The sequence below is a fragment of the Colius striatus genome, chromosome 4 (genome assembly GCF_028858725.1).
Source record: "Colius striatus isolate bColStr4 chromosome 4, bColStr4.1.hap1, whole genome shotgun sequence".
NCBI lineage: Eukaryota > Metazoa > Chordata > Aves > Coliiformes > Coliidae > Colius > Colius striatus.
In genome coordinates, this window is record NC_084762.1 from 17,297,198 (window position 1) to 17,873,913 (window position 576,716).

Consider the following 576,716-nt stretch of genomic DNA (forward strand, 5'->3'; position numbering starts at 1 on the left):
ACATTGTTTTGTACTGCAAGCCAGATGCTATGTGGCATTACTACCACACTACCACTTTCTGTTTGAAACATCAACAGATCACAAGTTCAAAATCAGAGGAAGCCTCAACCCCCATGGAGTGAGTAGTTTTGCAAGGAGTCAGCAACTTTATCTCCTCTCCACCTCAGTGCTGAGACTTCAGTAGGAACCAGAAGTCACTGCCTCTCCTGGGAACAAGACAGCCCCAACTGTGAGAGACAGGGCCACCTGATGCGCTTAGAGTAACTGATGCAACATGTCCTCATATTTTTTTGTCATGGATTTGTACAAAGGTGAGGATTTTGTAATCAAAACATTTACCAATTTTTCCCAATCTAACTGGCTTTCAAATCCATTGTACATTTCCTAGCTAGTGTGGAAGAGTGACAGGAATCTCACAACATCCAAGAAAACTGGCAGCTAGATGGAGAAGAGTCTCATTTGCTCCCACCTCTGACACCACAAGAGAAAAGCATTTGCTGTTTAACTATTATACATTTTTTTCTGGTTGCAAATAGCTGCACTAATATCAAATAATCACAGTAAATGCTGCTTATTTCTGATATGGCTCTCGGGGAATACGAACAAGTGTTTGAGGTGATAGGCAGAAGAACAAAGACAGTCCTGTGGGAGGTAAGGCTTCACTGGGACACTCATGGGACAATTTGGTATATTCTTAATTTTGAGCATCACCAGTGCTCTGTTTTTCTGTTCTCCTTTGTAGCTGAGCCTCATGGAAAAGAAAAGTTATTCCAAAATGGGAAAAGAAACCTTGGTCCATCTGGTGTGTGTTTGAGCACTATCAGGCAGGTGAGATAATCAAGAGCTCTATGAATGTAACTTTCAGGGAAAACAGAACAACTTAGACATTATCATTCCAAGGGGAAAAAAAAAATTCCCCCCAAATTTCTCTTATTTTCTTCCCTCTTTCCCACTCTTTTCAGTCATCTGCTCTGAAAGGACTGGCTCTTTTTCAGTGGCTGGAATTGGGCTAAGCAGTTCAAAGAGAGAAGGAGATACTAGGGATTTGGGGATAAGTCTTTTGCAAGTAACTTTTAAGGAAAATATTACATCTTTAACAGCTAACAAGGGGCAGACATTCACTGTATCTAGGAGAGTACTCTGGGGTGTTGCCAGGAGCAAGTTGCTGATAATGGCTGCAAATTTATCTGCTGATGAAATGTTAAGTTCCTTGACAAAGCTTTTTGGCTTTCAAAGGGACACTTTTCCATTAAAATTTACATCATAAGAATTTGAGATGGGGCAAAATTGGAAACATGTGTTGATGGAATCTGGCAACTGGTTAAAAAAGAGCACAGGATTGAAAGGTCCATGCTTACAAATTACAGCATTAAAATCTAACTATCATTTAATCCAGCTTCAACAGAAGAAAGTGTCTGGCCATGACAGTCTTGTTAGAGACTCAGCATCAAAGTTAGTTGAACAAAAGCTACAGGCCCTCACCCCTGTATCTCTCAGGAACAAAACCATAGCACAGAGTATTCTGAATTAACTAAAATTCCTGGCAATATCCAGTTGACACCAAGAGGAATAGAAAGTAGACCAAATAAAATCTTTGCTTTTCTTCCCAAATCACAGGAATTTCTCCTCAGTCCCACAGTCTCTTTCATCCATTGTGCCTATTATCTTCCCTGCCAAGTTATCTGCATGGGGAAGTATCTATTAAAAAAAAATAATAGTCGAGTGAATGCCCAGTGAAACCCAAAGAAGTGATGCACATTCCTTGAGGAGGGATTCTGGTCATGTGAAGCCTATTGGCAAAGCTCCTGTTGATTTCAGTGGGTGTGGACTTTGCCCTCTTCTCTAGATACTTTCTGTATAGCCTAGCAGGTCTACATGCAGACTTAGGGTCTTGGAAGTGTTAAGGTACATGAGCTGCTTGTGAAAATAGCAACTCTGAGAGTTTTCTGACCACAGCTTTACTCATTCCCACCAAATAGGTGCTTTGGTCCCAAACCTGTGAGAAGCTACATATGAGGTTAACTTTAGGTGTGTGTGTAGTCCCATGTCAGTGAAGTTACAGTGAATACTTCTTTGTTTGAGAGTAAAGCTGTCTAGATATAGGAACATTTGGGACCTTGGACAGTTGCAGTATTACAAATGGACTTCATTGCAAGTATCTGTCTAGGAGAAGACACCTTCCTTTAGACTCCCTAGTTTATACTTTAGAGACAAGATTTTAAAATGTGGGAAAGGAAGATAGCAATTTCATACTTCAGAGAACTAAGAGAGGCTGCTTTACTAAACTCTGCTTTACTTGGGTTTATATACTATAGCCTGTCAAATATTTACACGTTAAACATGACTTCATCTTTAGCATCTAAACATTATAAACTTTAAGAACAGTAACTTTTAGATCTGACTTCAGAAAGTAGCATACTACCTAATATCCTGAACTAAACTTACCTCTTTATCATACCAGGGTTATGTATAAAACTCAAATTCAAGAAAAAGAAAGCCTCCATACTCAAATTTATCTGACAGTTAGTATAACTTAAACACACACATAAAATAAAGTGAGTGTTTAAATCCTTTCCTGAATCAGGACCCAAATTAGTTGTTTTTGCTGAGTAAGCATAGAAGGACCATAGGTGACCAAACAAATTCATTTTAAGTCTTACCAGGAAATATTTTCAATTTACCTTGTGTATCATTGCCAACTATGATAGATCAAAGCCAGATTCTTGCAGTGAGGAAAAATGAACCCACAACAGTACTGAAAAGTGATCTCTGCTCTGTTGCCTCCTTGACTGTAGAAATAAAAACAACCAAGCAAGTATTTTGGCATTTTTATGTACAATGACATGAACAGCTCAAAGATTATATTTTAAAGTTGCATACAAATTAACAATCTGAAAGTTACACCTTGGCTGTCATTATACCGTGTGACTGGATCATCAATCATAATAATAATAAACCAGGAGATTTTTAAGCTAACACACTTCTGAGAATTCAACCAAAATGGAGAAAAATGGGGAAAACACATAATATATCTTAGGAGTAGTAATGTCCTGTTATTGTTAAAGAACTGCTGGGACCTCATTAGTGACTATGAAAACATCATCTGTGAATACTGTGAGGCAATAAATCTACAGTGTCCAAGGAAGAGTGTGGAGGGGGGCGGGTGGAGAGAGCAAGCACAACGTGTGTATTTGCCATTTTTTCTTCCGCAGCTGTGAGTTAGTAATTTCCATATCTGCTTGCCAAACAGCTTCCAGAAACTATTACTGATTATGTGAATTCAATAGTCTGCTAATGAACGATAAGATAATGGGTCTATGTTCGAGAGTGCAGGAGACAAATAGTTGTTTACATGTCAAAAATTCCTTTTCCATTTGGGTCATTGCACACACATACACGTGCTTTTGAGGCCACACTCTATAGCAGTGTAGCTCCAAGACAGATCTGATGATGCTGCAAGTGTGATCCTTTCATCTCTGAACCAAATGCCGCTTTTTGTAGTATTCCATTGATGACTAATTTTCCATAGCTCTTAGTAAAGCCAGGAATGCTTTAAAAATCATGCACTAACAGATTTGTAGGGGGAAGAATGGAATGAATGAAGGACAAAAGTCAAATAACTTATTGATGAACTCTTAAATACATTTGTGTAAATACCTGGCATTTTGTGAGACTTAGTATGAGACCCTTAAATGGATTTGGGATAGAACTTACCTACCATAGCTGTGTCAGCAATACTTTATAATGCTTTTCACCCCAGACAGTTTTATCTTCTGTCTACCTCATACAGCCATCGTGTGAGCAGGCACAAATCCATTGCTGTCATAAATACATGCTCTTGCATTACCATGGAATTTGGCTCTCTGTTTGCAGGGCTTACGTCACCTGTCATTGAAATGTGGCTACTTCTACAGAGGAAAAGCAGCACTGCCAGCAAGATTGTTTTTAGCAGGGGAAGCATAGGGTAATATAGCCAACTAAAATGACTTGAGAGTTTATGTAGGATGAACGCAAGGTAGTCACTTGTGTTGGAGTTCCTTTAGGGCACTGGGTCTATGAATTCATATATGTCCGAGAAACAATACCTGGTCCCTAAAGGCCACAAGCTGGACAAGTGGAAACTATTTGCTCTGACGAAAATTATAGATTGGTTGTTTGCACAGAACTCCAAACTATTTTAAATATGAACTTTCACTTTAGATCCAGTTCTTCCATTTGGTTTCACAGCACTGGATCCTTGGTAGGTGATGGTCTGCAACTGGGTAACTCATTCAGACATTGTACCTTCAGAGGCATTGAGAAAGCAAATAGAAAGTGATTCCCCTCCCACAATACTGGATACTTTGTCTCTGTATGTGAAAATAAATTAATGAGGTAAATGTTATTAAAAAGATCTAATATTCCAAATACCAGCTTTAGGAATCATCAAAGTTGGCATCTGTCAAGCACAGTGCCCTATCAAAGCAGTAAAATAGCTGTTTCCAGTGATTTATTTATCCTAGAGCTTTGTACAGTGAGGCTTACAGATGTGGGAGAGGCAGGGTTTAGATGGTGCTGGGTTACCTTAGTCTCCCCAAGGTGATAGGAGGAGAGGCAATCCCAGTCCTCCGCAATTGTCTCCCGAGGCTCACCTTCCCAGCCCTGCTTTTCCCCTTTTCCCATGGAAGGGGAGCAGTCTATCCCCAGATGAGTCCTGAGTTCCTTGCTCTTGGATAGCTGAATTTTGCTTAGCTTAAGAAAAGCCTCAAGGTGAGTCTGTGCAATCCCAGGATGCAAAGTCAGAGATGGCTTGAAATACATAAAAGTTTTGTTATTTGACTCAGAAGGCCTTTGCTTATTTGGCCTATGATGTAAAATAACCTGGAATTGGCTCATTATCAAACACAACCTCCACAGCCTGTGAGCTTGTCAGAAGAACTGTAAGTAACTTTCTGAAACGAGTTTCACTAGATTATGTTTAGATATAAATTTAATACAATTGGATAAACCCAACAGACCCCCCAAGCCAGAACAAAACCAATGTTGCACTCAGTGTAACTATGCATGAGTCAAACTTCAGTGATAAACATGGACCTTTCACTCACATGCATTCATTTCTTTTAGCCTGTATGTTATTAAAAATTTCTCTCATGTTCTTATTATCACAGTCCTTATTAGAGCTTAGAGTTCATACAGACTCAATCTATTTTCCACTCTGCCACTACTTGTGACTTTCGTGAATACAAAATCATCCTTAGAGGTTTTAACGTGTAGTAAATATGAAGATTTGTCTACACAGTCTTACGGGACTTCTTGGACTCTCGGGATTAGCTAAGATCTCTGCCTCTGACTCCAGAATGTGTGGTTTTAAGGAGATATTTTGGACTTGCCTCATACTGTAGGAATCAAAATATGGCCTTGTAGAAGAGATCCAGAGATTTTTGAGTGCTAAGTGATGTCAGTAGATGTGATGCACGGAGCTTCTGGAAGCTGGAAATCAAATACATTGATAATCCAGTGTTTACACTATTGAGTCTTGTGTATCAACTTTATTTCCTCTTCTCTGAGGGCTGCTTGTTGCATTTTCACCATTTGAGATCATACCCTTTTACACTGTCTCACCTCTTTGCAACAGGAACAGCAGCTTTTGAGCATCATGGAAACATCAGAGAGAAAACCATTTTCTGCAGAAGCCAGCAGTAGTGTTGGTTCTTGTTGCAAAGAGAGCCAAGAGCACAAAAAGTCAACATAAAGATCTGACTGTGTCCAATCAAAGGTCATCTCCTGTATCACATCTCATTAGTCAAAGGGCAAAATGGGACAGTCATGATTTACAGTAATCTGAAATTAAGCACTAGTGCTTGGCTTGGAAGAAATTCCAGATTTTGTAATGGATCTAGCAGAACTGTGTGTTAATGTGGCCTATATTAATTTATGTTTTGTAAATGTAGAAAAGCTAATGGGAGAGCAATCGTTCCCAGATGAGCTGTATCTCTTGGAAGAAAAATCACTTGCGACAGGATTAGACCTTATAAAATCTCAAAGGCAGTAGAGACAAAAGGGCATTTAAATTCATTTGCAAGAGCTGGTATCTTCTTTCTCCTGAGTAGTGGGTGCACAATGACAAACAGTCAATTCGGGGATATACATGCATGTAAGTGCAGTGATTGGCAAGATATGTACTATATGCATAGTGCACAAAGGACTGGAACAGACACATGTAGAAATGGCTATTAAACTCTACAAAAGTTAGAATCTCTAGGTCATATGTCCACATGGACAGTCCTACTCTTGACACAAAAATATCTTGCCTCTTACTCTGCCCAGGAACTTGCTGTACTTCATAATGAGATTAGAAGTGATGTTTTCAGTAACACCTTGGTCTACCCAACAGGAGAGAAATGGCAAATAGAAATTAAAATATGCCATCTCAGTGTTTACGTATATACATCAACATTTAACTTCTGATTGCCTAAACTTATACTAAGTCTATACTGGCCTTTATGTTATTTAAGGTGAAAGAAGAATTTTTATTTCTATGAAATTGAGAAGGACGTGTCCCCCCCCAAAAAATTTTACTGTTTCTGCCACTTGTCTTTCTTACTGACTATGTCTATGTAGCATTACACCACCACATGAGCTGCTTGGGCTGTCAGGGTAGCAGGGTACTTTGAGCAGGATTTTCAGTTCCACTGGGGAAAAAATTCAAACATTAAACTCCAAACAAAACTCACAGGAATGTGCATGCACATCATTTAAGAAGCTTAAAAAAAAAAATCGCAGTTTTCTTGTGTGACGTTCTTCAGCATAAGCATTAGATGAATGTATGCCAGTACTGGATTTGGAGTCAGATTTTCCCCTCTCTTGGCCTCACTTAGTTTACCAGATTGAAATTTCCTAGTTTTGCTCTTATTTTTATTTTTTCTCTTCTCTTTCACTCTCATGAGGATTTATTCTCTTCTCAATACCGTGTTACTTCTCTGCTGTAACTCTTGCCTTCTGTTGTTTTGATTCCATCTCTTCGCTGTTGAGGAAAGATGAGTGAATGCTTCATACTCACATCTCTCAAGTTGTGAACTGCACTTTCATTGAAGTCACCAACAATTTAGTAACTAATAGAAAGAATTATCTCTGTTTCAGAGGAAATATGTCTTAAACATTGAAAGATTTTACCATAAATCTGTTAAGAAAACCCTGAACCCTCAGAGTGGAGCTAGAAAAAAATTGTCCAATGACAGAACATATTCGTTAGATTCCTGTGCCAGTTGGTAACTCATCAGTCACTTAAGGCTCTTGGAGCCTGGGAGCCCTCCTGATGGCTGCCAGGGCTTTCAGTCCACTCCCTGGTTACACATGAGTGCATACATCCTGCCAGACCTCCAACTCTGCCATTTTGGCCCCAGGTTCAAAGGCTTTCAGATGCTTCTGGCAAATTATTCCTGTTTTAGACCATTGACAATGCTAATGGTAAGAACAGATTTTGATCTCACGTTCTGCGAATCATATTGGCTTTTGCTGAAGTCCGTGCAAAAGGAGCAGAGGGAAGATCAGAGTTCAGGTTGATGGCCACTGAGGGAAGCCTGGAGTTCCATTTGTTGCCAAAGGCGACAAGAATGATTCACAGAAAGTGTTAATTTCTGTGAAGATTACCACTATGGAAACCAAAGAGGTGACTCATGAGAAATACACAATTTCTCTACAGTCAGGTGATAATTGCTTCCAAGTCCCATGAAAGAGCAAGCTGAGCTAATATGGATACTTCACAGTCCTAGCTGAATGCCCTGAATTAAAGGAAATGTATCTGCCATAACCTTATTGAATACATCTGCTGTGTTTCTCTGGAGGCAAGGTGGTGTTTATCGATGTCTGAGCTTTCATGTTATAATCTGCTCTGCACAGGCAGCTCCTGAGCTTGTGTGGAGTGCCATGCAGGCTTCTCCTCTCCTCCATCCAGGAGTAAGGAGAAAGGAAGGGAGAGGGATTAGCTGCTGGCTGCCAAAGAAAAAGAGCACTTGCATTCCCTCAGGTTTTGGCCATGTTTTATTCAAGACACTAACACAGACACACAGGAACTCAGAGCTCCACTGTTTTATCCGTTATTAACCCCAAAGTCTTTCGTTTTGGAGAGATTATTCACACTAGACCGTGGAACATCAAACAGCAATGCCAGAGAAAAGGCAAATGCTGCAAATAATATGCATCGGCAGTCACATCAATAAAACTCAGGAGAATAAGATAAATAGTACTCTTGTTCTATTTGCTTTCCAATTCATGTTTGCAAATATGTTTTTCTGTAGCAAATCAATAGAAGGAGGAAGTTCACACAAGTTTTCTGAGCCATAGTACATATACATCACATGCTTTTGGATGGCCGTTTTGAAAGCTCTGCGTTTCTTTGTTTTAGGAGTTGCTTAACTGAGGGTCAAAGCATTTCTATGAAAATGAAGTAACAGAGAAAGCTGTAGAAACAACTATTTCCAAGAAGCATTCATCACAAGTAAGCAAGAATTTGTTTTAAATTATAGTAATAATGTATCAAATGAAATCTTAAAAAATATGGTGATGTCTAATTTTATCTATTATCCCTTACTTTTCTCCCAAGTTTTACTGATCTCTATGTTACTAATATTTTCAGTTTACAATCCTCAGTAAATTACAATTACATTATTTCATTCTTTCTTTTCATCTCCCCCATTGCAGAATTGCAGAAGGTACCTGATTATGGGCTTACCATGTTCTGATAAACTAAAGTATAATGTTAAATGCTTTTGCTTTCAACGGGACCTAATCTTACTTGAATCTAACTGATCTGTTGACTTCAGAGCATTGGATTTTTGTAACATTTGGTATAAACTGTACAGAACCTTTCCACTTTCAGTTATAATTCACTTTACCCACCAAAGATGAGTCACTGGAAGCACAAGGATGCGTCATTGGTCTAAGACAGCTCTAACAGTATCACGTACTGTATGTGGCATCTTTGCTATTTTCTTCCTGTTTTCGTTAAAAAATACACCAGGAGAAAAAACACAGTGATTTTCTCCCACTCATTTCCTGCATTCTATATTTCTGACTCAAAAATACAGCCAAGCATCTATATGTTGAAGCATTAAGTTCCTCTAAACATTTCCATTCTAAAGGCCCAGTTTCAGTTATTTATTATTTTCATAAACTTCAGCCTTTTTGGCTGAACTTTTTCCAGAGTTGTTCTCTTTCCAACAGTGACTATTTTGGGAAAGTTTGAGCATGAATGAAGCAAAACCAAAACTCAACAAAAAATACACTTTCCCCACCAGTTCCCCCAAATCTTGCAGCTTTCTTTGGAATAAGTATAATGGCCAAATCTTTTTAGAGAAAAATCATATGTTTGGCAGAATTTGTAAATCAGAAAGACACCTTCCAACCTCCTTCTGGAAACAGATTTTGATCTACCCAAGTCATATGTACTCAAATTTCAACTTGCATGCCGTTGTTTTATAATAAGAACTTAGCTGATATTGCTACATTACCTACTGTTGACTCATTTTCTGTGTTTCTATTTCCCTCTGTAAATTGGAGAAGACCACTTTCACCTGCAGGGCTGGATTATGTGCATGCAACAGCAGATGTTACAACCATCTCACCTTCCAAATGTTCAGAGCCAGAAGCCAGCATTAGGGATTCATCCCCAGAGAGTCCTCCTGCCATTAAACCACAGGCCGTGTGGGAGTAAGGCTGCCACAGAAATATTCATCATTTTGAGATTTTAAGTCTGATTCACTTGTAAATAAGCAAGAACTAAGGGTATCGTACAGTGAGAAAAAAAGAATCAAATAGATGTTTGTCAAGTAAGTTTGTTGATCCTTACTATTACTACCAAGTTATTCTATACCTGAATGTCTTCTCCTTCAAGAAGGAAAAGATAGCTTGCAGTGACGCAATTAAAGGCCCTATCATAATCTGTACATGAGACAAAGGATGTGAGTGTAGTCTGCACAACAATTTCCTTGGTTTTGTGGTCTTCAGAACCCAATAACATCCTTTTAGTCAATGGGGTGTTTTTGTGTAAGTTTGGTAAGCTGTGGTAGTGGTAAATAGTAGCGTTACGGCAGGGATGTGAGCGTGAAGTATATCAGCGACTAGATGATCTCTAGAGGTCTCTTCCAACCCCTGCCATTCTGTCATTCTGTGAGGAATGACCAGGAATCTTGGGTTTCAGTCAAGACTTTTTGGAAGAGAGGCTCCTTTAGAAGGCATAGCCCATTTCTGCACTTCATCTTTGATTTCCCCTAACCACCTTTTCTCAGACTCAGCTGCTTCTGCTCTGATCTTTCCAGGCTTTTCCTTTCCAGAACTTGATTTGACAAAGGTAGGGTGCTATTTGAATCCATTTAAACTTTGAGGTTTCCGAAGACTAGGCTTGCTAGCTGACTGCTTTGACCTTTGATGAATCCCCTGTGTCAACCCAAGCCATGGTCTGCTTGGTGAAGACGTTTCACAGACTCCTTCCAGGACTCCAAAGCTCTCAGCAACAGCTCCACTGCCATGGTTCAAATCATCAATTGTTTGGTACCAGTAGACACCAGAAGCTGCACCCCCTAGGAAGGTTTGCCCTGATATGTGCCTAAAACATGGTGTGTCCTTTTCCAGTTCAAGGTCATCTTGCTCCTTGGCCTTTCTTCTACACTATAGTCTCCTTGCTAAGGTTACTCAAAGTACTTTGGTCTTTCACTAAAAAGAAGAGGGAAGGATCATTTGTTGAATAGATACAGTGTTTTGCTATTTAGCATTGACCACAGTTGGTGTTCTGTTGTTCTTTTCTAGAAAAAGAAAACACAAAGTCTGTGTATGAGGCAAAAAGCTTTCCAGGTCCAGCCCACGGCTGACATACCACAAAGGTCAGATCGCTCACCCGATGATGATCTACTTACTACCATTGCCTCACAGGAGAAGCCAGGTGTGTGGAAAGGGATGGGGTTACAATTAGCTTATTATCACTTATAAACCCTATCAGACCATATATCTAAGCCTGGTCTGGATACATAGCTACTGTGTTCATTCTTCCTATTCAGTGTCACTTTTTCTAGTTCAAGCTCTCTCCAGGCTTGGCTGTGTAAGCACTTACCCAACAAATATATTCCCTCAGCACGGGGTTTAGACACAGAAAAGAGAGAACTGACACTTTCCATGCCACACCTGTTCAGCAGAGAGCACTTTGATCTCTGTGGCTACCCATCTAACAGCCCCATATAGCAATAAATTCATAAACTCTTTTTTTTTTTTCTCTTTAAAATGTATTTGCCAAGAAAGCAGAAAAAAAAAGGTGCAAGGAAAAAAGCAGCAATTCCAGGAAGAAGCTGAAGTCTATAAAGTGATCTTTTATTCTCTTTTGCAAAGCTACTGCTAGTCGGTACTACCAGAGATCTATCAGAATATTTTCAGTAACAAGCTTTTGAAAAGCTGAATTTGAAACAAGAAGTGGGAAGTGGGGAGGGAGGCAAGGGGAGTATCTTCAAACCAAATGCCACAACTGCTCACAAGGCACTCTATAATTCAAAACTAGGTATCCTCAGGCATGCAAAACATACATTTATATTTTCAAGAAAGCAGTCCCACAATGCAAACACTGTGCGTGGTTTTGCCTAAAGGATCCTGTAGGATTTATGCACACCAGGTCTCTTGTCACTTGTAAATAGAGGTCAGGAACCTGCCTGGGTGGAGAAGGCAGAGTCAGTGCTTTCCTGAAATCCCTCCTTGTGCCAGGAAATAATCACCACACCCACAATTACTACATTTGAGCCAAGGTGTTCCAGGGACACAGTCTGTCATATAGGACACGCCTGTGGAGAAAAAAAAAAGTGCTATAAACCAAATCCTGTTTCTTTAATCTTCCATTCCCTGTTACTGAAAGAAAAGAGAAAGAAAAAAACCACCAAACCAACCCAAAAAGCACCCCCAAGATACTTGCTTCTGAGAGAAAGGAGTTTCTGTTCGATATCCTAAAGTAAAAGATCAAAAAGCAAACTTTGATTTTTCACATATTCCAGATTGCTTGAGACAGGGTTTATTTCCACTGGGTTAAATAGTAGGTAATGAAATTCTGACCATAGTGGTATAAATCAACTGTTTTGATGGAGTGAAGGGGTAAGGAGGAGAACAAAGAACAGGCAGAGAGGCTACAATTTCAAGTGTTACTTGTAAAAATACAGGACTGGTATTTGTTTCTGGTAGATATCTTAATCTATGATTTATTGTGAATTCAAGAACTCCACAAATTTTTTATTAGAGCTGAATGGATTTGGAACAACCATTGGTACATAAAATGGCTAATTGTGTTTCACTGCTTCATTTCAGGTACAATTCTGTCTTGGTGTCAAAGATCAGGCTGAGAAAAAATGATGTACTTTATTTAAAATTATTGCCATGAAATAACATGTAGGTTTCTTTTGCCTGTGATCAAATTACTGAATGTTTTATTCTGAATGAAAATCCAAAATAGTTGTTTCTTGTCAATAGTATCTGTCTTCTATCTTCTTGGCTCAGAAAATGTCCAGATTTGTTTGATTTTGTAGCCTATAAATTCTTCTAAGTTCTCGGACATCTTATTTGCATTTTGAAACTCTAAGTCTGATGATTTTTCATACATAAACATCTGATCTCTCATTTCATGTGGAGGCCAGTGACGTCTGAGAATGAGAAGAGAAGGCAGATGCACAGAGATGCCATCAGAGCCAGCGTGAAGCGGTGGGTGCAGATCATGCCAGCATTTCCCTAACTGCAGATGGCAGGGAAATCAACATGCTGCAATCAAAATCATTCTCTAAAAAACCCACAGGCATTTGATGACCTAAATATTATATAGAGTTGTGAATAGACCTTAGCTTTAAAAAACACATGTATTTGCCATTTGATGACATCAACACATGTTCCTGGGGGGGAAGCAACTGGGCATCCTCCCTACTACGTAGCCATTGAGGGAGAACACCATTAATCACAGGAGCCAGTAGGCAGCATCTGGCCGTGGCTAAGAAATTCACTTAGTAGGTCCTAGATTCAGAGGTCTAAAAGTCCCAGAGAAGCTGTGAAAAGAAACAATTTGCTGTAGTCAATGGGCTTATTATCAGCTGTGTTCTTGATGCTGGATTTGGGCTTGTGGGAATGTTAGTAAACAGGATGGGCAAAGAGCAGGCACTTTGTATACATATTCATGAGCGTGTGTGCATGTTGGTTTGACAGGCCCCAGGCAGCTGAGGGATGAGGAACAAGTGGTTTGCCAATGGCAGAGTTGAGAAGACTTGGTGGATGCTGTGGGGACATGCAACAGAACCCACAACTACCTGAGTATCAGGGTAGGGGTGCTCAACTTTCATAGATATAGGCCCATGGGTTACAGGTCTGACATCCCAACTGTTCTTTGGGGGCCCAAGACTTGCAGCTTGAAATCTTACCTTGAATTAAAAATTTCTCCTTGCAGTTGTTCGTGATACCGCTCTCCAGTGCCTCATCTATGGAATATGACAGTTACAAGACATTTCCTAAGCCTGTGTACTAAAGGCTTTTGTCCCAGACCTGTCAGTCTCACTGACTTTTCTGATTATTTTAATTTTAAGGTGCTATGCACAAACAGCTGTTTCTAACTATAGTAGATATATAATAAGAAACATTGCCTTCTGGCCTCACTCTATAAGGCTCCAAGCATTAACAAATCTGGCTGAAAGCGATAGGCAATGCCACAGAAGAAAAAGCACTCAGACAGTAATATCATTACAGACCCTGTTCCTGGCTCTGCTTGTCAAACGTGGCAAGTCTCTCAACAGAGTAAGAAGCACATTTTCACTCCATTGGGTAGAGCTAATAAGAGGACATTTCAAGGTCATTCTTATTTGTAAAACATTTCAAGATCCCTGGATGACAAGATATTGCATAAATCACGATATTTTCTTTCCAAATGTACTAGTTGAAATAGCAGGTTTTCTAGGTAATTTATATCTTACTCTGTTGCCTGGAAAAATCAAACTATGCTAAATAACAGTAGTTTTTTAAAACGGTGCCATAGCCAGAATTCATATATTTCTAATGCTATTCTTATAAAAGTATGTAACTATAACTAAACAATGTCATTCTTTTAAACAGATGGAAGCAATTGTCTTCTGGATAGATGTTGCCTTGACTGTACATTCACTCCTAAAACTAGGTAGCACCATTTCTAAGTTTTGTGAGTAATACACAGTGTTGGTAGCGCTTGAATGTGTAGCTGCAAGGTTAGGTGTGAAGCAGACAGACTGATCCAAAATCCGCTGAACTTAATCTGAGTCCTTTCATTTACTTCACTGCCTATTGAACAAGACCTATAAAATTCAGTTTATTGTATACACTACGTTTTGAACATTTTGTGAGTTATCCTTGATGGCAGTAATGGCAAGCAGCTGAGGTAACTTCTGTTCTGGGGGAACTGCTTTCGAGCTACTCCTCGAAAATAACGATCACTATTTTTCATTGGACTTTGTAAGTATATGAACAAAAGTGTTAGGGATACTTTATATTGCCAGAATCTAGTGAACTAATTTTTCAGGCACTTGTACAGAAACATCATATGGTTTTATTTTAGTCTGTAATAAAATTATGTGGGTGAGTTAGTGTTTATGTCTTTGGCTTGCAAGTTACCGTCCATTTGACATGCCATATGAAGGAAAATAATTTGATGCTGTTCCACTCTCAGATGATCAGTCAGATGGGGGGGGGTTATGGTTTTTTTAAAAAAACCACACTCTTAATTAGCTACCAACTCACTGATAAAAATCCTGTATCCTAAAATAAGGATTTGAAAATAGAGCAGTCCATGGCACACTGAAAACCCAACTTCTGCTCTGGTTCAGACACTTCCCTACGCTGTCAGATTTTCCACAAGATTTATAATGAGCACTTTGTAAGACTCTGGCACCTGAGCTGAATACTAAGCATTTACAAATTTATCCCTGAGGGGTTTTTTTTGGTCAGCCTTAAGGCCCAGGAGTACATGAGGTCCTAACTACAGTTACTGTGCTGCACCAAGCTCTGTGCATGGTGACTGAACTTGAGTAGAACTGCAGCCACTCAGCATCTTGCGAAATGGGGCCACAAAAGGAAAACATGGGATAAAATAAGGCCTTAGATTTGAAAGTCTGGCTTAAGGCTGTTTTTTCACTCTTCTCTGACTTACACCTGTTCAGCCACGTTGCCTCAGTAGAGTTACATGGTTACAATCCAGATCAGAATTTGGCTTTGGCCGACTTACTCTATGACTTGAGCTAAACCCTCACATCAGTTCTGCAGGGTGGGTCCAGAGCTAAGTGGCAGAAACAAAGGCTTATCTTGGCCACAGTGCAAAAATGCTTGATGTTTCCATATTTCAAACAGTGTTTTGTATCAGCTGCACACTAGGTCTGTGCTGTGGCAAACTGATGTTCAGGAGGGCAGTGTCTCTGGCCATGACAAGTGTGTTTCCAGCCAATTCCCCACTACAGTGCTGGAGATTCTACTAACACTGCCTGAAATCAAAGCCAGATTGAGAGGCAAAATTTATTCCACCCTTTAGGTGAGAAAAAAAAAAAGGGTGTTTAAACCTTTCAAGCTTCAGAGGCACTTCTAGGAAGGCTGAAAGTTTACTATCTATGGCGTATACACACATGCCTCAGTTCAGACAGAGTTAAGTTCTAAATGAAAACAACTGTGCTCTAGTTCACAGCATGGAGTTAGGATGATCTGACAAATTAAAAATATTTGGCAGTCATTGCATTTTTCCAGCAAATTTCCTAAAATGTAAAAGAATTATGCTTTGGCATTGTTTTGAAGCCAGCCGCCTTTGAGGTGATCGAAAGCTTCGAGGAATAAAATCAGAAATACAGAAAGATGAGTAATGGTCAGGCTCCCTTGTCCTGCTTTCAGACATCATTTGAAAGAGAACACATCTGTGCAATAAACTGGTCTCCAGCAGTTTGAAAATGGTATGTGTTCTACTTCATTTGCCTGAGACACAGAAGGCACCTGTCACTGAAGTTCTCTATGCCATCGATACTGCCTGGTCGTGGATCAGCAGTGGCTTTCCACAACCAGCAAATGTGCGTGTAACATGCAGATTGGCTGGATATATGATGGTTTCCTTTGCCACAAAACTGACCTCCAGAGTCTAAATCATTATCCCAGGATCCAGGCAAAGTAGCTGGTTTGCATTTTTTTGTAGGAGGTTGCCCGGGAGCAGAATCAACACAACCTTTACTTGCCATAGGTCTGAATTAGAATGCTTAGATTAAAAGCACATTTAATTTCTCCATAACCAGCGAGGCACTCAGACATCTATTAATTTCAGTGGGTGGTGGGCACATGCATAAATAATTTTAGTCTCCTAATTTTGGCACATCTTCTCTGGCTCCCTCAGTAGTCAAGAGAGAGAGAAGAAAAAGAAGAGGAAACCTTTCACACACACTCAAGCACATCTCTTCATAGCGTGATCCAGGGCAGCAGTCTCTCTGAATCTTATGTAGCTGTCAGTGTCAGAGCTGCAAGATATTTTTTTGTGTACTTTGAGTGCAAATAAAAAATTAGTGTCTATATAAAGGGCAAAATTTACCATATTATCTGTTCTGTTTCTCTTTCCATATTCAGAGAAGGGAAAAATCCCACTTACAAGAGACAAAAAAGCAGTAAGGGTAGGGAAGCATCAGCCTGATGGAGATATAAGAGCTAAACCTCTATTTGTGCTTTTAAAAATTGCCCGAAAAAGCACTGGCCTGTAGTGAGTATCCATTTTCAGTAGAGGCTGTTTTGCATCCTCTTAGATAAGATAATGCTTTGCGTAACTAAGGGAGAATTGTGTGAAATAACACAGCCATGAAGACACGGGGTCCTAGAATGCAGTTTTTGATAGGAGTCTGGAACTCCTAATCTAATGACTCATAATGATCTTCCCAAAGACATGATATGTAACAAGGAGCAATGATTGTGGCAAATGCACAGATTAGCTTGGGGTATTCCTCTGTGACTAGACATCTCATTTTATGCATGGTCTTGCCCAGAACCTTGCGTTTCATGCTGTGCATGTGAAATGCTTCAGTTGTGGTACCTCAGAGAGGCAGGATGTCTCCTACTGTTCCCCTGAGTATAGCCCTTGGAAAAGAGCCAAGCAACTCAGCTGGACAGTGTGCCTGGAAGGAAGCTAGACTATAGTCCTCCTTCCTCTTGGTTATACAGTTCAAGGGGTGTAGCCCATGCATTCTTATGAACATCAGAAATGCAGTTCTGCCCTATCCTGACATCAGTTGTGCTAAAGGTTGTCTTCCTATACCTCACTTCTACTGTCTGGTAGCTGGGTAGATTTTAGCCTCGTATGACAAGGCTCAGTGTTTCACCCCAGACATTTCTACTTTAAAATTTCTACTTAAAATAGCACACATTTGTTAGGGCTTTGGCATTCTGCATACTAGCCTTTGCTAATTTTCTTCAGATGGAGAGCAGTTCAGGCCTCCCTTGCTCTAATCTGGATTAGGTCTAGACATGAACAGCAAAGATTAAATTTAGCTGTTCTTATGACCATCATTAGTTGTCTTTCATAATAGGAGTCTTTTGTTAAGTACTCATGCACTTTCACTTTTGCTGCTGTCCAGTACCCTTATTCAAACTTCTGAGCAGCAGCAAGTCAAGCAGAAGAAGTAACTCTTTCAGATGGTTTTTTTTTTGCTCTTTTGGCAAAGCAGAAGTGAAACATTTAGAATGAGGTTTGGGCAACTCTATCCGAGGTTTAAGTCTGTATAAGTATTAGGTATTCTTTAAGTGGGATGTTTTTCACAAACTTAGCTACATAAAATGGTACTTTCTTACCCAGTGATCTACTCGAGGCAGATTTTCAGTCACAGAATAGCAGAATCTTAAGGGTTGGAAGGGACCTCGAAAGACCATCTAGTTCAACTCCCCCAGTGCCACCTGGTCAATTTAGTAACACTAAGAAGAAAAGCTTTTTGTCTGTTTGATTGGGGTTTTTTTGAGCTTTGTTGGTACAATGGCTTGTCTTGTAGATTTCTTTGAGTATTACATCAAATCACTCTCTCTCTGTATGTATATGTGAATATTTCTCAACAAAAAACCCCAAATGTTTTTGTAAGATTATTATGAAGATTTTTACTACCTGTAACATTATTCCATGTCTCTGGAGTCCTATACGGGCACAGGATGGTGTCTTGACTGGACCAAAGGTATTTCAAGCTCTATACTGGTCAGGAAAATTCAGGAATAAAGTAGAACTAGGAGTGATAATGATAGATTCATGCAAGGTATAGAGATTAATTACCTCAAAAAGGAGTCACTCACTTCTTGATATACACTGAAAAGCAACAGCTACTTAAAATGAAGTTTACTTTTAGTCAGAGGTTCAAAAAATATCTGGAACTTATTTCCAAAGTAAAGGTAAAAGTAGGAGGGGAACTTGTAGGAAGGAACTGATTAAAAGTCCACCTTAAAAATCACATGGGTAATAACAGAGAGTCTAAAAAAAATGAGGAGAAAGACTAATCAGCTGAGAAAGCAGCATCTTAAGAGGTCAAAGTGTAGAAATAAAGTACAAATTGCCAAAAAGTCAAGCTGTGTTAGACCTTACAGAGGAAATAAAATAAATACCGAAAAAAATGTTCAGGCATGTAACTAGGAATCAAGCACAAAAGAAACAAGGGAACAGCCATGCATTAGGCCAGGGTGGAGATTAATAATGATCTTTCCTCAAACTGACACACCATGTCTTTTGTTTCCCTTTACATGTAACAATATTGACACAGAGAGAGATACAGTATGGCCAGAGAGAATTAGTCTTATGGTGTAACAGAGCTCAAAGTGCCACATCAAACTTGGTTTGGAGGGGAGAGGTTAATCTTCACTGCAGAAATTTTGGGGAAGCAGAAGATGAAATCACCAACTCATTATAAATTCTCCCTCCGCAACACTTGAGACAGAGGAGATGACTAGAAAACTGAAAACAACCACACTCATTTTTCAAAACGGGATAATAAGAGGAGAGGGTGGTCTAGTGGTCACTTAGTTTGCAACAACATGCAATTCTGTAGAAAAGATTTTGCAGGAAAGAGTAAAGATAAGCAGGGAGATGGAAAATGCCATTTTTAGTCTGATTTGGTCATAGCCTGCTCATGCCAGACGAACATAATAGCTTTCTTTAAGATTACTGTTTTCTCTAGACAAAGGAAATAACAGTGCTCTGGATTTCAGTAAAACAGTTGTTTTGGTGCCAGGTGAGAAAGTGTCTGCTTAGGTAAGGAAACAAGGGATTACTAGAGAAACTGTAAGATGGCTAGAAAACTGATTAGAGCAGAGATGACAGCAGACTGTGTCAAGAGAGGAAGTATTGGGATGAGATAGGCTATTAATGGAGTTCCTCAAGGACTGGCTTTGGCTCAAAAATCAGGAGTAAGCTCATGAAATGTGTTGATGACACGAAGTTGGAAGGCACTGTCAATTCAGAGGAGAACTAGAATACCATTCAGAGAGAACTGGATGACCTTGAGGACAGAAGTAATGGAAATGGAATGAAAGTGAATAGCACAAAGTGCAAAATCCAGCCCTTCAGGATGAATAACAATAAGTTCTGCTTGAAAAACACATCTGGAAACAATGGAGGAGAGGGAGGCATAACTGGATATGCCAGTTAAATGTAGAATGACTATGATCCACAAGTTGGATGTAATCCTGACCTCAGGATGCAGCAGGTGGAATATTTCTATGTCAGGCATAAGACAATTTAGGGGCTTCATCTGAAATGCAGTATACAATTCTGATTACTTCTCTTCAAGAAAAAAGATGTTCAAGCTGGAACAGCAAAGGTTGACAAGAAGATCAAGAACTTACTTGAAAAAGAGGATTATATACACAAAGCCAAATTGTGGCATAAATGCTCAGTGACCTAGTTTGAGAACTGGAAGCTGCATTGACACATCAACAGCATGCTCAGGCTGCTGGACTCAATTGCCAGAACCAAATGCAGCTTTAATTCTCCTGGGGCTCCAGCTAGTGGTGGCACAGTATGGCTCTGCTGCCTAGAGGTCACATAGCCTAAAGGTATTTGCTTTATCCAATCCAGTAACTCAAGTACTAGAAGCAGTTATGTTACTTCTTTGTGTGCACCAGTTAGTAGAAAACTAATTAGGGAAAAGAGATTTGCCACAGAAAATTGTGGAGATAACATGAATATAAGATCCATCAATTTGGACTGGAAATGAGATTTATAATAATCAAGACAATCAGACATTACAGTAACAAGTAAAAAGAAAAACAACCGACTACTTTACACATTTAGGATGCTTGGTAAGTTGATGGGACTGCAAAAGAGAAAGTATGATATGGTGGTGGAAGACTGAACTCTGTTATCTATGTGATTTTCTCAGTCCTGACCCCAACCCAAAATAGCTCAGGTCAGAACATCATTTGGCACAACTCTTTTGAAGCCAGTGGATCCATAAAATATAGACTTTGTTTCTTTATTTCCATTATTTAGCAGGGTTCCTTACCTGGACCTTTACACCTTATTTCCAAAAGGACTGAATATCCCATTAAGTGGATAAATAGTGGCACTAGCAGATGAATGAACTCAGCTGTCAAATAAAGCCTTTTAAAAATTACAGCCCTTACTCAGACAAATATACTAGGCAAAGCAACAAGCAATAAACCCAGCTGACGTAGCGTAATTTATCAGAAACTCTTCTCCTGGAAGTTGCCTCTAAGATGGCCAAGGAATGGACCACACTGCAGAGGAACCAGTTAGTCCAGCCTCAGGACCAGCTTCTTTCCCAAGGCATCTGTGGGGCCTTTTTCACCACACAACCAAAATGCAGCCCAGTGCCCCATAATGTGAAGAAATAGGATTTTAGGAGAAATCTCTATAGCCTCCTGCTGCAGATGTCCCTCTCCTAGGTGCTTCTTCTGCCAGGTGATGGTGCTGTCTTTATTCCTCTTGGCAATCAATTTCTCTAGGGAACACTGAACTGGTTGGCTTCATCTGCCCAGCTCCTGAGCCCTGAGGAGATGTGTGAAGCATGATGAAAAGAAAATAACTTCTGCTGCTGGTTCAGCTCCCATCACCGTGGGGCTGGTGAAGAGGAGGACAGCTAGCAGCTCTCACAACAGCACTGAGTTCATGTTGATGTGCTTACTGTCGGCTTTTTGTTGGCAGGGACATTGGTCACTCCTCATTAGGGCCATCCTCTACCCAAGAACTATAATGAGGTCAGAATCACAATAAATCAGTCAAATACTAATCAACACCTTCTGATCTGCCTTTGTTTGTTCATGATCTATACTTCTGCAGTCAGAAAGAGCTGAAAGTACAATTTTCATGTGATCTTGTGTATCTGTCTAACAGTCTTATAGGAGCACTAGCTGGTAGTCGTGCTGGACAGCAAAATTGGATAACCCTGAAGGACAGTGTAGCTTGTGATTCAGAAAACAGCATTAGAGGTCCTCAAAGTCTTGAACTTTGAAGATGTCAAATGAAAATTAATTACTGAAAATTAATGAAATGCCAAAAATAATTAAAACTCTGTGTCCACCTCATTTATGCAGAGTGTCTGAAGAGTAGGGAGTTGAACCCATGTTCTGTGCTGACAGCTCCCAGAGCACTGTCCTTCACCCACCAAGGAAAGGTTTTTTGATGGTGTTTATGTAAGAATTTCATTGTCCTGTGTGGCAAGATGCTTTCTACATCTGAAGTGAAACTGCTAGAGTTACTAATTGAATATAGACTTTTTCATGCCCAGCTATTTTCTCATGCTGTGACTTCATAGTTGAGTTTCCAAAGGCCAACACATGCTAAGGAGAATTGTTACAAACAGCCAGACTTCAGACAACAGCTGGATGGTAGAGTTTACAGTTAATTGTATAGATTTTGTTCCCTATCTATCTATTAATGAAATGGTTACTAACAAATCATGTTTGACATCATATTACTGACCAGCAATTTCCTCGCTTCTTCAATTGTAAGCATCTGCAATAACTAAACCAATGCAAAGGAGGGAAAGTCTGCAGCTCCAGTCTTTGCTCAGAACATGGTTCTTGCTAAAGACTTCAGCATCTATGTAGAGGTGTAATTACTATTCACCAGGACTTGTTCTAACAATATTTATCCATGAGTGAGATGTTGAAGATTGTCCTGCTGTTCTATTCAAAGAGAAATTACAATCATGGAAGCTCAGTTCTACAAAGAAACTGGCAATCACTTGATCAGTAACGAGTGAGTGACACTCATGCCCTTCCTCAGATCTTATGCTTCTGTCTGATATAGATCTAGGTCTCACTGCATCTGTTTGGAAAATAACATTTCAGTCAGCCTAATAGTAGCACAACTGTGGTTCTATATGTCAAGAAATGGGAGAAAAAGATTAAGAATGAACCAGAGTCTGCAAGCCTCTAGCTGACACCTTGTTCCCATTATACAGTATTTATGTGTAAGCATTTATGATGGGAGACAGCATTTTGGCTTTGGGAGAAAGTCAGAATTTGTGCCACAAAATAAGTTCTTGGAGCTGATTTTCAGCTCGCCGTTTAACGTGGTGCAGATTTTATATATTATGTGGAGCTGTGCAGTGAGTAATGGTATCACGGTATCATATCAATTGTAAATCATCATGAGGTACATCCAAACAGCAAATGATGTCCATTCAAAGCATTCAGACCTTGACCAGCCAGAAATTATCAGTCCAAGAAAATACCATACCACACTACATCTTCAGCTTCAGTTTTGTTCAGGCTGAGAAGGCATGTTCTGCTGCTTGTATAGCGCACCGACGGATCTTTTTTCACCTGTATGGCTTTTCACATAGCCTTGAGACATAGCAAGAAAAGCCATGCACTCAACCTCTTTTCTGCCCAGAATACATTTCTCAGGCAGTTGTCCCTTTCCTTTCAGGAGAACCTGGAGTCTAACAAGAGAAGGAGAAAATAAATAGGCAGGAAAAACTTAGTATTTAGTTTAGGTAATTCACTGTGGATTGGTTACATCTGTAGTAAACTCAGGTTTAGCTTTAAAATATTTGCATACGGATGAAGTCTCACTTTGAAGGAGTTTGAACAACCTCACTGGAGTGTTCCACTTCACTGCATCCTTGACAGGGGCAGAAGTCCCTGGCAGTGAGGCAGGGTGGGCAGCTGGACATTGCAAAGTCTTCAATTGCCTCAAGTGCATTAACAAGAGCTCTTGTCTGACCCACGGGGCAGAATTGACGAACAAGGAAACATCTTCAACTTAAAGAAAGAAATGTGAGCTACACATTCTTAATTTGTACAAATCTATATGTAGCATACATACAGGTAACTGACGGGGAGGCAAGTGATTGCAAACCACTTTTGTTTCAATGACAAAACATACCTTAAGCTCACTGTGTATCTTCATCTAATTTAGAGGGGACTTAGAGCAGCCTTAGGGCTGTTTAAGCTTCTCATCTGCACCCTGTTTAGAGACACAGAAGTTGAAAATCTACAAGAAGCAGTACCTTCATCCCTGCTCCTGCATAAGCATATCAACTCCTTAAAATTGTCTCACTTCCAAATATCCTGTTGATATAGTTCAAGGAATCATCATGTTGACTCTATCACCTCTACCAGCTCTGCAGAATTTCCAGATCTCAACAATCCTCATTGTGCTGTTTGAATAGCTAACAGAGGAGAGAAGATGAGTTTGAGGATAGGGATGGTTGTGCTGTGTCAGCCAGTGTGTATAACTGATGTGAGTAGAATACAAATTAGCAAATTTTGCTGTGGGTCTGGATTCTGGACATCTAATTTCCAGAAGGACATCTGAATACAGATCATAAATATAACCATTTTTGGAACAGAGAAAATACACTGAGGTGAATCAAAATTGTTGAATTGGATGGTAACCACTGAATGAAGGATGCCTGCATCAGGGTGGGCTTGAATAGAGGTTCAGATCAAAACAGGACTAGCAAGGACTCATCAGTGCTCCCTGGTATGCTACTCACTGCAGATGAGAAGGTCAGTTTGGATCTGGAGTCTGAATTTTGACTGATAAAGTAATTTAATTGGTTCACAAAGTCTAAGTTGAATTATTCTTCACACATCTAGCTCCAAGGTACATTTTTCATGGCATCCCTATGGCTTTTTTCTTCTCTTCATTGTTTCACACACCATAGAAAGCCTTTTTTTTTTAACTGATAAGAAGCCTCTTAAAATTTTCATGGTTTTTTTGCAACCTATCATTGTTTGGTTTACTGAGTATATATTGTGGTACTACAATATATTACACTGTGGCTCTCCTGTGAGGCCAGGGAAATTTGTCTCTGAAGACTGTTGGTAATATATTATGAATAAATAAACATATAAATAGGTAGTTCTGCAGTTCCTCACCCTCAAAGTTGACTGTTTTAGCCTTCTTTTTCTTAAATGACTCCTCTTAGCTGTTACATGGGTGGGTGGACAGATGTTTGCAATTATGTCCATATATGTGGTCCACAGGTATGCCAGAGCTGAGGAATCTGGCGCTTTGTTAAATATTTTCAAGTAACCAGCTGCCACATTTCTCTGTGCAGCCAAACCACACCAAATGGAAATGTACTAAAAGAGATGGGTAAAGTGAAGTACTTTTTTTAAAAACAGAAAAATGACTCATGCCCATAAAATATAATTACTGTAGTAATTCTTTAAATATAGTGACCAATGATTGGGGGAAACTTCAATTGACCGTTCATTAGAGTAATTTTTTTTTCCCCCTGCAAATTTCTACACTTATAATTGCTTCAACTTACCAGCAGGCTGCAACTAGAAAAAAAAGATGAAAAAGACCTATACATCCATGAATGAGGGGAGCATAGCCCGTAGCAGAGAGCTTCAGGTACACTCTACATTGCCATGTCATGCACCAAGATTACAATCACCTTTGAGCAGGAGTAGGCTGGGATTGAACTTTTCACTAAGTACACTTCAGCAAGTTGTGGTGTTTTAATGTTTGGTCATGAGTCAAGCTCAGAAAGACAAATATGAAACAAGGAAAGTGGAAATTCCCAAATTTTATAAATATCTACTAACTATACACTGATCACCAGCTTTCAGTTTTGCTGGCATCACAAGCAGCTGCGGAATTTTTATCTTGTAATAGTTCAGAATTCCCCGAGTTATTTTGGGGAAACTACCTTAGAAGACATGGGACATAAGTCCTAAACACTGAAATGTAACTTGTTGCTTTTTACTAGTCTCGGCATCATTCACCACTGCACTGTGCACTTTGTCTACCCCATTTACTCAAGCTTAGAAGAGGTACAAAGCAAGTGCGGAAAATGAAACTAGAGAGAAATGCAAAGGTATATAATGAAGCGAGTGAGAGAAATCACTAGAAGTTGAGATATTTTCATGTCCTACATGTATGCATACATATATGAGTGCACACAGGCTGCCTGCGTTATGCCAGGCTTTTGAAAGAGTCCAGGGTCCAATGGTTGTTATTGAGCCTCCAGAGAGCAATACGTATGCGTTTGTGGTTGTATTTGAGAAGAAGAAGTGCAGACAGAGTAGAGTGTGTATGTGTTTTATTTCTTGCTATGAAAAATTATATTTTTAGAGCATTGTCTACTCAATAAATACTTCCAGAACCAAACTTCAGTTTGGCAGGCACTGGGTGGCAGATCTGTTTTCTTACTTTTAAAAAGAAGTATGGAGAAAGCTGTTAGGAAGCTGTCTTATTTCTGTCCTTTTTAAGTAATGTAAAGAATTTAAAACCAAGAGAAGGCGACTGATAGATCCAGAAGAGAAAGACCAGTGTTCTGTATTTGGCTCTCTGCACCTAAACACATAGGGGCCAAAACTATAAGTATCCAGAAGACACAGTCTGCAGATTTGTACGATCTGTACACCTAGCTGAAGAAAGACTCATTGGTTTCTTTTTTTTTCTGTGATTGCCTTATCGGATGCCCAGTTCCAGTCCCAAGAGAAACCTCCCTAGTTGAGCTTGATTTATTCAACTTTCATTCCTAAGCCATGACATTTTGTGTAGGAGGTTTTTGACTATTTCTGTAAATGGTGTCATTCTCAATAGCACGAGTGAGCTCTTTCAGGTGATTCTGAAGAGGGTTTGGGAATCTAAATTCATATCACCAACACCAGTAGGAATTTTTAAAAGTGACTTTAACAGCAGGGAGATCCATCCCATTCTGGCAATGGGATTTTATTATTAGGTATAGGACTTTGTAATTAGAGGGGTCATACAATGATTTTCGTATTTAAATCTGGTTAGAGAAAAAAATAATCCAAATTTACAAATCTTCTGCACTGTCAACATTTCCTGTAGAGGGAAATGACTGGCTAATTTGTGTGTCTTCCAACCAACCCAGCCTTCAGGGTATGGACACAGAGTGGTCTCTCAAAACAGAGCCTTTTTACATCGTCGGGCCAGTTACCTGAAAACTGTTACTCTTTAAAAGTTGAGCCAAATGCACTTTAACTAAAAGACATCTGAAAATGTTTGGGTTATAACAATGCAAAATGAACAGACTGACTTACTTTCAGTTAAATCTTGGTAAAGATACAAACTCTTCTACTGGATAGTCCAGAATGTGCAGAAACCACAGATGGTGCAAACAGGACTTGAGGGAAAAGACTCTGCAATGAAACAATGACAAAACGGCAAACAACACACCCACGCCATGGAACTATAATAAAGTGATTTGACAGTGTGTGCTGACGGAGTCGACATTTTGTGGCAAAGAACAGCTTCATTCCACCCTTTTTGGCAACCTTTTTTTTTTTCCTGTTGGTTTTTGCAAGTGTAACTGTGTGGGAAGAAGGTCCCTTTCATTCCAATTTTCAAAACCGTGTAACTTTCATAAACATAGCAGAACCAAGTAAATACCAGAGTTTTTAAAAAGTTGCCTCAGGAGACTGGCATTGAGGTGTTCCAAATGCCTAGTAGACACAGCATGTTGCAGGAATTGCCATGTCTTCTGAGTATTTACAAAATTGCATACACTTCAATGCCTCTGGTAAGGTCAGCCTTGCAGCTCGACATAAAACTCTCAGCAGTTTTGGTCCATTTTGTTCATTTCTGTTCCATTTTTGTTCCATTTCAACTGAAACACAAGATGTAAAACCAAACGACAAATACTTGCTTTTCATTTTTATAATTTCATCCACCTTGTTACTTTGACAAGCTGTGAAAGACACTCTGCTTAAAACAAGCAAACAAAAGCTGAGTAATGGAAACCATATCAAGGGGTTATCCTCTGAAACATTTCCATTTGGCAGTCCTTCTGAAAGCAAAATCATTCTTACTGGTTGTAGTTTGGGCCTGGTTCTTCCACACATACCATAAATGGTGTTTGAGGTTCCCTTACTACACTCACATTACAGCAGTGGGGAAGGTCTGATCCACATGCAACTTCACTAGGACCAAGGTCTGTGTTCATGCTGTGGGATTACAGGCCCGGCAGCAATGGGACACAAATGCACCTGGCTTTACTCAGCACCTTGGCATAAAGTCTGTAAAACAGAAATCTCGACGTGATGAAGATGGTGTGAGGACAAAAACCCACTGGTGTTCCTCAGATGCAGTAATGACAGATGACACATAAGCAACTATGGCTGAACACCAACATTAGAGTCTCTGAGTGTTTCAGCAGTTCCCATTTCAGCTGACACTGTGACTGAATTTTCTTTAGCAGGTGAAATCTCTCTTTGTACACTGTCAAAGGCACATGTGAATTTTGCATGGACAAGTTAATGACATCCCTCCACAGAGTCACTCAAGTGGAAGATCCTGCTTCAGTTTTATGGATCTTGGTCATCTCACAAAGGATCTTCTCTAAGTGGCTGAACTAGGTGTGGGGTTTCAAATGGCATTGCCTGTATGTCATGTTTTCACTTGCTTGTTTTCTCAGATGCTTGAGAAACGTCTGTAGAGCTGCCATCTTAGAAGAAGCTGTTCTGCATTGCCATGGTAGAGTGGAAAATTCAGCTGCTGCATTAATAAAGACACTAAGAAGAATGGAAGAGAATTTTAAATAGGGGGGAGGAAATGAGGAGCCCAGAAAACAGAGGTGAGCAAAAGCCCAACTATTTCAAATTGGACTAGTGAGCTCTGCACTCTAGGCACTGCCTTTGAGAACTGCATATCCTCTTGGCAAATATCTCGCTGGCCTGGGTCAAGTGGGTGAGGAAAAAGCACATGTTAAGATGGCTGAGACCCTTTGCAAAAAGAAACTGGGGGGAAAAAAATAACCCAAAGAAACAAAAAACCTGACCAACCTCCTTTTTGGACAGGTTTTTGGAAAGCCATAAAATCAAATGCAGTTCATAACACATGCTGTGTGATCAGGCAGAGCTTCCCCTGGCCTGCCAGAACTCTGCCCAGGGACCAGGAGGTCTTTTAAAAACTGCCTGTGGTATTCCAATGTTTGCTTTCCTCTGCATTGGAATAGATTATTCTGAGGAAACGAACGCCAAACATGTATATGTTTTAACGTATCATATTCCTGATGACCGGTATTTACACTAGATTGCTGTGAAGATTCTTCCCTCTCTTTTATTTATCGGATACTTTATTTAAAATCCTGTATTATTTCAATGACCCATTTCCTCAACAAAACCTTGAAAGTCTCAGATGATTGCAGCATCCCGGCCTCCTCAAACAAAGCTGCCTGCCAACACAGCAATTAATTAACCTTGTTGACCAGCCATGTCCTTTTCAATGCTTCTTCCATTCAAAAAATATCTTACATTTAAAATAAATAGCTGACCATATATTGTGGAAATGGAAATTTGCATTATTGCCTGTTTTAGTCAGCAACTTTTAAGCCTTGCTGCTTTACCAGTATGGCAAAGCAATAAACCAAGTGTAAGCTCATACATAAATAAACAAATCAACCTTGTGTCTGCAAGTTAGTTAGCAGCAATGAGGGTCAGTTGGACAACTAATTGACGCCTTTTCCACAAGGAGCACTTCCTCTTGTAGAACATCCTGTCCAGACAGCAAATACAATGGGAAAACAAGACCACTGTAAAAGATGGAGAGGCTCAGAAAAACTAAAAATCTAATATGTCCATGAACAAACACAGCTGACCTGTACTGCCCTGACAAGAAAGTATTGTGATATATATAGCTTGCTCTGCTCCAGGGTCCACCAGCGATTATCATTCAGTCTGATCTATGATTGTTTACAATACAAGTGAACCTGCTTATTTAGGTGACTGACCTTGGAAGGCATCCCACCACAACAGCCAGAGAAGGAGATTTAGGAGGTCATTAAAACCTTTTACACCTTTGCCAATTTGACGAATGAGCCCTTGCAGGCGCCCACACGCATAAAACTTGACATATCCTGTCTAGAAATAATACCTACCATGTTTGTTTACAGAAAACTGATGGACATCCCTGTCAGATTCAAGACTAAACAATTTCATATGTGTCAGTTCCAGTAATTAACTTCACTATCTCTAGTTGCTTTTATTTAATGTAACATTTCTGAAAGAATACAGGAAAAGTTGCCAGTTTTTGGACCAGGCAGATTTAAAATAATAATATCTGCAAATGTGTTTTTTTCCCACTCTGCCTTACTTTAGCATTTCAGTGGCAACTGACTTCCCACCTCAAGATGGCCCCAGTAGTTATTTCTAAATTCCATAAGTAAAAATGTAGTGATTTAGATTCACTGAAACCAAGAGGGATTTGAAAAACAAAAAATAAAGCATGTTTTAAAAAATCACTATATTTCATCTAGAACTGCAAGTATGGTAGTGCATCAATTATTCCAAAAAGCTAATGAAAGACTAAGTCAAAGTTGCTTGTGACCCATATCTGTGCATGCTTGTACTGTAAAGTCTGGATTTCCTTGATCCAGGAAAATTTTTCCTGTGTTTTGGCAGTTAAACGCAAGAAACCTTGTGGTTTCACAGAGAAAGGTTTATGGTGGAATATGTGCATCTCCATAAATATTTCTTTTTTGAAGTACCAAGCTAAAAGCTTGTTGTATAGCAGAAGTGTAGACAGGCTAACTGTACAGCTATAGCCCATACTTAGGACTTTTAATGTGTTTCTTTGAAAAACATCAGGGTTTCTCTTTCAATTGCATGAGAAATACTGGAGCTTTGCACTAGTTGATGAAGCTGAGTCTCAAATTGGCATCAGGGCTAAGTTTGAAGGACATTTCTGGGTAGGAAATGTGTATTTCCAAGGGACTGTCTGGTACAGAATAAAAAGTGCTAGGAAATTAATTTGGATTGACAGCATGACTGATTTCTCTTCATTCTCTTGCACAATAAGTTTAAGTTTGGAATCAATCTTCCCATGATAAATTTTATATGTATAAACATTGCTAACCAATACTTCATTATACAGCTAGAGGACTATTCAATGAGGCAAAATATTTTGCCTTGAAGATACCTTTCATCCTGGAGCACTTTGCAAATCATATGCTGTTTCTACAACCTCCTAGCTCTTGGGTGTGTTCAGCAGACGAACCCACAACACCCAGTAGGGATGCAGAGTTACATACAGTTCATACATACTGGCAGACTTACTGACACCAACAGAGGTAAGGAAAGTCTTACTTGCTGCAAAAGCTGAACATCTTACTGATATTTTTAATGTTCACCCAGGTCAGAGATTTTTGGTGGAACCATTGGACCACTTGTATTGAGCCAAAGACTGATGCCCAAACAATTACTTAAAGGAAGCAAGGATATAAAGGAACACATCACTTGCATCAGAAAAAAACCAACACTTCAGCAAGAAGTCACCGTACTATCACAGCACAGACAACAGTGGGTGATAACTCTTGTCATGTAAAATTGGGAATGAGAGGGTAAATCCATGGGAGCCTCTGATATGGAATCTACATAAGCATTATCACCAAAGCTACTTGCATTTTGACAGATATAGGAGCCTGTGCATCCCTGAGCACTCCATGCAGCATGTGTGTGTCTTCACTTCCTACAGCTTGCAATAGAAAGCAAGGATGGATGGATGTCACATCCTGTTTGTAGTATTTTTTCAGGACATTAAAAAGCCAAACCAGGACTTCGGAGGAGATGAAAGCAGCCTGTCTGTCCCATCCAGCGAGTCAGTGCAGTTCCATGGGAAATAGCAGGTTAAAAAATGTGCATCACAAATTTCAAAGCAAATCAGAAAATCTCAGAGCTTTTCATGGGTCTTCACAGTTTTAGCAGAGCCAAAGCTAGCATTTAGGGCAGTTACAAGGTAAAGGAGATGGAGAAGTATGCAGAAGCCCTGTCATCCCCTGGCACTGGGTGGAAACCATACTTGTGATATGGAGGCCTCCTTTTTACTCCCTTCCCGGTGAAAACTCCAGTCAGGCTATGAAAAGCTCTTCGCTTCTCAAACCTCCTGAATGAATATCCCAGAGGAGTGAAACTGGGAGGTACTTCCGAATATCCCAGTCAATGGTCTTTTGTGCATTTAGATGCTTAAATAACTTTGGAAATCTGTCTCTTAGGTGATTAAGCCACCTTCCACAGGCAGTTAAGTATTCTAAATGAAACTGTTTATTAGGCATCAACCCTCTGCTCTGAGTTCATGTTCATTAACCAAAACGTGGCTGGTTTCACCAACTGGCTCTTAAGGCCCATGGAAATGTGCTTTTTGGCTGGGAGGGGAGCAGCACAGTCCAAAGGTTAGGCCATAAGTCTGAGACTGAGCTGTGGGTTTGGTCACTGGTTTGGCTCTTGTTGCAGTGCAAATCTGGGCAAGTCATTTCATCCTCATGTGCTTCCTGCTTGGAGCCCATAGGCAAGAATGTAACTCAATAAGAGAGATACATTTATAGTAGTTACTATTAAATTATAAGCAAGTGATCAGGAGGTTTTTTTAAACAGTGTTGCTGTTTCTTCTCTAACATTTCTAAAAATAATCTGTAATCTTATAAGAGTGACAAAAAATGAGGACGTAAAAGAGTGAAAATATTCAGAACATTTTGAGGTAAAATACTGTTTCCCTCATGTAAAGAGTGTCTCAGTATTTTTCCTGGCTTTCAGACCAAAAAGTGAAGAAAATCAAAACACAGAAGAATTGCTGTATGCAAAAAATAAGAACAGTACGTAGGAAGGTGTGTGGGAGGTATCCTGCGTGTGTAAGGATTACTTGGCAAAATGGATTTCTGCTGAGCTGAGCATCTTAGTAAGAATCACTCATTGTCTTGCAGCTGGGACAGCTAGGACCATTATGAATGTGCAAGTATGCTTAACAGATGGTTTGGAGGTAACTGGAGCAAATAATTTCGGTGGGGCTTTATAGTCTTTATATTTACATGAGATGTGTCTACTTGCAAAAGTACCCAAAAGTCACTGGGGTTGATTAAGTCATCGGTTAAGTAAGTAAGACTGCTTGGAGTCATCCTTCTGCCACCCTTCCTCAAGTAGGGTGTGTTACTCAGAGTTGCAAATGGTCCCTAGGAACAAATAAAAGCCACTGTGGAAACATGGAGGATCCTTACTGTCACTGAATAACAACAATAAATAAATTCCTCAGATGATATTGTTTATCTTACTTACAGATAAAGTAGGAATTTCAGTGCAATTGAGTGATTTTGAAAAAATGAGCCAAGGGGTGACTTGACTTATTTTGAAGACATTGTGAGTTCTGCGTGTTAATATGTGTTCTATCAGAATGTTGTGACTGGATGAAAGTTGATCCACTCACAACAGCAAAGCTGTTTTTTCACAAAAAGTTATTTCACAAGAACCAGAAAAGCACAAATATGTCATTCTAAGAATGTGCATTTTCAAATACTATGCCTTTGCTGGAACAGTTATTTCTACCTGGTGTGAATCTGTAGAACCTTTAATGGAAAATTGGAGCTTCAATCTGAAAAGGGAAAGAAAAAAAGGAAAAGGACAACATAAAGAAAAGGAGAAAAATGGAAACAGAGAAAGGAAAAGAGGTAGAAAAAGAAACACAAAAAAAACCCCCACCATAAAAAGAGGAAAATATAAACGAGAAAAATGAAAGAGAATAAGAGGGAAAAAGATAAAACTTTCTCAGATGAGACCAGTAGGTGGGAGTATTGACTTTATCCCAGTGCACTCACAAACCTTAAAATGAACGGGTTTTTTTTTTGTGGAAGGGTAATTCCCAAGAAAGGAGCAATTTAATCATATCTGTATTTCGTCACTTTTTAAGATACCATCCTTTGTGTCACATACCAAACTGAGCCTTCTTTCAGAAGCACTGCATTGTCCATATATTTCTTTCTGCATTATGTCTTGTTTGGGAGATAAAAGGAAATTCTCTGATTTGTCAGGGTTTTGTTACACCAACTTAGTTTCTTAGCATTCCCATAGGTAACAGAGAAACCACTGTTCACCCTGAAAAGTGCCCTTTCTTTACAAGAAATCAAAATATTAGCAGAAAGGTGGAAAATGTGAAAACATCTGTTTTTACACCAAGGAAGCTGGATGGGAGGGGTGTGAAATGGGAGGTTTAGAAGTAAATATTTTCATATTGTTTTTGAGATTGTGGTATATTTTGGAAGCTCAGGTCCATTTCACGTGGGGCAATTGAAAGTGGGGAAGAAACATGGGAAAGAGAGCTGTTTCTACATCAGAATGAGAGTGGAGCTGAGTAATCTGTCATGTCAATGTCTCTAATTTTCCCTTCTTTTGGTTGAGAAGACGCCTAGCACCATGATTTGTCACTGTGGTCATCTGTTTGGTATACCCCTGTATTTGAGGTGACCATGTTTAGGTAGTAATGAGTTGCTGGTAGCATTGTGTGAAAATGGAATCCTGCCCATACTGTGGCTCAGAAAGCTGGAATTTAACCATTACCCCACTGTTACAAAGTATGGTTTCACTAAGTGTATTTGTGCTCTGTACACTTGCCAGGGCACCAACAAGCCTGATCAGCCCCACCTAGGATGTCCATGCACACCCAAGGCACAAGAGACCCATTTCTGCTCAGACCTGAGCAACCAGACCCTGAATGAGCAGCATGATGAGTGTGTCAGGCTCCAGTCCTGCCTCTGAATGTCTCCTGTCTGGACCTTCAACCTTTGCTGTAGGCAGCTTGTCTTTTAGATGGATCTCTCAGACTCATGTTGTAACTTGTCTCTAGCTCTGTCTCTGGCCCTGTCTCCTAAAGCTTTTGACTGGACCTCCAGGATGGACCCAGGCTGTGATACACCACTGCCCACTGAGGTAGTGTGCACATACACAGCTACTATTATGACTTTAGGTGCAGTATATGCTGCCCCAGGGGTGAGCATCACATGGCTGGCCAGTGACAAATTGAGGGTATGGTCCCTGCTTTAACCTCTGAACTCCCACTTGTCTATAAATTTCAGTACTGGCCAAGCCCCTGTCCACCCAAAGTTCAAACACGTTACAAGACAGAAGTGCTTTGTAGGAAGGAGATGGGAAGGAATATATCTATCTCTCCATGAAGCACTGCAAGGAGGGACTATGGCAATGTATTCACATTCAAACTTGCATTCTGATGGCACAAGATGAAAGAATATAGGTGGTGAAAGCAAATAATTACAGCAGCATACAAACCATAGAAAGTGAATATAAACTAAAACTTAAAATATCACCTCAAATAACTCCACATTTGTAGAGGTCTGAATGGCTGTTTTCAGAGTTTTTTTAGTTTGGGGTTTCTTTTGAGTTTACTCTACAGGGTTGACCTACTCATGTTACCAATGCCACAACTACGGAGAACTAAAACAAAATACAAAATGGTAATTTAGACTACTGAGAGAGAACATAACCCTACCACAATCCTCTCTTTCATACTAGCCAAACTCCCATTATATTCAGCCCTACAAAGAGAGGTCTGCACAAATCTATCACACGTTGTGGCATCCCTCAAAGTTAAACAACAAAAGGATGTTTCCCTCTGGAAAAACAAAAGAATTTCTTTTAATACTTGCAGACCACATCTCCTACTAAGCCTGCATCTTCAGCCAAAAGAGATACAGATGTCACACCAAACTATGAAGACTGAGTATCTTTTTCCTGCTACAAAAGAAGTTTGGGTATTACCTCTGCTTATGAGAGTAAAGAATCTACAATTTGGTATGACAGCAGTAGTGAAGCCAGTAATGAACCATATTATGTATCCCATTTGCTAAGTGGGACAAGCTCTTCCTTGGAAATTACACTTTGATGTTGTGTCTTCCTGTGGGATGGCCAGTGGGTATAGCATCTGCAGTGAGAGATCAGAACTCCTGAAGAGCAGAGAGAGGTATGTCCTGGCTACTTTGCAATTTCAGTCTCATCTTTAATATTGCTCCACTGAAAATCTTGAAATAACAAGATTTAAAGCATAACATCGCCATTTGCACTAACAACATAAAATAAATAAATACCAAGATTTGCAGGGCAGGAAGAGGAGGAGAGTAGAGAACTAAAGTGAGAAGTTCTGTGAGCAATGAACCATGGTGGCTATTTAATACAACAAACAACAGGAGTCTTCAAAGGACTACCTTTTTTCTTCTGGAAGTCTCCCACTAGTAAGGATAATCCAGCTTCTTTTTGAAATCTAACCCTTCTACTCCTTCAAAGAAGCGGACTTCAGTATTTTCACCAGCATTCACTAGTGCCAAGACTTCTGAAGAGCCTGTGCTTTGCATCTCCATCACCTACTGCAATTCCAAGGAAGCTGGGGACTGGTAACACCTCTGCACACCATTAAAGATCTAAGCTTTACTCCTTAAAGCCTTGGGAAGAGAGGTACAGGAGCAGAAATCAGCTCATATCCTCCATATAAAATGTTTCAAACCTTTGCTATAAATCACTTGAGAAAAACCATTATATATCCTACAGTCGGCCTTTTAGATATAAAGTAAAAATATTTCAATATGTAGGAAAGACTGTTGCTCTTCTGAAAAGGAAATGGAGCTGGTACTTCTTGTCTATCTTTTTTAAGCATTTGTTCAGGCCCAAGTCTATTTAGATTTTAAATAAATATGCAGTGCTTTTTAAAAGTAGATAAGTGATTTCCATTTCTAAAAGTCATTTAGGATTCTAAGACCACTAGTCTTCAGCAGCTGTCCTCCCAAGGAGCTACTTTACTGTTGAACATTGAACATATGCTCCTAATTCATTCATGTCATTCAGAAGATTCTTATACAAAACCTCTCTGTCTAGGATAAGGTGTTATGCCACATGGGTCACCATAGCATCTTGGTACTTTTCAGCTAACTTGCTTCACAGAAAAAGGATTGCTGAAGTCTTCAGGCAAACATAACCTATTCAATATAGCTCAACCAGTGCAGTTTACTTTGACACTTAAAAAATTTATCTCCATCTTTCATGCATGCAACTGTAGTATTGCTATTTCATTTTGATACACTATTCATGTTAACGTTTTCCAAACTTTAAACGGGAAACTGGAAAATCAAAAGGGCTGATATTGCTGGAAAACGGTTCTTAATGGAGAATTCATGTTGTGAAAAAACTTCTACTTACAAAGGTTTTCAGTTTGACACATTGCTTTGTAATGAAATTCTGTTTTTAAAAGAATATATTGTCTCTAATATTCACAAGTGTGAATAGAAAGGGCTAAGTGTAACAACATGTGTTTTTTAAATTAAGGATAAAATATGTTCTGCACATATATCAAGAGTTATTTTGTAACACACATAGACACTGCTACATATTTCTTCCAAATGTTATGGGTACTAGTCTATTAAAGTCGAACTACATTGTGAAGTGGGTTTTTTTAGTCTCAGTTGTAATCTTGAAAATTATATCTCTAGCTTATTGTCTAAGCACTCTTAAAATTCTTCACATTATTTACCTATATAGCAAATTACAGGTATGTCATTTCTTGTAGATCAGTAACCCTCAAACCTCAGTGATGCTCTGAGGCTCCACAACAGCTTGACCAAGTAGCTATCAAAGTTAAACTAGTATTCATGTAAATATTTCATGTATTATCAGTTTGCTTTAAAGACTGTGTATTCTTGGCAGTTTCTTGACATTTAAGACAAATCTTGCTTTCGGAATGAAAGTGCAATTGTAATTGTATCAAATGTCTGTCAAAATTACCTGTAAAGATCAGCAGCCTAGCAGAGAATATTCACTAGGAGAAAATTCCACTTGGAGTGTAGATTTCAGTGACTGGCTGTCCAAACTAGAAAGATGTACTGAGTGGGCTGGGACAGGGATCAGCCTTGGAACTAGAACTATTTAAGATGTTCCTAAGCAAGACTAAAAAGTATGTGTTCAAGTGAAAGCAGGATGAGGGGGTGGAGGGCAAGCAGATGATGTATGTTACTGGAGAGACTCATAACTCAAAAATATTCCACAAAATTACAGAAATTGTCTGGAAAAAAAAAGGATGATATTCAGTAGGGTAAATGCAAGATGGAATGTTCTATCGGATTCACCAGACACATACATGCAGGATAAAGAGCAACAGAGAAATGCTATTTCTTTAGAAAAGGGATGGAGTGCATCTGTGAGTGAGAAACCAAATGAGAATCAACATTTCCTGATGTTGCAAAGCAGGAAATCATGGCGCTAGGTTGCAGAAATACAGGTACAACTTGTAATATATGTAGAATAATCCCTTGCTCTGCTCACGACTAAGAAAGCCTAGTGTCAGTTCAGTTTTGGGTGTTACTACAATGTGATTGTTCCCTGAATTATCTCCAGTGAAAATCTTCAAGACTCTAGAAAACATGACCTGTAAGCAAAGCATGAAAGAACTGAGCCTAAAGGAGAGAAAACTGTCAGGAAACATAATAAGAGTCTAAGGACATGATACACTGCAATGAAGAAGGGAACAATCTCTTCCCTCCATCCATGGTGATTAGAATGGGAAACATTAAGCTTAGACAGCAGCAAGGAGCATTCATGTTGTGCATTAGGAAAAACTTCTGACAGCAATAATGTAGCACTGGAGAGCACAGCACAGAATGGGATGCAAAACCTTTATCTGTAAACAGGTGAGGTAGTTGGGAGGCAGGAAATTGTTTCTTTTCTGAACAAGGAAGATGGATTTAATGAACAATAAAAGCAGTACCATCAAGACATATTTTCTCATGAAGAATAGTGGTTTGGTTTGTACTTATTTAAATGGCAAACTGAAAATCCAGGTATCCCAACTCAGTAGTGAGCAGGCTGCAAAAAAAAGATTGGTGCCTTATTCTATGACATGAGAGGATGATTGGAGGCACGGGGATGTGCCCATTGCATGCAAAGAAAGAAAAATCAGTGCAAGAAGGAAGACAGTCTGGAGAATAAAATCAAGGAATATATTTCCTACTTGCTGCTATCCCACATTAGCAGTGGAGACAACGAACATTGGAAGTTTTAGCAAACTCTTAATGCTAAAAATGGCAGCTGCCTTATCTCATTGGCAGGTCTTGTATGTTTTCCAACTGCTCTTTGTTTCCACTTGGAAAAAAAGGAAAGAGAAAATGTGAGATATTCTGTTTTAATCATAGGGCTCTGTCCTGAAGGGAGTCTTGATCATTTCAGGGGAGATTTTTAAAATATGACCTGATGCTGATTTTAGAATTAAGTCCACACTACAGAAAGGATTAGGTGTTGTTTATGGCAGCCTCAATATGCTATGGTAGTAGTTTTAATGCAGTAGTTTTCAAAGAAGGGTATTCTGTAGAGAACGTATGTTGGCATGAGCAGTAGACAAGCCTTCAAGCATTTTCTTCACTTGCTTATTGCTAAGTGGGTGAAACTGTCATGAATAAATCTCTATATGAATAAAGCATCCCATTGATCTTTTGAGGTCCCTTCCAACCCTCAAGATTCTGTGATTCTGTGATTAACTTCCGAGTAGGTTTTGTATTGGGCAGATTCTGTCTTACATCCAAGCAAGATGCTTAATGATTGTCATATATTAAGTCCTTCTTAGTGTTTGAGTAAATTAATTGGAAATAAGATTTCAAGAGCTGACTATAGTCAGGGAAGAAGCTGAATTCTGATGGCCAAGTTCATTATTGTCAGGGTTTCTGCTGTGTCAGTTTGACCTTGAAGCTACATTTGGAACTAATACAGTGTATAATTCAATATGTGCTTTGATCTACTTTCATGTCACTCTCTGTGGGAATCTTCTCTGAAATGTCTTTCAGGTCTCACTCCTGAGTCAGCATATAAGAAATTAAGCCATTACAGAGCTGTCTGGCAAAAGTTACTTGGAAATAATTATAACTTTCTTGACTGGAGCTATTGAGTCAGATTAATATTCCGAAGAATTTCTGGATGCATTTTGCATGTTCCTTATGTACCGTGCACTTTGCTTATGCAAACTTTGCTTTGCAAATGGCTTTTCAGACCCTGCCCACAAAACCTGGAGTCCTGCAAGCTGAATCCCAGTTTTTATTTGTTTCAGCAAAAGGAAGGATAGGAAGTGGAACCTGATCCTGTGCCAATTTATGTTTGGACTGGATATCCAGCCACCTCAAAAATGAAGCCAAATACAATGCAGAAGGATAGTCTTTTACCCAACAAAAATACAGCCAGTAATCCATCCATCCATCCATCCATCCATCCATCCATCCATCCACACCTACATGCATCTGAAGCAAGACAGGCCCCTCCAGTCTCATCAATGTTCTAATTAAACAAAAACAAGCTGGGCTTAAATTCCATTTAGGTTTATAGAATTGGAGGCCAAAAGGGACTGGATCACATGGTGTAACCTGTAAGTCACAGGCCATTAAATTTTACTTAGTTGCCCTGTTGAGCTCAATAACTTTTATTTGGCTAAAGCACAGTTTGTGTTTTGGCTTCCAGTAAGGAAAGTAATCTTTATTTGAATGATAAAGTGGCAGAAAACTATTATTTTTGTTTATGTGACTGAATGCATATGTTGATATGCATATGTTCTTTTTAACATCTGAGAACTAGGTTTTAGTTTAGAGGATATGATCCTGCAAGCAAGTGAGAATGTAACTTGTCACTCAGCTGACAAGACTCATGACATGGTCCATATCTGGCTAAGGAGAAGAATAGAGGAAAGACGAGGGAGAGGAATGTACACAAAGACACACCGGTCCTGGTTCAGCTCTGTCTCACACACATGCTCCTTTCAAGGTTTCTATTTTTTTCTTTAATAAATACAGTCTTGTTATTAATCCCTAATTTGCAAAAATACCTCAGATGTGTAATGTTTTCCAAACCACGGTTTAAAGACTCACATAATTAACACAGCAATAGAAACCACTCCTATTCTAGCTAAAAAAAAAGAGAGATGTGGCTGGTGCTAAAACAAGATTGAAAACCAACAGACTGAAAGAGGGAATCACATTGTCTAAGTTTATTTTAATGCTTTGTCTTTTATTAACACAATAATTCGATTATGCTATTTAATAAATTAACTAAAAATAAATTAGATGTGTTGATATCGAGGTTCAAAAGTACAAACAATATCTTTTTGGTAGGCCAGTTGATTACTCTTAAAAAAGATTAAAAACAAAGACTCTCCTTTCAACAGAATGGGATACCTTATGCTTCATACTTGATACTTGAAATCTCTTTAGAACTCCAGCTATCATTTGCTATTTTATCCATAACTCAGGATTCATCTTAGGTTATTTTTGGAAAACCCTACAAACCCTGCAAAACTTCCAGGCAGTCATGAGCCAGTACAGCTGAACAGCCACTGGAGAGCAGTCTTCAAACTACAGTTAAGCATACTGATCATACTTCATCTGTATACCAAAAAGATTTTAACTGAGCTGTATTCCAGTTGTCCATATTTATGTATCTTCTGCTGGTCTGACCAGCTATTGCTTTCTAGTTTCCTTCCCTACAGCTTGGACAGACTGTAATAACCTGCAGAACTTCTAGGGGAAATACTTCAGAGCTCTATCTAGTAAAAGCTTGATATAAAACCATTTAGCTTAATGAATGTGTTTCCATTGACCGGAATGGTTTGCATCCAAACTCATGGTTCACAGGCTCACAGTTGAAATGACTGCACTGAATTTTGGGTTGATAAAATGAGGTGACTATGTTATTTATTCCTTTTTATTTGGCCTGTCAAGAAGTATTTTGGTTACTGTAGTTTTTGTTGATCACTTCTCTGATGAACTTGTGAGAGAATGAGATTCAAAGCTCGTGGAGCTCAAGAAGTGATAAATGTGAACCGCTGTATTTGCTACTCTAGGTGTGATATGGAGTCCAGATCTGCAATTCTTCCCCATGTGTATACAGCCACCAGAACCCAAAGAGCAAGTGTCAGCTGTGTTGAGGACTGAGTCGTTTGGAGAATGAATGTGAAGGAAGATACCTTGCTCTCTTATAATGGAAAAGATGATGCACATAGCCTCATGTCAAGGTTTAAGCCCAGCTGGCAACAAAGCACCACGTAGCCACTCAGCCCCTCCCCACATCCCCACCCATGACACCTCATTATTTATAGCAAACAATTTAATTTCCAGTTCTTAAATGAAGTTTCTGTTTCCCTAAGTGGAGTTTGCACCTGCCAGAAACTTGCCAAAAGAAAAACATGGTAAAAATGTGGGAGTAAAATCCTGTTTGGAAAAATGCAGATCCCCTCAAAAAAACCTATATATCCTTTTCTGCAGAGATCCTGTCCTTTACACTGTGTATTGCTGGCCATCTCATCCCAGCCAATGGAAAGTTTGGTTGGATATCAGATTAAGGCCCTTATTAGAAGAATCATACAAGTTAACAGTAAAAGTCCAACAGCTTAGAAATGTAATAACAATTTGGTTTAAAGTTCCAGGAGTCTCCTATGGGCTTTGTCAGACTTCTGTGGTTTCTGTTTAAAATTACAGCAGACTTTTTTTTTCCAGTGGAACGTAGCAGCTGAATGTCCTAGCCCCGTTTGCAGAGTGGGAGGTTTCTCACATTTCCACCTTGCAGTCAAAAAGTTTTCTGGCGGCAAGAAGTGCTAATTTAACAAATTTCTTTCCAATGCTGCTTTGCCAGCAGCCAACGAGAAACATCCCCAGGTATTCAAAGTAGAGGTGATGTCGGAAATGGAAAAAAAGCAGGATTTACTCCAAGTAGCTTAAGGCAACTCCAGAGACTGTCCTGAGAGCCCCTGCCCAATTCTGTATAAAGTCAGTATCTGACCTTTTAGAAGTTTGCATTTAAATGAAGGCTGGTTCATTTGTCATCAGGGAGAATAAAGCATGTGTGCCACTTTCGATGCAGTCTCTGCATGTGTGACACAGAAAACCTGCTTTGGTTAATCAGTTTTCTCCTGTATATTAGCTTCCTTTTCCTTGTTTCTGTCCCTCAATTCTTGTTCTCTTGATGGCCAAAATAGTGCTCATCCCAAAGTGGTGACAGAAACTTTCTGTAAGTCTGATGAAATATCTTTCCATGTTTGACTCAGTGAGTTTAATACCCTGGTGTGAAAGGCAGAGTGTGATTACAAAAGTATATCCTTCTACCCAAGCCACCGGGATTTCTGTACAACTGCTGTTTGCCTGGCCAGAAGAGGCAGCCCTTCAGAAACATCCGTGAAGGAAAGGAAAAAGGGCTCGATGATGAGTAGGGTGGGATTCAAAGAGATTAACCACCAGAATTAAGCAAATGTTTCTGCTAACCATCTGGCACAGCCGCACCAATGGCTAATTTGATCCAGAAAGCAGAGACACTACCTCATAGTCTATAACCCATGAGTCAGTGAAAGCAACTGACAAAGATGATCAAGTAATTACGGTCTCCAAAATTCAGACTTGTTGGTAGGGTCACTAGTGGGACAGGCTTAGCTGATGTTGTCACTTCCTTGCACACATGGGCCAGTTGTGTCACCAAGGCTATAGTCAACATGATGGCTCAAGTGCTGCCAAACAAATCTTTCCTCTTACTTAACCAATAATTTTTTTTTTGTTTCAATATCCATGCAGAGATTGTAAAACAAGAATAAAAGTGCTAAACATTTGGGGCCAGATTATCTAGTGGTCTTTTTTTGCTGGAGAGTCTAATGGAGTCAGGACCTGAACAAGGAAAAGTGGTAACAACCTCAGTTACCCTTAGGGAGACTATGGATGTAGCATTTGAGTCTAAAATACAGAACATGTATCAGAGAGTTATGTTAGTATATCTGGCCTCTGGAGCCTACGGAAGCCAGAAATGAGGGTATCAGAAATGTCACTGCTAATGTGCCCTTTGAAACAAATACGCAAAACTTCCAACATACCCTCATTTCTTATGGCAATAGCCTTGAGAGTATAAGGTGGTTAAAATCGAACACTGAGGTTTGAAAATGTGCATCTGAGATTTTTTTTCTTGAGGCTGTGGCTTATCAGTGGCTTTTCCTACATTAGTACATGGATGTCTTTTCAAATGCAATATAGATCTGTCACTGAGGGAGAGTACTGGGGAATTTGCTCTTTTGGTGCTGAAGCAAATGAGCAACAGATGTTTTTATCTGGGTGGTAAAGGTGTGGCCCTTGCCACTAGTTCTTGAGACCACTTCAGATCTGGTGCTGTTGTAGGACCTCAGATTACTGCTGGGGAAAGAGATCACAGAATCACAGAATCTTAAAGGTTGGAAGATCATCTAGTTCAACCCCCCTGCCAGTGCAGGACCTCCTAGAGTAGGGAGATGGGTGAGAAAAAGCTGTGGGAAGTGGGAGCCTGACTGCCTTCACTTAGGAGCTCTGTTCAAGCTAAGGCACTCATCCTTGGTCCCTGTGCCTGGCTGCATGCCTCATTGATCTGGATACTTGCTCTGACTTGCAGACTTGACATCCTGGCTTGACTTCGGCTCTGCCTCACTGCTACAAACTTGTCTGGTGAACTGGGCTTGGCTAACTCTGGTTACTGTCACAGGACCCGCTCTGCTCTTCATTTTTGTGTGCTGTAATACCGTATACCTTGTCACTGAGGCTGCTGCCTGGCCAGCCTGGCTGTCACCCTCAGCTCCCAGCCTCACCCTTGCTGCTCCTTCAAATTGGCATTGTCAGGAGTGTTTGTTCAGATGTCAGTTTTATTGCTGAAAAACTGTGTGGTGTCACAAAACAGGGAAGTGGCAAAACAGGTGAGGCAAGAGTAATCTATGGGACTCTGTCTCCTGCTCTTTGATTGCAGTTCTGTAACCTACATGTAGCCCCATCCTCTCAAATTAAAGAGTCCTCGAAGAGCAGAATAAATCTTTGGATGCAGTAGGATTAACCAGTGCCATTTATAAGAGCTTGCCTGGTGCTTGAAGTGTTGTGGGAAGTCTTATTTGTGGGACACTTTGGTACTGAGTCTGGGGAGGCCATGATCCCATTCCTATCAAAATATTGTAAGGGTAGAGGCATCCTTGAAGAATCAAGTAGAATGCCACTCATCCAGGGCAGGGTCAACTGTAGCAGGTAATTCCTGATGAATATCCATCTACTTTGTCATCAGAGAACTAAATTATTGAGCTGTCACAATCTGCCTATGCAAACCTATTCCAGTGCTGTAAATCTGTAAGATTAGAATTCTTTTCCCCATGTTTAATTCTACTGTATCTTTCCATATCCATAAGGAGCACAGAGAACAGATTTCTCCCTGACTCTTTGTAGCTGCATTTTATGAATTTGAAGACTGTCCTCATCCTTTCTTCTTGGATAATATCATCCTCTCTTATGCTGAAAGACTCCTTTCTTCCTATTTTTGCTTCCATGTAATGTTTTCCAGAATATCAATAATGTTCATGACTCTCTTTCAGCCTCCCAACATCCAGCACCAAACACAGGGCCCCAGCTGAGACCCTATCACTAAATAACACCTCAGGATTACTTTATATATTTACAGACTATACACCCATACCTGTACTGTGCTTGCCCATTTCATCAACAATACACTATTACTGATTCCATGATAAGCTCTACACTTCTTCCTATATCTGAGTTCCTTATTCTGTATTTTTGAAACAGATGAGTCCCTCACAAATACAGGATTTTGCATTTGCCCCTGTTGAATTAATCTGATTTTTCTCACAGACTATTTATTTTAGCAAGACTGTCTTTGGAGATAATTTTGATTTCTAAACTAACTGATTTGCATTCCCCCTCGGCCTCACAGAAATCTCTCTATTCCATATTCTAGACTGTTAAAGGGAATACCACCTTGCATAAACCCATTCCTTTGCTATTAATCTTGCCAGCCTTTTTTTAGCAAAAGGCATTAAATATGTTGTCTTTCAATGCCACTTGTTAACAGACTTACTCTTCCATTGACTAGTTCACTAATCCTATTTTTCCTGTTATTAGTACAATGATAGAATGACTTCACAAACAATGGTTGATAGGACTAACATCTCATTGGCCTTTCTGATGTTGCTCCTGTGTGTTGATAAAAATTCATCTTTAGTATTCTAATTTAGTTTCTACTTTCTGCATCATTTCCTCCTGTGTTTGGGATCAAAGGGAACTAAGCAAGTTGGTTGCTTACCCTACTTCCCAACCATCTTCTGCACCTGGAAAGTTTGCAATTGCACCTTTAGTACCATTTCTTTCACATCACATAATTTCTTTTAAAATTCCCCTTTTCCCTTGGATTAGCCTTCCAGGAATTGTTACCCGACAGCTCTCTCGATAACTGAAATCTGTCCTCCTGTAATCTCATTCACTGTAGTGTTGCCTCTCTCCAGTCCCAAGGAAGCATGAATTCTGTCATTTCCCTGACACTGAAACCCAAGTTCCTCTCTCACCAGCTGTACTATGTTCCTCTGTTTGTTGGTTTAAAGCCAGCACTCACTCTTTGTGACAAACCAAAAGAAAGGCTACAGGGGTCTGAGTCTGTCAGCACCTAGCAAACAGTTAATGCATTGTAATAAGTGTAATAAAGAAGTAATTTTATGTATCATTCTTCTGGGTTTGGTGACAACTAATCACAGAACCATTTATTCCAGAACACAAAACTGTGAGATGGTTTTTACCCACTTGAAATATGCACATTAAAAAGAACAGCATTAATTCTTACCTTACCACTCAGCCACAAATAAAATGCAAAGGAATATATAAAGAGTGTGAATAGCTTAAATCTAGTCAAATACATGTGTTGTTACCAAAAACATAGTTCCAGCAATGTTAAGAGTCCCCTCTGGTCCATATCTTGGGTTTTTCTGATGTTCTGCTATTGATTCATTCTATGGCTGGAGATACAACTTGGAGAAGGTAACAACTGATATTTTGACCCCCCTTCTAAGAGAATAATCCAGACTAGGGGACAGTGAAGTGTTTTTTTAAATCTCACAGCTAAAAATTTTTATAGCTTGCTTCTCTCTCTGCTCTCTGCCGTACCTCTGGGTTCAGTGACAAGGAACAGACGCTCACTTACTACCCCGTTTCAGTTAATACTTTGAATAGCTAATCCTTGCTTAATGTGAACTCTCTTAACAGACACCATACCACTCTGAGACTGCATTGTTCTTTTCCCAAGGTGGCCTTTTTTATAGTGTGAGAAACACAGAGTTATTGTTTTCTGATTAGAAGTCTTTTGGACAAGATTTACATATGGATTTGGGTGTATAGTAGACTATTTTTGTGTAAGGCCAGAAGAAAGAAGAGAACCACTGTACTATATCCTGATGGCTTTTTGGAGAAGCAGTCTTTGATGTCTTCATTTGTGTTAGTGAGCAGACTACATAGTTTCAACAGAGGTACAAACTCTGCTTTGTTCAAACTTACTCCCCATAAAGAAAATGTCAGTAATAAAAAAGATGAATCTTAGCACACGCGTCAGGGCCACAAATGGAGACACACAATTGATTGTGTATGTGTAAAGCAAGTAGTTGCATCTGTGAAAAACTTGGTTTTCCAGTAGTTATTCTTTTTTCTTTCTTTATGTAGATGTTGAAGGCTTAACAAATAACTTTTAGTTCATTCTCTGATACCTTATTCAGGAAAAAAAAAATCAAGCCAAACAAACAAAACTTTAATCAGACACATTTTTATATTGAGGTTTATCATTTTAGCCAGGCCAAGTGATTTCTTCTTTTCCTCAAACCTTTTAACTAATTTTGACAGTATCCATTCTGTAAGGCATATTTTTGTACCACTGCTATCCTGGAAGCACTAGATGTGGAGTCCCTCATGGGGAGTGGGATATTTGGGATTCAACTTCCCTCTTTGGGATCTTCTCTAAAACACACGAAGCAGCTTGTCAGCTCTAGCAAAATTATGCCTTTATACTTTTCTAAGCTTCAATCTCTAGATGTCTTCTCAGAGAGCTGCCAACATCTCCCTTAAAAGTCTTGTGACTCCTTGTACATACTGAAATAATCAGGTTGGGTAAAAATGTTTCTAATCAGTCATTCACAGAGAATTCTCCTTCCAGTTAGGAACCTGTTTCTTCTCTCAGGTGTTTTAACTCCATTGGCTCCAGTCCAGTTAGCACTGGCTTACAAAGCCTTAATGGACAATTGCATATGCTAACACTTTGCCAGGCTTGATACTTTTTGTACTTGTGGCTCTTTACCTCCTTCTGGGAATGAAAAGAGACTTTTATATGGTGTTTCTTACAGAAACAATGCCCATAATTACGTACCTCCAGCACTGGCTGAGATACAAAGGAACAATTGTTAGCTATTTCCATGTGCCAGAGGAACATGTTGCACCGGGGGTTGGCTTGCTTGCAGACCACAAGCAGAGAGGTACAGGACTGTCACTGCCATGCTCTTTTTCAACAAAACAATACTTCTTCTTTAGTCAGGGCTTGGCTGGGATCCCTGTCTGCTCTGCCTGAGCCCCAAGGGCACCCACAGCCTGACTGTCCCTGCCTACTGCCTGGCTCCCCCTCTCCTGCTCATGGTCCAGGACCTCATGTCAGCCCCTCTGGCCATTGGCCCCTACACCATGTATCTGAGACTATCAAACACAGCCCAGTACTGCTGCAAGGCTCCTCTTGACCACACAGAAAATATAATCAAGGTTGAAAGGAGGCAGCCTTCCCCAGCTTTCCCTCGTGAAATGGTGAACATGAGCAGGCTTCTTCTTTATGCTGGGCTGGAGAGTGGTCTTTTCAGTGGTTGAGAAGTACAGAGACAGCATAAAGCTCTGCCAACATCTCCACTTCTGCATGACAATGCTGTTCTTGCATCAAGCACAGGACAGGCTGAGATTTGTGCACTTGGTCATGGTGCTATTCCAGTTTTCATTTAAAATCTTCCAGGCACAAACCTTTTAGACAGGAACAAACCATGGCACAAAGCTCAGTCTGGATCCTGCTCTTCAATTGGTTTTACTGAAGCATAGCGTCATTTCACTATGGTGTTGGAGATACATGTGAGAGAGGAATGTGGCACTGGCATTGCCTTTGCCTTTGAAATACCATGCTGCGCAGAGTGCTGTAGAAATCACATCGTGACAGCACCAACAGGAACTGGTTCTTTGCTTTTCAAAGGATGCATCTTTGCCAAGTTAGCAAATCTGGCCAATCTTACCCACCCCTTCAAAAGTAAGCAGGCAGGCGTTTGAGAAGAGGAAAAGGACGCTGCAAGTACTTTGTGGGCTGGGCACAGGCCATGAATGCTGAACACAAAGAGCACCAGCTGGGAGCCAGTACTGCCAGAAATTCTCCCCACACACACGCTTTTGCTGAGTTGAAGCACTGATGTCTCAACTTCTCATGACTGAGAAGGTCTTATTGGAAAGAAATATGACAGCCTGTAGGGAGAGGTCTGAAATGCAAAATTTTTTAGATGGTCAGGAAAGATCTGCGAGGCAAGTGATGCCAAAATGCTGCTTATCTCCAGATCCTGGCCTCAAGGCTCACTGTGCAGAACCATAATCTGAATCCTGTTCCTGCTTCACCTGCCAGTTGCCATGTCAGGACACTGAGGTTGTGGGTCACTCCATGTGCCTTCAAATATTAAAGCCAAAAGTTAAAAAAAAAGAATTATAAGACCTGCCTTCCATTTGTTCTCTTGTCTCTGCCCATTCTTCACTTCTCTTTATTTCCTCACGAGACCTGGTGCTCTGCCTTCTGTAACTGCTTACTCTCACTCCAACACCTGTACCTTTCTTCACATTGTGATGACTCTCCCCTGGATTCCCCCTTCCCTGCTATTCCATATCCCTTTCCACAGCTCTCTAGCTCTGTGAAGTCCATGAAAACCACCATTTTCTGACATTAGTTTAAAGAAGCAGAGTAGAAAAAGAAAAATAATCTCTTTGCATAGCATCTTCTTCTGGGCCTACCACAGTCTCCCCACTTCCCTGCCTGTATAAACTAAAATCTCCTCAGGAAGAAAAATGCATTTGGATGCACTATCCATCCTCCATCGACTCCCTTTCTGCATCTTCCAGTGTTTCCTTTCTCCTTTTCCCAGCCCTGGTGGGGATTCTGAACAGTCCCTAGATGCCACCATGGACTTCACAGCAGGGGACAGGATCCAAAGTTTTTGGTAGCTAAGAGGTAGGCAAAGTGCAATGAATTCTGGCCAGGGTTCTCTTTTGATCACTGGACACTGCTTTGATGGAGTTCACAGCAGCGTGATGCAGAAGTTGCCTAAACTATTGGATGTGGATCATTCAGAAGAGCCTCAGAAAAAGACAAATAACCAGTTTTCCCCTTTGTAACACTGAATGATTGTCCTGGTTTCATCTGGGATAGAGTTAATTTTGTTCCTAGTAACCAGTACAATGCTGTGTTTTAGATTTGTGCTGAGAACAGTGTTGATAACACACGGATCTTTTGGTGGTTTCTGAGCAGGGCTTGCACAGCATCAAGGGCTCTTCTCTCTCTCTCCTCCTGCCCTGCCAGTGAATGTGCTGGGGGAGCACAAGAAGATGGGACAGAGCATGGCCAGGACAGCTGACACAAACTATCCAAAGGGATATTCCATACCATAGAACATGATGACCAGTATACAAAGTGGATGGAGTTGACAGGGAGGGGCAGATCACTGCTTGGGCATTGGCCAGTGTGTGGTGAGCAACTGCATAGAGTATCGCTTGTTTGGATGGGTGGGGTGTGGTGGTTTTTTGTTTTGTTTAAAATTTCTCTTTTTTGTTACATCCCTTTTCATTACAATTATTACTATGATATATTTTTATATAGATTTTCTAATCTACTACACTTCAGTCTTTTCCTCCTATTATTCCTTTCTTCCTTACTCTCAGCAACGTTTATTTTCTCTTTAATTTTCCCTCTCTGCTTCCTTGTTGCTATTTTTCCCTTATTTCCTAGTTTAACCAGTTTGACTTCCATCAGCTGTGCTCTCCTTCTTTCTCTGTGATACATAATTTTATTCATTACCTATAAGCAAATTTCTCCACATCAGTGCTGTCTCTTTCTCTTGGGTTCTTGGGGTGGCAGCTTTGAAGTTAACACTATACATGCTATTCTTTTTGTCTCCTCAGAGCTTGTAAGTCTGTTTATTCACTAGGCATAAAACTTGAACTGGACAGTAATGCTCACAAAAGTGTCTCCTCTTACAGGGATTTGAGGGGGCAGGAGATATAGATGTGTGTCAGTCTGCTGTCTCCTCTTCACAAGAGTGTATTTCCAGTTTCAGAGACCAGAGTCAGGTCCACACAAACACGTGAAAAAGTGGTTACAGTGAAGGCAGACACAGCTTTAAGTTAGGTGGTACGTGCAATGGTACAGGTGCTGGAGGCAGCAAGAAGACATCAATGCAGGCTAGTGCAAGCCGGTGCTCAGAGTGAATAGAAATCCTGCAGTCCCTGGGGGCTGCTGCTCTAGTTTTCAACTGCAGTCTGTCATAAATTGCTGTTGACACCAGAGGAACTTAAGTTATATTCAGTATCTGTACCATAATTGAGCCTTCAGTCTCATCTGTAAATGCACCTTAGAAGACTTTGGTGACAGAATGGTCTTTATGCATTAAACTTGGAATGTGCTCCAGTGCATGCCAGGGGCAGACCTAGCAGGATTATGGTAGCTGGCTTACAATGTCTACAACTACCACTGCCAGACTTATAAATGGAACAGAAAATTAAACAAGTTAAATGCCACCACCTCCCTCCCTTTTTTTTTTTTTTTGGAGAAGGGGATATTTTGCTTTAGTCAGCTGGAACCTGAACTGGGCTACATCCTGTCTGGCTCCATCTACCAGTTTCTAGTATTAGTATTGACCAAAAATAAAAGTATGAACCCTGCTAAAGTGTTGTCAGCACAGCCCGACTGAGGCGTTCACCTTGCAAAAGCAACAGAAGGTTTGAGAGTCTTTTGTTGGGAGTTGCTCAGGAGGGGCACATGCTGAGTAGGAAGGAAAGCTACTGCTCTGAACATGAGAAGAGACTGAGGTGCCTCTCATCAGATAGCAGGATCATAGAACAAGGAGGTCATTCAACTGATGCACTTGATTAATCAAGTTATGAAAGGCGAGTTATGAAAGGTGTGAACCAGCTTCCCCCCTCAGATGGAGTGCTCTTGCGAATAAGTCAGGGAAAATGCTACATTTGAAAAATAGTTCTTGGGGGATATTGGACAACTCTGGTAGGAGAAATTCCTTTTGGAGAAAGTGACCAGAAAAAGCTTCTTAGCTGCACTTGGACACCCTGGTGATGGGGGCTTTTGTTCTAGCCCAGCAGGACTTGCATTGTGAGCCCTAATCACTGCTTTCTTGAGCAGATAACAGAGACAGTGAGCTTCACGTTGGACTACATTTAACAGACTGCCAGCAAAAACTAGAAATTATGAGCTTACCTGGTCTCAGAAAGGGCAATTTTTAATGTTGCAGCTCATGCACTGCTTTACACAGCTCTGATCTAGCAGAAGAGAGAATGATCTATACAAATAAGCAAGGAAAGAAAACTTGCTCGTAACTCCCTCTAATCTCAAATCCTAAGTTTTTTAATAGAATTCAGTTTTGTGCCTTATTTCTGGTGTACGGAATGCTGAAACTCTTTGAATTTTGTACCTTTCTGTGTCTCCAGCGTCATTTTAAAACTGAGAGGCTGGCATCCATATCAGAAGTGTCTCCCCTCTTTTGAATCTGATCGTATATCCATAAAAGCAATCATTAGCGGAATGAAACCTGTTTGCATAAATAGTAGCCAATGTTGCCAGCTCTACCAAATTACACAGAAAAAGGCTTCAGAAGCAAGATGCAGAACCCCACCGTGGAGAATGACATCTTGCAACTGAGTAACTGTTACGTAACGGAGTTTCTCCAGTCCATCACAGACTAGCAGGCTGCAGAAAGGGGATGTAAACTGAGAGCATGGGGAGCAAAAAAGGAGTGCGCAAAAAAGGCTTTGGGATTTCAGCATATGGTTCCATTTTGTGTGCTCCCAGACTCCACACATTAACTCTTTACAAGTAGATACTATGGGCTTTCAGTAACACGGCACTATTTGTGATCACATATTGCAACAAGCCATAATAATAGTAGAATTAGAAATACAGTGGCGTGTGCAGACGTTCCACCATCTATACAATGCTGTAACAACCCTCAGGGTTTAACCACAAAACACAGACAGGCTCCTTCTTCCTTGTAGGTACACACTGCCTCAATAAAAAGAAGATGCTGATCCAATGTTCCATCAGGAGAAGAATTATTTCTCACAAATCCCTCTTCCAGAAGCCTTTGGGTCATTTATAAAATGGTGTTTCCACAAGTGCCCGGGAGGACCAGCTCCTGGCGGCTTTGTCTCCCCGAAGGGTCCAGTGCCTCACAGGGGGTCAGCTTTGACCTGGTGCTGCCTGCTACCCGCAACTGGACCGCCTAAGCCAGCCGGTAGCCCGCAGGGGCTACCTGGCGTAGCCCACTGTCCCCAGCCGGCCGCCTCCGCGGAGTGACTCGGTGCCCGCCCTACTCCTCCCCGCCGCGGGGGGCGCTGTGCGCTCCGTGCCGCCGGCGCACGGGGAGAGCGGAGCGGGGCGGGGCAGGGCGGCGCGGCGGTGGCTCCGCCCTCACGTAGCGCCGCTGCCTCCTTCCCGACACGCCGTCAGGAAGTCGGCGGCTCCGCTTCTCCGCGGCGGCAGCCGCACAGGCCGCGCCCCGCCGCCCCGCTCAACCAATCGCCATGCTCGCCTTCGTCCGCGGCGCGCAGCCTCTCCTGTCTCTGGAAGGAAGTGCCGGGGCTCCTGATTGGCTGCCAGGCCGAGGCAGGGGCAGGGCGAGACGAGGGGAGGTTGTGGCTAAAGTGGCGCGCGCGGCCGGGGCCGCTTTGGCGGGCGCGCGCCTCCGCGGGGCTGGGCCGGGCAGGGCTGTGCCGGTGCCGGGTAGGGGCGGCTGCACCTGCGGCCGCCGCGGGGTGGGGCGGGATCGCGGCAATGCGGCGGCGGCCGGAGCGGCAGAGGTAGTTGCGGCGGCAGCTCGTGTGCAGAGCCGCGCTTGGGGCTGCGGGCGTCCTCTCCCTCTGTGCCCGACCCCAGCGCTTTGAGCCAGCCCCCCTTCCTCCGAGGGACGCGCCTCCAGCCGGGGCTGTCTGCGCACCTGGGCCGCACCCGCCGCCGGGAGGATGGCACAGCCGGCGGCGGAGATGTGTGTCTGCGCCGCGGCACCGGGAGATGAGGGCGAGGAGATGAACGGCAGGAAGGTGGCTCTCATTACCGGCATCACTGGGCAGGTAACGGGGGGTGTGTGCGTGCGTGTGTGTGCGCGAGGGTCCCCGTCGTTCCCGGGCTTTCCCCATGTGAGGGGAAAGGTCTCCCGGGGCTCCCGGCCGCGGAGGGTGGAGAGAAGAGACCGGCCGTGAGCAGCCCCTGGGCAGCCGCGGCTGAGGCCGCGCGTGGAAGCGGTAGCGCTGGAGGGTCTGGCGTGGGGCAGCCGGGCACGTTCAGGGGCAGCCGCCATCCTGTCTCCTGGCCCCTGGGACCACATCCCCGCGGGTGCCTCCCCAGGCCCTAGCGCACCTTATAACAGGCTGGCTGTCTCCAGATGCGGAGCCTCTTTCAGCGTGGTTCGTGCCGCAGTCTGCCCGGCATGCAGAAGCCACGGGCTGCTTTATATGTGGATAGGCAGCTCCGAGGTAAAAGGCTTCTCTGGCCTCGACCACGTGTGGCTAGGGCTTGCTTGCGGGGAGGTGTGGTTTTCAGTAGGTATGTGTGAGGAAGGGTGCATCGCTTTCATGTGTCACCTTTGGACTGTCTTGTAGTAATCTTTAGCAGGAATTCCTAAGAAATCAGCCTGTGCTCAGGTGAGGTGTGAAGTGAGCAGCCATGAGAGGGGAAACGCACCAGTAAGCCAGTAGAAGGAGCCGCTGTTGAGACTCTTCATCCTGATGGTCTGGAGCAATGAAGGTACCAGGGCAGGTGTGAAACAGCTTGTAGTGGGGTTTCATCTGAGCAGGCTCATCCCCTCGAGGTGGAGGACACGAGTTTTCCTGGCATTCTGGGCAGTTATGTGTTTACTATCAGTACCTACTTTATACTCAGACCTGAATGGATGACAAAAGCATCTCCTCAGGCAGCTTGTTTCATATGCGTTCATTGCAGTCTCACATTTTTTTTAGCTGTATTACTCATAGGGATAATGATGCTCTCAGACTCCTGGTGCTTTGAGCAGAAGGTGTGGTAGAAAGGTGGCATGGAGCAACTTCTGCACTGTGAAAAAAAAGATGTGTTGGTAGTGAGTCTTAACCCTGTGAGACCTGGTGGAGTGTTGATGTAGGCAGTTAGTAGCTTTTGCTGCTGTACTCCCAACAGGCAGGGTTTTGGGTGGATTGTTTGGCTACACAGAGATCTGCATTCTTGTGTCTTTGCTAGCAAGTGGGTACTAAATGAAAGCTGTCCTGGACATGCTAATTGGAGGAATATCTTGTTTGCAATGTAGATGTTTTCCATTGCCTGGATAAAATTGCTCCTCTCACACATTGCATATCTGTTGGAATGTGCTGAATGACTTATGCTCAGAAGACATATCTTCTGTGATTAGTGTAGCTTCTTAGGTAGGTAGTGTTGTATAGAAGCCATTAATGCTTGTCTTAGAACAGCTTAGAGCAGTGAACAGCTTAGAACAGCAGAACAGCTTTATGGTTTGTATTTAGTCAGTGGCAGCTGTATACACGGAAGAACTTATTTCCCCTCAACTGTGACTTGTCCTGTATGCTTGCAGATACACACTTGTGAGATGTGGATTGTTCAGGTGATCATGAGCATTGTGGAAAAGTACATGTCAAAACAAACACGTTGCTCTTTCACTCTGAGAAAATGATAGTAAATGTTTTCTTTTTATAGAAGATGACCTACCTGACATTTTGTGAAGGAGTTAAATCCAGAGACAATAGTGGCTTGCATCTGTTGTCCAAGAGAACCTATGCTATAGTTTGAATGTTCATCTGCTGTTTGTGTTTTACCTCATTATGTCTGTTCTCATATGTTCTTAGGACACTTTTTGATGCATGTTCTTTCCACGGGTTAGCAGCTGTCTGCCAGTAACGGGCTGAGGAAACTCCTGCAAGTGGCTCTCTGACAAGGCAATATAAGAAGAGGAAAAACTAGTAATCTGTGTATACTAACATATTTGACTGATGTTTATTTTTATCAAAAGCACAGTTAGAGCTTTCCCAAGGGCTGCTTTGGTGCGTGTGAACAGTCTTCCATTTTGCTGACAGAAGGTACATTTCTCTTCATCCAAGATAGTAAGTTAGAGGCCTGTAGCTACAATGCTCTTTCAGTACCATATTCTGTGTTAGTTTTTTCTGTTCTCAAAGCAGCTCTTCCATCTTAATTTAACCTGTTTTGGGTATACTGTCTAGTGTTGCAATGTGTGGACAAGTGGAGATAGTAAAGGCCTGGGATACTTGAAAGCTAGCTTGTGAGGTTGGGGGCCTAAGTGACAAGATTGTACTAACTCTTGGCTTAGGATGGAAATTTTGTTAAGTATGGCCCCTTTGGGGACCTGTAGTCCTCCATCATTTTCAGATCTGCTGCTAGGAGTTTTTAGACTAACTTCAAAGAAAGTCATTGTACTTGTTCATTGCCTCTTTCACTCCTTTTCATTCCTTTTATGTAATAGCTTTCATTTTATTTGGAGAGGCCTCACCCAGATATGGGAGACATGGATTCTGTTCCTTATCTGAGAACAGGCAGACTTTCATGTTCCACCTCCCGGAAGAAAGTCCTAGTCCATTTATTTTTCAACTTAATTGTCATATGTAAAATGTACAAATGTGCTGAAGTTGAAGTTAGAGTTCAGGCTTTGTCTCTTTCAGGCAGTTACTTTAATTACTGGCCTAAAAAGAGTTGATCTGTTTCACATTCTTCCTTGGAACTGATGCTCTTGCCAAGCAGGAGATAAAGGCTTGGAGCCCTTTGGACTGAGGAAGGTATAAAACAGAATCAAGTGGTAAATGCCTCTTACTTAAACAGAGTTCTTTCTACTACACCAGATTACTTCTAAAGGTGAGTTAGTGCAGTTGCATTGTGTAAGGACCCTGCTTTTGTGTGTGGCCAGAGTGCTGTCAGTATTTGCTCAAGTGAGGCCCCATAGCACCTGGTTTTTGGAACAAATTTAGGTGGGAGATATGTAATGAGCTAACTGGGCTGTGACAATCTGAGGCAAATGTAGAGCTGTGCTTTTGTCTTTATAGTACTCTTGGGCTGAGCAAGGTGCTGCTTGAAGAGTAGCAGCCTTTCCTGAGTTGAAGTGATGCCACAGAAAGTGTGCTTAATCATAGTGTTGAAATCAGATCACTCATTTTATTTTTCAGAACTTCTGTATAGCTGTGAACATCTGGATTGTCCATCTTTTCCTCTGACAAAAGATGGGATTTTCTTTCTGCTATGATGGAGAGAGAGTTGAGCTCAGGTAGGGCTGTATTTTGACAATGAGGCAACTGACTGATGCAGCTTTTAACTGGAGTATACCATGGAGATGTGGCACAGCTGAAACTTCTTACTTTTGGGCTTCTGATGGGATTGATAAGACTTCACTGGATGCCAGAAGAGGATGAGCTGTCTGCACAAGTTCTTCTGTATAGTGAGTGACTGGAGGTTTGAACCGTGTGCCAACTTACCGCACCAGTTAACAAAATCGGTTCATGTGGATTGCTCCTCTTCTAGACAGAAGATGAAAGGACATGTCTCTGCGAGAGCAAATGTGTTACTGATAAGAAGGTGATTGTGTGACCTTTGGCCAAATAACAAGAGCTTACAATATACATGGTGAAACCATAAAGGAAAACAAATTCCGTAATTTTACGGTGAGAACTCAAATGGCGTTTTAACTGCAAGGACTGAATTGTAGTCTCTATGAAATCAAAGCAGATAAATGAACCTCTACAAATTCTGCATTAACCCCTGGATTTTTAGTGAAATCAGTGTCATTCTACCCTTTGCATTACTGATAAGGGACTCTGCATGTGTAGCCAGTAGTGATGTGTACTTCTTCAGTGTTGGAATTTCCTTTTTCACAGTACAGCAGTGAGATGAACTACAAGTCACTGTTTTGCTAGAATGATTTTCAGAACAAGACAACTGCTGTGGTTGGGTGGATAAAACGTTTCTAAAGTGTTATGTAGGTAGGGTACTGGAGTTATGCATAGCACTTTTCCTCATTTAAGGAGAAATGTTTCAAATGAAATAGACCTGTTGTGTGTATTAAAATTTATTGTTTTTAACAAAACTAGAATGTGACTCATGGAGTGTTTTCAGAATGCAGAGGAGATGTATTGGACTTTTCAAACTGGTACTTTGGAGAATTACTCTGTAAAAATTGGAGTTTTGTATAACAAATCTAATTCTAAATATGAAGGAAGATATGTCTTGTCTCTTTCTGGGGGAAGCTACTAAAGCAGTACTTTCTTACAGCATTGTTTTCTAGGCACTGTGACTAAAATGTCTGTTAAAGTTGCATTTAAATATCTAAGTGATTATGCTGCAATCAGTCTGATTGTCTTTCTGTATGCTGATAAGTGTAGTTAGATATTTGACTTGGGGAAATAACACAACATATTCTTTGAGTTGAGCTACGATGTTGTATGTTGATGTCTCTACTTTTCTCCCTCAGTCACTGGATTATGAGCAGTGAATAATGTCTGTCTTGTGTCTGGTGATGGTGAAGTATGAGTTTGTTGACCAAGGTCATTCAACAGGCACTTAAAAAGCTCAGTTTTGAATGAAACAATGCAGTGCAGCTTGAGTGTCATTACATGGCCAGAGGCTATTGCAAATGGTAGATGAAGAAAGCAGTTGTGTTTCTGCCTTGAGAGCTGTTACAGCAGCAGTATTAGCACCAGCTTCTGCTCCCTTGCCTTCACTGCTGTAAAATTCAGCTGCCATTTGGCAAAATTTATGATAGCGTCCTCAGAAGTTTCAACCAAATTGTGTAAATATGTCGGACAATTGTCTGTGCACGCAGAAATGCAAGACCATTCTCTTTAACTGGTTGACATAGACAGACTGTGGAATCTGCCTGTGGTATCAGAAGTTCAGTGAGTTCCTATGGCCTTTGCTATTCTTGTAACACCCCAAACCTGTATACGTGTACTGCAAGTTTTATGCAGGTGTTAGAGCTCATAGTTTAGACAGGCTAACTGTATTGAGGTGGGGGAGGGTGGGTGGAAGATACTGAGAAAGCAAAGTTTGCTGTACTGCATTGAGGTTGAGTTGATTATTTTCAGATTTGTCAGTTGAGAATGAAACCAAGACACACACTGTGGGGCATTCTACCAGTAATAGGAGTAAGAAAAGAACATGACTCATTACTTTTTTTTTCTTGTAACTGATAGCCACTACAGAGTGTGACTATATACCTGGAAGGCAGATGTAGAGAAACATTATAGCCTGTTGTACCAGAGAAAATGTTGGTTTTCTGGGTGAAGGATGAAATCCAAAGGATTGCTTTTCTGTGTAGAAATAGGATGATAGTTTTTGTTGAAACTGTTTAAAGCTAAATATTTACATTGCTGTCTTTTCATTAAAACAAATATTGTCTTGTTTTCTGGATAAATGTTAGTATTAGTGTCTCTTTAAATAAACATTTATTGTCTTGGTTTCTAGCTACAGCTAAATATTAGCATTGCTGCCTTTATATTTAACAATTCTTGTCTTGTTTAAAGCCAGGTACTCTTATTTCACTTGCTGTCTCAGAGTAGCCAAGAGGTGTCTTGAGCGAGAACTTCAGATTTGTTGAACATCCTTATCTTTAGTTTGAGGATGAAGAGATTTTGGAACATTCATTTGTATATGACCTGAGATACAAGAAACTTCACTTAAACTTGAGAGGGTATATGTTTGCGTTTTTTGGGGGGGATTGTTTTGTTTTAAATGATGAGAGTGGTCAAGCACTAGAACAGATTGCCATAGAAGTTGTGGAGTGTCAGTCCCTGGAGGTATTCAAAACCAAACTGGACATAGCCCTGAGTAACCTGTTTTCATTGACTGACTTGAGCAGACATCTTGTGCTGGGTTATCTACAGAGGTCCCTTCCTTCCCCTTGAACACCTGCAGTTTGTGACGAGATGGCATAAGTGGCTTAATGAAAACTCTGCAGCAAGTGAGTAGCAGCATGAAATGCAAGCTTGCCTAAAGTGTGATTCTAGGTCATTCCCTTTACAGGACCTAAATAAGAAGTGTTGCTATGGAGTTTCATTCAACATGCTTGAAAAAGGTGTTTTATTGAAAAGTAGTATAGCATACTGAAATTGGAGACCAGAATACTATCTGAATGCAGAGGTCCTAGTTTTAGAAAGATGCCTGAATTTTGATTGTCTTGGCATTTGCTTTGACAGGAGGAAGGTAACTAGATAGTCTAATTCAGCTAACGCATTGTCCTCTTAACAAAGGAATCTATAATTACTTCTTCATCTGGATTTCATACTCTACAATTATGTGCAGGTTGGTGGGGCTTTTGTCTTCTCCAAGTACTGTGAGTCCAGGACTTTGGCTGTTCTCTGTGCCTGCCTGGAAAAGCCCAGCTGTACTCCATTGCCTTTTGGAATAGTGTAGCTACTGGTGGTGTTTGAACATAAGTGAACTAGAAGATATTAATGATAAAAAAATATGGCTCATACAGGAGTAGTTCATGTGTGTATTAGTATATTAACTTTATTTTTCTTTTCTCCCTTTCACAACTTTTCTCAGTATATGTGACTGTCAGTGAAGTTCTAGTCTGTAGTTGCTTACCAGAGAGCATAACTCAGCTATCAGGCATTAAAGACCAGTGCAGACAATCCAGTTCCTTGGATTTGAACAGGATATGTGTAGGAATGGGGATTGAAAAGCATCAACAGCAAATGAATTATAAAGTACTATATGCTGTGATTTGCACCTGCTCTCAAAGTAGATAAAAATACTGAAAGTGTTCTGGGAAAAGCAAAATTACAAAGTTTATATTAACAGTGCTAAGATAGGAAAAAGATAGAAGTGTAGCACACAACTTGGATTTGGGAAGCTGGCTTCCTCCAAGCAACGTTTCTTATGAAAGTTCCTGATGCTGTGGATAATCATGAGGGCTATTGGCACTGCTGTCCAGGCTGACAAGGAGGCAGAATATCCCATTGCAAGCGTCACGCCACTTGCTAAGTCTTTGGGTTTTTTTTTAGTTTGTAGGTTTTTTTTAATTTGGTGGGGATTGGTGAATATCAATGTAGACAGAACCTGCATTTTTCTATTTCCTGAATTTTTTAGAGTTGAAGCATCTTCTTCTCCATATGTACAGCCAATCCAGATTTAATTGAGAACTGTGACAACCTTTTTCTCATGACTTTGTCCTTTCCCACTAAGTTTTGGTCTTTTTTTCTTTTTTCTCCTCTGTCTCTTTCAGATCCTTTTGGCTGTTGAGCTTTCTGCACAAGGGAGTCAGTTTCTTAGGAAATAGCTAGCTGTACATAAGGACAAGGAAAATGGAGTACTTAAACCTGCTGATGACCTGTGTGAAGAATACATCAAACGTTACCACTCTGATCCCTGTAATTCAAGGAAGTTGAAAAGGTTTTTCAGTGCAGTTGTGATGCTGGTGTTCATCGTAGTGATGCTTCCTGTTGTCCACACCTTGCTTCTCTGAGTCTCTTACTGAGACTGAGTTTCTTTGCGCTTAGTCTGAGAGTGAGGAAGTACTCTTGACAATTTCTAGCAACTCTAGTGTCTGGAGTAGAGTCCTGATTAAATATCCATTACTAACTTGTCAGCTCCGCTTCTCCTACATGGTTGCAACACTAATCAGGCTTATTTTGGAAAGCATGGGTGAACAAGAGCAAGTCAGTGGCATGATAGGTTTCTAATTTCCTCTTTCACAAGTGTGTGCATTCTCACTCCCAGTCTCTTTTACTCTGGTTGCCTTTTAGCCATATGAGCAAAATAAAATATTTTTCTTGATATTTTTGTCACCTCCTATTTGTTTCATATGAATTTGCTGATTGTTGTTTTCAGGACCTCAGCCAAGGAATTGCTTTCGGTCATAGGCAGATGAACTGGGGAATATGATTATGTCCAAAATTTTCAATTAAGCAAAGCTATAGGAGATGAAGTGAAAGAGTTGAATTTTGTATAGGCTCATCTAACTATTACTGGAAAGTCCCTAGAGCTTGTTCCATTTCTAGGGTGTACACAGACTTTACAATCTAAATCCATGATACATCTTTTGTAAAGCTTGCCAAACATGTAAATGTAAACTGACTTAGCTGTTGATACCTGTGCTTTTTACACGTGTTGTTTGGCAATCAACTTCCTCATGCAGTGTCAATGTTGCAACATTTTTCTTTTCATTTATTCACAAATACACACCAAGTGATATACTTAAGTCAGGCTTCCTTCTTCAGGAGTATTTCTTGAAGTCTGTTTTGCTTTAACACTTAAACATAAGGAAAAAAAAACCCATCAAATGTTATCTGACTGGGCAAATTAAGTCTAAGGACATGCCCATTGACTGTATGATCTGGTTGGAGTTCAGTGGTGTATGTATCATTGATGATATACCCTGAGGCAACTCTACTGCATTGAATAATGGTACAGCTTGCATGGTGCAGACTGATCAGTTAGAAGTTGACAATACTGCACCACCTTTCTAGACATGCTCAGCTGAATACAGTAATCCTACCGGTATGTCAGCCACAAAAATGTATTTGACTTGAGTGTGGGATGCCACACATCTTGGCATTTGCAAAGCATTAGATAAACTAACTTGTGTTGCATTTGCTGTGCTCAAACAACTTTGAAATAACAGGAGGAAAGTATGCTTGCTCTGGAAAAAATCTGGCTATTAAATATAGTAAGATACAGTCAAATTATCTGAGAAGTTTCTTCAGGGCTTTGCTTTAGCAATCATTTGACTCTATTTGTTGCTGCCTGGAAATTATTTTCAGAGAGGGTAATTCTTACAGGTTGTGGTGAAATCTAATGTAGAAGGAAAAAACTAACCATGTTAAATGTGTAGTTTGCTTTTGCTGTAAGGAGATATATTATCTCTGCATATCTAACACCTGCATAGATATGAAATACATGCCTCCTGGATTATTTTTATGGATGGAAATTAGCCTTTCCTAAGGCATGTAAAATGTATATATGTCTAGGAGGAAATAAACATAAAGTCAGGCAGGGAATACTCTTGGCTGCTCTTATACTCTGTTTATGCTCCTGGTTTGCTATGCTGCAGTCTGTTCTGCCCACTGCTGTTATCCCTACCTGTACACTTGTCAGTGCTATTCTGGACTTGGGAAACAGCATCTGACTGTTTAGGCTACTACTTGCCAGATTGCAGGTATGCTGTCATGAGGCATGGTTATTTTGTGCCTTGTTCCTAACCTTTGTTTCATGCAACCTTTAGTTGCATTAGCAGTTGTCTGGCTTCATAAGTGATACTCATGGTGACCTGTAGCTTCCTCTTGATTGGAATTTCTCTTTTAGAAAGCTAAGGAACAGATACTTTGGTTGCTGATTGGTGTCACCTTTAGCACTGATATCACTTTCTAAAAGCAAACATTACTGTGGACCAGGTTTGTTTTTGAAATGCTGAAATGTCTGGCTATGCTTTCTGGATTTCATACAACTACATAATTGTGGGTTTGTTGTCAGTGTGACTTTTCCCACGGTTACACATTAGTAGTCTTGTCAACATATTCCTGCCAAAATTTAGCATGCTGTTTGCCTCTGAACTTAAAATACTATTGAAATCCTATGAGACATATAGTGGGATACAGAGCTCCTCAGACCTGCATGCATCTTCTAGATGGCTTTGTGAGGTATCTGTGTTCCATGGGAATACTTAAGAAGAGATAGCCCAGAAGCTACTTTGGTGCTGATTTAGTCATTACTGTTCTGCTGAAGCCCTAGGCTGGTCTATATGAGCAGAACTTCACAACCTTTTTGTCTACAAGTTGGGTTTTTTTTCTTTCAATGTTTGTAGTGATGCTGAATGCTATTTCAGAATGTGACTGGTGTCTGAACAGTAGTGGGGACTCTGCTACTGCACCTGGAGACCTACAACCACTTACATTATTTTTGAAAGTGAAATAAAATTGGAGATTTATTCTTCAACATGTGAGGGCAAGCATGACAAACTGAGTTGTGCCCCCAGCCTATTTTAGAGAAATAATGATGCTTGCAGGTGATTCGAGACTGAAAACTTCTGTGTGGCTTTGCTTCATGTATATGACTTCTTAATTCTGAAGGTCACCTGATATGCATTAAGTGTTCCTATGTTCTTATTCAAGCCCTTTAGTGTTGAATATATAGTGCAATGGTTTCAGTCCTTTTTTTTTTTAGTATTTTGCTAGTTTGAGATGTTTTTAATTCAAGAATGAAGCAGGAGTCTTAATAGTGACTGTGTCTCCAAAATGATGCTGCATTTTTGTTTAATATCTTTGTACTTTCATATTCTTGCATTTCTGTTTTATCACGATTTAATCATGTTATAAAAAATCACCTTTGTGGAAATGCATTGTTATGCTGCTATTTTTGATGTGTGAAGTCTAGTGATTTCAAATTGTACCTATGTTTTCTATTGCTGCTTGTTTAAACAGGATGAGAGATCAGACTTTCTTAAAATTTGAAACTAACTCAGATGGGGAAATACTTATTACTAATTCCTCTACAGTGCAGTTCAACTGAAACACACTAACTCTGTTAGTTTTAATCATTTCCCAGGATCTTGCATCTCTATGTTGTCTTGATCAATTAAAGAAGATTGTAACACAAACTTGACAAATTGAAAACAACCAGAACCTTAAGACTACTAAAATTCCCTGAGGAATAATGCTGTGGTTTTGATTCTGATAAGTGAACTGTAAAATGATGGTTTAAATTATTTTTAGTTAACATGAAGGCATGCAAAGCAGGAAATGAGTGTGCACATGCATTTGAAGTGTGCAACTTCCCTATCAGTTTGTTATAAGTACTATTTGTGGTGGTGGACATACAGCATATTCTTGATATTGGTTAAGTAGGTGGAGTTTCTCTTGGATTTACTTGGTGTAACTTGAAAACATGATGGCAAACTTTCACTAATTGAAATCATTTCATTTCCTTTGTATGAGCCTATGTTACTGGTGATGGATTCTGTCATCTCAGGTAGGAACTTTTTTGCTTAACTGTTTCTAAACTGAAGCAAATTGTCTAGCCAATTGTTCTGGTGAGTGAGAGCCCCTTCAGCTGACTGAGCCCCAGGAGCTTTTGAGCAAATAGGATAAGACTGGTCCTACGAATTGTATTAACTATAGGCATATCTGCTCTGCTGACTGAAAGGTACTTAGGGTGGCTGCCTGATGGGGCTTATGCTTCTGTTGTTCTGACTAGCATTTCATCTTGCACTGAGGAAGCATTTAGTTATCTGCAGCTAGTTATCCTGCTCTACAGGATAAGCAAAGGTAACAAAATTTGATCACTTGTGGTTTTTTTTTTCTTCTAGTAAGAAAAGCATGTTGCACAGTAAATGTGTATATATGCAACTAAAGAAATGGGAACTAGGTGCTTTTACAGACATTGCTTCTGTGAGGCTGCTGCATTGGGTCTGAAGAGGAATGGTGTTCTCAAATCACTGCCCACCTCCTGAAGACCCTCTGCATGCCACTGCAGCTATGTCATCACTGCCCTCTCAATCACCCAGCCTCTAGTCTTTGTTTGAAGGACTGACTGGTTATGTTTGATTTTTCACCTTGTTTGGCCTCAGTGATCTGTCTTAGATTGCTCTACATCACTTGTGTACTGTGCCTTTGATGTTAAAACATGCTTCCAGCCAAAAATGTAATGGTTTTGCTTTCAGAACTCCCTGGAGAGTTCAGGTGTTTTTGTCTATTGGTTCACTGAGGCTGTAGAATATACAGCCTCTATAGTTACTTACAAGTGTTGGCACTTACTGCATGGTCTGTGTGTGCTGAAGGACGTGATGGGGCCTGTTTATAGCCTTGGATGGTAGGAAAAGGGAAAGATTGGCCAAAAATCCATTAGGTTCTTTTGAAGGAAGTACAAGGCTGCATTCCTAACAGAGTTCTGAAATCCTGAGTGATTCAATATGCCGAGTAAAATAATGTCACCAGTTTGACAATTCTGACCAGTTCTTGCCTTTCAGTGAAGGTAGTTTTGACTAAAATTGCTTTCACTAAGGAAGAATTTGAGCTTACGGGAATGGCATTAGCTAGTTTTGTAACTTAAAATATGTTTTATTTTTAAAACTGTACAACCTCTCAAGGCTTAAAAGATTACTGTTATCAGTTCAGATAAGGGGTTTTCCTTTAGTTTTAACATTTTTTGTGTGTTCAGCTTTTCCCCTTGCATGTTTGGGACTGAGGGGAAGGTGGAGGAGGGAAGGGTTTCTAAATCTACAGGATTTGTCAGGTGTGTTGCCTTTAAATCTTTCTAATTCCATCCTTGGATAATCTTAATGAGGAAGGTTCATTTTTAACATGAAGTAAGGGGAAAAAGTGTAGGAAAGGCCAGGAGAAGAAACTACTCTTGTTTCTGTTGTTCCAATAGGACTACTGCATTATGTATGTGGAAGAAGCAGCTCTTTGAATATAAATGTGGGGAGAATCAGATTATTAAAATTCAGTGTGTTAAATTATATTGCTAAATGCTACAACTAAGAAACATTAACAGCTTTTCCACACTGAGGCAATGGAGAGTGCTAGTCTTCTAAGCTAGTCTGTAATGTTTTTCATAATTAAATTTAAGCAGTAAAGATAATAAAATCCAGAAACCCTGCAGTCTGCCTGATGCATCGAAACACATGGGGAAGAAGTTCATTGTGGGAAACCAAGATGCAGGATGCAGTACAGTGTGAGAAAGAAGTGGACTGGCGTGTGAACACAGCGTGCACATGTAGCTGATTGGAGGAGCCTCCGCCTGAACAGGAGATGCAAATAGCAAACAAGTTATCAGCACAGCTGCTATGAAGGCCACTGAATAAAACCAGTTCTGATTAGAAGGAATTAAGGGGGGAGGTATAAGTAAATGAGATGCTTGTACAATAAACAGTTCTGTTCCTGCACCTTGACAGAGTCTGTGCCCTGTTTCCACAGTTCACTTTAGATTCTAGTAATATTCTGTTTGACTGCATTTGATTTCAAAGAAGATGTGTCTTTTAATTGCAGAACCTGTTCAATATGATACCCCTAACATGTTTGATTGAAATGTATACAGTTTACCCTCGGCAAGTTTGCTGATGACACCAAACTGGGAGCACTGGCTGATTCCCCAGAAGGCTGTGCTGTAGGATCTCGACCGGCTTGAGAATTGGGCAGAGAGGAACCTCATGAGGTTCAACAAGGGCAAGTGCAGTGTCCTGCATCTGGGAAGGAACAACCCCATGCACCAGTACAGGCTGGGAATTGACCTGCTGGAGAGCAGCTCTGCAGAGTCCTGGTTGACAATAAACTAACCATGAGTCAGCAATGTGCCCTCGTGGCCAAGAAGGCCAATGGCATCCTGGAATGCATAAAGAGTGTGGCCATCAGGTCGAGGGAGTTTCTCCTCCCTCTCTACTCTGCCCTGGTGAGGCCTCATCTGGAGTTCTGTGTCCAGTTCTGGGCTCCTCAGCTCAAGAGGGACAGGGAACTGCTGGAGAGAGTCCAGCGCAGGTCCACCAAGATGATCAGGGGTATGAAACATCTTTCATACGAGGAAAGACTGCAGGAACTGGGGCTGTTTAGTCTGGAGAAGAAGAAACTGAAGGAGGAATCTCATTAATATTTGTAAGTATATAAATGGTGGCTGTCAGGAGGTTGGGATATCCCTTTTGTCTATTGTATCTAGTGACAAGACGAGGGGTAATGGGATGAAGCTGGAACACAGAAAGTACCATTTAAATATAAAAAAACCCCTTTTACTCTGAGAGTGAGAGAGCCTTGGCACAGGCTGCTCAGGGACAGTGTGGAGTCTCTTTCCTTGGAGGTCTTCAAGACCCACCTCAGTGCATTCTTCTGTGACCTGATCTAGGTGACCCTGCTTCTGCAGGGGGGTTGGACTAGATAATCTCTAGAGGTCCCTTCCAACCCTTACCGTTCTATGATTCTATGAAATGCTGCATTTCTCATACCTATTTGGGGCAGATGTGAGTCTTGTGTCAGCATAAGCGGGGCTTTTAAGTTTGTGCATGTACAGAACTAATGATCTATAGCTTATTTGGTTACAGATGTCCTTGCTTGAAGAATCTCAAGTGGTGCCTTTTCCAACATAAATCTGTTAATGCTGTTCTTTGTTTAAGCAAATGGTGGCCAAGTTATGAAGACATATATCTGTGAACTGTGTATTAGCACACAGTTTCTTTGGTGTACCTCTAATTCTTGAGGAACGTGTGCCAAAATAGGAAATCTCACACACACTTATTTCTCAGTTTCTCACACTCTACCAAGTTTCTGTCTTGCAGTATTTACCAAACTGTCTTTTAAGCAGTCCTATTTGGCAATGATTATATCCCAAAATGACTTGCACATTCTGGATCTTGCTATTCAGAGAGGTTTTTTTGTATTAAAATATAGTTGAATCTTGCCTGTTTCCCAGTGGAAACTGACACTGTTTTCCCCATAGATACAAGTGCAACGTGCTTCTACTGAACACCATTTTTACAGCTGAGTGTTAAAGTCATGAAAATCAAACTGCTGACACAGGCTTAATCATGGTGCCACAAGTAGCACTTCTGTGTCTTTGTATGATAGTTTCATTGGTACTATTTATAGCTGGCCTCCTACAGGTGTGCATGTATAATAACTCTTATAGGACAAGTGATTCATTTGAAAACTTGAAGTTTTCAAATGAATCACATTAATTCCAGGATTAACTTTTGTAGAGAGGATTTTTGACTTTTTTTTTTCCTTTTGAGGTTTTTGGTTGTAAAAATCCATATGTTGGAAATGTTCCTTACTTTTAATTCAAGTATGGCTTTGTGTTGGGGGGGAAAATCAGAAAGAAACTGGCTTGTCTATGATAATGGGCACCCTCACTTCACCTGATGTTCCTGTTGTCACTCTCCTCAGAACTGGTATCTGTTTAACTGATCTGCCATTACTGCTTGGCTGGCAGGACAGCATAGGAGGTGGAGCTGCAGCATTATCCTCTTTGAGGGAACAGCAGATGTAGTAAGACTGAAGAAAAACCTGTGTGTTTCTGTTTCCTGTACCAGCAAGGAAAACTGAATACAGCAGTAAAGGCTTTCCTCAGCTGTTGCTAGGTGTGTATAGGAGTGTCTCCTGCCTTTAGCAGACCAGATGACAGAAGGCAGAGGCTTCCCTTGCAGGTCTTAATGTTTCTCTCCCTTGGGTATAGTATACCTGGTGGGGTTAGGAGGACAAAGTACAGAATCTGAATCTGGAACAGCTTAGGTGTCTACAGTCACTCTTCAGACAACTTGGAGAAACACCCTGTATGGAGTGAACTGTAAAACCTGTTCTTCTCTTGTATTGTTATCATTGTGCACCTATTTAAAGCAGCTGAGGACTGTCACATTGCCTCTACCAGGTAGTGCCATTTAATGTAATAGTACACAATAATGCAATTATCTCAGCCTCTGGAGAAACTAAACTGAGAGTAACTTGTTTCAGAAGTGAGCAATTTTCTGTGGCATCTATAAAGCAAACAAGTCTTTGTTCAACTCCAGTTATAACCTCTCTGGGACTGCAGTTGAAACATGGCTAGCAGACATGCTATGGTACCAATACACTTCTCTTTCTCCCCGTTCTATACCTGAGCTTGTTGACATCTGAAAAATGCTTGTGAGGTTTATTTGAAGTTACAATGCTTTAATATGGATTTCAAAGATGTATCATATACTATAGCATGTTTGTCTACAAAACTGCATGTTTAAACAGTTTAATGAAGTGTTTGATCTGATTTAACTGAAAGTTGTTACTAGGACTTTTAAGAGATTTTATAGGAGGAATGGCTTAAGTAGGATGAAGATTAGCCTTGCACAACAGGCACTCCTAACACATTGCTATCTTTGTTAATACATTTAGCCACACTTAGTTCCTTAATTACATGGAAAAAGGTTGCTTAATCCAGTGGAGATGTTGGGAAGTTAGAGGGCACTAGAGAGTGAGAAGTCATAAAGGTAAAATCTTTGGTTCTGCTACCTTCAGGTTCAGATTGTTCCAGTGCCTTTATCACTATTGCTGCTGTCAAGCCCAGCCAAATCAAAGTCCTCAGCTGGTGAGTGTCTAGGGCAGGGAGTGGAAGATTATTTAATGCTGGAGGTTACTATTAAACTAAGAGCTAGGAAAATATAAAGATTGCAAAAATCTGCTCCAGCTGAAAACCTTTCAGGCTTTTTTGGTTGATCTTCAGCTGTGGTTGACTTTTGTTAGCCACATGGGTACTAATACTGATACCATAGAATCATAGAATGGTAGGGGTTGGAAGGGATCTTTAGAGATCATCTAGTCCAACCCCCTTGCAGAAGCAGGGTCACCTGGATCAGGTCGCATAGGAACATGTCCAGGTGGGTCTTGAAGACCTCCAAGGAAGGAGACTCCACAACCCCTCTGGGCAGCCTGTGCCAGGGCTCCATCACCTGAACAGTGAAATAGTTTTTTCTTATGTTTAAGTGGAACCTTTTGTGTTCCAGTTTCATCCCATTACCCCTTGTCCTGTTGCTAGCTACAATAGAAAAGAGGGATGTCCCAACCTCCTGACACCCACCATTTAGATATTTATAAATGTTAATAAGATCACCCCTCAATCTCCTCCAGACTAAACAGCCCCAGTTCCTGCAGTCTTTCCTCGTATGAAAGATGTTTCATACCCCTGATCATCTTAGTGGCCCTGCGCTGGACTCTCAGGACTCCCAGGTCTCTCTCTGCAGAGCTGCTCTTCAGCAGTTCGACCCCCAGCCTGTACTGGTGCAGGGGCAGATTGGGAAAATGGCAGGAATATACAGCTGGCAGTGGGAATGGAGGATAAAGGTGTGATGGCCTCTTTCAGTGGGAGCATTCAAAAGTAGAAAGGAAGTCTTTTCAGAGAAAGCTTGCTTATGGGTTTAAATAAATTAATTGCTTTGTTTAGGCATTGTAGTATGTTGTAAAGAATATTGATACCCCTGAAGTAATGGTTAAATGTGAAAGATGACAAACTGCTTGATGGTTAATATGGCTTTTATGTATCATCAGTTCTGTATAAGTGGTTATTAAATTAAATTCTGACTTGATTCCATGATTGCTTTGTTACCATGATTTGATCATCATAGTTGGTACCTCACCTGTTCCTGACTTCTCTTAGGCTTCCACTTTTAAAGTATTTCCTCCGAATTCCTTGTGACAAAATATGAACACTGGTCATTGAACTTTGTAATGAGTAATATTTACTCTTTTAGTAAGTAATGAGACTATATAGAGAGAAGGTGATTTGAGTCTCTTCCTTAAATGCTTTCAAGGACTGCTATTGTTCTGAACACCTTTGATCTCTTGGGAGTGGAGTTGGAAGAGGACTGTCAGCTCCATATTTGGTCCTCCATTTTTTTTAAACTGATTTCAAATGCAGTGAACCTTGAGATGGGCATGGAAAAGTTTCTGTCCCGTCTCTTTTGTGTGGTGATATAAGTAAGAGTAGAAATTGTTGCTGAGAGGAAGAGGGCAGAATGATGTGGGGAGAAGAAAGTCCAAGTCCAAAATCTGAAAACAGAGCACTGCTTGGAGCAAGACTGGGGCACTCTCTCTTTTCTACCTGCCAGGGACAGGAGATTCATGATCCTGAAATCCCATAGTGGTTGTTCTCCTTTTGTAGATCTCTTTCATGTTGGTTTGAAGATTAGTAGAGATTTCCATTTCTTGGTCTTTATTTTTCTGTGCAGCATGGACCAGCGCAGATACCCAATGGAGATTATACTCTTGTTCTGTGACAGACGGATGTGGTGGCAGTGCACTCTCCCAGCTGCATGCTGGGCTGTGCACTGGTGCCACAGTAAAGCTCTCCACCTAGAGGGAGGAGACAGAAGGGCTGGATGAACTGCCTTGGCTTGGAAGATCAGCACTTTGCAATATGGAGATACTGATGGTGAAGATGTTTTTTTAATAAGGGGAGGAATAAAGTAACCGATAAAATACTAACCCAGAAAGTTATTTCCAGTAAAATCCTCAAACTCTCCCAGTCAGTGAGGATACAAAATATAGAAATTTAATCAAAAAGGTCCTAATTTTTTTTTTCCAGGCCTCTATATGCTTTGAAAGAAATCACTTGCTTTGGGCTACCGTCTTTGCTTTGCCTGTTCCTTGATTTGAAAGCAGGCTTTTAAAGGGCAGCTGCACACCTTACTCTGGCTGGAGACCATCCTTGGAGAAGCGCATTTCCTGACATGCTCTGAATGCATGACTGTGCTTGCAGAACAGACTGGCTCATGCCTAAACCTGAACTTTTTATTACAGCTGAAAAGATGTATTTGTAAGCAACAAGAAATTGTATCTCCCTCAACTATATTACAATTCTCCAGCTTTCCCTGACATCTCTTCTCCTATTGAGTCTTTTCTGGTTTGGGCTTCGTTTTTCTTAATATGAAGATTAGCTACCCGCCTGTGCTGTTGGGTTTTGGTTGTTAGGAAAACTGCCAGAATTGCTATCATCAAGCAGCTGTAGCTGCCCCAATTTCTCCTCTCCCTTTCTGAGCATTCAGAGAAACTGATGGCTAACTTTAGAGCTGATGTCAGCCCCTCAGCTTCTCAATTTGAGTGGGAAGGGGAAAAAACTCAATGAGCAGTCTTCTCTCCAGATACAGTTGTGAGGTATGTGTCTTTCTAAACAGTTTCACTGTCACAGCTGGTGTGATTATGTGGTGATGTAGTGCTAGGTAACAAGCAATGTAATTCATGATACTTCTATATGTTCTACTCTGGGACTTGAAAATTTGCCAGTTTATTCCCAGACTTGAGTTTTTCATATGCTTGAAAAAAGCCATAAAGTTAGCCAACAACGATTTTGTTCCCTTCTATTAATTTAGTGTTGTCCAGATGTGCAGAGATTTACATACTACTTCCATGCACGAGGAGCTGTGCAACTGTTGCATCCAAAGGTAGTTTCAGGTGATAAGGTTTCTGTTCAAGCAGAAGATTGTTCTTATCTTCTTGAAAGAATATTTTGAGTAGTTTGCTGAATGTTACCTTTAGAAAATTTTATCTTCCTCTGGATACAAAATAGGTTGCAGAAGGTTTGTGTTGATTTGGCATGGTGGCAGCTTTTAAAAACAATCTTGGACTCTGGCGAGGAATAGAAGTATTTGTTTGTTTCTTGGCAAAAAGTGTATTATCTTTGGTTCTTGTGCAAAATGCATATTACAAAGATTCTAGCAATGTTGTCTTTGACAAAGAGAAAGCTTAGTAGCAGTCCTTTTTTTTTAAAGAAGGAAATTAATGTGAGTAGGATCAAATCCTTGGGTTCTTACATATGCCTGGATTATTTTGTATTCCATTTCTTCAAGTTTTGCAGCACTGGCATAGACTTTCAGATTCTTCCTATCAGCTGAGCTATTTTTCTGTTCCAGCCACAGTGAGTTTGCTTACAAATAAGTGGTGTGACAATCAAGGAGAGGGGAAACAAAGTGTAGTACCTTTTAATACAGCAGACCTAGAGGGAACAGATATTTGTTAGCAAGAGTTACTGCTTAAAGTTAGCTATTACTATCATGTATGGTATTTGTTTCCTACAGTTTTTAGCTAAAGAAGCTTGAATTGCTAATGTCTGAATTAATTCTTTGGGGAAGAAAGCTGCAAGAGAGTTAACAGGGGTTGTATTTAACGATACAATATAGTGCTGATGCAGAGCATCAAGGGTCTTCTGTAGGGTTCTGCTACTGTGCTGGTGGGTGAGTTTGGTAGCACTATTTCCTAGAAATAGTGCAGAAAATTTCCTATTTTAAGACTGTACTATTCTGCCTTCACGTCTCTTGCCAGGCTTTTACAGTTGATCCAAAAATTTCCTACGCTGTCTGTTCCACAACATTTCAACCCAAAGGAGCTAACTGTAAGAGAAAACAGTGTTGCATAACCTTTGTACCACTTTGGGGTGGGCTGAGTGATTTGGAGCAGGCTCTCAAGACCTCGTTTGGGACAAGGGATTTTGTTTCTGGGCTGTATTCATAGACTCTTGAAAAGCTTTTTTTTTTTGCAGTCAGATATGGACTTTGTGGTGTTACCTGTCTACCTTCACAGAAGATGTTCTCCGTGACCATGTTCCAGTCTTATAGCTTTTTCTACTGCCAGACTCAGCATCCCTGTGCACCTGTGAGGTACATTCCAGACTACCCTAGCTGAGGCTTGACAGGACTTCTCTTCCTCAGTGAGCTAGGATGAAACTAGTAAACAGGAGTGAAATCTGAGAGCATCTCTTGTAGTTTTGGTGTTCTAGATACTTTAGCAGAACATCTGTGCTGTAATTTAAATGAGGGCTGTTAGAAGTAGATTGGCATCCTGGAGTTGAGAAATGGGGACTGGAAGTTTTGAAATAAAACTAAAGCAAAGGTCGTCTGCTGAAGTGGATGAGTAAAACCCCACCGAGGATATGAATGAATGAAAGGCTGGTCAGAAAGGTTGGTGATAGCTGTTGGCTAAGTGAAGGTCAGAGTATGGCTGTGGTGAGGGGCAGTACAGCTGAGTAGTGAAACTGGAAAAATAAAATCAGGATCCTTTTTGTGGTGCTAGTGAGATTATTAAAGCATGTGGGAGAGCAAAATGCAGCCCTTGCCCAGACATTTGGTTTCTGCTGCAGTGCTGGCATGAGAAAAGAGACTTCTGCTGAGAGAGGTAGGATCAACAAACAGACCTCGGGCAGAGGTTTTCACTGAATTGTTTAACTGGACTTGCCTTGTAGCCATATGCCTTTTTGTGTGGGATAGAGAGGGAGAGTGGAGGGCACCCCTTCTCTGTTATCTTAGTTTCAACTGTTAAAGTTAACTTTCTCCCTAGTAGCTGGTACAGTGCTGTATTTGGTTTCATTATGAGAACAATATTGATAACACACTGTTTTTACTTGTTGCTAAGTAGTGCTTATGAGCTAAGGATTTCTCAGTTTCCCGTGCTGTGCCAGTGAGGAGGTGCACAGGAAGCTGAGAGGGAGCATGACCAGGACAACTGACCTGGAGTAGTCAAAGGGCTATTCCATGCCATAGAATGTCATGCCCAGTATATAAACTGGGGGGAGTTGATGGAGAGAGGCCAATTGCTACTAGGCATTGGTCAGCAAGTGGTGAGCAGTTGCATTGTGCATCACTTGTCTGTGTTAGTAATGAAAGCAAAAAAGATACAAATTAATCCTATTACAATAATATTTTTATTCAATTGTTAATCTATTCTTATTGCAACCCACAAGTTTTGGGTTTTTTTCCTCTTTCTAATTCTCTTGTTCATCCCAGTGAGAGATGGGAAGGTGTATGTGAGTGACTGCATGGTACATAGTTGCTGGCATTAAACAATGATGTCTGTGGTTGAAAACATGGGTCCACACTGAGATCTTTGAACCTCGCTCAACAACAATTAGTAACTTCTTTATGGTCCTTGTGGGCTTGTCAAAGATGTTTGGTACCCAAGGAGCAAGGCTGTGGTAGTATAGGCCTGGGTAGGTGCCAACCAAGTTGTAATATCACTCCCTCTCCTAAACTGGACAGGGGAGAGAGAAAATATAGTGAGTGGTTTGTGTGTCAAGGATAGAAAGATCACAGAATCTTAAGGGTTGGAAAAGACTCAGCAATTAACATTACAGGCAAAACAGACTCGATTTGGGGAGGAAAAAGGTTTGATTTACTAATAAACTATAACAACAGGGAGATGAGAAATAAAACTGAATCTTAAAACACCTCCTCCTACCCCTCCCTCCTCCAAGATTCCCCTTCCTTCCCACCCCCAGCAGTACAGGGGATAGGAGTTTCAGTTAGTTCATTACAGATGGACTTTGCCACTGCTTCTTCTCAGGGGGAGGCCTCCTCATACCACAAAGGTGCCTTTTAACTGTTTGGCCTGTTCAGACCATCTCCCAGTTGATGGCCTTGATGGCATCGTTAAAGACTACCTCATTAATGCTTAATTATTGAGATATATGTCATTAGAATATTAATGATATTGTTATTAATTATGAATTATTATATTACATTATGTGACTTGTACAGTAGTTTGGTGGCAGGTATGAAGACTATTTGCTGGAGAAAGGTATCTTTCTGCATTTCATACCCAAGTCTTTTGTAGCTACCACTTTCTTTCAGAGCTTATCCTTTTCTGTAAGGAAAAACAGTTAAGCAACTTGTCCTTAAGCATAAGCTTTCTTTCTAAAAAACTTGTATAGAGGTAATTAGAGAGTCATAGAATGATTTGAGTTGAAAGAGACCTTAAAGATGACCTAATTCTAACCCCTCTGCCATGGTCAGGGACACCTTCCCCTAGACCAGGTTGCTCCAAGTCCCATCTAACGTGACCGTGATCACCAGGGATAGGGCATCCACAACTCTGGGTAACCTGTTTCAGTGCCTCACCACTGTCAAAGCAAAGAATTTTTTCTGATCTAAATCTACTGTTTTCCAATTTAAAACCATTATCACTTGTCCTATCACTACATTCCTTGATAGTCCTTCTCCATCTTTCCTCTAGTCCCCCTTTAAATGCTGGAAGGCTGCTCAAAGGTCTCCCTTGAGCCTTCTCTTTCCTAAGCTAAACAACCACAACTCTCTTAGCCTGGCTTCATAGGGGGAGGTGCTCCTCTGGACCTGCTTGAACTTGTCTGTAGATTTTTATTCATCTTTTTTTGAGTTATTTTACAATATGCCATACACATTTGTTGTACCATGTGGAATGGTGCTGGAGATGATCCTTTTATTCAGTGTAAAAGTCTGTTTCACTGCTGCTTGTGACTTAATGACACCCTGATGCTGTGGTATCTCATGGCTGTGGCTGTTGGTGAAGCAAACGAGGCAGCACCTTGTGCTTAGGAATTGGGGTAAATGCTTAACTTGAATAGTAACTTTAAATATTGGGTTATATGGAATACAGAAGGATTCCAGGCATGTTTTCCCACGCTGCTCTGCCAAGATTTCGTAGTTTTTACTTGCAGAGTGTCCTATCATGCAGATTCCTCCCAGGCAAATACATGTAATTCTAAAAAGCTCTTGCTACCAATGTGCAGCAATGCACAAGATGTGACAGAGTGGTTACCAGTCTTTCATAACTTCAGCTTCGTTGCAGGCAACTTTCTTCATGGAATTAGAGGGGAAACTCTTGACTGTTCTGGAAGCTGATGGAGGTACAAATATAATTATTTTGCTTCCTTTTTATATATGTGAAGATGATGACATTTTGCTCTTTTAGAGGAGATTAGCCTGCAAAATGCTAATTCTGATACTGAAAGAGTGGAGCTTTATATTTGAAGTAAGTTAGTGTTTTGTTGCCATTTGAATTTGACAGTGTAAGGACACCTTGCAAATTATTAATTTCAGAAACAAAGCCCTCATTTTCTGTGACTTATCACTGGAGACATATGTCTGTAGTGGTTAGCCTGTATGTTTAAATTCCTCTTTAAAAAACTTTTTGGTATGTCACAACTGGCTGAAGCTATCTAATATTTTGTTCTGTCTGAAGTTAAAAATGGAGTAGCAGTCTTTCCATCAGAAAGCTGCCTGGGATAGGCTGTTCAAATGACTTGTTGATTTCTGAATAACTTTTGTGTCAACTTTTTTATTGCTGAATAACAATGACTTTCTGCTATTTCTGAACTATTTAAATGAAACAGATGTTGTTTGTCACAGTTCAAATATAGAGGGTCTGTAAGTACCACGTGTGCTACAGTGATAACCTTTCTTCTGTGTTGGTGTATTATGTCAAACAGTCTTTGTGCTGTAGTACAATGCCTATCATCTTGTGCATTGGAGTTTTTAGTAGTGACCTTTTCAGTCTTGAACAAAAAGTGTGGGAAATAGTGGATTTCTCCCAAGTGTAGCAAATGTTGGCTACTGTTCTGGAATATCTTTTGATATCTCTGAACTTTGAGAGTGCAAAATCACTCCTTCTTACAAGTAATAACACTTTTGCTATGCTCCCTGTTTAAGTTTTGATGTAAATAAATCTGGAAGTGATTGCTGCAATTTATTGAACATCTTAAGTGCCTGTTCAATAAATATTTTAAAGCTACTTGTACATAATTATCCAAAGATAAATACTTAATGCAGAGTAAGATATCTACAAACTATGTTATGCTTAATAGGCTGTTGCTTCTGTGAGTAGAGGGTACTGAGGCCATTGTAGGCAGTCCTGGTTTGGGGGTGTGATCTGCAGTGTTTTTCATGTGTGTCATTACCTTGGCATCTGTTTACCATGAAATTGTAGCCCATGGTGTTATTTGGACTGTGAATACAATGTTCTGCTCCAGAACACTGTGATAGGATGAATGCCTTCTGCAAACGTTTGTCTGGAACTTTACCTGCCAGAAGCTGTTACTGTATTTTGGTTACTGGGCCAATGCAAAGTGGGAGAGCGGAGAGAGACCACAGGAATCAGCCTCAACTAAGCATGATGTCTGATCTTGGGCATATTTGTGAGTGATGCCAACTTCCAGTTGAAGCATTGAGCTCTCAGTAATAAAATTTTACTTTCCTAGGTTACCTTTGGCATGTGTGCTGGCTTTTGGCAATTTCATAGTAACTGTGTGCAGATAGGGAGGCTGGGTTTTGAACCCCTTCTGGCAGCTGCTGCAAGCTGACAAATGTGAACTAGAGAACTTGTATGCTAATCAAAAAGAGGTCAGTCAGAAACTCTCTTCTTGTGAGTGCAGATTTTAGCCACTCATCAGAGGGCATTTCTACCCTAACTGAAATTAGGTGTGTATACAGATGTCTAATCAGTTTTGATATTGCTTAGAAACTTCTTGTAGATTTATAGTGTTGAATCAAGTGGAGTATGTTGAATGTGAATAAGACTTTGTTTAACTACAGAGTTTAACTCGGTAGTTTAACTTTCACTTTAACTCTTGATTGTCAGTTTGAGGTTGAAAGCTCCCCACTAAACTAATAAACTTTAACAGCTTTTTCATAGGAAGTGATCTCAGTGCTTTAGTTGCAATTAAGATGACATCTTTAATACTGAAACTTATGTACATTTAAAAATTGCTTATTATTTTCACTTTCAGTAGGAATCAAAATTTGAGATTTAGTTTATACAATCTTTTTTTCATAGGAAGTCTTGTGTAGAGGCTTTATTAATTCAAGTCCTAATTCAAGTCCTAATTCAAGTCATGTGCAATGTACAAACAATGTGCTATGTATTAGTGCTCCCTCAACAAGGGGTTTTTTTCCCCCCCTGTGAATGTTACAAGATTCGTCAAAGGACAATAAATTGATGAATCTGCTTTATACATCATGTGAAAACACAGTTAAGAGTTAAATAGCAGTAAGAATTTTAGATAATGTAAAGAAAACTGTCTCTTTTATAGTGGTAATGTCTTTCAGCTAACTGAAAACTGCCTGTTTTCAGTTTTTCTAATTTGAAAAGTTAGTAATTTTCAAAAGTGGTTAAATATGTTGGTGCTAGTGTTCTAACTTGCACTACATACCTGGTGCTTTAAGTACAAGGACTCTTGCAGAAGAGGTGTGTCTTCAATAAGTTAATACTGAGGAGTTCTTTTTTTAAAAAAAAAAAACAACCCTTGGGCTTTATTAAAATCAAGAACCCCTTTTTGTCTTCTCCAATGGGCTTTTCTGACAACTGTTATTAAAATTGATGTGCTTAATTTTGCTTATGTTGTATCTCAAGTGGAATTTGATTCCTGGTGTGCAATAAGCCAATCTACACACAGTCTAGATATTGCTTTATTTCATATTTGCACAAAGGTGGGTGCCAGGTGATAATTCCACAAAGCCAGCACACCGCACAAATGAACTTTCATGTATTTATCCTGTTACTTGATTAGGAAAATCACACCTTAATTTACTCTTGTTGGTGATTAACATTCCTTCTGCTATTGGTTAGTTATATTTAAATTAGCCTTGTTTGCTGTGTAAATTAGTACACATGGTCCTTACAGATATGAAGGGGCAGGTTTTCTTGGCCTTAAATTGAGTTAGTGGTTGGGATCTTCTGCTGCTACTTTCACTTTTCTTCCCAGTTACTACAAGTTTTTGCTGACTTGGCACACAGATTTGGCAACCATCCAGCCTTTAGGCTTTCTGAGGTAGGAGGTTGCTTCCTTATCAGTCTCCACTCTGTCTTCAAGGATATAGAGCAGTCAGATTCACACAAGCTGTTGATTCCTTGTCATCCTAACCTAAAGTGCTATTATAGCCTTGGCATTAACCCCTTCTCCTAACCTCCAGAGCCTGCTGCCCAAGATATTCAGCTCCTTGTCTTTGCTTAAAGGAAAGTTCCACTCTATAAAGTACATCCCCATGATCTGGCATGTCAGAGAAGCAATTGTAGCTTGACCCTCTCCAAGGATGTTGAGATCAAGAAAGAAGCAGGCGGGAGATGGTGCCCAAGGGCCAGAATTGACTTGGAAAAGTGCTAAGCAGTCATAAGGGACTGGTGTGAAAGCCATTGGGTGAACCCCAAGTTGAAGGGGACAGCTGATGGGTGTGCCTAAAGAAGTCCTCTTCTTTCTTGTCCTCTGTGCCCTGGCCCTTCTTCTGGGTGAGCAGGGGTCAGCTGGGCTGTGTTGGTGGCCCTGCCAGACTCTGAGCAGGTCCCTGACAGCTCTGCCTGGGATCACTTTGCGGAGCGTCAACCTGCTTGAGGATAGGAATAGGCTGAGGCCAATTATATGAGTTTCAACATGGCCGAATGCCAAATCCTGCACTCGAGCTACAACAACCCCATGCAACGCTACATTCTAGGGGAAGAGTGGCTAGAAGGCTGTCGGGTGGAAAAGGACCTGGACGTGTTGGCTGACGGCCAGCTGAATATGAGCCAGCAGTGTGCCCATGTGGCCAAGGCAGCCAACAGCATCCTGGCTTGTATTGGAAGCAGTGTGGCAAGCAGGATCAGAGTAGTGATTGCTGTACATAGAGGATTTTGATTAGACTGCACAGCTGAGGCTGCTGTGCTTGCCAGCAAGCAAGACATTTATGATTGAGTTCCAGTTATTGACTGCCTGTAGAGAAAAATGCCAAATTCCACCAGGCATAATACACTAGGTCCACTGTAGGAGATGGATGTGAATGCCGTTTCGATGCTTTGAGTTTTATTTTTTCTGTTTCTAGGATTATTTTCTTGACCACTTTTTTCCAGACTCTTAAGCAAGTTTGGCAGGCAATTAAGAGAGTGACCAAGCTTAACGAAGCATAGTTAATGTGGAACCAAAACCAAAAAGCATCTGCAAATTATTTTGAAATTGTACTTGAGATGTGAGCTCTCATCTTTTTTTCTTTTTTTTTTAAATATACTGGAGATGTCAGATGAGTGGCTTATTAGTTGCTTGGGCTTGGTTTGGGTAATACTGGTGCGGTTTTATAAAAGGTGATCTGCAGTGTAATCAAAATGCAGTAGAAAAACAAAGTACACTTGCTGCAGCTTTGACATTAATTTATTTGCCACAGTTTATAAAAAACAAAGACTAATTCATGGGTGAGTAAACCCACATCTGTGTTAACATTAAAGATAAAATCTGTGGCTTTTCAAAAAGTGTTAAGGCTTCCTTCATTTTAATACTTTCCCACAATATATCATTAATGTGAGTTTACTGTAGTTTTTCCCCATTTTTGATACTGTGTAGCTCATCATACAGAATGTATTTAGGTTTTTTTTGAGTTCTACTTTTAAATCACTTAGAACTGGAATTATTCCTGAGTCACCTCAATCTGTGTTTCATTCAAAGCTTCTCAATGTGAGGAAAAATGGATAGTTGTGGTGAATTTGGGATCCTGTATTGGGCAAAAGTGACTCTTTGTGGACATGCTTTCTTCCAAATATAAATGCCAGCAGGTTCTTCTGTGCTGTCTGTACCTTACTTTCTCCTCATCTACACAGAGGGCATCTGAGAAGTAAATTGGAGTACCCATTCCTTGAAAGCTGGGCTACTGAAATATTGATAACTTAATTCCCCTCAGGGGAAGAAAATCCCCAGCTGAATTCCAGATTAACATTTAATCTAAGGACCTCCAAATTGTATTATTTTTCCTAATCTCACAATTTTGATAAAGCACAGCAACTTGCTATGGAAAACTTGTTAAATGTCCTAGAAAATGTCATCAGTGCTGAAAAGTATTTACAAAAAATTCAGAGAAATTAATGTCAAGTTTGACTTTTGTAGTCTCAGTAAGAAGCTGGAGTTTTAAGACTTGAAAAGGTGTAATTTTTATGTAAATAGCTCAGTTTTGGAACAAAAGTACTTGTGAAAACTGTTCTGTTTTCTGAAAGGAATACTAGGTCCATGAGACCTTCCAGATTTATTTCAGTATATTTCATCCTAATAAAAGGCTAGTGTAACAGAAGAAGGAAATACAGAGAAAAATATTATGTAAAAATCTCCTGCTAAACAGGAGAGTAATAGTCAATTGGTTTTCTGCAGAGAAGTTTCTTGCTTTGCGTGATAAAGAATGTTTTCAAAGATTTTCATTTGGGTCACAGTTGTTCATCAAACCAACTCACAGCCTTTAATCTAGAGATTGGAAAGGGGGATTTGAGGAATTTGTCCTTGTTTCCTGTTATTTGCTTTAACAATAAGACTTTAGAGTAGTTTTAGTAAGAAAATATAAAATGGTAATAAAATAGCAGAATGCATGTAATTTTGAGTGTATTATGAAGGCTTGTAAATTCTAGCTAGATGGCTTCAACTTTAAAAAGAGATTTAGCCTTATATTCTCTGGAAGTGTTAGCTGTGTGGACTGACTTCACTGTTATGAATGGTTAGCAGAAGCATGATCTACTTATCTAAGTAGATGCCAGTATGGCACAAGGACTATGATTTCTGAACTTGTGTTCAGTAACACTTGCGACTATTAACTGTGTTATTTTTAGTCTTACTTGGGAATTAATGTCCTGCTATACAGGTTACTGTTGTCTGATCGGCTTCCAGTACTTTCGCTCTCAAATGATACAATATAGGTAGGGCAAGTCAATACAAACGGTAACTAATACATTTGTCTTGCAGAATTATAAATTGCAAGCTCTTAATTAGAGAAAACATGGTATTGGGATCCTAATGAACTAGAACAGATAATATTTAAAAACTGAATGTAATTTAAGGAGTTATTTTGTGATTTAAGTTGGATCCTACAATCCAGTAATTCAGCTCATACCTTGGTTAATAGTTTGACTAGTTGTACAATAGAAAAACTTGAACCTTGTTGCTTAAGTCAAACTATAAGTTCTGGTTTTATTCAAATAATCTCCAGCTCTTGTGTTGAAATCATGTCTTGAAAGGAGTTATCGACAACATCTTGTAAAATACAACGTTGGAGAATAGTTTTGAAAAGCAGATGGTCGTTTCATGGAAAGACTCAATTTCATGTGTTAAAAGGAAAGCAAGCTTGCAGAATGAAATACGAGATAGGCTTCTATAGTCTTACATTTTCTTACAATTTTTTGTAAGCACAATTTCTTTTGGGTTTGTCCCTGAAGGTTTTTAACAAGTTGTGTATTTTTCACTATAATGGGATGAGAAATTGAGTGATGTGGCATTACTCACATTCCCACATCTTTTTTCATTTTACTTTGTCCCAGAGGTCCATTTTCAACTTGGAAACACTTAATACTGAATTGATGACACAGTAAAGGTACTATATTTGATTTCACAGGTGTAGAAAGACTCCAGTTAGGGAGAAAAAATGATGAGAGTTGGAGGCCATCTTCAAAAATCCTAGAACATCAGAAGTCTAATAATTTTCTTCTGTATTTGTCTTTTCTTCTGCCTCTGTGCATGGAGGGGCACGTATGCATGTTCCATACTTCAGGTATTGTACCACTTATTGCTGTGGTTCATGCATATGTGCAATACACTGTACTCTGGAATTTTGTCACGGTGTACAGATAATGCAAATTTATTAGTAGTAAAAGCCTGTCACGGAACAGTTTTACTTTACTCCCTCAATCCAGGAAAATTCAAGTTCATCCTGCTGAACTCATTACTTTGTTCACTACCTCTATGTGGGAATACACTCCCTGCCCCAACCTCCCACAAACAGGAGATGTCCTTGACGCTAAACAGTTACTGACTTACTAGGACCTGTTTCTTCTTGGTAACTGAGCACTTTGCAGTTTCTGGGGTCTGAAGTTAAAGCATCAAAAGTAATGTTTACTCTTTCAAGTGCTTGGAGAGATTTATGGTCTCTGAAAGCACTCAGGCTAAATTCATCATAGTCAAATATCCACTGAGAAAGGAAACTGGTATGTATTTCTTTCCTTGCTGTTGCAGCCTAACCCCAGCCAGCAACTCAGTACAATGCAGCTGCTGGCTCACTCGTCCCTGCTTCCTGGTGAGGTGGGCAGGAGAATCAGAAAAACTTAACAAAGCTGATGGGTTGAGATAAGAACAGTGTAATAGCTAAAATTAAATATAATAATAATACAAATATAATAATAGTAATGAAAATAAATATAACAAAGAAATAAAGCCCCAGAAAAGATAAGTGATGCAGTTGCTCACCACCTGCTGACCAATGCCCAGATCATCCCTGAACAGTAATTTGCCCCTACCTTCCAACTCTTTCCAGTTTACATACTGGGCATGACATTCTATGGTATGGAAATAGCCCTTTTGGCTAGTTCAAGTCAGCTGTCCTAGATATATTCCCTCTCAGCTTGTGTACCTACCTCCTTGCTGAAACTGAAAAGTCCTTCACTTAAGATAAGAGCTATTTAGCAACAAGTAAAACATCAGTGTGTTATCAACATTGTTCTCACATTAACTCCAAAACACAGCATTGTAGCACTGCTTGGAAGAAAATTAACTCTGTCTCAGCCAAGCCCAGGACACATGTGGGACAATTTTTTCATAGGTCTTGATCTTCAGCACTGTTGTAGTCACATTCCATATGCTTACATTTACAGGCCTTAAAAAGAAACCCTTTAGGTTCTAAATTGGAGGTCGGTGGTGGATATGAAGACCAAGATGGCTGTCCATAGTGTTCCTATTGTTTAAAGTGTATACCCAGCACTTGTTAGTTGATTTGGCAGCACATCCATCTTGGTGTATCTCTTCCTATATGTCTGAGACATTCCTGTGAACTATGGAAATGTAGTAGATTGAGGTGGCTGAGCATCATCAGGAAGCATGGAGCTTTTGGAACCTGCACAGTCCACAGTGTCACCTTGCTCACAGATATTTATACATACAGAATTAATAATTATAAATTACAGAAGATGTATACAGAGGGAATGTATAGTTATAGTTAGAGACACAACATTGCAATAATGATACTTTTATAGTAATTGAAATGTCTAGCTGGTAGTCTAAAAAGATGTGTTATTGCTAATCTGTTCTTAATTTTTGAACAATTGTGGAGCACAGGTCTGAGGACTGGAGGAAGGCCAATGTCACTCCAGTCTTTCAAATGGCAAGAAGGAGGACTTGGGACATTACAGGCCACTCAGCCTCATCTCCATTCTATACTAGAACAGCTCATCTTCGATGTCATCTCTGAACATATGGAGAAAAAGATGGTTATCGGGGAGAGTCAATATGGATTCACCATGGGGAAGTTCTGCTTGACCAACATGATCTTCTATGATGGCATGACTGACTGAGCAGATAAGGGGAGAACAGTGGATGTCATCTACCTTGACTTCAGCAAGACTTTTGACACTGTCTCCTGTAACATCCTCATCAGAAAGCTCAGGCAGTGAGGCTTGGATGAGAGGGTAGTGAGGTAGATTGAGAGCTGGCTGAATGACAGAGCCCAGAGGGTGGTGGTCAAGTTGGAGCTGAGTTGAGTTGGAAGCCTGTGGCCAGTGGAGTTCCACAGGGGTCAGTTCTGGGGCCAGTCTTGTTTAATATCTTCATCAATGACCTGGATGAGGGGACAGAGTGACCTTCAGAAAGTTCCATGATGACATCAATCTGGGAGGACTGGCCGATTCCCCAGAAGGCTGTGAAGCCATTCAGTGGGAACTCAACCACCTTGAGAGTTGGGCAGAGAGGAACCTCATGAGGTTCAACAAGGGCAAGTGCAGAGTCCTGCATCTGGGAAGGAACAACCCCATGCACCAGTACAGGCTGGGACTGACTTGCTGGAGAGCAGCTCTGCAGAGAGAGACCTGGGAGTTTGGATGTGCAGCAAATTAAACATGAGCCAACAATGTGCCCTCGTGGCCAAGAAGGGCAATGGCATCCTGGGAGGCATCAAAAAGAGTATGGTGAACAGGTTGAGGGAGGTTCTTCTCTGCCTCTACTGTGCCCTGGTGAGGCCTCATCTGGAGTTCTGTGTCCAGTTCTGGGCTCCCCAGCTCAAGAGAGGGAACTTTGGGAGACAACCCAGTGGATGGCCACCAAGATGATGAGGAGCTTGGAACATTGCTCTTATGAAGAAAGACTGTGAGACCTGGGGCTCTTCAGCCTGGAGAAGGCTGAGGGGGGGATCTTATAAATATCTAAAGAGTCAATGCTGAGAGGGGCTACTTTCTTTTTTTAGTGCCTTGTGACAGGACAAGGTTGGAACACAGGGAGTTCCACTGGAACATGAGGAGAAATTTCTTTGCTGTGAGGGAGCCCTGGCACAGGCTGTCCAGAGAGGTTGTGGAGCCTCCTTCTCCGGAGGATTTCAAAACTTGCCTGGATACATTCCTGTGTGACCTGATCTGGGTGAACCTGCTTTAGCAGCGGGTTGGACTGGGCAATCTCTAGAGGTCCCTTGCAACTCTGACCATACTTTAATTCTGTAAACTGGGATTTTGTGTATTCTGGACATCCATGGGGTGGCAGCCTGATTGAAGCTCGGGTAATCAACTTGTAACAATTAGTTATCACTTTTTTTTTTTTTCCTTTGCAAACATCTAAAATGATAAGATATATCTAGCCATTTAATTCTTGTCTGCTTAGCGAAACTTGCAATTTGATCCTCATCTCTCTGACCAAAGCATTTCTGAAAGAAATTTTTGTGTAATCATTGAAGTTGTTTTTTTTGTACTTGTTGCTCAGAGTAAATAAGTAAATACCATGTTTAGTGGTTGTAAAGGCCATATACAACCCATGATAGCTATATCAACACGTTTGTATGGCTTTGAAATGTAGTCCTTCAGGAGAGAATTTCTTGGTGAGAGTTATCCATTATTAAGCTTCTTTAGCCGTAAACTAAATTTAGGTTATTTGTATATTCTGAGATGGGGAAAGAGAATCTTGCTGACTGCTGACTAGGGTGCCCACCTGAGCTGTTAGGGATAATAGTTTATATTCTTAGTTCAGATCACATATATACAGTTCAGTAATTCCACATCTTGTACAGAAACTCTGATGGTCATTCTGGAATAGTGGATAAACTGTCACTTGGGCTGTCACCTACTAAGATTCAGCTCTAGATAGAAGACTGCTTTGATTTAGTAGAAATCTCACATACTAGGGATGTTCTCTTTATGAACTACTACCTCAAAGACTTGAGAGGGGTGGACACCTGCAGCACATACACAACAAAACAATAGTATTTTTCCCGGTGAAAGTTCTCTCTAGTATGTTCCCATGAAAAGCTTGATTTAGTTGGAGTTTCCCTTGTAGAACCCCTTTGCTTTGCCAAAAAGACACCTAGCTAGCTTAAGAGTAGAGCTGTTTCTATGCCAAGTAATAATCCCAGTAGTATTAGAGAGACACTGTGATGATACTTCTTCACAGAAGCACGAGATCATTTCTACTATTTTTAAAATTTCAGAAGTTTTTCTGTCTTAAAACAATAACTACTTAAAGTAAATTACTGTCTCATGGCTGGAAGCTATGGAGAACTTCAGTAAGAGAACTTTTTTCCTGTGCAGTCATCTCTGCCAATAAATGTAACTGCTCAGGATTCTTACCTTATATGGCTCTTATTAAGTATAAGAAGAGGCTGGACAGTCCTTTTAACTGTACTTTCTAAACTATTTGCTCTTAGATGTTTTGTTTGTTGGTTTTGGTTGATTTGATTTTTTTTTATTGTAAATATATGTATTAAAAGCACTTTTAAATAGCACTTATTACAGGAGTAAGAATATAAGCTCTGGCATGTATGGTGATAAAACCGAACTAACATACATTCTGCATTGTGAGGGGTAGTGGCTGTGAGGATTTTTGTGTTATTTGTTTTTCCTCTTCTGTCACATTAACTGATTTATTGCCTGTATTTCTAGCAGCAAATAATACCTTGGAAGTTATGCAGTTCTGCCAAGAAAATCTATATGTGTGGCCAGTGTTTGAGTGACGTTTTTTATTCTTACTACAAAAATCCTTCTAAATTGCTATTTTTAACAGCCCGTGAGCTCTTAGCATGTTAGTTATTCTGTGTCTTGAAGATACTCAGCTGGTAAACATGCTGTTTCAGTACTCTAGCAGATACTACATAATGCTGAAACCAAGCATGGTCTTAATAATAAATACCATGTATCATTTTAGAAAAATAGTTAAGGCATTTTAAAAGTAACTACATACTTAACAGATCCCTGTAGGCAAATTTCACCTTGCTAAAATGTACCCTACCATGCATATTTTGTAAAACAGATTCTTTGTAGTTTGGGCTTTGTTTTGTCAGGTTCATTGGCAAAATATTTTATGAAGACAAAACTGTTGTAAGAAACACGCTCAATGCATTGCTCTTAAATGCTCTGTCTTGAGACTATACCACAGCTCCCCTGCTGAGCACTTACATACTGGTTATGTACGAATGATCTGCTAATGGGAAAACTTGTTTCGAGATTCCTGTATTCCTTACTGTAGAATAAAACTACTTTTCAATATTAATACACTTCAGTTGAAAGTAAATAGGTATGCCAGTAATTTCTTTCAAATAACTCTGGGGAAATAGAAATTTAAAATATCTATTTTTTCCTTGAACTTTGCATCAATTCAGTAGATACATTAAAATGAAAAACAGTGCATTATTAAAAGCTTAAAAATGCTTCTCAAGGTCACAATAATAAAGAGAGTTTTATCTGAATATTGATCTATGGTCACATCATGATCTAGCACTGTTGAGTTGCTTTGGTTGCTGGAGAAACTGATGTACTACATTGGTCCAATTCTTAATCTTACTTTTCTGAAGCATAAATGTGAAGAAACAGTGCTGATATATTCTTACTTCTGTGCTTTGAAAAATACCAACTCTGCAACAACATGCATGTGTAGTTTTCCTCTGCTCCCCTAAGTTTAGTGATTTGATTGATCATAATTTTGATCAGATTGCTTAATTTAGTGTGTGCCATTATCAAATAGATTTTCATTGCCCTGCAAATGTGTGGTTCAGGATAGTTTCAGACTTTAGGTTTCCTATTTTGTTCCTTTCTGGAAAAAAATTGGAAAAGTCTAAATTCTGGTAAGGTCAATAGCTATTTTTTGTTAACTTTGTGTAATTTTCTCTGCATCTACAATAAATTCATGGTTAAAAGCAGAGCTATTTGAGTTGCCGTACTAATTGCTGCTTGTCGTGCGTCCTTTTGAGATATCTATTTCCATGTTCAAACCTTTAGAGCTGAGTGTATTTCTTGACCCAAGTGCAAATGCACACTGGTATTAACACTTCAGCCTTGAGGAAACCTATAGTGCTGCCAGCAGAGGGTTAATGGCCACAACTGTTGTCGTGCATGAGTTGCACTGTAGAGAATTATCCAGTTTGAAATGCTCTTGGTAAAACTAGGACTTTTCATCAAACAGATTCTAGGAATCTGCAGTTCTGCAACAAAAGTAATAATTTTAAATAATGTGTACAAAAAAGTTAACAACACATAGTAAATTAATCAGGATAAATATTTATGTAACCATGAACTGCAAAAGTCTCGAATATAGGATTATGTGGCATTTTTACATGAAACAGGTCATTAAACTTAGTATATACTGTTGCAGCTGAGGGGGAAATAAATAGTTGGTTTGTATTTACAGGTTTGGTTTCATGAATAAAACTACTGTATGAGTTTCAAAAATGTTAGATAAAAGAAGTTTCTGGCATGTGTTCTTTAATTGAAATTGAGAAAGCATTGCTCTCATTTTAAATTGGATGTCTAGACGGAGGAGATGCATTTCCTTTTACTCAAGAGAGCTGAATAGTCTCTCAATCTAGATTAGAGACTTTACAGGCAGATGAGATGGGAATCGGCTGTTTTAGAGAAGTTAACGGGCATTTTTGTTGCGTGATTGCTTGTGTGCAGAGGCCCAATGTGTGCGAGCCTTTTCCTTCCTGAGCAATAGTACTATCTGAGTTATAGCCTTAAATTTCTCCCTTTGCCTGAAAGAAGCCTTCACAATGCCTGCATGTGGCTTGCTTATGGGAAGTATGGATATGTTTTGTAAGAAGCTGGTTAAACATAATCCTATTTTTCAATGGTGGTTATGGAGATGGATGGGTGTATTTTATGTTGATTAAACCCTGCTCTGAGATTGAAAACGCTGGCTGCTGAAGGGTGTTAACTTCGGGGCAGTCTACCAACAGGTTTTCTCAGGATTTTCTTTTTTGGTATTATTATTGAATATTCCTTACTCTTTTTTTTTTTTTAAACAAGCCTCACTCAATGCATTTCATACCATTATTTCAATAGTTAACTGAAGAACAAGGAAGTGTTTTGAAAATAGTGAATGACAATCTAATGTTCTAATGTTTTAATACTTATTTTTTCTAAACATGTCTTCTCTCAATATTCATTGACTTTTATTATTTTAGAAGCAAGACCAGTGCAGAATCCCATGCTGATACATTATACAGTATTTACTTTAAAAGAACAATGCATGTTAATTTAAAATACTCCTGGGTTTAGATTTAGTCCTAAATATCAAAGTAAAGCTCTGAAAGTTTCCTGCTAGCATGACAAAAGTTAGCAGATTCAGATTTAACTTTACATGCTTTGCAAAACTTGAATCTCTAGAAACTTGTTCATTTCTTAACATATATGTGATCCTGTTTGTACAAATCTTGTGTTGTTGACATCAAGGGTATTTAACTTCTGTTAAATGCAAAATGACTGTGTCTATTTCACCTGTAGTCTTTTCCTCAGATCCTAATAAGCAGGTAGAGATGCTTCAGCGTCTTTAACTTATACATTGTCTCATCACTACTCACATTCTTTTGTTGTTTTTACTTTGTCTATCAGATGAGATAAGTTAAGCCAAAGAAAAGTGAACTGTTATTTTTTTTTTTTTGCCCTTTAACTAGCTTGTCTTTTGCCAGAGTCCCACAGAGCATCTTGTCTTCCAAGCCAAGTAATTGTGGAGGTGTAGAATGTCCATGATTTCCACACAGCACCACCACCACTCCCTCCTCCAGAACTCTTGAGAGCAGATAAAGTGCAAAGTTGATCTTAAAAATCTGTATGTTTTTAAAAGCTGTAACTGTGTGGATATTGCTGTGGATATTTAGCATGAGGAAATGGTGCATCGGTTAGTGAATTTGTGAACGACAGTGCTCATGGCATATACCTTCAAAGCTGCATTGATTCAGGATATGGATGCTAATTGGCATGATACAGTTGAAAAATGTAGAAGCACATGTTTTCTAGCCTTAGGAAAAAGTTATTCTTTGATAACATTGTAGTCAAAGCCTTAATCCACAAATGTACAACAGATGCCTTCTTCATATTGTAACGTGGCATAAAGTGCCATGATGGGATGATATGAGTTTTCCAAAATGGTTATCTTAAGTGAGGTTATGATGCAAATAAAAACATCTTGAAGAAGTCTTCTACTGTAAATAAAGTTTAGGTGAAAAGCTTTTGGAAGCTACTGGGATGGGGCTGGATCAGCATTTGAGACCGAGGTGTCTGAGTCTGCCCTCAAGCCCACTCAAGGACCTGTCCCTAACTGTTGTTCATTTAACAGCTTTCAAGCCATCACTTGACAAAAAAGATTTTTTTGATTGTCCTGGTTATTCTATTCAGTTGTATACTTTTAATCTAATCTGTATTATAGCTTCCAGCTATGTATCTTATTGCTAGTACTTAACCCTACTTTCCTTTTGCTGCAAAAGCAGGGAAGCCTGAAGCTTTAAAGGCTGTAGGAAGTTTTCTGGTAAGGAAGAGAAGAAAGTGGGCAGAAAGCAGATGGTGGGTGGTAGGAAATGGCTGAGAGCCTGCATTAAAGCATCTCTATTTGTCCTGTGATTATCTACCTTCCACCTTCCTCAAAGCTATTAAGGAACTAAGGTCAAAACTAGGATTTGTGGTTTCATGACTTCAACAAAGGACAGAGTGGGAAACAATTAAGGCAGTAAATACATTTTGATTTACAGTTCTGTTAGCTGTAGTATGGATGTTCCAGAAGTATCTACTGTGCCTTATCCCAACAATGCTACTTACTAGTACTTTCCTAATGTCTGTAAAAAGACTATAAAACCAGTTAAGGCCTTGTAAATCATCTCCATTACTTTGAAAGTTCTGGGGCTGATGGAAAGAGGATGACTCTTGTTGGTGCTGTGTTAAGACTGTCAATATAATTTCTTTGTCTAGAAGTGGGATGTGTGTTGTGTCCTGCCAGGATCTTGTCTGATGGGTTTTCCTGTGTTTTGAGGCTTAGAACTCATTTTAAAATGTTTGTAGTTAGCACATTGCTATTTCTTTATCCCTCATATATAATATATTTACAGAAGACATTTTTGGACAGGGTGAGTAGTATATAGTGGTAAAGAAGGATCTAAAGTGTCTTTTTTGCATGTGAAGTGTTGGATTCATGTGGGTTTTTTAACCTTTAAAAGGTTGATGGCTTTCTGTGGTGTCAGAAGGGGAACACTGGTGGAAAACTGTAATTATTCCAAAAAGGATCTCTTCAAGTAATGGTTATAGTCAAATGGTGAGGAGATAGCATTGCCACTGCTCACAAAATGCACATTTTTATGTAGAAACCTGCTTAGTGGCATTCATACTGTCTTAGGGTTTAGAAGCTGAAATAAATCACTGTGAAATAAAACAGGTTGTTATATGAGCAAGCAATACTGTGATTGCTCTGGTGGTAACCTGGTTAGTTATCCCACATGTGCAGAGAGTTTGGAGAGTTCATATGTCTGTATTCCACAGATTCAGTAATGCCTAGGAATTCTCTGTAGTTGCTTTTTTAATTATTATTATTTTATCCCAGGCCTTGGAAGACCCATATTTGTTCTGACTTTGCTTCATTTTCTGTTAAATCACGTAAACCCAATATCTCAACAATTTCACAGAAAGCCTTGAACCGTAGGACTTTGTTTCAAAGGTGGTGCTTAAGGGTGTATGAAAACTATTGCATGTGAGAGGATTTTAGTGTCAGTCTTCAGAAAACATAAGAATGCCTCTTGAGCTTTTAGGGAAGAATTTATTAGTCTTGTTTTTCTGGGTGATATCATAGATCTCAATTGTCTTTTCCATAAGGAGTTCTATATGCACAGCCTAAATATGGGAGTTCGTTTGGTTTGGGTTTTTTTAAGAACCTGCACGGTAGGTTTCTTTGTAAGGAACTATTGGTTCTAATAACTGAGTGCTTAAAAAAACCCTGATCTTGACACTAACACTTGACTAGTCTTATATGTCTTAACTTCCAAAATGCATGTTTTCTTCACTAAGGGATTGGCTCTACTTCTTTTTGCATTTTGTTTTCTTGCCTAAATTTGAACAGATCCTGCAAATCACAGCCCTGTGTGTGTAGCACTGTAATGCAACAAATATGCCACAAGATGGCTCAGCAATATAGCACCTGAGGCATTTCTTCAAAGTTTTTGGTTCACTTCACACCACCCTGTTTTACTGCAGTCCAGCTCTAATGTGAAAGCACTGGTTCTGCATAGTGTGACAACCTGCTATCGAGTTTCGAGGAGTACATAGTTAACTTTGGTGCATCACTGTGTAGTAGTGTGTGTTGCACAAGTGTAGAGGCAGGAAGGTAAGGTATCCTCTATGTGCTCTTATAGTGTGATATTACAACAGATTTGTATTTCAGACTTCTTGGAATTGATTTATCTGAAAGCAATTTGTTAGTCAGTTTTGAAGCTTTAATTGCAGCTTTGTTCTCAAACCCTTCAAAGTACAAATTGGCTTACTTTTTGTAGAGAGAGAAAATGGAAATAAGTAGTGTTATGATACTGAAATGTGAACTCTTTCCAAAAAAAAAGTTAAAGTACGGAAGACCACGCAGCTGCAGAAAGAAACATGATCCTTGAAATCCTAGTTATCTTAATATGTCTGGGACCAGAAAGTAACTATAAAAATGTCACCTTGTTTTGAAATAAAAATGGGAAATTCTCAGAGAACATAATCCCATACAATTTCCAATTTGACCTAGTGAAACTTCTTTTTAATTCTGGCTCAGGTACCAAAAGGAGTGCTAAAATAGTAATGACAGTGGTGCCTGAGCTAGAATGGATGCAGTTTTATCTCCTGTTGATAGCAGCTACAATCAACAGGAGAGAGAAGCTCCTGTTTCCTAATGCTGCTATCATGGGAGAGGTAGGTGTGACACTGAGGTAGGGAAGAGAGGATGCTGAAGATTCAGGGGAAAATGAATGTTTCCAGTGTTAAGATACAGATCTCTAGGAAAATACAGAATTATGATGAGGAGTCCTGTATTCTATTGCTTCTTCTATTTCTCAGTGTTGTGACCACATTTTGTCAGCACATAAGGAGTTAAATATATGGTGATCTGACTGTCATCAACTGCTGATCTTCCTGAGACTGGGAATGCAGGCCAGGACAAATCTGGCTGAAAGAGATGGGTATCATACAATTACCCGCTAAATCTTGAATTATTCTGATATGTAGTGTGTCATTTAGGCTTCTCAGCTGGTAGGTAGAAAATGAAAATAATGTTTTCTCCTGTAGCACTGGAATGTGACTAGTGTAATGAAGTCATTATATTGACTACTATGTTAGGGGCAAAAGCACATGTGATTACAACCAAGAAGAAAAGAGGAACGGCAAAGACATCTTAGATACTGAAAATGCTGGGCTGTTATTCTAATATATGATGATGATAGATATGTTTCACTAACCGCACTGGCATGGCATGCTTAAAAGTAGAGTCAGAAACAAGTGCTTACTAATCTGTTTTAACTCCTGATACTGAATGCACATGTAGTGCACATCTGCAGTTTATCTAGTGGTATTGACAGGTATTTTTAAATAGAAGTCTCCCTGCTGTAGTCAGAACTTAAAAAGTTCACCTAATTTTTCTAGTTTAATTTTACATCTGTAAATAAATGATGATATTTTTTAGCCATCCTGTCACAAGGTGGTTCAGGACAGCAATCCCTCACAGAGTGTATTAAGGTACCCTTTCCTCCCCTCAGGAAGATTTTGTCCAAGATAGTGTATGCATTTGTATGGTTGTGGTGCCTCAGCCGAATGCAGGCTGTACAAATTGTTCTGGCACCTATGGGGTTTGAATGGCCAAGAAACAGAAGTGGGCCTGGAGCTGGAAGCTGAGAGCAACATTGTAGAACTGGAGCTCTTAAGGTGGAACTTTGGTTACATGTACATGCTTGTCTACCTTTCATAATAGACTAATATTCATCTCAAAGAGCAGATCTTTGTAAGGGGAGGACCTTTCTTAGCATAGATCAAACCTCAAGAAGGGAAGTTTAGTGAATACCAAACTGTACCACAGCTGGTTTGACGTAGCTTTGTTCTGAGATCTTTCTTTTTGAACTAGCAGGTGGTTGATTTTTTTTTTTTCTTTCACAGCCCTGTGATCTTGAATCTCCTCTGCATAATATACTGACTAAAGGATCTTTGCTGGAAGCAGGACCATGGTAAAGGAAAGGGGAAATGCTATGTCTAGACTAAACCACAACTCTTTCTTCCTCCTCTAACGTGGCCAGTTCTACCCAAACCAAGCCTATAACAGAGGACTGATGAGATGGTTAAAAGTTTAGGCTGTTTTAGATGCTCACTCAGGATGCAAATGAGGAAAGTCAAGTCTTGCACTTTGCCCCCACATAAAGACATTTGTCCCACAAATGTGTGAGTCTTGTGTTACTTGGCCAGACAAGGGCAAAATATAGACTCTAATGGGGGAAAAGAAGTGGTTCCTAAATGAAAGTTTACAAGTTTGTCAAGAAGCTTCAGCTGAGACAGAGGAAAAGTAAATGGGTTTATATTTGATTCTGATATGGTAGGAAGTGTTTTCCCCACCTACGAAACCTGAAGTCTCTTTAGCTGAAAGTTTCTTGGCAATAATAATGGTCACACATCTGACAAAGCAACAAGTTGCTCTTTCTTCCTAACAGCACATTCTAACATAACAGCACATTCTAATATGGCTTTACTCCATAAACTGTGAACAAAAATGTTATCCTTCTCCCTCTCCTCTATTTTTGCCTCTTGGTTAGCAGCTACTATGACCTCTGAGTACATTCCTTGAACAGACTCCTACTAATTGGGCAGGGTTGGATGAAAACATTAATGATGTTAATGTATTGTTTAAAATCATTGATTTGCAGTGTATCAATATACTCCTTAGTCATTGCTTGGAGATTTTGGATTCAGAACAGATTAGGGACTTTGATTCCAGCAAGTAGACTTATTTGCTTTAAGTGAACCAGTTTTCCAAAAGAAAAAAATGACAGAATCAAAACCTAAAACTTTGAACAACAAATAGTTTCAAGATCTCTAACCTGTAAGCACATGAGAATATTCTGCTGAAGGCTACTGACAACAATATTGCCTTTTGCCTGGAGATGTGGGGACATTTTATATTGTCCCTGTACCCCTCCTTACTGGCTAATATATGAACAACTCCTTCAGTGTTGCAGATGGAATAACTTAGAACTGGAGCCAGATACCATGTCTTATTACAACCTCTTACTTAACTTGTAACTGGAGTAGACATAAAATAATACTCCATTAAACAAGTTAGGACCAAAAATGTTCATGCCGTTTATGGGAAGAGGCTCTGCATCAATGAGTACAGGGTATCTATCTCCTTTGGTGCCTTCATTCATTGTGCTTTAATTGCGAGTGAAAACATGCAATGTGAAAACATTCTCACAGTTAAGCAAGGTGTACTTCTATTTTTAGCAGCACTATTAGGCTTTTTCAAAATCAGATATGTATGTGTGTAAATGTTTAGGCACACATATACATGTGTTATTTAGCTATCTTTCATGAAACAAAAAAATTGAAGTTGTTAGGGCCAGAATGTTAGTGGGGTTTAAGGTGGGCCTAGTTTGTATGTCAGCTCCTGGAATGAGAAAGGAAATGCTTGAAGTCTTCTGACAAAGTTATTTGAAAGTTACTGGAGCTTTTTCTTAACCACAAAACCTCATACTTGTGTTCTGTGTTAAAGTAATTGCCTTTTGCTTTATTTTGTAAGAGAAAATACAAAATGCATCTTGTGTAGGCAACTGCTTAAACATACCTTATTACAGAAACTGGAAATCTTTCAGGTCTGATGAAATCTCTTTTTTCTTAGCTTGAAGATTGAGGTGATAGGAATGATTGGAATCTGCTTTTTCCTAAAGCAGAAATTGTCCTATTTGAGTTCTAGTTTACTGGGTTAGATTTGACTGTTTTTGTGGCCTCTAAACAGTTTTGTTAGGTTAACAGCTCATGTAAGTGCGGTAAGTATGTTCACTTGCAAGTATGTAGGAAGGAATATTTTTTTTTCCAGCCTCTGTCTGCTAAGTGAGAACAAGTCTTTTGGCAAAAAGAGAAAGGAAAATCTGGCATTGAAAAGAGTCAGTATTAAAATGATGAGACTTTAAAGGATGCTGTAGGAAGAGCTGGAGTTAGAGAGGGAATGGGGATTCCCCTTCCTCTCCTACAAGGAAATTTTCAGTATTTGTTTTACAGTAAAGGTATTTCTCATTTTTGTATAAGCAGATTAACAGTGGTAGGAAAACCTATCAGACTCACTTAGCAGCACATGCATTGCTGTTGTTTTGTACAACATGAACTCGAATCACCACTGTGATGTGTCTGTAGTCAAATAGCAAATGCTTATAGTCATTGTGCTTTCCTGTAAGAGGTGGGGACAAGGAAGTAAAAGATCAGGCATATGATCTGAAGTACAAAATCTTCTTATAAACTACCTTGTTTCCGTGTTTCCTGAGAAGTATTTATCACAGGATAAATATTTATGGTGTGTGGTCTGATACTTCAGAGTGTTACTGTTGTGTTATGTCAGCTTTTTCTGTCTACAAGGGTAGTGCTCTGAAACAATGCTCTTCTACTCATGTGCATTTAAAAATAAAGTACAGGAAAATGTGTCTGCAGGATCAAGTGTTTCTGTCTGTTCTCTAAAGGCAAATGAAACATATTTCATTGTTTCAAAATAGTGATCATAGAATCACAGAATGGTAGATGTTGGAAGAGACCTCTAGAGATCATTCAGTCCAGCCAATGATGCTCTAGATGTGAAGAAGTTAACTTTACAAGCAAAAATGTTTTGCTTCTTCGTTCCTGATTGTAAGGTACTCCAAAAAATAAGGTACAGGTTTCTGGGCCAAGAACTAGAATTAGCCAGACTTCAGTTTTGATAAGTTAACTGGTTTTGGTTTTTAAAATGAAATGTTTAAAGTGACTTTTATTCATTTTTTTCCTATGAAAAACTCATACCATGTAGTCACCAATTTCATTAAGTTTTGAGTCAGACTCAGGACAGCAGCTGAGGTCCTATGTGAGACTTCACTCGTAAGTACTGTAGGTCTTGGTGATTCTTTGTGCTGTTTCATTCTGGCAACAGAGGGTAAATGGTCTGACCTAGTTTTGGTATAAATTACAGGAAATTATATCGTTTTCTTGGATGGTTTACCTTTAAGCCTGTAATCCTACTTGACTGAGTTTGGGTTAAAAAAAAAGATAATAAATCCTATTGATATTATGGGATTGGAATTGACTTTTTGTTAGAATGACTTGAGACATGAAACAATACCAGATAATGCTAATTTTGATGGTTTTACCCGAGCTGTTCCTCTACAAGGAATTCTTGTATATATCTAGAAAAAAGGTGACATTAAAAGGGCTTTAACTGGGATTCTGACTAATTCTTTAATTCTCAAGTTTCAGTTTTATCAAAAGGCTGCTTAGTATAACAAAATAAGACAACTATAGTTTATGCTGGAATTTAGATCTCACTAACTTACACTTAGATTAAGTTAATTTCTTTGGGCTTGCTTCTTGAAGGGCAAAGGAAGAGATGAATGATTGTTGTTACACATATATAGATAACAATATAAAAATGTCTTAAGACATTTTGACAGTATTGAAAGAACATCAGTGATTTGCCTAAAGTTCATGGCTCTTAATCTTTTTAATCTGTGATAGGAAAACTGAAGTGCTGAAGGTTTTTATGGAAGATACCATAAGAAATTCCTGTTGAAGGATTTTTTCTTGTTTCCTTACAATGCAATAACTAGTCAATATAATTTGCATGGTACATCTTAACAATAGTACTGTGGACAATAGGAAACAAAAAAAAGGATGAACATAGATCCTGATTTTTGCTTAAAGCACAAATCTTCATACATACTAGATAAGTGAGATGAAAAGTAAGTTCGATAGATGACTTTTGCATCACTAACAAAGTGATGCCTGCAAACTTCTCTAATAGTGATGTTTTGGGTTTTTTTGTGAAAGGTTGATACCTTAATATTGTTTTAACAAAAAAAAAGGCAAACTTGCTTTTGTCTGTCAAAAACCAAGTCTGTTAATCAGTGTAATTATGCTAGGTAATGGTTGTGGCTTACTCTTAATCCCTGTAACACTGTAGTTAAGCAGGATAATGACTTACGTATTACATTTATAAATCAGAAATGTACTGTTCTGACTTGTGTAGACCAACCTGTTTATCTGGAGAAAGATTCTAGTAAAAGAACCTGAGGAGTACAGTTTATCGTATACCACCAAAGGAGAACGATGGATTGAACTGTAATAGAGTATTTTCTGCCTGGTATAACTTTGACATCTCTGGTCATCAAGCAATAACACGCTCTGTTAGCATTTTCTACGTTCCTATGTGTGCTGTGTGATGTATGTACTGATGCACCAAGAAAATCAAAGTCTATCCTTGTACATGGCTGGTAAGGAGAGGAGTTGGCTGCCACCATCTCTGTCCAAGAGCAGAAGTTGGAGGTTGGAGTTTGCTGCATCTAATGCCTGTCCATGGTTCAGCACAATGTGGTAAAGGGACTGTTGCTGCTGCACAAAGCAGTTCCTGAGCTGCAATAGCAGTACCTGTGGAAGCCAATGTGAGGAACACCTGGGCTGCTGAGCAGAGGGATGTCAGGTGGGTGTTTGCAGAGAGAGTTTAGGTTTCAGGGTTGAGATAAAAAGAAAAGTAATGGTGGCAACTGTGACAGCAGTGAAGGAGATCAAAGAGCTGATCTTGCAAATAGATGGATGTATTTTCTTCTAGGATGGCTTCCTGATGCAACTTGAAGTGCTCAAAGAAAATAAGATTCCAAGCTTGGAAACATTGCCAAAAATAGTGACGTTCAGACAGAATTTGACCTGTCATGGTGGTGGAGGTGGTGGAAGAGAGCAATGGGGACAGTGTTGTAAAATTAGCAGTTGCATGTATTTGATAAATATGAAAATTTAGAGGTCAAATCTTGACCCTGGTAGCAGGTTGTGGTCCTGGGAACACCACAGATTCTTTGGTAGTGATTGATATGAAAAAGGCAGCCAGCCTCAGGAGAAAGAATGAATGAGAGATGATTTGATCATAATTCAAGAAAGATAGGACATCATGAGAAAACAGAAGGCAAATCCATTTTAAACCTGAAAGAACTATGAGGAAGACTGTAGACTGGTAGTAGTAAACTAGAATACTAAACAACTATTAAAAAAAAATTCTTGCTTACCAGGAACAAAGATGAGTTGATGTAGACTTTAGAATTGTAGAAGTCTTCCATAAGAAGCAGGAGGGTGTTCAGGGCTTGAGTAAATGGTCAAGGTTGATGTGCCTAGTACACAAGCTTTAAACTTGGAAACAAGAGAACAATTTGGGGATGATACTGGTATGAACTGCACGTTGAGCTATTCAGGTATAGCTGTTACCAGTAATCTTTCTCAAGGAAAGCCCTCAGACCTGGAGTGCCTTCTGATGGTCATATTTTCTGAGCCATGATTTTGTGTTCAAAATGTTGTATAATCTTCAGCTTCCTACAATTCATGCCTTAGTATGACATGAAATGATTGAATCAGTTCAGATTCAATTGAATGTGCTTAAGTTTTTTGGTTGAAGGAAGTTTTCAAAATAGGACAAAAACCCCAACCAGGGTTAAATCTGGTATCTGTTATTAATATCTACCTATAATTTTGAATATCTTATATTCATGACACATTCTGACTAGGGAAAGGTAGGAATTACAGGTTTGACAATAAGTGGTCAGAGTAACACTTATGCGTATGGGGAGGAGAATATTCGTAGTGATTAGAGAAGTTCTGTAATAACCTCCCTCCTATTGGAGCCAGAAATGGTCTTCTACTTTTCTTTAGCTGAAGCTATGAGAAAAGGAGTTGTTTTCTATTGTAACACTAGAAAATGGTGTAATATTGGGTGAGGTTTGCTAATTGTTTCTGATAAACCTTGTAGGGACCTGACTGAAGGTGTCAGCAAGGCATGAGTTGCATAGATGCTTTGGAAATAATAATGGTTTCCTTGCAGTTGGGTTGACAGATACCAGAGCAAATTCTTTTTTTCTCCCAGAAATTCTTTACAATTGCAACCCATCCTGTTCTGGTTTCTAACCAAGATTATCCAGCCTCTGCATCTTGGGTTTTTACACTTAATTCTTTCCATTTTGAGAAGGGGATTCCTTGGTGCTTCATTGGATGTCTTTTGATTGCCTTCAGTAATATTTATCACTGACTTGAGTTTTGTTTTGCTGGACCTCAACCCATTCAATTTTGAAGGACCAACTATTGGTAAACATGTATGTGTTGTAATCCTTCCTCCAGCCTGGGAGAGGAGAAGCTCCACTTGCATTATGTCTTGCAGAAGGTAGGATAAACTTATCTCCTTCCATCCCCTCCAAGTATTCACTCAGATTTTAAGGTGACTGCTTATCATGATGGCTGCAGTTGTCCTTTGGTGCTGGATGAGAATTAGCAACTTCTTCAATAATAACCCAACTAAAACTGTTGCTGAGGGGTAGTTTCTTGTTTCCCAATTTGAGTTCACAGAAGTGTCTGATTACTGAATGAAGTGGGGTGGGAGGGAAGGAACAGCAAAATATTTGCTTGTGGTCACAAACCAAAACAAATCCACTTTATCTCCCTCTTTTCTAGTGGGTTTGGGCAGTGATTCTCTCCTCCTGTCCTCCTGATCTGACTCATTCCTAAGTCTCATCATCTCACTGTGTGCCACACTGGAAACTTCCCCTTGAAAAGATGAGATCAAAAGTGTAAGCTACAGTAGAATTAAATGTTGTCAAGTAGCAGGGCTAGTCATGTTTTTGTGACAGTAATTACTGTGACCTTGTAATTAAGGTTGAGAATAATACAGATTCTTTTCTGAAGGCTTGTTACCTAACAATTTTTGTAAGGATTTACTGTCTCACTTTTAAAAATCCATACTGAACTAAAAAATCTGATACTGATAATTGAGTCACTGAAGAGTTGGCTGTTTCTGTTATGAAGCATATGTGTAGGTTCTTCGTATTACAAAGTAGCTTCAACTCTGGTCACTTTAGGTGTTTCATCTTTTGTATTGAGTATAATAGACTTCTACAAGTAATGCTTTTTAAAAGTTACTCTTCTGCTGATGTGTTTGAGAATAGTAGTTCAAACAATACTGTTCTGTAAAGACTGTTATGTTATTCAATATGAATCTTATTTTGCTTGATTCCGTGGGTGTGCTTCCTTCTCTCTCCTCAGTGAGAATTTGACTAATGCTGTTTATATTACTGTTATCAAGATGTGGAATCAGTAGCTTCAGAAACAATCTCTCTCTTTGTAAAACATGTTCTTTTATGTAGACATTAGAAAATACTTTGGCACATATGTTTCTTTAGTAAGACTGAAGTTTCCTTATGAAATATGTTTTTTGGCTGTGCAAGGGATAAGTGCATTTAAATTTCCACCTGAAGTTGTGGCTACAATCTGCGTTTAGTCTCCTGCAAGCTATTTTCTGGAAGCTGCTGCTGCTTTTTTTTTTTACATTCTTAGTATACACCTTCAAAGCAATCTGATAGTTTAGTTGAATTTCATCAAGATAAACTAATAGCTCAGGAGATTGAGTTATGCCAGTGCTGACTTCCCCTTCTGAGATGAAAACAACAACTAGTGTGAGCTCTGGGGTTTTTCTCCTCTCTGTTTCAATTCCAGTGGGGAGATGGTTAGAATACTTGCTTAGGATTAGCAACATGGAAGTAATTTGGAAGCTTATGTTCTCAAATGGTTCAATAGTAACCTCATTGGAGAAAATTGTTCTCATATCACCTTCACAGGATAGATCAGCTTATTTCAGTGGACAAATGTTTTAATATTTACTGTGCCTTCATCGACTTTTAAGTATTCAAAGTTTTGCTCTAGTAACAAATTTTCAAAATTTGCTATGAAGCAAGCTTTAAAAAAAAAAAGGGTTTTGCAAACTGTTTTGCATGGGAGTAGTCATAAAATTATACCAAGCCTCTTCCCTGGAGGTAACAGGTACTGTTACTTGCTAATAAATTATTAATAAATAATTGTGTGGTTATGTTCATTAATAAACTAAATTGCTTTCTGAACACAAGAGTTTTCCAAGACATATTATGCTGTGAAGGGAAGAACTATCTACAGGAAGAAAGTTTCGATGGTGTGTGGATGTCCAGTATGTGACCCTCGGCATTTTCAGGGAGCCTTGGTAATAAGAATAGAGTGGAGTTGACTTCCTCTGTAGTGAAAGCTGAAGCTTCTTTATAATGTCACTTAACATGTTCATGTTAACTAAATTAATGAAACAGCCTGAGAGTCAACTTCTGAAATAATTGATGGCAATTCCTGTGCAGTGTCAAAACCAAAAAGTGGCAACTCCCTCTGCTCCAAAGCCCAGGAAGAGTACAACCATGTATTTTTCATGTAGCCACTACAGTTTGACTAGGTCAGGCTATTCAGTCTGAACAATTAGCACAGGGCTTTCATTCTCAGTTTTGTTCTCAAGGGAATTTTTCAAGGACTCCTTTATGGAAAAAGTATTTCTTTCTAGCATTCATTTCTGCCATGATGGCTTCATGTTTGAAACAAACTCTATCCTTTGCATCTAGTCTAGCATGATACCCATAGTGTGTGTGGGGTTTTGGTTTATTCTCAGGAATCTCCACCTGCCTTTGAAGGAGCCTCCTTCCACCTATGGATAACTTTTTTATTCGTTGCTTTTCTTATTCATCTTAGCTTACTAAGATTCAGACTTGGCATTGTAACCTTCAAGCACACAGGGATATCAGAGGATTCTCCAGCCTTCAAAAGGGCGAGAAGGAGAACCCAGGAAACTACAGACCAGTCAGCCTCACCTCCATCCCTGGAGAGGTGATGGAACAACATTCCCTAGGTGCTGTCTCCGGGCATTTAAAGGACAAGAAAGTCATTAGGAGCAGTCAACATGGTTTTACCAAAGGGAAGTAATTTTTGACCAACCTGATAGCCTTTTATGAAGATGTAACCAGGTGGCTAGATGGCGGTAGTTCAGTGCATGTGGTTTATCTCAATTTCAGTAAAGCATTTGACACCATCTCCCACAGCATCCTGGCAGCAGAACTGAGAAAGTGTGGTCTGGATGATCAGGTAGTGAGGTGGATTTTTAACTGGTTGAAGGGAAGAAGTCAGAGAATTTTGATCAATGGGGCAGGGTCTAGTTGATGGCCTGTGACTAGCACAGTCCCTCGGGCCAGTGCTGGGACCAATATAGTTCAATATATTCATTAATGACCCTGATGAGGGAATAGAGGGCACTGTCAGCAATTTTGCTGACGATACTAAACTGGGGGAAGTGGTTGACACACCAGAAGGCTGTGCTGCCATTCAATGAGACCTGGACAGGCTGGAGAGTTGGGCAGGGAGAAATCTAATGAAATTCAACAAGGGCAAGTGTAAAGTCTTGCATCTGGGAAAGAATAACCTCATGTACCAGTACAGGTTGACAAATGAACCCTTAGAGAGTAGCGTAGGAGAAAGGGACCTGGGGGTCCTGGTGTACAACAGGATGAGCATGAGCCAGCAATGTGCTCTCATGGCCAAGAGGGCCAATGGCATCCTGGGGTGTATTAGAAGCGGGATGGTTAGTAGGTCAAGAGAGAGTCTCTTTTCCCTGTACTCTGCCCTCATGAGACCACATCTGGAATATTGTGTCCAGTTCTGGGCCCCTCAGTTGAAGAAGGACAGGGAGCTGCTGGAGACAGTTCAGCACAGGGCTACAAAGATGATGGAGTGGAGCATCTCCCTTATGATGAAAGGCTGAGGGAGCTGGGGCTTTTTAGCTTGGAGAAGAGGAGACTGAGGGGTGACTTCATTAATGTTTATAAGTATGTGAAGGGTGGGTGTCAGGAGGATAGAGGCAGGTGGTTCTCAGTGATTTCCAATGATAGGACAAGGGGCAACAGGTATAAGCTTGAACATAACAGATTCCAAAGAAACATAAGGAAAAACTTCTTCCCTGTTCATGTGAGGGAGCACTGGAACAGGCTGCTCAGATGGGTTGTTGAGTCTTTTTCTCTGGAGACATTCAAAATCCACCTGGATGAGTTCCTGTGTGACTTACTCTAGGTGATCCTGCTCTGGCAGGGGAGTTGGACTAGGTGATCTTTCGAGATCCCTTCCAAACCTTAAGACACAGAAATACAGAATATTCCTAATGTTTTCATGTTTGACCTCACAGTGGACACAGAAGGAAATTGAGCTTAATGTGTGGTGCATGGTGGAAAAAAAGACTTCTGTCCTGTTGGTTTGCTTTTGCATGCTCTCTCTGCATACATAGACATTCTCAGTTCATATTTCAGTCTCTTTATTGAAATCTTTGGGGACAGATTAGTACCCTTTATTTAGGACATCCAAACTCTAATTTGTGCAGCAATATTTGCATCTCAACATTTAGTTCCTCTCACTCTACTCTGAATCTTATTCCTTCTTTCAAGGAACAGGATAGGTTATTTTTTACTTTGGAAGCTATAAAACACGTGCAATGTCATGACCTAGTGTCACGGTAGCTAATAAGCAGAAAAACTAAAAAGTGTATTATTGAGTGGGATATTGAGTTACCTGAGCAATTTTTTTGTCAAAACATTTGAGGATGCTTTAAAAAGATAGTCAACAATGTGAGTTTGTTTATTGACAACATACTAAAAAAAAATTGGTGTATCATAAAATGTAGGTACTGAGTAATATATAAGGGCCATGTGCAGTTACATGTCATCAAGCTTGTGTAGCATATCAATCTGTTGACTTCAGTGTTTATGAAACGGGATGAAAACTGGCATAGGTTTTTTTATATCAAAAGAAGCCTTTATTTCTGCAAAAGAATTCATAAAAGAGAAGTAGTAACTAAGGCATGCTGTATCTGACCCTCTCTCACCAAGTAAAATAAGCATTTTCCCGCAGCTTAGTTGGAGCAAGAGAATTTTGACCGTATGTTTTGACTTGCCTTACACAAGCCTTCAAAGAGGTATTGGAAAAACCTGTTTTGAGAAAGGATAAAGGGGAAACAAAATATTGCTTGATTTCAGGTAGAACCAACCTCAAGTAATTTTATTAGATTTTGACTATTTCTCTGTTAGCGGTTTTAGTTATTTTAATAATTCCCAGGCTGAATAAGCAGACTAGCAATTTCTATAATGTTCCTTCAATCTTCAGACTTTCATTCTTTAATGAATTTGTTTCAGGGCTCGGTACTGTTCTTCAGTTCTTTACTAAATCTTATTCTCTAGACTATTGTTAATGATGGCCGCGGGCATATTTGTAAATGATATTAACTTCTCTTCAGAAAGACTTGTTTAATACCATAGCAATAATTGCTGCATCATAGTATTTATGCCTATTGCACTGATGTGTGGCTAAGTAGTAGACTAGGTGATTAAATCATTATTTTTTAAAACACTGCACAAAGAAGGCAACTCTTGCCTAACAGATAAACCTTTTAGCATACATTTTTAATAAAACCATTAGCTTATTTGCTTGCAACAGAAACTTGCTTTCATAGGGCCTTGTAAAAATCTTTTACTTCCGAATAATGAAATATCAAACACCAAAGAGGATTAGTTTTTGCTATCTTAATATCTTTCCATTTGTCTCTGCCTTTTAATTCTGCAGTGTAGACCTGGGTATCAGGTCTATTGTATTTTCTTGTGCCTTAGGTATCTGTAAAATTTGTAGGGTTCAAGTGCTTTGCAAGAACATTAGATGCGTTGGTTTATGAAAAGAAGATTGAGATTTACTCTGAAAATAGTGATGCCTGTGCTGTATATATTAAATATTATGGATGTAGACAATATTCAAAAGATGATAGTGCAGATGGGTGAAAGACTTGTAAATTTTCTTACAGAAACTGTAAAGGATATTGTACTCAGGTAATCCTGGTCAGTGATCTAAATTGAATGCTTAAAAAAAAAAGACCTGTCATTCCTAGCTTGCAGATTTCTAACAGTTGTTGCCAAGAGCTTCCACATTTGGCTGCTCCTGCATATTAGCATTCAATCTCATTTACATTGTGATTAAATGTAATTATTTTTACATTTCATGGGAAGTAAATCCCCATATGTGGAAGGTTTTAATAATACCATCTTAAGTCCATGAATATTAAGTCTATGGATTAATTATTTCAAGCTAATACCTTGTTCAGCATCATTCAGAGTTGCTTTGGAGACTGAAAGTTGAAAATGTAAGAGATTATTTATGATTTAGACCTTAGTTTAAGGAGTCAGTGTTTGGAACCAGAGAACCATGGCATGTAAAATAATATAAGGCCTTGTAAAGAAGATAGTAGTGACTTAGAGCCTATGAACCTTTATCTTTGAAATAATTTCCTTTATCATTTGAGTTCTAGATTCAAAGGTTTTAAGATTTGAAGAAGCTTTTGCCAATACATCATTCTAATAAATACCAATGACAATAACCTGATCAATTTTTGATCCCCCTTTTCCTGTTGTGGAAAGAGAATGGCTATTTTAAGTCCTGCTAAAGATCATTGACTTTGTTTAGGTGTCAGGGTCAAAAAATGAAAAAGATACTCAGTAGCAAGAATGGGATATTTTAACACTTTAAAAAAGGATAGCTGGGTCAAACTACTTATTTACTGGAGCTGAAAATAATTGTGCTCTATTAAGGCTGAAGGGAGTATTTGGTATGACATGTACTCCATTAACACCTCATTTTTCTCAAGTATGGATTGTCCCTGAGGTGTTATTTGGAAAACCAGTGATATTCCATGGGGTTCTCTTAATTAAAGAGGGCAAACAAAACCCACACAACACAATCCCAGAACTTTTTTTTTTACTGTGAGACCAATCTGATGTTAGTCTGGGTTCAGGTAGGTTAAAATGTCAGTCTTCTATAGGAACTGAGGATCTGAAAGGTTTCTCTTTTCTGGCAAGTTATCAGGAACATCCAGAAGGAGATGTTGACTGCTTCTCACTGGTTTCTAGCACAAGGCATCCACCCAACTTTTACTTACTGTCAGCTACAAACTGTGGAAGTTTAGCGCTCTTTGGGAACTACTGTAGTGTTGTGATTTCATTGATTGACTGCCAAATTAGTGAAAAGGTTTTCTACCAGGTTAGAGTTTCCACTGGTTTGTTGTGCCTTCAGTTTTCCTGTCTCATGCTGCAATTGGAGCAAAACCAGATCAAGGTTTTCAGACCTGTTTTGTTGTGCAAGTTTGATTTCTTTATATATGTGCCAGCACAGTTAAACACTCAGAAAGGGTGAGTGTAATTAGCTTGCAGCAGAGTGACAGTATCTAAATTTTCCTGTATAAACTCAGTGTTTCAGTTGAAGGCCAATGGCATTCTGAGGTGCATCAAGAAGAGTGTGGCCAGCAGATCAAGGGAGGTTCTGCTCCCCCTCTACTCTGCCCTGATGAGGCCTCATCTGGAGTCCTGTGCCCAGTTCTGGGCTCCTCAGTTCAAGAGGGACAGGGAACTTCTGTAGAGACAGAAGTTCCCTGTTCTGCAGGGACACCAACATGATCAGGGAACTGGAGCATCTTTCTTATGAGGAAAGGCTGTGGAATCTGGGACTGCTTAGTCTGGAGAAGAGGAGACTGAGGGGGGACATTATTAATACTTACAAGTATTTAAAGGTGTATGTTAAGGGGATGGGGCAACACTTTTTTCTGTAGTGTCTAGTGATAGGACCAGGGGTAATGAAAAAAAGATGAAACACAAAAATTCCACTTAAATTTGAGGAAAAGCTTTCCTGTTCAGGTGAGGGAGCCCTGGCACAGGCTGCCCAAGGAGGGTATGGAATCTCTTTCTCTGGAGGTTTTCAAAACCCACCTGGATGTGTTCCTGGTCTAGGTGAACCTGCTTTAGCAGCAATTGAACTGGATGATCTCTAGAGGTCCATTCTAACCCTGACCATTCTGTGAAGTGAGGGAAGACAGAGATAGTCTTCTCTTTCCCTCTAATGTTGTGTATTTTGTATTTGCAGGTGTGAGAAATTGTCTGCAAAAGAGTAGTTTAACTGATGTCATTATTTTAAATTTATTTTTTATGAAAGTGTTAATTTATAGTTAAAGTTCCACCTGCACATTGTTTTTTCTGTGATTTCAGACAATAAGTGAAAGATTGTTATATTGTGCGAAAACCAGCGGTGTCACATCAAGTTGTAGCCAAACATTTTCTGCTCTGGGGACACATCAGTGAAGAATTACTGTTTGTCATGATCTAGTGATACATTTTCTAGCCTGGGCTCTACTGCTGGTGAAGGAGAGAAGCTTAAACAGAGAAAAAGAAAAAAAAAACCAAACCAACCCCAAACAACAAAACAAATGCTATTCACACGAGATGAAGGAAGGTAATAGAGCTGGCTGATTAACTGTAAATTAATTATCATAGTGGTGCATTATTCCATTAATCCCGAGTATAAAGATAGGACGTAACTGTAAAACAGCATGAAAGTGACTGGTTAAATTGGAATCTTGAAGGAAGTTTCTGTGCTCTTCAACTGGAGTCACGTGGCCTTCAAATGCATCTTTTAAATGAGAACATCTATTTCTAATGCAGTGGATTACCTGGGAAGACTTCTAGTAGTCTGTGATCAGACAATGGCTCTGAAGCCTGTTTTTCTGTCCATGGTATGGACGAATCTTCTTTTTTCAAGTCTATTCAATTTTAAAATAATGACTTCTGATGTCTTGATGAAAGCCTTGCAGGGAGGGTACTTGCATCTCTGCTGTTAAACTGCTGTGCTCTTCAATTTCCATCCCTGCGGCTTCACGATGTCTGTGGTACAAAAGGCTGTGCGCTCTGCTGTCCAGCTGCAAATTGTAAGAAGTGGCGTCACTACTTTAAATCTAGATTATTTCAGAGGTGGAACCCTACTACATCTGTATAAATAATACAATTTATCGTGATAGTGAAGCAGCCAGTGTTATGCTAACATTTCATTATACTTTGAAATACAAAGGAAATACTAGATTACTTTATTTGAAAGAAATTTGTTCTACTTGGAGTAGTAACCTGCTGTGATCAAGTTTTGATCTTAGTCATTGGTCTGCCTGCTTAAGAGTGTCTTTAATTTGAAATATTGCCTCTGAGCTAGAAGTGAATAGACACTTATCCTGAAATTAAATGCTTCTGAGGACGTAAAAAGTAACCTCCTTGCATTGGCTAATGTTGGTGAATGTTAAAAAATTACTAGTCTTCAATCTGAAGGATTGTATTTCTGCTACACTGTGTGGTTCTTATGTATTTCATGGTGTTACACAAACCTTAAAAGACAAAGGGGAATCTTGTTTTCAACATAGTTCAGGATATTCTATGCTTCAGGAACTAGATTAACCTGACCACATAGTCAAATGTCGATGAGTGCAACATAATGACGAAAGACCAAGGGAGCAGTTTGGATGGAATCAGATAGAACTGACCAGAGAGTGAACCTTTAAAGCTCTTTTGGAGGGCAGCACTTGTGGACAACCACGAGAGACCACCCAAGAACCCTCTTAGACTATGTGCAGTAGACAATGAGAATAACACAGCAATATTAGGATCACATGAAAACTTTGACCAACCATGTAATAGAAAAAACAACACATACATATGTTAATGGGGTTGTGTATCAGTGCTGCACAGAAAGCCTCATTGGTGTGCTTGACTTGTGGATTTACCACTGAGCATATATGAGCTCGCGCAAACCTGAAATAAACCAACAATGTCTCTCAAATGTATGATTATTGGTGAGTTACACACCAGGTAATGAATTGGCTTTTCAGCCAACAATGGGGTAAAATCCTTTTTGTATACTATTAAAAAAAGAAAGCAAAGGTCCTTTTCCTTTCTCCTTCCATTAGCTGCTTTTCATGAGTATGAAGACTAATATCCTTGAGAGACTCCATCAGTTTCAACCATTTTAGAATACTGTAATGCTTAAGTCTCCTCATTTGTTTAATAGTAACTAGGAAGTTTAAAATACTTTTCTTGCACTTACATTGAGTTTGTTGAAATGATCACAGACTAAAAATACAAACCCCTGCTTCAAGTAACTGTGGGACTATGTGAAAGTTGCAGTAAATATTGAAAATAGATTGAATGTGTTTAATGTAGTTTCTAACTTATAAAATTTCCTGTAGCAGAGGTCATGTACATGCATCTGCAGTGTATGAATCAGTAAAAACTTGGTTCTGGTTCTAGAATTTATTATCAGAGATGTTATCATATTATCATAGAATGGTAGGGGAAGGGACCTTTAGAGATCAACTAATCCAACATCCCCTGCTAAAACAGGTCCACCTAGATCAGGTTGCACAGGAATAAGTCCAGATGGGTCTTGAAGACCTTCAGAGAAAGAGACTCCACACCCTCCCTGGGCAGCCTGTGCCAGGGCTCCCTCACTTGAACAGTAAAACAGCTGCTTCTTATGTTAAATGAAACTTTCTCTGTTCCAGCTTCTTTCCATTACCCCTTCTCCTGTTGCTAGACAAAACAGAAAATAGTTATGTCCTAACCTCCTGATATCCATCATTTAGGTACTTGTAAATATTGATGAGGTCCCCTCAATCTCCTCAAGACTAAACAGCCCCAGTTCCTGCAGCCTTTCCTCATAAGGGAGATGCTCCAATCCCTTGATCATTTTGGTGGCCCTGCACTGGACTCTCTCCAGAAGTTCTCTGTCCCTCTTTAACTGAGAAGCCCAGAACAGGACTTCAGATGAGGCCTCACCACAGCAGAGTAGAGGGGGAGGAGAACCTCCCTTGACCTGCTGACCACACTCTTAATGCATCCCAGAATGCCATTGGCATTCTTGGCCATGAAGGCACCTTGCTGTCTCATGGTTAGTTTATTGTCAACCAGGACTCCCAGGTCTCTTTCTGCAGAGCTGCTCTCCAGCAGGTCATCCCCAGCCCGTACTGGTGCATGGGGTTGTTCCTTCCCAGATGTAGGACTCTGCACTTGTCCTTGTTGAACCTCATGAGGTTTCTCTCTACCCAACTCTCCAGCCACTTGAGGTCCTGCAGAATGGCAGCACAGCCTTCTGGGGAATCAGCCAGTTGTCCCAGTTTGGTGTCATCAGGGAACTTGCTGAGGGTACCCTCTGTCCCCTCATCCAGGTTGTTGATGAAGATGTTGAACAAGACTGGCCCCAGAACTGACCCCTGTGGAACTCCACAGACCACAGGTCTCCAACTCGAATTTCGATATTCTGAGAGGGGTTCTTGAGCAGTTTTCTACTGTTCAGCAGATCCTAGCTTTAGAATCCCGTCTTTAGGAGGCATAACTAAATCAAAGCACTTAGATAAATTTCTTTCCCAAAACAGGACATGCATTGACTTTTATTAAAGCCCTGCACAGAATTTCCATGGTCTGAAATTCTAAGAACAGTTCAGGATAGTTATGTAAAAGAGAAATCTTCATTTTAAATACATTCTAAACTTTCTCCTTGTTATTTTTCTTGTGAATTATGCAAGGTATGAGAAGTAAAATGAAATGGAATAGTTGACACTAACATTTATTTCCCTATAATTCACTATAAACTATAACACAACTCTTCCTATGGATACAAAATGATACTCTGAAGCTTGGAGAATTAGAAGAATTCTAAAAACAAGGCATTCTTCTTCGTTGTCTAGAGTACTTAAATTCTCTCTAGTCCTCCAACCCTTTTGTTAATAATTTGTGTCATTTTTGTTTGATAACGTAGGCCCTTAGGGAGCTTATTTTTACTGGCCCAAGAAATGTAATGTGCAATGACATATACAGCAGTAGAACTATATAAAGTCTAGCTGGTTTATTTCAGCAAAGTATTCCTAATTCATGGATATTGACAATTTGCTCATAAGAGTTCAAAAAAAATTTCTTCTCAAGAAATAATGATTAAAACCCTCCATAAACGTTGCAATATTCCTATATAGACTTGAACTCCAGATGGAGAAAAGAGGTGGGATGATTGTTTTAGAGAGCAAGCTTAATGGTTTAGTTATTGTGTGTCTAGTAGAGGAATTGATTTTATAAAGGAGAAGGCCAGAGAGAGAAGTGATGAGATGCAATAGAAGATCTTGCCAGCTGTTCTACAATGTAGTCAGTGATTGTTGACAGGAAGCTGAAGGTTTCTTTCTGAGCCTTACGATAGATTTAGTACTGCTCCCTGACTTGGTTACCCCATAGGTCTATCTTTGTTTCTATGATCTGTCTATAAAATATTATTAGTCTATAATCAAAATTGTGAATGAATTAAAAATGGTCCCACAAAACAACATCAAAGATCTTATAGCAGAATAATCCTTGAATTAGCCAGGAACAATGGATCCAGTAGAGGCTAGCAAGGTTTATTTTGCTTTAATAGCTTTTTCATTTTTCAATCAAACTTTTCTTCTGGATTTCAGAAAATTTATTAAATTCAAATTATGTTGGTGCAGTTACCATACTGTTTCCAGCAACCTTAACATCATTTTGTTCATTCCTGCTTTGTAAAGAAAACCACATTTGGATATATCAGTTAATATTTCTGCAGAAGATTCCCTTCTTTTCCTACTCTAAATGGATAAATTTGTTTAAGAATTTCTGCTGGGACATGTGCTTGTATACAAGTTTTAATCATTTTTCATTTCTGATACCTATTTTCAGAACTATTTGCATATGTTGCTGTAGTATTTGAAAGTATTTTATAAGCAATCTTATGTGTAATCATTCACATTATCCTTGTGGTAAAAAAAGCTTAAAAGCAAAACTTAAGTTGCTTGAGTGAGATCAAACACAAATCATGCCAGAGGTAAAAGTCAGGGCCCCATAGGACTGTTCTTTGCAACTAAGTCTTCGTCTCCTTTTACAACATCTTCAGAACTTTAGTTCTTGTCAGGAACATGACCCAGAATTTGTGGAAATTACTTTTTAATTCACACTATAACTTCATGGCATCAGTAGGAGTAGCTTGTTTTACTCAGCATTGCTGTGCATTAGAAAGGGAAGAAAGAGAATTCATTTAGTATCTTACATGATTAGTCTTGCCAGTTGCATTGTTAGACTCTCTTTGTCCCATCCCTGTAATTTTGGATAAATTTTTCTATTAAGCTTCAGGATGAGCATTCCTTCTTGCCTGCCTGTCCTTATAATTGTGTGTGTGTGTGTTGTGTCCCCCTCCCACCCCGGGACCCCCACCGTTCACTTTTTGCTGCAGATTGTAGTCACTTAATGGCTAAATTGGTTTGCCAGGTTTACATTGCACTGCAGAAGGATGTAAGAACACCTCAAAATATTTTCAAGTCTGAACATCCTCTTAAACCACTGTGCTGAGCAAATTAGAAATATCAGGGGGAAAAGGAATATTTTCCCTACGGATCTGGAATTGTTGTCATCTTTAGAAACAACTAAACTTTGAAAAAAGATCTGGAAAAGTTCATATTCCCATCACAGGTCCTCCAGATATGCAGTGTGCTTGAATTACAACGTGCATCCAACTGGTGTGTAGGCCTACAGCTGAAAGGAGCAGCTTTGCAGCAGCTAGTGCCTTTCTAGCCTCTCAAGTTTGCTAAATTCTTCTCAAGAAGCAAAGCAATATTGACCAACAAGATGTACAAATGTGAAACCACAGGTTTTTATTTGGAATTCTGCCATGGGAGCAGCATGTGTGTGGCTGGAGGACTGCCTGTGTCTGTGGATGGTCTGTACACAGCAGATGGAATAGATGACTGCAGTACCAATCACAAGTCTGAGTGAATGAGATGGAGTGCTGGGAGTCAAGTGACATGACCAGCATCTGAGATGAGTGTAGCTATGATGCATAAAACCTAAAGGTGGATTTTTGCCATCATCTCAAAGCAATTTGTTGTGGACTTCATCCTGGGTTGCATTAAATCAGATCACTTCCTCCAAAATGCTGGCTGTTTTGATATCAGTTAAGCAGAGTTTTCTGTGAGGATAGATTAGTTAAGCTAGTTGTCTGATTGTATACACATATTGGCTGTCAGCATGTTTGCTAGTACAAAAACATTCACTAAGAATCTTGAGACATTGTTCAGTGTATTTCTGGATGCCCTAAATAAATGCATTCATCCCCTAAAAATTTAAGGATGCTCATCTAAAGGGTACCATGTAGTATACTTTGATCAGGGCATAGGTCATATAATCAGATACCAAAATAACAGTCCTGTTACAGTGCTGCTTAAGCTTTCTAAATAACAGACTACTCTCAAGGCAGGATAGAAGGAAAATGGACGATGCTCCTTCTCTTGGAATGAGGTGGGGGAAAAGACAGGTGATTTGATGCTGAATAGTTGATGCAGTGATGAAGAACTCCTGAAGAGGTGCTCAAGTGAGTTTTGCATGTGTGAGGCAGTCCATTATGGGAAATTCCTTTTCCTGTCTACTTTGAGCACATTGTAGAGATTCTTCAATACATAAGCGTTTAAAAATATTCATAAGGTACAAGGTGTAATTTCTTGACTTCTCTCTGTCCTTATTTGCTCAAGGTGTTGTCTCAGCCCAAGCAAAAGCCAGATAGCAGGTGAACCTTCAAACAAGAAGCATGAAGACTATTCCAAATAGTCCAGCTGCATGGTGGTGGTAGTGTTACAAGGAGGACCAGTGTACTTCATTTTAGCCACTGCTTATGTGTACACATATCTGATAATCATATTGGAGTTTAGCATATTCAAAGTAAAGGACTGTTTTGAGTCTCTCTGTTTCTGAAAATTAGGCCCTTTTGCACTGTGCTAATATGTTTATATTTAATGTTTAACAAAACCAGGAGTTCTCTTCCTGTGCCTGCTATGGAAATTTTAAGTGTTTCTTAAAAAAGATGGGATGTTGCCACTTTTAAGTGCCAGTGACATTTGTAATAAAACCTAAATATTTTCTTCCCACTTGCTCTTTTGCAAGTATTGCTGTGTTTGTTCAATTAAAGTGTTCCATCATTTACCCTTAGCAATTAAAGAATTTAAGCAAATAGCTTTATGGTACTGCATTGTTTGGCTTTGGCAGGCTGTTATTAATGTAACCAGGAATAAATGTAACAGAACAGTTTGCAAAGTAAGTGAGACAGGGAGGTTTCCGTAGTATTTCCTGTAGTTCCTTGGGCGCAAAGCAATTCAAAACGAACTGCAAAGAAACCTTGAGATTAGAGGAAATGAATACAGACAAAAATGACTAAAATGTGGCCTATGTACTCAGTCTCTCCACAGCTTGTAAAATCAGTTGAATTTAACTAGTTTCAGGTTTTGTGGAACAGCAAATGAAAGAAGTTAAAGTAAGAAATATTTGTGACAGGCTCTTTAAAGTGATTTGTTTTGATGCTTCTTAAAGGCTTCTTTGTGGAAGTTTTAAATAGTTCTCCTGTTTTCAGAGCTCTATGCAAAACTACATAGTTCATTAGAACAAAACTGATGTGGAAATATTTAGACTGTACAGCTTTACCTTGATATAGCTCTGTCTTAATCTTAGTTAGGAATCTGTTCGTGAAAACTAGCTAGCTGAAGAAATCTTTTTAATAATTACACTTGAAGGTGATACAAGGGGTTATTACTGACTCAAGTTGCAGGTGATTTTTAGTAGGGTATGAATTGAAAGAATGGTTATTTTGCTGGCGATTTGGTAGTTGTCTGTTCCAAATCCTATTCCTGACAGATGGGATAAGCAAACAAGATTGCTCACTTTCCCTTTCTAGTTCCCCTTAGACAAAAACCTTGGCAGTTAATGAAACTGAGTGGGTTTTTTTTCCCCTTTCGAAGCTGACAAGGGAAAGCTGTGAACCTGGGTACACAAGGCATTGTACAGTATCTGTAAATATAAGGATGACCTTCTGCAACCTTCTCTGAAAAAACACTGCATCCTTTTGCTATCACCTAGATAATCCTTATCCTGCTTGGCTTCTTGCCACCAGGAAGCTCAGTCCATGTGGCATCAGAGCGCTTGATTAGCAAGAACAGGCACGTGGAACAGAGATTTCAGGTCTAATGTCCAATTTCAGTCAATCTCTACTTAAATATTTTAACATGAGTCTGTTCATTATATAGTTAGTTATCTTCATTAGCAGTTGTTTTTTACAGAGGCACTGTCTGAATTAAGTTCTGTTTGTTCAGTCAGTTTTTACTGGAGTCCATATCTTGAATTTATTTACCGTTATGCTATAGAACATATATTGTTTAGTTAAAAAAAAAAAATCCTAGACTGTGTAAAGGAAAACCTTTTGAGGCATATTTACTCTTAAATATATCCAACAAAATGTGGAGCAGGCTTCTGGGATTAACAAAAATGTGTTGCAAAAGATGGAATTCTAGCAAGCATTACTTTTGGAAAAACTGGTTGAAAGCTTTGTGTTCAACTCTTTGCATACAGAGTGTCTTTGCTAATTCTTACTTTAGATTTATTTGTGAGGACAATATTTTAGAAGATATAGGAAGAACTTGTCATCTTCAGATTCCTGTATTTTTAATTAGTTTGTTTATTTTTTTCCGATGACTTTTGAAGTGTAGGTTCATGTATTTAGGACTCAAAATTAATAACATACCCCTGTGTGTAGAGTAAATGTTAGAAACAATTCTTAAGTGCTTTCTAGTCATCTATCTCTCCTGTTAGTTTCTTCAGTTTCTCTTGAAGAAAAGGTGATCCAAAGAGTCAACAGAGTCTTTTAAAATGTAACATTTTGGTCAAAATATTTATGTTATTTCAGAGAAGTTTAAAATGTAACATTTTGGTCAAAATATTTATATTATTTCACAGAAGTTTAGGTTTGGGATTTCTGTGGGATTTTTCTTGTTTGTTTGTTTTGAAGTTTCAATTGGATATTTCCTTTTCTATTCCATTGCAAAAGTACCAGGAAGTTTATTGCTTTGATAGGAATTTTCTTTATTATTATTATTATTGTTGTATTCCTTCCTGATGTAAAGAGAAATCTGCCCAGTGCTTTGAGTTGATGGTGATCACACTTAGACTTGCTGGTCTCTCGGCCATTCTAAATATTCACAACTATGTGGAAGGTGTTGGGGATCACCTTTAAAAACCTCTGTTACTGAAAAATTGTGTCAGAACCTTGAAATGAAATTGTGAATTACATAAGCAAGTAAAGTTACTGTTTTTTTCTATTCAAGCAACTATTGCAAGACTGAGAGCTGTTAAAGCTCCAACATGCCAATCAAGCATTACTGACTGCATTTTCAAATTTCTAGCCATGCAAACATTTAAGAAAATAGAAGTTGTCTTATTGTGCATTGCATGTTAAAACTGAGTACAGAAGAATGAATAAAAAGGTCACACAACACTCTACACTCATTTACCTCTCCATTAGGCTTTGGTCTCACACAAACAAGATAGCAAGTGCAATATTTATTTTGGTTTCTCTCAAATAACTGACCTTGCACCCTGCTAGGAAGCAATGTCTTGCGCTAAATCAGTAACAACCTCAGGTAGTGAGCAGCAGTGTGAGCGGCTGGTGCTGCAATAGTGAAAGTAGCTTTAACCTCAGTAGCTGCAGAGAAAGACTAAAAACAAAGAGAAGGTAGCTCAACCTGAGAGTGAGATGGGTCTGTCATTTCTGGTAGGATGCGTGTTGAGCTATGATCATAAGTTCAAGTGGCTTCCCCAGTTACAGTAATAGCCAGGTTACTGCTTTTGTTTTGTTTTTCATCTGTAGGATGTTAAAGATGGCACGCTAAGGTTTTGTGCTATTCTCCTGGTGTCACTTTACAAAATTACTCATCTGTCTTAAACATGACAGATACTGTATTTCTTGTAAAACCATTTCTGGGCTTTATGGTGTCTGTTACTGAGGCAACTCTGAACTTTTGAGGTCAAAATCACTTTTGAGAGCATGTCCTGCAGCTTGATTCTGGTTTTCCTGGCTGCTTTGTTTTGTGCAACTAGGTTCTGCATGTTTAGGTTTCCACTGGGCAGTGTTTGGGGTTAGTTCATATTTGTCACTGATGGAGCGGTTTCCCTCTGAGGTAGCTGCAACAGTGTTAGTCTTGACCTCATGAAGCTGATGGGTTAGTCTGAGTACTTGAGGATGGGCATGTCCAAAATGCTCATAGCTACTGCTCATTGGAGCTATTACTATTTTGGGAAGGTAAAAGACCATCTGATAGCACTAGCTTTTCGAAAGCAGGAGGAAATAGGGATGGGCAAAACAATCAACTTGTGCATTTTTAAACTGTTATGGATTTCCCAACTATTATGGATTTCCCATTACAAACACTATAAGTAGAGGTTTTAATTTTCTTGTGGACTGCTGTCCATATGATTTGCATTGCAATGTTTATAGACACATTCCTCTGATCCCTGTGGTTTCACTAGTGAGACAGAAAAATATAACTAGATTTCCTTCAAATTCAGAGTTCATAACTGTTTTTATATTTGGATACAGCAGACATTTAAATTTGAAGAAAAAAGTAATACATTATGGCTTATAACATGCATTCAGAAAAAGCTCGTGCTTTAAAATCTTCAAAACCCTCTCTACTCATACTTTTCCCTTTTATAAAAATAGATCTTTGGACACATTTGAAAACTAGTAGTTATTTTTAGTATCTGGTTGTTTGAACACACAGCTTGAGAGTTTAGGGACATGATTATTATTTTTTTTTCTAAAAAGTTGTCAAGCACCTGACTCTTATAATGGGGAAACTTGTGTTAAGTGTATTTGGAAGCAACACGTTTAGTGTCACAGGTTCCTGAAATCAGGAAAAAGACCTTAGCTTACTCATTTTGATTGCGTAACTTGTTTTTCCAAAACTGAGATGCTGGGGTTTTTTGCGTGACAGACACAAGCTGTTTGTTTATTGTAGAATATCATACGTATGTTAGACTGAAGATTTTCTTTTTTAAAATATCAACACTTCAGAAAAATCTGCATCATTGCACTGACATACCTTACTATTGTTGACTTAAGTCAAAACTCGTACCTGATTGCCTCTCCCGGTGGTACAAACCATGTTTGAATTACACAAGTTTCTTCTGTTCGTGTTGGCTTTAGAGTGGTGCAGAATTTTTTTTCTTTAGGTCAAGTGTTTGCACTGAGGCTCACAGAAAGAATATTTAGAAATATTGATGATGTGAATAATGTTGTTATGGATAAAGATAATTGAAGGGAGGAAGAAAAACTTGTTGCTGTTGTCTGTAACTGCAGTAGCAGCTCTTAATATAACTTAATAGTTGACCAGAGGAATAGTGTGTGAGGTCAGATGGAGCTCAGACTAGGAAATAACAGGGTGATTCACTTTTCCAAAGAAACTTTGCTTTTCTTTTACTTTCAAACAACTCTTAATTGAAAAACGTCTAGGTAATGTAATTAGAACATTTTTGTTGTTGTTACTAATGATAACTTTTCCTCCTGCTTAATTTTGTTGCTGTTGTTGTACTGTGGTTAATGTATTACAAAAATGCTTTAATTAAATGTGGAATGTTTTAAGACAAAGAAAGATTTTTTAACTTTTATTGCCTTATGACTTTTGAGCAGAGGAACAAAAGGACACTTGTTTTCCTATTCCTACTTGGCCAGAATACAAATCAAAATAGCAACGTAACTACTGCATTTGGAAGGTGGCAGCTTTAATAAATCAGTTAAATACTTCAGAGTTCATAATTCTTCCTTTTTTCAGTATGGAGAATTTTATGTGAACGCTTTAATGTTTTACCTTGAGTATTGCCTTGAAGACTTGAGACAAAGTGCAGCACTGTTCTGTTTATAGTAGCTGCAAAAAATTACTGATTTCCTCCGTAAATCACTGGAAATTATAAGAAGTATGCATTTTTCAGCAAAAATAACATTACACTATATTAGTCTTGTAGTTTTTTTTGAAGGAAGACTGAGTGCTACAAACAAATGAATAGTTGTTATTATGGATTGTTATTAAAATCATTTAGATGTTGCTTCAGAGTACTGTATGTTAAGTGCTCCAATAGATCTGTCACCATATTCTAGCTTAATAACTCAGTGGAATAGCACTAGCTTATAGCTGTGCAAAAGCTAAAAATTTGCTGAAGCAACAATTTATTGTGCTAAGCCACTAGTGGCACTGGTTCTGCATTTTTTATTGGAAGTGTAGATTATTCATTCCAGCAAGGCTAAATGAGAAAGGTGACAGTGCACTGTTGATGATGTTACTGAAGAAAGATCCCTTTAAGAAATAAAACCCATGTCCTATGGCTGAATGTGTGCTGCTTCTGTCCACACACTGTATCTCAAAAAGATTCATTAGATTGTACCAAAATTTAACTGCAGCAGAGCACAGCTATAGTTTGTAGTTCAGAAGAAATTTAGAACTGTTATGAATGGCCTTTGATAATTAATACCACCTATAGTTTGAACTTCCATGAACTCACCTTTGTAGTGTTATTCCTAAGGGCATGGCACTAGCCTTACTCAGTTTTGAATCTTATAATAGTAGCCAACTTGGTTGTAACTAACATGAAAACTATGGCACTTTTTTCCCCAAGGAATAAAGAACTCTGAAAACTTGCTATTTGTGATACAGAAGTACAGATCAGAACTGGAAACATGTAGCACATGGGTAGACACATCATATACACTCATCATAGAAATATCAAAAAACCCAAAAAACCTCCTTCAAACCGTGCATCTGACAGTGGGTTAGTTGCATTTTTATTGCTAATCCACTTGCAAATGATCAGGCACGTGGAATATGGGAGATGGCACAGTAGTCAGGCTCTATTCCCTGCTATGTTAGCCAATGAAGTGATGTTTTTTGAGTGTCTGTGTCTCTTGTGGCTGGGAGTCACATTTGGGAGTCTGATTGATATTAGTAGCTGGGTTGTTTCAGAAAGTAGAATGCTGGGCTATTGGTGGCCAGTTTCTCCAGGGATTTTGCAGCAGGATTTCTCACAATCCTTTGCATGGCTTTGGAATTTCCTAATGTTGCATGTTGGTAGGGAATGTAATTTTTACCACCGTATTGTGGGGATGTTTCTGTTCAAATGTTTATACTTTCCCCCAGTCAGGAGGGCCCTTTCTCCTCCCTGTTACGGTTGTAATACGCTTGCATCACTTGTGTTAGGTTTTTAATTCCTTTTCCCTTCTTCTGACAAAGCAATCCATATAATTATGGAGTTCTAGGAAGAGTAAAAAAAAAGAAAAAAAAGAACCTTATTCCTCCTCCTATTGGTCTCTTTTATCTTGCTTCTTTATCCATCTAGTATTATCTTCTTCTTCTCTCTTAGCAGAAAGGAACTGTGGGGATGAGGGAATCTCCTTTAGACCATGAGTGCTCAGGTAGGACATAATCTAGGCTTTTAATCCAGGAGCTCAGCAGAAGAGGACAAAGATGCCTTGCTTTGGGGATTGTTTTTACACTCCATTGCAAATGGAATTTCCTTGTGTCAAACAGTGCAAAATAAAGGGTATTTGGATTATTAAACAGGCTATTGAATTCCTCTTGTTTGCACTTTTCTATATAACCGATCTTATTCTTTGCTCATGGATCAAGTCAAACTTGATACTTTTTATTCTAGATATTTGTGGCAAAGCTCTAACTCTTTTTTTACGTCTCAATTTCTCCACTCCATTGGAAGAGGTTTTCTTTGATAGTGTGTCAAAGTTTATTGACGTTTTTGACATTAACTCCTACATTAAATATAAAATATTACATCCTAAAGTTGTCTTGCTCTAATTTATGTGGCTGTTTTCTTTTGTCTGGGAATTTTACAGATGTGTTATAAGGCAGCTGCAGTTGGAAACCTGCTGCTGTGTCTTGGAAGCCAGCTGAAGTATCATTCTTTGTATGGGCTTTCAAACTACTATTTGGCTCAAGACAGCGTAATGATTCTTAGTCTGATATGTCCGAGTGTTCTGATGAGGAACTGTTTTAACTGAGGTGGTTTTGTTAAACTATTAATCAATCTTGTTAAACTGTTTCGATTGCTCAAGTTAGTCTGACATATCTGAGCGGAGCCAGGTCTTATTGCAATCCTACTTAAAGGCAGTTTGTAGTCTATTTTCTTTTAAGACTGACATTTTGGCCAAAGACAAAGGGACCTATTTCTGTCTTCCAAGGCTTTGTTGATTTGTTATAAACTGAATAGCAATAGCTGAGTACTTTACATTAACAAAAGTAAGCTATCAAATGTGACAACACTCTGAAAGTAGAGTAACGTATTGCCAAGTGGAAGGAGCACAGTAGTCAAGCACTCTAGTCTGTATATACAGTGTTTTTCCCCCTGTTTTTATGGTTCACTTTGGGAAGCTATAGCTAGCTAAATGATCAAATTGGGCTATGGATGTACTAATGCTTTACTGGTTACATGTGCTTACCGCCACCTAAGCTTGTGTTGGATTTTTTTTGAGTATTAAGAAGGAAATGATTTAGACCTTCACTCTCCATGTAGAGCACTCAGTGAAATAGGATCAAGGTGACTATAAGCTTTTCTTACAACATAGAAGACCCTGCCCCCTAGTCCCCAGCTTCATGGATTGGACCAAGTCCTGCACTTTGTGCTGGTCCATTCCTACCTAGATGCAAACCAGGAATGGATGTGGTTGACAGCTTGTAGATAAAGCAAAATCTGCTAACCCTAGCAATAATTGAGATTTGTTGCTAAACACCTAGTTCCTGTAATATTCCTTTCCTGGATTAGTGATTCCTGAATCTTGAAAGCTCTGTTTGTAGTTTAAGTGGAAATCAGTATCTTTGATAATAGAATTTATATGCATAAGGCAATCTCCTATGGATAAAGGTTTAAATCACTTAATAGAGCTTACTTAATATTATTTATTCCTCGACCTGATTAGGAAAATATGGAACCTATACTATCCTTGCGAGCTGCAAACTCTTCAGCACTTTGATGGCTGTTCTGATTGCTTTTCACATTGACAGCTGCTGTGCTGAGAAGAAAAGGAAGGGAAACGTGAAACCTGGGGGCCGTGTGTGATATGGTATCACAGTGCAAGACAGCATGAATCTGCATTGTGTGTGATTACCAGACAGTAAATCAGCTGTGCTGTGCTAGAGCCAGAAGCCAGTAACTTTCACACTTGCTGCCTGTTTCCCACTCATTGTAAAGCCCTTCCCTATCACTTGATAGACCTGGAAAGGAAGTGCAGAGGAAGCAAGTGCCACTGCTGGTTCAAAATGTTCCAGGGCAACTGGAAAGTTTGAGCAATGGCCTGGGTGAGAAGAACAAGACCTTATTGACAGGGTTCAATCCCAGTCAAGTCTGTTTCCCATCAACTTCCTAAGTAATCACAGCCTTTCTTTTTTTCATCTCCTTTGCACTCTCTGGGTCTCCCACTTCCACCTCCTTTTTTTTTATATTTTTCGTTTATTTTAGTGAACTGAGGAACCAAAGAGAATTGTGAAATTTTCTTCCCTCTGATCCACTGCTGCTAAATCCTGGAGGATTCCCTAATGAAAAAGATCACAACTGCATTAAAAGTAGTTGTCATGCTCCTCGCCCCTTTTGCCCACGTATTTCTGCAGATTTTCTGTTACACGTTCTTTGGATTTCTCCTTTCGATAGGGTCTTCTTTTTGTGTGATATACAGACATACATACTGTTCCAGTGACACCATTGCACACATGTTTTGTCGTGTTCCAGATCAACCAGCATTGTAGACTGATGTTATTGAGTTGTGGCACTGTAAAATTATGTGAACACATAGAAGTAGGAATCACACAGGTAGTGGGAGAAGTATATAAGCTGAGACTTTCTTGGTTTCAAGCTCTTCTAGGCTGTGCAACCATAAAGTCACTTGCTTTTTTTCCTAACACTGCAGTTTTAAATATGCAGCAATTTGCCCCCTTGTACACTGCACCATCTTATTTTGCATAGGCTTACACACAATTTTGCCATCAATGTAGTAAGCAGCTTCCACTGGCACTCCTGCTGCTCTAGGGCCTCCTAGTGCCTCTCAAATTCCTTGCTTCAGGTTGTTATTCGCCTTAGACTGTCTATGACACAACAATAGCTTATTTCATCTGAGGTGAGAGAGGTTTTTCTTTTAGAACCATGCATTTAAAAAGAGGACCAAAGGGACGTGTATTTTTGGTTTCGCACTTAAATGTCTCTGGCCATGCTCAAGGCAGAGCAGATCCACATAATAAAGTTTAATCAAGTAAGCATATGTGCCATCTCGCGTTTATGTGGTGTCTAGGTAGCAAGTTGATTGACTCTGGTAGAATACTCATGCATTTTAAAGGGAAAAGCAGTTCAAGAAGTCAGTGAACAGACAGAAGCTCTTTGGGCATAGATAATATCCACAGAATTGCTTAGTGAGCACTGTTCTGGAGGGGTAAACTTTGGAGTTTTGATGGTGTGTACACATGTATAAGGATAATACAAGTTGTTATATTTGGTAATCCTGGCAACAATGATGCCAGGAAGATCATCTTATTTCAGGAAAACATGTGCTAGCGTGTGTTTTGAAGTATTTGCTTTTAGGGAGTTTAATAATTTAAGTTTGAAGAGGATTTAAAAGGAAGGGGGGAAAAAAAACCCCCTCAAACCAAACCAGCTCACCCTCAACCCTCAGTGATATATAAAATGTGAAAACAGCTTGTATTCCGTAGCTGAAATACAGGGTGTGTTAGGGATGTTTTTGAAAACTGGGTTGTTCAGGCAGGCAGAGTGATTGCTGCCTTCAGAAAGCTTGTGGAAGGAGCATGTGTGCAAGAGAGTTGGGAGTGTGACAGAGTGCTGCAGAAGCATGTCTGTTTGCAGAGTATGCCAAGCTTACACCAATTTTTCTAGATTTTTTTTTCCTTCCTTGTCTCCAAAATAGTCCACATTCAATAACAGTGGTTAGGATATTTTGAAAAGATGTCCCCAGGCACTTTATAATGGAACTTGGGAAGAGATTCAAGAGACGGGAGTTCTCAACCAGCATTTGTAAGCAAGTTATCTTAAAATATACTGCTTCTTAATCTAAAATTAACCAAAAAGCATCTATAGTATTTTTAGGTCAGTGTATAAATCTGGGGATATCAAAGCATACACTTGTTACCCAGTAAACTCACTGCAATTTATTTTTTCTTTCTTTTTTTGAGACCTTAACTGGTCCAAATCTCCCAGGCCCATTCACTGTGTTTCTGACATTTTCCTCTATCTTACTCTTCCCAGGATGGATCGTACTTGGCTGAGTTCCTGCTGGAAAAAGGCTACGAGGTGAGTGACTCGGTAACGGGCTGTGGGCTGATGGAGTCATTTGGATGCTGCAGCTCCAGCTTCCTCTGCTTCTGTCCTTCTCTGTGTATATTTTCCACTTTGGCCCTAGATAACAAATCAGAACTCTGGGGAAGAATGTGCAACATGGCCTGTAATCATGCCAGCTTATTGTACTATTTATCATCTCATGTCCACTGGTGGATTCTCTTTTCTCCTTGGGGTATAGCTGCTTTGCATGTTTCCCGCCAACTCAGATAAGCAGTGACCTGTGTGAGCCAAAACTGTAAGGAATTAGGGGATAATTTATGATGCGATGTATCACATAAAGGAATAAAAATCTCTTGTTTGTTCTCTTTCCCCATCTTTCTCCACACTACAGGCTCTTTTATTTTGGCATTTGTGCTACAGCAATGAAAACCTTGCATTTTACTTTCTCTGTTTAAAAAGAAAAACAAAACAAAATCCCCCAAATATGCTTTGGTAACCGTGTTACTTTCCACTCCTCCTCTTGAATTAATTATATTCTTGCTTATAGCCCTTGATTTTCACTTAGCTTTTCCTTAAAATACTGGGAATCTGACTCCTTACTTCTTACTGCCTAATTTTCCCTGGCAAAATCATCTTTCTTTGTGGCTCCAGCGAAGCAGGAATCACATTATTATAGCATGATTTGGTGGGTTTGAACTGTTGTGGGCATGTGTGAGAATGTTTGCTTTCTTGGTCGTGAAAGATGCTTCCAAAATGTACTGTAATGGAAGGAAAGGGGCAATCAAATTAATCTCCCCACAGTGTTGTATTTTCTGGGATATTAGTAAAAGCTAATGCTCATCATAATGTTGGATTTTATTGTTTCTGTTAAAATACTGCTTAATAGTTTAGTGAGAAGTTTCTCCTTAGCCAGTCTGTGCTTTCGATGCTTTTGCATGTGGTTTATCTCGCCTTGCTTATTCTATCCTTTCTCCTGCTTTGATTGATCTACTTGTTGATGTTGGGTTTTCAGCATTGTAAATTCCTTGTTTTTACTATTTCTCTGTTCCTTTTGGGGATGAGAGATATCACTGTGGTTGCTTCTGCCACTTTAAAGGCAAAAGCACATGTTCTCTCCTAGTCCACAATAAAATTGGGAATTGCTAACTGCAACTGAAATGAAACATAGCTGTTTCCACAATAGAAAGGTTACAGTAATTGGATGGAGGGCTTTTTTTTTAATTTCTGTTCCTCAATTCTTCATCTATTTATTGGAATTCTTTCCTGTGTTCTCCATTGGAGACCTCTGTTCCTGAATCACTAATTACCTCTCTTAGACTGTGCATTCAATTTTTTTTCCTTAACTTCAATCTATTTAAAGCTCTGTTGAGAAAAATCCACTGATGTTACATACTTTACTAGATTAACCAGTTTGCACACATTTTGGCTTGTCACAAAGTTTGCATTTCATCTGTCCCATGCAGACAAAGGTACCTTTCATCGGGTTTTTTACGGTAATATTGCTGTCATGGATTAAGCATTTGCCAGATTTTCTTTCTCTTGTATGTGCATACCAGAAAAAGGAGTGGGAGGAAAAAGAAAAGCTGGGTTCACATGTTTTCTTGTTATCACTGGATGCAACAGGCTATCTGGATTTGTTTGTTTGATGAAACTTTTTGAAGTGCTGGGCTGATTGTGTTTAGCACATCTCATTGGTCAAATGCTGGTGTCCCAGTCATTCAGCTGACACAAAGCTCTCACAAGCACGATCTTTCATCAAGCTTTGAGCTGGCAAGATTTGACTAATTGGTCAGTCATTTGTGTGAACTTGAATTTCAGCATGACTTCATTCAGAGATAGATAATTGAGAGCTCAGGACTTTAAGCCAAAGTATTTAATTTTGCTAGAAGAGCTGTGGAGCCCTTCAGCTACCTTCCTTTAGAATAATTCGATGCTTCAAAACTGCAAAGACTGACTTTTATTTTTAATCAACAAAACATGCTCATTTGAGTACCTAAAATATTTCAGCATCTTTTGTGAGTGTCTTTTGGAAGTGTCTTTTTTTAAAGTGTTGCTCTGTAAGCTTTCTGTCCCAATAAATTATCCACCATACTCTTTAAGTAATTATTTTGATAGGGCTTTTAACTGCACAACTTCAGAAATTTATCTTCATGAATCTATTGTTTGATTGAAACTTCTTTTGGGGGGCCATGTTTCTCAGTTCCCCATTCATCTTCAAAATGCGAATATTTTACTCATTTGTGGAAAGTTCAGTGTTTGAATTGTAGAACAAGGTACCTTGTGAGCCTGTTGTGTGGCTGTGCATACAAGAGATTTCATGCAAGGAAATTGGCATCGTAAATTTGACTCAAGTTGTAAGGATGAAACTATTCAGCTATTATTGGAGATTTTGCCACCCAGATGACATTCTTAAAGTAGAAAACTGGTCTCACTCTGCAGTTATGTGTGCACAACTTTTTAGTCAGGTAAATTTCAGACTGAAGATGGAATAAAAAGTTTTTTCTGTGCCAAGAACCAAATGTTATGTGTAAAACAAAAATCCCCAAACCAAACCAAGATCCCTAATGCTGCCTGTTCCTGCTGGTATATTCTTGTAGGTACACGATAAGGTGAAGTGAGAGAGTAAAGCAATGAATGGCCTAGCCCAACCAAGTGTAGGATGCATCAAAGTGTAAGAGATTACTTTCAGAAATAAAGGGTAGGGAGAAGTGGAGGACAGTCAGATGCCAAAGCTTATTTTCACTTGTGCAAGCACAACTTCTGCATTTGGTAACCCAAGCTAACGTGAATTTTGGCAGCAGGCATGGGGCTATCTTACATAAGGAGGAGACAGGATCAGTGTTTGAACAATTTCTCCAATGTATTAGACACAAACAGGCTTTTCTTTAATATTAGTCAGATCCAATGGGGTTTTTTTCCACCAATTTATTTATTATGGCTGGCTAAAGGAAATTCCCCACCTGTATGCTTGCCTGTATGTCTTGTAACCCACTGGAGAACACTGACTCATGAGGTCCACAAAGCAGCACAGACTGTTCTGGCTGTTCTTCAACACCCTAGAAAGTGAATAACAGCTGTTTTCTAAAATACTTTTGGATCTTCTAGCTGCTGCCCCTTCTTTCCTCTTGTCTTTTTCTACCCTTCTCACTGCCCCTTCTCTCCTTTCTCTAACCCCATCACCTGCTGCTGCTTTTTCCATGCCCATCATCTCTGGCTCCATAAAGACGTCTCTGCAGACAGGAAGAAGTGGTTATGTTTAGATCCATGAAGTGCCAACTCCAGTGACGCTGGCAAGTCGCACTCACTAGGAGATGGTGCTCTAGGGCAGTTCAGTGTGTTTTCTGTACTGTGTGTGATGCTTGGGCTGCTAGTGGTGTCAGCAAGGGAGAAGGTGAAACCACTCAAGGATACTAAAATAAACATGACAACATCAGAGCTCATCTACAAGTATTTTGTTACAATTTGGATAACTGCCTTTAGGAATAGAGACAAGCTCTGATTATCTTATAAAATGGTTAGGCCCATGTGTATGAAAAGACCAGTGATGATGATAATGAACATTTTTTTCTTAATGTTTGCCACTTTCCTTCTGCATTTTTCCTTATTCAATCCTCAGGTGCACGGCATCGTTCGTCGGTCTAGTTCTTTTAATACAGGCCGGATTGAACATCTCTATAAGAACCCACAGGCTCACATTGAAGGAAGTAAGACTTTCTTTTCATATTTAAGGGTTGGGTTTTTTATTTTTTATATTTGTGGTGTATGTTTGATGGAGAAATGTCCCCTGGAGCAGGAAGGGAATCTCAGTTTTCTCTACTTAATATTAATGAGTAGTGATTTTAAGCTGTGTTTGACTTAGGATTGGTTATTTAAAACAAAAGAAACAAAAAACCCATCCCACCTCAATAGCTACACTTCCATTTTCTCTGGTTATGTTAGCTTGCTGCTCTGTCTCAGAAAGAAAAGTGTAATTTTTCCTCTAGTGAAAATGTGACATAAAGTGTAGATGTTCTTGTGTATGAGTTGCTAAGGGGGAAATAAGAGAAGGGCCCAGGAAGGCACTTTTTTGTTTAGTGGAAATGCTGACACAGTTCACACATAGCTAGGCAGTGGCAATTGGAAAATGACTGGGCCTGCAGAAACCTATCTGAAGTTGAAAACACTGTGATACCAGAATAGTAAAATGGTATTTTTTGAGGCAGTTATCTTAAGCACTCTGCTTCTGTTTCCTCATGAGCCGCTGTGTGCCTGATGGAGGTGAGGGTTTGAGGACAGCCTCTATCACAGCAGGAATAAGATACAATCAGCTCTTACTGATGACAGGAAGAATGAATCTTTGGATGTTCTGAATTTCTGCACCTAAGAAAATGATTACCTGCTTTTTCCTGAAGGAAAAGCATTGCTCTTGGAAATTCACTGACAATTCACAGGATTCGCTGCTACTGATGGTAATTTGGAAAGCTGAAATTATTAGTTTTAGTTTACATTTTGCAAAAAAAGTTTGAGTTCACCTTAAAGAAGGTGAACTGGTCACTTAATGAGAACAAGCTCAGACATTAGATGGCTTTGATTGAGCAATTGAACAGGTATATAGTTCTCTACACTGTGCATATTTTGTAGAGTTTTGCAGACTGACACCGTCTTAAATAGTCTGATTTAAAGTATTAACACTGTCTCCATGCTGTAAATATATCTCTTGTCTTTTGAAGTCTGCTTCTCAGTTTGGTTAAAGAGAGACTAATTTTATCAAATTGCGATGTGTAACGCAACTTTTAGATTTCACTTGATTTTGCTTGTAAAAAACAAAGCCTGACGTGACTTCAGTGGTATTTGCTGTAAATAAGTTGCTACTAACTGTACACTGCTCCTTAAAATCTTTGATTGAGAGAGGGGCAAAATGGAATAAAATATCTTGTTGAAGAATTCTGAAACCTGAGCTTGTGTCAAGGACAATGTAAGAACTGCATTTCCCATGGCTTACATTGATGCCTCACAAGGTAAAATGAAGCAAAAGAAGTCAAACAGGATCCTGTGCATTGTGAGGACCATCTTGTGAATATGGGAAGTGATTTGAGAAGACAATGTAGATTGTGATAAATATGTATATGAACATTTAAGGAAGGAGATGGAAGAAAGGAAAAAGAAAGCAGACTTTATTTTTTTTTTTCCCCTCACTTCTTATCTCATTTTCCTTTAACTGAGGAATGCAGACATATGAATGGGAGGAGGAGGAATTAGACTTGGAATCTCAGGAAAGGCTGCTCCATGGAAACTGTTTGGAAACAATGGGTTTCCAGGCAGTACTGGAGGAAGCAAAGGAGCAATAGTGGTTGATGTGAGCAAACCCTTATTTCGTCTTTGCCCTATGTGTGCTTCCCATGAGGAACTGATTACACGTTGCAAGATGATAATCTTCATAGATAGTGAACCTCTTTATACAAAAAAAAAAAAAGAGAGAACAAGAAGGAAAACAAGATGTTTCCTGAAGCAAGCTCTCCAGCTATTGCTTGCTAAGGAGGTTCTTAGATTGGATGCTATTACTAAAACCCAAGGGTTTTGCCATTTAATCTGTGTTTGTAAATCTTTGCACCAAATAAATCCCATTTCTAATAAGCCTTTCCACTTAGCCTATTGCTCTTGATAGACCTCTTTTTCACAGTCTAGAGAACAAACAAAGCCTAATGCCCTACTCCCCTTCAAAAATGCCATTTGGACAAGAAGCTGTGAAGATTTTATGGTAGAGCAAAATGAACATTCCCTTTGAGAGCTTTAAATTTAAGGTAATTGTGGGAGGATCTCTCTGATGCTCAGCTTAGCCCAGCTGGTGGCCCACCTTCCTCTAGGAAGCTTTGAGACTTCTCTCTGACCTGGGGATGGCTGCAGAACCAGGTGTCATTGGTGTAGGAAAAGAGAGCCTGACTTTGACATCTCACTCATACTCAGCTGCTGCTAAGGGTGGAGAGGAACCAGTTGTTCTTTTAGACTCTAAGGCTTCTACAGAGCTGCTACTGCTCCCTGGACCTTCTCTTGTAACAGACCTTCTCTGCTGCTTCCTCTGAAAGGCTATCTCAACTGACAGGGAGATTTTAACCCGCAGCCAAGGAAAGCAGAGGGATAAGAGGGCTCACTGTTGCCTAGGAAAAGCTTTCTTTTCCAGTACAGGAAGAGTAGTACATTTGGGTTCCTCCTTGCTCACACAAGCCAGAGTTCTCCTGAAAAAGGTGATAACTACCATCAGAGAAAAAGGCTAGGTCATGCTTGCTCTTGATCTCTGTTTGGTGTTGCAAGTAAAATGCAGCAGTTGTTTAGGGTGTCTGGACACCAACAGTTCTGAGGATTGCAGGTTAATACCAATATCCAAATACTTTATCCTGTGACCATTGGGCATCTTTGCATGCTGTGGCACACAGGTGCAACTATTGAATTTCATTTGGGAAGCAGACAGTTGCATTCCACACAAGTGAAAATACAGTTTTGTTACAGCACAGCCTATGTAGAACTGGTGACAGAATTGAAGGCAGCACACATCATGGATAACTAATGGATATGTACAAAAAGCATGCTTTCCAGCCCTTATATCTGATCACACTTATCTCTTTCTTTTTTGAAGAAAAAGTTGCATTACTAGTCCCTTGTCAGTTAGACACAGCTTCAGCTGGGTCTTGATGTCTCTTCAGAACTGTCCATTTCCAGCAATGTGGATGTAAAAGCAGATTTGAAGAATATACTGTGACCTACTGGACTGTATCACTTTATCAATCCGGAAAGCCTCAAGTACCTGTTAAATACGAATGTGCAAAGCTGAACACCTGAGAACTGTGTGATCTGTTACTTTCTTACTCCCTTAAACTGGTTAAAACAAAAATCAAAACTAACAAACAAACCCCACCAAACAAAAAACTCAAACCCAGAACAAACAAACACTCTCCCAACCGAAAATCAGCTTAAATAAAAACAAAGTTCATTTATCTATACAGCATTTTTAAAACAGTGTACTGTGGATTTGTATGGTAGTCTGTTGTAATAGAAGTTTTATTTCTTGGTTTCAATATTAAAGAAAAAAGATCTTACCTACTTTTTCATACACAGTTTAGGATAAATAACAGCTGTGTGACTGATATATCTAACCACATTTCGGAGTTTGGTGTGAAGCCCGTTTCATTGACAGTTACTCTGAAATTCCATTTCAGTGTATATCTATATATTTTTTAAATGGAAAAACAATAGGAATAAATACAGAGGTTTGTACTATAATATTACCTAAATGAAGACTTTTTTGTTGTGTTGTGAAATTATTTGCAGTGAGGAACTTAAACATGTGCAATGTTTTGGGAAGAAGGAGAAAGCTATCGATATATGCTTAAGAATTATCAAAACCTTTATGAGTGAAAGACTGGAAGCCTGAACTGAAATAATATAGAGAGTTTGTGGTTGAAAATCTGTATATGACATTGATTTAGTTTATATAAGCTGAGTTAGTGAAGTGTAAACTATTAAACAAATGATAGGAACCTTGCTAGGTAAATCAGAATATTGAGAAGAGAATCTGTAATGGTATTCGTTACTCCTGCAGGGAAATATATTTGTGCTTAAAGCAGTGAAAAAAACCCTCAAGCAAAACCTTGTTCCTCTGGTGATCTCTTAATTTTTTGCAATAACTGTTTTCTTGGATTTTAAACCTGAAACCAAGAGTGCCGTATTGTTCTGGGCCTGAAGTGTATTAACTCTGTGTTCTTAAACTCTGAAGACATGAAGCTGCACTATGGTGATCTCACAGACAGCACCTGCCTGGTGAAGATCATTAATGAAGTCAAACCCAGTGAGATATACAACCTGGGAGCTCAGAGCCATGTCAAGGTGAGTAGCTTCTATTTCTGTGAATTGGGAGTGTGTGTTGGTGGTAGTATACTTCCTTGATTATTTTAGACTGCAGCATTTATAGCTGTTTTAACAACTGCTAGCTTTGAAAGGCAAACACTGCCTTAAATCAAGATAGTTTTGTTTGCTTCAATGCTGAATTACTGCACGAGTCTTGCTACTGAATATATGCTAAGATGTCAGGATTATTGAGATTATATAGTCATTATCAACAAAATCCACAGGTTTAAAAATCTGTTTCTTCTGCCCTGTGAAACAACTTTTGCAGTAGAATTTGCTGCTTCTTTGTCCTGGTAGAGAAGTTATACAGTGTTGTTAAGCCAAACAGCATTTAGAACCGTGTTATTCCATTTGCATTAAAATCATTATGTGTTTCTGAATGTGACATTTCTACAAAGGCTTCACCTATACCAGTTCTCATGCAGGTGATAGTCTCTGTAAGGTTAACCCACAAACAGAGGAGCAGCTTTGCTGCTACTTTGTGTTATACATTTCAGGGGATTTGGTGGGTAAAAAATGAGTTACAGAAAAGGAAATAAAAAGGACTTATTGAAGGCATATGACTTGATTCTGTATCATAAGGAAAGAAAATGAATAGTAGAGAAGATAACTTTAATTTATGTTTTACATATGTTAAGCTATGCTGCTGTATCATGGAAAAACTCAGCTCGCTGTCAAGTGACCTCTATTTATTTGCAAAAACCTCATTTGTATTTCACTTCATGATTGCAAACTGAAAATGATGGCCCGGTAGCAAATTGTCATTAAAATAAATTGGATGTCAGTTGTATGTCCTGTCCTTATTGTGTGCAATGTGAAAGCATTCTTAAGTGGTAATATTCCCTGACTTCTCTTGAGATGAGAACTGAAGGAGCATTTAGACCTCGGGAAAATCAGTTTGCCTTTAGTTTTTTAAGTCAGCCTTCCTACAAAAAGCAATGTGTTTATCCTATCACTCTGTAAGCTGTGAAACCCAGCAAGAGGAAATAATGTTGGAAGACTGCAGAGTTATGGAACAGACAAACAAGAGAATAGAGAGAAGAAATGGGAAGAATTTTGCTTTTGAACTGCATGCATGATTGAACTACCCAGTTGCTCTGTGGTAAACATGAATCTGATTGGTTTTATTAGCTCAGATATAGCCGTGTGAGAAAAAAGTTACTTGAGTCCCAGGGCAGCTTTGGCCCAGAAGACAATTTAACTGCTGTTTGCAGAATGAAACCTGTGGCAGGAAACCTCGCTGGGTATTTACAGTCTACAACGAGATGTTCCAGCATTTATTTTCTTGAGCTAGTGCATTAGATAGCAATCTCCATAGAAATTATTTGTGTCCCTTAGGTGGTGTTAGAATTATACTTATATTCTAGTCTTCAGCTATGTCTGTGTGGCTACTGCAGCTGCCAATGGCTCAAATCACAGCACAGGGAGGATGAAAAGGGGGGAGTGGTGATGACTCTGCATGACACTGATATAGGCTCAAGGAAAGTTTATTCCTGAAGAATCTCACTGATTCAGTGAACATTTTGAGACAGTGCAGATCTGGCACCAGGTCTCAGCTTTTGTAGATCTAATGTGCCTTGAAGCACCATGGAGAGACATTGAAATGGCTCTCTCAGAAGCTAGCTTGAATATAGCAATACTTGAGCAATGTTAGAAGTCTTACTGGAAGTCTAGATGGAGTTCTTCAGGATGTTCCTGTTATGCTTCCTAGTATATCTATTTGAGGAGGGAACCTAGGCACCCCAAGTCTGTTGATTGAAGTGACTGGGGGACTTGACTGTCATATCAATAGGGCTTCAAAGCAGTCCAACAGTGCTTACCGTTAAAAAAACCCAAAAAACAACTCTGATATTAGAAGAGGGAGTAGAACTTGGCCACTTATTGGGGGTGGATGTCTTTACCAGAGACCTGTACAGCTCTTACCATTAAACTTTGGTCATATAAACTTACTGCCTTTGCCTGTATGCATCATATTTGGAGAAGGAAGGAAAAGAACTTCTAATCTTAGCTTGCTTCACGTTCTGGTGACTTTGAACCAGTGACGTCTTCAGTATTTTTTGATGGTGTTTATGTTGGCTTGTGTTTATGCAGAATAAAGTTTTCTATCACTCTCACTTCCAGTTAGGTTATGTGAGCCATGCTGAAATGAAGGGAAATAAAATAATAAGAAGTTGGTCTGGTTTCCTGTAGGAAACCAATGAAGATGAAATTGGTTCTTGGAATGAACCCACAGCAGTCTGGGAAATACTGTCAGAGAAGACGTTTTTCTGAATCACAAATAGTGAGGACTTATGACTCACAGAGTAGGTCACTGAGAGGCTGATCTGGTCTCGTACATGGGAGAAAGTGAGACAAGACTGAAACTTGCTTCTTATTAAAAACAGTAAACTTGAGAAAATGATATCATCAGTAGGAACAAATTATCCAGTGTGCATTCCTGTCTGTTTTGGTGAGGAATGGGGATTAGCTTTCAGCACTGTAGCTTCTTCATTGGATGTTCAGAAAACAGTAGCACATTCACTTCATAGCTAAGTAAACACTGTTCTCTATCCAGTCTTTATATGTCCCGATGACTTGGCTTTTAGCGCTTTCGGAATCTGGTGTTTTATTTGTTTTCATTTAATTGGATTTCATGGGAGTGATTGTTTACAGTATGTTGATTCCAAATAATCTATTGCTGTATATGCATACAGCTGGCTTAATCTAAATTACGTTATCCGTAACTCATGTTATCCGTAACTCTGTATTCATATCTCTCTGCTGAATGTCTTTAATATCAATTATCCAAATACTAGATTGGCTAAAATGATATCAAAGTCACTTTTTTGCAGTGTTTCAGTAGATGCACCTCATAGAGAGATATGAACTTGTGATTACCTTTTTTTTTTCTGAAAGACAAGTGATCTCATCAGTATTTGACTGCACTGTGGGTTTATTTTGTCTTGAGTTGTATTGAACTGTGGAGGATGGTAAATTGTATTTTTTTACAAATTTCTGAAGCAAAAAGTCAGCGTAACCTTAGTAAAAGATCTGTTGCTTTCAGCACTTGAAACTTGTGACGCTGAGCAGTTAGACGTAGGACCGAAATGATTTCTGTTTTATGGCTATTGTTATCCAAGTAGTCATGTCCAATGACTAGTCCAATTTGGCTGTGGTGGAGATAGCCACAATTGCTCAGTTTACTTCTTTAGATTGTATTGGGTAGTAGGAAGTTATTTTACCTACTTACTGTTGGCATTTGTTGCCGGAAATTCTGTATCAAATATGTCAGCCTTAATAGAAAGGAAGAGGTGAAGAAAATTTGGGATACTTCAGCCTTTTCAGCGTCCTTGGTTACCATATTGCCAATATTGTTCAGCAGCAGACCCGTGTTGCCACTGGTCACCTTTTTACTGCTGTAGAGGCTCTTCGTGCTGCCTTTTATGTCTGCATACTTAAACAGTCTCCTTGTATTCCTCCTGGGTTGCCTGTCCATGCTTCCATGTTTCTTTTTTATACTTGGATCAGGAGCTCTGTATTCATTATGCAGGAAAGAAAGTCTATATAGGAGAGGTTGTTGTCAATCTGAGCCAGTCTCATGTGAAGAAGGTACTTCCACAGCATTTATCCAGTGGATACTTAGCTATAAGGAAGAATTAGCCCAGAACTAAGTCAGACTTGACATCTCTGGATTGTTGAGTTCTAGGATCCTTTCAATGTCTGTCTTTGTGCCATTCAATAGCCAGGGGAATGTGCCCTCTTTACAGCACAGCTCTCTATTAGGATCCTTATTTTGAAAACCCTTCAATTTGTCTTGGCTTAGCTTTAACCATCTCAATAACACTGAAGTAAAATAGCTTCTAGTGATTGCTGCCATTGCCTATTTAGTAGATTAGTTCTGAAAATAGTTCTTTTGCCCTGGAGTGGTATTTTGGTATTTCAGTACATGTGTTAAATGGGAATGTTCCCTGCTAGTTTGTAGGGTGGATTTTTTTTTATCACACACAAATACCAGTCAGTAATCTTAATGCTGCTGATGTGCTTACATGCTGTGTATTTACCCAGTTTGGTTCTGATCCTGCAATGCTTCCTCACATCAAAAGTTGTGATTTTAATTTAGTACAATCTTGCTTGTATTAAACTGTAGGCTAAATAATGCCAGGAATTAATTGTAAGGCTTTTCTACTAATTCATTAGTAATTAAGGCTTAGAATTGTGCGATACAACTTGCATAATAAATGTTTTATGTACTATACCTCCTGCTTCTTATCACTCAGCATGCATTGTTGTGCTGTTATATTATTGCATAGGTTTTAAGCTTGTTATGAATGTCACAGAAGCTTACAGCTTCTGAGAAAATTAGTGGATTTTCTTGTGTGTTTTATGAAACAAGCAGTTTGTCTCTTCATTATATCAAGAACCAGTCTAGTTAATTGTAAATAATATTAGCAGCGCTCTATAGAGATGTAGTAAGACTTATTCATAGGCAAAAAGAAGCCTGAAGGACCTTAATTTTATGGAGTTAGAGAATTTAGTAGTTATGCTGTATAGAATATTTTATTGTCTCAAGATGATATCAAATTACTTCTAATTTAGTATGTATGGCAGTTCATTTTACTAGCCAAAAAGTGAGTTTCCAAACTTTATTTGTGCTATAATGAGACTACAAATATAGAACTTACTGCCTCGGGGTACCTCTGATTAGCATAGGATCACGGTATGGGGCTTTGGTACCAAATTCTGGAGGATGCTTAGGTACTTGTCTCCTGTCATCTGTTTATTGGTGATGGCAGCTCGTAACTCTAGACTTGTGAAAACAACCTTACTAGAAACTTGTTATGCTGATCAACAAATTCTGTATTTACACAGTGCTTTACATGATGGGGTCTTGGTCCTTAGCCGGGGCAGTTGGTCTCTCTGAGAGACTGTTTTCTTTCTTGCAGAATGCTTTACTGCTTTTACTCATGCTGGTATCATCCAGGACATGATCCCCTGAGGTACTGAACAGCCTTAATGTAGCTCAGCATGCTGTTTAACTGCTTTAACTTTAGTCTATTTGGGTTGTTCAGGTGCTTTCCTGGGTTTTGTGCAGGACATTATGTCCTTGTGGGATGGAGTGCACCAGAGGGCAGAATAAGCCTCTCAAGTGTTTCTGTCAGATGCTTGTATCTGTTCTTCTGCTGTGTGTAGCTTAAACTTTTTAAGTAATCTAACACCTTTTAAGCAATCAGGTTTTAAGTAGTTTTACAGCTTGAATTATTCTGGGCAATTTTTTTAAAATATAATACTTGCAGTACCTGTTCAAACAGATTTTGTGGGTGGCCTAGACAGAAAGGTAATTCCAGTAATAGCTAGCAATTGGGATTTTGTATGTCTCTTCACTTGGTCTAATAAATATTTATGGCAACTTTCCGCAGTCTTCATAATTGCAGCTTGTATTGTCAGACTAAATAGATTTAAAACCAAGTATTACTAAGGAACTTAGTGAAACTATTAATTTTATTAAACAGATTACCTTTAATAGCTAAATATATATGTATTATGGCTACAAATGTTACGAATACATGAAAAGAACCAGGGAGTAATGCACTCAGTGGTATGTATTAGCAAATACAAGCTTTAACAAATTGCTCCCCAAACCACGTACTATTTATGTCAATATCAGTGAAAAAAAATGAAAGTATTTAGTTTATAGGTATGTTTTAATACCACAGAAGATCTCTCATGACTTCTGCTGCCAGCTGATGTTGCCTCTGTGCTCTCTTATTGCACCTCTCTCATTTTTTCCTTACCTGCCTCCTCTCTCAACAAACCCTCACTTTTTTCTCCCTACCCTTGCTCTGAGATATTTTTTCCCACTGTATAGAAAAATACACAAGAATTCATATGGCTTTTGCTATTTTTAATCTTTAATTTTGTTATTTTTTCTTATGGATAATTTCCAAGGTAAATGCTGAAGCACATTTGTACCAATATGTTGCTTAAGTGCATCAGGAAAGCAACTGTGTAAAAAACATGAAGTATTTGAGTGCGTAGTCAAAAATGTGAAAAGGACCAGACTGAGCACTGAAACAGGACTTTTCCGTACAGCTTGGTAATTAAAGAGCAGAATGTACACTCATGAATCTGTAACTGAGGATTATAGATGCCTTTTGACTTTTTTTGCAGCTTCAGTGGATGTCTTTTGCATGATGTTTTACAAATGCAAGTTAGAGAGGGTTTTTTAGCTGCTGTTCCTGTGTTGTGCAGTGGCATAAAAACCAGACTGAGCATCGTGATGAATGAAGTGGTGTTTATCTTTGTGACCCTGGTGACGGATAAAGTACCACCTCCTTCATCTCATGCTTTGTGTGTGGTTTCTCCTTTAAGACTCCGTAATTTGACTTCCTAGCTGACTTCTGAATTTTAAGTCTGATGTAGTGAAGGGGGCAGCTGGCAAACCCAGGTTCGTTCAATGCCATGTCCCCAGTTAGGTCTCATAGCTGTTGAAATTAATGAAGCCCTTGATGAGCTCCATTGCTGCTTAATTAAATTACAAATTTTATAGTAGTTACATTAAAGCAAACTTTAGAACAGCCCTCTTGTTTGAGATTTTAAGTGCAAGAAGCTCATTAAATTGAATTCCTTTTTAGAGGTTTATTATATAATTCCATTTTTCTGCTGTAATTGTAACTATTTTTAAGTGCAAAAGCAATTGCTGAAGTGATTTCTGCATCTGAGCATGAGCAGGGAGGCATGATCAAAAACTTCCCTGATAGTTTTCTTCTAACAGCTGCTGAAGGGAAAGAGAAAGCTGGGGGAAAGGGAAGGCAAAACCAGTTGTGGCATTCGCGGCGTTATATTTCTTGTGTCAAATAGATGGCAGCAGAGGGTTGTACACAATGGAACAGCTCCCATCCTGTAAAGGGAATGAGAGGGGAATGACACTTCAAGCTGACTTGTATCAACTGCAGCCTTAGACAACTTGTCTTTAGGCATAAAATAGGAAAGAAAGCTACTATTGATAATGCGAGTACATAGGGGATGAAGAAGGGTGTGAGATGCTATAAAGCACTGAATTTCTACAAAAGTCCCAGGTGGCAAAACTTAATCTTTTAAGGTATGTCATCCACTCATGCAACATGATTGAAATCAGCTAACATAATACGCATGTCAAAATAAAGAGACAGAAAGAAAAGAAAGTATTCACAAGTTGCAACTGAAAGTGATATACAGTTGCCTTGGGCTACCTGGAGCAGTTGGCCAGAATACCTATTTTTTAGATAAGTGAGTTAGAGAAAGGAAATGTCAGTCCTGAATCAGGCAAACATTCTTTGATAAGGTTTGCTCAAATGTCAGCGTTTTTACCAAAAGAGCTGCAGTCTGTCCCATTCTGATCCCCAAAATTTTATTTACTATTAAAGTAAGTCAAGCTGAAGATCTGTCTCAAGGAGTGGTTGATTAATAAAAGTGGTTCAAAGTTTTATTTAGTATTTACTAAGTACAAAATTAATGACTGCAAAATAGCTACAGTCACCCAGGCATTAACCTATTTTGTTGTATGCTCATCTGCATGTAAAATTCAGTAGTAGGACTATCCCAAAATAAAAGGTGGAATTGAAGGCTTTGATGTCAATGATTGCTCAAGCCCTGGGATTCTAAGATATAACAGTAGGAGGATAGAAAAGAAGTTGGGAAATTATTATTATAGTGTGACTAGAGTAGTCTAGAAATTATGCCAAGCCTGCAAAAGTCAATATGGGGTGCTATCTTAAAGTTACCAAACATTTTCTTTCTGTTGCAGCTCTGAGTGCAACCATCCTGTCTGAGTGTTAGCTTTGCTGTTTATATTTCTGATGGACTTCATTAGGGTTTTACTTTCTGTAAACAAATACTTTTTAACCCAGTTGCCTGGAAAATTGTTAGAACAGCTTGGTGATATCTGCCACGTTTGTATTTCAATAACAACTTGATTCTCATGTAATGATTCTTTTCCTCAGATTTAATATTTTAGTGATCTATCTGCCTCCTTTAGCAGGTTAGTAAGAAAACCAAATTTCCTTGTCATTTCTTTCTTTACAGGTTTAATTAAAAGCTTATTAGATGCATTTTGAAGGGCAGCAACTCATGCTATCTGCTACAATTTGATGACATCAGAGGGTAGTGCAAGTCTGTGGGAGTGCATGTGATTTTCAGTACTGCTCATCATATGCAATAGAAAGTGCTAATATCTCTGACTACTGGAGCTTGTTCATCCTGATTAAATTACTGTTCGTGCAGCTGGATGAGTGGGTCTGCTTCTGTTTGGGTTGTTGTGTTCTGGGGTTTAAAAAAATATTTTATACCTTAAAATGAAAGTGACCTTTTAAAGAAAAATGTTGATATGAGAATTATATGCAGTGTCTGCTATTTGAACACTGGTAAAGCGCTGCTATTAAATGAAGGAAATGCATGTGATTTGTTGAATGAGTAATAGCATGAAGCTGTCTTAATCCATTTTGTTTTCTTGCTAGGTATTAAATTAATTTGGTAATCATGATTTAAAATTTTTATTGTGCTTCTGAACACACTTCCATGGAGGCATATTAAATTCTTGGAAGAAATAACATGGTTGTGGTTTTATATTTTTAGAAACCATTTACTAAATTGCCATTCTAAACATTAGAAATGGAACCTATGACAAGTCTGTGAACATGCAATAATATATGCGTTGCATTGATTATTCAGATAAATTCAGTTGGCAAACAAATGCTAAGTTTTTTAGTAGCAGTTCCAAAACTATCTCTGTATTTCTTCCTGGAGCTAAATGCTACAGACTCCTATTTAAGCCAAACCTCACCGGAATAAATGTTTGTGAGGGGGTTGGTAGGGAGAGAGGGTTGTTTTTGTCTCTTGCCTTTTTTCCATGGAGGTAAGGATATTAGTTTGAATGACATCATTCAATTTTCTCAATTTGGAAATTGTGTATTTGCATAACAAAGCAGTATTTCTTTTTTTCCTTTAGAATTATTAGGACTGAGGTTATTACTAGCCTGCTTGCTGAGTAACGCTAGATTTGTTCTTTGTTCTGTGTTAAGTTTGGCTTTGTGGTTTATGCAGCTTTAAGAATGTATATGTATTCTCTTCCTTTTTTTTTTTCCCCTTTTCTCTTCATTACATTTCTAAAGGAAGAAATGTACTGTGCCTCTTAAACTACTCGATATGTTTTACAGGCATGCAAAATGGGAAAGAAAATATTTTCCGCTGTAAAAATTGTTTTACTTATTTTCTTAGAGTGTAAAACAGCACAGAGATAACTTAAAGCACACAAACATGGCTGTTAAAGAACTGCTGTGGTGAGACGTGCACGTTTAAGTTCACAGAACCTATGATTTAGAGTGGCTGTGCCATCAGAAGTGACAGAAGTCCCTGTATCAGCAGGGATTAATTCCCTGCTACAACAGTTCATGGACACAAGTTTCTGTTTTTTCCTTGAATGTTTTAGAAACTGAAGATGAAACATAATTTTATGAGTTCCAGAAATCTAATGAGTTTGTTGTTTGGGTTTTTTTTTTTTTGCTACTTTGTTAGTGTCAATAAATTTTGTGGATGTTGGGAACCTACACAATTATTCAGCTTGGCCATATTGAAAAGTATATTGTTTAGGAAAAATATATAAACTATCACTTAAGGTGTTTAGGATAATTTGATGTTGTGTTCATTTTTCTGTTTATTATAATGACCTTGAGGGAGTCTGTGTAGAATGTTTCATCTTAGCTGAGTCTTCTGTGAATGACGTGATTGTTTACTTTGTAAACAGTGTACATCTGGTATTTATTGATTATCCATCTGAATTAGGAATCAGATTGGTTTAAACAGCATTACTGCAGTTTAATCTTGTTGTGATGCTGCTGTGTTACGTTATAGCAGACAGAAAACAATTTTTCAAGAAATTTCTCTTCAGAGATGGTGAAGAACTATAACTTAGGAACAACTGAGTATTCCCTGCTTGTTTGAAACACAGATCTGGAGAGGGAGAACATCTTCATCAGTGTTTGTTTCCTAACATACAGCTTGTTTTGAAGAGAAGTTACGTATGTTTTACATACCAGCAGATTGGTTTGAAAAACTGGTTTTTTTTTTTTTTAAAGTTCAGCACTATCTGCCATTGCATGAAGAACTTCTCAAGTTTTTTATTGCTGTGACTTTTTTGAAGTGGAGCTGGATCGAGCATCTTTGGCAATAGGCTCGGACTCCTACAAAAGTGTAGTTAGAGTAATAGGAGGAGCAGTATGGTGGCTTATCTTCCTATACAGCTATCCATACTAGCTTTCCATTACCTTATTTTTTCATTAAGTATTTGCTGAATATATTGGCTTGTATAATTGTGTTGTGAATGCCCAAACTACATTTTTCCTGTAACTGTGATGCTGAGAAATAGTATTTTAATTTTAGCCAGACATTCTTGCATAATGTTACTTCATGGTGATGCAATTTCACTGGCATAGCATCAGAACAAAGGATACAGCATCAAACAGGGATGTAAAAACAAATTAAAGGATGCTACAAGTTTGAAGCATTACTTTAAAGATTTTAATATGCTTAATATTCCTGATTGGATTTTTCAAAGCTTTGTGTGTGTGTTTGTGTAATAACCTGTTAGTTCTGTGGAACTTTCTAATTTTATATTGGTGTAGTATTTTTCCTTTGACTTGTCTCTAAAACTGCGCTGTGGCAGAGAACATCCTCCAGAAATGATGTATTTTAATTACAAGGCATATGCAACCTATGTATTTAGTTAGCTGGGTAGTAAAATTTAATTGCAAAGCTCTAAAAAAAAAAAAGCTTCTGAAAACATTGCATACATTCAACACACCTGAGTCTGTGGAGCTAGCAAAAGACTCAGTTAATTCACTAAAACCACATTATCTAAGATGCCAGTTCCACTGAAAAAATAGAGAGTAAAAATTGCATTGAGTAGAGGATAATGTGAGATGCTATTTATTTATGATACTGATCTTTTATATGCTGTGATCTCTTCTATGTAGAAACTTTAATTATAGTAGCAGTCCTTGAAAGTTTTTTTCAAAATAAAGTGGTGTATAATACTTCTTGCAGATTTCAAAAGGCATAGCTTAATTTAAACAGTATGGTATGTAAATAGCTGACAAATGAGAATTCTTTTCAAATGCATTACATAATAAATTCTCTAAAACCTTGCAGGGTTTTTGTGTTTTTTTTCATGTACTTGATTTTCCTGGAGCTGGTTGCAATAATTTTAATGAAAGAAAATGGGACTGATTGACTTGTCGTGAGGTCTGATCTGAAGGCCACTTGAGGCGCTTGAAGGGATATTCTCTACAGTGCTTGGGAGTATTTCCTCCTTGTAAATACAGTGTTACTGTATTTGTTGCTGCATTATTTTTATTCGGGAGCTTACACTGGTGAGATATATGCATTAGAAAGTTGGATTGTAAAAAATGGGTGCTAATTAAGATTTTAAAAAATACCAAACAAGTTGGTTAAGACCAAAACTTTGGGGTAGTTTTTGGAGAATCACATACTGTTAACCTTGTTTGAGTTGTGTAAGTAGTTTATTACTTGTAATTCGTTGCCTTAGGTTTGTGGTTAAGGTACCGAACTAGAATTCCTCTCTAAATATTAGTCTAGAGTATTCTTTATTTATACTAAATAAATCAAAGCAAATGACCTGAAATTTCTCTTCAGTGCTTCAACATAAAATAAATAATTGAAAATCTGATGATTAGCATCAAGTCATATTGAAGTAAAAATCTCACGATCATAACATGCAACTGATCAATAGAATTAATTTATGCTAGTGTCAGTGTAGATTTAGTAATCTAAGAATAGTAAGATTGTTGCAATTTAATGCTTGAAAAATACGTGTAACACTATCTAGCATGAAAACCTGTCCTCATTCACAAGGCAATTTTTCCATTGATTTTGTGGTTTCCTTAATAAAGCTGAAATATGTTTAATCCAAGAATGGTTTGCTTTAAAACAAAACAAAGGAGTAGGGGGAAGGGGAAGAAAAAGCAAGTTTAGAATAGTGAGACCCAGGGATAAACCAGAATTGTCTACAATACATTATCCTCTCTGTCAGCAAGTGTAGATTTAAGTTGGTTTTGCTTCCATAAGAAAATATTAACATTTTTATAGAAGGGGTATCTTTCTTAATGACATGTTGCATATGCGTATTTACTGTTACATGTTAACAGGTTCACATAATACACTGTTAACAAAGTGAAACATGTGGCTTTCTAAAGCTATAGAGTGTAAATAATTTTAAGATCTAAAGGTTACAAGAACAATCTATTGAAAACATAATTATATTTCAAGGCAAGGAAGCAATTGAACCTTAATTAAACATAGCTTAAATTTTAATTTATGGTTGGATTTATGTTTTTTTCAGGAGGAAGGCACTTTCGGTTTTATGTAGGGTGTGGAAGGATTGTTTTTAATATTGGAGGAGGAACTTTTTCCATAATGTAGTTAAATATTGTTATGAATAAAAATGTCACAAATTGGTTTAAAACATTTTTAAGTGGCTTTCATGCACTATGCCTATGAGTTTGAAAAGTACATCCTAGGGTACACTTGGGAATGTGGAAACCTGGCTGTCGCTAGACCTTTGCTAAGGTTCCATTCCATTCATTTCTGTGTTAATCTTTACCTACGGTATCAAATACGTTGCAGGACCTCCGTTACAGAGGCTACCTCTTCATATATATTCTGAACCCTAAGTGGACTCTGCTGTGGTTATAATATCTTTTCTGGAAAGCATATTGCAATGTTAGAAAATAATTCGAATGAAGCAGTTAAGTGGAAATGGATCTTTGATTAACTTCCACTAATAAGCTGATAGACACTTTATTTCAGATTTTCTAATCTTGGCTTTAATTGGACCGATGTTTTCACAGCATTGGTGGTGGTGGTTGTAGATTCTTCATCTTTGCATCTTCATCTTCATCAGTGCTTAATTTTTTTTTGCTTTATTTAGTTTTCAATTTAAAGCAAACTTTGCAACCTGATGAAATTTGCATAAATTCAGCAACTCTATACTTTCAAAATGAAATCTGCTCATTTTAAGTTACAATTTTGGACATTATGTAAGATAACTTGAATTTCAAATGTTTGCTATAAATGCAGCTGAATGCATTTTAAAAATTTAAGTACAGATATGATTATTTATAAACATAACCAATAACTAAAGGGAAACTTAAGTCTCCATATTAATTTTTTTCCTGACAGTCTATATTAGCCTGTCCACACCGTGGTTCCTTTACTGAAATTTGTATCAGTATGTGTATGAATGTATTTGACCGTTCTGTCACGTGACATTTAGAACTAGTTTTAAAAAACCTTTGCTTTAGAAATTATTGTTGAAAATGAGAGGAAATAGTTATCTTTGTCAATGACTGGGATTTAAAGAATCTTTGTCAAATGGTAGTTCTCCCACAAGGTTCTAATTACTCTATTTCTCTTAACATAGAAATGTATTGTCATTATTTTTAAAATACTGTGCTGAAAGTGAGAAATTGCTTGCCCAAGAGGCACTGAAATCTGGAGTCTATACTATCTGCAATGTTGTTCGTAACTATTAATCAGATCCATTTTATCTCCTAAATTTTTATGTTCTTCCTTTTCCCTGGTTTGTTTCTTTATAGCATTGTGTGGGAAACTGTTACACGAGACATGAATTTATTGAGAGATAGGATTGCAGAAAACTGTTAACTGTTTATTAAATTGTTACTATTAGATACCGTTTTATGCACGTTGAACTGCATTGCTCTGACACTCAGTTGCATTGCATGGCACAGCTTAATTACTTGGAATGCCATCAAAGCTGTTTGTCTTATATTAATAATGCTAAAGATTTCAAGTATTTGTCACATCATGTGCTAAATGCAGTGGTATCAGTGTAGTAGATTGGGTGCTTCATTACTTATTAAAACTTACCAATTTAAAGTACAAAAGCCAGACTGAATAAATTAGTCTGATTCATCTTTTTTTCTGTCACTTCTTGATTTAAGGATTTTTCTTTTCCTTTTTTTTTCCTTTGGTTGGGTGGTAAGCATGGGGAGTATGTGAAAATATTACACTTTGGAACTGATTTAAAAGGCTTTGACTAGAACCATCTGTTCCCGCCTCCTAATCTTCAAGTTGCTTTTGAAAAATAGGCCAAAGCTTATCCCAGGGGGGCTAGTGGATACAGCTATCTACTACAATAATAAGATGTAAAAATACAAAATATACAGATACTGAAAGCTTGGTGATCTTTACCAGCCTACTCTTACTTCTGGATACTTTTTCAGGTCTGATCTCCTTAATGGGAAAGAGAATAATAAGATACACGAGGGAGAGAAGCCACCTATTTGTCTGCCTGTTAAACAGTATAACACTAGTACGATGAAATTTGGAAAAGAACATCATCATGTGCCACATGCACATGTTTGCACTTTAGCAGAGAAACTGATATTCCACACACTCCCTTCTCTAAGACTAAGTTAGGAGAATGTTTCGTTATGTTGCATTTAGGGACTAAAAGTGTCTAAACACCATCTGTTTTAAAAATAAGTGCTCTGCAAGCCTGAAAACAAGGTTCAGTGTGATGCTTTTTGAGTAGTGGTTTCGTGCACACCTCTCCCATTAACAGCCTAGTAATACCTTTTCCTTAATATGATTGATTACTAAATCACCTTGTAGATAAATGAATTATTTTAAAGGTAAGTGGAGACTCCTTGGAGCTAATGCCTTATGTCAGTCTTTGAATCCAAAGCTCTATTTTAACTGCTAGAGTCCTCCACAGTATAGATTTCTGTGAGATAATATAGGTAGAAATACGAGCCCATAGGCAAACAAAAAACAACCCCCCCCTCCCCCCCAAAAAAAAGACCAAAACTAAATCCAAACCCCAAAACCTACGAAACAAATCAGGCAAATATAAACAGCACTGACCTACAGCTATATCTGTCTAGCCAAAATCCACTTCCAGACAAAGACAGTTTGCAGAAATAGTATAGTTAAAAGATATCAGACTGTCTAAGTAAAAGAGAGGGCGTCTGTTGCATCAGTGAATTGTGCAAGCATTTTAACAGGTACGTGCTCTGTTACAGAAATTTGTGACCACAGCTCATCACTACACAACAATAATATGCAAAAGCTGCAGCTGGCATAATTTTCACCGATAAGACAGTTATGCTAGAAGTCTTCACCCTGAGCTAGATCTTTCTTTTCTGTACCAATTAAACTCTGAGAATATTAACGGCATATGTGGGCTTCATCCCAGGTGCTGGAGACATGAGCCTCACCTTTCACAAGATCAACTCCAAGACAGCTGAATTCCTACAGACTATCAATGCAGAGATACAATCCTAAGATCCAGATCTAAGAGCAGATCCTAAGCTGCAGTATTTGTACTGGAAAAGAAATATTCTCTAGGCAACTTTAAGAACTAAATTTTTGAATTAAATTCAGGTTTTATAATGAGTACTTTTGTACATGTATGTCAAACCTGAAAAAAAGAGAGCTATAAGCTAGTCTCTTGGTCAGACAAGTTCAATTCTTTGTAAGTATATGCATGGAGAGAAAGGCAGGAATAGGCTGTTGGTTATATATTAAAATAAAATCATAGCATCATAGAGTTTGATTGGAAGAGACCTTTAAAGGCCATCTCGTCTAACCCCACTGCAGGGAGTAAGGACATCTTCAAATACTACAGGTTTGGTTGAATTCTGTAGGGGCCACAGGGGAATCTTTTTTTGAGCATGCATTGATAGTGTTATAGAAGATTATTATGGAATTACTTTTTTGTATATTTCTCAGGTGTGCTGTGCAGCTGCTGTTGGTACCTTAGCAAACTGTTGCTTCGGTCCCTTGTACAGCTTGTAACACAGCCTGTTTGCTGTAATACTGCTAGTCTAATTTTTTTCCTGCATGTTTAAAATAAATTGCAGTAAAAACAACCAACTCCCATGAAGTGATACAGGAATATAATTTTTCTCATTTACTTTTCTGTATGTTTTGGGGTTTTTTTAATAAGAAACTATGTATAAAGTTATATATTATTCTTTTTGGTTTTTTGCCTTTAACTTGTTTTTAAAATTTGTAAGCAGGAAGGCGTACTGCATAATTCCTGATTAAATACCACTGAATCTAAAGTAGCCTTGTCCTATAGTTCAGAGTTCCCCATTCTCTACCTATGAAAAAATCTGGAAAGTCTTTAATTAAAATTAATTGCTACAGTATGTCCCTTGGCTGAAAGTCGAGTGTAAATTGTTTACTTGCCCTCAAGCTCTTTCACCACTTACAAACCACCATCCTGCTTCACCTGTGGTGACTTAGGGTCTTTACTGAGCAGCTCACATTGGACACAAGCTGCCTTTCTACCTTTTTAGCACCAAACCAAGTGTGCTGTTATGGATAATATTCTTTAAAACCAGAACCTTCTCTCTTCTAATCCACATGTTTAACATTTTTCAAATCATTCCGTTAGAGACCCACACTGTTGAAGTTTGTTTCATCACATCTGTAGCTAAGATGCTGCTTTTTCCTGAAAACAAACATTTAAAACATGCTTCTGCAGAGGAATGTATCCGTCTACCTCTTAAGAAATGTCTTTATCTCATAGTGAAAAGCAGCAGTTTTAACTGCATCAACAAAGTAGCATGATGGTTGTTCCTTTGGACTCTGCCGCTAATATAAAGTGCTGTGTAGCAAGGAGTGTAGCTCCTCTGTGTTGCTGACACTCTTGTAAGATCTGTCATTGTGGCATCCTATGTGCACTTTGTAAGGACCTTTCATCTTGTGTGAGAAGTGAAGAAAGCAACAACTTTCATTTATGGTTTCCTACCATTTCCTACCAGCATGAGCTGCAATGTAGGGGTTCAAAGATGGGTTGGTCTCAGAAGTGCATATGCTTCCCCTCCAGAATGTGTGTGTTACAGCCATTTAGTCATAATAAGTATTGCATGGGTCACTTTATAAAGTATACTTGCATATTCTAATGACTAGGTTATGTTTATAAAACTGTTCTGGAAAGATAAATGCTTTAGGATTTTTCAAGTGTTGTGTTCTGTGGGAATAATTCAGACTTTGCAACTGTTTTTACTGTGTCAGGCACTATTATTAGCACACTCCAGTCATGACGTGGCTGTACCCCAAGCTCATGGGGATTGCTGTTTTTTTGGGTTTGTTCTTCAGAAAAATAATAGTATTTTTTTTAACTGGTCAAACTATTCCTGATTTTTTTCCCCCCAGAGCAATAATGTACGTCTCTATTCATGTTACAGGTGCATATGGTGTTTGATATGTCTGATATTAGATCAGCACTCTGCTTGCTGTGTGTCTGATCGTAGCCAGGGCCTGATCCTTTGACAGGAAGAGGGAAGGATGGTTTCTCCCTCTTCTCGCTGCAGTGTCTATAGGAAAACTGGTATTTATCTCTTTAATATAAAACAAAACACTAGTTGTTTTATTAGGTGGAGACATTTTGTTTAATGTACCAATCGTAATTGCTAATTCAAGCTGTCTAAGTGATAGTGACACAAAAATAACACTTTCAGCTGTAAACATCTATAATGCAGAGTAGTCATGAGCTTGTTTAAGGCCTCTTTGCACTGAGGGTTGTTCATTCCATTGCACTTTTGAGTTAGATTCTGATATGCTGTTTAGAAAGAATTACTGGTTCACATTTTAATTATTGGCTGTTTTTGAATCATAGATATCAAAACCACGTTACTACCATTAAAGCTTTTTTGGTCATTGCTTTTGTGTAACATTGGTATTGCAGATGTCAGAAGCTAATACGTTGTGCTCCAGTTGATCTAGTGAACAGTGTTAGGATGTGGGGACAGTTTATCACAAATAAGCATAGGGTATTTTTAAGAAGGCATTTTTGTTTCAGATTTTGTCTGATATATGAGAAAAGAGAATTTTAAAACCAAAATTCTTATTTTAATATAATCTCACTTAAAAATGGGAAAAAAATGCTTCATTATATCCATTTAGAGAAACTGTCCCTTTTCAGAAGAGGAAGACTGTGCCAGTATTCATAATGAATACATATTGTTGTAATATAGCCAGGTTCCAATGTTGTTCTTGAGAAATGAAATTATAAAGTACCTTCTGGACTATGTGACACTGTCCTTTCTTAAGTGAGCAAAGCATTTAAAATCTGTGAAAACATGAAAGTTTTACTGTGGTAGTGAAGCAATTGTAATATGTGTTAAAGTATTTCAAAATATTAGGTGCAAAAATTAGGTGTAAAGATACAGTATTTTGGTCCTTCTGTGACCCTGTTGACTTCCTATAGTTAAATAACAGTAAATATATTAGATGCCTTAGGTAATTTCATCAGTATGTGTTAAAAGTAGATAGTAACTACTAAAGATTTTCTTGGTCTTCTGTACAATAAAACAGGAAACAATTTGGTTGGCGGCAGAGAGGTGGAATGCAGTACAAAAATGAAATAAGATAAAACTCCCTGTGGAGAAGCAGTCTACATGTTACACCCTGAAGGGATGAATGCTGATACTGTGCACGAAAGGCTTCTTTTAGAGAGTCTTGGAATTTCTAAATATTTATTATGGCAGTATATAATGGCTGAATTACATAATGTGTTGCTGTTTCCTGCTTTCTATATCCTGAAAATACTTGATAATTCAACCTTATGCTTAAATACTTCTTGTAGTTTCATTAGTTGTGCAGATAGGAGCTTTGGAGTAATCAACACTAGTGAAAACAAGATTTAGGAGCAAAAAAAAGGATTAGCAGGGAACATATTCTAATGGCCGAGGTACTAGGCTAAAAGTAGCTGTTCTGGGTTTTAACTCTTCCCTTGCCATTGACTGGGAAGTGAGAGCAAGTTAAGATTCTGATACTCAAGCTGGTGCAATGGTCACTTACTAAAAATCTCTGCAGTTCATGGTACAAAATCCTATCTTTCTGTGACGATTTATTTAGGTGATTCGTGGTATATACAAATAGACTGGAAATTATTTTCATTGGTTCTCTCATTTGCAGTATGCAAGCAATTGCTGTTCATCTGCAAAAGTTTATTCAGACTTTAAAGAGCAAAGCCTCTGTTCTTTTACTTTAGTTTCTCTTAAATGGTTTTGGAGAATGAATGTTAGGTTTTTTTGGTTACTTGTCAATAGCAATATAAAGTACAGATGTCAAGCTGTTAAAATTCCAAATAAAGTGCTCACTGGAAAAAATATAGACAGCTCTTGGGTTATAAGAACCTGATATGTTATGCTGTTTTTACATAAATGTTGTTTACTTAAATTCTAAAATGGGGGATCTTGGTATCCTGAATAACTAAAAAAGGAAAAAAGGAAAAAGAAGTTCCTAGAGTTGGAAAAAGTGATACTTACCAAAGATGCGAACTTGCAGATAAAAATTCTGTATGTATTGTGTGCACATGTCTACAAGCAGCTACTTCATGTTCTGAAATTCAAATTCAAACCCTTTTTTTCCCCCCCAATCTCATGAGTCATCTGTGCCATATTGAGGCTCAAGGAATGGTTCTGAAGTTCCTGGAGATTTTCACCATCTCTTTCCAGTTGAGCATGGGAAGATGTAGCAGAGACAGCGGCTGTTCCAGCACCTCCCCATATCTACACTTGCCACCATATCTTTAACAAGACCCAACTTGGTTTCCCAGTGTGCCGCTGCTACCAAAACTCCCTTTGTCCTCCTTTTAGAAGCTCTAAAGCCATAAAAACATGTTAGAAACCTTCTCCAGCTCATCTGGGACTTAAGCTTTGTATTTGCCCAAGAAGGTGCTGCCAACTGTTGCTGCTAATGTTGTTATTGCTTTGGGATAAGAATGGAGAGACTGATATGACTGCAGCCTGAGGTTTAGAATAGCCAGCTGCCTGATGCCATGACTGGATTCAACAAATCAATGCAAGAACAGATGCATAAATCCCGAAAAAGTACTGACCAAGCAGTGTAAGAGACTCTGATTTCCAGTCTAATAACCTGCAGAAGAGCTAATGCAACATCAAGTTTCCACAGGTTAATTCACACATTTTTATTAATTCTTTATGAAGAGCAGTAGCTAATTGGAAAGTCTGGGGCTAGAAATATCCTTGAATACCTTTCTGGTAGTAGAATTTCTGTCCTTGTTTTGTCTAGTAATAAGACTTTTATTGCTCAAAGAAGCAGTAGGGTAGTTTGGCACTTGTTAGCTCATTGCCTGGAGCTTTAAGGAAGAAAACTGAAAGTGTTTTTAAATCTAAGGACAGATTTTAATTGAGCAATAGGGAGCTGAATTGCAGGACTGCAGAGTTACAGTACCATTTGCAGGGTACTTCTGTTTTTGTGGGTTTTTTTCAGAGGAGAGAGGGAAGCAGATTGCGATTTTTTAAGTGGCAAAACAAAGCTTTAAAACTATTGCAAAAAATCATAGCTCTGATTTCCTCAGTTTACCCTTGTTCTAGCTATTCTTAGGAAAGTGGACTGCCTTTTCACTGCCTCTTCTGGTGACAATTCCGTCCTTTTGTGGACTTCTAGAGAAGAGAGTTATGTACCTCCATGAATGAGGAGGTGTTTATTATTAGGTTATAGATTTTGACTGTGGCACCAAAGTAAAGGTCTATGAAAGTAACTGGCAAAATGCTCTTTTAGTAAGTCAACTGAGATGGATTTAATAAATGGATGAACACTTTTCTGTTTTATATTCATGTGGACAAACTAGAGGATGTTTTAAAAGTAATGTCCTAAATCTCTTGGATATAACCTGACTGTGAAGTTTTGTGATGAACTGACAGCTGTGGCTTTCTGGACGTTTAATTGACGGTTCTATGGCTGAATGCTAGCATGCTTAGTTCAGTTGCTTCAAAGCTACCTGAACGAGAGAGAAGGCTTGTTATGACTGGGTACCATTAGTCTCATGAGGCTTTTTTGTGGTGTCTAAAAATGAGCAGCAGAACTTCTCGTGCATACTTGGTTTGTTACTGATCACATATTCCACTGGACCTGGAGAAACTTTATGCTGACATCAGTCAGGTATACAAGGAATAATCATACATTATTATTAGTAAGGTGGTTTAGAAAAGCTAGTGCTGGATATGTGATACAAAGCCCAATCCTTTCTTAAAGCTGAAATTACTAAGGTCCTGACATCAGTCTCCCAAGTGAAATTTGTACTGGTATTTATTTTTTCATGGTACCCTTTGGCATCTTGCTAGGACAGTGGATCCCATGGTTTCTGTACCAATGGGTCACTGTTTACCTTTTATCTTTTTCATGGAGGACTATGTGTATTTCTGCAGAGTTTTTTCATTAAAAACACTTAAGCAAGGTCTGGTCCTGTAGGCCATTTGCTTTGAGCTTGGGGATCACCAGAGATCTATAAACCGGGGTGTGGAAAGCAATGTCCTAAGGAATTAATTCAATATCGCTAAGCAGCTATATTTAATAAGCAGCATGAACTGCTTTGTCTCTCAGCTTTGTTTCTTGAAGATGCAATTAAGAGCTTTTTCAACCCCACTGCTTATCTCTTTTAACTGTAACACACTGATATTATACAGTTATCCCAAACTGTAAAGCATTTAAACTTCTGACTTTCACCAGCAAATATGAAAGCTTCATTAAAAATATTGTAAATATTTTCCTTTAATCAAATATAATGACCTGTTATAATCCCTTAAGATGATATTAATTGACTGCAATTCCTCCCCTGAGCTCTCTGTGTTGGCAGAAGTCATCAGTACAATTCACTCAGCTACAAAACTCAAAACACTGCTTACTCTTTAAGGAGTAAGCTCATCTGAAGAACAGACTTCTTTTGACATAGGTGCATGCATACACCTTCCTTTTATTAAAAATACACTTTTAAATCTTCTGATACTACACAGTTGATGTCAGGTTACTTTCTTTTTTCTCTACAAGTAAGCAGTAAGCTTGTAATACTACTAATGATCTGCTCCACAATTTGCTTAAATGTTTGGCACTTTGAGTAAAACCACAACAGATGCATGGGAAAAGTAAAAACCAACCAGCCAACCAAAAAACTTCCCAAACAAACACTCCCCTCCCTCTCCTGCCAAATTATATATATGGGAAGAGGGAGTAAAGAGAAACTCTGTGTATGTAAAGGGAGATTTGGGAAATTTAAAACAATTTTATGCTTGTGATTTAAAAACAAAACATCACCTTGAAATGTACTGGCAAGTTTATTCATGAAAAAATACAGCCAAGAGAACTAGGAGAGTTTCGGGATTATGGCAGATGAACAAGAACATGTAAGCTTCATAACAGGACAGAATGATACTGAGACACCAGCCAAAACTGTTGTGTTTAGACAAGTATGATTTTACTATTAATACACCAGATGGAATGCTGCATCAAAACTGCCTTTAATGTATGAAGTAAAAGTTATGGATTTTCAAAGATATGGTAAAGAGATTTTCATTTTGACATCTGCAATAGAGTAAATTTGCCATGTGACAAAGTGGGTTGATGATGCTTGGAAGCAACTGTCATTCTGAGTCTGTAATATAAGCAGAATTAATACTCAACTGATTAAGTAAATACAGTGTTCCACCTGATATTATCTGTTTTGCATTCCCTTGCTTTTCCTTGCTTTCCCCTTAAACAGTAACTTATGTTAGCAATAATTTTCTTCTTGTTCCAATACTTTTGTTTTCAGAGGGTGAAGGTGTGGGAAAGGGCATGACAAGGAGAAAACTAGTGTTTTTATAGCTTTTATATGGTCCTAGCCCATCACTGAAGTTCACACCTCACTGAGATAAAATGAGAATGCTAAAGCACAAATCTGGCTGGTAGTAAAATGTGTGGGACAAGATGAATTTCACACAGTAGTATCCATAGGCTGTTGCCTTAAGGATGGGTAAAAGGCATCAAGTGCCACATCTGCAGAACAGATGCAGCCATGAACAAGCTCATGCCTTTCTTTGGGGCTGTTTGATCAGCAGTAGAGTGAGGATTCAGGAGCATATTTGCAAGAAGCATTCTGTCCACTGAGGCAAAAAAAGCTTTCTGCTGGAGAAAATTGCTCATAATCTCAGTGCTACGTAAAATGTTTCCATGTTTTCAAGGTATTTTTCATACATACCTGCATGCTCTCTGCTAGCATAGCCACTTTGTTTCTGACATACTCAGGTGGAGCCTTATTTTCTTGTAGCTGTGTTTAAAACAGAATCTTTAACTACCAATGTTCTGCTAAGCCAGTGCTCACCTGAGAGAATTGCCTCTCTTCTGCTTTGTAAGTACTCCTGCTAGAATTTAGCTTATCTGTTATGCATACCTTGAAGTCGTTTTTTCCTGATATTACCAATCCAACTACTCAAAACTGTGTGGTTTTGGCCATAGTCATAGTTAGTCTTTTGATATTTAAGACCTTAGTGTATTTTGTTCTTTCCTAGAAAGCCTCTTTGCAATCTTGAAGTGTAGACATGATATTTTTCTGACTTCTTAAAATGAAAGACTTCCATCTGGTTTTTATCACGAGACTTCAGGAACAGGGTGTTTATGTGTTAATCTCCCCATTCTCTCACGTTTATCCCCTTATTTGTATTTACTCAAGAGAGTTTGTTGATTGAGTCTTGCACTAAAATTGGGTAAGGATGACTAATCATTTTTGTTTTGAGGTGTTTTGGTAATGCTGTTCTGCAAACTGTCATAGATGAACTCCCTATTTTTTGTCAGATTGAGATGACTGTAACATTAGGAGGTTATAATGTCTTATGAAGATCTGCTAAACTCTTAACAGATGCTCTCCACACAGTTCTTCACTACTGGAACACATTGTTCCCATATATTGTAGCTCCTTTAAAAAGGACTATCCCTGTTCACAGGTACATGACCAATATGTTTTATTTGTTGCCAGAAACACTAAGAAATAAATTTTAATCTATTGAAGTATGTTTTTCCTCATTCTTTTAGGCAAAAATGCCTGTTATGTTTTCGATGATTCTCAAAATTATTTGAGACCAGTCATGAAAAGGTTTGTACTTAACAGAACAGAATTCGAGATCTTTTATGAGATGGAAAAAAGTAACTAGTCACAGCTCTGGTTGTAGTTAAACTTTATCAAACAATTTCTATTGCAAGTAAAATGATTTTTATAAAAATAATGTTCCTGTGACTGTTTTAGTATATTACACCTTTCATCTGACTTCCATTATGTTGCTGGGATTGTTACTTGTGTCCTCTGGTTATAAATTTAATCCTACATGCATACTGTAAGATAGTATACTGTCACCAAATTCTGGCAAGGAAGGAGTAACCTCTCTAGACCAAGAAACAGTAAAGACAGCCATATACTTGTGTTGACAGTTGCAAGTGGTAAGTCATGAAATTCTATCTTTCATTAAAGTAGATTTCTTGACATTTTCAGTGTTAGAACAGGTCTGTGACTGAAAAATAGGCTTCCATTTTCCTAATTCATTTTCAAGGAGGAAAGCAACAGAATTTAATAGAAAACATACATAAAAACTCGTGATGTAGACTGGTTAGCTTCTTCCGTTTTCTGATCACTTGTACAAGTTAGCCTTTAGCAGTTAGTGTAGTATGGACAGTGTCCTGCAGTTGAACAGGAGAATCTGAAATGTAAAAAAAAAACAAAAAGAGAAAATCTTTGAAAATCACAAGATTACAAAATTGGGCAGAGTGAAGGAAATCATAATTATAGCTGAATAAAAGTTTGAAGACTTTCATTGGTAACATTTTTCTAACAAGTTTTGAGGATCTCTGCCATGAGCTAGAATTTTAAGAAAAGACATAAACTCCAGGTAATATGCCAATGGAGAACTCTTCCTGGAGTTAAACAGAATGGTGTTCTAAACCCAGGTAAGAACAGTCTCATCTGTACCTATTGAACATATTACTTAATCGTTCTGGGTCCTATTGTCCTTTGTTTCTTTGAGGACTTACAGGTATGTCGTTCTACCAGAGCCGATGCAAGATTTCCATGTGCTGTAGGCAGAAATTAATTTTGTCACCACTGGTGAGAGTGGGACATGGCTGTGTCTACTACTGGAGCCAGGAAAACCTGCTGCCTTGTCCAGACCTCTCGCTTCAGGGCCCTAGCAGCCCACTTAGCTCTCTGGCCAGCTGACATAACACAATGTATAGGCATGAATACCCTCATGTGAACGTTTTTGCTGCTCTCCAGCAATCTGCAACTCTACACTGCTGCTGCCTTTGCCTGTGGCTAAAGTCAGCCATGGTTCTGCCCCACTGGGATACCACAGAGACCACATGTAGGAGATGTTTGGAGAGAGGCCCCACAGGGAATCCAGGGGTGCAGGCAGGGGTGTTCTTGTAAATCCCCCACGCATGTGCCATGTGCATAAATGTAAAGTAGTGGCTGCACACGGGAGTTGTATTCTCTCTGCACTGACAGCCTAAAGTAAATATTGCAGTGTAAAACCAACACTGTTAGCTAATATTGCAAGATCAGGGAGCCTCTGATAGTAAAAGTACATAAAGAGAACCAATAAAACCTTTGGAAGGCTCATATAAAATATTTAGAAAGATGACAAAGGAGCTATCCGATTTGTCACCTAGCTGAGGCAATTGGATGTTCACTTGCCAGCTTCTTTTAGAAGGTCTTTGTGAGATGAGTGAAAATAGATTCAGCTTGAGAGAGGAGAAAAGTGAAAATTTTATGCTCTTCAGCAACTTTTTTTTTTCCAGATATTTCAATGTGTTTTCATTTGCAAAATCCTGATGGAATGAACTTGAAAGAATTATGCATGTTGTTCTTGGCATTTCATGATCTTACTCCATGCAGTGTGAGGGACCTGCTGCCTTGTCCCAAAAATTATGAAATCGAGTGGAGATTGATCTTGGATGAGCTCCAGTGTCATTCCTTAAACCTTACTTTTTATGAGCTCTCCCCTTTTTCCTCTGATTTCCCTCCTCTCCCTCCCACCATGCTTCTTTGCAATGACCTTTGCGGGGCCAGGGATTTCACCTTCTCACTTTTTTTTACATGTGGTGAATGTATGGTTCCATATAGACATAGAAAGACCAACATGTTTCAAAATAGCAGTTTCAAGGTGTTTTTACACTACCAACTACTTTGTTTTCTGGCTCAGCCAGGATATTAATGTGTTATTCCTAGTTTTTTGAGGAATGTGGGTTCCCGCGATGACCACAACAATGTTTGATTTAGGATCCTTCTAAATAATGAGCATGTACTTTTATAAGAGAGAGTATGCAAACGAACATGTGACTATTTATTTTTTAAAAACCCTAAACTTTTAATGCAATTTAATTCTGTCTTACCACAGGATTTTCTTCTGATTTGAAGTCTGAACTCCAGAACAAACTTTTTTCTTCTGTCTAAGACCTCAATGAGATATGATTAATTCCACAAAAGCTACCCTGCCCTGGATATAAAGTACATGGATTTTTTATCAATATGTCAACATCTTCTAAATCTTTGTAGTTTTATTTTTCAATGGAGTAAATGCTTTAACTTCCCGTATGAGACAGTTGGTGATGTCATTCATTCGTAACACCTTCCATCTGGTTAGTGAGGAGTTACCTACTCATCTTAAATAACAATAATTAATAATAATTTAAAAACCCCACACATTTAGCTCCTAAGCAGCAATTACAGGATCAAAGAGCTTTGGCTTTGCTTTTGAGTCTGACTTTTAATTCACATACAAGATTTGGTTTTCACCTTTTGTTAAGAAGGTGAAAACATCTTGAAGGGTCATTCAGTGGCTGCTGCCTGCTACTTGCTCTTGACTTCCCTGTGCTGCCTTTTCACAGGAGATAAAATCTTAAGATTGGGTTTTTGTTGCTGAGTTGTTTCCATAGGTGTTCCTCTGTTTGGAAATATTCTAGGCAAAACATCCAGCTAGAAAGGTGAAAAAATTTAGTTCATTACTGAGGACTGTTACTGAACTCATCCTTTCTTGCATAATATTGTATAGTATATTATGAATCATATTTTACACTCTCCAATGTCCAGGTGTAGCTACTCCAAGAACTTTACTAAGCTGTGCCCATTTATTTTGCAAGGACATTTTATCTGGGGATAGGTGTCTTATTTATAGGTTCTAAGGTTCATACTCTTTTTTTTTTTTTTTACCATGTTTTTATTTTTAACACACCTCAAACAGACCATTTAAGGTAATGTTAAGTGCTAACTCAGGGCTGTTTATTTCTCAGTTTTGTGTTGAATGAAGTCAGTACCCCACAGTTCATTTGATTAGGTATTTTTGTTTTGGTTTTTTCTTTTTATTTCCACAAGCAAAAAGATTATATTTTTCTGTGAATCTCCTGCTCTGAATCTTGATCTCATTATTGAAAATGACAAGAAAAGGGATTGAAAGATCAGTAGGAAATATTACCTAAAATTCTTAGAATAACTTTTTAGTGAGGGAAGTCAGTCTAGGAATTAAAGTGATTAACTGGGAAGGTTATGGAATTGATCATGCCAGTTAGCATGCTTACAAAGTTGCTTAATGCCTACAGGTCCTCCAGAGGAGGATTATGGATTACATTTCCATAATAAATTAACAGAATTAGTAAAACAGATTGAGAAAGACTTAAGGTAGCTGCTTCAAAGATAGGACAGGTTCCTGTTATAATTTAAGCTGCTCTGAAAACCTGCTTACATCACACATTTCCAACCTTTGATGCAGCAAGGCCTCTGTAGCTATGTCAGTGGCTTCTCTGCTGGGTGCTCTAGAGAGAGTCCTTCTCTCTGCTCCTTTGACATGGGACTCCAGGTTCAGCTGGAGCTAAAGACTCTCTAAGGCTCATCTGGAAACCTATGGCTGGAAAAAGGAAACAGCAACCGCAGAATCCTTGGTTATTCAAGGATAATCATAAGTGTAGTAAATTTTAGTTAGCTTAAACTGCTTTCTGGTAATTCTAAAAATTGTTTTGTATTCTCCTCTGGTGGATTTTTTTCCTTATTGGAAACTGATGCAGTGAATTTGGGATGTGGGCTGCTTTTGTTTTCCTATCAGGAATGACCATCGTCATTAAATATAGCTTGTATCCCATGATGAGCCTTAGAAATCACAGCTGTAAAGTTCTTTGACATCAAGGGACAGAATGGTAAGGTATTGCCATCTGTCTTTCCATTTACATTTTCCAACTGATTTTTCATGTCTCCTGAAGTAGCCTCATAGCCCATGCTCTGGAATAAAGTAATTATTGTCATTCCTGGAGACTGTAGTAAACCAACAATTTTAAAACCAGTGACAGATTGTCAGGTTCCTTAGCAAGGCTTCTCGTCTTGAGACAAAAGTGATCTGTTATGTCACTGTCCAAGTTCAGTGTTTGTATTTAAAATAAATTTAAAGATTCTTTAAAAACAAACAAACAAAAATGCTTGATTTTGTGAAATTCTATTAGACATTTCAAAAGCAACACTAAATCATGCTGTTCATCCTCTTCCTGCCCTTCCCTGATCATAGGAAAATTATAAATCAACATTAAAAAAAAAATCCTAGAGGAATGGAACATTTCTTTTTGGTCCATGTTGTAAATTGCAGGTAATTTTTTAAGTTGCAAGATATGTTCCACCCTATGTTATCTTCCATGCATCAGTGATGTCTGAATTGTTCATTAAGCATGTTTGCAATTATATTTGTAACATCTGGCTGACCAAAATGCTATTTTTGCACATAAGCACAAAGGTGGTAAGCACGATTGTTGTTTATCAGTTGGATTTTTTTAGCCTTTCAGAACTGTCTCTATTCTCCAAAAGCTTTTCTCTTTTTTTTTCCCCTTTTGCTCACAGCACATTTGACACACAAACAAAAGTGACTTTTGTCTTCTAATGGAAAGAGGCCAAGCTGTTTGACATACTGACAGGTGGGATATTATTTAGTGCTGCTGAAATTTGGGTTGTATGGCGTGCTTTGTTCCTGCTAGATTGTGTTTTGACTTGCATATTTCTGACTGCCATTGTAGCATTAACCTTCTTTATTGGACTTGGAACATGCCTGCGAGAATTAGCCTTATGAATGGCATCGAGGTTTTCTCCTACATTGTTAACATGTTTCTGAAACAAATCATACAACAGGAGTTAAAGTTTTCCTTTTGTATGGGTTTTTTCCACAGTAAGTTACCCGTTATGTTTAGATGTGCAGGCTTTCCCCCCCCTTTCATCCTTAATTTGGAATATATGGTCATAAATAAAATATTTAAATTCTGTTTTATGATCCAATATTTATTTAAACAGTGCCTTTAAAGCTGCAGTGTGACACTGAGAGGAGAATTTGAATTATACAAATTCAACACTTGTTTACTAAGTTTTTTGGAGTCCTCTTTTTGTTGAGGTCAGGCAGTTGATTTTGGGTTTGGTACTGGCAGAGTGCATGTTTGTTGTCTCTATGCAGGAGTATCCCAGCAGGAAACAAGCTATGATGTCATGTTTCTAACAGTATAAGTAGGAAAGAATTGTTGGCCACCAGAGATTAAGCAAATAGAGTCATTACTTTTGTGCATTATGTAGTTCATTATACTGTCGGTGTTGCTATACTAAGTTCTCTGTTGCATATCATGATCGAAAAGACCTGTCAGAGGGAAGGTCCTTCTGTAAGTCAGGAATGCCAAAAGTAAGGGACTAGATTACATAGTTTTCCCTGAGCACCAAGACATCTGATCCTCCACTAGACCCCAGCACAGTCAAAAATCCTGCTTCTGAGACACCATTGATTGAGGTACCATTAGTCTTGCCTGGGTGCCTAATGTAACATTACAGACTGCAATCCCTGCTTGCATGCCATGGGGTCTGTCTAGAATACTCCACAGGTTTCTGGTGAAGCTCAGTTTCGTGTCAGTAATAATTTGTATCTCCATACTGGGGCTAGGCTTTTGTGTTTCTTGTTTTAGCATTCCATTAAGCAATGTATCCTTTTTTTTTGTTTTTTTAAATAGCCTCAAGTTTCCAGACATATAAAAGACATGGCATAAAGTGAAGGATTACCTGAGTTAATTCTGAGTATTTTAAAACCTGCAAGGTACTTTGGGGTAGAAAGGGATGAAAATTAAAAACTATTTTTTCTGATAAAATGAACAAACCATGAAGATTTATTAGACTGATGTTAATGAGATATTAATGATGTACTCAGGATGCCTTATCGTAGAATCATAGAATGGTAGGGGTCGGAAGGGACCTTTAGAGATCATCTAGTCCAATCCTCCTGCAGAAGCAAGTCCACCTAGATCAGGTCGCATTAGGAAGGTGTCCAGGTGGGTCTTGAAGATGTCCAGAGCAGGAGACTCCACACTCTCCCTGGGCAGCCTGTGCCAGGGCTCTCTTACATGAACAGTAAAATAGTTTTTTCTTATGTTTAAGTGGATCTTTTTGTGTTCCAGCTTCATCTCATTACCCCTTGTCCTGTTGCTAGCTACAATAGAATAGCCTTATGTTCAGGTGATGTTAGACTGTTATGTTATAAACATGAGAAGTAAGTTTAAAGATAAAAAAGAAGTGCTCAGATGCTGGAGCAGAATGGGCAGCAAGGGGCAATCTGAGAAGTTGAGTGGATACCGAACTCCTAGGCTGCAGAATAATTCTGGGTGAAGTTAGGTTCTCAATGTACAAACAGAAAGAAGGTAAAGCTTAAAATTTGACAGTAAGAACTGATTTTTTCTTTGAAATAAAGTGTTGAGTAGGTACAGCAAAGTAGAAGCTTTTTGATTTGCAATACAAGAAGCAGATACTAATTCAGAAAGAGAGAACTTAGTCTCTCCTGGATTAATTTGTGAATGTCAAGACCAAATATTGTGTAATTTTAATACTGTGAGCTTAATCCAGGGTTTGCAATTAATTGCTATATCTGCATCATGAAATAAATTAATATGTTATTGAGTTAGCAAGGAATTGGAAAGAGGTCCCAGGCCAAATGGGTTGCTAAATTAAAAAGAAACTGGCAATGAGTGAATTGGTGATTTCCCAAATCTGATGTGGCATCCAGACTCTGTTTGAATTACCATTGACAAATCTGAGTTCTGTGAAGTTGTCTAGTCCCTTTATAACACATATTTACTGTTGTTTCACACACCTGTTGTGTAGATTATTTTCAACGGTTGCGGCCTAGGACATGTCTTGCATTGACTTTCTCATACTTTATTTCTAGGATGGTCACTCTGTGGACCATTTAATAAATCCGGTTTGTCTAAGATAGCAGATTAAATGTACATGAGTATTTTTCTTATGGAATTTCTGTTACTGGGTTTCTGAATATTTTCAGATATCTTGACCTTAGTGCAGTGTATGTGTCGATATTCTTCTTTCAAGATAAATTTAAAAGATATTGCCAAAGATTAACAGTCAGAAATTGACTATAAAGTTTCTCAAAAGTGTAGAGCTTTGTGATTTTTTTCAAAGTAACTTCTGCAGTCTGTTAGCCGTAACTCCAGGTTTTAAAAGTAATGATGCTAATGGTAGTGTAATGCCTGAAAAGTGCTTGAACTGGATTTGGAATCTAACTTAATGTTTAAAACATGGGATTTGATCTGATGTTCCTCTGCTGAGCACTCATGTGCTCTTAACACTCTGCTGTTAACATTTGATGTTATTAAAATCCACAGAAAAGGAGAACACTCTAAATGCTTTTCAGGATGAAAACCACAGGTAGTCCACACCTGATAGTCCTCTCTCTTGATTGCCTTCACCTTTGTAAGTCTTCCTTACAAAGATATAGGCAGATGAATTAATTCCTATGTATTAAGCCAGTGCTGGAATTTAAGATGCATTTCTTAATCCCTGTGTGTCATCCTTATACGAGTACAACTTGCCCAAACAGAGGTGGCATGGGATGAATTGGAAATATGCAGCACTGCAGACAGTGATGTGTGAAAAGTCCTGATGTAGCAGAGATTTGTTCTTTGTTTATGCCATTTTAACTTGTTTTTTTAATCCATATTGTGTAATCTGGGCAGAGCTCAGCATATTGCTGCTGTATCAGTTAGTAGATAAATATTTTCTGGCTTTTACTGAAAGAAATTCAATAAAAGAAACAGCTGATTTTAATCTGCAGCAAAAAATACAATCAAATAGGGAAAAAATGTCTAGTGAAGCTGAATTAGAAACAAAATTGTTACACTTACTTATAAAGTCATGGAATGAAGCAACTGGGATGTCCATTTGCTCTTCCTTGTGATCTACATTTAGGATATAGTACATACGCTGTATAGTTACATATGTTAGCAAACATAAGAACATTTGAAGTTACCATACCAACATGAAAATTGCTATGTGAAATGGCAAATATACAAGATGATCATGTAAATCTGGAAAAATAAATTCTTTTCCTGTGTCAGCAAATGCATCTGAGTGATTCTGCGCAGTGAGTACAGTGTCAATAAATATTGATCTAGAATTAAAAAGCACAAGAAATATAAATTTAGGTTTCACATTTGAAAACATACAAAACTTCACAATTCTGATGGATTTTTCTGCTAGAAAAGATAGTGACATAAAGCTGGAATAACATATTAAAACCAAATCAGAAAGCTTTCTATAAAAACAATTAGGAGATATCTTCTAATATTAGGTTTACAAATTCTTTCAATGAGGATTACCTACGTATTTAATTTATGGCAGAGTGTTTTGGGCAGGGAAGTTGACTTGGAAAGACAATAATAACAATGGAGTGAATGGAGATACCTATTGAGAAGAAATAAGTTTTGGTAGTATTTTAAGTTCTGTTGAAAACAATAAAATTACAAGTAATTAAAATATAGGAGCTTTTTATTACAGTAATTTTGAGATGATATAAAGCTATCTTATGAAACAGTACAATACATTGCAATGCCATGAAGTATTACTGTGATGTAAGAGAGCAATGAAAATGTAATTTTAGTCCATTGTGCCCAGTAGAACCTTTCCTGTTAGTTTTAAATTTATATATTTCTCCAATTCAAGGTAAAATCCCAGGCCTTGTTTAATATGTATGTAGCACTTGTAAAATTTAACCTGGTTCTCTTATCAGCAGAAAACTTTCTAAAGAGTAGCTAATAATGTATCTGTACTTCCTGAACATATTAATGCAGGGGTGAGAGTGACACTTATTTTCATGATGTTAAACATAAGAAAAAACTATTTTACTGTTCATGTAAGAGAGCCCTGGCACAGGCTGCCCAGGGAGAGTGTGGAGTCTCCTGCTCTGGACATCTTCAAGACCCGCCTGGACACCTTCCTAATGCGACCTGATCTAGGTGGACTTGCTTCTGCTGGGGGGTTGGACTAGATGATCTCTAAAGGTCCCTTCCAACCCCTACCATTCTATGATTCTATGTTTTCAGCTATTTTGAAAAATGTAGCTTCCAGATCAAAGCATAATGTCAAAGTCAGTAGTTTTAGAAGTCTGATGTTTAAAATCTCTTTGGACAGAGAGGGGCATTTAGCCATATATACTTTTTACAGAACTGAGTAAGACCACTATGTGGTGTAACAAAATAGTTGCAGTTCTAAATCCCAGACAACAAAGTAGCTGGAATTGAAGCAGAATCTGTATTATGGCCTTTCTGATTTACATAGTCGTGAATGAACTTCAGCAGTAATAACTGCAAGCATTAAACACTGAATAACGTGTTTAAAAATGAAATCTAACATCTCTTTGGGCATTTGAAATGAAATCTTTCCACTCATACGGATTTGAGTAAAACAGGGAAAATCTCAGTGAAATACAACAGGTTTAGGTAGGGGCATGATTACTTTAAAAATAGCCTTAAATCTTTCAGGTGCTTAAATTCTTTACAAAATGCCATCCCTCAGTGTTTTTTCTCGCAGTTGAATTGCAACCATTGCTTGAAAATTTTGCAGAGTGTAGACTAGCCTTGTTGTTTTGTTCTGGTCATCTAACTTGACAGTGAATCAGAAGATGCACATTGGGTACCCAAGCTCCATATATTTTCAGTTAAGGGGTAAAATATCTGCTGAGAATCCAGAGGGAATTTGGGGAGCCCAAACTTAGAAGACTGAGGCAGTGCCATCTAGATGGTGGAACCACCATCTCTCTGTAGAGCTTCAATCTAACACTGCCAACAGCCAGTTCCTACATTTTATCTGAGGGAGAAGGAACCATTTATTGGTGTGCAGCATGATTTTTACTTTGTTTGGCAGTAGATTTAACTTTCTTTGGAGCTATTGATTAATTTCTACTTATTTAGTAAATAGATATTTCCAGAAGAAGCAACTTTGGAAAACTTAATTATGAAAAGACTGTCTTGCTGAAAGAAAGGACCATTCTAATGCTAACAAGGAGTATGCAAGGATTCAGAATACACTTTTCTTCCAACTCTTTTTTTCTTGTCATTTGTTTGAAATGGCAGTTGTCACATTTTGTTGCCTACTCTTTTTTTTGCTTTGTTTGTGAGAAACAAATTACAATGGTTTGTGATAAAATACAGTAATCTGTGTGGTAAATCCCCTGACTTATTTTGTTCAAGCAAAAATCAAATAGACAGGTATGCTTTCAGGACCTTGGAATATTTTTCATGTTAGAAATCAATATTTGAAGTTAATTAGCTTTTTTTTTTCCCTTCTGATTAGGCTTTTTCTCTCTGGAACAGTCCAATTACTTATAGAGAGAGACAATTCTCACTGCCATCCATGATTTGCAGTCCCATAGGGTTTTGGGACAGAATAGATACAGGAATCTCTTTGACTGCTTAATAGGTTCTTTATTACTGGTTTTCATTAAATCTTTTGAAAGAAATAATTTGAAGATGACTTCATTCTCCAAATGACCTCATTATATATTCCTGTTTAGTAAGAACCTTTATGTGTAGCAACAATTTACTCATAATTTGAAAATCAGATAAGATTATAATTTTCCATCTGTATTAGTCTAGTAATGCTAGTAGACACTGATAGTCTACTAGTCTAGGTCTACACTGCCACTTCTACAGCAGGATTTTGGCCAAATGTGAACCAAGACCATGAACTTTATCATAAAATATTCTTAGGTTTTCCAGCATGATTTCTTTAGCAGGATTATTACCTCCTTGAAGGTTGTATTTTCTGTTGCTGTTGGATAAAAAAAATGTGTCCTTTGACAATAGTAGCTTTAAAAGGAATTTTGTTTCATACTAACTGCCTGAAATTTTAGCTGTTCCTCTATCTTTTTCTTAGAAATATTTTTTTCCTCCTTTTTTTAGTGTGTTTAGTTCTCCTCAGGTAGTTTGCCTTGTCATTATACTGTGAAGCTTAAACCAATGGAGAAACAAAGCCTGAATAGAAAACAAACCAATCAGGAAAAGTCTTAAGCACCTGGTGGCCTATTGCTTCTGAGCATAAAACATAGTTTTCAAATTATTCCCAATAGAATTTGAGGAAAACATTTTAGAAATGATGACTGGAAGCACATTTTAATTTAATATTTTAAGTGACTGGCTTTTCACCAAGTCTGGCCCTGCAAATGTGACAGATCAGTTCTGAAACACCTGCATTGAAGTGAAAGAGCAATATCTTTCAACACCTTAAACCACTGGCCAGGTCCTGCATCTCAGGCAGCAAATGTAACTAAAGGTTAGGATGTCATCACTCTGCTGTGAGGGTGCTGTGATTAAAATGTCCTGCCATCCAGGGAAGGGAAAATAAGGAACAAGGAAGGCAGGGGGAGCATGTGTCATCCCTGAGGTAAGATTTTGGGCAGTGCAAATACCATAATTGTCATACCCAGACATGACAGCATGCAGCAAGATTGTTACATGAAGTCAGATTTACAATGCACAGTGGACTGAGTGACAATAAGGTAATTGTTGTACACTGAGAGACTAAGAAATGGACTTCTCACGTTTAATGCCTTAAGAAGTTCCCTGTGACAGAAGCATGCATACAGGCAACATTATGTACTATATCAGCTTATTGCACTGTAAGTGCTGTACTTTCCCTGCTAGCTCTTTGGTAACCTTCTTCTCATATGCTGACTTGGGCAGATTTGCTGTGAAATTGGATGTGCTGGCTTTGAATTGAATGTTCTTCTTTGGTACTACGTGCAACATGGATTTACCTGTGGGCTTGTAGGTATTTGTTTATAGGTGAAGGCTTGCACACACTGAGGCAACAGAAAGTCTTGACATTTAAAACAGGCAGATTAGGAAGGGCAGGAAGTTGTTCTCAGACAATTATTGAATTTTAAAATTGTTCATGATATGCAGAGAAAACAGAAAACAACATGTTTCATTGATTTTATTTTTTTTTCTCCAGATTGTATGATATGACACTAGGAATGGTTTTTGTAATGTTGGCATTATACATATAATCCATAATAATGACACTCTGTTGGTTGTACTAGAAGTATTTGTTTTACCTGGTTAAATTCAAAACCATGTAAGCCGTGTTTACAAACTGCTACAAACTTGAAATAGGTAATATGGAGGCATGTATGTGCACAATTCTAACTAATCATGTATGCATATGTTCTGAAACTCTAATTATGTTTTGCCTGAAATCTGTTAAATAGTTTAACTAGATTGGTTATTAATTCAATTCAGACTGGTACTACTGAAGCAATAACCTCAAAAATTAGTTTCCACTCTTCCGTATGTAAACTTAGTGAAGTCTTTGGCATCTCATCTTGAAAATGTAGAACACAATGATTATTAAACAATGGAATAAACAGTGAAGGATTAGGTGCATAATAAAATAATACCTGTTTAATAGTTAAATGAAGACATTTTATGAGCAAATTGCATCTTTGCTCACAAGTTTTACAATGTCATTGTACAATGTCACTTGGATTTAGTACCGAAGTTCATGAATGGCTTGAGAGAGTAGAGTTTGGTTTAGGTAATGCCTGTGTGTCATTCTGCTTGTACATAGAGCTGCTTTCTGTTTTCAACTGCTTCAGGATAATTCCAGACTGACCAAATTAAATGTTTTGGGCTTTTTTTCTGTGAAATTATGCTTGATCTATCAGCCTGCAGATTCTGCACTGTATTTTTTACTTTACTATTTGTCTGATGAAGTTCTAGAAGAATCAGTACTGATGTGCCAAAAATGATCTTCAGTGCAGCTTTTTCAGTGCATTACTAAGCTATGAAATATTAATGCTATAAATTTGCTATTAAGCTTTTGATTTTTTCTCTCTAACTTGTGGTAAAGGTAATCTAGGTTTTTTGTACTGTCATTATTTGAAAAGCCTTGCTCTCATTTCTAAGCTAGTAAGATGTGAATTAAACCTAATGAGCCCTTGTCATATTTAAATTCACTGTCTCGAAAGATACACTCAATAATACTTTGATATTTTTTCGCCTTTGTTTTCCTTGCCCTTTCTAAAAAGTGCACTGAGGATAGAGTGGAGTTGCTTCAGCTTATCAGGACCTTTTCTTCGAAAGGGTGGCTTTAAGATGCTGTGTGGCTTGAAACAAAACTATCAAACTTTTTTTTTTCATTTTGTATAGATATAACTCTGCTCTATAGCTTAAAAATTGGATATCTGCTTGGTAGTACAAGTTGGAGTTTATTTGTTTGTTACATTAAAAAGAAAATACAGCTGGCTTTCTGCCAAGAGGAAGATTCTCCATCAACTGATGGCCTGCTTTTGATCTCCCTATTTTTTTAAATCTTTTCTTGGTATATACCTTTGTAAATGCTTTATCATATGTCTGCCTTGTTATATCAACTGGATATAACCACAAATACAACTATCAGCATAAATATTTCAAGTTGTGTATTTATAGATCTGCTGATTCTCTTTCTCTGGTCTTTTCCATGCTGGAGGAAGAGAAAGAGGGGTGTTGAAAATGATTCTTGTGTCTTTCAAGCCTCACATTGGGCATTCACACACTTTAAACTCTAGACCTTTAAGTATGCTTACATTTCCCAAGAAAGCTTAAAAAAAAAAGGTTATTTCTGCAAGGAAAACCACATGAAGCAAATTTGTTATTTTCCAATAAAAATTATGTTTCCTATTAGTGTGATTTTTGGGAAGTCTAAAAATGTTTTTCATGATGACTTTAATGTGCAGCATGTTTGTCAAGCCTTATTGCTTGCTTTCTTTTGTGGAAATGTCTAAGTTTTTCAGCATAGCAGTCAGTGATTTTGAAAACACAGACTACTCTTAATTCATGCTTATTAACTGTACCCACTACTTTTCACAGCAAAGAAATGTCATATCCTGTAAACTGATGTAGAAATCATGTAAACTGAATTGCAACAGAGGATGTTGTATGTTAGATTGAATATGTTATTGGAAGTCAACTTTTTTTCTTCTCATGTTGCAGGGATGTGTTAACAATAAGGCTGATACCTTGAAAAGCCTTTCCTTGACTGGAAAAAAAATGTCAAAGACTAGTCTGTGAGACAGTACAAAAATCCCCATAAATTGTATATTTATATAATATTTAGTGTGTGCATATACATATATATAAATTGTATATTTCAGTTTTAGTAATAGCACTCTCACTCAAAGGAAATAAGTGAGCAAATGTGCAGACCGAGTATTTTTATTTTACTGCTCTGCATTTGATTAGAAAGGTTTGTTAGTTTACACTTGTAAAAAAATGTCATATTTTAAAAGTAACTGTAACTTTAAAAGCTTCATTGTAAACATAGCAGCCAGACAACTGGTATTGTTTTTTGAAAATGTTCCATAAAAAAAAAAAAAAAGTCTAATTATGTTCTTCTCCTTACCTTTTACATTTGTATTTTACATGCATAATTTAATAATATCTTTTTGGGTGTGAAAAGAGGAGGATGATTTTGCACATATGCTGTATTGAGTTTCTGCAGAGGTGTTCTCAGTATGATATGATAACATTGCTCTGACCACAAGAATAAAAGCAAACAGCAAATTTTAGAGCAGAGATCCAGGAGATTTATATTTTCATATGGATCCCGGCCAATGTCAATTGCATAAAGGCAATAATCTGGGGCGTGACTTGGGTATCAGTTTTGTTACACATTCAAGTTACTTCTGAATTTCTTTTTTTTTTAATCCTTGGAATTTTTCCAAATGTAACAAAACCAAGCAATTCATATGCTCTGTGACAGGACTTGCCAGGAACTGGGGCATGTATCAGAATTAAAAGGCTGGTACAATGCTGATTGGCTTTTTTTCTTTTTTTCTTCCCCTCAGAAAGGGTTCTGTCTGGATTTCCCTCAGAAAGGGAGGGGAAATGTCTTTCATGCTTTGGATACAGTACTGACAATCCGTGTTAGTATTTGCTGGAAAAGCATCACCCTGCAGTGAGGTACAGTTAGTTTTAAACTGCACAGGGATGGGATTGTCAAAGTGTCAGCCTAATACTGTTTTATCCAGCAAATGGAGGGTTTTTTAATGACCAAAAAGTATAACTTCATGGTTGTGACTCATTTATTTGCAAGTATTTTTTCAACAGGAAATTCTACTATCTTAATTGAGATAATTACTCATTTTTTTTTTTACTTTTTGAAAATACAAGATTCCAGTTTTTACAGATATTTAATATAAATTGCAAGATTTTAATTACTGAAGAAGATTAAGGGTAGTAGATTGTAAGCTAGTCCATTGTTCTCCATGCTGCTACTTTCTATGTAATAGTAACTGTTTGAGGAAGTTTAAACAGACTGCTGAAAGGGTGATAAAAGGAAAAGGCAAAAGAACCTTTGTATTCCCACGGCACATAACAAAAAGTTGGGAGAAGTAGACCCAACTCCTTTGTAGCAGCCCTAAGCCCGTCCTGTGCAGCATCTGTGTTCCTACTGCATTCCTGATTGCCAGTCTAGGGCGATAGTGTTCTCCACATTTCTCCCCTGTCTCTCTCTGTGATCCTGCATTGCCCTTTGGGAGATGATGGAGATGCTGAAGATGATGGAATTCCTGCAGAACAGTGGCAATGAGCTTTTGGAAAGCTGAAGGATGAATGTAAATTTTAATGCAGGAAGAAAGTGCCTGCTTCTTGGCATGAGGACATTAGAAATTGTATGCAGCTGTGCTGGGCTCTGAAGACCATCCCTATGTAGTCTGCTGGTCAGCAGTAGGGATGAGAGGAAGAGAAAATGTAGAGAGAGGTGGTGATGTTGTGCATGGTGCTCAGGTTATCTCCAGCTCGTCTATTGATCCCTCATAGTCAGGTCAGGGTGTGATGACATGTTGTGTTGCTAAGGTCCTGCCAAGAGATATCACTTCTAATAAGATTTGCTTTTCCATTAATCCTAAGGAAGAGTTTCCATCTCTTTAAGGCTTGAATATTTCAGGGAGAGTGTGGTTCAAGTAATTGGAATTAGGAATAGGAAAAATGGGATAGCAATCATTTTCCAAATGAGAAGAACTACATAGAAGCTAGTCTGATTCTGATTAATTAGACTGTCACTAAGTCTTCCTCCTTCAATCTAGTCATTCTGTGAGCTTCAGCAGACTCATTGGTTGGGATATATTGTCACCTGCTACTTAGGTGTGATGTTTGAGTTTGGGCTTGATTTGATGACATTTTTGGAAACCATATTTTTATGGACTGATGAAATACTCAAACTTGTTAGTTGTAAGCAAGTGCTAGTATTTGGTATATAGCTATTATATTGCTAGTATTCAGCAAGAATAGATTTCCATAGCATCAGCCAATCCACATTTCTGATCTGTTGCCCACCTAGTCATATCTTCCTGCTGCTCCTTGAAGGAGCTCCTGTAGGCAGTGTAGCTCTTCTAAAATGGCTGTAGTTTTGCATTTTAAAAACATTTTAAAAACACTCTCTGCTTTTCTTAGCTTCAATTTTGCTAAAATCCTAAGCTATATCTTAGGATGAAGTTGGAAAAAACAAACCAAAAAACTCCACATTCTTAGACAGAATGCAAATATAGAAAATACTGGCTCAATAAATGGTTAATGTCTGACAAAGAACAGCTGAAAAGAGAACATTCCAGTGGAGCATATGAAGCAAGCTTGAGACAAGGCAAGCCTGTGCCTTTGTATGAATGAGAGCACACTGCTGGCATGATAAGACAAGGTGTGATTTCAAACCAGTTTCTGAGTTTTAGCAGCTAAGACTCAGTTTCAGAAGGAAGCTTGTTTCCCTGGGGCTAGATTTGTAAAAATAATTATATTTCCAGGGAAGTTAGGTGTGTGAGTACCCTGGAGAATCTAGACATGAATAATGAAGCAAGTAATTATGATAGGCTGTAACAGCATTATTAATCTTCAGTCTTTTTTTTCTAATGAGTAATACAAGTAAGTTGGTAAGTTTAATATTTTTTTCCTCCTCTTCTTGGCATTTATTCCCGTGATAAAATGGCTTAAAACAATTGCGTTGTTAGCATTTTCAGCTCTGAGTTCCAAGTGTTTGAAATAATGTTGGACCCAGAGTTCTGAAGTTGCAGAGAAATTTCTGAGAGGCACTTGTCAGAGGACCAAAACAACTGATGTTCATCAGACTACAAAGTCAGTATTAATATCTTGGAACTGATCTGTCATTGCTGCAAGTAACGTTGGTTTTGTGTTTTGTAGGTATGTATTTCTGGATTTCTTTGTACCTGACTTTGTATCTTCAGGTCTTGCAAACACAAAATAAGCTTTGTGTCTATTACACAAGAACTCTGTCCTTGAAGATATTCAGAATGTACCTGGACAAAGCTGTAGTTCACCTCATAGAAGCTGGTCCTGCTTTCGCGTTGTTACAGGTCTTTTCCAACCTATGTTATTCTACTATTGTAAGTTATTGATGCAGTGGAGATTTTATACATGAACATGTAGTTGCCCTTAGTTATACATGAGGGATTAAGAGTGTAACAAAGAGCTTAATCATTAATTGTTTGGCTTAAGAAGTAGCAAGACTGTGGGCCATGGGCTTATTCTGTGGAGGGTACACAAATGAATCAAATGTACTTGAAGTGGTCCTGCTGATGCCTTCATTTTTTTTCTATTGTGGCCAAAAAAGGACAAATTTATATAAAACTCAGTGCTTAAAACAAAATAGGTCAAAGTCGGAAATAAATCGTGCAGTTAGGAAATTATGTAAAATCATGATATCTTAACAGAGAATGCGATGCATGCAGTTCACTAGGTGACAGAATAAATATAAATGTGTATTTTGTGTCTAGTTTGTGGACTGATTGCTTCTTTTGCATTAGAATAGGAAGAAACAAGTAGAGGAGATGATTTTTCAAAGTGAGACTTGCAGATGTTGTTTTACAAAGATTTTAATTATATGTAGTTGTATGTTTGAGACTGCATTTTTCATGTAGCCTGGCTGATTTTATATGTTCATATTTTTTTCTCCTAGTCTTAGTTTTAGAAATCCTTGCAGACATACCAACAGTTGTGTCACAATCCTGGCACATAATTTGTTAGAAATGTCTCTGTCTGGGTAGGTCTTTGTAGCTTTTTACACACTTTATAATATTTGCACACTATTCTTAAAAGAAATGGTTCCTAATTCCATCTGAATGTGTGCAAAGCTGCAACATAGTGTCATGCATAAATCTACTGTGAGAAAATGGTCTGAAATCCTTATTCTGTCATGTTTGGACTTAATTTATGACGTATTTCTTCTGCAGTTCTTGCAGCACTAAACCTTTTTATGGTCAGAATAAGCAGGGAATTTGCTTGTCTTTGGCTGTTGCAGAAGAAAGGTAGCACTGGCGGTAAGGAGGCTTGTTTTTCAAGATGAAGTGTAGAGGGCAGGGTTCTCACCCAAGCATATTATTGTCATCAATGGGAACTTGGCTTGTAACTTCAAAGCTAGCTGGGCAAAAAGAGGTGCACTCCACTAATGTAATGGAAAAACCTCCTTTGTAGTATGACTTACTATTTTTGTAACATAATACAGGCTGAGATAGCTATCAGAATATATTTTTACAGAAATACGTTGCCTCTTTAGGAGCTGAATTTTTATTTCTTTCCTTGGTTTATCCCTCAAAATTTATTAACTACTAAGATGGCAAAATATTTAGAAACTCAGATTCCCCTTAATATTTTCACGTGCAGTTTTCGTTTGTGTTAGCAGGAGTTCCATTGAGAAGAGGACACATGATGCAGTGGTGTGGGTTCTGGTGTTTGGTTTTGGTTTAAAAAAACAACAAAACAGAAACAGCCTCTTCTCTGCTGACACAGCAGTTCAAGAATAATTTGTAGTCTTTTAGTTTTGAATTATTTCCCCCTTTTTAAAAGAAAAACCTGAGCATTTGCATTTAAGTTTAAGGAAGAGTAGGCCTATTTTCAGTAACTTTTTTTTCTCCTCAAGGCCATACTTTTCACAGAATCTAAGCCTTGAAGATACACCTGTATGTCTAGTGTTTTTCCCTTAAAGTGCCTGCACAACTCTGACATTGATGCATGAGTTAGATACCCAAATATTCCCCCAAACCGTAATGTGCTGTGACTAATCAATAAATTTAAGTCCAACTCAGTATCTTGGTCTGAAACAGGACTTTAAACTGTGACCCCTTGAAGGGAGATGTAATTTGAGTCTTCTGTTGCTCTTCTAGGTATTTGACATGTTTGCATTTCTAAGAAGAAATGGAAATTGGAAATTTTGATTTTGCAATAACTATGGTATTTTATGTTAAAAGATGAAATTTTCATGACCGAAAGTAGTTTGACATGAGCACTTCAGGAGTCTATAGGTATAAGCAGCTATCAAGGGCCAGAGAAGAGAGTTCCTAATGAAAAGTTTGGTTTTGACACTAATAGCTCTCTGTCCTTCCTTTATGTGAACATCAGGCTGAAGTAGGACCTTAACGTTCACTCTGCTGCTCAATCTTCTATACTCCAGCTCAGTGATACAAGAACATGCTGCATGATAGCAATAATTTTCCTGCCTGAGTGAGAGAGTTTGGTGATTGTCCCTCCCATCTGGTCATCCCAATACATCAGTTACAAGAACAGCACCACATCCAGCCTGCTACTATGGGCTGTCCTATAAGCAGCTGATGAGGCCCTTCATTGCTGTACAGTAATGTCAAGGATATCTTGTTAGGCCTCATTCTCAGTTTACGAAACACATTTATCTCTGACCTAGAATTTAAAATCTAATGTAAAACATGTAACAGGTGGTAGTTCACAAGAAGTCAAAGAATATGGCTTAAGAGCTGATGGCATGAGCATCACACTGTTTGTAGCTTGAACCAGAGCTTTTCATTCAAGCTTAGTACTACTTCATAAAGTACCTACAGAAAACCATGGGTTTATATGTGTAAACTGTGTCACAGCAACAAAAGAAGCCCCTAATTGTTGGTGTATCTGGTCCCCATAAAGAAGTTTGCCAAATCCAGGATCTCAAAGCACTCAGGAACCAGAACCACATGTGTTTCAGATGTGTGCTGCAGCCCTATAAACATTTTTTTCACTGTATATCTCTGAAACAGATCACATTCTTCCGAAACAAGGTCATGTACTGAAAAAAGAGGGTTATTGGACATCACCGTGAGTTTAAATGCTGTAGCTTTTATATATAAACTCCAGTGGGCAGATTCTGTGTAAAAACAGCTTACAGAAGGATAAATCAATGAAAGGGATACCAACCCTGGCTTTTCAGCAGCTGCTTTGGCTGTTTTGTATGTGTGGATAACACAGAAGAAAGTTTATGAGAACTCTGGTAGGTTCCTCTACCTCTGATTATCTTTAGCCTGTTCTGTTTTCCTCTAGGAACCCTCCTTTCTGTCTGAAGGCAAAGTTTCAAGTCCTCCTCCATTTTCAAGTCCTTCATTTAAACCATGGACATTTATAGGGAATTATTTAATGTACTGATAAATAAGACTTTTGGATCAGATTTTGAAAGTGGTCTCATTTGTTGTTTCAGTTTGGTTTGAGGTTTGGATTATGAGGGAGGGGTTGTTGCCCTGGTAGACTTTAATAATGGAACTGTAGTTTTTTTCTTTATACCTTTAGCCAAATTGTCATTTTCTCCTCTGTAGGTGATTGGAGTATTCAGAACTTTGTGATAACAGTAACTCTGTTACTTCTGCTATATAAAATTGATTCAGTTAATTGTCTTGCTTTAGCAATAATCATTTTAGTGAGGATTTATTTTGCCCAAATAAACAAAGTGGTTTCAAATTAGGATTGCGCACAATCTAGCCCTTTCAGATTTCTGTTCTGTTGCAAAACAGAATATTTTCTGGTTTTGCTGTACTGTGTTTTTGATGAAGATGGGAAAGTTTAGAAAGTAAAATTATTGACCTCTGCCTCTTCTTGGTAAGAACAGAATAAAACAAAAACTTTAAATGTCCTGAATGTTTGAACTATATAGCTGTAACTAAAGTATAGAGAGGACTGTTACTAGTCTTCATTTACACATTTACTTAGTTTTCCTGAAAAATTAACACGTTTTATACAAAGAAATAATTCTGGTTAGTTACCTAGTGTGAAGAGAGCACTTAGGATTTTTCTTTTGAACAATTCCTAGTTGTCTCTTCAGAATTCTACCTGTGTTGTTGTATTCCCTGTCTAATAATCTTTTGACCTCTTTCCAAATGTTCTAAGTGTAGACATTTAGAAATTGTTTCTTTGATTAAATGTGGGCAGAACAAGGACTTTTGATCAATATGATCAGGCAGTGGGATGCTAAAAAACAAAGAAAAAAAAAACTTTTAAAAAGTGATTCTTATAAACTTGCTTCCACAGAACTATTACATTTTTCTGAGATAGTTTGTACTGATTTTGCATTAGTGTTATCTCTGTTGAACAGTCACCATTAGCAGTAGAAAACCTAATGTTAAGTTAGAAGGTATTGTAGGAGCATAGATCTGGAGAAGCTTTTTTATCTAGGAGTATGTCTTACTCCAAATGTAGGCTAATATGCACGTTGATGCAAAGCCAGATGAATAACTGTATGTTAAGTTACAGCAATATCATGATTCTGTTTGGGTGAAGCAACAATTGCTTGGTAATTTATTTCTTCAGTTTTCAAAGGGATGGAGTGCCAGAATTAGAGACACTAAGACCAGAACAACATGGAAGGAAAATATTGAGTGTATATATCTCCAGTACAGTGAACTTTTAGCTTTATCAGAATGAGAGTTTGGAATATGGCTACTTCCAAACGAACTGGAATGTTACATTATTGTATCTATTGAAAAGTTAGAAATCCTTATATAAATTTGTGTGTGTGTAAGAACTGTTTAAATAACTTAAGTGACATGCTAAGAGAAAAATACCTTTTAATAGTAGGATTTTTTAATAATAAGTATAGCTTGTGGACATGTTTCTAAAATGTAAGATTTGTGAAAAGAGGAATGAGGGGTTTTTTACATGTCTGCATAACATCTGTACTTAATTAACAAGTTTATTTCCAAAAGTGCTTAGCTGAAGCTCAAAAATTAATCCCAAGAAATCTTTTTTTTCTTTGAATTACTTTTTGTTAATAAAAAAGTGAAAAAAAGAGAAAAATTATACCCATGTGTTTCTTGCTTGTGGTTAGTCCCAACACACTGTTTCCAATGCAGACCTTTTTTTAATGCTACACCACTAGTAACATTTTGAATTGCAGAAAACACTTTTTTATAAAACATTGCAGTAACGGAGACTTTTTAGCAGGGTTTTCTGGTTTTATTTCCCACATGTACAGGATATTGCCTTGACGTATCAAAGAATCGGTTCTACTGCAAGGAGAAAGAAGGAGCATGTACTAAAAGTAACTGGGAACGGGTGGTTAAAAAAAAAACAACTGGAGGAGGCTGTGCAAGAGATTGAGGTTGCTTCCACTGAACAAGTCTTACATTCATTCCTGAAAGTCTCAGCCCTGGCTCTTTTGCTGGCTTTCACCAGTATGGCCTGCTTATCAAAGCACTTTATCAGTGGGGAAGGGATGTGGGTTAACCACTTCACTCAACTTGAACTTCCCAGCTAGCAGTCTGTCACCCAACAGCTGTTTTTCAATACATACACTATGTGCTGCAGGGCTGATTCAGAGCTCATGACAAGAACGGCATTGTGTTATGAGCTTGTTCAAGGTTGGGATTAGTTTCCTATAAGCTCTAAGGGAAAAGAACCCAGTGCAGCTCCGAGGTTCTCCATTTTTTTTTTTTTGAAACAGTATTTTCTCCATCACAGCTGTGTGTATGTGTGTATATTTAAAATGTGCAATGGCCAAAATGTGCATTTCAGAGCACTGGTATGGGGATTTTTGCTTGCTGGTAAACTCCTGGCCTTTACCGTTTTCCCTTTCTTGAGGACGTCAGCATATAGCAGAACAGATCAATCAGTAATTATGAGAGTGGTATAGTGATTCTTAACATAGATTAAGGATGTGAATATGTGTGTCTATATTGCTGTTTATTTCCATTCTGTTTTTACTCTGTATGTATGTAGACATTTAAAAACAAATCCAAAAGTAGCGTGAACAAGTTTTGAGAAGCATATTTACAGCGGAGAGACCAATTAACTGGTTCCTTCAGTGTTTGTTTTCTTACTTAAACATGTTAAATATCTTCACCTAACTCTCTGAAAATGCATAGATTTAGTGCAGTTTGGGGGGAAATGGTAGAGAAAAGGTTAATACCATGCCTGCTCTTCAAAATCTAAATATGATAGTGATACTGCTGAGCTTCCCACATGCTGTTCCTGGACCTGGAGACCCCAGAAAACAGAGGTCCAGTGTGGAGGAGGCAGGGGATCAACAGAGCAAACCCAAACCCCAGCAGCTGGGAATCTGTGAGGTGGCAGGGTAGGCTAAGAGACCACCCAGTAGTTAAGAGGGCCTAGGGTGGATGAAAAGCCAGAGGAATAGCAAGGGTTTTTTAAGTTCTGGTCTAGAGGGAAGTGTGTGGGATGGAATTGGGCATTGAATATTTATTAATCACCTCGTGTATTAGACAGAGGTTAGTTACAGAAGTATTATTTCCAAACAAAGTTCATGTAACTTGCTGAAAATACCTTCTTAATTCTCAGTGGGTACCCACAGAACCTGGAATCTTCACTAGAGTAATGACCGGGGTGTTGCTCTGACCCCTGCTGCTCTGCTCCCTGTTCCCCCCCCTTACCTTGCATACTGGCTTTCAGCTCATAAATGCACTGTAAAATTTCCAGGCTACACCAGTCCTCTGGGGATTAATAATTTGAGAAGGAAAGTGGAAGGAGCCGAATTCCATTCTGCCAGGATAAATCCCACCACGGGGGTGATGAGGCCAGGTTTGGCTCCAGTGTCTCTCTGAAGCTCGTTGGGCTCTTATGTCTTTCAGCTGGGCAAAGTACACTGGCAAACTGCAGATTTTTGGCAGGCTCCAGCATAACGCTTCACCTTGCAGATCACAGGCATCCCAAGAGAAGACTATCCATGCACCACTATGAGTGTTTTGAATCTCATGATGCTGCAGTCTTCTAAACACTATCTGTTTGGTCATCTTGATGGCAAAGCTAAGTCTCAGGCTGCGGTTCACGGTTCTTCCTGGAACAGTTTTATGATGACTTTCCAAAACTGCCTTTCTAGGTGAGGAATGTTTGTCATCAGAAGGCTTTTCCTGGGAATAGAGTTGGAGAGAGTGTTAAATATTCAACTTGTTCAGAAATTCAGCATTTTCATAGGATACAAGTGAAGTCTAGAACCAATTTACTGTGACAGAAGTAGGACAAATCCTGTTAATGAGTTATATATCAGTCTTTGAACTTGTGCAAATGAGTTCTGTTACCAGACCATGTTCTCATTCCTTTCTGTAAACGTAGTAAATTAATAAGAAATGTAGAAGAGTGGAGAACTTTAGTTGTAGTACTGATTGTTTGATCCTTTCCTTAGAAGTGTAATAAATAACATTCCTTTAACATCTTGGATCCAGAAGACTTTCAAAAGGATGCCTAAGATACTCCTCATTTTATATTCATCCAAGGAACTTACCAGAAGTATTTGATCTGTTTCTTTATAAACTTGTATTCTACAAGGTGTCAAAGAATGTAGAAATATGCTTACTACATCTTGAAACAATGATTGAAGCTGTCACTGACTAAATCTGAACAGAATGAATCTACACAGCTACAATGGAAATACTTTGCTAGAGTTTGTATAGCACTAGGATACAGTGCTATACAACCTGCAGCCAAAAAAAGGCCCAGGCATCTCCAAGTATTGTAATACCTCTTACCTGAAAGATGTTAATTCTGCTGGCAAATTGCTAATTAGAGACTTCCTAAAACATTAGTTCAGTACAGATTGTTTTGCCCGCTGTAACTTCTCAAAGTTGTTTGTGGAATACATTCTTCCAGTGTCCCCCACATGCAGCTACTGATGTCACACACCTCCTGCAGTAGATGTGATTAGACAGCTTTTGCCAGGAAGTAGGCTAAGAAGTACTAGAAAGCAGCTGTGCTATAGAAATTTTTGATATCTGTAGCTGGAAGTGTAAAGGACTTCACATGGTTATCAACAACATTCATTAGGCTTTTATGTTTCCAATGGAAGTGCTCAATTTCATTCATTTCTTTCATGACCAAGAGAAATAGTTACCCAGGGTGAGTTGTTAGCAGGCCTCATGCTTGAAAAGAGGTCACTTTCTGTGGATTGCTCATCTACTCTTTATTTCAGATTCTCAAGTGGATTCTACAGGTGCCTCAAAAGCAGTAGGAGGTAAAAGTGAGGCAGGTTGAGTATTGTCAGTTCTGAGGAACAAAGTTTTAGCCATTTTAAAAGGTTGGCAAAACCAGGCAGAACAAAGAATTTTTTTGCTTTCTAATTATATGGTTCAATGTTTGAGGCAGGTGTAGCTGACTGAATGTGAGGATTTTCTTTCACCACTACTCTCTCAAAAATTTATATCTCTTTTGATGGTCCTTGTGTTTGGTGAGTTTGAGGCATATATAATTAATGATTTTAATTAGTCTGGATATACATATAATACAATTAAAACTGATAGATATCCTACACTTTGAACTGTAAAAGAAGATATCCCAATTGCTCATCAGACTGGTGGCTCAGATAAAGGGTGTTAAGGTAGGTCCATCTTCAGTCACAATGGTCTTTCCTCCCCCTCGTGAGCTCCAAACAGGAAATAGGAAGGAAGAAAAAAAGGTTACAGACTAGGACTCACCTCAGGAGCCAAACTCATTTCTTAAGTTAGTTGTTTGACCAACAACTGAATTAATAAAATGAAGAAATAGTGAATTGCAGCAATGAAGATTGAGCAGGATTTTTCTTTTGAGAGAAAAGAAAGGGAAAGCAAGGCAAATGTGCTTTTAAATAGCTTTATCTTAAAAGATGAGGACAAGTTGCAGTAATCAGTGCCCTTGAGTATTTAGATGGCCAGATGATGACCTTGGGAAGTAAATGATATGATAGCAGGTTTGTAGCCTTGAGCCATGGTCACTGCGGAAAAATACAGCAATGCAACTTGATGAGCCCTGAGTTTTAGGTAAGAGACCTTTGGAATCAGGAAATCATCTTTTCTGCCCCTCTGCAGAGCAGATTATAAATAGAGGGTTTAGTTGGTTGCTGATTGTAGGATATAGATGTAACTGGTTTATGCCTGATAATGAGTGTATATTCCAAACAAAGTTATGGCCTGCCATTTTTTAATGCCATGTTATCGTGTCATTCTTTGATGTGAGAGCCAATAATTAAGAAGGATTCAATCCGGGAATATTCTTTGGTTTTCTCCTGGTAGATTTTTTTCCTCTAATTTTGAAACTGATAATGAATTCTTGCATCTTTGAATACTATTTATTGCCTATGTAAAGCACGCAGGAGATTGTTCTCAAGACTATTTCTAGCACAGTAATAGTCTTCAAGAGAAGTGATTGTGATGCTGTATAAAGATGGCTGTGGGTGGTGGTAGATTCCTTTGGAGAGGCACGCTTGACTATTCCATCAATATGCCTGGATTTTTCTTAACACTCTGTTAAGAAAAAAAGTCAATAAATTTTTCAGAAAGGAGTCTTTTGTTATTTGATCTTGCCCTGCTGATTTTCTTTTTTCTTTTTCTTACTAGTTGTAGGAGATGGAGTTTGAACTAAAACTTTTTATATACCAGACCATGGCCATTAAACTTCTCTTTAGAATGTTGACAAAATGCAACAGTCTTAGCTCCTTTTTGCAAGACAAATACCTTAATAAAGTGGCATATTTTCCAGTGCATCACCTGTTGAAATTTATTATAAAATATGGATTATTTTAGCCACTAAAACATTGCCCTTCAGTGTAAAGAAACTGTAAAAAATTTTTACATTAAAATAGAGACAAAATTCTCTTATGTATTCTGTTGAATATCAAATGTGGGATTTGAATGTTACTGAGGGAAATAGAGATTGAATATAGCATTTTCTTTGTATCTGGAGCAATGAGCAAGTGATGATTTGTCCAGGCTGATTGTTTCAAGAAATATTGTTGACTTAAGAAACAAAGGATTGCAAAGTGCCTTTTGGAGAATCTTGTTCCTTTTGTCATTCCTGCAGATATGAAAGAAATTCTTTATTCAGCAGGATGCTTTTTGAAAAGGGTAACGATATGAGCTTTGCCACCTTCCCTTTAGGAAGTGCTCTCCAAACAGTTGAAGAACATTTTTGCTGCTGTGACTAAATGTAGGTCTTGTTCAAGTATTTGGCTTGCTTCAGTATGTATCCCCTCCTCACCCAACTGTAAAGGTTTACCTGGGCTGCTGGACAAAAATAACACCAAGTTCGTTGCCAGCCACTGCAGTCTTTCTTTTAACAGCCTGCTGCTGGTTAAAGTTAGTGCTTTCCTGAAAGTGGAGCCTCTGAGGCTCAATCACCTGTTCTCATTTCATGTAGTCTTCAAGCACATGACCTTTCCCTGCTACAGTCTGTATTTTGGTCGTTGCTGCTGTTACAATTCTTATTAAATTTGGTGTTTGACTGATTCTTCCTGTCAGCCCCAAAGCCACTGTTTTGTAACTTGTTTAATTTTAATTAAGATTTGCCAGTGATGTTATGACTAGGCTGCGTTGTTCCTATGTGAGATAACTGAGTGTTGCACGTTCTTTTGTTCCTGTCATCGGATACTTACTTTACTAACGTAAAATAGGCAGAACTACCTCTTGTGTTTAAAAAATGCATGTTCAAAGTAGAGGTGGGCTATTAGGGCAATTCTCAAGCTTGCTTTTTATATTGTGCTTGAACTCACTATTTTTGCTCATTGTTCAACCACATTCCACGGTTCCCAAGGCTTCTGGGAGAGACAAAGGTTTCTCTGCAGAATCTCAAAATCTGAAATGCAGGACATCTTGTTCTGCTTCAATCTCTGGGGTTTTTTTTACTTTTTTTCTGTGGTCCTTTCATCTTTGCCTTTCTCATTCATCTTTTGTCTTTCCCATCAGCTTCTTCTCTGCCAGGTTTTGTTGTTTTTCCTTCCTCCTTGGTGCTCTCTGCACCATCCCTATGCATTATCTCCCCTTCCCAAGCATTGGCGTTGCTGTTTAGCATTTCCCAACATCATCAGGTTAATTCTCACGCTTTTGATCTGTGCCTCCCTCCTAGCTTTGGTCACATACTTCAGCAAAAGCTGGGAGGAAAGTGTGAGGAGATCAGACAGTCCAGAGACAGCACGCCTGATGTGAAAGCAGTGTCCTGGGACGTGGTCAGGAAAATGGCTTAATGACAGGATGTCCCATCAAATGCAGACCACTTGAGAAGTGTGACAGATCTCCAAAAGTTTGTAAGATCTTGGGTTGCTTTTTGTATGCACACAGTTTCAATGGCTTTTACTTTGTCTGAGTATGGGTTTGATTCTTGACTGATATTTCAGACAGCTATCTGCAAATATGTTCAGAAAGGGGATAAAACCTTTTTCATCTCTATTAACTTATTTTGCTTTTAGCTACTGTAAGTCCCTTTTTTCTGTTCATTGGTTTGTAATTAACACTTAAATATGTACGATATTTAGGGGTATCTCTGTTCATTCAAAGTGCATTATTTGTTTAGTTAAACATGTATTGTGCTTCTGTAAATGTATAATTTATCTGATAAATCCTATTGGTTTATTTGGAACATTTACAGCCTGAAGGGCAAACACATATTTTGGCATGGCAATAGTTTAGAAAACATGTATTATTTACTCATCAGAAATTAATGGGTCCTAAGGAGCCATTATGGTCCAGCTCGCAAATCCTTCTCGGTTTGCATATTATTGACCCAATAGACAGTAACAACTCTTGGGACCTGTTGTGGTCTATCCATATTCATTTTGTTGCCACATGTGTGTACAGTCTTACTTGCTGAAAATTCTTACAAATGCCTGATTGAAAAAAAATATATGCAGAAGTTATATTTATAAATGAAATTGCTTGGTCAGTTTTAATTTCCCCTCTTTCCTTCTCTCTCATAAATACCTAGAGACACTTTTAAGGAAAAGTGTTTGTTTTGGAATTACACAAACACCCAGAAGAGCTTTATCCTAGTAATTATTTCTTAAAAGGAAAAAAAAAAAGACAAAACAACACACTTATACAATATGTACTGTAACTTTCGGTGAATTTGTTAAAAGCATTCTTGTGCCAAGTTGCAGGCTAACAGCAAATTTTAACACCTGAAGAATAAACTTTAAACAAATGTTGACACCTCTAAGGCTAGGTGAAAAAGTAATTTTTGTGCAATGAAACTTTTGCTTTTTAGAGCTAGATATTTTGAAGTTTTATTCAACCCGATTCTTTAAAGCCAAAACTTCCTCCATGCATGGGAGTGATGTGTGTGATCCAAAAAAACACATTGCCACCACCAGAACTGTCAGGCTCTGGCACCCAGGAAAAAATAAAGGTATTCCAGTGTATTAGTACTGGGTATGTGCCTTGCTCCAAGTACATGAGTTTGTTACAATTGTTTCTGCAATGTGGTGGAAAAGTGAGGATTATGGCCACTTTGGTATGCAGTTGTTTCTAACTCTATGTTGCAACAATTTCCCTGTGCAGATTATTACACTTTTGAAGACTGTCTCGGGAAATTTTCTTAAAAGCTGAAAAAGGCAACCAAAAAAAGGGAAATGACAGGGACCTTACAGAGAGAGCCCAGCACAGGGCCACCAGGATGATCAGGGGACTGGAGCATCTTCCTTCTGAGGAAAGGCTGCAGGAACTGGGGCTGTTTAGTCTGGAGAACAGGAGATTGAGGGGGGAACTCATTAATATTTATAAGTATATAAATGGTGGATGTCAGGAGATTGGGCATTTTTTTATTGTATCTAGTGTCAGGACAAGGGGTAATGGAGTGAAGCTGGAACACAAAAAGTTCCATTTAAACATAAGAAAAAACTATTGCACTGTTGAGATGAGGGAACCCTGGCACAAGCTGCCCAGGAAGTTATTGAGTCTCCTGCTCTGGAGGTTTTCAAAACCCACCTGGGCACGTTCTTGTGTGACCTGATCTAGTTGGACCTGCTTTGGCAGGTGGATTGGACTAGATCTCTAAAGGTCCCTTCCAACCCCTGCCGTTCTATGATTCTGTTATTTTTGTGGCATATGGAATGAAAGGCTTATTCTGGCCAGTTATGTGGAGATGAATTTCTGCATTAATTAGGTCCATGGATGCATCCTGGAAGCAGTGCACAGAATTTGTTAAAGAGCTTACTTGGCTCTTTAGGCTGAGTACCTTGCAGACGGAAAGTGAGAACAACCAAGATCAAGGCCCAGTCGGCTGCCGTGGTCCGCACTTCAGTAGATGAGCGTGGCTGCTTCTCTCAATTAGTTGTAAGCCAATACTGTGCAATGTCTGCTCAATGTTTTAAACCAGACAGAATTTGTGGTCTCCTTAAAGACTCAAGCGGGGGGGAGTTGGGATCATCTTTTGAAACCCCAAATGTTTTATGAAGTAATAATAATAATGTATGGGAACAGTGGATTGGGAATTGTTGAAGGGCAATGGGAAACCTGATTGTGTGTGTTAACTTGGGGTGAGGGGGTTAAGGCAACTAGCTCATTTTGAGCTTACTCCTGTACCTGAATCTGAATGTGCATATAAATAGATTACATTTTGGTTTAAAGAATGTGTGTGTGTGTGTGTGTGTGTATTTTAAACTAACTACATCATTATTAGGGATTTCTGTACATTGTTACTTATATCCCTTTTCCAGTCTTAAAGCAATTTGTCTAGGACTATATGCATGACATGCATTCTCCGGAGCTTCAAGTAGTCAAATAATCTGTACTCACAGAGGAGTGAAATGAGAGTACAAGAAAACAGTCTATACTTTCTATTTTTATTTAAAATTTGTGGTTAGTTATTCAATGCTTGCTGCAAAACAGAATTACGTTTTTATTCCATGTTTAACCAAATTACAGATTTTTAATGGAAAATAATAATCACTTTGTGACAGTTCATTAAGCTCAAAGAGAGAAATTTGCAAATCCTTAGAAGACCTTAAGTCTGGCTAGTCTCTCTAGTTGCAAAGTTTAGCTTGAAGAAAAAAATACCAAGTGTTACGACCAGTCATTCTTGCTGCCTCAAACCACTGCTGTAATCTCTGGCCTACATGTAAAATCATCAGTTAGTAATTACTTCTCTTGCTGTAAAGTATAGTAATCAATGTTTGTTAATCCCTGTCATACATGCATAAATCAGTTTTTAAAGAAGCATAGAGGACATTTATTTACAGTCTGTTTATTTTAAAGTTTTTTAGAGGTAATCCACAAGAAGAAGACTTCTGCCAAAGATGAAGAAGTCTATTACTTTTTCTGTAGACTTTGCTTATCATTAATAGAAAGCAGCATGTGTACATCCTGCAAACTCATTTCCTTATTTAAAGTGGGCATCCTTCCTTTACCAAGATATGTTTCCTCTTTTAATACAGGAGTGAGGATGAAGCCTTTGTAAGTCCTTAAAAGTCACATCCCTTCCAAATGACCTTTTGTCCCATGCTAGTAAGTTGCATTGTTTAGTTGACTCCCTGTTCAGTGCAGCTAGCAAAAGATGCCTTTGGAAATTAAGAAAAAATCTTTTTCTTTGCTAATTAAAATTGGAAACATGTCATATTTTCCAATTCTAAAGTGTAAATGAAAGCTCAGTGGTGTGCTTTGTGGTAGCCTGTTGAGGAGCTGAATTCCAGGGAGTAATTAAGCATATTTTATTCACACAGTTCGCAAAGGCAGTTGCTTCATTTGGTGGAACTTTGCCTTATAGATTTCTAAGTTTTTCATACAAATAAAATAATGTATTTATTTTCCTTTCACTCACATGAATAAAAATTGCCAAATAGATGTTACTACATACAAAAGTATAGGTCTATACCTTTTCTATGTGTAAGCACCAAGATAGTCAGATACTACTACAGTGTTTCTCTTGACAGTTCAGGTGCATCTTCCAGTACACGTTTGTTTGCATAGATTTACAATTTGTTTATTTATTGCTATTTATTGGATTTAAGTTTTAGAGAAAATTATTCTTTTTGTGAATTACTTGTGCTTGATTTTCTTGGCTGTGCCAGAGATTGGCTGCTGTGGAAGAGATAATTTTCAGGCACTGGATTTATAGCATTATTAAATGTATTAGATAGAAGTTGTACATAGTTTCTCTTTAATGACAGATACAGTAGTTCACTAATCAGAGAGGAAGGAAAATGAAATGAAAACTTGTTGGTTTTTTTCCATAAATCTGCCAGACTGCTACCAGTGTATTGGTTTGTTCATTTGTTCTGGAGTTGTTTTTAGGCTTTTATCCTCTGTTTATCTAAAGGAACATACCTGTAGGCAATTGGTACATTTATAAAGTTTCTGAAAGGGTCTCTCCTGAACTGAGCCAGCCAATATTGGTGTCTGCACTCAGACCAGGTCCTGTGGAGTTCGCTGGGACTCCCAGAGCTTTTCTCTGTGAGATGGTGATCCTTTCTGTCCCAGATTTGTTTGGATGCATACGTGTGCTTATTGTGAGTGATACCATCAATTTCTAGGGAACTGTTCACTCCTGTGAAACATTAGAAGACGGTTACATGAATTGGTAAATACCTTACCTCCTTCTGATTTGAGCTCAGGGCAGAGTCTCCACAGCTTCCTTGTTAGTTCCTGGAGAGAGAGAGCTTTTGCCTTAGAGCAAGTCTCCTTTCCACAGCGTTTTTTATTGACTGTATAGTTGTAGACACTTCTATTCTGAAACCTGGCTGAAATACACTCCTACTTTTCTGTATAAAACCTGGTGCTTAAGCTTTTTGCCCCAGAAGTGGGAAATCTGTATGAAAAAGCTTCCTCATCCTAGGTGACTTCAAGCCCCTACATTGCTTGTCCTTCACAGGAAGTGCACTTAGCGATGAGGGTGCACCAAGGTGGGAATCCACTCTTGCAGTGTATGCTGTCCAGCAGCCAAGAATTCAAGGTATTTGCCACAGGGACAAACTGCAAGTGAAATAAGTGAGGTATAAAACAGAGAAAAATGAAATACAAGATGGTTTCGACCTGCAGTGGAAAGAAGATGGAAGAAAATTAGTTCTTCGTATTCTTCAGGGATTATTGAGAACCCAGTATGACTGAGGGTGAAATCTTACACCCATTGCAATCAGATGGAATGTTATCATTGAATGCAAAACCCTTAACTGTTGCTTTTAGTGACTTTCCCAAATCTACAACAGAAGTCCATGGTACAGATGAGTCCAGGTGCCAGCCATCCAGAACTGTGTTTTAAAAAGTGAAAAAAAGAGAAAGGGAAAACACGTGTATGCTTCTGTGAGACTCGTGCAAGGGGTTTTTTTTTGAGCACTAGTGAGAAAAGAGGCAGTTCTGCATTGTGACTTGCTATGGCCTCAACACAGTGAAGTTCTAACACGTATGTGACAAAACATATGTCAGCCTTCTTGTATGGCAGTACTGCACCTTTTGGAACAGCCACCTTCTGCACACACAGTTTGGAGGAGACCTTTATGAGCAGGTGATTGGTGTGATTATGTTGTGTGTGAGATCCTTACTTAACTGCAGGTAATGCAAATTTGCTGTTTGCAGAAGCAAAGCTGTTTCTTTAACAAGTTTGAGCAAATGTTTGTTCTGGAGTTAATTAAGATGCTGGCAGCAAAGGAAATTCATATGCCCTTCTGTCCTGTCTTCACCCCTAAGGAAGATGTTGAGGCAGCTATCTTATTAGATCTTGTTTGACTAATGAGTGTCCGTGTGCAAGGCAAAATCTAACTGGCTAATGACCTTAACACTTCTGGCATCCTTTGCTCTAGTGGAAAATGAGAATAGGAAAAAAAAGGGAGGGCAAGATGTTTTGTTTTGTTTTTTTTTTTTTGCTGTAATTATTAGGACTGTGATATGGGGTCCTTAAGGAAAATGTTCTTCAGAATTCTTTTAAGAGACACTCATAACTTCCATCATATGTTTAATGGGAAATCTTTTTTCCATGTTTTAATGAAATAAATTGCTCTGATTTCTGAAGCTATATTGCAATAATTAGACTTAACATAGAAAATACTTTTATTTTTGCTTTCTTATTCCTGAAGGAAAGAGCCAACTCAGATCAGTTAGCTTGCATGAGTAAAAGATATTAAATTTCATTGGCACTTCTTGTAGGCATTTTGTTCAGCATGGAGAAAACTAGAGCCTGGAATGATACTGTATTTGGATCTTACGCTGTGTATATGTGTAAAAGTAATGTTGATTTGTGGTTGAATTGGATTTGAAGGTTTTAGAGGGACTACCCACAATTTTAAAGATATGAAAATTCATAATTATTTTCAGAATACATGTCCTTAAGAAAAAGTTATTTGAACTTGTGTAGCTAAGATTGCAAGTACTTGCAGTGTAAGCTTCAATTTTTAGAGGCTTGTTCTAGGACTGGGAGAAGTGTCACTTCAGAGAATCAGAAAACAAGAAGGTTTTTCCTGTTTAGATCAGGAGAGCAATGAGGACTTGTTCTTGCTGCTGTCTAAAGAATAAGAGCCCTGCTATAGAGTGTATAGGGCATTGCATCCGTACATTGGACTTGAAGTTGACATCAACTGGCAACAATAAGTACTTTTTAGTTTTAAATGCTTTCGGAGCCCTTGGACAGTTAGCTTAATGCTCTGGGGTGTAAAAATGTAGCCAAATGACTGCCTTGGCTCACTGAGACTGTTCATTCAGTTGGCAAAAGAGATGTATTTATTTTTAAATGATGCTTTTATGGAATAATGTATCTATTTAACAAGTGCATCGTGCAGAAACTTGCGAATACATTCCCTTTAATACATGCCACTAGTTGAATGGTTCATTTAATCATGTACAGGCTTGGGGAAGTTTTAGGGGGGAAGAAATACATACCTGCTCAGATAGTGAAATTATGCATTTATTAAAAAATAAAAGGAAAAAAGCAATGTCAACTACCAAACCTCCTTAAACATAACTTTGAGGACAGGAAAGAAACTTGGGAAAAAACAATAATCAAAAAAAAGAAATACTAATGCTGATAATGTGTTGTAATTGCAATTTGTATTGCTGTATTAAAAATAATTTTAATTAGCAAAGGCCTCTTGAATGTCTTTTGTTTCAGCCTTCTTGGAACACAAAGGAAATATTGCCTTCTCCTGTTCTCAAAGCCCTACCCCAACTAAAAAAGCCCATTCCCTCAAGCTCTCCCCTCTTCTTGTCAAAGAGTTTTTCCTATTTTTACTGTGAAGCTCAGGATGAAAATAAAAACAAAACAAAGGAAAACAAACCCCAGACTATCCTGTGATCAGGCACATTTTGAAAGTGAACAGGGTATAATTTGTAATTAAGCACAACAGGACAAGAGTAATGCCTGGGACCAGGAGCTTTTATATATAGGCTGGATATTGTTTGTTTATCAGTTGACTGAAATCAGTTGTAGGCTTTGAAATGATGAATGAAATGTTACTCCTGGAAAAGGAGAAAAATATAAAAATTAAACACCTACTTTATGTAATGAAAATTTAGCATAATATAATATTTAGCATAAATATATAATTTCAAAACTGAAATACATAAATAAAATTAATCTAGTATTCTACTGCTGACCAGCCCTATATTTAAGCTGAATAAATAGTTGTGGATTGGTTTGGTTTTTTTTTAAATGTCAGTGAGCAACTTTCATTGAAATTTAGAAGGGAAAACAAAAAAAAAGGTCAATATTTTGTTTTAGAATTATGTTACTCTCCATTTCTTCAAAGTCAACTTTTAAAAGTTTACATACAGGTGATCCTGTTAAAGTCCTCATTGCTCCTAAAATCTTTATCCAACCCTGACTTATCAAGAAGCTGTCGATGAAGCACTGGAAGAAGATTTTTCTGTATCTTGTTTGTGCCTGAGTGTGAAATGGGGGGGACAGACATGATCAGGATAGTTGAAAGTTATTTGAGCTTCTCTTTGAAAGACTGCACCACACTGCTTTCCTCTTTGCCCCATGGCATACTTTGAAACTTTCTCAACACAAAGGACCCAGCTGAGAGTGCAGGTCAGAAACTAGAAAGCTTTCCTGCTACTGATCATCAGTGTCTCTGTGTTGCAGCTGCTTTTCATCAGAAGAGGGCTGCAGCTAAAGAAGTCTTCCAAGGGTTTCTAGTTTAGCAGGTGTTGGCCGCTAAGCAACACCAAGCATATCATTCTTGTGAGCTAGCTTCTTGTGAGTGAGTGATTGTTGGCTTGTTGAAGGGTAGATATAGTCCTTTTGTCTTGTTTTTATTTTACAGAATTGCATTTCATGGTTGAGATCTTGTTAGCAAATATAAGAGCTAAACTTCCGTGTGGCAGATGGTGGTCTGAACCATAAAGTGTATGATTTATGATAAAATTGAGCAGTAGCTTGTAACTGGGAGTGGATAAAAACTGAAAACTAAGTACAATATAGTTGACTTTTAATGCTCCAATGAATTTGAGTAACATATGAAGTAGATTTTACCAGCAGCCTCTTGTTTTGTAGTGAACCCAAACTGATTAGTATCCGAGTCAAATGTATGTATGTAGTTCCTAGACTTCTCTTAATGAATGTGAGTCCTCCTTGAGATGAAAGATTCTTCTATAAGCCATAAGGGGAATTTTGAAATTTATTCCAAAATCTAATATACTTCTGGTTTGGTCAGCATCTTAGATTTTTATGTTTTTAAGTCAGAGAATGCAAAGAAGAAAGAAAGAAGGAAGAGGAAATCCTGTGCATGGGTAGGGTGAAGTGTCATCCCTCCTTTGGCTGGCTTCTCAACTTAAACCAGGAGGAAAAAGAAAGGAAAAGCCAAAAGGAGTTGTAGTAAAACATTTACTCCTTTGTCATTCATGTTATTTTCGGTGCTGAAGGAGGAAAATTATTTTAGATCATCATTTATTTTCTGGGCACCTTTTCTAAGTGCTCTTTTGACTGTACTTTCAACTGAAGAAGTTATTGGCAATTATCTTGCTTTGGACAAAAAGATACTCTTTTTTTAATGGCTTTTGTGCTATCTTTAACTATTATCAACTCATTTAGTGACTGTCCTCAAAAGTTAAATGTTTAGAGTTACAGGTTTGCTAACAGCATGAGAAAGCAGGCTATGGTCAATCAGTTTGCAAAATCTTTTTAAGAAAGGAGTAAAATGAAAGGACAGAGAGCGTGACTTTATGATTTGAAATGAGGTTTGCAAGGCTGCTAGTAATTTAATTGCTTAAATGTTTGAAATGAGATGATTTAGAATGAACATTGATGAGAAGATCAAAGATATGGCTTCTAATTCACATTTCGGTATGTTTTTATTAGCATGTTGCCGATTATAGATGCCTTGGGCCTTTTATCACTGCTCCTTTGTGCCATTGCTTTAGCAGGATAGTTGTTTCTGTGTGCTGAAGGAGAAGAAACTGCATTCTGCTGGAAGTCTTTAGAGCAGCAGTTATAAATAGACTTGGAAATAGCAACAAGCTGGGTCCACTGCCTCTGTAATGGCCCTTTCCAAATACTTTAAAACAAATGATTCATCAAATAAGGAACACTAAAAGAAGAAATCTGCCAATTTGTAGAATTTTACTTCTCCTAATCAGAGCAAGGCAACAGGATGTTGAGTTCCTGCCCTGCACCTGATTAAAGCCAAATGCACTAAGAACAGCTGGGAATAAGAGGAAGCGCCAAGCTTGTCTCAGTTGGGGGTAGGACAGCAAAAGAATTTTTTTACATCCCTTCCACCTTTGTTGTTCTGTTTTCCTGACTCTTTGACAGATAAGCACTTATTTCCTCTGGTATTCGGACCCCTTAGAAACTGCGTACAATGTACAGAACACGGGAGAAAGCTACACATGTGTGCGCCTGGCCTAGGCAGAGTCAATTTTAGTCACAATGTTATTCAACATTCCTCATCACCAAAGTATGGGCAAATTGCTAACTTTACAGACTCTGGTCCTGCAGGTGCCAAATTCCCCAGGTTTTGCCCACCCACCTTTAGCAAGTCAAAAGCTGGAGGAGCAGCATGGAGACTGAGATGCATTTTCCATCTGGATCACTGTGGTAGTTTTCTCTGCTCCATGCTCACACAGAGCCCTTCAATGAACATGTTTCTTTTTCTGGTTATTTTTATGGAAATACAGGAAAAAAAAGTGAAATCTTTGTCAATGCTTTCTTCCTGTGTTCTAGAAACCATATAAAACACAGCTTTTTTTAAGCTTTGGAGTTCACACGTGCATGCAAGTAAATATTAAATGGTTATTTTTCCCCATCCCTCAGTTATTTTTCTCTTTCTCTAACATTTCTTGAAGTAACTTATTGTGTGATTACTCCTGTGACACCAGCTTTTTTGCACTTATATCAAAAAGCGACTTGATGTGTGCACAGCTTCCTTTCTGTTCCTCGTGTCAGTCACACAGGCTGTGTGCTCCTGCAGTCCCTGGGTCCAATCCAACAAGCCATGAGGTCAGGAGCAAGACTCCTCTTAACTTCCCCATACCTTGTATCAAGCCTTCTGCCCCTAACAGCTGCCAGGGAATCAGAGTAATGACCATAGCTTTAATGCTTCAGAAAAAAATCATAATAATAAAAACTTCTGTTTAAAGATATCCCTGAAACACTTTTCTCACATCTTGAAATAATGGAAAATGAGCCTAAAAAAGTCTCAGTCTGCTTTCACTTTTACTCTTTCCTCTCTTTACTAAGTTTGACAGACTCTCCATTTCGAAACCTCTGTTTTTTCTTCAAATTTCCAGGTTAATGTTGGTACCATTTTGTGAGAACTGGTGTTATCAGTGTGTCTGACATGAGTACTGGACTGTTGCTGGCTTACCATGGCAATGTGAGAACAACTGTAGCCAAATTTTGTGACCTCCAGGGCTGTGTGTTTAAGGTCTTGGTATATGTAAGCCAAAACAGTGAGTCTTATATAAACAGTCTGGAAAGCCAAGATATTATGGATGTTGAGAGAACAAAAAGAGGTTTCCATAGACTTGCATTATAAAACAGAAAGCTCAGGTACTTAATGTTCTTCTTTTGACTCTTCTGGGGGATGCAGGATTTTGGTGGAGGCTAGGATGGCCTTCATGTGGTGTTTCAAGGGAAGAACAGTGAGCAGGTGTCTGTCCTGCACTGCCTTCTCATCTGTGCAACTGGAGGGCTTTGCTCCTGGGGAGAGGCAAAATGGGCTCTTTGAGCAAACAGGCATTGCTTGAGGAAAACGAGCACGTTTCAGTGTGTAGCAGGTATCATTCTGTTGTTTATGGCTTTTAGCACCTGTTAGAAAGCAACAAATGACTCTTTTTCCTCTGACAGTACATAGCCTAGCTTGCCTATTAATTCGTAATGTGCTTTCCTAATATAGCTTAGGAAACTCTCTAAATTATTGTTCACGCTATATATGACAATGCAACAAGCTGTATTTATATAGTCTTAAGTTAAAACATTGGACCAATTAAACTCCTACTCATCACATAATGTGTTTTTCCTGTCTTGTAGTGCCAAAAAAGGTGCTCTAAAGTATGGAGAGATGCACTTATTTTCTCTGAGCTAATGGAACTTGCCTGCTGCTATTTTGGAACACACAATCATTATATATTCTTAGATGTATCTATATTTAAAGCCCAAAGCAGATGTTGGATGTTGAGACAACTTGTGGAAATTTGTATGCCAAGTCTGATCCCCCCACCTCCCCTTTAGTTTGTTTGTGGAAAGAGATTGCTTTCAGAAGAAATGCTTTAATAGTTAAAGGTTCATTGAAATGAACCTTCATTGAAATTGTATTTCTGAACAAGGATGTGCAAAATCTGTGGACAAGTTTATTAAAGTTTTCCATTACGTGATGTAGTTTAAATGGTTCTGTAGACATTCTGTATTTTTCAATGAATGTTATGGTTTGAAAACAGTGCTGTTATCAACATATTTTGTTTTCCTGTTTAATTTGGGAAAAGATTTTGAAAAACCAATGGATGATGCTATTTGAAAATCCTCTAAATAATTTTTAGCAGATTCACACAGATAAATTCTTTTGCTGTCAGAACATGACAGGTGGATGTGTTTGAGGGGTGTTTCTTCCTGGGGTTTATTCTACCATGTACCCCAAAGGTGGGGTGGTGTGCTGTTGCTTTCAGTAATAGAATCAAAGCCTTGCATAAATAGTCATAAATATAAACCAATAACTTTAATGCCTATTGGCAACATTACAGACGTTCCCAAGTGTATTCCATTTGTGTTCTCCAGATCGCCTTATGCCAGAGAGATAAAGCCAACAGGAGAAAACAGATTTTTTTATGATTTCACTCCTACGGCGCTTGGTCCCAAAATGAGCCAAAGGAGCATTTCTTATGACTTATTTTCCTTTTCCCAACAAACTCAGATGGCTGGCTATATTTCAGGAGGCTCTTTCCTCCCATTAATTCAGAAAATAAGTGCATCTCATGATACTTTCAAACATTCCTTTTTTTCTTCTTTTTTTTGTCTTTTGTGGGGTGGGCTAAATCAGTGAAGTATTACAATGAAGTTTAGCAAAAACGTATCCTGTGGTTTTGGCAGAGACGTGGTTACGATAAGACATACAAGTGGAAGGAGGAAATCATCAGTACAAGCCAAAGGTGTTCTGTGCTTGGGAAAAACCTTTCATTTACTTTCAAATTACTGTTAACTCTCTAATGAAGTATTTTCACAGTGTAAAAAAAGCTGTTTCCAATGTGTTCCTTTGCAGATAAAATTGGAACAGCGACAGCAGAATTGACCTGAACTGTACTAAAACTTACTTGCTTAAATGAGATTTGGGGTAGATTTACTGAACATTTTGGTCTTAAAAGGCATTGTGACAAATCTAATCAATTTCAGGAACTCCAGTCCTGTTCTACTTTTTCTTTCTGCCTCTCAATGGAGGGAGTTCATAATGTGACTCAGGAGATAAATGCAAGAGTGTAACTTTCTGACACAACCCTGGGAGGGAGGGTCATTTTATCTGCTGAATCTGCGAGATTTTTTTTTCCCCCCTGCTTTCATTTTGGATCAATCCAAGTGAGGTCTCTAATTTGATAACGTTGCTGACAAAGATGATGACTGTATTCATCATTGCATCTTAATCTGGCAAATCAACTCTAAAGATTTGAAAGTGCATCTGCTTGTGTGTAGATTAGTTGATGCCAGCAGAGCCAGAAAGAGAGGTTAGTCTGATGCAGCTGTCTTTGCTGGGATCTTATTCCAGTCCACTTTGCCTTTTTCAGAGGCACAGCAAGGGTTTAGCTTTCTCTTGCAGCTTTTATGTGTCATGGCAGCAAGGAAAGTTCCAGTGCCTACAGTAATGTGCCTTTGACTTCTGCTCAAAGTCTATGCCATGAGAGCAGTCATGACCCCCTGGAAATTGTCTTCCCACCTACAGCTGTGTAAGTCACTGCTGCTGTGTTTGCACACGTCTGGAGTTCTGAGCTCAAGGCTCATTTTCTGAGATTTTCCAGGTACCAATATAAACCCCTGTCTTAAATTCAGAGTTGAGGTGTAGGAACTGCCTTTTAAAGTCATCTACTGTGTACACAAATCTAAAAGACAGATAAGTTTCCCAACATACCATTTTAATTAAAAAACACAAGAAAGCACTACTTCTAGTTAGCTAGTTTCCCTTATGGCAACTCCAGCGAAACCACACTAATAGTTTCTTTAACCAGACCTTCCCATTCCCCATACCCATACCGCCTTATAATTTTATTTGTTTTTAAAGATAAGTGTTCAGGAATCATTTATTTTCTGTCTTGATGGTTCCTGATGTCAGCAAAACTACTACTTATTGGAAATAAAGCAGAATTATAATCTAATACTGAGACATTTCCTGTTTCTTCCTTCTCGCATGCTCTGGTTTTAACTATTTTTTTATGATCATGTTAGTAGGCTTCCAGATAGGTTCAGCTCTCGCAAATACATTGTTTTGTTCCTCAGTAACTTGCTGTAATCTCTGAATTGCTTTACAGTTTGCAAATAGTTGACTGCAATTTTGAAGTTCTTAAGTAAAATAAAAAAGGTTTAATCAAAATAGTTTAATATAATTAATTATATTTCCCCTCGGGTTGGTAAAGGTGAGTGTTCTGGGTTAAGATATAGTGTTCAGTCTAGTAAAAACTGCAGAAGAATTTAGAGGTTGCAGTAGGTGCTGAATTATACACAGGACAATGACATGACAGGAAAACAATGAAGGTAAAACAGTGACACATGACTACTGAATAGAAATAAGGAGTCAGTATTGTTTATAGCATCATAGAATCATAGAATGATAGGGATTGGAAGAGACCTCTAGATACCATGTAGTCCAACTACCCTGCTAAAGCAGGTCCATCTAGACTAGGTCAAACAGGAATGTGTCCAGGTGGGTTTCAAAAACCTCCAGAGGAGACTCCTCACTCTCCCTGGGCAGCCTGTGGCAGTTCTCTGTCATCCTTAAAGTAAAGAAGTTTTCCTTAAACTTAAGTGGAACTTTTTGTGTTCCAGCTTGTGTCCATTACCCCTTGTCCTGTCACTTTAGACAACAAAGTACGGCTCTGTCCTCTTGACATACACCTTTTAAGTACTTGTGTTGATGGGGTCCCCTCTTAGTCTTCTCTAGACTGAACAGTCCAGGATCCTACAGCCTCTTCTTGTAAGAAAGATGTTCCAGACCCCGATCTTCGTGGTAGCAGTGTGTGAACTAATGCAAGAACACCTCAGGTCTTCTGCTTTTCAGAACATGTTGAGAATAGGAAATTACTGAGAGGAAAGATAAAAGTGATTTTATCACTGGAAAACAACCTTCGCAGTAAATGACATTAGGAGACTACTAAACTTACCTCATTATAGTGAATGTGAAGGAGCTATTTGATCCTGTTCACACAGGGAATAAGATGTTTGGTATTACAAGGTGCTTAACCTCACAGGCAATTATGCAGTGATCCAGTGCTGAAAACTAAAGTTAAACAATTCAAACTAGACAAGAGGTGCAAATTTTTAGAAGTGAGAACAATTAGCATTTGAGCAGCTTACCAAAGGACCTGAAAGATTTTCCATTACTTGCAATCCTTAAATCAAGATTGGATGCCTGCCTGAGATAAAAATAACTACTAGCTATTTATACAGCTTGATATAAGAATCACTTAGTGAAGTCATATGTCCTGTGCTATGCAGGACTTTTTTACACTAGAAAAAGGAGAATTTTCAGTAGTATTAGCTCTTTACATATAATTATTATTTATGAAGGTAGTAATTAGAACAAAAGAAAATGTGTTCCTTCTTTAGGAATCACATTTTCTTTGGATTTATGTATATATCACTCAGAATAGCTGATGCTTCTTTCAATTTTTCTCACAAATTCTTCTGAAACTATAAAAACATAAGATGTCTACATGGACCTCACTGGTTTAAAAAATCTATTCTAATAATCCCAGAATTACAAGCATAGCTTTAAAAGAGCTAACCTTGCATTTTAGTCATAGGCCAGGTAATTCCATTTGAAATTTTTAACAGCTAGTTTCTGCAAAGACAGGCTTTCCAAAATTACTTTTTCAAGCCTTAGGTGTCTTCAGCCATCTGTAGTAGATGACTTCCTCTTCCTGTATTTCAGCAGCAGGGTGGTGGGAAAGACTTGATGACAACAACAGTGATGCAATAGGCATGATTCTTTTTTCTCTTTCAATGTATTTGGCAGTCTTGCAAGAAGAGGGTAGCAGATCTAAATCAGCTACTGTAGCTGTGAGTGTGTTGAATGCACTTTGATGTCCTCTCTGTGTCTTCTATAAGGCAGTAGTCAGGTGATTAGGATCATGCCCAGCTTTTGATGTGCTTTGTTTTCCAAAATGGCTCCATTAGGAATGGTGGACATAGTAAAAGTTGGCAGAAACTATAGCTGGGCAATGGAACTCCAGAAGGAATGAGAAGACACTCATTTTAGCACCCAATGGTTGTTTGCAGGGACTGTAAGACAGACTGTGTTACTGGACAGATGATTTGAGCTAGTGGCTGCTCAACTTGCAACCAAACACTTCAGCTAATTCATCACAGGGCTCTTGAACACTTCAGTTGTGCAAACGTAAAAGGTTAAGGCAGCAAATAGTTTATGGCCACTGAGGCCCATTGACTGTTGATCACTATTGAATTACCTCTGTTTAGATGTAGCTTCTTTTGAAATGTGCTCTGTAGGTTTAGTCTGAGAGCAGCATAACTACCGTGAGAGCTTAAAATTTGAAAGTAAACACTTTTACAGCCAGAATGCAATAGGCTGCTAAGATGGACTAATGCAAAACAAAACAGTATTGGTTTTTTTTATATTTTAATTTGTGGGACTTGAATGAAGCAATAGGAAAGACTACTTTGTGAGGCATGGATGGGCAAAGTCACGTGGAGATTGCCCCTTTCATGCCTGTTAGTGAAACCCGTGCTGTGGTCCTATTTTCAACCTCTCTGGCAGTTATGCTGCAATTTTGGGTAGCTGGTGGTTCTCCTTAACCTAGTATTGGGAACTTAGTCAATGTGCAGTTCCAGATTTTCTTCAGTGTGTGCATTGATACAGTGAGGCTACACACATTGCACAAGGTACTGCTGCTGCTCACGGAGCTGTACACATTTTCCATAGCAGACTTCATAACATAAAGGATTCATACTCTCAGCACTGTGAAGCCCTGCATTTCTGAAATGTGGTTGGCAGTATCCTGTCAATGCATAGTGCTGGTTGTATGCCCAACCAGCTTTACGAACATCAAGATCTGCCAAAACATGACCTAATGGCTCCAGGCTTTGGATCCAGGTTTACTAATTTCTCCAACTGGGGCGGGGAGAGGGGAGGGTGTAATGGGTTTGGGAGGGCAAATTACAGCAGTAGTTTAAAGTTATAGAACTACCTTGAATGTATATGCTTAAGCTTTTTTGATCATATGTGATATCACCACAGCGTATATGATCACAGCACATTTTTGGGGATCAAATTTCTCCTCCTCCTTAAAGAGGTGAAGTCACAAACTTAGACCCTGACTGAACTAGCAGCCCCAACGGGATGTAATTCTGCATCCATGGGTAACGTTTCAACTTTGCTGAATCTGAATATGCACTTGAGGTTCATCATTAGCTCTGGTTATGCTGTGGTTATTTATATTTACATCATTTATTTGTTTTTCAGTGAAAGCCTGCTGAAACAAACACATAAAGAATTAGACATAGAAGGAATTTTAGAGGAATTTGAGACTGTTGATCTATTGTTCTGTAGCATATTACATATGAATGTAAACTTTTAAGGAGGACTTACAGTCTAGACAACATGCTGAACAGATCTGGAGCTAGTTTTCAAAGATAATATCTACAGTCTTTAGTTCCAAAAATAAAAATAATACTTTAGCTTGCAAACAAAGGGAGCTGAAATGTATTTTTACACATCATGAAGTGAATTTTTAAATAAGTTCATAAGTTTTGCCAAGATAGAGTGGACTATCATAAGTAAATTCCAAATTCCAGTCTTAAATGTATGAATATTTGTATACCATTTTGAAGAAAAAAGAAATCAAATCATAAAAATAAAATTCCTGTCTTTAACAGGTTTCTATAAAGTTCAAGACCAAAGCAGTAAAATGAGAGGGGAAAAAAAACCCTGGTGAGCAGTCAATCAGTTACTCTGTATGTGGCCTTACTCTTCGCTGAGAAAACAGTGCCTCAGACTTGCCAGCTGTGAAATTTTTAGTTCTTCTTTACCATGGAGCACATCGTGTTTTTTTTCATCCTGTAGACAGAGCTGTGACCAGATGATGGATGAACTGTAGACTCATTGTGTTAGAAATACCTATTTCATTTTAAAAGCTCAGCCCCTCCTTGACAAGGCAATCATCCCTTATTGTAACAATAGAAGAAACATTGTGGAGTCATAGTTCAGCTCCAGTGAAAGACTTTGTTCAAGGATTTGATGAATAGCAAAGGGAAATGTGAGAAAAACAGTGTGACAGCTAAAAACTTTTTATTATCCCCTCTTTCACTGTCTTTATTTTTCCTATATGTCTATGAGTTAGGTGAGAATTCCCAATGCAGGGAGCATAATTGTCAGCTGAGATTTCAAGGATGAACGTGCAGGTTTTAAAAAGACAAAGAATGAATCTGAACTAAAGCTTGTACTGCCATTTCTAGTGGATCTGAAGAATATTTGTAACAGACTTTTGAGATGCAGTGTGTATTTGCTCTACTGTGTGCTGGAATGCCTTCACATACTGGTTTTTCAGATACTGAATATCATACAAAGACATTAATTGAATGCATTTCGATTTAGAATTTTGGATAGTGTCAAAAGTGTCAGTGATTGTTAAATGTTGGTGAGAACTAAAGTCTTGGGGTTTTTTGGGGGGTTATACAAGACTCCTAGGATCAGACTGCTGTAGAATTTTAGCACAGTATGTAATTATATCTTATACCCTGCATATGATAAGTTCCCATTATAAGATGCTGCAGAGTGTTATCATCTGCTGGTAAAGAGTGAATATTATCAGTTCAGTAAAGTGAGTCAAGCATCTATACCTTCTCTCACCTGAGAAAGTAAGTGTATTGTTTATTTCCTCATTCTACAGGATAAAAATTCCCTGTGTTACCAGGTTGATACATCTCTAGATTTTACAAGCATAATAGCTGTTTTCTCCCTAAATTTGACAAGTTCATAGCAGGAAAAAGTGCATCTGCATCTGCGTTTTCATACATTGAAGATATAAGTAGATCGAATTAGTTTGAATTTGATTTTATCCGCTAAATCTGTTTAACTGAAGCCTGAGGATTATCTCTATGGCCAGTTTAAAATGGTTTGATTCTCACTTTTTAAAACCAAAACACTTCCTAGCATTATCCACTTAGATTTTAGGAAGAGTTCAGAACTTTACAAGGTAATACAGAGAGTATAAAAACTCAAGATGTCTTTTTAGCACAACAAGCAGAAAAAAACCCCATAGGTGTTATATACAGGTAGAATTCACAAATGGTGTTGCATGTTTAAGGACAACACAGTTTATCTGACTCTCCTGAGTAATAGTTTTTGTAGAATGAAATTTAATCACATTTTGTTTATTAGTCTCATTATTATGTTAACTCAGACCTACTGTCAAGTTTGATTTATGAATATATGTAGCTTTTTTTGACTTTTATTTGTCTTAATGGCTTTTCTTTCTCTCTGTGTTTTTCTTTATACTGATATGAGACATGACTTCTTTTTATTCATACTGTTAATTAGGAGAAAATAAGAAGTCTTAACAGTTTGAGCTTAAAGGGTTCACTAATATAAGCTATCAAATAATGTTTTTGATAATCCGAAATACACCTCTTTTCCTTTTCCTCTCACCCAATAGAGGAGCAAAAGAGTCAGTTCTTGAGGGTGTGGTTATCATGAGATAATTGCATCCCTGAGGGATTTGAGACACTTGGGTGCATTTCATGCCATGTAGCTGTCCAAGGATGAGATTTTCACACAAAGGCTCCACCCCACCCTATTTTTATTTTGTATTGCATAAATCAGTCTGTGTGCCTAGGGATCATTTATCATTTCCCTAATATTCACCAGGGTACAAACAGTACTGTTCTAGTTCCATTCAACCTCCTAATTTCTCCCTCCTTCTCCTATTCAAGAAAAAAAAAAAAAAACTTAAAAAAAAGTTGGCAAGGTGCTAAAATTTTATAATGGCAGTTCTGTATTTAATACAGAAATCATACGTTATCCTAAAAACCCTTCACCCTTGAGTACTCTTTGTACTTCTGAGGATATGATATACGGCTGAATAGTGCACTTAGAATCCATGACTTCATTTAAATCTTTCAGTTTCTGAGAAAGGGATTACTGCCTAGAACCTGAGTGGTATTAAAAATACATATTTTAAGATGCAACTTCAGTTAACATCAGCTTAAATCTGTGTGTGGAGAGAGAACTCTTGCAGCATGAGAGATGTTAAGATCTATAAGAGTGAAAAGTGAAACACTTCCTAAGGTTTTGCATTTGTGCCAAAACTTTTTAACTTTTTACCAGGACACTTTAGCAATTTCCTCTGCTTCTCTGGTTAACAGGCAATACCAATATGTTTCTTGTGGTTCCTTGACAGAACTTCTCACCTCCCAGGTGAGCATGCTAAGAGCCCCGGGGCGACTTGGGGTCAGCACTCTAGAAATCAGTTAAACTCCTACTGAAGCCACGAGATGTAGCATTCTTAGCTTATGTCAGTGTTGTGTGTGATTACAGATCTTAACTTGTGGAATTTTTTCATCCAGCCGTGCTTCACAGCTATTAAACGTATTTCCCTCATGGACTATCACTGCTCATAATGACCTGTGCAGCATGACTCCCTCAGTGGTGTACAGAAGTTCTAAAGATTCCCCCTTTTTGTAAATGCATTTGTAGGTGAGTTAGTATTAAAACCTCTTTTTTGGTTTAATACAGTGAGATAAAACTTGTAGGCTAAACTGAATTATTTTTGTTGTTGTTCTGTCTGATTGACAAGTGCTGAAAACACAATTTCCTTAGTTTCAATTAAATTATTTTGAACACTGCTTTGGAAGGATGTGGAAACTGGGTATGCAAGGTTATAGAGGCTTTCAGGCTTCTAGAGAAAATGTGTCTGGAAGAGAGACAGGCTGAAAAAATCCTGTGATAAACGTACGTGTTTCCTTCCACATTTATCTCTCTGTGAGATAAATGCACCCTGTTGGCATGTTCTTAGGATCCTGCCATTTCTTGACTGAGATACTCGTGAGTCATTCAGAAAAGAAAAAGCATGATTGAAAAGTGCTAACTGAAATAAAAGATTTGCATACAATGGAGATATGACATCTGCCTGAGCTATACAGTCTTTTAAAACTAAAATGTATCCATATGCAATTTTATAGACCTCATCTTATTTGTGAAGCTTGGTGTTCCCATTGATCATGTCCAATGATTTGTTCGCTACAATTTGGCATCTTGGCTTTGTCTTCCACCTTGCTTTTCTTCATCCTGAGGCTGCAAAATTCACTTTGAAAGCTGATAGAGCTTTTTATATGCCAGTTAAGTCTTGTTCAAAGCTGCTCTGAGACAGGCACCTCAAATGCCACACTCTGGTGTAGACAAAGAGGAGCACTGTCTTATTGGTGTCAGTATGGTCTCTTGTCACTTTTAGCACTACAAAAGACAAAACTTTAATGCTATCTTAAGGCACAGTCATATAGACTAAAGTAATATAGTATTTGTTCATGGAGGCGAGAGGGGGAAGTTCCAAACTCATTGATTTTATGTGATTAGTTGACTACCACATCCCTATTGCCTGAATCATTTACCTTAATGTTCAACTGGAAGGTAGCTCTTATTTCTAGTCCTTTTCTCTGTGTCAGAACCCAACAGATATGTGAAAAAGAGGGCTAAGAGTAGTGTTGTGAGTTACAGTGCACCAATCAATTGCAATGTTCTGCTTTGATTTATGATCATGCCTCATGAGTGCCAACGCTGCCTTTTAAAATTAATGCCTATATGTTATTTTCTAAGAATTGTAGAGGAGAGGCTTTAGTATTCAATAATAAATGTAAGAATAAAGTAAAAGCACAAAGGATGCCAGCAGAAAGTCCAACAGACTGATTTATTTTTTGAGAGTATCAGCCTACTTGTTCAGATAACAGGAAAATAATTAAAAGTTTAACCAGGGGGTCTCATCCCTTCAAGCTGTCTGCACATTGGCCTTTTCCCCTTACCCCCACATACCTGTCAAGGCACATGCTTTTTCTGATTCATGCCACAGCTTTCTTTCTAGCTAGCCACCCACATCCTTCTGAGGCAGATGAGTTGATTAAGCAGAACATTTTATGTGGGGCATCACCTTTGAGTTCAGAGTACTCATTGTCAAATGGAAAATAGCAGTATTCTTCCTAAAAGGATGCGACTGGAGAGGGTGTAAGGCACATGGTTTTGTAAGTATTATAACCACATTAAAATCTGAGTGTTAGTCGTGGTGATGATAGTATATTCCACTCCCGTAGCTTCCTACACAGGATGAAGAATTATCACAGTCCACTTTGAGGTATGTAATTACTACTATCCCTATCTTGCCTGAAATGGAATGTTAAAATTAGGTGATACTGCAGTGAGTTTACTGAAAGCTGTTTCTACTAGTTTATTACATCATTCCCCAAAATTCCCAGCATCATCAGCTACTGTATTTATGGATGCTATTAATACTCTGATTTTAACATTAATAATTTGTTGTGTCTGAATTATGCAATCATAGAGTCATTTCAGTTGGTAAAGACCTTTAAGATCATTGAGTCCAACCACTAAATCAAGTCTAACCACTAAACCTAAACCATGTACACTAACCTGTACATGAACTACATGTGTGGGGTTTAGTTCTCATCTCAACTACTAGGGTTCACCCACTTCAGCATTTTGAGGTGGGGTGGGTTTTATTGGTTTGTTGGCTGCAATTTTAATAAATTTAAAGGATTTGGTGATTTTCTTTCAGGGCAAGTACAAACCTGACTATTGTATTTATTTAAAGAACGTTTTTAAATGTCAGCTGTTCTAAAGTGCAACTAGAAAGAAAAGACTGCTGCTGGTTTTGTGTAGAAAAAAACAATAGATCAGATTTGGAGTTGTCCTTTGAGTAAGATTTTTTGAGTAAAATTTCACAAAAGATGAATTTGTGCACTGGAAGAAAAGACAATGATTTGACTGTTCAAAAAAGGAAACTAAAAAGCCCCAACCCTGTGACTTATTTCTTGACATGCTGTTGCACGTTTTTTCATTTTCCCTGTTATTCGTGCTGGAGTACTGGATCAGGAACTTGGAAGGTGGTGAGATTGTGGGAGCATGTCTTTTGTCAGTACCTACATATCCATCCAAATTTGCCCCATGCAATTAGCCATACCAGTTTAATTCTTAGTGTGCATGCAGTAAAAACGAACAAAAGCCTCAGAAATTAATTAAATAGAAGTCTGAGGTATGCTGAAAACATTCTGGCTAAAGAGGAGTTGGTGTAGTTTTTGGTTGCTTTATGACAAACCGGAAAGTAGAACTAGGTCCCTGAAGGTGTAAAATTATTAAGAATTGTGATTAGTACCCGTGGCAAATGAGGGAAGAATATAGACTTACTTAGTGGAGTATGTGGAGCAGGAATATGTCTGAAGTGATGACATTTGTTTAGAAGATATGCTTTTATAAGGGTGAACATTTTAAGAACATTTTAAGAATATTTAGTATTTTGAGAATAAACTGAGTGCACAAATGGGGGCAGGCATTATTGGCCTACTGAGTTGGAGTACCTAGCATCTCCTTTGCCACACTGATGCAGATATTGGGACTCTCAGCTCTGAACCTTGCCAGGTACTTCAGGACAGATGATGTTGCTTAAACAGTTGTGCGTAAGACAAGAAGTAACACTTCTTTTTTCTCTGTGTGCATGCACATGCTTATTTATTTCCTGAACACTTCATATTCTTATGTGTCTCCCTGAAGTCCTACCTGTTCTGAAAGCTCTGCCACAACCAAAGCACAGCAACGTAACAGGCTGCAATGTGTGGCCAGAGCTGAGGTATCTGTTTGCTCCTGGGCTGTGATGAATGAAGTGATTTGATTTTAGGGTAGCTAACAGTAAGAGACAGCTAAGTTGATTTGTCTTGCATTTGCTGTGGTTTAAAGAGCCGTTAGACATAGCGCTACTTCAATTCCACAGAGAAATAGTAACTTGTTTTCTTGCAATGACTTGACTGTGTCTGCCCTCTTAGCTTTAAAATAGAATGGCCGAGTCAGGCACATTTCTGGGCAGTCTGTCTAATTGGGTTTATTGTCCCATTAATAAGTAATATATGCATAGTCATCTAATTCTTTTTTTTCTTACAATATTCCTGTGAAGTGGAGAAGATCTTTCAGCTTCCAGTTAGCTGAAAGGAAGGCGATAATAGTTCTTGTGGGAAGGAGGAGAAAACACTGTAAATTTTAGAAGATAAAAAATTACAGATATTTCCATAGAGTAAGAGGTAAAAGCTTTTGTTGAACATTATAGAAAGAGTTTTTCTATGAAGTTTGTGTAGTATCTCTATAGATGCTTCATTCAGAGTGTGTGCAGCTTGGATGCAATAACTTACAAGACTTAACCATCAGTCAGTGTGTTTTTCTCATCTTTTTATCGTGTCCTGTGCTCCATCAGTTACTAGGTTGATATAGCACAGAAAGCCATCACAAAATAATGACAAATGTTACTTGGAGAACTGATCAGACAATTAGCAGTAGATAATGTAGGGGAAGGTAACAAAAAAATTACCTTTGTTAAAAAAAGTTTACCATTTTATAGCAAGTTTTAAACTTATGCTTGCTTGGAGTTGAAAAATTTGATAAATAATTCCACAAGAATTCTACATTTACTCAGTACATTTTCTTTCCAGATTAAATTCCCTGAAGGAAAAAAGACCCTAGTCCATACTAAAATCTGTCAAATTCATACACGTAATATTATTTCTTTCTGTATATTATATATCTATTTCTTCTAGATTTTCTAAACCAATGCCATTTGGTATAAGGAACTGCAGTGTAGGAGGTAATCTCCTGAAGTGATAGTAAATGCTGAGAAAATGTAATTTTTCTCTGGTTGCAAAAGCAAGACTTCCATCGGGGCCCATAAACCTGGGGAGGTTTTACCTGACACATCAGTAGGAGTTACAAGAAAATCAGGCAAGGTGGTCTTTTATGAAGCAATGGGGTAATTCTAGGCAACACAAGAATTGTTGCCAACGTTTGGGAGGGTCCATTGTTAAGTCATGTTTTTGCAGCCTTGTTGTCTAAGACGAGACTGTTGTCAACAAAGCTGTGCCTTAGTAGACTATTGCTTTAATTCAGTATTTATCTTGCCATCCATTGAAAATCTATCAAAACCATAAAGCAAACAGGCAGTGAACATTTGTTGGGTTTTGTAGGCTGTGTTTCTTTTTCCTTTCTTTTTGCTTGTGTTGTTGCTTTTATGGTTTCTGTGCAGAGGATCTTTCTACATGTTCTGAAAGTATCAAGAAAGGATGAAAATTTATTTAAAAACATTGGAAGTTTGAAAAAACACGTGAATTAGAGCTGTAACTCAGTTGTCATGTTAGAATTTCAAATAACCTGTATGTTTTTAATTAATCTAATTATATAAGAGGTAAGTAAAAATGGTGCTGTTTCTTTCAAAGTGACTACATTCCCTGCATGCACTTTATTCATGGCTCTGAATTCCCCTGGTACACATAAAGCGAAGTGAATTGGCTATCTTTTTACATCTCCCTTTGTTCTCTAGTGACTCTGCAAGTTGCCCATTTTTGTCTTTCTGCTAAATAGCATCTAAATCTTCTGGCACAGCTGGACTTCAGTATGTAAGAAAGCTTTTAAGATATTACAGAGTCAGTTAGCCATGAAAGCTACAAAATTTGAAACATCAAAACTCATCCTGACTTTTCTGTATGTGCCTTGTAGTTAAAAACTTGGTTAAATGTGTACAGCATTGAAACTGTCCCTGAACAAAATCATGCTGAATAAAGAATTGATGCTTCTTTTTTAAAAGCTGCTTTCCTAATCTCTGTAATTTGAAACTAAAGACTTTGAACAGTGGGTTGGAGATTGTTCTGCAAGATAAATCCCTTGCATCACATAACCCTGACAACTCCCCAGTTCCATCAAATTAATTACAAATGGATGAGAAGATAAGCAAAAGTAATGGAGAGGTTACATTTTTGAGACAAAGGTTTATGGCCATACTGAATCTCATGTCCTGTGATATCCCTCCTCCTTCTCCTCCTCCACTTTGGTATTTTTTTTGCTATCAGATCTGAGCATTCCTCTATCTTAAGCTCTTCTGTGGAGCAGATATGATGAATAGCAAGTTGGACTATGTGCCCATGCAAAGTTACTGTGAACAACTCTCTGTTCCCACAGTAGAAATCAGTGATTTTCCATGTCCATGCCTCATTCTTGCACACTGTACATCCACTTTCTACTCATTGGATGGTGCTGCATGTCTGAACATTGAGACACACTGATGTAATCCCATCTCCCTCCCTTCTTAAAATTGAGCAATAATTTAGTTTTGGAGCAATTTCTGTATGTCATCTGGACCAGCTCGTTCCATAAAGCAGGACCATCTTACAGCAAGTGGCTCAGGACTATATCTGATTGGGATTTGAGTATGCCCAAGGGTAAAGCTGCCACAACCTCTCTGAATGACCTGTTTCAGTGTTAGAGTACTCATGTCATGAACTCTTTTTTCCCTAATATCTAATGGTAACTTTTGATGTTTCAACTTGTGTCCATTCATTTTGACCTGTCTGTGGGCAACTCTCTCTTAATCCAGTCTGTTAAATTTTCTTAATCCACTAAATAAACTAGTCAATAAGCAGAAGAATAAACAATTTAGAAATTTCATCTATTTGGAGATCCGTTCCAAAACACATCTTTCAATCAATAGTCAACGACTAAGACAACTATACAGGATGTAAGAGACTTTGTTTTGTTAAAGTGGAGGATGAATATTCCAATTTAATAACAGGCAAGTGGTAGTTCTTCTGTACCTCTTAACTGGTCAGGCATATACCAGCAGACTGGTATAGAGGCAAAGGTGAACGTGGTGACCTTGTGAGCTGGATTTACAACTGCACCTGCAGTTTACCAGGGAGGAGTCACTTTTAAAAGAAACTAAATAATGAATTCAACTATCAACCCCTACTTGCCTGATAAATATAAAACTTTAACTCCTCAAGGAGTATTTCTCCATGGTTATTCCCTGCTTTGGGTTGGTTGTTTTTGATTTTTTTCCTTCCCGCAACAGAAAGCTGTAGTTGTAGTTTTTACTCATAGGAGGAAAAAAGGAAACCTAATCTAGTAAGATTATTTCAGAGGGCTTACATCAAGAACTTTATCGGTAGGAGAGTTATAAGGAAAACTTACCTCAGCCAAACCATGAGAGGTTGCCATAGGAATATACACTGTGGAGTATGTTAGGAGGACTCTTGCCTCTAATCTTTGAGTATTTCAGGTGTGCAGAGAAAATTAATGGTGAGAAGCCATTAATGAACTCTGCTCTGCTTCATCCTTCAGTTGAGCTCCTTTTTAGAATGCCATGGTACGTGTGTGTTTTTGGGGCAATGAATATGTTTACATTTAAGCTCCTCTTTCTTATTTGTAATGAAAACCACTTTGGGGTTACTTGTATAAGGCTGAGCTGGACCCTGAAGCAGAATCTGTTGTGGTTTATGGAAGGTTATAGAACATGAAAATCATGAAGGATAACTTAAGATCCCTAAGCAACAAATAGCTTATTTTTGCACTTTGGTTTGGATCTTTGCACTTAGAGCTGAAGGTGAGATCCTGACCCACTGATGTCAAAACCAAACTTCTAATCACTTCAAGAAGTCTCTCCAGTCATGCACCCTGCAGTCCATAGGATGATTGATCTGCAGTGGAACTTAGTCTTTGTGACCTCTGCACTTTCTTTTTGTTTGTCAACTGCACTGCTTATTCCTCTGCATCATGAGTAACTTGAAAACCCAAGTGATCCACACTCTGTTGCTGCAGCAATATTGCAAATAGCTTGGATTAATATGAATTCTGGGAAAGAATGTTGACTTTTACTTCCACTTATAAAACTCTTTGCGTGCTAATTCTCTGCTTATAATCACATTGTCAAATTAGTTTTATATGGATCACTTTATTTTTTTGCATTTTATTAATGAGAGAACAAGGAAATAAATAGGAAAGAAGATAAATCTTACTGTTCAGGATTTCAGTCATGATTTTTTTCAGTCAGTTTCTATTTAGCTATGAAGTTGAATAGAGTTTTAAGATATCAAGAGTATGACTTAATAAGCAGTTCAGAGGTATTGATTTGATTATTTTTCTGTATAACAAAAAAATATGTAGTTGTTTAGGGAATTTTGGTATCTTTCATCTACTTCTTTTGTTGGGTGAGAGGGCCATAAGTTAAGCACTTATTATGAGTTAAGGGGTTGGGAGGAAGAGGAATTGCCATATTCTCCTAAAAGGTTACCTGACATCTTTGTAGATATATATGTTCTTCCCTATGCCCTTGACACCACCCAGCTCTCCCCAAGATTCTTTACATTTCCTAAAGTCCCTATGATTTTTTTTTTCCCATTGTGTTAGGACTTCATAGGAATGCTTGGCCTGTAGTCTGTATTAGATTTAGCAACTGGAATGTTATGCTTTACATGCCTGTTCCTAGGGGTTGAGCAGTTTGTTTACTGAGATGATATAAGTGATCCCAGTGGTTTTTATTGGCAGTGGAAGGTGTACTGAATATTCAAAGCAAGCAGAATTGATTTTAAAAAACACAGAAAAGTAACTGCTGTGAAACTTGTGAGACTTGAAACATGTCTGAGCAGTTTTTCTGCCCCATGATTTGCTTTTTAGATGTAAACCTTTCTTCACGTTTAAAGAGACTTAATACATGTCTTCTATTCTGATCAGTCTACAGACTTATAAGACTGTAAATTTCTTCAAGAGAGCAATGATTTAATGTTATAGTTAGGTTATCCACCTTTGCTTTTACAGTGAAAAAATAATAATTTATATTATCCTATTTCCTCCTGGAGCTTCACATAAGCTTCTCTCTTATAACACGAGCCTTCAAGAAATCCCATCTCCTGAAACAGAGGCTGCAAGAAGGAGATGAAATTTCAAATCATTATTTGTATTCCTTAGGTAGAGCATTGCAACATATTCTGTGTATGAATACAGATAATCAGTATATAGAAATCCCACATACACAAGGATTCCTGTTTTGTATTCTTTGAGGCAATTCTGCAAGGTATTCATGGCCTCAAAACCTGGAACTGAAGTACCAGTTCAGTACCAAGAATTTAAGTGTCTCCTTATTCTTCTGTTCACTTCTAGTGACACACTGTTATCACTACCTATCAAATGTAAAAAATGGACACATATACATTCCATGTATCTCTAGAATTGAACAGTGATAACTGCAAAAGCAATGTCCTTGTTGTACATGGGAAGCGAGTGCCGAGGTCACTCAGACTAACTTGTTCCAAGTAGACAATTTCTGGTTTGTTTATATGTCACACTTTCCCTTTCTCACAAAGTCTGTCCAAGCAGGGCAAAGAAGTCTTGGATCCATGCCTTTAATGCTCTTTGAGAAAACTCTCAGGTTTAAAGTTTCTACCAGGCAAAGAAGCTTATTTTCCCTACTTCAGTTGTTATAAAAACTCCTGATGGTGTCTTCAAAAAAAGTTGTTAGTTGCATGGCTTACTTTATGCAGCTGACAATAATTAATAGTTTTGTATTTTTGAGATTAGAATGGAGCATCTATCTTAAAGCAGCTAAATTAAGGAACTAGTGTGCATATAGTTTGTCCAAAGTATGATTAAGAGCATCTTTGTTAGGCTTTCTGCTCTGACTCACCAACTGTCTTTATTGGTGTACAGGGAGCTAATTAAGGCTCTTAAAATAGTTGTCCTAAATTAGGCTTTTGAAAACTCTTATCTGTAGGTATTACCTAAGGTCTTTTTTTTTCACTGAATGAATGTTTAATCTTTCAAAAAGTGGAGCTTGGTTTCTAGCCTTCATACACCTGTGTTTATAACTATGAGGTTTTTACTCTCTCAGCCAGTCCCACTGAGTTCAGTGACCAGGCAGAGACTGTTTCTGTGAGCAACATCTATTGAATCCGATTCTATGTTTGATTTTTGTAAGTCAGAGCCTGGTCTTTTTCTGTGTTGTGCATATATGCCAAATCTTGCATATTCTTTTTAATGAGGTCCCTGCATTTTTATTTTTCTGTACTCCAGTCTTCCTGTTGGTCTCGCACAAAATATCGTGTATAAGGAGAGGGAAATGATGTGGTAATGGATAACTGAGCACCTTTTCCTGCTCTGCCTTGCTTCATCTGTAACTACTTAATCAATCCAGTATTTTTAAAAACTTCTTTAATGTTGTTAACTTTAAATTAAAATAAAATGAAAATCCAGTGTGCATTTATCTGTTTTTGCAGTGCTGCTGCCCCAGCACTGCAGTGTCTGAACCGTCCAGAATTTTTGGTGTTAGAGAATTTAGTGGGTAAACAATTTTTTATTTTCATGAATGCCATTCTAGTCTAACCTACAGTCCAAAATAAAATAGTTTAGTGGTCTGAGTCCTGTCCCTGGTGAACAATAGTTTGCATTACAAAACCACCAAACAGGCACAAAGCTGGCGGTTTCTGCTCGGGGACACTCAGACCCCACCAGCGTAGAGGGACAATTACCTCACACTCCAGGGAGTGATTTTTCTAGGTGAAGACTGAGGTCATTCATAAGGCAGTAGGGAAAAGCATCTCTTGTGAAACAAGTCTCTGCATCAGCCAGAGACAACAGTATCCAGTGGTGCTACTGCAGGCTCATGGCTAGCTCTGGTTAAGAGGTCTTATTATCTGGGATCTCCGATTTAAGACCACCTCAGATATATCTGCCATTTACTTTGTAGTAGAATATGTATGCAAAGATTTGTATTTTGGATTGATGTCTTTAGCAGGTTATTTTTTTTAAACAATACCTTAATATAGATAAATTCCTGTTTCTGCTCCAATTAGGAAGTGTTTTTGCCTTTAGTTAGAGAGATGGGATGTTACTATGAAGCTGTAAAGATGCTAGCTGTATAGTAAATACACTGATTTATTTTCATTAGTGCATTATTGACTGTATCACCTATTCATTAAGCTATTTTCCCAAGAGTTAGTCTGAGAGCAAAGCTTGAGAGGTCTTAAGTGGCTGTCTTCTTTGTGCCAAGTGGGTTAAAAGAAAAAATGATCAGCACTTCTCCGCTCAGTTTCAGCTGGGTCAGACCAGGTTAACAAGCCAAAGTATCAGGTTTCTTTTTTTTTTTCTCTTTCAATCTTAGAAAAAAAATCTACTTGTTTTTGTTCTTATCACTAGCGATTTCGGAACTGTGTGAGAACATTTTTATTTTGGAGCAGAGTAATAGATTGATTCATACCAGTATTAAATTAAACATAAGTGTAAATTTAAATTAATCTAATTTTATTTATTTATTTATTTATTAAGCCTTAATCTCTAGTGATTATTGAATAGGGGAAGGGGCTTAATAGGAGAAATCAATACAGGGCTATCTGTCTTGAATCTGCAGAGATCCTGAAAAAGACCTAGTGAGCGACAGATTTCCCACTCATTTCACTGATAGCTCAGTTTGTCTAGCTATGGTAATTTACTCCCTACTCCATTAGTAGTTACTCTTTCACTGATGACTAATGAAGCAGGGAGCATAGATTTGTACTACCTTAGTTTGGTAGTGTCACATTGACCTCTAGCCTAGATCATCTAAAGGGACTGTAATATTGCCATGATTCTAGAACTCATTCCTGAAAGTCAGTCATCAGCCAGAGAAGACATCGGTAGAATAATTTTTCCTTGGGTCGGGGCAGTGGAGGAGATTACTGAACGTCCATTCCCCCTTCCTTTTTTGTAACGTTGGCAGTATAAACAGGGAACATTTTTGAAAACTGGCATAGAGAAGCAAAATCCCTGGATTGGAGAGAGGCTGTAGAAGGAAGGAGGAACGTGCCTCTGGGATTGGCACTAGCGGGAGAAAATTCTTCAGAGTCCAGGAGCTCTGCCAACATGTCCAAACAACTAGGCTGTACCCATCAACCAACCAAAGCGAGCTCCCTTCCAAGCATTTTTTCTCCTGCCTACAGATTGGCATGGTCACAACACTTCTCCTACCTTGAGATTACTGCTTCTGGTTTCCAGTTTTCTTCTGTGACTACAAGGAATAGAACTAATATATTTTTTAAATGCTCTAAAAGCTTAAACTCAAGTATTGTCTCACGGCCTACACCACGATCTAGCTCGCCATAAAGATAACTGAGTGGGAAGAGAAAGAGGAGTCTTGGCCCAGCAGTGTGCACAAGTTTATTATCATACTTTGAAGGAGATGTCAGCTGGAGGAGAGCTCAGATTTCTTTTGATGCCTTGACCTTTTGTTCTCCCACTTCATCATCCCCCTAACCTCCTTGCAAAAGTTACAGCTCTGGTACACCTTAGTCAGCTGGGGTTGGGAATCTCCTTTGATAGCAGATATTTCTGGTCTTCTCTCCATTTTGTTGTGTGTTTAAATTTTAGAACTTTGGACCTTATTAGGAGTTGGTGGAGCTTTTTTAATACAGGATTATGCTGTCATGCTGTCTGTTTAACCTAGTAATTTTTTTTTAAAGTGTTTTGGGCAATTTTAAACAGAATCAAGTGTGTTAAAGGTATTGAGCCCAAGTGAATATTGTGAAAATTGGCAGCTGTGGAGAGGAGAGAGAGAGAGAGCTTGATAGTGCTCCCACTGTGGGGAGGCTCACCCCTTACTTCACATGGGAAAATAATCCTGAGAGAGAAATCAGGGAACACCAGTCTTTGGTTCTGCTATTTATAGAACTACTTGTTTATTCTTAGAAATCCTTAGAGGGTGCTTTTGTAAACTGAGCATCTACTCTGTATAAAAGTGTGTCTGGATGGTCTGTGACAAGTGATGTATTACTGTGGTTGTACATGATCACAGCATGTTCTGGTTTCCCTACTAAAATTGGTGGTTTCTTATTTCTTTCTCTCCTCAAGATTTCTTTTGACCTAGCAGAATATACGGCTGACGTTGATGGGGTTGGCACTTTACGGCTCCTAGATGCTATTAAGACCTGTGGCCTTATCAACTCTGTGAAGTTCTACCAAGCTTCCACCAGTGAACTTTTTGGAAAAGTTCAAGAAATCCCACAAAAGGAGACCACCCCTTTTTACCCACGATCGCCTTACGGTGAGGATCGCTGATGGGGGGGGTGTGTGTGTGTGTGGAGTGTCTGTCTGTCTGCTCTTCCCACTCATGTCTCAGGGCTGAAGTCATTTGGGTGTGAGTTTAGAATGACGATAGGTCTAAAGTGACTAGACATGTCAAGAGGCATATCTTTATGAATTTCTATGTAAAAAGTATTTGCTGCCGTTGCCTGAGGGTTGGAAAACAGCATCTCACTTCACAAGACCGTGTTCATTCAGCTCAGAGGTAGAGAGCCCTTGTAGAGAGGGGGGGAGGGATGGCTCACAAAGGATTGTAAGATACTGCAGAAGTGATAAGGTTTCATATTTTTTGTTGCCTAAATGAAAAACTCCCAACATCTCACTTCTTCACTTCATGAACTCACATGAAATTTGAAACACTTATTAAAGCAATGTCCATGGAGGTCTTTGGTGATAGAGTTTCAAATCAATTTGAGTGTTAAGGCATCAGATTTTTGCTTATAATTCCACCAAAGTAATTTTTTTTTTGTTAGCAGAGGTCACCACAGTGGCGTATTTCACACGCTCTGGGCTGTATTAGTGATATTGGAAAAGAAAAAGTACCACGCTTGGTTGTACATAAGAAAACAAGTGAGGAAGTGCCCCTAATGCTTCCTGGCTAGTTCAGAGTCTGCACAGAAAAAGGAGTATTTTCCTGTCCAGCTGCTGTTTATTGGGCCAGATATTTGTTCCATATGAAATGTGACACAGATAGGGAATGAATCAAATTCTAATGCACTCTGCTGTTGAAATGTGGACTTAAGCCTGCATGTGAGATGTGTATGTGTGTCTGTCTGAGGCAGTTATACATAGGGCTTTAAAATTCTTTTTATAGGTGCAGCAAAACTGTATGCCTACTGGATTGTGGTGAACTTCAGAGAGGCCTACAATCTCTTCGCTGTGAATGGCATCCTCTTCAATCATGAAAGCCCTCGGAGAGGTTAGAAAATCCATGCAAATCTGTTCCCAACTTTGTGTACATCTGACCAGAAAAATGAAGCAATGCATCCACGGGTTTCATTTAAACTTGCCATAATTCTGTAGGGAAGGTGTCATGACTCTCAGCCTGTTCACGGCATTTAATGCAGCCCTCCTGGCACTTTCAAAGCCTGCAGAACAGCAGCTTTTCCTTTCAACCATCATATTGCATTTTGTAGACCTCTGATGCTGAAGGGAGTATCTGATTTTGTCTGTCAGTGCTCTCGAGAGACTGCAATAACATCATAATGTCCCTTAGTTTTCTTTCTCTCTTGATAATAAGTTAAGGCTAAAATGTTAAAATGACACATGAAAAGGTAACTTTTCTAAAAATTCAAGTTTTTAGAAAACATCACAACATGCGATTTCAGGTGTGACTCATACTAAAGATTTTTATTTGCATATGGATATCAAATTAAGAGACAGAAATAATAGATGCTCTAAATTTCATAGAATCATAGAATGGTAGGGGTTGGAAGGTACCATTAGAGATCATCTAGTCCATCCCTCCTGCAGAAGCAGGTCCACCTAGATCAAGTCACATAGCATGTCCAGGTGAGTTTTGAAGACCCCCCAAGGAAGGAGACTCCACACCCTTCCTGGGCAGCCTGTGCCAGGGCTCCCTCACCTCAACAGTGAGATATTTTTTTCTTATGTTTAAATGGAACTTTTTGTGTTCCAACTTCATCCCATTGTCCTTTGTCCTGTTGCAAGATACCATAGAAAAAAGAGATGCGCCAACCTCTGAAGGTTGTAAGACTAATGAGTAAAGCCTGGTATAGTTTGAAAAATTTGTGGATTATGGCACATACCTTCTGACAAGATTGTTTTAAAATGACTTTCTGTTTAATCCTTAATAGCAATGCAGCTTATATTCCACTTAATCATCCCTTTTCCTCTTACACTGCTATATGAACAAGTAATACTGGTATTTATTTTGAGTTAGTGTCCACAGCTGATTAAAAGTCACCCATAAAATGACAGTTTTCCTCTGCCCTCAAAGTACTGTGTGTGTAGAAAATACTCTAAAATTAAACTTTAAATTAGCCCAGAAAACTGGATTCTCAGTGGATAAGACTTTTATTGTGGCCTTTTTCAAAATGAAAAATAAATTCAAGTTTTACAGGAATACAATTATATAAATTATAGCCTGGCACAAAATATAATAATTTTAATCATACTTAGAAATATAAAATAGACCATAATTACAACTCTGCTAAAAAAAAAGAGAGAGAAGATTAAAAAGGAATTGCTGTCAATAGGATTTAACTATTGACTTCAGTCTGTAGGAATCACAGCTGTGAGACCTCATAGTGTAGGCAACATTTACAGTAAGTGGTGCATCAAATACTTGGTGGTAGAAGTTTGTGTGTTACTTCACTGGAGCAAATGACAGTACAAGTTCAAAATTAAGAGAATAAAATTTACTGGATTGTTTCATTTAGAAGCCCTAATACTTTTCTTTCTTTAAACAGTTCACAGTGAACTTGGTGTACTGTGAACTGATGTCCAAATTGCTCTAAGTTACCATTATGCAATTAAAACATTCTGATCAACATAAAGAATGAGGGAATATGCAATGACAAATATTAGCTTGGCATGATTTCTAGTGACACTAAGAAGTTAAGAGATGAGATGGAAATTATAGGAACATATTTACCATTTGTGCTGCTTCTCTATAGGCTTGTGACATTTTGGAGGAGGAAAACTTCAGTACTTGTTACTATTTTGATCCCTCTGACATTTGTTCCACCTTTGACGCTGCTGCAATGGAGCTTCCGGTCTAAAGTCTCTTTTGAACATATTTAATGTCCCCATGGAGAACACAAGTCTGTTCTCTGAAGTCTCAGACTGTACTTTCAGTGCTGTGCCTGTGCTGGGTGCAGTTTTAAGCCCCTTATGCCACAAACAGGAATCTTGTCTTATAGTTGCAGTAGACTCTGTTCACCTTAGCAGAAGTATATGTCACGGAAGCTACTGTAAGCACAGTGTAGTACCATTTGCTTAGCGTTTCTATGGGAGAAAGTCTGAAAATGTATATACAGAGAAGAAACTGGAAGAAATGAAGCTTTGAGGTTATTTCTTAATAGCCATTCATCGTTTTTCCTCATGTTTTTGAAGATTGCAAAAGCACTTTGGGAGGAAAAGAGGATTTAACTGAGATTTCTAATTCCTATACAGAGATGGTCATATACATGGAAGTTTGAACATGCCTTGTTTTGGCTTTCCTTTTTTTTTTTTTATTCTGCTGATTTCAGAATTAGGAAATACCAAAATCAACCAATACATATTTTATTTCAGCATTAGATATCATTATTTCAGTTGATTTAGTGTTACACTGAATCAGTCAAATACAACAACCCATTACTGGTTATATTAAGTTCATCTTGTCTACACAAAACATTAATGCCTGGGAATCAGTAGGGAGCAGAAGGTTGTGGCAGTGCTGCTTGCTGAGGTGCAGTTGATGTGTTCTGGCAGCCAGTGCATATTTTTTTCCTTCTATCTGAAATGTTAATCATACTTCTGAAAATTTCTGTGAGCTTGCTACAGTGAATATATTTTCATAGGGAAAGACTATGAAGAGACAAATCCTTGTGTTTCTAGTAGGCAAGGATACAGGAGGTATGTTACACTGTAAGGCAGTGGTAAGGATACACAAAAAGGCATTTTTGGTACCTAGCAGCCTGTGTTGTGGACTGTGCTCAAACACAGAACTATTTGTATTTGAAGTACCAGTACTCGTGGTGGAGGATGATGAATTGCAGTTGTCTGCCAAGTGGCTATTAGCAGCTGGTCACTGAGTCTGAGTTGAACAGACAATTGTAAAGAGTTTGCTTCATGATCTCTTCATATAATGGTCAGATATCACGCTGCTGGGGCAGAGATATACAAGCCTAATGAAAACAAAAGCTGTCTAATCTCAAGAGCTACTTCCCTGAGAAAGAAATTTAGGAACATACACCTCTTATTTCAGTACATCTATTCTTCTCCTTAGCTGCCTTCTTCGGTTTTAACTTGGAAAGAGTCATCAATAGTTATAGCCTGTATAATAATAGGGAAGTCTACACAGAGTTCATAAGGATAAAGAATGCTTAAGTCTAATATGAGAGGTTTCCTATTTCTCAAAATTTCTCAAGGCCCGAGAGAAGGGCTGGCTTTAAGAAGCTCATTTGATTTTCTAGTTTTACCTTGCCCTATAAAGGAAGGACGATAACAGGAGTAGTTCTTAAGATGGACACCATACTGCAAGTCTGAACACTTGAGTTCACTATGTGGGCTTGCTTTTGAGCCTAATGTTTAATGTTTTGACAGCCACAGTGAGTTTACAAAAAAAATACCAGTGGTATATTCCAGGTTGATTGAACCCACTATCTGAGCCTTACCTCTTAATTTATGAATAATACAGCATTATTAAATTGCACAAATACTAGGGTCTAAGATATACTCAGGAGATACATGTCTATGTAACAATGGAAAATATTGTCTAAAATCTCATTTGGAATAAAGTGAGTGGATATACTAGACTAATCTTAATAAAATATACATCTACTTTGAGCCTTTATGTAGTACTTTCTTTTCATTTTTTTTTTTAATCTTATTTGTACTGCCTTTCATGTCTCAGTGATTTTTCATAGTTTTGCAAGATGAAATGGTCACTTTTTGTCTAGTACATGCTTTTTAGCTTCTTTTTTTTTTTTAAATACAAAAATCAACACAGCTGCACCAAAGGGAATAGGGTCATGTTGATTTATGCCAGCTGAGGGTCTGGCATAGTCATTCCAGTAATGATCTGCTAATGTAAGATAAGCATGATTTGCTTGCTTTGCGGAAAAGACCTGTGTTAGCAGTATATCTTGCTAAAGCTGATTTCTTCCACTACTTTCATCAATTTTATCCAGATATACATCAATTATTCCTCATTTATGGCAATGCCAAAGGAGAATGGAATCTTCCATTTCTGAAACTTATTTATTGTCTACATGTGAGACTAGCTGAAAAGCAAAATGCTCTCTGTAGTGATAGTAAGCTACAAGGTGGCCTCTGTTTTATAAAACAAACAAAATAAATGCTGGTGGGGGAAACATGGGATGCCAAATAAAGGAAGTGTGGCCACTGAGTTGCTGGTGGTGGTTGAACATCACTCCCAGTATTACCCCTGTAGAAATATCTGCTCTATAGCAATGCTGGAAAGGTATACTGTTCAGTGAGATGATCATTTTGACTGTGGAAGAGTGAGGCAATTATTAAGTCTAGTTTTCAGGAAAGCTGGGGCTCGATCCAAGCCTTTTCTGCACCACTGGAAAGACGCCTGTTCTTTTGTTGGCCTCTGTCTTTCACTAATACCTTCTTTTCTTAGTGAGAAAACAAACTACTTGTTGACAGTGTCATTTGTTTCTTCCCAGACAAGTCTTTACTTTTTTTTTGCCTCAGTTCTGTATAAGAAGTTAGCTCAGGTTTACAAGATGTGCCTTTGGATGTCTGAGGTAACTTTCTGATTTGGTTAACCACTTCATTGCTTGCCTCATCTGATCTTTATCTGCCAAGATGTACAAACATGTACAGCATGTTTCCTGACACAATGCAACAGAAGTTTTGTTTGGTTTTTGTTTCTTTGGGGTTTTTTTTTCCTAAGTAATAAATACTTTGTCTCCACACATTGCATCATTCTGTTGATATTCAGTAGGGAATTTTTCTTTGTCTAATACCAACCCTGGTAAAGCAGTTGTCATCAGACCATTGCTGTATAGCCAGAGGGAAAGGATACAACTGCTCATTTCTGTGATAGCTTTCAGCCAGGGAGGAAATGGCTAGGTGTTAGATTGCAGGCTGAATATTGTCAAAGTGCATGTAGTAAGGTTAAAATGAAAAGAAATCATGATTTAAAGAGAATGGGGAGTGTTTTAGCTTTTATTGTGCATCTGAATCACAGGTTTGCCGGGGGAAGGGGTAAAAGGTTCTTTGACTCAGTGTAAATATGTTTGAGTATCTTTTGAATTTATGGCTTTTGTTGTCATTTTTTTTTTTTAACAAGCTTTCGGTCTCCCTTTTCCTAGAGAAGGCAGAAGCAGATGGTGACATCTGCTACCAACTTTCACAAGAAATCCCTACAATCTGCACTGTAACAGTTGCTCTTCTCTATCTCCTATAAAGCCAACATCTACCAGAATCCCCTTTATCATTTCTTTGGGTGAGGAGACCGATTGCCAGTCTCCTTACTTTCTGTGCAAGAGGAGCTTGGTCAACCTAATAGTGTTGGAAATCCTAAGGGCTTTTGCTGGTACTCTATGCCTGTGAAAGACATGTGTGTAAAATTTTCAGTGCAGACCTATGTCTTTTTTATTTAATAGAAAATTTCCCAACTCACAAGTATATCTGAATGGCAAAAGTCAGCAGAGTGTTGCTTGTATCTTGCTGACTCCTCGCTGGATGAGAGGAATGCAAGTTGACTAGTATCATCAGGGATAATTTGCCTAGCATATTGAAAACTTGATGGCAGGGTACCATGGCTGATGTAAAATGGAGTTAGGCAGACAGTTGTATGCTACAGAGCAGCCAAGATCATTTCATGCTTTTTAGTTTGCATGTCTCAACAGAGAAAGCATGTAGTATCCTGAAGACATGCATTCTTACTGGCTTTTTCTCCCTGCTGTGAGACTGATCCTGCTAAGTGATGCATGCAGGTGTTTTCTTATCTACACATGCAGTCAAACATCTGTGGGGATAAATGTGGGCATTAGGGTCTACTTGTGCAGATGAATCTGCAGTCATATTGACTGTAATAGTAGAGAATTAGAGACTAATTAGTACTGACCAGAGCACATCACAATATATGGAGATTTTTGTCTAGTTTTTGTGTTGCTAATAATTAATCTTAAATTTCTAGTGTCACTATCCCAATACTAGCCAATATTGATATATGAAGCTGGTACAATCACACCAAAATACCCATGGACTTCTCCTTGTGATCTTGTATTTTAAAAGCAATACTAGACTTCTGAAATAAGAACTGAAGTCTGAGAGCATTTCTGTATACCCTTAGATTTGGGCATCCAGGTACTCCAGGTCAGTGCCATGAAACTTGTCTTATATGGGTTCAAAACAATCATGTACATACACTGAATCAGGATATGAAAAGATACTTTTCTCAAGTGAGTCACTGATGAAGGAAGACGCTGTGTTGAACAGTCTGATTACTGAAATCGTTTTGGTTCAGCCTTCACAACAACAGTTCATGGGAATCTTTACCATCTATTACATTTTTTTTTTCTTTCAGTCTTGAAGTAGCACTGATTCTGTACTTCTCTATCTGATGTATTTTCTGGGATCTATCACTAGTTGATCTAAGTAGTTATGGATATAGCTCATACAAAAACTAATTTCTTGCCTCTGGGTTTAGATTTTTGGAACAGCTGCATTCACAACCCAGATATCTCCTTGAGCGAAATATTATCTTATCAGGTGTATCTTTTTGTCATTAAATCATGTGCTCCCTTGTGGCTTATACTGTCTTGAGAAGATGGTAGATTACAGTTTTTACTATTTTGCATTTTCATAGTCTAGAAAAAAAACCCAAAACAAAACAGAGCATCCACACAATTTACAAAATGTCAAAACTCTTAAATTTATAAGACCTTTCTGTGTAATTCTTCACATTTCTTGAGTTATATTAGCAGATATCAGTGTTAGTCTCTTAATCTAAGTGTTTGCAGAATTTTTTTCTCTAACAAAATATCAGCCCAAAACTTTGAAACAAAATGTTATGAAAGATATGGAAATCAGCACTGGGAAATGGAATAGTCAGAGCATGCATCTCACCTTTACTGTTCTTATCACTTTGTTAATGCACAAACTTGTAACAGGGTTTTTAGAAATAAGGTGATTAAGGTGTCTCATTTCCTTACTGAATAAGAGAGACTCTAATTCACAACAAAACAGTTCCACCATTCAAAAAACACTGCAGAAGGAAATGTCAACCGATTATTCCTTCATAAAGTCTTCAAGATTCATTAAAAACAAGTAAATGAGAGATGCAATGTAACCAGATGTCACCCCTGATAAGATTCATCCTCTAATAAGATTTTATAGCTATGCCATAGGAGGGTAAGCTACGTTATCTGAGGTCAGAGAGAAGGTTAGTGCATTTGGTTAGGGCTTGGTTTGAACTTGGGAACAATTCAGGGTTTTTTCTGGCTTAATTGCACTAAGTCTTTACTGAAAGTTCCCAGAAAGATGAGTTTAAAAATACAAAGCAAAACCACACAGACAAACATTACATCTATAGGTAGTTTAATTTCAAGCCATTACATGCGTGATATACTTTTTAGGGGTGCATGAAAGCTTTATGTTTATGAAAGTAACCAGTGTCACTTTGAAAAAGCTGAAAATCTCAGCAGCAGCGAGACAAGCTGATTTGGTTGTGTCAGTGATGTTCATCTAGCTGCAATTATTTTTTGAGCAGCTTTTTTCCTCTGTTACAAGCAGTATATGGAGGTATTGCTGTCACTCCCATGTGGTTCCCACACTGTTGATGCGTGCACACCTTGCCAACCGTGCTAAAATATTTCAAGTATTCACCTTTCATAGACACTTAACATTTGATTATATGTTCTACTTAATTGTTAGGCACCAATTGGCAAATGAACACTGTGTCTAAAGCCATGAGTGTTCTCAAACAGATTACAAGTATTTATTGCCATTAAACCTGATACCACATGCTATTTAGATGTTGCAATATCAACTGCATATTTTGATCTGTGTTGTTATATCTCATCCCAATGGAATGATAACTGTTAAAAAAGAGGGTTGGGGGTTGCAATTACTGGATTTCCCGTGAAACTCTTCTAGGGCTGTTCTATGGCATAGGAAAAGAAAATAAAACCAAGCCAGCAGAGAGACTACAATGTCATGTTTTCTCTACTTTCTTTTATTTTTTAACCTAGGATATGTGAGTTTGAGAAACACTGCTATAGAAGTGATACGGGATTTTTATTTTTGATGGTGAAAGTTTGATTTCATTACATTAACTGTGAATGGATTTCCAAGTAGTAAAAAAAAAAAGTTCAGCAAAGCAACTCAGACCTCCATTTTACATTTTTTTTCCTCATTTATATTAAAAGCCTTACATTAAGAGAGATTTAAGGTGTTTATTCATTGCATCAATATCCATCAGTAGGTGGATTGAGAATATTTACCAGAAACTTGAAAATAAAATCCAGGCCTATGCAATGTGAATGTGGAAAACTGAGAGCTCATTTTGCATTTGAGACAAATCCAGACAACAGCAGAAAAACTTCAGTAACATACAGAAACATTTTACTTTGAATTTCTTTTTTAAAACAATTGAAACAGTTGCTTTTAAGTTATGAATCTTCTTTGTGCTTTCTTGCTGACAACTTTCATTTCTCAGCCCCACCTCATGCCCATATTCTGAGTCATTGGTAGGCAGGCATGTGTGTATCTATTAGGGATACTTGAGTTACCTGGAATGCTGTGTGGTCTCCCACTGAGATTCTATTTGCAGCAGACTAAAAACAGCCAAGAAAATCTTTTGTTACCGTTATTGCACTTCTGCAAGATAAATTGAGACTTTAAAAGATCAGGAACAGTCCTTAAACTTCCCAAATTTTATATAATTCTTGAAAATGGAGTTAACTGAAAATTATCCTGTGTCTTAAGTGCTTCATTGGTTACCTATGGTACCAGTGATGTACTACATTTTAAGCATTTATACTGAAGTGCCCTGAGCAAAGCCAATCCTGTCACCATACCAAGCGTGCAAGTTTGCAAATACTCCTTTTTTCCATGCTGTTTGCTTGCATAAATATTGCATGCATCTGTCATTGAAAGTAAGGCCAATAGTTGCTAATTTTACTGTGTTTTTCAGCAGAAATGTGACTTCCTTCTCTAAAATCCTTGCATTGATTTTTTTATGTCCTCTAGATATGTTATAGGGGATGTTGGAAGTGACAGAAGTGTTCTGTCTCTTCTTTATTGGGGAAATGGGATAGACTGTTGGTAATAGTGTGATTTACTGTTGTGCTCTATTGAAGTAGACATTCAGTTCTCATGGACAAACCTCTGCCTTCTTTATGGTCTAAAACTAAGCATTGTAGGTGCTTTTCCTTTTACTGAGTAGCAGGATGATATGCCACTGTGTGTTCTGGGCCATAACCTGTCCATACACTGAGATTTCTAGGTAGCAATTTGAATCATCTGGATTTGGGTGAAAATTATAAGTGCTTGTCATGCACCTGGTCTAGTAGGTGGCTCCATGAGCCTGCTTTATATTTAGTGTGTCCTCGTAGAAATGCCATTGTTCCTACATTTAGGACAGTTTCTCTGCCTTCAGGTCAGCATGATCTAGCATCACAGTCCTTTCTGTGTTCCAGTTCATGGCTTCTATTTGCAGTGGTCCTCAAGTTTCAGATACTCTGTTTTCTAACACAGTTTTAGTGTTTTCATAGTCTCAAACCTGTTTCTTTAAATCATATGCAATGGACACTAGCTAGTTTGTGGTTTGTTTGCATCTTCAGGTGAGGATGCTACTGTGAATGAGTCCATTAACTAGTAAACTGAAAACGTAGTACAAATAATTAGGCATTTTTATTTAAACATTTTTTATTTTCACACACACAAAAGTCATGCAGCACATATACAATTGTGGGTTTTTAAGCATATTTTGTGTTCCCCACAGCCCAAGCGATGTTTAAGTAAAACAGAGCAAGATTGTTATAACAGGAACTGAGGCTGGGAACTTGTGAGCTTGATTTCATTTAACAGCAGTAGGCAAATGCTATCTTTGCTTCCTTCTTCTGAAAGTGCTGGTTGTTACTAAAGAACTGGCAACAGTTTTGGTCCTGCTGGTGAATCCAAGATCTATTGCCAAAATAGTGTCAGAGAAGCAACCAGTAAGTAACAGGTCATTATTAAATTTTCACTTGTGTCTCATAATGATGCTTTTCCTAAAAAAAGGTATCATAATCTTAAACCGCACTTAAAGGAAAAAATAAGCTCTTTGTTTTGAAATCACACGATGAAGCAATTCTGGGTTTGAGTTCATTAATGTGTGGTTATTGCACAACTTTGGTCTACTTGCAAGTAAGTTAAGTGTCTCCTGCCACTTTAGTTCTACAGGTTCCTTGTGGGTTTGGTGGTGGGGTGATATCATCTGGTTTACTGTCACATTTATAGGTAATGATAGCCAGACATCAACATCCATGAAGAAACCCATGGAGTCATCAGGGAATGTTCCTTCATTTTTTCCAAAATTGTGCATGTGTGTGAGTATGTGAGTGATGCTTGAAAATGGCTGCCTGTACATCAAAATCTGAGGAAAGAATGAATATGTTCAGTAAAATGTTCTGTAAAAGCAGCAGAAATCAAAATTGTCCAAATTTATGACATGCATAAGGATTCATTCAAACTTAATGATCTTTCTACTGGTTAAAAACAGGCAGTTTAATATTTAATACAAAAGGCTTGGTGCTGATAAAAAAAATCTGAAAGACTTAACATTTTTTAAAATGTGCTTTTCCCCTAGACTACTAAGAGAGGAAAAATAGAAAGTTACTCCTCAATGGAATAAGCAAAATACCTCTTACTATTCTGTTACCTATCTAGAAAGAAATGCTCATGCCACCACATGATTCAGTAAGCTCTTTTTGAATGTTTCTGCCTTTTATTACACAGTGTATTATAGCCATCCTACAAATACTTGCAGAGGCATCTTGATGATTACAGGCTCTGACTCTGGTTCTGTTGATTTTAAAAAGTAGGTTGTTACTATTAAATAACAGCTCTATTGCCTTGTTGAGATTTTCAAACCTGCTGTTTAATGACAAGAACATTCAGGTTTTTTCAAAGCACTAGGAGGCCTATTGAAAAAGTGAGCACTTTGCAGAAGGCTTTCAATACAGAAGCATAATGTTAATAGTTTTAAGAGGACCTAATAATTCCCTGCTTCTAAAAGCAAAAGCAATCGGCTGTGTAATGATGTAGGCGGCAGCTACCTGGAAATGTCCTCTTTCTGTTTCACTCTAATATTTCTATGAAGAACTAAGTGTAATATAATTAATGTTAAAGTTAATGAAAAATTATGTTTCCTGTAGTGCAAGAACACAGGCTTGCAATGCTTGAAAAATACCAATAATTGAAAAAATCAACTAAAATACCATGAGGAACTAGTAAATTATTTGATTCAGATCTGATTTATATTTGACTCTTACTTGAGTCAGTTCAGTTTGGACACACCAATAATTATTTATCTGCCTTGGTATTTCCGAATCAGTTCAAGCTGAAAAAATGAAATGTAAAGTTATGTGATAAGGAAACTTCCTCTGGGAAATTCTCCATTACACAATTATTCTGATCCAATATTCAGGTATTTTTCTTCTTGATTCAGTTCTGGATTAGATTCAAAAGACTTTGGTTCAAGAAACAGTTGTGGCTTAGTTCCCATTTGAGAAAGAAATAAAAGGCAGTTAAAACAATTTTAAGTTTTTTTGTCTCTGGGGAAAATAAAAACATAACCAACCTAACAGCTTTTTTCATACTTTGGCACTATTTAGTTACACTGTGCACTTCACTCTGCTTGGAGAAGCTGCTTTATTTCATTTTAGTGGGAATAACTGGAGGGCTGCATCTAGTGTAGTCCCTCAGGCGTCGGTGCTGGAACTGGCACTGTTCAATATATTCATTAATGACCTTGCTGAGGGAACAGAGGGCACTGTCAGCAAGTTTGCTGATGATACTAAACTAGGGGCAGTGGCTGACACACCAGAAGGCTGTGCTGCCATTCAACAAGACCTGGACAGGCTGGAGAGTTGGAAGGGGAGAAATCTAATGAAATTCAACAAGGACAGATGTAGAGTCTTGCATCTGGGAAAGAATCACCCCATGTACCAGTACAGGTTGAGGAATGAACTGTTAGAGAGTAGGGGAAAGGTACTTGGGGGTCCTGGTGGACAGCAGGATAAGCATGAGCCAGCAGTGTACTCTCATGGCCAAGAAGGCCAATGGCATCCTGGCCTGTATTAGAAGGGGTATGGGCAGTAGGTCGAGAGAGATTCGTCTCCCGCTCTTCTGCCCTTGTGAGACCACATCTGGAGTATTATGTCCAGTTCTGGGCCTGTCAATTCAAGCAGGACAGGGAGCTACTGGAGAGAGTTCAACACAGGGCCACAAAGATGATGACAGGAATGGAGCATCTCCCTTATGATGAAAGGCTGAGGGAGCTGGGGCTCTTTAGCTTGGAGGAGACTGAGAGGTGATCTCATTAATGTTTAAAAATATGTAAAGGGTGAGTGTCAGGAGGATGGAGCCAGGCTGTTCTCAATGATGTCCAATGATAAGACAAGGGGCAATGGGTACAAGCTGGGACATAAGAGGTTCCAAAGAAACATAAGGAAAAACTTCTTCACTGCTCAGGTGAGGGAGCACTGGAACAGGCTGCTCAGATGGGTTGTTGAGTCTCCTTCACTGGAGACATTCAAAACCCACCTGGACGAGTTCCTGTGTGACCTACTCTAGGTGGTCCTGCTCTGGCAGGGGGATTGGACTAGATGATGTTTCAAGGTCCCTTCCAGCCCTTGAGATTCTGTGATTCTGTGGTATTGATTTAGTATTAGAGAGCTTGTGTTTGTGTCTAGATCTGCATGACATTGTGCCTTTGAGAAGATCAATGAAATATATTTGAAAAAATTAGGAAGGGGAACAATATAAATGGGAATTTTGAACATGAATTTTTTATAGCCTTATGGTGTAAAATGAGTAAAGAGAGTACTTTGTCATGAATAAAATGCTGTTTACCGATTTCCATTGAAACTCCTGAGAACAACTTAAGAATTTAACTTCATTTTAGTAAGCTGATATGTCTGTAGTGCTGGCTTCTTTTAAATCCCTCTGCAAATGTTTTTGTCACTTTTAAGTTTATTACTTCTGTATAACTACTCAGAATTTTATTGTTTTTTCTTACACAGCACCTCGTTTTGTGTTTACTTTTTAAGTGGCAGATGAAATGTTAGAGGATACGAATGGTTTCTTTATCAGCTTATTCTGGGCTATGCAGAACCACGTCTAAGAATTATTTTCTTCTTGATGTGCTACATTTTAGCTGCTTTAAAGAAACCAGTGTGTTGAGAAATTAAAGATTTAACATAGTTTTATCCATATATACTTCCAAAGTGTGGATGGTATTGACTGGCATTTACTGATGTGTCACAGTTCAGCTTCATTAGGCACACTCAGCAGCTCAAGAGATGATCTCGCAGAGTTTATACAGCTCCCTTTTCCAGAACAGTGCTGCAACCACTGTTAGTGTTGTGCATGAGCATAGGAAGAAACAAAAAACACAGTACGTAGAGCCATGCCATAGGGCCCACAAGAGACACAATGGCTCCTTCTGTTTGAAACCTCTTTTTGAACTCCACACAAAGACATCATTCCTGTGTATAAATTCACGTCCTTATCCTTGGTTCAATTCTGTCCATTCCTGGCTCAGTGGACTTTAACACATCTGTCTCTGAGGAGAAAAGCCTCTGCTTCCTCAGGAGACTTGATGAAAACTTCAGGAGAAGATCACTTACCCTTGGCTTATTGTTCCCTTTGGTTTCTTCCATAGGAGACCAAGTTAAATCTATTGTCATTTGTCCATTATGTGACATTGGGCAACTCTGCAGCTACTTAAATTTGGATTGAAATAGCTATGGAAAAAGATAAGGAATCTCTCTTAGCTGAAATAGCATGTATGCTTAAGAAAATCATAAATAAGCTGATTTTTTTTTTGTAGATCTATCTTGTATCATAACAGTTGCCAAAGTGTTTACTCACAGGCGCAAAATACTTAGAAAGTCTCCTTAATCTCCAATTATTGTTGCCCTCTCGTCTTGACCTCTCTTGAAGTGTTTTATAAACAATTTAAAGAATAAATGAAGTATTAGAAACAGTTATTATAGAGTAGGCAAAGTTATTTGCTTTCCTTGAGTGAAGGGATATAATTTATAAAAGACTGATTACACTCATCTGTTTTCTGAGTAGCCTGTAAGTTTACTTTACCATAGCAAGGCAGAATAACAGAGAAATTGTGTCATGGGAGCCAAGTAAGATATTGTAGCGGTAGGAAATCCAATTGCCTTGTTTTACTGTCATTTGTCTTGTCTGTTGTTTTTGTCAAATGATCATTTGAATCAAAAGCATTTAAAGAGATTTTCTTCCTTTGCAGTAATGAGAACAACAGAGACTTATGCTGCAGGACATTCCTACTAGGTCTTTCCTTCTCTAACATGGCTACCTGCCAGTCCTTATTATTATTAAAAGTTGCTGCATTTAGTATGTTTTATGAAATGGCTCTGCCCAGCTTCGTGGCTGTCACTGAGGTTATGAGTCAAGAAGGAGAGCAGGAGCCGGGAGCTCTGATTCAGTGAAGCTTAGCAGTAGAGAAACAATCTATACTGCAAATATTAGTGAGTAGCTTTTTACTTCAAACCTACCCTTTTCAAGCTATGCATTCATATCAAAAGAAAAAATGATATGGAGAGCATGTTTGATCTCTTTGCGTTGCCAATTTTAACACATTCTCTTGCCTTGCCTTTTGTTTACAAAGCCCAGTACTAGCAAAATGCCCTTGCAAGCCACAGTGGTTACCTGGGTGCAGAACCTGCCGACAAGAAGTTGGGATCAAGGTTATTTGACCGCATCTCTCTGAGACAAGCTACAGTTCTAGGAGAAAATGGCTTAAAGATTTCAGAAGTTCCTTCTGTAAGTCTGCAGGCCGTTCCTATCTCTGCTGCTCATTTATGTCAGGCGGGAATGAAATGACATGCAAGGGTCCTGGGATCATCAAAACAATGAAGCCTGTTGGCTCCAACACAGCTGGAGCTGGTGAAAAAAGTGCCTGTTCCTCCTCTTTTACATGGCTTTTTCTATCTCTTTTCCGATCTCCCTGTGAGGCAGACAGAGCGGAGGCAGTAGAGCAGCAGGGAAGAAGAAAGGGTGACAGTGACTGTCTATTCCACGTCAAGGACAGTTTCATAGTGTCCCTTTGCAGTTAGAAGAATATTTGTCAGCCCTAACATCTGCCAACCAGAGTTCTGCAGCCCCTGGAGAAGCTTATCTTATTGAAGTGCCTTTGTTTTCCCAAGCAGATACATGAGAAGGCACTTTCATTTCCAAGATCAGTATTTCAGTGAAGAAATAGGGCAGGATGTTGTTGTAGATACATATATAATTACATCTCTATTACTTCTGTCAGAAGCAGGGAGGATGAGGGAGATATATTAATAACAGGCAGTTGATGTCAACTCAGTATCCTACAGTAATTTTCTTGCAGATCTAACACCCTTAGAAAATATCTCTTAGCAGCTCTAAGACGCTTCTTAAATATTCATTAGCTTTTACAGTCATCATTTAGGAATAGTAAATTCTGTTGGTAAACATTTGGTACTTAATCGCTGAAAGAGTTAAGGCCCTTATTCAGAAGAATGTAGTCAGAGGAAATCACAGAGAGCCTATTCTTTGCCTGCTGCATCTGGAGCCTATGGAGGAACTCAAAGAACAAATGTAGATTTGGCTTCAGCTCAAGGAAGGTCCTTGTCATGAGATGACATATGAAGGTTATGCAGATAAGTACCAAACCCTCACACTCCCATACTATGCAGCATTTCACAGCCAAGGGATAAACAGACTGTAGCTATTTTAAAATAACTGCTAGGGTTTCTTTCTGTTTATCCGTGTTTTCTGAGCTATTAGATCCCTTTTGTTTACTCCTACATTGAGTCATCTTCCAGGTCTGTTATGTCCTGTAAATCAGGTAGGATCCTTTCTGATAGGTATCACTTGTACCTGAAATGGTGGGCACTGTAAACTTTCTTTTAAAACTCTCATGAATAACTGCCAAAAGGTGGTAACTGCAGTATCCTCAACAAATGCACATTATGAATAGTCCTCTTTTTAAGCCTAGAATTCCTTTAAACATGCCTGTTGGGTTTTGAGTACCTGCAGTTAAATGGTGTTGCTTTTGGCAGGGCTTGGTGAGCAAATGAGGCATAATCTCTCTGATCTCAGTAGTCTGGTCAGCCAACCATGACATTCTCAGTGTCTTTTCTTTCTACACCCTGTCTGAACAGAGCCATAGCCCAGTCAGCTCTCAGTGGGGTTGCCAAAGATTACCATGTGCAGTGAAGCAGCAGATGGCAGGACAGTGGAAAATATGCAGCCCAAGTCACTGGGTTCACATGGGGTTCAGGGTTAAATTTCAGTGATTTCCCTCACTGCTCCTTGAGCCCCTTGATAGACTGCCCTTTGAGAGATGAGCTCTTCAGCATGTATGGGGAAACTATTTATAATTCAGTTTTGTCCAGTTTTAAAAGTGGGTTCTAGACTGCAGCAGGAGATTGAAGATTTCTGTGGCCACACCAATTACAGTCATCCTCACCATCCAAATACATTAGTGTGGGCATAAGAAATTAGCTAAATAGAAAAATTATGAAAGGAGGGGGAAAAAAGAACGTTGCAAACTTGATTAGCTCAAAAATTGGGTAATGACTGAATGAGGAGTGACTCTCAAACTTAACTCAAACTTCTGTATGTGTGTTCTGATAAAGTCTTTGTATGTAGTTATGAGTTTTTTCCCTCACAGGCTCTCTCTTCCTTATTCCTCTCACAGGATGGAGAGTTCTCACCTGAATCACTAGATGTTGAATCTCAAGGGTAGGCAGGGCAGAGAGCAAGAAGGGAGTTTTTTGTCAGCAGACTTACTCTGTGACCCTTTCATAGCCGCTCTTCAAGCCTTGCACTGAGAGTGATTTCATCCTTTCTTGACTTTTCCAGGGTACTTCTCTCATCATTTCACAATATACTGAACTTTCTCAAGTTACTGTAAAATGTTGACATTTTATCCAAATTTTTTGAGTGAGAAACTAAAGCATGCAAAACCAAAAATCTGCATTGATGTCTTAATTGGTTGGGGTTGGTAGTCAAGTACATAGAGGAGTAAGCAGCAGTGGCTAAATGAGAACCTTGATTTAAATGACTTTCTAAGCACATTTTCAGAATCTGCAGAAGAAAACAGGCTTTTATTCATTTTTTTTCCATAGCAGCATTAATCAGACCAAACTATGAATCTATCATTTCTTTTCCTGCAGTTCTTTGCTTAGCTTCAGACTCATTAGGACTCCTGTCTGCTTCATTTCTCACAAGACAGTAGTCCCTGCTCTCAAAGCACATGTATTCTCTGCACAGGGGGCATTTCACTTAGGAGAAAAAAATTACAATATGTGATTAATCTAGAGGTGTTTTGTGAAACTGTATCATCGTGAATTCAAAAGCAACACAGGCACACACAATCCCAACTTGCAGTGCTACAATTTACAGCTTTCTTCCTGGACATGTACAGAGTGTGTGTATGTGCACGTGTTTTTCTGAGAGCATGCACAGCGACCTATGGGGATATTAAAATTACGTGAAAGGTCCTACTAAAAATACAAAGCCAGGAAATTCAAAATTGGGCTAACTTTCTGTCCTGGTTTCACCCCATTGTGCTCAAGTATTGTAGGCATCACAGAACAGCAGGTGATCTGACTGCCTCTTCTGTTCCTAGAGGAAGTGTAAACTAACTTAAATGGGAAATATCACAAAAACAGGATAACAATGAATTTCAGGAGTCCACAAAGGAAGAAGTGTTCTTAAAAATACTGTTAAGATAGCAATGAGCATGAAAAGTAGAGTGATGGTGGATATTTCATTTAGATGCTCAAGTTTTTGCCATTTAATCACTTTACAAATGTTTTGTTTCACGTTTTCTTATGCAAAATATTTGTGGCAACTGGACCTGTTAATGGTGGAATGTTTGTTTGAATTCTTCTTTATAAACTTAAGTAGTCTGACTTCAGTGAAACTGCACCAGTTTATCTTGACAGAAAACTCAGATCTCTGGGTTTATAGCTGCACTATTCCCACATGGAAAGAATGCAGGACAAAAAATGTAATATTCATTGAAATGTATGTACATTTCAAAAATGGCAATAATTTTAACATTTTCCCTAGTTCAAGTGTTTTCTTCAGTAAATAACCATGTCTTTTTCTTTTCCTTTGTGCCTTTTTAATTTTAAAGTGAATATTAGCAACATGCCCAGGGTTTTTCCCAGACAGGGGTTTGCTCTCAGCAGTGGCTTTTATGCAATCTCCTGACATATCTTTTCTGCTGCTCTGCCTGGTGGCATTTCCAGTACAGGATTTGGATGTGGAAGCCATAGCATCCTTGCTTCACTTCGGGGTCCTCCGAGAGCGATCATAGTAACTTTTTATGGGAAGTTTAAGCAATCAGCAGTAAGTACAGCTAGGTGAAATAATGTTTTTATTGGCTCTCTGAATACAAGAGGTCAACACAGCTAAGCTAAACATGTCCAAGTCTTTCAGGAGCAGAAAGGATGTTCTTTCTAGTGTCAGCTTGTCTATGCCTTTCCCTCTTATCCTCTTTTCAAACTGGTTAGGGTTGGGGATTTACTTCAGGATTGGGTCCACTCTTGCCCCACCTGCATAATTACTTTGAAACTTGTTTCAAGGGGTACATTTAAAGGGTGTTGCTTTGGTTTTTCCAAAGTAATGACTTCCAGCATAGTCCTGTTCCATCCTCCACTTGTCTCAGTGCCCCGAGCCGAGGCTGGCAGCATGGGCTCAGAGTACTGTGAGCTGATTTCATGGGCACTCATCAGCTTGCCTGCACACTGCAGCATACACTGTGAAGACTGCTTTTTTACTCTTCTGTCAGAGCCATGCATTTACTTGAATAGTCTGTTGTGAGTCTGAAGGGATATGTGTAGTGGGAACAATTCATCCTCATAGTGGTAACCAGACACCACTGCTATTGATGATTTTTGCATCAAATTGTTGGGATCATCACTAGTGTTGGTGATGTGTTTCTCACCACATCCTAGCTGAGGATCTAATTATTCGTAACACAGAAGATGGAAGGAAATGTAGCACCTTGTGTTTTGTGTGCCTTGTTCAAGTAGCAGAAAAAATTGTGCCTCCTGTATTTACAGAAGCTGACCCTTCTTTTTCTCCTTTCCTCCAACTCTCACTAGTCTCAACCTTTTTATTTCTTGATAAACTCTTTGCCCATGGCTCTTTCCAGCTCCCTGGAAACATAGGTGAACTGTATTTCAGGACTCCCTCTTAGTGGCTCCAGGACTTCTGTAGCAAAGGGCAGCTTATGAAAATTGACAGACTTTTACCAAATGATTTATCAAGGACATAAAAGGGTGCCTTAAGGACTGTCACTGTCGCAAAGCTAACCAGATAAAAGTCCTAAGAGAAAAAGAGTTGAGCAACAATGCTCAAAAGGGAGGTACATGGATTTAGGAACATCTTGAGTTATACTGTATAAGTGTCAAACCCGTCTAGGACTGCTTGCTAGTTTGTGTGGGAGGCAAAGTTTCAAGTTAAGTTATTTGGCTGTAGCTAAACCATTTTTCTCTCTCCAAGAAAATACATCAGCACTGACTCAGCAAAGTTGTATGCTGCTGCGATTGGTTGTAAGGCTAGCTCTTATTACACTCTTTTGCCTTCAGTAGAAGTAAATGAACATTGTTTTTACCCCTGACTGGAAGTGAAATTACACATTTTCTGCTCTCTATGTATTTATACATCTGCATATGTTTTCTACATATATTTACACATTAAAAGCTGACACTAATATGGGTACACAGAAAGACACAGAAGACCTGTACAAAACTTTGATTATACCACGACCCACCACATGCTGATGTCCCACCCACCTGGTCAGGCTGAGACACCAACCAGACTTAGTCCCTCAGAGGTCAGAAGGTCCAAGAAACTGTATTAGTCAGTCATGTGTCACCAGGTAAGATTAAAAGCCTTGCCTGCTTCATCTCAAGGGAGTGCTAGAGTAAAGGCTGAGTATCTCAGCTTGAGCCATCAAACGGCAACTTTTTTGATGTGCTACTGGTTGCTGAGAGGATGGAGGAGGGGAAAGACAGGGAGAAAAGGAAAGAAGTGTTAAATTTAAAGGCACAGATGTCTGAACTTTGATAGCTCTTTAACAAGATAAGTTAAAATCTGAGGGGTTTTTGTGCAAGTTATCTTAGACTGCATGATATTTCCATTTCATACAAGTGCTCAGTTTTCCTGTTGGTTACGTATTTTTCTAGCTATTGTAACACCAATTCGGCACAGCATGTCCTTAACTCCCATTGTTTACCCACGCTGAAACAATGTAGAGTCTGTGCTAATGAGCAAGCACACACATGCTTACCCATAGATCACACATGCAAGGGCTTGTCTAATTCTGTGACAGCTTAAATGAGAGGTTTCATTCAACAGTATTAGTTGTACAGTTTAAAAAACACGGCTTAAATGAGTGCTAACAAATCAGAGTGGCTAAAGATATTTACCTTTGTTTTAAAATGTAATGTGTATGAACTGTGATTAAGAAATCAAAGTGAATAGTTTGGAGCAAAAGGTTAAGTTTTCTGTAAGCGAAACGCTGCTCCGTTTATATAAGTGCCATTAACAGCATAAACTTGGGAACAGGAATAACACTTCTACATGTTGTTTTCAGTATTAATGTTTGGTTGTTTATAAAAAAATCTTTGATGCCTCACCTTTTCCTGTTCAGTTTACAGTTCCTGAGGGGAAAATGTTTTAATTTAAGAAAAACTGTATAGAGGAAATATACTAAAATAATACCTCTTGCCCAGCAGTTGTGGCTGGTATGTCATCCTATCCTTTTAACAAGCTGGTATGGTAGATCTGAATTGTGTAATTAGTCCCAAGTAAGGTCATTTTAAAAGTGAAATGTAAAGGCTTTCTTTTATACATTATGCATGCAAATTGTCTGCTAATTAAACGGCATTTTTTCACAGTCACTTTAGAGACAGTGCTGCTGTGTAGTCATAGAAATCACTCTGTTGTTGTTCTTTGAGAGGTGGGAATCTATATGTGTTTGTATGCAAAACAGTCATGAAGAGCTTAAAACCCTGATGATAGATCCCAGCAGAGGGTTAGCTCCCCTGAATTGCAGGAGAGGGTGGCTCACCTTGCTGTGACAAACGTCACCTCTGATTCTCATCCTTTTGTGGTGGTTGGCAAGGTTCTCACCCTACTTCCATATGGCTCTTTTACAGTGCTTGCTAGTTATCCCTATGGGTAAGCTTTGTGCTGTCTTTCCACCCACTGAGAAAAAGTCTTCCCACTTTCAATACTCCCTCACATTTTCTGATGGTTTCCTCACAAGATTGTCTCTCCCTTTTATTTTACCCTCAGATTATAAAATGAATTCATTTTTGTTCCTTTTGTGCCTAGTTCATATGATTTCATGTTGCCTTCAGCTGTCCAAATGTTCTCAATGTACAAGCAGATGCTGGGAGCAGAAGAGCTCTTGGGTTGATGAGCATCAATCCCCTCCAGTGTACTGTCCTCCTGCAAATGATGCTTCCTGCTGTTTACCTTTGTGCCTTAACCTCTTAATTTTTAAAATGCAAGTAGTAGTGTATTTTCCATTATGCAAGGAATTCCGTTCAAGTGTGGTGCAATTGGAAAATGGGGACAAGCCAACTTAGCACATTTTACTTCTGGCATTGCAAAGTTCAAAATGTGCATCAATATATTGTAAAAGGAAATAATTCAATTGATCTGCTGATTGATGTCTTTGGTGGCAATATTTAAAGGAATTAGTGCCATTTCAGTTTTTTGAAATCATACATTTTAGAGTAATACCAAATAAGGATCACTTGATAAAGAGGAACTGTTTTCTCCTCATGTTAGCAGACTGTTGCTTTCAATCTGGGATCTATGGATTTTATTGTTACGTGATTATTTCCCAGGGTTTTGATGAACAATAACCTTTAGGAACAAGCCTATTGTCAGTAGTTTTTTCTTTTCTGTTTGGAGATCTCACATGTCCACTGGAAAAAAAAGTTGGCAGTATGTGAACTGAATACATTTGAAAAACATTGTAAAGCTATTAAAAATATGAGAAACCCACTATCATAAGGTACTACTATGTTATTAAAGGACAGAGAAAAAGATTGGAAATACTATGATGAAGCAAAATATTTCCAGCTATGCTTACAGGATTAAAACGTAAGGATTAAAGCACTATATCTCATGTTTCAGGAAATATAACAATTTATTGCTCAGATCAGGAAGATGTTTCCCATGCAGTGCATGACTTTACAATGAGTTGCTCATGAATCATATCACCCTTATTTCATATGTATTTCATTTTGCAAAAATCTGATTGTGGTCTTTCTGACAAGCTCATCCAAACATAGCTGTACGTGCTGTGTTAAATTCACAGGTTATTGTGAAGAGCTGGGAAGGAAAAAAGAAAATCCATTTTAACAGTAATTTTTCATTTATTTCCAAACAGTGATGTCTCCACTTTGTGTAATTCTTACTGAGAAGAGTGATTTGTTATTTTAAATTGAGAGTGAATTCATAATTAAAATACAGAGTGTTTAATATATAATAAGTAGCTACTTTGCTAATTTTACCAGAGTTCAGTACTGTGTCTGTTGTTTCAGTCAAGATACAGCTGAAAATTCCATTTAAACCCAAAATATGGAAAGTTAATTTAAAGTTCTGTAACTTGATTTTTCATCTGGTTTACACTCACATAACTCCATTGACTTCAGAATATATTATTATTGATTTTAATCACCTTAAGCTCAAGGAGACTCTGGACTTCTTTTCTTAGAAAAACTAAGTATTCCTTTGTTTTATAATTTAAGCTTGTTACAAAAATGGAAAAGCTCCTCATAGAATGGAAATTATGAGCACTGTGGATTTTCAGGCAATCGAAACATTTTAATGATCTCATTAAATGTATCATTTACAACACATATATGCTAAAAGAAATATGTTCCTTTGGCTTAGCAGAGGCACTGGGTACACAATGTGTTTGAACATGTTGGGCTTCCACTAGAATCTATGCCAGAACTGTTGAAACTAAGAGGAAAAAAAATAAAAAACCTGCCACTGTTTTTTTTCTTGTGCCAGCATCTTCAGAGACAGGAACTTATCATATTTTATGCAAAATGAAGAAAAATATCTTGAAAAGGCAGCTTGATAGACTATGTGAGGATTGCATCTCAGCTGATAGATTTGTTCCTAAATGGTATCAGATTGATTGTTCTATGATATTACTAGGATTAATGATAGATTTTCTTATGCATGAAACAACTGGAGTTATACAGGAATAGCAGTCTTCTAGTTTTGGCATCTCAGTTTTCTGTGTAGTCTTGAGAGCTCAAAAAATGAGAGTTATTGAAAAGAAATATTAACTCTAACAGTGACTCTTAAAACTGCTTCATCAATTTGGCTGCATCTTATAAGCCAGAGATTCTAGAAAAACATCCACTTCAAACAGACAGTTTCCTGATGGTACACAGTGGGTGAAACCCCAGTGCTGATAAAAGGTATGGGGTACTGATGCAGAGATCCAGATATTTCTTTCTCAAGGCACCTAGCTTTGAAACTGTAGGTGTATTGACCTTGTGCTTTCCAAAGCAATAGTTTTAAATATGTGTTAATGAGAGATGTGTCAAACTTTCAAAACTGTATCTTTGCCAGCTGTATGCAGCATCCTTCTCAGAAGGATGAGCTGTGCAAGCTGTTTTCCACACCAAGCCAGGCAGCTCAGTGGGCAAGAGGCCTGGGCCAGAGAGCTGAAGCTATTGCATTATATCTCTGCTATTTTTTTTTATTGTAGTCTTGTTCCCGTAGTGGTTTGCTGACAGGTTACATGTTTTACAGATCAGGTCTGCTTGGTGAGGAATCCTTGCTTAAAAACCTATCTAGGATAAATCGAGTTTGTAAATCAGACCTTATGGTTCCTGTTGGAATGGTAATGATCTCAGAGGGAGGGCTTGGGTTTTGAAAACAAATCTTAGCTAATGGCCAGGGTTCCTGAAAAAGCTGTTAATATCATGAAAACACATGTTGGAAGTCTCTTTTAAAAGGTAAAAACTTGTCAGGGCTGCTCAACCAAGACTGTTTGGAACTGCTGGGATGTGTGGACACACCAAAGCATCCTTTGTAACATCTGGCCAAATCTCTGCTGTTTGGTACAGCAATTCCAGTGCTGTCAGTAGCAATGAAAACCATAATGTATTTGCTGCATCGATAGCTATGCAAAGCAATTAGCCTATCATGCTTGGCCTTACTGAAGAGGCAAGAACGACTTTTATTTACTGTAGGATGGCAAGCTCCCAGAACAGTGCCACCCTCACACATTCTGGAAAAGTGTTCAAATAAGTCAAAGTACATCACATGTTTACTAGAGTTTTGAACACTGTAAAGATGTTCATTAATGCCAGGTGGGAGCAGAGATGTGTTTTACAAAACCTCTCTCAACTACTGAGTTAGTACAAAGCCAGGAGACAAACGTAGGGCTCAGATATTTGTCTTCTCTGCCAGTCTAGGATAGTTTCTGTTGCTACTACCATGTTTCCATGTGAATTAATAATGTTTGTAGCATAATAAAGTAGACTCTATTCAGTTGTCATAGTTGGTGGTATTTTTTCTGCCACATCATCTTGATCTGATGAAAATCAAAGTAAAGGGTGAAGTAGTTAACAGACCCGCAGCTCTGTTCATGCTCCTGCTGTCACTACTTGACCATTCTATGGAGGAAAATACTCTTGTAGGTTCAACATTAGCAAGTCTCCTGAGGAAGAAACAAGCTAACCATTCCTGTGTCTCAAAAGGAAGATACTTTGTACTCAGTTATATAAAGATATCTGTAGCACTCCACATAGACCTTTCAGATAGAATCATTCCTGAGGAAAGAGACATTAGGTCTGCCAAATTTCTGGCCAAAGCAAGATTTTATGTCTCTATTGCAAATCCCTAGGACAGGGTTTTATAATGGAAATGCTGACAGAGCCTTAACTATTTTGTATGACTCCAGTGGGCATCAGCTTAAATTCTGGTTATGATGTGCATTTAATGGCATGGGATCAAATATATTGTGTAATGGGATATTTTAAGATACTGTGTTGGAAGAGTATTGGTATTTAAACATTATTTATGAACCATATCATTTAAATGCTTCTGAAATGTGCCATTCAGGCCTTGGTTGCATGAAAAAAGGAATTTTAATCGCGTTTCTCAGAATGAGCAGTAGCATAGTTTTCTTCCACAGCTTTAATGCTGAGGGACTTCCAAGAAGAGGATTGGTATTACTTGGTTGAACTCTTACAGGAATATTCTGGAAAGTAAAGTTTTTCATTTTTCATTGTGGTGCTCTTTTATTCTTCATTTCAGCCTTTTGAGTATATTCTGATTTTGCTTTGATAAGATCTTTGAAGATTATTTCTCTCTAGTTATCAGTGACTACAAGGAGACAGCGATTACTAGTATTTTCTCTGTTGTGCTAGACAATTCTACATCTTCTTGTTCGTTATCTGTCGTATGTTTCAAGTTAAGTTAATAGCATAAATGTTCTCTCTCACACCCAACATAATACGTGCCTTTTCTTTTTTTTTTTTTAATGCTGAGAAAATGCTTGCTCCAAAATGGAAGTTGTTGTTCGTTAGTCATGTAGGCTGACAGTAAAACTTTCTTTAATGCAGATGATGACTAGAATTTTAACCTCTTTTACTGCAAATAGGAACATAGTGTTGAAAGCAGACAGTTTTGCCTGTTACTAAGTTGCAGTCCAGAACAGATATTCTGAAGAGTGGAAGGTGGTCTTGGGCTTTCATCGTACAATTGATTCATTTGTCCAATTGTTGAGGAGCATTGCTATAAAAAAGACTTCTCAGTGTATTTTATTTCTGAAATTTTGCAAATCACACTTATTTTGTAAGCCTCTTTTATATATGAACACTTTTTCAGGATATATGGAAAACGTATTATTTTCATCCTTAAAAAATTGAGCACAAACTGATAATATATTCTGAATGGCTAATAACCAGAATTCCAATTAGTTCAGCAGTTGACAGAAAGCTAAAATTCTATCTTAATCCTGTGGTAAGGTCTGAATAATTTAATACCTCCATTCCACGTGTTTCTTGAAGTTGTACTCTCTTTTTAAAATTTTGTCGAAGTCAAACAACACAGAAAGGTTTGTAGTGCTCTTGACTTTACAGGAAAAAATAGTAGTCTGAAAAAGATACTTCACATTATTTAATAATCCTGCAGTAGCCTATTGTTTGTTTGACAGGAAACAGAATATATTGAGATGCATGTCTCAAGAGCAGCATTCCACAATGAAAAAACTACATATATGCATTGAATGTACAAGATGCATTACTCAGGACTTCTGAAATTTGCTTAAAGCATTTTACAAGTGCAGTCATTTTCACTTTCTTGCTTTCCATTTGGATCAAGTATCATCTGTCACCACTCAATCATTTTTTTTTTAGCTGTTACAAAGGCATGTAATTTTAATTTTTGTGGCCCATTAGTGTGCAAATACCAGTGGCCTTGTTTAGCCTGAAATCATGATCTAAATTCAAATGTTCTGCTTTTGAGGAGACTGTTGACTACGTCTTAGAAACACGACCATCATAATCTAAAAATCGAGATATTAAAATAACTAGTAACTGATATTATTTAAAGCATCTCTACAGGGAGCAGAAATGGATACACAAATTTTCCAAAGCAAGTCAGTGAACAAAATATGCAAGTATCATAATGTATAGCTTTCAACTGATAAAGTTGAAATCACAATTTCATGATCTTACTGAACCTGGCAATCAGAGAATACTGAATAACTAGAAAAGTAGAATATGTTTTACCATAACAGTTTTTTGAAAAATAGGTAATATTTTCATGTCTTCTTTTTTATTAATAAACTAATTTATTTAGATATATACATTCCTTAAAAAACAAGAATTAAAAAAAAGAAAGGACAACAAAAAACTTGAGGGTGGTCTAAGACGTCTGTCTCCTTTATGTAACCTTTTGCATTTTGTGTTTAAGAACTGGCTTTCCAAGTGATTTTCTTTGGCTTTATGCCTGGACTGAATACTTAGGCTGCAAATTAGGAATGCTTAAGAAGTTGTACAAAGAAAGATGTTTGCTGTGAAAGTGCAGCTAATGTGACACTTGTGTTGGAAGCTTCTGAGCCTACTCAAACGATGAAAGATGGCATGGGTCTGGGTGGTGTGCGGGGAATGAATGAAGACTGAAGGTACCGTGTGCTGAGCTATACAAGGTATTTCAGTTATCTGCCACTGTGGCTATGCTGATACTCCTTTTTATTTTTATTCCAGGGGCTAACTTTGTTACTCGAAAAATTAGCCGGTCGGTAGCAAAGATTCACCTTGGACAGCTGGATTGTTTCAGCCTGGGCAATCTGGATGCTAAGAGAGACTGGGGCCATGCCAGGGACTACGTTGAGGTAAGTTGTGGGCCATGTGCCTTTCTCTGAATCATCTTCATGATAGGGATAATGGTTATTGCTGTAACTTCAGGTCATGGTCCATGGAGGGCTATCTCAAAATATTTTTGCATATTGAGGCCTGTTAACTTTGTCTTGCTATTGATTTCAGATGAGGGAATTTAGTAACACAGCAGTCTACTCCAGGCATGACCTGAGCAGAAAAATAAATCTTTGGGTTTACATTCCCTGACTGAATTCCTTGGGGGAGGGGTCTGTCTATAAAGTGGATCTGTTTTAGAGTATTTCTCCCGTAGTTTTGACAAATTTTATGACCAATATTAAGATTGCAGCAAGATGCAATATGACCTGAAGTCAAAGATCCTACTGGAGGCTGATGGCCTTTATTATAGTGAGGCAAGAATTATATATATATTAATGATCAAACCTCTAACTGTTGTAAATTAGAAGAAAGCATCACAACATAGTTGTCATGGCTGGTATTACTACACATGTGCCTGAATCTAGTGTTTGAAATGTTTTTGTAGTCAAGATTTGTTTCTAAATTTATTCTATGCATCTACTTAAGCAGACAAACAAACAATACCCTTGTATTGTATTACAAGGAGACATGAATGACCATGTAGGAAGTATTGTCTTTTCCCCAGGAGACTTTTGTCCCCATTTTGGTGCTTAAAGATTTCCTGTGGTCACTGGACTATTTCTGTCTTTTAATAATTCCTTGCTGGGAAACCGGATTTAGCTTCACCATTCATTGATGTAGTTTAAAAAGATGATGACTGTTTGTTTTGGTTTTCTGTATTACAAAGTAAGAAAAATTTCAGTAAGAAAAAGTCTGATTTGGAATTTTTATCATAAGTTGAGATTTAAAAGGGAAAGTAAAAACTGAGCTGTCAAATCTCATTTACGGTCAAAAAGAAACAAGAAAACAAAATACTAATATCATGACATAAACTTTTTTTCCCTGGACGATAGTGAAAAAAGGAAACAGACGTTGTCATGGTATCAAAAGGGTTACATCAAGTAAGTGAAGAAGACAATTTTTGGCAGCCAGCTATAAATAAAGTTGGGTTTTGGTTTGTGTTTCATTTGCGTGTAAAGTGTTAATGGTACCAAGAGTATGCCTCCATGATTAATGTTTTGTATGTGTGGCTGCAACAATACTTGAGGCTGTTAATGCAGCAAACCATCCCAATCCTGTTTTTAATGGCTAAAACTACAGTCAAGTTACCAGGTCTCAACTAGAAAGAAGTAAAAATTAAGCCAAATAAAATGACCAGTTGCATGAACACAATGAGCTTAATTTGTTAGCAAGCATTGGATATTCCATAAATACTTCAGCTATCTCATTCCAAGACAACTTGCAGCAGATCATAAATCGTGGGATGAATTCTGATGTCTTCTTCCATAAGGGAAATCCAGAATAACCCTCTTGTGCCTAGTAGGTCAGACCCTTGTCCTGTGTTCAAACCTTTAAAAACAAAAAGGAAATGAGCACAAGTCTCTTCAGAAGAATGACTAGCTTTCAAGGCCTTTGGCCTCCAGAAGGAATGCAGTTGTCCGAGGTCTACAGCACGAACACATGTTTGTTGAGTAAGTAGCATTCCAGACCTTTCAGCTACACATTTTGGGCCTGTCCCAAAATCTTCTGGAAATAATTCCTCGCTAAAATATAGTTCATCTTGAGTATTGGATAATGAGAGAGTTATCAATTCTCTAATTCCCTGAATGCTGTGGAAATGTGGTTACAGGCAGCCTTCTAATGTCTAAAAAAGAGAGTAACTTTAAACTGGAAATAAACAATTATTTGAGGCTTTAATGGCCTGGAAAGTAAGGCTTAGAGATTTAACATTGTTCAAATAAATACGTAGTATGTTAGAAAGCACAATCATATTTACAAGCATTTGGGGAGCATCCTGAAGCATATGGCTGAACACATAGGGATATATCTTATCCTCTCCATATGTATTTTTAAATCCCATCGATATTAATATAAGTAACACATGTGCATATAGACTAGACCATATACTGTATTTTCTTTCTCCTTATTTCCTTATTAGGGATAATAATAAAACCATAAATACCTTCCCTTTTGTTGTTTTATAAAACATTATGGGTCAATTCCTGATCTCATGAAAGTTGATGACCAAAGTCCCATTGACTTCATGGAGAGATCGTATCCTGTATGTGTTGGTTACAAAGCACAAACAGGACTCTTGGGCTTTGATCACATGTGTTCATTTCACTGCCACTGTGATTTTGGGCAAACACTTCTATATATGAGAAAGTATGGAAGAGCATGCCTGCACTGAAGCGTGTGGGTGTCCACCAAAGCATGGGCTGCCAGCATGCTGAGCACTAGCTGTGGGTTAGGGTCAGCTTCACTAGCAGGAGATTCAGAAATTTGATGTTTAAACATAGGTTCATATCAGGGAAGATCTAATCTTTGATCAGATTTTTGAACTGGGACTTGAAACTGTAGGAACTGAAAATTAGATACAGTGCCATTATGCTGGTGACAGAAAAATGGAAATCCAACTCACTAGGAAGAAAAGTTTTCATTCAGTGTTTGCAGAAAACAAAGTAGAAATAATTTGTCATTGAAAATTTAGAGTGAGGGATTATTAGTTTCATCCTAAAATTATATTAGTATCTCTTAACATTTTTTGCAGATACTGCTGCTGCCTCTTACTCCCCCTTTCCCCTTTTTTACTGTACTGTGATCCAGCACAAGTCTCATGGGGTGGTATTAGAGATGGCAATCAATGCCAGTGGATTGGAAGAGGAAAAACAATATATCAGCACTACTGATATATGAATCTTCTGTGTGCTCTTTTGTTTTGCGAGGCTAACTTACACCTTTTATTTGTTGCAGAAAGTTATAGTAAGCCATCTGCTGTTTCCAAATATTCATACAATAGCAAGATTTAACAATATGGCTTATTTCAATGCCATTTGTAAAACAAGAGGCATCACATAAATTTCTTCAGACATTTTCCCAAGAGTTATATTTGAAATTAATATAGATTCTCAGAAACATATGACTTGGACCTTTAAAAAAATGCCCATCAATCCATCACTAGTTGTCTGGGTTTTTTAATTTCTTGCATGCTAAACGCTGTAAATGAAGCTATGAAGGTATATCTGCAACAGAAACCTTAAACTGTTGTTCTTGGGGACGTAATAGACAAATTTATTTGTAAAGATATGAAGGGGAAGCCAAGAAATAGAACACAGTCACTTTGGAAAGTGACTGAGAGAAAAGAGCAAGTTCATATTAGGGTTCAATAGCTGAGGCTTTTTCTTCCTTTCCTTTAGTTTCCTTTTTATCACCCACTGATGCTCAGGTTGCCTTTGACGGTTGCCCTGCCCACTTCCCAGTGCTGTGCAGAGAGAGCAGAAATACTGCACTGATGAATGCTATGGAAAAGCCTATCAATGCATATCTTACAAAAGTAAAAGAACAAGGTAACAGTTTTAATAGGCTTTATTTGTACAGACCAGAAATATTTTCCTGTGCCTGCAATAGAAATCCAACAATATTTCAAGCAATGACTACAGAGGACTCATAACTGGGTCATAATTGGATCCTACTCAGTTAATTACAGGTCTTGTCAAATGTCTAAAATTAAGAATAAGCCTAAACTCATGGTGAAATCAGGGCCCATTTGTTAGTGTAAATATATGGCAGTCAGCTTCCATTAATTTATAATTAAATAATGTAAAAAATCAAAGCAAAAAAGAGCTGTATAAAAATAAGTTATTGTACAGTACAACCACCCAAAGAGAGACTTTCTATCCTTTATTTTTTTTAATTCTTGGTGCTGGTGCTGATTCATGCTTTACTCTGTGATTGAAATGCACAAGAAAATACACCATTATTTTGCACATGTTCAGACTGAGATGGTAAAATCCAGTCTACAGTGATGCCTTCTGCATTTAAATCTCCAGCCTGCGTCACTTGGTCTTTCATTCATAATTCTTCTGTTCACCATTCTGATTGGTAGAGACCGACCCTTGGAGACAGCTGTTACCATTTTTGTTGTGGGAAATCCCTTCTCGTATGTTTGTGTGTTTTCTAAGTCTTGCCAGACAGAATTATTTAAAATTTTACTTTACTCTTGTGCATAAGAAAATAATTCAGCCATGGGGACTATTGGCCAAGGCATTTCTAGTTTTGTTCTGCTGTTTTCTTGGAGTGTTAAGGATGTGTTATCTTTTGATACATTTTCCCTTAGTCTGCTGAGACAGTTTTTTTCTGACACATCCTTTCATCAGCCCAGCACAATGCTTATGAGAGTCTTACTTTGTTGAGGTTTGTTGGTTATAAAAGCGAAGTCAGTTATATCTATCTGGGTAACTGTCAGTGCATCATATAGTTATAAGATTGGCTCAAGAACTTAAAGGCATGCTTTAAATTAAGGTTACCCTTTTGTTATGGACTGAACTGAAAAGTGGCATTTTTTACTTTTTATTGCTTAGTTTTATGTTCAAAGTTAATCACTTCTAATAAAAATAAATAATCTTAAACCCTCAATGCTGGACTTCCTCGAGTATGAGGGTAAGGAATTTTGAGCCATCCAGGTACTGAAGTGTGTTTTATGTATTTCTAAATGATAACATTTTATTTTCATGAGCTTGCTTGAGCCAAATTGACCTTGAAATTATATCCAGTCTGCTCAGATATTATGATCCACTGAATTGTTTATCTTATTGTTGCCGTCTAGATGAAATAATTGTGAATGCAGCATGGCTTGTATGAGCCTTTAGGAGAAAGGTTTGATAGACTGGTTCTTTGGAACAACTACTGAAAATTCATAAAACTCTTGACAGGGACTTGCTTGAAGTGTTATCTTTTCTAGAAGCATGTTTATCATGCACAATGCCTAGTTCACCTTAGTTTCTTGCTAATGGTTTAAAAATCTGTTGTCTTTTTTTATGAGACGTAGAATTGAGTCTCGTGTTGAAATGCCTTTTGAGAAAGCAACATCTCCCCAAAGGAAGTACACATTTACCAATGGCAGAATATTCTTTGATTTCCTCATGTAAATACTTTGGGCATGTGGAGGTATGATGTGGCCAGGATAAAGAAAGTAAAATTTTACCATGGCAATATGTTCAATCATCCATGCAAATAATGATCCGGTTTCTCAGGATATAGTACAGCCAATGTGAGAGGCCACAGCACTCAGATGAAGTCTCAAATGAAAGTTGCCAAATCACTTTGTGATTTTCACCCAGGACTAACCCACAGGCACAGGTGTTTTCAATAGAGCCATTTCTTCAAGAGACAAGTGTGCTTTCAGCACATCCGAGAAGTAAAGATTGTCTTCCCTCTGGTTGAGTCTATAGAGAAAAGACATAGATAAGTGGATTGCCAGAGTCAAATAATGACGCCATTGTTTTATTAAATTGTTTGGACGTGTTGCACTTCAACTGAAATGTTGCAACATGATATAAAATGGTAGACAGCGTCACTGGACACAAAATAGACATCTCCCTGACGTGTCTCGTGAGGAATCAAAATAGGATCCCATGAGACCTCATTGTCATTTCTCTCTATTGCTGTCCAAGTATGCTTCATGAAGACCTGTAGTCCCACTTGATTTTTTGGCTTCATAAACCACTCTTTTAACGTTCTGGTTTTAGTTAAGAACTTGGGAGTTGGACTGAAGATTTCCAATGTTTTCTCAAAGCCTATTTCTGAGTGGTACCAAATGTCACAAACAATAAGCATATAGTGAAGACCTCCTAAGTGTATATTTCTTCTCCATTGCTTCATGCAAGCAGAAAAAAGTTGATATTTAAATAATGAAATTTTCTTTCAATTAGAGCATGATTTGGATGCCAGCAAAATGTAGGTATAACTCCGACATCTTCCTTCAGATTTTGAAAATATGGGCAAACTTTCTCTTATGAAAAGAGAACATGTTTTAGAACAACTGTGATAGTAAAAGTTTTCCTTTTTAATGCCAAATAAAAGCTTGCATTTTGGTAGATAAGGCTTCACAGTATAGGAGCTTATAATACATTTCTTTCAGCATATGTAATTTAAATTAGACTTCTTGACTATTAGAAGTAGTTGCAATGTCCAGTAGAATAGCACACTATCATCATAATTTTACTCATGTAGGTGATGTCTGCATTAAAGAATACCAAAACAGTACCCAGTTCTTCATGGTGTTTGAAATGCTGAAGTCTGTGAATAATTATTCCAAACAGCATAATTGAGAAAACTCAAGCATGTGTTATACACACATACCTGCACACACACATCACCTGTATATATGTGTGTGGATGTGAATGTATGTATATTTCTGTATTTTGTAGAAATTCTTGTCAGTTTCATGTATTTTGAGGTACATGTATGTGCTATTTTCTCTTTAAGTTGGATGTGATAATAAGAGATTATATGAGTTTATTACAATAGACATGAAAGGAGTTCATATTTAAAACACAGAAATGAGGAAGGAAAAGGAGTTTAATTACAGTATGTAGGTGTTCTGTCTAATGCACATCATATGGTATTGATTTCCGGCAGAAGGGACTACTGTATGTGTTGCTCTTAGACCTTTTCCTTTCTGAGAACTGTCCTGATCTATTTCAGAACTACAGCACAATATCCCCCTTTTTATGTTCTTGCAGCCATTTTTTATGTGAATGTAATATAATTGTAAAAAGATTTTTTTCGTGTTTACATACATTTTCCTTTAGCTTTCTTTTTCACAACTTTTGTGTTTTGACCTATTAGTGTTTTTAGGCTTTACAAAGCCAAAAAAAGTGCTTTCCACAGCAAAACCATCTGGTTTAGTTTCCTGTGCCTCAACAATGATATGTGTATTATTATCAAGGCCACCCTGGTGGTTTCTAAGTGGTCTTGTTACAGTGGTGGTCTTACAATTCTCTTGGAGTGATGGAAAGGTTAGACTAAGGCTTCTTTCAAGTATAAGGTTTCCAGATTGATAAATTATGTATTGTTGTCATATTTCTAAGACTGACCTACTATCCTATCCTAGCTTGAATGCGGTATCTCTTTAAATAACACAGCTACTAGAGTCCTCTTAACAAATTCTGCTTTTTCACCATGTTCTGCTCGTAGAATAACAAATTAAAGGTGCTTTTCAGAAGTAACTTTAAATGCATGCTGTCTTCCTATGATTTTAGTCTTCTGCTCTGTCTGACAATGTGTGTGGGGGAGAAAAAGGTAAAGTTAGGAGCTATACTTGTGATAGGATTAAAAGAAAATACATGGACACCAGCAGAGAGACTATGTAATGCGGTATATACACCATCGTTGCAGTCCATGTCAGTGCATGTAGCAGCACAATATTTACTCATTAACAGGTGACAATATAACATCGGGATGAAAACAAACCAATCTTTTTAGAAAAGGTCTGTGCCACCTTCCAGTCAGTCTTGTGGTGGTTTTAACTTGGGGCAACTGCAGATGAGACCGTGGGAAAGAGATTAATCTCACGAGGGAGATGGGATTGCCTCGATCTAGGGAGCACGTACACCAGACAGACTGCTCAAGGCTGCATCTATGCCTGGAGGGAAACCAACCTCATCACAGGATGGAGCAGGCTCACTGTAAAGTGAATCTTCACATTTAACAGTGTTAAGTCTCACAAGTCTCTCTTGAGTGTATGTAAGACAGTGTGTAACACAGTTTGTTGTTTTTTTCCCATTTTCATCCACACAGAATTTATGAATTGCGGAACTTTGGGTCAAATTTGATGGAAATGTTCTCATAAATATTCCCTGTCCCTCTGCATGCAAAGTTTCAAATACTTACTGTAAAAGAAGAAAAATTTGGGTTCAAGAGGGAAAAAAAATACTGAGGTTTCTGAGTGAATTGATACAAATTAAATGTATTCTGTAATCAAATTAATCACTTCAATTGACATTTTTGCTTCCTTTCTTTGCTCTTTTTCCCGTTGACGGGGGGACAAAACAAACAAAAAACACCTCAACCAGGTGTGTTTACCTTTGAACTCATAATTTTTTTATTCAGCTAGATGGTATTTGGCAACATTTTAAAGAGCAAGAAGCAGCATCTTTTATTAGTAAATGTTAGACAATATTAATAACAGGCACAGCTACCAGCCCAACCTATAATAAACCAGATAGTTTCTCTTAATTAACTAATCTATGATTATTTGAATCTTAGAGTAATGCACCACATTCTGAGAAAGCTGTACAGCAGAGTTGGGTTTAATTTTAATAAGGGGAAAATATCCCTTAAAACAGATCATTAAAATTTAATGAGGACATTTTTAAAACTCCATAATGATTCAATTTACACTGGAAGTCAAAAATAGTTACTGGCCTTGTTATGTCATTGTGGTAACATCCTCACTATACAGTAATTGTTTTCATTTGAAATGAAGCCAATTAAACATCACGGGCAGTGCATTCCCAGAACCAAGGTTTTTAGCCCTCCAACCATTTCAAGTCATTCCACTGAAAGAAGAAATGTTTCAGAGGATAAATTGAAATATCAGGTCTCACTTTTATTGTATTCTAGCTGTTAATAGTCTGTGCATTGTCAAGAAGACTGGTTATCAGCAGAGTGACTGTTCTTTCCTGATCTGGGTGTGGGAAAAAAAATTGTTATTTTGTTTGTTTGAGTGAGAAACATTCCCCAAACCCACAGGGTACACTTAATATGCCACTTTTAGTTTTAGCAGAAATTCTTGAATTTTAGCTTGTAGGTGTTTTTGGATGGAGCCTTGACCTAACAACCAACATTAATGGTCCAAAGATAGAGCAGCTGAACTTTTCAGTTGGCCTTCTTTAGCTGACATTGAGCGTTCCCTGGGGATGGTTGACTTGGTTACCAGGTTAAGTATGTGAAGAAAGCTTATTGCTGTCATTTGCTTAACTCCCCTCTCTCTTCCTCACAATATCCATGTGATATCTGCAACTATTTGTTTCCTCAGGGGTATGAGGAGCATTAAATTTGCAAGGTAGGTGAGTGACATTGTTTTTTTCTTAATTCCTCACCCTCAGTCAGCTCAGCAGTCTGGCTGGGGTGGAATTGCCTGTAGCTATGGAAGAGGAGAATGAGGTAAACAGTGGATCCCTGACATTGTCTCATGCCTGCAGCTTACATGAGGGCTGTGCAAAACAGCTAGAGGTTTCTTTAAACCCTCCCAGTGCTTCCTCCTCCTTGCAAGTTCAGGCTGACCAGTACAGGAGACCTCAGCAGCTGTCCTTCCCCGCATGCCCTGCTGAAACACAAGGCAATTCCTGGTGCTAGCAACCATAGTGGCTATTTGATTTCTTCTAGTGAAATAAAGGTTTTGGGGGTGTTTCTTGAGTGAGCAGGTTCACATGTCTGCTTTCTACGTTTTCTGTTGTGTGGTGGGATTAAAGGATCTCTGGTACAGGATTTGAGGAAATAAAATTTGGAGATCCCTAACAATTCATATGAAATATTGTCTGTCTGCAAGGACAAATTATTATGGCCTTTTTTGTAGAGTTGAATACAATCTAGGCCCATTTTTTCCTAGTTCAATAGTATGAGAAAAGCAGGGCAAACTCAATCATATGAAACCGCAACTATCCGTGACCCCATCTAGAAGCCCCAGCTGCGAGCTGCTGCCTGAACTGCTGTTGACTGCTGAGCTGACTTTCCGTTGCACTAATGTTGCTTACAATGGTGATGTTCTTCTATTAAAAGAACAGACACTTCTATGAAAATAGGCTTACTCTGAAGTTTTAATAACAAGCTTTTGTACTTTTTAGAAGCAAGTGTTTCTAGTATGAGGTGGGCATTATTATTTCTTGAACTGTAAATGGGTTTGATTTTTTTTAGACTATCAAAAGAGGTTTTCTTTCTTCTAAGTGCACCGTACAGATTAAGGAGCAGTAAATTGCATTAGTAGAGCATTGGCTTCTACTTCTGCCTTGAACTCTATCAAGTGAGATGTCACTCTACACAGTAACATTTTATCAAGGCAACCCTAATGCTATAACACTAGGCACACATGTTGCTTTTGACATAATGAAAAGTTGGTACAAATCATACAATCTTGCTCCACCATGCCTTATTTTACAAGAAAAAGTAGTGCTTTGTGCTGCTAAGGCAGTATTTTTTCCTTATACAATACAGGCATATTTTCCCCCTCACCATTAATTTATTATGCTGCATTTATTTCCAGACAAACCCTGCTTTTCCGTATCTAGTGGGAATTTCTGTCTTCCTTTGAGGTGTTTTAAATTCAACAAGCATCAGGTTTTTAATATATCATATTCATTTTAAAGGGGAAATAATTGGCAGGAAAGCATATTTTAAGTATATCCTTTCCATTTTATTGCCAGTATTATTACTGATATCCAAGGTAGATATATATTAAAAATACTGCCTGTTTAAAACTGTTCTTCTCCCAGATTACAAACAGATCTCGGGTTATTGGAAAGGTGTCAGGAGGCATAAGATAGGATGGCCTGTAGGCTATGTGACAGATCAAGACAAAGGAAAACACAGGAGGCACTTGCCTGCTGCTGGGCTCTGCGCCTCTTACCACCATCATCTCCTGGTTGCCAGCAGCGTTCTTCTTGAAGCCCCCTTGCCAAGAGGAGGTTGTATTTTAAGTGCTGCATGAAGACTGCTTCCAGGGAATCACCAGTGCTCCTATTTGTGCATGTTCCATGTGTATGTTTATTTGATGTTGTATTTCAGGTCATAATACCTCATTAACTTTTTTCCCATGGCTCCTGTGCCATGACCATGTCATCCACTGATGAAATGTGGCTTTCTGAATCTGTAGTGCTGGTAGCAGAAACTATACTGGTTTGCAAGGAGGAGCCTGCCATGGAGCAGAGCCCAGCTGCTCTGCTTTCCAGGAATGACAAGGTGAAGCACAAAGGAGTTTGCCTTCCAAGGAGCTTTTCTAGGCTGACTCTATTATCTGATAACTCATCTCTAGCAGAATCTTTTTTTTAAAGCAGTTCAAAAGCAAGTGAGTAACAATTTAGAACTGATGTTGGTTGGAGGTTTGTGCAAGTTCTTATGGGCTGAGAACACTTAATGTAATGCTTCACTTAATGGAGTCTTACAAGTACGGGTACTAAAAGAACATTTCAGAAAATACTCTATTTGATCCAGGTAGCAGGAAAGGTTGAGAGCACATGTATGAAGTGTGCATTCCCTTCCTATCCTCCTGGCAAGCCTGTGGACCAAGCATTCTGAAAACCAACTGAAGGAATTGGTTTGGAGTAAAATCTTGTTCTGATAGTAAAATTATTGATGTTGGTGTGAACTTGACTTCATTGCATCTTACTTTTATGCCTGAGGAGACAAAGGCTAGCAGAAGAAAGAGGCTTTGTGTCCTCACAGAGTTACTCAGTACACCTGTGATAGGTACAGCCACAATTTGTCTCTAAAATTGACCTCAGAAGACCTTAAAAATCCACTTAAGGGGTTACTAATATAAACAGGAAGTGTAATGAGAGGTTTTGCCTGGGCCATTTTGGGCCAGTTTTCAGCCTCATGTATGATGTGGAATTGGTGTATAACTGCCCAGTCCTTGTAATTAAGTAAATTAGATTTTTCTCAAAGAAGGCTTTTTTTGTTGCTGATTTTCATAAGGTCACATCTAAAGAAGGGCAATTTACAATCAACAGGCACATGTGTAAAAGTGTAGCTGGCAAGAGAACACATTTGAGTAAAAAGTTCACCCAAAATGAAAGTAAATTAATCATCTTTTCTACTATGTAAATTACATAAAATAGTGTTAAATAATAGAAGAATCATCCACAATTGACATTTACTTTTAAAATACACTAAGCAGTAAAGAAAAATAAACCTCAGTTCTCTTGGTTTAATTTATTCAAATAATATTTGTAAACAAATTGTGCAAAAAAATTACATTTAGTTGCACTGTATTTAAATGATGAGACTGTTTCAAATCAATGTGTCATAAATATTTCAAGTTAGGGGGAAAAAATCCCCACAAAACAAGCCAAATTCTGAAAACACTATCTTAACAGTGCCTTGAATAATTGCTTATGTTCTGGTGTTGCTTGTACAACAGATGACTCCTAACAAAGCTTGATAGTTTTATCAGTAGTACCTTAAAGTGGTCATTTTTCCCTAGATATGATGTTTCATTAGAATGCTGGTTCATATAAAATATTTTTCACTGAAACAGCCTACTAACTTGTTACAGTAAATTCTGTGTTGTTATTAGAAAGTTTTGCTGGAGCTTAAAGTGTTGTTACACTTTCTTGGAAGGAAGAATCACAGAAACTTTTCTATTCCATGAAGGCAGATAAAAGCTAGGGGATAAAACTGTCTGTAAACAATAATAAAATGGTAGTGCTTAGGATGAAAGCTAGCATCTGGCCTCTTACCCAGAACCATCTCTGCAAGCAGCATAGAAAGAGCACTGTTTGACACAGAAAAGCAAATTTATACTCAAGAGGAGCACAGCTGATGGTGATATGCTGCATCCTTATATGGAGGGACCCGGTGGCAATACAAGATGAGGGTTAAGATCCTAGTTGTTAGGGGAATATTTTGTTCTGATCACCTGCTCCTGTGCTAAAGTGAGCTTCCAGGTGCCACTATTCTTGATTCTGCCTAGGGAAAGAGCCTGGAATTATCCAACCTGAGTGGAGCACAAAACAAAAATATGCATTGAAAACATTTACTTTAGACATTGATGATTTGTTTGCTTATGGAGTAAAGAGAGATGAGAGAAGCAGAAGGATAGTCTGATTTGAGAATTGTCCTTAACACTAATTAGACTTCTACTCCTGAAGCTAAAAAGGATTGGCTCTGTAGGATCACATTTACTAGCATATGAAATATTCTGCACAGTTCTGCATTTCTGCACAATTAGTAATTTTATATTGGGCACAGAGAGCCAGCTCAGCGTGCCAACCCCGTTAAGAGACAACACACACACATTCCCTGTCGAGCCTACCAGCACAAATACCACTGCTGAAATAAGTGCATCGTTTTTTACAGATGATGAAGCTAGTCAATGTGATGTAGACTGAGAACACCCAGGTAGCTGCTTCTCAATTAGCAGAGGAACCAAGTAATCTTAAGCTAGATGGTCATTTGAATCCTACTGCTTACTTGCTTGGTGGCAAAGTGCACAGCTGGGCTATGGCCTTAATTTATGCAACCATCTGATCAACCAAGTTCAGGAAACCTTTCTTCCAAATTTCACCCTAAAACTTAAAAGTTAACACATTGGCATCTTTTTACTAATGGCTTCAACCATTCAGTTTTAATGGTTTTTTTTAAAGGTAACCCACATAGTATTTTCATACCTGATTTGTGTCCTTTTCTGTTTTATAACACTTATAGGTGCCTTGGAGCAAGCCTGCATCAGCATTCCTACTTAGCTACAGTAGTGTTCAGAATAAACTTCAGAGTTATCTGTCCAACAGAATTTGAGTTAGAACAAGAAAAGGGCCTAAGAGAATAGGCTGCCCCAAGAAACAACAAAGCTTTATACCTTGAGTGGATTGGATTTGTTATTCAGTGGCTCCTATTATTGTGATATTTGTTACTTTATTTAGATGAACAGTTTGGCTCTGGTTGCCTTTGTTCTTGCTGTCCAGAAGACTTGGCACATTGCATGCTGTGCATGGTACAGTTAAAGAGAGAGACCTGCAAAAGGACATCCAGCCAAGGCAAATTGGCAGACAATAGCAGAACATCCTTTCCTTTCAAAGCAACTCATCAGGAAAGCATTGGTCTTGCCTCTCTGTATTTAGCTTAATGCAGATGAGAGGCATGATTAACACTAATGAGTGACCAGGGATTTGTTGTTTACTTAGAGATAAGGCATGAGCTTCCTTTGTTGGCACTTTCTGCCAAATAGTTTGATCTGAGTTCACTAAGCCTTTTATTGTTTGTTGTTGAGGTGGTTTTTTTTGGTACTGGTGCTGCTTGTTGCTTTAAGTGATTTCTTTCACCAAAATCTTTTCATCACTTGGGCTTTTTTATTTTATTTTTATTGCAAATTGTCTGAGCTGTTTGTCATTTGGGCCACAGTACTCTGGAGGTCCTTTACGTGCATCACATGTTCTTCATCCAACAGTGCTTTTTCTGTTCAGTGCTTGCCCTCCTCCCCAAAGCTGAAATAAATCAAAGTAGGTTGAGACTCAGTCGCAATAAATCAAGACCTGTCCAAAACTGGAGCCTGCCCAGTCAAAATGTCATAGCTTGGCTTTCACTGAGGATTAATTAAAGGCCTGATATAAAGCCCAGATGTGCTTCAAGAGAGTAGCAAACTGCCTGGTGGTGGCTATACTAAAAACCAAGTCTCCCCATGAATCTGCCCACCCAAGAACATGGAGGAGGATAAGGCTGAGGCGAAGGGAAGAAAGGAGGGGAGGGGAGGAAAGAAGTAAACTGAATCAAGCATGATTTTATGGCATCTATGTTGGCGGAAAACAAGAAGAGCTCTATGCAAGAGCACCTCTGAAAAAATACAAAGCACGCATCTGTGTATTTCTAACAGCAGCAGAGAACGTAATTGTTAAAGTGTTCAACGTTAATCCGGAGTTGGATAAAACTAACAGCGAGTGAACTTTTGCACTTTTTATGGTCAAAGGATGTATATATGTTGCATGCACAGTGACTGAGTTTTCTCAGTGCCTGTATTACATTAAATTCCTGAAAGTCATATTGACTAAAATAGTTTAGCTGAAGATTCCTGAGGCTCTGATAGGGACAGATATGGAAATTACATGTGTCTAAATCCAATACGTTTGAATATAAGTACGTAAAATACACTTAAATAGTATGCTGCTTGTGTTGTGGCCTTTGTAAAACCCCAACTTCAGTTCTAGAGGTACAGCGATTCAATTGAGCAGTGTGCATAGAATGATTCCTTTTTAAAAAGTGACAGGCACTGAAAGAGTGTTGCAGCTTAGTTGTGGGACATGGTATATGGCTATGTTCTCTCTCTTGCAGGCGTAGAAATACAATTTCTTGAGGGAAAAAATAAAATAATAGTGTATAATTGTTTATGTTAAAGTGAAATAATTTGAGCAAAATCAATCTGACACTGTCATCATGGATTTCAGTTTCTTTGACTTTGTTGCATGTAGGTAATGATTGTGCATATATGCTCTGATGAGATTCACTGTTAAAATTTTGTAAACTCGGGTGAGTGGTTCTGGGATGGCAGGAGACACCTGCTGAGCAGCACAGGGCTGCCCTATGCTCATCAGCCCTGTGCCCTATGCTGGTGTGGTGACAGGTGTGGAGTCACTACTTATACAGCAGTCAGTTGTGATGCTCTGCCTATTCCTAGGCATGGGGTCTTCCTAAATGCATGTAGCATTCATTTACTTATGTATCTTCTTAGATATCTTATTATCATCTTTTCTAATTTCTCCCCTGCCCAGAATAAATGAGCAGCACCTTGCAAAGCAGGAAGAAAAGGGGAAGATAAGGAGCTGGACAAGAGGGATAGATTAAGATCTTACTTCTGCCAAATGTGAGGCAAGAGTATAACAGTTCTTTGTTCAGGCTCCAAGAAGGTCTGATGAAAAACAGCGTTTAAGGAAAGTTCAGTGTCAAGCTTCGGTGTCCTGCTGCCTCCATAGCTCGGCCTTCTTGCACGTGGTAGATGCACGTTTGTGCCACCTTGGCAAAGCAAAACTGCGACAAGCCCTGGCTGTAACAGATATGTCAGATGTCTAGTGAGTAACAGGTTTTGCTCTTCAGCCATCCCTCCTCCAGCTCACTGAGGAGGGGTTGAGCCAATTAATACCAAATTACAGTGTTTCTGTGCCCCAGAATATTGATGATGAGGGGTGGAGAGAAGCTCCACACAAGCATTCCTACTGGAGACAGGGAGTCAGCGTGCCTTGCAGGGCCACTTGCCTCTGAGAACAATAGGTGGCTTTCAGACCACCTGCCTGGCTCAGGCACTCCATCTCCCTTCTCCTCTCAGGGGGCTGCTGGAGTCGCGTTTGGGAATGCATTGCGGTATGGGGGAAAGACTGAACCAGAAAGCACCGGAGGAGAGAAACTTATTGCTTGCACAGGGAGCTAGGTGTTATGACACCAATACTACAGAGCTTTACAAGAGAGAAACACATACAAGAAACTCCACTGTGGTCTTTCCTTACAGCTATATCATTTTCAGTCTGTAATTTCCTATAAAAACATCACTATGAGTTTAAATTTAGAAGAGCCCATCAAAGTCTGGGAACTTCTTAACATTTTTTGTTTGTAACAGATTTTAACAAAGTTCAACTTTTGAGCCAGGATTAGAAAACATTGGGAAGGCTGTGCTATATTTAAAAATCTGCTTTAGTTTTAAATGTCTTTGCAAGCTGTTACTTCTGAATGTGAACTATGCCTTTTCTCTTTAGTGTGTGTAAAGGAAAAGGAAAAAAAAAATAAAAGGCTAAGTGGTTAAAATTTGACAATTAGCTACTGTACACACTCGGAGCTTCCCCCTCAAACCATGTTTTCTTTATCTCCTGGGTGGTCTCTACCACCTCTGTCCATTTTTCTAAGACCCCTTCCTTTTTTCCTCCATCTTTACGCTTCCTGTAAAGGAGGCCCTTTCATCCCAGTCACCATCCTTCCATCTAGGAAGGCTGAAACCCTTTCGGGAGACAGCCAGTGCTATTCTTTATTTCTTACCTGCAGAGAGATAAGTGGTACAGAAGATAAGGCATCAGCTTTCTAATGTGGGAAATAATGCTGAATTTAGAACCTCCCAAAGCTGAGCCCAGATCAACAGCACGAGGAATGTGTCCCGGCTGCCAGGGATTCTGGGGGATTTGCCCTTAGCAATTTTTTTCCTTCCTTCCTTAGACAATGGAGTATTCAGATGATGCAAGTCAGTGGATCCCATTCAAAACAATAGTATTATGCTAATTTATGATGATTGTATAGCTCTCTAGGTTAAGATAAACACAGAATCATTAATGTATAGGTGGACTTTTTCAGTATCCTTTTTGGATGATGGAATGCATAACAGTCTGGATAATGTGTCTGTGAGATGGGCAGACAAGGAAGTTGTGTGTACTGTGCAGCAGGTTTTTCTTCATGGTGGGTTTCTGAAAGGAACTGGAACTTTAGTTCAGGCTGTATCTAGAGTAGATAGAGTAGATCTGCCTCACTTAAATCAGCATAATTATAGTAATGTTGTACTTATTCCACTCTTCCCTGAAGCCTGGAGGCAGCTAGGTCTGTGTAAAGGTATAGTAGCAGCTCTTGTCCTGGGTTTGGCAAGCCAGACTTCCTGGGGAATGCATTATTGACTTCGATCAACTGTTATAGTCACCAAGGAAGTATTTTGCAGTGCTAGAGGCAAAAGCAAATTCTCCTCAGTCTCTCTTCAGGATCTCAATGACATTTCAACCAGCAGTTCCTGTTGACTTGAAAATGCATGGAAAGGTATTGCTTAAGTTTTTTTTGTCAGTAAAGTTAGCAATGTGATGATTTTGTGAAGACATAAGTAGTGCCTACAGTGTGGAAATTGCTTGATGTATTAAGTCATATTAATCTTGGAAAAAAAAAGTGAGTCTTAGCTCCATCAGTTCAGTAACAGGTTTTAATGACTGTTTTTTATCTGTGCTTCAGAACTTTATTGTGTACAACTCATCCATTCATGAGCACCCTCAACACAGACACAATGGGACCTTAAATTGCACTTAAGGCAAAAGTCTCAGAATACTTTTTCCCCATTTCTCTGCTACAGAGCATAATAAGACTTGTAACTGTAGTAATTAAGGAATTAATGGCTTACAGGAGTTCAGTCAATCACTTAGCCTGTGATATCTCTGAACTTTTCACTATGTAAGATATTATGCTGTATTTTTTAATGCAATTATGGAATAATCCTTGGTCCACTTCCCTGGAACAATACAAACAGCCTTTTCTTCTCTCCATGTGTTCTTGGTTTACAGCCTAACTTGGAAGGGAGCTGTGTTTGCAAACTTTTATTTTCCTTCACACTGGGGTCCAGTTCCAACATATTTCTTATTTGATTTTTGTTTTGAAATTGTGCTCCATTGTCAGCTCAATGTACATTTTCTTGCAATCTCATACTGGAGCTTTATCTAACTGGATAAAGATTGGAAGAAATAATAATTTAATTATATAAAAATATTACTAGTGTTGTGCTGCTTTTCTGCACTTTGCTTTTAATTACTTCGTGCAGGTAGAAAGTTTCATGTTATCTGCAGTCCCAAAGTACTTACATTTCTATTGGAGTTTGGACAAAACTATAGCCCTGCATCTGACCAGCCCTGTCTTCAAAGCAGTTTAAGCCAGATCAATTCTTTGTATTTAGTTCCTATCTCCCATTTAAGACAGCAGGATAAATTTCTAGTTAACATGGTAGGATAAAACTCTGGGTCTAGCACCTCATAATTTTCTCATCCTTTGCAACTATTGAACTGTGGAAGAGAGGGAGAAGGGGATTGTCTGAAGATATTTTTTTAACTTAAATATACGTTAAAGTTTTTATATTTGAGGAGTATTACTTTTATGAAAGTACAAGGATTCTGGTAATATTTTTATGGGCTGGATATATTTTGAAAAAACAAAGTAATTGGAAAATATTGGATGTGCTGTAACCACCATCTGCCCATGCCTTAAAAAATGTGCATGGTTCCATACACACATTTCAAACGATCCATCATATATCATCACTTACTACAGTACTTCATTCATGTAGGTGTTAGTTTTTGTGTGCAAAAGGTCAAATCTTTTCAAGCTTAATTCTGAATGCCTGCATTTTATAACAACCTGGCTTTTCTTTGAAGTTGGAATATATATTTTTAATATAATAATTCATCATTAGCTACAGGGAAAAAAGAAAAAAACCCAAACACATTCCTGCTTCAAATCAAGTTGACTGAAGTCTTTTTGGTTGATTGTTCATTTTTCTAACATCAGAATTCCCCATAGCATGGATGATATGTGTTAAGAGCTCTAGAAATCAGGTTACTCCACAACCCTTGAATGTTTCTGTCCTGAAGGCGAGACAGAGCATTTTAAATGTGAAAGCTGGGAAGGGAGGAAAAAAGTAGTTAGTGAATGATTTGTCCCATATACTGTGGTTTAAAATATTAATATAAGCTTGAAGTTAGCTCTTTGCGTCACTTGATCTAGTTCTTTAGAAATCCCTTTAAAATGCACATTAGACCTGAAACATTTTTAAGGGCCAAGAAATATCAGTGTTAAATTAGAAAAACAATATGTTTGAATTTGTTCTTTTGGCTTCTGGGAGCTGAGTGGGTGGTGAGGAGTCCCTTCCTTGTAATAATGTTTTTACAAATAGAAATTTTGCAACAGTTTAAAGAAGGTAACTCAGATGGAAAATGAGGAACATGTCAGTGCATTTAATTCAATTGTAATGCATTTTATTAAAAGAAAAAAAAATCCCTCTCAGAACAGAGAATAAGTGATGAAAATTATCACAGGTAAAATAATGAAATGTGTGGGGATTAGAAAAATATACAAGTAGATCTGTTAACTTTGTTTAGATTTAGTAACTTGGCTTCTTAAATGTGTTTCAGAAATTTTACACAGTGCTGCCTGTTCATGGCATTATAATTAGGAGTCTCTTGATATTTCCATTACCAGAGAATGTTTTCTTGCTTGTTTTAACTGAATATTGAAAACAAATAAACAAAAAAACTCAGCTCATTTTTTTTGACAAACAGCCGTGGAACCCAGGTGTAAACTTTAATAGTGAATTTATGCAGAGTTCATATTCTTTTTGTAATATATAATTTTTCAGTGTGTAAGTTACTATGAATAGTTAATGTTAATATCCCGTCAGGATCCATGGCTGTGCCCAGAATTTACTCAGTTGTGTCATAACTAAGGTGCAATGGCATCTTTCTATTTGCAGCAGCTTTTTCAAGCTGGCTACGGGCTGCACCGCTCCCCAGCCACTTGAGGGCTTGGACTCATTACAGTTGGTAGGTGATATAGGGTATGAGGTATGACCTGCTTCTCCCTCCTGCCCTCCTTCTGCACACTGTGCCTCTTCCAGAAGCTGAGGACAGTGATGCTGCTCAGAGGTCTCTGTGATGCAAGAAGACTCTCTCTATTTTCAGATCTGTTCGGCAGTTCTCCCATCTGGTTTGCAGTGCTGTGGAAATATATCATGCCTATTGTGTAGTGATTAATTTTTTTTTAAATGAAATGATAGAAAAGTAGTTTGAATTAAATACCAATTTACTGTTGGCACAGAAGATCTGTCAGTCAGTGCAGTCAATAAGCCATCAGACAGGAATTACTTGCTGGGTAAAATCCTCTGGCTCAACTATTCTATCTTAGAAAGTAGTGCAGTCTTTTCCAAAAAAACAGAGAGGCAGGCCAGGCTGAACATTTCTTTGCTGTTCTTTGGGCCATGGCACATGTGCTGGTGGCACACATTGAGACTCTCTCTTTTGGTGGTTCGGACAACTTTGTGTCTGGCTCAGGTTATGATGAATTCCTTCTCTTTTAACTGGAATTTTCACAGGGGAAGGAAATTTGAAATTCACAACCCAAAGATGTTGAGAAATTTCAGCAGTGCATATTGCAAGCTCCCAACACCAATTTATATAGTCCTGCAATAAATCTGGACCTATTTCAGTCCCACAGCCTGAAAACCTCCTTGGAAGAAACATACAGTGAATCCATTTGGGCTTTTTTCATTGTGGTGCATTTAAACTGACTAGGAGTTCACTTAGGATGCCAGCCACAAATTCTGGAGCATCACACAGAGCTGAACTGGTGACAGGCTCTGTTCTGCTTCCCTCCTGTAGCCTTCAGGATGCAACGTAAGTGGCTTGATATCTTAGCCTCTTCCTAGACATATTTGGTTGAGTACCAGATGTAGAAGAGTTCAAATCAGGGAATTCTCAAGTACACTAAAGCCTGCGTAGAATGTTCTGTTATTGCAACAAATTTGTACAAAAACTTTAAAACTGAATTTGAGGCAGGGAACAGGATAAGGTGTGGAAGAATTTGTGGCCTTGCACAGCTGAATAACAGTGACTGTAGGAGGTAATCAACACAATAACTATGAGTGACTGTGAAGCTCCTTGGAAACCATTTTCTTTTTCTTTCTCTTTCCTGACCACTGTTAAAACTCAAGCAATAACTTAATGCCCAAAGGATAAATTTCCATTGCAAAACAAAAAAAGAATGAAGACATTTTAAGTTTTACCAATTCTCACTTGCAACTTGTTTTGCATGTGCAGTATAACCCAATGTATTTAATTTCAGCCTGCAGCAATATCTACAGAGTATCCGTTCCTTAAAGCATTTTCAGATCTGATGTGACCACAACTTGCAGGGAGGCATGTTGGGCTGCTGAAATGGCTCATAATGCCTCCAACTCACTTGGTCTCCGTTGCTCCTAGCAAATCTTCAACAAGTGCAGAAGGAAAGATGTCACAAAGCAGACACATAAATTATATTTGTATTTCCATATACACTGCAGGTACCTTTACAGTGACTGGCTTCGGAGGAACTGACTCTCCTGTGGCTAGGATTTGGGCTGGGAGGATGATGAATAATACCAAGGTCAAGATTACAGTGGAGTGATGGAAAATCTGATTTCTCTCATCACTGAGTTCATAATATTATGACTCACAGTTGAAAGAAGTTGGGGGGAGGAAGGTGGCACCTCTTGGCAAGAAGAGAGGAGAAACAGGCAAACCATCACTCCGCCCTTAAAAACCTCTCACACTTGGGGGAAAAAAATGCTATAAAATACCGGTGTCTCTGGAAATTTGCCTCAACAAATGTGGCTGGGAACATCTGATCCCTGAACATATTTTTCAGGACAGTGTTTTTTTTCTTTGTTAAGATGTTGTGGCCACCAAACGGAGTGCTGCAGATAAGGTGTCAGAAATGTCTGAAAAAGATTTCCTCCAGTCTTGGTTCTTAGTTTTTACATCTGTAAAATGAATGCAGTTTGGGTGCCTCACAGAGTCAGTTTCGAAGCCAAGCTCACTAAGAATGGTAGTTAAGCTGTAAATTGTCACATCAGTAGATATTATTGTTGCTAATTACAAATACTGTTATTCTGGATGTATGTGTATGAATTTGCAGGATTTCAGAAAAAGTAGTAGTCCTGGTAATAGATATAAAAGTTCGATACATTATAAGTTACAATTCAAAGGGGAACTTTGTGACAGCCAAGTGGTTTTTTTAATAGTGGTTTTAACTATATCAGTGCTCCAGATTTTCAGGAATATTTCATTGTGCTGTGGGAAAAAAGGCCCCAAAACCAAACAACTAAACACCCTCCAAAAACAAATCCTCCCAAAGAAATTTTATCTGCCAGTTCTGAAGTCAGCTACTTCATTTAGTCATATAACATTTCTTTCATTGCAAGAGGTCCTAGATTAGATTAGAGAGTGTGAGTAAAATATTATTCTAGTTAATGATTATATTAATATTTGCAAGCCTCATCAATAATCTTTCTAAAACAAGGTAGTCTGTGATTTCTTTTTATTTCAGTATAGAGAATTTCGGCAATAAGGATGAAAGGGCATGTTTATTTTTTCTCTAGGTATCTGCTGATTAGTTAATTAAATATTTTCATCAGCCACAATGACCTCTGTATTTCAGCCACATATTGGTTTACACTGGATTTCCCATAGCACTGACTTTGTGCTGCATTGGCTTGAGGTTACAGAAATAAAGCCTGCCCCATCCATTGTAAAACCTGGTTTCTTATCAGGATGAGTACTAGTGCACATCCTCTGAAACCTGTTCCTCTGACAGGGAAATGAAACTGAGCTTGGCTGGTCCTGATAGCCCAAAGTTCCTGCTTTGTTAAAAGGTTCATAGCAGGTCAGGTATTTTTCAGTATATTTTTAAAAGCTTGGTTGAGCTAATTTAATTTCTGTTCATTAATTCCTCCCCCCACACTCCCCTTCAGAATAAACGGCCCTTCACACGAATCCAATTTAGCTTCAATATACCTTATTCACACTGCCTTTTATTGCAAGCCACAGTTCAGCCAGCTGTAAGATTGCCCAGCTGCCTTAGGTTTCCCAATTTAGCCCTGGAAATGATTTCAGCATGGCTAAAACTTTTCACTGGCCGGTTTGGAAACAGGATTCAACTTGTGAAAAATGTCCCAAAATGGCCACTGAAAGCAAAAAATAATTTTAAAAAAAAAGCCCAAAACCCACACATACAAAAAAAGGTGGGACATAAGGAGATCTGGCTGGGGAATTTTTTTCCTAGGGCAAAAGGATGTGTATGGGCTACATAGCAGAAGTTGAAAATCAATTCTTAGCCTTGCACTTCTGCTACCCTCTGAGGGACTTCTCTTCTTGGCCTGGGCTTAATTGCAGCACTGATATAAACAAGGGGCTTAGTGTGAAACTCTGTACAGGCAGCTGGAGGTGAACTGGCAGTGAAGACCAGGACTGACTTTAGTATTGAGGCAAAATAGCTTGGTTTTATCTGGGAGCAATAGTAGGAAGGAAAAAAAGGTTTGCAGCTGTGTGGTGAGAATGCATGTCTAATCAAAGAAGTCTAAGGCATCAAATGTTCATATTTACACAGATAAGGGTAAAAAATAGTAACACTTCCATGTCTTAAACACCATTGAACTTGAAGCTATGAACAGAGGTCCTGCCATTGGATCCGAGTTGTATTTTACAGTGTCCATGTGTGTTCAGCTCAACAAAGGGTTGATTAAGCATGGATTTATTGTTGTGTTTTTATAGAAAACCTTAGCATGTCTTGCAGTTTATAGAGACAGACATGTTAATGAAAGCCCTTTGGCAAACATAGAATTCCAAAATAGCCAGCACTCAGAAAGTCTGGTCTTGCAGCGAAGAAGAAAAGCATGCACATACACTGTGATTGTGTAAATACTTTTTGAACCTGTATATAGATCATAATAATTAGGGAGCAGAGTGTGAGACTTATTTGCCCACCTAACTTTGTCCAGTAGACCATATTTGCATTTAAAAATTTGCATTTAGGAAAGGGATTCTTTCCTGTTGTTTGTAGTAGAATCCTTTGAAAAACAATCAATCTTTTAAAGTCTGGGTTTAGCTGTAAGTAATTAATTTGCAGCTTGGTGAAAGTAAGGAGACGCATATATCTCTGGAGGCTAATGGAAGTCACAACGATGTTAATAAGGAAGGAGAGGAAGACAAGTACACTTTCTCATATGAGCATCCTCTGCTGCGTTCATATATTTTCATGTGTGTGGGTGGAATAATTTTTCCCTACCATTTTGCAATCATTTGTTGGATTAGAATGCAGGTCTAAAAGGAAAATCTAGTCCATTCAATAGTTTTAGTTCAGAAGTGTTATTTGACTTTCAGAGGAAAGCAAAGAGAATTCTTGATGCCTGCTACTGACAATTAAACCAACAACTTCAAATGTGTGTCTGTATGCATGTGCCACATGCACGGTTTTTTCCTTCTTTGCCTTCTAAAGCTGATGTACTCTGCAAAATTTTGGTGACTTTCATTTTAGAAAGTCTTGGCTGGGAAAACTGAAGTTTAGGGTCATGACAATTACATATTGGCATCTGTATGTGGGTAAAAAGAGAATGTAAAAAATATTAACATCTGGTAGTATTAAGTACATGAGTATTTCCAATCAAGTGAATTTATGCCTTTGCTTAATGGTAAGCACTTTCTTAAGTAAGTTTTTTTCTTAATGAAAGAAAGAAAAAAAAGCCTTGTTTGCCATAAGTGTACACCTTTATGATAAAAGCTAATAATGATAACTCACTATATCTAAAATACAAAGCAGGATTTTAAAAATCCTTGTCCCTTGTGTTTAGTTTTAAACAGAATAGCCTAGGAATGTATAATTTTCTAAAGTCATACAGCCTTAAATATTTCTGTAGGTTTATATCTTTAGAATTTCACACGGAACTTTTATGTGGGTAAATAATGTTTATTCTGATTATTGCAGTTGAGAAGAGACTCTGGTGTTGTGCTGTGTGTGTGCTTATTTTTATTATAGTTTAAAGGATTTTGGTAACTCCCCCCCATCAGTGAAGAAATGTAATTTTGCAAAAATGTCTAGTATAGTGATCTCTTGAGGTTTTTTTTCCATGTAATCTCAATTATATGGACATCTAGTACATTGCTGCAAAAGTGCTGGGGCAATTGACACTTTGGAACAGCTGACTCATAATAGTTGTTAGCTTCAGTGTTGTCTTTGAGAAGCTGACCCGTACAACTACACTGTGGGAATCAACGTCTTCAAAATTATTTGCAGATAGTCTGCACTTTTTCAGGGAGGGAAGAGCACTGAGGACAGGTTTTCAAAAGTGCTCATCATCCAATTATCTCCCCAGATGTTTTAAAGATCTCCTCATCACTCAACAAGCTCTCAGTGCGAGCTACCTACTACCGAGTTGTTTCTGAAGGATGACTCTGTGTGGGAAGCAATTACTGATTGTGCAAACATTTTAGATCATGAAATGGATTGTTTATTTTATATGTTGCCCATTCTCTCAGGACCCAGACCAAGATTGGAGTCCCAGTACTGCAGGAATACCTCAAGGAGATCACGACAAGTCCTTTCTTGAAGGAATTTACGCTTTTAAGCAGCCAAACTGAGCAGCGTGAACTTCATGAGGCATTTAAATAGACACGGGAAATGGGAGGGGGTGCAAAGAGAGTAGGGTAAGAAAACACTACTTGAAAAAGTGGAATATAGCAGACGTGTGGAATAGAGCTGCTGTGTAGAGACTGAGGGAGGAGTGGGAGGGGACCTCTGGAAACTGCTGTTCGTCATGGGGAAAAAATGTGAGAGCTGGTTGAAAAAAAAAAAATAGTTGTTGGATGCTGATGACGACATTGTTGTCCCAAGGTCCCTCTTTCAGCTGCTTGTCATGGATCTTGCCAGCTCAGTTTTTGGCTTCTTTCTCTCAGCAGCTTTTCTTCCTCATGTTCACATGGCCAAAGGAAATGAGGAGGCTGCTTCACCTCTGGTGCTTCTGAAATGAGATCTCCAATGAACTTGTCTCGGTAGAAGACACATTGTGTAATCTTTTGTTGAATACTAGCGATGTTTCGATCCAGAAACAACAAGACAGCAATAAAAAAAAGTCAGGTATTGTTTGCTTGTTAAAGTCAGGTAGTTGCATACTGCAAGACATTATTCTGAAAGAGGCAGTGTAAGGATAGGATAAAATAATCACGAATTGCAAGCTCACTTCATTTAAAACTCTGTGTGGAAGAAAACCTGTGGCTGTATACACTGTACCACAGCCTTGGTTGCATTTGAATGCTCTTTTATTTTTGTTAATAATACATAATGTATCATGTCTTATTATTTGTAATATTACATTCTAGGTATTATTTTTTAATAATCCATAATGTTTTCATTATTGAATAACTTATAGTTTCTATTACTGTTATAGTTTACATTTCTATTCCCTTAAATTGCCTGTGACAAAAGATACTGGCCACAAATGTGTTTCAGAAATTATGTACAGAGTATTGCTTAGATGATTAGGGGTTTTTTCTTTACTTTTTTTTTTTTTAAAAGATCTGCATCTTAAAACTGCATAAACCTCCAGACTCTATTTCTATAAGCACACCAAAATGAAAGAGAATTTGAATTTAACATGGGGTTAATGTATGTTTTCTCATTTGCCTTCTTTCTTAGAAGTCAATATTTTGTTCTAGCTGTGATATGTGACAGAAAAATGGGGGAAGTAGAAATGCAATAATTGTTAAATTCTGTGGGCAAATCCTATCCTATCTTCCTTAGAGAATGTCAAAACATTGGCATTAAAGCACTGTTATACTTTTTTTTCCTCTCTCTCACTGAGGCACACATACCCTTGTTTCTTATCTTTGAAATATGGTTATGTTATTCTAGAAATGTTTTGAATAGTGTCTTGGAGCCAAAAAGAAATGAGAAAAGCAATTTACAAGTCTGTATACAAAATGTATGTGATCATTTGATTTAATTTCTTATGCATTAAGCAAAGTTTCTTTAAAATAATTGCTAACATAGATTAGGAAGATAACCATGACAAAGCCGATTGGCATATTTGATGGGAAAACAATGCGTCTACTTGTTTTTATGCCAGAGGAAGGAGGATGTTATGCAAATAATCATTTATTAAATTCAAACCCTACTTTAGACTGTCACAATTAGGTTTACACAGACTATTCAGGCATTCAAATCTAATCTCTCAGTTAAGATATCAGACGGTGTTACCTTTTCCATGGGAATGTTATTTGCTGCTTTTTAGTGAATGTGTTGATATCATATTAAAATAATTTCTAGGAATTTGAGGACAGGGGGAGGAAAAAGGGAAAGGAAATAGTAAGTCTTGATTAAAGTATTTCTTGAGTCAATTGAATAAAACTGTAAGTGTATGACAAAATGAAAGCTTTTTTCTTCTATTAGATTGAACAAACTGTTGACTTAATTTGAGGATGCTTAGATTTTTTTCTAAAATACTAGTTTTACAATAATCTCTAGTTTTCTTTTTATTAAGATGTTATTTATTAAACATGTATGTGTATTTCGATACCAAAAGTTACTCTTTCATCTGCATAGTGCCATCTGATGGAACTATTCAGTATCCATGAATCCAGGTCTTCGCTGGCATTCTGAACTTATTTGGAAACTCTGTTGAGATCAGTTGAAATATGACTTGCAGGAAGGTATGGTAGCAGTAGTTTCAGGGCACTTTTCATGTTTGAGTTTTTCCACTGAACATCTCAACCACAGAGATGTTAATTAATTGAGCTGCAAGAGAATTATATTCTTGCAGAGACAGCAAGAAAGTGCATCTCTTTGTGGTTCACAGGAACAAAATACTTGAGCTACGAGGAGTTGTGTTGTCTTTACAGACATCCAGACACAACTGCGTTTAAAAAAAAAAGTCATTGGATGTTCATGGAAGCTGTGAAAATCCTTTTCCTGAGCTCGGGATGCATCTTGGAAACTCAGGTGTTGAGTTTCAGTGGTCTCATGAAGGGGCAGATGAAAAATACTTAATTACCTTTATTCAGAATATAAACCTAACAGTCTTCTACATTGTATTTTGATTTTTAAAAGAGATCAGTGCTCTAAATCTTGAATGCTTCCATTTTCGTGTGCAGACTCAGTCTGCCTGTTGAGAAGTTGAGAACCATTCAATTCAGGAAATCCAGTCCCATTTTTAGTATCTGAAGTTGAGTATTCAGGAGCTGAGGTAGCTAAAGTAATGGGCTGCTTTTGAAAATGCAGAAATGCTTATTTCTTCACCTTACTGCTTTTAAATAAATGTTTATAAAAAAAGAAGGAAAAAAAAGAAAGGAAAAAAATAACCCAAACATTTTCCAGGCAGACGCTGGTTTTCTAACATGTAGTGGAATGTCTTTGAAGAGGCTGATGCCGTGGGCTGGGCTATAATGCTCTCCCCTCTGGTTAATGCTCCACTTGGCTGGATTATGGGAGGGAGAGCTCGGACGGGTGCGGAGGTTATTTCTTCAGAGTTCAGCATCTTTCGTTTTACTTGCATTTTACCCTTGCCTGCATCACTGCCTGGCCTCAATAGGAAAGGAACGAAGTCAGCTGCAAAGAGTATTAGGGGAATAATTTGATGGTCTCTGGGGCGTAGCTTCAGGATACAGTCCAGCAAAGTGATAGAGTCCTCCTGCAGCTGCTCACTTTCCATAAAAATACAATGTTTAAGATAGTATGACAGGTTTTCTGTAAGGTCACTGTCATTTTTTACATTCTTTCATTGTCTTTTTTTTTTCCTTTTAGGGTTTTTTTAGTGGGTTGTTTTTTTCCCAGATAAAAATATACTGATGGCAACTGTTGAAATACATGTTTTGGGTTTTGTTTGTGGTGGTTTTTTCCTGCTTATCTTCCTGTTTCTTGTATCTATTTGATTACAGGCTTAAATTAAAAGTTGCAGTTCTTTGCTGGGATGTGTGGACACATTAAACTGATATATGTGCTAGATAAAGGTGTAGTTAAAAGTGTGGGAGGACTTAGTTTTTCCCAGGGTAACTTTTCTTAATTCTCTTTAAAACAAGGAGTAATTGCACTTATCTCTGTAGCATAAAGCTTATCTCCACTGTGATTTAATTTTTGTCTAGTATATTCTAATAAATTATAGACCCTTACTATTTTTACAACACAGATGCCCATTATGACATTTCTAGGTCAGATTAAGTCAGATCACAGACTGCTCCTTAGAAATTATTATGCTGTTCTATTTTACCCATTAAGTATTCAGAGCATCGTTTTAACTTCTCAGAGGAGAGGTGCCAAATTATTAAAGTATTTGATGTGCTATCATGCACTTAGGTTAATTTTTCATTGACTGGCAAAGCTTCCCGACACTTCACAGTTAAACCAGTGTTTTGAAAATTAACATTTGTTGGGGAGTTTACGGTCATATGATAAAACCTTGTAGCCTGTGGAGATAAATCTTGAGTAGCTGCCAGTAGGTAAATGACTAACTTCAATTCTAGCAATTTAAAAGCAATCAGTTTGAGGTCAAGTAACTCTGGACAGTGTAGTTTAATGTATTGTCTTTTTTCCTTTCACTGCAAGTAAACCACCACTGACTTCTGCTCTCGTCATTTCATTTTTTTAGTACATTTCCTGTAGATTGTTCCCCTCAGAAGTCAAGTAAGGTGCTGCCAGGATTTGAAGGGGACTGGGAACATCAACAAATGGAAATGACACTAATGTGAACCAATGGATTATTTGCATTCCAGTGCTTAAGTTATCGCTTAATAGTTACAGGCTCTGGTGGCAAGACTGGACTGTGTTATGTTAGACTCAGGAACAAATGCTAATATCTTCAATGTTTTCAAATTCCCAACCATATTTGGTCAATTGTGCTAGTGTCGACCCTTGAAAGCTGCCAAGAGTCTTATTGGCAAAAATGCCACTTTGGTGAAGAAATAACTTCTACCACAGCTTTATTTGAAGGTTGTCTGCGTTTAAAGGGGTATCATCTCACTGAGTTGTGAGTCAGGTTTTGTCTTGTCTTTTTTTTAAAAAAAATGTTAAATGTGCTCATCCCCTTAATAATGGGTTTAATGTAAATTACCCTCATGTATTACATGCTTTACTTTGAATGTTTTAATCTTTATATAATCCTTTCAGCAGGGAAGAATCTAGTTAATCTGCTATGCAAACTGTCGAAAGTTGTTATACAAATCCTTCTGACCTGCATGCATGTGCTCAGGTTCTTTAAAAACAGAGCAAAATTTAAAGTTTCTTTGAAGTGCCGAGTACAGCAGATCTGACCCAGACTGTTGAAGGGACAAATTCTTGTATATTTAAATATAGGATTTGCTGTAGCAGGCCAGCCCAGCTGTCATTCAGTCCAGTGTCTCTGATGGACGCCAGCTCACTATGCCTACCGAGAAAGGACAAGAAACTTGGAGTGGGCAGTTGTGGAATAGATGTGTCATGGGGAAAATTTCTTCCTCTTTCCCTCTTTTAGAGTTGCATTTATGCCCTGAAGCACAAGGAGTCAACCCCAACCTTTTGTGGAGAGTTAGTTACTTTTTTTTTCAGATGTCTGTCCTTTAAATACATCTAATGCTAATCAGGCAATTACCATAATTCAGTGTGGAAACTCTAGATTCAAATAGTGTTGATCTCATAGAACTAGATAATCTCTCTCTAAGTAACATCTCTCCTTAGGAAATCTCTTTTGTTTTATGTACAAGCAGAATTGGAAATTCAATATTTAAGAAGATTCAAGAATGCAATCCCTTATCACCACACTTCAGGTGGAATTGAACCCCCACACAAATGATATCCCAGACTCTTTTTTGCTACTGCAAAGATCTTGCATAAATGTCACAGCTCTCATCACCTAAGAGATAACATGTGCCCTTGTTGAAGCCATTTGTTGGATTGCTGGGCACGGAGAACCTTAATATTCATAATGAGACCAAAAAGGCTACTGTTAACCTTCAAAGAGCCAATGCAATATCAGCATAAATGTGTTCAAAGACAAAAGGGATGTTGTTTTACATACCGAAATTAATCTCTGCAAATCTTTCAGACTTCCATTTTCAAGTAGTAAGGTCAGAGGCTGAAATTGCTTTCTTTTAGGGTTTTTTTAGAGGGGTGGGTAGCTCACATCGTATTCTGTGGTGTGAGCTTTTTACAGTTACTATAAATTAACACTGATTTGACTTTTTCAAAATATCAAGCTGGAACATGCTTTGTGTAATTTTGTGTGCATACACACATCCACACATAAACATTACAGTTTTCTTTAAACAGCAAGCAGGAAAGCAAACAAGCAACCCAAAATTTGCTGATTCTGTTCTGTCTCCATTCCCACTCAAGTGCTCGCAGTGCCACACTTGCTGCTGATTCATTTTTGAGATCTTGAATGATGACTCTTGCCTCATCCCTGCTGTGCCTGAGATGAAAGCAGATGCTCTTGATCATATGGTGTAATCTGAATCCACAGATTTCAGTTTGACCTGGCAGGATTTCTTATGAAGATAGTCTCACTTCTACCCAGAGCTGTTGAATAAAAAAAAACAAACCTAACAATGCAGAAGTGTTGCATGTGAGGTTCTGTAAGGTTTTCAAGTTTGTCAGTGATTTCTGTGTGTTCTTATTTCAGACATTGTTGTAGCTAGGATGTTTCACCTCTGCAATACCCTAAACCCTGGCTGCATTCTGAAGTGATGAGTGCTGAGCCACACTCAAAACCCATGGAGATTTCTTCAGCGACTTTTTGCAATGTTGTCTGCAACATCCATTTGAATACCAAGTTATGGTGTGTAGCATTTCATTTCAGCAATGACTTCTTGTGTGTCCTGACAACTGACAGCTGCATTCAGGAAGACTTCTCTTCACAAATGAGATGCGGAGTCTACCCTATTTGACCAATAAAGGTGGGAAATAAACTCCTATGCAGCCACTCCGCATTTTACTGCTGTAGTTTAGCAGCCTCACTGGTTTCCGAACAGCATTAAAGAGGAAACAATAATGTTTTCTGTGGCTGATTGTCTTGAAATATTAGGAAGAAGGTAGTACAGCAGTCATATCTGATAGAAAAGAGAAGGGAACATGGCTCTATGGTGCATCTAGCTAGAAGCTAACTGACTCATTCAAATATGGTCCAGCTGGCTAACCAGAGACCTTGTTTGGTCTAAATGCTGCCTGTGTTGAGCAGAGTGACTAATGTTTTGCACTTTCAATTTGCTGAATTGGTGTCTATCACAGCAATGCAGAGAATTGCTTCTCATACAGTGCTAAGGATTTTCAGGTTATCAGGATTAATTAATAATAATAAATTCCCTAATAATAATGTTTATTAATACCTAAAAGATGGGTGTCAAAAGGATGAGGCCAGTCTCTTTTCTGTAGTGCCTGGTGATAGGACAAGGGGTAACAGGCACAAGCTGGAACACAGAAAGTTCCACTTGAACATGAGGAGAAACTTCTATCTGTGAGGGAGCCCTGGCACAGGCTGCCCAGGGAGGGTGTGGAGTCTCCTCCTCTGGAGGTTTTCAAACCCGCCTGGACACGTTCCTGTGTGACCTGATGTGGGTGAACCTGCTTTAGCAGAGAGGTTGGACTGGATGATCTCTAGAGGTCCCTTCCAACCCGTATTGTTCTGTAATTCTGTAATAGTGGTATGAATTTGACCAGATACTGTCCTTACATCATTTAACAATGCTTTCCACCTACATTTTGTATCTCCTGATCTTCAAGGTATGCATGTTCTAAATGCACATAACACACATAGCATATTTGCTATGACAAATGAACTTACCAGTCTGGTCATTTGAAACAGGCAGACTTGAAAACGTAGCAGTGTGGAAAGGAGATCACTAGGCACTAGATAAAGACATTGCACTTCGGGAACGTGTCAAGTGAAAAGTATCCAGAGAGTTACTGAAAGGTGAAGACTCCATTTCATCAGAATAATGGTTCTGGGAAGCAAAGAGATGCAGATGTGTGAGGTGCTGTTAACAGTTGGGACTGGATTTTTTTTAAAACATGCTCAAGAGGAAGTGGGCTAAAGGAGATGGTGGAGTGGGTAAAGAAGGAAATAAAAAATCCTGGTTGGAGGAAAAAAGAAAGCATAAGTAATGAAAATCTAATTGCATTCAAAGAAAGATAACTAGTTTTGTTACGCTAGAGAAAGGCTACAGACTTGTCTGATTTGTGAAGAGCTTGTTCTTTGCTCCACTGCAAAGGCAGAAGATGTATGCACTTAGGCCATGAGGAATAGCTCACTGACTCTCGTTAGAGGACTATTGGCAAGATGAAACACCTTAATTGCAGGGAGTAGACCTTAATCTGTGCTTGTTTATGTATTAATCGGGAAAGATGACCATATAATGTCCTGTCCAAAGCTCATTTTAGAAGATTAAGACTCCACCAAACTCTAAGCACAACTTCATATATTTTCAATTGTTCTCTATTGCTGACTGTAAATCCCACAGTCAGGGCTATCATCTCTGGAAACCTGTCCCCTGCACTTTGGATAAAAAGCTACAGCCACGGTCTTATTGTGTGACAGGTTTTAATCCATGCACTAAATCTTAGCTTAGAGGATTAGCCTGGGTTATTGACTCCTACAGTTGCTGATAAATTGCCATGACTTAATCACATACCTGGAAAACAGAAGTGCCAAAATATAAAGTGCAAATTAAGAATGGAATGATTATGCATGTAAAATATCATCCCTCCTACCTGGGCATAGCCATCTACCTTGCCCCACTGATCCTGGGGTTTTCAGTTTACTTTTCTTACATGTTGCTGTGTTCTGCTTTTAAAGTATGAACATCTCAAAAACAAAATTCAGAGGTTAGTTTTGCTCATCTCAGAAATGCGCTTTATGTACATTTGCTAAAGTTGTGGCTCTTTGTCAGAAAACAGGAAAGCCTGAGGATTTCTGCCCTAGTGCTTAGTGTTCGAATAATATTTGAATTGTTACTGAATAGGCACCATTGTACTTTTAGTCTTTTTCTCCACAGATTAGAAAAGGATTGCAAAAGAAGGCTATTTGTTTTCCTTGATTACTAGGAGATCAGATGTTGGGAAAAAGCAGTCATGATGACTCAAGAGCAGGTATTTAAAAATATGACTAAATTTTGTGAATCTCACTGGAAAGTATTATCCTGATGAAAAGTACCTGTAAGGAGTATGAGGTTACCCATGATATTATGATTTGTTACATTCACTGTGGATTCTTCCCCTGAGTTTAAATAAAGAAATAAATTGAAAGTGAAGTGGATCTTCAAAACAAGGAGATTAAAAAAAAAAAAATCATGATTTATTTAAGCTAAAAAGAGTAAGTGTTGATTTATTTGCCTTTTTGGTTTTCTGAGCTTTCAGGGAATACTCAAGTTTTACTTTTAGGTTTTCCCTAGGAACTAGAGAGGCTTGAAATTTTTTTGTTTATTTTCATTTCTTTTAAAAAGAAAGCTGAGAGGCCTCTGCAATCTTATTGCTCTGAGGAAGAGCTCTAAGGAAACTGCCAAAGATTTGGAAACTGGCAACAAAGAACAAGTCTGTTCACGTCCTGCGGCACATGAAATCTGTGTCCTGCCACTGTGGCTTTTGGTCAAAGAGTTGAGCTGAAAACCCATCATTTTTAGAAGTGCCACTTCAAGAAATACCCTTACTGCTTCTCTTCCCTACTTGGGCATTCTTCTACCTAATGCAAACTAGAGCCTTTCCATCCCTACCCAAGCCTGGCTTGTCTAGAAATACTTTACCCACAAGAGTATAGCAGTTTTTGTAAGTTAGAACAGCAGAATAAATACTACCTGGATATCCAAAATTTGATTAATGAGCTATTACATTGACACAGTGAAATGATCTTCAGCACGGTGTTCAGATAGCTGTGCTTTGTAACTTCTGAAAAGCTCAGCAGCATGGCAGGAATGCCTGGGAAGAAAAGCAAACCCTGACAAAGATGAAGTGGTACCAGAATTGAAAAAAAAAAAAAAACTAAAACAGACAAGGTGCAGAAGATTGATGAAATGTCAGGTAGTTTAGACTGCAGTGAACATAGCAAAAAAAACCCTATATTGTTTGAAGATTATTATAACATTATATAAAGTTTTTAATATGTTGAGGGTTTTTTTCCCCATGTAACTGGAAAATCCTTATAAAGTACTTTTGGAAAATGCATTCAGCTATTCATAAAGTTATTCCTGTCATTCAAACACCATACCTTAAAATAATTTCTCATTTTTACTTCCCACATTTTAAAGCAATCTCAATATGCAAATTCAGGCTTGGAAATAGAAACGTTTTCTGATAGACAAAACATTCCATTACATTTTTAGACTTGCATTGTCCCCAGTAAAAACTGGATTTCTATATTGAAGAGGATTTCAACCCTTTTGCATGATGTACTAAATTAAGCTTTTGCATTGAAAGTCTGATGTGTCAGAAGCACAAGTTGTATCTCGTGAGTGATGTCATAATGCAATTAAAGGCAGAGGTTAACACTTCTCTGTGCAGGTACTTTTCCCTCAAGCTATCTGGAGTAACAGAGTTGCTTATAATACAGCCATGACTGCTGAGGAATGCTAAAGCAGAGTGAATGACTTGTTGCATTTTAAAAAGGAGTATGTGTGGCAGAGAGAGGTTTAATTGTTATGTGTCTGCTATGTGTCTTATAGTGTGAGGGAGCCTTTGCTTGGATGGATTGGAGTGACTGCTTTTGAATCGGAGTTTAACATTTTCTTTTTTTACCCTCTCCTCTCTCCTGAAGCAGTACAGTTATGTCCAATTCTGGCAGCACATTGTGTTTTCTCAGTGTCACCCATTCATTCCCTTTGATTATTTTTTGTCTTTCACCCCGCCTAGCTCTCATAGCTGCAGGCACAACCTTTGGGGTTAAGATGGCTTCAAACTGTATCTTTCTTTTTGACCTGTGTTTTATTGCCTGGAGTTTCCGCAAAGTAATCATTTAATTGCCCCCTCTCTGAGTTCCTCCTTTCACCTCTCCTTACCTCCCCATTCTCCAACACAGAGTATCTGCTGATCTTCACTAGGTTTTTTTAACCCAATCATGCCAGGTTATCCTATGCCCATTATACCCTGTCATAGCATTCATTATGAACAGGAACACCCAGACTAGATTTACCCCACACAATCTTTGCTTCAGCACTGGTCTATAATTCCTCAAGGTTCTTAGGTTTGGTACAGTTGCAGAGCTGTTCAACTGAGGGCTGCTAGAAATGCAAGAGAGAAAGGGGTGCATTTACTTTTTCGATGGAATGCAAAGAAAATGCAAGATAAGCATCAATTGCTGTAGTTCATTACAGAAACCCGGAGACTAAGCTTTAGAAAGCTGAGCAATGAAGGTTGAATCTTTCTCAGATCTTGATTTTATTCAAAGTGATAATCTCTAGTTTCACAGAGTAGTTGGGGTTGGAAGGTCTGCAGGTCATCTTGTCCAAATGTCCTAAAAATATCCTTGTTTTGTTTACTATAGAGAATAGTTATTACAAAGAGTAACCTCAGCTACTTGGAAAAGGACCCCAATTTCCATGAGCTTCAGTCCATTCCAGTTTTGCGCTGGAAATTGAGTTGTATATGCAATCAGCAGATTTTACCTGCAGTATTTTCCTAGTTGAGTCACCCAGCTCTCTGAGTCTCTTGTAATCCCAAGGATTTACCCACAGAGTAGCCTTAACCAGCACTTGCTCTACTGCAAAGGAGCACAGTGCCTCCTTCTCCACGCTTCCAGCAAGGAGCAACTCGCAAAAGAGAAATGCAAACTGCAAACATGTAAACAGCTGGTGGGGGAAGGGGAGGAAGCTTCAAGTAACAGAATCGGCTGCCAAATTCATCGCTGCCATGTGTGCTGTGTAATGCTTGTCATCTCAAGTGAGTCATTAAGAGGTTCCCCCCCTAATGGTACTTTGAAGTGCTGTGACAGCTTGAGAGCATCCATAAATTGCCACAAACAGCCCTCATACTGTGTTAGCTAATTGCTTGCTCTTTGACTTATTAGGAGTCACTGAGTTAAATAATTTGTCACATGTGCGGCTCATAATAAATAATGTGACTAGCCAGTTTGTGAGCTGTTTTGGTGATATATAGTGCCCCTTTTGAATGTTGTCACAAGCAGCTAACAAATATGACCCTGTGATTGTCAGATCTTTATGAAAATAATAAAGCCTGACAGCGCAGCAGGTTAGGAGGAAAAAAAAAGAAGAGAGCACATCTCCTGAGGTATAAGGAAAACTGCATTAATTTCTTCTTCAGATTTATAATACATGATTATGGTTTTGGTTTTAGTAGCTATTTAAAAATGAGTACAATTTTATAGTAGAGTATCTTTATTTCAGTTTCTGTAGGAACAACTGTGAAACAAAAGAAGGTAACTGTTTCCCAGTTACTGAAAATATCCTGCATCCCCTACTGAAGTCTGCAGTGAGCATCCTCTCAGCAAACCAGGGGTAGCTTCAAGACATGGTTGTGGGTGCTTTTTAATAACTCTGATCATTTTCTCTACCACTTATCTAGTTATGTGGGACACATTTTTTCAGAGCCTCAGTTTGGTTCCGGTTGTGTGTTTCAGGTGGCATGTTTCCATATGCATGCCACTTGGGAGCTGGGCTACTTAATTTATAAGCATAAATGTGGTACTTTGGTAAGTGGTTCTGTACATGTAATCTTAGAGATGTCTCTAGAAGGAATGTGGTAGAATGGTGACATGTGTGTATATATGTTAATACGTTCTTGACATGTTCAATTAAGTAAGAGTCTTCTGTTTTCAATGTGGGAGGAGAGTCACCACTGTTTTGCCAAAGAGGCAAATGTGGTTTCTCTCACAGCTAAAGGGTGATTTCTTCCCAAGAGACAGGACTTGTCTTGCACATTTGACTCCTGTTGTAGACTGGATCACTGGGCTGTAAAAGCTTCTTTTCCCACAATTATGCTAAGTGATGAGTGGTGTTTAATAAGCCCTAGCAGTCCCTTACAAGCCTGTTCCTGTAGTGACCCTTGCTATTGCATTCCTCTTATTTGAACTTTGAGGTGCCTATGCTGTTAAACTGGTTCCCAACTTGGCAATCACTTTGGTTTTGGTTGTGTTAATTCAGCAGAGCCCACTACAGTTGCATCACATGAGAGAAGTGTGGTCCCTATGGTTCTTTCTAAATGTATTGTGTCTTTCCCCAAAGCCAACCAGCAAAAGACTCTCAAAGTCTGGCTTGCCTACAGATGTTTATCCTCTTGCATCTCTGACCACATAGGTGTTTTCTGGCCGGTTGGCTGAGGATGTGCTCTTTCATCAAAGAGGAAAGCTGCTGATGGATTGTGCCTATCAGTTTTGACAAGGATAAGAATTGTAATCAATATACAAAAGAAATCAGTCCTCACCATCCTTAGGCTTAATTAATGAGATGATGTTTGTGCTACTTGCTGCAGATTACAGAAAGAGAGAGAGAGGTTCAAGCCTCTAGTCTCAATCAGATGCCACAGGGCCGTGTGCCTCTGTATTTGGCGTTCCCAGGGAGTTCTCTGAGCCCACTGATCTGCTCGCTATTTCACTACACCTTTTATCTATTTTCTGTGGAAAATTAGGAAAGGTGTTTTGTTTGTTTTGATACACAAGGGCTTGGAGAATTAATCTGAAAATCTTTTGTGGAATCCTTTCCACTAGCCCGGGATTTTACCTAGTTTTTGAGGGCTTTGGAAGCTTAGTGTTCTTTGGAGATAAGGCTCCAGGCAGCCTTGATGCAACTAATGGCTACTTACTTTCCAGAGACTGTCTTACTTGTGTTTTTACCTTGGACCTTACAGTGTTTGAATGACAGGTACATAACTTCTCAATAAAGACTCTTCCCATCAGCGAAGAAACTCAGGCAGTGTTTGTGACTCATTAGATAGGAGAGAAATGCTGGGACCTGTGAAGTCAGTGAGTTCAAAACTTCTTGTGTAGCCTGGATTTATTTAAGACTTTTATTTTATCTTCCTTTTAGTTTGGAAAAAGCCCATTTTCAGGCATTCTGAACTTGCTGATGTTTATGAAAGAATTTTTCGTAATTCCATTATCTGAGCAAGTAAACAAATATAACCATGATGAATATGATATCTGGATCACCTTTCCAAAGTAATACATCCAAATCTGGTTATTTTGATGGAAATCTGGTCCATCTTTTTTTCACAGACTTCTGTGAGAGCTATGGTAATACCTGGTTCTAAATGAGAGAAACATTTTTAACCAAACTCTAGCATTTCACTTTTCTCATTAGTTAGGAGAGTGTGTGCCTTTTTTTGTTGTTTAAAGCCCAGCACTGGAGTAAAATTATTTAATGAAAATCACAGTTGCCGTTTGGAAGCAAAAAAAAAAAAAGAGGAGAGGATTATGGCTCTCAGGGTTATAGAATAAAATCTAAAAGTACAAAAACAAAATCACCCCAAAATGTATACTCTGTCCTGCTCAATTGGGAAAATAATAATTAAAAAAAAAGGATAGGGAAGTTTAAAGTGCTGGTTTTTGAATGCTTACTCTTAAAAATATTAAACTTCCTTTTAGGCTTTCCATCAGAATATTATCTTAACAGTTTATTTTGCTGGCTTCTAAACTACTAGAAACATTTAGCTTATTAGAAAATGACTGATGTTTATCAGTTACTGCAAGTGTGCTGCTTTTTTTTGTGGCCCCTATTTTTCCCCCCTCTCAATTTAATATATCGGCATGCTTACGTATTATCACTGGGATAACAGGCAATAAAAATGCCAGAAAGTCTAAAGGAGTGAAACAGAGAAGTCACAAACAGCTCCCAGCTGCTATAGACTTGACTTGTTCATGTGTTTCGAGTTTTTTATTTGGTTGGGTTCTTGCCCCCCCTTAAGTCTGCAATTTACCTCACTACAGTTTGGAAGGCTGCAGTAATTAAATGCCTGTTCAAATTACCTCTCTTGTGTGAAGACTGATTTCTCTGTTTAAATCTCAGGGTTCTACTTAATCTAGTATAGCTGCCTGCAGATGAGGCAAGATAGGAGGCATTTGCCCAGGGTGGAGAAGAGAAGTATATGTATTTATCCAAAGATCTGTATTTGCTTTAATGTTTTCTGTTATATTTGTTAGCTTAACAGGACTAAGTTAGTCCCTCCCTGCCCTCTCTGACCTGGAAAAGAGTACCAAGTGCCTTTGTGGGTAATTTAGCATGGGGCTGATCTCAGAATCCTTTTGTACTCTGCCTTGTTGTATAGTTAAAACTCAGTAGTTTGGTAGGTAGAGACATTTTTATGGCGTTCAATTAACTAATGATAAATAAAATGTCCTGATTTTGAACTACATGTTCTGCAACTGAGTTTCTTTGACAATGACTGGTTGCCAGCTACATAGCCTACCTTAAGATACACTTATGTGTGGATTTCATCTGTAGGCCTTTAACAAAATACTTGAGCTAATCTCTTATGCTGCTAAAACTAAAATCTCTTTGAGGCTGAAGAATTAAAATTAGAGATGGTCTTTAATAAGAAAGCTCAGATTTTGCATCCAAGTGTATTCAAGACCTTTGGAGACTGTTTCATCTTCCTCTACTGTGCATACCTAGTACTATGATCTGTTCTAGTGACAACACTAGAACTCATTCTTTATTTAAGCTTTATATGTTTACATTCCTGTTACTACAACGGACAACAACAAAAACCCCCCACCAAATCCTACAACTAATTCCATGCAAATTCATTGTATTAAACACAACTTTTGTTACGGGGATAATATAGGCTAACATTTTATATAATTGAAGGATAACAATAATACTTCAGTGTTGCCCTTGAATTAAACAAGATGATAAAAGAGAGAGCTAACAAGTTTCATTTTTGCTGAAATAAATGAAATGTCTTTGCTATTCCTTTTCAAAGTGGAAATACAGTACACTGTTTCTCTACAGTTCTCTTTTCTACAAAGACTTACATTGCTGCTTGACCAGAATGACATTTGAATAGCTGGATTATTCTAGATAGCATACTTTTACCAAGACATTGAATTAACTTTAAAATTGTTCTGCTTTAAGCAGTGTGGTGGACCAGATGACCTCAAGATGTCTCTTCTAACCCAACCTGTAATTCTATGCACAAAAACTTTGATTTGAGATTTGGATCTGCGATATCTTTTCTCTGTCTGGTTACTGATGTTCTGTGCAGTTTTAGGGACATTGGGAAAACCAAGAATGACTCAGGACTTTTGTGATATGCGATTTGTTTTTGTTTGCCTTCCTTTCTGCCTTGTGGAAGTGATGGAAGGAAGCTTGTCGTTTCCAAAATTTGGAACATGGAGAAATTATTCTGTTTAGATTTTAATTTGTGAGGTTTTGGCTTTGATTTAAGGATTTTATTCTTAATTTTATATTTATGGCCCTGAGAAGAACCACTATACTACTACAATTGTGTATCCACTTCTCAGGCATGCAAAGTCAATGCCACTGCAATTGTGGGCATTATTTATCTTAAAACTGAGGACAGTTCTTCTGTTTCTCTGAGAAAGGGGGCAGGATGACTGGTCAGAAATCTGTGCCGTGGCATGCAAGAGTCAGTTTGGGAATTTACAGTAATGTTTTAACTAACTCGTTCTTTTTGAACATGTGCGCTGATACATGCTGTCCTCTCTCTGAGTTGTTTAACATGCCAGCTGGAAAACACTAGACAAAGTAAGACATACACTAGTTTCTCTAGTGGGCTGAGAGCACTTTGCTGGAGATTGCTCTTCGTCCCATGCTCCCCAGTCAGGTGTACAGAGGTTTCTCCCCTTACTAAATGAGAGCAAGGTCAAGTCATGCAGTGAGTAGAGGCTTCAAAGAAATCGACACTGTCTGAAAGCTCCTCCTTAAAAGAGACTGGGAGTGTTACCAATGCAAACTGGAGTCCAGCACAGAGCATGGATTGAGCAGTCTGATAGTTAAGTCCTCTGATGTATATTCTTTCAGTCTTGCATAAGAACTGTTGAGTTCACATTAAGAAAATAGTTAGCTGCTGTTCTGACTTGGAGCTACAAATAATAAAACCACCTAAAATATATTTCAAGGATGCATTCCTTAGCAGCGGTTTAGTTCAAGCATGGCAAGCATACTTGTTTGCCAGCTTTGTAGGTTTGAGTACAGTAACATCCCAAATGATACAATTTTTTAAAATCTTGTACTACTCAGATGATTCTGATTATAAGTGTATGAACTTTATAAGAAGCAGAGTTATTTGAATTGTATTTGATTACTTCAAATAACCCAAATTATAGAATTAGCATAATTGGTGTGAATTCAGCAGACAGCCATGATTCAGCTGTTTCCATGGTCCTTTAAAGATGTTGCTTCCAAACTCTGTGGTACACTGCACAGTGAATTTGTAGAAAGGAAAACAGATCTCTTTCAGAAGAGCCTTAGGAGAGGCATATGTAGAGCTTCCTTGAAAATGTAATGGGATGAGAGTATCTCTGTTCCTTTATGCAGATTAAAAACCAAAAGAAAAAAAGAAAATAAATTAGATAAGATTCATTATGTTATACCTGGCCAAACGTGGCAGTTTTAAATTGGACATTTGTTGAAGAGAGAAGAGCTTGTCTCAACTGTTGTGAAAATACTCTTTTGACAGCACATCCTACTAAGGTCTTGAACTGTACTCTTACTATTGCAAGGGGTCTGGCCTTTTGTGTCTACTTTTGCATGTGGAAAACTTATTATAAGAGTTTTTAATTTATCTATCTGTATATATGTGTACATATATCTGTTCTCTCTGTATACAGTACAAAAATATTTTTGTGTATAGCTATGTATGTAAAAGCATATGCATATTATCCATGTATATGTACATATATCTAAATGAAACATTTTGAAGCAGTTCATCCCAATACATTTTGCTACTAGTTTAGCCACTCTGAATCATGCAAACATCATCACATACAACTTCTATTGATCTTGCTGCAGAACAGCAATGAACCATAGCTGTCTCTGCAGACAGACATAATTACGAGCCACACAAATAAGTCGTGACCTGTCCCTAAATTGTCTTCAGAAATTCTTCCAACTGACCTGCTGTAAGCATCTTTTGCCAATGCGTGTAACATAATTTATAGCGTGGCCTAAATGTGACATAGCTTAGGTTTTTAAAAATTGTATGTTTCAGTACCCATAAGTAGCCCAGCACAGTAAAGTCTTTGTTCCTTACAGAATGCATGCATGTGTACAGTGTATATTTATCTGGTCTGGAATAAGCATTAATCTTTAATTACTGAATAAACATATTAAACAGGTGTGGAATAACTGAACTTTCAACTGTGCAATGTTTATCTACTAACGCAGTGGATACCTTGGCTCTGCAGTTTGAAAGGTTTCACCTTGCCATGCCCAGGGTTGAGGGAAGGAGGGAAGGTTGGGAGGGCGGGCACACGAATGCCCCGAATCCCACATAAATCAGAAATTTCCAGTTATAAATTATGCACCATCATAACATCCCGTTAGCGCGGTTGGCAAGCCAGGGCTGGAGCATGGCGTAGTTTATAGCGGAAAAATGGCTTTTCAATGGATAGCACACCCTCGGACTCCTTCTCCTCCTAGGCTCTGTGTGCTGGGCTTGTGGTGTGAGGAGATATAAAGCAGCATTTTTCTAGCTGCCTGGTGGAACAATGAGGGCTCTGTTAGCAAGAGCCCAAACTTCTGTAGCCCCTGCCTCACAAGGTTGGAATGACTGCTTAAACCCAGGTTCAAAGCCCTTGGCCTCCAAGTGCTTTAATTTAGCACTATTTTTGCTGTGCTAGCCTCTGTTTTTTCTGCTTAAACCATCTAAGGTCTCCTTGTTTTGCAGGGAACTAAGCAGCTCCTTTTTATAATTAGATTAAAGATAATCAAATGAAGACTTGGATATTTTTTAATGCCATTTAATCTTTTTTTTTTTAAACTTTTCCAAAATTGCTTTTTATCACCATTGCCCAGTTTCTTTGTGTAAATTTACACCTTTTTTTTTTTTTTCCTTCTCTCTATTTCAAGCTTCTGGTTTTCTGGTTTGAAGAAAAAAAATTGTTTGACAGGTATTTTTCAGCATTTTTATTTGATGCCATAAAATAAACCTTTACCAGGTGTTTTTACATACGATTCACAACACTTTCATTCTTTCACTGTCAGCTTTCTGAGAGGTGACTGGTGTGAAAATAAAGGAGATGCAAAAAGAAGCACACAAAAAGTGCAAAAAGGATACAAATGAAGTGGAAAAACACACAGACATGGAGTAAGGGGAGCAGAGCAGAACTACAGCTAAAGGAGGGCTATGCATTAAGAAAAGTAGTAAGTGCTGGCACAATTTGCTTCTAGTTTTAAAATATCAAAACATGATCCCAATCATAGGCATTATTCAGATAAAGTTTGAAACCACTGCTTTGGTATTAAAGCTGTGAAAAAGCATGTAACAGCTGGTATCAAGTTTCGACATGAAAAATGGTTTCAAACTTAACTTTCCTATTCCTCCATAATACACAATCAGTAAGAACATATTTTAAATAGGAGCAAAAAAAGATCTTATCTGATACTAAAGACTCAGATCGCAATTACATTAGAATCCAAAAAAATTTTACAGGGACAAAAAAAGAGGAAGAACGGTGAAAGAAAGATCATCTGAATTTACAGTGTATAGAATGTCACTGTGCTCTTTGTCTAGTCACAACCCATCGTGCTGCAAAGACAACAGGAGATTCACTACCTGTGAATGACAGACATAAGAGTGGAAGCCAAGGTGGAGATCAAATTTCCAATCTATTGGATTAGTAGGTGTCCAAGGGGTACCAGCTGATAAGTCTTTTTCCTCATTTTAAAGGTAGTGCTAAAAGTCCTAAGGTTTGCCTGTCTTTTATTGTGATAAGATCGACACCTGTTTTTTGTTCTTTTTCGTGACTTTCACTTCTTTGAGTAAATTTTGTATGATTATGATTGTGTAACATGCTGTGATGTTTAGCTGTTTTAGACTTAATCTCTTCTCTTTCTTTACACTGGTCTTGTGTGTTGTGAAAAGTTTGAAATTACAGAATTTCTCAAGTTGGAAGGGACCCATAAAGATTATCTCATGAGCTTTCAGAAGCAGACACTTGCAAACCTGGGATGTACTAGATGTTGTCAGAATACTAAAAAGTTTGTCTGTAATTCTGTGCTCTAAAGCAGGCCCTGTAACTTCAGTGGGACTATGGGTGAAAATACCTAATGGAGATTCTCAGGGCCAGATCCAGCAAATCTGTATTATTTATTTTGAGTGCATCATGAAATAGAGTTTATTATTTGTAATACAACATTGGATATGAAAATTAATTTATGTGATTCTTTCCACAACTAAGTTCACTACAATCCAACTCTAATTTTTTATAACTATGAAAAAATATTCTGAATATAGGTTATAATCATGAACAATTACTTATTCCAAAATTGTTTTTAAATAGTAATTTGGAATAAACGTGCCTGTAAAAAACACAAGTAAGGACAAAGCTTTCCCAATGTGGTAATATGGTTTCATTTTTTGTTTTGAATTTCAAGTGATGCATATTTTTCTTACAAGATTTGACTATTCCAAATGAAGTTTTAAATCATCAATAATGTTTTACAATGTCTCTGAAATGTATCTTTTTTTTCTCGTTTTGAAGACTCACCAAAATGTTGGACTCCTCCAAATATGACTTAATTCAGATTGCTTCATTACTGATTAGCATATTCTCGTGACCAGAAAAATGGAAGAGACATGGAAACATAGGGTCTGGGTTTTTAGAACTAAATATATCTCCTTAAAAAGCCTGCAGTAGTCACTTGAAATACCTGTTTGCACACTCAGTTATCAAAGTCTGTTTCTTTGAGATTTATAAAAGGTGAACTGTATTTTGGCCAGTAATTTCATAAAGAAAACATCAAATTAGACATGAACATATATTGAAGGTGTTTGCCCATCACAGTAGGCATTTGTGTGACTGGAGGTTGCAGTTACAGTTCTTAGTATAAAGGAGGCCACCAGATTTTAGTAGTGGATGTGTGTATTTAAGATACTGTGATTTATACTGATAAATATATCTCAAAATGGGAGTGGCAAATGAGCAATTATTAGAATTACAAAAAAAGAAAGATTTTGTTTCCCTGAATTACTCTTGGATATACACAGTACAAATGGCTGTTACTGGAAATAGGAGTAGGAATATAGTTTTCTTAGCCCATGAAGCTACTGTTTTTGCAAACCAAAATAACGGCAATTCAAACATATCTTAACATATTCAAAAATTCCAGAAAAATTATACAACTTTGTCTTGAGGGAAAAATAAAGGAATCTTATCTTAAAAGATGAGTTAAGTATTCCTGATTTCTGAGATCACAAGGAATCTTTAGCCAGCTGGAGCCTTCAGGTTATTCAACGATACGAAGTAGAAATATAGATGACTAATGAAATAAATAGTTGTCTTCCTCTTAATTTTTCATTTATAGGGCCAACAGTTCTTATGTTTCCTGAGGCACTCTGCATATATTATTTAGGTAGTATGTTAAAATGATCTCGCCTCATTTATCCTCCCCCACAAAATAGCTGAGATGTAACTTTCCAAAGAAAACATCTGAAACATTTAATTTTACCTGTCACTTTTTTTCATTCTCCTTCTTAAGAGTAAAACATTGGGCTGTACATTTCTAACGGAGGGGTTTTATGTGAAGGTTTGAATAAACAAAAGTATGATTTAACATTCAGAGACCAGAAAATGATGAATGGGCAACTCTAATTCATTTTCCAGGTCCTAGGTACACACAGTTGAAAGCTATAAAGGTAACAAAGGTTATCAAGACCTTGAGATAAGAATTAGAAGTTGTTAAGTTTAGTGTCTAAAATCAGAGTCTCCTCATTTTTCTTTCTACCATAAGAAGTAGTAACTCTTTGCATTTACACTTTTCACACTGTCAACTTAACAGTATATTGTAGATTATCTTATTTAAGAAATAGATATTTATTTTTCATTAACTTGGTTCATCTTGAAGTATTTTGTATCATTATCCATCTAGATACTGTGCAAAATAATGCTTGCATTATTTTGCAAAACTGTGATTGAGTATCTTCTCTATCATCTTGATGAATGTTAAAATTTTGGGTAAACCTTTTTTTTTGTAGATGATATCAATTTAAGTGTTTTGTACTAGTCTCTCTAGCAAAGTTATTTTATTCAGAAGCACTCAAATTGTAGGTAATTATCTATCAGTTAATATTATTGCCTGCTACAGCCACTGTGTTTCTTCAACTGGCAAATGCCACTCTGTCAGAATCTGACTCAACTTTTCTGTTTGAAACATTCCCATTAGACATGAGTTCTCAACAGATGAACTTTTCCAATGTTATACAAGCAGCTCTGCAAATGGTACAGTAAGTTACTTTTATGGAGTCCCAGGAGAAAGTGGAGCAGGTATTTTAAAATAAAAGTTTTTATACCTAACTAGCTGAAGAAAAATATTCTTGGAATATTTTGGAATGGATAATTTCTAAATATATGCTACTGCATATGTGATAATTCTTTTTTAATATTTCCACAGAAGTATACTAGAACATTTGGGTTGTTTTTCCTTTTGTAACTTGTCTCAAACAGAATGAATTAGATTGAGTATTGTTCAAACTGATTTCACTCATATCATGGACAAAGCTTTAAAAAAGCATTATGCAGGTCCAAATTCTATACTGAAATTGTTTGGCATATGTCTTCTCATTACTTTTTCTCTCATGGTTATTGTATATCATGAAGGAGGCACTGAACTAAGAATTTCTTTTTTCCTCTCTCTAACACCTTATAGTCATATCAATACTATTGTATAAGCTAAAGCTTGTTTAATGAATGAATATACTGTCAACCATCAGATGGAACACTGTTTTCACTGGTTTGACTTATAGAGAATGAGTATGCTGTAGGACTGCCACTCTTTCATTTTATCATCACTGTCTTCCTCTTCATTAGCTATTTTGTCAAGTCCAACTGATCAGGAAACTGAAATCAGTTGGAAATTGTTTGTTGTATATGGAATACTTTCTCCTGCATCTTGTCCAACGTCAAATTTATTTAGTGTTTCCAAATGTGAAACATGTAACTGCATTTTTAGCCTATTCAGAGAAGATCAGGCAGGAAGAGGAAGACAGTTCGGCAAAATACCTTGTGCTTCACTATGCCCATGCACCTGCAAGTACATGGCAAAAGAAGCCTGCCCCATGGCCAGCTGCATATAGGGACCACATCTTCAGCAAAACAGGACGCTTGTACTTAGTTGATACATTCCTGTCCTCTATACCCATTAATTTACTTTGTTTAGATCAGATTTTAGGGTTACTTTTATAGAGGAGATGGCGGGATCTATCCCCACCAGAACTGCACAGTCTTCACTAAGATCTACCTTTGTCGTTCTGTCTTAGCTGTGACATGCAGGAGTGGTCTGACACCAAGGAGACAAGTGAAAGCAATACCGGTCAAAGTGAAAACAGCCTGGGCTATTCATTACTGCTGCTTACATTCAGCGCTAACTCAGTGAGACTATTTACTTGTTATGCATTGGTAAATGGAAAAAATGCCCATTATGTTCTGAAGGACCTTGTAACTTTCTCCTGCACGCTACTTTTCACACTTGGCCTGAATGAGCTAGGGGATAGCCAGTGAAATCCCCCAATTATAACAAGCTGGAACATGCAAGAGCTATTTATAGCATGTAAGAAATGTCCATAAATGATTTATTTTTTTTATAATTAGCTACTGCTTGAGCACATTACAGAGTTCTCCCACATTCATGTGCCTGCACAGTAGCCCTCAGCAGGGATTTCACTGGCTAAGGAAGTATTGCCCAGAATGCTTAAATTTTGTCCAACGTCTTTTAATCCCAACTGGATTTCTAATCATTGTGAAGTTCCAACAGCTGCAAAAGACATGATGGCTTTTTATTTGAGGAAGACTTTGCGTGATAAAACTAGAATTCTTTTTGGCTTTGCAAACTTTATAGACTAGGTTAATTATTTGTTTGGCCTCCTTACATAGTTGTTTGAACTCCATATGGATCTTCTTCCTCTGCACATCATACAGGTACTTTCATATCTATGTAGAATACAGTAATGTGACGATGTTAGAAGCAGTGCTGGTAATATTCACTTTAGAGGGAACTGTGAGTCCTCAACTTTGCCTTTTGGATGAACCTGGCTACATAAGCTCCCACTCCAATGACCTGAAAGCCTGCTTGTGAATTCAGATTTTCTCTGATAGCTACGGTAGGGCAGGTAGGGCATGGCTGACTGTGAGCCTGCTATTATCTTTTGATTACTGGTTTCTAGTTTGAGACAATGAGCATTTCCCTCATTTTTGCGTTGATGTCTGGGGGGTTTGGTTTTAGTTGATGGAAATGGTGGCTAGAGCTGGGGATAGCCGTATATCTTTTCTTCTGAGAGATGCTTTAAATGTAATTTAAGGAACTAGTTTCTGTGGTTTTAGCTTTCCAAATGTGCAATTATCCCATTAGAACTCCACCAGAGTCAAGGCTAGTCAGAGAGTAACAATTTCATTTTAAGGGAGGGGAGAGGAGCTTTGGGACTTGTGTTCACTTTGATGCTGAACTCTTTCTCACACCCACTAGAAATTCCATCCTGAATATTCTTGCTGAAACAGATACATTTCTATGAAAAATATCTTTTTAAAAGAGAAGGTAAAGCAAATACATTTCCTCTAGCCATAGACTTTTATTAAGCAGAGACTATAGGCTGAAAATGGTTTCTGCATTATAGGAATACATTTTTGTATGACTACAGCGCTGAGCAATGTGAGAGTGGGAACAAGGGAGTCCTTTTCCAGCAGTGCTGATTCAGTTGAAACCCAGAGCAGTGGAAGATGATCAGTGTTCCCGAAAGCCATTCTCAGTAATACCTGAGGTCTGTGGTATGTTTGTTGCCATGTAAGCTCTGCTAACCTTAAAAATAAACAAATAAATACTAAATATTTCACAGAACCTGTCATGGAATACCTAAAATGCAAATAATCAACACACTGAACTTTGCGGTGTGTATGACTAGCAGGCCTGTGCTGAACTATTTAATCACTATTAATACTAATGCAAATGTAATCCTCCTAATTTACCTGTAAACTACTAATCAAGTCAGTGTAGATCAGAGAAGTATCCCCTTTGCACTAGTGCCCCTTGGCTAATTTGATTGAAAGTCTGCACCTGCCTCAACCACAGGCACTGGACATTACGGTAGCTGTTCCTACCTCTGTTTCACAGAGGCAAACTTGGAATAGTTGTGCTGCTTTTCCTTCTTTTATTTTATCATCCCTTCATTTCCTCTGATGTCATCGTGCAATGCTGGTTACTTAGTGACAGAATGCCATGTCATGACTTAATGTTGCCCAGCTCCTTCACTTCTTTGCCAACAGCATGCTGTGGTGTAGACTTGGTCACCAAGAGGACAGAGCTGCTGGCGGACCTTGTGCATAGAATCTTTGTGCACAGAAATATACAAATATATATATATTATGGCAAGATTTTTATAGACTTCTAATCCAATCAAGTTCAAGCACTAATAGTATATTTAAACTTGTTGACTTTAAAAAAAAATCTGGTTTTAATCAGGGTTCTTCTTGAATAAGACAGCTATCTCTTTGCCATGAAAAATGGCTATACCATAATGTAGCAAAATAAATGTTTCTTCTATGCTTTAGCTGAAGGGCAGCAGTTGACTGGTGATCTAAAAAGCATCTCTTTTGAACCTAGCTAGAAGCTGGTGGGCAGTATTTATCTTTGTGCTTTAGATGTGTCTTGAAAGCTTTGAAAGTGTTTTGTGTTAATTTTGTGGGGAAAAAAAAGCAAAAATAATTATATTTTGTTAGTGGCCAAAAGTAATACAGACTTCCAGACTGTACTAGGGACTGTATTTTCCCTTTGCTCCATTGCTGATAGCAGTTATCTTCCTAATTGGTATTTAGTCTGCAGTTTTACTGAAAAGCCTGGTTTTCTTAAAGACATTTCAGCCTGACAGTTTTTCCTTATTGCTCCCCGGATTTATTATTTATTATCCAGCTTGAAATCTATTTTAAAATAATTATTTCATTGATGGTCATTTATCCTAGATGTGACTTCAGAAAAAGGCAGCAAAGCTTCTGCCAGCAAAGCCTAAAATAACTTTAAAGAGTGTTTAATACTAATTTTGGTGATTCAGTATTGATATCCACTTGCGATTTCCTAGGTGAGGCCTGTGTCTCGATGTCAGAATGGACCATGTGAAACTATGTCAGTCAATTAATCACTGCCAATGAGCCATGGCGTGCCAAAGCTCCTTTTCATAACAGCCTCCTTGTTAAGTTCACAAAATCCAAATCTACAGGCCAGATCTCCTCCTTTAAGACCTCCAATATAGGTTACAGAAACATTTGTAGGAAAATACATTTACTTCAAGAAAGAAATGTTGTGGGCTTATAGCATCGATCTATAGAGGATGGAGCAAAAAAGAGAAAAACAGAGTTCGTTCAGTGGAATTGAATAGAATTGATTATGCTGGATAGTTCTAGAGAAAGGCTTCTAGCATGAACATAAAATAAATCTATATTAAGAAGTACATTTGGAATAATGAAAACTTAGTTGGCATCTGGCCTTTATGTTTCGTAGTGATGACTGCTATAAGTGTCATTCATGTTTAATACTTCTCCTGCCTTATCTGTTCCTTGATCCTCGTTATACTCGATGCAAAAAAAAGCAGGGTAAGAGAGGTAGGGAAATTCAAAACTGAATAATACCCTGACATACTACCAAAAGAAATTAAATTCCTGTGACAAGTAAGTCATTGTTAAGTAGGGGGGGGGAGGGTGTGAGGGGGAAGGGAGAGCGTCTTTGACTTCACTGGCCCATTTAGGAAGTTTGGTCACTGGTATGAAGCCATACAGCTGCACACAATATAAAGTAAGTTTTAACAGCATATTTGGTGAGTTTATAACTTCCCCAGGGCATTTTAACATTAAAAATAGTGATTGTTAACCTGGTCCATCTGAACTTAAATATGAGCTTACTTTGCAAGAAATGAGGGGTAACGTCTCAAGCACTTTTCTTTGTGTTTTATTATTGCTTAAGGGCTTACATTGCTTTATAGCTGCATTTTGTCTCTTTTTGCATTTTGTACTCAGCAAGGATATTCAAATCCACAGTCTTAGTAAGGATGACAATCCCAGCCCTGGATTAGAAATATGGTCTTTTATAGTTATGCACAGATATTAAAAAATAAACTGTATATGATCAAATGGCAGTTGTATAGGAGTCTGACATGAGCAGTAAGTCCATTGCATGTGTGTTATATCTCTGGTGACCAAATATTTTCACAAGCAGCAAAAACTCATCTTAAAACATTAATGTTTCAGACTGGCAGCCAAAAAAACATTGGCAAATATTGAAAGGCATGCGGGAAATAATGCTGAAAAGAATTACCATTGCCTTATAGGATGAATTACAGGATATTAAAATGAGGTCCCATTTAGAAAAGCACATTTCTGCATGTGTATCAGACTATTTTTTAAGGCAAAATTCTATCTTCAGATAAGTATGCAACTGGAAACTTTGCCCTGCTATTAGATGGAAGTGAAATCATACTATGGTGACTTGCAGATGGATTTGAGGGCCTGCAAGGCTTCTGGAGCCACTGCTTGCTGTTTACAACTCTGTCTTCTGGTGCTGGCATACAGTGGTCTGCCATGTCACTGCTTTTCATGTTAAGCAATGCTAAGAGGTTGTCCGTTCTTCAGCCCTAGAAAGCCTGTGCTCTTTTTACTGAACTAATGTAGCTTCCATACATAGGCACTGATGGTGGAACTCACCTCCCGTGTAAAGTCTAATGAAAATAGTTTTGCCCAAGGCACCGGTGCAAGGCCAGGAGGGAGCAGAACACCCACTTGGATGTATTGCTCAGGCCATACCACAGCATTTCCACCACCTCACAAAGGGCCTGTAACACCCTCTACTGAAAAGTTCCCTGCCAGTTTCTCCCAAATTATTCATGAATTCCCTGGCTGGCTTTCTACATCTGTCTTGAAGGGCATCTTCTCAGCCCTGTCCCCTGGTGAGAGACCCTTGCTTGTTTTCTTAGCTTCTAACATACTTTATAGTGCAGAAGGAGAGGGTGGCCTCACCCTCCATGGGGACCTAACATGTAAATCTAAGCACTTAAATGGTGCGACAGTAGCAGAGTTAACCCATCCATGCCCTTCTCTTGGGACTTGGTTGCAGCCCATCCTCAGTCTATCAAACCCCAGTAATAGTGATATTCCATACCTGCTGCGTGAAACTCCTACTCCCTAGAATTTCTAAAGACCTCAGAAGAGCAATTATCAATTTTTTTTTGGGGGGGGAGGTGTAAATATAATGTATGTGTGTGTGTGTATATATACACACATTGTTGTGTGTAAATTATGTTTGCAGTTCAGAGCTACTTTGAATGACTAGTATATAATTTGTCAAAGTAACAATCCTTGGCTTTGTTTTTGACTGTCTGCTACCACAGAGCTGAGGATTGAGATGTAATTTCCTAAAGCTGCATGCTTAAAAACAGTATTCTGTTCTATATTCTATGTGGATGGTAGGAAAAGAAAAAAAATATTGTATATGCAATCAGCATCTTGACACTGTAACCATAAAGACAAGTACGGTCCTAGACTTAAAGTGGGATCAAGGATAAGACTATATGGCTCCTTTTCAGGCAAATATCTTATAGTATTGCATGCATGATAAGTAATAGTTCATCTAAAAATGTTTGCAAGTTGCTGATGTATGATAAGAATTATCACCTACCAAATACCATACTATTTTTTAGTTGTTCTAATTATATGGATTAACCAAGCAATTTGACCTTAATTATAGTTTGGGGTTTGTCTTTGTTTCCCTGTCTCTGGTAGCTAGAATGAATACTGCCAAAGCCTCATATTTTCGTAGAATACCAGATTGTAAGGGACCTCAGGGATCATTTGGTCCAACCTTTCTTGGCAAAAACAAAGTCTAGACAAGACTAGCCCAGCACTCTGTCCATCTGAATCTTAAAATGTGTCCAACTTTGGTGAATTCACCACTTCCCTGGAGAGATTATTCCAATGACTGATTATTCTCACAGTGAAAAATTTTCCTCTTATGTCCAATCAGAATCTCCCAGGGAGCAACTGGTACTTATCACCACTCATCTTTTCCATATAGCTCCTTGTAAAAAAAGGAGCCTCTATCTTCTTTGTACTGGTACACAGTAATATTATCTCCCCTAAGTCTTCTTTTCTTAAGGCTGAATACTTCTCAGTGTCTCCTCATATGGCAGGCTTCTCAGTCCTTTGATCATCTTTGTGTCCCTTCTCTGGACCCTCTCCAGCCTGTCCACATCTTTTTTGCATAGTGTGGGCCAAAAGTGAATGCAGTTTTCAGGGATGGCCTGACAAGTGCTGAGTAGAATGGGATAATGACTTCTTTATTTCTGCCTGTGATGTCCTCATTGATGCAACCTAGCATCCCATTGGTTTTCTTTGCCACAGCAGCACACTGTTCACTCATATTGAGCTTGTTGTCCACCAGGATCCCCAGGTCCTTTTCCACAGAGCTGCTTCACGGACAGGGAGATCCCAGCCTGTGCTACACCCTGGATTTTTTTTCTCCCAGATGCAAGACCTTACACTTGTCCGTGTTGAAACTGATAAGGTCTTTGTTAGCCCACTCTTCCAGCCTATTCAGGTCTCCCTGTAGGATGTCACTCCCTTGTGGAGTGTCCACTTCCACACTCAATTTGCTGTCATCAGCAAACTTCATCAAAGTACAATTGATCCCATCATCCAGATCACCTATGAGGATATTAAACAGAGTTGGACCCAATATTGATCCATGTGAGACCTCACTTGGGGTGGATTGCCAGTTTGAAAAGAAGCTATTTACCACCACCCTCTGGATGTCAGCCAGTTCCCCACTCACTACACAGATCACTTGTCTAGACCATACCACATCAGTTTATCTAGGAGGAGGCTGTGGGAAACTGTGTCAAAAGGCTTGGACAAATCCAAGAAGACAATGTCCACCACTTACCCCACATCAACCAAGCAGGTTACTTTGTTGTAAAATCAGGTCTGTCAAGCATGATTTGCTCCAGCTGAATCTATGCTGGCTTTTCCCTATCACATGCTTCACTTGACTTACGATAACCTGCAGGAGAATTTGTTCTATAACTTTCCGAGGGACTAATGGGCCTATAATTTCCTGGATCCTCCTTTAAGCCCTTCTTGTAGATGAGGGTGACATTAGTCTTCTTCCAGTCTTCTGGGAAGTTCCTCAGTCTTCGTAACTCCTCAAAGATTATGGAGAGTGGCCTTGCAATAATGTCAGCCAGGTCTCTTAACACTGTCAGGTGGATAATGGATCCATCAATTTGTAGGTGTCAACTTTCTTGCAGTTTTTGACACCTCTGGTGCATTTCAATTCAAGATGAGCTTTTACTTGTCTCTTAACATGTTTGGCCTAAACTGCACAGAAGTATAGACATATGTTGGTCTTAACTCTTGTGAGTAATTCTGTTTAAATAACTGAGACAACCTTTCTGATTTTCTTTTGAAATGTCAAAAGGCAACAGTATCCTGTTTAATAAATAAACAATTTAACCAGTGCATCTGAGGGAAACTTCTGGCCCAGGCAGAAGAGGAATGGAAGTGCACTGAGCATTCACATCAATACCAGCCAGAGCAGTTTGTCCAACTGTACCCTCTGGCATAAGTCCCAAGATTTGCAGTATATGGGTGTATCTCAGCAGATCTGGTATAATTTGTTATTAATGTATAGATAGTGAGGTGGACACAGACTAAATGCATATGCTTTTCAGTGGTCAGATAGAAGAAAAGTATGCACATGCACACAAACACAAATGGCAGTGAACAGAATAGACTAGCAACTCATCAGTGATAAATTAGTGTCCACCTATGAAGCAGGAAAGTGTGAACCTGCCAAGACAAACATGAATTTCAAGCCTTTGTCATACATACCTACTTGGACCTGTTACAGGGCTTTTTAAAGTAATAATGTTATTAAAGTTTCTGTGTAGAAGATAGGCCAGGCTACCGGCGTCTCCCTGGCAGCTGGGAAAAAGAAATCCAGTCTTTGAATGAGCTCATAAGAAGCTTTCTGGCCAAAGAGGTGGACAAAGTGAGAAGCACTGGGTTAAGTTTGTATTTCACTAAGTCTCTATGCATCGTATCTTTAAGAGACCTTAATTTCTGCCCATATACTTAGCACATTAGGGCTGTCAACATTTCACGTTTTTTAGCAGGGCAGCATCCTTTTCTGTGGGCTTGGCAAATGTGATGTGTAAAGCTGCGTACATCCACTCAGAATGCTTCTGGGAAGATCATTTTCTTCAGCTGCTGCTTTCAGCATGTCACAAGTCCTTGCTGATTCCTTTTTCTCTGTCACATGAGACCAGTGTTACTTGTCTTATTTCGTGGGCCTTTCATGTCTTTTATTCACTATCAGCTGGCCAATTCCTGCTTGCAGCCACCGACACCCACTCTTAAATTTTCAGACAAGCACCTCTCTCTCCTATGCTACTGGTCAAGTTTGCAAGGAGCTTGCTGTAAACACTCTCAAAGCTGTTTCATCACTGCCGTGCTTCAAATCTCAGCCTGTGATGCCAACAGGAATGTTCACAATGGTTAGATGGCTGATGTACTGCAATCATTGCCTGTCATAACAGTCAAGCTTGTTTTCCTACATCCTTCTTCCAGCACTGTCACTTGAAGAAAGATCTGTTTGTATCAGTGTCATCTCTTTGAGACCTTTTGTTTCCTGTGTGTACTACGACTATGTGAACTACAAGGGCAAGGGTAGTGGCCAACCGAGGCCAGGTCGTGCCACAGCAGTTCAAATAAGTAATCCTGTGGTTGCCTCAGGGATTTCAGTGTCAATTTCAAGTACTACACTGAATACTCCTATCAACTAGGTACTCTGTTGGCAAGTGTGCCTATTGCCTCATTATCCATTGCCACATGCCAGCCCAAAGTTTCCTTGTGAAACTGCATGTCAATGCTGCCTGCAGGACTCACAGAGCCTCAAGTATTTGCCCCTAGTTGGATAGAGCAAATAGGAGAAACACATACTCAAGTATGAAACTACTACCTGTGTAAGCACTGATTTATGGGACAATAAGAATAAAGACTTGCAGATTATTCACAACATCCAGCCTAACAGGCAAGTTGCAACAGTTGATCTCACTAGTTTCCCTCCCTAGTTGAAGGAAAAACAGAGATAATCATCCACAAAGTGATTTAAAAACACTAAATCAGGAACCTGATATGTTTCACCCACTTGATTAGAGGAAAATTGGAGAGATGAAACTGAGGTGCTTATAGTCGGGGAATATGAATAAACTTTCCTCCTCATTACTGAGTGTGCTATTTACATGTCAAGAGCATATGTTTGTAAAGGAATAGACATGCTGTGATGACTCTAGTGCTTGTAAAATAGTTCATCCACCACCTTGCACCACATTACAGAATAGGATCAGAAAGCCTGCAGAGATTGGTGAGAGTGAGAAAGATGTGTAAATGCTCCCCAACTTGGATTTGTCATGAATGTCCTTGTCAGGATGGTGAAGTCCCACTCTCACCAGTGTATTTCAGAGTCAGAGGACCATTCAGATTGAAAGAGACCTAAGGAGGTCTTAAGCCAACGTCAAGCTTAGGGCAGGGTCAACATTGACTTCAACTGCAATTGCTCAGGACTTTACCCACTTGGATCTTGAAAACCTCCTAGGACAGATAATGTGAAATCTCACTGTGTAACCCTTTCTACTTCTTGTCTTGCCTCATCACAAAATTTTTTCCCAGCTCCAACTGACCTTCTTGGCAACCCTCCACTGGACTCACTCCAAATTTTCAACATCGTTCTTGTCTGTTGGACCCAAAACTGGACATAGCAACCCAGATGCAGAATAACAAGTGCTGAGTGAAGGGGAATTATTGCTTCCTTTGATCTACTGACTACAGGACTTTTAAGATAGCTCTGGATGCTGTTAGCCTTCCACATTTCCAGGGCACAGCACTGGCTGACATTCAGTCTGCTGGCCACCAGAACCTGAGGTCTATTTCATCAGAGCTGCCAGCTAGCCATGCTGTATTTCAACAGTTGATTAATCCATACCATTTGCATTTGACCTTGCTGAATTTTACAAGGTTCCTGTTGGCCCATTCCTTTGGCCTGTCAAGATCTCTCTGGCTGGCAAAAAAAATCAACTACTTCCCCCAGATTGGTGCCATCTGCAAATTTTACGAGGGAACACCTCATCTCTTCCTCCAAGTCACTCATAAAGATATTAGCCCAGGATTTCAGTGTCAAGAGTTTCATGCAGTGTTGGCTCATTTCCATAGCTTTGTTTGTAAATTTTTCAAAGTTTTATATGCTTTGCATTTTAAAAAGTCAGATAATGAGAGGCAAAAAGCGGAGGTGAATACTAGCAAACCTTTGATCACATAAGGTCATGTTGCCACAAACTGTCCCAGTCCTGGACCTGACCTAACAATTTTCAAATCACACTATGTGTCTGAATGTTAGATGGGAAACGAGAATTCCACTTTAAGATGAGACCATCCTGCACCCTTAATTATGGTCACATTGTAGCTATCCATTATATATATACATATATATATATATATGTATATACACACACACACACACATATATATATACTTGCACATAGTTAGGTTTTCCTGAAAGAATGTGTCTTATGGTGGGAACTCTCTGCACGAAGTTTCTAAATGGAGTGATTTTTTCCAGAAGAGTTACTGACCTCTGAAACAGGGTTTCTATCATGAAAATGCTGACATAACCTTTAACTGTAGAGCCACAAACAGCTTTGTTATATTACTTGTTCTTAGCTTATGTCCTTGCTCTGGAAACAGTGGTGGCATTGTCTGCTGCTAATCGTGTTAAGGAGTCGGGGAGAGTTGGCACTTGTATCAGAAAGGAAAAATAATTTAAAATTTGAAATTCACCTTACGTGAGTCACACAAACTCAGGGGATTTTTAAATGAAAGGCTGTAGTTTGAGTCTATGTATATGATACTCTAATGAGTTTTTTTGGTACATTACAGACATATCAGATGTAGTAAATGTTCTTTATCGTTCTAATTTATATTGAGTATTTTAAGCCCTCTTACCTTTACAAATGTGACCGGTAGATCTAATCACCTCTTTTTACGTGCTGTTTTTCCTCAGTACTTTATGTAAAGAGAAACCAAAGCCTCACACAGTGAGCCCCAGCTCCTGAGCTAGACGATTACCTCAAGATCTCCGTCATTGCTTTGCAGCCTTTGAGATTTCCAAGAAAAGACCGAAAATCTGAATAATAAAAGATCAAAAGTACAATCAAACAAAAAATATCTAGAAACTGCAATTCTGAATGTTTTCAGGGCTTTTGCAAAGTGCTTTTAGAGGCTTGTAGTGGCAATACTTTTGAGTATAATCAACTTGAATGGAACTGCTTGGAATGCAAATTGCCACCAGCATTCCAATTATTAATGCTATCACCTAGAGGTGTGTAAAGCAATGTCCTAGGGCTAGTTGTTTCTAATTTTTACCTTCAGAGACAGATGTGAATCGTTCTTCGGGAATTGCCTTTCCAAGCTTGTCCCAACAACAAAAAAAAAAAACCAACCAGAACTGGACCCTCTTGAAAGTTCACACTTCGAGCCAAACTTTGGTAGCTTTTTAATTTGTTACAAAAGTGTTTGAGGGTAATCTGTAACACTCTACAGTAGAGAAAGATGGCCAAAAAGGTGAGATTTTTAATATGTTCTTTTAAGCATTATGAAGACCCCTTGGTCTCCTGTTACAGATACAGTAGCGTAGTTGCTGACACTGCCATTAGCCATGCAATCAGTTCTGCAAATGAAAACCAAATCTGAAAGGTAGGTCACACTCTCTTCTCAAGGCTTCTGTTGAGCCTTTAGCCTGTTATTATTGTTTTCTTTACAGAGGTGCTAATTTCCAGAGATAAGGAACTGGTTGCTCCCAGGAAGAAATGCAAAGGACCTTGCAAAAGCTATTAAGTGTGGGAAATTAACAAACATGGGAAGCAAATGGCTGAATATATGAGTTTCAGTCAATTAACTTTTTAACAAACAAAGCCTTCAGTAGTTCCCTGCAATACCAGCTGTTCTGTGTTTGGTGTCAAGCTAAGTGTTACTTAATTTTTGTCCGGGAGGAACTTTGTGGGTTTTGCAGTAGTTATCTTTTCCATGACTGATTAGCCTTTCCTTTGCTATTAGCAGAAGAACATTATTGCTCAAGTTAAGTTTAGTTTGTACTTGTGGAACTTCAGCATGCTGTGAAATCTCATTGGAGGTGCCATCTAAGCCATACAGTGCAGAAGCAAGCACAGGCAAACGTGTGGTATAATGTGAAAGCACACCCCAATGTACACCATAGTCTCAATCCGTGATGCAGTGGTGGGTTATGACCTTCTCTTTGTTGATCATTGTGCATTTTCTTACTCTGCACTTGGGCAGTCTCTGAGCTGCAAGGGCTTGTGGTTCATTTTGTCTCACAGCCCCTCCTAGGATAACCAGGGACAGTTGTCTCTTCTGGATGAGAAGACAAATAGTTAGAGGTAATCTTTCATGTGTAACCTTACTAGCTTTCCAAAGACTGAAAAAAGTCCCACTAAGCAAAGGTTTATGGGCTTCACAGTCCCTACGCTTCCTGTCTGTACCATACAGTTTTAATGTATCCTGAAATCTTGAGCAACCTGATCACTGGATGGGGTGATATCCTTAAGGACATCAATAGCCAGCTACTGAAAAGGTTTGCCATCATAAAAGTATTCCTTTTTGTTCTTGCTTAATACATGCATTAATCATAATTCATCGGGGAAAAAAAAACCCCACAACAATTTGTTAGAGTAAAACCATCTGCCCTATATTTCTCATGTTGAAAGAAAAAGATGTAAAATTTAAGTTCCTCGAAAGTTTTCCATGATAAGTGTTTCTCTGCTTTCTTTTTCAGGTTTCTCTAATTTGTACGAAGCAGACTTTGATTGATTGAACCTCCCTAGTAAATCTCTTATGTCCTTAACCACTTACTGCTTGCTTGATAAAGCATTTGCTGTTGTTTATAGTCTGCTATCCATGGGATTGGTTTTCAGTGTAGTAAAGTACTAAAAATCTCGTAGAGTTGGATCAACTTGGGTGTTCTGCGGTTAGCATGGTGGTTGTTATGCCTAATTCCCTCAGCAGAGAGGGGGAATTAGGGGGAGCATCATAAAGAACAAAAGTTAGTGGATTGCCAGCTGAGTAAAGCCTTCACTGTGAACAGGTTTGGGTAATAGCAATATTTCTAAAGGGGAGGGTAATGACACTTAAGTGAGGTTGGTCTTAGTAAGCAGTTGCAGGTCTGGATCCAATAATGTATCATTTACTGCGTCTGGAATAAATCGCTTGAATAAATTAAGTGAACTCTTACCCTGCTGTGAGCTTTCTTGCTGTGTGCTCTGTGCTTATTAGCCTCCTAGCCCCTAGTTTGACCCTATTCCTTTCTTAAATTAATGCATCTCCAATTCCCTAATCTATCCTTCTTTTTTTTTTTTTTAATCTCATGTTTCTTTGTTTCCACCCAACTTGAGGAAATAGCTGAGGAGTTTTCAACTGTTTACCCAAAGGCAAAATTAACAGGTGCATTCGGGGTTATTTTGAGGCTCATCAGATGCACTGAGGGATTGGCTCGGTTCCCACTCTGATAAACAAAACAGTATTGTAAATTAATTGAAAACTGACCAAAATGAAAGTATCGTAATACATAGGTATAGTTTTGAAATCTTACTTTTTATATTTTTATAGTGAGAGAGGGACATTTTAAAAAGGGCATTTCCCTGTGTCAGGGTCTTATTATCTACGGTGAAGACAGGAAACACTAACGATGCAGATTTGGTGAGGGTGTAGTGCTAAAAAAAAAAAAGCAGCATAACTTTTTAGTGAGTCATAGGCATTTTGAGCCATTATCAGCCTAGCTTACAATATGAGAGCTTTAGAGTGGTTCCTCCTGTATTGAAAACGGAGAACACTTAACATAGAAATATCCCTACCAATATACATACTGATTTTTGATAGACATTCATCATTTACAATACAGTGAAAGTGCATTTGCTGTCATTTTCCTGATTTGATTTGGAAAAATTTAGCAAGCACGGAGCAGAGGGTGGAAAGGTTAAGAAGGAACGCATTGTGATATGTGTTATGTCTTCATCCAGGGATCACTTACAGGAGATTCTAGCCACTTTTGCTTTATATTCAAAGGCTTTTCAGCAGGGACAAAAGCTCTTTAAGATACAACTTCCTCATTGTGGAGAACTGAACCTGAATTTTTCAGAGAACACTGTCTCCTTCCGAGCACTTCTAGTACTAAAGACAAAAGGCTTTGAAAAGTTCTTTGTTGAAAGTTTTGCAATCGTTCATGTGTCACAATATGTGAAGGCAGCCTAGTTTATAAAATATCAGGAAGTTCACTACGAGCTGTTTAGTGACCTTGTAATAATCTGTCATTTCAGTCAGATTCTGTGGCATCAGAGCCTTTTAATGGTCATTTAGAAAACTGAATTCAATAAGACCGGAAAATAATTACTGCTCTGTTTGGCAGATAAGGATAAGCTGGAAGCTGCAAGAATTCTTTGGCTATTTCTTTATGACGTCTTGGAGACAACAGATTTGCAGTGGTTTATGAAATGATTAGTATGTAGCAGTAACACCTATTCCAAAACCTATTTCTCTGGACTCTACTTGTGACTGTTTCTTGATTGGCTTATTGTTGGTGAGAGGAAGGGGTAGGACTGCCCTCTGATATCTAAAACTCGAGTCATTTACAGTATGGAGAAAGGAATAGGACTGAAACATTAAGATGACAGTAATACCTACCTTTGTGGTGAAAAGCTGAATGGTGTTGAAATACATTGCATTTAGTATACACCCTTGATCTACACACCTGTATTCTTCCTGATAACCACTTCTAAAGTGTGGTTAGGTGTTCCAGATGCCAGTGCAAGTTTGTAAAACTAATCATTAGAAGATCTGGTTGTAGACGATGCCTGCTGACCTTTTGTGGTTTCTCTGTATCAAGTGATTTTGGAGGCGAAGCAGGGAGAACACACATTTCTGCTTTTTTGGCTAATATACAATATCAGTAGTGGTGATGACCACAAGACAAACTGAACTGAGGACACTATCTCCTCTTCCTTGTTTCTCTGTCAACACAGATTAGTATGGATCTGAAATGATTTTGATATCCGTATCTCTGTGTAATCCCATGGTAGCATAAGTTACACTGAAAGCTGCAGGAGAACTGATTTATGTTGGTTAAAGAGAAATGGGATGTTTTCTCACTCGTAATTTCTTCATTCTTTACAGCTACATTGATAGGTTTCTCATGTAGTGTTATCTTTTCTGCTGATTCATTTCTTATGTTTTTCACCTTTAAAACTGCCATTGGTTTAACTCCTGTTTAGACTGTTACAAAGATAATCTGAGTATTTTACAATATTCCTACAATTAAAAAAGAAATAAGAAAAAAAAAAAAAGAGCTGCCTCTGTTCTGAATTTGTAGCTCAGATGATCAGTATGATCAAGGAATAGAAGATGGTTGGTTGGACTTGATGACCTAGTTAAGATAGATAAGGAGCAACTGAGGAGTTCAGATGTACTTAGGAAGGCAAGGACAGGAGTTTTCAGTACAGATCAGGTGAAACTGGAAGTGGGAAAGGATTAAGTATGTTTCCAACAGAATTGTTTTTTGTAATGCTAGAATGAGAAGCTGCTTCTGTCTCTGAGTTAATCGGTTCTGTAGTTTTCACAACACAGCTGTATTGTTTCCACCAGGTTCCCAGATCTTGGTTTGCCTTAATACTCTTACTCCTTATGAAGTAGATCTGTGAGTTTCTCTTGGCACCCCTATGTTACTCAGGATTCTGTGTAGGACTGATTGCTTCAGAGTTGGCCACTTCTTTGAGATAAGTAAAAAGAAGAGCCTCTCAATTACCATCTCCTTAATGAAATGCTGTTCGAAGTGTATCTCTGCTGGAGACCTCACGCTTTCTTTCATGGTTTTGATCTCCATGAAGCAGTTAATTTAGATGTCAGAAAGGTTAATTAATATATCACTGAAATTAATATGGACACTGCTCAGTTGTAGAGCTACTGCTCTGTGTGCTATGCAGACTCAAGCCTTGCTATAATGTTTACTTTTTACTCTCAGTCAAGGAGATTCTTCCAACTGTAAAGAAAAAACATGGTTTATGTTTTTATAACTGAAATTTGAACACGTAGATATAGATATGGGGATTCAGGAAAATTATTTACAGTAATTTTTGAACAAACTAATGTATATTTGAGTGACTACTTTTTTATTATTTTACCTTATCAAAATGCTTCTCCCATATCCTGGAGAATTACTTACATTAGTCCTATTTATTCACTGTCTTACTGTAGAAACGCAAAACATTTTGCATAACTGGTGACTTTTACTTGTGTTTTAAGCAAGGTTAAGGTGTACCAAAGCAAATCAAAGTTGAGAGGATTTTCTACTGCTTTTGATAAGGATTTGGTCATTTTACTCAAAAATTGATGCTTAAGTCTTATGCAGAAGAGTACTAGAGTGGAGACTATTGGCTGAACAGCTGAGTTATCTCAGTAATGTCTGTGCTGCAGCATGTTGAGAGCCACTATAATCTTGGCAAGTGAAAGTCATATATCCTGGGAGCTATCCTTGTGCAAGATGGTTGCCAGTAATTAATTCTTCTAAAGTAATAAATCAGACTGTTCCCACATTGGGCAGGAGGAGGGTGAGGGTAAAGAAACTTTGGAACATGTTTTTCTATATGAGTAGTTTCATAAATAAGTGTGTATATAGAATTAGACAGTGCAGAAAAAAACAGAGCATATGTTGTCTGAAGTATCTCTTAGGCTTCCAGCAAGACCTCATCACATTGTAAATTGTCCTGCTAAGTGTGAAATGCAAGCCAGAAGATTCATGTAGTGTAGATTTCAAAAGAACCAACAGAAACCAGAAGCAATGAGGATGTAGGGGAAAATGAATAGCAAATATGATTAGATCAGTTGTGATTAATTGAGCTCCAGAGATCTGTCACAATCTGAACTGTTCTATGATTCTTTGGTCATTATGTAAATTGGATTCTACTGCTTTCTTAAAATTAGATATGTCACGTGTATCAGATAGTTGAAAATTCAGCTTCTCATAGTGTTATATCTTTAAGCAACTAGTTCTTTACTGGTAAAAAACCCTAATTTAGTTAGTTTTCTTCTTGGTTTTTAATTTGCTCAATTTAAGTACAGAATTGTACTTGAGGTGCTGGAGCATGTCCAGAGATGGGCAATGGAGCTGGTCAAGGGTCTGGAGCACAAGTCTGATGAGGAGCAGCAGAGGGAGTTGGGATTGTTAGGTCTGAAAAAGAGGAGGCTGAGAGGAGACATGATCACTCCCTATATCTACCTGAAAGGAGGTTGTAGTTAGGTAGGGATCAGTTGGACCATAGGAAATGGCCTGAAATTGCACCAGGGGAGGTTTAGATTAGATATTAGGAAAAACTTCACTGAAAGAGTTGTTAGACACTGGCACGGGCTGCCCAGGGAGGTGGTGGAGTCCCCATGCTGGAGATATTTAAAAGCTGTGTAGCTGAGGTGCTGAGGGACATGGTTTAGTGATGGGCTTGGCAGTGTGAGGTTAGTGGTTGAACTTGATGATCTTAAAGGTGTTTTCCAAGAGAAACAATTCTATGATTCTATGATTCATAAATTCGTTTATGAGAGAACGGAAGAATTATATTAAAATGCTTTTGATTTAGAGGTAATACATACAATAAATACACTTTTTTGAAGGCAGCCTCTAGGCTATCGTGCTTTTTAAAATTATGTTGTACAGATTGCAAATTGCCTGCAAATTTGACACTTTTGGAAGTAAAATAACTACATGCAATCAAATATCAAACTTTCAAAGTTTTTAATATGTATTTTGTGCAATAGCTTGGATTCTGGAGGGGAAGCAATGAGGTTAGGTTGCACAATGAGGAGCCAGGTTGCTGATTATAGTTAAAGGAATATTCTGAAGCTAATATGTCTGTAGCACACTAGTTATAAATCACTTTATGTGTGTCAGTGTCTCAGCTCCTACAAAGACTTGCATATATGCTTAATGCTACACCATCTGAGCATTCCCCTCGAGGTGACAACTCACGCTAAGTAAAATCAAGGGTAATTGTAAATCTTTTCAGGCCCAGATCCTGTTTGCAAAGCTATGTGTGTGCACGTACGTATGCAAACACTGTAAACTGCCATGTGTTACGCTTTTAAAATGCCTCTTCACAGCTGAGCAGTGTTCTCCCGTGCTGTTCACCAGCTTCTTTACATTTAGATTGGACTATAGCAGCGCTGGCAGCAGAGACCAAAGCTTGCATATCTTAATCTAAAAACTTCCTTCATGGAAGCAGCCAGCCTAGTTTCTCTAGTAATCTGCTCTCCTTATCAGCTAAAGATCATGTTGTACTAACTCTCAAAAGCCTTTTGGGGGAAGCACAGCATGCCCAGGCCATTGCACAGGATTTTATTCATCTGAATTCCCTCTCCAGCTCTCTGCAGAACTGGGAAACTTTGGTAGCCACATAAAGGCTCTAGGTAACTACTTAAAACCCTACTCCCAAACCTTTAGTTCTTGCAGGTGAACTTCACCTCTGGGAGGATGCATATTACCCTTTTCCTCCTGCATGAGTGTCTTTTGTAGGGCCATCAGCTGCCTTTTCCCATCTGATACAGCGAAGCATGGGGAGGAGTTTTTTGCAACCTGAAGAAGCATTAACTCTGAGAAGTAATTTGTGTTGTCTGAAGTATGGCAACTCCCTGACAGTGTCATCATCTCACCCATGGGAACTTAACCTCATGGAAAAGCTTGTGTGGGCTCAGTGTCATCATTTAGGCATGTCAGAGAACTGTTGTTCTTCCCTCTGCAGTCCACTTTTGTTACCGAAGAGAAACACTGAGCCCATAATCGGTAACAGAAATCTTGTTTGATGCTTCTGTTAATAAACATCACACACAGCTGAGTTTATTGTCTCTCTGATGCAAGCCATCCTCTAACACAGTAAAAGTGCAGCTAGCAGATGCTGACCATACTGCATGATTCAGTATGACAGTGTATTTTTTATTATAATTTTTTAGTGGAAATGAAACATTCTCCTTTCATTGGGAAAGAGGAGATGTATCTGATTTAGAAAGACTGGAGCAGTAAGTCATGGGCAGAATGATGGATCTGAGATATACTTGAAGGGATAATTGTACACAACCAGTAAAGCTGGTAAATATTTAAGGGTCATGGGTTAAATGTCAGAGCCACAGTACTTGAGCTCAACTCCATAAAGTATCAAGAATGACTGGTAATTAAATCCAGGGTATATTTCACCAAAGGGAAATAAATTTGACAGCTAACAACCAATACTGGATTACCACCTCTCAGAGGTTAGGGATCATGCTAGTAATTGTAGGTGGTTTACAGTTGTTAACATAATAGTAATAGGTAGAATGATTGCTTACTCATAGACATCACAATATCGAGCAAAACTAAATCTTCTGTGTGTTAAAGAGCAAAAGAAGCCCACTAACCATTACAGTGACTTCATTTTACTTAACTCAGTATTTTTACGTTTAAAGTAAACATCCTTAGGCTGTTCCTGCTTGAATCTCAAAAGTGAATGTAATCACAGTATAATGTCTTCAACTCTTCCCTAAAGCTGACTGTAAGGAAAATTTAAGGGTGCAACAAAAATAGTGGCATTGTAATATCTTTTTCTGAGTTGTTTTACATTTAGAAAGCAACATGGATAGATGCATTTGCATTTAATAATAGTGTCAAATTCCTCTCTTTTCCTGCCTTCTCTGACAAGCAGATTTTTACTATGGGATATGCTCTCTTGAATAAGGTCTCCCTGGTAATCTGCTAAATCCTTGTACTTATGGAATGTTTTAGCCAAAATTTTCAAGATATGCTTACAGCCATGGTTGATATTTAATGTAGTTTCACATACTGGAAACCGATATAGAAATAGTACATCTGATGGAGGTTTTATTAATTGCAAAGTCTCCTGTGTTGTACTTTAGATGACCACCTAAACTAGACAACAGTGTCTTCTCATCAGGACTCACTTCTCACTAGTTTTTATATTTCCAGAAAAGAGTGCTTAGTACAAGTCTTGCTGGAGTAAAGATTAATCTGCAAGATTTGAAGGCAAAGGTGGGAACATTACTTAATATGGGAACAGAGCAAAGAGCTTTCAAAATGTTTAGTCAAGTGGTATGGTTGCACCAAAATCTGTCTGACATCCCATCTTCAAGGCAAGTAATTTTTGTAGCGAAGGCTTTGTTATTTTGAGAAGATTGAAAGAGGAAATTCTCTGCTTCTGCCTGCTGTCCCATTGACTCCAGTCTATTTGGTATTTTGCATCACCAAAGAGTTGTCGTAATCAAGTCCAACTTACAGAGGACTATCTATTTGGGTGGAAAGGCAAATGCCTTTTCACATGTACCAGAAATGCAATTTTTCACAGGTATGCCAAACAAGATTTAATAATCTTTGAGTTTGAGAGGAAAAATGCAAAGTAGGACAAAATTATGTAATCATGAAAAATTGTCATGAATAAAAAGCTAACTATGAGTAAAGAGCTATCTATGCCTAGTGTTAAAAAAAATTCTCTCCCTTTTCAGAAAATCTCAAGTATAGTTCTTTATACCCAGGTTGAGCAATGGCAGAGATAGGGGACTGATTTGAAAGCTTGAGTGATACTTTTGAAGGAACAGGATGTGTTGATAGGTTAACTGGAGTGGTAGCCGTGTAAGCAGCAGTGAAGATAAAGCACCTTACTGTCAGCATGAATTAAGAAAAACCTTGTACACTTGCAGGACTTTACAGTTTTTGGTGGAATCCTCCCACCTATGGTAATAAAGAGGACAAAGTTTGTATTTTCTTGCCTCCCAGATGTAAAACTTTTTGAGATCAACAACTGTGACTCAAGTGTGCAAAATGAGGTGATTTGTAACAAGTTTGAGCTATTTTATTTATTTGTTTAGGGGAGTTTTGTTTGGTTTGAGGGTTCTTAGAGTTTTTTAATCCTTTCCTGTACCAGCAAGCTTCCTGCTTGCTGGTTTCTCCAGGTTCCTCAGGGATAAGTGAATTTGTGCAAGTGGCCTCCAAGAGACAGAGACCTGTTGTTGACATCAGCACTTATGTTGCTCACTTTTGGCCTTCTCCTCTTCCTCGTTGTTCCTCTCACTTCCCCTGACATCCACGTTTCTCCCCCACCCCTCCCCCCCCAGCTTCTTCTCCTCTGCGGCCATTTGGCTGTGGGCAGTCATAATGCATGGCACAGCCCTTGATTTGTCTTTCAGGTCCTCCTGTTTCCTCTTTGTGAGGCCCAGAGGTTTCCAATGTCTGCAGCCATTTCAAATCTTCCTTTCAGAAAGGCGAAAGCTAATGTGGAGATCCTGTCCAGACCTGTGGGAAAGTACAGCCCAGCAATAGCTATTAATACTGTTCCTTTCCCGCTCCTTCTGAAAGGAACTCCCAACAGGAAGGTTTCAGTAGTCTGCACAACTTTGTGGCTTCACTTTAACTCTTTGTCTCCTACATCATTAAGCTGCTTCAGCAAAGCAACCTCTGCTTTTTTTGCCAAATGCTCATTGTCTCTTGAAATAATTGCTAGCAGAGGTTTACCATTAAGAGTCTTTAAAACAACGTTTTTCCCAGTCAGCCCCAGGGACATATTAGTGGTGCTTGATTCGGAGATTATTGATGTTGACTTCTGTATTTAGAAATACGTCTTGACTGTCGTCAAAATTAATAAAAACACTTTAAAAGATAGTGCCAACAGGTTTGTTTGGCTTACCAGTAAATGATCACAAGGTGTGAAGGGGTTTACATGCTAACCTTTTTGGAGTGTAGCTCTTTTTTTTCCCTTGGGTGCCTGCTCTCCCTCAGCCTACAAATTTAATGAAATATTGCATATAAACTGCAAGAGAAGAATGGAGCTTCTCATTGGTCTATGGTAACTGCCATCAGCTTCCATTGTTTTTGACATGTAGGATAGATATCTGCCTCTTCTGGCCTCTCTTACAGAAGCTTTACATTTAAAGAATTAAAAACACAGGAGGGAAGGAATATATATTTATCACTGCAACCTAAAGTAAACCACTGGAAGAGGTGGTTCATTTTAGACATTTCAAATGTTAACTATTTATGATATAGTCACTGAAATACTAACATGGCAAGTTCTCTCTAGGGGCATTTTTTTACAGTTTTTGATGTTTTTTCCCCCTTGGAAACAAAAATAATTTAGTTGGTTTCACTTTTGTTTCTAGTCTGATCCTAATCGAGGTCATGCTCCAATTTTTGTGTCTTGGCACTGCATTTGCACCTTAACATGAAAAGAAAATATTTCATTTGTAAAACTGCAAGGCCAGGTTAATCTTTTTTATCCTCTTTTAACATCTGTGCTAATTTTCAGACACAATTTTAAAGCCTATTTCTATACGTCTGGAAAAATTGGTTTGTGAGTATAATTATCAACACAGTTATTGGTAAAATGTCTTTCCACAACACATTCCTGATGGTTGTTGCATAAACAGTGAAAAGTATTAAACATAATAATAGCATTTTATTTGCTGTTATTTGGGGGTTTTTTTTAGTTTAGAATGAACTAGCCCTATTAAAAATGTAATGGAAAGTATGGGATGGTAGCAATGTCATGGTGGTGTTACAATTAGCATAGCTGAAAAATGTAACTCTGAGTTTTGTACTATGCTTTTTGTAACTTTTGTGTTCCTCCATTCTTCCACAATTCTTTCCTTTAAACTTCCCAAGAAAAATAGGAATGCTGCCTAAAAACATGTACCTAAAAAGCACAACTTAAAATGCTGCTTCTCTTTTTATTTAAAAAGAACAAAAGGCACACATACATGTTCTTTTGGAAAAGTGAATTATGTAAGAAAATAAATGCTACTTAAGAGGAAATGTAACAGATGAAGTATAAAGAGTTTTACTTCCTGTATTTTGATTTTTAACCTTTCCCAAACTTTCTCTATTGTAAAGTTAAAACAAAGTCTTATCAGTGAATGCCATATAGCAGCAGCTGGATAGCATTAAAGCCCTCTGTACAAGCTATTCTTCTTCATTACTTTTTTCATGACAGCTCTTACTTTGCACAGAAAATCTTACTTTGTATTGGAGATTTATGTAATTCAGGTGTCTTCCATTCTGAATTTAGCCATGGTTGCAGTGGAAGTGAGGGGTTTACAAGTAGAGTCAATGGAAATTTATGGGAGAAAAAGATCACATTTACAATGTTCAGTGAAAAAACATGGGTTTATACAAGGACTTTAATGACTCCTCTTTCCCTGGCCCCACCTCAATTCATCCATCCTCCCATCATTTCATGTCAATGAAAGAAGAGCATTATTTTTGTTGGTTCAGAGACGGCGTTTGATGGTAAATGTGTTTCTGGTTTCTGTATGCATTGGAACCAAATAACCTGATGGGTGCATTCCTGTTAAAGGAAAATAAAAATGACACACGCTGTTGTTCATTACTTGATTAACTGATGTGATTAATCTCTGATTTCTAATATTTATTTTAAATTTCTCTAATTTATTTAAACAGTAATTTAAATTTGGAGCCAGCAGAATGGTCTGCTACTAGTACAGCAGTTAGACCCAGAGGAATCAAACTTACATCTTGCACTTCTTCCTCTGTCACTGTCCTAAAGAGCATGAGGGTGCTTGAGAAGCGTTACCCTTATCCTCTGGGATGAGAAGGCATTGCTTTGTGTTACAGTATCCAATGATGAGATTTCTGCTGGGTTATTTTACCATGGGAGAAAAGTTCTGTTTAAATCAAATGATTGCAGGAGCATACTAATTTCAGCAGCAGTAAAAAAGACAGGTTCAGGTCATCATTGCCTCTACCAGCACTGGCAATTTTAGACCAAAGACCCACAAATTCAATCCCACATTACAGCAATACATTTTACCACATCTGTAGATACCCATTTTAGAATATCCAGAGATCTATTTCATGGGAATCATTTTGCAAGCAATGACTTGACCCTGGTCTCCTACAGGCCACCTGAAACTTATAGTCTATAGAGCTATATGCTCTTTGATCCAAAAATAGGAAAATATTTATACAAAGGTATCACAACAGACAAAAAAAAAGATGCATAGGGACAGCCTGAGAATAACCACTAAGATATTTAAAGGACACATCTGAAGGGCTAAGTTTCAAGCCACTGATGTGTTTTCAGTGGACTAGGGATTTCAGAGATGAGTAAGAGCTCTATTAATTAAGCAACAGGTAGTTCTGGGATAGGTACCTCTGGGGCCACTGTTTTGTTTTGCATTTCCTCTCGTTTTCAAAAGACTTGAGTTCATACTGGTGCAAAGTGGGAAAGTTTAACATTGCAGAAAGGTTATTAAGAGCAAGCGAGTAATTTCTGTTGCAGGTATGCCAGGTACCCTCCTAGCAGTTTCAAGAGTGCATTGGCTTATTACTGTAAGCATTCTCTAAATGAGGTTTTTTTGCTGCATGTAGTAGTGCACCCATTAGTCAAAGAGGCCAAGAACAGTAGTGCTATCTCAAGGGGAAAACCATCTCTGGAAATTAACCTCTTTATATTCCCCTCCATTTTCACACAAGTATTAATGTTTGCTGATTAAAGGACCAGACTAGAGGAAGCCTATAGTTGGTATTTGAATGTGTTTACGCTGGTTTCCTAAGGAAACAAGACTTGGGCAATCACACTGTTTATCTGTGCCTTCCTCCTCCCTGGGGGCTTTTGAACCTGCTAGACAATTTCAAATGGGAGTCTCACAGGTAATTAATTTTCTTTAAGTCTGGAAATCATTGGTTGGGGAAGGGAGAGCAACTGAAATTAATGCCCCACTGAGGCAATGGTAAGTACAATTTAGCTGTTGTCCATTCTGTTTAACAGGAGTTGCCTGGTCAAACAACCCACACATTAGCTCTTGCCTGGCCCTAGCAGAGGCTATCTCTTGCCTGGGGAGGTGTTATAGGGAACATAAGAAGAGCAGGAGCTGTTGGAAGAGTAAGGACGTAGCTGAGATGGGGAAAGACGTGAAAAAAAAAAAAATCTGTGAAGAAAGACATCATTAATTCTGTTGCTCACAGGACAAATTGTTGTAACAAGTGGATTTCACAGGGAGAATTGCTAGTCTTTGTACTGCATGAAAGTTCTATCAACTGTGGGACAGTCACGTGTTTCTAGACTATGACAGCACATCCCATACATGCCACTTGCCTAGTAATTTCTGACTGTAACCTGATAACTTACATAGGGATTCAGACAATATCAGGCAATACAGTTGCCCTTCATGTGTCTAAATCCTTTCAAGGGTGGCCAACAAATATTTTAAAGATGTTTAAATGTCTTTTTAAAAGATGTTTCCTAGAGCTTTGGATTCTTGTGCATCTACTCTGTAGTTCACACCTGTGCTTTTTGATTCTGATTGTTGCATTATCTCTGGGGTGCTTCTCTAGTTTATACAAAATGACTGACAGCTGTCTATATCTGCCAGTGATGTCACTTGTTAATCCAGAGAGCCAAACCCTCCAGCACCGTGCACCTGCAGACAATAAACTGTCACCATCATAGTGTAATTAATTTCAATTTTTTTAGCATGGTTTAAAATATGTAATAGTATTTGTATGGCTCATAAACTTAAAATGCATAATACTGTCATCATGTAGGGGCCAGATGATCAGTATTCAGTTAACTTCGCTTTTTTTCCACGCTACCACTTTTACATCTATTAATTTGAAAACTTTCCTCGGCAGATGTAGCATATGTTATAGTCTGACAGTTGCCAAACTCCAGCTGCAGACTTCTTGAAGCCAAGACCCTCTTCTGAAACATTTTGTTGCTCAAGCTAAGACATATAGTCAAGGACAGTTCTCCAGCGTTTAAAGATCTTCAGGGACAAAGTTGAGAAAATTAAGAAATAGCAATCACACACACAGAGATTCTGAAATCTGAAAATGTTCAAGTGAATATCTGTCTTTGGCCTGTTTCTAAAAGAATTAAATAATTTTAGGATTGCTTGTTCCCTTCTGTCAGAATGCTAATCCTGCAATCCATACCACTTCAATATCTCTCCATTTGAATTTTTTCCATCTTGTTGAAATTCCTCTTGATCTCAGGCTTTCCTTGCACTCCTCTTTGTTGTTGCAGGACGCCTAATTCTTGTTTAGAAGTGAGATAAAGACTCTGTCAGTTGAGTCTGGGTCCTTACAGTCGCTGGGAACAGGTTTTGGACTTTAGGACAGCAGACGTCCTAAATCACTCAAAGCAGCATTCTCTTTCTAGGAGAGTTCAAGTGGGATGCATAAATCTTTACTCATCAACCAGCTTTTTGTGCTCTGCTCTGCTATCTCTTCTTGGTCCTGGCACCACAACAAGTGACAGCTTGAAAAGGCTGGAATGTTCTTACTAAAAACATTAAGTGGAAACAGGAAGGAAACACAGAGTCAGAGAGAGAGTTTTCTACTGGGAGGTGGGAGCCAGATTCACGGCAGTCAGAGAAAGTCATTTGGCTTCCAAAGAGTTTTTCTGGAAACTTGATGGAACAAAGACCAGCAGAGTGACAGACATGAAGTGCCAATGCATTCCTTGCCAGAAGGAAAATACAGAGAGATGAACTAAAATAGTCAGCAAAAACTTCGTGTGCAAGTCAGTTTATGTATATGCTAAAGAAACATCACACCAGGGATATGTCAGGTTAAGACTCCAGCTGGTCTACAGATGCAGTAAAAAGGATTAGAGAAATGTGCCATCACAGAGGATTACAAGGACATCTTGAGAGTAACTAGTATGAAAATACTGAGCTTTCCACAATGTATTAACTATTCATAGGTACTGTAATGTTTTCTCACATCAGAATTTCTTGTGAAACACCCTGTCAGTGGCCCACAATGACAGCTTGGGAAAAGAGCAGAGGAACAAGGCAATTTTATAAGTGATCCTTCACAATTTTCATGACAAAGGTCTTCAAAGCTTGTGACTTTGTTTCAGCACTTACGTATAAAATATATTTCTAAATCTCTGTGAGACTACCTGAAAAAACTGATGTAATTTTTGTAGCAAAGATCTTACAAGATTATCTGAGCAAGGAAAACAGATGTAGAAGCCAAAAGTGATGCAGTACATATCTTGGAGAAAATGGCATTCATGCAGCAAATGATGTTTATGAAATTTTTCTCTCTTTTTCTTTTTTTTTTTTCAATTGTAATGAACACTGTATAGCACTCTAAGCTATTCTGCAGCTCAGTGAAGTACAGAGTGCTATGATTCAGTCCTACGTGGCCTTAAAAGTGGTATTCTCTCATCAATAAAACCTTGCTTACACTAGACTGTTCAAAGTCGAATCTCGGTACATGTTAGCTTTGGGTTTTTAAGTGGGTGTCAGGGAGTTAGGTCTGGCTCCATGTTGTATTTCTTTTAGATTTGGGCAAAACAAAGAACTGTTTGAAATTTGGAATTGCTTAGACTGCAGAAATAAGACATAATCATGAATTTGTCACCGGAGTAGTGAACATCTTCAGGTCACAGGAAAAGCTTTTTTTCCTCTTTGTGATTTTCTGTGACAATTTAGTGCTTTAATTGTGTAATTTGTCATTTTGTGATGATTTCCTCTGGTTTTAGCTGTTATTAAATGACTTAATTCCTGAATTAGAGTATGTACATGAAATATTACTGTATTATTGGCACATCAGGTCTTGTCAGATAGATATATTTCTGCCTTGACCTATTAAATTTTGAGTAATCCTATTGGGGGTCTTATCATTATTAGTACCTTCCAAAAATTAATCAGATGAGACATGCTAATTAACCTGTATTTGTAAAGTTTTAATATATAATCATAATTATATTTAAATAGTCATAAAATCTAAAGAATTTCTTTTTTCTTAGAGGTGTGTGTTTACCAAGGGTTTTCTTGTTGGCTTTTTTCCCCAGGAGACATAAAGGAGATGCTATTATGTTCATTTCATTCCATCTTTTTTGTTATTTGTCTGAATAGTTGAAAGGTGACCATCCATAGATAGTAGCTTGCAGCATACTTTGCCTGTTTAAATCTTTTGGATTCCTTCTTTAAGAGTACAGGTCAACAAAAATGCATATGAGTGTGTGAGTAACTTTCATAAAGCAGGTGTGTCAGGAACATAATCATTGTGCTTTTGTTTCGAGAAATTTACAGTTTCATTACAACACACTCAGTGTTCTCAGGGAAAAAAAAGAAAAATAACAAACTGAGAAAAGACAAAAAAGGCTTTGTAATCCTGTGCTGCATTCAGGGTTTAGATCTCACCTTGTAAAAGTTTTTATTGCAGGCTCCTCCTCCACTTGTGCCATGAAACAGTGAATCACTCCTTCATGTCCCTAAGTACAACTGCAGCTCTCATGTTTTATCCTGACACCTCCTAGATGAGCTTTCCATCCCAGGGAAAGGGAGGACATTTGATGCTTCCAATATTATTCTGATGCCTCCCCTTCTCAGAGGAGTCAACCTCGCTGGCTGCCTTGGCTGTGAATCCCAGCGTGAGACCACATTCAGGGTGATTAATGTACACAGGGTCTCAAACCACCCTTCAGCTTCTTCCAGGGCATTCATTCTGATGGCATAACGTTTCATGTGTTCAGCTGTAGGATGACCTGGACAGAGGCCCAGTGGTGCTGACAATTTTCCGTCCTTTGTACAAGTATCCAGAGAAACTAGTCCAAAGTGACTGAGAGCGGCCTCCCTCGTTGCTGCTAATGATCTGCAGTAGCTGAAGACTTCCTTCCTTGTGTGGCCCTCACTCCTTACTGCGTAAATGGGCCATCTGTATTGTGGCTGTGGAGACAGAAAATGTTAATTCTTCTTCCTTAGAAAATTATAACTTCTCTCGTCTTCTGTGGATTTTGATTGGTGGCTTAGGTTTCTTTTTTTTTTTGGCAGGGGTGGGGGGCACATGCAATGTTTTTCTAGAATGTTTTCTCTCAAGGGTCTCATCAAATGGTGCTATTACAGAAGCTGTGTGGCAGGTTTTATATTAACTTTCGCTTTGGTGCTCCGCTGTGTTTTACTTTGGCTGAATAAAAAAAAAAAATCTAATTTAGCAGGGTTTTTTTCCCTCCTTCTTTCTACTATTTCTACATGAAAGCAAATACTGCAGTTAAAATGTTGTCTTTTAATAACCTGCCTGTTTTAAGAAAAAAAATACTGTATTTCACTTGAACAGGAACATTTCTGTAAGAAAATAAGTCAATTTGAATAATGTGAACAGAATTGTGCCCATAGGATGAGGCTTATGACTGAGAGAGATTTTCCCTGTTACTTTGCACATGGTTGTTTCATGTTACCTTAATAACAGGGCAATGCACACCATGAGAAATGTACAATAAAAGGGTGTCTTATCCAAAGCAAATAATGGCTGCATATTCCTCAGTAGCTGAGAAAGAGACAAATGTATAGTGAAATGCAGAACAAGCATGAGGGAATGTCTTCTTGCCTAGAACACTAACTTAAACTTGAACGAGGTCTGAATGTATAGATAAGCTTTTCTGAGTCAATCTAGTATAGTTGGAAACAGTAGTAAAGGTTTTGGTCTTGTTTTAAGATTTTTTCTTCCCTGTTCTGTATATAGGAAAATGGTAGTCACAAATAGTATGTAAGTCTTGAATTAGTTCAGCTACCTTATCTGTGGCATCATGAAAGACAAACTGGTCCTGAAAATCTGTATAAAGATCACGATTAGTCTTGGAAACTCTTTGGTGTAGCATACTTCTCAAGACAGATTGACCACAGGGCATACAGCCAGAAAACACCTGAGAGTCAACTCAGTGAATTTAAGCTGATGAAAGCCAACTGTGTTGTATTGGCTGTGCAACTGCAGTCCCCAGGTTGTGCTAGGGAACATGGTGCCCTTTCTAAAAAAAAGCCCTTTCTAAAAATCTTGAGATAACCTGAAGTGGTGGATCAATGGAAGAAATAGGCAAGTCCCTTGATTTCTCTACCCAGGTTGGAGGTAGATAAATAGACTGTATTGCAAAATGTCACTCATATACATAGAGTCTTTTCCAAATGTAAAAGAGCATATTTGGTTTCCTGTTTTTTGTCAGCACTATACCCTGTTTTCATCGCAGTAAAGATGGACTCTCCTTTTCCTAAAAGCAACTCTAAAGGTCAATGATGTTACACATAATACTTTTTCTCAGGATTTGTTTAGGGGCCAGGTCCAAGCATAGAAGTGGCACATAAAGTTCATCTCTTGCTTGATTAGGAAATTAGAAGATGCTACTGTATCTCTGGGACAGACCTTTGCATCTAGTTGAACTCAGTGTAGTGCAGAATTCCTCAGTCTCTTTTAACTTTCATAGGGTTATCTCCAGTAAAACCAGGGACATGGTGAACATTCCCAGGAAAGCAAAAAGCTGCCTGTATTTCTGTTTCCCAAGGAGAAGCTCCCCTGAGCTCCAATCTGTGGCCTAGAGAGCCCATGGGAAAACTCTGCGTGAAAGCGTTTCATGTAGAGCTAGATGCTTCGAGATCTTGAGTGAGTGCCCTTTGATTTTACTAGAAATATTTTGACTTTACATGATCACCTCCAGAGAGCATAACTCATATCTAGTAAACAGAGGGAAGAACACCATAAAATACTCACTACAAAAAAAAAATGGCACAGAAAATTGAACTATTGTTTATTATTGGGATGTGGAAGAAGAAATAGCAGAAATGCAATATCAGATGTAGAATCCTTATCTCTGATTCCAATTTATTGGAAAAGATTTGAAACTTTAGTATGTGTGTGTGAGTGTGTCTTTTTAAAATCCTCTTTTTGAGGATGATGAAGTTAACATAGATGGTATATCACATTCACACATAGAGAAATTAGGAAAAGTTTGAAAAAACAGAAAATATATATGTTAACTTCTTGCTCGTTAAGCTTTCTCCATCTTTAAAAGACAGACTTCCTGTAGATTTTGAAGGATCATAGGAAAGTTTGTAGAAATATTTTTGTGTGTTTAAGGACAAGTCTGTACTTGGAACAACAGAAGTAGGCCAATGTGTGCAGTTAATGCTAAAACAAAGAGAATCAAAGACCTTTTAATAAGCATAGACTCTTTAAAAAGATCTCTCTTCTGCTCAGCTAACTTCAGTTTGGTCCTACATCTCCAGCTGATTAAGTAGAAAACATTTTCACTAAATTAGAAGTAGCCTATTGAGCACTGACAATACATCAAGCTATCACTTTTCTGATTTCCCCATTTTAGTATGAAGTTAGCGAGTTCTAAAATTAGTGCTTATTCAGAAATACATATGTCATTCCACACTGCCTTATGAGAATCCATCAATTTTCACATGTTAAAAGATCAGCTAATCTTTAGTGAAAGCCGGGAGATTTCTGTGGATAGAAGAGAACTCGCAGCAAAGAAGCAGTGTTGTCCCAGGCTGCTTTGTACATGTGACTGAAACAAAAGACATTGCCAGTAGTTTACTTCCCAGAGCCAGTGTAATAACTCTGATTTTTCTGATGTTGTACATCTGATATTCTGGGCCTTTGTGACCATCAATATTGACAAAATTCAAGACAGGTTAAAGAGCAATTGCTTTAAGACGGCATATCCTAGAGAATAAAATTTTTGTCTTCTAATTTACAGAAATTCCAACCAATAAATATTTAAATTAACTTTTTTAATGTTATACTCTGTACATTGGTGCACCAAACTTAAAAACATTTACACATGTAAACTAGTCCCCACTAGAGTTCTAGGGATGGTTCATAGTTATCAAACTATTTATGTGACATTATTTGCTGACTTTTTTCCCTCAGGGTCTTTTTACTCTGTTGTATATTCTCTTACTTACATCTTTATAATACTTGAAAATGAATATTTCAGTCACCTCCATTGTAGCAGCCTCACTTAGGGAGCACATGTAAGCAAAATGTTTTAAGATTATTTTTGCTTTATGTTTCTTTTAGTTTCTGAGGAAGAAGAAGCCTTTCCCAAACTGAACTTGCTAGTATGAGGTTAGTAAAGGTTGAACCCAATGACCTATGGCAGGTACAGTTTTAGTGTGATTTCTTCTTTAATATGTTTTTTCCACCTTTGAATAATTAAAATATTTTTAATTAAAAGCTTTTATAAACAGGTACAGTGTCACTAGCATTTAATTTAGTAAATATTTCCCTATAAAGAAGTATCCTTTAATTAAGTGCTTTAAGAATAAATTAGTTGTGTTTATTATGAAAATAGACATAGTACATTTTTATGTCTGTGTATTTCTGTAAATGATTGTAGTACAACAGATAGAAATGACGGATGGTTAAAGGTCCAAGTGACTAAAAGACAAAGCACTAAAATGTTTTCAGAAGCATATGCAAATTTATCATCATCAGAAATGGAAAAGATTCTTCTTCTAAATTTTGTTAGTAGCTAAAATTATTCTGGTTTAATTTCACTAGACAATTTTTTTCCTTGCTGTAGGGATTTTGAGCACCTTAGTGAGTTTTAAACTCTTGTAATGAAAGAAGTATGGAACTGGGCTGTTCAGTTCTATAGAATGGCTGCTGCTGCTGTTGCATCAATTAAAAAAAACAAGTAAGGGAGAAGCAGGTTTTGGAACCGACTGCTTTATGGTGGTTCACAGAGCCGAACAGAAATCTGAGAACAAGACTTGAAGGAAAACAAAGAGCTTTACAGTATTTTTTTTTTCTTTTCAGGAAAACACACAGAAGCTAATTTTAGCTTCTTGATCAAATTGACCCAGTCTTTAACCCTGGCAAACGTTACCACAACACACTTCCAATACACAATAGTTTGCATACCATCATCACACTGGAAACAGATGTGTGTGCAGGACTGGCTTTTTTGGGACACTGGAAATTTCACTTGAGTGAAAGCCTGAAAGTGCTTGCTTCCTAATTGGGTTATAAACTGGGTCTTCTTTCAAACCCAGACTCCGAACTTTTCAGAGTCACTTGCGCTCTTTAAAAATGTATTATGTCACAGCTATGTTTTGACCAGACTTTCAAAATATCATTCACTTGGAGAAAAGTTGCTTGGCATGAAGCTTGAATATCTTGAGGAAGAAAAAAAAAAAAAGGGAAATTAAATTGTTAACAGCTGAGCGATGGGCTCAGCTGCTGAGCGATGGGCTCAATTGTTAACAGCATGGGCGATCGTTGCACAATTTATATATCAAAACGTTTGGAATGTGAACAATTACCTCTTTTGCATTCTCACCAAGTCTCTCGTACTCTATAAAGTATAACTTTTTGTTTACATCAAAAATATATATTTCTTTTCCTGCTGTATCTTCTCTTTGTCACCCCTCTCTCCTCCCTGCTGCCTCATCTATTTCCCTGGTCTGATCATCACCAGTGCATTCTGACTACATGTAAAGTTTGGGTCTATCAGGGACAATGTAATGTTGGGGGTCCTCTGGAAAATGCATTTTTGAACAATAGGGCTGTACTTTGAAAAGCCCCTCCCATTCAGATTTTTTTTTCCATAATTTGCAAAATTTTTAAGTTTTGAAGTATTTAATCTAAATTTTTCCTGCATAGCTTGGATAATCTCTAAAGTTTCTGAGAGGCCAAGTTAAGGGTAATTTTTTTTTGGAGGATAAAGAAATCATTTACTAAGAAGAATGCTAAAATAACACATCTTGTCTCATTTTGTGTTACATCTGATGGGTCACATACTGGACATGGAAATAATTTTGTTCAGATCACTTTTCTAGTTAGTTGGTGTAATTTATTGTTCATTTTGCAGTGGTGTTGTCTGGACCAGAATTACATTATTTGCACTGTTGTTGCATATTGCACTGTAGTACAAAAGGACACACTACAGAGAGTTTACAATCAAGGAACAAAAACATAAGTAGATGCAGACAAACAATAAATGAAGGAGACAAGGACACAGTAGCAGCTACAAGACAATCATCAGAAATATTTGTAACATGTTTGCAAAGAATAGTAATAAGGGAGTTTTCTAGATGGTCCAAAAAGCTCTTTATCCACTGAGACCAAAGTGGAAGAAAAAGAAAAGTTCTTGTGCAGTTTTATCTGAGCATACTTTGTTGCTAAGATATAAATAAAATCTTGCATTTATATTTCTACTACCTCTGTGCAAATCTCTGCCACAGCTCAAGTAAATCACTTAAAATTTTTAAATCACAGGTACTTTTTCTACCTGGCACTGTTGCATTTTGTGTAGAACAGTTGCATGCTAGCATATATGTATGAAGTTGAGTTTTTTTTCCAAAGTCCTGATTATCTACTGCAAGTGTTAATGGATCACATGACATGAGAGCAATAAGCCTGGGCTCTGGAGTACAAAAGGAGGCTCTTCCACCTTAAGTTTTGTTTATATCAACAGAGTAACAGAAAATATATTTTTTTTAGCTATTTATTCAACATGGACCCAGTTAGCAAATAGCTTTGAAGGAATTAAAATTGCATATAGATGTTATGCGTGGGGTATTTGATAGAATCAGCTGATAAAGCTCTAGCTTAGGTACTGACAGTGCAGCCAGTTAGGCTGCATAGAGTACAATATATGGACTAGCAGTAGTCAGAAGGATATTAGGGTACTATAGCTATTTGTTTGAAGATATTTTTAACATGAATTCTTATTAGGGCCAATCATAAGCCTTTCAAACCCTAAATTTTGTAAAAAGCAGTGAATTAATGTGAATAAATGTGAATTAATTTGATAATCAGTTGATAGTATTTTCTGCTACTCTCTCTTGTGTTCATTTAGCCTGCTAGTCACTCGTGGATTCATGTTCTTGTTTGTATTTGGGGATTAGTCTGCCTTGGAACACAGGAAAAAGTAGCATTTAATGTGACTGGTATTGAACATATAAATCTATCCAGCCATGCACTGACTAAAAACCAGAAATGTATACAAACTTCAGGAGATCGTAGAATCAGAGAATGGTAGGAGTTGGAAGGGACCTTTAGAGATCATCTAGTCCAACTTCCCTGCAGAAGCAGAGTCACCTAGATCAGGTCACATAGTGCAATCATTTAATTTAGGAAAACCCTAGGAACTGGCAGCATTAAAATGCTACATCTAGACAAATTCTTATTTCCAAGTACATCTTAATTTCTCTCTTAGGTGAAGAGTTGCTGCTGCTGATCTTTAAATTTCATCAGAAGTTTATTTCTACTAGAAAGTCTCCTTTTAGCCTTAAGGGGAAGAATGCTAGGTAGGCATTTAGTCATTACCTGTCGTCCCAACATTTCTTAAAAGGTCAGTTGGGCTTTCATTGCAAAATTGGCATGTTAGTGTTGTCTTATATCTGGAATGTGTGGTACCAACATTTTTATTCTGCCTGTAAAGGATACATTGGCTAACACAAAGGTGGATTCTGCCTCGGAGATAAACACCCTGAGAAACGGGAAGTGTTTGGTACACTGCCTTTCTTCCAGCTTTACCACAAGCATGACCATAAACATTGCTTATGCCTTCTCTAGAATCTGGTGTATGTTTCGGCCAGTGTTTGTTAGCATCATAGTAAACAACTTCCAGTGTGCCTTTTCCATGCAACTGTCTAGTTAGGAGTCAGTGCCAGACTTGAACCTCTGGCCTGTTGTAAAAGTTAGAAAGCAACTGCTGGATGGTAACATCTTCCCCTTCAAACACAAAGCTGACAGCACAACTGAGTATTAGGGCTGATTATATGTGCCTGTTGGGTCCAGTGGTAAATGTCACCTTGTAAGAACTTTATCCCTAAACAGGCAGAGGTTATGTAGTTATACTACATATATAAACTACGTATATATTACATATATATATGCACTATTGTTTCAACTGCCAGTGTCAGCGTAAATCATTGCTTCTCTCTGAAGCATATTTCTCTTGCAAAGTCTTCAGCCAGCATGCAAGGAGCATTTTACTTAAACGTTTCTTTTTTGTTAAATTTAGAATTGTGTATCTCTTGATCTCTTATTTCATTTTGGAAATTGCCTCAGAAGAGTTTAATAACAAGTCATTATCCTAGGCAAGGGAGTCTTCCTTCTGTCAAGTCGTGTTGTGCATTTTATGGTGAAAAAGAAAACAAATCTTCAAGGAAACCTATTTTTGCTCAAGATACTACACATTGCAAAGCAGCAGATTTTTTTCAACCTCTCTATTTGAAGAAGTCCAGATCTATTTGAACTAAGCAGTGAGGTGTATTCTGGATGATTGATTTAGGAGACTGCTTTGGATCCTGTAACTAAGTTAATTATAATTATTAGTATTGTCATTACTACTTGTCAAGGAAATATCAAAAAGAATGTGTATCTAATGAACTTATATATCTTTGTTTCAAATAACAACATAATTGTGCCAGACACAAAGAAACTTCTGCAAGGAATGGCTACTCTGCAGTCAGTTTGACTACAAATAGCATGTGGTTTCTGTAGCACAGCCTGTCCTTGTGGCTGCATCAGTAAACCATGAAGCATTCTTATGACTGTCTGCTGACCAAGTTGGCCATCTCGTTTAGGGACAGGTAGCTGACTTCTATATTTGCAATTGTGTAGATGAGGGTAAATGTAGATGAAGGGAACCCATGCACTTCTAATGTTGGGCAATGCAGAGTTTACTTATTTCTCACGGGTTAGCCTACCTCTTTCCTATTTATGACAGCATCTGTGCTTGTACTTAACTGCATGTTTGAAGACTTACTTGAATCAGAGCCAGGGCAGGTCATGCTGGAATGGTTTTCTCACATGAACAATAGTGATCTTTTTATTTTCCCATTAATTGCAGTTTCTCCCTACTGCTCTGAAATTTGTAGTATGACTTGTACTAGTAAGAATCTGGAAAAGACACTAAATATTTATGTGTTTAAAGAAGATACCTATGGGCAGAGTAATTCTTTAGAAGGAATTCTTTAGAAGCTAAGTCTACTCTGAGTTTAGATAGGGTAAGGTCAGCTTGTCAAATAAGTTACAGGAAACAAATAAAAAAATAATGGTTTTTATGCTGATTTTCCAGTATTTTGTGTCATGGCTATGTTAAAGTTTTCCCGTTAGAACACCAAAATAACTTATATAAATTGTAAGTTAAATGCTTGCTGAGTTAATTTGAAAGACTGCTTCTGTGTTAATATGTGAAATTGGATTGAGTTTAATGTTGCTAAAGAAAAATCAAATTTGCTCTTTGTGGAGACTTTTTATCCATATAAACAAGACAAATATTTTCCAAGTACAAGGTACATTTTTTTACTTGTGACTTGTATGTCAAATACAAAAAACCCAGTATTTCTGGCCATCTTACCTCATGAAAAAAGCAAACAGGCAGTGCAGTCTTTCATTTTTTTATTTGAGAGGAAAACATTGCAACTCTTGATCTTGAGGATACTTCTGGGCTCTGTTCCTTCAGACAGTGAATTCAAAGGATATTATGACTCATGTGACATTATTCCTGAGCATAAAATTACTCACATATGAAAGTAATGGAATGTGTTTGAAGTTTTGGGCCAGCGTTTTGGTCACTCAGCAGGTGGTTAACTTGTAACCTGGAAAAACTTTGTTGGTGGTGGATGTTATGAAGAGAATAATTATAAAAGACAGTAGAAAGGCATGCACATCTAATGAACTGGCCAATGATTTAGCAACGGTGTGCATGGGGAGGAGTGCTGTGCATAACCAAGCAGTGCAAGATAATTTAAGGCAAGAAATGAGACAGGTTCCTTGCCCAACAGCATGTCTTACTCTGCAAGCAGCCTCATGAACTTACTGGGACCATTTGTGGGTTTAAGTTGTGCTTAAATGAATAAGAACCTGGCACCATATGCACAGTTGATGTGTCTTTTGTAAATCTCACCGCCACGAGGGAGTTATGAGGTGATTTCTGCTCGTTTTGAGTGAACAAGGCTTGTTGGGGATGAAATCATTCCCATCAATTTCAGCTGGAAGCATGAGCAAGTCCATCATTTAGCAAGGAGTATGAATCTTTCTAGCCTGAATTCTCTGCTGTGCCTCAGTGGCAGGAGGGGCTGATAGTGGCACCTTCATCTTGTGCTTTCTGGCCTCCCATCTCACCCTCTATTGAAATCAGAGGAGCAGATGCAACCTGAATTTACACTACTGGTGTCTGCTCTGTGGCAGGGCACTCCCTAGTGCAGAGTCATACTTAAGAGAATGCTGATGAAGCATATGTCATCAAGCATGTGCTTCTCTCCAATGTTCCACGCACCAGCTGTTTCATTTTCATCCTTGCTTTAGGCACGGGGTGAATGAACACATATTTTAGAAACAATTTAAGTAGAAGCAGATTTAGGCATAAATCTTCTCTTGAAATATTTGCTTTAATATCAGCCCAATTTCTGCTGAGTGATGAATATTAGAGTTCTACTAAATGTACATGCAAACAGCTTGAATACAAGTGTAGACATTCCCACATCTCCGTTTCAAGCTGTGGGGAAGTATCTCCAAAGCAGCCACCCTCATTTGTTATTCTAAGATTTCACTCCATAACACACCTTTTAGGAATTTGGATTCTAGGAGTTTGGCTCTGCTGCTTCTGCATCTCTTTCCATCCCGTGAGCTTTTCTGACAAAGCAGTTTTGGAGAAAGAAGTCTTGGAAAAAAAAACCAAAACAAAACAGCAGTCTGACAGCCACGTGAGGTGTAATGTGAGTAGTAAACAGCTAAACATGTATAACTGTAGCCCTTAAAGTTAGATGCTCATCATCTAACTTCCTTCTTACTTGTCGTGTTGGTAGGGATGACCAGGTTTCCATCTAATGTCATGTCGGCAGGAAAGGTATGCTTACACCCAACATAGCCCTTGGAGGATAATATAGGTGCTGAGCTGGTGCTGCTCCTGCTGTGTTCAGCAAAGCATTTAAGCACAAGAATAGTCTACTGAGTTCAAAGGGCCTATGTGAAACCTTTAAAGAGAAAGGCAAGGAGAAATGCTTTGCTGGATCTGGCTCTAAATAGGTGGAGGGGGAAGATGTTGACAAACAGGTTTAAAGCTGCTCAACTCATAAGGACATAGTGGTCTTATTTAAAATAGTAAAAACACTTAGTACAAATTTAGAAAAAGACTCCTTGAGCCAGCCATTAGAGCTTCCCACCCTTGGCAAAGACAGCTGCTTCTGATTGATAGGTGCACCCCCAACATCCCTTCACATCATGTATGTGTGGTGAGGGTGTGAATTTTTCCCGGTTATTCTTGCTCCTAGGTTGAAGCAGATGTGCTGTATTGCTTCCTTCAAAGAGCAAAATGTCCATTTATTTGGGCTGAAAAAATTCAATTGCTAGGACAACAGGTCCCCTAATTCTTTTTGCAATTTATCATCTGTCTGCTTCTCTGGATACATGGACCATGGCCCACAGAGGGAAGGTGATGACAAGGCCAGCTGGCAGTAAGCACTCATTACAGTTTAGCCCAGGTGGTCACAGTGTTTAATGGACAACTCAGCTCACAAAGTGTATTGCTGGTGATGAGGACTTATGATTTAATTTTTGTCTGCTCAGTCAGTTCTGGAATTTGGCTAATTATCTAGTTAATGCACTGTCTTCTGCCCTTTTTGCCAAAAGGTGACTTAACATGAAGAAGAAATGTAGGATGCCTCCAGAAAGCCAAAGTTGTTGGCTCCTTATATGAAAGCTGTGACACGCAGACATTAGTTGAAGCTGGATACAGATCCCTCCCTGCTGAATAGCAGATTAGGCCATGAATCTGAGGAATCACGCAGGGAAGCATCCTTCTCAATGAGATACATGTGTCTCAGAGATGCTTGCTTCAGTCTTCACACAGATGCACGAGTCCTCTTTTCCAGGCTACTACCAGATGTCCTCAGATAGCTAGAGGAAATGTGAACCCTGACTCGGTATTTGGTGGAATCTTTTTCCCTGGTTTGCTTTTCACTCCTGAGAAATCCAGAAGCTAAATTTTTGAAAAGAGAAGGAAAGATAAAAAGGAAACTGAAGTTAATTGATTTTCTTTCCTTCAGGTTTTCCCCTTCTTCAGTAGAGATAAGATCCTGCTCTTTGCCCTCTTCAAGCTCCAGTAAGAGTTTGTTTTGATAAACTAATTGATGGAGCAAATTCTGCATTTAGTTCTTCTGGCCTTTATCTTGCAACTGCTCCCATGCAGGCTGATCTGAGGGCCCTCAGGGACTCCGGTTGTGAGGTCTCCTCCCTTCCAGATGTCATCAGAAAGGGACCATTGCTGCTTTTTCAAATAAAATAGGAGCAGCTCTGCAAAGAACAGTTAGATTTTTTTTCCTTGAAATTACAATAACCAACATTGCTCCATTAAGAGAAATCTCATTTTAAAAAATTTCTCATCTCTTAAGACAATCTCAGTACTTCCGAACCCGTTCTAATGTGCAAATAGGCTGGCGTGTTTCTAAACCTGGAAATCACGCTGGGTAATTGGAGATGGAGGGTCCATTGAAACAGGGTGTTCTAGGTATTTCATCCTCAGAAACTTGGTCGTAATCCTCTGCACAGTAGCTTTCTCAAATGGGCAGGGACAAGTGAAAAAAAATAGAATAGGTAGGGGTAGAATTTGCATACTGGCAATAAATATAGATTGTTCAGTAAAAGAAAGGACAGAATCAGCCGGAATAAAATTAGCATTTTGTTCTCACTGGAATCTATCTCTTTTACCAGAAAACTAGTACTCTGAGTAAACATTCTTTGTGCTATTTCTGCCTAGTATTGCCCTATACACAGAGGCTAACTTCATTCATAGACAACTGAATCCTCAGAGGAAAGTTTAAAGCAGTGGTGTCTAGACTGATGATATGACTCATGAATGCACAGCCTATAACCAATTCCACACTGTCTTCCTGGGTCTGCGAACTGCCTGAAGCTATAGCTCAAAAAGGCATACATATATATGAGTGAGTGTATGTTTCATTTGGGTTTTGTTATACAACTGTTGATTTTGTAACCAACTCTTACTTATTTTATTACCAGTTGGTAGGAGATCATTAATGAGAGGCTAGGCTATGAGAAAAGTAAAGGAAGGAGCAGAAAGATAATAAGGTGGAAAAGTCTCAAGTGAAACAAAAAGGAAGGTGGAGAGACAGAAGAGAGGAGAAAGATCCTAGGAGCGATTGTGAAAGTAGTCTGTGGGTGACACATACTCAGGTTCACATAGTTTAAATAATTTTTTTGAAGTGATCATATTGACAGAAAGGCTTCTGGTCTAGACCATTCCATGACATTAGAAGCAAAAGCCTTCAGAAAATGCTTGATGAAGAAATAATTGTCAGTGAAGTCCTTAGTAGGACAATCAGCAAGATAGCAATCATCCAAAAGAAAAGTAGGACTGAGCTAAGTGGAGCAATAAAAGGGCACCAAGCATTTGAGCTTACGTCAGAGTGCACTGTGGATTCTGCCATAGTTGGAGAGAAGAGGAACAAGCTAATAAAAACAACATGCATTTGCATACAAGGGAAACCAAGCCACCAAACTGACTGGTGGAACAGCCAGGCCATAGTCCCAAAGGAACTGCAGCTTAGCCAACAGATGTTTGCTCAAATAGCAAACATGTGGAATCTTCCGGTGATGGATTTATTCAAATCCAGGTGGCCAGCAGCCAGGAATATGAAAATGAAGCAGGGTAAAAATTATATTTATAGCTCTTTACTGGCCCAGCAGATTGCACTTTTCATGAATGAGAGAGACGTCAGTTAGCAAGCTCTACAAGGTCCTGATTTTTCGAGGTCTTAGAATGACAGGACCCAATTCATTCAGACATGAAAAAAACATTAGCTGACTAGGAGGTTGCAAAATTCTTCTCTTGGAAATGCCCTTACTGCTGCCCTTGACTCTGTTGGGATTCATGGCATGTGTGTAAGCATAGGAAATGTCCCAGCTCACACCAGATATTTTTCCAGGTTTTTTTCTTAGAACAAATCTATCATGCGTTCCCCATGAGCTCCTTTGTCAGATATCTTGGGCTTTCTAAACTTCTTTAGATGGCTCACAGGGAATTCAAATGTTTGCATGTCTGCTTTCAGATGACACAAAGCCAATCTAGTTCCCCTATCACATAAATATGGACAAGAACAGTGGTTGATATTTCACTGACCTTGTTTATAAACTGTTCACTTTTCCTTTTTTATGTTGAGATAGTACTTTGGGACCTGTCTCCTATTCCAGGATCTCTGGTCTATGGACACAATATGTGTACAACAGAAGGATAGTCTGTTCTCAGAAGATTAGATCTAAGAGACAACAGATGAAAGCAACAGCCAACAAATTACAAGGTAACGCTGGAACTAAACCACACAAATGGAAAAAGACTATCCGTATCCCATTTTCAGTTTTGCAGTTCTCCTGTGCAAATTTATAAGCAATAAAATGCACCATAAAGTTGGTTTATTCACCTAAAAGGCATAGAAGAATGACCACTGACAACAAGTTCAGAGATTTAATGGGAGCCTTCAGAATTAGGTTAAAGCCATATTTTGCAAAGCAAATCGGCTTCTGCTTTTGAGACAGACCACTTCTTGGAGCAGAGTTAACTTGTGTCTTTCATCTGTTTGATGTATCTCTCTGTTGTCTCTCGCCTGAGATTGCAAGGTCCCAGAGGAAGAAGCTGCATTTTTTGTTGTGTGTTTGCACAGTGCTAAAAGCAGATTGGGATTCCTTTGTGTTAGACACTACACAAATATGTAGGAAGAGAGTAGACTCTGCCCCAAAGGACTGTCAAGCTGTTATAGACAGGACAGATAAAGGATGAAAGAGGGAACAGTTAGAAAGGTACCAAAGGTCAAGTCATGGCAGGGCCTACACGTACGACAAAGTCTCCTGACATTCAGCCTGATATTCTGCCACTGGACTACTGTGGTGATGTGATTGCACCGGGAGAACTTTTCCTGTGCCATGTTAATTTATCAGAGGGAAATGTTCAGTGTTGTGGGGCATTTCTCCTCCAATTTAAGAAAACAGAAGAGTGTGTGAGAGAGTGTAGTTGTTTGAAAGCTTGCAGATGAGACATAGTTTGTAAGGAGGTAATACCATTTATTGTGCTAACTGAAGTAGATCAAGACCTAACAAAAGTTTTGTATGTGAAAAAAAAAATAGCAGATTTTTTCCAGATTGTATAATTTGACTTCATAAAATCTATACTTCTCCCTAAAATTTTATATGCTTTGTTCTTATAACATTACAGCTGTAATGATGTCAGTTGATGAAAGCTTTTGTTGTGAATGAGGTTGTCAGAATATCTTCACTTTCCACTGTGATTTTTGTCCAAAAGAATAGCACGTTTCTTAGTGGAGAGATGTTTATTAGATACTGTCCCAAGTGCAACGCATGGACCAAGCTACTCAGATACACACTAATTGCATAACACTGGGGATGTGGTGTCACTTGGTTAGGAGATGCCAACTTCAGCCCTAGCAAAGAGGACTTTAATACTCTACAGATGGAGCAGGCAAACCCCTTTTTTGAAAGTCTGCGTGAGAAGTGTGGCAGACAATATAGTTATTGCTTTCAGAAACTGTATTCCATTAATTCAGTTTAATATCATGAGAGAACCAAATACACCACCCTCAGCACTTGATGCAGCAAGTGACTTGAGTGCTTCAGTTGCTGAGGTGAAATCCTGTTCCTGTTGAACATCACAGATATGCCCCTCCTGTCTTTAGCTTGGAGAAGAGGAGACCAAGGGGTGATTTCATTAATGCTTACAAATACATAAAAGGCAGGTATTGGGAGGATAGAGGTAGACTCTTCTCAATGATGTTCAATGATAGAACAAGGAGCAATGGGTGCAAGATGGAACAGAAGAAATATAAATATATTCCCAAGAAATATAAGGAAAAACTTCTTCACTGTGAGAGTGAGGGAGCACTGGAATGGACTGCCCAGATGGGTTGTGGAGTCTCCTTCTCTGGGGACATTCAAAACCCACCTGGATGAGTTCCTGTGTGACCTACTATAGGTGATCCTGCTCTGGTGGGGGGGGGGCGGGGGGAGGTGGACTAGATGGTTTCTCAAGGTCCCTGCCAACCCTTAAGAATCTGTGATTCTGTGACTTTGACCTCCACTAAGGTGTGAGAGAACAATCATAGGCTCAGGATTTCATCCTGGGAGCTGAGGCAATTCTAGCCTCTGAAAAGCACACAGAATTTTGCAAGATTGTAAAAATTACTGTATGGTGTTCTCTGAATGTTAGTGTCACTCAAGGAGACTGAGATACATGGTGGTGGAAAAGCTTCTCTACCTAATTTCCTAATGCTACAAGGAAATATTGTGATGAGTCCTGTGAGCCTGTGCTGGGCAGTTTAAAAGTATTTTGCCCTATGTTGGTCGAGTATGTAAATGCACATTACAAAAGTATCATTATGTGTGTCTTTAAAAAAAAAATAGTTCCTGTATTTAAAAAAAAAAAAAGAAATAAGGAACTTGTTTCATTTTCTCGGAATACTGTCCAGTGAAACATTTATCTTCCCTGTGGTCCAGTAAAATTATTGTAGACCCGCCAAAACTCATCTTGAAAAGTAAATATGAAATCCTGCAACTTTGGCACATCTAAATGAGATGGCTATTGTACAATGGTTCTCCATGTTTAATTTATCTTACTTTGGACATTAAAGTTACTTGAAATTTGATTTGATTTTAAGGTTTTTATATACTACCAGGCACAGCTAACTTATCTGTCTTCAGTGGAATGGTCTATTAGTGTTTTTCCCATCAATGTAAACCTCTTTCTGCTGTAGTTAATCCTTATCCATCTATCTTTATGATTTCAGTATTGTTTCATGTAGTCCCACACTTTGCCCGAACTCTTAATTTACACTTTTGGCTTGGCTGAGTCCCTTTCACCCTGCCTACAAATTTATCCCATGTCATCTCCTCGTAGCAATTTATAACCTCTATAAAATGTCATGTAGAGTCACTTTTTATGTTTCTGAGTAATGGTTAGAAAGAATTGCATAGGGAATCAAAAATCTAATGAGTTATACATTATTTTACTATTTATAACCAGAGAGCACTCATTGACAATATTTGGCAATTTTACAGCTTAAGAGCCCAGACTATTGTGCTTTTGAATGTGATTTATTAAGCGAATAAAACTCTTATTGGTAGCGGGTCCTGTTAAACCCATGTCACCGCATGAGTCCCAGGCCCATACAGCTGTGGATGTTTCATAGTACCTGCATACATCTTGCATGTCTGGACACTAATATTTTACACTTACTTCATAGTTGTATTTATTCAATTGCTTTTATGCTCTTGATTGGACTGTAACCAGACATTTATAGTAGAAAACTTGGGTGGGGAAGGAGGAGGCGGTGCGTTTATTCTGGGAAGATTTAAATCCTTGTTTTATGGGGCATGGTATTTAGTAAGTCCAGAGAGTGGAGAAAATGGATAAAATATTAAAAGCTTACACCAGCATAAAAAACAATCTTGGAAAATAGCATTGAGGGGAAAAATATATAGTGCAAAATCACCCTGCGATAAGCGAGAATAATTCAGCACTGTTCCTGAGCTGATTGTGGAGGTTTAATTCCTTTCTTTCCCTGACTAAATTCTCCTAATAAAGTTGTTTGACTCACTAGAAGGAAGTCTTGTAACACTGCAGGGAATTAATATAATCTCATTGCATGAGTTCATTGTTGTGTGTGTAGGTAAATAAGTTTGGCTTTATTTCTTTTATGGTGATTTGTATCTAGCAGGAAAAGCTTTTCTGTTAGTTATTTTTTTTTAATGCTTAAATGATTGTGGTTCTTGTTGCCCTCTTGACTCCTGTGGATATAAATCAGGATTATTTCCCCTTCAATTAGTGAGATTATACCAATACAAAACAAGCATAGCCAAAGCCCACCTGTATCATGCATGTTAGAGAGGAGTAATACCAAAGGCTGCTCAGTTATTCATGTGGCTAACGTTTGCTATTTGATTAGATCTTGCTATTTGCATAATGCCATAAAAATGAATTAAAAGAACACAATGTTGTGCTAGCCACATAAACATTTGCTCTGGGAGATAAATGCAGTTATTAAACCTTATCTCCTCAACCTCCATCTTAATTGACAGTAATTTAACAGAAATCAAGAGACAACAAGATAGTGGATATTGAAATGGTGAGGTATGTATTTGCATGTGTTAAAGTGGATAGTTTACACTGGCATGTATTACTGACTTTTCATAGATGGCTTTTCCATTCTTGAGAAGCCAGTTCTACGTGCGAGAAATAGGAGAGGGGATAGAAGATCGCCTGAAATTTCTATGGGTTGTTTTTTGTGGGAGCATTTTGTCCCTTGCAACACAAGCTGTTTAGGAGCTTCGCCACATTCTGGAGCCAATTTTCTTTTAATATCTTCCATTGTCATGGCTGCTATTATTACTTTTAGTAATATTTGCTTCAAAATGTAGTTCTGCCCCGAAGTGGTGCAGGCTCAGGAAGCACAGCTCTTCGGAAACACTTTGGTGCTTGCGATACAGCTCCTTCATCCTGCCCAATGTGATGTCATGTGTTATGAAGCGTGCTTTGCAGTGCCACACAGCCTCATCCCATGGCAGATTTAGCTTTTAAAATAATCTCTACTCCCTTTTTCTTTCTTTTTTTTTTTCTTTCTTTTCCCAGGGAAGAAAAGGAAAGCACGCCTTAGGCTGGTTCAGAAGGCACCAGTGGGTTGAAAAGTCTGTGAGAACATAGCAAACCTTCTTCCCGCATTAGTATTAACCAGGATATCCTGTTCCTTGGTCATCGCCTCAAGGATGAGGGACTTTTTATAGACAGTATACCTTGGTTTGTGGCTGAGAAAAGAAGAGACTTCATCAATTTTAGGAATCTTGAATGGGGGTGTCCAAGACGGGGGAAGGAAAAGTTAATAGGAAACAGATTTAGAAAAATATTGTATCTATCCTTCTGGGTGAATAAATCAGCGACTGTAACAGCTTCATAGCTGTAACCATAACCTAATACACTGCACAGAAATAAATATTCCGTTTAGGTCACTGGTCCACATACCATATCGTATCTGTACGCTTGGCAACAAGTTACTGCCGGGTGCAGTAAACATATGTGAGAGAGCAGACGAGGGACGGTAGAGTTTGATTTTTTAACAAAAAACATCAGTCCTGAATATTAGTAATGCATCACTTAGATTTCACTACACCATGCTTATGTGGTGTGTGCCTGGGATATAATTTGATTGCCTATGCAAACATGTAGTTATAGCCTACCTGAAAGGTCAGGTAGCTATGCTCTTCTCAACAGCAGGAGTAATTTCATACTGAATCAGTTCTCAGTTACATTTGTTTCGCAGTGCTTGTACTAGTATAAACAGCAGGAGAAACTAGCTATGACAGTGTCCTCCACATTGCTAGCTTGAATTAAGCTTAGCTTTCTACACCCAAAGTCATACTTGCGTCTCAGGGAAATTAATTTGAAAACAAAGCTGGCAAAGGTCTGTCGATTTTTTTGTCTTTAATTTACTAGTTCCCGCTTATTTTTAATACTACCCTATAAACCAAAATATCTATGCTTTGCATTTCACACCTAGCAACCTGCTTCTCTTCATTAACTTCTCCCCTTGCCTCCCCTACCCCCATGTATCTAAGCTGCTGCAGCAACTGTACTGAACAACTTTGTTAACTTAAAGTTTTCATTCAAATATACTGACGCAAGTGTGTTAGAGAGGGGACTGTTGGACATTGCCTTTACAGTGTTTCTCTAATTATTGAACTAGTACCTCCAGGGTCCAGTAAAGCTTTGCACTGTTAGTAAAAGAGTAATTGAACTACTTTTTCTTCTTTCCTTTTTTTTTTATTTTTTCTTTTGACTTCTTTGGTACTTTCTGGCCTTCCTAAAGGGAGCCCCCACCTACTGCATAAATTGTAGCTGTAGCCGTGATAATACAGTGCTTGGACAATAAGGTCTCAAGGGGTGCTTACTGAAAGAGATTAAACTGTAATTAAACTGCCCTATGAGTAAGAAGGAAAGGGGAAAAAAAAGATTTGTGGTTTTCATAAAGAAAAAAAAAAAAAACCACCACCAAACCATTCACTGGTGTTTACAGCATGGAGACTTTTTTTTTTTTCCCATCTTGACTACAAAACAATCTTATTTTTAGCTGGAAAGAGTTTTGCAGTAGTGCTATATCAATCCCACAATCCCGTTCTTTGAAATAATTGCACCGAGTTAGTCCCCAGTCAGCACTAACAGACTGAAAAGCAGGAAAGAAACATTTAACACACATTCATAGAAGTGGATGAAATTTACCATAAAAGTATGAATTTATGTAAGCAGGCTGCAGTTCTATGTATATATATTTTAAATGGGGGCTTAATTGAACAGTCATATAATATCCTTTTGTTTAGGCTCAAAATTGTGTTAGGGACTTGGAGGTTTTTTTTGTGAGGAGGTTTTTTTTGCCTTTTTTTTTTTTTCTTTTGGTAACTCCTCCTCTTATCAGCTCAGCTATTAAATATTGTGGCTTTCCAGCTATCAGTCTCCGATCAGCACAGTTAGTGCATTTTACCTTCCAAGGAAGTGCACTTTGAGCCAGCTGGAGCACGAAAAATGTAGGAGCTGGAGAAAGTCATAATTGAAACAGGCGACTGCTCCAGTACAGACAGGAAATAAAAGGAAGACGGGGCCCTTCAATGGATTAAATTAGATGTTTCAAATTCAGACAGTATCAGGAAAAAGAAGACTTATGTTAGGGGGGAAAAAAAAAAGGTAACAGTAAGTTCATTCAGCTGAACACCCAGCCCTCCCTTCTTCCCTCACTTAACATGTGTTTTTGCTGGAATCTTACTCTGATGCACTAAAGGGTAGAAACTACATGGGCCCCTCCACTTCCCAAACAACAGAGTGGCAAGTCACTGTATTAATGTTATGCTGTCCATATTTTCTCCCCTTTCAGACAGTCCTTGGGCATTCTTTTTCTGTAAATTAAACATGAAATTACATTGGGATGTCAGCTGCTCTGGAGTTAGAAATAAATGTATGTTGTACCTGTAAGAAAAACTTAAATTGTATGTATATCCTGCATATTAACTTGAGATATGCCCATTACACCTCTGTAGGTAGTATCTGCTTGCATGCATAAATTCTGTGTACATTTCTTCCATCCAAACTGGTTCCTTCTTGCTGTACAGCCACCACAAAGTGTTACTGACTTGCATGGTTTTATCGTGCCTGCAAAATTTTCTCCTTAGTCATCTCTATGTGGATATGTGTAGTGCAGGATGACAAAATAAGAATGTTTTTCTTAGCTCAGGAGTTTAAAATGGCCATATTATTCATAAGTAACTATAGGTGAGCTCTTACGGACCGTTCCAAGCAAGTGCCACCGAAAGCCCCAAATTATGCTTTCACCATTGTGCAGTCAGTCAACCTGTGACATATGGTTTATGTATGCTTGTTTGTTTGCTTTACAATTTAGTAGCACGTTACTGCATTTCATATTTGCCTTCTTTCATCTTTGCTAGAAGATATATCAAGTTTTAGAAGCATCTAAAACAGCCTCAGGAAATGACGTAACATTATTGCTGGTCAAGATTATTTTATTACTATTCAAATGGTAATTTTCATTTTGATGAAAAGCATTTTCCAGTTAGCAATCAAAACTATTATTTTTTCCCCAACAAATAAAGTCTCTTTTAAAACATGACACAAAACACTCATGAAGATGGGCTGGAATCTGTTCGACCACTTCAATACATTTTGCTATGTGCCTTGAAGCCTGCTAAACCTGGCACTTTAGAAAAATGAACTCTTCTACTCAGAACAATTAGGGTTTACAGAGCGTATAAATTACAGCAGGAATGCCTCTAATCACTCATTTACCTTCTAAAATGCCTCAAGGGGTTTGGATTAGAAGAGAACCATTGCAAAGATTAAGAAGTAGCTTAGAAGCAAATAGATATAGAGACTTTTTTTTGTTGTTTTTTCTGTTAGTGGGGGTTTTTTCATGGCATAAGAAAAAACAGTTTGATAAATTCCTTAGCTGTGTTATGGTTCTGTGCAGATTTTGGTTCTTTCCAAAACCCTAGAGGTGTTCAAAAGTAAAGAATTTATTTTACATATTATCTTCATTTGAGCTGTGTAGTTTGATCCCTTTTTTAAAAATAAGATCATTCCTTTTCTCTGTCCTTTGTCACCTGATGTTCGTGCTGCTCTTTGGATATCCATCCGAGGGCTAATTAGATCCTAAAAGAATCAGATGACAGGGAGGTAAAACTTGGTAGAATGATGTTTTGCATCCTTCTGTCTGGTTGGGTGAGGAACTATTGGAACTGTTTGACTAGATTGATATATTTGAAATGAGGAATCGATTAAACAAAGGTATATCTATACTCAGTATGCAAGTTTCTGGTTTTTAGATTCCTAGAATGTTGTTATTCTTTCCCAGTTTCTTGGTAAGTTTTTCAATGTGCTTAAAGATAGCACTGCAACTGCTTTTGTAGTTTGTGAAAATGTCAACAGAGAGGAAACATGCCAGTAGCACAAAGGAATGCAACCTAGATAGGATGAAAAGTTGCCTGTTGAGCTTAGAAGTTCTGGAAAATTGCCCAGGCATGGGAGAAAACCAGAATGTTTGGTTGAATTCTGACTACTGAACCGTGGGGACAAAAAGTATCGGAAGGTACATTCTTGGTGCTATCCATGGGTTCCAGGTTTCTGGGGGTGTTTGGCTTCAATGGTTTTAGGGTTTTTGATTGTGGGCTTTGTGGGTTGGTATGTGGGTTGCTCTGGGACATTCCTATTTAAGAGACAGATGGGAGGTGCAATTAATCGTGGAGATTCATTTTACCTATATGTGATTCAGTAAACATGCATACTTGTAGAACTGTAAAGTGTGAGAGACTTCTGTGTTACATGGCTCCCTCTCTGGCCATCCTTTTTGTAACTTAAAAGTGAAGGCCATCAGACCACCTGCTTTTGCTGTTAAAATTAATCTCAGGAAGCATTCCTAAACTTTGGCTTGAAAACATGTGGCTGTGTTAAAGGATGCCCCATGTTATGAAGATGCCTTTTATAATCTTTGTTTACATTGTTTCAATCGTAGTCATCCAGTGGAAGTGCTTTTAAAGTAGGCATTTTGGAAAACATTTCCAGTGATTCAGCTCACAACTGACTTTTTGCAGGAAAGATGTATTGTATTGTAATACAGTAAAATATGCTTCTGGGAAATTACTTTTGCAAAATCCGTGGAAAAACTTATATGATTTGTCTTGATGTTGTGAGGAAAATGGTATGGTGGAGTGAGATCTGTGCTTATGTGCTGTGAAACGTAGTGGTCATATTCAGGGCACCATCTGGACACAGAATAGTGACATAGATTTGTTTCTTCAGGCCCCAGCTTGAATCTCTGGAAAGTGGGTGCTCTATTTTAGTGGCAGCCTTTTTGAGGACTTCCATATAAAACCAAAGCCAGAGACAGAATTCCCAAAGACTTAGGGAGTGATTGTAGCTTTGTGTGGGTGTAACTAAGCAGGCTTTTCACTAGCTTTTTGAGGAAGTGAAATGTGCCTCTGAGGCAGCACAAGTTTCAGGCACAGAGTATTTCCTTGAAGAAGCAGACTGTCAGTAGCTGTGGCCACAAAAATCCTGTGTAGGTGTGGGAGCAGGGAATCAATACAACATTTTTCACCTTGGATTTGTTAATTATACTGTGGGATGGTGGCATTTAGATACTCTGCCAAAGAGGCCACTGCATGTGTAGATGCTACATACATTGAGGCTAGGGCAGTCTCCAAGTCATGCTGTCAATGGCAGGTCTAAAACTTGAATTCAGAGCTGCTTCTAAATTGGAGGGATGCAGCACTTCAGGGGTGAGGAGCTGTTAGGGCAACGCAGGGAATGAAAGCCAAACATCCTGTTCAAAGCACTGCTTGGTGGCTCCTTCCATTTGGGACTGGAGATTGTTCATTTGGAGAAATCCTCAGGCTCATCACTTACTGACAGATGAGAAGTGTGACTTCTGCATTGTTGACAGATGACTGACTGCAGTGGGATGATAAGACCTTGTAATCAATGTGAGTGCTTTGATGAGATGTGCAGCCCCAGTACACCAAGAAGGAAAGAGTCTGAGTATAGCTTCCCAAGCTGCTGAACATAAAGCGTTTTAGGATTTGCTGAATTCTCTGTCCAATATTCCTGTGTTACCTTTGAAAAAAAAAAAAAGCTGGGAAAGAAAGATAGATTCAGTTCAGTTTCAGAGTTAGCTTCCTTAAAAGACTCTATCTGAGCTCAGTACATTGAGGATGTTGTTGGGAGTGTGCTTTTTTTCACCATTGTTTACTTTATATTCAGGATTCTGAACTTTAAAAAGTAGGCAAAAATCAGTAGGTTCTTTTCTGTCAAGGATAAGGTGTGTTGGTGCTTCACAGGTTTACCACACTTTAAATACCTTAATTCTGCCATAGCCAGTGTGAAAGGTTTTTGCCAGGTTAATAGAAACCAGAATTTGGGCCCATAGCTTGCACAGACATTTGTGCAATTTCCTTAATAGTTTCTTATTCTCCTGCAGCAGAAGAATGAATCAAGAATTAATTAGCACATTGAGAGATTCTTACCCCAGCTTCCTGTCTTTCTTTTATATTTCATTATTATCCCCGCCTTCCAAATTGGTGTTCCTAGGCATGTAACAATATGTATCTATGGCCTGCAGAGACTGATAGGAAATATTCCTTCATTTACTACTCCTGTCTCTCATTTTGTGTTTGACTTGTGGATTTGGTGCTAAACTGCCAGCAGTTGCCTGGCTTTGGGAAGAAAAAAACACAACTATGAGTTTTTCTCATGGCTTGTACCCGAAGTCATAATTCGGGCTAGGTCTGCAGAAAGATGTGTAGATCTTTACCAACCTTTTGGCAAATTTGGCTCAAAATTCATATTTGTAATAAAGCCAAAATCCAGAGGATCTTTGGGAGTTCACTGCAAAAGTTTCTCATGTCTCTATGGGCATATTGGCTACAGCAGGTGCCAGCTGGATTGCCTGTTCTTCAGCCTCCTTTTGACAGGCGCTTACGGGGCCAGTTCGGGGAGATGTTCGACAGCACATGTAGGAGCAAGGTGCTGGTAGTCAGTGGAAACCAGGCACCTGCTTGCCCTTTTACCTTAGAAAACTTCCCTTGTAAATTTTGAGTCATGGCGAAATTTTGTAAGTGAGAGCTTTTAAGTCGAGTGAGCTTGGGTGGAAAAAAGACAAGAAGCACCCCTGACTGGTTAGAGCAAAAGCATGTTCTCCTGTCTGAGCTTGTTGCCACAAGGAAAAACTCTCTGGGGAAAGCACCAGTCTTGGATACTTAATGCGTTACCAGAAGGTACCCATGGTGTTTCTGCTGCTCCATGGTAAATACCTCCATGAAAGGTTGGGGTTCTTTTTTTGGCTGTGATAGATGCAAAGTAGTATTTTCTGTGTGGTTTTGCATGCATGTGCTGTTGCCAGGGTACCACACCATATGTGTGCCATGGAGCCATGCCCTTATCTGTGCTAGGTGATTTGTTCCAGCATCTGTCTCCCTGCTATTAAGAACTTTGCCAATCTGAGTTTATCTCCTCTTAGGTCTCTTGTGCTCAGCTGTGGCTGGTTTTGTCCTTCAAGAAGCATGTACCACAGTAGTTGAGTTATGCTTTCAGTTAGGCATCATCTAAGGACCTACTTCTGCAGGGAGGTTGGACTGGATGATCTCTAAAGGTCCCTTCCAACCCCTGTGATTCTATGATCTTTCACAACACCTGATGCTGAGTCCCTCTTGATCAGCATACCAGCTCTGGCTGAGGGAAATGGTGTTTCTGGAGTTGCCCTCTTTTTTTCCGTGATGTCTAAGCAGCATTTTTTAAGTGCTCACAATCTGGTGACCTTTTTTTAAAATATCAGGCCAGTTTTGCTCCCACAGCTCTAGATGTGTATGATCTCCCATGCTTGATGTTCCTCTTGCTGGTCTTCCCCTCTGAGAGTTGCCCTCATTTCTCTCTTCTGAAATCTCTTTGCCCTCTCAAACCTGGCCATGATCACTTAAGGCACAGTTGTGTTTTCAGCAGTCCTTTGTGGGATCTTCACATCCTTCATTGTGCATTCTTGTGTACAAACCCTTCCTGGGATGAAAATTCTCTGTGTTTCAGTGTGTCGGACTATTAATGACATTAATAGCTGATCTGAAAAACAAGGATGAGAAAGGGACCGTGGCAGGTTGCTTTCTCCAGGATAAGGTAAGTAAAAGGCACTGAGGAGTCACAAGCTACCACCACATAGTTTGATAACATTCTGAAAGTTAATGTTCTTTCATAGCTATTTCATATGGAAAGCAAGACATCTTTTTTTCTTCTTCTTCTTTAAAAGCTATTTAAAGGAGTAGAGTTCTTTTCTACTTAAAATTATACTGAAACTAGAGTTATTCTTCAGGCTCTGGTTACAGTCTGCTTAAACTCAGCAGTGCTTAAATCAAAGTGATATTTGGATCCTATGAGCCAGAATCTTCTTTCAGGCTGATAAACATCTAAAGTAACCACAAATTTACACCTAGGTAAACCCATGACTTCTAGGGGGCTATTTTGGACTTACACCACTTTAAGTGCAAAAAGAATGCGGCAATAAATGATGACAATAAAAATGCTTTATTAAGCTGTTGTGAGTGCACTAAAGTCATAATAAGCACATCTATTTACATTAGCATCCATTAAAATGTAACACACACATTAACTAATAAAAAATAAGGTTTAATGCAGATGCCAGGCTGTGACACTGTTGAACTCTTGAATTTTATCAGCTCTGTGAAGTAGGTCCTATTTAACAGAGCTCTGCCTCTCATGTTTTGGGTGGTAAGCAGGAACTAACAAGTTATCTCTTCTCATTTTCCTGTTTTAAGCTATACTAAGACCTGCCCAGTTTATGCGAAGGTCATGTTAGCTAGACCCACAATCTTGCTCTGATGCATTGGCACAGGAGGCCAAATCGTGCCTGTTGTATTTACACGTCGGCCTTGTAATTTTTCATCTTCTTTATTTATTATGGCACAGACTGTCACTGCTTGAATAATCATGATGAAACTACACGAATGAGTAAGGTGATTGGGATTTGGAGTTTATGTGTTTCCCTGGATGGTTTGACTTCAGACACATGATACCAAACCTGAATTTACTCTTCTATTTCCAGTATATGAATTTTACCAAAGTTCTCAGTATAATCACCATTGTATATCATTGCACAGTAATAACTGTCTAATATACTGTAAGTTATTGTATATCTCTTCCTCTAATTTGTTCCCTGAGAGGAAATGGACCGTTTTTATGGGAGAGAAATGAAGCAGCGTTTCTCAGAAAGCAAAGCGTGCAGATGACCATCTTATTATTAGAAAAGAGGAAACATCAAAAGATGTGGAGCCGTTTGTATAATCATCCCAAGCTACTGTGGTCACCCTTTCAGCAAGCCTCCTTCGGTTTTCCCACCCATTCCCTGCATGTCTCTGCACCAGGCCACTGCATGTTCTGCAGTTGCTCACTGTGCAGACCCTGGAAAAAAATGCAAAAAGAGCGTTGTGCCTGGCAAAAAATGTCCATGCTTGTTCTTGGAGATACTGGGAGAATCGAGTTGAGGTTGCACCTGAGATGAAACTGGGCTGCCTGGATGCTAAATCTACAGGCAAAAAGGGCTGCAGTGCTAGCTTCACTCAGCTTGCAGCAGAGAGATATTGATTTAGAACAGCAACTGGATTTTTGGTTTTATTTTCTTTCTACTGAGAGCAGAAATAAATAGCTGAAAGAAACAAATAGTAGAAAGAAATACCTGAGAGTAATATTTTTGCTGGTTTAGCTCACACCTGCATGTTTAGTGTGCTTCATCTACCTGGCTCCAGGTCTAGATTTCTTTGTGATCATATGGTTGCTGGCCCTCACCACCCTCCCAAGTTGTCACGCTCTTTCTTGAGGAGTTGCATGTGCAATGTCCAATGTTTTTAAAAGTCTGATATTTGTACAACATGATCTCTAAAGGTCCCTTCCAACCCCTACCATTCTATGATTCTGATTTGAAAACTGTTGCATTCCATAGTGAATTTGGTATGGTGGACATTATTAAATAGAGTTTCAGCTTGTGTTAAAGGTACTTTTATGTAGCCATCCAGAGAAGGGCTTATAGACTGTATGAGAAATAGTTTTCCTCTAAAAAGAACATTGCAAAGGGATTAAAAATGTTAAGGTGAAAACCCACTATACGCTGCTTTAATACATAGCACTGTCGGTATAATTAAGACAAAAATAAAATGTTGTGTTTATTCTGTATCTTTATTTTGTTCTGAAATAAGCATCTGCTAAGAGTACATATTCCCTTTCAAAATAATTATTTTTTAACAACTAAATATTTTATAGACTAGTGTTCTTGTCATCAGGATTTTCTCTTTTTTTCATGGGGAAAGAAATCACCAAAATAATGTTATTACCTTTATTTTCTAAAACCTTCATTATAAACCAGGGAGAAAATATCTCCTTATTTCTCCAGTTGTAAATATTTTATTTCCGACTATCCAAGAGTACAAAAGCTACTCAAGGAAGAGGGGAAATAGATTGCTGAAGAGACAACAATAAAAGGTCTTTTTTTTTTTTTTTAGGGGTAAAAAAGTAGCAATTTTTTACTAATCAGCTAGCATCTGCATTGTTTATTTCCCCCCTCCTCCTTTCTGCTTAGTTGAGGTACCTATCACATAGTTGCCAGGGCTGGACAGCAATTTGCCATGTGAATCTTCCAGTCCACCTCCTCGTATGGGGAAATACCCATTTGTATGGTAGAACCTACTGCCCTCTGAGGCTTCAGTAGGAGTTATGGAACAGCTGCACAGACTCTCCAAGAAAAAAAAAAACAGTATTGTCCCTAAAAAAAAAATATGCTGGAAAAAGATGAAAGTTTAGGGTCCTCAGCTTTTGCAAAGGATTGGACACAATACAAATGCAAGAGTTGTATAATAAAAAGCAGGATAACTCGAACAAAGGGAAAAAAGAGAATGGAGGAAGGAGCATGAGGAGAAAAATTCAGAGATGCTAATCTTTTAATGTCATTATTCTTCTTCCTCCGTGTGGTTTTTTTGTGGGGTTTGGGGTTTTTTCCCCTGCTTCTTGTTTTCAGAGTGCCATAACTGCATTAAAGGTCTGAGAAAATTGCTGTGCAGTCAAGCCCCAGGATTATTACTGTAGTACATTTAGGTTTACATAGAATGAGAGAGGTTTTTTTCCTTAAATCCAAAAATTGTTCATTCACACAGCTCGCGCATTATAGTCAAATGTGAGTGCAGGAAAATGGTCCATGGGATCTATTCAGCCCTCAGCATGGCAGTAACTCCCAGCAAGGGAGGATCGGAGCGTGGCAGGAGAATAGAAGCCCTTCTGTTCTGAGGTGGACTTATCACATGGTTAGCAGCTGGAATTTATGTGAAGTCTTATTAAATAAAACAGCAGTAAGCAGTCACCTACTGCTGCAATATCCTTGAAGGTACAGTACCTGAATTTCTTCAGAAGCATTTGACCTCTCTGCTGCTTCTGCATCTCTGTATTTTCTCTTGCTCGTACTTGACATTTTTTCCACCTTCTAATAAACTTTTCTTCTTGTTTTTATTACAACTTAGGATCATGATAATTTAAAGGTTTGAGTTATATGATTGCAGGTTCGTTAAAAGAAGATTAAGACATGCCCAGAGAACCTCTATTAAATGTAAAAACTTTTATGAAGCTGATTTTATGCACATATATATTTGTATATACACATCCGTATTTAAATGCTTGTATGTATGTATGGATACTTTTTTTTTGCCTAAAGAACGTCTCAAGATGGTGAGTGAACATCTGGAATAGTTGTGTAGAACAAAGTGTGAATGGAAACAATACTGTACTTACATAATAGCACAGGATATTTCATTAAAACAATTCCAGCATATTTATAGTTGGCAAATTACAACACTTAGAGAACTGATCTCCATATGGGAGCACTTAGTTCTTTGAAATATTATATTATTTTTAATTGTGTCTCATTCAGTGAAGGGATTATAATTTTGAAGGCAGTGGGTCACAGCACACCAAACCACTACACAGCCAACAGAGAAATCCCAGGATTATTGATGTATCCCCTGGTAATGGTAATTTTGATATTTTATAGAGTTTATTAGTTTCACACAGGAGGTGCAAAGACTGGCCTGTTTGTCAAAGCTAGGAGGAGGTGCAAAGACTGGACTGCTTGTCAAAGCAAAGAGGAGAGTTCTACAGAGTGGCTGTCTTCACTCACTGCACTTTGCCCTGAAGCAGTGCCTCTTGCTGCAGGACCTCCAGGGGCTTTAGAGCTGGCCTTTTCTGACAGAAAAAAAAAAGTGATGTGTTTTTGGTTTAATACTGGTGGAATTATAAACCTGATTGCCCTGGCAGAATTTCAACACAGGGATTTTTTTCTGAGATACCTTACAGAGGTGTCAGTCATGGAGAGAGATGGGCTTCTCAAAACTTAGAGGCTGCTCCAGAACAATGCCTCAAATCTGATTGTATGTAGGCCAGCTGGAAGGAAAAATTATAATTAAAGCTGCCAACTTGCCTCGGATCATGGTATAAAAGAAGTTCACATAGTGTCATTTGCTTGTGTGAGCTTTGTCTGTGACATGCTTAGAGTGGCTGGTGGCAGATGGAGGTGCTGGTGGTAGGACAGCCACTGCTGCCAGCCACTCCTGCCAGGCATGGGTACCTCCTCTAAGCCAGCCAAATGACCACATGGACATAGTTTCATGTATATACAAATACAGAGCAACCGAGAAAAGCTATTTCACATGCCTTAGGCATGCGTTGAACTTATAGTGATAAAATCCACAGGAGAGGTGAAGTTACAGGTAAGTGAATGGAAAGCGATGAAAGAGCAGAGTGGCAAAAAATAGTACATTCGTGCTCTTGGCTTCTGCCGGGTTTATCTCTGTGTGTGCTATTGAGTGAATGGATTAAAAGTCTGTTGGAGAAGTGTGTTGCACCACAGTAAAAGACTGGTTAAATTCCTTGACGGGATGCCCAGCCCATGCTCAGGATTTTCCCTGGAGGAAACAGTTGACACACTCACTCTCTCTCACTTTTAGTATAAATGAGTCAAGTCTCTCCCAGATATTCTGAGAAAAGCTGAAGAAAGACTCGGAAATCAATTTGTGCTTTACTTTATGTTTTCAGATTTCAAGGCAGTAGAGTTGGTAAAAGTGTATTGTTTGCAACCTGGACTCAGCTTGCAGCAGGCAGCTCCGATAAGCTACTCCTGCCCTGAAGAGAATGTTATCTAAACAGCAAGCGGTTTATTTCTCTGTAAATAAGGAAAGGGATTGATATAGACCTGTTGAAGTAAATGACTATTGTTAAAATAAATGTTTTTCCCCTTATGGGAGAACTGGACATCCATTTTCTGGTACGGCAGACTAAACTCCTTGACAGCCTCTGCCAGGGCTCCCTCACCCTCACAGTGAAGTAGTTTTTCCTTATGTTTAAATGGAACTTTTTGTGTTCCAACTTCTTTCCATTACCCCTTGTCCTGTCACTAGAGATGCCCCAACCTCCTGCTATCCACCATTTAGATGTTTGTAAATATTAATGAGATCCCCCCCACAGTCTCCTCTTATCTGGCCTAAACAGCCCCAGGTCCCTCAGCCTTTCCTCATAAGGAGGATGCTCCAGTCCCCTGGTCATCTTGGTGGCACTGGCACAGGGGCTGCCCAGGGAGGATGTGAGTCTCCTTCTCTGGAGGTTTTCAAACCCACCTGGACACATTCCTGTGTGACCTGATCTAGATGGACCTGCTTTGGCAGGGGGATTGGACTAGATCATCTTTAAAGGCCCCTTCCAACCCCTTCCATTCTGTGATTCTGTGAAGTTTGTCATCCTATGTCGTTTGCCCTTTGCATGCTTGGGTCCTTAAAATCATATGTGGCATGGCTGGGGAACTTGTGCTTTCCATTTTCAAGTTTCCTGTCCACTTCAGAGAAGTTTAATAGAGAACACATACTATCCCCATCTATTATCTTACAATCTCCTATTTATCTCAGAAATCATTTAAAGATATTGTTTTGAAAAAGAAAGAAGAAAACAACCTTAAGCTTTTCTCAGTGAAAACTTAAGCCTGTGCTGCAGGAGATTTTTCTATTGCTCTCACTGTCTCCTTCATTGATAATAACCTTTTTCCCTGTCCTACATGTTCTCAGCATTTGTGGTGCATATCCAAGTGGGAGTAGTTCAACATTTTTTTAAGCTCTGTGAATATTAACTTCATGGGGAACATAATGAAAGATTATTTCATTGTAATCTGTATATTAAAAACTTGAAAATCTCAAGCGCTTGCTTAAACTGCTAATTAATGTTTCTCCTTGCAAGCCTTCCTTTAATCAGAGAGTTTAGCTATTAATGGTAATTTTAGCTCTTCCTCTGCAATGTGATGTTTCACACTCCTCCCTTCTTCCTCTTCCAGGCACCATAGCCCCCAAAACCACAAGATGCCAGGGTCATGACAGGCAGTCTGGGAAGACACTAGTGAGGTACATAGGTGTAGGGTGGATGGTTTTAAGGATCAGCATTAGAAGATAAACCAATTGTGTCACGTGAGCTTGGGGCCATCAGTGATGCCAAATATGAAGCTGCAGTGCCAAAGATAAATTGAGAGGCTGTCCTAGATGTCCGTCTCTATTCATATATCTGTTTTTCTTATGATGAAGCTTCGGACAGCTATTGAGTGTGTATGCTGTTTATGGTGCTGGTGATTGAGAATTCTCACGGTTGACTGCAACCTGCAGTTGACTTTTTGGTTTCACGTGAGGAGTGTGAGGGTGTCTTTAAGAATCATTTGAGTCAGACGTGCATCTTTTCTCTGTCATTCTATCTTGGTTGTGTTAGTTTAGCATAGGAACTGTTAACAAAGGGAAAGGGGAAAAATGCAGAATATTGGTAGCCTGTTTAAAACCAATCTGAACACTGCCTTGACTTCAGTGTTTTTCAATTTTTAATAAATACAGCATATTTTTTTGTTTGTTTATAAGTCTCCTTTTAAGTTTACTTTTAATCATACATACTATGAAGCTTCAGTTATGTCTTCAGTAACACTGCTGCTGCTTGCAAAATTTTTCTTTCCAGGAGAGAAAACATCAGTGACAAAAGCTACAGGAAAAAAACAAACAAACAAACAAATGTATTTTTCAAAGGTGATCCCTCATTTTTTTGTATGTACATCTGATCATCTCTTAGTACTTTTTCAATGTGAGATGAGGGAGCCCTGGCCCAGGCTACCCAGGGAGAGTGTGGAGGCTCCTTCCTTAGAGGTCTTCAAGAGCTGCCAGGACATGTTCCTGTGTGACCTGATCTAGGTGAACCTGCTTCTGCAGAGGGGTTGGACTAGATGATCTCTAAAGGTCCCTTCCAACCCCTACCATTCTATGATTCTATGACTTTTTTCTAGGTTCCTTCCAGTAAGTTTACTTTTTAATTCGGGTACTTACCATCTAAATCACTGTAAGGTAATTTTGACATCTCAAGCTTCAACATCTCAGGACGTTTGCCTTTACTGAAATGTAAATGAAAAGACGCAATTTAAAAACAAAAAATCACCCAAGCTTCTGACACCATAACAATTAGTATTACAATGAAGACCAACAGCATTAAAATAATTATTGGAAAGGAATTTTCCCAGCCTGCTACCTAAGGAAAAATACCCTTCTACCTTTCTATCGTTCTGCAAAGCCTCCTCCAAATTTACACTAAGCAATGGTCTTTTGCAGCATACTCAGCAACCTTTCAAACATGAGACTATTTTAAGTTGATGTCTAGTGAGTTAAGTCCTCATGAGTGATCTTCAGAAATATGCCAGCTTACAGAGTAGACTTATCAACTTCTTTGCTGATAAAGATCTGATTGATTTTGATTTATTTCCATCTTTCAAGCTCTGTAAGTTAGCTGAAGATGGGATAATGGGAATTTATTTATACTATGCTGAAAGTCTCCTCTTTTTTCCTCCTGGCTTTTCAGCACTTGGTCTGCCTTAGTTATACTGGCTGTTACTGCAGATTTATTTGCTGTCAACCACTTCCAAAGTTACTCACTTGAGGTGAATTTTGTGTACAACAGATCATATTCCTCTTTCATTCTTAATTAAATGGTGGATATTCTTCTAGTTTAAAACACTCAAGGTTCATTTCCTTCCTTACCCATCCATACACTAGGTTTCTAGTTCACTGTCACTCCAGATATTCATTCCTTTACTCTGCAGGTCTTTTTCCCACACAGTCTCTATTGAATCTCTTTAAAAGCACTTTTAGTTGTTTTTCTGATAGGATTAGAAAAGTTTTAGTCATTCAGACTTCATGAGATTTCCTTTCAGTGGAAAATATCTTGTGATCATCTGTTGAGAAGCAGCAAAGAGCCCATAGGTCAGAGCTTGCTCAAATTAATTATGTTTGTGCTATGCAGTGAGCTGACATTACCCAGTGGCTCCTTTGCAACATCTGTACCATGCAGAGGAACCGTCAAGTCAGGAATCAACATTAGCCAAAATGCCAATGCTCAGAGGCAGCTCCTGTGGTCCCAGGTCCCGATTTTGGGGGCCTTTGGCATAAGGGGCATTCCTCTTAAGTTACACAAATAATAAGTAAGGTGTAAGCAGATAGACTCTAACATTTACAAAAAAATAAAAAGTGGAACCAGGTGTTACATTTATCCCCAAGAGGACCAGCCAAATTTATGGTTTTACAAGCTTCCTGCATACTCTGCTTCTCCCGGACAGTGGCCTCTTTAGAACAGGCTGGGAGGTAAGATGACTATTTTAAAGTGAGCTGCACCAAATCAAAGCACCAACAATTCTCTCATCCTTTGCAAAATCACTGGTGGTCTCTTTTAGGGCTAAGGTAATTGTCTTGCTGTTGCAGGAAGGTTTGGTTTGCAACTTTTGGAGGTGCGCTAATGAGTCAGTTGCTCTCATGCTTAGTTTTCATTCAGCAGCAGCATTTCTTTCAAGAGATATGTGTAACTGCCACTTTCCGTATCTTACCTGCTGGATGTTACCCAGTAGTTGTACACAGAACTGCTCTTGAAGGCTTGATTATGTTGTACAAACAGCCTCAGAACAAGAATCCCTTGTGGGACTTGTATAGAATGAAACTGCATGGTGCTTTCCAGAGGGCTCTGCACTGCTATACAATAGTTCCTGTAATTTATGAGAATTCGAGCCCATGTTTAACAGTTAGCACAGCTTATGTAAATTTGAAATATCCAGCTTGACTCATCACAGCTGGTTTTAGGAACAAGATTTGCTTGGGAATGCTTTATTAGGATAGCTCAAGTAGCAAAATGTGTCCTTCATACGTAATTGGGAAGGAAGAGTGCCATGAACTTTTAGGTCTCCATGAAATTTGCACTCCATGAAACTTGCACTGGATTTGTGTGATAGAAACCTTTGCATATGCCTCTCAAGAGTGCCAGCACACAAATATGAGACAAAGAAGCAGAAAATACACATTTGCATAGGAACCTAAATACATCGTGGGATTTTTCGCGGGATTTATTCCTGTAAGTCTGTGTCTCTTTCCATAAGCTTAGCTTGTAGAAGGTGTTTTTTGAGGTGTTTTTTTTTACTGCTATGAAGAGTTTTAAATAACAAAGACACGGAGGTAGCAAATTTTCAAGGAAGATAAATAGCTTTGAGACTAAAATGAGAGCCATTCCTGAAATGTGGAACATTTGAGAGGTATGCTCCTTGCAAAAGCTAAATGCAGTGGAAAAGAAAATACATCATATTTGAAATAAGAGCTAGCTTATCCCCATGCTGGAAGAGATGTCAATAGTCTTTTAAGCCTAGAAGACTTCAATGAGTTTCAGAAATCTCTCATTGCTGATGGATAGACTTTTGTCATGTAGGAAAATCATGAGGAGTTTGTCAGCTATAGGAAAAGGATGCCTTCTCTTTCTGTCAGCCTGCCTGCAGTGATTCATCTTGTCTGAGGGAAAGGAAAACCAAAGCAGTAGGGTTCTAGTCAGAAATTAGTCACTGTGAGACAGTGTTAGATTGGAGGGCCAGGGCTGGGAATTTTTAATTTTGTTTTCTTACCCGAAGCCATGTGACTTACTCTCCGTCCTTGTCGTTCCTACCCAGGGGTGTTTCTAGTGAGACACTTGTGCTCTTATTAAATTGATTAGTTTTAATCCTGTATCTTGCAGATAAGAAAGTTTCATTGTAGATTTGAAACTTTTGTTTGGCATCAAAGCTTCTCTTCCTGTAGCTGATGGTATTACAGAAGAGGTAGCAATGTTTGTACCAAATAAATTTGAGACGAGAACTAACCTCGAGCCGCTCTTGTGGTCTGGCCAATCACCTTTTCCCAGCTTACATGATGAGTACAAATGAACTATAAGTGGTATGAAGAGTGTGATATGCTAGTTGGGGGGTGAGGGGAACAGTGAGGGAAGAAATGCATTTACTGCCATGTTTATAGTCACTATAGCGGGAAATTTTTAGAGGTAGATTTGTGCTGAAATCCAAGATTATGAGTTTGGGAGATTAATGTCCATGTAGCCAGTCAGAGAAAAGTTGTCTCTGCCACAGAGGCACAGGTCAGTAATGATCTACACTATTGCAGCCAACCTGGGCAATAGCCTCTAGCAGTACACACACTGCCTCGAAGGTGGCAGCATTCTTTGCATTTCTGTGGCAGCTTCTTGTATTCTAACATATTCTGTTGGCAGCATCATAGATATTCAGACATGCCTTATTCCCACCCATTCCAAGATCCATGTTCCTACAGAGACTGTGAAGAAAGAGCAGGTGACGTCCTCACTTGCCACTAGGGAAGAGAACCAGAAGAGGCTTATATTGAGTTGCGAGTTCTTTTCATCTCACTTGAGTGAGATATCTTCTAAATAACACATTTTGCTGTAGTGTACTTTCAAGCCATGAATGTTCACATTGAGAATGGTTCATTAGAGCTCTGCTGGAGATTTGTTTCTGACTGCTCATTCATCTGATGCTACAAGAAGATGGACATTTCAAATGATCTGGAAATACTTTTTGGACATCAGATGTGATCTTTCTTGGTGTTTGGTCACTAGCTGTCTGCTTATCCCAATACACTTCTGTGGAAAGGTTTCTAAGCATTTTGCTTCCTCAAAGCACTGTACATGTTGATTTGCCTTCACACCATGGAGAGGATAGTAACTGACCTCTTGTTGGACTGTAAACCCAAAGAGAGGTCAGTGTGGCCTTCCCTTGGGAAATCCTTTTTTCGAGCCTAAACCATATACTATCCTGATGCCTAGAGAAGGAAAGGATCTTCATCTTTCATAGGGCACAAGGAATAGGAAGAAAACCGGGGATAGGAATGAGTATTTCAAGAATCACACTACCTAGAAATGACACAGAGCAAGGCAACCAGACTAGCCACATGTACAGAAGTTTCAAAACATTTTATAGGCAAAATTCAGTTCTTTAAAAATCCTATGAACCACAGTGCCTCTCTGCAGTAGCAGCCTGAATGGTGTTTCCCCTTTGCTTGGATTTAGAAACACAAATGTCAAAGCAGGTTTTCTGTATTTGTGTAGCAATGGAAGAATGTTCACTCAGGAGACAGAAGAAAGAATGGGTCTGGGACATGAGGCACAGACAAGGGCTATAATGGAAATTAATTGGGTAGCATGTTAAATAATATTACTTTAATCCCGCAGCTCTGGGCAGTGTAGCTGAATTTCTATTTTATGGCATGTTTTACAAACTAAAATATTTTAGGAGTTGGAAACTGCTCAGCTTTAGTAGTTTAGCTCGGGAAATGTGCTTCCTCACTATCAAATGCAGCAGTCTGTACACTACATTATTAGCCATGGCATAGTGCACGCAGACAGTTCTCCTTGTTTGCTATCTCTGCTGAACCTTTCACATCAGCTCATTTATCTTTCAGGTGTTATAATAATTGACCCTCAATCAGTATTCCATTATCCTAAACAGGCAATTATCCACATTGTCACTTTTGTGTTTGCTCTTTTGACCCAGAGGTCATGGAGGCCTAGTGTAACTGAATCCAACAAAATTATTCCCTTACCTGTCATATAAATAGTCATCCTAGCAAAATGAGACCCATGGGGGCTTTTGCTGAGGTGTTGAGAAGGCCAGTCTAACTCGATCCTTTATTCTGCTCTTTAAGGAATGCAGTACTGTTTTGGCACTCTATCAAAATAAAACAAAGTTCCATTTTTTAACCTTTTTTTTCCCCATTTTTTTAAGTGAGCACCCCTGCACTTACAAATGCTTCTTTGTGGCCTACTTTATTGAAATTTCCATTCAGCTCTTCCATCTGTTAGCTGTGTTTACCACTATTCCTGGGGAAAGAATTCTGCATTTCACCTTCATTTGGGGGTGTAAGGTCATAAAACTGTCTGGATTATTTCAGCTATATTTATGCCTAAGTTAATATTACTTCTTTAACAGGTTTAAAGCTTTTAATTCCCCAGTTCATTATTCATGGTGAGTGAACTGAACGAAGTTTTTGTTTTACAAAGAGGAAAGCTTTTGGTATTCAAAAAGTGTTCTGCAAATGTGAATTGTAACCCTCTTCACCCCAGCTCCCCAGTTCCGATTAGGCTCATGTTTCACACTCTCCCTCCCTCCACTGCTTGCGGCCACCAAATGCCATGTTTTATTTAGCTATAGCTTCTATGAATAGCTTGCATGGATACACACTAGGGTTTATATTTACAAGTGTGCTGCTTGTGCCTGTCTTGTAAAAGCTGGCAGAGTGGCAGGGCCCACTCATGTCAAGTACATGCACACAGGCACAAATTGTAGAGCCCACCACATTTACACAGCCTTGAAGTATTAGTGTCAGGCCAACATGGAGCCTTTGGTACATACACAACTGTATCCCAGGAAGAGGGGATTATTCCTATTGCATTGCAGGGACAGTACCTCTGCAAGAGGTGGAGGGATTTTCCTGAGGTTGCAGGTGGTAAAGGAGGGAAGTGAACCTTGTTTGTCCCAGCTGTGTCCAAACTGCAGCAGTAAATGGTGTAATGCATGAAGCACAGGTGTCATGGTTCCTTCCTAGCTGCTGTGTTTAGGTGTATGTATTCTGAAATCCAAGGTACTCAAAGTAGAGTGGGTAAGGGGAGAGAAGAGCTTTGCTCTTATATAGGACTTAAATATGTTTGCATGTAGCTGCTGCTCCCAGCTTAACTCCCTGTCCCATCTGTTCTGTTTTTGCTAGAAGGAGATAGTCAGCACCTTGAAACACTGGCTTGGCACCACTCCAGTGAGAAACTGGGAGTTGAAGTGAGAACACAAATGCAATTTATTTTTCTTTGTTGAAATGTTCATATTTTCCCAGTGGCAACGCGACGCAATAGTTGAAATAATGTTATTGAGAGAAGAGAGTGTAGTCCCAGTGTGAATACTCTGCACACAGGCCCTTAAGCTTAAGCCAGCAAATGTCTGGACAATATTTAACTTGCTGTTTCTTTAAAGAAAGGAAAAAAAAACCCCACAACCTACACACACAAAACCCTCTCTAGTCAGGATACTTTGGGTCTTCCTCTGTCTACTTATTTATGAAAGCAATTGTTCTTGCATCTATTATTGTATTGTTTTTTAGCAACATTTCTGCTTAATTATTTGGGCTTGTACTAGCTTTGTCATCTTAGCATCCTTTCCTGATACCTTCCATGGGGGAAGTGCTTTACTTTCCATTAGGTGCAACTGTCTGATCCATGAATAAGAGGGCAGGATTGGCCTACCCTCTGTCTACAGTGTGTGCAGACCAAAAGAGGTTGTTAAGTGTCTGAGATTAAGTGTTGTGGGAAAAAATATGTCTTCTCTGTTTAAACAAAAAAAGAAAAGAAAAAGATTTCTCTGGACCAAAGACAACTGTGGAAGCCTGCATTATACCTGCTGCATATCAAACTATATTTGTTCGAAAAAGAAACTATCTTACTCACACTTAGGTTCTCAGGTAATTGGCAACAACTTAAAACCATTAAAAAAAAAATTGGACAAGAAAACTTGCTTGGAGAAAAAAAAAGGCAACTTGGCAAAACTTATTATAAACAGGAGAGTATCTCAGAGGCAATACTGTTTCAAGGTAAAAAGCACAAAAAAATTATCAGAAGGCTTAGCCAAAAATCCCTAAGCAATTAAGAAACTTGTCTAGAAATATGCAATTTCTGCATGTTCTTCTGAAGCAGACAGTGTCAGAATGATGTTGCTGGCTTCTGGGAAAAAACGAGCTTGAATTTATTAGGGCACTTGTTGACACCAGTACTGCAGTTTACTATGTCCCAAGCAAGAAAGCCACCATGAGGGGAAAAGAAACGACCCTACTTTTCCTCCCCATCTGCTGTCACTGGCAGCAGTAAGCTGAAGGGGAATTGAACTGGCCCTCAAGTGGCTGGTTTTATGCCAGAAATTGCATTTGCTTGATGCAGGGAGTGTTTAAAGGTTCAGCAAGCCCCTTGCAATGACAGCTGATGCTCAGATCTGTGTTGCTTCTGGACGTGTTGCTGCCTGAAGGCAGCAGGCAAACCCTGAAGATTTCATTTGGAGTCTCACAGGGCATAAAGCTCACACTTATCAGCCAGATAGCTTAGCCCCATTACTTTGGCTTTCCTGATTTTTAAGTGTTAGGATAGTAGAGTCTTCCAGAAGTGTCCTCAACACACAATCAAAGATACAGTCATTTGTTAACTGTCTCCTATCTGAAAGGTTATGGTCTCCACTCACCTGCAGCTAGTTCACTGAAAGGATATGGTTTCAACTCACCTGCAACTAATTTGAATGACAAAAATCAAATAACAAGTAATGCTGGCCTATATCTCCATTAACTCACACAAAAGTTTGTCTTTAGGGGAAAAAAAAAGAAAGAAATTAAGCTAATTTTGTATAAACACCAACAAGCACAGTGTAAGTTTTCCTTTCATTGTAAAGTAGGTTCTGTAGGGTTAGTGTAGACTTTTGTATGAGTACGTTGCTTTGGGAACAGACTGGTATGTCAGAGTGTGGAAGCAGAGAAGTTTCACTCTGGCCTCAGCCCTGATCTATTGACGGAATTTGAATGAGTCTTCTCATTTTTCTCTCTTACTTTCCCCATCAATAAAGTAATAAGAGATACTGCTTTTTCTCGAGCCGTTTCAAGATGCACTCGGAAAAAGCATTGCAGAAATAGAGGGCATTTTTATATTACTTATTACAGCTAGGCTTGCATATGAACCTGAATTGAGATAGGTGATCACAGAATCATAGAATCAGAATGGTAGGGGTTGGAAGGAACCTTTAGAGATCATCTAGTCCAACCTCCCTGCAGAAGCAGGTCAACCTAGATCAGGTTGCATAGGAACATGTCCAGGCAGGTCTTGAAGACCTCCAAGGAAGGACACTCCACAACCCTTCTGAGCAATTTAACCAGATTGATGATACCAGCAGTGTTGACCAGGGAAACTGATACTGTCCACAGTGTTTTGATACCAAATCAGTGAATGCATAAAAACTGAAATAGCTCTCCACAATATTTATGGCAGTCTAACTTCAGCACTTTACCTATCATAATGATTTTCCATCTGGAATCTAAAAAAATAACACATATGCGAACAAGATGTAGTCTCTTCTTGCACAGGGAGATGCCGAGCTAGGGAGGTTATGCTCCACATACACAGAGGCAAAAGGGCAGATTTAGTTGTTTGAAGTATTTCATGTCTGCATTTTACATGTGAAAAGCCATCTCCATTCACACAGTCATATCATGGCAACAAAAAAACCTATAGATAATCTCATGCACTGTAGGTAAATTTTGTAACTAAGTTGGTGCCCTTACTGGTGACTCCCATATGCTCACTATCTTTTCAGCAGCCGTGAAGACATGGCCTGCATAATTTATGTGACCTTTCTCCCATCCTTCCACTCTCTCTCTGACTTAGTTGATCTTTTTTGTACATTGCATCAACTTGCTGTGTGTCCTGTAGGCGTATGGAAGAGTAGCGGCGTAACTTGTACCAAAACAAAGTAGAGCAAGAAATGCAGGTTACACCTAGTAATGTGCAAGTAGCAAAGCCAGAAATTAAGTGAGATAAAACCATGTATCTCTTTGTTATATATGCAGAGTAGCATGCACATAATAAAATTTAAAATAAATTAAAAAAAAGAACCCAACACAATAAACTGAAACAGTGCACGCACACATACATAGAGCTCTTCCCTTGGGGAGAGGATGAGAGACAGAATGGAGAAACCACAAATGAGGGAGGTTAGTCATGTTGCTTAATGAACTACTGGAAGCTTTTCAGACACTATGGTGATGAGGGAAATGTACGTAGAACAGTATAATGTTCCTAAGCTGATATTATCTAGGAGTTCAAAAGATTCAGCAGCACAGTAAAGCAGCTCTCTGGTATGTTATTAAAAGGTATCTTGAGTTTTCCTGCTTGACAGATATTTCTTGTTTTCAGTTACACTTTTACTTCCATTATTTAGACCCAAGACAACAAAGTAATAATTGAGCTACTGACTAATTAACAAAATGTATATATGCAAGCCAATTATTTTACAGTACAGACAGCTTGTTAATGCTATACCTCTGGCAATTAAAGTCCTCAAAAATGGCAGTATTCTGTATTTATCTGATCTCCATTTTTCTAATTTTATTTTTGCAATTTCCCATTGGTTTGTGCAATGAATGATCAGTCACCTCATTTTACAAGTGCACAACTGGAATGAAAATCAGCATTGCTACTTTTAGATGCTAAGAAAGAAAATTACATTTACTTTTCCCCCCTCCGTGGAGCATAAGTTTTCTCTGTTTTGCATCATGCTGACTAAATTAATGGTAATAATCTGTATCATCTCAGTAGTTGTTCTATTTTGTACAGCCTTTTGTTGGTTAGATTGCCCGTAAGGGTGCTTCAGCAACATCAGCCCTCTGAAACCTGGATGGAGCCTCCTTTGTGTCTAAACTTAGTGCCTCTCTGCAGGGTTATGGAAAGAGAAGTAAGAAATTCTGATCAAAGTTCTCCTTGCAGAGGACAAAAGTTCATGGTTGCTGGTAGCTGGATGTCAATGTTGTAGACACAGTCTTTTTACATTGCCCATGAAGTGTCACTGGAAAATTGTGGCATGAAATCCTTTCTTCTGTAAAACCACTCTGAATTTTTGGAAAAGATTTGATACCCAGGCTTTGCTATTGCAACAGCTTAGTGTTTTACATCAATACATGTAATTAAAGATGTGTATGAATCACATTTCCTGTTATGAAAAAATATGGAAACTAGATGAGGTGCGAGCTGAATTTTAAGGCATGACAGTAGTATTACACAAGGCTATCAATAGAGAGTGAAGTACATGTGGTGCAGTCAGAACTGCAAGAAGGACGGGGATAAGTGTGGCTGCAGGAGTGAACGGCACAGCAGGGAACTACACACAGGGGATCCTGTGTACTCTGATGTCTGAGGTATCCAACTCAGAGTTAGCTCGGATACATCAGAGTCCCTTGGTGCCTTGCTGTCACTAAAATCTGCAGAGGTTCTTTAAAAATTTAGCCTCTTATTTTGAAGAGTGCTTTAGTGAACCTAAGTGAGATCATCAACTATTTTAGCTAACTTTGAGGGTAACCCAAGAGGCAAAAATTTCTGCCTGTACGATCTGCCTTTATTTGTGATCCATCTCTGTCTTTGCACGCCCACACTCCCCATGCCAGCTTGCCAATTATTTATTCCAGGTGCTACTTGTCCAGGAGCTGATACCTCTTTTTTTTCCAATAAATTTATGGTGGGATCTCTGATGTCTTCCCAAGGTCAGGGGCTGAGATTTTGGTCTCTTCCAGACCATTGCATCTCTGATGACACACAACTTGCAGGCTGACGTTCTGCAGGAGCCCTGACTCAAATAGTGGGATAGGAGAAATCTGGCAAAGGCTGCTGTGCCAAATAAATCCCTTTTGTTACTGCTAAACTCTCGCTTTGTATTTTCCTCTTTCCTGCAGCTTAGGTTCAGCAATTAGCTGTACAAATTGTACTATGTCTGTTACATTATTTTAGCTGATGTAGGTATGTTTTAAGTGTGTCTTAAAAGTGAGGTTGAGTGTAATATTGGTGATTAATTTTAAGCAGGCAATGTCTCTTAGGAAGGAAGAAATTTGGTTTCAGTGTTGGAGGGTTTTTTGGGTTTTTAATGTTTTTTTTCTGTAACCCACCTCTGCTACTTTTACTGGAGCAAAAGCATTGTGTGTGATCCTTTCCGCCTCTATTCTTCCAACTAGAAATATATCGCAATTTAAACATTAGCAAAATCAAACATTAACATGGGAGTTAATGTTTTAAAATAATGATCACCTGCCGGAAGCCTGTCGGTCCTGACATGCTGCCAACTACAAAATCTAAATGAAGTTAGAAGCCAGAAGAAAATAAACTTACTCTATTTTTATTCTCCACTAACATCTTTTGCACTATCTGAAAACTTGATCACTACATCTTACAGTACTGAGTTCTTCTTTCAGTAATGGATTGCAGGTGCTACGTTTCTGCTAAACAATATTTAGGCTACTTAGTTTTATTGTTTGGTTTAATTTCTTGAGTGTGTGATTTCACCAGGTCATCAAAGTTTCTAATTCCTGTTCTTGCAAGTAACAGTGAAGGGAATTGAGACCAGTGAATATGAACATTGGAGAGATGGTAGGTATTACAAATCCATGTAAAAGCAAGGTTAGCACCAAACCATTTAAAATACATGCATGTGTCAATGAAGACACTGTCCAGAAACACCATAACAAGTAATTGCAGTGATAACTTTCTGGAAATTGAAAAGCCACTCTTTATTTCCATAATAGTGTGTAGATTGTAGTTGCTGTTGTCATTGCATAGAGTATAAGATCTAAAAATGAAGGAGAGGGTTTGTGATAAAACAAGTCTGGGAATTACCAGCTGATAATTCCAAGGCACACAGTGTCCCAGAGTTTGACCACCACAAAGACGTGAATGATGACTCTGACCACAGTTTTTAAAACTGAGTGGATGATATTTGGACTTTGGAGCAGAACTTGGACAGCCTATAGCATATCAGTGGTATACATAGCACAGCAGCGGGTGGTTTTATTCTGGAGAACAGTTTATAATGATGTAAGAGGTAATAAGCAGGATTATGAATGCAACTGGGAGACATTACTGTGAGTTTTAATTTCGGGTTTACTTGGCCTTTGGCACATGATTTCATTTCCCATAGACAATCTAAACTCACTATAAAGACTACCATGGGACCTGGATGCATTCACTAACATAGGGTGTGGCAGTTTCCTGTCTGCCTGATTTCAGATCGTGATTAGTATCTGGTTCTCTTACAGAGGTTGTTTAACTGATCATTATTTAGAAGATATTTTTAAAATAAAATTGTTAAGACTTAACGCAGTAGAAATGTTAGAAATGTTACCACCAAACTATTTAAAATATATACATGTGTTCATAAACACATTGTCCTGAGATGCCACAAGTAATTGCCTAAGAAGCATATGAATATTTTATCTATAACAGCTTTTCTCTTCTCTTAGGAGAAATTCACAAGGAAAAGAGTTTGCTTTTTGTACTGGTTTGAATTGCTATTTATGAGGCTTGATATATTTACAATGGAGTCAGCTAATATAAAGTAAAACCATTTACTATCTTTATAGAATGCATATGGAGCATGTAAAAATACAAAATATGATTTCATACTAAAATGATAATTGGAATAGAGCTTTCATGCAGTACTTCCTCTTTCAAAGCACTTCACAGAGCTCAGTTCAAGGAAGAACAGTCTGGACATAAATCTAATTAAAGACAACAGATTTAAACCCCTCCAAGCAACAAGCATGTACTTAAGTCTTTTGCTTAATTGTGGTGGAGTAAGAGTATGTTTAAAATTAAGCACATGCACAGCTATTTTGATGAACTGGAGATTTATCTTGGAGCATCAAATCTACTATGGAAAATTCATAAAGTAAGGATTGCCTCCTAATTATTACACTCATTTTAGCAAATGTTGTAATCATGGGAACAAATTTACATAGTATTTACCAAGAGGCGAGAGCATCCATATGCTTCTAATGGCATAGAGCTGCAAACTGAGCACACAGAGGAAACATCTGAAGAGAAATGCTTATGATCTCACTTGTGAAATTATTATGGATAGATAGTGTCTTAATGCTTTTCATGGAACTACTATAGTTTACTGTTCTAAACAGCTATAAATACTTTCTGTTCGTATCATTGATGTATGGTAGAATATTACATAGTATTAAATTGTACATTTTTTTCAAAGGGTTTTTAGTATATAGCACAATGTGATATAAAATAAAAAATGTGCCAACTTTCTGTTATGGCAAAGATTGGATATACTCTCTGATACCAACTGCCTGCCCAATAGCCCACAGTAATCTGACTGGATTAGCAAGAGTTTGTTCTGCAGTGCTTCCTTCTTCTTCCTCAGTGGCATTCCTGGGCCTGAGTCATGACTGAAGATGTGTTTAGAAAGGAATATGTTGGGATTGCGCAAGGAAAGAGTGGCTTCCTTTAGAGACCCACATATATGGACATTTTTACTTCAATTAAGAGATGAAATGTCTTGGCATATGTACAAAGGATGTGTGTTCCAGTTGAGCAGCAATGCCGGCTGGTGAGATCAAGGCTGATCTGAGACAAGTGCCTTGATGACAGCTTATTTGGGACTTTGGCAGACATTTATTCTTCCCTCGTGTCTGAAGGATGGTTATAGGCTTCCATTGTTCAGCCGAGCTGCCACAGTCAAAGCCCCAGCTACAACGTGTATGACAGTTGTCACTGAGAGCTCTCTGTATATCTGTACTGAGATGCACAGTGGAAGGGAAGTATTCTCTCTGAACCAACTTCATCAGAGTGCTATGAAGCTAAAAACAGTTCAAACTGGCTATCTTTTGTTGTTTACATTTTCTCATGTCCTTGATCCAATTAACTTCTGTATGTCAATTCACTTTAGAAAAGCAGAGAACTGGGTGCCCCCCTGGTGTCATATTTGGAGCAAGCAAGCAGATGCTGTCTGTAGACCTGGACATGCACTGCAATGATAAGACTGCAGCACATTTCCTGGTTTAACCCTTGCTCCTGACAGGAAGCAATTTACTATTGTTGTAGCCCTCCAGACCAGGCACCTTCTGCCCTCAGCCTCTGCTAGGTTAATCTGCTGTTTGGGACATCAGCACTGCAGTATCCAGCTGACTGGAAGGGGCAAAGGGTTTCCCTGCCAGCATCCCTTTCACTTACCTTGGTAGGACAGGAGCAGCTGATGGGGAAACTCACACAAAATTTCACACTGCTGCTCAGGTGTGTTGAACAAACCTCAGCCTGTCCGTTTGTAATTATTATGTGTCAGCTGTTACGCAAGCCAACAGCATTTAAAATGGAACTAAAAACCAAAGGCTGTGTTCCTGCATAGTAAATCTGTCTCCAAAGCTGGCAAGTCTGAACTTCATGTTTTGAAGATGTAGTTCTGCAAGCAAGCCATTTGTTTTATAACACATGGCTGGGTCTCTAGTATCTAATGAGCTGCAACGTCTGATTGAAGTTTCCCATGCATTCAGAGCCTTTGTAATGCCTCCTTCCTCTGTCTATGTTCCCTGTAGGAGAACCTAGTAGGAGTAACATTCAGGCTTGATTATTCCTTCTGTGACCCAACAGAGTCTCTCACCCCTTGACAACTCCTGTTTCAACAAGTCTTGCAGTTATTTCATGGTTTTGGAGCTGCTGTTTGTTTGCCAAATCTTGATTTAAATAATCCAGTAGGAAAGCAGGAGTTATTGGACACACAACCATGTACATGTAAAGCGCACAAGCCATGTTTCATGAGTACACAAGATTAAAAACATAGTGAGATGTGTTTGTACTGCACTAGACATCATAGGATGGTAGGGGTTGGAAGGGACCTTTAGATATCATCTAGTGCAACCGCCATATAAGAAAAGAGGAAAAGTTTTCTATTGTGAACTTGGTTGACTGTAAAGCAGAGGTGACTGGGGGGAAATGCAGTTTGAAGTATTTATCCTCTTGCTTTCAAAACTGGAGTGCTTATAAGTGCCAGCTTGGAAAGCCTTAAATCCGACCTTGACAATAAACACATTATTTTTAGCAGAAACTAAAGAATGGGGGGTTTATTAAAACATGCAGTATTAAGTTTTATTTTTCAACTGATTGATTTTAGTGGCTACTATTTTGATTTCCGTATCAGTAGTATAGAGATGTTGTTAAACTGGACATATTAGTCTTTGTAGATTTACTAATTAATGACAGGAGTTTTGCATTGCACGTGTTCAGTTGTTGAGCTCTAAGTCATTCTTGACTTACACAGCTGATAGAGGCATCTTTTTGAAGCTTGTGCCTGTAATAAATGGCCACATCATTATTATTATTGTTACTGATACCTCTGCTACTACTAGGGATTTTCTGATCAGTCTGTATTTTCATTTACGGATTAATCATTTATTCTGTGGTTTTATTAAGACTTTTACGCAGTTAAGATATAAGTATCTCTTTGTCACTGATAGAAGTCATGGGCTTGGCTCTGCTTTTTCTTAACGTAGTGGAAATCTTGGGTAATTGAATCACCAATGTAACAGTGCCGAGCAAACGGCAAATTTAGGTCCAATGTGTGTTTGTTATTGTCCTTAAGAATTAGTTTACTCTCTTCTAAGTACTTCCATTCATAAATGATGTGTCATTTTTGCGACCATAATTGCCTCCTGAAACAATGTTTTCTGTTGTTTTTCTAGGGATTTCCCAAAGTTGGAGGGGTGTTTTGGTTTTGTTTAAGAAAATGAAACACAGTTTTAAACCTGGGTCAGATGCCAGAAAGCATTCTCTTTCTCTCCTTTCCCTCCCTCTTCTTATGGCTTTTGCTTTGAGCTCCATATCAACTCTTTCATTTATCTACAGAGCCTAAACTTGTTTAAAAGTCTGAGTTTGATGAAGCTTCTGGCCAGAGCCCTGTTTGGTGTACAACCTGTGTTTTCAATTATTTGTAAAATCGGGATCTGTGCTTGACTTTCCTAGATTTTGGGCTAGGAGAAAAAGAAAAAATCCTAACCAAACAAAGAAACAAGCAACCAAAACCCCCCAAAAAACCCAAACCAACCAAACAACAACAACAAAAAAACCTCAACCAAGCAACAGAAAAAACATTCAACACCAAAGATCTCCAAAAAGTAAAAACCCAGAGGAAAAACAGGCACTGAGTTGTGACTTATACATACAAATGATTGTGGCTTAGCGACTTGCCTTGTGTAGCTGAGCCAGGACAGCAGATTCGCAGTGTGCTCTTAACCTATCACAAGTGCTTTCACTTAAAGCTCTCTAATAGAGTCTTAAGATGATGGATTTACATTGGCCTCACAACAGGGGAAACAAAAAGAAACATCAACTGACCAGCTGTCATGATTCAGTGCTATTTGACATCTCTGCATGGTGTTGGTACAATGAGAACATATATGTATTTCCCCCATGCATATGTCCATGAGACCCCTTCAATGCCCAAGGTTAAATATGTATATTAAAAGTATTCAGAATCAGGATGTCAGCTGTGTTTTGGTTTCCCTAATATTCTCACACTTTTAATCTTAAAAAAATACTAATTCCTCTTGCCATCTCTGCTTATTTCCTATTCTTTTAATAACTTCATTTTCTCAAAGGCAGAGGAAATTAGTTGTTGCTAAATTCCATTGTGATAACGGTCTAGAAGACTTTCAAAGATGCCTTTTAAACTGGGATTAGAAAAGTCAGCATTTTCCTTTTGTGTGATTTTTTTTTTCTCTGCGTACAAGACATAGGTTGGTTTCACATCTGCCAAGATGAATTTTTTTAGCAGTTTAAATATTTTTTAAGAGTTTAAATTCAGAGAGCAAGACCATTAATATGCCAGAAGAGAAAGTTTTTGAGAAGATTGAAATAATACATAAATCATATCTTAAACAAAATCATGCCGTGCTGCTCAATATAGCAATTATATTGTTTTGATTTTATATGGATAAGTGGAAACTTTAACTTGACAACTTCTTTATCCAGTCTAATAACAAGTTGACTCCTGAGGTTTCTGAAAATCCTCTCTTTTTCTTCCATTTGTATAATTTAGGAGTAGAGGATGTAAAAAAAAAGAGAGAGAACTGGCTTAAAGACTTCTTCCAGTGGTAGGTACTACAGTCCATCAGCAATGCTTCTCCTGCTGCGCTCGCAGCTGCTTCCATAAGTTCAAAGAGGTCACCATGGTTTCTTTCCTGTTGCTCCACCAGGCATTGAATTGCTGGGGGAGTTGGAAAAAAAGGCATCTTCCTTTCTTGCCCTGGGACATAAAGACAAAACCCTTCCTCACTATCTAGGTCTGTTCTGGTAAGGCATAGAAAAGCTCAGATGTGATGAAAATTATTTATGTTTCTGTGGTACCTTCATCCAGAAATGTCTGAAAGGCTATTACAGAGTAATTGACATACCAGGGTGTGTATATAATATATGAGGATGGATGTACAGTGTGCATGCATGTCCTTCAGTGCATACTGTGTTTGAAAATGCAAGGGATTTATTTACCGATGACTTGATACTTTCTCAGAAGACAAAATATGTTATTTGGTAAATACCTCAAAATACTATTGCTGATAGTTTAGGGCAATACAGGTGTATGTATAGAGCTAAAACTCATGGAGGAGAAAGCAGGTTTTTAAGGAAGCAGAACACAAGCTGAGCTGTCTTTAGAACAAAATAAAAGCAAGACAATTCAGTGTTTATAGGATAAACTCCAAACGTCTATCATTCACCATGCACATTGTTCCTTGAAGTGCAGTACACTGATGGGTCTGGTCCAGGAAAATCAGCCTGGATGACTTTGTAAAGTAGATCAGTTCAGTTGCATTAAACCCTAATGTGGGCCTGTATTCAGGACCAAAGTAGCCTGAATGTAGGTAGATAAAAGGAAGAATTCTCATTGTGTTAAATGATGCATTTAGTGCAGTTGTAACTAGATTTGTTGAGAACACACCTTTTGTTGTTTGGATTCATTTTCTTATTTGCACCTCTCCAGGAAGCACTACAACAAAGACAAAAGCCTGTAGCTTAAATGTAGGTCTCCTTCCTTGTGTTTCTATTCAAATATTTGAAGTTAGTTTTATTAATTTTTTGGATGCAACTCTGAATTGTTATCTCTTGTTTTGGCATTAAAAAGCGGGAAGGATCTTATTTAGCAAGCTTTTCTGCCAGCTTATTGTGTATTTCACATCCATTCTTTTTTCCAATTATTCACTAACCAGACTATAGCAGCTCTGGACTGTTTATATATAAAGTCTGGTGTTTGAAAAAAAAGTAACTTATATTTAAAATTTCCCTCTGTTTTTAAGTACATAAACTTTTTAAAGTGCATAAACTCACATGCAGTGCCAAATGTGCCCTTGCAGTGTATAATAATAGGGATCTAATTGCACTAGTTTCCCAAGGGGTACAAAAGTAGAAAAGCAGAACCTATGTGGAAAACACCCTTTTTTTTCGCCTTTGGCCGTGACAGGCTCCTACACTCGGAATGAAATTCCATCCACACAGAAGTCTATAGCAAAGATTTGACTGACTCCAGGGGGGCAGGATTTGGGCCCACATGCCTGATTTCAGGCTATGATTCTGGTGATGAAACAAGCTTTAAGGGAGGGGGAAGGAGTATTCACTGTGGAAGGAGGAGTTGTTTTTCATGCATTTTCTCTGGTCTCTCTCCCATACTGGAATAGCTTTCTGCTTTGGTATATCTCTTAATTTTTCTCAGGAAGACTAGAAATAGAACCTACTAAACAGACACTCAGTTCTTCTGGAAAAGTGCAGCAGAAAAATTTGATTTGATTTGATTTTCAGCTGTGCATGTACAAACTCGGTGGCACCCATGGCAAAGCAGCAGCCTGCCTGTGAAAAGAAGGCAATTAAGACAGGGGTAAGAAGGCTGCTTTAGCCTAATGGTGCCCCAAGATCTGTCAACTTGTAGCCATGTTTCCCAGTAGATTGTTGCCCTCAGAGTGTAGCTAAGAGGCAATGCTAATATTTCCTTCCTGAAGGGAGAGAGCACATTGAGTTGTCCTTAATGTGAACTGCATGAACTTTTGTACCTTTTCCTCTTCTTCTTGTCCTCTCAGGAGGAGTATTTGTCCCCGTATATCCAAAACATGCTGTTATTCAGGGCTGGCTTATAAACAGCATTTAATAAAGTAAGATTTTGCTTTCTAATCTCAGGTTTTTATGAATAATGTGGTTTTCATTCATATTGCACTGATTTAGGTGGCCTCAGTTTGTTTCTGCCTATGTGTTTAATAATACTTTGAACTGTGAGCTCCCGAGTCTCACCAACCCAGTTTTTCCAATAGATCAAGCTCAAGCAATGAGGTTTTCTTGGTACATTTTTATTTCATCTCCTGTTTCCCTAGAGTCAGCCATTATAACCTCAGCCAGGGTGAAATACTTCTAATTGACTCCCCATGCTATTTGTGTACCAAGAATCTAATCCTTATTTTGGGAGCACTTGGTGTGGTGTTTGCTATGATTCTGTCACTGCTGGAAGATGAGGTGGGACATTGCTGGGTGTGTTGAGCTACTTTTGTGTCTTACCCTGCCCTTGAGTTGCATGAGAAATAGACTATTGCCGAAGCATGCACAGATGTCAACGTTCCTTCTCTCCAAGTCATCTTTTTCATTCCAAGGTAGATGTTTTGGGTTTGGTTTGTTTTTTTTTTTTTGCCTTCACCCACTGAGGGAACCTAAACAAAACTTTGTGTACACAAGTATTTAAAAAAAAAAAAAAGGAAAAAGGAAAGTTTGGCATTTGGTCTTTTTTGCTTTGCTAATGAATCCTAAGCCTACACATGGTATAGGTATGAATTGTAGTACTGTTGCATACTAAAAAGTTCATGCTTCCTGACTAAAAAGCTCATATAAACAGAGAAGTACAGCAGTGCTTATCTTTTGCCATTTACTCAGCACCCTACATAACCACACACAAAACAGGCAAAGCAGCAATTACTAAAACCTTTTAGAGCCGCCAAACCCACTTTTTGTCTTTATTATGAAACTAAGGTTTGGTCAACTGAGGTCAAGTTGTGCACTTAACACAGCTTCCATTATAGTCAGTGAACTCTATAACAGAGAGTAAAGTCAAAATATAAACAGAGAACATTTCTGCAGCAGCTCTGGGCTGGGATTAACTTGGATCACCTAGTCTTCTGCTTTTAATGAAATTCTCTCCCTTGTATTTTCTTGTTTGGAAGAGAGTCCAAAGTTATCTCATGCTAATTTAGTTAGGCAGTGCCCTCCAGGGATGTCACAGGCCTCTGTGACCTCTCCAGAGAGACTCAGCAAAGGGATGAGGAGAATTAAACATTCCTGAGAAATTGCAAAGCAGCAGCCCCCAGAGACTTCGCATAGAAACGAGCTCCAGACTAGCTGCCAGAGACCCAAGTCACCTTTTCAGCACTTCCTTGACATGTCTCTGCCAGTCCCATCTGGCTTGATTCAGGGGGTCAGTGTGGGGACTGAGGAGAGGTGGCAGCTAGAGAGAGCAGGATTCAAGGGAGGTCTGACTGCAGCAGTCTCAGGCTTTAGATGTTTCTCTGTGAGGTGCAGCTAGATGGCTTTACTCCCTTTACTTCCCACATGTTCTCATGCTTTAGTCTTTTTCTTTGTTCTCAAAAGGTGAAAAATACTAAGTGAGGAGATTTAATAATAAGTTTAGTTATTGTTTCACCATTTGATGCAACAGTTTGTTTCATACCTGGGTTTACAACCACCTTTTGGGTCTGATGAAGTGAATACTGCAGCATTAGAGAGCTACTTACACTAACATGAACTACAGGCCTGACTTTCTTTTATGTTGACAATCAGGCTGCAGAAATTAATGAAACTGATCTTATGTGAAGTCAGAATCAGGCATGGTTTGCAGGACAAAGCCCATTTCTATAGGAAAAGATTCAAAGGGTTTATTTCTAGGTTTCCCTCAATTATTGTGCAAGGGGGGAAGGGAATGCTGAAGGTTAGGTAAGAGAGAAAAACACCAAGAAACCACTGTAACTTGCTTATTAGTACCTTGTTCGCCTGAGGAGTCATCTCGCTTATCTCTTGCATCACAATGGAAATGTGCAGTATCTCAAGGAATTTCTATTTCACCGAGTTTGGAATGTGTCATCTTAGAATCATAGTCATGCACTCTCATCCTTGGGTTTCCTTTTTCTTTAATTCATTTTTTATTTAGTCCAGAGCTAGTCAGCATTAAGGAAGAATATTTGAATTTGCATCTTTTAGAAGTTGAAAATAACTGCTTTTCACTATGAAATGTGGACAAAGGTATCTGATTCTGTAACAAAAAAGCACTTAAATCATTAAATGTCTGTGCTACTCTTAACTTTCTACAGCACTCTAGTTGCATAAATATTATCACTTTAGCTTCACAGACAACAAAATTTAGGAGGTAAAACCACAAATTGTTATCACCGAGACTGGGACACTGGAGACGGTGTCTGCTCATCATTTGCTTTGACCAAACTGAAATCAATAAACATGCTGGACCTAAAGCTAGACCTATGCAATTAATTAGAATATGATTTGTAGTATAGCTATTAAAAATAATCTACAGAGCAGAGAATTGTGTTCATGTGGAAATGTTTCAGCAGTTGAGTTACAAAGCTCTGAGATGAAAGGAAAAAAAAAAAAGAATGAAAAGAGATTCGCACATGGAAAGAGGCATATAAGGGACGATAATGTCATGGTGGTGATAAATCCTTTGCATTCTGCAGTGATTCATATCTGTGCCACTGTTGCTTGCTTGAGAACAGACCTACAGCCTTCACCAAGTAATGCTTGTGGGAACGTTGTTCCCTGTGTCTGGCCTATGGGAATTATTCCAGCCTTAATGGCAGAATACCTGGTGTGTGGAGACTCTCGTTCATGTCCATTGGGGAGGGAGGACCCCTTGTCTGGATGTGATATCAGTGATGACTTTTGACATGCAGAGATTTATTGCAAGCAAAAGTTGAAGTGTTATAATGCTACTGGGGTATTCTGTAATAATATGGTAAAACACTTGTCAGCACTTCATCTCAGGCAGTGAAAGTCAATTGTATATGCTACACAGAGACAGATAAAAACCATAAGTATACTTAAAACTTCATATGGTTTGCATTTTTCATAACAGCTCTCCGGACTCTAATATAAGACAGGTTTTAATTTTGTTTTGGGTAAGTGGATGTGCTTACAGTCTCACACCCACAATTCCATGGCTTTAAATAGAATCACTCCCAGGGTGCATAAAAGAACACATGCTGTTATGTGAAGGATTTATCCAGGATGCCAGGACTGTATTTATTGCTGGGAACAAACTGAATAAAATTTTCTATCCCGTTTTGACACTAGCCCACAGAGAGCAGCCATATCTACAGTTTTCATGCAGACCCTTCACTTTCCCTGACAGAGTTCGGTGTAACTATCTGTCATTGCAGGAGTAGTAATTACTAATGATGGTGGAAAAGGAATGACCAGAATAAGCCAAGGGAAGGTCAATGTAAAGTACTCTACAAATGTGGTTTTGAGCATGCTCAAAAGAAATCTTCCTGTTGCCTTTCCACATCTGTACTGCACAGACAGGCGTCTAAAATATGTCCTTTGGTTTCTGGGCTTGTTTGACTGTTGACTTTTTGTCAAATTTGAGATGGCATAGACCATAAGCTGGTATCTGACTCTGAGCGTGGAGGAACTTGGTCAGAGCAACAGTAATGCTAACCCTATGGCATTTGTGTGAACACCGTGAATTTGTCAGGGGGATTCCTCTGTCCTAGGGCTCGGGTTAAAACCACTAGGCTCTTTGCATAAGCTACTGTATCACGTAGTGGTGGTTCTGAGTACCGTTGGCCTAAAATTGAACTAGTGACATGAGGTAAAAATAAAAAAGAAAATAAATCCCCTGTATTGCATTACCTTATCCCCGAGGCATCGAGGTTGTGCTCTTGACTCTGTCTGTGGTCAACTGAGAGCATTTAGCATCAAATTCCCAAATGTTGTCACCTGAAATGTACTCTTAAAGAAAAATTCCGTGAAAACAGCATTGATATTACTTTAGCATCTTGATTGCTTTTCAGGTGACTTATTGCTTTTTATAGTTAGTAAAACAGTGCCTACTGTCCATTTTTACCACTGCCTCATAAGTAATAATGACTTAATGTTGAAAATCTTTCTTACTTCCAACTCCAGTGGACTGAAAACTAGAATAGAAGCAGAAGGTGAAGTTTCAGTGATGTTAAAGGTAGTACATTCTTTATTTACATGGATTATTCAGACAAGGACAGCTCTAATTTTATAAAACCTCAGTGAATAGTAAATGTTTTTTTAAGAGTGAGGAAGTTAACATTTCAAGTCAATTATTTTAGATTATTATTCATGAGTCTTTCACCATTTCGAAACTGGTAGCAGACTGAGGAAAAAATGTCTTAGCCTTAAAAACCTGAAGCAAGAATTCTGGAAATTTGTGAGGGAAACGTAAATTACAGAATTCAGGCTATTTTTATATTCTTAGTTCATTCTATTTCCCTGTATTTATTAAAAACAAACAAACAAGCAAACAAACAAAAATACCCAAAAAACCAAAAGGAAAACCAAGTCCTATGTTCAAAAATTTTGCCTCCGTTCTCTTGCTTTGTTAGTTTTACTGTCTTAAAAGCTTACTCTTCTTCTTTCCCAATTATTATACTCTCGAACATGTATAAACATTATTAAGTATTGGTTTATTGTCTCTGAACCTATCTGCCTGTACTCTGGCAGTTCTCTTCTGCTCTTAGCCCTTTTTTACAGTACTACTAGTGGTCTAACCTGAGTCAAAGCCCTTTTCTGGACAAGCACTGGGAAGATCCCTGCACACTTCAAACCTTCAGTGGAGAAGCTAGCAATCTGAAAAGGCAACTGTTCACAGATGGAAGGAATGGAAAGGAAAGAAAGATTTAGAGAGAGAGAAAGTAATTACCAGAATCCTGGTACAGATAACAACATTTTTGATTTTGTGGAGGTCAGTAGTACTTTGATCCATGGATTGTGCTGCTCCTCTGACCTTTATCAAAAGGATCAAGTCAGTTTGCACTAAGCTGTAAGTGTCTAGGCAATCCAGGAAAGAAATAGGAGACAAACAAGTGTCAGAAGTATGAGCCAGAATCTTTTCGTAGTCAAATATTGCACTGTAAACATTTGGTGATCAATATCTACATTGTGATCATTATTTTAGGGCTGATCGTTTTGCTCCAGTAAACGTGCCAGCACTTGACTTGAAAGCCTAGTCTGTTTTCTTGTGGTTAGATCATGGCCCCAACCAGTCCTTGCTGGCACAGGTCCCTAAGACTTCTCTGCCCTCACCGCAACCTGGGTACAACCCTTCATTTTAGTGGTGAGTAATCCTGTCAAATAGGAGTCTGCTTCTTTGTGAAGAGGTATTTTGTCTTTCATTCATATAAAAATAGCAGTGAAAATTAATTCTGGAAGGGAAAAAAAGGGAGGGGGAAGTGGGTCAAATATCTTTCAGAATTGTCTGCTAGGTGGAGCCTGGGAAACGTACTTTTTCTATAGACTTGTCTAGGTAATACAAATCTGAGTGGTTAAAACTCACACAGACTTTCTGTAACTCAATTTTTTTCTCAGTTTTCTCTGTTTAGCTTTGAATTGGTTTCCTTTTTGTCTTAAACAGTATTTAATGCATCCCTTTGTTAGCAATTTTGACAATATCCCGCAAAATTAAAACGAAAGAAGCCGAGCACATATGCGTCCTTTCTGTAGATTTTCAGTTAAATTACTTTGTGTCACAGATGTCACTTCCAATTTAACCATTTGAAGAATAAATAAACCATTGTGGACCTAAAAATCTGTTCAAATTTTTTTGGCAGGAAAAGAGGACCATATTAATTTTCATTGTTGGTGAAGTTTCCCAACAGGCAGCTTTACTGTTTCTTTTTTGCCTCCAGCTAGCAACTAAAGATCAGTTATAAAACTGTATACAAATACTTCCATGTATTGAAAGAACAATATTTTGACACTTGGTGGCATAAGAAAAAGAAAAAAAGAAGCAGCAATCTAGTTTTTGATAACACAATGGGAACTTTGTGTTCAACTGAGGCGCATGTGAGAAACATCATGTTGCATTAACAGGGAAGGTTGACCTTTAAGGTTTATCTGGATTATAATTCTTGTGGTTTTTATTAATAAAACTGCCTACTAAAGTTTCACAAGTCCTCCTTGAGATCTGTAAAACAATCGGCCTATCTGCTTACAAGAGAAAAGTTAGACAGTATTTCCTAGTATTTCCTACAGATGTGAGGGCTTTTGTTTCAGAAGACATTGATATTGTTTTCATTCAAGATACTCCACAAAGATTATCAGGTATTTTATTATCTTAGTAACTTTATAATTGTTGGATTATTATCTTTAAGTATATCAGTTGTACTCTTTTAACTTGAAAGAAAAAATCATGGATTTGTGCACAGTTCAGCTCTGAACGAGTTCACATCTACAACCAAACCATAGGATTTGACTAGATCAGCAAGCAAACTTCAAATTGCTTCTGTGACAATTTGTCAACTGTAAATTCAAAAATCTGTGAGAATGCTTATAAAATTAGTTGTGGCATATTATCTCTGTAACTGAGAGATTTCTACTATGTATATCAGTAGAAGTCATTTTTGTTGTTTGTTTACTTTTGGGGGATTCTTAAGGAAATTTTTCCATTACTTTTTATCGAATTATGTCTTTTTCCTCTCAGAGGAAGACGTTTTCATCTCAAATCTGTTCTCATTTTATACCTTTTCTGTCAGTGATGTAACTGTCTATGGTTTGCAAATATTGCTCTTCTGAATGGAAGCAGCTGCCATGTCATAAGCATTCAATGTCTCCTCTGCATGAGTAGAAAGGACAACGCTAAAGGAAAGCTTTGTACACAGACATAGGATTCTTTATGTTCAGCATTATACTGTTAAGGAAGAAGAATATAAAAAGGTATTTAAAATTATGAGATCTCATAGATACTTAAATGCTGTGCAGAAGTGTTTTTCATAAATGGAGATTCCTTGAGCGATAGATCTTGTACCAATGCTGTGATTTTTGGTGTTTTGAGAAAACAGGATGATGACTCCTCAGGGGAAAGGAAGCAACACGTGTCCTGCACTTCTTGGACAGTACCTCTTTTGCTGCAGGTTTTGAGAGAGTATTGAACTAGTGAAAAGTGTTGCAATGACAGACAATGACTTCAGTCATGAACTTGAGTTTGCCTTTCAAATACAGACTGTAACATCATAGTAAGGTGCTTGCTTATTGGGTGTGCACCCTTAAGTTTTAACTAACTGAGCAAGAGTTGTATTTTAGGGGAAAAAAGCACAGGAGTACATAGATTATGTATACTTCCATATTCCTGCTGCCACTGGCTTCTTGGGAATATCATCATGCCTGGCAGCACACCCCTGTGGTTTTCTTTGGCAAGATTCTTCCTGCCATGCTTACCTTGCCTTATAACATCATCAGAAACAAGTACTAAAGCGGTAGTCATTACTTAGACTGAACTCCCTTTGTGGCAGGGAATATGGTATCATGCCCGATGGTTTTGTGTTGATTTCCAGGTTTTTTTATACTTTACTCTGATCACAAGACCTTTTTCTGCACTTGAGCTTTGTTAGTGTTTTTTCAGTCACGTGTGCTGTGCCCCTATTCTGTGTAGAACGTGTGTAAGGAGATCTTGTTTCCCCTCTCTTGACTAATATATGCATATATGGCTGTGTATTTATGTAATCTCCTTATATAAGACATTCTCATGCCTACTAGGTACACCCAGTACACACCTATGCTTTAAACAGTTGCAGAAGTCAATCAGATATGGGTGACTCAGCCAGCATAGCACCTCTTCTTCCTTCCCTGCCCCTCCAAAAGTAAATAAATAGATAAACTGGAAGTCAGTTTGGGTTCAGAGCTCTGAGTCAGTGTCCTCAGTCTCACTTTTCTAAGGCACAATCATCAATTGTGGTGATTTCTGTGGCAGCTTGAGAAACCACAGCCAGTCAGCTGGCTTGTGTCAGGAAAAGCAGGGTGATGGCATCTGGAACTGCTTCACATCCAGGCAGGCAGGAAGTGCGTGGGCATGACATCTCCCCATGTCACACAGCACAGAAGATGCCAAGCAGCTTCTTTCCATGCCAGTGCAATTGAGTTGGGACAATGCAGAGAAGGAGGTGATACAATAGTCCTGTATTTTGTGGCACGAAGGGAATGGCCCCTCATGATGCATGCAGGAAGAACAGTCATGCCAGGCCTTTGTGCTTGCCATATGGGGAAAAGGTTCTCCTTTGCTACCACATCCCTGTAAAGGCTCATCATGCTTTGGCCCAAAATACTCAATTCTCCTTCTCAGTGGTGACCCCAGCAGGATAGCTAGGTTTGGGATCACAAGAGAGCACCATGTCCAACCCACTCAATTCTTCTACCCACTTCTAAACAATAGAGTATGGAATACTGTAAAGAGAGGATTTCTATAAATGGTGATAATGCACTCGGGTCACTCTGGGTGGTAATGTTTTCTAACTTAGTCAGAAATTGTTCCCTAATTGTTGACAGCCTTGAGGTAACCCATGCCCTCTACAAGTGATAAGTAAGTAGAGCTAGACATTCACCAGCCTCTGCTTCTTTGTCTCTGGAACACATGGACAATGCACCCTGCATCAAGCTACAACTATCTGTTCCATCTCCTAAAGTAAACATTACTGATTTGGTTTGATTTGTGTGTATGTGTGTATGCCAAATACAAAGAAGTCAGTTCTCTGCATAATACCTATAAATATGTGCAAAAGATTTTTTGACAGTATAGAGCTTGGGAAAAAAAAATGCTGTGTAGCTGTGCAGGGCAACAGTAATTAGTACCAAGAGGAATATTTTTTATTTATCACTTTGTGTCTCTGTTCACTTATGTCTCTTTTGGGTTTTGCATCAGATGAGATATGAGAAAATGGTTTATTCTCTTGAAAAATCAGCCTTTATTTCTAAAGAAGAAATCATTGGTTGTACTTTAAAGTCTCAGAAAGTTGGATTTGTATTTCTTTTTTTCTCATAAATAGGCAGATACCTGATTAGAAGCCCATTCTAGCAATATACAATGCTAGAGCAGATAGTGAAAGAAAGGTATCAAATACATAGAGTTAAACATATCCTCAACTACTGAGTCTTTGTTATCCATGGATGACAGCCCAGTTAATAAATGTTTTCTCACAGAGATGCTGGACTGGAAGTTAATAGTGAAACACATCTACAACATACTCCAGATGCTCAAGACAAGGAGACATATCAAAATCCTAATGGCAGTGGCATGCACAGAATGTACTTATATGGTGGATGTGTTAGTCCAGCTTGGGTTTTCCCCTTCACTAGCACAGGTGCAAAGACTATGTAAGCAAAGAAATTTGGTCAGGGAGAAGACCTGCCCATGTTTTGGATACATTACTTGAAAATGATGCTTACTACTAGCAGGAGTTTACATACAGAAGAAGGAAAAGATGAAAGAGGAAAGATTTTGGCAGAGGCTGTAGTTCAGGCACGCAGAACAGATATCCTAGTCCACATAATCATAAAAGTGTGTCCGCTTGCTAGATTTGCTACATATCTCTCTCCAGTTAGATTTCTGTCTCTAAATGTAAATGACATCGTATTGCCTTTAGACTTTGTGAGTCACTAGACCAGAGCCAAAAAGAGTTCAAGTATGAAAAATATGTTTTGTTTCAGTTGCCTTTAAAGGAACAGCTTTATTCTAAGAGCACCAAAGCCTGAATTGTTTCCATGGTAGTATTCTCCTCTTTTTCAACATTTGCTTGCATTTTGTTTACTGCATCATGCAAAAAATTAGGAAGAGGGTGGCAGAACCAAACACAAGTAATTTCTTTACTTGCTGTCAGCCCATCCAGGAAAACCTTAACAAGGAAATATAGGAAAATCCATGATTCACCATTTTTGCACCGGAAAAGAAATCCTAAATTATATGACCTTGCAATGGTTAAAAGATAGCCAAGAGCCAAAGTTGGGCAATGTTTTTATCCCAATTCAGCCATGTCATGGGTCATGTGGTTCAGCATGTGAACAGGAAGGTGAGAATGAGTGAACTTTTGCCTCAGTTGTGCAGTCCATCAGAGAATAAATGGAGCAAATCACTCTGCAGCTGTATCGGGAGGTGAATGGCTGAATACCTCTCACACAGAGGCCTTTGTGTTCTGGACATGATCTAGCATTATGATGGGACGCGCTAGGCTGAGGCTTTGTAGCAATTACTAACCCATTATCACGCTAGAACATGAGATCATTTATCTTCTAATTCAGAGTGTCACCTGTTCTTCATTTGCCAGTCAATAACCATTAATTACTTTCAGTGGAAATTTAAACAAAGCTTTTCCCCTCTGTTAAAACCAGTAAGCCATTCAATAAGGACAAATAAACCTGGAGCTGTATCTCCCCCTTTCCTCTCGTTCTCAGCCCGGAGTCTGGTACAATATGAACTCTTAAAGGAAATGCCTAGAAATTGATAGGTCAAGGGCCTTTATTAGTCTGATGTGGAGGGAAGCACATTCCTGGCACTTGCTGTAGGGAAAGCATATAGCTACTGCCTGTACACACATTTCTCATTGGTTGTCATGGGCTGTACCTGTGGAAATAATGAGTTGAATGCAGATCTTGTTCAAACATATGACTATCATCCAACTTACCCTTGCAGTTTTTTACAGACTGTTTATGCAGACCTGTTCAAAGCAAGTGTCTGGTCACCCTCCTCAAACCAAAGAAGAGCTATCACTTACTTTGTAATTTCTAGCACGTTCATTTTTTTCATACGTGATTTGACTGAGGTAATTTTAAGTGCCAACGGTTGTGAATGCCAGCAAAAATAAAATCAAAAACAGGAGTGATAGATTCTCAAGTAATCATTAATCTAAACATTCTTTCCTGGTAGGAGTTGAGGCAAAAATTTCTTTTAGCAATTCTATCTGCATCGTTTGATCATTGTTGAGTTGATTCTGCAGAAATTTGCTGCAATTTAAGTTGTATTTCTAAGGTGGTGATTGGTTGGTCTTTTAAATAGTAGACAAGAGTTGATATATCCAAATACATAAAACTTGGTGGGACCAGTTGTCAAAGGCTGGGTTTTCTGTTGGTATTTTTTACCTGTTTCCTTCAATTTAGTGCGTATTTTAGAATAGAAGGAAACTTCCAATGCTATTTAATATTAAGACACAAAATTAATGTGTAAATATTTTAAATATTATTTGAATAGTTGACTGTCTCAACAAAAGCACCCACACTAAATTGTGTCCAATGAATTACAATACTGAGGTGTTTGAAAGTGGAGGGATGGCAAAAAATTATCAGCAGTCTGATCCTGCTTCTACTTACACATATTAATATTACTTTACAAAAGTGTGTAGTTAATAACAGGTTCTTATGATAATATTGCATATTCAGTCAACCTACATGGCTTTTGAGGATAGGGGGTGATTTTTACCAGTAGATGAGGTTTGGTTGCTACATCTATATCAGATTTAACTAATAGTACAGTATTTTCTTGAACAAAGAAAGGCAAGACCTTGATTTCATTATGTGCAGCAACCATCCACTAAAGTCAGCAGAAGAGCTACTAGAGATTCTGACTCTGACCGACTGTCTAATCTTGGAAATCCTTATTCACTGAGATAGTGCCTTCTCATAAGGGAAAGCTTGTTGTTTTCAGCTGGGCTGCTTAATGAAAATTGAAGGTCTGTAAAATCAGGGACCAGATTGGGAGAACCAGAACTGTCAATTACTTATTTTAGATATTCTTTTTACCTTTCTGTGGAGCTTCCACTACTGTGCATCCTACAAGTTTATCTCCAGTTGTAAAGAAACAGGAATTTGGTGATTTACGGTGACCTCTCAAATCATCAGGGAAACCCTAATGTTCCAAGAAAGCTCATACGAAAGATATGAGTTAAGACATCTCCTCCACACATGAGGAGTTTCATCAGCCAGTCGGGTATTTCTGCGTCATTGGCTGGGATGTTCAGCCCTGGAAAGGAAAAATAAAGTTGCTGCCATTGTCCTGCCCAGCAGGTCATATCCCTAAAGCACAATTAATGTCAAGGACTTACACAGCAGCTGCCCAAAAATCAGCTTTCCATGCACGTTCAAGAAGCAAAAAGGTTCAAAAGGAACATGTTAATAAAATCTTGTCAAAACTTTGGAAGATGCATAAAATAATAACTGGGAAGAAAAATTACTTGCAAATAGAACCATTTAAGTGGAATGTATCACCTTGTTGTGCTGGACACTGATTTATTAAGAATAAGGTGGGGGGGAAAATTGAATATTTCAGGTGGTATTTACCAAGAGAAACTGAGCTGTCCCAAAGCTTTTATTAATCTGATTTGCAGAGTATCCACTACCACCAAGGGACCTACTAAAGTTGTTTTGTTTAAAGCTGATGTGAAGAGGTCAATGCAAATAGCATTGTGGATTACACAGTCAGAAGATGACAGTCCTTTTTACCATATGGAGAGAAAGTTGAATTATTTTGTTTTCCTTTTCTGGTTATTTATTAAATGAGGATCGTGCCATACAGGTATTCCCTTTTCCTCTCCGAAGGAAATGAGGTGTTTACATCATTTTGATTGATCTAAAGTAATAATTATTCTGTCCGCCTACCGCTCCCAACCAGTCAAATAGTCCACTCAGTAGAGCAATGGCTTACACATCAGAAAACTGAAAGATACCTGCCGAGATACCTCAGACAAATTAGATGTGTCTTTGCCTGTCTCTTTTTCCATCTGCTTTCCCGCCAGCCCTCTGAGATAGTGTTTATTCATCATTACTTGTTTATGGGAGGGGACTGTGAAAGACATTGCTGCAGGAACCAAACCTGCTTCCCTGAAACAGAAATACATTGACAATCCCATAAAGTTTTGGTTTAAATGTTGTTAATGGTTGTTTCATTGGTTTCATTGGTTTCATTCAGTGGTTTCAAACATGCCAGTGTTTTCTGTATTCCTGTGTCAAAGGAAAGTTTTTCTGCTACAGTGCTTTAACATATAATATTTGGCACATATTCAGCAGGAAAAACAGGCTAATTTGATCAAATACACTGCTGACTATTCTTAGTTAACCTTTCTAATTGCTAATGCTTAATTAAAATCTTAACTTAGACAAATGTGACAGAAGAAAGAGACAAAAGGACCTATCTTTTCATGATTCAATGTGTTTGACATCATTCTATAACAGCACTCCAGATTGAAACATTACAAAATTTTGTTCTTTTCCCCATATCTGTGGATGTCAATTCATGCAGTGCTTTAAACAAGTGAATCTGTGCTCTTAAGCACTAACCAAGTCTCAGTGTTCGAAAGTAAACATATTAAAGTCTCCCCTGCAGTAACCCCTGCTGTGAAACAAATTGAAAATCAAATACAGCATTGTTTTCTATAATAAGAGACAATTGAACTCTTTTCAGAGTTGCACTGAACTGGTTAATAGCCACCATGATAGGAAAGTGCTGATTTCCCCAGCCTGGGGGGTTTGTGTGTATGTAGATACTTCCAAATCAAAAATGCAGTAATACAATATCATGTACCAAAGATGCCTCTTACATGTGCAATGAATCTGACTTTGTCTTTCTGCAGGCCATGTGGCTGATGTTGCAAACGGATGAGCCTGAGGACTTTGTCATAGCCACTGGAGAGGTCCATAGTGTCCGTGAATTTGTGGAGAAGTCATTTAAGCACATTGGGAAAACCATTGTGTAAGTGTGAATATTGAGAAAGCAGCCACCACTTGAGTATCTCTAGCCTGTTGCATTGCCTGTGTTACAGAGTATCGTTTCTCTACATTCTTCTTTTTTTCTCCTCACTTTCTAATTGTGTAACATGTGGGACCTCCTGGACAAGAGTGACTGCCACAGTGGCTCTGTCTAGTGTTGCCTTCCAGATCATAAGTAAAAAATGTAGGCTGGTACATCTTAATTTTTTATTCCAAGTCTTCAGTATCTGTTCTCCCATTCACTCGCCACCTTGGGCAATAGATGCCCCTCCAAAGATGTTAGTACCAGGATGCTGTTCATCACCCTGCTGCAAAAGGAGTTTTCTGCCTGATTCTCTTTCTGCCCGGTCTGCCATCAGATCCCCACAGTCCTGCTCCCATCCTCTGCAATTGCAAGAGGTGACACCTGCCGACCCTGTTCTTTCCACGTGACAGCCCATCAGCCACACCACTCAACATTCCTATTAACTCTTCTCCTACTAAGCCATAAAAATCTTGAGCAGTGGGTGCAGGATGTTTACAATGCATATTCCACATAGTTTGATTGAAAATACAAAATTCCTTCTCAAGGCCATATAATAAAACCAGGATGGCTTGGTGAGCGCTTTCTGTAATTTATATTTTTATTGTTTATTATTTTTTCAATTTCCCTCCTTCTGTATCTTCTCTGGGCCCCATGCATCAACATACCGATCTCAGCTGGAAAAGGGAGAGGAAAGCCACAGGCTCTTCCATGACGCTAGAGCCAGGGCTGTTCCTCAGGCCATCAAAGTCACTTGTGCAGCTGGTGAACTTTTGACAGGGCCAATAAGTTTTACTTGGGAACAAAAACTTGACAAATTCAATAAATATGCAGAAGTGCACAGATATATACAATATTATTTGAACAGCCAGTGGGTGGCTGGGGAGGTAATAACATTTTCTCCTCAATGAGTTTTTAGTCTGGTTTCAATTTTTGGCATCAGCTTCCAGAAAAAAATCTGATGGAGGAGAGAGAGACTGTATAAATAGAATTTCTAGCCCAAAAGCTCAGGTTTGGGAATAAGTTTTTCCTCATATTTTTAGGATCTCTTGATAGCGATATGTCCCTGTATGATCACACAGTGTCCCACATGCCATAACAGCAGTGATGTTTGACAGGGTAAAGGGGATCCAGTAGAAGATCTAATAATTGCCTTGTCTTTCTTATTTTTTCTTCTTTTTCCATACTTTTTTTTCTTGTGTTTATAAGCTTATTCTCCCTAGTAAGCATTAATGTGAATGTGCTGTGGATTTCGTTGCTTCATATAAGAATTATTGGGATTTTTGGAACTATTTTGTCCCTGTCTAGTGTTTGCAAAAGTAAGAATGAAGTTTGGTGAACAACTTTAAAATTTTTATTGTTATTTTGATTATCTAAACTTAGAAACTTAAATATATAGGTCACTACCTTGCTGAATGTCTTTATTTGCAGATGTTCCCAACATCACATTTCCTTTTGATGTCAATAAATGTTTCTGTTAGTTTAAAGTCCCTGCTTTGGTGTTGGTCATAGAAGTCTCAGCATTTCTCAAGACTGATAATTCAGCATGTATTTTCAGAAAGCAAATTAAACCCTTGAGAAAGCCTAAATAAAAGAACAACAATTACACAAATAAAAGTGAAAGCACTGTTATGAATAGCTTCTGTTACAGAAAGGATATTAAAGGCTTACTTTAGATTTGCTTGGTCCTAACACACAAAATTTTGTGTTCTGTTTGTTTAATTTTTTTGCTCACATATGGCTCCATATGGTGGGCTGCATATCGTTCATGTTGGTGATTACTCCACTCAGTGTTTGGATTGAATCAGTCACAAGTTTCCCTCTCAGGGAAGCTTTGCAGTGTGACTCCAAGTGATGACTCAGGGCAGGTATTTTGTGTGTGCAAAGGCATAGTTGCTTTTTTTTTTAACTAAGCAGTAAAGGTAATTTTCAAAGATTGTATAAGACTCCACATGGCATCTAGCAACATGGATTTTAGGAATATAAATTAGTTTAGAAACACAACTTGGGCTGCTAATCCCCATGTCTCTTCTGAAATTTTTCTTCACTATGAATATAATTAATTCCTGCAGCCATTTACAGGGGATATATAAATAGATATACATATGGGTGCTGAGGTGATATTTTAGGTGTTAATGATCATTTTGTTGCTATTCATTTGGACAGTGGTGTCATTCTGACCGTTTTAGATACAGTCTAGCCAGACAAACCTGCCATTCATTCCCTTTGCTCCCAGGGTGGGGATTGTGTCACAACAGACCCACTTCTTATCCCGTAGCCATCATTCATCTTTCATGTTGCACAAGATGTAAAATATTTCTCAGGATTTGGAAAGTTTTCTTAAGAACCTCCATAATTTTTCTAGGTGTCGGCTCAGACCATGCTTTTGCAGCACACACACACACACACACACACACACGCTTCTTACCCTTGCTGGCTTCTTGTCCAGCCAGCTGGTAACCTCTCACATTCTTTGAAACCCCCAAGGGCTCTCTGCTCCCACCTCCTCCAGTTTGAATATATTTTCTTCAAGGAAGAGCCTGGCAGCAAAATCCTCCCTTTTAGCATTTTGGGACCCCACTGATGAGTTCAATTGATCTACTTCTTCACAATTTATGAGGTACCTAAGAACCAGAGCACCAGAGTGCAATTGCTAAATGAGCTTCTAGCAAGGACAGCTGCTTTCTTGCCATCTCCCTTCCTCAAAGATGGTTGGTTGACTGTTTGAGGTTTGGGGTTTTGGGGTTTTTTTTTGCAAGGTTTCAGGCATTATGAAATTTTGCAGTCTCAAAAACTTACCTGGGAACTTTCCAGCAGCCCTTTCCATTGCTGTAAGTGATGGCACAGCTTCCCAATGTTGTGGTACAATGATGGAGTAAATGGCCAGGGGGGCTGTTGTGGCAAGAAGCAGTTGGCAGAGCTCATAGCACATCTGAGAACACAGGGCACGTGTGCAGGAGCTCTTAACTATCCCCACTTTGTGCTTTGGCAAGGAAAGTTGCAAATGTAACAGTCTTAGCTGTCACATCTTGATATTGCAATAGGTAACAGGAAGAAAAGCAGTCCTGGCTAAACCAACTAAAAATATTTAATTTGTTTTTGTCTCTCTAACAATTCACATTAACTTATACAGCTGAGAATCCAGGACAGACTAAAAAAGTCTTTCCAAGAAGATAGCATAGCACTCTGTCATAGCCAGTCATTAGCACATGTCAGGACTATGTCTTCTAGCCAAAATGAGAAACTTTACTACATTTTTGTAACTAGTGAAATGTACAGCTGCAGTAAGACTGATTCTCTCCGATTCTCTCTGAAATAGACTGCAAAGTGTACTCAGAGGTTTAGCTACTTTGTGTGGGGTTTTTTTCTTCTAACATTTCATTTTCAAGGGAGAAATTTCAGATTATATAGTCCTCTGAATCATTCAAATTCAGTCCTTTGTACTAACAGGAAAGCCTCAGAGCTACAAATATTTCCCCCCCAACACCTCCCCCCCCCCCCCAAAGGATTACGCTTTTTTCTTTTACTTTCCCTTCTACTTATTACTAATTAAGTAGTACTTGGGGGAAACACTTCCCACCTATAATTTGAACTACAGCAGGGTAAACGAAACAGGCAAATGCTTGTCTTGACTAATTTTCTGTCATTAATCTTATTAAATTAGAACAGGATTGCAAAGATAGCCTGAAACCACTGCAGCACTCAGTTCTTTGCAGAGTGCTACAATGCCTGCTGTCTGCAAATGGGGAGAGGAGGGGAGAGGAGAGGAGAGGAGAGGAGAGGAGAGGAGAGGAGAGGAGAGGAGAGGAGAGGAGAGGAGAGGAGAGGAGAGGAGAGGAGAGGAGAGGAGAGGAGAGGAGAGGAGAGGAGAGGAGAGGAGAGGAGAGGAGAGGAGAGGAGAGGAGAGGAGAGGAGAGGAGAGCTGTTCAAGCAGTGGAAAGATTCATTGTGGTTTTTGTTAATATAAAAATACATGCACATTTGTTACAGAAATATTCATTGCTTCTAGGATCAGAATGAATTTAGTAAAAATGAATATTTTACTTGAGTCATTTGGCTCTGCATATAAATTTTATCTTAACTAACATGCAAGTTGGTCTTATAAAGGATGACCCTAAAAAGGGAGTTTGCAGATAGCTGTAAGATCTAACAAAGTGAACTACTAGCAGAAGTGGAGCAGAGGCCTCTTCAGTGACAGTGAAGGGTGAACGGAGACTTAGTTGAGAAGGAAGGTTTTTCTGGTTTGGCATTTTTTTTGCTTTTTACCTTAAAGTGAAAGGTCAAGTTACAGAAACGTGGAATTTGAAGGACTGCTGTAAGAATGGAAAGCCAACAATATTTTAATAAAGGTGCTATGGGGACATGTAAGAGTAGTCATCAAAAGTCATCAAAAGAGCTACTGTTTCAGATCTGGCTTTTGCCCACCAGATAAATTGCTATTTTGCCAGTGCTATGTGTTGTATTTAACAGCTCAGGAAAATCACAAGGTTTCAGATAAGGAGAAAGGGAACAGAATCTCCTATAGAAATTGGAGGCATTTTTAAAAGTGATAGTTGAAAGGAACCCAGCAAGGCTGGTGAAGAATGCTTGCCTGGGTAAACCCACATGAGCAAGGGTCCTCACTTAGGACTGCAGCACTTTATCACCATTCTCACTGTAGAGTATGTGTTTTACGAGGCATGTAACCCACCTCAGCTGGAGAATTAACTCTTCCGGCTGAACAGGCTTTTATTACTTTCTTATTGACACAAGGCTTTATCAGTAGGCAGACCTAATAAATGTTTCAGAACTCAAATTAAGGCTTCAAGACTGTAACAATTTAATTATCTGATTTCATACATCACAAGAGGTATGAGAGTTTCTCCTGTAGGAAGTCTGGGTGAGAATTAAATGTGGCTTATCATGGGAAATTCAGCTTTGCCACCAAATGAAATTAAAATAATTTTCACAAATGCACTTGGAAAAAATATCTGATCTCAGATCAGCCGCATTGCTGCCTCTTCCCACCTCCTTTTAAAGAAAGAATAACTTAAAAAGAATTTTTAAAGCCATTCTGAAAGAGAAAAAAAAATCCATTCTGAAAATGTCAGAGTATCTTTTTTAGATATTACTTTTTTTTTTAAGTTGACAGTAATGGAACTTACTTGAAACTAAAACTTATCTTTCCAGAACATTTTGGTTTACACAGAAGCATTAATATGTTTGAGAAAACATTTTCTTCTCAACATCAGCTTTCACAATTTGGCATAAAGGGATAAGAGCTTCAAATGGTTTCCAATGAACTAAAAAACCAAAAGAAACCAGATTTTTTTGAGCCTATATTCTCCTTTAAAACCTCATAATGTGGGGAGTCATGATTTACATTTTTGAAACGTGAGCTTGATGATGCTGGGGATTAGGGAAACAACACTGGCATTGTTTTAACTCTGATTCATCAGAGCATTTGAAAACAAATTTAAGTACATCCCTCTGTGGTAGCATACTTGTTCTTTAGATTTAAGCACAAGATTGTGGTTATGCAATCTCTATATCTTTGATTGATTTGATGCATCAGAGCTGCTGGCAAGATTAGTGGTTGAGCTGGTAGCAAAGGAACAACTGAAAAGTCATATTTAAAGTTTCCCTACAAAAGATTACTTGTAAAAGACAAGTGTGGTGTCAGTTTTGCTGTTTATAAAGTGAAGGGACAGAATTAAGTGCTTTGGCTTAACTGTTTGTGTAGCAGCAATCAGGCCACAAATCCAAGAAGCCTACACAAATGGTATCTTGTATTAGCTGTAGAGGAAGACCCAAGTTTTCCTAAAGTTTTCTTTTTCATTAATTTATTGTTCATTTTCAAATGTGAAAATATATTTATTAGCATATATTTTATTTAAAAGAAGTTTGTGATAGTTTTAATTTCCATGAAGGGGCTGAGCTGTAGCTAGTAGTGGTTTTAAGTATTTTTTAAAATGCTCTCAGTTCTGTTTCTATGTAAAGATAAGCAAGGAGATGAAATGCATATACTTGTTCAGTTTATCCATGCTTTTGTGAAAGGTTCCCTTTTTAGTTGATTTCTTCATCACCTCAAAAATATATGTACTTTGCCTTGTTTGCCTCTCAGTTACAGCCATTTGGACCATTTGGTCCATTGCAGTGCTATTCTCACCCTTCGATTATCCTGGCTCCCCATGTCCTTCTCTGCCCTCTTCACACTCCATTGGGTGGGTACTCCAGCTCCTTGTCCTGAGAAAATCATCTCTACCTGTGGATGTTTATATAGCTTGACTATTGCTCTTTCTAAATATAGGAAATGAAAAATAATTGGAATCTACAGAGCTGAAGAAGAAAAGAAGCATTCTTCACTCGTGATAATAAGCGTTATCATGATCTGCAGTGATCTGCAGATATGGAATTAACCTTAAATTAAGTGCAGTCCAGTCCTCTGTAAATTGAGTGTAAAAACTCTTGAGGTGAAACAAGTAAACTTGCACATGCATTTGATATGTGATTAGCTTAGTTTTATGGAAGTCTTCAAGCTCAGTGTTAGCAGTGTTATCCACTAGAGTCGGCAACAACTGTCATCCTAAGCAAACCCAAAACACCGATCTCCAACAGTGAGACATGGAAGCAGAGATGTAGAGGCCATCAAACCTGCTGTCAGTACCAGACTATTCTGCAGAGTATTCTGATGTTTGGCTGATGCCATCAACTGTGAGAGCAAACCCATCCTTTGCTTCAATGAGAGAGTGAAGGTCCCCACTATGGGGTGGGCAGTGGCCTTGCTATAGAGGCTCATTGCCTGCAGGTTCTAGGAACAGTGTTTTGTGAAATGCCTACACTAGGCAAAGCAGGCACCTGCCTGGAAGCCCTGAGCTTTGACACCAGCTAGAGGTTGGGTAGATCCGCTCCCCATCCCCTATAAATTTAACTTAGACCTGATTAGACAAACTTTTTTTAGCCAGGAGTCCTTTGTGTTTCTATCAAGTTACTGAAGGCTATTTTCTTGCCTGCTTGGGTATCCACCCAAAGGAATGAAAGGCTCGGTAGTGCTTGAGGCTGGAGCTATCTCAAACCAGAGAAACGTGAGAGTTCCCCGTGTTTCAGGATAATAAAGTTTTGGTGGGTTTGGGTTTTTTTTCCCTTTGTTTGTAATTAGAGGAAGAAGGGTGAGGGAGTTGGTTAGCAAAATGGATGTCTTGCTCCTGGTGTCAGGCAGGTCCCAGTGCAAGGTCTTTTATCAGCAGTATGGTGTCCGAGCTGTGAGCCCCAAGGTGCCAGGAGTAATTAGAAGTGAAGCATTCAAATGCTACTTTGTTCACAATGAGAAATATATTTTTTCCTTGTGAACTTTTCACATTAAGGCTGAACTAAACGGGTGGAGATTTCTTCTTAAGCTGTTTCTATTGTTACATAATTTTGATAGTGACATTAAATGAGTCTTTACTGGCTAGACTGAGCCTCCTGGAGCCTATTGGGTGTTAAATGGGGTTCTCTGCTCAGTGACCTCCAACAACAACTAATGTCTCCTGATCTAAGCGCTTCCTGTTGTTTTACTGGTGACGGTTACTTTTCTATTAAGCTCATTTGAGTCCTGCAGATTTTTACCCTCTGCCCTTTAAAGGGAGGGTCTAATGTTAGTTTTGGCTTCTGAATGAAAACTTTGCAGTTCAGGCTTCAAACACAGCAACTGTGAAAAAGAAAGAAAGAAAATTTAAATTATAAATCATGTTTAGCAACATGGCATGACTATTAACAACTGACTTCACTGTGGCTATTATCTCTTGGAAATTATTTCAATGTGAAGTGTTCCCAGCATCAAGCATCCTACAGGTTTTGCTAATCATCCAAAGTCATGCATTGTTGCTTTAAAAATCATGGGTTTTAAAAATTAGTAGTAGCGCATAGTTCGTATTTCATTTTGTCTTTCAGTATTTTAAACTTCATGGGTACACAGAGGTCACATTTTCTGACTTTCCTCCTAAGCCTCCAGGGCTGATAATTCAAAAATGAAGGCTGAGACTGTCAAAGAATTAAACTCTTCTACGAGTTTTGTGGTGGCAGGGGAGCAAGGAGAAATAAAATCTGTGACAAAATCCCAAGAGCAGGCAGTACAATTAGTAAGCAGGAGGCGATGGGCCCCTTTTCTTTCATTGCTAGTGACTAAAGCTAAATAGTCTAAATCACAGTGCTGATTTAAATTACATAGGTTTTACTTAAACCAAAAAAAAAAGTAAAGGATTTCATCACCACACCTTTATGCCAAGCTGGTTCAGAGCCTCATGATACGTACTTAAAGGCAAAAAGGAAAGAGAGTACAGAGTTTCAATCACAATTCTGGATTTTGTACGTTCAGTGGATGAGGTTTGCAGTGGATGAGGTTTGATGCACCAATGTATGTTCATATGTATGTCATCTGAAGCATTTGTTTTGAGAGGGAGCATCATCCTGAGGCTTGCAGGCTGGCCTCTCCCAAGGCAGAGCTCGTCACTCACCAAACCTTTCCTCTTCTGCTCCTCCTGACATTTTAGACCAGGACAGTTGCTAACAAAATAGTTCATGGCGCAACTAGATCACCTAAATTACAGCAAATTGCAGGTTGTTCAACACATATGAAACTAATTTGGACAAAGTAGCTAGCTTTCAGCTCACGGGTAGTACTGTTTACAGTACATGTATGTGAAGTGCCATGTCGAACTAGGACTGAAAATTCAAGAACTGTTTTTGCTTTGGTTTTCCTAGTTAAGCACAAATTAAATTATGCAGCTTAATGCTATTCAAACAGAGCTTCACGTCCATAAAATTAACAGATTAAAGAGTTCCTGAAAGTATTGGCCAAAATACAAGAATTAAAAATATTATAAGAAAACAACTTTGAACCAATCCACAAAAGAAAAACCCTCACTGTCATATTTATTTACAGATGCATTCTGAAATCAGGACATTTTATTTTCCTCAAGCATTATGTGTTTAATTTGGAAGTCCTGTATTTTAAACCTTCCACTGAATCAAAAAAAACAAAGAGACTTCAAAAGCCATTGTTGCTCCATTCAAGTCTAAACTCTGCCTTTGTTCCTACAGCTAATGAGTTTATACTGTCCTGCAGGGAGAATTGACACCAGCCTCAAATAAATGAAAGCAGGCCAAATGTTGGTAAGATCAGAGCACTAAAGTAATTATGGGTTGATTAAATGTTTATCTTCTTTACAGGTGGGAAGGGAAGAATGAAAATGAAGTAGGAAGATGCAAAGAGACTGGCAAGATTCACGTGACAGTCAATCACAAGTACTACAGGCCAACTGAAGTGGTAAGAAACTGCCCTCTCTCAGCTTTGCAAATGAATAATCCAATCATCCAGCCAATAAATTGCTGCATTTGGTCAGTACTGTGTGAAAACGGCTTAATTGTGCTCCTGCTGGCAGCTTTCAGAGCTCTAAATTAGCCCACTTGCCCACCCCCTCACAGACAGCTGTCAGGGAACAAGCAGGCAGCATTGCTCAGGAGGAGTGTCTTTGCCCTGTTACAGAGATGCTACTCCGCCTCAGTCACTGAAGGGGAGGAGGGATGCTTAGTGGGATGAAACATCATCTCATGGGAAACAAAACAAAGTGTACACCAACTTGTTGTTCCTCTGGTCTTGAATGGGTATCTGGTCATCTCTCCTCCAGCTGTAAGAAGGGAAAGCAGAGGAAAGTGAGCACTGATAGACTTGATTTTTTAAGGTATCTCCTTCTGTGTCTTCGTGACAGTGTTTCAACTCCCGTGACTATCCCCTGTTTAGCTTAGATCTTTGTAACTTTGTGTAGCACAAAATGCACATTTCAGAAGCCCAGATGTACTTTGTTTTCTTGGATGCTTTGCAGGGACTCACTCAGTAAATGCTCATTCACAGAACACATCTTTACTCCCTGGAATACCTTAGTGAAGTCTACAAGGGATGCTAAACCAGTACACACTGTTGACAGGACTGAACCACTAAACGCTGTGCTCAAATTGCCTAATGAGCATAGTATCATCAAATAGAATCATAGAATCGTTTTGGTTGGAAAAGACCTTTAAGATCATCAAGTCCAACAACTCAGCATGCAAGGAAAAAAAAACCCACACAGTATTTCCAAGTCAGGCAGGACAGTGGCAACACACAGAGATGGTACAGGACAGAGCCTGGTTTCTGGACGAAGAGAACAATAGCTCCAATTGTGCAATGTGGGAGTGGGTGTGCCCAGGAGAGGATGTTCTGGACTCCTGGGGAGGGTGAGCATCAGCTATCAGTCAGTCCGCTCAGAAGTGTGTGAGGAGAGCACGTTTGTCTGCACGTGTGGAAGTGGACAGGGGTTCTAAAGTGGAAATACAAGAGAGGAATAGAGACTTTCTTGTTATGCAAAAAAGGGCTGGGCCTTGTATTAGAATCGAACCCTAGGAAGTCATTAAGAACTGTCTGTCATTCTGTGCTTTGGTAAACTGTCAGGATGATAAGGATGAGACAAAAGGACTTACCAAACAGGAAGAGGACACTTGACTCAACAAGACTGCCCATTGTGAGACCCACTTTTCTGCTTTGTCATACCTACTTCTGACAAGTAACATATTCACTCCTCAAAATTCAAGGGTTGTATGTAGTTCTGAAAACCTCAGAAGCTGTGGTTCCACCTTATTCATGTGCTCAGACATTTTCTGCTGTAATAGCAATGCCTGTGGTCTCCTCTCAGTCCTTATTGGTCTCCTTTTTGGGAAAACAATTTTTAAATTCAGCTCACTATAAGCTTGTCTATTTTGGGACAGTGGATATGGGCAGGTCTCTCAGGAATGCTCACACAATTTCTAGTGGGTCTGTACATGAGTATAAAGATGTATTAAAATACAGAGTGGAATGTGGTATTGAAACAGCATGACATATAAACTCTGTAGACATCTGATGTTTATCTGAAGTTATCTGGTCTGTCACAGGCTGCCTTCCCTTGGGCTCCATCTCTCTTCCGCTGCCCCCATCTTACCTTGTGTTTAACTCAGTCCCTACTTGGTTCCTGTGAAATCCAAGAAAGCTGTGAAAGCTGCTCAAGCATGATCAAGGTAGAACCACAAAATGAGTTTTGAAGTACCTTTGCCTTAAGGAATGTGCAGATGAACTGTGAGCAGGCACTTGTAAGGCATCCTGCAATCAAAGTTTCCTTCTTAGAACATCTCAGAATGGGGACCCAGAATCACTTTTTTTTTCTTTTTTAATCCTGATTTTGCTTCCATTCCTTATCAAAGGCAGTCAAGCTGTTTGTTTCAGTCAAGAAATCACACCTGTGCAATTTAACAATGCCAGGCCAAAATCCAGTCCATCGTGAGAAAGCAGGGAGAATTGATGAGAGAACTGAAGCAGTCTGACAGCACTTGCCCCCTCCCACCACCCTCACTAAGACCACTGGAGGCAAGAAAGCCTAAGGCTGACATTTTGGAAGGGAGTTTAGTCAGATCAGTTAACGGGAATTCTGCTGTTTCAGCTGACGCAGAAAATCTGATGCTCAGATTCTCATGTCTTATTTGGAAAGATTTCTATCTGTCTGTGTCTCTAAAATTTAACATGGTAAACTGGAAAGTGAAAATAAATATCATTTAATCTTGTGGACAGTCAGCCCTGACAGTGCCAATATATTCATTTAAAAACACATTTGTTTTCTCCAGTTAGTGATCCCTGGGGTCAAGGCCTCCCATTGAAAAGCTTAGCTGTACTGAAGAAGAAACCTTGAAATGTGAGACTGTCTTATGGTCAAACTAAGTAAACCCTTTGAATGCCTTGCCTCTAAATCTCTTCACTCTGCTTTTTGACCGCTCTGGGGCCCCCTGATATTTACTGGCCTTGGGAACTATTTGTGCTAATGCTTCTAATGCCTGTCTCTTTTCTTCCCTCCTTGTATCTTGCCAACTACAAACCTATCAGTATCATTTCTTTCAGCTTGTATCTAATTCCTATCAGTATCTTTTCTGACTTTTTAAAATTTTATTTGGAGACTCTAACCTGCTGGAAGGATTGGGGAAAAATTCAGCAATTCAGCAATTTTCACACAAGCTTTATGACAGGTTTGCTGGTTATACTGAACTTGATATGCTATGAAAAAGCTTTCATGCATTTTGCAGACTTTTTAACACATGACTAGTCAGGTCATACTTCACGCTCATTAGCTGCCCTAGTCATGTAAAGATAAGTTTCCACTACAGTTTACCCACCTGTACAATTTAGATACTTCAGAACTCATCTCACTAGTCTTTCCTATTTTTGTTACAATCATAATGTTCATATTTTAGCCAACTTAGATTATTTAAATCTCAGTATAGACTGTTTGGTATTCACAAAAGTAATATTAAAATTAATTTTCAATGTCTTTGAAAAGTTAAAACTGAAATCCAGTGAGCCACTTCAGTCAGTTAGAAGCCAGCAACCCTGCAGCACCCAATGTTGGAAGCAACAGGTCTCTCAACCCCTGAAGTTGGTAATTTTTAGAGAATTAGGGCCTGTCTTTAATTTTCTTATCTTTCAGCAAGATAATCACTATTAATTTGTATGCAGAAGTTTCCCTCCAAGAATTGCACAATTACTTCTAATCAAATTATGCCCATTAAAGTATTTGAGTAAAATTGCCTCTATTATTTTTGCATGGCAGATATTGAGCTAACAGTTCTATAGGAGCTTGTTTCATTTCGTTGCCCTTTCCTGCAATAATGAAGATTAACTCCAGGTCTCACTCATCTGTCCTGTCATCACAGAGCTTAAGATGTATATCTCCCTCAGTTAGGCTACTTTTTAAAATGGAAAAAAACCCAGAAACTGTGTAGCCGTATGCAAGTGTTGTTTTTTTTCTCTGAATCTAATGCTCTGCAACGTAACAAGGAATTCTTGCCCTTCCCTTCCACTTGTTCTGTAGTTATCCTACTGCTTGCCTAGGATAGGAACTGCAGGTTGTACTCGCGCATCACGTTTGTTATAGGCTCACATGGCTGTGACTCCGAGGATGTACATACATCAATGCAAATTTCCTTGCTTAAAGCAAGCCCTGGAAACTCTGTCACAATGTGATGCTAATGTTTAGGCAGTCATCTAGCCTCTTATTATTTTTCTTCAAAGAAAAAAAAATGGGCATGCTGACTTGCTAACTTCTTCCTTTTGTTATATGCCTTAAGCATTAAACATTTTACTCTCAGTCCTTTCTAGTACTGATTTAAATGAAGCTTCATGTAACAGTCAGGAGAAAAAAAAAATCATGGCACTGTCAAAAGATACTTTGTCCTCCTAGAATTATTTCTTTAAAACTGCTGTTTCTAACTCCTAAGAAGTTCTGTATCCCTCCTCATCAAGTTGATTACTTTTCAAAAGATTGTTTCCTGTATCTAAATATCTACAGATAGATAATATACAAAAGAAATTCCTCAAGTCTTCTATGTGTTGCTTACACTAAACTTTACATTTCTTCTTAACTATATTTGGCCTCAGTTGCCCTTTTCCCTCCTTGGAATTAAGCAGAACAGCTTTAAATTTCAGTCTCTTCAGATGTTTTTAAAAATTCAGCTTTATGTTTCCCATGTTTCATAGGATTCCAGTAAAAATTCCTTGGGGCATATCACATTCTCCCAAAGTCAGCTTTCTTAAAGTCAAAAACATTTCTGAACTCCTCTAAGTGTTCCTGCCCTAAAGAGCATTTAGAGTCTAATGAAACCATGATCACAAAACCCTAAATGCCCTGTGTTTCTACTGTAGTTTTCATACAAGCTTCATTTCCTACCCTTAAGTTCAGAGCCGCCTGTGACTGTAAACTGTTCAGATGTCTGCATGAGGAAACACGTGCTTCCCTTCCTCAAGGATCTTTTTTGCTCATCAGTGTCAATATGTGGCCTGTATTAATACTCATGAAAATGCAATGAGAGCATTCAAGGAAAAATAATCTTCAGATTAATTTCCTGTCTGTTTTCCTCATGAGGAGCCAGGTAAAGAAGTTGCAAGTTGTCATAATTCTGACAGCATTCTCTGGTGGTTTTTTTCCTCCTTTTTCTGAAAATGTATGTCAACATGTGAAAACTACTGCCTTGGTAAATTATTATCTCAGTTGTCCTTAATTCTCTTCCAAGCTGACTTTGCTGCTGCGTTAGCCAGAATAGTTATATCTTTCCTTACTTCAAACTCAACATTGTATCTGCATTCCTTTGGCACCCTCTTCCTTTTAGTTATCCTTCCTGCTAATAAAATCTGCGGTAGATTTTTGTTTGTTTGTTTTAGGAGGTATCTCTGAAAACATACATGTCAAATTCAGCCAAGAAAAATAATGATTAGTAGTAACTTGTCTCTGTATAGAATTTATAAGGCACTGAGCACTTCACATATTCTAAATGTTTCTCAACAAGCATGTGAAAAAGGTTTAAAAAAACTAGTACTAGTACCACTGCATTTCTGCTTCTGAAACACATGTATGGCAGAGCAGATAGCACTGTTTGAGCTGAGATCAGGAGGCAGTGGCAAAGTTAGGAGAGCCTAGTGGCACTGTGCTCTGCTGCCAATCCTAGCAGACACAACCATCCCTCCACAGGTAGCTTTCTACTTTTCACTTTGATCTTATTCATTTTAGTTGTTCCTTGGAAAATAGGAAGATCATTTGTGCTTCTTCTCCAGATGTCACCAAACCTGGGAAGCCTCAGTAGGCTCATGTCCAGTCTTTCTCACTGTCTCGTTTAATCTTCTTCTTAGCAGTAGCCCTAGCTTACCTCTTTTCTTGTGGGAGCAGATACTTACTATGTGCCCCTTCAATGCTCACACACACATTTGTGACTCTTTGCTTTGTAACTAGCTCATTACATCAGTATTAGCCAGGCACATCCAATAAAGGAGTCCCTCTGGACACCAGTTTGCAGTCCTCATATGCTATACTTTACTTGATTGCCTCTCTTTGCGTCATCCTACTCCTCCTCTGCTGTGCCTCCAACAAAATATTTCTCTGGCGACTTCTACGTCTGGCTCTGTTCCCCTTCATCCTTCATCACCTCTTTACTTGCTGTCATTTCTGAGGTTTTGAAACCAGCCATGTGTCATTTGTGACCTTCACATCTTCATTGATCTTCCTGAGAACATCAGCCTGTCTTTCTGAGTCTGCTTGCTGATTCTCTAATACCACAACTATCCGACAAGACAAGCCAGAGGAAGAGGGAGTCCTTACCTCCTGAGGTCTATGTTGGAGTGCTTTTGCACCCTGGTGTTGCACCGTATGTTCATGTACAAGATCAGTCATTTTTCTTCAGAAATATTTGCACTGACTTGAAGAAATCTCTGACTGACTTTAGGCAACACAATTTTCCACTCTGGGTGGGTAAAGAGATCCCATTGAAAAGCTAGTGTGTGAAGATAAAGCTGTCATCTAGGCAGAGGAGTTAGTAGCTTGAATTTATTGCTCATTTTTTAAAATTCTGTTGACATGTAGCAATTAGTAGCAATCTTGGATGTGCCAGATCCAGGATCAACTCCTGAAAACAGATTTTAAAATTAAGCTTAGGTGACTAGAGGCTTAAGACCGAGGGAGAGTTGAATGAGGATAGAATGCTGTTTACCTCCTTAATTAGGCCCTGATTCAGCCAAGCATCCAAGCAAGTGCTCACTTCAAGGGCATGAATAGTTAATAAGGACAGTTTCCATACCCGAAGCAAAGAGTGTGCTTACGTGCAATGCTGCATCTTAATATGAAACAAAGCAATTCATCTGTGATGGGAACTGAGATGGCCAGCCTAAACGTTTGTGGGAACTCAGGAGGTGCCAGCTTGTTTGCCCGCCCCATCCTACGTGAGCACAGTATTTGGGAACAGAGTTACTGACAGTTTCTTTAGCCAGGTTCTTTTAGGGTGGCTTTGCAGGCAAGAAGGAATTAGACCAAGTTCATACAATTTGTAGTTTTAATCAACTGCTCCTGCAGTGACGTTTCCTGCCCGTAATTCTTCTCTGCCTTCCTGGCAGTGGGGGGTCTTACCACCACCTTTTCACTTATTCATGTTTATTCATGCACAGAATGTCTCTATCTCACCTCTTATCCCTTTGCCCTCCCCCTTCTCTTGGCCTGCCATTTGGCCTCCTCCTCCCCCTTGTTATCTCTGTCTGCTGTCTCACCCTCATTTGGACCATCCCTTGTTTTGTTATCACTGCCTGTCCTATGCATGAGCCATGCAAACACTTTCTGTGCTCCAACAGATGTGATGGGAAATACAAAGCACCTGAAGGGAAATTACAGGTACAGGAGAAAGCCTGGATCAGGCAAAAGCCATGACAGGAGTCCAGGCTCAGGCAGCACCAAAGACACATTTATCACAACTGCCAAGTATTCCCTCCTACCAACAGTCTCTGTCACCTACAGTCTATTCCCCATTTCCAACATAAAGTCAGACATTCAAAAGAGCTGAATTGTTGTCCAGACCACATATTAGAATACCCAGTGAGACTGGAGTACTGGCAGAGCATCTCAGCACAAAACTGTTCCCACCAGGGCTTTCTAAACACCTTGGTGTCAGAGGTAGCTGAGGTCACTTACAGACCTGATAGCTGTTTCACATTCAAAAGTGGGAGCGTGTCTGAAGATCTTTCTGCCTTTCAGAAACTGTTTATTTTATTTTACAATGGGATTTTAAAAGTCAAGCAAAACGTTAACAATGCTGTTCACATTTTGACTGTGTTTCCCACCACATTGTAACCTTTTCTTTTAAGCATGCTGTGCCAACTCAACTCTTGCAGTGGTTTTGGAATGGCAGCACAGAAGGGTAAATGACATGATTTATATGAAAATATAAACAGCTTTTGAATAAAGAGGATATGAGACAGAGGTGACGTTTCCTTCAGCAAATCTGGAATTAAGGGCTAGACTCCCCTCTAATTTCTCCAGTCTTCACAAGAGCTTGCCTGCCTTCAGCTGTTTGTATTTTATTTTATGGGTGAGTGGGTGCACAGAGGCAGACGACAGCCACAGAGTGTTCATGTATTTCCTCTGAGAAGCCAAGAGATGGTTTTTGTCTTGCTGAAAGCAGCTTCTGGTGAGTTTGGGTCAGCAGATGCCTTAACATCAGCCTTTTCAGCGTGAAGTCTTCCAGTCATCAGTTTGCTGTGTTCTTAGCTGTCTCGAGCCTGAGTATGCCATGGCATCCAATATATTTTCCTGCTTCAGTGATGGTACTTCAAGCCACTCATTCTCCAAATCCTAAGCCCACTTCTCCCAAAATATGTATCACTGTTACTTTGGTGCTGATTAAGATGTTATCAGAGTGCAGTTGTTCCTGTGAGTTGTTCCCCATGACAGAGTGTGAAAGGGCCATATGGACTACGTTAGGAGAAATGTAGGAAGAGGTAGCCAGTTCTGAGGAAGCAGGAGGGTTTGAGCATTTGTATCCAAAAGTTTTCATTTCATGTTTTTTTTAATTGTTCACAGTCCAAAAATAACAATGGGTTTCTTTTACTTTTTCTTTTTTTCTTTAGTTATTTGATATTTATTCTCCTAGAAAATGTGGAATGTTTTCACTTTACTTATGGGAGAAAAAAAAAGTTAAAAAAGTATTATGCCAAAAAAAAAAAGATAATAAAATTGACTTTTCAGTTTTTCTCAGGAAAGACCAATTTGGGGAGATGGAAGGGTACTTTTCTAGTGTAGTCAGGTTTTCTTTTAGACTGATCATAGAGATCTTCCATCTTGCCCCAAAAAGTCCACAAGAAGCTTTTCTTCGGGCTTGTGTCTCTGTCCTTCATAATTTACAATTTCTCTCAAAGGGGCAAATGGTTGAGAGGAAATGGAGTTTTGGAAGTGGTTGTTTAAAAAAATAAATAAACTTTCACCTTTCCCCTCTACCACCTTTAGAGTAATCATTTGTAAATTACCAACTTCATAACAGAGGCATGAAGAGGTGTGGGACCTTTGCTATTGTTGCTACCCTGTGATGATGATATTGATGAGTGCTTAACCACCTTCCATATCTTCCATGTCTCATCTTTGAATTCCACTAAAAACCTGTAGCAATGATTCTGACCTTAACAAAGTGTTAGAAACGTTTTACATTGTTAATCTTACTTCCCTAGTGTTCAAGAAGAGCTTGTATGGTTGAGTGGCAGGGGAAAATGAGCTTCATAGATCTAAACAACTTTTTACATTGTTTTTTTTTTCTTGCTGAATAAAACCCTAGAAATTTTTTTCTGTGGTATAACCCTCTGCAGTGCTTGTCATGAACCAGGAAATGGAGCTTCATGCCCATGTTGGATGCTTCCCAAATTGTCTGATGTCCCAGCTGGATGGGTGAAAGAGGAGACAGTAATTATCTGCAGGGCAGGAGAGACTTAAACATTAAAGAGCTTTATGCCTAGGATCATCTGGAATTTTTGCTCATTCCTCACATATAGTGTCTGAGCTCACCAAAGCAGACAATATGAAAAATATTAACAGGATTCAAGAAGACATTAGTAATAGATTAAGAGTGCATGCCTCCCTTGCAAGACTCTTTTTCTTGATTTTTTTTTTCTTGCAGCCATAAAAGTGTAAAGGTGAGTAGGTGAAGTCAATTTTAATAATTCACAGACGATAATATATCTATTTCTCACTTGACAGAGCTAGTGTTTAAACTATTAGCATTGTCTGGCATAACATAAAACAGCATCAGTCACTCATCCCTTTGAAACGTCTAACCTAGCGTCATTTAAATTTCTTCCTTCCAGCTTTGCCAGTACATTTTAATAGTCTTGGTAGAGCTCTCAGCTGACTTGTGACTTCAGACTTTATCTACTAGGTTGTGGTTAGGAATGGAGTAAGGCAGCACCATTCCTCGTCAGCTTTTTCTGCATGCACTGACACGGAAACCTCAGTGCTACAGATGGACATTGAAATTCAAAACAGACCACTTGACTGCTGAGCAGAAATGAGTTTTTAAATCAGATTTTCTTTTTGGTACACTGTTCTGTAATTTTTGAAAACACTCTTTTTTAGGTTTTTTCTTCCCTTCATCCAAATTGCTGAACTGGTACTACTTTGCAGTCATGCTTAGTATTGAATAAACTCTAAGAGGAAAGGTAGATTAACGATAATGAAAACAAGAAAAATGTGTTTTAAAATAGGATGCCCACCTGCTTTTTTGTAGTAATTTGTGACAAGTTCATGTTTATAATTCACTACATCTGTTACTGAGTTAGTGCTTTGCAGACCTTAGTTTTACAAATTCCCAGATTGGGTGACTCGGAGTGGAATTGCTTTTGGTTTTGGGTTTTTTTTTTTCTGTTTGACCCATAAAATATTACACTTCCACCTTCTGATATAGAAAGCAAAAACATCTATTAAAACTTATTTAGAATAACAAAGACTTCTGACTAAAGCAATTGGCTCCCACTATAGTTTTGCCTTAGATAACAGTTGTAAATTTCTAAACCTCTAATCTTTGGCACCATTTCCCTCTTGATCCTAGTTTCTGTTTCCATGTGTTGAGAGAGATTAAAAAGTGGGTTATGAAGTGAAATTGGAAGCAGAGGAAATGTATAATTGTAGGAGGAGCTCAGGTGAGCGATATGGCCAAGTTTGCTCTGCACACTGTTTTCATAGCTATGAAACAAACCCTACTGGGGCCTCGTCTTATACTGCAGCGTTACAGCGGATCACATGTTGTGACACTGCTCCTCACTCCAAACAATTCTTCTGTAGTGCTAATCCTGTAAGGTTACCACAGTCTTTTATCCTGCACATAGCTGTCTGAAAAGGCTTGCAGATGAATATCCAAGGTAGTATAAAGGTGTTTTTCCTGACCTTTTTTCCCTGTCTCCTCCCCAAGGTGCTTATTGGTATTATCTCTGTATTTCACATATTTGTTACATGCCTTCTGGACAACTTCTGGGCTTAAAAGAAAGACCAAAATTAATTTTGACTGATGAAGTGAATCCCAAAGGAGTCAGACAGCTCAGGCACTGTAAACAAAAAGTTGGCATGATTAGAATCTGACTAGCCCTAAAGGTAAGCCACCCACCACTATAATAATTCAATAGCTGTGTGGCATAATGAATGCAAGGGGAAGGTGGACATGGGAGTGAAAACAAAAACACAGGAAGGTGCATTATTCACAACAGTAGAGGTTCACAACAGTGAAGACTTATGTACACTTGAAGAACAGCCAAAGGGAGTTGCTGATGGATGACAGGCAGTTTATGTGCTGGAAGCTCATAAGAAGTAGTCATATTTTTGCCTTCCACTATTAGCGACTACAATTAGTTCTACTTTGGCTTAACTGCTGGATGGAGTTTAAAAAAAAAAAAAAGGCATGATATAATTCATTAAGTCCCTAAATTTGTGAAGGATTTCAGGATTTCCTACTCCAGAGTAACGCATGGAACAATTGTCTTTTACACTCTTGATAGCGTAGCTTGCTATGACTGACAATACCACAGATGCAAACATCTGCATCCAGTAGGTACTTCAGGTAGTGATTTGGTTTTGGGGGAAGGGGGTGTCAGGGCCACGATTGCTGGGGGGAAGCTTCTGGGAGAAACCATTCCTGTGTGCAGGTACATGGCATTGATGTACTTGCTCTGTTTTTTGTGAGGATTAGTGTTATATGCCAGAGTTTGTCAAATGTGCCTTCTGTACATTCACATACAAACAACTGGCTGGAAGGTTTAGCTCCAGCACTGTGACAACATAGACAACCGCCGTTCATCTATCTGGGTGTAACTTACTAGGCCTCTGATATGGGACAGACCATTTAGAAATGTGGCAAAGCAGATGGAGTCACTGTTGTTTTTGGCTCGAACTGCCAAGGATTGTCCCATTTGTGGTGGTAAGAGCCTGCTGAAGGGATATGCACAGTGATCAGGGAAATGTGATCAATAACTCATTTTCCACACAGCAATGAGTGCCAATTACTGCCTGAGACAGAAAGAGCTAAATGCATTAGAAGTGAATGTGTCCTTGGTTTGTGTATCAACTTTCTCGTTACTACCAACTACTTTTTTTCTTTAAGGCCTGAGGAAGTTGGATTGTCTCTCAGGTTTCCCAGTGTCTTTTTTAACTGCCAAGAACTCAGCTTGACACTGTTTGCGGTTATCAGTGAGCATAACTTCACAAGGCATAGTATATCAAGAGTGCCCTCAAACATTAGGTGATGTGAAGGCTTTCTCTGGGATCCTGTGTAACTTGTCAAAGATACTTCAGGAGATCGGCATGCTTCAGCAGATATATCAAACCTGTGTGTCTCTTCTAAAAGCTGTGAGTAGATTGTTGAGGAAGAGGAAGGAACTTTCTACAGGAAAATCTAAATTATAGATCAGGATTCAAAGTGAAGAAATATCTAGTTAGATATTTTTGAGTTTCCTTTTCATTCATTGATATCAATTGACCAATTTTTAATCTCAAAGTAGTATCATTTAAATATTGACAATGATTTCTATAGATATGCACTTTGAACAAAGGCATTCTGTTGATTTAAATTATTTTAACATGGAAGGTTCCTGGATAAGGAAAGAGAGGCTTGGCCTTTTCTGTAAGGATACCAATTCAAACTGTAATGTGAATGGGAAGAGATGACTTGACAGTGCATTGGTGAAGGTAAACAGACTAATTTCTGTGAAAAGGATGTTGACAAGCAGTGATTTTTGGGAAGCCTCCAGATAGAGTCCAGACGCTGACTTTAGGGATTTAGGCAATATAAAAATTATTATTAAAAAAATAACCACAACAAAATAACAACTTTGTATCAGCTGTGCCTGCAGTTTGGTTTGGGGGTTTTTTCTTCTTTTTTTTTTTCACAGACTTTTTTTCTATTAAACATTTCCAGAAACACTTGTACAGTTAAGCCTAGTGCTGTGGAAAGGACTAATATCCTTTTTTGATAGACTCTTCCTGTCTTGCTTTTGTGTCAAATCAAGTACATCTCAGCTGCAAGTTTATGCTTCTTAAAAAAAAATAATAATGCATAAGGCCTTGAGCCTGATAGACCTCATGTGGACCTGAGCTAAAATGATCACATTGGATATCGTGGTGGTAAGTGGCCTTGCATATTCACGTAGCCTCAAGCATAGAGACTCCAAGACTAAGTTCCAGGCATGCTAACAAAATCATTTGCTCATGTCCCAAGTATTGTTTTGCTTTGATTTCTTCTCATCCCCAAATTCATCTTTACTTTGCCTCATAAGGTGATGCTTTGGGGAGGGGGATCTTACAAGCATTCTGGTTTGTTATTTCTGTTTTGCCCCCTCTACAAAACATCCCATTGATTGTTGCTACAAAGAAGCAAACAGATTCCTCATTTTTTACACACAGATCTCTCCTGAAAACTCCTGTGTTGCCCTCAAAAATCACTATACTAGTGATGTGTAATGACTTCTTGTGGGTCTTTATGATACATTGTTGTTTGCTATTTTGTCCTAGCACTGCCCTGTATCTCTGTTTATTTGTGCTCAGTTTTATATCCTGAACTTAGCCTAATGAGTTGGGTTAAATAAAAGAAACAATCTGGTAGCAAGAGTGTGAAATACATCAGTGCAACAAAAGCAGAGTAAATTAGCTCATATAAAACCCTGTGTTTGTCATGGTAGTAGTAAGGCTTCATGTTGTTCAGTGATGGCCTCAGACTATGAACATTTTGTGCAGGAAAAATTATTTTGGTCCTGGTTTGCCACACAGCTAGAGCAGGAAGACTCTTGGTGATGGCAAGGGTCCTGACCCCTAAATGCAGACTTCCACCTGCATGCAAAATCTGAAACAGGCACACTAGTTCACTGAGTAGCAAAACCAATTTTCATTGCCCTGAGACCGAGGAGCTCATCCTCTTCCTGGAAACTCCTTGGATACCATCTTTAAGTGGTTTACAGTAGTTTTATTAGTATTTTTCACTGTTTTAAAGATCAATGGAAGCCTGTTCTGAAAATTTTAAGTCCTTCTTTCTTTGCATTAGAGTTTCAAGTTAATGGTCTGCAACAGTTACCTCACATATTTGTAATGATGCATTCTCTAAATATAAAACTCTTGTCTGCTTGCAGTTAAAGGAAGATCCAAAGAAAATTAAAATATCTGGCATATAGCTATGGTTTCCACTATCACCTCAGTAGCCAATTTTACAAATTGAATCTTTACAGGGAAAAAATATTATGACGTAGTGGTTTGTTGGCTATATCATACAAGTGTTATACTGCTGACTGTGTTACTATAAATTTCAAGCCAGTGCACATTTTCAGCAGCTGCAAGGTATCTTTACAAACATTACTGGTGTTGTACTTTAAAAAGATGTACTTTATATTCAAAATGACTAAAACATTGTAGGAGGTTTCAACTAGCTTGTATATGGATTGTACAGTACCTGTCTTTTTCTTCTTTCAGAAAAATGCAGTTAGTATCTAATAGATCCAATAAACCTATCCTGCAGGTTTTTTTACTAAAAATAAAAAACTCAAGGTTATAAATCAGATGATATAATGTCATTGGTTTGTTGTGCCCCCTTGTCTGAGTTGTATACACTTTCTGATGCTAAAGACTCCGAAAGTTTTGTGCAGAGAATTTGGGAACTCATTTTCATTACACTGTGACTTTCTTATACATTCAAATGGGCTTTACAGGGAAGTTTAGCATTATTATTAAACTAATTGAGTGAAGGCTCAGGTATCAGCTTAATTCTGCTACTGGCACATGTCATGTGGAGAGTGTACAGTGCTTTTGCAGGGCTGAGGCTTGTCTCCTGTCCTGTTTCTTCTCACCACATGCTTGTGCACAGAGGGATTTTACCTCTCTATTGAGATACATTGTCTTCATACTTTGTTATTCTCCCTAGCCTTCCACTTCATGTCACTAACTTAATGTGTTCCGTGTCACTCATCTTCCTATATCATTGTTAGGCATTCCAATATTTTGCTTTCTCTTTCCCCACAATTTTCTTTTATCACTCAGTTCTGCCTTTTCACATGTCTTTAGACATTGCATTTTTACTCAATTACATCTCTTCAGAACTAAAATGCTTCTGGTTTACTTAGTGGTGGATTTTTTTTTTCAAAGTGAAATATGAGACTCTTGCCCCAGAACACAAATTCCCCACTCTCATTACTCCCTAGCACCTACTGCCTCTCTCTGCTTTTGCTGCCCAGCTAACTGAACAAGCAAATGTCTTCTCCATCTTTCTGCAGAAACAGAACTTTAGTTTTTATTCTAGGAGATGCCTTTTAAAAGATCCTCAAGAATCCCAGGTTCTGCTTACACAGAACAAAAGCCAAAAAAGCACATGCTTGGAAGTACTCCACAGGCAAAAAAAAAAAAAGGGGGGGGGTGGGGAGAGAGTTCAACTCCTTTACTTTTTTTTATTTCCCAGATATTGGTAAGTGAAACAGAACTTGATTTGGTGTTTGCTGTTGATGAGATGCATGTGCCGTGCACATACATGTGCTTTCTCTCTCCTTCTTCTCTGTTTAAATCCTATTTAAACAGTGCTCAGTGACTGCTGGGAGTTGTAATCCATGTGCAACTCTGTCATGAGGCAAACACCAGCTGGAGGGACGGCTCTACAGAGCAGTCTGCAACAAGTTGAGTTGCTGAGGAGTCATAAAAGAGGGGGAAAAGGGGTTCACAAGTACTCAGTGCCTTTTGGAAAGTGTTTCTTACACTTTCTTTAGAGCTACAAAGTCTGTATCTTGTACAGTTTCTTCTGCTTAACCAGCGACAAGATTACAAAACAGAAAATGACAGAACTTCACAGCCAAATTGGTACTTTGTCAGATTTGTTTGACAAGGTTTTTAACACAGCTTCAGAGTAGCCTGAAAGCACCTATAAAAATCTGTTGTTTACAACACAGAAAGAAAATCAAAATCTTTTGCTTTTTACTGAAGGGAACTTTTTTCCCCTGCCAGAATCACCAATGATGTGAATATTTCTACTCAGTTCTCTGCTTCTGATACATGTTTCCATTATCCATCTCTAAAGTCCTTAACTGGGTGTATTTTCAGAAAGTTATCTGAGAAGCACAGATGTTTGGAAGTTTACCATTCTTTTAATTAAATAATGTGTTAGGGTATATTTATAGCTTTGCTGATTGAGAGCCATAGGTTAACAACTCCCGTACTCCAATACTATTGAGTAATTGCCCAGGGCACTATCCTAACACTTCTGTAAAACAAAGCACAAGGGACTGATAGTGTAGAAAACTGTAGAATTTTATAAGGGAATTTTAATAGGGACCACTATTAAAAATAAATACCTCTGTTTATGGGTAATGGCTAATGAGTGGAATGCTAAAAAAGATGCTAAGCAGTGACAGCTTCAGCAATAGAAAAGATAAACTTCAACAGGTAATTGTGAGTGCTGAGTATATCGTAATTGTCACTACCAATCTTTCTTGCCTTGTTTTATGCTCAAAAATAACAAACTGGTACCTGTGTTGTAGCAGAACAGATCTAGGGAATGTTTGAAGGTACTATGAATTCTAACCTGGCTCTAAGGATATTTGGACATTGGCACCTTTGAATTGAGTACATCCCATTGTTTACGCTTCCTGCTTGTAATCTTTTACCAAGGCAGAGCTCTAACAGATTAGGGAAATGAGGACCTTGGGAACTATTGTTAGCAGAGAACAAGAAGGTAGACTTACAAATGATGGATGCCCTCTTAGGAAAATACATTGAGTTGATATTGTTGCAAGTCGTGGGCTGTGAAATAAATCTCTTCACACTTGACATACATTACAAATTAAGCCATTGGTTCTTGAGGTGAAATTGATTTTAATGTAGTATCATGCTGGCACCTATCATAGACCACCTTGCAGCATACAGAGGCCAAAGAGGTAAAGTATGGAAATGAACACAGGTGGAGGCTGAAATCCTGGCCACAGCCTTCAGCAGAGCCTAAGTTTTATTTGCATGGTATGTTTTCACAAAAGGAATCCTGCTGCCTGGACAGTGAATTCTCCCAACAAAATGCGTTACACCTATTAGTGAGAGTGGATGTTCAATGAGGTGACTGCAAGGGGAGAGAATGGGAATCCCACCCCATGTCTGGCCAAGGTAAGGAAGAGAATTGTGGTTACACATCTTTTCTTTTGCTAAGGTAATTTGAAGAACTGCACACACACACACATACACACAAACTATCCTGACCTGTCAGTCTGTAAGCCTTCACAAACCTGCTTTAGCAGGAGGCTGGACTAGATGATCTCTGGAGGTCCCTTCCAACGCCACCCATTCTGTGACTCTTTGCCTCTTTCCCTCTGCTTTTTCCTGATGAAATGCTGCAACTAGAAGGCTTATGGGTATCACTGTACATCTGCTCTAAAGCGTTGATTTAAAGAATGAGTTAATAAAGCTTTCCCCTTCTGTGTGACTGCAAGACTGTTAACAGTTCCATTGCTATTCAGATGCTTTCATTTACTTGCTGTGACCAATTGAAAGTCAGCTTTGAAGAAAAAAGGCAAGTGATGCCATGCTTAATTCACTCTCGAACTCAATCCTACATGAGTAGCTGACAGTAATGATGTCAATATTAGAGACTTAGAGAGACATTGGACCTCAGAGCTGCAGACAGATCCCTGGATCCTGAGTCCTACTTCAGGGTGGAATTTGTGAGCGAGGCATCCCCTTCAGGGTTACTCACAGAGGAAGGAAGGAAGGGGTGGCTGGTGTCTTGGTCCTTAGGGTTGAAATGCTTGCCAGCAAATCTGGAGGACTATGAAAAGTTCAACAGTGTTGTGGTATAAATAGTCCCCTGCAGCCAGGATCAGTAGAGACAGAGACACCGAGGGAAGGCTTACTTTAGCTGTAAATTTTCATCCTTTGGAAAATAAGTATTTTATTTCACCTATTCAAAGGTTCATAATATCAGCATGTCAGAAGTGACCTTGGTTTTCAAATGAGCTAATACTGACTGACAGGCATTGTTGATATGACAAAGGCAAGCAGTGTATTTACTTCAAGTAACCTTGCCCAAGCATGACTGCCTTCAGTAGTGACTAAGGTGGCAACTAAGTGGTGTTTTCAGTTCATTGCCCTATTCAATTTCCTTTGGATAAAATACTGGTGTTTTATTTGGGGGTGCTGTGAGCCAAGAATAACAAATTCTACTTAGGCAACACAGAATAGTACAAGTACAAAATCATGCATGTGTTCAGTAACAATTCTGACCTTGGGCTGGAGTGATGTGACATCTGTGCAGACAAGCAGAAGAGTCATTGTACACTTTCAGCATTAAGTCAATTGAAGTTTTTCAACGTCCAAGTTACTTGTGTTTTGAGGTGAAAGGGATACTATTTCTCTGAAATAAAAATGTTCTTTGGGAAAGCAAAACAGCAATTATTGCTTCAGCAAGATTTTCAACTCCAAGAAGCTTTTTTGTGACTTTGAAGTTCTCTATGTATTCAGTCCGAAACTCTTGATCTAGGATTAGTGTAACAAAACATACATTATGCTTGGCTTCTTAAACAAGTTTTTATTGAGTTACAGTGCTCTTTGCAACCTTGGAAACTTTTTAATTCTTACTTTACATTTGTGAGTTCACAGCTATCTCAGTGTGCAATGCAAACATTGGCCGTAAAATGAGCAAGTGAAACACCTCCCTGCAATTAAGAAAGGAGGTGGTTTCCTCAGTGGAAATAATCTGCATTGGCCATAGCAAGAACTACAATTCAATTCAAGCATCTCACTTAACACTTCAGATTGTCTTTGCATATATGGGCTAGAGTCCAACAGCATTAGGAAATCCTTGGTGGATAGTAATCTGGAACACAAAAAGCAGCAGTCATACTTCAACACAATTGATAGTCTCTACTTGCTAGCAGTCTTCAGGCTAAATTATCATGGATATGCAATTAACTGTCTTTCACAGAGAGGGTGGATCCTTCCAGATCTAGGAGAAGAGGTCACAGATGGGGCAGTGCGGCTATGTGGTTAAGCGTAATTGAAGTTGCTCAGAAAGAGGTCCAGACTCCAGGCTCTTAGCCTCGACACATGCAAAGTCAGACAGTAAGAAATGCCATATACCACCAGCCCACCACATCTGCTGCCAGACGTGACCCATCCAGACTGCAAATTCAGGCTTTTTTTTTTTTCCCTTTCTTCCTGTATTTTCTGTCAAGCAAGTAACTTTGACTTGCATCTCTGACCTCACCCTGAGAGGAAAGCAACACAATCAAGTGGACAGTCTTTAGTCTTGTTGACTCTGTGGAGGGAAAATAGATTATAATCTTTGCACCAGGTATTTGTCACTCTGAATTGCCCCTGTGGACTCTCAAGTATTTTATTGTGTATTTCGTGGAGTTCCTCAAGCCAAAAGCTCCAAAATGCAACGGAGTTTCATTACCACAACTATGGTTGGTGCCATGTCCAAAACATGAAATAATCGAGTTCATAATTTGTTTACTTGTCTGGGACAAAGCAAATAGAGAGTGTCATTTCTTGTTGAGAAAACACACTTTCTTGGCAGAGCTTAACATAGATCTTTCCAGCAGAATCTTCTCTCTTTTGAGTCTGTCTAGTGTAGGAAGAGTAGTGTTGGCTTCCCAGTTCAGTTTGCGATTTGACAATGCCCAAGGGAAGGGATGCGTCAGTTTTAAGGAATCCCCCACGCCCCACAAAACTTGGAAATTTTACATTTATAACATCATGTCTGCCTTGAGGAGGCAAAATGTTGCTATCAGGATTAACCTTTAGCTATTTTTTTTTGTATTATTTTCAGATGGGCAAGTTTCACTCACAAGTAAGCCTGACTACCAATCTATGAATTCTCAATGTTATGTGGAGAGCAACATTTACATATCACCTTTATGTATAAACAAGAAAGGTTCAGTCAAGTTTTGAAGAGATCTGAAGATGTTTAGCTGGTATTAATTGCTGTACCTTCTTTGACTTGTTTTTCAGTGCAGTTTTAAATGCAGGCATAAGGATTTGGGATAGTTTTGTTGACGCAGCCCATTCAGAGCTTCCTTTCCTGGAAAATATCCACAGGCTGAGCAAGCTTTGTGAGCCTTGTCATTAAATACTTAATGTCTCCTCCCATTTGCACAAATGTTAAGAGTGTCACTTGGTTGTGCTGGATGTTCTCTCCTTGCAAGAACATTTATTCCATGTTTATTATAATTATTTTCTTCCCTTTTTGTATGATGTCGGGGAAACAAACTAGTGTATTTGGTATTCAAAGTAGCCATGGGTTGATAGACATTGCCACAGCTACAGAGACTTAGCTGTTTACTTTTCACACTTTTTGAAGTGGGTTTTGAACAGGAAAATGGGAGTCCAGGCTGTCATTCGGTTCACTATGTTGTACCCCATCCACCTTGTCTTCAATGTCCTGCAAGCACTTGTCTTGAAGTCCTGGCCTGCAGAGGTGCATGATGAGCTGCACTCTCCCATTGTGTATTCTGATTTTCCCTGGGGCAAGGCAAGCCCAGGCAAGGGGCAGTCAAAGCACTGGCACAAAGTCCCAAGAAGGACCCATATGAAGTCTCAGTGAACTTCTAATGCTCCTATTTTGTGGAGATTTTTTTTTTCATATGTTGGATTGAGCACCAAGAAGAACTAGCAAAAAGAAAGAAAAGGGAGAAATAGGATTTGTGCATGAGTGGATTAATGGAAAGAACTAGGATAGCTTTACTTCAACTCCTGTCCTTCAAAAGCCATGAGAAATTGAGTGGTACAGGGACTGTAGACTAGCAGAGGTTAAAAGCGTGTTTGAGGGCAAGAAGAGCAGTACAGCTAGTATTTGATTCCGGAGAAATATATCCTCAGCATCCCTAGGTTTAGAAAATTCCTTGAAAAATCCCAGCAGATTAATATTTTCCTGTCTGGTGAATCTGGCAAAAACCCCTAAGATCTGGGAATTAGGATCAGTTTTAAAATTTTACAGATCATGAGAAATCAAACCATAGGAATGTCACTAATTCATTTCATGAGGTGTTCATCTCTGCTTTGCCAGGAGAACAACTGCTATATTTAACTAAGCAACAGCTCTTCAGCCAAAAAACAGCGGATAGCCCTAACTCGTTAGCTAAGCTTTGTTTCTCACTCCCACTCCCTTCCATCATATCTCTAGTGGCACAAAGCCCATTGTAAAATTGAGAGTTGCCTTTCGTATTGACTAGGCTGCACTGAAGGAGCAGTATTAAATGCCTTTCACACATTCCTCTTTTGTCACTAAAATTTATTTAAAGGATAGGTAATTTCTATCCCTGTTGGCCCCTGGCTGCTTTAATCCAACTATTTCTCTAAATGTGCTAATAGGCTCGGATTTCCAGTTTTCAGATTGAAATAAACTATCAGTGTAAAATTGTGGTGTCTGAGGTGCATCCATACACATTTTCAGTCTGGAGTGAAGCGCTTGTTGAGGGGTAACACAAATCTCAAGAATGAATGTCAAGACTATCCTTTAATTGAGGTGTGCTGGTAAATTCAGATCTGACTGAGGCAGATTGTGGGGACTGGCTTTGTTTAACACACCTCCAACCTTCAGAAGGTACAACCAAATATGATGGCTTCTAAGTGCCATGCTCACCATTCAATTACCATGTGTGTAAGCCATCCATCTTTACTACATCTTTGCTGAGATTTTTGATACAATGTGGCCTTTCTCCTTGGCATCTTCACTTTGTCACTTGAAGAATCAGAACCTGAAAGAAACTCTGTAAAAAGCTATGTAAAGAGATGGTTTTGTAGACTAACTTGGAAGTATTTATTTATGTGAACAGCCCTGCTGAGTACAAAGTAAGTTGTAGGCATCCCAAAAGATGGAAGAGCTGGAGGATTGGTAAGGGGTAAGGTTGATTAGAACTGAGACTTACAGCTAAAGGGTCCCGTTTCCCAGCACCAAGTAGTAATATGAACAAACTGGGAAATTATGAGTAGTGAAGCTTTGTCATAGTTGTTCACCTTTGCAGACTAATGGAGAAAATATGTTGTATGACAAGGTGAAAGAAAACAGATTCAGCCAGTGGATGAGGGCTGCTGGTGCTCATCACAAAAAGCCATTTTAGTCAAGGAACTTCTCTTGTTACACTCTCAGAAAGTCTGTCCCCAGCAGTCCCAAGGAAGTAGAATCACAGAACCATTTATTTTGGAAAGGACCTTTAAGATCAACAGGTCCAACCATTAACTTAACACTACTAAGTCCACACTAAACTGTGTCCCTCAGCAACACATACATACGTCTTTTAAATATCTCCAGGGATAGTGACTCAACCACTTCCCTGGGCAGCCTCTTCCAGTGCTTGAGAAGCCTTTCAGTGAAGAAATTTAATGTACTTTAGGCCAAGTTTAGATTTCAGAGCCTCACAAAAAACAAGCTCATAGACATTTAAATTATGTTGAAAACATGAATGGGCAGGAGTTTTTGGGGTTGGAAATTCTTTTCAATGAGATTTCATTACTATATGCATTCCCAGCAGCAGACTTCAGTCTGTGCTTAAGCCAACAGATATCCATTGGAGTAAACTTATTGTTGCTAGGATGAAATGGTTGTTTGAGGAGAACAATGCTTCACTTAGTGTCTGAGTTCAAGAGCTTGGGAGCAGAGTGATCAGCTGCTGAGAAGAAACCATTTCAAGAGACTGATAGTCTTGGGCTTCAGGTTCTCTTCCTATGCTTTTCTTGTTTTATACCAATACATCCGATGCTGTTCATTTTAAATGTTCTCAGACTATGTGGCTGCTTCTTACTGAAATATGCATATGTAGGTATTTCTCTTGCCAAATCTGGTTGCATTGTGTGCTGTAAAGTAAGAGAAACTTCCGATGTTTTATAGACTTGGATTGCATTTGTAGGTGTTAAAGACCAATTGTCATAATTTCTTTCTTCTTTTACCTGTACTTTTCCACAGTGTTTCCTTTTTTGTGTGTCCTTCACAATTGTTCAGCCTTTGCTGATCCTAGAATAGAAGTATACTGTTCCTCTTTGCAGTAAGCATGCTAGCAGGGTTTATTTGGCTTACTACTTTACAGGTCTGCAACTTGGTCTTGGAATTTCAGGCACTTAAAGGCTTTAAATTCCCTATTTCCGTCTCATTTTCATCCACATAAAACAATACATGACCAAACTCCACCTGCTTACATCTCACTTTTCTGACTCACTGGTATATATTTATATCCAAATTTTTAAGAAGATTTAAAATAACAGCTTTTATTTGTGGACATCTCATCCTTCCCTTTTTCTGTGCCAAAATGATGCAATAATAAGAATTGGCAGTTTTAGCATTTCCTTTGTATGCAGGTTCCTGGTTTGTTTCTGTCTTCTAAGAACCTGTCTACATGCATTTCACAGATCCATTTAGTTTTCAGATAAATTTATTTGCTCTGGTAAGATGTCACACAAATCTGAAGTATAAGCTCTTTACTGCTGGCAACTATACATGCATAGGCATATTTGCCTATAAACCTATATTCCTAATGAGTTCTCATTTGCTAGCAGAACTGCTTTATTACTTTTTTTCAGAAGCATTATTACCTCTTTACCCTGGAGTAAGAGCTGATAATGTCCTACTAAATCATCTACTTGTCACAGTCCACAAAAGTGTTTGTACAAAATTTTGATCACTTTCTCATGTCTCTTCCCTTGCTAAGTGTGTCTGCTCAGGCTTATTTATACATAAAGAAGATCATTAGGTGAACCACATTTACTGATATCATATTCCCCATGGGGAGCTTTGGTAAATGTTGCAGTGCCTCAAGAAATGCCAAACTAGTCAGCGAGACACATCTTCAGGGCCTGTCCTGCATACTTCAGGCTTGATACCACAAAAATGTGGCCTGTTGCTTTGGTTGCCATAGGTCCTTGAGCTTTTTGGGTTTTATGACAGTCTTGACACAGTTCATATGAGGTGGAGGAACAAACAGTGCTGGTGATAGAGGCCATGATCAGCCAGGTGAGAGCCACAACTCTGCAAGAGGAGTGGAGCCCAGCGTTCCCTGTGGGAGCGAAACAGAGATCTCTGAGTGCGGTTGTGTCCATCGAGTTGCAGAGGAGATGAGGGCAGCTGCTGAAGTCAACTTTCATCTCTTATTGGGCTCAAATTTAGCAGTGTTTTCCCACCCAAGGACCATTTCCTCGCTGCAAAAGTCTGCTTAAATATCATATTTATAAATGTATATAAACACAATATGTGTATCAGTAGAGGGAGAGATATAAATATATACATATGTGTGTGTGTGCCTATATATATGTAAATATATGTATATATAATACACACAAAACTGAAGTATACTTTAACCAAGATAAGCTGTGTTTGCCAGTGCTTTAATCTCAGTGGGAGACTGTTATTGCTGGAGTCAGACTCTTGAGCACCAGCTGAGGATAGGAAACGAGACTCTGGCATGCAGGGTGTGGGAGGAATATCTCTTTGTCTACCCCCTCTTATTTTGTTTCAGAGTACATACACAAATAATATTCACATGTGGCCATGAGTGATGTAATACATACGACTGACTCTGAAAGGAGCTTTTCTTGTGAGCATGGGCCCTTCAGAGCATGTATTCCTTTATACCACTGTTAAATATGTTGTCATGCCACAAGGTAATATCATAGAATCATAGAATGGTAGGGTTGGAAGGGACCTTTAGAGATATTAATCATTTCAGATTGCAGGTTTTTTTTTTCTCTGAGAAATTGGAAATCTATTTGTATTTTTATCATCCCTGTTGATTTACATATAGAGGAGGAGCTACTTGTCTGTATACGGCTGCATTATGAGCATATAGACAGAGAAGCGTGGGACAAATTTCTTCTGACTCGCAGATTTTTATATTTCAAGTTGTTTTTATTGCCTTTTCCTTTCACTTAGAGTACATGGGGGTCTCATGGCACATAGATGCTGCTGTCTGTAGCTTGATCATCAGGTTAATGTTGTGATTTCCCATCTCAGGAGTTTGTGGCCGCAGGGCACCCAGAGCACCGGTAAGCCTGTTTTCTCACAAACATGCTTGTGTTCCAGCACAATCCATGCAGCACAGACCTCCTTACAGTTGTTTAAATTAAATACCACAAAGGGAAAATTTACCTAAATTGCCAATGCACTGGGTGGGAAGTGGAATAATAGAAAACCAGCAAATTTCTTATGGGCCCAGGGGAAATATGAAGCTAGTGTTTGGAAAGTAATCACATAACTTTAGCATCTATTATTTAAAAAATATTTAAAAATAAAGTAATATAAGGCTTGTTCACACTGGCCTGAGAAACAATGGTTCACATTTTCCCTCTGGCTCATGGAGAGTCACTGGGAGAAGACCCTGTGTATGAAGTGCGACTATACAGAAGAAAACAGTTACATCAGTGTGAAATGGGGTATGTGAAATCAGATTCAGAGCCAGCATAAAAGCTTCTTAGCAAGAGCTGTTTTAACACACATGGAAGGTATTAGCACAGTCCCTCCCCAGATAGCACAGATAGTGTCAGAAAAAAATTGGCTTTCCTGGATCAAGTATAGATTGCCAGGGATTAAATTGCATGATAATGAGCCTGTATTACTGCTATTTATTTTAAGTACCAGCAATGTATTTGGCACCACACAAGGCAAAAGTAAAGAATGTCTTCATCCTAAAGAACCTGTGGTATGAAAGCAGACGAAGGTAACGTGACAGATGAGGGGACTTATAGGCAGTACTGTAGTAAAACATAAATTATTTTCCTTTGTGGTAAAATGACACTATGTGTGAATAAATTCTTTATGGCCCCATATAGGCCTGAACTCCCAATAATCTAATCCTATAATGCATTCTAATTGGTTTGAAAATACATATGCAGTATTTTAACCCAAAACAACAAACCTGAAAGGGATTGGATGTTGGAAGCAACTTTAAAAGACTCTACGTCTAACTGGTCAACCTAAAGAAAAAAAAAAAGAACCATCCAACCTATTATTTTAATTTATTTTCTGTGACTTTTCAGCAATTCAAATAACATGTCTCCTTTAGCTTTAATTTTCAATTACATAAACCCTTATAGAAAGTACTAGAAACAGTTTGAACCCAAGGATTCTCTTGACTTACACAATTTGGTGCTCGAAAGCAGCTCGTGCTTGGGTTTTGCAATCTTTCCCTCACAATGTACCCTTTCTAATTGCTGCAGGTGGAGTTCAATCTGGCCTTTAACATCCAGCCATCATTGTGCTTTCCATTTGGATTATAGTTTTTAAAAAATGAAAGTTAGCTTTGCAGGGCCCTGTGAATCTCTCTGTCGGGTCAGTGCGAAACCTGTCATTGCCTGCAGTGGGTGTGGAAAGAGATCATCAATGCTCAACACATTACTCTTTTTTTGGCTTGTAAGTGTGTCCTAAGTTTGCATGCTATACCTGTTATGGGGATGGTTGTTTGAAGGGAAGTGATGGTGGCAAGAAGGGATCTGAGAAGCATTGCTTGTTTATATGCTGCCTTGGAAGATGGGATGCGTGAATGGTGTTTGCACCTCTTTGGGCTAGGCTGGGAGCCAAATCCAGTGGGCCGTTCCCAAGAATCACACCCTGGTGTCAATTGTGTGAATATAAATGATAGTTGTGGGCAAGAGCTGGCCTTTTGTGCTATTTTGTTGACTTAGCTTTCTACCCTGCATAGGAATGTTCTCCATCCAGAAAAAATAAATCCTGTCTCTTTTTGCTAGAATCTGTTTTTTGGTTGACTAAGTGGCATCCTGACTCATTTGTGATTAGGGGAGGGTGTAGGTTGGAAGAGGATTTACTGAAGAAGTTGTGTTATCTTGAAGTAGATCTATACAAAGAAATATTTAAGCAATACTCTGCCTTTGTGCAGCATTTCAACCGATAAAGTTTCAAATGGAGTTTTACAAAAGTCTCTTCAGTATGTTCAGAGTGATGGAATAGGTGGAATATTTGTTGAATCTGAAGAGTGTTAGATGTTAACTTAACATTCAAGGCCAGAAAGCTGCCTAGTACTAACTTGGGAGGAAAGGCTAAGAGTTCAAAATGATCTTGACTATTGAAGAAATGGTCTGACATGAATAGGATATGATTCAACAAGGACACCTGCAGAGCACTGTATTCAAGGATGAGATACAAAATCTGCCAGTATAGGATGAAAAACAAGCCATTTTCCAGGGAAGAGTTCAGTGACATCATAGGAGATTGCCATCTAAAACTTATCTGTGTTGTCACACTGTTGTGGAAATGCAGATATCATCAGATATAACTGATGAACAGGAACATTGTGTCTAAGATGTGAAGTGATCCTTCTACTCAGTGCTGCTAAGGTGCACGATGGTGTCTGGTTTCGCAGAAACAGGATGATGTGTGGTTTTGTGCACCACGTTGCAGAGGGATGTAGGTTGATTGACTCACAGAAAAGCAATATAACCAATTGAAAGTTTAGAAAACATTAGTTAAAAAAAAAAAAAGACAGGGTTATTGATTTGTTCAGTGCAGGGAGAAGGCATGAAAAGTCTTTCAGTGGGGAGAAGGATGCTATAAAAGGGGAGGGATAGTCCCATTGACTGGATGAGATGAAAAATAGCAACCTAAACTGCAGCCAAAATAAGAATAATTAGTTTGGAAAACCAAAATCTCTTTGCCAAATAGGACAGCTGTAGGCCAATTAAGGTGAACTATTTCCACACATTCCCCCACCCTTTTTATTTTTTTTTTCTCTAGGAATGATAGGATATGAATTAAGCAGCACAAAGCTCTTAGGCACTCTAGATTAAAGCTAAAACATAGTAATGATAGCTTGATGATTGAATGACGTCTGCCAAACTTCCTTAGGGACTTCAATAATATGAGGGTAATAGATCATTAGAAGTGTTGAACACTGCGTCTGACATGTTTAAATTTATGTATCACATTCCTCTGAAATAATAACTAGTAAAAGGTTAAAAGCTTTGGAGGGATGTGGGATATGCATGCAAAACCACAGAATAGGTGATAGTTTGAACTGGTGATACCAGTTAAGTAGATCAAGATTACCTACTAGTATGTTTTAAATATGTTAAAAGGGAACTTAATTATAACAATTTTAACCATGCTTCCTTTCAAATTCCATTTTAGAATGTGAAAGTGGTTTAGGTGAACATATTTATTTAGCTACTGATGAAGGCTAGGATCCAGTGCTGGGAACTACTGCTCAGCTTAGTGGATGGCAGCCCATGAACTACTTTAAATACATCATTTTGGACCATGTCCTTGGATTTGAACAGTCAAAAGTTATATAATAACTTGATTAGTGTATGTCAGCTAAAAGAAAACCAATTGTCTTGGCATTGGGTGCTAAGAATGTTACAATTCATCCTCTGATTAAGCTCTTTGAAGGAAAAGACACATCAAAGGAAAATGAAGCTTCATTTCCAATAGGATGACCACCTTGTCTTTAGGTGCAGCACATCTTTTTAGAAGTAGTGCTGGCTGCTCTTGGGGAATTCTGAGTTAAACAGGAACATATCTTGTTCAAAATCTTGTTCAAAATATGAAAGTGCAGCTCTTTCAGTTTTCCCTCATTAAACTGGGAAAGTCAACAATGAAGTTATGAGTAGCTTGTGGAGCAAAGACTAAAAACAGCCAAAGAACAGAGACCTGTAAAATCACCCTCTTGACATACATGTCATATTTAGGGGGAAGGCACATAAAATAACGTATGTATTGGACTGTTGCTGTTTTTGATGAACCGTTTTAAAATGTAGTTTGTGCTTGATGCACACAGCAGCTGATGGACTCAGAACAGGGGCACTATAGTCAATAAAAAGTAACATAAATGCCATAATTCACTCTAAGGTGAGGCTAGCCAGGTGCACTGTGTCGTTTATGCCCTTGCCTTGTGTTGTCAGTGTTGTCATGTACTGAAAATGTTGTAAGAACAGACAATGGCCATGCACTATCATTGTCTTGATCCAAGTATTTGGCTGTACTTTTGGCAGACTAATGATAGGTGGACTGCAATCTGTTTTGCCCATCTGTTTCCTCCCCAAACTTATCAAATCTCCTCTTTCCTTCTTGACACAGGCCTGCCCACTGTGTTCTCTGTTAACATTAATGACTAGTATATGGCATACCTCAGCCATAGTCGTGACACTGCCATATATCTGTACCTGGGACAGAATGGCATCAGACCAGACTGCGTGTCTTGTTTTGTGAGTGTTTCCTGGGAATACCATTTGCTTTGGACTCTCGGCTCACTAACAAGGCTCAAGGGCCTTTGGGCCAGAGTTTCTGTTCTTCATGGAGTGGAAGAGTGGAAGAGTGGATATTACCTAGACTTCTGCTCATATTTCAAGTGAAGTAGGCGATATAAATCCTCCTCGGGTTACTTTTTGGACATGGAACTATGCAGTAATAGTAGATATATATGATGCCATGCATCGCTCTAACAAAGGTAGCTAAAATTTGAGTTTTGTTTTCATCAGACTGCTTTCATAGTGCAGTATCATGTAACTTCATTTAACATATAAAGTTCAAAAAGTGTATGTGGCTTGGCTTTCTCTTTTTTTTTTTTTTAAATGTACTCTGATCAGTAACAGCAGTCATTATACTGGAAAATAATACCAAGAGACAGAGGACACAAAGAGAAATAATGGTGGCTTTGGAAGACTAAGGATTTTGGGAACAATACATACAGTTGCTGCTACTCTTACTGAAAATATGGTCAGCAGCTCCTGTGCGACCAGTACTGGGATCCTGAGATTAACAATAACTTTTCTTATTTATGAAAATGTCTGTTATCTGATTATTTGCATGGGATTTTTATTTAAAAGGGTCTCTAAATCATGTCTGTTCCTATTCAGGTCCTTTTTCTTTTCCTCTTTATTTTTCTTTTCCTCTTTCTTTTCCTTTTTTTATGACAGAACTCGGTGATGACCTGCTTCTCCTTCCATGTCCTCACATTGATCTCTAGGCTCTGGGAGTTTTGCACACCATTGGCAGCAGCCAGCCACTTGACTATGGAAATGCAGCCCTGGAGCAGGGAGTGTCAGGCAGTCACATACCACAGGGTAGCTCTTTTGGCAGGAGGCCTCCTCCTGCTTCACTCAGGCATGTCAGGACAGCAGCTTGAAATGCTTTGTGAAAATACAAAGTGAAATGAAAAGCTTCTCTCACTGCTTTTCGAAGGCTGTTTGTAGAGATCTCTCCAAAAGGTGGTACCAAGAATTACACCAGTGCTGTTCATGTTCATAGTGCAAGTGGCACAGGGATGCTCCTTTGGCAGCTGTGTGGATATGCCAGAGTTTTACATCTTAAAAAGCAGAAAAAAATAGTATCTCAGTAGGTATTCTACTTTACTGAAAGTCAGCAATGAAGCCAGGAATGCTGAGTAGAAGAAGGAAGAGGGATTTTCTTGCTCCTGAATGTTTTGTCAAAGATACTATGCCCTATGTCAGCAGTAGAAGGCTTATTGTAATGATGAATAAAAGCCTGTGTGTACCTAAAGCAGAGGAATAAGAATTCATGAGATAATATAGTTAGTATAATCTCAATCAGAACAATGACTGCCTGAGTTACCCATACCGTGAGTTCAACCTCTTCAAAGACAATAATTGGAATTGTTGAATTCTCCTTTACTTCCTTCACATAAGGAGGTTGCTGAAGTCAACAGTACTTCATTGCACAAGCAAAAAGAGGAGAGTTTAGCCTCTGTTGTGGAAACACAAAACTGAGAATACGAATCTCAGATTCTTGAATGGTAGTGTTTTTCTTTTTCAGATGTGACATTCTTATTTTAGTCCTTTTTAAATCTAGTTTTTATTTAATAAATACTATAAATTCATTGCTAGGAGTCACATTCCTTTTTTTTCCCTTTAATTAGAAAATAAAGCTCTTATTTATTTCGCTGATATTTCCACTTTTGCTTCTTCAGAGCTGGGAGGCACAAAGTCATTCCCATCTTTGGGTTCAGAAAGCAATATGTAGCATTATCTCAGAATATGAAATCACTGGATGGAAGAGTAGTTGTTTATCTTATCAAATGAGAGGGGAAATTTTCTATATTATTCATTAGTTAAGCCCCAATGACATTATTGAGATTACGTTTAATGCTTATTAAATGAGAGTTACTTAAAGGTATAACTCTTTTGCAAATCTCTGTTAAAGTGTATCTGCTGATTTAAAGGCATCCTGATGAATATTTGCATTTGTAAACCTCACATGTATTTGAGACACGTCTTGTGGGATGTCTTGTGGGAAATTGTTAGATTATGCTGGTAGCTGGCAAGAGACAGAATTCTATCTGCATATTTCAGAACTAATGAGAAGTTATTTGAGCATTTTCTTTCAATCAGCTCTCTGAAAAGTCCATAAATAAGAAACACTTTGCACAGCATAAAAAATAATGCATAAAAAATGAGATTATGTCCTATTTTGGAGGCAATACATGAGAAAACAAAGAAAATGAAAAGCTTAATTCAAAATGAGGAAGCAGGTGCAGCATATGCAAAGGAAAACTCAAACAGTAGAAGTAGTATTGCACAGGTTAGATGCTTACTCCAGAAGTGGAGAAAGTACACAAGTAATGTGGTTTTTGCTTCCTTTATATGTTCTTGATATGCCACAAAATATTGTAGTCATGTCTGCTTTCTTTTGAGGTATTAAGTCATTATAACATTGTGCTTTGCTTGAGAAGCTTGTTGAGAATCTATCTACTGTGGTTTTTACTTCTGTGTCTGATTAACCCCAGGGCAATCCACTGTAGCATAATCTCTTGGGTCAATTTTAGTGATGCAGTTTTTCACTATGAGGAGAGATTGCCATTTTGATTGTAGTGTTTTAGGGATCTGTTTCATGCTGTAAAGCCTGAGAAAAACCACAGAGTTATATCAAACATGTTCACACATACATACCTAGTCTGGGGAAGCTATGTCTGTAGGTCTTCTCTAAGTAAATGAGGAGATGTTTGTCCTCTTTCCATTTCCGTCTCGGAGTCACATCATTGCCTGTTTTCATCTCCTATGTAGCTTTGTGAGTACTCTTACTTTCTGCCTCCAAAGTGATTGTTTCAGGAGGTCTGATCCGGAGAGAGATCTTGCTATCATTTCCTCTACTCTAGCCTTTTTATGTGTCAATAAAAAAGGAAGCTCATAAACACTGTGCATTTAAGTGTGTATGTAGGATATTCATCTCCTTCTGACTTAAATTTTTGAAATCACTAGGACTCAGAAAAGCTTTGAACTGGTCACCTTCACAAGAATGAGTTTCATCCACAGAGACCTCTAGCAGTTCAGGAGTTAAACGCTGTGGTTTCCCAGAGAGTAGAATTTCCTCCTCCCTCATGTCTAATTGAAGGATACGTATCTACAATCTTACTTTGAACAGATTTCGCATTTGCTGCACCCAATGTAATATGTCAGATTTAAGCCTAATTGATATTAATTGTCAGTTTGACAGGTACTTACGTAATACACCTGTCCATGCTGCAACATCAAAGAACAATGTAGTCCATTGTCAATCTTGTCTTTTTTTTTTTTTCCTCTCTGGAAGACCAGTTCATTGTTCAAGAGTAAATATGAAGTATCTTTCAGGAGGTTTGTACTGACATGTTTTTTGCTCAATTCTGATTTGACTAACAATAGAGCCAACCTATGCTGACTTTGTAATGGCAATTCCGAAATGATCAGGAATCACTTTGGAGCGTGTTTGATGGGTTTTTTTTCTGATAAGTAAATTCCAAATTCTTATTCTCCTGCTATGAAATGATCCTTCTACATTTTATAGCATATTGGATCTGACTCACCTTTGCATTATGCTCTACAGTTTTATCTTGATGTAACCCCCATTGACTTAATTACACTAGTGTAAAGACAGAATGGAAGAATAGTCAGTCACACCCACTAACAAGTCCATCAAAAAAATATTGGAGTTGTCCTTCTGTCTTCAAGATTTCTCAGATGGACTACTCACCAGAATGGGGTGCTTCTGCTAGATACAGTCAGATATTCTTTGCTATTTTTAGCATCTTGCAGGAAAACTGAGGTATATTTACTAAATCATACCTCGGTGCAAAAAGCAGATATGCACCAGAAGTCTGTAACTAGAAATGGGAAATTACAAAGCAAGAATTTTATGTCATTCATAAGTCAAGGCATCATCTTTCAATCAAAGACAGCATTGAATACAATCCTGACATTCTTTTTAGCCAGCATACAGCATATGCAGTGCACAACTACCTATAGAAGAGATGAGGAAAAGAGAAAATAAGTCAGGGTGTAACTTAGTGCCACACTAAAATACAATGGAGAAAATGCAAAAATAAATGCATTTTAATCATCAAAGTGCTAGGAAAAAACTACAATCCCCATGCTGCAAGGAAAAAGAGATCTTGAAACTTCAGAAAGACCTGGCGCTGCAGCATAAATTTAGGAGGAGAGTGTAGCAGAGCATACGAGTTCCTGTAGGATCTCTGAGGGCTGTTTGGAGGCCTGAGTTTTCTCCCAGACATGTAAAATGATTTTCCATACCCCAAGTTATGTCTAGCAGGCAGGATTTAAACTTTAACTGGCATTATTTGAGTTATATCAACAAAAGATCTCGGTCTTCTGCCACAAACAAACAACTCTAAATTAACTGGTCTGAATAATTGAACTGGGGTTTGTTTGTTTGTTTATTTCAATTACTGTTTGTGGTAGCAGTGGGTGGAAATGAAATCTTGCCACTGCTTTCTACTGTCTATCAGATTTGGAGCTTTGTTCTTCTCTGAACCTTTGTATTGCATGCCATTCTTCATCATATTTACTCATTGCTTCTTGCATCTCCCTTTATTTTCGATTCCTGAGGATCTAGTGTATCATACTGAGCATTGTAATACACTTGATCCAAGAACACTCGCACAAACAAATTTTCCATGGGATCAGGGTTGGGTTTATCTTTTCCTTTTCATCTTTGCTTTGTTAGTTAATTATTTTCCCTACGTTTTTGAGTCCTTTATATTCTTCTGAATTATTCCTTGCGGGCAATAGCTTTTCATTTTCATCGTATTACAGCAATCTGACCTCTGTAACATTATTGGCATGTGAGATGTACCAGTATTGGTTGTCCTCAAGGTGTCATTTGTTTAGAAGTCCTCTGATTTTCTCAGTGCTACATTTGCATGAACTGTTGTAACTACAGCTGTCTTTTATTTTACATGTCATTGTCACCACAGAATCACAGAATGGTAGGGTTTGGAAGAGATCTCTAGAGATCAACTAGTTCAACACCGTACCATACAAGCCTATCTCTTCTTCAGTTTATCTTGCCGTGCAACTCTTCCAGGATTTACCATTTACTCCCATGGCATAAGCGTCAGGTATTTGTTCTTTTGCTTCCCAGTTCTGCCTATTGTTGCACTGACGAAGACCTTCTTCTTCATTCCTAAGTAATAAATGCAGCCCTAGTTTACATAGGTAACAACTGGGCTTTGAGCCTCTGCTCCACTTTCCGTTCTTAATTTGGTTTCTGTGACCTAGTATTTGTCCCATGCTCAGCCATCGCCTTATGGCTCTGGAGCTGAGTCATGGTCTCAGTCAACTCTGGGGAGTTTTCCCAGTGCTCAGTATTGCAGCTGAGGCTTTATTTTTGGATGTTGTCTCATTGATTCAATGTAAGAGTCTGCAAGAGCTGGAAGTGTTCCTGCAGCTGCCCAAAGCCACAAAGGAGTTTCACAGCCAGGCCAGATGCCTGTAAAACACCTGCCTGGTCGATGCCAATAGAATAGAGGTGCTTCATGACCCTGCCTCATCCAGCGCTGTTGCTGTGCATTCAACAGTTGGCACTGAATATGTGCATGTGTGTGTGTGTGTGTCTAAGGCAGCAAAACCAGATTGTTAGAGACTGTTTCATCAACTCTTGTTGGCTGAAAGTGTGAACAAGCCTTGTTTAAGATGGGTGTCCGGGCTGTTTACATTGGCTTTTGAACTGCAGCCAAATTAAATTTCTAAGGAGTTTGCTATTGCTTTTTAAAGATGTACCCCCTGCCGCCCCCCCCCCCCCAATCTTTGTTCAGCAGCTCAAAAGCATTTACTAATCGTTGTTTGTGTTTGTCAGAAGAAAAGCGAAATAGGAGCTTTGTATTTTACATGGTCTTGGTAAACGTGTATTAAAATATGACATCCTTTTATTTGAACAATATTCCTAAGAGAGAATATTAATTATTATTAATGTTAGAATATTACAGTTTTGCTTTATGCCTTAGGAGATGACAGTCTCTGCGGTAGCATTAATTAATATGTAGCTTGGCTGTGTAGGCAGAAAGCAAAAAAAAAATCTCCTAGCAGATTATTCAACATTAGCACACAGTCTTCCATCTCATCTGTACTTTCAAAGTACTTCTCATCCCCTGTACTGCAACCCTGAACCAAACTTATGTTAACAAATATATAACTTGGAAATTATTCTGCTGACATCAATGGTGTTACACCATGCAGAACCTGTTTAAAATTAGATCCAAGGTATTTAATTTTTTTAATTTTAAAATGTGTTCTAAATAATGTTCACATGCTTCAGTAATTGATGGTTTGGGATTAATTTTCTTTTTCTCATTCAAAAATGAATCTTTTCAAGGTTTTTAGTATGTTTTTCCCTCTCTTCTTTTTATATTTAAGATTGCTCCCTTAGGCAAAATCACTGATTTCCTATTTTCCCCTTGCAATCCAGTTACATTATGAACTGACAAACTTAATTGTCTGCCAGTTTGTTCTCGAATATGGATTTTTTTTTTTAATGCAAGCAGAGCATGCAGGAACCTCCTGTTTTACAAAACACAATCTGCCCGTCTATCTATCTGTGTACACAAGAGTAATATACACTAGAAAAACAGAAATTAAAAAATAGAAACCACACATGAGTTAAAGAGACTTCTTTAAGGTACAACACCAAATATCTTGAAGTTAAGTAGTGCAAGTACTGCAGGGTCTTAGTTTGAACCTCTTTGTTTGCTGAGAGAGGAGTTACCTGCTTGCTTTGTCTACCCAATACCCAGAACATGTTTCAGGGAGGATGAACTGTCCAGAAATTTAAGATATCTGTCCCTATCACATCTCTGCTGTGCATGTGCAAACTGCCAGGTTTCAGTTTTTTGAAAGGCACATGGGTTGACCAAGCTCAGGTAAACTTTAACTGGGATGGCAGGACACATGCATCTGGCAAAGCTGCCAAAATCCTGCTGTTTTTTGAATCCTAGCTGCAAAATATAGGAGGACTAGAGCTTTCTAAATAGTCCATGGTTTTCATCTGGTGGCAGCTGGGGCATTATGGAGAAATAATGCCCCAGGGGAAGCACTCGGGAGCCACTGCGTCTCATTTTCCCTCTGTTCTACCCAGGCTGGTACAAAAAGGAGCCAGGGGGCAAGAGGTGCCTTTTGAGTGCATAAGGTCATGGGATGCAGCTTTTCACCCAGTGTTCTGGATAGGGCCCTAGCAGCTCTGTGACAGGAGAAAGCTGAATCCTCCAGCAGTGCAAAAGGAGCAAGCACTTTTCCTTTAAGAAGTTTTATTGGTAATCTGCTGAGTGACATGGTGGTTAGCACCATCCTTCTGGGCCTCCTATCAACTACTGCTGCTTACCAAGAAGCCTGTGTCAGGTACTTCAGGTGAGCTGCTGCCGTGGAGTCATCTGACGGGCATGCGTTCATTAGGAGGAGAGCATCCTAGAAAAGAGCGAGCTTGTCTAAAATTTCCCCAAGCCCCAGGGCACTGCTGAGCTGAACCAGCCTTGGGAGCACAGGAGCCAGGAGGAGGAAGTGGATGGGGGGTCGGGGCAGCAGTGGGGGGGGGCTCAGATAACAACTGCTCATGGAAATCCAACCTACACAGGTTGTGCATGTCGCCAGTGTGAAGATACATTTTTTTTAAATTGTTTAAGTAGTACCGGAGGCAGTGGCGTGACCTGTGGATGACTTCTCCCTTTGCAACTATGGAATGCAGAATAAAGGAGGGAGGGAAAGAAAAGAGCCATGGAAGAGACACGTCTATGAGTACTTCAGCTACTCTGTAAAGAAGCGTTCATTCCTTACAATTAAAGGGGAAATTTCCTTCTTCAGTTAATTTTTAGAAAAATTATTTCCAAGCTTGATATGGCATTGATTTCTCCTTCTCTGGATTTCAGATCATTCTGAACATTCAAGTTATGCTGAGCTTTTACTGTGAACTCTTCAAGAATACTTTTTTCTCTTTTTTTGTTGGTTTTGCTGGTCATTTTGCAGCTTCCAGAACAATAGAGCTGGAGCTTATGATAGCTAGTAGTTTCCCCATTGTTTCAGGTGTTACCAGCAACAACAGTCCACTCCTTTCAGTTTCTGTGTGCCACTTCTGTCTTATAACTGTCAAGAATTACAATTGCACTGGAATTTCTTTTTACTGAGAATTGACTTTAACATATATTTTTGACATGTTTGTGATAAAGTGGTGACCAATATGCTGTCCTGACTCTGTTTCCCAAAGGCAAATATAATCTGCCAATTCTATGTTTTAACTCTTAAACTACTGCTCATATAAGCTCACGCATTTCTTTGCAGTCACTTTTGGTGAAAGATAGCCACATGACAGTCCTTTAAGAGTCATGGGTTGGACTAGATGATCTCTAAAGGTCCCTTCCAACCCCTACCATTCTGTGATTCTGTGATTCTGTGTCTGTATTTTACCCTGTGAGATTATATGTCATGCCTTCATTGACTAAAAACATCTCTCAGGCTTTATTAAACTGAAAAATCAAAACCAAATCCACCAAAGTTAAGGTGGAGGGGCCATACGATCACTCTACTCATAAGCCAGTTTTGTGATTTTTGAAGGTTTGGGTTTGACAGCTAGCCAAGCCTTTATATGTGGCCTGCAAAGGTCCCTTCTGATTTAGGGATATTTTTCATGCATTGTAGGGAAGGTAGCCTGCAGTTGTCCCACCATTGGAGGACACTTCAGTGTCCTCTTTGATTTAACGGGATTAATTTTTCAAGTCCTAATGATTCATCTGAGATAACATCCCCTGAAGAAGACAGGAAAGTGCCTTAAGTGAGAAGGTGATAGGTGATGGGTTTGCAACATCACACATAGAATTATTTTCATGGGTAGTAGGAGCATGAGCAGAAGAAATTTTTTGGCCTTCATTCTGCTAGAGTTGTTGCACCGTGGTCCCTCCATGACATCAACAGCAGAACTCCTGCCTGGAGAAGAGAACAGGCAATACAGAGTACTTATATTTTTCCAGCGAAAAAACTCTCTCCCCCTAAAGACCACTTTGGTCTTCTGTATTATAAAATGTAAACACTTCTTTATAGTTTGAGTATAACCACACTTTAAACAGTTGCTGCCTCTCACCTGGGCTGCAGCTCTGTTTCTGCAGTGAGTGAAGCCCTCTCTTCACAGACTGCACATCAACTGCAATTTTTTAAGTGCTTTGGGTTGAAAAGTATGATGTAAATTTAATATCATTAAGAAGACTAAGAGCATTACCAGATGCTGATTCTCATGTTATAGCCATGCTGTTAACAGTAAGTTGGAAGATACTTACACTTCATCTCTGGTGTTGGTATCGTGGAAACCCTTTTTATTAATCACACATTTAATGTCATGAAGATGTTTAGCCCCAGCTAATCCCACTGTACAGCAGTTCAGAACCTGCCTGATCTTATAGTTAGGAATTTTCTTCTAACTGCTCATTGTATTAGCGTTTTTGGCAAGCTTATATCCATCCGCTCTTATACCATTGACCTTCATTTAAATAGTTATTTCCTTTGGTTTAGCTGTAACATCTTCTCCCAAATGACCATATAGCACAAAGTTTTACTACCTTCCAAGTTTTCGTGCAGTTGACTAAGCAAACAAAATTCATCCTTGTGTTCTTATACAATGTTTCTGCACCCCTTGACCATCCTTGTAAGTTTTCTCTGTGTCTGTTCCAACCTTGGTTTGTTTTAACAATACTACCAAGAGTAGTATTTAAATGCCACACAGTATTTAAAATGAAAGACACATTAATCAGTGTCTCAAACACTAGCAGTGGTACTTGCCTACTTTGACTGAAAACACCTCATATTATACGATTGCGTTTCCCTACATGATTGCATCATATTTTTTTATTCATAGTCACCTGTGATTAACTAGTACCTCCAGGTTCTTCTCTGTATCAGTTATTTCAAAATACAGTGAGCCTTTTGTCACTCATCTCTAAGTGAATTATCTGAAGGTTTTTCTCTTGACTCTCAACCCTTCTATGAAGGCAGCCTTCGTGCTGAATCAACTGTTTCTTTCGAACCTGAGACACCTCTGTAGTGCCGTTTCTCAAATTTAAACCATCACCAAGTTTCTTCATCTTGTTTGTAACATTTTTGGCATTATAGAAAGTGCCTGTAATGATTCTTAAGACTGATAATGCCAAACTCTACCAGTAACTTCATACTGGCCTAAGACTTCCTCTTTTGTAACCTGTTGCCATTCCGCTTTGTATGTTTATTATTGTTGTGCTGTACCTCATCTTCGGCAGCTTAGCTGTTACTCCAGTTTACCTGTGGAAGGATACATTAGTCTATGTTGTGAGCTAACATGTCACAGCAAGAACACTCCTAATAGCAAATGTAGGGTGAAAGATACTCAAATGCTTCCACATTGTGCTGTAAACTATGAGACAGAAGTATCTTTTGTAGTGACAGGGCATGGCCAGGTAAATCAACAGTACTTTAGAAAGTTTGCAGGAAAGAGTTTATACTTTTTTCTAATTTTTCTTCTCTCTGGATTGAGAGTCAAGTTTGCTGGTTTGTTCTGTCTGGTCTAACCCCAAAAAGGAGAGAAAAAAAGATGCTTTCTGCAAGGCAAGCAATTTGTACAAGCCTTTTTTTAACATTGGTTTTAGGTTTTGTCACTTAAATGTGTACTTTACTAATTTGCACAAAAGGACCCTGCTTTAATTTCAATCACAAGATCCCTGAATCAAGTTCTAGATTCTTCCTCTGTATTATGTAAAATTATGCACCAGATTTTTTTCCCCCTCCCTTAATTTTCTTCTTGAAGTGGAATACTTACATTTGTTTAATTTAACATAAACTGGATGATGATGATGCTAAGCACAACCGAGGTAGCAACTCAGGTAAATTAGCTCTTGAAAAAAGTTCTCCATAATTACTTAAGTAGCAATAGTTGTTGGTTGGATTGGGGTTTTTTGGGGGGGGGGAGGTGGTTGTTTTACATACATATTCTTGCTTTGTTAGATTTCAAAACAGTAGAACAAGTTAGTAATTTTTTTGATGGCTTTTTACGTGTTTTATGTTTCAGTGCTCTGAGTCATGTTCTGCGTGGATATCCATAACCATGAAACCATTGCATTTTGCTTAATGCACTTCCTCTTTGCTCTTCTAGCAGTAGTTCCACTGGCTGGTTTCTTACATTGGTACAACCAACAGCCAGCACAAATCTTCTGTTTTAAAACTTGTGCCAGTCTTGGATATTTCTTTAATATTTTCTTTTTTGCTTTTTTAATTCTGGGTCAGAGATTCAACCTCGCAGAGTGTTGACTACTTCTCTGCTTCTGCTAAAGTTAGCAGGAATACTCATCTGCTTGACTTCAAGTGTGTTTTTCTGCAATAGGAAGACCCATATTCTACTGGTTTATCTCCAGTTGATTTGCCAAGATCTGCAGAACCAAACCACCACCATATCATTTCACAGGAGGCAATACAGCTGACTTAAGCATGAGAGTACTTTCATTCTTATGCTTACAGTTATAAGAATGTCCCCTTTTATTCAGCCTAGCCAAGCTTTGCTGGCCATATGCTATGCCATATGCTATAGCTCATGTGCTGCTACATAGAAACTTTTGATAGGATTAACTGAATTATCCTCCATGTGAAATAGACCAAGCTTTATTAACAATAAATCCAAAATGGCTGGAAAAAGATGCTCTGTGTTTTATGGAATATCTCAGATGAGTGATATATCTGAAAGAGCTTTGAGTTGTAGAGTGTTGGGGGGTAGTTCTTTTTAATTGATGACAAATTCAGTTAGGGCAATTTTTTTCCCTTTGTTTTATCTTTTAAGTCTAAATCTCAGTATTCAGGAACAATTGTGTGAAACAAACACAAACCTGGTGTATTTTTTAAAGCTATTTTCATCCTGTTTCCAACTTCTCTTGTGCTGACATTCTACAAACTGGTTTTCTAAAAGGACTGTCACCATCAATTTTACATTTTTAAAGGACTTTAATTCTTTCAGCATGTTCATATGGTTTTATAAAGCCCCAGATACATGGCAAATCCCCTTGGTGTTGTAAGACAAGATTGCTGTTAAAAAATGTTTAGGCTTAGTCAGCTTCTTCTCACTACTGAAGTCATGAGGGACTCTGGGAAATGGTGTTTATACTAAGCTTAAATTGATAGGGCAAGTTTAATGCAATCAGGTCAAAGGTACAACTGCTTAGCTAGTCTCATCAACCACTCGGGTTTCAGCATCAGTTTATAAGAAAGGGCCTGTAATGATAACATCTGGCTGTGAGCACATGGGCTGCATTCTCAGTGCAGTGATTGAATGTAATTTAATGGTGGGGAGGAGCAAACTGAAGGGCAGTTTCATTCCTGAATTATGATCCCAATAGATAAGGTACAACTGCCAGACTTTGATCATCCCTGTTATCAATTCACTTGATGAAGAGCTTTTCTCCCTCATAACCTGGAAATGATGTCTTTCTCAAAAGGAGGAGTGCAGTCTCTTGCAAGGGCTTTTAGTGGGGTGTCAGGTCCAGGACAAAGTTTCATGGTCTCCTACTAAATACGTGTGTGGCTGGTTGTTTCCAGCAAGTGCCAAGTGACCCAGGACAACACTGAGGAAATGTACTAGACAGAATAATGAACTAGACTGCTCTTCCAACCTGAGAAAGCATAATGTTCAGTTATATATTTCCTGTCTCTTACTATCCAAATTGGTGCGTGGCAACCTAAATATTCAAGATCACTGCCAGGCAGGCCCCAAAATATACACTTGTTAGGAGAAGATAGATACTCAAGACATCCTGAGGGATTTTAATCATAGGCAAGTCTGGTCTGCTGATCTCTATTCAGACCCGAAGAAGGTCTTTTGCATACAGAATGTCTGGGTTTGCCAGACAAATAAGGTAGTCAACAAAAAGGTATTGCCTTCTTTGCTTTATTTGTACTATATGAAACTTCCTATCATACTGGTTTTATTTCTTTTCTGAACAAGCTTCTAGATTTTGATCCACATTAGGTGATATTTTCTGTGTTAAATGTCTGCCTCAAGATGAAAAATTTGGGAAATTTCAGCCAAAATAATTTCCAGTAATCACTATAGGAAAAAAAAAATGAAATGAATTGCTATCAATGGACATCTGTCACAACCTGCTTTGAGATGTGGGCTTGAAATGGCAGTGGCAGTGCTGTGGCTTGTTTCTTGTTGACATACTTTTTTTTTTTTCTTGTTAAAATGACTGCACATTGTGCAATTTAGAAGGAAATCACAGTTTACACACACTGAGCTAAAAGTCTCTATTTTTTCCAGGTAAAATGTCAGAATATTTAATTCATATTCAACATATTCAGGCTTCTGATGGTGCTAAATGAGATTTGTTATTTCTGGGGATCATCAAGAGTGCTCCCTCCCATGCCAATACCATCAAGTTGTATTGAATGAATCTGAGCCAACACATGACGTTCTCTGTGGTCAGAGGAACCACTTAGTACAGAAGATGAACATTGTCTCAATTCCCAAGTGTATTGCTTACATACAGGCAGCACAAGACCTCAAAGCCTAGCAGGTTAGTGATTATCTGACCTAACTGTTTTTAGCAAAGGTCCCATGAAATTTTCTTAGGTTGCACAAAAAACAAAGCAGCAGGTTCTCAGTTGTATCTGTCACTCAAAAAAAAAAAAAAGGTGGACCTATTTCATCAGGAGGGTTGGACTAGATGATCTCTAAAGGTCACTTCCAACCCCTACCATTCTGTGATTCAGTGATATTCTATGTTGTCTCAAAGAGGACATGTGGCTGAACTGCCTGTGAGTGACAACATTAATACGATTCATAACAGCCAATGTGGGACACAAATGTTGAGTACACCCAGCCTCATTTCAGCCTAGATGTCTTTGTAATCACATATGGCACAAGCTTTAGTTTGGATGGGGCATGCATTTTTTCCATTTTCTCTGCACATGCCTGTGAACTGTTTCTGTGTTTGTGTGAGCATGTTCTTTATGATGCATTTACATTGGGTTTGCTGATATTCAGTGCGTATTCAGCCTTTCATTCATGTCAAATGAAAATAGGATAATTCTTGGCAATCAGCAGATCTCTGTGTTTTTCAGACATTCATTAAGTAAGAAACTTCAACATATCATTTAGGTTGATAAGATTTGCCACTCCTTTTGAGGAACTAAAACCCAGGGAGACCAGACAACTTGCCCACAGATCAATGGCAGGACAGTCAAGCCCTGGTCTCTAATTATGAGGTAGCTCTAGTCCTGGTCCTGGGCAGAGGCACACCCCTTTGCAAGATCAGCTCTTGTACATGATAACAGGTAGCATTTTTTGCTCTTTTGTCTCAATATGTGTATTTAACTGTGCAAAATTGTAAATCACATAGTAAACTACTTTCTAATGGCACAGAAAACAGTCAGCCAAAACTTGGCTCACAGTTCTTCCATGGCTTTGAATTGCCTCAGTAGTTTTCAGCGCTTAGCTTAGCATGTGTAAATATGTCTTCTCATACAGATGGGATGAGACCCTACTTAAAGCAGTAATGATTATATACATCATACTTCTAAATTGCTTTTGAACATACTGGAAAGGCTAAAATACCAACTGTTAAACTAATGAATCATACTTTGTAAGGGAGTGTTTTTATATACAATATATAAAATCCGACTGTATATGTATAGGGAGGGTGAGTATTTACACATCACATGTGTAAGATATAAATGATCCTGATGAACATGATTGAAATAAATTATGTTAATGCTCCAGTTAGAACTATTTCTACATTAGTTTCAAAATGTTTTTGTTACACTGTAGATCCAATGTCAGCAAGATGAAGGAATCTGGGCTTTTAACTACAACCTCCACACTGCAGCATGACTCTGTGGGGATGTTCAAAATTAAACATTTGGTTTAAGCATTAAACACTAAAGTTTTCTTTTTAACTCCTAGCCTTGTATAATAGCAGTTTGGGGAATGGTTTACAATACTTCCTATTGGGTACCTCCACAACGAGTACCGATAATGTCAGAAATTACATCACTTTTCTGCTATTTGTTTTTTATAGCTTTTTGAGAAGAAGTCTTTAAATAGCCAGCATGTATTTTTCCTGGTAATAAGTGATAACCTTTAAAACAGGCTTATTTTTCTTTTAAGAGCAGGGTGCTTCTGTCTTGCCTCCAACTTATTTGACTTTGTCAAGGGAAGCCACCATCTGTCCCAAAGTCTTGCCAGTCCTGAAAGGTGTGGAAGCATTCATCACTAGAGGGAGTCCTGGTGTTCTCAGTTACCCTTGTCTGTAGTCAAAGCTTGTGATGGATGGTCTTGCAACTGGTCCCACGGTGAATGGACCCCTGCAGCAATCTGCAGGAAGGATGGAAGAATGGTCTAACCTATGCTGTCAAATAAGGAGACTCTCTTGACCCTTTTCTTATTTCATGCTCTAAGTGTTTCTTTCCAGGTGAGGGAGCAAGGTGAGAAAGCAGACTTTGTTCTACTTCTGCCTTCACTGGCACTAAGACCCATCTTGAAGGCTTTGCACTTTGGAGAGGGAGTAGCTAGCACACGGTCTTGTTATGGAAGGGTGATGGGACAAAAAATAGGGTGTGAGGAGAAGTCCCAATGGATAAAGGGGAATGAAAAACCCCTTCAGAGGAATGGGGAAGGGAAGAAACAGCTGAAGTCTGAAAATCACAGTACAATAAATGGAATAGATGGTAAAAGAAGGTCATATGAGGGAAAGAAGTAGATAAGGTGACTTAGAGGGAATTATGGCAATTGAAGAAAGAAGTGTGCAACAAAAGAAACGAGAAAGCCAAGGGAAGATGTAGAGATCATGACAACTTAAAAGGGAAGACATATGAAGACTTAGGGAGGGGAATAGGAACATTTTTAGCAGACGTACTGAAGTAAAAAGTTACATTTATCAAAAAATCTTCACTGTCCATCAGCAACAACTAAAGTGTCATACTTACCCTAACTTCATATAGCAAATTGAGGAATGCAATAACTGCGTACAAAATGGAGTTTGGAGGACCAGTTTGAATATGTGACAGACAAAGGTTACAATAAGAGAAATAAACTATTTAGATTTCATGTCGTGTTTACAGCAGACTGGATAGAGTACCATACAGGTAAATACCGTAACAAAATCTACAGGGGTGGGTTAATCTAGCTTTATATCCCACTCAGTCTGAGCTAGGCACATTGACTAAAGTCCCTCCAACACACAGTTCTTTCCTCTCTAAAGTCTCATGAGCTGTGTGATAGGCTCATGGTTGCTTTTTCTCCTTGGGCCAGTGCCCTGAGACGTGCTCATCTTGTGGTCTCTGGGCTGTTGGAAAGATACTCCTGCTCTAGGACACTCCTCTCATTTTCAGCTACTTGACTGTACTGGAACCTGTAATCATGGATAGTCTGCTGTGGTGTTTCCGTGCATGAAAATTATATGAGAAATATACAATTTGATACAGATTTATTCATATTTTTTAAAAGAATATAATTTGCTCTTGGTAAATTAATCCCGTTTATCCTAGTTCTGTTTGTTTAAACCATGTGAGCAGAGTTATTCATGTGCAAAGGAGTTGGCAAAAACTGCCAAATCTGTTAATATATCTGACTGCTGAACACAGCACTCAGAAATGGAGTCATTTGCCGTCCTTGTTTTGTAGGATGCTAATTTCCATGACAGTCCACTGTGATACTGGAGAAACCCAGTGTGATATTAGAGAAACTTATGGCTTTGCCTGGAGAAAAGGCAAAAAGAAATTATTAACCTGCCAATATCACACAAGGAGTATCAGAAAACTGTGGTGACCGATATAGATTTGCAGGATTGGTCTCTTTTTCTCACTGGTGGAAGTGGTCCCACTAACCTGTTGCTTAATATATTTAAAATCTGATTCCAGGTCTTTGCATTCACCTTTTCATTTTTCAGCCTTCGGTTTGGAGAAGTTATTGACACCCCTCCAGCTCTGTTGTCCATATCTGCAGGTGACCACAATAAATATATAAATCTTAATCATACTTAAGAATTCTAGGTTAGGGGATCCCACTTTAGTGCCAGAGGTGACACTAAAGTGGCTGCAGCACCTCAATTGATTTCTGTAGAATATCACAGTAGTATTACCTTTATAAAGGAGCTCTGGGCTGCCCTGGCAGCTTGCCAGAAGCCCAAGGGTTGTATCATATTTACATTAAATGAACCATATTGCCATCTTGGCATTAATGCAAAGGCGTGTCCCAAAGACCATGCAGGTTCCAACACGCAACGAGCCGTCTTCATCCAAGCAGACAGGCTGGGAACTGCATTTTCTACAGCCAGCCAATGTACCTGTCTGCTTACCAGAGTGACAGCAAGCCTCATTCTGGCCGCATTATTTATATGCTAAACAAGCAGTTTAAAAATCCCAACAGCAAAGCCATCATAATTACAATCTTTTATCTCACAGGAGTTCAAAAGGAGGACTTTCCCACTGCCACTCTGTTTTCATAGCAGTCTGCTCCAGAACCATTTTGAGCATTCTATTTATGTAGAAAATTAAAGGGTTAATGATCATCATAGCTTCCTAATGGCATCTTGGGGTTATTTTATATGCTAAGTCATTCATATATTTTACAATTTAAAAGCTTGCTGACATCATGCACATAATAGTCATACAAGACTGTCTACATGTGTGTGAATAATTGTTAGAATTCATGGTGATCTTTTTTTTTCTCGTACCAAAGATGACTGAATAATTCAGGTCCATTTTCTTCAAGCACTTTCTCTGTAAGTAGAAATGCTTCTGTCTGTATCTGTTAATTGCCAATAGGCAAGAGTCCACAGACAACTGTATGTTGCAAGCTTTTATTTATTATTTATTTACAAGAAGAATCATCAAAATAATTATTATGGGAAATTATTTTCCATCAACTCTGCATACACTGGAAATAACACATTTCAACACTGCCTAGGGCCCCCTCGTAAAAAACAGTATTGACCTATTACAACTTCAGGTCAATAACATGTCTTTTCTTGGTACCACTTACTGTGTAAATATTGCCTAGTTATCTTTTTCTGTTATGATGCTGTAGCTTTTTGGCTTGCTGATACCCTATGATAAAGTATATTCATTTCAAGCACTCCAAGAACTTTGTATCACTACATCATACTTCATTAGCTAATGAAGACTGAAGCCAGGCAATTTATTTTCATTATATAGAGAGCTGATGTTCAGTAAACCTGAAAAGTGAAACAGAAATGTGCTAAAACATGCTTATATCATTTTACAACTTTCATTATGTCCCTGTGCATGACAGTATCCTTGTGTGACTCTGACATCAGGCGTATTTCTTCTTTCACTCACATTAATGTACATGTAGTCTGCTAAATGGAAGACCTATTGGTTTATGGACAGTTTTGATTTGTTTTGGTTTTTTTAAATATGACAAGAAATCATACCCATTTAAACCATTTAAAGGCTTTAAAAAGTGAGGTATGTGATGTATGAAGTATATTTATATATAATTTTAAATCAGTTTTTGGGAGAGAAGTTGGTGCATCAATTAACTGCTAGAGCTCATGAAATTGTAGATCATGTAAGATCAGTCTACAATATAACTGAAACACCTGAAAGTCCAACAAGCTTCATATTTAAAATCAAAGCAGCATCCTGACCCTGTTATAGTCATGGTGGTCAGCTCTGGTTCTGTAGCACACAATGTCAGACATACCTAGTTGCATGAAGGTAACAAAGCAAAATCCCTTAAAATGTCCTGTAGGCATTTGGCTTTGGACAAAAATGTCAACCTGCATCTCTTGGAAGCAAATCATGTCAGCAAAACAAAAATAGCTGATCACATTCTTAAAAGCCTAATTCAAAAATCGTGCTTAAACAGACATCCCAGCATTTACTGTCATTAGGTGTACTTATGGTGTTTGATGAAACATTTTGTCCCTGTCCATGAATGATTGTGTCATATCTTGCTGTATCAGATAACAGTGCTGTTCACAGAAATGAGGGCTTCATGCTATGTGCCTTACCAAGTGTTTAGCAGCCGAGACCCGTGAAGGTGCAGCAGTTTACTTCCCAGTTCATGTGCAATAGTCCAATAACAGAGTAGGTGTTCTTGGTAATGGTTTCAGCAAACATAAGGCAGGGTCAGAGTTGTCTTTGCAGAAGAATGGGGACGGCAATCTTCAGTTGCAAGAAGGTGAAATATGGCTCTCTTAAATCAAAGTGATCTACTGCTCGCCTATTTGAAATACGACATGTAATTTAAACTTGTGTGTCTGCTGTTTCTGATTACAGTGCCATTCAGAGTGTTTGGGTTTCAACACAGTAAGATGGCTGCAGTCGAAAGGGGAATATTTCTTTTCTACTTGCCGTGAAGCAGTAGTCCCATGGAGGTACTTCAGCCTACTAGAAAACAAGTCCTATTTATCTGAAACAGCTCAAGATAAAATACAGCCAGTTGGCATCACATGTCACATCTTTTCAAGTACGGTATATTTTAAAGAGAATGGGTCAAATTGCTTCCCAGTGTAGCTCCATAGAAACCTGTTGGTTTGATTCGGCAGGTAGCCAAATGTAAACACTGTTAAAGAAAGGATTCATTTGGAATCAAATATGGAAAACTTTTGAGTTAGGATGGTATCTGAAAATATTTGCTCAGTGGAATTAAGACAACTGAAATGCTTGGCTAGATTCACTTTAGGGTTTATACTAGTTCTAACATAAACTAACCATGGTGGATCAGAGCCACAGATACCCACAGGACCATGCAAGCAATACAGGGGAAAAGTTACTAAAGTCCACTTTGCTTCGGGGACTTGCCTGCAGTCATCTGCATAGTGGGACATACTCACTAGGAAGATGAATTGACTGTAAGGTGAGCAATGACGTAACCTATTGCCTTTTCTTCAGGAGATGCAACCTTCTTGAACACATGTGGAACTCCAGTATTAATTGAAGCTGCAGAAATCCTTTCTCCACCAGCTTCCATCTTTTAATAATTCCTTACTGAAAATAGGTTTCTTTAAAGGTCTGAGGCTTCTTTTTTTCCAATTCATATTTGAATGATGCAATGGCAAGAGACACCCTAGGGTGTTACCACACTTAGAGAGGTGACTTCAAGGCCAGCAACACTCCCTGCATGCAACATTACCTTGCAGTATTGACTTATACCATTGTTCTCTGTTGATTAAATATTTGGAGAGGTCTGTCATGCTTTGTCAATGCACTACAGCGTTTTAGAGAGTATGGAAGCAGATCTCTAGTGCTGAGTGGAATAGTTCATCACTTGACAGTGACTTAGAAATTCTTCACTAACAATTTGTCCAGACCAAGGCTTTTAGAAGAACATATCAAATGCCTCTCATACTTTTAATATATTATTCATTGGTACCCCCCATAACATACAAATTATTTGGATTAATTGCTGTTTCAAATTGTGTTTTAGGAAGATAAACAAGACTGAACTCAGAAACAGATCCTAATTTTTAGACCAATATAAATCACTAAGAGTCCTGTGAACAGCAGAACTGCCAAAAATCAAGATCAGGTCTCTATGGTTCTTGGCGCAGGGGAAGTTGCTCAAGTTTGGTTCTCATTAGTTATTTAGCACTTTTAGTATTTTTGTTGCTTCTGTTGTTTCATTCAACTAATTGCCAAGATCTTGAAGAATTTTATTCCAAGGAGACAAATGCTATATTATTTTTTCCAAGCACTATTAAATCAGCAGGAGTTACTTGAATGCAATGTTATAATAGCAGCTGAAGTAATAAGATATTACGTGTTTACGCCTCAGTTAAAAATATGTCAGCGGCCAAGCTATGTCAAAATGATACTGTGATTCTTCAGTTGCCAATGAAAAAGTAACAATGTGCTCCAATTTGTTTCTGTTGTTACACACACATACTCATCCACTCAGATTCTACTAACCAAATGCTGCCTTTTTTTGGCTGCTAGCAACAAAAAGCAGAAATGCTTCCTCAAAGTAGTGTCCATTTTAAATACTTACTTGGCATAAGTATTTCCCATGTCTGTTTGCTGGCATTTGTCAACACTATCCATCATAGTGCACAAGGGCAGCAACAATCTCTGTGATAGCCAAAGCATGCTTTCAGGTCCAGGCCTTAACAAAGGTGTAATAAGTTGTAAAAACATGGACTGACCTTTCAGCGTCATGAATAAGAGCAAGTAAGCTATGAGGCTGAGAGTAGCAGACGTATGTTCATTACCTTTGACTTCAGGCTGCTTGGCAGAGATGTGTCAAGCATCTCATTCAGCTCTTCACTGCTGTGAAAACATCTAGGCTAAAATTTAAACTTTTATTAAATAAAATTTTAACAGAAAACAGAATTCTCTTAGAGCAAGGCTGAAATCTCTGACATCTGGCATAGGAATGGACTTCTCTCTGAGGTTAAGAGTAACCTCTGAGTCATGAGGCAGATGGATCCAGTTAGCCTCAATTAAAATATGAGAAGAACATTGGGCTATTTGTCAGAGAGATGTTGCTGTAGGGGTGGGAAGAGGACCTTCCAAGGAGAAAGTGTTGTAGTAAACCCTAGTGCAGAGTCTCATGATCCTGAAATATACATCTTATTACTGAAATTAACTATCATGAAACAGAGATTTTGAATCTTGTACTAAAAGAAAGGTGCAGGACCCTCCCCAACTGCAACAAGTATCAATTAATATTGTGATTTAAAGAAAAAAAAGATACAAATTTCTTTCCATTTGTTTTGGGTTCATCAGAAAGTATCCAAACAAGCTATCAGCAATTAAAGACATCAGGAGATAAATGGAGGCTAGCTCCTCCAAAGCATTGTAGAACAACCATCAAATCCCAGTTTGATTCTCTGGCAAAAAGAATTTCTGTTTACAAGGCATGGGAGCTTCTGTCTTCCTACGTGTGAGAACACTGCTTACATACTGTAGAGAATTGCTGGAATACAAAAATTAATAACTGAAGAAAAGGAAAGGTGACTAATTTTGTCTCCTTTTTCTGAGCTCTGATGCTTGCAGTAACAGAGCTTCTAAAAGGAGATGCTTCCAATGTATTTCTTGATTTTGTAAATATAGGCCTGTTTTACAGAAGTTGACTTTAAACTGAAATATGTATTTTTAAATACAAATATTTCTTAACTTGAAATAGCAATGTCTCATCTGCAGGATGAACTAATAGTCCTAGTAGATAACCTGAAGGTTGTAAAAACTCATTAGCAATGCTTGCATGCATCTGGATTACTTTCTGTGGATATAGGTAAGACATTCATTGCTTTTTTTTAAACTCAGTTTCTAGTTACACCTATTAGTTTAAATACAATTATTTTAATCAAAGAAGGGGGAAGAAAGATGTATGGCTTGCTGTCTTTTTTTCCATTCTGCCATTCAGGCCCTATTTCATCCCCCCAATGTATTTGTTTCCATCTGATAAGTACTTTATTACAGGTGACATGATCTAGGTCTTGATGGGGCATTGTTTGTGCATAACCAGGCAGGTGTTAAAGCTCCTTTCATCACCTTAATGAAACATCTTTAGGACCTTCACTGAGAATACCTACCTCACAACAGAGAGACATCCCATTTTTTTTCTAAGTATCCAGAGCACAGCACTTTTCTCCATCATTTCATCTTTGGTTCTCTTCTTCCATGCTGTTCCCCAGTATCTGTAGGGTAAGTTTCCAAGGAAAAAGATGGACTCAGTCCCTTCATTTCAGTTTCTGACTACTCGGCACAAGTAGCTCAGTGATTTCACAGACACATAGGCACAGTTGGCTTTGGGGACAAATATCTGCCACTTAAGAGGCCCTTTGGGAGTGGGCTGTATCTCTACTGGAACTATTGCAAAATAAAAATGCATTTGTGTAACTGAGCAAAACACAGTGGGAGTCTGGTGCTCGGTCCAGGGTGGATGTTCCTTCAGTTGGGTCAGAAATAAGATTCCAGATGCAGGTTAAACAGTTGTCTGCTACTGCTTGGAGGTAAGGTGAGATCTGGGGAGAAGGGCTGTGGTTGGACCACTGTAACTGTAGTGAAGGAGCCACACAGGACTGTCCAATAAGAGACTTTAAGGCTCTGTATTCATGGTGCATTAAGAAAGAAGGTGAGAGCTTAATATGGTCTGTTGAATTTGAGATGGCAAAATATGTTCCTTTACAACTCCCCTACCCCAGGCTGGTGCACTCATAATTTTATGAAACAGTTGTTGTTTACACTGAAGTTTTCCATGCTTGGTCTTTCTCCAAAGGCAAATTTCATTGTCAGGTTTTACCAGAATCCCTGCTGCTGCTGCCTGGGTGGGCACATGTAGGGAAGAAAGAACTTCTAAAACATCTGAAATTTATCATGCAGTCTGGAAAAAAAAATTAAAAATATCTGAAGTCTGATGCTTGGAATCAATTAAAGTTTTCACTGATACCAAGCACAGATGAGCTTTTGCAGGGCAATATGAAGTATAGATTGCTTTAACTCATTTGTTTAAGGTCAAGAGTGAAGTGACTCAATGTCCTGGCTGGTTGCAGAAATGCTGTTCTTCCATGCAGAACTGATTTGAATATTGAGCTATGGTTCAATGTTGTTGATTTCAACATGTGATGGATCAACCTCACAATTTAAGAGCAACCTCAATTGTCCAGAGAACTTGCAAGCCCTCCTGGCAGAGTTGTGCAAGATCAGAAAGTTAGTTTGCTTGGTTGTGTTTAATGGGGTTGTAACCTTGCCAAGCAGAGAGGCAGACAGCATATCAGTAACAACAACTTTTTTCCCATTTTAGTGCTCTACTGAGATCACAACAACCTTCAAGTGAAAATCTTAAAGTCTTTTTAAAAATTGCTTTTAGTAACATGTCTCCTTGGGGTGCTGAATTACAGCAAAACTCACATTTCCACTATATAACATTTAGATAAATGAGGAATTTTACTCGAGGCTTGCTCTACAACCTTGGAAAAGTAGTTTCACCTTTTTGTTTACCTCTAAGAAGACAAGAGTCAGAAAAGACCTGACAACAAATACTATGTAAAGATAAGTAATCACTATTGTTTTTATAAAAATCTGGAACTATGTGAGTTACTACATATACTTGCTTTATTACTGTCATTATTATCATTGAATTAGGAGTTGTGGAAAATATCTGTAATGTAAGAGGAAACAGAGGACTGAAAGGAATAGCTGGTTTGACTGAAAAGTAAGAGAAAGGTGTCAGACAATTAAGAATACTCTTTATGGTCCATTCCAAGAAAAATATTCAATCAAGTTATACTGGTGGTAATATGGTGATTTTCCTGGTAGCAAGACTGTAGGTAATTCTGCTATCATTTCTTGTTATTTTTATTGTCTACGGCATAAGTAGCAATCCAGAAGTGCCTTGAGTCAGTTTGTACCCAAAGTGAACATCAGCATCCTTCTTGAAAGCATTCCAGATGTAACCAGGGTCGTAAAACACAACAGAAAGTTGACGGTTTTATTGTTGTGCACGTTACAATCAAGTCATTATCTGATGAATCATCTGCTTTTTATGATCCATGATGAGAAATATAGCTGTCATATGAGGAATAGATTTCTCATCATAAAACTTACCTCTGTAATTTCAGCACCTGAGTAAGTACTGCCTCAGGTGCTGATTGTGCTAGTAAACACTGTCTGAAAAGTGATTTCCCCATCTGTTTCCCCTCCTTCCATTTAAACACACAGTTTGGCAACAAGTGTGTTTCTGCAGTTCCCTTTCCTTCAGCAGCTGCTGCTATTAAAGATCTCATAGGAGGAGGTTCCTGTTGGATAGCTGATGATGCAGGAGTTCACCTGGGGAAAGAAAAGCCTTTGCAAGGTATGTAGATCAGTGTTTCTGTAGATAGGTAGTGAAGCAATCTCATGGGGATGTTAACTCTCTGGTGGAGCAAATCTCTTCACTGCTGTCCTTGGAAGAGGCTGAATTCATATAAGTCATTTAACTCACGTTTCCAATGCAATTAGTGAGAAAAAAAGCTCATGGTTTATGTAGATTTTTTTATCTCTGCGTTGGATCGGCTCTTTACTTGGTGTCTGGGTTAAGTGTCTAAAATTACAGCCTTTAAACCCCTCGTGCCATATTTATGTACAGCATTTTCTTGATGGTAGAAAACAAGATACACACTGAGGGCATAGATCAAAATATTAGGTCCCCAGAAAAAGCTGCAAGAGTTTCACCGCTATCCACAAGACTGCTGGTATAAATTCCACGGATGTTAAATGCGAGGAAACCTCTCCGTCTGACGTGATGATTGAACCACAGGAACAAATTTTCCTCTTGGATTTGTGTTGCAGACCCCCTATGTCAGGGAGAGGTTATATGTTTCGGCGTGCTGACAGACACTATTACACACTGTGCTTTATTCACCCCTGTTCTGCTGGCCTCCAGTAGCCCTGTGCGTCTCTGAAGCTCTCTGCCTTTGGCACTTCTGCTGGTGAGACTCCCAGCTGGGGGTGTGGTTTAGTTAAAATGGGTGCTTTTCACCAAAAGAATAAATTATTCCTATACTACTGTCTGAAAAGGGTGGATCTGGAGCCAATTTAGTGAGCATAAGTTACAATTGACTTTGGAAGTAATAACTTATGCTTTGAGCTTCCTTAGATGTATAGCCAAGGAGCTGTCTGACTGCATGTGTTTTTACACATCTTTCAGCTAAATTAGAAATCCAAGTGAAAAACTTAATGTGCAGAGATATCTTGGAGATTTGTGACCTTCCCAGAAAGACTTCGGGTCCATAAACCAGCCAGAGAGTCTCCTGTTGTCATATGCCTTTTTTTTCTTCTTTCTGCCACTTATGGCACATTGGTAAATAGTAAATGGAGTTTATTACATCTTAATTAATGAATCTGAGTATAATTTGCCCCAATCCTGGCAGGCAAACTCTGCTGGAAAACTGATTGGTGGAGGGAGCCAACTTTAATGAACACCCTCTCCAGAGATGAGACCAAAGATTGAAGTGTATATATATTCATATGTGTGAAAGGTAAAAAAAGCCTTAGGAACAGAAGACAGGGATTGCACTGAGCTGGGGAATGGGAAGACAAAGGGTGGAGTCTTTAAGAAGATGAGGAGGAGGAAGGTAGTGCTGAAAAGGGGGAAAAAAGTGTAGTAGCAGAAAGGGAAGATAAAAAGAATCCTAAATTTGAGATACTGAGAATATCCAAGGACACTTGGTCCAAGGAGGAACCATGTACTCTGTTATCTGTTGATGCCAAGAAAAAAGAGCTTAAACCAATCATTGAAGTCAAGGAGAGAATCAACTGTTGAATTTAGTGGTCTTTATGTCAAGCTGATGGAAAAGGGGCTAAAAGAGAAGGATTAATGGCAGATGCAGAGAATTCGTTTCTTCCTACTGTCAATTTTTTTCCTTTAGCCTGGTAGGATGCTACCATCCAGTAATGATGTACATTACAAAGCTTGGCTGTATTTAGCCCACTTGGGTCACTGCTTGGCCAGGCTCCTTTCGATTTCAGTGAAGTCTGCATGCAGAGCATGCAAATCCCTCCTCTCCAGAACTTAGATTTGTAGGAAGAGCTTTATTTCAGAGAGGTGCTGAAGTTTGTATGTAATTACATAACTTAAGGCACACATCTGAGCAAAGATTACCCGATGAGAAAAAGAACCATCTCTAAATGTGCTTTTAATATGTGGATTTGAATGCATTAAGCATTATGTATGTTGCTGCACTTACTTTTTCTTCTTATGTAGATGGGCACAAGTCTTCATTGTTCTTCTTATGTAGACAGGCACGAGCCTCCCCTGCACTGTATTTTGTCTAATTCATATCCATGTTAAACACAGACCAAGAAGGAGTAAATCGAGTTGGTTGCACCTTTTGGTTAGATGCGTGAATAACTATTCTGGATGTAAAGCAACTGGAAATGATGCTCTTTTTACCTAATATTTGCATATCTGCTAACATGAAGGATCATGCAGTTTACACAGTTCCTACACAACAATTGCAGATGGCAAATGTCCCATCACTCATGTAGCTGGTCATTTTTGTATGCAATTACCAGAATTGCATGCTCAGTTCCAGTAACCATGTGCACAAAAATAGGCTGCAACAACCTGCTTAGGATTGTTAATAACATGGTCTGAAGTCTCAGTCTTTATTGCTCTGTTGGTTTATGCTGTTTTTGTAAGAGAACTGAGCTGGGAATGAGTTTGGTAATTGCCTATTCAAACAAAAGGAGGTCCACATCTACATGTACTGCTGGATTTGGAGGACTGCAGAGTTTCCACATTGATCTGCATATGGTTTAAATATTGAACTTGGTATCATGAACTGATCGGCTAGAAGAGAGATAGATACCACACCCAGTGACCAGCTATAGTGCATGGTTCAAGTAAGGAACAAGCAGCTTCTCAAGTTTTGCATTTAAAACCCACGCAGCTTGAACTAGCAGTGACATAGTGAGGTGTAAGTCTTTGCCATAAGCAATTCAAAATCAGGCTGCAGTCGTTCAGAGAATACTTAATTGGCATTTCTCTTTTTTGCATATCACTGTTCTCATCAGTTCTAATACGTGTTTTTTTCCCAGCTCTACAAACTTCTTTGCCTTAAAGGACTCATGAAGGAAATAATTAAAAACTACACAGAGGAAAACTGTCTGAGCAGAAGGGGCAGAAATCCAAGGTGGTTTAGGGAGGTGCCCCAAACACTGTTTTGGATTATTATTAATTTTTTTCTTACTATTATTTTATGACGCTGTTTATGTTTAATTACTCATGTTTTCCTAACCTGTGTGACAGGCATAATTTGAAGAGCAATAGTAATGATCAAGCGGTGGAAGTGCCAGCTGCTGCCTACGTGCTCTAGCAAGCATAGAGCAGGCAGTGTCAGGAGACAGTGCCGTCTCTTGATTAGATCTGAACTTCTTTTTCATGTTGATGGAAATGATCCTGACTGTTATTATTTAAGTATAAATGATGCCAAAAGATGCTATGAAAAGTAAGAGCTCTCTCAGTTCACTGCTTGCATGGAACAGTAAGCTCATGGGACTTGACTGCAGAATGTGTTGTTAAAATAAATACTGTTTTAGTTTCAAAATGTGCAAATTCTTTATTTGGGTCTTTTCCATGTAAACTGCCAGACAGCACATCTAGGTTAATATAATTTTTTTTCTTCAAAATCAATGAACAGTTTCAGTCTTTATATTTTCAAATCAAACCTCAAGACCACAGAAATTAGCCATTCCACCATATACCATATATTAGTATATTGTGAAGCTCATTTAGAAGCTGTAGTACCATTTTGGTTTGGGTTTTTTTCTGGTTATTAAAGCTTTTGGTTGTTTCACACTTCAGTTGTGTGCTGCTGCAGAGATGTTGTGGGTAGCACTGTTGAACAGGTAGTAGTACATCATCAGAACATGAAGTCTTTTCTAATACTTTTTCTAGTAGTATGTGGAGATTTAATTATTAATTTGTGGATACCTTGGCAAAAGTTTATAAAGTGTTGGGCAGCTTTTGTGCTAAGTTTTAAATTATTTTTTTTTAATGCATGAAATCCCCTACTTCTAAAAAGTGTTGATGAAGTCTGATGTCTTTTGGAGTGAAAATTAAATCAGAGGGTAAGGAAAGCATTCTACTGTAGGCTGCAGTGTCAGTGCACTGCTGAGTCCTTCCTTGCAAAGGACAGAGTGAATCCCTGCCTGACAGCAATGAAGTGAAATAAATTTGTTTGCTTTGTGTTGCCAACCTTTGCAGTCCTGTAACTAATATCACATAATCCTTTGTTTTGTTTTGTTTTCATAAAGCAGAAAGTTCTTGGATGTTATGATTACACAGGTCTCAACTTTTTGATGTGTTAAGTTTTTGCTCTGACCTTTTCTATGTAGAGAAAATCTTTGAAAAGATGAAAAGTCTTTAGAGCACAGAAGAAAACCAATAAACTCATGAGTTCTGTTACTCCCAAGTCAGTAATAGGAGCCTAGAGGGGAAAAGTTGAGTAAGAGATGATAATTTTTTAATGTTACTATGATGAGTATTTCATTTTTATGTGAAAGAAGATACAAAAGAAAAATCCAGGGGCAGAAAGACAAGTGAAACTTTAGACAAATAAGAAATATGTGGTTAAATAAGTCACCTGTTTCATCAAGGTCCTATATGTCTCCTCATCCTTTAGGAAGGCTGCTCACTACAAGTTGACAACAAGGACTTACTCAGGCCAAATTATGCCAGATGCACTGGGATGTGAGGAATTTTGCTGTTTTTCTGTTTATAAGCTATACATCAGAGGGAAGTGGTGAGATGCAGGCTGGGTTCTCTTCTTGCTCCTCCCTCTCATTTCAAGGTGTTGATCAAGTCCCTAAATCATCCTGCCTCCCAGCTTTGTAAAGTGGGAATGACGGTGCTTTCTTGCCATTAATATTGCTTAATTATATAAAATCTATATCTTTCTTCTCTGATTGGTTTTCATAGTCATTGCAGTGCTGCTGTGAAGCAGTTCTATTTTGTCTGAATGACATTGCATCCAGTTGAAGTCTTGCTCGGGTTACAAGTGGAACGAAGCTGCCCAGATGTTTATTCAGCTTTCTTCAGCTGCTTTTTAGGTTCTCAGGACAATTCTGTCACTCATGGCTTTATGTGTTCACGTGTATTGCCTGTTACACTGGAATACATCAAAGTAAACCAAGACACAGGGTTTGTTGGTGACCTGCACTGGAAAAGAGATGCAAGCTGTGAATGAATTCTAAAATACTCCCAGGCGGTGATATTTGATTTTGAGAGATAGGACTGCCATTTCTGTCTTTTTGCAACGTATGATGAGACCCTTACCTGGCATCTCTGGCACTGCCAAAACATGAATGAGAAATAGGATTGCTTGTCTGAGGAACAGCTCTGCCTTTCATATCGAAACTCAGCAATAGACAATTCCTGTGTGAGTGGTCCCAAGAGACACTTTCCTTGTAAAGGAATCAAGTGATAGATGAGGCATCTCGCATTTTAAATATTATGCAAGCGAAAGCATTGGAGTATTCTGAGGCCATGCCTACTGCTGTGTATGTCTGAGAAGTTTGGTTGCTTTTTAATTGTGGAGCTAGAGGAGGTTTGGTAAGCAGAAAATGCTGGTTTTCTTTGTAATGCTCTTTCATATTTGACAGCTGCAGGGTGAAATAATGAAGATATTTTGGTAACAGATCAAAAATTCCTTTCTTGTTTAATTGCAACTATTTAAGAGAAGAAGGTCATTGAGAGGACAGGTTTCAAGAAGTGGTATGTGTGCATTTGGTGATGTTTTGGAAAGAAACTGAGCATATCATGCACGCTTTTAAAGTATATATGGCAAACACACTGCCAAACCTTTGGAATTCTGTAGGCAGCTACTGTGAACAGTAATAGCAGTAAATGAATCTGCTTTTTACCCTTACTGAAACTGGCACTGTAAGCTTTAGGAGATTTGGAGAGATTTTTTGCTTTTTTAAAATATTATTTCAACATAGTTTCATCCCCATCAACAAACCTCTACTGTGTTAGTGGTAATATAAATTGTTTCTCAAACCCTGCAATAATCTATACAAAATTCAGAACCCGAGTGAAGAGAAAGCTGCTACTGGTATGCCACAGGGTGTTGCTGGAAAAGAAAAAGGAACAAGACTGTGAGGATATGTAGAAAATACCTGGGAAAGAAAACAGGAAAAATATTCAAGTGGGAAAATACCTAGCAGAAATGAGAGGAGAACAAAATCTCGGTGTGAGGTGACGTATTTAGAGAGTGAAGGAGAGATGGGGACGTAAGACCAAGTTTAAGAGGACATCTGTGAGGAACAGGAGAATGATGCTCAAAAGAGAAATGGCAGGAGCTTGAGTGAAAGAGTTTGGGAGAGATATCAAATTAGGAAAGAAAAATGTCTTACAATTAAAAAAAATATATATAAATGTGATTTTATATTAAAATAAATTTGCCAAAACATGGGAAAGGTTTCAGCAACAAAGAAAGAGAGCGAAGTAAATACCAAGGAAAGGGAAGGGTGAAAGAGAACAAAATACCAATCTTTAAAAGAAAATAAAAATGGTGATATTAATTTTATTAATTTCTTGGAAGATTCTGGTAGTGAGTTGGGTTTCTGCTCTGAGAGAAAGTAAAAAATGGACTAGGAAAAATTACTATTTTTTTTCCATGGACTTTCCTGTTCAGGAAATGTAATAGGAAGTTATTTTTATTAACCAAGATCAGAGAATGTACAACAACAAACCACCAAGAATGATGTGGAAAATCCTGTTATTTTTCCAGTCAGACCAGAAGAACCTGTGGCCATTGACCAGCAGGAGCCCAAGGGTCAGATTATTAAGCAGTAGGACCAGTGAATTGAACAGTTGTTGGAATCTGTGTGTCTTTAAATACACGTGAACCAACTCATATTATAGGCCAAAAAAATCTTGAAGGCCATGTAGCTGCTATCTGTGCCATCCATTAATTACTTTGCATTCTGTCTTGTCTACCTAGTCAACAAAATGCCCCCAAACTTGTTTGATTTCATTTACAACTGTGAAACCAATTGATTCTACAGAGATACACTGCTTGCCAAGCAGTATTTTTCCATTGAGACAATCAGGTTATACTGGCCAACAAAACAATCATAATGCAGAAGAGCCAGAGTGGTGAGAGCCTTCGATTGACAGAGGAGAGTGTCTTTTGCAAAGTGTTCTGTAGGTCGTCAGGTGGAATGCACCTCTTGGTTCAGCATAGCCGTGATGCTGAGCATGCTGGGAGGGCTTTGTCCTCCAAAATAGAATCATAGAATCATTTCAACTGGAAGAGACCTTTAAGATCATCGAGTCCAGCCTTTGTCCCAGCCCTATCAACCACTAGACCATTTCCCTAAGTGCAATATCCGTCCGTCTCTTAAACACCTCCAGGGACAGTGACTCCAGCACCTCCCTGAGCAGCCCGTTTCAATGCCTGACAACCCTTTCAGTAAAGAAAACCCTCCTCATATCCAGCCTGAACCTCTTCTGGTGCAACTAACACCCTCACAAGGGACTGTGAGACAAGGGAGTAGGGAGCACAATGCCTTTCTTTACAGCAATAGTATGACTTTCATCTGCAAGGGAAACATTCAGCTGGCTACCTTAACTGGACTTAGCAGTGACCAGTGTTTTATCTTAGCAGCCTTGGTTGAACACACATGCAGAACAGCAATAATACTTGTTTATGGGCAGGAAATGCATAAGCCTTTTAATGGATGAAGCGTGAGTTTGAAGCATTAAATGTGACATGCTTTGTTGTATGCCAGTACCTGCAAAGGGTTATTCTTTGTAGTGTCCTACTTGGACTCAAGCACTAAAGCTTTCATCAAAGTAAATCTGATTATTTTGCACATGGTTTTCCTGAAAGGATGTTATGATTTTCTAGATGTTTGGTGGCTGGTGATAAATTAGGCTTTTATGATGTCATGTGAAAGGCCACTGCTTGGACTTCCTTCTCTACTGAACATGCTGGAGAATACATTTGGGACACACTCAGAATCAGAAATTATCCTACCTTGGTTTATTTTAACCCTTTTGTGGTCTATTGCTCACTTTGTAACCAGAGGTTTTCAGACAGGGACAGCTTCACTTCTGCAGACTAGAGCCCCATGGTATCCCATCTTGAGCCCTCTCCATATACTGTAATATACACACTTGATTTTTTTCCCTGGGTAACAAAGCTGCCACTCATGAGCTCCCTCTAAGCCTTTTAAATTCTTTCCATATATTATGTCTTGAAACGGTGTTTCAAATCAGATGGGGGTTTGGTGAGGAACTGGAATGTAGTGAGGGGTGAGGGTAAGGTGATGCATCCCATAATTGGGTCAGGTTTATGACCACGTAGAGGGCGGCTGCTTCTGAAAAATCAGCCCACAGTAAAACGTAGTGTGCAACTGCTTTGTTCAGGGAAGTGGCAGCTCCCTTCTTCATCCCTTGTACTGCAAGGAGGGAGTATTTTACAACTGATTTTCAAACCATGAGAAATTTTCCCTCGCCAAGTCTTACCGCAAGCTTCAAGGGGATAGAGGTTTATATATCAATGTAACTGGTAAGGAAGTCAGCTCTCCTGTCCACACACATCACAGAGCAGTGAGATGAGCACTGAACACAGAGCAAAGATAGCAACTGCTGTTCTAGGTGGGTTACAATTTTCCAATGATGTCCTCTTCAGATGAAAAATGAAATTTTGAGTAAATGAATATTTTTATTAGGGTAAATTAAACAGCACACCCTTAAAAAATCATTTTGATGTTAGATAACAAATGCCTTGATTTTTTCAGAGATGTCAATATCCATAGGAGTAGTAACATCACCACAAACAATGCATCCTGCACAAGATAAATAATTCATCCTGTGGAGTAGTAAGATCCTGTTAATCATAGATCTGCTTTCATTAAATTGCTGCTTAATGCAGTGAAGGTAGATAGATAAATATCTGCAGGTAGAATTCAGGATCACTGTCCCAATGTTTATTGTTTTGCTGCTTACCATTTGATATTTGACTAGCCATGATAACTAGACCTATTAACATTTCCAATGTAAGTTGTTATAAATGAAGTAATTTTTAGTGGAAGAAAAGAACCTAAGTAGCCTAGCAGTATGGATTTCTGGAGTTATCATTTTTCCTATTCATCTTGACATGTCAGTCAAGGAAGACAGCTAACCATAGGAGCCATATTCCATTTCCAGTAACAAATACAGCCATTAATGCACAATAAATCTCACTGAAATTAAAGAGCTTCACTAAGTGATTTCCTGATGTTTGCAGGCAATGTGAAGAGTAGGAAGCAATGAGAAAAATATGGATTCAAAATGAGAATGGATTCAGAATGGATTCAAAAATTGGGAGACTTGTATTTAATAATTTTTAAAGGTACCGTGCCCTTGCCTAAATAATATGTACAGTGTGGCAATAAAACCATCTATGATGAAGACACAATTATCTTACTCTTCCCCCACAAATTGTCATCAGGATAGAGAACAGGCCACAGTGAGGCAAGAAGCAAACACATTTAATAGTGAACAAAAGCAGGCTTTGGAGGTATCAGTGAAAAGAGAAAGAACTTGTTCTTTTTCCTGTACTGCAGCTGATCTCCATGCATATGAAAGCAGTTCATCCCTCACAGAGTCTTGGATTTTAGTGATGTAAAAGTGAAACACAGGCATTCTCTCTACCATTTGGCCCAGGGAGCCTGAAGAAAGGGGCTCACATACAACCTCTTCTGTAAAGACAAAATGCCCAAATGCTTCTGACCTATATAATGCAAAATCCAGGTTATTCAGACACTTCTTTATGCTCAGGTTAGCTTGAAACATGAAAGGGCTGGCTCACCCATCATTTCCTATCAGCAGCCAGGCAACAGGGCATTGACTGCCCATGGGAGCGGTGCCAGCACTTGTAAAGAGCAATTCTTGTTTTGTTAGAAGAGTTGGAAAAGCTTAGTGGATTCATAATAACACATAGAATTTCAGTATTTGGTATTTGTTTTCATTTTAGCAAACATACTAAAGATTTTTAGCTGTGATATGTACGTTTGGATAACTGGATATGCCATATCAGAAAGAAAGTGTTTATGTGTGGAGCACTAATAGCTGAGCTACCGTAATTAGAGCCTGTACAAGGCAAATAGAGTGGGTTTGGTCTTCCTCTCCTCCAGAAGTTCCCAGCTTTTTCAGCAGAGGCATTCCTGTAAACTACAAATGATCTCACCATTCAGAAGCCTCTTTGGTATTTTGCAGAGCCGTGAGCTGAGGTTACAGCTACACTTGCATCCAAGCTGGGGAACACCTTCCCAGGTCTTCCCAGGAGCACAGTTGTGCCTCAGGGCAAACTGAGAGGGAGGGAAGCACCTGCCTCATTTTGCTGTTTGCAGCAGTGGGGCTTTCCCAGTTCCAAGGGGAACACCCTTCAGTCTGCTTCATGTAGCATCCTGAAAAGCACCCATAGCCCAACTTTTGCAGTGGGATGCCCTGGCGCAGAGCTATATCAGTCCCCATGCAGGATGGCTCCTGATGAGCCATCAGCTCAGCTCCAGATCCAACATGTGAGTGAAATTTAGCACTGGCTTCGGGGGATATCAGGCCGTAATTCGGGAAGAATTTTATCTGGCTCGAGGGACAGCCCTGGCCAAGATGTTTTCTCAGGCTTCGCTTGGCAAGTGGACAGATCTGAGTAATGCTCAGCCCTGCGAGGGGCTCTCATGCCTGCAGCTCCGCTGGCGCTCGCACCACGGCTGAGGTCTGCACATGCTCTCCTCCCGGGGACACGTCGACTAACCAGGGCACCTCCTCCGCCAAAGCGATTAGGGCCCAGCGACGAGGCTCCCGAGGCACCCGGGGCTGGCTCCCCTCACTTTGCCATTTTATCTGCCGCGTCGGTGGGGCTGCCAGGGCCCATGCTGAGCGAGCCCATTTCCCCCGAGCGCAGCATTGTTCCCGGCCTCCGGCTGCCGCGTGGCCCCGCTGATGGACAATGCCGCCCGGCCCCGACTTCCTGAGCAGACCAGACAGCTTGCTGTTTTCTTCACGTCCCTTATCACCCCCTGTCATTGAAAGAGAGGTCTGGCTTCAGCTTCGCTTCGGGCTGATAGGCAGCAGTGAGGTGGAAAAGGAGCAGAGAGGGGAAGAGGAGGAAGAGGGAGAGGAGCTCCATTACTGTTATTATCGCCCTAATGTTTATTGCCGCTCTGAGTTCATTTGCCTTAACCCTTTGGAAACTGGTCAAATTAAAGATTATCAAACTGATAAGATAAAGCCACTGCTCTAACACCCCTGGTTCCTGGTGGAAAAGCGAAGGCTCTGCTCAGGTTTTATTGACCGTGTGGCTTGTGTTGATGCCTCACTGCTGGAGACCTCACCCTAAAGATGCCCAACAGTGACAACCTGACAAGGTCCATGGGATGTACAGGGGATCAGCACTATGCAGAATCAAGGACTCAAGTCTTTCTTTCCCCCCCTCCCCTTTCCCCTCAACACAGTTCTAGTAAAAATGGAGCTTTCTGAATAGGGGAGGGGTTTGCATAGAAAAACACACTAGGGTTTAAAAAAAACCCCATGCCTCTTATTTCAAAAGGTATTTAGTCATACGTGAGTTTTAGCCTATTGGTTGCTTTTGCCTTTCGCCTTTTCCTGTGGTTCTTTGCAAACAATACTGTCTTTCTGCAAAAGACTGCTGACCCAAGAGTGGAAAGCAGTCTGTTCATGCTGCATTAAAACAAATTTAGATCAGGAACCAAATTCACTGGCATTCTTCTATTCCCTTGGTACCCTAACTGCTCCACAATTTTGCTTTTCTAAGAACAGTGGAAAGAAAAAATGAAAACTGAGCAACGACACATTGTGGCTCGTCTTAAATTCCTCTAGATGTTTACCGTGTTCCTTGTCAGGCATGGGCTTTGCTCCTTGATATGTTTTACCTTCAGTTTCCTCAAGTGTACAATGGAGATGGGAGTCTCTTGCTTTATAATTATACCAGCGTTTTACTACAGATGTTATAACAAACGTTACCTTTTGCAAAGAAATAAAGCCAGTGCTCTCTGCCTCAGGGATGTCCAGAAGTACCTACAGAGCAGTGCACAGCAGAGGTAGTGCTCATTGCTGTGACTCCTTCTGATGTTTGATCTGAGCTTAGCTGAACCCTGCATTGAAATTTGCACCAGCAATGTGCACATTTACGGGATCTACAGCTCTGATTTAGTGAGATCTTACTACTTAATGGAATGCACAGGGAATAGCCCACCTGAAGTCACAGAAACAGCTCTCCAACGTTGCCTCTGGGTTAAGACACAATGAGAGAACCCTAGGGAACGGAGGGGTCGGGGGGGAATAAGGGTAATGGTAGAGGAACTGCCTAGTGAACAGTATCTGCAGGATCTATTTGCAACAAACACTTTAACAAGACCATTCTCCAAGCAATGAGCTGTCATGGACACTCATATATACTGTGGGGCTGACATTACTATCAACACGTGCTAGGTGAAGCCTCATTAAAATTCCCATTAAAAAAGCTCCAAAAAGTGCAAAAAAAGGGAGACTCGTAAGAATCTTTGATATATACGTTACTGAGATATAACTTTTTAGCAGGGCCTGTTGCAATAGAAGGGGTAATGGTTTTAAACAAAGTGAGGGTAGATTTATGCTACATACAAGGAAGAAATATTTTATGAAAACGGTGATTAAACACTGGAACAGGTTGGCCAGAGAGGTGGTAAATGCCCCACTCCTGGAAACATTCAAGGTCAGGTTGGACAGAGCTCTGGGCAACCTGATTAAGTTGAAGAGGTCCCTGCCCATTGCAGGGTTTTTCGGTTAGATGACCTTTAAAGGTCCTTTCCAACCCAACCTGTTTCAAGATTATATGATAATGGTTAAAATGCAAAACCGCAAACTACTGTTGTCTAATTAAGTATCTATGTTTATCAATTTTTCTTTTAATGAGTTAAAGCTGAACGCTGGCAGCTTTAAGAAGGACATCAGGAAAATAAAACACAAGCAGGGTTTGCAGGAAAATTTGGCCCCTAGACTCTTGAAATCCTCCTAACAGAACTTTTCAGGCAAAAGAGTGCAAGACTAAACATGCAAGCCAGAGCCTTCACCGAGCTGGGTCTGTGCTCTGCTTACAGGAGCTCTGATGCAACAAATCATCTTCCAAGCGGTCGTGCTGATTGTGAGCATAACCCTGGCTGCTTTTCAGATGCAGTAAAACTGTTGTGTGCTTAGATCAAGTCTGTTTATTTTTAGAGGTAAAACCTTGTCTCTGCTGCAGCGAGCAGAGCTGGGCACAATTCCATCACAGGTGTTTTACCAAGGACTTGATCTGTGTTTTATTCTGATGTAAGAGAGAGCAAAAGCTGGCGCTTGGTGCTGGCTTCCGCGAAGGCAGATTTTAAAGAGAATCAGCTGAGCTGTAGCAACAAAGGAAGCCTTGGCCTCCTTTCTCATGTTGCCTTTGAGGCTTTAAATTTTCAGTTCAAGTTAATTGAATGAGACAGTGAGACATTGCACATTGAAACCAGATCAATCTCTGTGCGAGTCAAAATAGGAGTCATGATGACACTCAAAAGAAGAGCTTGGGAAATGTGATATTTGCATTAAAATATTTTACATTTTTGTCTGGTGCTTTTAAAACCAAATTTTAAAATGCCTTACCACATTGCATAACAAATTTGTTTCTGCTTATCTGTAGGTGTTTGGACAATAAAACTGAATAATCGTAAAATCAGATTTAGCAATAATGGTGTATTTTCTACACAGTCATGCAGCCTCATCTACAGAAAAGGTAAACCAGAAAAACTAGCATCAAATAAACTCATTATTTTCTGTGAGAGGCAATCATATGACAGTGAGGTGCATCTACAGCCATCGGAGAGTTTACTCTCATATTAAATGGCAAGACAGAATTTGACTGCTGTCTTTTCCATCGTCTTTCCCTTTAAATATTTACCTGGCTGTTATTTCTGACTCTTAGTTTGCAGGTAAAACTTGTGATTGCTATTTGCTTATGTTAACTGTATTTGTGTGGAAAATAAGTGCTCGTTCCTCCCCAAATAGTTAACTAAAAGCAAAGACTTCATTTTTTGTTCATGATCCTGAGTACTTTAAGAACAACAGAAAGCCTTAATCAGTGTTTTCAGATTTGCAGACTCTCAGCTCAATATCTAAATCCTCAGGGTTTTCATGAAGTCAAAGGGCTTTCTTTTCCTGTCAGTATGTAAAGCACAATGCCACAGAAAAAAAAATGTTATCCTGCAGGAAAACAAAACATGAAGTGGTGTCTTTTCATCAGGTGCCTTTCCATCGTGAATAGGGATAGTGGACAGTTTACATTCAGCGGCAGCAGCTCCTTTTTAGAAACCTCCCTCATCCCACACACCCTGCCCCCTAAAAAAAGTCCAGGTTTTCTCCAGTGGAACCTCACCTCTTCTTTCTCTCCTTTCTGATCTGGTTGTACCTCCAGAAAGTGAAGGCCTGGCACTGAGGAACCAATACACTTTAATGATCAAAGGTTTTATGGGAGTTGTGGGGTTTTTAGGTTGAATTTTTCCTTTTGGAAGCCTGACAGATGCATCTCTGGTTTCCGTGAAAGACTTAAATAATATAAACAAGCAGTCATTCTGTTCCAAGAGAAGCATTTTTTTAATATTCTTATTTTATTGTAATTACCTTATTGTTTTCATATTATGAGCTACTTGTAGAAAAATACAGGAAACGTGACTGCAATACAATCCTTTAATCAGGAATAGCTTTGTTCCAGTCATCATCTCCATTCAGTGTTGAAACTTTGACTAGTAAGAATACAATCAAACCTTGAATTTAGATGTAATATGTTGTTAATGTTATGGTTTTGTTTGATCTCTGTACCTAGGAAATTCTGTAAGAGAATCCTTTAAAAAGTACCTAGAAGACATTTTGTCCATAATGCTGTTTTCAAGTAGATCTATCTACAAAGTAGTGTTTCTCAAAAGTACACAAACTTCTTCAGGAGAGACTTTTAACCTAAGACAGATGGGGAATTTGTATTATCATATATATTAAATTTTTTTCCTTTTTCCTCATAGATTATGCCATAATACCTTTACTGCATTACAGTTAAAGCACGGGAACTCTTAAAGGAAAAACATAGTTTTAATACACTTAAAGGATTTAATACACTGGTTGTTTGTGTTATCTCAATGTATAATCCAACATGCAAATAACTGCAGCCTCCCTCCAACCTTATTTTGGCCTGCTCAGCAGCTGAGCATTTATGTTTTTGAGTAAAGGGCTCAAATTAGGTAAAGTATTTTTTTAGATAAACTGTTTTAACAAAAAGCACTTGTCCAAGAAAGTTTAAAGACTGCTCCCAAGCTGTTCAAAAGCAGAATGCAGCCACATACAGCAGGCCATGGCAATTCATTCTGTTCTTTTTTTTTTTTTAATGGGAAACCAGTATCCTAGATAAGGCTCAGTTTCAAAGGATGTTTTTGAGATAAAGGTTGTGGATATGAAATTATTACTTAGCATTTCTGAAAATGAAACTCTACCTTTTATGATATTACTTTTATTACTTAAAACTGGTTGGTAGTAAAACACTTCTAGCCAATGGCTTGAATTAGGACCGAATAAAAGGGAATTGGTTTTATACTGAAATTATTATTTTAAGAAGGACTTCCTTGTTTCCAGGCACATACATTCACATGTATATAATGTAAATTAAACCAAACTCCAGATAAAAGGCATACCTCCATGAGCACATTAGGGTCTGATCCAAATTTTATCAAAGTTAGCGAATGTCTTTCCCATTTCAAACCAGATTTTGGAATCCATATTCACACGACCCTCCAGGGGATCCCTCAAGTTGATGCGGTTTTGCATGACTTGGCCTCAAACGTCTGCTGCAGTTTCTAAAAACCCATTACAGGGCTGCTGTAGGAAATCGTTTAGTCTAATTTAAGGAAATCACCATGTTTTTTGTTTTCATATCATTTTGTTCTGATCCGTGTGTTTACTCTTTTCTGAAAGCAGGCTGAAATGTTTTTAGCCTAAAGACTTAACTAGTAAAAATGCTGCCTGGAATAGTCTCAGCAGACGTGTTTGTTCCACATCCCCTTCTTCGGTGCAATATTTCCTTTGGTGGATTTCCTCAGCTCCTGGAAGCGAGCTGTCTAGCTTTCTGGAGCACAATTATGAAGAAGAATTTCCTACATTTTACTGCACAGGATGAAGCGATTTTGGAAATTAACATGACCTGAACCACACAGGCACAAAAGATAGCATTTGAAAAATGTAGTGTCCGGGCAGTACAGTTAAAAACAAACAAACAAACAAAAACAAACAAAAACCCTACAGCTAGCAGATACTCGTTTGCTCCACCGCTGGTCAAAGAGTGGAAGAGGGAGGAGAAAGGCAGTTCATGCATTTTTCTGGGAAGCCTACTGTGTTAGCACCAGAAAGCGAAATGCATGAGTGGAATTCAGCCTTAGCCTGTCGTTCTGTAACCAAGTTGTTTCTGTTTGGTTTTCTTTTAAAGCTGGACAGATATAATTTCAGTATTTATTGCTACGGGGGGAAAAAAAAAAAAGCTTGTGAGGCAAGATGATATATTTTATTAAATCAGCACATACAGTTGGAAAAAGCTTATTTAAACACACTATTCGAATTTTTAAGGAATATACAGTCTTTTTTTATTATTATTCGATTAGAAATACAGTCAAAAAGGCTTTTTTTCTTTGTTTAATTTTGTTACATCATTTTTGATGACTGGTTGTGGGATTCCTTTGGTGTGGTAGCATTTTTAAGAATACCTAACAATAAGGTGAATATGACCAAAGTCTTGGCTTCTGTAATGGTTTCAAGATAATTTCATTTGTGAGATATTTAGACTTTTCTTTGCATGTGGATGCCCAAAATACTGTATATATATAAAAAAAAGGATGTAAGTGTTCAAAAGCTGGATGTTTACTACTGTTACATATGGTTATCCATATTCATAACAGTCTCTTGGCATCATCTGTCTGGGATCACATTTTTATTTGAAAGAGACTACTTGTCATGTTTGCTTTGTGACTTACATTATTTAAACAAATCGGGGGGGGGAGGTGGGAAAGAATTTGAAACAACTCATTCAATACCATCATTAAGACATATGACAACTTCATATGAAATGTTCACGATTATACGGCCATAAGGCTGGAGTTCAAACTCTGCGCACACACGAAAACAAAGAATAACTCTTTTGGTCTCAAATAGCCTGGTGAAAGGATGCTGCCTCCTGGTGATTTATAGACACATGAGCTTCCACTAAAATTGCATCTTCAGGAGAAATATTTTGTCCCTGGAAGATTCCAGTGGCAGTGGCGGCAACTGTGGCCACAGTCAGCTTGCAGAGAAGCACAAGCAATGGGGAAGTCATCCAGGTGGAGCAGGCAGGCGCTTCTCACAGCATCTCTCTCTTCTTTTCTGCAGGATTTTCTTCAAGGGGACTGTACCAAAGCCAGACAAAAGCTGAAGTGGAAGCCGAGAGTCACGTTTGATGTGAGTGGCCTTTCTAGTGTGCTTTGTACCTGACGGATGTTTGTGTCCTCTAAAAGCAATCCACAGGGAGGGGAAGAGAGGGGGGACCTCTGTGTGGGGTGACTCGGGCACACTGAGAAATCCCATTTTTGGTGACCCTGCCCAAGTTCTCACTTTGAAGACAGCAGCTGCCATGGTAGTGATGGGCACCCTCATTGCACAGCAGCACACACCAACACACACACTGGGGACAGGGCCACTGTGGGAAGAGCCCAGCAAAGCCCCATCCCCTCTTTGTCATGCTGTGGGGGTCTCAAGGGGGCTCACCATGCTCCAAATGCTCCTGATGTGCTGCCCATTCATCCCCGGCACTGGGGCCCTCATCTACCTCTCTCCTTCCTTGCAGGAGCTGGTGAGGGAGATGGTGGATGCCGATGTGGAGCTCATGAGGAACAACCCTAATGCCTGAGCCCCAGCTCGGCCCAAAAGGTGCCACGGGACATGTTCTGGGGTCGCACCCCACAGCCAGCAACACCCCCATGAGCTGCTGGGGTTCGGGTGGATGACTGTCTCTCCCTCCCTGTGATGGTTTCATTGCTGGCCTACCGGTGCATGAAAGCACAGTTTTAGCCCCCCTCTCCATCCTGCATACCCTCCCAGTGCCTCTTACCACACACATCACCCCACGGTCCACCCTGCCAGGACTAACTCCGGCTCCTGCCATTAACTAGGGAGAAGTCACACCCACCTCAGTACTGTACCTGAAGTACATCGGCTAGACAGCCCACTGAATTCCTCTTTTAATTAAAACTCATTTTTCTGTTACCTAGGACCTCCATTTTTTGTACTTTCTCCCATTTGAAAAAAAAGAGAACCCTGCCCTTCACACCCCCAGCCTCTCCAGCAGCAAGCTTCTGAAGCTAACACGGGCTCACCATCCCTCCAGCCCTTGCTCAACGGCTTCCCTTCTTCTGCCTTTCCTGAACACTCCTTGTTTTTCTTTCCTGCAGCCGTACCTCCACCCCAGCGGCCCATTTCCACCACTTGAACTCTGTAAAAGTTTGGATAACTCGATATAACTCACAGTGAAATCGCCTTTTGACCATGCCGAATTAATTCCTAATTGCTGGAATTGCTTTCAAACCAGTCAGAGGGGCTTGGAAGCATATTTCAGATCTTCATTTCAGAATGTGCATGGGTCACAGAAAGCCTTTTTGTCCAGTACCTTCTCGTTCTGGGGGTTTCAGGCGTTTTGTTTTTTGCACTCTCCCCACCTCAGAATCAACTCATTCCCCTTCCATCTTCTTCCTGATTACTATAATTAGACCTCAGACAGGAGCTTGAACCATCTCAAAAGATGACTTACGAAATAAAAACAAAACAAATAAATAAATAAAGTAAAAAAAAAAAAAAAGACACTTCAAGGTGAGTAAATATTTTTGAACTTTTCGTGCCAAGGTGCCCGGGTTATCCAGAGGTCGGTGAGCCCATACATTTCCCGTTGGTTTAGGATCTTCCACCCACCGATTACTCCCATCATTTTAGCTTTATGCCTCGAAATGAGACACGGGTAAGACACGCAGCGGAGACACGCCTTCTACACACCTCCTCTGAGTGCCCCCTCTTGATTGTTTTTTAGTTTTGGGGGGGGAAGGGGAGGGCGGGTGTGAGCGCGGAGCTGGGATGGAAGTGTTGTGGGAGGACGGAACGGGGCTGGGAAACAGCCGGGCGTGAAAATGCGCGGAGGGACGCGGAGCGATATGCGGCCGCGGAGCTTGAGCAACTGCTTCTCCCTCGGGGCTGGCCCGGCCTGGCCGCTGCCTGGGATCCCTTCCTACAGGTGCACGGAGTACGCGGTATCGCAGGGCAGGGAGGAGGGGGAACAACTCCCTACGCCTGTGAGGCTCTCCAGCCCCCACGCACAGTCTCCCGGCATGGAGGGGTTCTCCCGGCATAAACCGAGGCGCAGCCCGTTCGTGGGGAGGCCACGCACACTTTGCCACTCGCAGTCCCCACCCGTGGGTATATTTACACAAAGCCGCCTGGTGTGCTTTTCCCTTCGAACGGATACGACTGCGCGGCTGAATAACATTACCCCTTGTTCCTGTTCATTCGCTGTCCGCCCCCCGCACACCCCCACGGCCGAGGGGCTTCCCCCCGTGGCCAGCGGTGCCTCCCATCCCCCCGCCGGGGCCGTGGCGGGGGGCGGAAGGGAGGGGGTGAGCTCCGCCTGTCCCGCTGCACCGGGGGCTCACGCTGTAGTCACACGCTGCTGGTGGCGAATCTTTGGTCGCGCACGTAGTAAAAAAGAAAAAGGGGGAGAAAAAAAGTGGAGGGGGAAAAAAAAAAAAGTATTAAAGTACTTTTATGACTAGGTATTTTTGTATTGCTGAGAACTATTTTTGCTTACGGTGATTCACTGGGAGGCTTGCTGGTACATCTGAGTATTAGTTCACACATCTCCGCGGAGGGCTAGGAACCTTTATATAAGCTGCCAGTTTTCCTTCGACCTCAGGGTTGGGTTGTTTTTTTTTTCCTTTGGCATCTCTAACCGTGGCGCACTCAAGCATTTTAATGCTCCGTTTTCGGCCACTATATTAGGAAGTGAGGGGAGAAAAGGGGATAGGAAGGCAAAAATTAGTTTTAGAGCAAGCGATCCCCCCGCGATCACCTTGCACTGGATGTCCTTTTGCCTCTTTTGTAAAATAAAGAATGAAAAAAAATTAACGCTACGGGTCGTGACAGGCTAAAACGTGCGTCCCGGCGCTGCCACGCTGCTTTTAAGAGTTTGGCAAAGGCCTGAACTGCTTTTCGCTTTGCTCACCACCACCTTCCTGCCCGATTTTGAATTTCCCCCTAAAGTACTGCTCTTTGCATTGACGGCGGGATCAAGTCTTGAAAACGAAATAAAGAATAATGATTTTAAAAACCAACACGTGGCGATTTAGAGAGATGATATGTAAATATGTAGCTAATGCATCAGTTACAGGGTAATGTTCTGTACATCCGTTTTATGGGTATGTCAAGTGGTTTGTGCGTGCAGATACAGAAAGATACATCCCTGTTCTGCCTGCCTCATGTCTCATCTAGGCTCATTACAGCTTCGTTAATTTAAAGGGGCAGCTCCGGTAGCAAATAACCGAGCACGTCCCCAGTCTCCCCTGTCTCTACCAAGCGTCCCACCACCGCCAGCAAACAAACAAACGCCAAACGGCGAGGTGGGTTTTTGCTTGTGCTCCAGGACTGTGCCCGGCAGCGGAGTGGCAGCAGCGGAGCGGCAGCACCGGCGGCGGCCAGACGGGCCGGTTGGTCGGCGGGGCCAGGCGAGGCCGTCCCGCCTGCCAGGGGCCGGGGAGGGGAGCGCAGGCCCAGGAAGACCCCACCGCCCCGAGCGGGACGGCCCTGCCCGGACGGCCTGTCCCACCGCCTCGGGGGAATCGGAGAGGGTTACCCTGCGCCCCTGCTACGGGGAGAAGCGGAATAGTAACGAGTGGCGTTGGGGCCGGAGGTGGCGTGTGCCCGGGAGTGCGCCCCGTCGGAAGGAGGTAGGGGTCGGGAGCGCAGGGAGAAGAGAGCGGCCCAGCTCCGGCCCAGCGGGTCGCGGAGGCCTGTGGCCGGCTCGGGAGGGCCGGGCTGGCCCTGCCCGCGGGTCCGTGCTCTGCAGGGCCGGGAGTTAGGCGCAGCTGAGACAGGGCATCTCGCAGCCGTAACTCGGCCCCTCGCTGCCGCCGCCATTCCCTCGGAGCCTGTCTTGCCAAAAGTAAAACTGCCACGAAAGCCTCTGAAGGAAAAAAAAAAGAAAAAAATTCCATCTCCTGAAGCCTTTCAGGGGCGCTCGGGACCACCGGCCACTCGAGGGCTGCAAAAGCCCCCCGCGCAGGGAGCAAGCAGCGTGGCGGAATGTTGCGGTGGGATCACCTCCCGTGAGCACCAGCGTCTGCCACCTCTCAGAGGACCCGAGTGGGGGTCGGCCCTGGCCCCGGGCGCGCCGGCAGCACGGCACGGTACAGCCACGGCACGGTACAGCCACGGCACGGCACGGCACGGCTCAGCCCGCCCGCCCGGCCGCCGCTCTCCTCCCCGGCCCCGGCGCGGAAGGATGGCGAGACAAAGCGACGGGGGTTTCCTCGGGGTCGCAGAGCAAAACCCGCCAGCGCCATCTAAAAATACACCTCCTGCTCGCAGCGTCAGCCTGAAGGGTAAAAGCAAAATAAAAAGAGGGAGCTGAGTGGGGGAGCAGACCCGCCACTCACTCGGGCACGCACACGGTGAGGTAGGTAGGTGGTGGGAAATGGCTCCCCGGCCAGCTCTGGTCGCGCACGGAGAGGGATCGATTGCTGTTGAGTGTATTTCGAAAAATACAATGTAGAAAAAGAAAATTTAGGTGTAAGTTGGGGGAACAGTAGACTCGTCCTCCTGCCCCCCCAGCCCCTTGCACATAAAGCAGCCATGTCGCCCCGGGCGGACATGAGGGTCACATCCTCTTCCCTCTCCTCTCCCGGCCGGGAAGGACAGTACGGGGCTGTCATCGGCCAGGGGTCACAGCCCACCCCCCACCTCCCCCCCACCTTTGGGCGGCAGGTTTGCAGGGGTGGGAGGCGAAGGGGGACTAGCAGGACTGCGCTGCCTCACTCTCCTTGTGACCCCCCTTCACCTCGGATAGTTCGCTGGCGGAGCATTGTCTCCAGACACAACAAACCCAGAAAGGAGCGCTGGAGCAGGCAGAGCTCCAACGTTTTGACGGGTAGAAGAAAAACATCAACAGATACTTTGCAATTATTTGGTGATGGGGGCTAGGGGAAGCGGGCGGGGGAGAGGTCGGTTCGCAGCAGCAGACGGTAATTGCAACCTTTGCTTTGCTGATGAGCTCTCACCGGTTCATTCCCCGCTCCATGTGTCGTCGTTGCCCCCCTACCCTCTCGTCAGTGGAGCGCTTAAGGTGGGGGAAGGAGGGGGCAGGGAATGGCGTAGGGCGAAAGGCGTAATTTTTCTGCAATTCGTTATTTGGTTTTAAATCCATCCCCTCCTCGAGAGGCGAGGTTAGGAGCGCTGGCCACAAGCACTTTCATAAATCCTCGTTAAGAGAAGCGGGCGAGCAGCTTCCTCGCTGCCAGACGCGAGGTGTGCAAACGCCCGGCTCCTCCTGCCCACCCTGTGCCCCGATGGGCAATGGGACACCCCTGGCCCGCGGCAATGGGGCTTGGCAGGGCGGCATGCCCCCCTCTGTTATCTTGAGGCTGCAGCCCTATTTCACACCATCGGAACGGATAAATCTCTAACACACACACATACACATATGCACAGAAAAGGAACAAAAAAAGAGTTCCAGTAGAAACTCGCATCACAAGGGCAGTGCGAATATATTTATACTGGGCAATCTAGCAAGCACCGACATTGTTTAGACAATTCTCTTATGCTTTGGATGATATTATCAGTACTTTTACATTATCGTTAAATGGAAAACATTCTTCTTTTTCCTTATTTCAAATATTTATTTAAAAAAATTAAACTCGGCCGCTTAAATGTTTTGGCAAGTAAATAGATTCCAGGAACGGTGGAGTGAAAATGGCTATAGCGTTTCTTCTAAAACCGCTGCTTGCCTTCCAAGGGACGATGGCTGTAGCAATAGAGCCTGTTTATTCATCGATTCATCTAATATATAAATATCCTGAACTCATGAGTGTAATAATTTGCTTTTTTTTTTTTCTGCTGGAGGAAATTCAGCTATTTTAAGAGTTAATGGTTCTAAATGTGTTGGTTTTCCTGCATTCTCCCTAGAGGTGATGGGGGCTGGAAAGGAGGGAGGATTCCAGTTTGGGGGTTTCATTGTTGTTGTTTTAATTCTGCTGAAGGCAGCCTAAAGGAGCTGACCCGAGTGTGGGGTAATACACTGCACAACCAAGCCCCCTGACACCCAAAGGTCAGGTGAAAGTCTCCAGCAGGTAAGTCACGGGCCGGCTGCCTGCCCAGCTCACTTGCTCTCTGGCTCACAAATTGTTCCCTTCTGCCCACCCAAGTTGTTTCAAGCTGTGTTTATTTAGGGGGCAAAAAAAAATTGCCGACCACCCAATTCCCATTCAGCCGGAGAACTTGTGAGCTCTCACCGGTAGCCGGGGCCGCCTTCTCCCCACTCCCCCGCCATGCCCATCCCAGCGCTTTTTAATAGATATTTGGCTGAGGCACACGCGTGCCAAGCAAGGCACAAGTTATGGGCCTAGAAGGTCGCGGAGGTGCGGGTTAACAGAGACCTTTGAAAAACGCCGGCGGGATGGCGAAGCAGTCGATGCCGGGTCGGATCGGGACGGAACTGAGCCGCTCGGACCGGAGGGTCAGCCCTCGCCGCCGCCGCCTCCCTGCAGACCACGGCTCCCCGACGGCCCCATTCCCAGCGCCCATCGGGTGTCCAGCAAATACTGCCTCCGCAGCCGTTGCCCAATTCTCGGCACGCCAAACTAAACCCAAGGAGACAGAGGTTAGTTTCAAGCAACACCGAGGGCCCCTGCTTCTGCCGAAGTCTTTCCAAGCAGACCTTCTTGTGAAAAGAAGGGCTCCTGCTGTCCTTCCTTAAGCACCCAGCCGTTTGCTACTGCTGTCTACGCTGCCGGCCCCCGGGCTAAGACAGGGAGACCTGCTCGTTGGCTCGGGGTTGGGGGAGTGGTCCCGGTGCCCGCTGTGGCTGCGTTTCGCAGCACAGGGATGCAGGGCTGCAGCCCGGTCCCGCAGAGACTCCCCCGCGCAAGGAGCCAGTCCTCCCCCGCCAAAGCGGCTATTGTTTCGTTCAATTAGGCTCCGCTTGATAAAAAACAATCGCTCGTTAACCCTCGCCCTCCTCCCTCCCGGTTGGTGTGTTGTGAATGGCGACATCGTCTCCCTTGACCCCCGTCTCCTTTTCTGTCTTTCTGTCCCCTGAAAAATGATTCCGCGAGCTCTGATTGAATTTTATTCCTTCCTGACCTGGCCCGTTTTTATTGCTTTGCCACCATCAATCTTGACCTAACGCGACGTTTGTTTATTACTTTGGAAAGAAGCGAATGGCTTTATGAGCCCCAGCGTAATTAAACCAGGAGGGCTACGCTCACCGCGGCACCGCAGCACCTTTGGGGTGGATTCACACCAGTGACGCACCGCAGGGAATGAGAGGCAAAGGCGAAAAGGTAAAAATAAATAAAAATAGGGAAAAAAGAAACACCCACACGAGAGGCCTTGATGGCATCCTCCCAACCCCAGCGAGATGCTGGCGGATTGAAACCCCTGCCCGACCCAGGAGCGCAAGGGGCAACTCCGTTACTCCACACTTTTTAGGCTCCTTAGGTCGACGCGGAGTGGTTCTTGAGCAGCTTTCCGCAGAAACCTGTGCTTGCCCTCTGCGCTGCCCCCGCTGCGCACCACCTGCGTGCCCGCGCAGCGACAGCTCGTCTCCGGGCACCCCGACAGCGCCCACCACCGCGCTCCTCACCCCATCCAAAAAAATAAACAGGCAAAACAACCCCCACCCGCGCATTTTAAAACGATGGAAGCATTTTTAACCAACAGGCCGGGCCCCAACACACACAGAACGGGGGGAAAAGCGGACTGACCATGCCGAGTAGCTTAAATTACTTTACAAGAGAAATTAATCGAAAGCTGATGTTCAGTTAGTGGTTGCCATCGAACCGGGTCATTTCAGGAAGGCGACGGGGGAGCGTTGCCAGGAGCTGCTCGGCTCTGCTCCCCTCCTGCGCACAGCGCAGCCATGTGCGCGCCTCGGCGCTGCACGCTTTTGCCTACACCACCCAGACGACGTAATAAAGGCTGCGCATTGTTACCTCACACTCATCTTCGTGTGGAGACCCAGGTGCGCTCAGGACCCTGATCGTGAGGACCACTGCTTTCTGCGCGGCAGCACCATGCTTCTTCCCACAAAACCCACACCGGCCTTTGTGTGAGCCGGTCAGGGCTCTCCCACAATGCGCAAGCCAAGCTTCAAAGAGTCCAGAGCCATGGTTTAATCTCGCCCGGCTCCATCAGCATATCTGGGGGGCAGGCAAAGGCAGATGACGGCTGCCTGGCCAATATACTGCAACCCCAGGGTTACCGATAGCATTATGAAGTTAAGCCCAACTACAGAAATATTCCTCCGTGAACTTAAAAAAGCCTTTCCCGAACTTTGTGGCTTTCAGAAAGGGTTCCAGATATTGTAAAACACCTATTTCAGAACATTCCCTTAACATTTCCATCCACAACACAGTCTCATGCCATTTTCCATCTGACCTGGCCCGTTTTTAATCCATGTTCGTGCACACATTTCTCTGCTGGTTTTGGTTATGACCTTTGCAGACTGTAATATGAACAGCAATTGCTTTAAGAAGAAATTCTGATTAGGAAACTTAGAAAGGAGAATATTTCTTTTCTACGTGGTTTTATCAGTTTACATGACAGATAGGCAAACAGAAGTGAGAAACCACCAGAACCAGCTGAACAGAACGGTCTCTCAAATTATTTTTTTAAAGTGTTTGGTTTTGGTTATTTCGAGTTTTTTGGAGGTTTTTTCCCTAAATGAAAAGCAAATCAACAGTTTTGGAAAAAAATCAGCTTGAGCTAAAAATACAACACAAAGTGCCATGCTAACCTGGTACCTATTGAACCACTCTGCAGACAGGGCTGGGGCCAAGCATCCCTGCTCGCTGTACACGGCTGCCACCAAAGATGCAGAGGCCTTACAGAGGCACCTTCCAGCTGCTGCCTGGGCGCAGGTCCCGTGCCCACCTCCGCGCAGGGTCAGACCACCGCAGCTCTTATGGCGTTCAGGGCAGGCCCAATTCTGCTGGGAGACAATCACAGGTCAGAAGGGACACTTGCGTTTGCCTTCTGCTCTCAAGGGGAGGAAAGCACAAGAGGCACGAGGGTCCCTGCCTCACGCTGGAGCCCTCTGCTGCACTTGGTGCCTTACAACTGCGGCTCTGTACTAGCTCGGGAAGGTTTTGAGCAAGCCTGCCGGGCCTTCCGCCTCCCTCCCCCCGCCGGCATCAGTAGCAACGTCTCATACCGGAGGCCCTGTCCCGACGGAGCAGCGTGGACTGCCCCCCCTACTCGTGCATCCCCACGCAGGGATCCCACGGCTCCATTCTGCGCACTCCTGCTGCTGAGTCCCTACGATTCACTGCCTACCAGGGGTGCTTGAGCACTGATGATGATATTTTCGTTGAAAACAATTTCTGTGCAGAGGGGGCAGAAAAAACTATTAATAATATTTAAAAAAACAACCAAAACTCCAGCCTAAATTTGCGCGTGCGGCAAGACAAGTCATCGCACTGGGAACCAAGAGGTGACCTCGGCCGCGACCACGCACGTCACTGCAGGAAAAGGATCCCGGCAGAGGGGGCAGAGGGTCCCGGCACGACCTACCTGGTGGCCGAACGGGACGTTTCCCTTTGCCCAATCCATGACTGCGAGCCCACCCAACACAAACTCCACACATGGAGTGTGTGTGTCGGCCGGGCGAGCCCCCTCTACCCCGCCCCTTTAGCAGCCAGGGCCGCGGGCAGCGCAAGTTGCGCGGCCGCTCCGCGGTGCCGGACCCTCCCTCAGAGGGCAGCGGGCCGCCCCGGGGCGTGAGCAGTAATTGTTCAAGCAGCACTTGTTCAAGCCCCCACCGCCCCAGCTCCCCTCATCGAGCAGCACCACTGACAACGCAACGCGTGATGACACGAGCCAAGCTAAAAACCGCTTTCCCTCCGATTTATTTTCACCACAAACACCCTGCCACCGGAGACCGCGGAGAAAGCCGGCGCCTGATCACAACAAAAATAACAGTCAAACAGCACATGCAATCGCCTCTCTACTCTTCTCCCTTCTTTAATTTTTGTTTTCATTTTTTTTTTTAACAGCGGGTGGGGGGAGGCGGGAATGGCGTTACCCTGCAGCCACCTCTTTGGCAAACCCGGCTGCTGGGGGCAGAGGAAGCTGCCGCCGCCGGGGTTCCCCTTCCAAGGAGGCCACGAAGGAGAAAGGCCCCCAAAAAAGCCCCACCTGGCCACTGGCCCAACAACCGCAGTCGCCAGGAGAAAACTGCCCACTCAGCTGCTCCCCGCTCGGTACCGGGAGAGGGACGGCGGGGGAAAAGGCGGCGAGCCCGACTGGCAATAGGTCGCATTTTTGTTTCCCTTTACTGGTGAAAAGCGGGGAGCTGCGATTCGTGCCCCCAGAGAGAAGGCGTTCAGCTTTGAGCGTCCTTTGCTTCAGCTTTAACTATAACCGGACGATGGAGGGTTTGAGTTTCACCCAACTTAGCAAACAAATAAACACAAATAATCTTCGTAGAGGTACTAGCATGAAAATAAAAGCAAAGACTATACGATACTTAAATAAACATATTTTAAGCCAGAGTTATAATATGACACATACACACCCACACACCACCACCCGGGTTCATTCGTTCTGCTGAAGGTGTTTTCTGAATATGAGATTACGGCTTTGGAGGAGAAGCACAGCTCAAAAGTAAGGTAATAAGGTTTAACTGTAAATACCTTTGTATTTATTTACAGTGTAACCCTTAACAATGCAACAGCAATTACTGCTAAGTGTTGCCTTTAGATAAGAAATACTGATAGGAAACTGTATTATCTTGAAAGCAAACTTTAGGCCTTAAATATCTGTAATCAAATAATCTTCTTCCCAACTCTGACTGACAAGGCAGATTCTTTTAAGTTAATGATTTTATTGCATTTTGGTGGTAATTTACAAAGGGGGAAGGTGATCCCCATTGCCTGTAGGTTTAATTGCAAATTGTCCAGAAGGTGAGATTCTGGACCTGACAAGCCGTCAGTCTATGCAGCACTCATCTACTACCCTGATTTAAGGAAAAAGGAGGGAGGGAAGGGGAAAATAAAATAACACTCTCCCCCCTCACTCAACAACTGTATAAAAAAATATCCCCCATACATTATTTCTAAAATAATCTCAATCTGAATAATTAGGGCACTTCTAACAGAGCAGTACTGTCCCTAAAGGACAAGAGCAAAGCAGAGCTATGAAGGTGTAAGGGCCGACTGTACAAGCACCCTTTAAATCCAACTACTTTTTTCTTCTTTTTTTTTTTCCTGAAATAAAATAGAACTTAAAAAATATCTGTGTTACCGAAGCAGCTTCAGGGATGTGATTGTGTACATTGCTATCGGCTCCACGCAACAATGATTTATATGCTTATGTTATACTGAAGAATATACGTACTACAGAATATCTGGCACCTACTACACACTGAGGAGTTTAGAAACACATGCAATGCGTACGCGAAGCTATAAATAAAGACGTAACCCTTCTTTAAATATAGATACATATGTAAATCCTATATATAAATACATTTGAAACGCATACACAGAGATCGACAGCTCGATATATACATGGTTTCACAAGGGCAGGAATCTAGTCCGTGCACTTCTACCTCGCAGTTATCGCTTACTATATCCTTACACGGGGACATTATTTCAAAAGCCGACACGTTGTCATACTACTGTGTATGGGCAAACGTTTCCAGGTCTTGCCCATTAATTGCTAAGAAAACGTGTTTGTTTATTTGCCAACTCAGAGCTGCCATGGGAAAGTATTTTTTTCCTAGCGGATAAGGCGAGCTGACTAAGTGGAACATATTGCAGAAGAGACTGAAAAGGGATTTTTTTCGACCTGGCAGTTCCTAAATGGGCTCTGGAATTTGTGTGGAGGGGAACGAGCTGTTCCAGCGACAAAGTTAGTTATAAAATCCCTTTCCCCTCTCTTTCTCTACATGAAAGTATTAAAATATTACAGACGTGTAAAGGATCATTCCAACTGAATGGTAATTTATTAATAAACAAACAATGCAATACCTTCAGAATATTTTCAACAAAAAAAAAAGAAAAATATTGATAGAATAAGATTAATACAGTTTCCCTTTTTATATATAGTGAAAAAAATCAGCGTTTCAGTCAATTTTAACGTCACTTTTCAGGGAAGGGGAAACAGTTTCTGGCGTTTGGTCCGCAACATCCAACTACAAATTAAAAATAAATTACTATGTCGCAATTTACATTTTAAAACAAGTCCTTGTAAAAGAGGAAGGGATGTGAGAGGGGAGAAAGCTGGTACTTTACGCTGGACTTTTCGCTCCCTTTTAACCACGGGGCAAGACCTTAAGCGATGGGGACGAGAGAAGGGTAGGGGACGGGGAGGGGGGGAAAGTATTTCTCAAAGCAATTAAAAAAAACCAAACTTACGTGTTATTGGAGTAACACTGTCCTTTAACAAACCAAGACATGCTTTGGGGCTGTCTCTGTACAAAAGCTTTTCGCGTGCGCTCTCTTCTCTCCGCGGGCGCAGCGGGGGCCGTCGGCGCGCTGCTGCGCGGTGTCCCCCGCGGCGTCCCGCGCTCAGAACTTGCCGCAGTCGTAGACGAAGGCCCCGGAGGTGCGGTAGAGCGGCTGGCTGCCGGGGAAGGCCATCTGACAGCTGCCACCGCCGCCCCCCGCCCCGCCGCCGCCCCCCGCCCCGCCGCCACCACCGCCACCGCCGCCGCCGCCGCCCGGAGAGGCGCTGAGGCCCAGCCGCGGCGCCTCGAAGACCTCCCGCGGGGCGGCGGCGAAGCCCTGCTGCGGCCCCGCGTAGCCCGCCGCGCCCGCCAGCGGGCCCAGCTCCCCCGCCGCTGCCGCCGCTGCCGCGGCCGCCGCCGCCGCCTGGTTGAGGTACCAGGAGGCCAGACGGCCCTGGTGCGGGTGCGGGTGGTGCCCCTCCTGGTGGCCGCCCGCCGCGCCGCCCAGCCCGCCGTGCCCCAACGGCCCGCTGCCGCCGCCGCCGCCCCCCGCCCCGCCACCGCCGCCGCCGCCGCCGCCCGCGGGCATGGCGTAGTCGGGCAGCGGGTCCTCGGCGGGGCTGGCGGCGGCGGCGGGCAGGTGGCCGGGTCGGTCGGCGCCGCCCGCCGCCGCGTAGAGACTCATGGCCTGCATGTTGCAGTGGTAGGTGCCGGCGGCGGCGCCGGCGGCCGCCTGGCCGCAGGGCGAGCCGTAGACGGAGCTGTGGCCCGGCGAGTAGCCGCCGAGGGAGAGGGCAGGCGGGATGCCCGTGCGCGGGGCGGCGGCCGCGGGGGCCAGGAGGCCGGCGCCCAGCTCGGCGGCGGCCTGCGGAGAGCCCCGCAGCGAGGTCATGATGTTGTCCACGCTGAAGCCCGGGCCGTGGTGGTGTGGCGGTGGCGGCGGCGGCGGCGGCGGGGGCGGCGGCTCGGGGGCCTCCAGGCTGAGGGAGCGGCTGGAGGGGAGGGTGCTGCGGGGGCTGCCGCCGCTGGAGAGGCTGCTGCTGCTGTCGGGGCTCTCGATCTTGGGCACGGCGCCGAGCGGCGGCGCGGCGCCGGGGGGAGACACGGCCTGCGGCGGCGAGGCCGTGCCGTTCTCCGTCTTGATGTCCTGGATGCGGACGGGCGGCGGCGGCGGCGCGGCGCTGCCCGCGGCGGGGCCGCCCTCGGGCTCGGTGGCGGCGGGTGGCGGCGGGCGCGGTGGGGCATGGTCCTTGAGGTGCAGGCGGTCCTTCTCCTCCTTGTCCTTGACGGCGTCCTTCTTCTTGAAACGGCGGCGGCGGCGGAGGAAGCTGCCGTTCTCGAACATGTTGTAGGAGTCGGGGTCGAGGGTCCAGTAGCTGCCCTTGCCGGGCTTCTTGTCGTCGCGGGGCACCTTGACGAAGCACTCGTTGAGGGAGAGGTTGTGGCGGATGCTGTTCTGCCAGCCCTGCTTGTTGTCCCGGTAGAAAGGGAACCGCTCCATGATGAACTGGTAGATCCCGTTCAAGGTGATCTTCTTATCGGGTGCGTTCTGGATGGCCATGGTGATGAGAGCGATGTAGCTGTAGGGAGGCTTCACCATATCCTTGGGCTGCGGCGGCGGGGTGTAGGGCCCATAGGCACGGGCCATGCCGGCCGGGTACTGCTCGTGGGCCGGGTGGGAGTACATGCTCATCGGGGCCGGCATGGCCGTGTAGCCCCCGCCGGCTGCCGCCGCGGCGGCGCGATAGTAGCTCTGCTCTCCGCCGAGGTACGGCACCACTCCCAGGGAGTTGGGACTGGACACGGAGTAGCGAGCCTGCATGTCCTCCCGTCAGCTTTCCCCCACCCTCCCCGCCGGACCAAACAGCGAGTCCCTTCCCCCTCCACCCCTCCGCCGCTCCGCGGACCGAGCTGGACCGGGCGGCCGGGCAACCCCCACCCCCCCACCCCCCCGGCGGAGCGCGGAAAAAAAGAGAGGAAGAATAACGTCGGCGGTGCCGAAAGTCTCCTCTTCTTCTCCCAGGAAAGCCCACCGGCAAGCTCCCGCACTCCACACGGAGGGGAAAAAAAAAAATCAAAAAAAGGGAAAAAAGGAGGGGGGGGAAAGGGGAAAAAATGTTTTTAAAAAGAAAACGATTTAAAAAAAAAAAAAAAGGTAATCGCAGCGGCGAAAGCAACTTCCAAACGCAGAAAGAGTATCAAGAAAATAAAACCTTTGCAAAGAGGCTCCCACGCTCCCAGTTCCTTGTTCCACGGGGATCTGCAACAAGTTGTCTGCAAAGGAGGGACAAAAGTAGAGGGATGTGTTTTGTTGGCTTTTTTTAAGCGAGCAGCAGAAGAAAAAATCCACCTTCCCGATCTCCCAGTGCAAAGTCTCCCTCTCTCTCTCCCTCTCACTTTTTTTTCAGTCTCTTTTTCAGTCGCAGGCTGCTTTGGGAAGCATCGGAAAAACTCCTGAACTTTTGAGCATCCGTCACCACGGCGAGAACTTTTTTACGCACTTACAGTTTTCTCCTCTTTTTTTTTTTTTTTCCTCCCTCTCCTCTCTCGGTCTCCTTTTTTTTTTTCCTCCTTTTTTTTTTTTTTTTCTCTTTTCCTCCTTTTGCAGGCGGCCTAGCTCCGCCCCCCAGAGCCAGGGCGGCCAATGAGGCTGGGAGACACCCGAGGCTCGGAATGAGGAGGGAAAAAAAAAAGGAGCAAGCCAGCGTTAAAAAAAAAAAAAAAGAGTAAAGAAGAAGAAAAAAAAAAAAAACTAAACCCAACCCTCCCCGCAGCAGCCCTGGGAGCTGCAGCTCTCGGGGACCGGCCACACACGCTCGCCGGCACACGCAGACTCCTTCAGCTCCGGGGAGCCCCGGGCTCGTATGGCTGCTCCACACCCGCGGGGACCCCTCGTGCGCATTTTGCGCGCCTGCCCTCGCGATCCCGACAGCCTCGCGCCCGCTCACCGCACCCGCGTCCTTACGCGCGCGGTCACCCTCGCAGACGCGCCCCGGGCACACGCGGGACGTGCATCCCTGCGCCAACGTGTGTGTGTGTATATATATGTATGTACACATGTATATGTATGTACTCTCCTCGAGCTCTTCCCATTTACGCGCGCACCCTGCACTCCGCCACGCGTGTTTCTCTCCCACTTTTACTCTTTTTTTAACACTTTTTTTCCCCTGATCCTCGGCACGCTCCCGCCGGGCTCCTTCCTCCCCTTCCCTCCGGGCTGCCTCCCATCTCGGCGAGCAGGCTCCACGCCGCCGTGCCTCCTCTCTCCCTGCCCTTCCCGGCCAGGAGGCTCTGCCTCACCCCGGCTGCCTTCCATTCCCCACGCCCACAGGGCAGGAGAGGAAAGCGTGTGTTTGTGCGTGGGGGGGTGAGGGTGCCTGTGTGTGTGTGTGTGCGCGGGGTGGGATGCCCCTGCCCCAGCAGCCTGCCTGCAGCCAGTTGCCTTCCTGCCTGCCAGACCAAAGGCTCCTGAAGAGGCGTCCTCCAAACGTTTTGAGGCGTCCTCCAAAACTCCAAATAAAATCAGCCACCAAGGGCTTTGCCTCTCTTCGATTGCAAACCCAAGCGCCCGCCAATTCTGCTGTTTACAAATAGGAGCGCATTTCTTGGTGCGGGGTCTTTAGCTCGCTTGTTCAGGTAATTTTTACAGACCTTATGAGATGTGATGCGGCAAGCGGGTCCTGGCTTTATTGACTTATCTATACCAGACTTCATTCTTTACCTGCTTCAGGGTCGACTCCGTAGTATGCCAGGTGTGACAAAAGAAAAGAAAATGAAATAATTTGTAAAAGTACAATAAAATTAATGTTCCTTAAACTGTTTGGCCGGCTCTGCTATGAAGATCTGAGTTGCTGCTGCCTTTGTCCAAGTATCTCAAAGACTTTTGGGGCTCTAATCAGAGCAACACTTTAACGGGAGTTCAAAGGGAGTAGAGAGTCAGGGCTTGGTTATTTAATTTTCATTTTTCCCTTCAATTTGCTGTCATAGTTTTTAAAAGAATATTTTCTTTTCGTACTTTAAACATGAGGAGATTTCTATACATATTTCCACAGTAGTGTATTTGACTACTACTTCACTTCGGATATTCGCCATACGACCCAGTGCTCTCCGCTCACTTCGTAGCCTATGCCGCTGCAACTTCATTAGCGTTAATAATAGATCAGTTGAAAAGAACGAGCTGAAATCTATTTTGGGAGATGGAATTTGTACGGGAAAGACGTGTGTGTGTGTGTGTGTGAGATGAATTACCCACCCTGATCTTGTGACATTACAAATACATCAAAAGACCCTTTTGGATTCACTGATTTCAAACCTGCTTTCCACACTTTTTGCTGTGATCGATTGCTTCTGGGATCGTGCTTGGGGGGCGTGTTAAAGGCTCATCATTTGCTTAGTGGTGTTTTAGCAGGTATGGCTTTTCTTCTGAAACACCAATCCGTCGCTTATTAAAAATAAAAATTATGTGTTTTAAATGAGATGCAAGTAACGTGAAGGAGGTAATTTATATAGTCTAATATCTGCTGCTTTTCATATTCAAACATAACGGGTCTCCTTTTGGTAATAAATGTCAGTCCTTTAATGGTGAATACATTATCCCGTTTAGCCTGTTGTATTTCATCGTCTGGAATCTTTCACCTGCTCCTGCCTAATTACACGTTTAATAAATGTGCAAGCACTGGACTAGATGTCAATTCCAGCACTTCATAATGTCAATAATTCTCTCTTGCTTTGCTGGAAAAAAAAAATAAATCAAGAAAAGAGAAAAAAACCGGGGAGGCGGCTTTTCAGCACGTTTCCATGCAGCCCAGGTCATCCGGTTTTCCCACGGTATTACCTGCCGTGAAGAACAATTTCCCGAGATCCCCTCTCGCTCCCATGCGCGGCCGCAACGAGCCGCTCCCAGACCCAGACCCTTTACTGATTTCCCCGTTTTATCTGCACGTGGACAATGTTTGCTACAATCTGGTTGCGAAGCTGTTTCTCAGGCAAAGGCTGAAGAAGTTTCAGCACAGGGAAGATGGGGAGGGGGTCATTAATCCGCTGTATTTTGCGTCTGACATATTTTGCAATAGCCACTCTGATGCTCTAATTGCGAACTGACGCAACTGCCGTGTGTTAAGTTACATACCTCAACCCAGCAGGACTCTGGTTTCTCTAATCGAAGCACAAAAGTAACCATTGTGAAGGTTCATAGAGTGATTCGGGGTTTGCGTGCATGGCGAGGGGAAACAACTCGTTTAGGGAGGCAGAAAGATCAGTTTTCCCCCTGGTGTGTTTGGATCCCACCCAGGGACAATCCTCGGCGCTGGGGTCTCACCCACCCGCTCTCATTGCCTTTCCCCAGTGCCCTGCCTTTGCCGTGTCACCCAGCCTGGCCTCCGGATGGGAGAGCCACGTTTGAGGCGCACCGATCGGTTCTGCTGCAGAGGCGAAGCGGGGCGGCAGCGGCCGTCGCCACCGTGTACCCGTCCGGTCCCGTCCCGTCCCGTTCTGACGGGCCAACAGCGGGCACGGCCGCTGCCGCCTTCTCCGCGAAACCGGGCCAGGGGCACCGGCCGCGGGACGTGAGCCCTGACGAGAAGCCGCGGGCCGGGGAACCACGCATTTCCTGAGACCCTCCGAGCCTTCGCCTGTGTGGTCATTTGCAGCCTTATTTTAGGGAGATGTCAGAAAGAAAGATGACATCGGAGCGGTAGGCGGAGGGGCTGCCATTTGACCTGGGCAAAGCGCAGGTCGGTCCCAAACAATTCGCTGTGGGTTGTCCTCTTCCCTCCTCTGAAAGACCTGGAGGTGAACTGCTTTCCAGCCCCGGGCTGTTTATGTTTAGACATAGTCAGAGCTTCGCTTCTCTCCCTTTCTTTTGGCTCCAACATCACAGCAGTATCCCTGTAACTCAGAAACCAGCCACCCAGCCCGGCTCTTTGCATCTCAGGATGCAGCTTTACATGTTCCTTAAACAGCGGGCGACCCCGCAGGAGAAAACCGCTGACATCCTTTCGAGGGGCAGGGAGGGAAGTGATGGTATCAAATCTGTGCTTGAGTAGTAGAAAAATCTCGTGTGCCTAAAGTCCCCTCTCTGTTTCTAGCCTCTGGATATAGGTGACAACCACCCCCACCTCCCTCTTTCCTTGCCTCCCGTCCTTGCAGCCAGCACCTCCGCCACCTCAGCCTGTGCAATTAAGCCGAGTTCTCAATGCAAGGTCTGTTTGCGTGGCACCTAGTTAAGCAAACAGGCGTGATTGTTGTTTTCTTAACGTGGGTTAACAATTCCATAAATAAGCAGAGGTAGTTTTCCAATCCAGAGCGTCTTTTATCTTAAGACATAAATAACACAACTCAATACGAAATTGAGCGCTCTATTCCCTCTGGCATCTTTTAGATTCTCGTTCTTGAATGAGAAAGAAATTATCCTTTGCAGTAAATGAGGCAGCGGTCATGGGTTTCGTGTATTTCATAAGAGAAATACCTTATTTTCACGTTCGGTATCTAGAAGTGAATTTTGCATTTCATTTACAAGGGAGAACCGAGACCATGAAGAGGTCAAAGCCTGCGCGTTTCATCTTCCCACCATAATTATCGCGATCATACCTATATATAATTCGCCTCTGTGACACAGGTTGCGTCCCTAGGAATAAAAACAAAACCCAGGCTGTGGGAAACTACTTGTGTCGTTTCTGCCACTCAGGTAGAGTACTATCACACACTCGTACAGACACAGAAAAAAAAACCAAAACCCAAACCAAACACAAAAACCGCAAGCGCGTAAGAAACCTTTAATTAGGTAGGTTCTCTAGCTTGGGCATCTCACAGGAGAATACACCTGGGAGGGTGGAGGTGTTAAAAACTCCCTCTTAAACCGACAGATAGTCAGGCATGGATTTTTTTTTTTTTTTCTTTTTCTTTTACTTTCCAAGGTCTCTTATCCCTTTTGTGTTCCTTTTCCTCCCTTATTTCCTTCCTTTCTCTGGGAGGGGCAGCGGGGGTGGAGGGGGGCAGAATACATTGGATTCTCTGGATTTACATACTTCAAAACACAAACGAAGCAACGAAGCTGGGAGCGTGAACCTTTGCAGCCCAGTCCCGCTCCATCTCCACCTTAGCAGACGGGAGGGAGAGAGCTCCTTATTTGTATAAAGGGTTTATTTACATTAGAATGAAGCGACAGTTCCTAGTCTGGGAAGTGATAAGTACTTGGCAAGTCATTAGGCAGCAGATAGCGATCAGCCCCTGGATACATTATTCCCTGCCTTCTGCATACTCGTTTTTGAGGGCTGAGAGGTTTGTCTGGAGGGTGTGCGGCAGAGGTGCAGGGGCTGGGGATCGACGTCGGCGTGGGCGCGCAACCCTGCTGAGACCCGCAACATTAGGAAGTCGAAAGCCCTTCCCACCCTCCCTCCGCGGAGAGCTGCTCCAGGGGAAGGGGAGGGACGGGCCGCCCCTCCCGGCCTTCAAGCCCCCGGTGCCTGAGCGGGTGAGCAGACAAGGGAAGGCACAGAGCCCCTTACCCTCTCCGTCCCGGCCCCGGAGGAAGCGGGGGCGATGCCGCTGCGCAGCGCTCCGCACCCGCGGCCGGCGAGCACCTGCGCGAAGGACGGGAGCTGCGCGGGACGAGGGCGCCCCCTCCCGGGCCGCCCGCGCCACTGCCGCCCGCGCCGCTCCTCGCCCCTCTCCGCGGGTCCCGCCGCCCGCAGCCTCCCGCGCGGAGCGGCCGCGCTCTCCCCTTTCCCACGCCACGGCGAAAGGGGGATTTAAAATCCCACCGCAGCCCTTTCCGTCTCCTTTTTTTTACTGTTTTGTCTCCGCGGAGCTGTGCGGACGCGAGATGCGGATTTCATCAGGCACAACTTGTCGCCAGAGGTGAGCGCCGGAGCGATGCCAGCTCTACCCAAGCCATTCTTTTCTTTACTCTGCCAAGGAATGTCTTTACTCCTTGCCAGATTTGCCAATAAAACTCGGGAATGAAAAAAGTGTCAGTTTCCAGGAAAAGCACTTCTGGTTTTTAACCTCCCCCTTGCTGTCTAATTACTGATGTGTTCAATCTCTGAAGAATAGCTTCGTAAAACTGCCTGGTAAATCCAGAGGCAGATGCCTTCACGCAGCTGCATGGTTACAGGGATGTGTAAATAGGCACACATATCACACACACATGCTAATCCATATGCACGGCTACATGGTTTTCAGAGGTTTACAAGGCATTTATGGGTATTAAGTACAATTGCATTGAAGAACTAGTCTATTTTAAGGCTCCTAGGAGCTATGGTAATACAAATAATAAAACCTAGATATCTGCATGTGTACTTTTATGAAGCCACAAATGCTCTCTTTGCAGAGTTACTTGCGCACTGCTGGAAGTAACCCATTATAGTTGTTTGCATATAGAAAACAGTGTCTCACTCTGCAGAAAAGTATCATAAAAGAGGTGAAAGTTTAGTTTAAAAGTAGAGCTCTTGAGTTGTGTCTGTTATTTTCCATAAAACACGGGGAACACACAAAAGAGATGGGTTTTAAATGCACCTTCTGCAACAAACGCATGGAATTTGCAGCTGCAGGAGTCCAACAGGCTGTGACCCCAGGGAAGACTCTCTTTCTAATAGGGCTCTGTCCTCAAAACTAGGCGATGTATCGTTTAAAGGTGAAATAAGTCTTCATGCAGTTCTTGAGCATGTTATCTCTGCAGTTACCAGTTCTTTCCCTCTTTCCTGCTTCCACAAGGTCAGGTAGTGTAACTTTTCTGCAAATCTATAAACAGACTAGTGAAAATTATTTGAAACAGTACATTTTCACTGAAGCAGAAAAGAGCTATGGCAGTATGTGTTTCCTTGTCCCCTCAAACGGTGTCAACAGAAACACAGAATCACAGAGTCACACAATGGTCAGAGTTGGAAGGGACCTCTAGAGATCATCTAGTCCAGCTCCACCAATAGAAGAGGTTAACCTAGATCAGGTTGCACAGGAACATGTCCCTTCTTTGTTCTCAAAGACCAAATGAAAGATAAGCTGTCAGTTATTCTTTTTCAGTTGGGTGGCATTACCTCCCCTTGCTTGACCGTTGCGTGTTGGCTGTGTGGCCCTGGCACACTGCCAGCCTCCCTGCCCAGCTCATGCCCCAATTCTTTTCCCAGCAAGACCGGCTGGCCAGCTGTGATGGCAACATGGCTAAGGTTTGCATGTGTGAATGGCACCAGTCGAGCTAAACAAGGTCAGTTCCTCTAGTCTGCAGAGCAGAAGAGATTGCAGGCCTATATCCAGTGTTAGATGATCAATTTAGAGGTGCATCACTTGATAAATACAAAACAAGTCTTTTCAGATGGTGTAGCAGTAAGGAAAAGACACTTGAGGGATTGTTTTTAAAAACAGACTTTTATATTTAATTTGAAAACCTCTAAGTAGGGCCTTAGATTCTTAGCTGAGACTTACATTTAATAACAATTGCACGTGTATAACTTTGGGATATAAGTGGGGTTGATTGGGTAAATAGGCAGATATATAGCTTTCTTTTTGCTCTCAAGAGTTGTGGATGTTGCAAACATTGAAACAGCAAGTTACAAACCAAATGTTCCTGGTAGGATGCTTCAGTTGGTGGCTTTCCCCCAGTTTAGATGGGGGCTTGCCAGGTAGCAGAAAACAGCATTTATCTGTTCACCAAAGCCTTCTGGAGAGCTGCAGCATGTTCCCCGTGTGACAGGAAGGCCCACAGAGGCAGAAGAAGTGTTTGCATGGGATGGAGACTGAAGCTACTGTAACCGTCCCTGTGGCAAGAACACCCACAGAAACAGGTAATTTGCCCCTCCCACAGCAACTAACAGCCAGAAGCAAAAAATGTTAAAGTAACTTACATCATCTTTTGCCTGTATCATTACTAAGGAGGAACTGAAAGCTGTTTTATGAGGAGCAGACAGACAAGACTAGCTTGAGCTTGAGACATAAAAAACCCAAACCACTAAGATACCTGAAGGCATCCCAATTAAGTGATATTACCATCCCGATCAAGATGCAGTCATTGTTAGTAAGCACCCCTGATTTTTAACAGAGATATTCCAATTAGGTAGATTTCCTGATTAGGTGCACTTCAATTAAGTGGGGAGAACAGCGTGGAAGAAACGTGAATGGCTTTTATAAGGGCCCAGTTTTAGAGGGGAATTTTGTCACTTGCAACAGGGTATATAAGTTGAGTTCAGACTGCATAGCCCAAAATCACAGAGATGCTCCTTTGCCCCATGCTGAGCAACCATCTAACTTGGAAGGCATCCAGCTTTGGTCAGTACCTCTTGTCTTTTACCTGCATGTTCCCCAGGCACCCATAGCTCTGCTTCTGGGCATGCCTGCAACTGCCTGAGTCAGAGCATCTTGGCACCTGTTTTAAGCCTAAATCCCAATGGGATCCAAAAAAATAGTCAAAGTGGCGTCTAAGTACCCACAGAAGCTGATTCAATAGATAATATCTTGGGCTTTGGGATAAATTTGAAAGCAAGGCCCATATCAGCTCTGCATCTCATGTCTCTGTATTTTATGGGTCTCAACACTGGCCAGAGCCTCGTGGTTTTTGGATGGAGTGACTTGAGGTGACAAGTTTTAGCAGTAGCCACATTGCTTTTTATGCTACTGCCTATCTCCTTGTTACTGAGGCTTTGAGCTTGAAGATGTAAAGCACAGGTTCTGGAAGTAAAAAAAATGCAGACAGCAAGACTTCCAAACACTGGTCCTTTTGAAAGCCCTGAGCTGAACCTGCCAAGTGTGCTGAGTGAAGGACAGAAGTGTACTAGGTTTACATCTAGCTGTGCTGTCCTTAATGTGCACCAAGGGCACAGCTACAGCTGAAATGACTCTTCTGCTCAGGAGCAAGCTTGGCAAAAGGAGGTTGCAGTGGACAGAGCTGGACTCCACAGGCCATGGGAAGAGCTTCATGTCTCTCCACACAATCACTTCTCTCCAGAGGCTGGGTTTGTCTTGTATCAGCACACTGAATAAGGGAAGGAATGTGAGCCCTCCACCACACCTCTAGCTTTCAACATTTGCTGAGCCTGTTTGTCTATTTTGTTGGGCTTTTTTTTCCTTCCCTGATATGTTTTCAGATTGTAATCTTAGCAGGGTAGAGACTGCCTCCTGTTCTACATTTGTACACTGTCTAGCTCCTGACTGTGCCAGGGATCTCGAGCTGACGTGCTAATAGTGAATAAGCATAATTGTCTTGGGGGATACTTGTAAAGGATTCAGCTGGAATTGATTTGACTGGGGATAAAATAGACCATTTCCTTTGGAGGAGAAGATCTTATGGTAACAACTCGATTAAAACGATTGCTCTCTGCAAAGGTGAACACAGGTGTTGCACTCAGTGGTGTTCATCATAGATTTGCATAGATCAAATAGTACATGTCCCTCTTTCTTCTAAATTCAAGGGAATGGCAACAGCCGTCTAAACCTCTTTGAAGAAAAAGATGACACGGAGCTTTCTTGCTGACCTGCAGCAAAGGTGTGCTCTTGAGGTGTGCCTGGTTTTCAATTTGCCTACCCATAGAAATTCCAAGTGTAGTCGTTTCGTGCAGTTGTTTTGTCTCAAAGGCCTCTCGCTTGTGTGCCATCATGACCTTGTACAGTTGTGTGGCATGCAGTAACTCAGTCCAGAAATTCATGGTTGAATTCACGTTTGAAACTCATGTCTGCATTTCTTCCTTTTGTTTTTTATTTTTTTTTTTTTAATTTTTAATTTCCATATTCTGCTTTCCCTTTTAAATGAGGCCAGATCCTCAAGCCATTAGGCTGAATTGCATCAGCTGTGGCTCTGGCTTGAAGAAATTAAAGGTGAGCATCTGTGCCAGCTCAGCATCACTATGGTAAATGAACTCAGAAGTGAAGTCACTGGAGAGTGAGCAAGACTAGAGCTTGGATGTTCCTGCAAGATTTCAAGTATCTTTATTACAAGCCAGGTAGCATCATGGGGTGGTGGTAGGAAAAACTGCTGCTTTAGGCAGCTCCAGAGTGAAGATTGGTTTCTTAGTCTACTCAGTTTGAAAAACTGTCCATCACAAAGTGCAGTGTTGGAATGGTGGTATGGGATTCTTTTTTCCTGTTACTTTATTTTTTACTTTACAGAGTTGAGTATGCTCGTTAACTCTTCAAAATAATGTTATCTCTTCCAGCTCATTTCCCATTGGAGCAAATGGAAATGTTCTCACTGACTTTAAAGCACAATTTCCTCCACCTCCTCCTTCTTAAATGGCTTAATCAAGCATGTTTAGTAGAAACCTATAAGAGCTGTCTAATGACTGTCTCTCTTTGCCCAGGGAAAAATGTAACTATAAACTGAAACACGATGCTGAAAACTAAGTTTAGTAGAAAGTGTTTAGTCTAGTGCTAGATGAATGATGGAAGCTTGTATTTGTGAATAATTTATTTGACAATTGGTGGGAGGGGAAAAAAAATGACCAAATAAGTTCTATGCTCGTTTTTCCTTGACTGTCTACAAAGCTGGCTGAACAATGCGTGAACAAATTGCTGATATTTATTCGGGAGCAAAGAGGTCAGCTTTTGTCAAAAGTGTTTTTAGCAGTGACTTGGACTAGCACCAGATTAGCTTAATTTTCTTGTGTCATTTTGGTAGTAAACGGAGGAAGTTGTTCTATTAGTTACTGAATTCACTGCAAATTTGCATCCCACCAGCAACACATATTCTATTCCAAATCCTATGTTGTAAAGACTCTGCCAGTACTGGAGCTTGGTTTCATGCCTGCAGCCAACCTCTCAAGACTTTAGAAACTTCAGTGAGATTCACATTATATCCAGTACGGTGAATGCTGCCCACCTTCAGTCCCTTCTGAAAGGGACTTCTACAAAGTCATGTGCAGCATTCCCAGTCATGTACCAGGCTGAACAAGCAGAAGCTCCCATTGCTAAAGAGAAGGTGTGTTTCATGATCAGGAAGGTTGCCATCTCCATATGTGATGATGCAAATAGTTGCTGATTGCCAGACAGAAGATGCTTATTAATTATTTTTCCTCTTAGTGAGAGAGGAAATACAGATAGGCAGTGGAGTCTCTACAGATCTGTCTTTATTAGCTTGACCTGACAACAGTATGGAGGTGTTTTGCTTGGGGACAAAATCCAGGTTTTGCCTTGCAATTTAGTGAACTTGTCTGCATCACCTCCTATGCTTCCACCTACAACTTTTCCCTTCCCCTCTGACACACGCAGGCTGCTGCTTTTTTCATTCTTTTTGCTAGTTCTTCATCCTCTGGTAGCTTTCTACCTTCTTCCATGGCAACAAATGAGCTTAAAAATAGCCTAAAATTATATTTTTAATACTTTCTGCTCCTTCTCACCCCCTCAGAAAGACTACAGATGAATCTGCTTTCTGCACAGAATGCTGAAGGTACAAGGGCATGCTTCTTTCCAAAAATGACCTCTCTAACTCCAAATACAGTGCTACTGTTGTCAGTAGGTTTCAGATTAGGATGAGGGCTTGTGTGGGACTGAAATGCAAATGTGGGTTTGCACCATGGGTTCTCAGAGAGGTGTGAGGCACCTTCAAATCCCATGGGAGACAGGGAAATCTTGAACATTCCTTGGACTGAGTCCTGTCATCTTGGTACTGCCTGCCCGTGGCTCCTCCATACACCATCAGGTGCAGCTCTTGCCTGTTCTTATGGTTATCCTCTTTGAGAGGGTAAATTTTTAGGTGCTTATTTCACTTCAATACATGCTACTCAGGTGTGAACAGTCCACCTTTTCGTGGCTTCACCTATTCAGGACTGCCTGTGTGGGAGAATGAAGAAAGGGGAGGAAAAGTATGTCCTTTTATGTGACAGTGACCTGCTCTTGCAGGAGTTGTGTTCCCCAGGCTTTCTTAGTTCCCAAAAACTGCCTGACAGTGTGGAGGAGATGGGTCATAGCATCATTTCTTGTTGGAGTGTGGGACCTACTTGCCCTTTCATGCAAAGAGGCTCAAACCTGGTCAAGGCTGTTGTAGGACAAGTAAGAGTAGGTATGAGACATGGAAACATCAGGTCACGGAGTGTGGGACCTACTTGCCCTTTCATGAAAAGAGCCTCAAACCTGGTCAGGGCAGTTGTAGGACAAGGAAGGGTGGATATGAGACATGGAAACAGCAGGTCATAGGACTTCTTTTCAGCTTTAGCTCAGGCAAGCTCCCGATGCACATACAGAAACACTGCCTGATTAAATGCTACTGGCTTTTGCTGTATGTGCTGTGTCACACACCTCAGGGGTGCACAGAAATAGACCTAACTCCATAACACAAACTGAAGTGGTCACTCATGGCTTCATCCTTATACATGACCCAGATTCAGAAAAGCACTGTTTGTGCTTGGCTACAGAAAGCCAGTTATGTGCTAGCCTAGCTCCTGGCATAATTTGGAGCATTTGCAAGGCAGTAATGAACTATATGCTGCTCTCAAAACCTCCTCTTCCCCCCACTTCTTTTTGAAAATAAAGAAGACTGAAGTGAACTCAGGGACTTTTACCCCAGCTACTTCCCCTGGCCCTGTGAGCTCACTGGTGGCAGCTCCAGACACTGGAGAGGAACAGTGCTATGTACAAGGAAGTTCTGTTCAGGCTCATGCCTTTTTGCAGTGCTGGAAGGTCAGAGTCAGAAGGTGTCCTTGATAGAAAGTGCTGAAACCCCGGGCTTCCCTGGCCTTATTCAGGGAGAGCTCTCTCCCAAAGCCCCAAGTGTGTGCTGAGTAAAACAGAAATATAGACTTCAGAGTGCTTATGGGGCTGCTTGTAAGTTGTTTGCCTGGGCTGAGTTCTCAGGTGAGTGTGTTTCCTTCTGTGTGCTGCTTGTAGGACCAAGCCCTGGTAAGCTTCTGAGAATCACTGCTACTCCTTCTGGAGCCAGAGGCAGCTCAAGGTAATCGGCACATGTAGGAATAAGTTCTGACAGTGGAAGCCTGGTAAGAGCACAGTTTAATTTCACTGTGGTATGCAGCACTCCAAGAAAACTCCCAGACTCAGTCCTTTTCCTTCAAGCACAACCCCTTATCAAGGTCCTTGGCAGCAATTCACTTACAGAAAGGAGCAGCTGTCATGGTATTCCCACATACAAACACAGAAAAACAACCCCTCCCTACTTTCAGTGCAGCAATGTTATGTAGTAAGAATAATTACAATATTTAACACTTGTATCTGCACTTTTAATCTTCAAAGCACTTAACGAGCACTAGCTACAGGTAATTGTAGCTGCAGAGTGATGTGGCCCTTTTGCAAATAAAGAGAACTGTGTGCATGACTGCTCCAGTGGTCCTGCACAGGGTAGGGACTGTAAAGGCTCAGTGACATGGACTCTGTTGGCTGTCACAGTTAAATCAATTCCCTGTCTCTGGCTGCTGCCCTCCTGCCAGAGGTTACTGACTTCTCTGATCTGTTCATGGAATTGCTCACCTTATGGTTTCCCAACCCATCTCAGTCCCAATGAACTTGGTTAGGAAAGACCTATATGTCAAGCCATGTTAGCTGACCTGACTTGTTTTGACTGGAAGGGATGAGGGAGTGCTCGGATGAGCAGCTCAACTGACAGACCTGGGAAAGCTGTAACTCCTGGCAGAGGGGCAGACAAGAAGGTGACTGCAGAGAGGCTTGTAGGAGGACTATAGGAGGCCAGCAACTGTGGTAGCTGGCACAGGAGGTATGTGTCTGACCAAGAGAGATGAGCCCATACTGGTTCCTCCTCCTTTGGTTTGTCTCTCAGTCCTAAGGAACTTGGTATGGAAAACCTCATGGTTAAAGGCATTGCTTGTTTCTGTAACCTTCGTACTGTATCCATGTAGCTCTGGGCTCACACTGGAAAACTAGAAGGGGCAGTAGAGAAATGAGTGCTGCTTTTAATGGTTTCACTCTCAAATGTTTTTTTTTTTTTGTGGGGAGGAAGGACGTCAGACAGCTGTTCAGTTCCACTATTTTTAGGGCTGTCCATTATTGCCTCTATCTGCAAAACTGTCCAGTTGCTCTTGCAGCATCGCTTCTGCATTCTCTTGTTTTACTTTCTCACCAAGTTTGGTCATCCAAAAGCATTCAGGTAAAGCCTCTATTTTTTCTTTGAGTAGGCAAATGATATTAGTGGATCTGAAATGCACCATTGGAGGCTGAAGCCCCACAGGACACCAGTTGCCAGCACCCAAGAAGCCAGAACATAGCCATCCATGGGGCATCCTGACCATCCAGTTCAATTCCTTGCCTTCATAGGCAAAAAGGCTTTATATTTCTTAAAGTGGTCACACGGGCAAATGAGGACTATGTTGGTCTGGTTCCTTCCAACCTCAACGACTGAATCTGTGTGCTGACTGTACTATTTAGATAAATTTGAGGCCCACATACACTGCAATTTTATTTTAAACAAAGCTAATCTAAACCTAACTACTGAAACCTTTGTTTTCACTGGAAATCACACTCTTATCTGTTCAGTATGAATGTCTGTCCTTCCTGCTGCTTAAGAGGAAAATTAAGGTAATATATATTGTAAGGTAATAACAATACATGAACAGGAATTGGTTCACTCAAAGGGATTAGCTTGGGTTCTGCTTATATTTTAACTGTTCATGCACATTAACATTTTCCCCTTGAGGATTGTTTTGGGGAGCATGATTGTGTAACTCTGAGCTAGTTTTCTCTTGTGCTGCAGCTTCATTATTATGTGCATAACTTCAGAAAAAACCAAAACCCTAACTTCAGAAGTCTCCACTTCATGAAAATACATCCCATAACAATGTTGTCTCTGTCCCTTTAGTTAGAGAGCTTGAGTTATGTGATTCTTCCAGATTTCATTATTCTGAATTGGATAACACTTTTCTTTTAAGGACTCCACTCCTAAAATGAATTGATGAGATGAGAATCTTGCTATTCTTTTAAATGAAACCCTAAGAAGTTTCTAGACCTTGTCTTTATAGACAAAAGCATGCTATGAAGTGAAAGAAAAAAACTCTGGAAAGAAATACAAGCACAAACCAAACTCTGAAGTTTAACCCCATGACTCTTCAGTTCCTCCTTCTTTTTGAGGCCCCAAATATTGTGATTGGCAGTGCTATGGAAAGGGTCAGATCTCAAAGCCAGTTGATTTCAGGCAAGCAAAGCCCTGGGAGAAGGAGCAAATCTAAGGTCTCAGCTGAGTAACTCAGTCTCCTGCCTGTATGGTTCTGTGACGGCACTATCTGCAAGACCAAGAAAAAAAACCCCCAAACCTCTGAAATCCTCTCCCTTGCTTACACAGTTCCAATTAAGTGCAATCAATTGCTCAATCAATCTTTTGCTCTTAATAAAGTCAGTTATCTTTTTCTTTCTAATTCCCCTCCAGGTTTTTTAACAATTGTTCAGACAGACACAACAAGCAGCTTTTGTAAAGGAAGAGTGTAGGCGTTTCCTTTGGCTGTTTTCACTTTCTGCCTATGATGATGTTATGCTCCGCACCCTCCCCAAATACTAATCATATACAATGAGTGTGCTAGGAGCCCATTTTTTTTCTCAACTGGCATGGATTGTGTACCCTAATTTGATAGCAAAATCATGCCAAAATATTTTGGGGGAGGGGGGGTGTAGAACAGACATTTTGTCATCTTTGAGTTGCTGATGAGTCAGACCATTTAAACTAAGGAAAGGTTTAAAAAAAAGGGAAGGGAAATGCTCTCCAGCCTTATCTACTCCAACATTAATTTCAGTAGAAGGTAGGAGTGGAGGAAGTCTGAGTAAATCTGTTCCTTATTCAAGCTGCCTTTGTTACCCTGGTCTGCAAGCTGAAAGAAGATGCATTGAATTGTTACCCACTGTTGAGTGACCATGACAGAGAGAGAGGTCCCATGTGTGCTCACCTAGGTTTTGTGTGTGTGCAGAAGCAACATATGCTTGATGTCAGTATGTAAAAAATGTCAGCACTGGCTTCTGTTGTATTGCTTTAACTCCCCTGCATTGATATGTGGGTGGGAAGCTATGCTGTGCCCATACAAAGCATATTTATATCTGAATAAACCCATCCCTGGTGGGTTTAAGTCTCCTGGCTTAAAAACCAAACAAACTATCCTTAACTGACACAGTCATGTAACTGTAAATGTTATCTGTGGGTCAGGCCATGTTTGGAAGCAGAACTGGTTGGTCCCATTCAAAGTGGATGAGAAAATTAGCTTGAGAAGATAAGACGTAAGTTTAAAAAGGGGGGGAAAAAACCTCAACCCAAAGAGGTGTAGTCAGAGAGTTTGGAGTGACCTGAATGGGAAGAACAGGCAAGAGGGTGTGGTGTTGTGGAAAGTGCCAGCAGCACGGTCCTTACTTAAACTTTACTTAAACTTGGCCACATGTTGATTTTAGCATAGGGACAGTCAAATTGGGCCTCACTGTTTAAAGGAAAAGAGAGGGTGAATGTCAAGAAAGTGGCATTACCTCACTGTGAAATGAAAACAAACTGGATTAGTGGGAAGTCGGGTGTCCTAGGGGAACTGCTGGAAGTCACGTTACACAAGGGCACATTTGCACTGCAACAACTCCTGCTCCTGTCAACAAACCCCGACCTGCCTCGTGCAGACCCGTGGCCTTGCGGGCACTGACTGCTTGTGTGCAGGGCCAGCTTCTCTGGTGGGTTTTGCAGCCCACAGCAAGCCTTGGGATTCTGCCTTAACATTGCTATCCGTCTCCTAGTAAGGTGATTTGTAGCTCTAGCTCAGCTGGGTCTATCCTGTGTGCGACTGCTGTGGTGCAGACGCACCCTGGGAGGTTTAAAAGTAGGCAAAACCCAGAGGAGTATGCTGAAGATGGTAACAGGATAATAAGGGGGAAGTGCTGCCCTACCTGATGGGCCATTTTCAACCTTCTTTTTGAGGCTAACCCTGCCAGAAGGTGAAGAGGTGAAGGAAAAGTTTGCTCATTTTATTATCCAGCTGCTTCTGCCCCTGGTCACAGGCCCCAGTTGGCTATGTTGAAGGCAAATCCTCCAGCATAGCTCAGAGAAAGGCTGCTCCAAATGATCCCAAATGACACTGGCTCTGAGGCACTAATATAGTAAGAGTCCAATTGGATGCTGAGATTCCTACATGCCCCTTTGCTCAGCTTTGAGGATGGAGGAGCTGCGTAGGAGCTGCTGTGCTGGTTGTAAGCCAGGAGGCTATCTCCTTGCACTGGGGCGATCCTCCCTTGGCTGGGTCTTCTGGCCTCAGGGCTGTTTGCATTGTGAGGATGGCACAAAGCAGCCTTACTTCAGGGAAGGATTGGGGCCGGGGGCCTTATCTCGCTGTGATTATATTAAATAATCTATCTGTCTGCCATATTATTTACATAACTCTTATTTAAATAGTTTTACATCAGACACACTGAATCATGAGACTGAAAGTCTAGACGATGCTTGCTAGGCTCAGCCTGCCTTTAACCCTCCTGGGTTGCCATTTTTCTTGTCTCTCCCTTCAGGACTACCCTGCTCTGCTCTCTGCGTTTGGTCCACAAGGGACATACAAAGTGCCTGGTGCTCCCAGGACTGAGGAGTGAGCAAACTTAAACTGCTGAGAGGGGACAGTGAAAGCACTGAGGGTGGAAATAGGGGAGGGAGATAGATAGCTGTGAGTTGTTTGCGTGGTTCTGCTAGGTCAGCACTGTGTGGGACTGCAGGGCAAATGGATTTGAACAGACAAACTTAAGAAAGGACTTTACCCATGGAGCTTGCCTTCTGGCAGACATTGCCCTGGGAAGCTGATACAGGAGATAATTCAAGAAGAGCAGAAAAAGGAGGTATATAGAGTTGCTTTGTGCTAAATGGGCTTATAGGTAGAGGCTGGAAGCTGGGAATTGAGAGAAAGCAAATGGAATAAAGAAGACGTTTGTCATTTTAGAGAAAAGCCAAGCCCATTCATTTCCCTAGGTTCTCCCCACTTCTCTAAAAGTGCATTATAAATTACTAATAATTAATAAATGGCTTGTGTTATGGCATGCTTGACAAATTCATCTGTCTCTCCTTCTGAAAGTACATTCCAGGTTTTATGCCTTGCTGTCACAAGCCTTGTCATTATGATTTCATTACATACTAATTTTGATATGTTTCCTGCGATACTATGTGCACTGGAACCTGATCTTTGCTTTGGAAAAACAATCCAAAAACAAAAAGGGAGGGAACCAAGGCTTCTGGTTCCTCATCTTTCTTTTCCCCATGAAAAAGACTTTGTCAAGGGTTGCCCCAGTCCTGGCTGCCGCTTACAGAGGGCCTCGGGATGGCAAGATTGAGGTGGAGCAGCACTTCCACCTAGTGGTACTCAAAAAATAAGGCAAGTGTTTCCATCTAGGGACTTCAAGTCACGCAATGAAAGCGAGAAGCCAAGTTCTGTAACCGTGTATCTTGTTTTTTCATATCTCAGAAATAACACAATAATCCATTTGGTTTGTATTTGCAAGTCAATTCTTGGGCTTAATTCAGCGGGATTCGATGCATTGTTTTGATGTCAGGAAGGTGAAGCAGAGAAAATAATGTGTTCCTTGATTGAAAAGCAATGCAAAGCAGCACTGTGCTGTGCTTACAAAGTGCTCCACACCCCAAAGTGTGTCCCACAGTATTTTACACAGATTCATATTCACCCTTAGTTTACAGGTGGAAAAAAGGAGGCATGAGGGAATATGGCAGATGCTTCAACAAATACCATCTGGTTTGAATCCTCATTGTTGAGTGCTACATGTTGATACTGTTCTGTGGAGAAGACGAGCAGTTAACTGAAGTTGGTGAGGATTTAGAGCACACATGGACCCAGAACTCTGATCTGTGGGATAGTGTTCCAGTGCAGATAAATAAAGACCACAGCAACTGTCCAGTATGATAAAAGGCCAGAATAACCTTAGGCCTTCTGTAAACCAGACCTGGACTCTCAAGCCAAGCTCTTAGAGAACTGACACCTTTGAGATAAGCAGATACTTCTGAACAAGGTGCAGGGGCTGAGCTGAAAGTAACTCAGTGGGGTTAAATCACATCAGCATGCCTGTTGGTAGCAAGAGCCCTGTAAACTTCTAAGGGCAAGGCCTAGGTTTGCTGTCTCCTGCTGCCAGTGCCAAGCTGTGCTGCCTCCTTTCAGCAGCTAGCTGTTGTGAAAGAGGAACTCGCTGTTCTGCAAGGGCTGTTTCCCAACAAGGAGGCTCAAAGGGTGGAATTGTTATTGTGTGGAGATTGGGGAATTACACACATGTACATAGGCACATACACATGCCCACACCTCCTTTTGATTCCCGTGAAGGGAAGTTGTAAGTTCAAAAGTGAGGATCAGAGCAACTGAGGTGATTCTACTGTGAACGGCAGTATGTGATTGACATCTCTGTGCTGATTCAACATCCAGGCACGATACGAGCTTTGTTTAAGTTATTTTAAGATGCTGTGGCCTGCCTTAGGGTATCCTGAAATTCTGACACCCTGTCAAATAGATTTGAACCCTGGGGGGAGGGGATGATTTTCTGATAGCCACACCCTCCTGATTGGCTGCCCAAATGCAATTGTATATATATATTTAAAGTCATTATTGACAGAGAAAAATGAATAATTTGTACTGAAGGAACACATAGGTCATTGTTCGTCTTCTGCTGTGTGACTCATCCAGATCAAGCTGTCTGTTTAGTATATCTACTAATGCAGCAACTTGGAAAAGCTCACCCATAAGAGCTTCTTTTGTTTCCTAAAAAACAATCTCTGGGTGCCTTTTGAAACTGCCTGCCGTGTTTTGGAATGAGAAGAGCACAGGCACTTTCTTGGCAAATCTTCCATAACCTTTTTCTGTTCCACCCTTAGACAGTATCTTCTTTTACTAGGCTTGCAACAGAAGTGCTTTACACCTCTAGAGAGAGGAAATCTTAAGGACACGCCTGTGAGGTGTGTGAGTCTGGCAGGCTACCAGACTGTCACGCCTTCTCATTACATCAGGTCCAAAATATGCTCCTGAGGTCTGGACCCTGAGCATGACCTCCCTCAACCCAATCCATCAGCACTTAGGATTGATCTTTCTGGGACAGGAGCAAGATGTGAGCCTCTACCCTGGGCACCCCTTCACCTCCCAGAAACACATAAAGTGTACACTCACATCCCCTTGTGCCATTGAAGTGGCTGAGATGTCAGAGCAGGAGCTGTGTGGATGCACATCCAATCCCTGCCGCTCTTTTCTGCCCATCTGCCTATTGCACGAGTGAGCAGCACCAAGCAAGGAGTTTGTAAGAGCACATTGCCTCTCCCAGCCTCCCTTCTTGGGCAGCTGCCCACATCCTACCCCTTTGGCACAGCAGTACTGCCCCATGTGCAATGCAGCTGGAGAGGGCTTTGTCCGTGAAGGAAGCACGACCATCATTCCTAAATGCAAGAATATTTCTGGATGCTTTTTCCCTTGGGTTTTGTTTTGCTTTCAGGTGGCTGGCTATTAGCTCCTGACTTCTTTCAGGTGAGGCATTAATCAGGAGTAGGCTAACATGCAAATAAATGTATTACCCCCAATTAGAAAAAAAAGGACATCAGAGAATGCACTTATCTCAATACTGCTTGGCTAGTTGAAGCAGCTGCAAGAAAGCTAATAGCAGGGTTGAAACTAGACTTGCCAGCAATTTCATTCTTGGCCAGACAGTCAATTTTTTCATGCTTTTGTCTGGCTGTCTCTGTAGGGCTGCACAAGCAGAGCAGTTTTACTTTCTTTCGTTATTATACGTATATTTTTTCTGCTGAATTCATCTATGACTGCCGTAATAACTCAGTGGCACTCTGTTTCCAAGGAAGCTTGAGTGACAGAATAATGAAGATGAATCGGGATTCCAGAAAAAAAAAGAGAAAATTCTTCTTTTCCGTGCAGCCCAAACCCAATAACCTGCTGTTGCCAACCTGTCCCTACAAAATAAAAAAGAGGCATTCATTTGTACCTCCTCAGTTTCCTCTGAGTACAGTGAAAGGATTTTTTGTTGCGACCTGTCACCCTCGTGTGCACTCTCTAAACAGCCTGTGCCCCCTTCTACTCCAGGCAGTTATTTTTAATAGTAACCCATTTAACATACCTATGTGTTGGTTTGTAGCAGAGGTCACACTCCTTGGACTTCGTTTCTGTTGGGATCCTCCTCTGGACAAAGGTGATGTGTCTTAGAGCGTCTTTGGCTTGGCAGGAACCTTTATTAAAATACCACAAGTTCAGACAATGCTGGTTATGAGAAGTGCACAGTGTGTTATATGTGGGAGGACTGGCGCAGAGTTTCCAGTAAAAATGAAGTGACTTAGAAAACTCTTCTTCACCCTGGCACATCCCAGGGAGCGTATTCTGTGTCTGCGTGTCTGGTGGAGCCTGCTCGCACGCGGTGCGTGATCTGTGCTCGTACACGCCTCACAGAAAATCTTGGGAATCGTTTAGCTCCTCACTCGCACACAGCACAGGTTTCAAAGTGTCCCAAAGAGTATTCTTTTGCGTCCAATGAAAGCCTATCTCAGATTTTAAGCGTAGCAGGGGCCGGAGTTTCAACTGCTGTAAATCAATGGAGTCCCAGGGAAGCTGGTGGGGCTCCGCCAATTTACACCAGCAGAAAGTTTGGCCCTCGTCTATCCCTGATGTTCTGCCCTGGAGATGTGGGCAGCATGGGCAGGAGACAGTGCCCGGCATAATGACAGCCTGTGGAGCTGTAGCACAATGCCTGCAGTGAGCCATGGAGCTAATGCAATGCGGTTTCATCATCCATCCAGGCAATATGAGGACACTGATATTGCGAGACAATTTCAGGCTGTTGCCACAAGCTATTTTGTGTCTCTTAGAGACTTCAACTGCCACAGGACCAGCGGTCTCTTCTCAGTTGTCCTTGGTGGTGGTAAAAAGAGGCCCTTTATCCTTCCCTCTTCCTCTGGCCTCTGCATTTCATAGGACAGCGAAGGTTTCCTCTAGCTTTTGTTTGATTTTTTTTTTCTCAGTGCTACATTTGAGCCCCGGTTAAGCCTAGGGACTTTTTGTGATCCTGGTAGTAGGTCACAAACAGTGGATGAGGGGCTTGAACGAGAACAAGAACTGCCTTAGAAGGTGGATGTTGATGGCTTCAAAGGACCAAAAGCACTTTGCACCAACCAACTTTCCAGTCCTGTCCTTTTCAGTAATCCCGTGGCACTTGAATTTCTAATTTCGTCAAAGAGGCTGAACCCCTTTGGGTTTTTATCTGTCTCTTGTTATCTTTAAATTCACTGTTCAACTGATAGTTCAAAGTATATATCAAATTTGAGGTGAAACATAACAAAAGTTTAAAAAAAGGAGGGAAGTATTTGCAGCTGCATTCCATAAAACTGATCATTTAAGTTTTTTTTTAACTTTGTAGCCAGTTGTAAGTCATCCTCCAGCTGGGTCAAGTCTACAGATAATGGACCTTGCAAAAAGTTAATGGAGCTATGCTTACTTGTACTTGCAGGCCCTGTGGCAGTTTCCCGTTGGGTTTTTTTCCTCCAGTGTTTGACCAATAAAACCTAGATGGGTTGGGATCTGGCAGGCTGGTAGAACACACTTGAAACGTCAAAGCAGTTTTGATGCTGATAGAGATCAACATACAAAGTTACAGTACTCTGGTTTTCACCTGCACACCTCCCTTCCCTTATGTCTAAGAGTGAAAAAGAGTCCAGCAAAGGCTGGAGTCAGGGGGCTAATGGCGAAGGTTTAAGAAGATCTATCTCTGCTAGAGAGAGCTGTGACTTCAGCTTAGGTGTTTGTCTGTGCTCCAGTGATGACCTTTTGAAAATACCTCCCTATCTCTTGAGACTGGTATAAATTAAAAAAGTCACATTTCTGAGCTGCTCAGAAGTCGAGGTGACTACCCTGAGGTTATAAAGTATTGCCTACTTTTAGTTGTATCTTAAGGCTCTGAGTGACTTTTTCCTTCAGTGAAGTGTCTATGGGACAAGAAACAAACATGCAAGTCTGAGAACTCAGACCATTTGTCCCTATCTGCTGTTGGAGCCAAAGAAAATTCTGGGTGAGGCTGTGGGTACAAGTGCTATTTTCATCAGGGACATGAGTTCCTCAAACACTTTGAAAACCCCATTCTGTGCCTGAGTCAGCAATGCAGTGTTTGGCCCATAGTGAGGCACCTACTCACCGATCCTTTTGCCAGCAGCAAGCAGACAAACCCAAACCTTTCAGTCTGGGCTGTGAGTTCACTGATGTCATGTCAGTCTGAAATTCAGATGAATATGACTCTGTTACAGATACCAAATTGTCTTCCAGCACCTGAGGATGTATATTCATCTTCAGCAAGAGTGGAGGATTTCAGTGGCTATGCGTACCGTGGGATTTCCCTTTGTTCATTTATGCTGGGTTTTACTGGCAATAGCAGTGGATAAAGGCAAGCAAATAGGGTCTTGGCATCACAGTTACTGCTTTCTTGAGCTTATAAACTAGGTAAGTGATAGAGATATCCTGAAGTGTAAATGGTGTGATAGCGATAAATGGCAGATCAGTGAGTGAGTAGGTATGTTGTAGGGGGAGAGATGTGGTGGAGCCCCACCTGTAGTTCACACTTACATCAGCCACTTCCTTCTCTGAGGGGTGAGCTCAGCTCAAGGAGAATGTTTGGAAATGAATGTGGGAGGAGGGAAGATAGATCTTTATGATGCAGCTTTGAGGTCTTAGGTACGTTCATCTTCCCCTTTCCACTTTCATTGGGTCTTTTAAAAGTGGTTATGTCCCTTGCCCCTGTTGCCACCACCTCTGAATGCCTCACTTTCCCTGCTGAGCTGAGCCAGGGCTGCTGTGACCAACTGGAGGAAAGTCTGAGATGGTAGGTAGAAACTATCAGTCCTTGGGTGCATTCACTTTCTCCTCCACCTGCCCTAAAGCCTTTTTTCAGCCACTGCCACTGCCTGAGCCACTACTCCAGTTGGGGCAATGAGCAGGTCATGGCTGTGTCTTTTGTGCTGCAAAGTGTTACCAGTCCCAGGGCAGGGACAGGGAGGGAAAGGAGGGCTAAGCCCTGCTTATCTGGGGTCTGCTCTTGTCCTTCCCACATCCCTCACAGCCTCAGCTCCCTCTGGGAGCAGCTGAAGCACCCTATGGAGGCTCAAGTAGTAGGAGGGAAGGTAGGCAGCATCTCTAAAAAGTCAAAGGAGGCTCTGAAGACTGACAAAGGGGATGTGGGAGAGTGACAGGGTTCAGGCATTCCTGCCTGCACCTCCCCTCCTCTCAGCAGGTGATGGGTGGTAAGAAGGTGATTCCCAGGTTAGCTGTCCTCCAGCTGGGGAGGGCAGATCCTCAAGGCTGGATTGGGAAGAACTTAGTGAGAGAAGGACGTTTGCCTGGAGATTCAGAACTGAACAATGCTCTGAGAACCTGAATCTGATTTTGAAGTCACCTCTGGCTTGAGTCTGTACTTGGACTAGAGATGTCCATAGGTCCCTTCCAGCTGAAGTTGTTCTGTCACTTGTCTTTTCCACTTACTCTTTGACTGTGAAAATCAAGTGCTGAGGTTAAATCAGAGTCTGTGTTTGGAGATGGCAAGTAACAGTAAACTTTTTTTTTGTCCCGAAGCTATAGTTGGAGAGAGAATGCACCTAATTCAGTCAGCTTCATTTTTTAATGACTGTGCTTGACACAAGCCACATGTATTTTATTCCATTCTTAGTATCTGTTCTAAAGCTACTGTCTCTGTGTTTATAACTAAGATGCTTTGCAAAGAGATGCATCTATGGAAATTGTTGCCATTTTAAGCCACAGATAGTTATTAACCTTCTGATGGTCTCTCTCAGTCTCCTGGAAGATTTGCTTAAGTCAAAACCATTTCAGTCAAAATGGATTGATTTAGCTGAGCCCTGCAATTTAAATAATTTGAGCTACTCAGGTGCAATGTGCTTAGGATGGCTGAGGACTCTGTTGAGCTGAAAGGACAGTGACTGCTGGCAGTGACATGTAGGTAAGGGAACTTGAGATTGCACTTTCTGAAGATAGAACACATGGGGCTGAAAGAGAATATTTGGCCAGAAAGGCTGTAAATTTCCATTCAACCATGGGCCTACTGCTTCTCTGTGATACCAATCTTATGCTGGTAGACAACTTTGATGCTGAGATAACCACTTGTGAATTATGACGAAGTTAGGAGATTGAGAACAATCATTCCTATCTGTCATATATTTTGTTCCACATGTAACTCTGCAGGTCTGAGAGGGAAGATTTGTGTCTTTAGAATATATATCCAAAGCTGCTTCCCTGTGAGGGTGGTGAGTTGCTCAAAGAGGTTGTGGATACCCCCATTCCTGGAAGTGTTCAAGGTCAGGCTGCATGGAGCTGTGAGCAACCTGGTCTAGTGGAAGATGTCTCTGCCCATGGCAGGGGAGTTGGAAATACATGATCTTTAAGGCCCCTTCCAGGACAAAGCATTCCACAATTCTATGAATCTAACCTTCATTATAGATCGCAAAGAAAATTCTAAATGTCATTTGCCAAAGCCTGTTAATAAAAACAGTGTATTTACACGGAGAATGATCCTTCAGTGAAGCAGTCTTGAAGAATCTAAGCAAACTTCAGAAGTAACCTAAGACCGAAGAAAGTCATGAAGTATTTTTTCCTACCTATCCCAAGCAGATTGGATACAGGCAAATGTGCTGATCAATCTCAGCTCACCTTGAGGAGATCTAGAGGGAAGAAAATATTCAGTATATGCCTTTCCACCTTCCCACATAGAAGGTGCAATCTGAACCTTTTTTTAGCTTTGTAGTTGCCACATTCTAAGGTGTTGTTATATCAATAGTAACAAGGGGAAAAGACAGATGATGAGACCGAGTCTACATTGGTAAACCCAAGCATGCCTGCCAGCCAACCTTTCTTGACCCTGGCAGATGGTTGTCTATGCTAGTGCACTGCTAGCTCATTCTCTGGCACAAATGTAGCCCATTGCACCTGGCACTCTTTCTCAACAGTTTTTGGGCTTGGTCTGGCAACTGGACTGTGCCAGTGATTGTGCCCAGTAGGCAGTTTGCTCACTGCCACTTCGTTTAGGGAACTCATTCCCAAGCATACTGTTTTCCACCAGCTGGCTTGGATGTTTGATCGTAATGCAATAATGGTCTCGTTTACTTGTATGGATGCAGCCTGACTATAACCCAGCATGGGGTGAGCATGTGCCATAATGGAATTCAGCATGGAGCATGGCAGCTATCCAATGGCTTGTACAGATACACCAGTAAAACCCCATGACTTTCCTGCTTTGTTACCTTAGAAGAGAGAGATGGGACAGTAGGGGCAAATTCTGCCACAATATGTCTTGGGAACACACTAACATTGGGGAGGGTAGAGCTGCTCAAAGTCACAGTGTGTTCAGATGGCATTTGCCAACCTGGATCGGTCCTCTGCCTGACTCACAGAATGATGAGAAGGAAAATGGTGCTCTCATTCCTAGGGGTTCTCTTATAGCCAAGGACAGAGCTGGGATACTTTGCTGATGGAACCAAGTCAGAGACTTGTCTGCCTAAGCACCTTGGAACAGGTTATTGATAATATCTTCTTAATCAGGCTAAGCTCAAGACTTCTGTCCAGAATGTGCTGAGACACTTCTATCATGTCTTGACCCTCACATATTTCTACGTTTTGATGTGATTTTGGTATTTTTTCTCATCTCAATGTCTCCAGAGTTGTATTGCTATATTTACTGTACAGAGTATCTTTGAAGCTGGAAGATAAAAAACCTGCAGCATTCAGATGTGTGAGGGTTTTCAGGTAATGCTTGATTGAGTGTGAAATGGCTGTCTGGGAGAAGGATCTGAGTGTATTTTGGGGAAAAGGAGATATCATCATTGCTTTTGTCCTGCAAATACAGAGAGCAGGAAGGGAAAGACTCAGAGGCTGTACTAGAGGCAGGGAGCCTGAGTGAAGCTGGAAAAAGTAAAGGGAGTGAGTGTGGGACAGAAGCCATTGCAGTAGCAACACTGGAAAGGGAGAACTGGGAAGCCAGGCTGAATATGAAAAGGGGACTATGAGCTAGTGGTGGGAAGCCAGAAAAACAAACAGTAGGCTCCAACCAGAGCAAGAAAGTTTTGTAGGCAATTTATGACTCAGACATTCATTTGATGTCTATCTGTTGGCCTTCCAGCCAACAGATACTGGGTATGGGACAGAGTCAATTTACTGTGCACACCAGCAGTGATGTTCTGGATTTGCTTCAGCTAGGTGTTGGCTCACAATGTTTGTGGCCTCTCACCCAAAATCTGCAGGTCTCTGGGACCTTTCAATAGCTCATAGTGCAAGAGCTCATAGTGCTGAGGAAAGCTTTTCCAGCAGGAAGGCTTAATTCTGCACCCAGTACCTACACAACTCAGTCTTTTATGCACACGGACTCCATCATGAATTGACACTCCTGAGCTATCTTGTCATGCATGTCAGCTACCTTCGCCTGGCTATCCCTTATTCTTCTCCACAGGTAAATAAACCTGGATTGCAGTAAACTGTACTTTACATACAATGCAGTAAACCATAATTTACGAACACAATAAAGCAGCACAGAATATTGCAGATGATCTGTAGTCATTAAGTAGTTGAACTTAACTCTTGTCATTAGACTAAAGGGGCAAACTGCACATGCAATATCAGATTCAGTCTTTCCATCAATTGTGTTGCTTTCCCATTAGTTGTGGGTACTTTTTTCCCACTGCAACTTCCATGTTTCTATGAATTTCTCTTTCTCTATGAACAATATTTAAAATACTATTATCTGGTTGCAAGATACTACCATTGTCCTTCTGTGCAAAGTATCTTCCAAGGTAGCATTAGGTTATCCAGATGTGATAAGAAATCAGTCTGCTTTTGCATCATTCAGGTGATGCTTGTCTGATTTTCAAATCCTTCTAAGTTGATTTCCATTTTCCCCATAAACTTCTTGTTTTCTCTCTTCTTCTCTAGTCTTGGTGTCAACTGCAAATATAATTGATGGATTTTTTTCCTACTTCTGCTTCCAAATAGCTGCTGAAAATGTTAAACAAACCAGAGCTCTGGCAGGATCCCACTGGGTACTTCACCCAAACATATTACCTTACAACTTTGATAAAAGGATCTGTTGGGTTTTCTTTTAGATGAGATGGTACATTTTCATGCATTGCAACCAATGTTATTGTGTATAGAAAGCACTGAGATCTAAATTAGGTAGATCAGTAATTGCAAGGAGGCTATTTTCAAGAAAGAGCAGTGTGAAAAATGGAGAGCCAAGGACGTTTTCATTGAGAGAGGACTCCATGCTGGGTGGTTTCAACACAGTGTGTGTTTGCAAGTTATTGAGTAACAGGCAGTAGGAATTGTTGGTCTGTGAGGACTCCTGTATTGCCCTATTTATTGGTAGAGAGCTGGAGGAAATTGCTCTGAGATATCTTTTCTGGGCTGACTGGTATACACAGAAGAAAAACAGGGAATGGGAAGAACAATACCTATATGCCCCACACCTCGTGAAGTTTGGATATAGGTTTTTATTTGGGTTTCTTTTTGACTATCCCAAACATCTTCAATTGGCATATCTTTAGTGCCACTTAAAAACACTTCTTTGTAATAATAAGACTCAAAAAGATTAAGCAAGACAATAAACTATATATTCAATAAATCTGATGGATTAAAGGAAGTGAGGCAATGCCCATTCACTGTCCTCACCTTGCAGTTCAAAGGCATCGCTGAGTGCCTCAGCACGCTGCTTGAGTGGAAGTCACAAAGAGCACAGAGCACCTGGCAGGGAGGGCATCTGCAGCACAGAGCCTCGTCTCAAAGCACTGCAAGTTTGGCCTTTAAACACTGCTTTCTCCTTGTAGGTCTCCCTGAGTTTTGCCTGCTGGCAGGCAAGCTGCCTTTCGTTAGTGCCTCCGCTCCTGTCTAATTGTGTCCCTTGCTTTGGGTCTGATCCAAGGCCAATGGGGAGACTTTCACTGGCTCCAGTCAGCATTTGGAGCAGCCTCTTTGAATGGAAAGACTGGCAAAAAGGCTGTACGGGGAGCTGTGAAGTGCTCATGCGTCTTCTCTTTGAGATTAGTGGTGCTCTGAGCTCTGAAGTGTTCATATATGAGTATAGGGAGGGAAAAAAAAGAAAAGAGAGTGCTAAGCCAGGAGAAAGAGGGCAGGGGAACTTGATCCTGCATGAACTGGAGTGCAGCTGCATAGCCTTGAGCGTTACTGTGCATAGTAGCAAAAGTGAGGCCCAAAAAGGGAACGCTTAACTAAGTACCTCACCAGCACTACAGGATGCTTGCACTCATGTCTCTTCAGACATGCCCGCTGTGAGGCTGGGAGGGAGTATTCAGGGATTCTGAGATTTAATGCTTTATGGTGAAAAAGGACCAAAACAAGCGTTTAACTTGCACCTGCACGTGAGCCCCTGCTGGGACTGCCTTGAATACATTCCTAGCATGTGTGATGCTGCATGGCCATGGCTTTTCATGGGCCAGTGGATATTTTCTAGGCTAGCAAGCAGCCTTGGTGATTCTTGAGTAGTGGAGATGCTAAACAACCTGAATTGCATTAAAGGAAAAAGGCATTTCAAAAACAGAGGAGAGAACAGGGCACGCAAAAGTAACAGGGTAGAAAAATACTACTTCTGTTCCATCAGCTGTGATGGAAAGAAGCAAGAACTGAATGTGACTGGACAGTAAATATTATGGAATCAGTATTAGTGAACTGAGAATTTGTAAGGAGCCAAAAGGCTTCAGTAATGTGACAAGCAGGAATATTTTTCCTCAAGCACAGTTCAGGAATTTGAATTGCTGTTTGGGGATACTATCTAATATTTTTCTCCCTTTCAAAGTAGGAGGTGCAGCTACACATACAGATGCAGAACACATCGGCAAGTAGGATCTCTGCATCAGACTTACGGTTTTCTGGTTATGCCAGGGTTGAGTGTGGGATACATCTTTATTTGTTGCTGCCTCCAAGTAAGGAGCACTTCTGCAAATCTTTACTGGGGTCTCAGTAATGGACCCAGGACAGAAGTTTTAAGAGCATGGCATATCTGAGAGGTGAAAGAAATTTGCTCATGGGCTGAACCTGAACTGAAATTTTCTCATTCTGGGTTCAAGAAACTCAGCTGGGATGCTTGAAGGCAGCTGTCATGGACAGCAGGAAGAGTGAACTTCCTTTCTGCAGACCTATGGCTCACGTGGTCCTTAGCCCAAGGGTATAATGAAAGCTGGAGGAACCACACTGACAAGCATGACGATGTGGAAGGTTTCTCTGACTAAGAAATGTTTGACTGTGAATGAGCTCCATGGGGACCCTAGAGCTAAGCTCCACAGAAAATGAGAGGAAAGTCAAGTAAATGTGGAAAGGAGAGGTAAAGAAGTAGCCAAAGATAGTATCTAAAATAGGGAGGGAAAAGTACAAGTCAAGGTGAAGGAAAATGAATGAAGATCTGGAAAGGAAAGAACTCAGAATTGATGGTGTTGTCATTTTATTTCATTTTCAGTCATTTTCAGTCAATTTGCCTAATGCTGAACTGGCTGTCTAGTGAAACTGTATAGCTGTGGGGGACTTCGAAAAAAATACTAACCTATCTTTGAAATTGAAATGAAGAGACTGACATGTTTTGTTGGCTCTGTTATTTGGATGCTTATGTTTGGCACATTCCTTCAGGCATTGTTTTGTCAGTGGTCATTAGGCTAATGTTTTCATGGTGTGTTTGTGTGTGTGTGTGTGTGAGCGTGAGCCAGCGAGGAGGAAGAGGAGAAAGTGCAGCTTTTCCCAAATGGGGGTCATGACCCACAAGCTTTAGTAGGTCAGAGTTGAGGATTTTTTTTTTAAAAAAAAGGATTTTAATTTCCTCTCTTCCATGGGATTGGGACTGAATAAAAGTGTGGCAGGCACACAATCTGCTGGCTGCCCTCGATTCTCCTATCTCCTGGATTTCTTTGTATTTTTTACCATGTATGCTGAAATGAAAAATGCAAACTCTGGTAGTTTGTTACAGTTTAGGAAATAAGATGAGGATGTTTTTGCCCAATGCCAAAAGTCTTTATAGGGCAAATGGGTTGCTCCCTGACAGAGGCTTCTAGGCTGCTGCTGTGCACCTCAGTAGCCTAGTTCTTGCAATTTTATTGCATGTTTGCTGTGAGGCACAGATGCCCTGTGCCATACCCATCACAGGAAGGACAACTGCACAAGGGTTTCCGCTTTAAAGTCCCCACAGATTGAGCAGAGGAACAACCTCTTAGAGCTCTGGTGGTAATGAAGGCAGCAGGGAGAGACATGCATACACACGCGAGCCCATCTGGTAGGCAGAAGGCAACTGCCAGACATGCTCCAGCCAATGCCTTCCCCATGCCACTTGCTTCAGAAAATTCTGTTGGTTTTAACAAGTGCAGATTTAATGTTTGAAGTGAAGATTCAATCAGAGAAAGCTAGTGCAATCTCTGAGCCTGGGAGAAGTGATGTGGTGGTTGTTTGTTTGTTCAGAGGTATGTATGCAGCTTCCAAGAAAGCCAGCAGGGCTGCACATGTGTATCTGTGGGAGAGAATTCCCATCTCCCATGTAAAACACATCATTTTTATTATACATTCACTGGAGACACAATCCACTGCTCCCTACCCATCAAAATCTTTTGTGTGAAGCAGTGTGAAGCAGTCTGATGAATGGCAGGCTATTTAAAACCTCCTTGGTATCAGTTGATGGCTATTCCAACCAGGCAGCAGCTACAGCAGAGGTTGATGCGGGGCATAAGCATGTGACCCCTTTAGTAAATACAGAGTATGGCAGCCATGGTGTGTGAGGCAGCAGAGTGACTGCAGCTTGTAGCCACCTCAGCAGCCAGGTGTTGGGTCCCACGATGAAGCTGAGCCTGCAGATCTGAAGAGCCCTTTTCTGGGCTGACCAGTGGATAATGCAGAAAAGGAGTGTATTGGGACTGGTTTAGTGCTTCCCATCCATATTGAGGAAATTTGCACCTCCTCGTGCAGACTTGATGGTGTTTGAGTCCTTCACTGTAGGAGGCAGTTGCAAAAATTTTGCCTACATTTTTTATTATTTTCTTTTCACCCACAGTTTGGTTTTATTGAACCTCAATGACCTCACCTTGAGGGAGCTTTGAGAGATTGCACCTTACTTTGCACTGCGATGGCCTGGAAACACCATGTTGCTGTGACTCAGCAGAAGGGAACAAGAGCTTTCTCTGGAGAAGCAGTAACCTCCACCTGAGGTATGGTATCTTTTTTATCTGCTCTTGACACTTCTCTTACAATTGGTGAAACATGTTCTTCCTTCAGTCTGAGTAGATGGTTTAATCTGATTTGCTTGTTCAAGCTAATTTATGCTAATCAGAAGCAGTCCTATTTCTACCCAAAATAGCACCTAACAAGTTTTCCATAGACACAATGAAAACTCTTTACAAAATTGGTCTGTAAGTTAAATTAAAAAGCTCTGGCAGCAAATATGCACAAACCTGTCAATAATGCTGTGCAAAGAGCACTTTGTTGCCTTTCATAATATAATAAATGCACATTCATGTTTAGAAGAACTACAACAAAATTGAAGGCTTCAGGATATAGTGGGTTGAAAAACAACCCATGATGCCACTGAGAGGAAATCCTTTTATTTCTTTAAATGAAAAGGAGACTGAAAAATGCTGTACAGACCTGAAATTATGAATAGAAATTGCAGAAAACTACAACGTGAGTATATGCATTTGTTGGTGTTGACTCAGAGCACTTTTGGCTCTTCAGTGGCTCACAGCTGGAAAACGTTTAGAGATAGGGAGCCTTGTTAGCCAGTTATTAGTTTCTCCTATCATGTCTCATGGGCAACATCAAAATTACAATACAGCTTTATTCCTCTTTGTCACTCCATTAGATTTCCATTTAAACTTCTACCCTGCCATGAGCTTTAAAACGGAGCCTTGATTTGCATATTCTCCTGTACTACAGCAAAAGCTGTGAGAAACGTTACAAAAATCCAAACAGAGGTTTGAAATATGACCATTTTTCAGATGATTCAATTAGCTGCTAATAGGTGTTCACAGTGGTATGTTGTAATGGGAAGTCAGGTTGTAGTTAATGGTTACCATAAGTTAGAACGGTGTTAAAAACAGCCGTCCTGTTTGGCTCAGCCATACAATCAGAGCTCTGTCTCTAGAAGTTAGCATGGTATACTGAATAGGCAGGAACCTGGGCTTTTGCTGGTAATTTTATTGCTTTCCCTCTAGTGCTCAGTCGATATGAATAGGAATGGCTCTGTGAAACTGAGGAGAGAAGAGCCCCATTAACCTCCGACCATCCTCTGGAGCAATTTTGCATCCCCGTAGGGTGCTTGTTACTGCAATTATGTTTTCCATTATGGATTTTCTCTGGAATGTGCAACCTGCATGCAAAAATCAGATAGCTGGGAGTGTGACTTAGTTCATCACAAGCACAAAGAATGAGCCCGTTGACGGTTTAGAACATTAAAACACGGGTAGCCACTGTCGAAAGTTAGAGACATGGAAAGGAAACTCATCATCCCATCTTTACATCTGTGCTGCATTTCAAAGATAATTTCACTATTCTGTCCAAACACGTGCTACCGTGTTACAGAATGTTCTGTCTCAGTCAGGATATTAAGTGGCATATGATTAGGAAAGGAAAGGATATTACATGAAAAACATACAGTGTGCAGACAAGCCAAATATACAGTGGTGTTAACCACTGCAGGCACATTCACATATCAGCATGTGTTAAGTACAGCGGGGGTGTGTCTTGCAATATGTCTGGTATGTGAATCTGCTGATCCTACTAATTAATATTTATTTTTTTGTATTACAACAGCATCTAGAGACCTTAATTAAGGCTCTGCTGGGCCTTTTTTTTTCTTAGCTGTACACGTATGGCATTGCCCAAAGAGCTTTCAGAGTACCCAGATGGCAGAAATGAACAGGGATGGAGATAGGAGCAAAACTTCAAACTTGACCAAGGGTTTGCTGAAATAAAAGTGGTATCCTCAGAAGTACCTGAGCTCCACAGATGATGCACAGAAAGAACAAGGCACTTAAGGCAAGGAAAGGCAGCAGCTAACATACTGACCACCATGCCAGCTGGCTGGCAAAATGTGGGGAAGGTTTACTCTTCAGTCTGTCCTTTTCCTCAGGCAAGATTCAGAGCCCAGAAGCCTTTTCTGAACTCAAATAACACAACCTGTCCCTAGGTGTCAGCCCCTGCTGAGGCTAGGGACCAGCTGGGTGTATGCCCTGCCGGTGCTTGAGGACATTTGAACTTGCATCTCTCAAATGAGCACCCTGCAGTGAGAGGGCATCTTCAGGAGATGAAAGTTGTCTCCCAGCCTAGCTAGAACATTTCACCTGGAACAGCATCATGGGCAAGGCTTAGAGAGGAAAGGAAGAGGAGGCTGTTAAGTTCCAACTCCCCATCCCCACCTAGCTGTGCTCATGCCACATCACTCCAGACATCCTGCCTCCCCCACATGCCCTTACTGGGGCAGAGTCCTTGGGGCAGCAGAGTGAAAAATCAAGTAGAGGGCCTTAGAAACTGGAAAACATGAACATTGAAATAAAAAGCTAGTGAGTGAATCTGCCAGAGGCAGGAGGAGGAAGGCTGAGCAATGTGCCTAAGAGGCAATTTAACAGGGAGGGGCTAGGCCTAATTAATCTCCAGGATGAGGAGGTGGGTCAAGCGACAAGTGTGCTACTGAGCATGCCTCAGGCTGAGCCTCTTTCAACACTTGCTTTATTAATACTCTGAGAGCAGTGGCACCATCTATGGGGAAAGACTGGATTTGGGGTGTGGTGGTGCTCTCCTCCTGCCTCAAGCAAAGATGTCCCATGCAGGCAGACCAGGGTAGCTCTCTGCTTCGGAGGCAGCCGCAACAGGGGTTTTAGTTGCATCAGTGTAGCCTATGAAGGTGATTGTAGAGACTGACTGAGCTGGGTGGCAGCGCTGCTATAACAGAGGAGGGTTTAACAGTGGGAAAGAGAGGGACACCCTTAAGCTTTGGATCACAAGTATGGCATCTAAAGTAGAAGGATGGGTTATAGTGCAAGTAACAAGTCAGTGAGGCTCTGCCACAAAAGAAGACAGCCCAGGATTGTCTGCTTCCACTAGAAAGTGTAGGTTTGAGATGCGTGCTTTCAGAAAGGTGATGGCCCTTCTCTGATGTGCCATTACAAGGCTACTGCAGCTGCAAACATAGCTGCTGTTTCTGCTGAATCTGCTTGGCTTGGTCAGTGTTTTAGGCTTGTCTTGAAAGCTGATCTGGAACACATTGTATCTTCTCAGGCCCTTTGAATGGCAGATAGAAAATAATAAAAAAAAAAATGGCTAAAACTCTGAAACAAAGGCAAAGCTCCAGTGAGCTGGCAGCCATCAGCTCAAATGAGCAGACAGTTCTTGTGAAGGTCCTTGCCCACACAGAGAAATGGGAGCAGCTGACATATTGTTTTGCTCACTCACTGATCCTGCTGTGAGACTGCTGCTTTCTAAATGTTTTTTATGTGGGGATTCAAGGGCTTGTTGCTTCATCTTAATGTCACTTAAGATGGCTTTGGTCTTAAAGATTTGGAAATGCTGTTGTAACTGGTCAAAATACAGGGCAGCCTGGACGATCCTCATGAATGCATTTGGAAAAATCTGGAACAAAGGCTAAGATGGTAGTTTAGCTCTGTGAATGTTGAGAGAGCTGCTTACAGCTCAGCAAGCTCCATGACTGGTTCCAAGTTTGAGAAGGTTCAGAGTAACGTTATGAAAACAACCAAAAGTGTGAAAGTAAACAAACAAAAGATCCAGCTCCTCATGACAGCAAAAGATGTGAGGGGAGTTCTACTTATTTAGCATTCAAGCAATTCACTTGTCGCAGGCTAAAGATACCTCAGTAGTATCAGTGATGCAATTGGAAGGGTTCTGCAGCTCAGTAGACATAGGTGTAACAACAATACGATGTTGGCCGGGAATTGAAGCTAAGCACCTTCAGACTGAAAACCAGGTGCACATTTTTAACAGTGAGGGTAATTAACCATTGGAACAATTTACTAAGGATTGTGGTAGATTTTCCATGATTGCATGTTTATTGTGGTTGTTGTTCAACCACAGCTATTGAACTTCAAGTATGAATTACTAAGCAGAATGTTATAGTCTACATTGTTCTAGATGTCAGACAAAATGATCTCACGAAGTCCCTCCAGCCTTAACATCCAAGCATTTGTGTAGGATGGGGAAGTTTATTTCTGCACCCTAGCACCACAGCCACAGGCACTGACATAGCTGCGGCTGGTAACTGTAGAAAGAGAAGACTTGGAGTCTCCAGGCACACCAGCTCAAATCCAAACAGTCTAACCTGGTCTGAGAAGGACTGTACTGAATGTGGTGTTGAAACATAGGCAGACCACATTCAGCTAATGTATTCCCGAATGCATGTGTTACCTGCAAACTGGAGATGGGCAATCCAGATCTCAAAAGACATTCTTTGGCCCTTGGAGAATGAGTTCACTCTGGAAGATAGTCTGAAGTAGGAGTAAAATCTTCAGAAATGAAGTTGGCGTCACACTATTTGTGCTTTGTTTCACACAGCTAGTGCTGCTGAAATGAAGCTACCCAGCTGCTGACAGGCAGGAGGGAACACTGAAGGCTTTGATCAAAAAACAGTTTCATATTTGGGTCCCACCCCTTTGGACTTGGTAGCAGACTTAGAAACACTTCTGAAGAGACCTAGGCACCAGATTTCTACATAGCTCGTCTTCTGAGACAGAATCTCATGTACTGTTTTCTAAGGAGAAGCCTTTGAGTTTCTGACAGCCTTTGAGAGCACTGAAGGCTGACTTGGGAGTGTGGCCCTCATGTTACCATCTCAGTTTACATATACACATCCTCAGAGAGGATTTACATATACTTATCCTCAGAGGGGTAATCTTTGAAAGGAAAATGGTACAAAGTCTTTGAAAGCAAAGCTGCGGAAAAATTCTCTCTTGCAGCTTGAATCTACCTTTGAAGCCAGAAAACTCCGGCCTGTTATGGCACTGTGCAAACAGCATCTGATATTTTCCTTCAGTTGACCACAGCATGAAGAGGGAGAGTTTGTGCATCACCTGTGAAATTATACTCATGCCAGCCAGCCTGCAACAGCGACTGTGGAGCACCCTCCTGTGGAAATCCAAATGACAGGAGGGTGAACAGCTTGTCTCCAAGCTGGAGTGTCCACAGGTGTATTCTGAAGGATTTCTGTGTCTCGGGTTTTGTATCAAGAAGTGAGACAGCTGGAAAAGGAATTGGAGCAAAAAAATATTGTAATCAAAATAGTTGTGCTCCTGAGGATGTTAAATCTTCTTATAATCATTTATGAAATCAAAGACCGACTTCCTCTCTAGGTGGAAAGTCGCTTCCACCAGATGGGGGTGGGAAGCAGGGGACTGAACCTGATTAAAAAAAAGATCACCATTAAATGTCATTCTCCAAGAGAGAGACCTGCTGAAATGAAAGAGATTTATGTGTGAGATTTAAAGTGTCCATGGTGTAGGAAGACTACACCAGAAGGAAAGTTTGTTTGATAATTACACTGGGAATACAGGAAGGAAAGCCTAATTCCTGTGCTGTAAGGGAGGCACGGGTTGACAAGTATAAGAGTAGGAATCCACACACTATTATTTATTAAGGAGCCTCATCTAGGTGTGTATAGCTGTGCACAGTATAGTGCAAGAGAAACATGTGGAGATGTAGAGCACAAATTCCTCGTGCCTACAGGGAGGTAGAGAGGAAAGACTGATCATGTGCGATTAGACACCGCACACTGGCTCTCAGGAAACAGGGGGTCAGTTCCTGCCTTGGCTGCAGACTTCCTAGGGCTAGACATTTAATATCTTTGGTCCTGCTTTCCCATCTGTAAAATGGGAATAACATTTCTTTTGGCCTTATTTGTTTAGGTTGTAAGATCGAAAAGATAAGTCTCTCTTCCACTGCATGCATCTGCAGTGTCTAGCACGATGCAGGCCTCAACCCTCCTTCGAGCTGCTAGGTGCTATGTGAAATGGGAAGGAAAAGACTGAGAAGAAAGCTAGGTTATCGACAGAGTATTTTCCACCAAGCAAGCCAGAAAGCTCTGCCCCTGACAAGGAGAACTATGGAAGAAGATGGAAGTGGAAGATAAGGAGAAGAGAAAAGGTAGGGATGGAGAAGTGGCTGAAGTTGAAGGTTGACTCTTCCGAGCTCATTGAGGATTTCTTTTGAGGAAGATCATGAGAACCTCTTGCAGATGAATATTGGTAATATCTGTGTGGGCACAATTCTCATGCAGCCCTTGTCAATATTAGCAGTAATAAGGATGGAGTCATATGCTATGGGAAACAAGAAGAGTGCAGGCAGTGCTCTGCATTAGGAAAGGTCTTGGAACTAGGTTCAGTGTGACTATCCTGTCACGACTTCCCTCAGACATGATCCTTAATGTCACAGTAGTGCTTCAGGGTACCAGGACAGTGGGCCAGAATGAAGTGCAGAAGGTGCCTAGGATAAGAGATTCTTCCCATCGACATACAGACCAGAGAGGACTTGTCCTGGTCTGGCATCTCATGCTGTTTCCAGATCAGGCTTGATCTATGTCGTTGCAGAGTTGCCAGCATTGAAAGGGAGTTATGTCATACTTTTGTGTGGAAAGACTGACGAGGGATGGAAAGACAGAGAGTTAACAATAGAGTTGCTCCCATTGTGTCCAGACTGCTGTTCTCAACAGCATGGGCTTCTCTCAACACTTCTGGAGGGACAGGAGTGTCTAAGAGTCTCATGTCAGGTGTGCAGTCCTAAAAAGTGAACAACCCATTTCAGTTCGTGCTCTAAACTGGAATACTGAGAATGACCTGCTTGGCAGGGCTCTGTCAATGCCCATGGGTTTGTCTGACATCAGGGACAGACCCATCCTCTGTCAAGGGAATGCTGGTGATTGTTTCTAACTTGTCTAAAAATGTACTATTAACAGTTCATCCAGATCTCTTGGAAATGAAACGCACCTTTCACTTGGAGGAAAAAAAACCCATCTTTTCTTAAAAAAAAAGGAAAAGGAAAGAGAGAAAAAAATGGTATAGTTTGGGTACTCCAGGAGTTGCCATTTTCCATTTGTTTTTGTCCCCCCTCTCTGAGAGACCTGTCTAGTTATGAGTTGAGAATCTCAGGACTTGTCTACACAGGGAAATTTATCAGCCTAATTATGCCAGTATAATTAGGCTGATAAATTTGCCTGTGTATACAAGCCTTAATTTTAAAAGCTTCATTGTCTTTGAGTGCAATCCTAGTGAGCAGTTGTAATTTAGGCCCCTGAACTATGTTTGCCAGCTGTGGGCTGACTGCCGAAGTCTTTGACCGAGTTTCCTCATTTCAAAGCAGTGGGGTTCTTTGGATACTAAAAGCCTGTATTAAATTAAACAGGAAGGTATCAAAGGAGTCGTATTTTGCTGAAGCAACTTACAGGTTCTTGTGAAATGTATTGACAAGGTTATATAGGTCACTGCTGCCTCCTGCTTGGTGGAATGTCAGACCTGCTCCCATCTGCATCTCTAGTTGCTGGCTTATCTACGCAACCGGCACCATTGGCAGAGATTCCCCTTTAGGTAAGGGATGGAAAAATTGTGGGTTTGAATGTGAATACCCAGAGATCCATTGTTCCTCTTGCATAGGTGCACAGTAGAGGTGATACAGTCACGGAGATTTGTGCAGCACAATGATTTTATTTTGTTACTTATATTAATCTTTCTGTGCAATTACAGAATAGTTGGCATGGAAGTAGAAAAGCTCTGGGCAGTTTTGGAGGAAAAAAACATGTATTGAAACGTGTAGCTGATTAGCTCTTTCAGTGTCTGTATACAAAAATGCCTTGGTCTGCACATACAATTAGCTGGACAGCTGTGAAGCTGTAGTTACAAAGCGAACACAGAGTGTGGTCTTGTGGCTCAGGCATGATCGCTTCTCCACAGCTATTTAGAAAAGTGAAAACCCCAATGAGTTAGACTCTGTTACAAAATGAGCTGACTGAAATAACAACCACCTCCTTCCCCAAAATAGGCATTGTCCAAAATAAAGGACTGTGCTGTCTTCAGTGTGCAGGAGAGTTTTGCTAGTGGATGTATTGTGAAGATTTGACTTTCTATAGCAGAGAAAGAGGAGAGAGCTACTGGGGACCACAGGCAAAAGAAACAAGGTTCTAGAAAGTGACCAGTGTTCAAAATAGTCCTGACAAGAGTGAGGAGGAAGAGCCTCTGAGCAAAGGTTTGACCAGACACGGGCCTAATTTGTGAACAATGCTCCACATACTTGTGTGTAATTTCCAGTGTGAGAGACTCTTGGATGTATCTGTATGCAGGCAGAATTACAGGATATCACTGGGAGAATTCTACATTGATGCCCTGTCCCATGTGATGCTTGTGTGAAGCTGCGTATCCTCTTTATGGAGAACTTCATTGAGTGTTTTATTGCTGCTGGAGATGTCGCCTGAATTCCTGGGAATGGATCTGGATTTAACAAATATTCACAGAAGTATTTTGTATTCCTAAGCCCATTTAAGATAGTTTTCTTTGTGTTAGAATGAAGCTTTGGGGCCTGGTGAAGATGCAGAGAGAGTGGGATTTAAGGGCTAGGTTGGGCAGTGGTTCAACTCAGCTCACACATGGGTGGAAGGCAGAAGGAGTGCATGTCTTGGTTTCACCTTGAGACTCCTCCAAATCACACCAACAGGTATGCGTTGACTCTCCTTTTGCAGGAGTAGATATTTTCATGTTTTCCAGCACTGAATGGTGTAGGATGCCTCTGGGAATGGAAAGTATGAGCCTGACCTTGCTGTTCATACACCCCTAGAAGAGAAAGTTCAATGCAGATCCCCTGCCATTTATGCATGGGCAAATCATTGAATCAAGTAACTCCACAAGCTGTAGACCAAATGAAACCTGGTTTCCTGTGGATTTGTATCTGCAGGGTGTACTCCAGTCTTGTGAGAGTAGAGACAATCCTGATACCTTTCCTACTGTTGCATTGTCAGTTCCCTCTATTTGGACGTCTGTTTTCATGGAGCTTGTGGGAACTTCATGTCTCAAGGGCATTTGCCCCTCTGTCAAACTGGGTTGAAATTGGAAAACAGATTGAAAAATTACTAGGGAGACTCAGGCGCCCGTGCCTTAAACATGTAGCCTGCATGCATGATTCATCCAATTAATTTTATAGGTGGTGCTGAAAGATTTCATTGAGGTAAAGATCCAAATAGTTCACAAATGCCCCAGTGAGTGCAACAGGACAAGTGGAAGATGAGAAACAACACGTCGCTGTAGCAGACAGGCGTAGGAGGGGCAAAGAGTAGGGGTGGGATAATGGTGATGGCCATCACCGTGATTCTCTCAACAGGAAGCGTGTCCTCTGTGCCCAGGAATTTGAGAGCTGTGGGATGCCTGTTTTTGGGGAAAAAAAAAAAAAAGTTATGCTACTGACAGGAGAGGGCACGTGCTTTTTTGAGTTTCATTCATCTTCCCAGCACGAGAAACCATTTCGTAAAGGAAAGAGATTACCTAATCATGCTTTAGCATTTTCCTTTGTCCGCTTATCTTACATTTCCTAGCCATTGATGGATAGGTAAAATCTTCCAGTCGTGACGGCATGAGGCCCTACGTACATGGCTTGGTATGCAGAGCTGATACAACATGAGCTTTCTGTGCTTGGGCGACGTTAATGTGTGTTACTGACAGAAGGGTCTAGCAGCAAGGTGCACCACAACCTTTTTTTTCACACGTGAAGGTGCTGAGTGGAAGTTTTTTAAGACTTTTTCACCACAACTTAGAAGATTTTCCTTCTTCTTTGTTGCATACTGATGGTTAAATAAGAACTTGTTAATGATCTTTGGATAAATCCCTTTTTCCTGGTTAATTGTTACAGTCTTGTCTTCTCTTCCTCCCCCCTCTTAAAAACTCTGTGACTGTGACTGTAATCTGTGCAAAGTTGTATAAAGTAAGAATCCTGTAAAGGCCAAAGGTTTTTTGTTTGCCAACTTCTTATATACCTAATGTAAATAATTTAGTATGAGGGGTTGTTTTTTGTTGTTTTTTTTTTTAATCCTTTTAAATTTCATTAGCAGATCTGTGGGGGGAAAATAAAAGCAAAACATGCATTCAGGTGTGACAGCAGAACCTTAAATCTGCAGATTTGCCATAAAACTTTGCGGTGAAATAGAATCACCTGTCAAGGCATTAAGTTCATTTTTACTATTCATCATTCATATTCCTATACCAGCCAGGTGCTCAACACAAATCAGGAGTTTTTTGTACTACAAAAGATACAAACACATTGTGAGAGGTGGCTCCAGGCCTAGCACAGTACAGTAGAAATATCCTGGCAATAATTGGACATCAGTTCTCTGTAAACTTAAAAGAACCTTGTATTTTGCTCTTGTGGTAGGTTTGGTGATGGTCCTTCCCCAGATAATTCCAGAGGTAAGGTTACATTATTGGTGTGATGATGTTTAACTGGAGAAATGTTTCAAAATGGAAAGTTAAAGAGCATTCCAGTAGCGTTTCTATCTTTTACTAAGTTAGTACAAGTGGAGAAATTTATCTTTCTTCAGATAGAGTAGCACCTAAGAGCATCTGGTCTTTGAAAAACAGAGAAAAATGTGAGTTTCCACATTTGGGCTGCATAAGGTTCAAGACTATTTACTCACCGTGCCTGGCTGAGGAATTCATTTTGTGAATCTTTGACACATGGTAACATATAAACTAAGAGCTCCTTTTTTGACAGTATTTTTCCAATCGCTTGATGCTAAAAATCACAAGACATCCTGAGGATTCTACTAAACTTTCTCAAACATTAAATCTCACGAAAAATGTAATGGGTTGTGTGATCTTGTATTTGATAGCATGGCCTGGGACTTTTCTAAGCCCTCTTCAGCAGTCTAATAATTTTAACCCCATTTCAATTATGCTTTACATTTAGCTTTGCAAGCAAAATGTGCTGTTCTCCACAAAGCATCTGTAACAACTTACATCTGTGAATTTAAACCAGTTTAAAGTTACAGCTTTATCCCGATTAGATTATTTTCTAATAATGTGATTATTTCTTGATAATTATATTTGAAAGAAGATTTAAAGCAGTTGAAACACTGTTCCTAGTGATCTTCTGGAAAAAGTAAGTATGATGAAAAACTGTACCTGTACTTTATTGTCCTACACTCTACAACATTGCTATATCATTGGTGCTTTTCTACCAGTTTGTAGTTAATATCATTCCTCATGGAACATTTACACCCTACCTTTTCATTGTGGATGTAATTTTTAATTTATTTATTTTATTTCTTCTATTTTGACATCTGTAACTTTTTCCCTTCGTTTACATAGCTTTTCTCTGCAGCCAATGTGTCACATAACTTCTCTTACGGGTCTCTCAGAGTCCTGGGGGTCAGGCTGCAAAGTGAAAAACGCAGAGATCTAGGAACGGCTCAGGCAGCTGAAAGTTACGGGAAAGGAAAGGCTCCAGTTTCACTGAAGGAAAAAAAAAAGAAAAAAAAGAAGAAGAAGAAGAATGGCTCCTTTCAATGCAGACGGAGGCAGTCTGGCTTAGAGTCAATGAGGTTTAAAAATCCAAGAGGTCCAATAACTGAAAATCTGTATAGATTCAAAGCAGTATTTTAAATACCGCACAAGTGCAGATTAAAAAAACCAAAATAAAAAAAAAAAACATAGTGTGTGATGGTTTTTCCATCCTCCTGGTGCATGTAGCCAACCACGTTCCAAAACCAGGCAGTATTTCTTTCCCCAAACCCTAAGCACATGTGGCTAAGTTCAGTCTATGTCGTCAAAGGATATGGGTGAAGACCTCCTGTTGAAGTAACTCCTTCAGCCACTTTTTGTTGGGATGAGGATGATAGCTGGTTATTCCCAAGTGAAAACCTCCAAGATGTTATTCTTGGTCTTTGGGTAAAATATGAGCGTTGCTGTTATGAAGTGGGTGCTGAGCTCAGGATCCTGCAGGGATGCAACCATTAGCTTCTACTTCTGCTCATCTGATGAGGCTCCAGTTTCTGATTTCATGACAAATAAAAAGGAGATGAAAAACCAGGACCATGGGATCTGCAGCACCTGGTTGTGGGTTTGGACAATGAGCTGCCTCTCCTGCTCCTTTCTCCCAGCTTTCCTACCCTTTGGGTCTCTTTGTTTGTTTGCCTGCCTTTCTCTCCTTTTCATACCTTTATTCACTGTTCCAGGTCTTTCCCATCATCCTAGACAGGCTCTGAAGCCTTGTACAAAAATGTAGGGAGAGGGCAAAAGATCAGTGAATAAAGCACTGAGCACTTACCTCTCAGAGCCTGTTATACTGTCAGCTCAAAGTTAAAGGGCAATAAATCTGGTAGTCTCACGTTGGTCCCCTGTGTGCAACAGTCCACCTCATAAAACTACTACATAATTAAGTACAGTGCAGCACAATTGGCAGTCTCTGCTCAGCCCAAGCATAGCAGTAGAGCACATAAACCCGCTCCCAGTCCCTGAAGGTGGAGGCTGGAGGTGACTGTGAGGCGGGGGATGGCTCTGGCTGCCAGTGGAGCCCTCTTGCCTTCCTGTGAGGATGGGGGAACTCAGTGTTTTCTGTGCTGATATGCTCCAGGAGTGCAAATATTTCAAGAAAGAAAAGATGAGACTTGGCAGTACAGATGATATCTACAGAGGAATGGTAGCAGCCTGACGAAGGTGGCTTGGCTGAAGGTGTATTCCAACTAGCAATGGCAAATGAGACTTTCTTCACTCTGGCTGGGGCAACCCCCCGCCAAGGGCAACCCGAGTGGTGGCATTTGACAGCATCTCAGGAGGTCTCTGCCAAAAGCTGAGGGATGCCAGCACGGGACTTTCTGGGGTGGTTGATCCCACTACTGTGTGTGGGTACAGTGGGACATTCAGTGCTACGCTGCCACAAAGCAGAGCGGCTGCCCTGGGCCCCAGTGGTGTCAGGGCAGCACCTGCTGCAGATGTGAAATACCCTCCAGGAGCTGAGGGGGAACAACAAGGAGACTGGCAACAAAGCTCTGTCTTATATCTTTTGTTTTCTTATCTATCTTGCTAAATAAGCAGTTTTCCTTCTTTGGAGGGAAGCTGTGCTGCCCACACTGTCCCAAGTCCCCCTCCTGCTCTCTGTTCTTTTGCTGTTCTGCAGCGCGGCAAGGAGTTGAAAATCTCTCTGTTACAGACTTAGCACCCAGCTCCTCTCTTTAACAGAAGTCCCGCCGTGACTGTGCGGGACAGAGGCACGTGTCGCTCTCTGGGAATGAGCTAAACCTGAAGAAGCCAGCGGTGCGTGGTGTTTGGCCGGGCACGTCAGCCGCAGCGGCGGGGACCGGCCGCATCCTGCGGGTGCCCTCTAGTGCTCTGCTTCACGGCTGCAGCCGCCGGCACCGGCGCTGGGGGGCTGCACCCAAAGCTTCCGCGGAAAGCAAAGCAGAAGCTGGGGTTTGAGCGGTATCAGCGAGCTCTAGGGCAGTAGTGGCAATGGGGGAAGAATCCTTAATGCCAGTAACCCTCAGTTTTCGTTCGTATTCCTGGTGCTGCTGGTTTTTCTCCCTGTTGTTTGCAGCCTGAGGTGTGCAGATGTATACTTTGCCCATATCTAATGCCTCTGCATTTGGCTGTTTTGAGCAATGGCTGGTTTTATTTTATGCACTTGCGCGGTGTAACCAGCTGATCCTGCTCTACTCTACTCCTCAGATGAATTTTGTTTTCTAGACTATAATCCTTCACAGAATCAGAGTGGTTGAGGTTGGAAGAAATCTCTGGAGATCATCTGGTCCAAGCCCCTTACTCAAGCACGGACACCTAGAGACAGTTTCTCAGGACCATGTCCAGATGACTTTTCCATATCTCTAAGGATACAGTCTACATAACCTTCCTGTCTGGTGCTCCATCATCCCCACAGTAAGGAAACGTTTCCTGATGCTCAGCGGGAAACTTCTGTGTTTCTCTTTGTGCCCATTGCCCCTGGTCCTGTTGCTGGGCACCTCCGAGAAGAGCCTGGCTCTGTCCTTTGTGTACCTTCCTATCAGGAATTTTTATTTAATGATAATACCTATCTGACAGCGTTCTTTTCCAGGCTAAACATAATTAACCTTGTCTTTTTCTGCGAAAGAAAAATATGGTAAGTTAGGTACTTGAAACACTTTGGAGGGGCTTGATCTATAAATTCTCAGTCCTGTGATGTAAAACAAATGGCCCAAAATAAAGTCTAATTCTAAAAAGTCATCATAGAACTGGATTGACTTGATCCACCCATGACTCTTACCATTCTGTGATTCTGTGACTTCAGATCTGCAATGCAGACTCCACAATAGGACTTTATTTCACTGTAGATGGGATTGATTCATACCCCAAATATATTTTTTCTTGAAAGTACCTCTGGAATGGTAGTTCCCACTGAGATAAACAAAAGCCTATTCATTGGTGGGAGACAGAGGCAAAAGAGATGAGCACTTTAAAAAAAAAAATGGATTTAAAGACATTCCATATTTCCCTTCCCATTTCAGAGATGTCCATCTGACTATCAAATGCATTGTAACTTCTCTGGGCATTTGCCCCAAGAAATCAGTCCAGCTGGACTGGAGGTGAGGATGAGGAACAGGTGCCAGTAGGATGGGCCTCCTGCACCTGAGTGGTAGAGCCCGACACCTCCACCATCCTAAAAAGCAGGCCTTTTCATAGAGTCACAGAATCTCAGAATGGCTGGGGTTGGAAGGGATCTCTAGAGATCATCCAGTCCAACCCTCTGCTAAAGCAGGTTTACCCAGATCAAGTCACACAGCAACATGTCCAGGTGGGTTTTGAAAACCTCCAAAGAAGGAGACTCCACATCCTCCCTCAGACAGGTTTTAACCCACAGCCAGGCAGAGGCAGGGACACCATCTTAATGTTGCCATGCTGAGTACTGGGATTTTAAGGCCCAGCTCCAAATTTCCTACTTCGTTGGAGTTTGGGGTTGGATTTTTTTTTGTGTGGGGCTCTCTCACAACATTAGCATTCTTGTAATACGGGTTTTGGTGTGTGAGTACTGCTACACTGTCAGCTCAACACCAAAATGCCATAAATCTGGTGGTCTCGTGCCTGTCCCCTGTGTGCTGCAGCCCACCTCGTAAAACAACTACTTAATGAAGTAGAGCACAGTACAACTGGCAGCCTCAGCTCGGCAGTGAAGGCTGACCACGTCAGCACAGGCCTGTCAGGCTTGTGCCAGGAGGTGCAGCCGGGAACCTCCCACTGCTGAGGTGGGAAGAATTTTCTAAGCAGAAGCAACTGAGAAATCTCTTTAAAACTGTTGGAAAATGTTTTATAAGTTGTTAAAAACCTACCCTTCTAATCACAGGACAACATTTTTGGGCCTAGTGGGGAGAGGACACCTTTCTTTGAATAAAAGACTGCATATGCTCAGAGTAGTTTAAGAATTAATTACGATGGATTTGGGAAATTAAAATTAAACAGAGTTAATAAATTGTTAGTAAGCAATGAAAGCAATGCCTTAAGGTAATGCAGAGGCCTTGCTTCCATCTATCTCACTCACAATACGTAAAAGATCATTAAATTGAAATGTGTATTTTAATTTATTGTAGAGCCTATATCTGAAGGAACTTTATAAGCACTAGTGCGTTGTTTCTCCTAGTGCTCTTAATTCTTTCTCTTTTTTTTTCAAGCATACAAGCTGAGTGTTGGAGAAGCTAAATGTTTGTAGGTTATGTAGAAAATCATGGATAGAACTTCAGTCTCTTGGCTCCTACTGACCCTCTAACCTAGTTAAATGCTTTTATTTTTGACCTACAAATTGTAACTATTTTAATTAAAGCCTTCTCCTTCACCTTCCTTCAGAGCATTTTGCCTTTTACCTCAGTAGCACAGCCAACACTGTGATGCTGATGCTTTCTCTTACATCTTTATAATAAATCATAGAATCATAGAATCATAGAATGGTAGGGGCTGGAAGGGACTTTTAGAGATCATCTAAGCCCAAAAACCCCTGCAGGAGCAGGTTGCACAGGAACATGTCAAGGCGGGTCTTGAAGACCTCCAAGGAAAGAGACTCCACAACTGCTCTGGGCAGCCTGTTCCACTGCTCTGTCACCCCCACAGTGAAATAGTTTTTTCTTATGTTTAAGTGGAACATTTTGTGTTCCAGCTTCATCCCGTTACCCCTTGTCCTGTTGCTAGCTACTATAGAAAAAAGGGATGTCCCAACCTCCTGACACTCACCCTTTAGATATTTATAAATGTTAATAAGATCTCCCCTTAATCTCCTCTTCTCCAGACTAAACAGCCCCAGTTCCCGCAGCCTTTCCTCGTATGAAAGATGTTCCATACCCCTGATCATCTTGGTGGCCCTGCGCTGGACTCTCACCAGCACTTCCCTGTCCCTCTTGAGCTGAGGAGCCCAGAACTGAACACAGTACTCCAGATGAGGCCTCACCAGGGCATCTCTGCAGTCTCTTTTCTTCAAGGAGGAAGTTACACTTCGTTTCCTCATGTTCTCCCCATCAGTTAGGCTGGATTCATCTACATATTGTTTAGAAGAGACATGCAGAATCCATGCAAGCTCAGGGCAGCTTGAATTTGAGCTGGCAAAATCTGGCTGGCTTGAAGCAGAGCTGGAGAAGGTCTTTGTGAGGGGCCCTGACAACTCATTTTGTGAACTGGAAAGTGCAGGCATCCAGACTTCTTCTGGATATTTAGAAACCTTGGATTTGGAGGCCAAATTTAGAGCTGTGGCTTTTGTCTAAGCACAACCATTATTTAGTAAAAATGTCAGTGCTATTAAAGTAATGTCTGAAGAACTGTGTATTTGACTTTGTCTTTGCTTTTTAGTGGTGTATAATGACTGAATAACTTCTGACATGTAATGCCATCTCAAGCTTCTCTTCAGACCTTGATGTCCTACATCCACTCCATCATGAGCACTACGTTACCAGCATTTGTGTCATGTCCATCCTTGTAGATTCTGAGGTGTAGTCACATGTGAAAATAAAGAGCAAATAGTGAGAAAAGCCCAGTCTTGTCAGGTTGGAGAAAGCATTGGTTGAACCACCAAGCCCTGGATCTGTGACAGCAGTAGTGATGCAGGAACTGCGTGCAGCTGTCATCTCAGCTTCTTTTCCAGATCCTTTTCCATTCACACAAAAGTTTTTCAGAGTCAATAGAGATTTTGCTGGAACAAAACCAACAGAGTAATTCCCAAAGTTTTGCTGGCATGAAAATATTATTTAGTTACAGCTTTATTCTTTATGAAGTCTCCAAGGAAGGCAATTGTTTTCTTCTGTCTCATATTGGAGGTGGAGATCTAGCGACAAGTTGTGGATTTCCTCTGCCTTCTAGTCTTGGTGGTTGAGGCAGAGATCAAGGCCATTATTTTCCTTTTACTCTGGTTTCAGTGCAAGTGCATCCAGAGCTTGCTGAGTAAACACAAAGCTTTAGTTTCAAGTGCTTGTTCAAATGGATGCTTTTTGAAACATTCCACACCAGTGGAAGAAAAAAATACCTGGTAGATTGTAGACATTGAAAAAGAAACCCTTTAATTCACAGAATGTGGTTTTGCACATTGTCTGAAAGCTATTGCAATTTCCTTGTTATATATACACTGTAAAACTACAGTGGGAAGGGAAACTCAAGGCCAGTAAGGTATTTACCATGAAACTAGACCATACAACATGTCAAAGCAGTTGCTCAGAGCAATTAAACATCCCCCTGCCTTGCACTGAGACTAGTGCAAAGGTGGTAGGAAAGCACTTCAGTTCTTGAAGGACTGAGGAGGAAGGAGAAGCGAGTAGTATGTCTGCCACCACCAAAATGGTAAATTGACACCAGAACTTGGCCCTTCTGCAAAATAACGCTTGCTGATACAGTCCTGTATTACAGAAATTGAAAAAGCAGAGTAAGGTAATTGAGAGTAGTGAGCCAGTGTAGCAGTGTGTGAGAATGCTTTATCAAAAAACAAATTGTTAGGAAAACATGATTGTTTGGATTTGACTAGCTTTTCCATTAGAAAAGGAAAACAAAACTAAAAGGTGGCTTTCTTCTGTGCTGTCCTGTGGGTGTGAGTACACAGGAAATGACCCAGCCGATGGGATCAGATGGCAAGGATGGAGTGCGGGTACTGTGAAGCACTTCCTTGGGATGATGACTGCTGTGACACTGTGTTTTGCAACCAAATGTGAAATGCCCATGCTACCACATCTGTTAAGTGCTGGCTGAAGGGTGGCTGGATTTTGGTGGCCAGGGAGCTGACATCCTCTAGGAGCTACGCTCCATTTTGGTGGCCAGGGAGCTGACATCGTTTGGGAGCTACACTCCTAAATGTGAACCATTCCCCTGAACTTTCTCCTGGCTTAGGGCTTCTGCTGCAACAGAAACACCATTTCTGCCTCAAAAAATGCTTAGCAGATGCTTCATAAGCACAAAGATGACAGAATTATAATCATAATTTTATTTCCCTGCAACATCAGGCTCCATCATGGGGGGATGTCTGCCAGCATAGAGACAGGCAGCATCTTTGCCTCACAATTTGGTTACGAAAACTTAACATCTAATCATCTGGGCTCAGCGTGGCCTGTCAGTCTTCGCTCTGGCCAGGCTCCCAGTGGATGCCTGCCCTTTGTTCACTGCTCCCACGCTCCTGTCAGAGTGGGCGTGTAAATGACTCAGATCAAATTTGACTAACTGGTAGAAATCTGGTGTAGGGGTAATTCAAGACAGGGACTTTGGGGAGTCTCTTTTGTTTTAGAACATCAGCAGATGTGGCAGAGAATTTTGTGAGAATACTCTTTCACCAACTTGCTAATACCCTGGCTGGAATTCAGTATTCACTGACCTCATAGTTCATTACTTAAGATTAATCTTAACTTTGGAAAAAGTTGATGAAATAAAAAGGTAGCTCTTCTTTCTAATGCTATATGGGAAAAAAAAGAATTTAACCACAGGAGCTAGATATTTTGCTGGCAGAAGTCAGAATGAGTCCAGTGTCCAAATTTATTGTTATGGTCTGAATACATCTAAGATAAGGAAGAATGTTTTTATATTAAATGGAAAATATTGAAGTCAGTGGCAGAAGTCTTGTTAAAAAAAAAAAAAAAAGTACAACAAAAAAAACCCCAAAACACATGTTCCAATTTACAGGTCAGTTGATATCCTCCCCTGGGACTGCTTTAATTTCTAGTTCGGGCACGTCAATAAATCAATGCCACAAGCCATCAGCAAGGCAGTATCCAGCAAAGCAGCTGCCATGTGAATACCACACTTAGAATCCGAAAATATGTAGCCAAAAATCTCTCAATACATTTTCTTACTTCATTATCTTCTGCTTTACATAAAAATAGCTGTCATTTTTGCAGTGGATAATCATGTCTGCCTTGAGATAGATATGTCTACATGATACATTTGTTAAATAAAGAAGAGGAAATAAGTTCCTATATGGAACCTGTAATGCAATTCTGAATTACAGTATTTTTTTTTTCTTGTTAATGTACATTTTTTTAGCATGGGGTTTAGTGCTTATTATACTGAAAAACAATAAAGCAGCATCATTACACAAAAAAAAACCAAAGTGATGATTTTATGCCTACACATCACAGGAGGATACTATTGCTGTGATTAATGGAGAGTTGTTACACAAATAAGACTCTGGAGAGTAGACTTTTTGCCTCATGCTATGTGCACTTTTCCCTGCTATGCAGAATAGCTATAAAATGCTCTCTTACTGGATCCTTAAGGCTTGTTTTTCCTCTAATTGTTGCCGAATGCACTCAAGCAGGTGAATACAGAACACTACCATGAGTGGACCCCTCCCATCCACTGAATCTGCAGAAGTGCAAATGACCTACAAGGCTGTGGGAGTCAGGCCTGGTTTTTGCTGGCTGCTGGGATCTCCCCCCATGGACTCTGAAGTCTTCTTGCCCCAAGAAGATGGGGAGATGCGTGACAGAGAAGCAGCAGAATTTCTTCAGCCTTCAAAGACTAAAACAGCAGCCTCTCAGATCTGTAACTTTTGAAAACCGAAATGTCCAACTTCAAAAAGGTCTTATGGGGCACCACTTGCATGGTATCTGTCCTGCTGGATACTTCCCGTGGAGATTAAACTAAACAAGAAGTTCCCGGAGCAGAGGAACTAATGCAACCTGGTTTCCTGCTAACCTGTCTTACAAGGTCTCTTCCCCTCTGGATTCTCTGTCTTGGACAGAAAAAGCATATGATAAAGCTTTTCTCTTAGGGAAGACATAAAGAACAACAAACACTTTTCTCCTCTTGGTCACTGAGATGCATAAAAAAGCTTAACGTGCTGGAGACCATGACCCCCACTGTTAAATCTGGTCAAGACAACTAACGAGAGTTATGAGTGGGGAACAGAAACAGACAGACAGACACAGCGTGACTTCATAGACCTTGTTTCCTTAGGAAACTGGGCTCAAAACAAAGCACACAGGTCTGGTGTATTTATAGCAAAAGTAGTAGGTGGCTTTCCTTTCCAGAGGAAATGCACTGCTTTCCTGGCCCTGATCCTCTCTTTACTAGAAGCTACATCAGTTCAAGCCACCTGTAGATCCTGGTCTTCCCAACCTGGAAGACAGTACAAGTTATGGAAGAGGTTATCATTGCTCACAGAGGTATCAGAAGATACCTCGAGTACTTCAAGGGAGCATTTATTTCTATATTAGTGTTATGTGTAAGATAGGTCTAAGGCACTTGTGGTATGTAAAAGAGTCAGTCAATTGAGATAAAAATCAGCAAAAGAGAAAGACCCAGAGTGAAGAGAAGCTGCCCCAGCTCCATTCCATACTGTTACTTAGCAGTCTCTACAAGTTACCAAGCACAAACTGGTACCTTTTGGATGGCATGAGTATAATTTTTTCTTTGTAGATTGGGAGTGAAGAAAGCAGAGGGCAAGGCTGAGGCAAAGTCAACCCAAAGTCCAGAGACCAGGCAAATTGTTTCTGCTTTCAGATTTGAAGATCCTTCCCGGAGCAGAGAAGAACTGTGTGACCAAGAAGAAGCAGACCCGCTCTACCACAAACTTGGAGGTCTCTATGTGCCTCAGATGCAGCCCAGCCTCTCAGGAAGCCAAGAGTCATGTAGATATTGGGATACTGCATACTAATGGCACCTCTTAAATCTAGTCCCTGACAATGCAACATTGTTCTCAATTTGAAATTTGTTGGAGTTCTTTTGTATTTCAGGTTCTTGTGTTTAGAATTGGCTGTGGAAAGGTTTTCTTCCTAGCACTTAAAATACGCAAACCCAGCTTAAGTTACTAGTTAAACATTATGAAGTGTTTTTTAAAGACCTGTAAAATACAGAGTTACTTATTACATAGCTAAGCTTTTATTATTTGGCCTTTCATCCAGAAGTATTTGAAAAGCCAAGAATAAAATGTCTTTCCTCCTTGATACACTGATCTTGTGTCTACTGATCACAAATGCAGATTAAGCTCTCCACCCTTGTTGATACTGTGTGTTTCTTGACAGCCCCCTGTACTACATGATTGCCTGTTCCAAGAGTAAAACAAAGCAGAGCATTCAGAAATATTTCTGATCTGTCACTCTACCTCCTCTACTGCTCTCCTATGGGTTCTTAACAGCTGTACCTTTCTGACCCTTCTGTGGAGCTGAATGGGAGATAATGGATTATTTCAGTTAATTCCAAGATGATTCTGAAACAAGCTTAACTATAAAACAAAGCAGAAAAAGTAGTTTGAAATTTTCACAGTTTGGTCTTGCAGCAGCCCATTTCTATGTTTTAAGGTAGTCGTTTTTCAATCACTGCTTTATACCCATGAGTGTACATCCTTAAAAACAACAAATTAAACACTAGCCAGCAATGTACCCTCATGGCCAAGAAGGCAAATGGCATTCTGGGATGCATCAAGAAGAGCGTGGACAGTAGGTCGAGGGAGGTTCTGCTCCCTCTCTACTCTGCCCTGGTGAGGCCTCATCTGGAGTTCTGTGTCCAGTTCTGGGCTCCCCAGTTCAAGAAAGACAGGCAATTTCTGGAGGGATTCCAGTGGTGAGCCACCAAGATGATCAAGGGACTGGATCATCTTTCTTATGAGGAAAGAATGAGAGACCTGGGGCTCTTTAGCCTGGAGAAGAGAAGGCTAGGGGATGATCTTGTCAATGCTTCTAAATACCTAAAGGGCAGATGTTGAGAGGACGGGGCCAATCTTTTTTCTGTAGTGGCAAGTGACAGGACAAGGGGTAATGGTCATAAACTGGAACACAGGAAGTTCCACTTAAACACATGGAAAAAATTCTTTGCTGTTCAGGTGAGGGAGCCCTGGCACAGGCTGCCCAGGGACGGTGTGGAGTCTCCTTCTTTGGAGGTTTTCAAACTTGCCTGGACACATCCCTGTGTGACCTGATCTAGGTGGACCTGCTTTCGCAGGGGATTTGGACTAAATGATCTTTAAACATCCCTTTCAACCCCAACCATTCTGTGATTCTGTGACTTGTACTATCAAGAGTACAAATGTATTGTGGTGTTTAATGAATGTCTGGGGAGTTAACCCATTTGCTATTACTAGCAGCAGACTATAGCAGAGGAGCTCTTTATGTTTGTAAGAAAAAGCACCTTTTATTAAAAAGTACTTTGGTATCTATTGTTCTTCCTATCATTGACTTTTTGTTGACTTTCATTAAGATCTTTTTAAGAACTAGCAGTCTGATCAGCCATTCTCAGTATAATGTCATGCACTTTATGGCTCAGAGAGGAGGCAGACTTTTGGCAGTGGAAGTGTGAACAGGTTCTGGGAATGGTGTCATAGGGGTAACTGAACAACATGCTCTCTGTTGCACTGATTTTTTTTTTTTTAAAGTCAGGTCTGAACATATCTCTGTACAACCCTGTAATGAAGATTAAAAGCAAAGGCCTGATCCTTCTCTTGCTCCTACTGGACTAAGTCAGGAGAAGCTTTGTTGGAGTCAATGCAGTTATATGAGCACAAGTGAATCACAAGACTTGGTGGTTTAAATTTTGCATAAAAGCTGCTTTTAACAGCCTGCAGTTTTCTTGGCATGAACTGCATTCATGACTCAAGACATAGATGGTGGGCTGAATTTATGCTGTGTGCAGGTTTCATCCAGATGAGATTTAATGCAGAACTTGTAAATGTTCACACGTGTGTCCACTGACCTCTGCTGCATAACTGCCACAGGAGTCACAAATGGGACATTAGTGTATCTGAATCAAGGTGCCATCTAAGACTGTTAGTTTTGGCAAGGTCAAATACAGAAGCCTTGTACAGCCACTTCTGCAACACATGGCTGGAAACATGTGCTCCACACCACATTTAGCCTCTCCTGTTAAATCCATGCCTGAGTGAGGATGTAATTTACTACATAGTGCTCAGGTTAATGTGCATATCTGTACACATACTTGGAGTGAAGATAACAACACGTAGACTGTAACAATGGAGTTTCATTCACAGACAATAGGTTTGGAGCCCTTCAATAAAACAGAGCACTGTGGATAAAAGGGGTATTTAGGAAGTTTCTGTCTATATGATATTTGTGCTTTTGTCGCTGACTTACTTCCAATAAGACAAATAACAAGGAAATCACAGCATTTTTATAACTAGTACAGTGAAATAGTATTTTAAAACCCTTTTATTTCAACATCAAAGCATACATAAAAGAATAATTGGTTCCCAATGGAATAACAAGACAAGACAGGACACTTTACTGTCTTTTAGAGCAGGAATTTTTTTCTTGCCAAAAACTTGAAGAAAATAGATCTGCTCAAAATGGCAAACTGATGCTTTTTGGCCTGTTAGCAGACTAATTTCCCTCAATGCGAAGAAGAGTCAAATCATTATTTGATTTGAGGGAGAATAAAGATTAATGAGGTAAATTACATGGAAAAGAACTAGAAAAGCTCTGAAATGCATGTTGCAATTATAGTTGTTCCTTTGAAAGCTTAAAGGAATATCAACATTCAATCAAAGACAAAACCGTAGCAATTTAAGAACCGGGAATAATTTTCCTCATTAAATCAGCTCCAAATCCCACTGCAATCAGTACAGAGCCTTTCTTCCACTTCCTCTTTCTCCTTCCCCTCCACCACCTTCAATGCATTAAAAAGGTGGCCTTGGGAAGTCTGTACAAGCAGCACGCTTGGTGTCTTGCTCATGTGATGTCTTGCCTGTCGGTGAGAACACACGTGCAAGATCCTGTTCCACCTGGGTTTTATGTGAGGAGTCTTTGAAGGAGGTTTGGCTGTAGAGGACTTTTGGGAAAGCCTGGTCGTAAGGGCTGCCCTTAACAGAGAGTGTGGACCCGGGCTGGAGGGGAAAGGTCTCCCCGCTGTGTGCTGCAAGGCCTTTCCCGGCAGCAGCTGGCACGTGCAGAGCGGCAGCCGCTGTGCTCCCGCGTGCGTCCGGCCCTGCCCCCGGCGCTTTGAACAGGCACTTTGTAGACAAGTAGGGAAGAAGTTAAACCGAGTGTGTGGCGGGGGAAAAGGAGGGTGGGGAGGGAGGAAGGAAAGGAAATGTGAGAAAGCTTTAGATGCAGTCCAAGTGTCCATCTGGTGGGTTCTTCTGATGTTCCCTTGCCGAAGGCCTCCCGCTGAGCACGTCTCAGAAGGATCCCTCCTTTCTCCCTCCCCTGCCAAAAAACGAATCAGAGGCTGGTTTTGTTAGAAAGGGGTCATGAAAGCTTTGTTCATCCTGTCCCTGTAGGGTGTTCATTTCTTTAGAAGGATATTTAGGCTGTCTGGGACATGGTCGTTCTTATTCACACAGCCTCAACCTGGGAAACCAACTCAACTGGAAGGTGCTATGCTAGAAAAAGCCTGAGGTTACTTCAACTCCTAAGCCAACCACAAAACCAAGGGATACTTTGGGTTGCTGATTAGCATTCCTAATGGCCTTTCAAGTTGTTCATTTACCCTGACTTATCAAGGGAGGAAGAGCAGGGGGAAACCTCTGCTGTGTGCACAGCAGCTAGGCTTTTGATCCACTGCAGCTCTAGGGGAAGAAAGTGCTTTGTTGCAGGCCTGGTCTTTTCTCATCAGACCTGGTGAGTGGTGGGAATTCAGCCTTCACCTGTGCACCTATTTCTCCCTCTTTCCCAGGGCTCCTCAGAGCCCATGGTCCACAACTGTGTTGCTTATGGCCATGTGGTTTTTGCAAGGGCTTGAGAGGGTATCTCATCTTCACATTGCTCCTAAACCCAGTGGAGCTCTTAGTCTCAGCTCAGCTGGGGATGCAGGAATTGACTGCAATGTTATTGGGCTGCTTCTAAGTCACTAATTTAGCAAATGAGCTTTGCTGTTTACTAAGCTGGATTATGACTTTTAAAATTTCAGAAACTCTTTTTAGGGGAAGCAGAGATTACATTTTACAGGTGTTCATTGGACAGGGGGATTAATATAATATGCATTGAGGGAAGAATTTACAGCATAAGAGATTTCTAAAGAGCCATAGAGAAAAAGATAAAAGAAACTCAAATACTGGAATGAAAGTAACTGATTTCACAGAGACTTTAATGAAAATCTGGGGGATTTAATAGTTACATTATGGAATAAGAGAAAAATAATTTTGTTATTCTACTTACTTTAAAAAGATGAGAATCCATTTTACTTTTGTTTTGGAACCTACAGGTTCACAATAAATTTAAACAGATGTGTACTAGATATTTAATTTCAAACTCATGAAGAAAGAGCATTTCCACTGATATAAAGTGGCAATGACTATAAAATGAAAGCCATTGTACAACAGAGGTGTTTGTCTTGCTCATTTAAGATAGAGAAACATTTTAAATGAAAATATAAAATAAGTAGTAAGGCTTGAAATCAGAAAAGAGAAAACAAAAAATGAAGCACTGTGACTTTTAAGACCTCATCGCTGGCTGGGAGGGAAAATGCAAAGTACGGATGGAGGGTGACACAGTAGGATTTGAAGTAAGTCTTGTATCCAGTAGTTGTTTAAAGACTTTAAAAGTATGCAATTCTGTATTATTGAATTGCTGATGGGAAGTTTCTTTTGTTAATGCAGTACTTGGTTTTCTCCTCAGTGAGGGTCTGGGCTCAGAGTCTGTTCACAGGAAAGAACTAAACACACTCTTTGTTGCAAATGATGGGAACACAGGGGCAGCTCCTCAGCACTGCCATGTGTCAAAGCATCTCCAGCAATGTATGTGGAGCTATAAAATCTTACATGAGCTGAAGACCTGGCCTAGAGTTTCCAGCCAATAGAGTAGCTGTATTGGAATCCATTTCGGTTTTCCCTTTTTGTTGTTTTTTTGGTTTTCCAGTGCTAAGCAGCATGCTTAGGTAACCTTGGTGGACATTTAGGACACACAGCCTCTATCACAGCTCAGCTCCTAAGTGGAGCTGGGTGCAACCACCATGTACAGAAAGAGGGGTAGCAAGGGGATACATGTGTGTGTGCAGCTATTGAACAGCCTCATACCTCATGCAGCTAAGTGCATGGGCTGCATCTAGTGGCAGAGAGGAGGCTAGAATCTTACACGTGCCACAAGCCTGCTCCAGTTACTCTATTTCTGACAGTCAAAAGGTCTTTCTCTTTTCTAAGTCTTTTTCCATGTACATGTATATGTGTATCTTTTTTTTTTTTTTACTTAACCACTTTTTTCACTTGATTTGAGTTCTTCTAATCTTGAATGATTCCTCTGTCTCTCATTTTATTCTTACATTCCTGCTTCCTTATTTTCCTTTCCCTCTAAAGGGAGTAGGAGCGTTTCTACATGCCTAAGTGACATTATTCAGTGGGAACTTTCTCTTTCCACTTCCTCATGGACTTCTTTAAAATGTGTTTGCTTTCCCTCCCTTGTGCTCCAACAGGAATAGTCTCCTACTGTCCCTTCTGCCAACACTCGAAGCCTTTCTCTGGTCATTTCTTACTCCAGTTATCACATCCTAGTCTCTGTGCTCAGACTATTTTGCTCCTTCAGTTTATTCCACTCCTTCAGTCTATTCCAAATCCCTCTGGCAAAGCTTGCCACCTTGTACCATTCATTCCCTGTCTCCTTGGCTCTGGGTCTCTGCACTGTCTTCATCTCTTCTTTTCCCTGCAGAGGTGTTAGAACTCCTCAAGCCCTTTGCATTTCATACCTTACCTAAAATAGTGCTTTTATTTTTGCTGTGTTCTTTCCTGCACTTGGTGATCTGCCATGACTGTTCCTTTTGTCTGCTTTCCCCATTCCTGCCTCAGGGCCCCTTTCCATGCTGCCTTCTGATTAATGTGTGTCAGTGCCCTCCATTTCCTTCTCCAAATCACTTCTTGAAAGCCCACCTTTCAAGAATGCAACCATTTGAAAGTTGCTCTTTGGGGCTGGCAAGGAGCAATTCTACCTTATTTGATGGCATGAAGCCAGTAACAGAACCAGTACAACCATTGCTTTCACACTTGATATAGCCACCATTACCTCTTCTGCTGCAATACCAAGCTCTGTGGTGCTGATTTTCAGCTGTGCCATAGACATCCCTTAAGACACTGAGAAGCAATAGCTTCTCAAAATGGTCGTGCTTGTCTAATTTCCTGGCCTCACATGGACAAGAGTGATTTCTGCTGAGTCACTGAGGTTTTGCACCATGGAGGCTGTCACCCCAGAAGCCATAATCTCTTCCCATCCTCCTTATTTCTCTTGCAGAAGTGCCAGTCACCCCACAGCAGAAAAGTTCAAAGGGTATGCATTCTTCCCACCACAGAGACCCTGCACCATGCAGGCATTTCCCTCAGGTGGAGGAAGCTCCGCATGGTCCAAGTTGGGGAGTGGATCTTCAGGCCAGGCATGGCTTGATTTTTGCTTACTAAGGGCAGCATGCAAGGTTTCAGTGCTTTATAGCTAGAAATAACTCTAAAAACTCAGTAATAATTATGCTTTTAGAAATTACTTCATTTTTATGAGGGTAATTATGTTGCTTGTGTTTACTAATTCTAATTTAAAGACATTTCTTTGCAAAATTCCTTGAATTAAATTGCAATTATCCCTTTTCCCATGCAATGGATTATGAGTGTGCATTGGATCCGCTCTTACATTTTTTTCCTTCTCTCTAATTCAGCCAAACTCTTATAAGCAGTATTTTACTTATATTAGTGCTGTGGCTCATTGATATTATGGATATTTCAATCTGACTGTGTTTGGGGGTATTTATTTTGGCTGTTGCATCATCACATATTTAGACGAGAGGAAATAGCTCTATGCTTTCTAAATTGCTAACACTAAGGGGAGCACTTAATCTTTAGAATATCTTAACTATAAATCCAACATCAACACATGTGTCAGAAAACACATGAATTCTTTGTGCCTAAATATTCAAGGATCATGATTAATGCTTAATGCAAAACACACAAGAGGTGCATGGAAATGGAAAGCCAGTTGCTTTAGGTGCAATTAAAGAGCCTCAAAATCTACATTTAATGATATTCCTGAAAAATCCTTTGTATACTTCCTGAGATATTTGTGTTTCTTTACTGCTAGCCTACCGTAAGTCTCCCAGTGTCAAGTACTGGGCCTTTTTGCCTACTCTCTGTCATTCATGTCAGAATCACCTTCGGAAAAGTGAACATAGGGGTGGAGACAGTGGGAGCAAAAAAGACAAGCCAAGAGGATGCAAGAGGATTTACACAAGGGGAAAGACAAAGCAGCCCATTTTCCTGCTGAGGACAAAGGCAAGACAAGAACTTATGGATCCCAGCTCTTCAGGGTCTCCTCCTGCTTCTCCAGAGGCCCTCTAAGCAAGTTCAGCCCCAGATATATACCAGTGTTCAGCAGAGCCTCTCTTTGGAAGGTAAGTCCCTTTTGACCCTTGTCATTGTAAATGAAGGTGCTGAGAAACCTGTGAAGGAACTGCATGCCCCTGGTGATCCAGTACTTTGGCCCCTGCCCTTCAGAGATACCTGGTGACACAGCAGTTAAGACAATGCCTTCTTGTGCTCAGAGACATGATGAAGATCACTCCTTATATTTACTTGTGCTTTACATCCTTCACATTTCTTTAAATGTGATACACGCATAGTATTATCTAAGTTGTACTGGGAATCGAAGGAGCAGTTTTAATCTCATTCCATAAATTTGTTTTATTTGATCTATAAGACCCTTTCCAAAAAAGCTGTCTCAACAATTCTACTGTACTTTTGCTAGATCTCCTATTTGTTCAGTAGAACAGAAGTATCTTCTCTAAAATAGCACAAGTTTGTAAGTGTTTGGAATCTTGTTATGCACTTAGTTTCAAATGGACCTTTTCTGTACTATTTATTTATTTATTTTCAGCATTGCAAGATGAAGTTCAGTATCACCTGATGAGTCTCCTTCTCTGGAGACATTCAAACCCCACCTGGACAAGTTCATGTGTGACCTACTCTAGGTGGTCCTGCTCTGGCAGGAGGGTTGGGCTAGATGGTCTTTCGAGGTTCCTTCCAACCTTTAAGATTCTGTGATTCTGTGATCACTAGTGAAATGTCCAAGATGTTCAACGTTACGTGAGGTTGAAAGTCCTTGAAATCACAAGCAGCACTCAAACACATTTTGCCTCTTCTGAGCAAAGCAACTATCTGTCAGAATCCTGCAGCCACTGATGCTGGATCAGGTGCAGGGATGTTTATTCTGTATGAAAATATCTCTTTTTGTTTTGTTTTGTTTTGTTTGATTTCTGAGATAATTTCTCTGGAATTTCCTATGGATAAATAGTTGATTACACACCTGGTTTTACAGTGGAGGATATATCTGCCTTGACAATATCATTCCAGCAATGTGAACAGATATGAAAAGTGTGTTAAAGTCTCACAAGCTGCAACTTTATCTGTTGATGAGCTGGGAAAGGACTTAAGTATGACAACATGAGTACTAATAGATACTAGTTCTGTTATCTCCACAGAGATATTTTATAGTTCACTGTTCCTGGGAAGCTGCATTCTTAATCCTAGTTAAGTTGCAAGGTAGCACTCATGAATATTTTTGTGGAGATGCTATAGTCAGAATAAAGAACCACAAGAAACTGGAAGAGACTTTTATCAAGGTCCCTTCCATTCGGATCAGAAATTCCATGAGCTGTGCTCAGAAGGAAAAATGTGGTGATTAAATGTAGGCATTATCCAGCTGCAAGCTTAAACCTCACTCTCCTGGGCTTTGTTCTATAGGCAATGCAATATGCCTGTATTATCCAGCATTTACAAACTGCAAAATCTTTCCTGACATTGCAGGGAGAATGTGAGACTTGTGTTATAGGATCCAGATGAGACTTCTGGATAGTGAATTAAGAAAGTCAGATTTAATTTGGGAAAGGGAAGATGATCATCACCATCTATTAGGAAGTTCAGCTACCTGTTTTTACTGATGCTGTCAAAGAAAGGTGGTTGGTGTCTTGTTTCAAAGCATGTACCCTGGCAAAAGAGTTAATGCCTCAGCTTTCCTCCAGTGGTAGGTAGTCACTGCCCACTTTCATTAACTGATATACCAGCAAATAAGCAGAAGCGGTTTGTTTTATTGTGTAGGTGTGGCAAACACGATATATTTTGTTATTGTGGTGTATATGTGGATTGTACAAGGTGATGAGATAATTTGGGAACTTTCTGACCACATTATGACTCACTAATGTTACAAATGAGGAACAGTAGTAATTTCAATTGTCCTTCTCTCATGCCCCTTCTATCTTTTTTAGATCCACTTTTCTTTATTTCTATTACATTTTGTTTTATCTGAGTCCCTTGTTTTGTTTTCATTTAAGGAGCAGCCTTACAATGGCTCAACTCTCCTCCTCACCGTTGCAAAGTGCAGTTTTAGACACAGCATGAGACACTCCAGGTATCATGACTGGAAGTAACTCAGCATTTGAATTATTTGTTGACCACAGGTATGTGATGATGAGTGACTTGAGTGAGGTCCTCTTTGGGCTGCTGTGCTGCCCTGGCTGCATGGTCCCACAGCAGCATTCGGAGCAGTGGGAACCCAAGCTGCTGTACAGATAACTGGAAAAGCAGAAAATTATGGCACCCATTGTAAGTTTTCTCTGACAAATCCAAAGCAGGATTTTTGGTAACTATTGGATTACATACTTCTATAATTTAATTTTACTTGAAAAGTAAAGGGCAAAGCAAAGTATGAAATAATGGCTTCCCATTCCTTCACTTTGCCATCACTCTGTTTATGTAGCCTGGGTAGCCCTGTCTCATTTTAGAGGAAAGACTGTATTGTTGATAACAGGTAAATGCCCCTTGCATCTTTTGGCTGTGGTCCCTCAGCCCATGGCATGCATCATGTTATCTGATAATTTTTGGGTCTCTCCTGCTTACTTGGGACTGGGTAGGCTTAAATTCAATGTGATTTATGGCATGGATTTTCAATAGTTGGATGCTAGTTAAAAAAAACAAACATGTCTTACATCTCGCTGACAGAGCCTTTCCTATTCCTGAGCCCACACACTTATTCTGTGAGAACAGGAATCTATGTGCTTGCAATTTCTCTCAGTGAGTAAAAGAAGTGAGTATTATGGGAGTATCACAACCATCCTGAATCATTAGAGGCAGTACTGACCATATACTTACAGGCTGGATAGGCTACTGTTTACTTAGCATTATCATTAGGATGCATTAAGATTGACAAAAATGTTTAATACATCTGTAAAAGTCATTAGTTTTCCCACACCAACATATGCCAGTGTTACAGATTTTGCCAGATGATATTGACACATAAAGTTTTTTGCGCTAATTTCTCTACTATTTGAGGAAATGTTTGGTCTTTGGAAGAGAGGCTGTGTAGTTAGCAGGTTTTGCTGTTCAGAATACATGAAGAGGCAGCAGTCCAAAGTGAAGAATATAAGCAAAGGAGAGTTTGCTGCTTGCCTGGTTCTCTGATTAAAGGAAACCTCTGAGGCAGAAACAGGTTTTCTCTGACATTCCTGAAAGAAGCACATCCTCTGATCTGCTCAGTGCTGAGATGGGGATTAGATGGGTAAATAAAACAGTTGATGTTTTGAGGTTAGCTAGGCTCAATATCCCTGGGATTTTTTTCCCCTCTGTGGGAAATCAAGTGGTACTGCCATTCAGTGCCAAAACAGGGATATCATGCCACAGAAGAGGTGTGCTATCAATTGCATCATTAATAGAGGTATGCTGGATGTGTGGTGCATATCTCCCAGGACACAGTCTGGCAAACATGCTAGTCTGATTTCATGACTCCCATCTGATCCTGAGGCCTCAGCATGTTCATACCTTCTTTTTCAGTGGAGGTAGGAGTTGATACTCTAGCCACAGACAAATATAGTTGCTCTCAGTGAACCACAGAGTGGCATATTACCATCTGGAGTGCATTTCTGAGAGAGCAATCAGTGCTGTTGTCTATCATGTCTCTCTACCAGCAGCTGTTTCCTGCCAAGCTAGTTGCCTCCAGGTCTCTACTGTTGTCTTCTCAGTTGGGTTTTCTATGCTGTTCAGATCATGAGCAGCCAGTCTGGGACAACTGTAAAGCATACAGACTATTCACTACACAGAATTTAACAAATTTCTGACCTTGATTCTGAGCATTAATAAGAAACATACTGTTAATATTGCATGACTTAAATTTCCCTTGGGAATTCTGTGGGAGAAATAAAGCACAATGGTGAAAATCTATGGTTTTCTGGCCCATAGATGGATAGGTATTGTCCTTATAGCTTCTGTCTTCTTATGAGGTGCAGCACTGGTGCTGAAGAGCATAGGCTGGAACTGTATCAATCATCAGCATGTTTTATTAACCCTTCCCTCAGAAAAAGATTCATCAGTAGCATCCTGTTCAAAATCCTAAAAGTTTGGGAAAAACACTGGTTCAGATAAAATACTCTGCTGTGTTTTATGTGCTGCACAGAAGTCTCCACTAAAACCATGATTAAACAAAGTACTGCACAGCTTAGCATTTATACATCTTATGACCATAAGATGGAGATATTGGGCTGCAAAAGAAATTTTGTGCTTCATTCCCTCACTACTTTGGTTAGTATGGGTTTATTTAAAGAAAAATTATGATGATGATTAGTTAAAATTAGTATTGTGGTAGGGATTAGAGGCCAGCCAAACCAGGATGGCAAGTGCTAGCAATGTACAGTCTTAATTTTAAAGTGCAGTATTAAAAGTGAGCTTCTATTGCAATAATTTCAATGGTGGATTAGGGGTGTGCCTTTCTGCCAAAAAAAATATGTTGAAAAATCATGCTTCCAAATATCAGAGGTACCCTCTTTCTGATGATGATGAGTGGGAAACTATATATAGCTCTCAAGGCAGGTAAAATGGCTTGCAGATAACACAGTCTATATAGTTCCTAATCTTTAAGCACACTACCAGACCACAGGGTCCAATAGGCATTTCACTCTCTTCAAGAGGCTCCAGGTCTGTGACAAAGGAGCAGAGGAAATTTCCAGTAAAGGAGAGGGAAGAAATGTTTGCACAGGAAACTGAGAAGGGTTTCAGCCGGCCACCTTTGGGGTGCATCTCAAACAGGCAACCTTTACCAGCCTCTGGGTAGTCATTTCATTAGAGGAAGAATAATTTTACTTTGAAAAGCATCTTAAAAGTATCACCTTCTTACTCAGCAGATTCACTTGTCTCTGCAGACTTTCATATCTGGCCCCCTGTTGTCTCCTTCTTCACTTGCCCCAGGCTGATAGAGCAAGCTGGCCCCAAATCTTGGTCAAGTTTTCTTCTCAGAGTGTCAAGAAAGTGTAAGTCAATTGTACTTGGTCTGAACCCAGTGAATGCAGTATTTTTGCACAAGGAGAAATGAGGGCTTCTTTTGATTCCTGAAAATTATTTTCTCCTAATTATTAATTGTGGAAAAGGATGACAAGATAAGAGGAAGGATGGTTTCTTAATAGTAAAGATATGTTCCAGTATGTCCATGTGTCCGTGGTACTGAGCAGTGCAGATCTGGACCCAATACTCCCTATGTGTCTCACCAGTGCTGAACAGAGCAGAAGGATCACACCACTTGACCTGTCAATAACATTAGTTCCTAGTGCAATGTTGGATACTGTTGACCTCCTTTGCCATGCTATTTCGTGGCTGAGTGGGAGTCAACCAGGATTCCCTTTACCATGTTCTGCAAAGCTGATTTCCAGATGATTGGCTCCCAGCCTGTACTGGTGCATGGTGTAATTCTGCTCCACATACAGAACTTTGCATTTCACTTAACTGAGCTTCATGAGGATCCTACTGGCCTATTCATCCAGCATGTTGAGGTCCCTCTGAATGCCACCACACTCACCTGGCGCATTGGCAATCACTCTCAGCTTTAAATCATCTGCAGATTTGCTTTGGGTGTGCTCTGTCTTCCATTGTCAAGGTTATTAATGAAAGTGTTTAACAGTATCAGACCCAGTATTTACCTTTGGGGCACACCACTAGTCATTGGATTCCAGGTGGACTTTGTGCTGTTGATTACAACCCTTCGAGCCTGGCATTTCAACAAATTTTCACTCCATCTCACTGTCCACTTATCTAGTGCATACTTCATCAGTTTGTCAGTGTTACACAAAGATGTTACAGGAGACAGTGCCAAAAGCCTTGCTAAAGTCAAGATAAACAAAATCCACTGTTCTCTCCTCATCCATTGAACTAGTCACTTTGTTGTAAAAGGCCATCAGGTTGTTTAGGCATGACTTACCCTTCATAAATCCACACTGAATGCTCTCAATCACTTTATTATCTTTAATGTGTTTGGGAATTATTTCCAGGATAATTTGTTTCATCACTTTCCCAGGGATCGAGGTGAGGCCGACTAACCAGTAGTTCCCCAGTTCATCCTTATTGCCCCTCCTGAAGCTGGCAGTGACACAGTGATTTTTTTTCCAGTCCTGAGTAACTTCCCCCAGTTGCCAAGATTATCAAGACTCTCTGCACAATTATATCTGCCAAATTCCTCAGCACTCATGGATGCACCCTGATGGCTGCATCCCATCAGGGCCTGTAGACTCGTATGGATTCAAATTTCTTAAGGACTGGGGATTGCTGAAGGCCAGTCATACTGGTAAAGGCTGAGCAAAGAAGGCATTCAGTGCATTGGCCTTTTTCTTGTGTTCTGTCACTAGGTCTCCTGGGCCTGCTCAGTAGTGGACTCACATTTTCTGTAGTCTTTCTTTTGCTGATCATATACTTGTGGAAGCTGTTTGCTTGCTGTTGCTTTTTATTTTCTCACCAGATTCAACTCCAGGTGGACTTTGGCTTTAATAAGCCCACCTCTGCACACTAGAACCATACATCTGTGTTCTTCTTAGCTTACCTGCACCCTCATCCACGTCTTTTACACTTACTGTTCATGTTTAGTCAGGAGCTCCTTGTTGATCTAAGCAGGCCTCCTTCTACCTTTGTTTGATTCTGGACTTGTTGGGATTGTCTATTCTCGAGTTTGGAGGACACAGTCCTTAAAAATCAAATAGCTCTTCTGGACCTCTCCTCTCTCTAGGACCATCTGCTTCTAAAGACATCTCTGAATATGTCAAAGTCCACTCTCCTGAAATCTTGAAGTTTGTGATGCTGCTTTTTGTCTTATTCTTTGTACTTTCAAGATCCTGAACTCCATTATCTCATGGTCACTGCAGTCAAAGCTGCCCCTAACTTTCACATCTATGACCCATTCTTCTTTGTTGGTAAGTCATAGATCTAACAGAGCATCTCCCCTCATTGGCCTCTTGACCACCTATGTCAAGAAGTCTCTTCTGATCTTAAAGATTCATGACTTCCTGAACAGGGAAACTGATTTTCAGCACTGATCTGAATTTCCCACGTTTGCAACAGGCAAACTGGTAAGTGGATCAGAGTTCATTGAAAGAACAATGACAGTGACCCACAAATTTACTTTTCCATTCATTCTGGCTAGACCCACACTTTAATGAATCTGTTTCACAAAGCAGAATTAAAAGTTTCTTTCCTCTACTATGTTAATAACAGTAACTAACTTTGAACCAAGGAACTAAGTACCTGAATTTAAAGAGAAAAATCTCTAGAGAAAAGTAATTGATTTATTGACAGAGTGGATATTGAACTCAGTAAGGCCAGAGTGCGTGCTTGAAGTTTAACAAGTGCATTAAAATGTTCTTATAAGAAGGCGAAATGGTGTAATATTTTTACATGATTGGTTCTGTAAGTGTAATCACTCAAACTGCATTAGAATTTATCTAAAAGATGGGGGGTTTTATATATAAGAAGAAGTCAGGGGCAATGTAGTTTAAAGAAAGGGGTAAGGAAAATATGTTTTTCTGTCTGGTGTGTTCTTTAGAATGAAGGTAAGTTACATGGAGACAATCAATATTTGCATTGCCTTGGTTGAGTAAGTGCCAAAGATGGAAACCTAGTGGCCCTAGACTGTGCATGGAGGCAGTGGAGAGACATAAGATCTCTCTCAGAGATGTTTGTGTCTGCTCTGGACAATTTAGTAGTGCCATCGAGTTTCCTGTATGTGTGCATGATTCCTTAGCTTCAACACAAGGTGAGAACCCCTCTTAATCCTCAATTCTTCCTTCTTGTGATCCTTGTTTTCTGTAAAGAAATATCTCATGCAAGGAGGAGTGAGAGCCTCTGCAGCATTTGACCAGTCTGGACACCTGGGGCACTGGAAACATAGGGTTCTCCAAGAACCCAGGTGCCGTTCCTACTGTGAAACTCCTTTGAGGACCCTCCCTTACACTGACCCTCTAAAACTATGCAAAGTTAAGCAGCACAAGTATGCAAACAGATACAGCGCCATACACTGGCTCCGTGGAAGCTTAGTTCTGCAAATCACAGTGCTTATTTCTGCCCGTCAGCCTGGACTTGAGTGCCTAGCTGCAGTCACTTCTCTTTTTGTGTGTGTGTATGTGAAGATAAACAGTACTATTGACATTGGAAATTACTCTTGCCAAAGAGATTTTAAACTTTAGGCAGCCAAGTTGGGGAGTACTGGTACAAGCAACCCATCTGGAGTCATGATAGATGGGCAGCACAGCCAGGGAAAGCACCCGGGAGCCCTGACACTGGGCCCACGCTGCCTCCCCTCTTCAGCCACTGCACTCCTTACGGCATTTTATTGCTTATGTCTTTCAGGACATGTAAAGAAGGCTTAAAATATACAAGACAAATTATCTGACATGATTCTCTGGAAAATGTTGTGTATCTTAAATGCAGCCAAAGTGCAGAGTGTATGCCAGTTGTAACAGTAATCACTCATTTTCTGTTTTGACCTAGCTGAGAAATTACAGACTTGGAAAGGAGTAATTTGAATGTAAGAATCTTTGCCGTTTCAAAGGTTTTCTTTCTACTTTCTCTTCTGGGAGCAGTATGTGCTGTGTGAGTTGCTTCTCTACTTGTTCAGAACACATCCTGCTTCCTCTAGCTCTGCTTTCCCAAGGTAGTTAATCTATTGGAGATATGCAATTATATCATATCTCATTTTCTGCCTGTCAAGCTCTGTGTCAGACATTCACCCAGAAACCAGAAGCAGTATTGGTAAGGGTTAAATATTAGAAGATGGGTGAACTGCAGAAGAATTTCTCACTGTTTCCAGGTCAAGTATTCATAGGTTGTTTTGTTTTGAGCTGTGGCTTCTAGACTTGGATCATGTCAATCTACAGAGCACGGCTGACACTGAGACATCCATTTAATAAATATTTACTTTCTGAGTGTGTGTGTGTGTGTGTGTGTGTGTGTGTGTGTGTGTGTGTGTGTCTGTGTGTGCATGTGTATGTCTGTTCATTGTGCTCACATCTAATGTTCATCCTCAGTACATGGATTTATCCCACTCTTTGACTTGCCCCCAAGACAAACTCAGGACACATATTTACTAGAAACAGTACTCTGGAATGCATTTGTGGTTGTAGAGTGCATTTCATGGTATCCTGCTTTAAACTGGTATTAGTATTACTATTTTTAACAGCAAGGTAGCTGCATCACTTAACTGCTGGCACAATGAACTGAAGCAGAAAAAAATGCTCTTTACGCTACAGTCTCCACTGATACAATGAGTTACATTAAAAACATTTCCTCACATTTATTGTGCCCTTAGAAATGAAATTAAAACATTTGCAAGGTTTTCATCCTTCCACTAGTTTGTTTTGAAAAGCTTGCTGTTGTGTGAGCTAAAAAAAGGAAGCTGAGAATCTTTTACCACTGATACAAAACCACTTGATACACCAGTATGGAGCGATTAAAATGGCATACAATGGAACAGACAATAAAAGACAGTTGTTTTCAAGCAGACAAGAAAAAATTGTTGCTCAGATGAGACTTAAATGCACGTGTTGGGAGAGTGTATGTGGAGCCACGCCAGTGTGAAATAGTCTTTGTAATTTATGCTTCTTTGAAACAACCTTTATTTTCTGAAAATTAAACAAATCATGCAAAATAATTTGTCATGGTTAGGGCATTTTCATGTTCATTAGACTTCTTGGATCCAACTGTAATTCTCTCTTATTTATTGTAAATTTAATCTATAGCTCTTTGTATTGACAAGCACATTCTAAATTTGATCTGTAAGGTCTAAAAGTAATTAGTGAAGTCAACAAGTCATCTTTCATGTTTTGCAGCTCTTTGTAGCATGGCTACTGACACTTTCTTTGAATATTCATGTATACAGCTCTTTAATATTCTCGGTAGACCTCAGCCATCCTTAAATTAAGCGAGGAAAAGCATGGCTAGTATGTGACTGACTTTCCATATTTCATGAAAAGGCTTCAGATGTTGCTTATTCATCTGTGGTATAAGCCATTGTTCTTCTGTGTACATTTGCCTGATATAAAGTGGCATTTTCTGATCCTTGCCCTTTCATCAGAGCTATATTCCACCTCCTCCCAAGCTCCATCCATGGTAGCTGCGTCAGTGGAAAGTTGAGAGCAGCCTGCAACATGCAATTTTAACTTCATGGAACAAAATGAGGAAGGTTTCTCTTTTTATGTTAGCACCTCTTGGGCAACTGCTTTGTACTGTCCTTACACTAAAGCTCATTGACTCTGATCCTCAGATTCCTCATGTAATTCATCCAACAGCCATCCACCACTTTATATAAGACACAACGAGAAAATTTTCATCTGGATTATGATCCCTTAATCTAAACCAACCAATCTCCACTCATAATGGCCACTAACATTTAAATCTATCCAAACAACAAAAAAAGTCACTCTTTAAACCATTGTTATTTAGAAAGTTACGAATGTGCTGCAGCCCTGTGAAACTGGCAGGCTATTTAGAAAGAGCAAGCTTCACCTGAGTTACTAGAGTTAAACTCTTTTCCTCCAGGAAAATGTGACCTAGAGAAATGTTTCACATTATCCCAGGACAAAGAGCCATGTTGAAAAGATTAGAAACCATCCCATGCACACATACACACATATGCTTACATGCACGCACACTCTCCCACCGCCAACAGTACTATGGGTAGCAGGAAGGAGCAGTGCCCTTTCACAGACTCCTGCCTTGTGCACAAAGGAAATGCAGCAGACATTTCCAAACCAAACAAGACATCCTGAAGGATTCTCCTCCTGTGGCCTCATTATCTGCTTACATCTGTGTTTTTAAAAATCAAAAGAAAGGCAGAGCCATCCTAGACAGAAGCAGAAAGGGGAAGTGGAGAAGAAAGGAGAAAAATAATACCTTAACTCAGGCAGCCCTCACTTTCTGAGGAAACTGGATTTAAAATTGGTGGTTGTAAACTAGAACAGTCATTATACCAAAGCATCTTTCTTATATCATATAATGTATATGAAGACTGATTCTGCAAAGACAGTGACAGGACCTCTTGTAAGTTCCTGATCATTCTGCTAGAGTTTAGGGACCAGTTCTTTCCTAAAGCTGTACCTTTGCATTTGCTTTCCAATTGGAAGGTCTGGGGAGCGGTTCTTGTGCCTATACAGCCCTGAGGGCCCAGCAGGACCTGAGGCTGACTAACAAGCTCTCTAACATGAGTAATAGGCTGATTCAGACAAGATGTTTTTTCATGAGTGACAAACATCATCTGAGCTCCATCCAGTGCTGATGAGAACTTTCCAAAGGTTCATCACCTACCTTCACAGTGTCTCCTCTTGTCCTTAAGCCTCTCTGAATCTTTACTTTAGTTTTGGGCATCTTTACACCAAATAAAAATATAATCTGACCCATTCTCCCTTAATGATCTTGGGTACCCGCTGAAAAAATCCCAATCGTTTTCAGTGTGTGAAGAAGAAACTGCAGTGGTGACTGAGTGCTGCAGACTTGCTGCTTGTAAACATTCAGCTTTGAGGAAAACAAGACTAATCAGCAAGGAATTTGGCTTCAAAGTCAAAGGCATGATACTGTGTGGTCAGGATGCATTCTCCAATGCTGGCTGAGCAGTCTTGGAGAGATTGCGCCTTGCTGATGCAAAGTGTCTGGAAAGCATCTCCAGGCCAAGGGCTCCAAAGATGCTGTCTCAGCTATAAAACAGCTTAGTCACAACCTGTGAGCTGGGCCAGAGCTGGCAGAGCCACCACCAATGTCACCCATGGGAAAGGACTCTGAGCTGTGCACATGGACCAGCCCGACTGTTTGCCCCTTCCCACCACTACTGAGAAAATGCAGTGTTGAGACTGGGTACGGAGCTCGCAGAGAGAGGGAACAGAGGGCAGATGTGAAGGAAGAGATTCAGATTTGGCTGAGAGTGAGGTGGAGAGAGAAAGAGAAGAAACCTGAAGAAAAGGAGATGGGAAATGAGAAATGGAGGACAAAATAGCATCCTCGTTTCTTGTTCCAGCCATGTTCAGCCGTTCTCTGCCCAATGGCAATGTGCTGTGTTTTTTCATCCAGAGAATGTTTTCAATCCTGTAGATAAACTACTTTTATTAGTAAATATAAAAAAAAGTCTCTACCTATGATATGCCTGCAGATATCTGCTGCCGCGAAGTTTTCGGCTCTCGGCCTGAAAAAACCAGACTTGAAGTCTGAAAACCAGGCTCGAAGCCTGAAACCAGGCTCGAAGCCTGAAAAATGAACCAGACTCTAAGTCTGAAAAACCCAGGCTCGAAGCCTGAAACCAGGCTCAAAGCCTGAAAAACCAGCTCCAAGCCTACTTCATGCGGCGATCAACCCAGGGTCCGATTCTCAGCTGGGTGGGAAGAAATCAGTCCTACTCAATGTGAGTGATAGCAGAAATCTTCTCCTTTATTGAGAGCAGGCTCTAACCTATATACACAGCATCTTCAATGCTAGCTCAGCAACAGCAGCTAATAGATTACATTCTTATGTTCATCCTACTTGCGGTTTCTGTGATAAGCAAGCTCCCTCACATTTTCCCATCTTGTTTTTCTCCGAAGTTGTTTTCCACCTTGAGCTGTTAGCTCGTTAGCTGAAAACAGCCCAACCTTGAGGGAACAGAAAGCGGCCTGCTGTCTACATGACAGCAACTACTTTAACCATGGCTCTGACTCTGGTCTTGATTGTGCATTAAATTCATATAACTAGAGCTCAGGCTGCCTTGCCCCAACAGGCCTAACATTATGCTCCGGGATCCATGTCCATGCTCCCTCATTTTTTCTCCACAATCTGCCTCAGCAAAAGCATGAGCAGCTCTTAATGTTATGGCCTTTGGGAGAAACAACTCCATGCATCAGTACAGGCTAGAGGTGACCTGCTGGAGAGCAGCTCTACACAGAGAGACCTGGGAGTCCCGGTTGATAATAAACTAGTTATGAGCCAGCACTGTGCCCTCGGGGCCAAGAAGGCCAATGGCATCCTGGGATGCATCAAGAAGAGTGTGGCCAGCAGGTTGAGGGAGGTTCTGCTTCCCCTCTGCTCTGCCCTGATGAGGCCTCATCTGGAGTCCTGTGTCCAGTTCTGGGCTCCCCAGCTCAAGAGGGACAGAAAACTGCTGGTGAGTCCAGCACAGGGCCATCAAGATGATCAGGGGACTGGAGCATCTTCCTTATGAGGAAAGGCTGCGGGAACTGGGACTGCATCTCAATATTTACAAATATGTAAATGGTGGGTGTCAGGAGATTGGAGCACCATTTTTTTCTGTTCTATCTAGTGACAGGACAAGGAGTAATGGAAAGAAGTTGGAACACAGAAAGTTCCATGTAAACATAAGAAGAAACTATTTTACTGTTCAGATGAGGGAGCCCTGGCACAGGCTGCCCAGGGAGGATATGGAGTCTCCTGCTCTGGAAGTTTTCAAAATCCACCTGGACGTGTTCGTGTGTGACCTGATCTGGGTGGACCTGCTTTAGCAGTGAGGTTAGACTAGATAATGTCTAAAGGTCCCTTCCAACCCCTACCATTCTATGATTCTATGATTGCATGTGCATATATGAGTCAGACAGGGGAGGCTTTTGGGTAGTTTGTGTTAAAACTGAATGCAGTACAAGTTCTGAGGACCAGCTTCAACGTCGCTTTGTGTCATGAATAACCTCCTGGCTTGCATCAGAGCTACCCTGCTGCAGAGACAATGGCTGCTTCAGGCATGCCAGGGAACTGGCCAAGGTAAGAGCAGAGCAGAGCTAAGGAGAAAGACATGAAAGTGGCCTTGTGGCATGCAAGTCCACAAGGACTGTGCTTCCCTGAGCTGGAGGGAACATGACTGGAAATTGTTGGCCTAACCAAATAAAAAACACAAAAGGAGTCAACCCAAGCGCAGAAACTGGCTCCCCTTTTCAAAACACTGCTTGGCTTTGTCCTGTTGTTCCTCCTGCACCTCCGCTCCAAGGAGTCAAGCTGAGTTCAAGCCAGCCCTCCCTCTTCTCTAGACTGAGTGCCTTGAGATATTCTGGATCCCAAAGTCCTTGGGATGATGGGTGACAAACATCCTTCAATTTTAAGCAACAAGCTTCTAACCTGAGTGATGGTTTATTTTGCTGAAGTGTCTGTAATTTGTCATGGATTTCCCAGATGAAAGCTGGGATTCGCCTTGAGAGACAACATGCAGTGTCCTGCTCTGACTGCCTTGTTGTGCCACTGCCCTTGCTGCTGATGGCTGCTGCTCTGACACTAAATCCTTGTGGGGATCTGTCACATCTGAGCCTCTCCCTATGGCTGGGAGCTGATTTCTGGCTACTGACTATCCAAAGGCTGCAGATGAGCACTTTTATGGCCTCAAACTAAACACTGCATCTTTCCTACTAGGAGAGCTGCCATCACCGAAAACCAGGATCTACTGGCTGCTGACATTTACATGAGAATTTATGGCTGTAATAAATCATGTTTCAGATTTTCCTTATTTGGAATAATTTTGGAGTATCTTTTCCCCACATTTTTTATGGCAATGTAAGAGACTGCATTTTAAAGGACCAGGAAGATGTTAATGTTACCTTTACTGCACAAAGAGCTTGGATACAAAGCTTTCCAAGAAAGGAGTTTTTGGACAATGCGATGTTATTTATTTACGTAAGCCATTTTATAATACCCTGGCACTCTAACCCAATGGTGAAGTCCCAAGGAACTTTGATTTTAAAATTCCTTTTTTAGTGTCTGTGCACAGGATGTGCTTATTTTCACTGATAAGACCAAAACAAAGCTTTCTGCAGAAGCAAATCTATATTCCTTCTCAGTGACTTTGTCAGCGCAGACAGACTACAAGTATAAGGGAAACAGGAATACTGAGGTGGTTAGGACAGCTAAAGCTCATCTTTCAAGGAGTCTGCAAATGTTAGCCATGTGTGAGGTAAATGCATTTTCATGTGGTAATTTTTGATAGGGGATATCATATATTGGGATCCTCATATCTCTGTGCAGAGAAACCATGTGAACTTCAGTAAGGGTCTGATATGCTTGGAGTAAACATTTTAGCTACCTAGAAATATCTTAGGGAGAGGAAAATAAAAAGCCTGAAGGGATAAACAGTAAATGGCTTATCCAGCATAAGTGAAGGATCATTTTTGTCCCCATGCCTATTTCTCTTTTTCCCTATCCCCTCCTGCCTTTCCATTTTATATATCTCTGTAATTCCTTTTCTGAATTGGGCTTTCGGGGGTTGATGGCTGCTCCCCTCCTGTAGTGTGCCAAATGAGAAGGACTTCCACTCCTGCAGGCCAGTCACCTTACCTTCCTTGTAATTCAGAAAGACCTTCTCAGCATCATTGTATTCACCTTTTTCCCCTTATTCACCTTTCTTCCCTCTGTCCTAGCCTGCCCTTTGCCTAATGCTTTCCTTTTATTGGATTTACCACTTTCCAACCACCTCTTTTGTCCTTTCTTTGTCTCCTTTTTATGCAACTGAATTCACATCTGTTTACCAGCTCAGATTCCATATGTGTTTCCCCAGCCTATAAGTGAAAACTGTTCAGTTCACTTTTTGTAAAAGCTGCCTTCCTCCTCCGGTCATCTCTCTGCTTTCCTGCTTTTCACAAACATTATTGGTGACACTTCCCCAAGGTGTTACCTCACAGGAGCAAGTGGATGTCATGTTTTCCAAGTCCTCAGGTGATTTGGGGGTCTGCAAGCTCTAGAACCACAAGTGAGAAAGGGAAAAGCCGTACCAACTGCAATGTGCTTGGTCACATCAGCATGACACAGCATTGAGCTGTGAAATGAGCCTGTATCCATCTGCCCACAACAGCATGATCACTCCATGGCCAATGTGCCTGCTGCCCTCCCTCTGCAGCCTCTCGATGGGTGCCCCTGTTCTGTTCTCTCCATCCTTTCAGAGTTGAATCATCCCTTTCTGAGTGAGTCCCTGACTTCCAACTCCTGTATCTCCCCATGACTTATTTTGCTGAGCTGTTTGACTTGGATCTCAGCTGGAAATGCCCCCTCTCAGGAGCTCTGTGACCAGACAATGCATCCAGCAAAGCCATTTGACCATTTCAGGACAAAATAGGGTTAAAAACTTGACAGGAACACATTGCTCCAATAAGTGGGTTAAGATAACAAAAGAAGGCCCCCACACACATGCATATGACTTAAACTCCATTCTTCCCTTCCAAATTTTGGGCAAGTCCCACATAGTCTTGGCACCACAGTGCTTGGGCTGGGAGGGGCAAGGACGCAGCTCTCCATCTTTCTGTCAGAAGCAGTGTTAGACGGGAGTGTCTGTGAGCTCCAGGTCTGGATAGGGCTGATGACATGGTGGCTCACTCATCAAACCAGCCAGCTCCTGGAGGACCTGCTGCTTCCCAGTACCCTGAGCATTGCTCACCATTTCTGAGGGCATCTTAGAACCACCCTTGTTTAATTTCCTGCATGTTTCCTTCTACTCACCTAATTTGTTTTGCTCTGTGCAGAGAATACAGTGAGGAAAGGCACAGTGACATAACTCCTACCAAATATCTTTTGTATTGTCTGAGAGGTCTTCAGATTTGCTGGCTTTCTTTTTCATTGCTATCTCTTCTTACTGCATTCCCCACATCGTTGTTACTGCCTACTATTACCAGATGCATTTAGTAACAACACACTGATATCTGCAAGTTTATAGTGTTTCCAGTAAAATTGTTATTGGTAACAATAGTTTATAATATTTGCAATGCTGTATCCAATCCCAGTGTAAACTTCTCAAAACTTTTGTAGGAGATTTTTCTTTCAGAAAAGCTAGATACCTGCTATCTTTTGGCTAACTCTGCCCAAGTAATCAACCAAAACTAACACAGCTTGTTTGCTTAGTTTGTGCCAGTGAAACTAAGATGAGAATAAGTTTCTTCATGGGCTTGAAAAGCATTGCACACAACTTGGAAACTAATCTTCTAATTGCATCTAATTATTTCCAACCTGATTTCTGTACCAAAAAAAAATCCCCTAAAACATCTGAACTCCAGCATCCACCATTAAGGGCCTTTGATAAGATCTCAGTTAAATATTTGCTAAAGAAAACAAAGCTGTCATGTGATATGAAGCCATGAACCAAAAGCTAAGAGAATGGAGGTAATAAACAAGAAAAAATGGCAAATTTTTGGCCCTGAAAAAAAGGCTGCCAGAGAAGTGCCAAGATCTGATATTGTTTAGCATAGATAATAGCAGCCTGAAAAGGGGAATGGATGTAAGGAAGTGAAATGTCTAAATATCAGTGAAGGTATTTATGTTAGTCAAAGCCTGGTACTTCAATGAGGGAGGCATGTCAGTGGGAATGTAAGTAAAGCAGGCAAATACAATGGCAGGTAGAGCTAAATTGGTGGCACATGCAAAATAGGACATAATAGAAAGGGAAGGCAAAATATTCATGTGACTGAAAGCACTTGGAAAGAGCTCTGGAAAAAGACTTGGGGCTTATTGAAGGCAGCTTAATAGAAACTTCTGTTCCCTGTACAGCTGTGAGCTGCACATGGAGAGTGAGAGAAACACTACAGCACCACATTGCAAGACAGCAGTGCAATCCTGTCTGTTACTTGTTGTTCATGAGCTGGCATCTTGGCCAGAATTCATCTCATCAAACTACAAAGCAGTCATCTTCACCTGAGCCCATTGCCTGAATTCCTTTACAGACAATGGAAAGAAATATGCATGATGAGGTTAAGATTCGTGTTCTTTTAAAGCAGAAATCTCCAGGAAGTCACATCACTTTTCCTCTGATGCTCATTTTGATTACTTTTTCTGTAAAAGAAGTTTTGACCACTGGCTTTAATGTCTGTGCTACAGAAAACTGCAGTTTACTGACTAGACAGGTGTCATGTCTCTTAAGGTGGTGATTAAAGGAGATGCTGGGGATCATAATATCTGAAGGCGATGATTAGCTGCCTCAAAAAGTAGACAAAAGCGGAAGTAGTAAAATCACTTAAAAATTAATAAAAAGCTAATTCTGATTAGTCAGGAACTGCTGTCTTTGTATTAAAATTATAAGGAACACAGACAAAATGCACAGAAAGAAACCAGTCTTCTAAGTACCACTTAAACAGCCTCTGGTACTCCCCAGCACAGGATGATAGAGAGGCCAAAAGTCAAGTTCAAAGCTGAGTGCAACCTTTACCCTTAGAGTGGTTGGTGTGGATGCAGATTATGTCACACTTGCCTGCTGCAAAATTTTTTGCATCTTCTGAAGCACTCGGTGTTGGTGAAACGGGGTGAACAGGTCAAAGAAATATCTGTGTGCAGCATTCACCTACGGCCTTGGAAAAGAAATTCAAGCTGAATTTGATAGGCAGTTCATAGTGGGTATCCACAAGTGAGTACCATGGAAAGCATATGCCCTGGCAAAATTAGGTGCAATGACTGATCTTCCTAAAACAATGAATGACATTCAGGATGTGGATCACATCCTCCAGTGGCACTTCACTATGGGCAAGCAGGGGATGCTAGACTCCTTAATGTTTTCTTACAATTCATCAATTTTCTACTCCTCTTTCAAACACAGGATCCTGGACCACATGGGCTTGGAGTCAAGGCTGGTGAGAAGCTTGCTACTTTACCTTAATGACACGAGTCCACCTGAAAGAACAGAAAAGCTTGTGCACTTTATGCAACAGATGGGTCTTTTTCTAGGCATCTACCTACTGCCTGTGTCTGTAAGGGTGTGCAAGAGCTGTGTCAGGTCCTTCTTCTGGTGAAAGGAATTGAACTTGTGAATGACAGCCGTGCAGGCGAGAGAAGAATTTACTACTAGCTCCACAGAGCAGGCTATGCAGAATATATGCCATAAGTGTGAGCTTTCCCAGCTCTGGGGGGTCTTCTGTCTGCTCTCCCCGTGCTCTCATCCCTCATGAAATGCTGAGCTTGGAACTTTTCTTAGCTGTGTGTTTCTTCTTCTGTTTTTGTTTTACTCTGCATTCAAAGGACTAAACAGTGAGAAAGGGCTCTGGCTGTTTCGAACGGCGTACAGGAAATGAACCAGCTGAATAGTGTGTTTGCCAGCGCGCAGATCCTCCTGGCACATCTAAAGCCTGTCTGGACTATGGATTTGCCTCTTTTTTAGCCATTACTAGCCAACCATCAAAGACTTTTCCATATAGAAAGAGAGCCATGATTTGTTGTGGTGCATGCTCCTGACTAAGAAGTATGTCCCGAGATGCCCCTGGATGGGATGGTCTGTTTCATATGAGCATCTGTTTTCTGTTTTTCACCTTCAAACTGTGGTTCCTGCCTGAGGACCCTGGGGATACTTAGACTCAGAACCAACTGTGGGCAGGTGGAAACTGTTCAGATGTCTTATGCCCTTCTGTGCTGCCCTTAGAACCATCCCTTGAGAAGCAGCCAGCCCCAGGTGATGGGGAGTGATGGCTGAAAAGGAAGACAGGGCACTCCTGGGACAGACAAATGTCACCTGCATACTGCATACTGTATGATGCTTTGGTACTCAATACAAGCATGACCTTTTGACCACATTACTCCTTGAGGCTGAAGGATAGGTCAAAGAAGGAGACAACCAAATACAGCACTACCTGATAGAACTTGCCCACCTCTGCAGGTTTGTCCTCCTTTTGCTCTTCTCTGTGCCTCCTGTGGGCCTGATCTGATGAGTTATTCTCTCTATGAGAGTTTGCTGTCATCTATTCCGGCCATCTTCTCTTGACCTCTTCCTTTAGCAGCTGTTCTGGGTATTTCCTTTAGGGAGTGGGAAGTTAGGAGGAGAGAATCAACACAGTACAGTAAAAGAAAGTTTCAGGAATCCTAGTTCTTCTCTTTGGATTTGGGAAATGAGCACATGTGGATGTCTTTTACTGAGGGATGCCTTTAAATCCAGGTCCCAGAGTAGGGCTGCAGTGTGAGCAATTAATCTGTAACAATAAGGAAGAAATCAGTATGGAAATGTAGAGGAAGTGTCAATGGCTTGCAGAGATCTGCATATGTGATGTTATGATATTAGGACAGAAGCAGCGATGTATGAATGGTTCATGGCCATTTCTCGTGCTCACAGCTTTAGTAACAAAGGCCATCGTCTGAAGTAGAACAGGAGCAAGACTTGTGTCGTGGGATTGAAAGAAAACTCACCTGGAAGAAGGAGAAATCTTCTGGGGTAAAAAACAGGCATTAAAAGATGAAAGGGGACAGCAAGAGAAAGTTTAAAATATGAGAAGTGTAAGGCTAAAAGCAGTGTGAGGAAATGCATGCACCAGTCTGCACTCTCATGGCCAGACTAGGCCCTTCCTGGATATTTGCTGCTGTTACCACCACAAACACACTGACAACAGGCATCAATGCTCCAGCTGAACTCCACTTTTGTCCACTTTGTTCTTTTTCTGAGGGCAAGCACAGGGCTATGGTCTCATCCTCTCTTGGGTGAAAGATCAAGTGGGAGGCTGGAGGAACATAGAGCGTGTCAACTGGCATTTGGCATCTTTAGGGGAGCTGCAATCGGGAGTAGCCAGGGACAAAATAGTTTCTTGAAACCCAGGCTTCTGGTTGATTTTCATAGAAGAAATAATGCATTTAGCAAGAAAAGATACTTGAAAACCTACCAGTTCTGCACATCTCTCTGTACTGCCTGCTGCTGGGGGCTTGAGAAAGGCTGGACTGCTTCAGACTGTGTCTGTGTCTCAGATAGGTTTCCCTAAACAGCTTCTACTGCTTTCTCGACAGAGCCTCTGATCCTGCTGAGTAACTTGGCTCAGTCCTGGGCATGGACTCTGCTTGTTCAGACTACTTTGGACACTTTCAACCGGGAGACAAGCCAGATTCCTCTAACCTCCTGCTCCTCCTGTCCTTGGACAAGCCTCTGTTTGTTTATTGGAGGTCACTTATCTTAAGCTATTACTTTTTTCCTGCCCATTTTTCCTTGCTGCCTCACACTAAGCAAAACCAATATATTGGTGTATTCAAGTGCCCCAGTTCCCTGACCAGCATGGGAGTATTTGGGAATCATTGCAAGTGAAACTGTGTTTCTGCCTCAGAAGGAAAAAAAGGGATGCACTGCAGTGAGGGGAACTTCTCATGTGTGAGAACAGGATTTACTTCATGATATGAGGAGAACTCTGTTTTTAAGGGACCTAATTCTGTCTGTGACCTAATGGCTGCAGAAGTTACCCCTGTGTTTTCACCTCTTTTATCGATTATTACCCCAACTTGATAACACTCACATTGCTCCCCATTATCTGCACCCTCTCTATTACAGCTCTGCCTGCTAAGTACAGTGTTCCTTGTCTTCTCTAATGAACAACTCTGCTCTCCATTAACAGCCAAGTGACCATCTAGCCTTACCGGTACTAATAGATCATGTGCAGAGGATGAAGATGTGGCAGAGGCTGGAAACAGTTCTGTGTTTTGGCAATTTTTCATGTTGAGAACATTTTTATTCATTTTTCAAAAGAGTGGATTGTGCTACTGACTCTACTCTTCACTGCATCTTTGTTCTTATTCTCTCTGCTACAAAAGATAAGAGGCACTGTAATCAAAAAACTCTCTCTAAGCCATCAGAAAATGCACTGCAAGCCACCAGTGGTCAACAAATCTCTGGCTGGGAAACCTCCAGATGAAAAAAAAAAAAACCTACATGAATGCCAGAAGGTCCAAGACTTGATTTTGAAACTTTTATTCCACAAGTAGAATTGTCCAGGAGCTTCCAGGATGATCACGCTGTCTGAGTGTCATGAAAACTCATCTGTCATCCAAGGAAAAGCTGCAGTCCTTCACCACGCAGTCACAGACATTGCCCTGTTTAGCTTCAATCAGCTTTGGGGAGTTGATACCAGTTTAAAGCTGATTGTATTGGTGGAGCTTGAAGCTGTACATGTATAAATGAGGGATTACAGTGGCCATAAACACCAGTCATACAGTTGGAACTAAATCACACCTTTCATCGTATCAGAAAACTGTTGGGCATGAGACCCAGTCTCAGAGAGTCATTTTAAACTAGGTTGAACAGATACAAAAACAAAACCGAGAGACTTTTCAGCAAATAAAATGTGTTTGGTGTATGTTAATCAGGACAGGTATAAACCAATCCAAAGAGGATCTCTGAAAATGAGATAAGATTGTATACAAAAAGGATTTCAGTAGCTCAACTAAATCAGTTATAAAACTTCTAATTTAAACTAATGCTACCTATATTTGGACAGTAAGAATTAATGGGCTACAACTCTATTGCAAGGAAAATGTTACCAGTGGGAATCTAGTCCAAGAATTCTGTCCTTTATCAGTTCCTCAAGAGCAGCTCAGTCACTTTGAATTATCCCAAAGCCAGCAAATTACCTGTGAGTTCACTGGCTCTTTGCACAGCGCCGCAAGTTCATTTTGCAACAGTTAAAGTAACCAATGTAATGCAGTTAACATTTCTCCATAATCTCCTAAATAAATCTAAATCCACTGTTAAAATACCTCTAATTCCAGCTGCAGTTTGGTAGTGGTGTCTCAACAAATTTTAAAACCTCCTCCTCCTCCTCCTGGCATATTTCTTTTTAGAAATGACCAATGGAGAAGCCAATAGTTTTCTATAAATCATTGTTGGATGAAAACAAGCATTAAAAAGGAGGCTTGAAGTTGTTTAATATCACAGATGTTTTGGAGCTCTATTCAGTAGTTGGCAAGTTGCACAGAGCTGCTCTGAATTCTTTATAATCTAGACACAAAGATCATTGAACTCTGAGAGAACCTCTGGGCTTTTATTCAAAAATATGTTGGCTTCTATTTACCTCTTTCTTCATTTGTATCTATCAAATGGCTCAGTATATAAATAAAGCCCGGGTGTTCTTATTAGCTAAGGCAGTATTTCTTGCAGATTAATGCCAGCAGGTTTTGTAAAATATGTCTCTATTCGAAGCTGGAGTATGTTTTGAATTAATTTTCATCCTGTATATGAATCAGGTATATTCTACTCCACCTCTTATATAGAGCTCAGCTGCAGTATATAGAAGGAACCTGTACTGTTTAATTCTAGTCCCATTCACCCTTCTTCAGCAAAGCGCTTTTAACCCTAAGAGTCTGCATAATCCCCTTGACTTTAATAAGAACACTCACGTGCTCAGGTATATTAAAATTCTAATTGAAAATAGCACCCTGCTTTCTCAGGGCCAGTGACATACCTAAGTGACATACCTAGCATTTTATTTGAGTGGGCTTATTTAAATATTACCTCATGCATGTGTTATGAGCAAATCTTTCTAGCTCAATAAAATCACGCTTATTGTTATTGGGTTAAAAAAAAAAGAGAAAACAACACACTAAACAAAATCTTTACTTTTCTTTGCCTCCAAAGCAAGTTAGAACTCTAACACTAAACTGAAAATAGTGTGTTGGCTGAAAGTACTTTGCCAGCTAAGACAAAACACAGCACGATATGAATCTGATGTTGGTCTTAATAGAATAATGGGCAAAGGGATTTAATGGGATTAATAAACTGACTTTTAAAGAATGCTCTGGTCAACTACCAACTAGAAATTCAACATCCCACATAAGTTATCTCTGCTTTTGACTAATTTTTGCTGATGTTAAATTGATTGTTCACATGATCCCAGCTTTGGAGTGGTTGAGTGGTTTCTTTCTGTGTAACATAAACACCCTCACAAGCAAAATCCCTCCACCGAGGCAGTAAGACTGTGATGAAACCAGAGAATGGAGAAAATATATATAAGATTATAGCAGATCACACGCGAACTGTTTGAGGCGCTCCAGCATGATTTCATTCCCACCCTGCGGAAATTCTGCCTGGTGTGCTCTAATAATGGAAATGTTTGGATTAGTCTACGTCCAATCCATTTGCCTCAGCGCCTCACCAAATGTGAGCTACACCATCAGTCTAGATGACTAAGTATTTGTAATTTAGCCCTAGCTTTCTTCTCGCTGTGGCGGTCTGAGGTCATTAGCAAGGCAAGGTTTGAGGGGAGATGCATTACTGTTGCATTAAACCAATTGATCTGGTTGAAAAAACTAATGTAGCTTTTCAGATACACAAGTTTTTCATGGGAATAGATCAGAAGGGTACCTAGAAGCTCTCTGCTTTCATCTTCCTTTGCACTCACCTGTAACGACCGAGCAGTTGTACAGGCTTGAGCCCTACTTTGAAACTCAATGATTATTATATTTACAGACCCAGTGCAGGTGAGTGATAGTTGTTGATTGCTATGTGGACTAAAACACTAATAAAGAAAAAAAGAGGTATTAGTTAGGCATCTTGCAATCTACACATAAAGGACAAAGCAGACAGAGATATATCAATAGGCAAGGAATGAAAAGAGAAATGATAAAGAGGAAGAGAATAAGACTACTATCATAATTTTAAAAAGCACAAGGAAAGCTTCAGAGACCTATGAAACACATTCCTGTGTTTTTTATCAACCGATGTTCATTTTACCAAAATAGCTACAGGTTGCCTTACAGGGTAACTACCAAATATACACTCAGATTCACATATGCACTTTCAGGCTCTTTCACAAGGCTGAGAGTAAATATAGATATTGAGCTTTCTGGTTTTGTTTTAATGCCAGAATTTTCAGCTTTCCCTGATGCTGTGGGTCCCCAGGAGTCTGAGAGCAGAGTACTGCATCACTACTGCTGTGATTAGTGGTTTCAGTGTGCTGGATCTCTACCAAAGAATTTCTTTTTTCAAAATATGAAGAATTTGGGCCTGTTCAATGGCCATTAACAAACGTAAGAAGATTCAAAGAATTTGTAACTGTATGGCTAAAATATAAATACCTCATCCTCCCAGTAGCATAACTCTTGGTCTTGACTCTCACTGGCTCTGCAGCCACTGGAGATCTTTGGACTGAACAAGAGCTGAATTCCTAGGGTAGAAGGTACTGTAATAAAATCAAATGTCAAAACAAAATTAGATCAAATTAACATAAAGATCTGCCTACTTTTCTCCTCCCTGTCATTTGCTCCTCACCCTTACATTCAAAAGAAGGAGACCAGGTGCATTTTACCGACAGCACCTAGAAACAGCTGAAACTGCTCCTGAAACATCTTTTTGTCTGGGAAGCTCTAGCAGGGAAAAGGGAAACTTAGTCTGTTAAATGAGAACAGTCTTAAATCCTTACAGAAGAACACAGAAGCCTAAACCCGAAGGATGCCCTGGCAAATCCTTCGCTTTTCTTAGAAAGAACCAAGAGCATGAGCATTGCTGATGTTTTCTGAGATATTATGGCATTCAGAAGGTGGGGGGAAACAAAACAAAACAAAATAAAAAACCAAACTAAACCAAACAAAAAAAACACAAACGAGGTGCCAGAATGCAGAGGAGATGGGGAAAACAGCAGCGGCGGGGCCGGGAGCAGGCAGGCGCTGCCGGGACGGGGCCGCTGGAGGGCACTGGAGCCCCGCGCCCGGACACTGGGAAGAGGCGGAGATGGGGGGGATGGAACGACATGAGGGGACGGGAAAGGGGGGAGCACAGACAGTTTTTTTCTCTTTGAGGTCCTGTCATTCCTGTGTAAACAAGTTACGTTCAAGTGTTTAGGATATAAATTACGACCATGCAGGCTTGCCTCGGAAAGAATGTAAACACAGCACTGTGGTCGGAGCAAACTCTGAAACTGACTTTATAATTTATCACAGGCTCTGAGAAGCTCGGGGAAGAAAAGGGCATGTTTGAGCAGAAATATGTATTTAAAAAGATGAAGAGGTTTATCTCTATAAAGAATTACATAGGTATAATAGTATATGCATCTGTGTATGTATGCATTTATAGATATAAATACGTATGTGGACACGTAGGCTATTTTGATGAAACTCTTGCTCTGTTCAGCGTTTGGGTGCGCGGCCGGGGAGAGTGGGGACGGCACGGAGGGGTTGCCCTGCTTCCGAGGCGCACTGGGGTACGGGGAGGCTTCCGACCCTTCCCTGAGACGGGCTGGGCTGCGCGGAGAGCGGCGGCCAGCTGAGCCCTCCGAAGGGGCCGTGCAAGACCGCCACTGGGCCGTGACCTTGGCCCTGACAGTGGCCGTGGTCAACCCCCAGGCCGAGGCAGACCGTGCCGTGCCGTGCCGTGTCGGTGTGCTCTGAGGGCATCCCCAGCGCGGCTGTGGGATGAGCGAGCGAGCAGCTCCCGGCTCCGATCCCCGGCCGCTCAGTCCCCGCAGGACATGGCGGCGTCTTGGGGACGGGGTTTGTTTTGCTAGGGATATTTTGGGGACCTTTAAAGTTTTTATTTTCTTCTCTTTTCCCTTACCCCCCGTCCCTTTCTCTGGCCACTCCATTCCGAGTGCCTCCCCTTAGTCCTTCTCAAGGCACGATTTTATCACGGATCCCTCCTCGCCTCCCATCAGTGACATGTCCTCCCGATTGTAACCTCGTGTCGAACGGAGACTCCTGCCCCTGCACCTGGCAAAGCACCCTCGGGGCACAGAGGGACTTCAACAGGGCTGTGTGGACAGGCAGGACGGGGGCAGGGGACACCTGGACACAACCCTAAACAGCAGGGATGGCGTTTCGGGCCCGGGGGAGCCCTCAAAGAAAGGAGCAGGCAGGCCAGACCCTGCTGCTTTTGTGTCCACTGCCCGGTAATATCGAAGTCTATCCAATGGCAGGGGAAAGCAGCGTGGTAAGTAAGGACGGGAGATGCAGCCTAGAGACCACGGCATTGACCCCCATCGGGTCAACTGCTCGCTCCCCCCCTCCGCCACCAGCGGCCGGAGGATTTGGGGTTGCAGCTTTAACGGTCTCTGATGCTGGGGCTGAGTTTTGCCAGAAGGAACTGAGGGAAAATAAGTGCCTGTCCAGTGCAAGGTCGTTTATATACATTTTATTGGAAAAAAAACCAAAAGAAATTTGTACATCAAAATATTTTGGCAAACTGTAAAAAGTATACATAAGTGCAAATATATTCTCCTTTTAAAGCAATAGTGTGTGAGTATACACCAGATTTATTTAAAATATTTCTTTAAAAAATACTGTGGTAGAAAACAACTCTTGTAAAAATAAAAAACAAAACGTTGTATTGCTGCAATTTTGGAAAAAAAAAATGGAACTTCTCTTAAAGTCTATACACGAAAGGGCTAAACAATACTGTTTTAATGATATCGATTGGTCGGTGCTGAAGTCCATACAAGGTGTCCTTGGTGGGGTTCGGGGAGAGGAAAAAAAATAAATTTCCCACTAATGCAGCAACGGAAGGGAGAGTCCTCGCAGATGCTGAGCTGGGAGATGGGGTTTTTTCTATTCAAAGACACTTTCTCGCATAAAAATGTATTGAATTGATCCTTTCCCCAAAGCTCAATTCTTTAGGAGATCACAGAAAGTGGTCAGAATCGGCATAAGGACACTTAGGTCCTACCTAACCCGACACATCACACAACCCATGTGGGTTTTTTTTTCTTTTAGGAAGAGCTTTGGAGCGTTCTATTGGCTGTATGTGTCCTTCAAGGGGTGGAAGGGGACCGAAAACAACGCTTCCTTAGGTAATTTTGCTAAGTGACTCGTGTACTATCAATGCTATCAGAGTGCACATTCTATTTCATCTGCGTGGGTCCGACTATAGCTCGGCTCTGTTCGCTGCCACTGGATTGTCTCTGTTGGGACGCTGCCTTCACATCACGCAGGGCTTGATGTCTTGACAGACGCTTTGATGGTGGTGATGGTGGTAGTAAGATCCACTAGCAGAAGGGTGAAACGAAGAAATGCCGTTAAAATTGAGGACAAAATCTTTCCTGTCACACACCGGGGAGGGGTGATGCTGGTAGCGAGGCAATCCCACTGAAAGAGAAGGAAATAAGAACTGCTCAGCAGCTGAGTAGCTCTGCCCGGGCGGAGTAGCCCTTGCTCCCTCACCCTTCTTTTCTCCCGGTCTCGGCTCCCCCCCGCGAACTTTGGGATTTTCCCTGGCAGCGGCCCGGGGGCTCCCTCGGGGCAAAACCCGTCCCGCCTACAGAGCGGAAAGAACGACGAGTCTCATGTTCCCGGGCAAGGAGGAACCGTGGGTCGCCCGGAGTCCCCCATCGCCCTCGAGTGGGCTCGAGGTTGCACCCATGCTCGTCCGAGCCTCCGTGCCCGCTCTGCGGGGTGGTTATAACTACACAACCGTGTGGCACACAAGCTGACGAGAGCAGTGGTGGATGCCTACGGACCCATTCGTGGGCGCATCTCGGAAGCAAGCGTACCCCAGAGCATCCCTCCCGTGTGGGCATCCACGCGCTGCCCCTGTCCCTGTATATTTATCAGTGTGTAGGGTTAAGTCAGCCTCTGCGGGTGGTGTGGGTGAGCGGGGACGCGTATGCCACTTGAGTGTTTTTTCTGGATATGCTGCAGCCGTTTGAACCTGATTCCCAGCTTTGCTCTCTCTCCCAGTCCCATTCCTGGGAGGTTTTTGCTTTTGACTAGAAGGGCTGCAGGTTGAACTCCAACCACGATCCGTTTGTGCGTTGCTGCTGTATTTATGTGTCGGTTTGTGTGTGTGTACGAGTGTACGCGCCTATTCCAGAATGTGCTTTCATAAAAGTTAAGATAGAGACCGAGGACGGTTCATCAACAACAACAAGCGGAGTACATCCCTGGCACCGACATATAAATGACCTTGCAAATTCCCATTTTCTTTTCCCACAACCTAAGGCAGACTTTTAGGGGACCAGGGCCGAGTGGGAAATCTCCCCACCCCCAACCCAATGCCTTAGGGCCGTGCTGGGATCTTTAGTCTGGCAGGGTTCCTACTGGATCTGGCTGAGCATGGCCTGAGCAAGGCCCGCAGGGTAAGAGCCAGAGAGGGATTTGGTTTGGCGTGTGGATGTCAGACTTGGCTAGCGGGATCCTGTCAAATGTGACAGAAGGTCAAGGGGAAAAAAAAAGAAAAAAACACCAAAACAATGAGAAAATAAAAATCAAAAAAGTGAGCGAGACAAAAAAGAAAGGGCTGGGGGGAGGGGAGGGAAGAGAAAATAAAAGAGGAAAACATCCCTGGTTTTCCCCAGGATGGCAGAGTCGAGCCCTTTGGCTGGGCCATCTCCTCCGGCACTGTCCCCTCCTTCACCCCGCAGAGCTCACTTTATAAAAGTGATTATTTCGCTGGATTTCCTCGGCTTTCTAATAACCCTGCTGGTATGCTCACCATAAACCATGGCACTTTATTACAATCCCGATTCAATCATTTAGCAGGATTTAATAGTGTGAGAAAAAAATATCACCCCCCCGCCCCCCAGCTTCAAAATCCTTTTAGCAGAACCGAGCCTCCTGTTTCCAATTTTTTCCTCTTATTATTGGGTCTGATGCAAATTCACGGTTTTAAGTCCACCCTGTCGCTGTCATGAGTAGAGGATTATTGACCGATCACCAGCAGTTGCCACCGAATTTGCCAGGCATTTAACTGAGAAAGGGAGAGGCAAAATTCACTTGCTATTGCTGTTGTGGGGAGGAAAGGTTATTGTTGGTAATAATTACCGATGAAGGACCTGGGATCGTTTTTCTCCCATCTCCTTTCACTCTACTGAAACGTTTGTGCTGCAGAGATTTTAGTACACACGAATGAGGATTGGATGGACGCAAACCGAAAAAGAATTTAAAAATTAATGGTTGGGGTCCTTTTTTTTAATTAATGAAGGATTTGGGATAGCATCCAGTAAAGTCTTGGGCCCATATACTGAAGCTGTAGAAAACAAGTGGAGAAACGCCGTTTTTGCGAAGTGGTGGCATGAGATCTGTACTGCTGGAAAGGGACGCTCGACGCTAGCATTAAGAAAGCGTCCATCGGTCCGTCTGCGTTCTCCCTGAAATGAAGCAATTCGGATTTAAACTGTCTCAGCCTCGGAGCCTGTGGTGGAGGCTTCATGGGGAACAGACCCCTTCCTCTTTCTCTCTCTCTGCTTTTTATTTTGAAGATATGCTCATGGGCTGCTTGGAAAGGAAAATTTCTCTTTCAGGAGTCGCCTTTCCCACCTCGGGTGTCTGGCAGGAGGAGGGGGCAGCCACCACTCAGTCCCACGGGCCAGTCCCACTCCCGCGCCATGCGTGGGCCTTGCGTGGCGGCCCACAAGGAGTAAAACAAACAGAGAAAACAAAATCCAAAAGAAAGGAAAACAAACAAAAACATACAAGTAATATCAGTAACTACAGCAAAGCAGAGCAGAACTTCCTAACAGCAAAGGTTAGTTTTTCAGAGGGTAGCGTGTCCTTGCGAACCCGCCGACCTCTCGCCGCAAAAAACCGTGTAGAAGGACGACTTGTATATTCGAAGAGGGTTTAAGCCTCGGCAGCAAGCCCTGTGGGCACAAAGGAGCCCATCGGTGGTCCGCCGCATCCCCACAGCCCTGAGAGCCCAAACACCGGTGAGCCAGCGACCCCCTCCGCAACCGCCTCTCCCCGGGCGTCACGTAGGATTTGCGTGAACAGTTGTTTTGTTTTGTTTTTTTTCTAAAGGGAGGAAAATTTGCAAAAGCTTCTCGCCTATGACACCCCACGTTCTTTCAGTCTTGATGGTAAAGCGGCCTTTGACCGGCGGCCGGGCTCACGGCTCGCCCTGCCCGCGATGGCAGCGCCGGGGCAGGCTCCGGGGCTCGCGGAAGGACAGGCGAGTGATTGACAGGCTCCCAAGGAGGGGGTGGGAGGGGACCGAGGGCTGAGGGTCGCCTATATTTGTTACTTGTTGAAATTCCCATAAAATTGAACAAGACCCCGCTCTCATAGGGGTTAAGTCAGGCTAAAATCCTCTTCGGTGTGGTCCAGCCCAGACTGTCTTTGTTTGCTTAACCTCCGGGACCCACGTTTAAAAGGGCTATTTGGAAAATTTCCCCGTAAGAGCCCAACATCTTTTACCCATTTTTGTGCTCGGATTTTTCTGAGCAGACATTGTCTGTAATCACCGGCCGGGGCGGGGGGGGGGGGGGGGGGGGGGGGGGGGGCGGGGGGAGACAGAGACCAGAAAACTCTCTCACTCCTGTTGCAGAAATACACTTGAATCTGCTTTAATCTCTCTCGCGTTTATCAAGATAAGCTGTGTGAGGATGGTGGGGTTTTTTGCTGTTGTTCCCTTCAGCTCATAGGTGATAATATTTAATGCATGGGGTTTTTTGTTTTGAGGATTTTTATATTATTATTATTATTGTTATTATTATTATTATTATTACTGTTATTATTATTACTATTCCCGCTACTCGTCCCTACAGACCGCTACGCGAAACCGCAGCCCGGGGCAGCGGGGCTCTCCTCGCTCCCACCGCCGAGGACATGTCGCCGGCATTGGGGACACGGGGGAGTCGCCGGCACCGAGGACGCGGGGCAAGACGTGCGAGTCACGACAGAGCCGTGCCAGATCCGCCTCGGAGCTGGGCTTTCTTCGGATCGCGCCTTCTTGAAATTGGGCAAGAAGGAGGGATGCTCGCAGTCTACCCACAGCACAACACGCCCGGCCCCCGCGCACATCCCTCTCTGTCCCGAAACAGCACAATTCCGACTCACGCGTATTTTCCTCCCTCTTGCAGACAATGCCCCTCTTTTTCCTACGCTGTGGAGGTCGGGGGTTCCTCGCGCTAAACCCTCGTCGCCGGAGCAAACCTGTGCCGGCGCCGCGCTCCCCGCCTCCCCCGCCGCCCTCCCGGGTCCCTACCTGAGAGGTCGTCGCGGGGGCTCTGGTGCAGGTAGCCCTGCTCCAGAGAGTAGGAAGGCACGCTGGAGTGGATGCCGGAGGAGGCGGCGTTGGCGGCGGGGAGGCCCTGCTGCTTTATGTAGGGCGAGGCCCCCGAGGCTGTCCAGTGAGCCGAAGGGCTCGTGTAGGGCGAGTGGCACTCGATGGCGCTCGCCATAGCCGGCGAGGAAGGCACGGGGCTGCTGCTGCTGTCGGGGCCGTAGTCCCCGTTGGCAGTCACAGGGCAGCTGGCCATGTACGTCGAGCCGGGGTTGGGCGACATGTGCGGGACGTGGTGGCCGCCGCTGAGTCCCTCGTAGCCGCTGGCCATGGCGTTAGGCATCATGTCGAGGTTGTAGCCATTTGAGTGGCAGGTGAGGGAGGCGGCGGGCGCCTGGAAGTCGAAGCCCTGCGGGAGGATGGAGGCACCGAAGCCTAGCCCGTTCATCATGCGGTACATGGGCTTCAGAGCCTGGCATTTCCTCCTGAAGCCGCGGGGCCGCCGACGGAAGGAGCCCTCCTCGAACATGAACTCACTGGCCGGGTCGATGGTCCAGTAGTGGCCCTTGCCCGGGCGGCCCAGGCCCTTGGGCAGCTTGATAAAGCACTCGTTGAGGGAGAGGTTGTGACGGACGGAGTTCTTCCAGCCTTGGTAGGAGCCACGGAAGAAGGGGAAGCGGGCCTGCAGGAACTGGTAGATCTCGCTGAGGGTCAGGCGCTTGGAGGGCGAGCTCTGGATGGCCATGACGATGAGGGCGATGTAGGAGTAGGGGGGCTTCTCGGGCCGCCGCAGCCCCGAGCTGGCCTTCTTGCTCTTGGAGGACGCCGCTGCCGCCGAGGAGGAGGAGGTGGAGGTAGAGGAAGAGGAGGTGGAGGTCTCCAGGGCGGAGGAGGGCGGCCGGCTCATCTGGAGAGCTCCGGGAGCCGGGCTGCAGGAGCGGAGAGGGACGGGGGGCTCCAGCCGCTGCTGGCCGCTCTCGGTGGTCATCTGGCGGAGGGAGGGGAATGGGGCAGGGTGGGGTGAGGCTGGGAGGGAAAGGCGGGGGGGAGCCGGGCGGGGTGGGTACCGGGGCGGGGGGTGCCCCGCAGGGGGAGAGCGGGGCGGGGTGGGGGGGCGGCGGGAGCTGCTGTCCTCCGGGCAGCTCCTCAGCGCGGCGGGCGGCGGCGGCAGCGCCCTGTGCATCCCTCCCCGCGGGCCCTTGCGCAATGGCTCCTCTGCTTTCCGCCGGAGCCAGGCACTGGGCGGGATGGACCGGCTCGGCCTCGGCCCCGGCCCGGCCTCCGCCCTCTCCGTGCCGCCCGCGAAGGCTCCACTCAGCGCCGCTCCGCTTCCTCCTCTGCCCCCCACCTGGGGACCATCCTGCTGCCTAATCCGGCAAGGGGAGGAAGCTCAGGAGCCTTCCCCTCCCCCCCACCCCCCCCCCCAATCTCTTCCGCACTGGTATTCTTTCATATATACTTTTTTTCCCCTTGCGTAAAAGACACAGCGCAAGCGCCTATCAATTCCTCCAATCTTGTTCTCTTTTTTTTTTCTTTCCCCGAAGACTCCCCTGAATCCGGACAAGAGCTGAGATAGA

General features: G+C 39.9%; 3 protein-coding genes across 4 annotated transcripts; 1 reads left to right on the top strand and 2 right to left on the bottom strand.

Moving 5' to 3' along the window:
- Positions 1-53,047: 53,047 nt before the first annotated feature.
- GMDS (GDP-mannose 4,6-dehydratase) lies at positions 53,048-470,172 on the top strand. Of its 2 annotated transcripts, XM_061995859.1 has the most exons (11): positions 53,048-53,408; positions 125,834-125,878; positions 129,483-129,570; positions 133,614-133,723; positions 218,406-218,598; positions 219,451-219,555; positions 246,836-246,963; positions 388,612-388,730; positions 397,959-398,055; positions 468,711-468,779; positions 469,165-470,172. In XM_061995859.1, exons 1-11 carry the CDS (start codon positions 53,301-53,303, stop codon positions 469,225-469,227), a joined length of 1,125 nt encoding a protein of 374 aa, XP_061851843.1. In that variant the 5' UTR covers positions 53,048-53,300; the 3' UTR covers positions 469,228-470,172. The 2 variants fall into 2 exon arrangements, with proteins under 2 accessions (XP_061851843.1, XP_061851844.1); XM_061995860.1 differs by lacking the exon at positions 219,451-219,555.
- A 10,497-nt stretch (positions 470,173-480,669) lies between these two features.
- Positions 480,670-482,839, bottom strand: FOXC1 (forkhead box C1). Its single transcript, XM_061995625.1, has one exon. It carries the CDS (start codon positions 482,837-482,839, stop codon positions 481,139-481,141), a length of 1,701 nt encoding a protein of 566 aa, XP_061851609.1. The 3' UTR covers positions 480,670-481,138.
- An 87,577-nt stretch (positions 482,840-570,416) lies between these two features.
- Positions 570,417-576,494, bottom strand: FOXF2 (forkhead box F2). The gene is made up of 2 exons (XM_061995233.1): positions 575,122-576,494; positions 570,417-571,286 (listed from the first exon to the last, which is right to left on the bottom strand). The coding sequence occupies exons 1-2, from the start codon at positions 576,320-576,322 to the stop codon at positions 571,120-571,122; spliced, it is 1,368 nt and encodes a 455-aa protein (XP_061851217.1). The 5' UTR covers positions 576,323-576,494; the 3' UTR covers positions 570,417-571,119.
- Between the last annotated feature and the right edge of the window lie 222 nt (positions 576,495-576,716).

Bases quoted from the DNA above. Each gene is read 5' to 3' on its own strand.
- GMDS (XM_061995859.1), top strand. From the start codon at position 53,301: ATGGCACAGCCGGCGGCGGAGATGTGTGTCTGCGCCGCGGCACCGGGA. The intron at 125,879-129,482 runs GTGAGTGACTCG...TTCAATCCTCAG, and splicing joins TGCTGGAAAAAGGCTACGAG to GTGCACGGCATCGTTCGTCG. The intron at 218,599-219,450 runs GTGAGGATCGCT...TTCTTTTTATAG, and splicing joins TTACCCACGATCGCCTTACG to GTGCAGCAAAACTGTATGCC.
- FOXC1 (XM_061995625.1), bottom strand. From the start codon at position 482,839: ATGCAGGCTCGCTACTCCGTGTCCAGTCCCAACTCCCTGGGAGTGGTG.
- FOXF2 (XM_061995233.1), bottom strand. From the start codon at position 576,322: ATGCACAGGGCGCTGCCGCCGCCGCCCGCCGCGCTGAGGAGCTGCCCG. The intron at 571,287-575,121 runs GTAGGGACCCGG...CTTCTCTTTCAG, and splicing joins CCCCCGCGACGACCTCTCAG to TGGGATTGCCTCGCTACCAG.